Source organism: Leptidea sinapis, chromosome 4 (genome assembly GCF_905404315.1).
Source record: "Leptidea sinapis chromosome 4, ilLepSina1.1, whole genome shotgun sequence".
Lineage (NCBI taxonomy): Eukaryota > Metazoa > Arthropoda > Insecta > Lepidoptera > Pieridae > Leptidea > Leptidea sinapis.
Window position 1 is genome coordinate 12,946,503 of NC_066268.1, and position 467,246 is coordinate 13,413,748.

A 467,246-nucleotide genomic window follows, 5' to 3' on the forward strand; every position below is an offset into this window, starting at 1 on the left:
CAGTGGGGTCCACATATTGCCCATCTAGCAGATAAACTCAGCTCTGCGGCATATGCAGTTAGAAAGATTAGAGAGTACACGAATGTTGCGACCGCTAGATTAGTGTACTTCAGTTATTTTCACAGCATCATGACGTACGGAGTATTACAATGGGGACATGCTGCTGACATTGAGATAGTGTTTGCTCTGCAAAAGAGAGCTGTTCGTGCTATATATCAGCTTGGTTATAGACAGTCTCTCAAAGAAAAATTTAAAGAAATAAATATTATGACTGTTCATTGTCAGTACATTTATGAAAATTTAATATATGTTCACAAAAATCGTCACCTTTTTGCTCTTAATAGTGATTTTCATTATCATAACACTAGAAATAAGGGATTGCTTGTAACTAGTTCTAGTAGGCTTCATAAGATACATAATAGCTTTAAGGGTAAATGTATACACTTCTATAATAAAGTCCCAGCCACTGTTCAGGAATTATCTATAAATAAATTTAAATGTTTTATAAAAAAATGGCTCTGTCGTAAATCCTATTACTCCACTGCTGAATATCTAAATGATCGGACAGCCTGGGACTAGATTGTGATTATTTTATAGCGATAGAAATGACTGTACAATATTGTATATTTTTATTGAAAAGAGCGCAAAAAAGAATGCTGGGTGAGTTTCTTGCGCCGCTTCTTCTCTCTCAGAGCGCCATTTGTTTCCGAAGCGGTAGTAGTATCTAGTAGTATAAGAAAATAGTGACATAGTTAGTGTGATCTTTACATTTAATAGACAGGGATGGGACAGTCGTTCGACCGAAAGCGAACATAACGGAACCTAACACGATGTTAAACTACATAGTGTTTACGTTTTAATTGCAGTTTATTAAATAAATTTTAACGACTTTTTTATTTTCATGTTTAATGGATCCAACGGTGTGCCACTGGCTCGGAGCTCTACAAAGTGGAAACTGCATTTGCTGCTTAACCATGCGTGGAGTTCCAATTTACATACATTACACAGTTGTTCGAACACTTATATCTGGAGATCGGCTGGACTGATTTTCATGATTTTTAATTTGTTGGATTTGTCTCCGTTCCGAATAGCAAAATACATAATATAAAAACATTGAAATGTTGTCGAATTAAAAAAATACTTTCAAATAATGATAATCTCCGGATCTACTGAGACGATTTTAAAAAATTTCTTATTAATATTATAGAAAATTAAATATTATTAATAGAAAGCCACATTTTATGTGAGTGTCTCGTGCTATATTATATAAGCCCGAAAAATTAAAAGACGTTTTTGTGGTCGTGGTTGTCGGCTTTAAAAAGTAAATCTGAGAAAAAACGGTCAAATACTAAAAATAATTTATATGGCAAAACAACGTTTGCCGGGTCAGCTAGTATTACAATATGGTGAGGACAGAGGTCAGCGAGTACTGCGAAGGGGAATGTTACGCAGAAGTTTACGTTGAAGAAATAACCCCCTATGGTGGAGGCTCAGTTATATTTTGGGCAGCGATTAATGTATTGGACCGTACGGAGTTACCGCTAGTCTTCATAAAAAAAAGACGTGTTGCACTCGGGGACTGCCGCGGTAAAGCTATTGCATAGCATTTTTTATCAACTTATGCAATTATAATTATTTATTTATTTTATTTATGCAGTATTGTTTTTTCATTTCAATTTTATCAAATTTCAATTAATTTAAAAAAAAGAAAACGGGTAGTGAGTAAAATTTAACTTGTAAGATTTGATAGCAGACATACAACGGGACAGGTGAAACTAAATAAAAATGCTTGTCATAGTAATAAATATTAAAAAAACGTGATATTAAAATAAAGAAATAAAAAAAAAAACAACGTACCCCAGACTCGAACCTGGGACCTTCTGCTGCTGATCTAGTAAGTAAGTGTTAGGTTATTTTCGTTACGTAATTTCTGGATTCGGTCTCCACGCTCAAGGCCCGCGATAGAAGCTATGCAATAGCTTAAAAATTCTTTTAATGCACACCGGTACAGATCAGAAGTCATAATTCCTTACGTACTACCCGCAATAACGGTTCTTGGAGAAAATTTGATTTTTACGGACGATAACGCTCGCGCTCACCGTTCTGGCGATGTGGAAATGTATATTCAAGAGGTAGCGATTCGTCTTTTGGATTGGCCAGCTCGAAGTCCCGACCTCAATCCCATAGAGCACATTTGGGATGTTCTAAAACCAAGAGTAAGATCGGTGCAGCCCACTCTACAAAACATCAGGGAGCTAAGGAATGTAATTGCTGCGCAGTTATTCCTTAAGAATAGCATCGATAGCATGCCCGAACGAATACCAGCTGTCATTTTAGTAAGGGCGGGCCACACTCACCACACACTAGTCTATGTTGCCGAATGAAGTTCGACTCTGTCAAAGTATCTTTTGTTCATTTCAAAATTTTATATTTGTCATTTTTATCATCAAATAAACTGAAAGATATTTTGGCTATAAGTCTTAAATTCCTTAGTTCTGGTTCGCTTTAGAAATAAAATTTAAATTAAAAAAACGGATTAAATGAAATATTATAGTGTGTGGCGCGGATGAAATGCGAATACAAACTTCGAGTAATATCACTCCAACTAAGTCTGAAATCGTCTTGTATTATCCATAGTCACACAATTTATTACTTTAACCACAGTAGACATATGATGTAACAGTATGGAAACTACCTTCGAACGTTCGAAATGACACACTCACACAGACATGCGCTTTCTTTTCTTCGAGAGGAGTAAAATATGCCGTTATGCCATACCTTGTCGAAAGCTTTCGCGACATCGAGAAATACGGTCGCTGTAACTGTACGGTATTGGATTCGTTTGAGAATATACTCAGTGGGTCGGTGGGCTTGTTGGGGACACGAGTGAGCAGTCCTGAAACCAAACTGATGGTCAGGTATCATGTTCTGCTCCGCGATATAATATATGAGGCGCGCGAGAATCAGACGTTCGTATAGTTTACCTAAAGAGTTAATTAAACTAATGGGTCTATAACTACTGGGACAAGTTTTACGTTTACCAGGCTTGGGAATACCGATAACAATGGATTCCTTCCATTGTTCGGGGAACGCGCAATATAATAGCAGTATATTAAAAACGGTTAATAATAAATTAATGAGTGTGGGAGGCAGGATTTTAAGAACCCTGTTATTTCGTTAGTCGGGCCCCGGGGCCTTTTTGGAGTGTAGCTCCCTAATAATTCCTTTTACCTCTGTACTAGAGGTGGGTTGTATTGGCTTGCCTGATGGGCTAAGAGAGATGCGACGTTCAACTTCACAGTTTACTTCATTAACATGGGCTGGGTCGGTAGCTGCGTTCGGGGTGCACTGACTCTCGAGACTGTCGGCAAGGCACTTCGCCTTGTCCTCGTCATCGAGGGCCAGCAGCAGTCCCGGTCTGTCCAAACAAACATGCGCATCGACGAGGCCCGGGGCACAGGAGAGTGTAGACAAAATATGTACCGGGGTCCCAAAGCGGTTTTCGCGGTGGTGCACTGCGATAACATTTTGGGCGTTTGGCATAGATGGCGCTAGCAGTTGCATTTAGCGCGCTGATAATATTTGTGTCAGTTTTGTAAGGTAGTATTGGTTTTGTCATATGTCCAAACTGTAGTACAAAAACAAACTATATATATTTTTGAAGAGTGATATATATTATATATCACTTACATTATAAGTTAAAATACATAATTTTCTCATGTGAATGAACACTTGTCCATTAATGTTGTATGTATTAATAAACGCCTTCCTCTCGATAAATAGCAAAGTCTTGCGAACCCACTTTGGCTACGGTCTAGCGGTCCTACGATGTTTTATGAAATACAATAAATATATTTTAGGAATCTTAATTTGTATAAATAATACATGCCTTAATGCAAAGTGAATGGATCTGTAAAATCTGTCGAGTATATTTTGAGTGCATTTATTATAAAGGAAAATACGCCTACATACAAATTTATGGTTTTAAAATTATTTTTTAGCACACCAAGTGAACGCATATAAAACAGAGTATACCTGTAAAAAATAATCGCATGCGTCAATAATAATATTAAGTCAGCCGAAAAGTGCCACTATTCTTCCGGTAAACATCGAGTGAAAAATTGAAATTTCCGTTACAGGTGTGTTATAATTTGTATACGCAATACGGAAGGTAAAAGGCCATCTCAAATAGCATGCTTGCCTCACAAGGCACGAACTACCCAAGCTTAGGTAGAAGTAAACTTCCGAACTTTTTAAAACTTTTGAAGACTGGCTCCATCTAGCCTTTTGACTACAAATTCATGTCAGTTTTAGAAGACAATAGACATGGCGTGCTAAAACGTGCTAAACGACAAGCGACGCCGACGAGTCGCAGTCAAATCTAGCTCAAGCAGTGACTTAATTAATAATAAGTAATAACCCATGATATCAATGCATAAAGCCATAGATTCGAGGCCAGACAGATCAAGCGTATACTGTAGAAATAAGTCTACTCAATAGGTTATTTATATTATGTGAGCCCTATTGACCCTTTATCCTAGAAAAATAGCGGTAGGTATCCACTTTATCTACTTCCTCGTTCTAAAGTTGTACAATATTTCTTACATGCAGGATCAACATTTGGTAAAGTCAAATTAATATATATTGTTTCTTTACTATTGAATTAAATAGTAATATTTAATATAAAATAAAATCAAGCGTCAATTCAAACCAATGTATAATTTTAGTAGGAGCATTGTTCATAAACACCGGTTCATTATTATAGCAAGTACCTAATACAACTCTATTTTTTTCTTAACCAATATAGAGGGCGTTAGTCTTTACTAAATTTGTATATCATTAAATGAATTAGCTTAAATTATTACGATTAATTCTTCAGTATTTAATAGTTAATAAAAGAACAAATTCCTAATATTCATAATATAAAATTCTTACGATCATGCTGGAATACAAATAATTATAACCTAAAATCTAAATCACAGAGTACGGATAGATAGTACTTACGCATAAACTTAAATAAAAACAATGAAGCGACATCTATGCTTGTACAGAAGTACGAATGTGCAATGGATAGTGCTAAAAATATATATATAAAAGATGAGCTGTTAGGACGATTACTATGACCAGTTTAATTTTGATTCAAGTCAGTATAAAGCCTAATGATAGATGGCGCGCATCAAATATTGTCAATAAAGTACACGGCAGCACTTGTAAAGTGCCACAGTTAGTGTTTTTTTTATTAATTGACGAACTCATAATAATTATCTTGACAATAGTATCAATTTATTTATAAATTGTAAAATAAAATATTTGCAATTAATTATTGAAACCGAATCCACTTAAAATCATTTGGGTTATAAAGTATTATTAGAAATCCACATTTAAAAAAAATTGTGCAAATAATTTCAACCTAAAATTTTAAATAAGTAAAAAGTGATGTTTCTGCGAAAAGATGAACGACCTTTTACGATACCTACTCGACCAATATTTTTGAAGTTTCCGCTTGACGGCCTCGATGTGTCGTGCGGCGTGCCTGAAGAATATTTGCTATCTTCGTCGTGACATAGATGTCGCTGCCAAATCTGTATTTTCATGGCATTTTCAAATACAATTTTATTAATAGTACAGTAAGTACAGTTCTGTTCCGAGGTTTGAGTCCCTGTGAGCTATAAATTATTGACTGTTGCGTTCTTTCCGCGGCTCCAGGTTTTCTAGAAAGGCTGTAAAGAAAATTGAGCTACCGGGACATGAGTTAATGGAGATGCCATGAAGAGGTTCATAGTCGGCGGAGGATTATATGCGAGTCCTATATTATGGACCCTACCATCTCAACATAAATACGTAGATATAAGGTAGATGTATTAACCTCCTGTCAAAAGAAGATTGCCTCGATTTTGATCTTCTATTGAAACTATTCACACCAAATTTTCTTAAAAGATTATTTTATATTCTATATTTTGACGATATACGAACCAAATTTAATGGTACGCGAAAGAGGCGTGGCGGGAATCTTCATTTATCAGCGAATTCTGACTTTACCAGCCTTTTAGTCCTATCTGCACAAGGACGCTCCGAAATTTTATGGTCTTCGACAAAGGATGTGTTGGTAAATCAATTGATAGTACGATATACGAATACGACTTATATCTAGCTTTTGAAATGTTTAAAAAAATTAGACCGACAGGTGATATAACACTTGATACACGACAATCACTGCAATCCTGTTTTCTTTGACACCGACTCGAAAAATTAATGTAAAATGGCGGCAAAATATCGAAGTTTCTATAACGCATAATAAACGAATTCCAAATTTGAATAGTTTTTTAACTTTAATTTATAACCTTTCAACCATTAGCAATTGTTTTATTATATAATTATTCAACGGTCATAATAATTATTACCACTGTCATTTATGTATTCATTAGTGACGAGCGCAATTGTAATGCCGCTCAGAATTTTTGGGTTTTTCAAAAATCCTGAGCGGCACTGCATTGTTATGGGCATGCCGTATCAATTACCATCAGCAGAACGTCCTGCTAGTCTCGTCCCATGTTTTCATAAAAAAAAACGTTCTAGTGAACTAACCTCGTTTTTGATGTAACCGTATAGAATATATTTGAACCTGAATAGCTTTTGACCACCTACAAATCCAAACTCAACGATATTAAGCTGTTTATTATGTAGAAGGGTACCTGTACCTATTGTGGTTCCTGGGGCATAAATTTTCCAACGCAATCTTTTTGCTTTGTATAATACAAGCTGACCCGATAGACGCTGTTCTGCCGAAAGAAATTGATAAGGATTAATATCGTACTTATGCCAATGGCTTTTACATTACCGCTTTATAATTGTGAAATTGAAAATATTCAAATGGAAATGGTATGTTATCTTTAAGCGGACGTTTCTGTAGAACTATATAAGACAACCGATTCCGACATACATTACTTTGTTATATTTCAAAGGATGTAGACACCGTTTTCTTCAAAGCTCCCAGCCGGCATATTTTTTTCAACATCAACAAATTTCATTAGTATATACATATATAATCAAAAACTTAACAAATTATATACTAAAACCTTCCCCGAGAACCACGCTATCCATGAGTGAAATCAGCGTGAAGATAGGTGCAGTAGCATTTGAGTTATTCGCGAACAGACAGACCGAGGATATATTTCCCAGCTTACGGAAGATTGTTATCAAAATTAAAGAATATATTAAGACATAGAACTTCAATATACTAACGAATAGATGACCTGACAGCCTTATAATGTAATATATATGTATATAATAATTAATAAATAAATATTGCCACAATTTTACACAAATTATCTTGCCCCAAACTAGGCATAGCTATGGGTACAAGACGATATATTTAATACAATATACTTACTAAAACATACACAAATACTTATAAACATCCATGACTCGGAAATAAACATTCATATTCATCATATAAATGTTTGCACCTACCGGGATTCGAACCAGGGACCTCTAGCTCATTAGGCAGGATCACTAACCACTGGGCTATAGGGCACGTCAAAGGACCTAATGTCTAGCGTTACTTCTGTTTACGACTTGTCAATCAAAATCCGTAGCAGTAATAATAGATACGCTCACCTCTTCTATCTTTCTGTATTAGAGATGTAACTACTTCCTTCTCACACGTTGTGTTTATCTATACGATAGTATATTGTACCGGCCGTTCCCAATATTCAGTATATCTCTTACTTGAGATAAAAATTGTAACTATCGTTTCTGTCCCAATAAACTTATCGACGGTAACTCACCTTATCCGTACACGCTGTCTGTCAATGGGACGACGTATAGCTTACCAGCGATAGAAGTTTGTATGAAAATTTCAATTCAGGCGTCCCAATATAAAGCGATAAGAATGACTTATCGGGTATATTGGGACAGCTTCAGATTATTGACATATAATTACTGACAGTAGAAGGTAGTAATTTATCTCTATCTGTAGATAGTTTATTGGGAACGGCCGTAAGATATGCCACCCCTGTACATTTGATTAGTTTTGTTATACCTGTATATTTTTTTTTAGTTTTTTTGCCTTTATATTTAATTTTATAGTATCAAAATGTAGATTTGTAATTATATTTTCTCTTACTTCCTAATTTAAGTGGAAACTTTATTGGCTTACGTATTACAAAGCTGTTGTTTACAACAATAAATAAATTAATAAGCCTGAAACATAAATAAGAAATTAACATCACTTTATTCATTTAGGTCACGGAAATGACACTTATAAATGTCAAAAAAAAAATTTTTTTTCTTTTTGAATCTACCGCTACTTCGTAATTGGTTGAGCTAATGAGAAGAAGTAGCAAGAAACTCATTGCCACTCTTTTATATCAAGATTTACAGTTTCATCGATTTACAAATCATATACATTTCAATATAATATGTAAAGTGATGCAACAAACATTCAACATTATTGAATGGACAAATTTCACAATAATATTATGTAAGTTGTACTACTATGGTTAAGATCGTGACGATACGTAGTCGAAGGAACGCGTGTGGTTACTAATTTAACGTTTTAAAAAATAATAATCAAAGTTATCCTAAGTGTTTAAAAGTGATTTTAAGTGTTTAAAAGTTTATTAAATATGAATGACAAAATTGAAATTATGTTGAACAAGCTAGAAAAGCTTGAAAAAAATTTCGAAGAATTTATAGGTGGCAAAAAACTCTCAAATATAGAAAACGAAAATATCGTATTGAAGTCGGAAGTGGAGAAGTTAAAATTTATTATTAATCGGGACATAAATAGCAAGAAACTCGTCGTTTATGGATTCCCCGAACACATAAACCATCGGTATGATAAACAAAGTCTGTTCGATGACATTGGATACTACATTTACGAGACATATGGGGTGGACATACATGGCTATGTAGAAGATATGTATAGAATAGGAAAATACACACATACCCGTCCAATAGTTGTAGAACTTATCAGCAAAAGGATGGTAAAGCACCTTCTCCAAACATCTCAAAATATTCGTTACCACTATAATAACAGAATACGTCTTAGTGAGTTTTTAACGCCTGAAGCATATAATCAACAGAAAGGAAACCGTTCGAATCTCGCGTACACTGAAGCAGCCCTGACACCTCAATCTAAATTACACAATTCAACAAATACACCACAACCTATTATCAACACTTCTACAGACTTAGAACACAGCACTTCATCGCTAGAGAACGTACAGCATGTTAATATAAACAATAAGAAATGCAATATTACCGATGGCGTGAAATCTAAATCTACCTTCAATAAATCGCCGGGCGAGCATTCAACTCAACGTCTTCCCGCTACAAATATAGGTGAAAATATAAGTAATGTACAACGCCGAACTGATCGTGAATTAAGAAATGAGCGTAAAATGGTAAAAAGATATAACTTTCGTACCTAGTTCTGACATGAACACAGAAAATATTACAAACAGATCGTCAAAGCAGTTAAATATCTTTTATCAAAATATGCAAAGCATCTGCAATAAAATACATCTACTTGACCTTTTAACTGATGAATTACCTAATCTACAAGTTATGTGTATCTCGGAAACCTGGTTATCTATAGAAAAACAAAAAACATTACACATAAATAACTATATTATGGCAGCTTCCTTCTGTCGTGTACATCATGATGGCGGCGGTGTTTGCATATTTGTTAAAAATAATTTAGAATATTTAGAACGTGTTGATATGTCAGTTATCTCTAACGAAATGTTATTTGAAGTATGTGCAATAGAGCTACCTAAAAATAATCTACTACTGATTAATCTGTACTGGCCTAATAGTAGTAGAGAAGTAGAATTGTTTTACAACTTATTAGAAAATCTCCTCATTAACATTAATAAAAAAGAAATGAATAAGAACATTATTATTATGGGAGATATGAATGTTGATTTTCTAGATGCAAAGGAAAAAAGCAGACTCAATAACCTCCTGTTGTGTTATAACTTCCATCAAAAAGTCTCAAAGCCTACTAGAATAACTCCTACAACTAAAAGGTGCATAGACCTAATTTTTACAAATTTCTATCTAGAAGGCTCAACAATTGAAGTATATGACTTTGGATTATCAGATCACAAAGGCATCATTTTCACATTACCTTTTACTTTCCACAATAAACAGTCTTTCGTTAAATTAAAACGTAAATTTAATGCCTTTAATATAAATAAATTTAAAAACGAACTCGCGAATATCAACTGGGATGATCAACTTAAGCCTAACAATAACGTTAACGAAAACTATAAGATATTCCTTAATATAATTGTAACTGCCCTGAATAAATGCATACCTAAATTACTAACAAAATTTACTCTAAACCAAAATAAACCTTATTTAACACTAGGAATTAAAAAATCATGTCAAAATAAAAGATTATTAAAACTCCTTGTAACACAAACCAAAAATAAAGTACTAACAAATTTTTATAAGAGATATTGCAAAGTTTTAAAAAGTTGTATAAATAAATCTAAGAAAATTATAAATATCCGTAAATTCAGCTCAGCTGATAATAAAACACGATGCATGTGGAAAATAATACAAAATGAAACAAATAAAAGTAATATAAGAATAAAGCAAAACATAAGTCTTAAATCTTCAGAGAATAATATTATAGTAGATCCGAAAATTATTGCTAATACATTTAATAGTTTCTATTTATCCATCTCATCAAGCCCTAAAGTAAAAAACGACAATATAGCTATAAATTCTAATAAAATAATTAATTCGTTATTCCTAAATTCGTTTGAACCCAAAGACATCTTCAACATAATAAAAAATCTTAAGAATAAAAACTCTTTCGGAATAGATGAAAGCCCCCCCTTTTTTAATAAAAAAATGTGCTGATATTTTAACCTACCCGTACACTAAACTTATTAATCAATCATTCTGTGAAGGATTATTTCCGGACGATCTAAAGATATCCATAATAAAACCGGTATATAAGAAAGGAAACACATCTGATGTAAACAATTACCGACCTATTGCCCTTCTACCTACATCAGCGAAGATATTTGAAACTGCAATGGCTATACGCCTAAGTAGTTTTCTGGAAAAATATAATATCCTAAATGAAAGCCAACATGGTTTCAGGAAAAACCATTCCACAACTTTAGCGATATACAAATACATACAAAAAATATTTGATTCAATTAATAATAAAAAATATTCAGTTGGCCTACTGCTTGACATGAGCAAAGCATACGATAGAGTCTCTTATGACATCTTATTAGAAAAATTATTTCTCTCAGGAATTCGAGGAATTGCCCACAAATGGTTCAAATCTTACCTTAATAATCGTTTTCAATATGTGGAAATAGAAAATACTAACTTCGAGACTGGAAAGATAGACCACATAAGATCTAATAAAGCTCACTTATCAGGATCGATTCCACAGGGCAGTGTGTTGGGTTGTATATTGTTTCTCATATATATAAATGATCTTCCTAACTTAATAGACGATGATTGTACTCTTTTTGCTGATGACATTTCTATTTTGATCCCATGCTCTAATTTAAAACAACTAGAAGAAAAATTAAATATCACAATGGACAAAATCTTTTGTTGGCTAAATAATAATAATCTTGAACTTAATATTAATAAAACTAAAATTATACCTTTTAAACCTTATCAAAAATCCCCCTTAAATATATCATATTCTTACAGAAATTCACAACTTGAAACAGTTGACACAGCTACACTACTGGGAATTGATTTAGACTCACACTTGACATGGAAGCCATATCTACAGAAATTAAAAAGCAAAATGTCATCTTTTACTTATGCTCTTTACCAACTAAAACGCGTAACAGATTTCAAAACTGCCCTTTCTGCTTATTATGCATATGCACATTCTAGATTATCATATGGAATATTAATATGGGGAAACTGTAGTGAAATAAAAGATATATTTATTCAACAGAAAAAATGTATCAGAATTTTAGAAAATATTCAGCAGATGGATTCATGTAGACCATATTTTATTAAACACAAAATTTTAACTCTTACTTCAATTTACATCCTAGAAGCATGTAAATTTGTTAAAAAACATTCGGACTTATACTCAACACTACCAAATAACAAGCGAAATAATAGAAATTTAAACAAATTAAAAATTCCCCAAACAAGTATGTCATTAGTGTCATCGAGCCCTCACCACATAGCAATAAAAATTTATAATCACATCCCAAACGAAATAAAAAATAAAGAGAAGCCTTCTCTATTTAAAAGACATCTTAAAATTTTTTTAGTTTCAAAATGCTTCTACGATTTACCCGAATTTTTTAATTACAAGTGTGAGAATTAGTTACAATATAGTATAAGAATGTATAAGACTTATTTATTTTATGTATAACGTTGCTGTGCCCTTGCAGGGCGTCACATATATGTCTACCCATTAATGTACCAACCATCCTACTGTAAAATGTGACTTGCAATAAAATATTTTGATTTGATTTGATTTGAAAAAAAAAAAAGATTTGTAAAGTGACTTTGGTACAGTTCAGTGCAGCCCTGTTTCACTGCGACAGATTCGATCTATTGTGATAGCTACTGTTTAAATATAGCTCACTGCTAAGATTGATTCTTTTCATGAATCTTATCATATCTTTTGCAGTAAGATGACGTACCTTGTTGAAGAATTGGATTTCCCAAAGAAATGCTACCATTGCCATTAATGGTGGTCCATTAATTATTCAAAGAGGATGTGTAGCGGAGTTTCATCTGTACTATTACAGAATCTACACGCTCTGCAATCTCTGAGGCCTAAGATTGAGAGGTGTTTGTTTAATCTACTGTGCCCTGTTAGTGTCCTGGTTAGAATGCGTAAGTTTTACCTACTTAGCCCTAGTGCCTCATTTGCAGACTTCTTGTTGAAGGCTTGAATTAAAGTTTTGGAATGGGTTAAACCGGGAGTGTTACTCCAGAATTAATTGCACTCTTGTGAAAATGATGTATCAAGGGTTGATTTAACAAGAGTCCTTGGGATACCACAGAAGGGTTCAGGGCCAAATTGAGTACTTTTAGCAACTATTCTTGCAAGTACGTCAGTGTATTCATTGCCTTCGACACCTGCCACGGACTAGTAAAAAAATAAGGACTCCGTGTCACCTTAACAGTGTAGCACCAAAACAAGCCGATTAACGTATAAATACATAGCCCCACGCGCACACTTACACTACTACAGGCCGATAGGCGGCCATTATGAGAATTGTCATCGTCTGTGACAGATCAGTTTGCGTCTCAATAAAATATTTTAAAAATGCCGTCGTGCGTTGTGAAAAAGTGTAAAAACGATACTATATAAGTATTTGTGGCCATATATGATTATTTAAGGGAGAAAAAATTGTGTAACTAGTATCCTCCATAACCGCACACACACTAGTATAACGGTGCTTCACTCGCTAATATCACGGCGCGGAGTCCTTCTATTCTTACTCGTTCTTGGATTCCTGCATGTCCTGGAACCCATCGAAGTGTAACTCTTTGTGCGGCAGTTGTCTACAAGTTTTAAGACTATTCTTTTTGAGTCTAAAGCGGACAGAGCCGCCAGAGTATCTTTGTGGTTATAAACACACTTGCTGACGTAGCTTTTGTTGTATTACTATCAAAGACGATCAAAGAATACTAATCGTACTCGGTATTTCAAGTATCATAGTCCATACTTACTACTAGAAAATAAATCACGCAATACCTATAAATTAGCTTGCTGTACTTGTTTTAGAAATAACCTTAACAATTACTTTTATCCTTAAATAAAATCAGATCCATATCGCAAATATTAAATCAAATACACCGAAACCAGTGCCGATACGCCAAACTGCAGACTCAAGGATCCATTTCCTACTTCCTGTTTCACAATTAGATGGAAGCAAGTCTTCAAATATTATGATTGGCAACAAGTTTGTAGTTGGGTCATGATTGATGCTGTTTACAACACAGTGACTCAAGATCAGCGAACACACCCGTCACGAGAACCTGTTACTGATTACTCACACAGGGAAACCGCTCACACCAATGAAATTGACACATTCGATGAGTGGTGCAAGAGAAAAGATTAAGGCGATTTGTTGAATTCAGCAAACTCTGGAAAATTCTAAAGGCTGTAAAAAAAATTCAAATTCAAATAAAAATAATAAGTTCAGCAATTGATGTCGTTGCTCGCGACATCTTGCAGTAGTTTTTAATAGTTGTATAAAAAATGGCTCGTTTTCTGACCTTCTAAAATATAAGTAGTAAAGTTACATCAAAACTTTTTTTTTCGCTCTGTCTTCTTCTATTGACCTAAGTCAGCATGAGAAAAAATACACCTTAGCGGCTGTTTAAAGTTAGCGGACCATTATGAATAAGGTAAGGTAAGGTAATAAGTTACTTTATATAAAACAATTTGGCTTTACAAGCGGACGCTCAACTACGGTTGTAGGTGTTGAGCTAATCAGGAATATCCTTGAGGTCTGGGAGGAATCACAGAATGCAGGTATCTTCTGTGATTTATCTAAGGCTTTCCACTGTGTTCAACATTCAACGTTGGTCTGGAAGCTATAAGCTATGTCACTGTGATATAAAAGGACTCAATCTTCTGATCTTATATTTAAATAATATAATTCAAAAGGTCTCGTAAAAAAAAAATTGATTCCTTTCGAATTCTTTTTGATTTCATTTCTTATACTACTAGATACTACTACTGCTTCGGAAACAAATGGCGCTCTGAGAGAGAAGGCGCAAGAAACTCTCCCAACATTCTTTTTTTTGCGCTCTTTTCAATAAAAATATACAATATTGTACAGTCATTTCTATCGCTATAAAATAATCACAATCTAGTCCCAGGCTGTCCGATCATTTAGATATTCAGCAGTGGAGTAATAGGATTTACGACAGAGCCTTTTTTTTATAAAACATTTAAATTTATTTATAGATAATGCCTGAACAGTGGCTGGGGAACAATGGCAGGAGATCTCCTGGGACTTCTCACGAAATGTAGCACAAGGGTCAATTATTGGACCATTCTTATTCTAATTTATATTATGATCTACCTAAACTTGTAGAAAAAAAACACAAGGTTCTTTGCTGACGACACTTCACTAATATCCAAAGTGAAAAGAAGCCATGTTTTATATGACGAAGTGAACAATGCTGTATCTGATATCAATACGATATCAGATACAGCATTGTTCCTACTTAAATTTACCGCACCAAATGTCATAAATGTAGATGCGATTTCGAATGTATGCGAATATAAAACGGAGAGGTGATAAATCCAGTGGAATCTGCTATATTTCTTGGCATCCTATAACTCTGATGAAAATTTAATAAAACTCTATTTTTTAAAATTTCAAACTGCAATAAGATTTGAATGGATGAACCGATTTTCACGCAGTTGGCGGCATACGACGCCTTTTAAGCCTTATAAAGGATGAGTTTGAATTGTTAAATATAGCTATGTAAAACGAAATATAAAACATATATAAGATATTCCTAATTGTATTTTAATAACACAGTATATACTACGGTATACACTCAGTTGAAACTGACAGTGATTATTTTCTTGCCTTCTATGATTTTTGTAGTGAGATACAGTGGGTAGACTTTTAAAATAAAATAACCGCGATAGCTTATGTTTGGGGCGCGCGCCGATCACGCATGCGCAGCGTGGCGACGACTGTACTTTCACGGAGTCAATGTATCTCTACTTACGAGTCACGATACAACGCGCGTATTTTTACACCGACTCGCCGCCTTCTGATTTCGTCATTCTAATTATAAATAACGGTCAAATTACTGACTTTGACGACACTTATATTCGTAACAGTCTAACACATTTGCATTTCAATGTTAATACTGCACTTACTACATAAAATAACTCAATAAAAATATTCCTACTTTATATACTTACTTCTTTGATATTAACCTGAAATAGGTAGTTAAAAATGTAAGCTTACATAGTCTACAAGTAAATAATATGAACTCTACCTAAGTAGAGACGTTATTTTCGTTTGAATTGAAGTTGTTTTATGCAAGTTTCTAGTATCTGTGCAATACTATCTTCAGTTATCAACCATTTTCTATTTATCATGGGGCTATCGAGATTAAAATTGAAACCTTGAACTTAATAAAAATAAAAAGTATCTATAGTTAAAAGTAGGTTACGGAACGCTAACCGTACGCAGTGCTCCCTCGAGTACAATACTGATAACAATACAAGTCGTTCTTTGTAGTAAAATGATTGTTATTTCAAAGTTGAGCTTTTCTAGCGCTCGGTTCGTTGACATTTGCCGAAACTGCAACAAAACAAATGCAGCAGTGGACGCCATGCTCCGGCCGCGGCGACCTTGCTGCCCGCGCGGCCCGCTGACGTCACGCGGGGGCGCGCCGGTGACGTCACTGCGGCCTCGCCGCCGTCACTCGGCGGGCACGTGAACAGCACGCGCGGCCACGAGCTCGCTGCGTGATCGCCGCGCGCTCATTGGTCGGTTGGGGCGAGCCGCTCGCTGTCATTGGCTGCGCGCCCCCCGTACTCCGTGACCGCGCGCGCCTGCTCGCTCGAGCTATCGCGACGCGGTTTATTCGTCTGCCGCTCGTCGACGAAAGCGATCGCTACCTCTGAAAGGAAACGCGTCCCGCCAACGCAACTTTGTGAATTAAAAAGAAAGTTTTCAACGTTGAATGTATATACCGTAATGATGACAACTATGTTAGAAGTTAGCGGTCCACCCTCACCGCCGTCAACGCCGCCGTTGATGGATGATAAAGTGAGTGTTTATTTAATTATTTTTTTTTTCCAAAAATTCCAGAAAATATTTAAAATCTCTATAAATTCATAAAACAAAACTTTTCTTATCTCGTACTTATTGGAAAGCGTACCGCATACCACTAGCTAGAGCACGCAGGCTACGCGTGATCCGCTCCGAGACAGCAGTGAACGCTTACTGATGTGTGTTATCTTTGTCTACAGATCGATCTTCCGCTGAAGAAGTTGGCGCTGAAGCGGGCCCGGGAGTCTCCACCGGCCGGCCTGGTCACCCCTCAGCCGTCGGACTCGGAGGGCGAGGACGAGTTCGCCAAGCGATCCCGATGTGAACTGGCCAGGCTGCTCCTCACCACTCCGCCACCGGAGCCCGGCGTCAGGCCCTCGGTCATCATGAGGGCTCACAAAGACGGCACCTGCAGTCCCGAGCCTCTCCAGCCGCCCCCACAGACCATGAATATACTAAAAACGCTCAAATTTAAAATGAACCGTGGTCACAGTTATTCCCAAACCAAATACATCGCCAGTCAGGCCCAGGCCCCCCCGCCCCCCAGTAGCGAGGTGCACGAGGCCCGCGCGCCGTGTCCGCGCGTGCCGCCGCTGGCGACGTCTCCGGCGGCGGCGCCCGGCCTGGCGACGTCGCCAGGCTGGGTGCCGCTGGCCCCGCGGCCGGCGGCGGCCGTGTTGGTGCCGGGCTCGCTGCTGCCGGCGGCGTCGCTGTGGCTGGTGTCGCCGGCGCCCGCGGCCCGGCGCCGCCTCTACGAGTGCTCGCACCCCGGCTGCGGCAAGAACTACTTCAAGTCGTCGCACCTGAAGGCTCACGCGCGCACGCACACCGGCGAGCGACCGTTCCGCTGCGCGTGGCCCGGCTGCGAGCGACGGTTCTCCCGCTCCGACGAACTGTCCCGCCACAAGCGAACCCACACCGGAGAGAAGAAGTTCGTCTGTCGCGTGTGCAACCGCCGCTTCATGCGCTCCGACCACCTCGCCAAACACGTGAAGCGGCACGCCAAGGAGAGGACGGCCCAGCCGCCGGTCCTCAGGATCCTGCCGACGCCCCGAGCCCTCCCGGTGCAGGCGCAATAACCGAACTGTGATTTGATCTCATGATCCTAGATGTACAACGCTAAAGACTGTCCTACTACTTAAGCTTTACGTAAGAATATAAAGAGATTGTTTTATAAATGTTGTTTGTTTTCACTGAACACAATCACGATTCACTCGACACTGGCGCAGGACGCAGGTATCACTCGATGGTGGGACGGTGATCGTCGGACCGCGGCCCCGCGACTGAAGGCGCTCCCGCCGCCGCCACACGCAACCTCTGATAACAAAGCTACCTGCTGTTATCTCGAACGAGATATCCAATTGTAGAGTTTATTCTCAGATATATGTAATCAGTATGAGTCAATAATCATTTACAATGAGTTCACGTTATAATATATTTATTACAATATAATTAATACAGAAAATAACTTAGAAGTTATATATATATAAAATAACATAGAAATTTAAAAGTTCTAGCCTTTCAACTATGAGATAAAAAGGAATAAGTATACATAAAAACTTCCTCTAATATATTACAGTCTATATATTACTTATTAAGTTGAACCAAAACAAAATAGAATAATATTTAAAAAAATTGGGTTTTACATAATATGTTTTAAAAAATGAAAGATATAGAATACTAGCTGACCCAGCAAACGTTGTATTGCCATATAAAGTAATTAAAAAAAATTTTAGGGATGCAACCGATTCTCAGACCTACCAAATTTATCGTACTACAATAATTGTATTCGATTGCCATCTTGCAACCCTATAGCGGATTTGTGGATGAATTGAGTAACTACATCTACTAATAATATCCCCCGTAACCGCACAACGGTGCTTCACTTGCTAATATCAGGGCGCGGAGTCCTTCTTTTTTTACTCGTCCGTGCCTTAAAGTTAATGTTTCCTTATATCACATGTTATCTTTGACTCTCAAAATGAAAAAGAAAGTAATGGTATTATATTTAATGAAACATTAACTTTAAAGATGCTCTCTGCAACTAGGGGATAAGAAGTTAACTGTCAAAAGATTATTATTTCACTAGCAAATCTTGCAATCATAAAAAGTATGAGTGTACTTATGTATGCACGCAAGAAGTTATACTTCTTTGGCCTAACAAAGCAAAAAAATTGTAAAAATCTTACAACGATGACTTTGACAATTAATTATTAAATAACGAATACGGCTGTACGGGCTTGAACCTTTTTCCTACCCTAATAAGGAACGAAGAAACCAAAAAATAACGAGTGTCGCAAACGTCAGAAAATTTTAGGAACCAACTTCACCCTGTTAATCTTGAGTTACAGTGATGCGCGCGCAAATTAAAATTTCACTCTCATCATTTTTTCATAACGCGCCTAAATAAGTATAACTTCAATAATTTTGTGCGATGGACAATGCGACTTACCGTCCAATATGGTCCAAAGTCAATCATGCACTTATAGGTTAAATAGTAACGTTGTCGATACAATATTTTTACAGCGCTCAAGTTCTCCCAGGAAAAACAGAGCTCTCCTAACAGTTTACTGTGGGAACTGTTATTTCTGGCATAGACTATAGAGCTCTGACACCGCGATATGGTGATGCCTCTATCGTTAAAATCAACTTCGAGGCAAAGGGAGTGCCCAGAATATCAGCCTTTTCCTTTGGTGTATGGGCCAGGGTGTCATTCTAACTAGTATGGCCATAAATAATGTAACTTAATGACTTCTAGTTTTTATTTTTTTATTTTTGACATAAATTTCGATTATTTCCCGCCAGTTCACATAATTTTCTCGGGGTTAATATTAAATCACAATAATGGAATTTGGTTAAATTAAAGTGTAGTGATATTCTTGCACAAAGTGGGTATGGAGCCGTTAGACATTTTCAAGGCTTTTCTAAATTTCATTTGTTCGTATATCGTACTATCTATAGATTTACCAACACATCCTCTATTGAAGCCCACGAAAGATCATGATTAGGATATACAGCGGCCGTACTCTCGTAACAAAACGAGAATAGGATCGAAGCCACCTGATATCAATAAGCTAAATTTCGTATACTTGTTACACAAATTGACAAGCTCCGATATAGAGAAATTGTATGATGCGTATTCTCGCAACAAGTTCAAACGTTAATTATTGTTGGTAGATGTGTATTCTACAACATTTTGACGCTTGGTTGAGTTGACGACTTAAAACATCCTAATATAACTTGGTCCTCTGATTACTTCTTATCATAATCTGATACTATTCCAGCGGATACTCCATAGGAAGTGCCGTTTGGGCCTCTCACTCCCTAAGAAAAGATCGCCTTCGATGAAGGCTCAGAGGGCACTTGCCCTAAACCAACCTCAGGTGGTGTTAAGTGGGTAGGCATTTAGGTTTTACGTGAATCCCACATAACCAACGCAGACTTAGGCTGCGTGGGTATGCATGAGCATTCACCACCTCCCTCCCGTCGTTATCCCGGAGGGTAGCCCTTTACCTTTGTCTGGGCACAAAATAAAATATGAATCTATTTCAGTACTAACTTACAGCTGTATTTGTTATTTTTTTGTTCTTATATTTAAAAGTTTCAGCTTACTTTGGAAAAGAGATATAAAGTTACACATTGGTTCGTAGCCCAGGGTCATTGACAACGTTACTGCAAATATTATAATGAATTTCCCGAAGAAAATATTGAAGAATGATATTCTCTTCTCTTGAATCTTATCTGGAGCATGAAAAGCCTCGTATTTTCAATCGATATTAACTAAACTAGCATTTATTTACTGTCTGTAGATATACAGGTTATAAAATTTATTAACAAAAACGACAGTTAAAATAATATGAAAGACCCGACAAACGTTGTTTTGCCATATACATTATTTTTAGAGTTTGACCGTTTCTTGGGCATGCAACAATGCTTTATTTTTCTAAAATAAATTATTTTTACTAAAATAAACGTAGCTTAAGTTATTCCTTATTACATCAGCTAGCTGCCAATAGAATTCCCGTCAAAATCGGTCCAGCCATTTCAGAGATTAGCCGGAACAAACAAACAGACAGACATACGGACAGACAGACAAAAATTGTAAAAAATGTTATTTTGGTGTATATATATTCATATACATGTTGTAGAATTTCAATATTACAAACAGACACTCCAATTTTATTTATATGTATAGATGTATAGATTCACGTGGCAGTCTCAGAACTGTTGTTATTAAAACTAATAATTTCTATAGCATAATAAAAAATGCCAGGAAAAAGTAAACTGTTTTAGTACTGTATCATTCAATAACAGCGTGCCTAAAATTCGAATCCCCATACACATAGAGTTGAAATTCGCGACAAAATCGAGCAGGTATCACATACGAGACACGCCCGGCGCACGCGTTCATTTGGTGTCCTATACGTCACCATTTCTTGATAATGCCTTTAACTTCCTAAGAACCCGATAACAACTATTTCGGCTGCAATTACTGTATGTTTTGTAACGACAAGGCTGCAATTTCACGTGTTACTCGTTAGCTAGACGATACTGAGACTACCATACCTAAGTCTACAGACATATTTGAAACCACCAACGAAGAACAGGAAAACCGTTGTTGATTGTATTGTCACAGACTAAGTTGATATAGTTAGTTAGTTGAGTCGTTTTTGGAGTGAAAACATTTTATTTATGACAATAAGGGACGAGACGAGTAGGACGTTCAGATCATGGCAATTGTTACGCCCTACCTATAACACTAGAAATAAGGGATTGCTTGTAACTAATTCTAGTAGGCTTCATAAGATACATAATAGCTTTAAGGGTAAATGTATACACTCCTATAATAAAGTCCCAGCCACTGTTCAGGTATTATCTATAAATAAATTTAAATGTTTTATAAAAAAATCGCTCTGTCGTAAATCCTATCACTCCACAGCTGATCGGAGAGCCTGGGACTAGATTATGATGATTTTATAGCCATAGAAATAACTGTACAATATTGTATATTTTTATTGAAAAGAGCGCAAAAAAAATGCTGGGAGAGTTTCTTGCGCCGCTTCTTCTCTCTCAGAGTGCCATTTGTTTCCGAAGCGGTAGTAGTATCTAGTATGTTAGAAATTACATCAAAAACAATAATAAAGGAATCAATTTTGAGAATATAAATGCCTTTTATGCCTACCCAATACAATGCTGTGGCGCTAAAAGTCCCGAGCGGCATATTGCAGTCGTCATCTTGAGACATAAGATGTTAAGTCTCATTTGCCCAGTAATTTGAATAGCTACGGCGCCCTTCAGACCGAAACACAATAATGCTTACACATTACTGCTTCACGGCTGAAAAGGCGCCGTTATGGTTTAATACCCATAATCTAGTCGGCATCCTGTGCAAAGGAGTTTCCCATTGGTGTAGATTGTAGATGACTTCTGGATGCTTTTGTATACTTACTGAAACTTACTTACTTATTGAAAGAAAGGGGAGATTATTATTATTATTACGGATAATAGCACTTAAATCTGTAGATATATCGTGCCTCTACATGTGCTCGGAGAGTTTGTTATTATGAGGTAGTTTGGTAAAGTTTAGAGACATTTATTTTTATTATTGTGCAAGACAATCGGAATTCTTAATTGTATCTAAATCACCTTTAAGAGCATTCTTAGAGGGTACAAGTGGGAAAGGTCCTCTGCCTTAATTTTGAGGGCTTTGAGGTATCCCGCCCTCACTGTGGCGATGGCTTCACACTCCAGATGGATATGTTTAGGGTCTTCGTTGGCCTCTTGGCAAAAGTAGTAGCGTTATTTTGTAATGATTAACACATGTATGTTGTTTGGGAACCATTAAATAATTATATGAAATCTGTATTGAACAGAATCACTGAGGCCTATTTTTGCACAGTGACTTAACTTAACTTTGCAGTGTCCAGAGAAGAAACCTGTGAGTGTTCGTAAAGAATGGAAGAACCTTCAAGAAAAGAGCATACTCCCACCTTAAAGGCCGGCAACGCATCTTTTGACACCTGTTGTTGCGGGTATCCATGGGCGGTTGTCTCATTGCTCCCCATCCCATGAGCCTCTTGCCCGTTTGGGGCTCTTATATAAAAAAAAAAAAAAAAACAAACGTATTAGGGAGAACCTAATACGCTACCAACGCCTTTCCTTGGAAACTATATGCATATATTTTCTTATATATTTGAGGAAGAAAACAATAGCTGTATTTTGTATTCATTTGATAATTACTGTTAACTTTTATCTGATACAAGTCAACATGTTTTATCATTTGATTATTTTACTTACGTCAAAGAAGTCATGTAAGTCTTGGAAGAAATTATTAACACGAGCTATCCATCAATCATCATGAGATTCGAGTCCTTACCTCAAATAATACAAATATTTAAATATTTAAATGCAAATATTTTATTTTATTTATTCGGAAAACATACAGTGAGTTAAAGTTTAAAGTTTAGATTAAGGATTGGTCTCCGCTGCGCTCCAACTAGATACCGCTATGCCGAAGAACAATAGCTTTTTTATTATGGCAACTATTAGATGCTTGAGTGCGTGAACCATCTTGACACTCAATGGCATCTTTCAAATTTTATAACATACGCTTCGTGTTATTTTACATTAAAAATAGTAAAATACAAAATATTTGGTGATGATATGTGATCCCAGTGTTTTTCTTAATTCTTGTAGTATTATTTGTATGAAGTTTTACTACGCAACCCGGCATTTCAGTTTCGATTATTAGCAACGTTTAACAGAATATGGGGCACGTCAACAACACATTGTTCGTGACTGGCTCGAGTACCCCATTGTAATAGTTACTGCAGTTTGCGACTACGCCTGCTTTAGCTAGTTAGAGCGCAGCGGAGGCCAATAATGTTATCACAGATAGGGAATGGAGTGACCACTCTTAAGCTATTAAATAACAACTTTGTACAACGATATGGCATTGTAAAGATATTTTTACGAAAAAAAAGAAGGCCGCTGAGTTTCTTGCGCCCGTTCTTCTCAGGTCTGAGGCATAATATTTCGAATGTGTGATGGTAGTTTTTGACTTCCAATAAGTGATTTCATATACAATTTGGAAAAAAAATTATTTAAATTTGATTGTTATTGGGTTTATGTACTTAGGTACATTAATATTGCTTGCATCTTCACGAACAATGGTAATAATAATAAACTATCATACTAACACTCGAAATCATATATTTATCCACATGTGACGGCCTTTCAAATAAACTTGGTATAAAACAATACCTAATAATAATCCAAGTATATGAAAAATGTTTTTAATACTACCGTTTTATAGAGAAGGATTACAAAATTTGTTGGGAAATATCTTAATAGTTCCTGTATTTTAATGAATGTCTTTTGACCCCTTCCTGTATGTTAATGAATGTCTTTTGACCCCTATTGTTAAATATTTATAAAGATTCCAACTACTTAAACAGTCAAGGACTATAATTTGCGTTTACAACTGATTCACAAAAAGTCTCTTTAACTAACGAAAATGAATATTTATAAGCAATCTAATATCACAGACTTAATTTTTGTTTTTCAATTGAAGATAAATTCGTGGATCACACTATGTAATTTGTGGGGTCCATAATCTAATAAACTATTACATAACCAATTATACCACCAAACCTTGGGATGGAGTTGCAAATGGCTGAATTAGCATGTCGTCCTCAATGAATTCTGGTCAAATAACATATAAGACGCGTTCATTACTAAAAAAGCCCCATTTGTCGTATCACCGCTCTTCGACAATACTTCCCTTAAAGCTTCGCCTAGTATCGGAATTCTGGGTCTCCAAATCTCGAGCGGTCTTTTGGAAGGCAAAGCCGAAAAGGCTTTGAACAAACTGGGCGTCGTAAATAGAGCACGGCAATACTTCAATACTGCCCACATTCTAACGCTCTACAAAGGGCAGATTCGGCCACATATGGAGTATTGCTGTTTTCTTTGATATGGCCCACTCCAGTATCAGCTCGAACCATTTAACCGCGTACAACGTAGAGGACCCAATACTCTATGTATGGCTAGATCACTTGGCGTAGCGTAGAGACTTCGATTAATTGTGGGTCTTCTACCGCATTTATCACAGGGAGTGTTCCCAAGAGCTGTTTGACCTGATTCCTGCCACCGAAAACCAAAGTTCCACCTTTTCACGACACGTTTGGTGATTCCTCTGGTTCTGGTTGCAATAAAACGTGCGCGGTGATCATTTACAACCAAGTGATCACTAACAACTCTCTTTCATAAAAAAACATGTTCCGGGGTTTCTTTAAGACATGTTCAGGCGCCATTTGTATTAAGTGTGCTTTGTATATATGCGCGTCTCTTGGAGACTTCTGGTGAAAAGCTCTTTACCAGGATGCTGGCTGAATGGGAATCGCCATGATGTCTTTTTACATACTGATAATATTATAAATATTTTTTTACCATAGGTATGCAATCGTATAACTATTAGTAAAAGGCTGATTAGCATTATGCCGGCTGGAGAAAACCACCGTGGCGCCTTTTTTCTTACTTACATTACATATTTAAGATTTTAAACACAAAATTCACCCACTCATGACATCGCTGAAGTAATCGAACTGTCTCACAGTCATGTCAATAGCCACTGTCACCATGCTAGTTCTATCATTCTCATCTTACAATAATTAAATCACTTTGACAGTTCAAAGCATATATTATCAATTAAAAGCAACTTCAGAGTGTCGAATTTTGCTGTCGGTATGTGTGCGCTTCGTAAAAATTGATTAGTTTTCCCGCCACGCCGCTAAAAGAAGTATAAAAATAAAGAATAAATCCGGCATTAGCATGCAACGGTAGCGTGGCGGTGCCACGAAAATACGCAAGCAATTCGGACGTAAGCGCAACGTAAGAAGTTGCACGATAGAGGCTCGTGTCTACGTGCGTTCATACTACATATAGATACGATTACTAGCTAACCTAACTATACTTCACTGTGGCTCAGTCTTATAGTACAAGGAAATATGTATATGAAAGTAAACTTGAAAAAAGGTAGAATGAAAGGTTGAAATGAAATGATGACAATAAGGGACGAGACAAGCAAGGAGGTTCTGATGGTAATTGATACACCCTGCCCATTACAATACAATGCTGCTCAGGATTCTTGAAAGACCCAAAGATTCTGAGCGGCACTACAGTTGCGCTTCCAACCTTGAGACGTAAAATGTAGTCTCATTTGCTCAGTTATTTCACTAGCTATGACGGCCTTCAGAACAAAACACAGAAATTCTTACACACTTACTGCTTCACGGTAAAGAAGGTTCCAACTGGTAAATGCCCCAAGTCGCAAGTTATGACAACCTAGGGCCTGGGAAAACCCTATTCTTTTCAAACCCCGGGGGAGCACAGGGCAGACATACCTGTATAGAACGGATCTGTCCTGTTTAATACGCTTTCCAGTCGGGATTTTCAAAATCATATGTTGCAACGGGCAGACATTAATATAATCTACTTTTCGCGATATTTACTAGTGACTATGCTGTATACACTGGCCATGCAGGTCTCGTTAGCGAAATCGTCGACCTGTGCCCGAAGAAAATAGTTTCTTCTATCGAGTTCTTTCTTTCGAAGGCCGCAAAATGAGGTAAAATTAACCATGTTCAATTCTACCCCCAGAAGACTCTTGTTTCTCCGTTAACCACTGAAAATCTCCTGTCTATCGTCTAACACTACCCTTAATGTCAGTTATTACTAATTCCACTAGCAGGCAAAGACATATTGCATGTGATATAAGTATATTGGGGGTCATAAAAAGAGCAAGGTTATAATATTTAAATAAAACACTTTTAAAGGATTAAAACGCGTGTAATTGTAACTGCTTTTACATTAGATTTTTGCGAACACTGCGTTTGCGGCGTCGTATCGCAAAAACAACATCGTAATATTTTACAAATGCAAATACGACTTGGTCATTGAACTGGCTTCGAATTCGAAAAATAACTTATTCAAAATAGAAAATCAACTCAAAAACGAAAGCTTTTGTTCACGTGTTCTTTATTAAATTATTAACCAGTCTACTACTTAGGACCAGGCTGCCGTCGTAGGTTTTTACAATGCGACGCCGCGGCCGGCCGCAACGCAGTGTTGTGGCCGGGCCCTAATTACTTGAAACCGCGCATTCTAGCACTCTACAAAGTGCAGTTCCGGCCAGACATAGCTTCATTTTGAAATATACGTGCAAAATACGAAAAAGCACTAAATAGATTTAATCAAAATTTTGCATGAACAGAACAATAGATTAGTAATACGCTGGATGTAGACATAGTCCCCCTTATTCATAATGGTCCGCTAACTTTAAACAGCCGCTAAGGAGTGTTTTTTTTTTTCATTCTGACTTAGGTCAATAGAAGAAGACAGTGTGAGAATTAGCAATGCTTTAAGTTAGCAGACTATTATGAATAAGGGGGCGTATGTTTACTTCTTTATAGCATTCACGTGGACGACGTCACGGGCAGCAACTAGTATATAATAGAAGTATTATAGTGTTGGTAACTGTGTAATATGACGAGGTGGCATTCAGCACGTTTGTTAGCACTTACATCCGTACACGGTACAAGTTACAACCAGTCACTCCGGTGCAAAGGGCACTCCACCACGCGGCCGCTGACTGACTAAAACTCTACCAGTGACTCAGTGAGGTAGAGACATAATACTGACTCACTTATACTTATTGCGAAACAAAACATAACATTATAACTACGAGAACTTGGGTATGTGAATATGAATATAACGTAAATAATTAAAATGCGATATATTACTTACAGATTATACTTTATTTATTCAGTCATATTCACAATAAGTACAACTTAATAAATGCCAAATAGCTGCTACTCCAGAATAGCTCTCCACCTTCGCACGACACGCCACAAGTTAGGATATCATGCCCACCATCTGGATGTGTGGCGGTCCTCCACAGTGCGGTTTTCAAGGAGCTTTCTTCCACGTACTACAAGGCTGTGGAATGAGCTTCTTTGTTCCGGAACGATACGACATGGGTACCTTCAAAAAAAGCGCGTACACCTTCCTTAAAGGCCGGCAACGCTCCTGTGATTCCTCTGGTGTTGCAAGAGATTGTGGGCGGCAGTGATCACTTAACAACAGGTGACCCGTACGCTCGTTTGTCCTCCTATTCCATAAAAAAAAGTCTTATGGTGCGTACTACTAATGAAAATTGGGCTTCATTAGGGCCGCGCTTGTGAAACAGTTGGCTCCATTTGGTGGCAATCACTGCCGCACATTATATTTTTTTTTTGTAATTATAATAATAATTATTGACACACTTTTACACAAATTATCTTGCCCCAAATTAGGCATAGCCTGTGCAAGTTGCAAGACAACGATATATTTAATACGATATAATTACTTAAACGTACATAAATACATATAAAACTCCATGACTCGGAAACAAACATTAATATTCATCATATAAATGTTTACACCTACCGGGACGGGTATCCGTAGTCTTTCGTCCCAAATACCACAGTGTCTGAAGATGAAAGTTTTCAACTAGTGTGTGTTGCCAGTAATGATTTACGGTACTCAGACGTGGTCGTTAACTATGGTCCTGATGAGAGAGCTCATAGTCGCTCGGAAGTCAATGGAAAGGGCTCAGAGTTTCCATGCGAGGTCGTATCAGAAATGAGGAGATCCGTAAGAGAGTCAAATTCACCGAAATAGATTGTTAAACTAAAGTGGCATTGGGCAAGACACATAGTTCAACGGACAGTTGGGGCAGTAAATTCCACGAATCGCGACCACGTTCCGGAAGATGCAGTGTTCGTTTGCCCCCCACTAGCTGGCCGATAATCTAGTCAAGATCGCCGGAATATGTTGGATGAGCGCAGGGCCGATCTGTGCCTCAACCGTTTTGTTTTTGAAAAAACAACAGAACAGTTAAAAAGCATTCTATGATTTGAAGCGTCACTCCAATACCAATCTGATTTTAGAAATGGTTTCGGTGCGCTATACAATTTATATTGTTGCTACTGAATGAGACTGAGCTGTCTCTCTCTGCCATGTAACTCTCTATCGGGTAAAGTCGGGTCAACGACTCGTAAGGGTAGATAATGTGGACTAAATTACATAACGTATTGTATTTCATATTGTAAACCTCACCTTGATCAAATTTTTCCTTCTGTCGCGTCCATCTTCAACATCTTGGAACCCAAAACACAATCCCGGAAGGAGAGGAGATAACTGAGGTTTCTGGTGAAGTTTGGGAGGCAGGAATAACAAACAAACATAACCAAAAATAATATACATAAACATTGTTTGTTACCTACTGTGGTAAGCTGAATAATGTGTAATTGGCAGGTACAATATCTCAAGATGAGTTTAGTCCAGTAGCACTAAAACTCCCGTCGTATAATGATAATATATTAAAGTAAGTAGTCACGTCTTGGCAGGAGGCACCTTGCTTGTCGGTAGCTTACGGAAATGGCCGACATTCATAGAGCGCGTGTTTGAATGCAAGATTCAAGGTCGGTTTACACCAGCTGATTATACAACTGTTCCAAACCAGCTTGTTAGCAAGCCCATTTTTGTTTCATGTTTTGACATAAAATTGTTTTGTGTCCCGGTGTTTCCGGGACGATACGACATGGGTACCTTCAAAAAAAGCGCGTACACCTTCCTTAAAGGCCGGCAACGCTCTTGTGATTCCTCTGGTATTGCAAGAGAATGTGGGCGGCGGTGATCACTTAACACCGGGTGACCCGTACGCTCGTTTGTCCTCCTATTCCATAAAAAAAAATTGGAATCAACATTAGCTATTTATTCAGTAGCAACCCTAACAGCAAGGTGTGATCACTATAGGGTTCAGGTACCGACGGTTGCTGAAATTCATGAAATATTTTTTAATTATTACCTGAATAAGTATAAGTATAGAATAGAACGTGTAAACTTTACTGTGTTTCGGTCTGAAGGGTGCCGTAGCTAGTGAAATTACTGGGCAAATGAGATTTAGCATCCTGTGTCAAGATGACGAGCGCAATTGTAGTGCCGCTCAGAATTTTGGTCTTTTCAAGATTACCGCTGTACTGGGCAGGCTGATGATTACATTGTAATGGGCGTATCAATTACCATCAGCTAAACGTCCTGCTCGTCTCATCCCGTCTTTTCATAAAAAAAATATATATATATTTATCTACCATAGGAAGTGACACTAACATAAAATATTGCAACAACACTTGAAAACGTCATGAAGCCACATCAGTTCGTAAAGGGGCTTTGATATGGGGAGAAGAACTGATAAGAAACTCCCAGCCCATCTTTAAATTCATATAAAAAACAAAACTGCTTAGCCTACTTACTATAAAACTCAATTTTAGGTGGCCTGCGAGAAACCAATCAAGAACCATCCATTATTATCTGCTATACTATAGTGATCCTTCTTTGTCAAAGAATTTTTAATATATTTCTTGAATTTGTGCTCAGTGAGTTATAGTATACTGTCTGGTATTTTTTTGTAAAACTAGCTGACCCAGCAAAAGTTGTATTGCCATATAAAGTAATAAAAAAATTCTCAATAATTAAAACTTTTGGGATATAAAAAATAGGTGACCACCGATTCTCAGACCGACCAAATACATCGAACATAAATTTTTTTTTAAGTTGTTAGTATTTTTTAATACTGAATCATAATAAAATAAAAATACAAAAAAAAATGACAAAAAATCAGCCCTTATCATTTAGGGCTATGAAAATGTTCACAAAATTTAATACAAATCAGTTCAGCCGGTTCGGAGGAGTTTGTTAACAAACACCGCAATACGAGAATTTTATATTAGATTGTATTAATATAAACATCACATTGAAGCAATAATAACTAATAATGATTTGATTCACTTTGATGATGTCGGAACAAATAAAATCAATTGGAACATAAACAGGCCCATTATACGTACATTGGGAACAGGATTACGAAAGTATTGAACAAGAACATTAAACATTACAAAACAATGCGATTGTTCAAGACACGTGTGTTTGGAGGTCATGTTTATTCATCAAGAAATCATTGAAAAATCTCTGACGTCAGATTAACCAGGTTATTATGCAGTTTATTTCCGAGAAGTCAAAAATCAGGAGGGAAATATGTTTAATACCTTCAGCCAGGCCAAGACCTATATAGTTTTAAATTCATGACAATGTTAGAAAAAAAAATTAAGGTCACGGAAATGACACTTATGAATGTCAAAAAAAAATCTTATTGAATCTACTGCTAAGTACTTCGTAAAGGGTTGAGCTAATGAGTAGAATTTGTCAATAATATGTCATATCGTCAAGAATTATTTTGTAAAATATGCTTCACCTTCACTTTATTGTCACTCTCAAACTTGTAACTTACTTATCAGTCTATATAAAAATAATCTGATAGGTAGTTAACAACTGTGGTTAATATACCAACTATAGTTAGCTAAAATTAAGTTCAAGTTTATTTTTTACCTCCTGAAAAAGTTAGAAAGAAGTGTAAAAATTCTAATTAGATATTCATTTGATACTATTCTTTCAATTTGTTTTCCGAACCACGCGGACGGGTCACATCAAAGGAAAAACAAATTTGTTGCTTTTATTTAATTCCGAGCATTTTCCTATTTTGAATAAATAAACCTTTTAAACCTTCCCTGGACTTCCACAAATAATTCAAGACCAAAATTAGCGAAATCCGTTCAGCCGTTCTCGAGTTTTAGCGAGACTAACGAACAGCAACTCATTTATATATATAGATTAAAAAAAAATCCATTTATTCAAAGTCTATCATCACTTTGTCAGAAAACTTATACATAAAACCACCAGTATTTATATACAAAATAGAAGATAAATAGGTAAATAGGATGTTATAAATTGTTGCTAAAACTTTCTAGGCTCTAGTCTCTTTCGATTAACTGCAGAAAAAGTGCGGACTATTGGCAGTTTATAGGCAACTTACCAATTTGGTATTGAGTGCTATACAATCATTTCTTGGAGATATAATCACAGAGCAGTAATCAAAGTAAACTGAATTGGAAAAGCTACACTTTTTACAAATTAATGTGATCATGTGGATAAACCGATAGACGCTGTAAAAATAACTAAATAACCATAAATTGTTTTGGTATCAAATAATTTGCCAAGGTATGCGGGAGCTGCGAGCGCCACAGTGGGCGTGAACGTTCGTCGCGCACGCAGTCGATGCGTGCTCGTGACGTCATCGCCAAGCCCGCACCGCGAGATCCGTTTGTGTACAACAGGCACATCTACGTGTGTGCCATACAATGTTACAACATAGTTCTAGAATTGTTCGTTTTTGTTTAGTTTACAACATGCCCTGAAGGTAGAGTTGTGTGCTCTAATATTTTATTCAAATGTGGAATTTGGAAACACTTCTTTAAAAATTTACTACCGTCATTTTAAAAGACAAAGACCTGATACCGCACTCGAGAAACACACGTTTTCATATCATTTCATCAATAACCCCAAGATTCGAAACGTTCACAGTAATGACAAGAATTTGCAATTCAATGCCAAGTTTGCCAAACAGACAGTTTTTTTTATGTTTGCAAAATAACGCAACAAGAATACACAATGAAATTGTCACTTACTCGAGCAAGTAAAAAATAATTAAAACATGTGAGTGCGTTGATACATTAAGCTTTCATGTGTGTGTTTGATGCAAGACGTTTTGTATGTGTGTGTCGCTATCAATGTTGCAACGCCTCATAACGGAAATTCACTTCGCAACAACGCATGCGCTCTTGTGATACGAGATACATTAGATTCGCTAAGTCAAGGATAACCAGAAAGTTTGCTCGGTTCGCTTTGTATTTGTTTTGATAAGAACTAGCTCATACCATTACATAGTAGCTTCTAGAATGATATGATTATAGTTGTTTTATAAGATTGTGTTGATCTTTTGTTAGCAAATTCGATAAATTATAGTCTGTTTACAATAATGAAGGAATCTACAGCGTCTCTGTAGATTTGAATCAAGAACTCCTGTCTGCAATCTTTTTGTGTCGGGTTTTTCTCACACAAACTAAAGAATAATATAGGTACTGTGGTGTCAAAATCTAAAATCAAATTATATACTAAATACAATAATAAAATATTTGGAGTAGGTTTTTGTTATTGTCCATCTGAATCAGGAAACTAATCGTCACCTTTTTGCTCTTAATAGTGATTTTGAGTGATTTTCATTATTATAACACTATAAATAAGGGATTGCTTGTAACTTATTCTAGTAGGCTTCATAAGATAAATACAACAATACATATGCTTTAAGGGTAAATGTATATACTTTTATAATAAAGTCCCAGCCACTGTTCAGGCATTATCTAAAAATAATAAATTTAAATATTTTATTAAAAAATGGCTCTGTCGTAGGTCCTACTACTCCACAGTCCTAAAACTACAGCAATGACAGTACAATATTGTATATTTTATTAAAAAGAACATACAAAAAGAATGCTGGGAGAGTTTCTTGCGCATCTTCTTCATCATCTCTTCTCTCTCAGAGCGCCATTTGTTTCCGAAGCGGTAGTAGAATCTGGTATATTAGAAATGACATCAAATGAATTCTAAAGGAATCAATTTAGAGAAAATAAATGCCTTTTAATTGATAAATGATGGACATCTGATAGACAAAAAAGGCTAAACCAAAACAGTGAAAGAAATGAACATTAAGATGGCGATGAAAACACCCTAAAACGCTTCTTTCCCAGACGTAACACCTGGCTTTATAGAGTTTTTGCCCTCGATAACCTGTTTGTAGAGCTCCTGTGGAGACGAAAAATCGTTTTGTTTTTCGACTTACGTAGGATTTCAACTATGAACTAATTATATCGAGGAATTATGTAGCTATAAGATATTAGATCTGCATTTATTTCGTCTGCTTTTATGTTAAGGGGTACGAAATCTTTTGGATTAGATAAACGATGGAAAGCTAATTCTGAAATATGTAGTAGGACTTGCTTACAGTTTCAGATTACAAGGGAAGGGATTTAACAACTTTTTTCGAATTGTAAATAAATAATAAATGAATTTAGTTTATTTCAAAGATTGCATATAATGGTTAAAGAACTTTATTCTCATTAAGAACAGAACATATTCACTTACATTATTCGTAGTACTGCGAGTCTTTACAAAACAATGTGGGTAGAAATAAAAAAACCGCGTAAACATTGTGATCATAAATATTAATTTTTTAGTGGTTGAGACTTCCCAGTAAGTGTCTTAGGACACTTGTATTGGGAATATCTCGCAACTTCCTTACTTATTTGAGCTTCGATGGAAGGATGTTTTATTTTATTGTAGTAAGTATTCTTCTTTAACTCCAATCAATACATATAAATAAAATTGGAGTGTCTGTTTGTAATATAGAAATAATTTAATTTTACTGCATGTATATGAATATACATACATACACCAAAATATCTCTCTGTGTGTTTGTTCCGGCTAATCTCTGAAATGACTGGACAGATTTTGACGGGACTCTTATTTGCAGGTAGCTCGTGTAACTTAGGCTACGTTTATTTTAGAAAAAATCTTTTATTTTAGAAAAATAAAGTAATGTTGCAATGTCCAAGAAACGATCTAACTCTAAAAATAATTTATATGGCAAATCAACGTTTGCCTGGTCAGCTAGTAAATAAATAAATACAAGCTTTATTTATAAAGTCTGATATTAAATTACCCCTTATAATACTATCATAGATTCTGTGGCGATCACTTAGCATCTGCGAAACTACAAGTTCATTTGTCCTCCTTTTTCAAAACAGTTTATTATTGATAAAATACACGGCGGTTGCGATAAATGTCTAAAATGATTCGTGTGGAAAACTTCCAAATATCAGGAAGAAACATTTGGCCTCGGCAACGCAAGTACCAACTCATTTGATGTAAACAACACAACTGAACTCGGCTAATTTTAAACTTTATAGTCAGTAACGTTGGACAGTAGACACAGATCTTGTCAACTCTGATAAAAAATATATTTAAGAGGGGAATGGCACATGGTAAAATTAAAAAAAAAGATAATCTGTTATTACATGTTTATTGTATTAGTACTATTTAATTATATTTAACCAGTGATCCTATTACACCAGTCAGCCTTAAAGCGCTTTAGATCGAAATCTCAATTATTATAGAATTAGGTACTAGCTGTGAATACCCGCTTCGCTGGGTTAATTTTAATTTTATAGTTATTTGTTAATTTTAATAATTTATCAGAACTTACTTCACAATTTATTCATATAAAATATTTCATGATTATTCTAAAATTTTCTAAAACATTTTCATTTGATTAGAAAATATGCCTACATTTGAAAACTTTCCAAATAATTCTAGAAATCTCTAAATCGTTCTAGATTTTTCAATAACAATCCTAATCATTTTAAATAAATATTAATTACACATTTTTAGAAATCACATGTTCCGGGGGTTGTATCTTCTACACCCTTAAAGGTATCAACTTGCAACCACCATAGTGCACGATGGGAGCCTTGTATCTATATACATACAAACACTATGTATGTGAGACGTGTAGTTTTAGCTATAAAGTGTAATATAGGGACACACATCTCTTTTTTAATATATATTACTAGCTGACCCGGCAGACGTTGTACTGTACATAATAAATAAAATACTGTATTTTATGTATTTGTCAATAATTTTTTATAACTTCAAGAATTAATTTCGTAACGTATGCTCCTTGTTGTTATAATGAAATTATTTCACAGCAGAACTGTCAAACTGTGCGTCAATAAATTCTCTCACAGAAATGTAAAGATTATGGGTCCCAAATCGAAATAAAAAGTATCCTATCTCTCAAGTTGGACCTAACTGCACTCCATGAAGTAATCCCCGCTTAAATCCGTTCATTAGTTTAGGAGTCCATCGCGGACAAACAACGTGTCACGTAATTTATATTATGTATTAAGATTGTCTTTATATTTTGTTCTAAACTGATTTCTTCTTTAATGCGATAAGTATGCCTATATATAAATTTATATCTTGGTGATCCTGGTCAGGTAAGTTCCAATTCCTGCACTATCGTCTGTGTAGAAACAAACGCTAAAACGGATATTTTTCAAAATACCAACAAACAAGTAACAAAATTATTTTTTTCTAAAGAATGTCGACTACATAGAGAAATTTTAGACAGACTGTCTGGACGCCAACGGATTACTGATTGATTGAAATCATACCCGCTAAAACTTTTAATTCTCGTAAATTGTAAAGATTCAAATAGTTTCAAGCAGACTTTGTGGTGTAGTTACTCCTGACCATGAAGAAAAAAACAATTGTTTACTTAAAATCATAGCACAATTTACAAAAAAGAAGATAGTGCCATAGCATCGGCTGAAAAACAACTACTATTGGACATGCTATATACTCCCAAAGTTAGCAATAACCACCGTCTTGCGGTTACCGCGACCACTCAACCTCCTGGAGACTCCTGCGAGCTTGGTAGGTAGACTTGCACTGCCAACAAATTAAATTTGTAACCATGACCGATTAATTGTTATTTTGAAATATAATAAATTCTTTAGATTTGAAAGAGCGACATCTCAAGTCAAATTCCTAGTATGCAATTATTCTGGTTGAGCTCAACTGTAAAGTAGATCCTGTAGATGGAGCCACAACCTGAGAGTACAACAAGAAATACCAAAATTTACAATGCATGCGTTCTCGAACGGTTGACTCACTTGGAAATGCGCTCAGACGGAACCTAAGAGATAGCGGGTTCGAGTCCCTCATCGTTCATAAATTTTGGTTACAAATTTAAATTGTATAATTAATCCCAGAAAAATAACAAATTGTTTAGAACACTCCAAGCCCATTTCAAAACCACCAAACAACTCATCGACGCAGACGGTCTATGTTACTAAAAGCACTTAAATCTCAAATCATTATTATTCCGTTCTTACTACCAAGTGTTTTCTGAAATTGATACATAAAACGTTATTTATTTTTTCTTTTTAAATTCGTACCAATGCAAATTGTATCTTAAATACTCAGATTGTTTCGCCGATTTTTATTCAAGGTAATTTTATCAGTTTTCCTTGTAGCGACTTACAAAGCGTTCAGTCTGGTGTGGTTAATGTCCTGACCATGGGCAACATCTATGTTAAAGATAATATTGTAACGTCAACTGGGTGGAACATCACAATTACTATGTATATTACAGTTTCCCGACATTTGAATGGTTTGTAATAATCCTGATGAAACTGGCTCAACAAAGAAAGACTACTAACATCTATGCTCTCAACTAATACTTGAAAAATTAAGAAGAATATACTAATTTACAAGAATATGAGCAGGACAGAATAGGGCAGGGCGTATCAATTACCGTCAGCTGAACCTCCTGCTCGTCTCGTCCCTTATTTTCATAAAAAAAATATATACATATACTATTTGAAGAAAATAATGCGCGTTTATTGAAATATTTTACGAATTTAAAATACGGGACGATACGAGCAGGATGTTCAGCTGATGGTAATTGATACGCCCTGCCCATTACAATGCAGTGCTGATTCGGATACTTGAAAAGCCCAAAAATTCTGAGCGGCACTACAATTGCGCTCGTCACCCTGAGACAAAACATGTTAAGTTTTCTTGTGCCCAGTAATTTCAGTCTCTTCACTCGGCAGAAATAGGTGTATCCATAATCTAGCCGGCATCCTGTACAAAGAAGCCTCCCACTGGTAAAATCTCATTTGTCAATAGAATTTTGTGCTGCGACGAGCGATCAAGCTGCCTTCTCCCCGCGCCTCACACATCTGAAAGTTTTGTTATAATCACTGCTCTCATCTCCTCTCCATTTTGATGGAAATACCTTGACAGCTTTGCGGCTTATCTCCTCTCGTCTCATCTCCCCTCCACTTTTGTGGATACTGGGCCTAAGAGTTTAACTAGCTACGATGCCTTCAAACTAATATACAATAATGCCACGACAGTAAAAGCCACTGTGGTACCCATCCTGGTATCCTGTTCCTTGATTATCCAATGAGAGGGAATCATTGGATTTATTAGTGTAATTCAGTTGTATAATTTCAATACCAACATACGCCTGGACATATGTTTCCAATCTGAGACTAGAAGTTTCATAGATTCATCATAACATTACCTCATAATCACCAAAAATAATGTTATTGCCACAAACAACGTAAATAGAGCACTTATTATAGTAATTAATTGCACTGGAATTCTGTTTGGAATCTTTTGTTTATATCAATTTCATTTCACTCACGAATCATTCTAATTAGCGTAAGCCTTAGCCAGTTTTAATCACAGATGCATCAAGTGTCATGCTTTGCACCTTTGCACTATTGTTTGTCATAAAAAATCAATTACAAATCTAATAAATTTATATTAATATAAATGATTTATTAGTCAATCAAAAATATAAGTTGTTAATCAAACCCATCAAGAAATGAAGAACACTTAGATGTCACCTGACATGACATTGAAAGTGTTTTATGATCATGAGATCATGAATGATCGTTGACTATTTCATTCATTAGATTAATATTATGCACATGTGGTTTATTTTGCTTTGTTGTTTCTCGTCTGGCCGTGCAATCCGCACTGGCAACTTTATCGGTTTCACACGCCTTATATACCCTCGGTTCTGATAACGATAGCTCCGACATTTGCACTCGCTTGTTCCTGTACATAAATGATAGTACGGCGGAATTGAAAACATTGATATTATTCTGATGTGTTTTGTCACTCAACTATCACGTTTTGTTAACTTGCGTGACAACTGTGTCACGTGAAAGACCAGTTCCACCGTTCAATAATACAAATGAGAAAATAAAATAGACAGAGCTTTCGTACATCGTCATACAAAATAGCGATTTTAATGGTTCTTAAGATATTGAAATACCAGCTATGTCTTTATCACACTTAACCCTTGATTAACTCAACAGTTATGAGTTATAACGCGACGTCAATAGAAATTGAATCATAAATCAAGTTGTGTCGACCTAACTACAAGTTTTTTTATTTGTTAAACAATAATTATAGTTTTCATGTAATTCATCTCCACTGGTACCAAAGATCCCAAACATTCTTGCCTCGTACAGCCACTTTGTGAAGTCAATTACCAGCTGCTGTTTTCCCGAACCAATACGACTTAAAGGCCGGCAACGCATATCTTGACCCGTGGTTTTGCGGATGTCCATAGGCGGTTGCCTAACTATTCCCCATCACGTGAACCTCTTGTCCGTTTGCCCCTCTAATATAAGTCCATTACACAAATACAAACCAGTTCTTATTGCGCAAGTTTAAATTGTATTATGTAGAGTTTGATGTTAAACGCTAAGTATATCAGGCTGACTGAGCTTTTCCTCATCATGAGTATTAAGAGTGTAAACAGTACCTCTAGATCAGTGTTTCCCAACATGGGGCCCACGCCCCACGGGGGGGCAATTTGATAGTAAAGGGGGGCAATTCAAAAATCGACTTGACACGACTTTAGCCTGGTCAATATCGGTGAAAATTGTACAAAAACGCAAATTCCAAGAATGTGCAAGAAAACTTTTACTACCGTTTCCATCTTCATATTTAGCTGTATGTGGATTTAGTGCTGTAAAAGTTATTAACTCGTAAAAAAATAAATCGACTTGATATAACACAACGCAGAGACTTACAACGTAAATTGTAACCTAATATATAATATCTGTGCAGCAAACACAAAGATCGCACTAAATGAATAATAATATAGTAAAATAAATATTAAAATTATTTTGAATTTCATTGTATCATTAAAATATGTGTTTAAATTTTACTTAGGATGTTTTAATAACAATTTTATAGTGATTTCTACCTAAAGCTTATCATTTATATTTCTTAAGGGAAAAAAACAATTTTTAAAGGTTAATAAAAATTATGTATGGGGGGCATAAAATTTTAGAAATGCTTAGGCGGGGCATTGCCTAAAAAAGTTGGAAAACCCTGAATTGTTTATTTAAATCACAATTATTACAAACAAACGCATCTAAAGTCGATTCTTTCATTGTTTGTTCAATACTTCGATCTGTCAGTGAAGGGCGTTGTTCGACAATGCGTTTGAGTCGCGTCGTAGCATAAGGTTCACATTCGCGTCGCGTGACGCGCGGTGACGTCACCACAGCCACGCGGGCTCGTCGTGATCGCTACAGACGCCCACAATGCTATTTGTATCCGTTCTCTGTTTACGAGTTACTAGGCGTAGGCAGTTACAATGTTGACTTGCAATCGGTATAACCCAGGTAAAGTTCAATCTAGAATACACAATGGTTTGGAAAGGCTTACAAACAAGTTATTTGAACAATATTTGGTACATAAATAATCATAATTATTTGTTCTTTCGCAAGGAACGTATTTCGCTTAATAGAAATTTCTAGATAGGTAGATGATGCAAACCTCTTTTAAAAATTTTTTGACGTTTAAGGAATTTTTACACACCTGCTTTGCCTTAAATTTCTAGCAACTATTATTCATCAATTTTCTGTAATAGTTAACTAACTGGTATGTATTGTCTAAAATACCTAACGAAAGGCCGGCAACGCTCTTGTGATTCCTCTGCTGTTGCAAGAGAATGTGGGCGGCGGTGATCACTTAACACCAGGTGACCCGTACGCTCTTTTGTCCTCGTATTCCATAAAAAAAATACCTTCTAGTGAAGATTTAAGATTGACAGATTCAGCAAAGCAAAATTATCATAAAGAAGCTGTTGTATATTAGTTATTATTTTATGATATTAATTGACTTAACAACGCAAAAGTGCGACAGAAGAAAGAAGAAGTCAGTGACAATAATCTACGCCCATCAGTAGAACAAATTATGGGTCTGACGGCAGTAAGGCACCAGATGAACACTGCAAATAGATAAAAACTTTAGACACCTCTAAATACACTATACATAAATTAATAAGAGCAACAGAGGGTCAATCTAAATTTGCTTTCATATCTAATTATTAATTATATAGTTTCACCCATTTGGAACACAAATCTTACCATAGTTTGAGCAAACTTGCAAACGTATAAAACGGTAAGTAGGTACTTTATGTATGTTTTGGTTAGTTGATAACGAAATTTGTAAATATTAGGTAAATATCATCTTTTAATTGGATTGCGCAATTACTTTATGTGCGAAATAATGTGATCCTTTCCTTATCGGTTTAGCATTTCACTGCAGTATTATTGATTAAATTGTATATGAAAGTTATAAACAAAACTAAGTCTAACTTAAATATTTTTCATATTTTTTTTTAATTTTATGTGAACTAAGTTATGTAAAAAAACTAAATTATTACCGCGACATCATTGCACCCGAATTTGTCGAATTTGCTAGAAATATAAAATATTATGCTTCAAAAAAATTAGCTAGCCTACGTTACGAATTTAGTTTTTCCCAAAAATTTTGTAACATGGAACTATAGAAGGATATCGTAATAACTCTTGTTTGCCAATTAATTTTAACCTAAGTTGATAAATAAATAATATTGTTTCCGATGCTAAAACCACTACCCATCACCTCAGCCTCTTGCCCGTTAAGTTACCTACCCTTCTTATATAAAAAAAAAATACTCACGATAAAAGAAAATAATTTTAGAATGAGAAACCAGTCCTCATTGGAAGTGAAGCACCAAAAGAGGTTAACGATATTTTTGATTCTGATCTAGTTCGAAGAAGTATTACGAAGACTTTGGCAATACGCCAATGATTGATTGATGATTGAACCGTGTACTAGGGTCACTATACGTATGTATTTTATTTATTTATTACACTATTTTTGACACCACATTAACAAAATATAACTTAACTACTAACATACATAATAACATCATATGGTGCAAATGGCGGCCTTATGATCTCGATATTTTTTATTGATAATCCTAATTTAATATCAACAAAACAATGCAAAAATGATTCATTTGATCTTGCAAGGCCAGATGCATCGGTGGAGTCATTCTAGAACATTTTCCGCCATGTTGTCATGATTTTAAATATTGCATTGATGGAGAAGTACCTACCAATGATGCATACAGCTTGCCAAGTTGTCACTCGCGCATACAGGCTTTAGTGTCATTGGGTTGATAATAAGTCAATGAGTCAGTCAGCTGACAATAATTACGCCTTTGTTCAATCCACACTTGTTACCATAATTTTTCATAAATATATAAATGATCAAACACAAAGTTTGGTTGTTTCTGTTACTTTATTTATTTAGAGCATTAGCAACTCGAGGCTATCGGCTCGAAACAAAACACATTAACAAACAAGAAGATTTAAAAACAAAATTTTAGTATTAACGGGAACAAGTAAAATTGCCTTTAGGTTTTTGGAAAATGTAATGCACATGCAGGTAAGCCTTTCATGGGCTTCATTTTACTTTAAAAAAAGATTGATAATTTTTTTTAAATTCGGGGAAAATCTGGGACAGGCAACGGTCACAGACCATACATCCTCGTCATTTGTAATACTTTTCTGGACGCTTCCTTTCATATTTTAGAATATTTGGATATCGTCTAAAATGACCTCGAAGTCAAAACCATAAAATATATCCTACTTCAAATTGGTACTGTTCTTTTTTTATCCAGTTAATAATATGCACTTACACAAAACAGAAGGATATATATTATTACATAGACAATAACTCGGCATTGCGAAAAAGAATATAACTCGTAAAATAATTTCATCAAATTATCGATATTATTTTATGGTTTATAAATGTCTGGTCGAATAGAAGCATTGAAATTAAAACTTGACAATGAAAGCATTACATGCTAATTTGAATTTGGAACGCGCATTGAAAACACCAGGGCGTGGTCCTTCGAAGGCAAAACGCTACATGACCATCTTATATTGACCCCCGTTAGTTTTCAAATTATCCTCTCTTGCGTCGTACATTTAACAGCAAGCGCAGGGGGAGGTGTGTTAATGTTGTTTGGTCGATGTTTTTAGCGCATTGAGAGTTATTTTTAAGTCGGGTAGCCACGCGTGGTTCGCGTGGTAATGTTTTGAGATACGAAGCCACATGCTTGCGTCGTGATATATCTGTATGTAGCAATATCAGTATGCTATTTACACAATATTTATAATTACTATGCTAATGACAGCAACTGATATCGGCCTGTCTCCTAGTAGTGAAATGAAAGTATAATTAAATTTAATTGTTAGCACACGTTATCTTGTGTTTATTGTTATGTTTCTGATATACGTAAACAAATTCGATGTTAATCATTGTTTTTATTATGATAAAATCGTGCTTATCGGACGGCAAATATTTTGTACAAGGTGTTACATTTACCTAATAAGATGTAATTTTTGTGTAAAGAGATAATATTTATTAAATATTATTAATTAAACGCGCATAATATTTATGAGTTGTAAAACAACATCCCCCTTAGAGGTGTTCAGCCGGCGACGATCCGCCACCGACTGACAGTCGATACTACGCCAAGGCCCCTCGTTGATTACCTCAACGATAACGAAAACCAATCATGATCGACCTCCCTCACCCTTCTCACTGCGCACGTACCACATGCCCCCAGCGTGTCGCGACATACGAGCTCAGGTCAAATTATACTGGTGAGAGATTACACATGCGCTTACGCAAATGACTCGCGAAGATTGGCGAGTGTCAACAAATGATAAGGTGTCTGCGTCGTGCTCAGCACCCGGCACCTTAGGGTCAGGGATCTGTTTATTTAGCACTTAATTGTTTTGAAAAGATTTCTGTATTAAAAGGGGTCGCCTGATCGAAATTACTACTGGGCAAATTAGTCTTAACATCTTATGTCTCGAGGTCACAAGCGCAGTTGTAGTGCCGCTCAGAATATTTGGGGTTTATCAAGAATCCTGAGCGACACTGCATTGTAATGGGCAGGGCGTATCAATTACAATCAGCTGAACGTACTGCTCGTCTTGTTCCTTATTTTCATAAAAAAAATTGAGCTATTGGTTATTTTGTAATTCAAATTGAAATAATACCTATGAGACATTTTTTTTTTAAATAAAAGTTTATTAATAAAGGATAAAAGTAGCAAAAAATATTCTTTTAAGAAATAAAGTACCGATTTTGGACATATACTATTCTTTTCATCTTTTCGCTATCTAGTATTTTTTTTTAACTTATATGCATAATAATTTTAGAACTACTTTTTTTGACCGACAAATAATTGGTAACCCTATGCGCCACATAAGTAACCACTAAAGGCATCTTTGGGTTAATGTTTATTTTAAATTTAAATTTTCAATTAATTGCATTTTTAGGGTCCTAGTAACAGAAAATTTATTAATTGTTCAAAAATAATTATGTAAGCTACTAACGAACTAATAATATTGAATTCTTAATATAACTCTGAAATCTAAATTAAAAGATTTCTAAATCAATTTATATTTTTCTTCTATTTTATACATATTTCTAATATTTACATTATGCAATACTATATTACAAACATGGAAAAAGAAATACTGAACAGTGTACAAATAATACACAAATTTCAAAGTTGTTCTCATTGGCCCATTAGCTCAGTTGGTTAGAGCGTCGTGCTAATAACGCGAAGGTCGCGGGTTCGATCCCCTCATGGGCCACGTAATTTTTTTTTTGTTTTTTATTTTCATGTCAAACGTTATAATAAAAATATGTAGTATTTTTAATCACAATTGTTATCACACGAATATTTTGTCTTCCAATAGCCTCATAAAATAAGATAGTGTAAATAGGCATTAATAATAGATAGTTAATTTAGTGTTATTCAAATACATAAAGGTAACTACGGCAACGTTATTACTACGACTGCTGTCCGGCCTTCCATCTGTCTGTATGTATGTCATTGAGCAGTATTTCAAAAACCGCAATAGATGCGGAGCTGAAATTTTGGCAGAGTATGCATTAAAATTTGTGCTATGTAACAACAAAAAAAAATTAATGCAGAAATCCAAATAATTGTCACGAAAATTAAAAAATATATTATTTTACAAAAAACGTTTTATATCTTGTACGATTGAACGGAACCCGTCGTGTGCGAAATACGACTTATAGTTGAGCGGTATTCTTACATATTCACATTTATAAAGTTATAGTTTAATAATCTCATTCATTTACACTACCACTGATTCGTAAAGCTACTTAATTATTTTGAAAACAATAATGATTAGGCCAGAGATACACCTAATGTGTCATGGGTGATCATTAAAAACACTCGTGATCATAACGAAACGCACACAGAATTAAATTAAGCAGAAGTAGGTACTTAAGGCGAAGAGTAAGCAGAAAACACGCAAACATGGTGTTTTTAGACAAGTTTTGTTGTGAAAGTATAGCATTTCGAGCTATGAACACTACTTAATCGTGTTACACATATCCTAAGTCTTATTTGTAGGTTGCTAATGCTTGCTGTTGGTTATAGTTAACACTGCCGAGGCTTTTTGAACTACCACTTTTCTTTGAAGTTAAACAAGTTTATTGGCATGGCCGGACGCATTTTTTTGGTACTTCTCTCAGAAAAGTTATTCTTATAACTTTTTTGTGAATAACGAGGATTGTAAGCATATAAATTGTTTTCCACGCAAGAATTTTGAAAATATTGGCTTTGTTACATAGATGGCGGACCGGCAGCGGTGAACTCATATCGCTCAAGGTCGCTGGCATTTAGTGTCGCCTTAAGGATTTAGAATGTTTTGTAATAAGTGTACTAACTTAGCTAGTAACTGACGTGGTATGCTGTAGATTTTATTAAATAAAAAATATATAAAAGAATAGCCAAGAAACACAAGAAGTATTAAAAATATGATTTTTAATATACTTAATACAAATAGTAATTACCAAACACAGTTTTTTTCTGGAAAAGGAGTACAAACGAGCGTACGCCCACAGCTCACTTTCTCTTGCAACACTAGAGGAATCACAGGAGCGTTGCCGGCCTTTAAGAATAGTGTACGCGCTTTTTTTGGAGGTACTCATGTCGTATCGTCCTGGAAATACTGCACAAGCAAGCTCATTCCACAGCTTTGTAGTACGTGGAAGAAAGCTCCTTGAAAACCGCACTGTGGAGGCCTGCAATACATCCAGATGGTGGGGATTATATATTATGTTTGGCGTGTCATGCGAAGGTGGATTTCAGGAATCAGGCGGTACAGCTCTTCGGAACAGTTAACGTGATAATTGCGGTAAAAGACGCACAATGAAGAACGTCTCGACGCAACACCAAGTGATCCAGCCGTTCATAGAGCACTGGGTCCCCAACAATTCGAGCTGCTCTGCATTGTTCGCGGTCAATTGGATCGAGCTGATACTGGGGTGCGCCAGACCAGAGATGACAGCAATGCCGGACCTGCCTTTGTAGAGTGCTTTTTTTTATGATAATGAGGGACGAGACGAGCAGGACGTTCAGCTGATGGTAATTGATACGCCATGCCCATTACAACGCAGTACCGCTCCGGATTCCCGAAAAACCCAAAAATTCTGAGCGGCACTGCAATTGCGCTCGTCACCTTGAGACATAAGATGTTAAGCCTCATTTGCCCAGTAATTTCACTAGCTACGGCGCCCTTCAGACCGAAACACAGTAATGCTTACACATTACTGCTTCACGGCAGCTAGCACGGCTAGAATGTGGGCCGGCTTGAAGTATTGCCGTGCAATATTTATGACGCCCACTTTCTTCGAAGCCAACGTTCGAGATTTCGAGACCCAGTATTCCGATACTAGGCGAGGCTGTAAGGGAATTGTTGTCGAAGAGCGGTGATACGACAAATGTGGATTTTAGTGGTAAGTATTCACTGGCGCAATAAACAGAACAGTTAAAACATACATCATGTAATCTGTATGTTCGTTTATCGTCCTCGTTCATAAAAAAAGTATAATATAAATTAAGACAGCTCGGTGACGTTTATGTAATGAACCATTGATATAAAAACTGTGTGTGTACCTAAAACTTACGTTAAAAAAAAAATAACAAAAAAACAACGAATTTATAATGCACTAAAGAGTATGAAAATAATTGCGTATTTTTATACAATCTGATTAATTAATCTAATTCTAGTAACGGTTATTGTTATTTTTGGAATATAAGAATAAGAAGAGAAGAATGGAAGAGTTTTGTTGCTTTGTCATGGATCCCATTATCAGAACCCAACCAAACTCTTACCAAACTTCCTTTGAAATTATCCTTTCCAATAAAAAAAGAATTCGTAAATTTGTCGCGCACATACTTATAGGAAATTAAAGACTTTTAAGGGGTTCCTCATGGTTGCCACTGTCAGATCTGGACAAAAAGCACACGGGAAGCACCAGCTTTCAAATAAAAAAGAATTATCAAAATCGGTTCACCCAGTCCAAAGTTTTGAGGTAACAAACATTAAAAAAACACCGACGAATTGAGAACCTCCTCCTTTTTTCAAGTCGATTAAATACTTTAAAGTAGAAAAAATTATCGAAGAAAATCAGTTTATTTTTATACAATTAAAATATAAATCATTAATTGATAGATGTTCATGTTAAAAATTGACCAGAACTTTTTAACTGAAGAAGTTATTAAAGTCCAAAAATTTGAGTGACATTTAGAAACCAACTTCATCCTGTTATTTTAAGTGTCAGTTTGCGCGCGCAACATATATTCACTCTCCTAATTTTTCCCAAGCGCGCCAATAGCTGAAGTAACTTTAAACGCAGGCACTTTTAAATAAGTACTTTTTTTTTTAATTTCTCTGATCATGTGTTATTCATTGTTCATTTTTTTCTTTATTATTGTAAACACTGCTGTTCCTTCCATTAGGTAAACTGTGGTAGACTATAATTGGCTATGCTTTTGTATTTAACTAAGTATAAGTGATTATTTTGTATTAAGCTGTTGTCAACCCCAATAAAATAAAATAAATGTATTTATTTATGTTTTAAGCACATAGTTATATCGGTATGCAATATTCGCGTAACCGCAGCAAGCTCCCGGCAAGTTTGAACCGGTTCTACTATCTCGGGTCGAAGGGCGCGTCATTTGACCCAACCCCCCTACAACGATCTTGTATAATAACTAAAACACGCAACTTGTATTTATTTTACCTGATTCGTTTTTAGGGTTGTGTATAATTCAAATCCAAATATTTTCTTTCAAAATTTGATTTAAAATCACTTGTTTAACGTCAAAAACTAAATAACCACTCATTCAAAATAGTGTGCTTCAGACTTAAGAAGAATGGGCGCAATAAACTCAGCGGGCTTTTTTATAATATAGTATATAATAGTATATAACAAATAAAATAATGTTTTTTATTAATTTGTCAATAATATTTCATATCATCAAGAATTATTTCATAAAATATGCACCCTGTTGTTATAATGAAATTGTTTCACAGCAGAACTGTCAAACCGTGCGTCAATAAATTCTCTCATAGAAAATATGTCCATACCAAACAAATATCGGAGGGCGGAGGACACATCAAATGAAAAACAAATTTGTTGTTTTTGTTTAATTCCGAACACTTTCATATTTATTCACCTTTTAAAACTTCCCTGGACACACAAACACTTATTAAAAATTCTTTTAAGTTTTGTAACACATTTGGGATCATATTGTAAAAGCATATCTTATACATCGTCCTATAAAAGACATACTAACTCGACTTAACCGAGTAGTAGACATCAGAAGTTTATCATCACGATTAATAACCTAGGTCCTAAAGAATCATTAAGAGAGAAATTTAAAGAAATAAACATTTTGACTGTTGCTTCTCAATACATTTTCGATAATGTTTTGTATGTTCATAATCATATGCACATTGAGGAATTTTCTAGAAACTGTGACATTCATAATGTTAACACGAGGAACAAACAAAAACTACTCGGTTGGGTCGAGTTAGTAAGTCTTTTGTTGGGCGATGTATATGCTTCTACAATATGATCCCAGAAAATGTACAAAACAAATGTGTTACGAAATTTAAAAGAATTGTTAAAAAACGTTTGTGTGGGAAAGGTTATTATAGCATAAACGGTTTTCTTAATGACACCACGGACTGGGAATAAAGCGAACACCCTCAGGCTCTTTAATTATAAATGTTTATTGTACGATATTACATTGTAATCCATATTTTATATTAAAAAAAAAAAAGCCCGCTGAGTTTCTTGCGCCCATTCTTCTCAGGTCTGAGGCAGTCTCTTTTGAATGGGTGGTAGATTTTGACGTTCAATAAGTGATTTTAAATCCTATGTTGAATAAAAATATTTGAATTTGAATTTGAATATGTTTGTTCCTCGTGTTAACATTATGATTGTCGCGATATATAATGCTCAAATAAATAATGAACAAAAATATATAATGCTCCTTCATAATATCAATTCTCCCATAATACCTTTACTTTTAAACTGTGTGGATTGATGCATCTACAGTCTCAACTGTGGTTGTCTGTGGTTTTTTATCTCGTGTAATTCATGACTCACGGAGTTATAGTATTTTAGTTGCATCACTTCACATATATTGTAATTAAAATAATTTATATAAATGATGATGAAAGGTAAAAAAGTGCCAATGAGTAAGGTAAATAATAAAATGTATAACTTTTCACATTCATAAGTTTATTTATTTGGACTTATTGAATAATTCTTATTGGATTTGTTCCGTACTTAACAATGAATCCTTCGGTGTTGTAACGAATATATAAAATCTTACCCCCTTATTCATAATGGTCCGCTAACTTTAAACAGCCGCTTAGGAATGTTTTTGCTAATTCTGACTTAAGTCAATAGAAGAAGACAGAGTGAGAATTAGCAATGCTTTAAGTTAGCAGACTATTATGAATAAGGGCGTTAATATATAAATCCAGTGTCCTGATGTTTGTTTCCAGTGAACTCCTAAACTAATGAACGAATTTTAATGGGGATTACTTCATGAAGTGCAGTTTAGTCCAACTTGAGAGATAGGATATTTTTATTTCGATTTGGGACCCATAATTATTTTTATTTCCAATATTTGTTTTGTATGTACATATTTTCTGAGAGAATTTTTGACGCACGGTTTGAAACAATTTCATTATAAAAACAGGGAGTATATTTTACGAATTATATTTTATAATTCTTGATGTTATCAAATATTATTGACAAATTCATAAAAAAAAAACAGTATTTTATTTATTACTAGCTGACCCGGTAAACGTTGTTTTGCCAAACAAATTATTTTTAGTGTTAGACCGTTTCTTTGACAACATTACTATATTTTTATAAATTATAAGATTTTTTCTAAAATAAACGTAGCCTAAGTCACTCCTTATTACATCAGCTACCTGCCAATAAAAGTCCCGTCAAAATTGGTCCAGCCATTTCAGAGATTAGCCGGAACAAACAGACAGACCGACAAAAATTGTAAAAAATGTTATTTTGTTGTATGTACCGTATATATATTCATATCAATGTAGTAAAGAACGGTTATGTATATCACAAACCGACACTCCAATTTTATTTATATGTGTATAGATGCACAAAACAACGCCTGTCGGGTTAGTTAGTATTATATAAAATGCTGTGGTTACAATTTTTACACCTCACTTACGCGTAACTAAAACAATAACAATATCTTGTTACTTCCCTTTCACGATCATAACATTACATATTTAACACGCGGAATTTTATCTCGTTAAAATGTGATATAAGTTAGGATGTCAATCCTTATTTTTAATGCTTACAAATACTTACTTATATAATTGAGTGGCTATATTTGAAAAAAAAACCGTTTTCGGCCACGGACGAGTAAAAAAGTAAGGACTCCGTGTCACCTTACATAACAGTGTAGCAAGCAAAACAAGCCGATTAACGTGTAAATACATAGCCCCACGCACACACACTAATATAAGCCGATCAACCGCCATTATGAGATTTGCTATCGTCTGTGACAGATCAGTTTGCGTCGCAATAAAATATTTTAAAAATGCCGTCGTGCGTTGTGTAAAAGTGTAAAAACGATACTGTATAAGTATTTGTGGCCATGTATGATTATTTAAGGGAAAAATAATTGTGTAACTGGTAAACCCCGTAACCGCACACACACTTGCATAACGGTGCTTCACTTGCTAATATCACGGCGCCGAGTCCTTTTTTTACTCGTCCGTGCTCAGACCCAAGAATTTAATCAGCGGGCATCCTTGTTAAATAAAATTTCGCTACAATAAAGTTTATTAATAAAATAGTCCGCGTGCGATCGCTCTACTCTTAATTTGTGGTATAATCATGAATTTTTTGTCGTATATTATGGACGTCATTCTTATGTGTTGCCTGCCGCATTATTATTTTTCTGTTTGAAGGGATTCCATAGCTGATGAAATTACTGGCCTAATGAGACTTATGGCTCAAGGTGAAACAGCAAACACGATGATGCCCAGAACTATGGGTTAGATTTTAGGTTATCACCAGCTACTATCCCCAACTCGCGGACTACAGCGAGCCTGTTTTGCCTGGCGAATTGGGCGGCTTATCCTGCCAACCCAGGTCCTCAAGGTAGTCTATCAAACCTCCGATGTCACCAATGAATCCAGGTATTTGGCCATGTGCCACACTTCTACACTCCAGAATGATGTGTGCTGCTGTCTCTTCTGCCTCCATGCAGGCTCTGCAGAGGGGACTGTCGATGATACCTATATTAAACAGATGCTTGTTAAAAGGGCTATGACCCTTTATTATGTGGTTTATATTACGTAACCTTGGGCGTGAGAGATCTACCAGCTTTATTTATGAAAACAAGGGACGAGACGAGCAGGATGGTTATTGATACACCCTACCCATTACAATGCAGTGCCGTTCTGAGCGGCACTACAATTGCGCTCGTCACCTTGAGACATAAGCTTTTAAGTTTCATTTCCCCAGTAATTTCACTTGCTTCGGCGCACTTTAGACCGAAACACAGTAATGTTTATACATCATTGCTTCACGGCAGAAATAGGCGCGTTGTGGTACCCATAATGTAGCCGGCTTCTTGTGCAAAGGAGCCTCCCACTGGTAGCTTGCGAGAGACCCTGAAGTCTATTTGAGGAGAATTATGAGAATCAATCAAGAATCCTGGACCGCACTGCATTGTAATGGTCAGGACGTGTCATTTAGCATCAGGTAAGCGCCTTGCTCCTCATGTCATATTCGATAAAAAAAAACAAAATAACAGCCAACCAACTCAGCAAGGTTATGTTGTCTTATCTATTAGCAATATGGCATGGGAAACAACAAGTGCATTACATTGTTAAACATTTGTAATGTTCATGATAAGCTTATCTTATCTACATACGTGTTATGTTAACTTATATTTATTCGCACAATTGTTTTAAATATTAATTTAACCAGTTTTAAAACTTGTCATACATTGTGTTCACATACACCCCAACTAAAAATCTCCTCTATGCTGGTAACACGAAAGTTTTTCCATCGAAGTCCGGCGGGAGACTAAGAAGCCTACTGCTCACCTAAGTCAAGTTAGAAATCTTTTTTGGGCGATGTGTTTATATTGTTAACAAAATTCAAAGCAAATGTGTTGTGAAATTCAAAAGAATTGCTCAAATAAGTTTATGTTAAAAGTAACTATAACATAAAACACTTTATATATACTAAAACATTAACGATTCTACAGATTGGGAAAAGCGACCACTCAGGCAATTAATACAATATATAATATTGTAATGGAATTTTGTTAAAAAGGCTGAACTTCTTGCGCCCGTTCTCTTCAGGTCTGAGGGATATATGTTTCGATAGGTTGGTGTTTTTGGAGGTTAAATAAGTAATTTATACCTTATTTTGAATAAAAATATATAAATTTGAATGAATTTATTGTTATCAGACCAATATCGTCGCATCGATAAGCCGCGTTATTGCTTCGAACACCCATCGAACATAATTAAACACGGGATTATTACGTGACAGATACAGGAGCATAAATTAATGATGGGACAAAAAATAATATTAATTTTACCCTTTATTTTCTCGGAAAGGTTACTTATTACTCTCAATACAAGAATTATCTTAATTGCCGATTGAGTCGACAAAACCGACAATTTCGTCTATTTGTCTAACTTTGGCAAAAGTCTCTTCCATTTCCTTCCACTCTGTTCTGTTCTATCCTCTGTTCTGCCTCTATTTTGTCTTCCTACTTCCCAAAGCGTTTACGTCGTTTTCTTTTTCTATCTCTTGGATGCCAGAATACTATGATTTTGTCACACTTCTGGATACCACCTGTTGTATGTCCTGTCCGTTGCTACTTAAATTTTTCTCATTATAGTTGTAACGGTTTTTTTTCTATCCTAGTGCTGGGACTCATTTTTATAATAAATTTAATATTCAATGAGCACGAAGGACTCTCTCGGGAAATCGTCGACCAGTGCCGGAAGAAACTTGTGTCTTATGTCCAGTCCTCTCTTGAGAAGAACGCGGAGTTTTTGGGCGTTTACTTTTTTCTTCGACAAAAATCCCCTTAAATTTTACGCAGAGATCTAATGTAAGAATTCAGTTATAATTACATGCGTTTAATGATATGAAAAGTATTTTATTTATTTTTGTTTCTGATTGTCGCTTGGCTTAAATTTCCACTTCTGTTTACCCTGATCTTGACCTCGAGATAAGATTAAATCTGGCAAAATTTAAAACAAAATACAAAAAAAAACTTAATGTATTTATTTAGCAAGACGTAATAGTTGTGATAAGGTTACATAAGCTTGGGTGATGGGAGTGGTCGATGGCGGCAGTGATAACACAATACTGTGAGGTGACAGCGATGATAACGATGAGAAGTGGTGCCGTGTACGATACACTATTATAATAATAAACTAATATTTCGTTGCCAATAAGTTTCCAAAATTTGGTTACGATTGATTAATTATTGGAGGAGGAAATTGCCGAGAAGGAAACCCTAATTTTATATATTTATACTGACGATATTTAAAGGCAAAGAAAGGCGTAAAAGGCATTTATTTTCTCAATATTGATTCCTTAGAATTCTTTTTGATGTCATTTCTAATATACCAGCTACGTCTACCGCTTCGGAAACAAATGGCGCTCTGTGAGAGAAGAAGCAGCGCAAGAAACTCTCCCAGCATTCTTTTTTTGCGCTTTTTATTAATAAAACATATAATATTGTACTGTGCTATTGCTATAAAATAATCATAATCGAGTCCCAGGCTGTCCAATCACTTAGATATTCAGCTGTGGTGTAGTGGGATTTACGACAAAGGTATTTTTTAATAAAACATTTAAATTTATTTATAGATAATGCCTGAACAGTGGCTGGGAGTTTATTATAAAAGTGTTTACATTAAGGAGCTGCATCTGCGCTTATCGCCCTAGTAAGCATGTTATGTATGTATGTATAGTATTTTGTTTGAATTCTTTAATATAAAAAGAGCTTCAGCTAATTTTTCCTCTAACTTAAGAGGATTCAAATGGCAAAAAAAACCGACTTCAAAATCTTAGAATGTATCAAATAACTTAAATAAAACTTAATTTAATACACATCTTATGCAAACCTTTACCTTTAATATTAATAAAGTACTACACAAAAATCGTCACCTTTTTGCTCTTAATAGTGATTTTCATTATTATAACACTAAAAATAAGGGATTGCTTGTAACTAGTTCTAGTAGGCTTCATAACATACATAATAGCTTTAAGGGTAAATGTATACACTTCTATAATAAAGTCCCAGCCACTGTTTAGGCATTATCTATAAATAAATTTAAATGTTTTTTAAAAAAAAATGGCTCTGTCGTAAATCCTATTACTCCACTGCTGAATATCTGAATAATCGGACAGCCTGGGACTAGATTGTGATTATTTTATAGCGACAGAAATGACTGCACAATATTGTATATTTTTATTTGAAAGGAACGCAAAAAAAAGAATGCTGGGAGAGTTTCTTGCGCCGCTTCATCTCTCTCAGAGCGCCATTTGTTTCCGAAGCGGTAGTAGTATCTAGTAGTTATTAGAAATGACATCAAAAAGAATTCTAAAAGAATCAATTTTGAGAAAATAAATGCCTTTTATGCCTTTTTATGCCGTTTTACTTATATATCGAACCGCATCTCTAAAATATGGTCGAGGGAGGCAATGGCTGGCCCTTGCGTTATGCTCGTGAACTGTGCCTAGGTGGAGAATGAGCATGACATGCCAATTTTCAATTACATCACAATCTCGATCACTTTAGAGGTTAAAGTGTAAAAACCAAAGATGATGTAATAAGAGGCGGGCTGCCTAACTATAAATTGAAATTTAGTTTAGTATTAAACGTGCAGTCATTAAACTTAAGGCGACACTAAATGCCAGCGTCCTTGAGCGATATGAGTTCACGGCTGCCGGCCCGCCATTTATGTTACAAAGCCAATATTTTTAAAATTCTTACGTGGAAAACAGTTTATATACTTACAATCCACGTTATACGAAGTACCAAAAAAAATGCGTCACGCCATGCCAAAAAACTTGTTTAACTTCAAAGAAAAGTGGTAGTTCAAAAAGGCTCGGGAGTGTTAACTATAACCAACAGCAAGCATTAGCAACCTACAAATAAGACTTAAGGATATATGTCACAGGATTAAGTAGTGTTCATAGCTCGAAATGCTATACTTTCACCACAAAACATGTCTAAAAACACCATGTTTGCGTGTTATCTGCTTACTCTTCGCCTTAAGTTTGAAATAGTAGTAATTACAGTAATCCGATTGGCGACGAAGTATAATCCGGCTGAGTTTAAAAGCGAACAGCTGTTTAAAACGTAGTGGATCTCAGCTATCTCCGTTTTTTATAAGATTATGACTGCACGTTTCAAACAATCGAGTTTCGCTTTTTTCTTTGAGAGTTTCGCTAGGCTGATAAATAAATTTTAAAATGAGATAATAATTCTATTTAAATTACATATCCTCAAGCAGTGATTCTATAATGTATGAAAGACGAAGCACTAACTGTTTTGATACTTATTAACTTCAACAAGATGACTGAACGTATTCCTGGCTTAACATCAAATCCTTAAAAAAAAATTATGAGAGAGGACAAACGCACAAACATACGGATCACATGATTGTATGTACCGTGATCCATACTCCCTTGTAACGCAGAGTAATCACAGGAGCGTTGACGACCGTATAAAGTGTCGAAAACAAGTCCATAAGAATTTGAAAATCGAAAACACATTGTTAAGTGGCTGACGAGATTCGTACTGGGAGCTCTGTGAACCAACAGCTCTACCTATTGCGCCAGCGACTCTTTTAAGATATTGATAATTATATTGATATTTATAACTTATTGATAACAAATTGGAAATAGTGGTCATGAAAAAGGGAGAAACGAGAGTAAAACTAAAAAAAATTGAGAAATGTAACAATGTTTGCAATGGCAAGGTTTGAAAAATTTTGTTTAATTTTATTTTTGATGATCGGACAGCCTGGGACTAGACTGTGATTATTTTATAGCGACAGAAATGACTGCACATTATTGTATATTTTTATTGAAAGGAACGCAAAAAAAAGAATGCTGGGAGAGTTTCTTGCGCCGCTTCATCTCTCTCAGAGCGCCATTTGTTTCCGAAGCGGTAGTAGTATCTAGTACTTATTAGAAATGACATCAAAAAGAATTCTAAAAGAATCAATTTTGAGAAAATAAATGCCTTTTATGCCTTTTTATGCCGTTTTACTTATATATCGAACCGCATCTCTAAAATATGGTCGAGGGAGGCAATGGCTGGCCCTTGCGTTATGCTCGTGAACTGTGCCTAGGTGGAGAATGAGCATGACATGCCAATTTTCAATTACATCACAATCTCGATCACTTTAGAGGTTAAAGTGTAAAAACCAAAGATGATGTAATAAGAGGCGGGCTGCCTAACTATAAATTGAAATTTAGTTTAGTATTAAACGTGCAGTCATTAAACTTAAGGCGACACTAAATGCCAGCGTCCTTGAGCGATATGAGTTCACGGCTGCCGGCCCGCCATTTATGTTACAAAGCCAATATTTTTAAAATTCTTACGTGGAAAACAGTTTATATGCTTACAATCCACGTTATTTACTACTGATCTGAATAAATGAACCCACACAAAAAAGTACAAGCTATAAGAATAACTTTTCTGAGAGAAGTACCAAAAAAAAATGCGTCACGCCATGCCAAAAAACTTGTTTAACTTCAAAGAAAAGTGGTAGTTCAAAAAGGCTCGGGAGTGTTAACTATAACCAAAAGCAAGCATTAGCAACCTACAAACAAGACTTAAGGATATATGTCACAGGATTAAGTAGTGTTCATAGCTCGAAATGCTATACTTTCACCACAAAACAAGTCTAAAAACACCATGTTTGCGTGTTATCTGCTTACTCTTCGCCTTAAGTCCATAAGAATTTGAAAATCGAAAACACATTGTTAAGTGGCTGACGAGATTCGTACTGGGAGCTCTGTGAACCAACGGCTCTACCTATTGCGCCAGCGACTCTTTTTTAGAAATTTTGTTTAATTTTATTTTTATAGAATATTTAATCGTATTTATCACATTTAACCACCAACAGTTAGTACTTTAAATTAATGCGGTCTCAGTGCTGCGCAAAGTATTTTCTACAATTTTTTTTAAAACTATATTATTACAGTATGATATGGACACTGTTATGAACGGCGCGAGAGATAATTCCATGCGGACGACCTGCTTGTCACGTAGGCTCAATAACACAACTTAAAGTTATTATGAATTAATTGTTGTGAACAAGTATTAACATTTTACTCATGGAATTCAAATCTTCCTGGAATTTTTTGTGCAATAGTTATTTATGCAACTGTTGTATACAACAAATAAGGGGTTTTAAAACACGAATGTGGGTTTATCACAAGAGGCGAAACCGAGTGTTATAATAGTATCACATGAGAGTTTATTAATACCTAATTATCAAGAGTTGCATACAAGACTTTATCTACACCCAGAATATGAATCCTCTAAAAGATTCTGAAACAGTTAGCTTATTGCTAACATTAAAACAGCCAGTCCTAGTAGTAACCTAATATCATCCATTACTGATTATATACAAATAAACTCAAGAATTATTTATTTTAGTAGTAATTTACATTTTGTATAGTGCAATTATTAAAATTCACTTGAATATTATGTTCTTTTGCAGCGTTTAAAATATCCGGCGGTGTGCTGTCAAAACTTGAATCTCTCTCATTTTTTCTAGAAAAATGGAGGGGTTTCGAATAACCTACTTTTTTTTACGGCGCGCCACGTTCTGGTATAATATATGTAACAAAAATGTTCTTTTTTTGTAATTCATACAGATACCACGCATCGAGCAATAAGAATGTGGCTGTTTGTTGAAACTCTTTGCGCATGAAAGAATCGAAAAAAAAACCCAAGGAGTGTTGTTATGAAATTCAGTACAACATTACAACACTCGTTTAGATGATGTAATGGTTATTACGACATTGGGTGTTTTAATGTTGGTAATAAGCTAATTGTTTTAGCATCTTTAATAGAGGATTTAAAGCATGGGTGTAGATAAAATATTAAATCGAAGTTTGTACCCAGTAAATTGTATCTAATCCTTGGGAGTGCGGTATTACGCAACCCGTAGCTTATTCTTTCAAAGAACCCTTGAACTGAATTGGCTGTAGTTGGTTACCGAAGGTCTAACGTGGATTTTCTTAGTATGAAAACTTAGTTTTAGGATTGGTCTCCGCTGCGCTCCAATTAGATACCGCACTACCTAATTAGTAATTACAATAGATTTTTTATAACGGCAACTATTAGATGCTTGTGTACGTGGCATCTTGACACTCAATGGCATATATAAAATTTTGTAACTTATATACGCTTCGTGTTATTTTACATTGAAATTAATAAAATACAAAATACTTACTGATGATATGTGATCCCAGTGTCTTTCTTATTTCTTGTAGTATTATTTTACAAAGGTTTTCTACGCAACCCGGCATTTTAGTTTCAATTATTAGCAAAGTTTGACAGAACATGTCATTGTAGCGCATTGTTTGTCACGAGACCACACGATACCGGCTCGAGTACGCCCAATTGGGCGTTGTATTAGTTGCCGCACTTTGCGACTTCACCTGCGGTATCGTGTTGAAGCGCTATTGTAACTGAAATGATTTGTAAAAAGATGAAGCTGTAAATGTTGGTTTAAAAAATCAGTTTCTTGCCACTTCTTTTCATTAAAGCTCAACAAAGAAAAGAAAAAAATACAAAAGAAAAGAAAACTTTTGACATTCATAGGTGTCACTTCCTTGACCTACATGAATAAAATAATTTTAACTTGATTCGATTTATTACATAAATCAAAAACCCAATTCCTATATTTCGGTCTCTCGGGTTGGACTCAGCGTCAGTTGATTGTAAATATCAATTGGTATTCGATGTCAATTGGCCAAAGCAGCGTCATTCCTTGGTTTTAGACCAAACTTTGTCTTAGGAATAACACATTGAAATATAATAAGCTTCATAAGATACATAATAGCTTTAAGGGTAAATGTATACACTTCTATAATAAAGTCCCAGCCACTGTTCAGGCATTATCTATGAATAAATTTAAATGTTTTATAAAAAAATGGCTCTGTTGTAAATCCTATTACTCCACTGCTGAATATCTAAATGATCGGACAGCCTGGGACTGGATTGTGATTATTTTATAGCGATAGAAATGACTGTACAATATTGTATATTTTTATTGAAAAGTTTCTTGCGCCGCTTCTTCTCTCTCAGAGCGCCATTTGTTTCCGAAGCGGTAGTAGTGTCTAGTAGTATAAGAAATGACATCAAAAAGAATTCTAAAGGAATCAATTTTGAGAAAATAAATGCCTTTTTATGCCTTTTAATAATAATATTTGGCCGACAGCTATTTCGCCTTAGTAGATTATTCGACTCAACATTGTAAAAGAAAGCGCTACATACCTGTTACTTTTCGACCTTTCAGTCCAAGTAACAATATGGCGGCATCTAATTCTTGGGACGCGCCGCGGACTATAAACGACACTTATGAATGGCGACAAAAGCCAGACAGTTCGCATACGAGCTCATATTGCATCGGACCAATGCGTAAGATCTTTTTTCTTGTCATTAAAGATGTTTATAATATCAGGACTCCTAGTACTAGATATACTTATGCGCGAGCTCACTTACCACTGTATAAGAGAAGAGGTGGCACCACCGAGTACCTGCTGAAAGCTAACCGCCTAAATAATAATAATATTGACACACTTTTTTACGCAAATTATCTTGCCCCAAGTTAAGCATATATAGCCTGTGTTATGGGTTACAAGACAATGATATATTTAATACAATATACTTACTTTAACATACATATATTCATATAAACATACATAAATACATTTAAACATCCATGACTCGGAAACAAACGTCTATATTCATCATATAAATGCTTGCACCTACCGGGATTCGAACCCGGGACCTCTAGCTTAGTAGGTAGGATCGCTAACCACTCGGGTCACCTATACAGGTTGACAAATAAATGCAGTCCCACATAGCCTGAAAAAAGCTTCACGCATAATAGACGCTATAAGCCCTCGTGTTTATAATAAAACACCGCATTGTTTCACAGGCGTATAAAATTTTAACGTTTTCAAATATAAACTTAAAAGTTGGCTGATAGAGCCCTCATTCTACTCTTAAAAATTGTGTAATAGGAATTACGAAAAACTTGAACCTGTGTTATGCGCATATTTATCGCGATGGATTAAATGAGGCATTATTATAAATCTATATATATAAAAATGTATTGCTGTTCGTTAGTCTCGCTAAAACTCGAGAATAGCTGGACCGATTTGGCTAATTTTGGTCTTAAATTATTTGTGGAAGTCCAGAGAAGGTTTAAAAGATGAATAAATATGAAAATGCGCGGAATTTCATAAAAACAACGATTTTGATTTTTCTTTGATGTGTCCCCCGTCGTTCAGAAATCAAAATAAAATAATAGTTTATAATGAATAACTAATTAGTTCATAACTGTGTGTGTCTGTCAAGATCAAATTGAAACCTTATTTCAGGAAAAATCGAAAATAATAATATAATTTCATTCATACCGAGTATTTTTTTTATTTATTTTATAAAAAAAGGATTCCTTTTGTTTCTTTAGGTCTTTTATTTAGTTTCTTTAAGTTTAGGTCTTTTATTTATCATTTGAGGCAGTACGAAGTTGCCGGGCCAACTAGTATGCAATATATGTTATTTTCTGAAAATAAAACTTACAACTTTAAGTTGAAGCATCTTGCAATAGATGTTGTGAATTATAAATAATAAACGAAGTGCAGGCGGTAGGATCGATCAAGTTCAAGGCTGCTGCGGTTGCGCGCGCATCTAGTGACGTCAGCGCCATTCATCCACCGACCCCCCACCACCCACTACCACCCCTGAGAACCCCCGACAACCCTCACAACCTCTGCTGTCCTTCCCACGAGTCAATGTCGACGAACATAGTGAACTTACCCAAGGTACTTTGTGCGAATGAAATGGAAAACCAGGCCCTTTTGTTATTATCAAATGTTCTAATGTACGCTCTTAAGAGTTAGAAGTTATTTTTTCACACAAACGTTCTTGACTGTCTCCTTAGTTTTAACACAAGATTCCCAATCCCCACCATCTGGATGTGTGATCATCCCCACCATCTGGATGTGTGGCGTGTGTCCTCTACAGTGCGGTTTTCAATGAGCTTTCTTCCTCGTCCTACAAAGCTGTGGAATGATCTTCCTTGGGTTTCCGGGACAATACGACATGGGTCCCTTCAAAAAAAAAGCGCGCACACCTTCCTTAAAGGCTGGCAACGATCCTGTGATTCCTCTGGTGTTGCAAGAGAATGTGGGCGGTGATGATCACTTAACACCAGGTGACCTGTACGCGCTTTCGGTCTGAACGGTGCCGTGTGACGGATGGAAATGAGACTTAACATCTTATGTCTCAAGGTGACAAGCGCAATTGTAGAGCCACTCAGAATTTGTGTGTTTTTCAATAATCCTGAGCGGCACTACATTGTAATGGGCAGGCCGTATCTATTACCATCAGCTGAACGTCCTGCACGTCTTGTGCCTTATTTTCATAAAAAAACATATTTGGAGGAGGAAATTGCCGAGAACAAAAGCATGTTTTTTGAGATTTTTACCTACGATTTTTAGTCGAAGCTGTAGTTGTCCATATCGCACTTATGATTGTCTCGCCCGCGTTAACGCGACGGTATCATGTTCTAGATTCTCAAATCTAGAAAAAGCATCAGCTAATGTTTCCTCTTAATTCTGGTACCTACCTATAAGAAATCGAAGAAGTATTTTTTTTCAAACTAACTTAAAACGAGCGTACGTATCACCTGATTTTAAGTGATCACCGCCGTCCATTTTCACTTGCAAGAACGAATGACGGGAGCTATGATGCCCTTTACAATTCTGTCTACAGTCAGTATATAATACACTGTTTGTTTTTTTCTTTACATTTCTTAACAAATGTTTGTCTAAAAAGTGAATAGAAAGCTGATAGAAGGTAGGCACGGTAATTATTTAGCCCCCTTACAAAAGAGATAGCGGTGTCCACATTTGCTTGAATTAATTTTTTAATAGAAATAAATTAGATGTTATAAGAAGATTTTGGGCCTTGTTTGGATGAGATTCTCAAAATATACGCAATGGCGTATATTGACGTCACGAGATATAACGGCGTCTCGCTCACTCGCGGGTACTGCTCCTCAATTCATGATGCTCTTCTTTCATTCATGAACCTTGCCAATATTAATATAATACACAGGGTGGTGTTTTGAGATGGGCGTTGATGGTCAAGTCGGAAACTCCGAGACTTAGAGAAAAGTCGTGAAAGGAGTCATATCCTCAATTTATAAGATATCAATAACTGCATATTTAGTTTTTTTTTTTAATTTCTTGAAGTTTTGACGGAAATCCGAATGATTTTTCAAAAAAAATACTATGATATGGAAGATGAAATTCTAAAGGTGGCAGGTCCGAGACAGCAAGAGATAGATCTTTGTGGCGAAAACTTGGGGTGGCCTATGCTGAAAAGCTAGAAACCGGTGTCTAAAATAGTAATTTATTACATAAGTACTTTTATATAATCAAATTAAAATAGTAGATTTAAGATTAGAAATGTAACCGCACTTATTTATAGATTGTTAATAAAGGCTTTTATTATTATTATTATTGGACCAATTATTATTACCAAGTATTACTAAAAATGAAAGGAAATATCAAATTTTCTGTTTTTTCCTTTTCAAACTTTTTTTTAGAAATCTTACTGTTTTTGTTGATATTCTATCGAGGATAAATCCTGTCATGGTATCAAATGCAGTAAGGTCATTAGAGAGATGTATAAGCTTATGCATTGGAGTCAACGGAAACCCTTTTGAGCAACTTATTAGTTAGGTAAAAGGGTGATATGAAAAGCAAATTTGTTAAAAAAATTCTATTTGCATCACGATATCTCTGGAACCTGCACGAATATTCCTTTGCAGAGTAGAAATCAGTTAAGAACGCAGGTATTGTACGAAATTAGCCGATGAGTGAAAACACCAGCGTGAGTAATTTTTACTATGCACAGAACAATATCTGTCGGGTCAGCTTGTATTCTTTATAAAACTTGTGTTACTTATAAGGAATTTCTAATTTTGTATTTATGGTTTTTAATCATCAGCAAAACATTATATTTAATATTTCTCTTTTAGGATCGTCTCTCAGAAATGGAAATATTTTACCTTATATCTTTTAACGAGCAATTCTTGAATATAAATATATAATCTGAATCTCGAAAACGGCTCCAACGATTATCATTCTGCATTAACCGTTCTTTGTCCCTCAAGAGGAATAGTCGCAACATGGCCGGTCTTGGAGACAAAAGTGGCCACCATTTTTTTTGCAACACTCCGTGAACGAACAATTTTAGTTGGCTTTAACTCATTTTCGAACACCCAAACTCGTGACTGGTTTTTTATTTCGGGTTCGTACGCGTATATCCAGCATTCGTGACCTGATACGATGTTGTATACAGCATTTGAGGATCCTGCGTGGAATCTTTCGAGAGTTCTGACGCACCAAGTAACGCGAGCCGCTTTTTTCTCTTCACACAGCAAATGCGGTATCCATCGGGAAAACAATTTTTTTTACACCTAATTGTTCATGCAAGATTATTTGAATTTGACTCATGCCAATGTCCTTCCTCAATCAGCTTACGCACAGCATCAACGTTTTCTTTGGTGACTGCAGTTTTTGGACGAACTTGACGGGGATCATCACTGAGCTTGACACGTCCACGTTGAAATTCAGCAAACCAGCGATAAATTGTGGTTTTGGATGGGCCTTCATCACCAAATGCAGAAATCATCCGGTCAATACACTGTTTTTGTGTTAAACGACTTCCAAAGTCATAATAAATCATCGCTTAGAATTTTCTCGAGTCAATTCCATTTTCTCCACGACTAAACAAGTTTGACAAGACCTCGTGACAAGACCGAGAATATTTTTTTTTAAATAAATGGTATTCGATTTTTAAAACTAAGGAGTTTTCAATTAAAAAGATTTTAATATGACAGGAACAGTGGAAATATTCCATTCCCGATACTTTTAGTGCAGCCTATGTATTATATTTCTTGTGTGCGAGTATATTTCACTGAACTCCTCCTAGATGGCTGGACCTATTTTGATGAAATTTTTTTGTGTGAGTTCAAGGGGATTCGAGGATGGTTTAGATTCACAATTGAACTACCTCCTAAGCGGCAGGACCGATTTTGATGAAATATTAGTGTGTTCCAGTGAATTTGAGATTGGGTTGTGTGTTCAGGTGGATTCGAGAATGGTTTAGATTCACAATTAAACTACCTCCTAAACGGCTGGACCAATTTTGATGATTTTTTTGTGTGTTTCAGTGAATTTGAGATTAGTTTAGATTCTGAATTCCGTAGCTACGGCGCGCTTCAGACCGAAACACAGTAATGCTTACATATTACGACAGAAATAGGTGCCCCATAATCTAGCCGGCATCCTGAACAAAGGAGCCTCCTGGTATCTGGTAAACTGGTAAAAAATATCCACCTGATTTGTGTGTCGGCGATGTAATCCAAAGATGGCTTCAAAGCGTCAGGTAGGGTGATATTTCTCTCTTTTAATGTTGAACTCAGCAGGAGTAAACGCAGTTGACTGTGTATCACGGAGCAGGAAAACTACCCACCTAGCCGAAATCTTACGCAAAGAAGCCTCCCACTGGTAAATGGTATTTAGATGCATTGAAAGAGTTACAACGCAATAGTTTTGCTGTTTGAAACTGTAGATTGAAAAGAGCTTTTATTAAGACATCGAAAAAAGTACACCTACCTAAAAAGATGAAAAGAAAGATGATCCGTACGGTATAATTTTTCCATGTAATAAGGTCTTGTGTCCAAAGCCATTAAGAAATTAGAAAAAATATATTTGTTAGTTTATTGAAAAACTCCTCAATGATAGCGGCTCTCCCAAGCGGAGCGCCCGTACAAGGGGTGAGGCGGGGAGTGGGGCCTGGGCGGCGAGTGACGTCACGGCGTCGTCTCCCGCCCTGAGCTTGACATTGACTACATTGATCGGGATTCGCGCCGCCATGTTTACAAGCGGTCTTGAATGAAGCGCCGCACCGGCCGGCTTTTTCTCACAATATTACTTGTCGTTCAACAACAGATAAACAACAGTAACTTTTAGCACAATCCCAATCACTTCGATGCCTTCTGTAAGCTTAGTCTGTTCTACCGTTTTTTATATTAAATTTTATTAGCCGAATCTCTATCTAGTAGTTTTTTAAGGTATATTTTCAGTATTAAAGGGTTAAAATTGAAATATAAGGACTAGGATGTTTATCATCTTAAATTTTCTATATATTATGAGTTTGCCGCTTAGTTATGTCTTTCACCAATTCGACTGAATTCAGTCTCATTTCAGAATTCGGCGAGTCAATATCTCCTGAGAATTCCTCTTGTGCAAACACGTGCCGAATTAGTGAACATAGCAGAATTAATACTCAGGAAAAACACATAACATTTGTATAATTAAGAATAGCGACTAATTCAATTAAATTGAATTTTTCCCGAACCGAGTGTTTTGGACGCAAATCATCAATTACTCTAATATCTGTAATATGTTTTAGAGCACAAAAATTCTATGAGTATCGCAGCGTGTCTCCACAATCACAAACCGCATGATATAATTATTGATAATACCATAGAAGTGAGCACGCTAAATAGACCAAACGAGCTGTATTTTTTATTGCTATTTGCTTAATTACTGATATGTGGGTCGCACTGTAGTATACTATATATAATATAATTTAATGACAAGAAAAACATTCAAATCTAAAAATTGTAGATTGTTGTTGAGTTCCAGTTTTGGGATCTAGCATTACCTTAACCTTTTTTTGTTGTTCAATCGGTAGTTGGAATCTAAATGGAATATAATTATTATTTGTGAAAATTTAATACTCGAGTATGAAGTCATTAAGCATGTTTAATTTTGAATAAAGGTGCCATCATCAGTGAAAAAATTTATTACAGCGAGATTACCGATCATAAATGGAAGACCGTTGATATAGAACAAAAAGAAAAACGGGCAAACGATCTCACCCTGTGGCACGCCTATATCTACATCGGAGCCTTTAGATTGTTTACTGGAAATACTACTGATCGATGGTAGATAGTTGATAGTCGGTTTTTCTGTAATTATGAAAAGTAAACAAATAATTCCAAAGGAGTCAATTTTGAGAATATAAATGCCTTTTATGCCGTTTTATGCCTCTTCTTGCTCTCTTTTTAACAAGATTATCTAGTACCAGGCTATCTCCCCCTTAAGAGAAACCGCACTTAAGTGTATTTATAGCAGACCTATATATTTTGTTGTAAGAGTTTTAATTTTTAAATTTACTCAGAGATTGAGTATGAACCCTAAACATGGTCTAGACTTTATTAAAGAAGTAAAGGTATACATTTTTAATAAATACAAATTAAACATTGTTCTTTAATGTTACCTAAAGCTGCAAGAGCCCAACGCATAAAACGCCACAGGAAACTGTCCACGATTGTTATAATATTATTATTATTTTTTCTTCATGTTCTGTGTTAGTGCCAATTGCTGGTTTAAATATAGATATTATCAGCAGTGTGGTGGATCATATATGTTATTAATCCCCACACTCTGTTGCAACAGCATGGGACATTGCTGATGTATAATAATAATAATGTTTATTTGTTGCAATAAGAAAATAGAATTTTACTTAAAATTACCCTCGACCCCCAAACTAGGACAGTTCGTGACATGGGGGTCAGTCTCTTCCCAGTTGTGGAATGTAAAATGTCAAACAAAACAAAAATTAACATATTATAAAGTGACTAACAATGACTGAAACTATTTTATATAATTTTGGGTGTATTTTGTGTATGTGTGTACATTTTCTCAAGGTACTTATGTATTAACGTCCTCGAAACAAAGGAAGCAGAGTAGACTTGTAGTTTGATACATACACCATATCTTCTCGTTACGTCGCTCATTTTCAAATTCTCTTGGAAAGTAGCTAAAACCTTTTTGTATTTTTCCGTAGTGAATATTTACTTACGCGGCGTACGACGGCTCCGCTCTCGTGATGCGTCCTTGTGGCGCTCCCATCAACCTTCACCCCGACTCACGCCCTCGCGCTGTGCCCTTACGCGCTGACGTCATTGCCCCCTCGTACGTAAACCTGTTGTTTATACCTCTTCTTGCCGAATGGCGACGCCCTACGCTTAAAGTGTTAGTAAACCGAATGTTATGACCGAATTATTCGAAATACTTTTCATTTAAAAGGGTAAGTATTCGGTTATTAAAGAAACAAGTATTAATTGTATACAGAGAGTTAATTTTGCTGTGGTGGAACTGGTTGCATATCAATTTCACCAGGCCACAAATTATGGCCACCAGCAGAACTTCATTTTGATGAAATAGTATTATGTATTTTTTTTTTCTCCAGTCCATTTAGTTGGAAGAGTTGACTAAATGGACAACATCAATGCCATTATCGCGTGCAGTTTGATAGTTGCTGGACCTATCATGAGGAATCCAATTGCAATTCGGCAGGCCGTATCAGTCGTCACGCCAGGATCAATGAAGTCCTCCGCAGATTATTTGCCTTCTTAATATAGCAGCTATTATAGACAATAGTAAATGATACCATGACAATGGTGCTTTGGGTACGGGGAAAGGCTCTGATAAGGGTCGCGACTTGCGTCGACACTTTGACTGCTTCAGTTGGTACTGGGATTGCTTCTTCGACACAAATATGTCCGTCTCAGTGAGTCTACATATTTATGCCGTTTGGTATTAAGACAGTCATAGGGCCCATTTACGCGAAAATTTGTAATAGGCACTATATAATACGGCTCCTGGAAACCCAAGCGCTGGCAGCTATTTCGATCAACGGATCAGCCTAGCTATCCAACGTGGAAATCCTGCCAGTATTCTTGGTAGATATTAATCCTCGTAGTGATATTTTCTACTGAATCTTATATTTATTATAAAATAAACAACGTGAAGCAGACTTTTGATGACAGGACATCCATCCACCACAACTCAGTAGCGCCCGTTCACGATATTGAAGAATTTCCCTTTCTTGATCATATTTTAGGAAAGGGAATGACCCGCCCACGACACAAGCAATCATATTGAAGGGAGCAAGACGAACCCTGCCACGAGAACTAAACCAAATAATAAGCAAGGTCTATCCCTCTTCCTTGGTCACCTTGAAATTGCACTCCAGAGCTGGGGTGTTAAGATACATCAATATTAAATACGATGAAGCGATTAGGCGAGTGGATGAAAACATTGGAGCAATATATGAAATGTGATAAATTAAGGTATGAAATCTCAGCTCTGCCCTTTTTGAGAGAGAGACATGATTGATTTAATCTCAAATTAAAAGATATTTGATTTCATTTCGGAACTGACCCAAACTAGCTCCACATCAAATGCTAATTTGTGAGGTTAAAGAACTTATCGCAGTGGGGTCTGTACTGCAGTGTCCTAACCGGTTTTGTTTAGTGATTTAAGCCTCATCCGCAAACAATCCTAACTAATATTGTAAATGATTTGTGGTTGTTTGCTTGTTTGTTGATTACGCTTTCACATTCTTAACTATTCATTCGGTCATTATAGAATACACACGTTGTCGGATGTACAGAACAGGCCACAAGACGCATTTTATCAAGAAAATCAATTTTTTTTCAAAAAACAAAAATTATATGATCGCCTGATATTTACTCAAACGCCCGAAATTATGTTAAATGAACTTAATTGTAATTGTGAAAGCAAAGAAACCCCGGAAAGGCCTGCAACGCTCCTGTGATTCCTCTGGTGTTGCAAGAGAATATGGGCGGCGGTGATCACTTACCTTAACACCAGGTGACCCATACGCTCCTTTGTCCTCCTTTTTCCATAAAAAAAAGGTGACCCCCACTTAAACAAAGATGTTAAATACATTATATACTTCTGTTTATTTTCAGTAATCAATTATTTATAGTATTAGCTGTTATCAGTGTATTTTCAAGTGAAAACTTTTCTTGGGACGGGTGTAAAATGTTAAACTCGCGTCAGGAGTTGATTGAAAATTCCTAAGACAGTCGTTGAAATTATGGATGAAAGTTTATTTTTTTGAGAGATAAACTTTTTAATGTAAAATAATTGTAATAGTTTTGAAGAGTTTTATGTAATAAAATTATAATTTTTATGTACGATAACGCAATTAATGAATATTGTATTAAACCACATAAATGCTGGTACTTTTATACTGATAAATAAAGCAATTCATATCAAATTATTCTCTAACCATTCCAAAATATTACCATTTCTGCCGGCACTCCCGGAGTGAATCCCGTATGTTTTTTTAAAGTTTCAACAATAAACAAATAAAAAAAAGTAAGTGCGTTTCATGTTAACGCGCGATTGAAGTAAAATTTAATAATAACTAATTTTGGAAATAATTTAAAGATGCATACCTAAATATATTACGATATATTATAAACATTTAATTTAAAGCCGTGTTACCAACTAAAACTATATATATATACATATAATAAAGAATTATATCATGTTATATCGATATTATTCATAAAAAAAAAACACTTGAACATTTTTTCAGGTCAAGTCATTATCAAGTTCTAAATTTTCTCCTTTATTCTTATTACTTAAATGATGAAAGAGTACCTTAAATGTTCGTGGAAATCCGCCATTTCATTTAACTGATTATTATTTTCATTTTACATTCTACATAAAATAGAATTAAATAATTGTTATTAGCACATAGGTATCATTCAAACGTTGTTGTTGAATATTAACGAATGTGGCTGTATGGGCTCGAAGCCCTTGCGTGTAAAATAGATGAAGAAAATTAACGAATGTCGCAAACGTCAGAAAATTTCTGAAAACTTTTATTACAAAGATATTATCAAAGAGAACTTAAACACTACGTTCACATATTATGTAATTAACCCTTGGAGAATTAACGCGCGGAGTCAATAAACAAAGAAGAAGAACACTTGGAGGATTAAAAATAAATACTGAGCAACATTAGAAACAATAGTTTAAAATCATTACATTATAACGATTAAAAATTGTTTCCATTTTTTTTTTCTGAAAAAATAAGTCTAGAGTTCCTGCGTAGCCACGGATATTACCTACGCTTTAACTACTTACCGCAAGCTTTTTAAATAACACAACACCAGCCTGTCATAAGTTCGGTTACGTAGTCTACGATCCGTAGACCGTAGCACATAATGCAGTCACGTGCAACGATGTCACGCGGCGTGTTTGCGACACGTCCATTTTACGTAAGCTAATAAGCCCACGTGACATTTACCAACGTCGGTAAAGCTAAGTCACGTTATGTAGTTGCATAATAATAACAATATTATTTCGGTTTTAGTTACAAATCTATTTATATTCCCAAAAATATCACAAAAATAATAGTTATTTACCAGCACTTTAAAAAATATAAATATATTGTCTTTTTATATATTTTTTTATATTATCAAAGATAAACTCCAAAATTACAATTTCTTTTCTGCCGTAAAGATTTAAACGCTTACTGGTGCGTCAGGACCGTTTGTTTTTATAATTAGGTACTTGCTTAAATTAAATATATAATGCTTTGATTAAAGTATAAATTAAATATCAGGTAAACGTCTTGCTCCTCTCATAAATTCTTATCTTTAATATAATTCTTTAGAGAACCACACTGTCATCTGGATTATGAAGATTCTAATTGGATTTGTGCGCACTGTATAGTCTTATCAAAATCACCGGTAGGAGTCAGTTAAACCAGCTCTTTAATCAAATAACTTTCTATGATAGTGCTCCAGGAAATTCAGGACCAGAAAGTCTAACGGCTTTTCATCCAACTATGTTCTGCAATATTAAGGTACAGTCTGATTTATTGATCATTTTCCCAAAATTAAAGATTAAACAAGAAATCGTATAAAATTAAAATACGTACGTAGTTTAATATGCATGTGCCAGCTGGATTATCCTGTCATTGAGAGCTCTGCTTAACTTAACTTTAAAGTTAATATAGGTATTTACAATCATTATAATCTATATTTTCATAATATTGAAAACCTTTTTTACCTTTAGCTTTATTTATTTGCAGTGTGTGTGATTTTTGATTTTTTTTTATTTATGTAATTTACATTTCTTACCTTACTCGTGTATATAACATTTAATCATTGCTGTCACGTATTCATTTAGAATTAGAATAGCATTATAGAATCTAGCATTGCGTAGAGATATGGGTTCTCTCTGCATCTTCTACCGCATTTATCACGGGGAGTGCTCAGAGGAGCTGTTCGGGTTGATTCCAGCGGCTGAATTCCACCACCGGACATTACGTGCAAAGTACCATCCGCATCACGTAGACGTCTGGCATTCCACAACCGCGCGTTTTGTTCGAAATTTCTTGCCTCGCCAGCCATTTGTGGAATCAACTACCGGCAGCGGTCTTCCCGAACAGATACGACTTAGGGACCTTGAAGAAAAAGCATACTCCCACCTTAAAGGCAGATGTCCATGGGCGGTTGCCTCACCTCTCCCCATCCCGTGAGCCTCTTGCCCGTTCGCCCCCACTCATATAAAAAAAAAAACATTTAGAAGCATGCCAATGACTTTCTTGCCACTTTTTCTCATTAAAGCTCAACATTTTCCGAAGGCTCATAACGTAATATAAGTGTAAATTTTGATCTAACTGAAGAAATTTGAATATAAGCAAATCAAATCTACCACACAACGTGGAATATATTTTTAAAAGGATTGGGTTTCAAGAAAACATAAGTCGTTATTTTATATAGTCTTAACAATCCATACAAATCACTCATTCCTAATATATCGTTATAATATAAATATAAAATTCAGCATATTACATATCGGCCCATTAGCTCAGTTGGTTAGAGCGTCGTGCTAATAACGCGAAGGTCGCGGGTTCGATCCCCTCATGGGCCACAATATTTTTTTTCAATCATTATAGTAATAAAACTACAAAATAGTTGTAAACATATAATCCAATAAAATATTCCATTTTGTGTATTGCATGTTTGTTTTTAAATCATTTACTTAGATTTAAATTGCTTTTAAAAATTTAAGCCTTTATGAAAATAAATGCTTGTTTTTATATTATAAATAAGTACCTAGACACTAGCACGTGTATTTTTGTAATGTAGACTATTACATACTACATTACAAAAATACACGTGAATTAAAAAAAATATTTATATAGCAAAAATAATCAGGTTTTACCATTTTACACTAGTCTCGTATTCACTAGTGCCATCTATTGAGCGGTAGTGGAAACAATTGTGTTATGGAACAACTACACCACCGAACACAAAAACAGCTTTGAGAATTGCCCAGTTAATAAAAAATATAATTTCAAATTGAGAATTATTTGAAAAGCTGTATTACGGATACGGTTTCACAGTTATCGAACAGGATTTTTGTAAATATAATATGTTAAGAAACGTTTGTGTGGTAAAAGTTACTGTAGCATAAATAACTTTTTTAATGATACGACAGATTGTGAATAGAGCGACCTTAGGCTATTAAATAATAAGTTTTATTGTACGATATTACATTGTAACCATATTTTTTTATGGAAAAAAAGAAGCCCGCTGAGTTCCTTGCGCCTGTTCTTCTCAGGTCTGAGGCATACATTTTCGAATCGTTGATAGCAGTTTTTGACTTTCAATAAGTGATATCATATCCTATTTTTAATAAAAATATGTCATCCCAAAATATTAATATATTTTCAAATATTCAAATAAGACTCCATATATAAACTAACTAACTTTTTTGTCTATTAACAGTTGTTTCGAAGAACACTTTTATGTTTGCACTTAAGCACCGTGATATAGCAATATCCGGGCAATAGCCTGGATTTATAGCAATAATTCAAGGCAGAAAACATCAAAGAGGGTAACAAAAACTGCAATTAACAAATTATCGTAATTTAATAACATGATATTTATAATATACAATAAGGTAATTATATTAATATAACCATAAAATAAAGCATTGTTTAAATGTTATTATTGTATCCAAATGCCTGAATTTTATTGATTGAGACAATATTGTTTAAGCATCAATACTAAAAATGTCTGTCTTTGATTGTTTGAAAATACCTTGAAACAGAAGATCATTATTATAAAGGAGGATGTAATAATTTTATATTTCAATTAATTTTCTAATCAAGCATTTGGATATGTTGTTACACAATTTACATTACATTTACATAGTTATTCTAAATTATTCATTATCACATTTGAGAAATCATTCATACTACCTACTGGCTACCATAGTTTTTATATTCTATACATATTTTTTATACCATACTTTTTGTGTTTCCAACTCAGATTATCTTATATATTAATAAACGCAATGTAAAGTTACTCCAAGTTTAAAATTACTTCTCAAAGACAAAGGTAAGATAAAGACAATAAGTTTTAAATTTGGAATAACTTTTCTTCGCGTTTATTAATAACACAGAGAATGATTAGTGAAACAAATATGTATTTTTGCTTTAGTTTTATTGGATGTAACACGACCTTATAAATATATAGCTTGTGAAGTGATGCGTAAGAAAAATAAAATTTCTATAATATAATTAATATTTTATAATTATCTCGACAAGCCCGCCATATTTAATAACTCTCCGAGGAGCGGCAGGTTCAAACCTTTTATACACTCATTTCCAGTTTATACAAATGATTTAAGTTTTCTTTAGTGTTAATTCTGCCAATATTTGTTTTTAAACAATTCGACACGTGTTTCGCCTCTACACGAGGCATCCTCAGGACGTGTGCCAGTCTCGTGCCAGATTTTGGCGACACCACATATTGGCGGAATTAACACTAAAGAAAACTTAAATCATTTGTATAATTATGGATTTCCGCAAAGTAACACCTACTTCAATAAATTTTCATTTCCAGTTTATTAGTTTAGTCGATCTATGGTGAGCACATCATTATGTATTTGCACAACTAAGTTGAATAAGTAAAAATTTCTAAACAAAATACAATTTATATTGATTTTATGTATCCACTCCTCATCTATCAAGCCCCCCATAACACCTATCATCTTTTAAATTTTTGTGGTCACTGCTTTGAGTTCGAAGTTACTTCTCATCTGATGAAAGCTTAGCGATATATTTACGGCCGTTCCCAATATGCTATCTACAGATAGATACAATACTACCTTCCACTGTCAGTAATTAGCTGTCAATAATCTGAAGCTGTCGCATATACCCGATAATTCATTCTTATCGCCTTATATTGGGACGCGTGAATTGCAATTTCCATACAAACTTCTGTCGCTGGTAAGCTAACCCTCCTCCCATTGACAGACAGCGTGTACGGATAAGGTGAGTTACCGTCGATAAGTTTATTGGGACAGAAAAGTCAACGATAGTTACGATTTTTATCTCAAGTAGGCCACAACCGGAGATAGACTGAATATTGGGAACAGGAGTTAATGATTTCCGTGATATCTTCATACTTATAAATGTTAAATATATCTCAATCTAACGCCCAATATTTTCAAAAGTAATAATAATATAACCTTCCAATATTCCTTTACAACACAATGTAATACAAAAAACACCCCCTATGGGTTCAACCTTTTGCATGTGTAACTAAATATTATTTACAAGATTTTATAAAAAATATTTACATAAAATTTAGAAATACCCACATGAAGAACTGAATGTATAGCTTTAGTAAACCCACTACTAGAAGACTTAGTTATACATTAATAAATCACTATACATTTACAACTTCTATGTAAAATTATGCACTCAACTATTTTATTTGAGTTAGAATTTTAATATGGACGGCAACTATTTACTATAAACCAATTAAAACATAAGGGTTGAAACGGAGTATATCTAAGCTCAAGGGTGGATAAAAACTTAAATCAATTTAACAAAATATTTTTTTTTTTATGGAATAGGAGGACAAACGAGCGTACGGGTCATCTGTTGTTAAGTGATCACCGCCGCCCACACTCTCTTGCAACACCAGAGGACTCACAAGAGCGTTAAATTATTACAGCTTGAACATCTTCTTAATATATATACTTAAATCCAGTGTCCTGATGTTTGTTTCCAGTGAACTCCTAAACTAATGAACGGATTTTAATGGGGATTACTTCATGGAGTGCAATTTATTCCAACTTGAGAGATAGGATAAGTAGTTTTTATTTCAATGTGGGACCCATAATTAAATTTATTTCCAATATTTGTTTTCTATGGACATATTTTCTGAGAGAATTTATTGACGCACGGTTTGACAGTTCTGCTGTGAAACAATTTCATTATAACAACAGAGAGCATATTTTACGAAATAATTCTTTACGTTATGAAATATTATTGACAAATTCATTAACAACATTTTTTTAATTATTATGTACAGATAACGTCCGTCGGGTGAGCTAGTACTTTTATATTAAATCAGATAAAGGAATAATAGAAATATTATTATTATTTTTATATTTTTTATATTTGTTTTCTAGAAATTTGTGCAGCGTAAGAGGGTTATTCAATATCGCCGGAATACGTTTGATGAAGGCAGCGCAGGACTGATCGCCGTGGAAATCTTTGGGGGGAGGCCTTTGTCCAGCAGTGGACGTCTTCCGGCTGATGATAGTGATGACGTGAAGAAGTGGTCTCGTGCGGTCCAGCGAGCACACATCGCAATCACGGCGTGACGATGAGCCAGCGATGTGTCTGGGTGACCACCTCTGGCTGGGTCAGCGGGCGGCGAACTCGCAACTTCACCTCCAGCGAACCACCTGCGGGTCGGCGCCCGTCCATAAGCTGTAGAGAAAAAATATATGCAATTCACTGACGTACAATAAACAACGAAGCCCACAATCACGCTCAAAAATTGTCTGAAGCAAAATTCTAGCTACGCGTCTATTAGGCAGACTTCTCCTTCAGTTGTGTTTCGACCGCGCTTTGAATACAACGCCACGCAATGACAAAGTGATCAGTAAAAAACGGTCTAAGTAATAGCATATCCAAACTTTTGATAGAGTTTCGTATTACAACAATCATCTCTATTTAATATAAGGCCTCTGATTTTATAATTAGTTCCATAAAGTTAATGTTATAGCATTAACTTTCGTAGGTACATATGTATCGCGGAAATAAAAATAAGCCGATTTCAGATTTTTGTGAAGTTTTCTACATTATATTATAACTTGGGTTTGTAATATTCTTTATAAGTATATATAGAAGCGTCGGGTGTGTAAAAGGAAGAACCGTAAACACTCACCACGGAACACCCGGTTCGATTCTCGCCCTCCCCGGACCAATATGTTTTAGATTTTCAAATGCATAACATACGTATGCTTTATACGGTCAGCAACGTTCTTGTAGTCACGACGACAGTAGACACGTCTTGTGTCTACTGGTCACTGGCTCAAAAGAACAAAAAGGAATAGATTCCGGGTCCGACCGTACCTGCATCACATTCGTTCAATATTTAAGAATTAAAATTTGCTAAAATACTAATTACGGATGATAGGTTCGGTATGAAAAACTTTTTCGGAAAGTGATTTTCATGAGTTGTTATCATAATATACAGTCTCACCGGATATAAAATAGAATGTGAAGGAATGATGTGCAGGAGTGTCTATACGCTACCAGCATAACATCCCAAACAACCAGACTTTCTGTTATCAATTGTATAAAAAACAAAGTATTTTCTATATTCCACTCCATCACAAACGAACCAAATAGAATTATCGCTAGCTACGAATGATAGATACGTCTTCATTCAGTGGACGCTAACAAATTATGAGTTAATTTCTCTTCCCGCAGTAAAACGCGGGCGATGTTATCCATTTCTCGCAATGACGTTCTATACATATGGACATATCATTCGCATTCTCATAACGGAACGGCAAAAGTGTGCTTAAAGACAATGAAAGCACACTTTTCTCCTTAGTCGTGTGTCAGCTGTGTGTCAATCAACAAGTCTAAGTGTGCTAATAAAAGTGCTTAAATAATACATTAACGACTCAAAAAAAAGATGTTGTGAGATATCATCGGCTAGGTTATTTTATTTATATAAGATTGATGTGCACTATGCGGAAGTAATTTAATAAAACGAATATTTTTTCATTAAATATGGTACAATATTATTGACAAGTCCCCAGAGAAGACCCGCTTGTCGGGGTTCTAAATTCAAAATACGCAGCTGAAACTGAAATAGTGTTTACATTGCTGCCTATTGACCGATAATATTTTAAACAACTAGAGTAAACGCAGAAATGTATAGACATAGCTGTCGAAGGTTATTATGGTGTCATTTGTGGCGTGTGCCATATTTCGGCTTTGATGTTGTATGAGGTGCATTGTCTATATTTATAGAACGTCATTGATTTCCCGCGGTAAAACTGTCAAGATATTCTATTGAGCAAAACTGTTATGCCACGCCCCTAATCTGTTTGTAAAACATGTTTTAACAAACACGGCTTAGTTAGGATATCATCCTCACCATCTGGATGTGTGGCGATCCTCCACAGTGCGGTTTTCAAGGAGCTTTCTTCCTAGTACTACAAAGCTGTGGAATGAGCTTCCTTGTGCGGTGTTTCCGGGACGATAGGACATGGGTACCTTCAAAAAAAGCGCATACACCTTTCTTAAAGCCCGGCAACGCTCCTGCGATTCTTCTGGTGTTGCAAGAGATTTGCGCTCGTTTGTCCTCCTATTCCATAAAAAAAAATCAAGAGCCTTCAAAAAAACAGGTTAATAAACTTACCGGGAAAGATTCGTGCAGTGTGACCTGGTTCTCGAGTGGCGCCAACTTGACGGAGACCGTGCCGAGGGCCGTGTCCCGGCTGAACCAGCCGCTGCAACACAATAACCCCTTACAACACCTGGGGTCATCAACAACCACTACGCTACTCACTACTGAACACCATCACAACTAATAATACTAGTTACAACAACAAATAGGAAAAGGGGAACAGTCACAATCACTAAGGGGCGTGCATTCGTTTTCTGGCAAGGCATAAAAGGCATTTATTTTCCCAAAAATTGATTCCTTTAGAATTCTTTTTGATGTCATTTCACATATACTAGATACTACTACCGCTTCGGAAACAAGTAGGTTCAAATATATTTTTTATTTACACCCATGCTTTTAATCCTCTATTCTAAAACAGTTAGCGTATTGCTAACATTAAATACATGGGGTATTTATGTCCTAATTAGCGTAATGGTAATCATCCAAACGAGTGTTGTATTGAAATTCAGGACAACATTACAACACTCGTTTGGGTGATGTAATGGTTACAACGACGCGCTTTTTAAATGTTAGCAGTAAGTTAAGTGTTTCAGAATCTTTTATATAGGATTCATATTATGGGTGTAGATAAAGTCTTGTATGCAACTGTTGATAATTAGGTATTAAAACACTCATGTGATATTGTTTTTATACCCCTTATTACACAACACTTGCATAAATAACTAATACAATAGATATTTTTTACAATCTTTCACCATAGTTTCTTAGATACTTTATGTGTCTAAATAAATACTTTTTTACCATTGACCGGTAAAAGAGAATATAATACCTCCTTCGTGCCTCCTCCAAACAGTTTCTCTTACACTAAGTAGCGCTAGTTCAGCATTAAGAAATGTCAAAAACGAAAGACGAAGAATTAAATTTTTCCCTAAGTTTTACAAATTTTTACACGCACATCAATCAATAGTGCAGAAAAAATTAATCGTAGTTTATTATGTAGTGATGCTTGTTTTGCAAATCGAAAGCCGAAGTATCGAACCGAAACGAAAGAACCACGAACTTCGAATTAAATCCTATTATTAGTACTTTGGATCCGAATAGTGCGGACGGATTTCGTTTTGGGAGTCTATTAAAGAGTCTTTAGGCCAGTTAGTTTACTGCTAAACATTAAAAAAGCTAGTCCTAGTAACTATTTCATCATACAAACGAGTGTTGTAATATTGTACTGATTTACATTACAACACTCGTTTGGATGATGCAATGGTTTTTAGGACATTGGGTGTTTTATAAAACTCTTGTAGGCAACTGTTGATAATTAGGTATTAAAACACTCCTGTGATACTATTATCACATAAACTATAAACCCACGTGTTTTAACCTCCTGTTTGCCATATGGCAACGGCATGAGACCACCGTTTAGTACTCTGTTATAAATAACTTTATAACAGAGTACTAACAAAACATGTTAGCAAAACAGTCCAAAAAACGCACACAAGACATTAATACCCCTTATTACACAACAGTTGCATAAATAACAATAATATTTATATAATTATACTTGCCCTTTGGAGTAGACGGTAAACTTGATCGCGTGTCGCTTGAACACGCGCTGGCAGGGCCGCGTCCGTTGGATGGCGAGAGGGAACACCGCGTCGTACTGCGGGCTGTTGGTGTCCTTCACGGTGGCCGTGCGGTCACTCACGGGCGCCTCCTGGAAATACATATTTATTTACATTATATGGTATTTTTGTGTTTCAATCTATATGTGTCAGCTTGATGTGATTACAAGTGCTACCAACGTCATGAAGTGCCTTAAGATATCCCAATTAATAACTACATTTATTTAACTACTGTTAATATTTAAATACTATTTAATATAATTATCACTATGATTACAAATAACAATAATTTATAATATTTAGATCTTTCGTTAACTCTAGCTTATATAGGGCTCATGCCCTACCAGCCAACCGTGTTAAGGCAAATGTTAGTTGGCACTGCTGTTGTGCTAAATAACTTACACGAATTAAATTTAAGTTACTTTAACTTAAGATCTGTATATTATATGCTATTATAGTTATTTGTAAATCTTTAAACTGAAGTGAATTATATAAAATAATACTACTACGAGTAACACAGAAATAAATATCAGCAGTTTATTATTAATCGGGATATCTTTTCTCCATGACGTGGTAGCGCTTCTTAACACATTAACTAATAAATATAACAATATTACTGACTCATATTACATACTCATATATAAGCATATTTGAGCAAAAAGCAACCAAAGACAAATTTCTCTCCGACGCAAAGTATTTCGAAATCGGTAATTATATATGTAATAAAACTATTCTTATAGCTTCCTCCGGTTATTGTTTTTAGAATATCTTTAATATAAAAATTCGGAGATAATATTATATACATATTATAGATACACTAAGCTGACCCGGTACAAATTGTATTGCCATATAAATTATTTAAAAATATTGCATTAAAAAAAGGCTACGGCCTTTTCTTAGACTTAATACTACACTATAAGTCCAATATTCTTGACTTTAATAAAAGTTAAGGTAAATATGTTAACATTGCTTACCTGAGGGTAGGGGAATTCGAACTTAACATAAGTGTCTATCTCCCGCGGGTTGGGCACGTTGTACGCGATGCCACGCACTATTGTCAACTCTAACTCGTTCTCGTTAAGGTCCGTATTGCATTGCACTATAGAAAACGTTCGGTTTTCGTAGCGGAATTTCGGTGGATCATCGCCAACGCTGCCGAAATAAAGGATATAGCTGTATAGTATAAATAAATAATAAAACACCAATAATATTATCGAGTTTAAAATAGTTTCTACACAATACAAGCAATAGAATAGTAGCGAAACTCAGCGGTCTTTATTATGGGTACGACAACGACGCCTATTTCTGCTCTGAAGCAGCCGTAGCTAGTGAAATTACTGGGCAAATGAGACAAAAAAATGGAAAAAAGAGACTTAACATCTTATGTCTCAAGGTGACGAGCGCAATTGTAGTGCCGCTCAGAATTTTTAAGTTTTACAAGAGTCCTGAGCGGCACTGCATTGTAATGGGCATGGCGTATCAATTACCATCAGTTGAACGTCCTGCTCGTCTCATCCCTTATTTTCATAAAAAAAATGAACCTTAGTAACTTATATAACTGGATCGAAATACGAACGTACCTACATACATTCTGTTGTCATGAAACGTTAGTTAGTTTATAGTAGACAGCGGAGGTGTGGCGAGGGTGCGATGAACTAAAGCAGGGAGGGGATAGTATGAACACAGTTCACAAATCGAACGTATTGAATTATTGTGGCGTGAGAGGTTTGTATAAAAAGGTATAAGAGGCATTTACTTTCTCAAAATTGATTCCTTTAGAATTATTTTTGATGTCATTTTTGATATCTACTAGATACTACTACCGCTTCGGAAACAAATGGCGCTCTGAGAGAGAAGAAGCGGCGCAAGAAACTCTCCCAGCATTTTTTTTTGCGCTCTTTTCAATAAAAATATACAATATTGTACAGTCATTTTTATCGCTATAAAATAATCACAATCTAGTCCCAGGCTGTCCGATCATTTAAATATTCAGCAGTGGAGTAATAGGATTTACGACAGCCATTTTTTTATAAAACATTTATTTATAGATAATGTCTGAATAGTGGCTGGGACTTTTTATAGAAGTGTATACCCTTAAAGCTATTATGTATCTTATGAAGCCTACTAGATTTAGCCACATTTGTATTTATATAGTCACAATTTTATCAACTTCTTCTCATTCAAGCATTTTTTATTGTAACTTTCCTTTCCCAAGTGTTGGTAAATGGTGAATCGTATAATGAGAAATTCATCATGGATAAATTTTTGGCCTACATTAATAAATATTATACAAAAAGGGGTTTTCTTTCGTGTCAATTCCGCCAATATTAGTCAAATTGAGTCTAGTGCCAGAGTTTGGCGTGTCAATATCTCCTGAGTATGCCTCGTGTAGAGGCGACACACGTGTCGAAATGTTTATAAACAAATATTTGCGGAATGAACACTAAAGAAAACTCAAAACACTTGGATTATCATGGATTCCCGCAAAGTAACGTCGTCTTCAATAAACGTTTTTTTTAACGAGATTAACCTCATGGCCAGTGCGACCACATCCAGATCCTGTTTGACGGACACAGCGAGATGCTCGAAGCGGTTGCTTTCGGCGATGTTTCCGGCGGCGCGGCAATGGTCCCGGTTGTCGAAGCACAGCTTGAGCTGGCTCGACAGCTGGCCGTGGAGTCGCGACATGACGTCATCATCGCCCGCCGTGATACTGCTGTCGTCTGGAGGTCCGCACTCCTCCGCTGATACAATATCGAAACTGAAATAAACATTTGAGCGACTGGATTAAAAAAAAACCGCGTCCTTACTATGTGTGTGGGAGGAGCTAAATTATGTCTGCAGCTATGCAAGAAAAAGCTTTGAATGTAGCAATATAATTTACCTGTGGGAGCCTCTTTTGCACTGGAAGTCGGCTAGATTATGCTTATTTCTACCGTGAAGCAGTAATGTGTAAACATTACTGTGTTTCGGTCTGAAGGGCGCTATAGCTAGTGAAATTAATGGGCAAATGAGACTTAACATCTTATGTCTCAAGGTGACAAGTGCAATTGTAGTGCCGCTCAGAATTTTGGGGTTTTCAAGAATTCTGAACGGCACTGCATTGTAATGGGCAGGGCGTATCAATTACCATCAGCTAAACGTCCTGCTCGTCTCATCCCTTTTTTTAATTAAAAAAAAAGTGAAGACTAACGGTTCTGTTACAGCTTGTATTGAAGCCATCGAGCATATGGCTTAAGTCTTCCATGGTCTCTGCCCTGACTACGATATCGTCGATATACGCCGTTGATATATTACATATTGTTTCGAGAGCCTGGAGAAATTCATCGAAGTTGGGAACACAAATGATAAGCGAGCCAGAGGCTGATCTCCTACCAGATGGACCGACCAAATAAAAGACTCTAGGTCCCCGAAGTTTAAGTCCATCGCCAGGGCCACGATGGACAGGAGTCGATGGAAACAAATAGTTCACTCCAAGTGTGGACCACTTGCTGATGACATCACGATCCTCAGACATGAGGGAACGACTAGAGAGAGATATTATATGCTCAAAATAAAACAAATAATTATTAATAATTTATAACACAAATCACAATAATGATATTCTAAAGTTATTAGTCTAGATAGTCATCTTCTTCTTCCAAGTCGCGCCAATAGAAAATTTACTTCAAAAATGTATCTGAAAATGTATGTAGAAAAAAAACAATGATTTATATACTACTAGCTGACCCGACAGTCGTTGTTCTGTAGATAATAAAAAAATACAGTTTTATAGGAATTTGCCGATAATATTTCATAACATCAAGAATTATTTCGTAAAAAATGTTATAATGAAGTTGTTTCACAGCAGAACTGTCAAACCGTGCGTGTATAAATTCTCTCATAGAAAATATCTCTATACAAAACAAATATTGGAAATAAAAACAATTATTGGTCTCAAATCGAAATAAAAACTATCCTATCTCTCAAGTTGGACCAAACTGCACTCCATGAAGTAATCCCCATTAAAATCCATTCATTAGTTTAGGAGTCCATCGCGGAGAAACAACGTGTCACGTAATTTATATATATTAAGATTTCTAGGCACAAATAATGAGTTGGAATTAAAAATGAATTAACCCTTGACTATGTATATAAATATATACCTATGTTATCATAACTTACGTGTCTTCTATTTTCTTCTTAGCGGTTGGAGGAAGGGGTATTGAGTTAAGGTCCACTGGAAGACCGCCTTTAGTTGCTTCTATTAAGGAATCGAATCCCTTGGCCGATCGAAGATAGTCTTTTGCTAGTTGTATATTACCTACAAGGAATATATATTAAGCTATAATACATCTGTCTTTGTCGTCTATTGTCTATTAAAGTATTACAAACTATTTTTTACGTGTTATGGATAATATACGTTTCCAAGAATTCAATGAAAATTGATGAACACTCTGGTAAATAATGAAAAAAGACTGGTCTTTTTAAAATATAAAACTTAGTTAAAATAGGAATTATGATATTTACATATGCAGCCATAAAACAGAAATTTGTGTGTCTATATCCCATAAGGGATGGAGACGGTGACAGTCATCAAACCGTAGTTTAATCAGATAGAACAACTGCGAACTTCCATCTGCATCATGTGGACGCCTGGATTCTACAACCTTCGTAAATCCTATTACTCCACTGCTGAATATCTAAATGATCGGACAGCCTGGGACTAGATTGTGATTATTTTATAGCAACTGTACAATATTGTATATTTTTATTGAAAAGAGCGCAAAAAAAAAAGAATGCTGGGAGAGTTTCTTGCGCCGCTTCTTCTCTCTCAGAGCGCCATTTGTTTCCGAAGCGGTAGTAGTATCTAGTAGTATAAGAAATGACATCAAAAAGAATTCTAAAGGAATCAATTTTGAGAAAATAAATGCCTTTTATGCCTTTTGTCTTTTGTGAGGAACTTCTCATCTCGCCCAGCCACTTTGTGGATTCAATATGGTTTTTTTATTATGGAATAGGAGGACAAACGAGCGTACGGGTCACCTGGTGTTAAGTGATCACCGCCGCCCACATTCTCTTGCAACACCAGAGGAATCACAACATTTTGAAGGTACCCATGTCGTATCGTCCCGGAAACACCGCACAAGGAAGCTCATTCCACAGCTTTGTAGTACGAGGGAGAAAGCTCCTTGAAAACCGCACTGTGGGGGACCGCCATACATCCAGATGGTGGGGATGATATCCTAACTTGTGGCGAGTCGTGCGAAGGTAGAATGGTTATTGAATGGTGGTAGCTGGTGCTGCAGTTTACCCGTTACTATTTAGGGATCTTCAATCTTTGAACATACTCTCAACTTAAAAACTGGCAACACATCTCTTCAGCTCTGGTGTTGCGAACCGCCACACCACTTCCTTAACTTGAGCTTCTATTATGTGTTTCCTTTTAAACATTGTAATAAATTTTACACTCTTTCTAAGCATGCAAATTTTTCCCCCCGTTGAGTTTTTTGTATGTTCTTCTCACTAACTCTACTTTTTCCGAACATATGGTAGATTTAATAATTTAAACGAAATATTAATAGTGACTATTCAAAAGCGCTTAGTTTAAGGCTTATTGAATAAAGTTTCGTTAACTTCGATAACAGGCCACCCTAGTGAATATAACCGAGGTGCCAGTACTAACCACTCTTCTTCGCTTTAATAGCGGCCTCTTTGAACTCCTTCTGCCTGTGCATCAACAGGAGCAGCTGTTTGTCGTTGCGGGTCAGTTTGGTCTGGACACGAGGCGCGGCCGGCGCCGGGCTAGGACGGGCTGGCTCCTGTGCGGCGCTGGGACGAGCCGGAGATCGATGAGACTAAAATAAAAATATAAAAAAAATATTTTACTCCCCACCCGCACTCCGCGCTTCTCCACGTGAGTCTGAGCCGGTCGGCGATCATTATAGCCCAAACACATGGTCGGACGGTAAGATGGATGTGGGTCGGCGCCTCGAACCGATTGTTCCGGCGTCATACTCCGGTAATAATAATAATAAACTTTATTTCAAGTATCATGACTCATATTAGTTATTAATACATTAAACTTATTTTTTATAGTAGTACTTATCCTAAACCTATTACTAATTAAGATAAATATGCGTGTCATTGCTGCGCCATTCCGTTAGAAATACTGCAGCAATGACCCACATATATGCAGACCAACGTGCTCGCAATCATCTTCAGAATGCTGTTGTTACCGCCCCGCACTCTGCTCACCAGGGATCCACATGTTTTGCGCACAGTCGCCCCATGCTTCCGCGAACATCCCTATATATAATAATCCTCAACCGAACCGCGTCCGATGGATCGGCCGTACCAAATCCGATCATGTGTTTAGGGTATTAGCAAATACGTCATCTTCATGACGCATACGTTTTTGTTTATATTTAACATATTTCGTGTTCTTAAGTATTTTAACGAATTGTATGTTGAGAAATATTAATATTTTTGTTGCATTGTTTTGTAAAAGGGCTTGTTTTATTTAAAAGATCTGACAGATTTTTGGTTCTATTATTTTCAATAAAAAAAGTGCAGATGTTTTATTTTGCACCGAATAAGCCTAACTTCCCGATGTCTAAAAAATTATTTTTTATGACAGTAATCATCACTTAGTATCCATTAACCAATGTCATCCGACTTTATCATTTCGTAGACTCACCCCCTCGGCAGGTATGGGCGCGTATCCATTGGGCGTTGGCAGTTCGTCAAGGGGCAGAGGTTTCCCCGCCGCGTGCTGTCTGATAGCGTCCTGGTACTGCTTCACAATGCGGCCCATCCGACGCGCCTTCATAGCGTTGCCGTCCGACTTCGCTTTAGCCTCTTGCTCCTGCCAGATTATTTAAAATTATTAATACAAATAAACCGTCACTTACGGCATATTCTTCGTCATGATATCTGATGAGCTTCCTCTACTTCAATCCTGTTGCAAGTGCGATGGCCGCGGCTAGACTGGAGAAAACGTGCGGATCACAGAAATAAATTGATATAATGGTTACACCATTTGGTTTTTTCGTGAACTTAAATATTTTTTTATGGAAATACGGGACGAGACGAGTAGGACGTTCAGCTAATGGTAATTGATACGCCTTGCCCATTACAATGCAGTGCCGCTCAGGATTCTTGAAAAGCCAAAAATTTTGAGCGGCACTACAATTGTGCTAGTCACCTTGAGACATAAGATGTTAAGTCTCATTTGCCCAGTAATTTCACTTGCTACGGCGCCCTTCAGACCAAAACACAATAATGCTCGCAAATTACTGCTTCACGGCAGAAATAGGCACCGTTGTGGTACCCATAATCTAGAAGGCATCCTGTGCAAAGGAGCCTCTCACTGGTAAATATATGTTGGTATATTGTTTTATGCCTTTCATGTTATATTATATTGCAACAAAAATACTATCAAAATGTTTTAATAAAAAATGATATAAAAGACATCTGAAATTGTTTTTCCTTGATATTTTCTTTTGAAAACGTATTTTGACTTGAGGCGATCAGCCCTCTTTTCTAATGCTTGAAATAATTAAAATAAAAATAATCACTCAGGATATGCTCAAGTGTGATTATAAAATTATCTACCTGAAAAGCGGCCAGTCGTTGTTTCAGAGCTTCATCAACAGTCGAGGCAGTTATCAAACCTGGTTGCTCTGGTGCAGCCACTGGGGCTGCTTCTGAAATTACACGAAAAAATTGATTATACTTCATAATACCCTTCTAGTATTATATGAACATATTGTAATAGTTGCCCTAAATAAAAATAAGTTTCAGAAAAGAAATGACTGTTAAAGATACTAATTTTAATTGTTTTTTTTTTATCTAGATAAGAGAAAGCAAATGGACAACAGACTCACGGGATGGGGAGTGGTGAGGCAACCGCCAATGGTTAAATAAAAATATGTGTCAAGAAATATTAGCAGTGACGATTTAAAAGTGCTTAGTTTAAGCCTAATTTAATGAAGTTTATTTGACTTTGACTTTAAAGTACCTTCTTCACTCTTCTCATGTGTTGAGGCCTTGAAAGCCGCAGCAACGGCCTCGGGGGAGGGCAACTCGTTTAGATCCATCTCCTGGCCCGACTTGTACGCTTCGACCACTATGTCGAACTGCTTTACCACTTTCAGATGTTCCAGTGCAAGTTGTTTGTCCCCAGCATGCTTGCATGCTAGAGCAGCCGCTTTGAACTCTTCTTTGCGTTCTGCAATTAATAATAGGTAATTGGTAGTCCGTCCGTCTGTCATGCTGCCTGCAAATTATGATTGACACCAAAAGTTAGCAGTCAAACACATCTCTCTTACCCACAGACGCCTTATAAATTGCGAGCGATTTTAGATCCCATATTTTTTTTATGGAATAGGAGGACAAACGAGCGTATGGGTCACCTGTTGTTAAGTGATCACCGCCGCCCACAATCTCTTGCAACACCAGAGGAATCACAGGAGCGTTGCCAGCCTTTAAGGAAGGTGTACGCGCTTTTTTTGAAGGTACCCATGTCGTATCGTCCCGGAAACACCGCACAAGGAAGCTCATTCCACAGCTTTGTAGTACGTGGAAGAAAGCTCCTTGAAAACCGCACTGTGGAGGACCGCCACACATCCAGATGGTAAGGATGATATCCTATATTATGAAATACAACGAAAACCAAGCTGATGACGAATAGTTCAATATCACCGATTGAAGTAGACAGCGTAACAGTAGACTACGTCGACGAATATACTTACCTCGCACAGATAATCTCCCCTACGAATACTACCTCAAAGGAAATACAAAACAGAGTAAATCTAGCATGGAAACGTTACTGGTCCCTAAAATAGATTATGAAAAATCCGTAATTACCACTAAAACTCAAAAATAATGTTTACATATATAGTATAGTTGCCACACATGGACACTAACCAACGATAATCTCAACAAACTAAAAACATGTCAACATAACATAGAAAGAAGTATACTAAGGATTAAGAAAAGTAATAGAATAAACTTAAAAGAAATAAGAAAAATGACAAACATTGCAGACGTATCACAAACTTTTAGTAAACTCAAATAGTAATGGGCAGGACATCTAATACGAGGCAAGGAAGAAAAATAGGCCAAAATAGTAACAGAATAGTATCGTAGAGAAGGAAAAAGACAGAGAGGGAGGCCGAGTCGTAGATGGAGCAACGATTAAAAAGATGCCGCTGGTATGACGTGGAGCAGATCATGTCATGACCGAGAACACTGGAGATTCTGGGGTAGGACTATGCGAAAGCAAAACAATCTGTGCCGATGTCTACTGATCTAAAGATGGTTGTTAAAGGCTATTAATATTATTATGAAATATAATACAAGTCTTATATAAATCCTCAGTGGCAAGTAGCAATCCTTTACGATATGTTGCGGTTATTAGCTCACCAATTACGATATGTCGTGATTATTACCTGACCAATGAGCATTCAGAACTTCGCACCCGCTCACCTCAATTGGTTGACTGGGTTGTTTGCATTGCGAGTCTACTGCGTTATAAGATCGATGGTTAGACAGCTGAATCTTGTCAGGGTAAATATTACTAATAGTAACCCTCTAACACCAAGTTGGCGAATTCCAAAAAAGCTGCTATATAAATTTAAAAAAAAAATATTGTATTTTTCAGTAGAATCTTGAGCGGCACTACATTGTAATGAGCAGAGCGTATCTCTTACCATCAGATGAAATTCTTACTCGTCTCCTCACATTTTCTCATATAACAAAACTTTTTCTATTATCTATCACACATCTAATTATAATGAAATATTTGTTTTTCATCGGGCCAAATTCAGTCATATGAATTTAAAACAGTGGGAAAAAGATTTTTTTTGTGTAAATTGAGCCTACATTTTTATCGATAATTTAAAGTTCTTCCGAGAAATAGACTTGCTACTCTTAGTTCACTTAGATGAGATATACGCTAACAAGTTCATGTCCAATATTATGAATATAGATTTTTTTGGTAAATTCATTCATGTCGGCTTACATACATTGAATTTTTCTTGTAATTAATGTCTAGGACCAAGGTTACAAATTGCACGAATCATCCTTTTCCGTAGCATTACGATTCAGATTGTATCCTCAATGCTATAATAGAACCTAACATTAGGTTAAGAAATCTGTATGTTCCGTCACTTGTAACCATTAAAAATAAATTAACTTTAATATAAAAAAAAACTTACTCAATATGAACTGCAGGCCTTCCTGTTTAGCTGGGTCCATAGTTGGTTCTGTGGACAAATGGGGAGGTGGCTCCTGAGGCTCAGGGGGTGTTGGGGGGCGCTCCTGTACTGACTTCAATGATTCTGTTCGTGGTGGTGGCATTGGGGCTGCTCTTCGCACCGGTGGATCAGGAGTGGGAGGTTGTGCTGGTGCTTCAGGTTGCTGAGGCTCTGATGGTGGCTTTGCGATGCTAACTGGAGGAGGTATGTCTTGCTCGTTTATAGGCTTGCCAGCTTTTGCTTGTTTAAGAAGGTCGCTCAGGGTTTTAAGTCCACGACCGAATCTGTGGGCAATTAGATGTTTTTGTCAGTCAAACTATATAAAAAGAACGTAAATATGATTCACAAAAAGAGCTAAAGACGAGGTAGGCAACACAAAACTAAGAGATCTGATACCTGCTTATTAAGATAACATTATGTACGAATAGCGGAAAGTATTCATTTATTAACGCCTACAATATGCTTGTAATGTTATACACCTATTTTCAAGGACCAATTCATTGCTGAGAATCCATCATCTAATTTGCGAAAAGTGTAAACATAAACATATTATGCCTATTACTCGGGTAAGTCGAGTTAGTAAGTCTTTTGTGGGGTGATATATATGGTTTTACAACAAAATACCAGAAAATGTTCAAAAACAAAATATATTACGAAATTTAAAATATTGTTAAAAGAAGTATGGAAAAGGTTGCTATAAGATGACTTTCTTAATAATACCACATATTGGGAATGGAGTGACCGCCGTCACGCTAGATAAATTATAAATTTGATTGTATCGAAATTTTATTTAAAAAAATAAGTTCGCTATGTTTGGTACGCCTGTTTTCTCAGGTCTCCGACATTCATTTCCGAATAGTTTCTGACTTTCAATAAGTGATTTCATATCCTATTTTGAATAAAAATATTTGAATTTATAAACTAAACTGCTGAAATAGACTTGTTATTACTTCCTCTGATGTCCAAATGGGCTTTTTTCCATAATTGGACTGTGCCTTATGTGAAGACGAGACGAAAAGAAGTGGGCTCAAGAACTTTTAAGCCTAGCGCACTCACTCAACGTCGGTCAACTCCACACACAACCTTAGAGTTTAATTTTGGTGGCGGGCATCGACCCGTCTATCCGTTTTAAGACAACTTCTTTTGCGCCATTATGTTATAATAAATTATAGTGTTTGCTATTATTACTTTGGAATCCGTTTCCACACTAGGAAGTTTGATGGCACTTTCTATCACCATTATTTATTAATAATTACAGAATGCCTTACTACTAATCTTACATAATGAGCCTGATACCTTTTGTGAAAGCGGATAAAAAGGGAAAAAAAATATTATCTTCTAAACTACGCAACATACATAGGGGTGATTCAGATACTCATCACCATGAGGCTCTCAAATTTTAGCTTTGGACGTCAACTTCTCAGCCAACCTGTATATTGATTAAGTTTGCTCTTTTCGTTATGTAATCAATATAATACTGAATCCTATTAATATTATAAATGTGAGTTTGTGTTGATGTCTGGATGTATGTTTGTACTTCTTTAATGCAAAAACTACTGAATGGATTTTGATGAAACTTTACAATAATATAGCCTACACACCAGAATAACACATAGGCTATTATTTATAAAACTATCGCGTGAATTATACTTTATATAGCAAAACAACGTTTGCTGGGTCAGCTAGTATAATATAATGACATCTCTTGTGGAATGACAACAAAATTTTAGGTCAGTTTTAATGTCTTGTGTGCTAAGCAAATAACAGAGTTCTAAACGGTGGTCTTGCATCTTGTGCCATATGGCAACAGCAAGCAAACAGGAGTTTAACTGTTCCAAGGTGCAGTCTAGTTATATAATTGTGTAATTTTTGTGTCACTCGGACACTGATGTCCATTTTATAACTGAAAAATTTCAATAAAAAGTCTAATTTGGTGTGAAAGGTTCAGTACCTATATTTTGGATGGGTTTTAAGAATCAGCCGGAAAATAATGTTGCAATATTTAAAAAAAATTTTGATTAATAATTTTGGTTATATTCTTTGTATATTTCATATTTACTTTATAGTCAATCAGATTATATTTATTATATCAATGTGTATTAAAATTATTGATGTAACGATTACCTTCTTGCACGATTACTTTCTCCTGCATCTTTAGCACTTTTTTCTGCCGCTGTATAATTCGTTATTCTGTCTTGAAGAAGGCTAATAGTGCTACTATCATTGCTGATGCTTCCTGGTGGAGGAGGTGCTTGTCTGCGAGCATTAGGTGGTGGAGGTTCATCACCAGCTAACCCATGTAATTCACTCAACAAGTCGGGGTCATCATCATCACCTATAAAGAGAAAAATATGACTACGTATATTTTTTCTAGCGATATTGTTTTCACATGAGGTACTTAGGCACTTAGTTTTGCTAAAGTAATAAAGCATGTGAAATCCCATCATATTTTCATGTTCAAGTTCAAGCTCAACTTTTTATTCGTAAATAAAATCACACATCATACATACTTAACATTGAGACATAAGATACTATTTCTCATTTGTGCAGTAGTTTCACTAGCTGCCCCGCTTTCAGACCGAAACACAATAATGCTTACAGATTACTGCTGCACAGTAGGAAAAGGTGCTGTTGTGGTACCCATAATCTAGCCCGCATCCTGTGCAAAGGAGCCTCCCACTGGTATTTTTTTTTGGTTTTCTGCGTTATGGCAATCTGTTATTTCAAACAATAAGCCACTGTTTAGGCTGCATCTGCTGAAAGTCATTGTCGAGAGCCCGAAATTGATGTAAAATTACTTTGCATCAAACTCTCCATTTATTATTGATATATTTTACTGAGATTTGTAATATCATGTCTCTTAAGCTTGGTGTACTGGATGCCACCCTTTCCGCTCAGACTTGGCTAGCTCGTTGACATGTGGTTTAGTTTGGGTTATTTCTTGCCGGACAGTTTTAATGCCGAGGTCTAGGTAAATGTATTTATTAATAATACACTGTGGGATACAACTGATAATAATACATAATTTACTTATACTAACTCTTACTAAATTAATTAGTTAATTTAGAGTAAAAATTGTGAAATAGTACCTAACCAACAAACAATATATGTTTGGTAAATAAGTCTTTTCATTATTCGATTTCTGAAAGCACTGAGACAGAGTGGGTAGAAAATATTCTACTCTAGAACAGCAGCAGTATCAGATGAAGCCACAACCTGAGAGTTGAACAAAGCATACAAGATGTTATGACGATAGATAACTTGAACGGTTAGCTCAGTTGAAAGAGCACTCACACCGAATGTGAGAGGTTGTGGGTGCAAGTCCCCCATCATTAGTCAAATATTGGTTTAAAATTTTATTTGAGTATACGAGATATTACCAGAGCCTTCATCATCTGATGGAACATCTTTTAAGCTAGCAGCAATCATAGCATCTAGATCTGCAGGAGGTAAGACCTCTGGTTTTCTTGGTTTGTTCTTTTTGGCTCCGCCTGTAATAGCAGCTAGTTCTGCCTCTAAGTCAACATCATCATCAGACATATTCATCAGCTCATCATTGTCTAGATCTGGAATATCTATTAGGCCATACTGTAATGAGAAAACAGTAAAATGATTAAAAAACTGTGTAATTAGTAGAAAATAATATTGATACTTGATAATAATAACTAAAAATTTTAATGAAAACAAAAGCTCAACAAAATTATTGTCATGGTATAGAAGGAAAAACAAGTGTATATGGTGATCCATAAGCATGTTTGCCTTTGCCCTTAGGTAGTTCATTAACATCCTAGTCTGACAGGCAAAATAAAATTGAATTCCTACTAGCGCTAGATATTTACTAACCCCCTTATTTATAATCCTCCGCTAACTTTAAACAGCCGCTTAGGAGTGTTTTTTCTCATTCTGACTTAGGTCAATAGAAGAAAATAGAATGAGAATTAGCAATACTTTAAGTTAGCAGACTATTATGAATAAGGGGGAGAGTCACTATGTTTTGTTAGAAAAAGTCCTAAAAGAACAAGACATTGATGTGATGTAAGTGATACACCCTGCTGGTAACTAAGCACAGTATCTCAGGATTTTTGAAAACTGAAAATTCAGTGCAGCATCACAATTGAGCTTGTCACTTTGAGATGTTAACTCTCATTAGCTCAGTAATGTCTCTAGCTATGGCACCCTTCAAACCAAAACACAATTATACAATGCTTGAACTCTACTTCTTGACTGTAAAACAAGGTGCCTCTGTGGAACCCACCTAGCAGGTAATCTGCACACAGAAGCCTCCCACAGATAGCATAATAGCTCATAATTAAATTATTATTATAGATGTCTGGTTTCCTTCATGCTATAGGTGTTTAAGAACTTTTTAACACACTAATTTGATAGCACAAATCCTTGGAAATAGTAAAAAAAATATTATATTATAATTAAGCAATAATGTGTTAAAGACATCATTGTGGTGTCTTTGTAAGTAACACTCAACAAATAGGGCATTTGTTATGTAATAGCACCACTGTGTACATCATTCTAAACATGAATTTTGAATACAAATATGTTCAATAGTTAAACAGGGTTTGCACATCAAAAACACACATTGTGATTTAGCAATGAATGTGTTACAGATGTAAATTCATCTTCTTTCATGCACCCTTTTATTGTTCATGAATGACTACCATGAAAAACATTACATATTAGAATTTTCAACATATTAATTTATTTTATTTTGGCATCAAACAGTAGCAAAATTACAATTTTAATGTTATATTATTACTAAAGAGAAGACTTAGTGCCGAAAATTACATACATAATGCTAAACATAAACATAAAGAGAACATTACTGTTGGGATGTTAAGTAAAATCAATAAATATTAAGATGAACATTTATCTAGACTCACTTAGTTTAAATAGTACTTAGTAAGTACTTTATTTATATTAACAGAACATTCATCAACAGTTTAATGCAGATAAAGGTTATGAAAGTGTGCTTTATTTTCCCAATATTATAAAACTTAAAACTAAATCTAAAGCATTATATTTTATAACACAATTGCAATTTATAGAAAGCAAATAAATAAATTTAAAATATGATAAAGCACAGCTTAAATACTTAATCTTACTTAAACAAACGCAATTGATTTTATTCATATTGTTTGACTTCAACCTAGATTAACTAAAAGACTGGATTACAAAATGTACACTAAGGAAATTTAAGTGTGGCTAAGAACTTAAACAGATACAATGACTCACCTGAGACAAATTACCCTTTTTTCTAGACATTTTTAATGAATATTTATATAAATAAACAATGAAATGAATAACAGAGTAGGCACAAGGCAGTCTAATATAATGAGTACTTATTATAAATCCAAATAATATTAAGAAGAAATATTATATTTTAACATAATATAAAATCTCTCATCTCTGATTACTAATCTATTTTCAATTTGTCAAATTCAACACGAAACACAACAACGGAACATTAACCAAACAATACTACAAAAGTAGCCAAGTAGGTACGAATTAAGAATCACAACAAACTTCAGCTGGGAGACTAAAAGTCTTAAGTCATTATCAGCTGCTGTCAAGATGTCAAAGTCATTATTCATGTCCTACTACGGTCACGGTTCACAATAATTTACAAAATAGATTCCCGTTATATTGGTTATACCTAATAAATAAAATTCTCGTGTGTCGCGGTGTTTGTTACCAAACTTCTCCGAAATGGCTGCACCGATTGTTATGTAATTTTTTGTGCATATCGGGTAGGTCTGAGAATCGGCCACCACCTATTTTTTGGAGCCCAAAAAATTTGTTTCATTTTGTTTTTATTAATTTACTTTGCAAACGCTGTATGTTTGTCAGATCAGCTAGTTATTATATAATATTATTATCTTAATTTTAATTTCTAAAATTATTACTATTTCGGATGCAGGAACTACTAGTCTGCCCTACCCCTACAGTGTTTTATAAAGGCTGGAGACGCGTATCACGTAGACCCAAATTAGTCTCAATAACTCGTTGTATATGATCACCCTCTTTGACCATCGTAAAAGCTCGTTAAAACACGAAAATGTTTAAGGTTTAACGGGTAAGATACTAACATAACCTCAAATTGAAAAAAGTTAAATAAATATACAATACTTTCCGCGTTTTCTGGGTTGATATGGTCTGTATATGGTCTATGGTGCTAAAGCCTTTTAAAATCCGACTTGTTCGGGAGGCTAGAAGTTGTTGAACATATGGAAAAGCCGATTTGTGATAACCCTAGAAAACATAGCTCAGAAGTGTAATAGGTCTAAAGTTGTTCACAGGAGTACCACCACCTCTCAAAAGGTCGACTGTAATCCGATCATCACCCAGCGTTGCTTGTTTTAAGCTGTTTTAGGTGAAAATTGTAAACTAATATTTTTTATTTTTCAGTGTAAAATGTCATAATTACGTATTAACAAAGCCTAGTCTACGCAAGGTGGTCACGACGAGCCCATACAGTTGATTCGGTGTTCCGTCTAGGAACGTAAACTCGCAACAGTCTGTGTAGCGTGATACAATCTACACTGAAATTGGAAGCGAAAGTGAACAATACTTCTTGCTTCTTTTCACCCCATTACATTTCTGAAATATGTAATTTGCATTGTGTATCATAATTATTATTTGTAGATATTGCATGTCCATCATAATATATCATTGTGAACTTGATCCGATAGGAAATGTATGGGCGTCCATGAAAAAGACAGTGGCACAGATGAACATCGGAAAGCCTTACAGTGAAACGCCAGAATTAATGGTAGATGATGCATTAAAGAGTGGCATTATTTTTTATTTTTATTTTATTTTATTTTATTCGGGAAACAAACAGTACAACTTAATACACTTAAAAAATAAAACTTAAAATATAAATCACTGACCAATAAAAGTTTCCACAATTAAATAGTACATAGAAAAATGCGAGCAAATTAATTACAATTTAAAAGTACCTATTTGTAATGAAAATAATAAATATTAATTAAATATATTGAATTGAAAATAACAAAATATTTATAGAAAATTATATATGATTTTAGTAATAATATTAATAATAAAAGCATACATTTTTAAGTTAATAAAGAGATGCAATATTTTTTATATATAATAATAATGAGAATTAATTAAAACTAAGACATTTTCTTAATTTGTTCAATCAACTTCTGTATCGACCCTGAAAAGTAATCAATTGAACAGAATTCTTTGTTGTATACTAAACAAGAACGATGGATGAAGGCATTTTGTGCATAGTTAGTGCGTGTAGTATGTAAATTAAATAAAGATTTAATTCGCGAAGATTGTCTTGGACATCGGAAAATAAGGCAATTAAGAAGAAGTGGAGAGTCAATCATATTATGAAGTAATTTTAGCAGAAATGTTTGATCCTTTACCTTACGACGTTTTTCCAGAGAGATTAAGTTAGGAACATATTGATCGATAGTGGAACACCTAAATTTTAAATGCTTTAAGAATTTCGTTTGAATTTTCTCTATTTCTTGAATATGGACATTGTAATGAGGATTCCAAATTACCGAGCCGAATTCAAGTAAAGAACGAACAAATGCATTAAATAGAAGAATCAAGGTGGTAATATGTTTAAAATCTTTACTGACTCTAAGAACAAACCCAAGCATGCGATAGGCTTTTGCAGTCACACATCTATAGTGGTGAATAAAGGTTAACGAGGAGTCAAGGTGAACGCCCAAATCTCTCACCCATGAAACCCGTTCAATAAGATTTTTATTTAAAGTATACTTGAATTTAATAGCATTTTTTTTGCGAGAAAAAGATATGACGTTACATTTTTTAATTTTGAGTTGTAAGAGGTTATCATTGCAATATTTACACAATTCATTCAAATCATCCTGTAATAAGCTACAATCCGAAGGTTTACTTATTGTTTTATATATCTTCATATCATCAGCATAGAGAAGAATTGAAGAATGTTTAAATACTGCAATAATGTCATTTATGTATAGGTTAAATAAAAGGGGTCCAAGATGAGATCCTTGAGGAACACCAGAAGTTACAGGCACGAACGTAGAGCAGTAACCTTTAACTGTAACAGCCTGGCTTCGATCCCTGAGGTATGAAGTAAGCCAACGGAGCAGGTCGCCATGTATACCGAGTTCTTCAATTTTACGAATTAAGATAAGGTGACAGATTTTATCAAAAGCTTTTGAATAGTGGGTATACACAACATCCACCTGGAAGCCTTGATCCATTGCAGTAGTTACCTGATGAACAAACTCACACAAGTTGGACTCCACAGATTTATTGCTAACGAAACCATGCTGTTGAGGAATAATAATGAGTCGTAGAATAGGAAAAACACAATCAAATATAATTTTTTCAAAAAGTTTAGCAATAGTACATAATTTGGATATGGTTCTGTAATTTTTCACATTGTGCTTATCACCTGATTTAAAAACTGGTACCACATAACTTTGTTTCCACAGTTGAGGCATAACGCCACTACAAATAGATTTGTGGAATAATAAATAAAGAGGAAGAGATAGAGAGGTACGACACGTCTTCAAAAAAACAGGAGGCAAGCCATCTGGCCCACTTCCCTTATTAATATCCAGTTTACTGAGGTATCTCTTTACTATAATAGGAGAAAGTGAAACTGATGCAATGCTAACAGAGCTATACTTACTCGAAGCACTTACACAATTATTATTGTTGGTTAAGACAGGTGACTCATAAATGGATTCAAAATATTTATTAAAAAGGGAACAAATATCATTTCCGTCACTTGCCGTTAATTCGCTTAAATTCATAATATCAGGGATATAACTGGAAGAGTTTTTCGCTCGGACAAATGACCAAAAGAATTTGCTACAATTTTTTATTTTGTTTTCGGAATTTGAAATATACAAGTCATAATATTTAGTTTGTAACCTTTTCTCGCGATCACGCAACAGACTAAACGTATCATAATCAGAAATTCTGTTATAAATTTTCCATTTCCTATGGTACTTTAATTTTTCTTTAATAACTTTTATTAAGCATCTAGGGTACCAGCAGGGAAACTTATGGGTACTTCTTAAAATTTTGACTGGAATAAAATCATTTACAATTTTATGCATTATTTCATAAAAAACATTAACTGCATCCAAGATATCACGGCCATCCAATAATTCAAACCAATTAATTTCGGACAGTGCATTATTGATTTCCTCGTAGTTAGCACGGTGAAAAAGTCGAATCAATCTAGCATTTGGCTTAATTAATCGTAAATTCTGGATAGAAAATAATATTCCCAGATCTGGGTGATGTGCATCCTCTTTAACAGGCGGTTGAGTGCAACGACTAACGGAACAGTGGCAGTCACTAAAAACAAGATCTAAAAATCTGCCATTTACATTATGAACTGAATTAAATTGCCTCAGATCAGCAAAATTCATAAAGTTGGCCAAGGCATACACCAGACTATTATCGTCGCAAAGGTTACACAGGATCATGACATTGTCATTCCTATCCCACTGCGCAGTCGGAACATTAAAGTCACCCAACACCATGAAACTATCGTTAGGATAATTTAGCTTCTCATCCGAAACTAATTCAAAGAAATCAATAAGCCTCTCACAATGATGGTTAATATTAGGGAAATAGCAGCAATATATATGAAGTGACCTGGTTATTGCAGTAGACATCAACGATACTGTTACTTTCACTATTTCAGCTGAAAAGTTGCTCAATTGAATGGATGTCGACGAACGAACTGTTATGTTAGACTTTAAGGCGATAAGTACACCGCCGCCCATTTTGTCACCACGTACAATATAATTTCTATCACATCTATGGACAGTGTATCTTGAATCAAAGAGTTCGGAATCAAAAATACCATCATACAACCACGTTTCGGTAAGACAGATAATATCATACTCCCCATGCAACATTGCCCTGAAGAACTTATTAGTTTTTGTACGCAAGCCTCGTACGTTTTGGTACAAAATGTTTAAATTATATCCCATGATTTAAAAAGTTTTAAGCAATTACACGTACAAAAAATTCTGTATAATAATAATTATAACTCCACTATTCAATATTTGCCTGGTATTAAAAGAAAAATTATAATATATTACATAATAAATATAAAAAATAACTATAATAACATACATTAAATAGATTCCGCGACTAAAAACCCATTTAAAAGATAACTTATAAACACAAATGCCTTAACAAACGTTAAAAATTAAAATTGAGCAAAATGCATTATAAAGATATAAACAACTATAGCAGGAAAACAAAAAGACTCCATAACATGATGTGCCATAGTTAGATATATAAGTAATCCTTATACAATTTTGTTTAAATCATTCACATTACATATATTTAGTACAGCGCTATTTTCGGAACGTCTTAACATTATACTGCAATTTTTTATCCAAACATATTTATAATTCTTCTCCTTTGCTATTTTTTTTACAGATAGCAGCAAGGTTTTATTTGAACTTGTTAGATGATCGTTAAAGTAAACATTATTATAATTGTTTGAAAAACCTAAATCATTACCCTTTATCTTTAGTTTTCTTGCTTGTGCAAGGATTTCATCTTTTTTCCATCGACTTAAAAATTTCACGATGATAGGTTTACACTTTTTAGCATCCTTATTTTTGTTTTTGGTGATAAAAACTCTGGTGATAAAATCAATGTCGGTGCTGGGATCAATTTTAATGGAGGTTTTGCTGGCAACATTTTGTAAAATAGAACACAGATTTTCATTTTTATGTTCAGGAATTCCATAGATTTCAATATTCGATCGACGAGCCCATTGCTCACGATTATTGTTTTCTGTAAGGATTGATTGCATTGTAGATTTTACTTCCTCAAATTCAGATAACTTTCCACTATGCTGATTTAATTCTTTTTCACATTTTTCAATACGTAAAATTAAACTATCAAATTTTGAATTAAAGAAGTCCAAAGATTCCTTTATACAATTGAAATCCTGTCGAATCGATATTAATTCATCTTTGAGTGGAACAACTGCTGATTTAAATTATTCCTTCAAGCTTGAAAATTCCGATGTGACAACCGTCCTAATCAACTCCAGTAAATTGTTATCATTTTCGGCTTCTTCACATGACGTGTCCACATGAATACGCGAAAATGAACTACCACCTCTTTTAAAATTTATATTTTCATTTGACTTATTAATGACACCACTACTACGTATAGGGGTATTATCGTTGTTTGTTTGCCTGGGTAACATTAAAGAGCACTCCGGGCACAACCAATGCTTCTTCAACTCATTTTTTAATTCCTTTTTATTATCAGTTGCAAAGAGGCACTGAACATGATAATTTTGTCTACATTTAGTGCAAGTGATAATCTCACCACTGCTTCCTGTTGTCAACTTGCAACACGCAAACTTCAAATTTTATTTATAATAAGAATATACTAAAATAAATAAAATAATAAAATGTTTTATTATCAGTTGCAAAGAGGCACTGAACATGATAATTTTGTCTACATTTAGTGCAAGTGATAATCTCACCACTGCTTCCTGTTGTCAACTTGCAACACGCAAACTTCAAATTTTATTTATAATAAGAATATACTAAAATAAATAAAATAATAAAATGTTATTCACGGCCGAGATTTGAACCACCGACTTTCAACAGTTTAAGTTTGGACACTCTTGAATACCGCAACGCCAAACTGTCTTGAGTGCAAGTGTTGAAATAAGGCATGCGATATTGCACTACTGGCCACAACATTAACTGAGGTCATTGAACTTATTAGCTGAAGGACACACAATGTCACCTCACAACAATATCAATCACAAGATTTCATGTTTGAATGCTTCAAAATAAGTACTAAACTAACTGATTTTATGTTTAATAGCACTAGTAGTTCAGCTTAGATATTAATTAACATAAAGAACACACTTCTTATCAAGTTTTTACTGTTTATATACTTCTTTTTGAATAAAATATTACGATGAAACGGAATTACACTTGCTCAGTACGACATCGCACTATTGACTGTACTTCACATGATAATTGCTATCATGTGAAGAAGCAGCTAGAAGAAGAGTATTGGATAAACGATGAATATCTAGACGATTAATGACCTTTTTAAAATTAATAAACATTATTATTCTCAGGCACTTCATAAGTATTATGAATATCAAACATTTGAAGATAGGAACATTGTAATTCAGAATAAAATTTCAAAGAGTATTTGGGTAATCCCAATATTAACAGTATCAACTTCGCTTATTCAGTGTATAGCCAGTATTACCAGCAGTAGATTTTTTGAAATTCCCGCCGAATCACAGAGATAGCTTTCAATAGCCAGACTCTAATGTCAGCCAACTGCCAAAAGTTCGTTGTCACAATAAACTTCAATTTAACATTATCCATAACATAGAAAAGTTCCGTTTCAAGCAATTAGAACACTTATCAAATAACAAAAGTCAATCGAGATTATGTTTTAAAATTGTAAATCTTAGAGGATATAATATATTTTACCAATTTTTTTTTATAAATAATTTGGGCCAATAATATAAATATTCTATTAATTGCAATATTTTTGACAGGGCTACGACATAGCTCTGTCAAAAATGCGTGTGGATGTGCTGCGTACTATGAAACATGAAACATTAGGTACATTTTTATCTGTGGTTCCGTGAGTGACGTATGAACGGCCGAAACGAAAACGAAAGAAAAGCCTCTTGTGCCGTTGTTATCTTCTATCATTTCTAAAGAATGGAGACAAACGGCCAAGTAAATGGGCTTAAATCTAAAAAGAAAGACAATGGAGATGGGAAGGATAACTTATGGTAATTGTATAATGTTCACTTAGAAATAACATGCAGCATCCATATAGGGTATCCAATGTGTCACACCTACGTCGTGATGTCAAGTCTCACCTGAGAAATATGTGACCTAGCTGCGTCGTCGTACCTTTGTTTATGTAGAAAAAGTGGTACCTTTCACGGCATTTTATCAATCTCATAAAGGTCGCTCATAAGTTCAAATGAAACATAGCTATAATTTTCAGGTCTGCTATTTTAGAGGAAGTACAGAACCAAGGTAACACAAAACTTCCTTCAAATAAAAATGTGTTAGTCTTGGGTGATAATGAGACTGGTAAAACAACGCTTATAGCTAAGTTACAAGGAGTTGAAGACCCCAAGAAAGGTTCAGCACTCGAATATGCATACATAGATGTAAGGGATGAATATCGTGATGGTGAGTTAATACTCAATTATAAATTAAATAAGTTACATTATAATTCATGTTATTTTGTAGTTAATATATTTAATTAAGCAAACTAAAATACAATCATTAAGTGAAAACAAATGTGAAGTTAACATATATCGATATTGTTACCTCTCAATAGTGTAACAGTTACAGTGTAAATATACGTAGACAGATGAATAATTTTTCTTAAATATTGTGATTATTATAATGTTAACACCTGGAACAAACACTAGATTTGCCTGCCACCGGTTAAGCTAATTCTTATATTGGACGAGGCTTTATAATGTTCCAACATGGTTCCAAAAAATGTACAAAGTAAATGTGTTATAAAATTCAGAGATACCACACTTTGGGAATGGAATCATTGTCCCCAGGCTGATTAATAAATAAATTCAATTTGCAATTTACCAAAAAATAAATTTCTTGGTTCAATTTGGTACTTTTATAATCCTATTTAAAAATATTTTTGTTTAAATTTATTAGATACACATTTCGAATAAACTATTAATGTACATCCAAATATGACATTAAATATGCCATCAGCACCGTTAACGAGACAAGCTACCTTAATCATTGAATAAACTGTTAAAATGAATACATTAACATATATCTTTAAAATTAAATTCTCTTACATTAAGTATAACAGTTTTGCTATTAACTTTGGGTATGGATGTTACGCACTGATGACAGATTTCATAATGTTAAAAAATATTGTTTTTGACTTTCCTTGCTTAAAATTTACTTATTGCCAGTGATTTACTTAGCACATAAGCTGTAAATTGTGTCTATCCCATGCAGTCTTTGAATGTGAAGATTATTTAATGTTTTATGATGTTTCCCGATCTTTATAATATGGGTATGTGTAAACACATACCCATTTTTTCAAATTTGAAAAAACCAAAAAGTATTATGTTGCAAAAGAGTATGGACAGTAGTAATTGCTTAACACCAGATGACCCATAAGATGGTTTGTCCTTATATACATTGTAATGAACATCATGAAAAAGTCCCTTTCCATGGCTACAGGAAAAAAGAGTAGGGATAGACTCCAAAATATTCGGATGACAAATGTTCAAAAGGAAATCAGCCGCCTCACCCTCAGCAACGAGGATACAAACATATGAGATAGATGGCGCCACATGCGACGCTGACATAATATGTCTGGTGTCAAAATGGCGATTCCTTAACATAATTATTTGTTAGAATTCAGCATAATAAAGCTGTAACATGTGTTAATTAATTAGTTATCTTGCAGACCAGACAAGGCTCAGTGTTTGGGTGTTAGATGGTGATCCTGGGCACACAAATTTGCTCAAATATGCACTAAGCACTCAGACATTCCCACACACCCTGGTCATCTTCACAGTAGCCATGACCACCCCATGGGGCATACTGGATCAGCTACAGTGTTGGGCAACAGTGCTCGCTGACCATATAGATAAATTGGATCTCACACCAGGTTGGTTTAAGAATATTGATATACTTACACAAATAAAATTTATGAACAATGAGGGTCTTGAACCCGCTTCCTCTCTTATTTGGGTGAGTGCTCTTCAACCGAGGCATCTATATCCGATGTTCAAGTGACATATTGTTGATAAATCTTGTATGGCTTGTTTAACTCTCAGGTTGTGACTTCAGAATCCCAGAAGTGAGGGTTATCACTTTTAAAAAAATAACAAATTGATTAGAACTTTAGATTGATATACTATTTAGTGTTGATACAATTTAGAATTTGTATTTGTAACATCTGAAAACTGATTCTGAACTAACTTAAAATTATAATAATAATCAACATATTGAACATAATTGTTAATATTTTTTTTATTGATTTCTCAAAATTGTATGAACATTTATTTATATCTACATCGGCCCGAAGATGTCCACTGATGGACAACGGCCTCCCCCAAAGATCTCCATGACAATAGGTCCTGTGCTGTCCTCATCCAACATATTCCGGTGATCTTAACCAGATCTTAGGTCCATCTTGTGGGGGGCCTACCAACACTGCATGTATGTAGTCGTTATTATTTTATGTTATTTATATGGTATAAGACAATTAAGTATAGACTACATTACTAAAAATTACACCTATGCATCAATTTCACTTTATCCACTTTGAATGTAATAAAGAAAGCACTAATACCTTATGAGTTACTTCTCTATCATACTGCCTATTGTGTCATATATAGGTTTTTTTTTAATGAAAATATGGGATGAGACGAGCAGGACGTTCAGCTGATGGTAATTGATACGCCCTGCCCATTACAATGCAGTGTCGCTCCGGATTCTTGAAAAGCCCAAAAATTCTGAGTGGCACTACAATTGCGCTCGTCACTCTGAGACATAGGATGTTAAGTCTCATTTGCCCAGTAATTTCACTAGCTAAGTCGCCCTTCAGGCCGACACACAGTAATGTTTACACATTACAGCTTCACGGCAGTAATAGGCACTGTTGTGGTACCCATAATCTAGCCGGCATCCTGTGCAAAGGAGCCCCCCACTTGCAGGTATAGGCATAGATATAATATGAGCAATATAATTGTTTTATTATTATCAATATATTATCTTTTTAATGTGCTTAATTGAGTGATTTGAAGTCAAAATATACAGGGTTATCACTGTTCACAACCAGTTTTATTTTTGAGTGTATAATATGTGTAATAAGCATGCATGCAGCATGCGACACTAATATTGATTACAATATAATTTTTTCGTGTGTAAGAGGAATATCTTGAACTTTAAACTGTAAGGGATTTTTTCTTCATCAGAAAGCAAAGCAAATTTTATTGATAATACTGGAGTCTTGCCTCGTCTTAAAAAAGTTAATGCACTTTTTTCCGAAGGTACCCATTTCATATTCTCCTGGAAACACCACATTCGGAAGCTCATTTTATAGTTTGGTTGTATGTGGAACAAAGTTCCTTGTAAATCGCACTGTAGAAGAACACCAGATATTACATTCTGATTATGAGTATCATATAGGTACTGATAATGGGGAGACATCCTTATTTGTGGCATGTCATGTGAAGCTGGAATGGAATTTGGCAACTCAGATCAAACAGCTCATTGGAATAGTTCCCCTGATTAATGTGGTCAAAGACAAACAATGAAGTGTCATCCCTAATCAATGTCAAGTTATATATATATCCCCTGGCACATTCCCTATTTGGGGTCGGCCCTCCTGATACAAGATCGCCACTGTCTGCGATCTTGGGTCATTACTGGCGTTAGGCTTAGCATCGTCATGTCTTTGTTAACAGTTCTAGTCCAGGTATTTGGTGGGCGGCCTCTGCCTCTCTTTGCCTCATCCATATCCATGACTCGTCTCGTCATATGGTGTTCGTCCCTACGCATAACATGCCCATACCAGCTTTGTCGGCCTTCCTGCATTTTATGATGTATAGGTGTAATTTTAAAGGTGCCTCGGATATACTCATTACGAATTTTGTCTGACCGTGTTACACCCCCAGACCAACGCAACATTTTCATTTCGGTGACATGCCAAGTTACAATGTTACAAGTTACAAAATCAATGCCAAGTTACAATTAATTATTTTTAGAGAAACTGAGTGAAAATAGCATAAATCTGCAGAATGGTTTTTTTTTTATGATCAATATATTTCAAGTGTTCAATCATACCTTCACCTGGATTCACACAAAGAAATTTTGTGGCTAATTTTAATCACTAGGCATTCATTCACGCTTTAAAAACTACATAATTTACATAAATATTCATAATGAATTTCCATGTCATTTCAGTCATATAATATTTTAAATACAAAAATGTACATGAATATATTTTTTTGTTATATATTCGTAAGTATTACTGTGCTTACATGTTCGTGCTCCCTTATTCGCCTCGCGCCGACTTTTCGCGAGCGAGCGCTACGTAGCTGAGCATAACAGCCCAGTGTCATCAAATACCCACAAAATAAAATACAGCGCGCATAAAGAAATTTTATTTCGAAATATTTCCGGTTAGCACCTTATTTTAAGCACAAAGCTGTTATTTTGACATTATTAACAGACACTTGAATATAAGATATATAGTAGGTATGATGTTTAATACATCGATAGTTTTAAAATAACCATTCTAAAACCTACCCGTAAAATACACGTCTTTCCATATTCTACATGGATATTCTGCCTAACACGCTCTTACTAAATAATATGGTGCTTTTGTGAATGAAAAATGGGTTATGGTGAGCAAAAAATACGAACCCAAATTGGAGTCGCCCAAGCGATCCTTAAGCCATGAAAGAAGGTTTCGTAGATTTACCTTTAAAGCTCAGTAGGAATACTCCATTGATGTCTGGCCTGTGGTATTGGAACGGAGCCTTGTCTTTTAAAGCAAACACACAGAAGCTTATAAAAAGCTTTTAAGATGTCGTGCTAACAGAGAATGCACGGGGTCAGCTGGACCTAGATAATTTGAATATCGAGGTTTTCCAGCGCGTGAAAGAACTACGAAATGCTGCAGAACGTCAAACACAAAAGTATCATATCTGGGTAATGCCTTTGGACATGAGAGATGCGAACTTTTACAACTTTTGATGATGGTTAAAATAGAGGGCAAGCGAAGCGGGGGCGTAGGAGAAAACAGGGCTCCGAAACCACCTGGAATGGACCAATATGAAAATTGTGGAAGGGTTGTTTCGTATGGTACAAAACAGGATGAAGTTACTCTAAGCAGTGATCACATACTATCTGGGGACATTATCTTTTGAATAAACAATATCCAATTAAAATAAAGCTGTGCTTGCCTCCTATAAGACCTTGGATGGATCACAAGTTATGCGCTTAAGTTATAGTTTCAAGTATAAGTTAAAGCAAGCGCATAATGTTTACCATGATCATAATATTTATTTGTCGCGGTGAGTCATCAGTTGCGTCAGCAGTGATACGATCGATGTAACAGGTTTTGTGTGCTCACGCTCAGTGCTTGCTGCTCGATGATGGACGGTGACCCACTGATTGTCGGCGGCGTGACAGGATTACTAATCATTTGATTATAATCGTTGAAAAGCGCCTGTTTAGTTTCTAACTCACTTGCTAAACATTTTTCCGTTTTTAACTTCGCTAAGAGAATTGAAAATTTTCAAAAATTCGGGAAGTTATTGGTGTTAAGTACTTTTTTTTCACATGGGTTTTTTTTGGAATAACTTTTAAATGGCTTTATCTACACCCATGCTTTAAATCCTCTATTAAAGATTCTGAAATAGTTAGCTTATTGCCAACATTAAAACACCCAATGTTCTAATAACCATTACATCATCTAAACGAGTGTTGTAATGTTGTACTGAATTTCATAACAACACTCCTATTTTTTTTTTCAATCCCTTCGTGCTCAATCAGTTTTAACAGACAGCCACATTCTTATTGCTCTATGCGTGGTATCTGTATGAATTTCAAAAAAATAACATTTTCGTTTACGCGCGTTCCGCACTACCAGAACGTCGCGCGCCGTAAAAAAAGTAGGTTATTCGAATCCCCGCCATTTTTCTTAGATATTTTGATTGTTTTGTTTACAAAAAATGAGCGATTCATTTTAAACGCTGCAAAAGAACATAATATTCAAGTGAATTATTGCACTACACAAAATGTAAATTACTACATTAATAAATAATTCTTTCATTAATACTTAGTTTATTTGTATATAATCAGTATTGCATGATATTAGGTTACTACTACGACTGGCTGTTTTAATGTTAGCAGTAAGCTAACTGTTTCAGAATCTTTAAGAGGATTCATATTATGGGTGTAGATAAATTCTTGTCATGCAACTGTTGGTAATTAGGTATTAAAACACTCATGTGATACTGTTTTTATACCCCTTATTAATGAAGATTATAATAAGAAATGTGTTTTTCGGAATTTCTTCGAGTTTGATCAATTGAAACTCAAAGACTCTTTATGATGCTCAAAGAAAGGTTGTCGAAAGCCGCCAACCGCGTGAAATTCGGTTCATTAATTCAAAAGTTATTGCCGTGTAAAATTAAAATTTATAATATAGGGTTTAATTAACTTTTATAAGACTTGTGAGCTCGAGAAGCTCAAAGCATAGAACAGCTAACTCTTTGAGCTCGAAGAGCTCAAAGTCGTCATAAGTACAATTTGAAGGCTTAGGTATGGAATTAGCGGGACGCTGCAGGGATAGCCTTTAGGGTCAACCGTTTATTCTTAAGAATAGGTCAATTTTTTTTAAGAATAGACGACAAAGAAGCAAACAGTTCACCCGATGCTAGGTTGTCGGCGCCGCTTCTAGTTAGTCCTTGATAGGGTCAATATGCGTGACGGTTCATCTTATTTCAACCAGCCCAGGTCCTCCCAAATAGCTAGCAGCCTCTTCAGACTGCTACAGGCGTCCAGATGCGATAACACGAGATCGAAAGATTTATGCCCGTTCTGTGCCCTGTAAGCGCATACTGTGGAGTTTCTTGTGGCTCCATGCTATCTCAACATTAAGGGGCTGTCTGTCACTTCTATGGTGTTATATTATTGCACTTGTCTCATACCAGATAAGTCACTGCAGGACCGTTGACGACCGTTTATGTTTTATCGGATCAAACTGGAAGCAATGACATTTAATTGTATGGTTTAAACGTAGAAGAAAATTTCATGAATACGCATCCAAATGGTGAGGATGATATATTAGTCTGCGGCGTGTGTATGGTGGAATTTGGTGGCATATAGATATGCACTAACTGCGGGTCGTTGACAGACTATCTAGAGACTCACTTTGCGCTACGTGATCACCGCAGCGCATTGAATTCTCAGTTCTAGTACAGGGATGAGCCACAATCTGTTGTTGATCCGGTAATTTGCACTCATATGTTTTGTAAACTGTGGTTGAATATGTACCTCCCTAATCAAATAACAATTACAGATGTCCAGACGTAAAAAATATGCATATTAGCCCATGATGAAGCTGAAAATGCTCGAGAGGCGTTATTTATGCATACAAAACGCTGCTTCAATAAATTCGTAGATTTTATGTGGGAAATGGCGCGCTTATCGCATATTATTTAAATTATTTACGACTTTGTCATTGCAAATGTACGGTGAATAGAAGCAGGGAATTAATTAAATGCTTTCTTTAATTATAACGATAGTTGAATAAGCATTGTGTTTCAATGTATTTCGTATTTATATATTAGTGAAAGGCAATTATAGTAGGTACATAAGTGTGCCAGCTCTCGGGTTTATCGTATTTGGTAACAGTTATTCATTGTTCCGCGGTAGTGGATTCATTTTTTTGTCTAGACGATATCGTTATTTCCGAGACAATTCCTAGATTGCGGTAAAAATTTCAATTGTAATGAATGAATTTAACCGTTCATTACAATGATGTAATGATTATTTTATTCTTTCACAGGGCAGGTCATTTAAAATGTCAATAGATGATTGTTGATTTAAAAAACAGTTATTTAAAATTGATTTTAGATATAAGTTGCTAAAATAAACTTTACTGCTTTAGATTGGGAAAGGGGATTTGTTTCACCGTCGTATTATTACAAATATATATTTTTTTTATTTACAGAAGAAAAGTTACATAGTAAAAAGCAAAAAGTGCAAAACTGGGTCAGATATACAGAACCGGGTGATGAATTGGAGCCCACCGCTTCATCGCCGATGAAGAGATCATCACGAAATCTCTCAGACGAGCTGGACAGTGATGAGGACGACAATCCGCTGCCGGATGGTGTGCTCACAAGGAACCTTGGCTTGGACATTGTCGTTGTTGTAACAAAGGTAAACAAACTGCTTTCAACACAGCATAGTTACGTAGGTAGGTACTTATATTGTTGGCTTAGCGGCCCAAAGTTGAGTATATCTTGCCTTTGTCATTAAGATAACTCGCCACCCTGAGATGAGAGTCATTAACCACCTTAATTTAACCCAAATCTTTCTGGATTTTCTGGTATTTCGGACCAACACAGGAAGTCTTCTGGTAGATCGACTAAGGAAGACTGTGTAACGCACCATCCTTTCGCATTACCTGATAACAGAAATGTAGCATACATGTTCAACATCCTTCGTTGAATTGTTACGCTTTGTTGGTAACTCTCTGTTTTTCTTCTTTAGATTTTATCTTTGGTGTGTGGTAAAAAAGTATACGCAAGACGAGATAAAAAAAGGCCATTACAAAACGCGTCCATATTTTCGGCGGGGATGGCAAGCACGGCTATGGCACGGCAGAATGGTCTGCTTCCCTCTCTAGTTGCGTAATATTCTATTTCATTCTATTATAGAAAGGCAAATCAGCTTGTAAGAGCTCCCTTAAAAAGAGTCAGAAGGTTACAATGTGATAGACCCTCACTCGACGTTCAAATTCAATTATTTTTATTCAAAATAGGGTTTCAAATCACTTATAGAACGTCAAAAAACTTTTCCTTAAAACATTCCGTAGAGGAGTCGTTTCATTGTGTGTCTTCTACTGTTTTAGTACTATTAGTCATAGAGAGTGTTCCGAAAAATTGTTTCATCTAATATCTGCCGCCGAATTCCACTTTCGCACAACAAACTAGGATATGATCCCCCCATTTGGATGTGCGGCATTTCTCCACAATGCGGTTTTCAAGGAACTTTCTTCCTCATACAAGCTGTGGAATTAGCTTCCTTATAGGGTGTATCCAGGACGATACGACATAGGTACCTTCAAAAAAAGCGCGTGTACCTTTCTAAAAAGCCGGCAACGCTCCTTTTATTCCTCTGGTGTTACAAAACCCATATGCTCGTTTGTCCTCCTCTCTTAAAGAAAGACCGATTGTATAATAAACTAAGTGTTATGTATTTCAGACTGACTACATGAGCACGCTAGAGAAAGAGCACGACTACCGTGATGAGCACTTCGACTTCATGCAGCAGTGGATCCGGCGGTTCTGCCTGCAGCACGGCGCCGCGCTCTTCTACACCAGCGCCAAGGAGGACAAGAACTGTGACCTGCTGTACAAGTACCTCACGCACCGGATATACGGCCTGCCCTTCCGGACTCCGGCGCTCATCGTGGAGAAGGACGCCGTTCTTATGTGAGTATCTCCAGCTCCTCGTGGATTTATTCCCAACGCTGGCGTTCTATAACACGCCTTGACCTTAAGCCCATAAAGAGATCACAACTGCCGTCTTTATCGGCTGAGTTATATCATGCTACATTCCCCTTTTCACTCTATTGCAGATAATGTAGATGAGGCAAATGTGTAATGTAATGATAATAATTCACCTCCATCGGGCGTCGGGCTCCTTTAAGATTTATTATACACATAAAAAATCCTAGGAACACCCACTATTATATATACCTATTATATTTGACTCGAGAATATTTCTTCAGTTACCAATTAAAGATTGTTGACATAATAATAATATTATTATTATTATTTATAATAGACTAAGCAGCTTTCGCTGATGCGTCTATATCATTTGCCATATCTATCCAAATGTTTGTCCAGTCTATTCTTAAACTGATTAACAGATTTTGATTTAACCACATCCTTGGGCAATCTATTCCATATATGAACAACTCTGTTGGTCAGAAAGTGTTTTAATGGATTTGATGATGCTAATTGATATTCTAGCTTCATATCATGTCCCCTTAGTCTAGGATTGCTCTTCCTTGGAAACATGCTCTCAAAATTTGGGACATTATAATAATTATTTAGTATTTTGTATGTTTCAATTAGATTATTGTTCTATAAATTTAATGGAAACTGGGTTTTAAAACATTAAAATTACAGTGTTATAGATACAATAAGAAGGGAGAAAACAAATGCGGAAATAATATTGCTGTAATAAACAGCCCTTGATTATTTGGAACTTGATGACATTGACATTTTTAGGTTATAAAATTGCACTCTAAAGGTGCGGGTACACTTGCCACTGCCAAGATGAGACTTATGAGCTATAAAACAGTAGAACTACAAAATTATACCATGTTAATGTTTAAAATTTCAGACCGGCAGGATGGGATAGCTTAAAGAAAATATGTATTTTATATGAGAACATGCAGACATGTAAACCAGATGATTACTATAGAGATGTTATAGTTCAGCCGGCTTCGAGGAAGGTATGTTGCTTGTACTTACATATATTAAAATTCGAATAATTTTATTCAAAATAGTATATAAAATTACTTATTGAAAGTCAAAAACTATCGCCCATTCCAAAAGGTATGCTTCAGACCTAAGAAAAACGGGCGCACCAAACTCAGTGGGCTTCTTTTTTTTATATAAAAAGACTAGCTGTTCCCGCTCGCTTCGCTAGGCAAATTTTAAAAGGAAGTAACGTTGGAATTCGAAAAATAGCCATAAACCACCTAAGATAAATTTCGCATTGAATGGTGGTAGTTTCATGTCGATATTTTCAGTGGTTTAGGTGTGATTGAGCCTCAAAGAAAGACCATTTTCATTATATATAAATGAGTACAACGTAAAATCGTACAATAAAATTGATTATTTAATAGCCTGTGGACGGCCACTCTATTCCCAATCAGTGTTATCATTAAGAAAGTCATTTATGTTATAGTAACCTTTACCACACAAACATTTTTTAACAACAGTGGAATCCTGCATTGTTTCTACTTAACATATTATAACATATTATACTATATTTCTGTAATATGTTTGGAGAAAATACTCAATCTATACATCTTGTTAAGGACGCGTTCTCAAAACAGAGAGGCATCGAATCGCACTACTACACTGACACCGTTCAAACACATACACGTACTTAAAGTTAATTGCGGGAATCAAATGAATTTGATACTTTAGCAAGTTTGAATTTTATTTTTTTAATACGTATGTATTTTTGATAATTGGTTGATGTATTCGTTTAGTAGTTAAATATTAGAATTTTAGATGGCAATTCTGTCGCATAACGTCGTGTGCAGTAAACGCAGTTTTTTTTAAATCCAAGATGGCCGCCGCGAAAAATTATGATTTCAACAATATGGGTATCGTATCCGAGGTTATCGAGGGTGCAGAGAACAATTAGATAGGTCTTTCAAAATCAAATTTTGAGATTTTTTAATTAGGTTGGTAACGGAATGTGTTTTGTACATATTGTGAAAAAATAGTCGAAACGTAAATAAAAGATATAAATATAGAAAATATTTAGGGAATGAAGAATTAATTTAGCATGTGGGATATTGTTAGACAGGCCTTTTATAAGATAATTTAAGTTTATGAATGAATTCTAATTTTGAAGATGTAAATGACACCCATGAAGAAAATTTTGTAGATTTCATAGGCGCCATCATGGATTTCGATTTAGGCCCGCTATTCATTATTGTTGACCCTAAAATCCATGAAAATGACACCCATGTAAAGAACTTGGTAAGTTTCATAGGCTTTTATGTAAAAGGCATTAATTATTTTCTCAAAATTGATTCCTTTAGAATTCTTTTTGATATCATTTCTAATAACTACTAGATACTACTACCGCTTCGGAAACAAATGGCGCTCTGAGAGAGAAGAAGCGGCGCAAGAAACTCCGAGCATTCTTTTTTTGCGCTCTTTTCAATAAAAATATAGAATATTGTACAGTCATTTCTATCGCTATAAAATAATCACAATCTAGTCCCAGGCTGTCCGATCATTTAGATATTCAGATTATGGATATATTTTATAATATAACATAACATATATTAACAGATATATGGATATATTTTATTTTGTTTAAAAGGTGAATTTCCGATTACTTACCAATGTTATGATATTATGAATTAATGTTATGTTATTAATATTTTCCTTAAATTGAGAAGTGTATTAGTTACTAATAGATTTATTTTATATATATATACTTATATAAATTTATTGCCAATGTTCATGGTAGCAGAAGAGTTGGGGGATTATAAATATATAAATATTTAATTCTCAAAGTCTGTGTCTCGGTGTCTAGAGAATACCAGCGTTGAGAAGTAAAATTCCCAACATAATGCTGACTAGACCACATTTTGGTTCTGTAATGTCCATAATATTGTTATTAGTAATAAGATTTCTGTATTTTTGAACCAAATGAAGTATTTAATTATTAATTAATATTATTAAAAAAACATGAAAATGGCACCCATGAAGACAAGTTGGTAAATTTCACAGGCGCCATCTTGGATTTCGATTTTGACCCGATATTCGTTATTATTGACCCCGAAAACCATGAAAATGACACCCATGAAGAGATGTTGGTTAATTTCATCGGCGCCATCTTGGATTTCGATTTTGACCCGATATTCGTTATTGTTGACCTCGAAAACCATGAAAATGACACCCATGAAGAGATGTTAGTAAATTTCATCGGTGCCATCTTGGATTTCGATTTTGACCCGATATTTGTTATTATTGACCCCGAAAACCATGAAAATGACACCCATGAAGAGAAGGTGGTAAATTTCATAGGCGCCATCTTGGATTTCGATTTAGACTCGATATTCGTTATTGTTGACCCCGAAAACCATGAAAATGACACCCATGAATAAAAGTTGCCAAATTTATAAGCGCCATCTTGGATTTCGATTAGACCTTATATTTAGAGATGAACTTATAAATCACTAATTCTTCAAAAAAATACAGAAACATAATTTATTGAAACTCTGACTGCGTACAAAATATGTAAAGTATCAAAGACAGTATTGTATAGCTTATAAAAAATATTCATGTTCGTACAGCGATCTTTCCGAGTACGAGCTGCTGCTTACAACCTACACAGGGTCTACCCACGACGGCGGCCGAGCGCGGACTGAGGTTATTTCGATAGATCTTTCTGTGCAATGCGTACAGAGTGACAAAATAAAATAACCCTTAATACCACACTTTAAAGCTCATGCTTATCAGAAATATATATGAATTTTAGACTATTCATTTTTATTTTTTCCTGAGATTATTTATTAGATATTCATTAATTCATTTCCCGTGTTTTTGAAAATATTATATCTGCTTTCCTTACATAATTTTTAAGAGCCAAAATTGTGTAAGTGGTAGCAGAAAACTGATCCTGAATGAAGCCCCATTTCGTCAATTTTGTGTGAAGAGGTAACGGATAATCGTTTTTACGACATAAAATATCAAAATTTCAAAGCAAACATTTCCCGCTAATTGGTGATAAAGAAGTAAGCTATTTGTGGCAAATTTTAGTTTTGTTAGACTTAGTTTAAATTCATCGCAAACTCTACCGAAAAATATCTTATTTTTGTCGGATTCGTAAACGCGTCCTTAAGGGTTTGGATCAAGGAGTAAATTTAGTCAATTTTATTTTGGTAAATGTCATGCTCCTCCGTGTGTAGTATGTGTGTAAAAATATATATATTCTATAATATTAAATACATAGTAATATTTATTAGTTTTAGCCATTGCTAAATGGTAGAAAAAAAAAGACCAGACACAATTTTTAATGTGTCCAACTTGACGATGAGTGCTATTTTTAACAGTATTATTATTATTAGTATTTTTCCTTGGTTTTGATATAGTAATAATTTTTTAATACGGCAGAACTAAAATATTACATTAAATGAATAATTTTTGTCGAACAGCAAATTATATTCCTGTCTATCAACATATCAATTTCCGAAGATTATACCGACAATCAGAGAGTTTATCATTAAAAATGTCTTTTGATCAACTTTCGGAAGGAAGGAATTATATTAAGTGCGAACAATTCTATTAAGAGTAGGAAAGTGACCTAGGTTAGACTTAAAAATTAATTATGTAGATATACTGAGTGTAAGTTTGTGTGTTGTCAGACGGGTGGACATCGTGAGGCAGAGATCACGGCGGAAGACGAACAGACGTTCTTGCAGCGGCAACTCACCGCGCTGCAAGCGGGCGCCGCGCCCCGGGCCGAGTCTCCGCTGCGCACCGCGCACCGCTCCGCACAGGTGCGTACTGCAAACTCCTCCTCCTCGGATAAAAAAAGATAAAACAAACTGACAGTCTTTAAGTGGCAAGAGATCGATTGCATTTTTAAATTAGTTGTAAAGTACATAATAATAGTTACTTATGCAACAGTTGTGTAATAAGGGGTATTAAAACACGAATGTGGATTATGTGATAATAGTATCACTTGAGTGTTTTAATACCTAATTATCAACAGTTGCATACAAGACTTTATCTACACCCATAATATGAATCCTCTATAAAAGATTCTGAAACAGTTAGTGTAGTGCTAACATTAAAAGCCAGTCCTAGTAACCATTACATCATCCAAACGAGTGTTGTAATGAAAACGCATGATATAATGTTGTACTGAATTTCATTACAACTCTCGTTTGGATTATGTAATGATGATTGGGGGCATTGGGTGTTTTTATGTTGGTAAAGGGCTAACTGTTTTAGAAGCTTTAATAGAGGATTTAAAGCATGGGTGTAGATAAAAGTTATTTAAAATATTCTATGGGTGTGTATAGATACACTCGGGAACTGTTAGCCCAATTGAAATAAAATTGATGATATAACCACTCCGACGAACTTGTTAAGTTAAGGCTGGATAGGTGGCGGTGATGGCAGTGTGTTTTATCTTTTGAGTCATAGGTCGAATTGATATTAATTTTTCTATAGATGCATGTAGCATTGAAACACTAATATATTATGTACACTAGTACATTGTGCCGATTTATACGTCTAAATAGAGTCTCTTACTGTTAGACAACTGATAAAAACAGGCGACGTTTAATACATTAGTGTGCGTGACAAGTGCTTACACTCGCGATTTGTATGACACTTGTGTTAGTGTGCGCTCATTGCTCAAAATGGAGGTTAATTCTTAACTCAATTTTTTCCGACAATTAAGAATATAATAGAATAGAAACACTTTATTAGCAATAAAAGCACAAATTCAAATATTTTTATTCAAAATAGGATGTGAAATCACTTATTGAAAGTCAAAAAAACTACCACCCATTCCAAAATTAATGCCTCAGACCTGAGAAGAATGGGCGCAACAAACTCAGCAGGCTTTTTTTTTCATCGAATAAATATGTTTACAAAGTAATATTGTACAATTAAACTTATTATTTAATAGCCTGAGGGCGGTCACTCCATTCCCATTCTGTGGTATCATTAAGAAAGTCATTTATGTTATAGTAACCTTTACCACACAAACGTTTTTTAACAATTCTTTTGAATAACGTTATACTTTTGTTTTGAACATTTTCTGGGATCTTGTTGTAAAAGCATATACATCGCCCCACAAAAGCCTTACTAACTCGACTTAGCCGAGTAGTAGGCATCATAAGTTTATGTCTGTTCCTGGTGTTAACATTATGGTTATGACAGTTTCTGGCAAATTCACTTATGTGCCTATGAACATACATTACATTATCAAGAGTATATTGAGAAGCAACAGTCAAGATGTTAATTTCTTTGAATTTTGCTCTCAATGTTTCTTTAGGACCTAGGTTATAAATAGCGCGAATAGCCCCCTTCTGCAGCACAAATATTGTATTAATATCGGCAGCGTTGCCCCATAGCAATATACCATAGGACATAATACTATGGAAATAACTAAAGTATACTAGTCGCGCCGTATCTATGTCAGTTAATTGTCTAATCTTTTTAACCGCGTATGCTGCAGAACTAAGTCTGTTCGCCAATCCTTCAATATGGGGGCCCCATTGTAATTTGGAATCTAGAGTTATGCCAGGAAATATAGCAGATTACACCGGTTCTATCACCTCTCCGTTTAACAAAACATTTGCATTTACATTTTTGACATTTGGTACGGTAAATTTAATGTATTTAGTTTTCTTGCTATTTAACAATAGGTTATTAGCGCTAAACCAGTACACGATGTCAGATAAAATATCGTTCACTTCGTCATACATAGCTTGGTTTCTTTTCACTTTGAAAATCAGTGAAGTGTCGTCCGCAAACAATACTACCTTATGTTTTTTCTCTATAAGATTAGGAAGATCATTTATATAGATAAGGAAGAGGAACGGTCCAAGAATAGACCCTTGTGGTACCCCCATACTGAGAAGAGTCCCAGGAGATCTCTTGCCATTCACGTCGACCCTCTGAATTCTATTGTTTAGATATGAAGTCAGAAGATCGAGCGCAGTTCCTTTTATGCCATAGTGGTATAGCTTCCTGACCAGCGTTGAATGTTGAACACGATTAAAAGCCTTAGATAAAACACAGAAGATGCCAAGTGCATTCTGCGATTCCTCCCAGGCATCAAAAATATTCTTGATTAGCTCCACACCTGCATCCGTTGTTGAACGTCCCCTAGTAAAGCCAAATTGTTTCAAATGAAGTAACTTATGAGAGTTAAAGTAAGTAAGCATTGGGCTTAAAATTATTTTTTCAAAAATTTTAGTAAGGGTCGGCAAAACCGACACAGGACGATAGTTATGCGGCTCAGAAAAGCAACTCGACTTAAATATTGGTGTAATTTTACTATGTTTCAGAAGGCCGGGAAACACGCCACGACTAATACAATTATGAAAGACTATTGCAAGATATGGTGCTATGACATCAATTATTGAGCTTATTATTTTAACAGAAATGCCCCATATATTAGCAGTTTTTTTCATGTCGAGAGACTTAAAAGTTTTAATTATTTCTCCAGGGCTAATAAAACTAAAATTGAAATTTTGTTGGCATTCTTTAACATTTTCCAGAAGAAGTGACTCGGCAACACTGGTGGAGGAGACAAGAGTGCTTGTGATAGAAACTAGAATGTCAGAAAAAAATTCTCAAAAGCAGAAGCAACTTCCTGCTGAGGTTGAATTATAGTATTCTTGATAAATTGTAACTTTCAAAAACTTAACTTTAAAAAATGAACTGGGCGGCGCGTCTTTCCCTGCTAAAAGGAGTTCAGTACATTGTTAGTCAGTGCAGAAGACACCAACACAACATTGTGTTGGTGTCTGCTGTCAACAAGTATATCTAGTAACGTATAAATGATGTAAGAGTAATATATAACGGTGCTTGTGTTCTCAGTTGGACGGCGCCAAGACGGCGCTGGGCGGCTCGCCCGGCAACGAGGGCGTGCTCGCCAACTTCTTCAACTCGCTGCTGTACAAGAAGAGCGGCTCGCCCGCGCGGCCCGACGCCTCGCCGCTGGCCGCGCGCTCTGACGCGGCGGCCGAGCTGGACCGGCTCACGCGCGCCAAGCGGCCGCAGCTCGACCTCAACTCCTCCGAGTGCTAGCTACTAGGTGACCGTCGCTCTCATACTAACAGTCTCCGGCCCACTTCTTCAACTCGCTGCTGTACAAGAAGAGCGGCTCGCCCGCGCGGCCCAACGCCTCGCCGCTGGCCGCGCGCTCTGACGCGGCGGCCGAGCTGGACCGGCTCACGCGCGCCAAGCGGCCGCAGCTCGACCTCAACTCCTCCGAGTGCTAGCTACTAGGTGACCGTCGCTCTCATACTAACAGTCTCCGGCCCACTTCTTCAACTCGCTGCTGTACAAGAAGAGCGGCTCGCCCGCGCGGCCCGACGCCTCGCCGCTGGCCGCGCGCTCTGACGCGGCGGCCGAGCTGGACCGGCTCACGCGCGCCAAGCGGCCGCAGCTCGACCTCAACTCCTCCGAGTGCTAGCTACTAGGTGACCGTCGCTCTCATACTAACAGTCTCCGGCCCACTTCTTCAACTCGCTGCTGTACAAGAAGAGCGGCTCGCCCGCGCGGCCCGACGCCTCGCCGCTGGCCGCGCGCTCTGACGCGGCGGCCGAGCTGGACCGGCTCACGCGCGCCAAGCGGCCGCAGCTCGACCTCAACTCCTCCGAGTGCTAGCTACTAGGTGACCGTCGCTCTCATACTAACAGTCTCCGGCCCACTTCTTCAACTCGCTGCTGTACAAGAAGAGCGGCTCGCCCGCGCGGCCCGACGCCTCGCCGCTGGCCGCGCGCTCTGACGCGGCGGCCGAGCTGGACCGGCTCACGCGCGCCAAGCGGCCGCAGCTCGACCTCAACTCCTCCGAGTGCTAGCTACTAGGTGACCGTCGCTCTCATACTAACAGTCTCCGGCCCACTTCTTCAACTCGCTGCTGTACAAGAAGAGCGGCTCGCCCGCGCGGCCCGACGCCTCGCCGCTGGCCGCGCGCTCTGACGCGGCGGCCGAGCTGGACCGGCTCACGCGCGCCAAGCGGCCGCAGCTCGACCTCAACTCCTCCGAGTGCTAGCTACTAGGTGACCGTCGCTCTCATACTAACAGTCTCCGGCCCACTTCTTCAACTCGCTGCTGTACAAGAAGAGCGGCTCGCCCGCGCGGCCCGACGCCTCGCCGCTGGCCGCGCGCTCTGACGCGGCGGCCGAGCTGGACCGGCTCACGCGCGCCAAGCGGCCGCAGCTCGACCTCAACTCCTCCGAGTGCTAGCTACTAGGTGACCGTCGCTCTCATACTAACAGTCTCCGGCCCACTTCTTCAACTCGCTGCTGTACAAGAAGAGCGGCTCGCCCGCGCGGCCCGACGCCTCGCCGCTGGCCGCGCGCTCTGACGCGGCGGCCGAGCTGGACCGGCTCACGCGCGCCAAGCGGCCGCAGCTCGACCTCAACTCCTCCGAGTGCTAGCTACTAGGTGACCGTCGCTCTCATACTAACAGTCTCCGGCCCACTTCTTCAACTCGCTGCTGTACAAGAAGAGCGGCTCGCCCGCGCGGCCCGACGCCTCGCCGCTGGCCGCGCGCTCTGACGCGGCGGCCGAGCTGGACCGGCTCACGCGCGCCAAGCGGCCGCAGCTCGACCTCAACTCCTCCGAGTGCTAGCTACTAGGTGACCGTCGCTCTCATACTAACAGTCTCCGGCCCACTTCTTCAACTCGCTGCTGTACAAGAAGAGCGGCTCGCCCGCGCGGCCCGACGCCTCGCCGCTGGCCGCGCGCTCTGACGCGGCGGCCGAGCTGGACCGGCTCACGCGCGCCAAGCGGCCGCAGCTCGACCTCAACTCCTCCGAGTGCTAGCTACTAGGTGACCGTCGCTCTCATACTAACAGTCTCCGGCCCACTTCTTCAACTCGCTGCTGTACAAGAAGAGCGGCTCGCCCGCGCGGCCCGACGCCTCGCCGCTGGCCGCGCGCTCTGACGCGGCGGCCGAGCTGGACCGGCTCACGCGCGCCAAGCGGCCGCAGCTCGACCTCAACTCCTCCGAGTGCTAGCTACTAGGTGACCGTCGCTCTCATACTAACAGTCTCCGGCCCACTTCTTCAACTCGCTGCTGTACAAGAAGAGCGGCTCGCCCGCGCGGCCCGACGCCTCGCCGCTGGCCGCGCGCTCTGACGCGGCGGCCGAGCTGGACCGGCTCACGCGCGCCAAGCGGCCGCAGCTCGACCTCAACTCCTCCGAGTGCTAGCTACTAGGTGACCGTCGCTCTCATACTAACAGTCTCCGGCCCACTTCTTCAACTCGCTGCTGTACAAGAAGAGCGGCTCGCCCGCGCGGCCCGACGCCTCGCCGCTGGCCGCGCGCTCTGACGCGGCGGCCGAGCTGGACCGGCTCACGCGCGCCAAGCGGCCGCAGCTCGACCTCAACTCCTCCGAGTGCTAGCTACTAGGTGACCGTCGCTCTCATACTAACAGTCTCCGGCCCACTTCTTCAACTCGCTGCTGTACAAGAAGAGCGGCTCGCCCGCGCGGCCCGACGCCTCGCCGCTGGCCGCGCGCTCTGACGCGGCGGCCGAGCTGGACCGGCTCACGCGCGCCAAGCGGCCGCAGCTCGACCTCAACTCCTCCGAGTGCTAGCTACTAGGTGACCGTCGCTCTCATACTAACAGTCTCCGGCCCACTTCTTCAACTCGCTGCTGTACAAGAAGAGCGGCTCGCCCGCGCGGCCCGACGCCTCGCCGCTGGCCGCGCGCTCTGACGCGGCGGCCGAGCTGGACCGGCTCACGCGCGCCAAGCGGCCGCAGCTCGACCTCAACTCCTCCGAGTGCTAGCTACTAGGTGACCGTCGCTCTCATACTAACAGTCTCCGGCCCACTTCTTCAACTCGCTGCTGTACAAGAAGAGCGGCTCGCCACTGCCGAGGATATATGGGTTACGGTCAGCTACAAAAATAATAGAACAACGCCTAAAATACATTTTTGTTGTATTTATTTTTGTAGTGAAAGACTTGGTCATTCCTTTAACTCACAATTAAATAATTTTACAGCAAACCTATCTCTCATTATCAATTCTTGTCCAAATGATATATTTATTATAATGGGAGACTTTAATTTGAGTAACATACAATGGTCACCTGGCTCTCATGATCATCCGGAACACTCAGGTGCCTCAGGTGAAGCACAGATATTATTTGTTGATACCATGTCTGAATGTAACCTCACACAATATAACTTATGCCATAATATTAATAACAGAGTCCTAGATTTAGTACTAAGTAATGCTTACCTTGCAGTTTCTTCTTGTGATGACCCCTTAATACCAGAGGACTCCCACCATAAATCTTTAAGACTAATCTTAAATTTAGAAAATCGTAATCACCTAAAGACAAACAAAAGACAGAAATACATGTATGAACAAGGTGATTACGATAATATCAAATTTATATTAGGTAAAATGGCTTGGGACGACTATCTACTAATCAATCCCATAGAAGAAGCAATAGAAGTATTCTACAAAAATCTATATGATACTATAAACAAATATATTACTCACAAATTTTACTCGCCCAATAACTTTCCACCATGGTACACCGCATCACTAAAAAAGGTCCTCAAAGAAAAATTCAGATTTCTTCAGAAATACAATACTTACGGCAATACATCTGATTACAATACATTTTCTATACTGCGCAAAAGAGCGAAGGTTCTAGAAGACCAATGCTATAAAACCTATATAGAAAGATGCGAGGAATCAATAACAAAAAATCCCAAATTATTCTGGTCATTCACAAAATCTATAAAAAACAATTCTAACATTCCTCCCTCCCGTCTCTTTTATGAAAATCAATCGGCAGACACAGGAGATGAAGTTTGTCGTCTCTTCTCAGATTATTTTCAATCGAAGTTTCTTTCACCCACTACTAACCAAACCGATCAGAACAGGAGTCAGCCAGACTCTAGTTTCTCAATAAGTGAAATAGAAATAATACCAGATGAGCTTAATAAATTACTCAAATCTGTAGACCTTACTAAGGGAGCAGGACCTGATCGAATTCCCCCATTATTTATACAAAAATGCGCAGATGTACTAACGGAACCTCTTACTATATTATTCAAACGTTCATTACGGGAAGAAGTAGTTCCGAAAATCTGGAAGTCTGCCTTTATCACCCCCATACACAAAAATGGCAGCAGAAATGACATTAAAAATTACAGGCCAATTTCAAAGTTATGCGTTTTCGCTAAAGTTTTTGAATAATTAGTCTACACCCAAGTTTATAATAGTGTATCAACCTTATTTATCCCCGAACAGCATGGATTTATTAGAAATCGCTCAACTACGTCTAATCTACTATCATTCCTAAATTACACAACATTTAACATGGATTCTGGGGGTCAAGTAGACTCTATATTCACAGATTTTCGCAAGGCATTCGATCGAATTGACCATAAAATACTACTCCAGAAAATTCTTTCGGCAGGAATTCATGGTAATTTATATAGGTGGTTTACCTCGTACATTGAGAACAGATCACAGGCTGTAGTTCTCAACGGATACTCATCAGAATGGAACTTCGTGCCCTCTGGGGTCCCTCAAGGATCCTTGTTGGCTCCATTGTTGTTTAATATCTTCATTAACGATATCGCTGCTTGTTTTCAACATTCCAAATTCCTACTATACGCAGATGATATGAAAATATTTAAAAAAATTCGTGACGTAGATGACTGTCTTTTATTACAACAAGACATACACAGGTTTGAAAAATACTGTAGCATCAACAAACTAGACCTGAACGTTCCGAAATGTTACGCTATAACATTTACCCGTAAGCCTAATTTTATTAAATTTCAATATTCACTTAATGGTCATCCACTCAAAATTGTAAATGAGATACGTGATCTAGGCGTAATTCACGACTCTAAGCTTTCATATGATAAACACATTGAAAACATCGCTAATAGAGCCAACCAGTGTATGGGATTTATCAAGAGATCCTGTTCCCAATTCTCAAGTATCAAGGTTATAAAAACGTTGTGTTGTACATATGTTCGTAGCATACTCGAGTATTGTACACAAATTGGGAACTCTCAGTATGATATATATATTAACAGATTAGAATCAATCCAACGCAGATTTGTTAAATACCTTGAATATAAGTGCAAGACATACGACAATCATTATGATTCAAGATGCAGGAGATATCATATATAACCACTCCACGAGAGACACAAAATAGCTGATATTCTATTCTTAACAAAAATAACACAATGTTACATTGACGCTCCCCATCTTCTCTCGAATATAAATTTAAATATTTCCAGAATCTCTGCAAGACATCCTAAATATTTACATATACCCCACGTCACGTCATACGTGCGTCAAATTACAAACAAAACTCATTCTTCTCAAGAGCATCTCACTGCATAAATAATCTTAAAGGCTTTCCTGATTTTGACCTGTTTTATTCATCCACAAATTCTATCAGATCAAAAATTATTAAAAACTGGTTTAATGTGTTTCCCTAACTGTTACTATAAACATAATTTAACGTAGTGTTTAAATTCTCTCTGAACATAATAAATGTAATACCTATGTAACTATTAACATATTATATATAATACTTGTATAAGAAAAAAAAGAAAAAAGATGTACCTATATTACGCTATGTGTTATTAGAAACAATATGCGAAAACTATTAAATGGTGTAAAATGTTCACACTATTATTTAGTAATTAAGTTATTGTAACACTGTAAGTTTTCCAAATAAAATAAAATAAAATACTCATTAATTATCGAAAATGGCGGCTACTTTTAACACTGACACTGTTATGATGGGAAACCACTATTTCTCTTTTTGATAATATAATCTGGACTGGATAAGGATCTCAAGTGATATTTTAGCAAAGAAATTGTTTATTCTATTCCTTCTCCATCAAGGATAAATAACGCCTTTTTCTTTATCTCTCGAATGGGTACTTATTTTTGATAGCTTACCATGACACCAGCTGCCTGTATAATCATAATCTTAACATAAAATAGAGTTCGGAAAAATGGCGTTTCCATTTAAAAATTGGTATTTATCTCATACACTATTTTACTATTCGTGACTTATTTTTTTGTACAAGACCTAAACAATTCAGGAATTTCTCCTTTAAGAACTAACTTACTTATTATATTTTTATGACAGGTACAGCGGCAAGTGTACTCAATCAGTAAGTAAGGGCCGTGTACTTCGTTGATCACGCCTACTCTCAAGCCAACATCTAGAAGAGAGACTGGTCAATGAGATTCCTTCGCTTGCAACAGACAGACAAACACACAAACAAGCACGGAGCTGTGACGTCATGGCGGCTAGCGAACAAACACTGGGACTATTTTCTACGTACGTTCCGCTTTACATAATTAAACAATACACAACACTTCTTCTATTTTAGATTAAAAGATGTTACACCAATATCTGATGAAGATTTTTATACAGCTTGTGATTCTAACTGGAAAGTAGTGCCCATGTGTAATATAGACATCATTTTCATTGTAATCAAATAGCAATTGTGTATTTTTTTACATGTAACACTAATTGTTTTATTATAATAAGTATTTATTTAGGTAGTGTTGTGTTCGAAGTGAAGATAATTTATGATAATTTTTACTTAATGGTGATCATATCTCCTTAAGTAATAGTAGGCACGTGGTTATTTAATTTAATTTATTATTTATATTTATGATTGTATTTTGAGAAAATAACATTCAGTCATAACATTAAAGGGGAAGATATATAATATTGGAGAAATAAATTGAGATTGGACATAAATATGATTGTTGGTTTGTGTGAGTACTACTATTACATGAGGAGATGTATCTATGGCTTTGGTCACCATTGAGTGTGTATGTTATAAACGGTTGTTTTGTCCATGAGATTAAAATGATTTTGTACTGAATCAGATAATTTATCAGTATTCCGGTATGTATCATCTAAATGCTTGATTTTATTATGATTGGCTGTTTCGATGCCACTTTATTCAATTTATTGCGAAGCTTATATATTCAGGTTGTTGTAAAAATAATTTTATAATAATAATATAATTTAATGATTCAGTACAAGTGATATTAGACAAAACGTGATCTTCTGTGAAGACAGCCCCAAGAGGAGGTCCAACGAAATGTAACCAGATATTTTTGTTGTCATAAACTGTTTTTTTTTTAATTATTTTTAAGTAACCAATCAATTATATTATAGCAATTGTATTAACTTTGGACTGTTTGATTGTGTTTGGTGTAATTTTTAATTCGAAAATAAATTATAGTATGCTTTTTATAAAAAGCTTACATATAATAACAAAATAAGCCTTAAATAAATTGAGCGTGTATATCTTATTTGTATTTAGCTTAATTGGTGTTTAAGGCAAATAGTAATTAGTTCCAATTACATTGTAAAAGATCAAAAAACAAATAACACATGGTACATATAAGATAATAAATTGTTGTAACTCTCGAAATAATCATTTTTGTTGAGAATCTTAAATCATAAACTTAGTATACTACCGTAAAAGAAAAAAAAAACTCTCCTCATTATCGCCAGACTAAATTTAAAATGTTCTTATGTGCCAGTTTTACAGATGTATTAGTGAGTTAGTTGTTGGTTGTAGTATTTTACTTTGGGTCAATGCCTATGACAAATATTGATAAACGGCATCATATTCACGTATAGAATATTTTATTTTCCAACACATATTTTTTTAAATTAATATAATCTTTAGAAAATAGAGTGTTTTCTGCGTATATGAAATGAAATATTTAGTATTTTAGTGTTGAAGAATCAGAAACACAGAACAATAAAGGTAAAACACTAATATTAAAACGTGGTCCAATTTGACAGGAGACTAATGGACACTAAATTGTTTCAAAATGGTTTCATGGTCTTCATCTATTCCGTGTCTTTTTCACACCTAGGTTTTTACTTAAGGATAGTTATCTCACTTATACACAGGGTTGGTCTATTACGGTAGTATATTAAGTTTGTCTTAAACATACTTGAAAAAGGTTTGGTTACATTCAGTTGGATTGGACGAATGTTTTGCACAATCAAGTCACTGTTTGTACAAACTATCGTTAATAATTGTAAACAACATGTTAAAGGCCATCTATACAATACTAACTGCATCGTCATCTTAATAAATGTAAGATCAAAGTTTAGAGTTTTTCAAATACACTTATATTATAATCTATTTGATTTCCAGGGTATCTAATAGTTAATTTATGATCCTGATATAATGAATCGATAAAATAAATTGTTTATTTGCTACACACTACATGCAATTTTATAACAATTTGTTATTTTTAAAGTAAACACCCTCACTTGTGGTGTTAATAATACAATTTAAATTTGTAACGAAAATTTATGAACAATGCGGGTCTCGAACCCGCGCCTCTCGAGTTCCGCCCGAGCGCTCTTAATAACTGAGCCTACCGTTCGGAGTGACGCATGGATCGTAAAACTGCGTATATCTTGTTCAACTCTCAGGTTGTGGCTCCATCTACAAGATCTACTTTACAGTTGAGAGAATACAGCGCGGGTTCGAGACCCTCATTGTTCATAAATTTTAGTTACAATTTTAATTTGTATTATTTATGAAAGTAAGAAAGACACAAAAAAAAAATGTTTTAAAACAGATATAATTAGTGTGATAGTTTTATTTTAATTATTGAAAAATAATCACTTTTATATTTAACGTCATTATTCTACATCGTAATTTTTATGGTATTATTATTATCTTTATTTAATCGATTGTAAATCAAATAAGACAACTGTAAAATTAAAGTGATTATTTTCCGGTAGATATTAATTTGTATATATTATTTGCTCATTTTAATCTTATGTAGTGAATTTAATATGTAATTTATGTTTGTATAATAGTTGATTTTTAATACAGTCGTAATGGTGGCCTTTACTGTTTAGCCAAAATTATTTCCATACCTCCGTTCCTTGTAGCGATACTTTATATGGCATAGAAGATTGGTTTATGTTTGGTGCAATACAGAACATTCCAAACCTGGTTTGGTGCTTATTAATTTAGTAAAATGATTGAATATAATATATTGCAGTTTTATTTATTTGCCCATTCTGCTCTCGACACTAAAGGTCACTTATTACTGTCAGATTTAAGTAATAGGCTTTATTTAGACACTTAGTACTTAGCTTCGCCTTAATCGTTCGCCTAGTTCGGAATAACTTAGTTTGAAATTAAAACCAGGGGTGGGACAGACGGCTTAAAGTGACGTTTTCAGAAGACTGTAGTGCCATCTGTTAGTTGGCCCGAAAATGAAAGCTTTGGCAGCTGTCTCTCGCTTTGAAACATTTCAACTTTTCTTTAATTGTGTTACTGCCCACTGATCATAAAATGGCGGGTACGTCTGGCGTTTGCGCATGTATGTAGCTCTCGTGTTCCATTTTGCATATTTACACTACTAAATCTATCCCTTATGTTCTATGTTGTGGCAAAATTAAATAACTAACTCTACGCGCAATTTCAACATGGTAAAAAACTGCAATACCTACATTAAAAAGTAGAGTTATTTGATTGCGTCAGAACAATAAAAATGAATTTTATAATTTCGAGCTTATATATAGTTATTTTCGGGCCCAATCTCCAGATGGCGCTAGTTTTCAAATAGACAGCTCATAATGCGTAGAGAGGGCGCTTTTCCCTATATATTACTATACTCTTTGATTAAAATTTAAAACTATTCGTTGATAATATTTAATGTAGCTCATCTTTGTTTTTGATCTGTAATGATTTTTTTTACTGTTAATGGTATGTTTTTGAGTTAACCTTAAATTAAAGTATCAATGATGTAATGCTGCGTCCATACGATGTTATTTACGAATGATGGTGAACGCAAGCTAACGAATTATGGAGAGTGTGCTAACCATAGACAAAATATCCTAGATACAGACAGCAAGGTTCATCAATGTGTGCGTGTTATATAGTGGTTTATTATTCAAAATACTAATCCAAGCGTGGCTGCCTGTTAACAACTTGACGGCTTCGTTAGAGGTGTTCTTCTCTCTTGCACGAGTGGTTTGTCTGTACTTTAGTATATTGTAATTCTATGGTGTGTACTATTCATTGAAGGCGAGTGGAAGAAATTGTAATTTCATTCGGAGTTTTGTTCTCTATCTAGACAAGGCCATGAATGAGTTGATATTGTCAGCACAGCAATAGAACGTTATATCATAATAGATAGATATATCTCTTAAAAAAATTAACAGTATCATAATATTACATAATCTAAACATCACTACGGTGATAGTTTGGGTGATTGGGTCATGCTACGTGTCTTAGGCTGAACTCTATTACTTACAGCGTATTTAGACTTTACTCACGTAAAACTTAGCTGAGTGTGCTAAAACGCGAACTTGACTTTAGCATTGGGCTATCTTAGCTGAAGCTCGGTATAATTTCAGTCAAATGTCTATAAAAACGAAATCAAAGGTCATGCTAAGTTTAACGTAAGTAAAGTCTGAGTACGCTATATAGATCTCAGCCATAAATTGTATGTATTATACTTAGATAATTTATCCGTCTAGATAGACTATGGCAGCTGTGAAAACGTCGAAAAAAAATAGACTTTAGAACTGACCTCTATTTTGAGCAATTCACGCACACTAAAAAGTCATACAAATCGAGAGTGTAAGACGTAGCTTGTCACGCACACAAAACTAATATTCCGAGCCTGTTTTATCGGTTGTCTAACAGCAAGAGACTCCATCTAGATGTATAAATTATCTAAAATACTATAGTTGAAAGAGGCCTTAGTAGACTAAGATCCCACACAAAAAATATAGTTGCAATTTATATTAGCAAATTAATTACATTACCAATTTTTATAGGCAACCAATCGCTAATACATTGTATACTCCTTCAACATTTATTTATAATAAGTTTTATCAAAAATACAGATACCCGCAGAGTCAAGACTTGGAAGATGTGTGATTTTGACAGTTGTCAGTTCTGTTATTATCTGTCATTCACACACATTGACATATCTAATAAGCTCACGAAAAAGTGTCTTATCGAGCAGCTCAGTAAAAAAGATGTATGTATTTTTATATTAGGAATGGCTTAACATATAATCGCTTGTAATTTTACTCTCCGCTACTAATATTTATAACTGATTGTAGGGGTACTTCTAGGTTCATAAGTATAATATTTTTCTAAATTAATTACCTCTCCAATTATTTTTGTTTTGGCAGGTTTCCAATGCCTTTCATTTATTTATAACATTTTTACTATAGTGTGGTATTTCACAGTGTGAATTAATACTAATGATGAACTTAAGATCACAGCAATAATAGGGAACGTATTGTTGCTTATGTAATCAAATGAATTGCCGTTTAAAATTACAAATACTAAGGGTCTTTAAATTCTATTTAATCAAGCAGTTCATCATTAAATTGGGTCTCTAATGTAAATGAGCCAGAGAGCTACTCATATTGTCTTATTAATAAACGCAATGTAAAGTTACTCCAAGTTTCAAATAACTTCTACCTCTCATGTAAACCTGTAGTCACAAAGGTAAGATAACACAATCAGTGTAATTACAAAGAATTAATTTAAAAGTGGCTTAGATAGGTACGTGTCTTGTTAATCAAAAAAATTACCTAACTATAACATCGTTAGTGACCTTACAATAACGACGACAATCTTTTTCTATTACGAAACAGTGTTTAGCTTGTGTTAAAACAAAACTGTCGTTAATCATAACATAAACTGAAGTGTAGGTACAGGAACGAAGCGCAATTTTTGTCAGCTGTCATATCTGACAGATAGCTATCATCATACAATCTAAATCTTGCTGAATAAAATCTATTAGTTAGACAGACCTTAAACAACCCTCGACTCGTGTTTAAATATAAGCAATGTCTAAATATTGTTGAACGCTAAACAACTTGTAATAGAACTTTTGTAAAACAAGTGTTCAACACACGGTTAACATTTTGGAATTACTTTATTTCGCGTTAATTAATAACACAGTTAAATCCTTATGATTTTAACATATAATGTTATTTAGAGTTCCGTACCCGAAGGACAACGAGTGCTAAATAATAAATCAAGATGGTTAATTCAAAAATGGCCGCTGTGCAAAATTTTTTTTTTTTTACAAAATTTATTTAAATGGAACTTTGTAACTTGTGCGATATTAACCGCTTTCTATGATATTTATTTACATTTGGTAGCCAGTATTAAACCTTGTAATTAGTCGGTATATTATGAGACATGAGATAACTATTAAAATGCCAAAATAAAGTTTTTATAAGAAAACCCCCTATTATATGACTGCACTGCAAAGTAGGGAATGAAACATGACAATTAGTAGTACTATATCTAGATACGTCAAACATACCTAGATAACATAACATCGACGAATTTCTTATATTTGTTTCAGTTCACCCTAAAACTAATTTTTTTCAGACATGTTAGCATCTATTATTAACTGAAGTTTGGCTATATATACTTAAACAGGCAATTAAAACGTGTTTAATAAAATAAAAAGAATACTTAATTGAAATATGTGAGAAAGACATTATTTATTTTGATATAGGTATCAACTCCTGCTCTATAGTAAACAAAAATACTTAGATCATATATACGTCCAGATAAACTATGACAGCTGTGAAAACGTCGAAAAAAATTGAGTTTAGAACTAACCACTTTTTTGAGCAATTCACGCACACTAACACAAAGTGTCGTACAAATCGCGAGTGTAAGACGTAACTTGTCACGCACACTAAACTAATATTGCTGGCCTGTTTTCATAGGTTCTCTCTATCTAGTATGTATAAATTATCTAAGCAAGCACGTTAACATTAATTTATCGATAATTGCTCAGTACGTTTCGTTGTGCTAGTCAGATGAAATAATGAGTTTTTAACAAATTTCATATTATAACATTTACTGATTTATAATAATTCTTCTGTGATACTTTATATAACAGTTATTGTAATAGGTATGTATTTCCTAGCAGCATGAGTGTTGTTAAAATTTATTTTCACTTAAATTTGCTTGCAGTTGTGTAGATACAAATTAAAAAAAACTTTTACCTATCTAATCGAATAATTTATATTAATTACTTAATACAGATTCGGATTTCTCTAGTATATCATATTTAATTCAATTAAGTTTAATTTAAATCAAATGCCTCGGAATTTTGTATTTTCCCGTTCTTCTTCACATTTTAGATGCGTGCTGTAAAATATTCGCTGTCAAACGTGGTCAAATTCAAAGTGAAATAAACTTTATTCAATTAGGCTTAAACTAAGCGCTTTTGAATCGTCACTACAAATAGTTCTTTTAAATTAATGAATTTACCTTATTATATTCGTAAAAAGTTGAGCTCGTGAGAAGAGCTTACAAGAAACTCAACGGCCACTCTTTTCAATCAAATAGAGTACAATGGCTGTAATATACATAACAAATTAGTTTGTGAGGTGCTGCATCCAATATATGACTCGTGTTAAAATAATATAATTTATTTCTTAAAAAGTAATAAAGAATTAACTGTATAAATATAAATTATCGTATATTGGATGCATCAACCTTTAGAGCATTAATTCATTGTTTGTAAGGGTGCTTCGTGTACATGATGGTCGTGATTACTGTCACAATTAGTAATTGCATCCTACATACAGTCTTCAACAGTACTGATTGTCTTTTATGGTACGATAGTAAATAATAAGAATGGTGTATATCGTTAATCACACAGCGTAGTATATTATGATAACTGGATAACAATTATTATGTAGATCAAAATTATTCAATGCAACATCAATAAAATACTCGAAATCTGTTCTTGTATGTTTAATTGTAGCTATGTACCTACTATATATACCTAAAGATACAACGTGTCTTGAATTCTATATATACATATACCCACATTTTTAATAAACTTTAAAATCGTAATAAAAAAGATCGCTGAATTCGCAGGGTAAAAGTTTTGACCACATACCAATAACGATGGCAAACACAAGAAAATGCACGATAAAATTCGTAAAATGAGTTGCCGCAGAAAAGTTCATTTTGCAGTTATGCTTTTCGGTGTAATAAAATCCAAAACACTATACTACCTCTACAGTAAATTGTCTTGGCTAGTGGATCTCAAGGCTACTTATTTAACAAGAGCCTCGCAATATGGAATGGCTGTCCTAAAACACCATAGTGCTGCATTTAGAGGAAGTTTTCGGTACAATGCAACCAAAAAGGTTGGAATAATCTTCCACCTCCTCTTCGTGAATTACGAACCGTCGGAAATGTAAGTCACGATTCTTGGAACGACAAAAACAAGATCAGCTTTGGGAGCATTGGTGGTGAAAGTATAGGTGTTTTCCACTATTATAGATATATGTTTGTTGATATAGGTTTCTATTAATACTACTTTTTCTTTTAAAACATCTAAATATTTTATTATCGACTATTTTGTATTGAGTTTTATGTGTATATTATTATTAGGAATTATTTACTATGTGTCGAGCGCACTGTATCTCCAAAGTTAAACGGGAGCCGGTGAAAATCAGTGCTGTGTCATAGCCACGGCCGTTTCACAGATAATCCTGAGTCGGTGACCCATTTCCTGCACTGCACAGGAACTCTCCAATATTAAATCTATTACTATTTAAATACTTTTTTTTTTGGTTTGTTTTGTACTTTTATCTTTTTCTATTAAGTGTATCCTGTGAGTGTTTTGTAAAATAAATGTTTTTCTTTCTTTCTTAATATGTGTGCGCCTTTGGAGATACGTCTCAACTAAAATTATCGGCCTGTTTCAGATTGCAGATATTTTAAATTTTAGCGTTTGAATATTCGGGTATTCATAAACCAATCCTAATAGCCTAAGCATATGGTCGGATTTGGTACGGCCGGAACATCGCTTGTACAGTCCTGTCGGCGGCATTAGCGGGACCATTTTGGAATCCAGATTAAAGGTCAACTTTTGATGGCATTTGTCAAGGCACTCTAGTACCTACATTTTTATCCTGAGGCTCTGTCAAAGTCGAGATATTTTGAAAATGTTGAATTCATTGTTCGGCAAAATGTGTTATTTCTATGTAATATTGGGGCAATTGTGTTATTATTTTTTATTGTGTTGAAAGATATGTTTTTTAGGGTTTTGGCAACATATTTCAAATGGACAAAAATACCCAACATTAACCACAATCACCAAATCATGCAGGAAATCGGCTTCTTTCGTTTAATGCCCATAATTTCTAAAGACGGGATGGGTTTTTTTTCTGATAATGTTTACCATATATCCTATCGTCCCGTTTTGGCTTGACGTTGAATTTTGGGACTTCGGCCGGAATCGTAAAAGGCCAGGAACGGTGATATATAGTCTAAAATGTCTATATATCACCGTTCCTATTATTAGACATTCTAGATATTTTTTATCAACGTGACCCCAGTTTTTAAGTCCATGCAGTCTAAGTTGTGTATGGTTAGGTATATAACTAATCTAGGATGAATATTGTAATAAAATAAAAACTTCTAATATATTTTTAATTCAAATTTGGAACGGTTAGAGGACATCCTAAAAACTACTGAACCGATCGGAATCGCTCATTTACTTAATGAATTAAGAAAATGCTTCAATTTATATATTTTGCTTATCTCGAAGTTTCTTTCCTAATCGATGTGCAGTTCCGAGAGTACACAAAACTAGCACACTACTTCCTGGACCAGCTTCTTAGCTATTCTTCACATCTTAGTTCGGCGTAACAAACACCTCAGGCCGTTTGGTGAAGTAATCTTGAATCAAAACTATGGATCACAGTTAGGGTAAACGGTCCACGGGAAACGTATGTGACTTTAAAAGGTCACAGGTAAGCAGAGTTGTTTACAAAAACATGTTTTTAGTTGTAAGTAACTTGACTGTTCAAGACTTATTTTATTTGTAAAAATAGAAGCACTATTGGTTCTTGAACAGTCTGGGGATACCTTTTTTTTATTTTATTTTAGGATACACAAAGGATAATACAATACAATAGCACCAATAAACCACTTGGGTTTGTGTGTTGTGGGTACCACCTACAAGCGCGACTATAATTGTAATCAGTATTGCTGGCTGCTGTGACGTGTTATATTTTTTTTGCGGAATAATTACACTGATATTTTCAGAATTCTGTAGTCCTTACACGTAACTATTGATTATAGAAGTGGAATGAAATCACCTTTGCTGCCCATGTACCCGCGCCGTTAGCTGTACCAACTATAGGTCTCATCTTACCGAGCAAACCATAATATATTTTGAGACCAATTTGGCTTTCTATTCCAATAGGAATTCACCGCATTGGGTGACTGACACCTGAACATCGCTATTAGGAAAATATTCTCAAATCAAGGAGATGCAATAAAGTAAGACTAGAAGTGAACGTAGAAAACCTGTCATCATATGTTATTAGCTTTTTATTTATAATTGTATTGTAATAATGATAACAACAATGCCGTCAGGGACACCTGAAAGAAGCGAAGTTCTAAAAACAGCATACAACAGCACAGTACAAAGCTTGGAATTTTTAACAAAACTATTTATTTTTGTGAAACGACCCGTTTTTGACGAGACGTAATCAACAAAGTATCTGAATTTGATAAAAAGTTAATTATTTTTATTCTTTAATTTAAATACAGGTATACTGTAAAATTGCCGTACAATAGTTTAGTAGAGATACTAATTTGATACAAATTCTTAAGAGCAAAAACATGTTACAGAATAATAAAGAAACATAAATTGTACATTATTTTGATACTTTATTTTTTTTCTTATCTATAATATTAATGTATTTAACCGCAAAAAATGAACAATAAAACAACTTCAAATATACTATTCCAAAAAATAATTGCACATTCTTCTACAACATAATAATCAACTTATTTTTAGAGTTCTCCTTAGTAAGATGCCCCTCGTCACGTCGCACGTACGACACAAGCACATCTTACCTATAACTATGTATGTAGTTACAAATCTACCTTGACTGACACCGACAACACAGGAAGCACCAGCTTTCAAACAAAAAAAATCATCAAAATCGGTTGACCAGTCGAAATTTCTGAGGGAACAAACATAAAAAAATTCCATCTAAATGAGAACCTCGTCCTTTTTGTAGTCGGTTTAAAAAGGTGGCAACTCTAGTCACAACCAAATCTTAGGCACTAAGCCTACTGTGTCTTAGGCATCTATCTGTCAATCCAAAATATTATAATAAAATAATAATAAATATCTATTTATTTTACAACAATATACTTAAACGTTTCTTTTGAATAAAGTTAAGTGTAGAAAAATATATTTCTTACGAATTATAAATAAAAATTAATAATAAACTATCATTATTTCGAAGTAAAATATGAAATTATAATAATTATTATATATAAATTATAATTATATAAATTAAAATATTTTTGGAACGAAACGCGATATACATTCAGAGTCGGAACCAAAACAAACTATAAGTGGACACTCGTAGGAAGTACGACAGACAAAAATGTTGTGAAACACCGAAAACTAAAAACGTTTGAGCTGATGTTCTTGTTTCCAATCTTCTTTATGCTTGCCCTATCCCATTTTAATTCAGGTCGGCTCTCCGGTGTCCTAATCAATCATGGCCAAGACGTTTCAGGGTCGTCTGCGGATCTATTTGGACTGTTTGTAGATCCTTGTTTATGACTGATTGCTATGTTAATCGGTTCTTCCTTTTGGTAGGTGCTAATATAGGGCACTCTCTTGGTCATGTGAATTCTCGGATTGGCCTGAATCTAAAAGTGCCGTGTATGTGCTTATTTTTCACTTTTTCCAAGCGCGTGACGCCACCAGACCATCACCTGAGCATTTTCATCTCGGCCACATGCATCTTGTGATCCTACTGATTTTTGAGCGGCCAGCAGTCCGAGGCATACATTTGTGCTGGTTTTGCGGCAGTTTTTCAGACTTTGCCTTTGATTGGTTTGGGCATTTTAGAGTCACACAGTTTATTATGTTCTTGCTCCACCAATAGCAATGCTCTTGTAGCTGTACGTACAAACAATAATATCAATTCATACAAATGTCTAATATCTAACTTGTAACGTAATATCTTCGTAGCATTATAGATCGTAGAAATATAAATCGTGCATATTAACTGTAATAAGCGTATGCCGAAAGATTCGTTCTGAAAAGAACATTTTATTTTATATACCGTAATATTAGCTCTTATAAGAACTATTTCATAATGCTGTACATCAACTCAGAGAATCATACAGATCACCAGTAGTCACTCATCGAAGTACAAGCATCGTCACGTTCTCTCGAAGACCGCAGATATACTCACGTGATCAGTCATATGCTCCGTGTTACACAACCTCACAGCAAGGCCAAGCGTACTCGACTGAAGCGTCGCGGCGTCGATCACTATTCATTCAATTTTAATCAATGAGCGACAGAGTGGTTTCTAAAAGCTCATTGACATCGGATGATCGAGGTTCGACGCGAGTTTACACAAGCGCGCGCTCCCTGGCCGGTTTACTGCTATAGCATTAGTTTTAGAGCGAGATAGAACACATAATATTATTTTCAATTCTTATTGAATGAAACGTTTAACTATTGGTCAAAATGTAAGCTTTAGTATTGGTGTGTATTTTCTAAACTTGTAAATATTTTTTAAGTAACAATTGTAATTGGTTAACTAGTTTTAAGGATTTTGAATATATATCATGTAACTGAAGTAAAATATATCATCTTCCACATATTCCTCACAGTCAAGCAGTTGTTTTATTTAATCTCCAAACGCTCAGTCTCTAAACTCTAAATAAATGAAAAAACAACCAAATCAAATTCAGAGGGTGCTGTCATCATGGGCCGTTATTTTCACAGGGTACACTTATTTAACCCCATAGAATATTCTAAGTTTAATCCTATCCTGATGACAATTGACAGTAGTCAAATATAAAGTCACTGAACGTAGTGTTTAATTTCTCTTTGGAAGTCACTTTCTTCATACTACTCTATAGCCGACCCCTTTGCCTGTCCAGATGGACGAACAGAACCAATAAAAAAAAAACTCTATAGCCGACGTCAGTTTTGTCATTTGTCATTTGTATACCGTCAGACGTCAGTTAGTAGTTGGTTGATAATGAGTGGTGTTGTGTCGTGATTGAATAGTGATTATTTTTTTATTCTATTGTATTTTTTTTCATTTTTGTCGATACGAACAAATATAAAAGATAATTAATTCCCAACGAAAATACTTAATATATAATATAATAATACTTTATAAATATACAAACGGTATAACATTTAGTGATTTAAGTGTTCTTGGAATTTCAGTGATATTTAAATGGATATAGGATCTAATAACAGTGAAATTTGTAATTTTTGTGATATAATAGTTAATTAATGAATGCCAGAAATAACAAGGAAGATGGGGCAGAGTCCAAGCTCTGTTCGTAGTAAGAGTAGTCGAAAATCGTTTCGTAGTTTTGTGCGACGAACAAAACTGAACACATCCAGTTTAAGCCACACGTTCAGCTTGCCTCCCTCAGAAGAGTATCCCGAGCTAATGAATATAAACACTGCAACGGAGGAACAGCTGATGACTCTGCCAGGTGTAAACAGACAACTTGCGCGGGAAATTGTACGACATCGGCAAATGATAGGGAGATACAAACGTGTTGATGACCTTGCCTTAGTATCAGGTCAGGTATCACCTTATATTATTATTTCTTTGTTTTATCATTGCCCAAATACAGCGATCAAAATTCAGTGATAGGTATTTTAGTTATTAGGATTGTTCACCATTGTTTGTTATCACGACAAGGCTACAAAAAATGAAAACTTTAGTCTTTGTCACGGAACTCACCTTAAACTTAATTTTTTATTTATCCATTAACCCTGACCTAAAAATAATCATCAATGAAATTCATTTATTTTTTTCAATTTCATGAATAGTTGCACTCCAAATAGCTATAGTTTATAGCTAGTTTGTTTTTAATATAAACAATTACTCAATTTAACTCTGTGAACTTTGAATCTCTTGGGCCTGTTTTTATAATATTAATGAATTGATAGAACAATATATATAAAAAAGTAAATAAAGTTATCATAAATATATTCTTATTTTTGTTGTAATTATTATTTAAATAAAATATTATGTTTGTTAAACTAGTGATAGTTTTGATTGAACATCTATTTACAAGATACAAGAAATATTTTTGTAACCTACTGAAAAAAAATTTTACTCTCTTAACTTTTATCAATAGCTGTAAACTTTATTAGTCTTAAAGTATAGCTGTGTTGTTTATACTTTGTACTTATTAATACTTTTAATTTGAAAATTTTATTGCATGTTGCCTATCTACACTTAAAATGATTCCCTTAATTTTATTTTTACAAACATATTTTTCATATTCAAGTACATTTGCTTACATTCTACGCAATCAGTAAATTTCATAATAAAAGATGTTTACAACATTTCAACAATTGTTTCGTGTTACCTGCTCTTAAAATATACTCATATAAATTACTGATACTATTGTTAACACAATATAATATTATGATATAATTATTATATTTATTAATTAGAAGCTGACTAGGTAGCTAAATATTAAATTAATTAACATTAAAATTAAAACAGCCGCTAAGGAGTGTTTTTTCTCATTCTGACTTAGGTCAATAGAAGAAGACAGTGTGAGAATTAGCAATGCTTTAAGTTAGCAGACTATTATGAATAAGGGGGTAAAAATCTATGTTTACAGATTATAAATCCCATATTTACTATATCTTATAAATAAATAACATCCTCTACTAAATTTTTGGAGGATCTTCTCATTCAGGACATCAAAATAATTATCTGAAAACTGATTCTTTCAATAAGACATGTCTTGCCCTTATTTTGATATCTCTATATATTTTATGACACTATTAAAACCAATTTTGGTAGCATGAATCTATATAACAGAGTAAAATATGTACAATGTCTCTAACCATAAATATTATTTTTAGGTCTTTTAATATTTTTTGTCAGTCATAGGTATTTGTGCTGAGAAATGAAATGATTGAAACCTTTAATATGTTTTTTTTTATGAAAATACGGGATGAGACAAGCAGGACGTTCAGCTGATGGTAATTAATACGCCCCACCCATTCCAAAAATAACGAGTGGCACTACAATTGCGCTCGTCACCTTGAGACATAAGATGTTTAGTCTCATTTACCCAGTAATTTACTAGCATATATACTATAATATGTACAGCCTTAAGAAATCAAGTGTTAAGAGTAAACCTTTTAATGTTCTTTGTCATTTTTAGGTATTGGTGCAGAGAAATTAGAATCATTGAGGCCTGAAATTTGTACAGGCTTAAGAAGACAAGTGTCAAGAGCAAGTTCATGTACACATTCACTTGATAGCTTTAGGTTATCTATAGAAAGCAAGTTGTGCTCAGTGAATTCATCCAGCGTTTTTCAGCTACAGTGCGTACCTGGCCTAAATCAAGAAATTGCGGCAAACATAGTTGACTACAGGAATAAAAAGGGGCCATTTAAATCACTAGATGACTTGATTAAAGTCCGTGGTATAGATATCATTAGACTAAGCACTGTTAAGCCACATTTGAGTTTAGATTTAAGAAAGTGTGGCAGTGAGTTACATTTAACTAATGGACACTTAAATGGTTGGACAGACTCATCACTTAATGATTCGATATTAAGTAGTGAATTGAAAACACCAAATACACCGCACAGAAAGAGTTTCTCTGCACCGTCCAAGTTTTCTCTGACTCTACCGAATGGTTTTGCAACAGCTCCAGTCAATGATATATTGGATTTACTATCTGCATATTCACATAGGCCCATTGTAGAAGAAAATTTCATGTATGAACGAGATGGTGTCAAATGTTGTCGCTTGGCGACATGGAATTTACATCAACTGAGTATTGAAAAAGTTACAAATCCTGGAGTAAGAGAAGTTGTTTGTCGGACAATTTTAGAAAATAAGTAAGTTATAAAAATAATATTAAAAAATTATACAAATTAAATTTGAAAACAACAACCATTTGCATTCTGTCCGAGCGCTATTCCACACAGCCAATCATTCGAGGTTAATTCATAAATTTTATTAATCACAGAAGTCAAGGTTATCACTTTAAAAAATAACAAATTGTTACTATTAAAAATTATCAGTTTATGTAATGCATTATGATTAAGTTACTGATAATAAAAAATAAGATCTGCTTTAAAACTAAAAATGTTGCGTCTTACATAACCACTAACTATAGTTACATACAAAGTTGTATAATATTACTTTAAATTATAATGTTACTTAATTTAAGTCAGTAATAACATAATATTATATATATGTAACTTCTGTGTGTGGGACAAATGATTTGAGTTTTCTTTAGTGTTAATTCCGCCAATATTTGTCTTTCAACAATTTGACACATGTTTCGCCTCTACACGAGGCATCCTCAGGAGGTGTTGTTTCGCCAAAATCTGGCACGAGACTGACCAAATTTGGCACTAAAGAAAACTCAAATCATTTGTATAATTATGGATTTCCGCAAAGTAACACCTACTTCAATATATTTTCTATTAGTGGTGTCTCACTACTTTGTCACTGGAAATTATGTTAATGTGGCAGTCTGATTTTGATTTATCCAAGGTTCATTACATTTTTTATTCGTTGTAGAACTTAAATTATCCATACTTTAAAAACAAACTCACTTATTACTCAAATAAAATTTGAAAACAAAATTTTATGAACAATGCGGGACTCGAACCCACCACCTCTGGCATTCCGTGCCAGTGCTCCGCCAACAGAGTCAACCGTTCGAGTGACGTGTCATCATAAAATCTTGTATGCTTAGTTCAACTCTCAGGTTGTGGCTTCACTTATTACTTCTTACAATTAGCTCACAGAATGATCATACTGATACCTATAATGAATTTGTCAACAGGTTGTCCCTAATAGCCATCCAAGATATAATAGAACCTATGGCAATCAAGATGATATGTGAGGAATTGAATGCACCTACCCTTCGTCGGGTTCGGGAGTGGAGATGCAACACACATAATTGGGAATATTGCATGACACAGGGCAATGAATGGTAAGTAGTATACACTGCAGTCTTTCGTGTTTCGTGCCTGTTTTCACTACATCGTGTGAGTGTGTGCCGCTGTAGTTACAGGTACATAACAGTCAGAGTGACATTTATAATTGGACATAGTTCCTGAAAAACATTCCAAGCCACAAACATCACATTTTAAGGTGAATTCGTGTTTAAAGTTTAATAAATATTAATTTATTCCATACATGTGGGTTGGGCTACTAAGTCATGATGTCATTTAAAGAGTGACAGTAGGTCTGCCATTTTTTGTCAGTCCGTTAATATGAATCACGTGACCAATTTTTTGTCCTTAACTCAATTTCGTCATGATTGTGGTTTGGAACGTTTTTCTGGAATTACGTCCAATTGAATAATGCAATACTATTAGTTTGGGTGTCACAATGTGCTAAGTTATATAGGTTCTTTCACACTTTGAGTGTGTTTATTAAATGTCATGACAGTGGCTATTTCTGTCAAAGAATGTATTTATCGAATAACATGTCATGGTTATTTCTGTCAAAATGTGTATTTGTCGAATGACATGACATGGTTATTTCTGTCAAAGAGTGTATTTATCGAATAACATGTCATGGTTATTTCTGTCAAAATGTGTATTTGTCGAATGACATGACATGGTTATTTCTGTCAAAGAGTGTATTTTTCGAATGCCATGGCACTTCCATATATTAGAATAGCTTGTGCCGGCGACTTCGTTCACATTAGGTCTTGTTCACATTTTATAAAGTTTCCCTTGTGTTTTAATGGTTTCGTTGCACTCTCTTGTTTTTTACGCTCATTCATGTGGACACGAACTAAACCAGTATACCCTCGGTAACTTCTTAAAATTTCGAGACTGTACATTTATCCATTTTATATATTCCACTGAAAACATGTTAGTAAAATTTCATGATGCTCGATTGGTTTTGGCGCGATAGCAATATAATAAACAAATTAACCTTTGCATTTATATTATTATGAAAAACTCTATGCCCGCGGTGCTTTAAAACTGTCGAACCATATTAATTATAAGTACTTAGGTCACACCAAAAGTTATGCGTAACTTAAAAAAAACCCGATCTCTCTCAAATTCAGCAAACCATCGCCTCGCGGCGCTCGAGCAAGGTGCTTCTCTCCCAAAAGCATTTTGAAGATGAGCGGCACAGTCTAGCGGAGAGAGAGAGAACTTTTAAAATCATAAAAAATCATCGCTCGAAAATCTTGTCGACTGAAGTAGTATGTAGTAACTTTAATGTGTGATAAAAAACAATTGACAAATGATTTCCCGCCAATTGTTTTTTTTTATTACTAAGAAAGTTGCAACGTTTAAAAAAATATAACATTCGAAATTCAAATAGTTCCGATCAGCTAGAAGTGAAAAACTTTTAGTGTGCCCCATGTATTTCCATACTACGGGCATACTAGGCCTACACTGCTACGGTACTACACACACACAAAAGCATTCAATGGCTATCCTTTAACATTGAATACATCTATAGATAGGCCGGTGAACAATAATTACTTTTATTTATTTCGGACAGTTGAAATAGCTTCATTTAAACAGCGAAACGCAATCATGTCTCTCGCTTCAGTCAGCGGTCTGCGTTTATCGATCTGGATGAGTCGTTTTTTCCGTAACTATATTCACACACATATACTACTAGTATTATAAATGTGAATGTAAGTTTGTTTGTTACCCCGGCGCTACTGAAACGATTTTGATGAAATTTGATACAGCGATAGACTAGAGCTTCGGACGGGACATAGGCTAGTTTTTATACCGGAGAAGTCCAAGACTCCCGCGGGATTTTTGAAAAACTGAAATTCATTTCGACGAGCTATAACTATACCAATAGTAGGTTTCGTTTGCCATAGCAATCTTCCTCGAAATAACATTCATATAATATGTTGGGAACGGGAGCGAAAACGGGAACTGGAATAGGACATGAGATAATCTTCAATTCCAGACATGCTTATTATTTTTAAAAAGCATTTAACTACGCGGATGAAGTCGCGGGCATCGTCTACGGTCAAGTCATCTCCGTTCGGCTCGATTCTTTGGCGTTTAGAGATGTGGGTTCACCGCAAGAATGCATTTATCACGGGGAGTGCTCAGAGGAGCTATTCGGGTTGATAGCAGCAACCGAATTCCACCACAGGACGTTACGTCAACATGCGAAATTACTCCCGCATCACGTTGACGTCTGCCATTCAACAACCGCGCGAGAAAGTTCTTATTTTTATTTTATTTTATTTATTTGGAAAGCCAACAGCTTTAAAAACTTAAACGATACTTAAGATAATTACAGAGAGCCAATTATAGGTTTCCACAATTAGTGCTAGAGTAATAAAATTGACTGACAACTTGAGCATATGCAATTCGAAAATTACAATTTACATTATCATTAAAGTTAATGTAACAACTTAAGAAGATGTAGGGTTATTAGTAAAGAATTTGTTGGCTGAGGCACGTCTTACAGAGTCTACGCTTGTACAGAAGAGATCTAGATTCTTGCCTCGCACAGCCACTTTGTGGAATCAATTACCAGCTACAGCTCCTGCATCCCGAACCGATACGTGTTAGGCACCTTCAAGAATAAAGTAAATGTTATTTTTTAATTCATATAATAAATACAGTATATATTAATTATTTAATGTATTCATTTAGTCATTAGCTTGCTGCTGTGTGATACATGTATACTGTACAGAGCCTAGCGAAATAGCTCTAATAAAAAAACGATTCACTCGATTGTATGAAACGTGCAGTCATTGATAGATTGACAGATGACGGCTATAATCTAATAAAACACGGACATAGCCGAAATCCACTACGTTTTAAGTAGCTATTCGCTTTCAAACTAAGGCGGATTATACTTCGTCGCCAATCGGAATACTGGAATTACTAATATTTCTAACTTATGTCAAATGACTGCACGTTTCATACTAAACTAAATTTAAATTTTTACTTAGGCAGTCCCGCTTATTATTACGTAGTATTCACATCCTCTTTGCTAGTACATACTAACGAGTAAATTTTATCACATGAATTACGCAAAAGATCAAATAGGTTAGGTACTTATTAAATAATAATAACGGGTCATTCGAATCAAAAGCGATGTGTGATAATTATAATATAAATTACGTGACACGTTGTTTGTCCGCGATGGACTCCTAAACTAATGAACGGATTTTAATTTAATTACTTCATGGAGTGCAGACTGGTCCAACTTGAGAGATATGATAGTTTTTATTTCAATTTGGGACCCATAATTTAATTATTTTTATTTTCAATATTTGTTTTGTATGGACATATTTTCTATGAGAGAATTTAGTGACGCACCGTTTGACAGTTCCGCTGTGAAACAATTTCATTATGACAACAGGGAGCATTTTTTATGAAATAATTCTTGATGTTTTGAAATATTATTGGCAAATTCCTATAAAACAGTATTTTTTTATTATCTACAGAACAACGTCTGTTGCGTCAGCTAGTAAAATATAAATTATAAGATATTTCCTCCTATGTCACACACGCTATCTCCGGAACCATAAAGCTCAGAGACTTGAAATAGTAGAAATATTCCTTTCGTTGAGTAGAGGTCAGATAAGAACTGAATTTACGTTTAAATATTTTTTTTATTATGAAAAGAACAGCGTCTATCGGATTAGCTAGTAAAAAATAAATGCTATTTTAAATTATTTTATTTTTATTATACATAATGATTTTATTATTGAGTCTTATCAATGCCTTAGAGTTTAGACTGACGGAGGAGTGTGGTATGATCTATGGTACCCAAGATCTACCTACCTAGTGATTTTTTTAGCTATTATTAATTACTCGTTGCTGCCCGCGACGTCGTCTGCGTAGACGCGCATTAAGTAGCAAAAATACTATGACTGTCTCTAGTGTGATAATATCTAGCCAAAATTTTTTACCGCAAATAATATGCAAAATTAGAATTAAATCTATTCAGTAGTTTTTGCCACACATAAATTTTATAAAGTACTTTTTTGGATTTTTTATTGTAAGTAGAACAAACAGCAAGTATTCTTGTAATAATAAAACTTTAAAAAAGTGTGCTGATTATCCACATTTTTAGCATTAGGAATAGTACAGTTAAATAATTTACATTAATATAACTAAGCAGACCTAATAAAAGTACATAAAATGTATTTTTTCCTTGTCTAAGTATCGTTGCATATTGATTTTGTCTGCTCGCAATTTAAATTTTTCCGGTTACTCCCTGTCCTCTAGTGTGACATTGTCAGTGAGAAGGTAAACAGTGAATTAAATAAATTGTAGCATTCTTGTTTCCTTTGTGTTATCTTATATCTTTAAACGAGCAAATCTTGTTTATATATATAATCTGAATCTCAGAAACGGCTCCAACGATTTTAATTAAATTTAGTATACATGTAGTTTACAAGAGACGGAAGACATGAAGGTGATATTGAAAGGAGAGTGACTGTGGGAAATTGTGTAAAACATAATGGAGTGCTTGTCGCCACGTTAATGTATGGAAGTGAGAGTTGGGTATGACAGAAGAAGCATAAAAGCAGAATTAACGCAGTTGAGATGCGATCACTGCGTAGTATGTGTGGGGTAAGACTGACTGATAGAATTCCGAATTCGGTAATACGAGCGCGCTGTGGTTTGAAAGAGGATGTTGTGACAAGGACTGAAAAAGGAATGCTTAAATGGTTTGGACACGTGGAGCGAATGAGTGAAGAAAGAATAACGCATCAAATATATATGGCAAGTGTGTGTGGGCAAGTCGGTCGCGGGAGACCTCGTAGAACATTCGTCGATCAAATTGGGGACGTTTTGAGAAAAGGAGAGGTCCGAAGCACCCACCAAAAGAGTAATGAATGTAGAGGCAGCGCGTGAGGTTTGTAAGGATAGAAGCAAATGGCATTCTATTGTCTCTACACCGCCTACCCCGACGGGAACAAGGCGTGAGTATGTGTGTGTGTGTGTGTAGTTTCGGGGGCGAGGAATAAATAAATAAAAAATATAGTTTTATCCGTGTTTTAACGAGAAACTGCTACAATAATATAAGAATACAAAGGTAAATTTCGCCTCTATATACAAGACTATAATAGCTCAGATGGGTCGTTGGGTGATCCGGAAAGCAGAACCCGGCTCGAATCCAGATGTCCTATTAGTTTTTTTTTTGTTCAAGTTTTGTACCTTCTTAATAAAGCCGAGCAAGGCTCAGTCGTCCAGGTACTTGTAATTATTGGGCTAATGAGACTAAACATCTTTCTTCTCAAAGTGACTACCGCAATTGCGGTGCCGCTTATAATCTTGGGGTTTTCAAGAAGTCCTTAGATTATTTATACGTCTATGTAAACTTTCCTTGAGCTTCAACGAATCTATTACAAAAGATTTCATTAAGATCGGTCGAATAGTTATGGAGTTATTAGGGAACATACAAACATACATTCTCTTTTATGTATATAGAATCTTTTGCTGTTCGACAACCGATAAAAACAGTCCAGGAATATTAGTTTAGTGTACGTGACAAGCTACGTCTTACACTCGCGATTTGTTCTACACTTTGTGTAATTAGTGTGCGTGAATTGCTCAAAATAGAGGTTAGTTCTAAAACCATTTTTTTTTTCAAAGTTCAGTTGTCATAGTCTATTTAGACGTATAAATGATCTAAGCATGAGTCGCGCTGTATTGTAATGGGCATAACTTGTCAGTTACAATCACATGTACGTCTTTCTCGTTTCGTCACTTTTCATGAAAAAAACCTTTATCTATAACCTAATCTTACCCCTCAGTGAGCGCTGTGTGCTAATGTCAAAGTACCCACATATAACTAGATTGGAGTTAACTTGGCAAGTCAGATGTTAAATTAAATAGAAAATGTAACGTTACTCAAGAAAATGGAGGTGTAACCCACAAGTCAAGATTTTTTTGAAATGAAACTTCTTTAGAATCGTTTGGTTTGAAACTCGATGAAACGAAAATGCGAGACGGATAGATTTCAGCCGGCGAGAGAATGAGATAAAATACTTTAATCAGGAACTTTTAAAAGTTTCACTTCAACCTTGTGTGACTTGCAGACACACACATTTTTTTATTTTGTCCATTAACCTAACGGGGTTTTTTTTTGTGATGGAGTTTTTCTTAGAAATGATTTAAATATGTTTCTTTTATTGTATTTTGGTTTGAGCTGATGGTGATACCAATGCACCAAATCAGTATTTCCCAAACATTAGGTACCTACTCAGTCATGGCCAGGAAATTTTCACACCCACCCACCCACCTTTCTTTTAAACCCAAGCAAAAATAATATACATTTATTAATAGTAAAAGGGGTTTTTTTTAATACTACATACTTTGTTATCTCCTATTTAGTCACAAAATTTTATTATCGAATCCAAGTTCGCGGAAAATAAAATTTTCATCCTATGGCCTTTTTTAAAACAAGGCAGGAATTTTGCGACACTGTATTTTATTTTGGTTACCAAATTGGTGACTTCGCTAGTTTTCTCCACATTTAGTTATGGAGCGGAGACCTGGACACTAAAAAAGGCCGACAGAGACCGAATAGACGCCTTTGAAATGTAGTGCCGGAGAAAAATGCTGCAGATTCCATGGACCGCCTTTCACACCAACGTGTCTATTCTAAAAGCACTTAACGTCAAAATTAGACTTTCCACAATATGCCGAAGTAGGATGCTGGAATTCTTTGGACATATTGCTCGTAAAGAGGGTCATAATCTGGAACAGCTGATGGTGACAGGAAAGGTAGATGGCAGGCGTCCCAGAGGACGCAGTCCCATGAGATGGTCGGACCAAATACGATCTGCTCTAAACATCAACTTCCATGATGCCCTTCATAAGGATAAAGGAAAAGGATAAGACTAAGGATCGCAGCAGATGGAGGGGAATCGTACGGGAGAAACTGATGCAGCGGGGGAGTCACGACCCTCAGTAATGAGGAAAACGACGAGAGGAGGAGGATTTTATTTTGATGCCCCAGTACCGGGTTGCCACCCGGCAAATGGGAAACCATAACCAAACTAAATAAATAAAACTAACTTAAATAAACAGTGTCAAGGGGTCAAAGAATATATGCTGTCACTTTGGTAAATTAAATTACAATAACTAATAGTTATAATGGTAATTTAGATTAACGCAATGGATTAAAGTTCAACCGAATTTTATGTAATAATTTAAGACGCAGTAGTTACAAGGTCCGTAATCCAGTGTTATGTCGTCATCAAGTATTTTGTCCCTTTTAGTTACAGTCGTGAAGGTCGTATTTTCTAAGTCTCACCGCTCAAGGTTTGAGTCATGTCTTTAGAACGACAAGAAGTACGTACAATGTCAACTTATGCTATAAATACAAAACAAATTTGTAATTTATGAGCGATGCGAGACTCGAACCCGCGCCTCTCGGGTTCCGTCCGTGCTCCTTTACCAACCGAGCCAACCGTTCAAGTGACGCATTGATCGTAAATCTTGGCATCGTTTGAAAATTTTAGTTACAAAAATTAATTTGTGTAATTAAACCCAGAAGTAAGGCATATCACTTTAAAATAACATTTTAGCTATTAATAATATTTAGAAGCTGAAAAGTTAGTTTCACGCTCTAGTACCTCGCACCGTGGTGAGATTTCGTGAGATTATCAATGGCGTTCTATACAACATAATATAGGGACATATTATTCGCAGTCTGATAGCGGATCCGCAAAAGTGTGTTTAAAGACAATGTAAGCACAATTTTCTCCTTAGTCTTGTGTCAACTGTTACTATCCGAATCGAGTTCTAAATTCAACACACGCTACCGAAACTGAATAAATGTTTTACATTGCTGCTTATTGGCGAAGAATATTTTAAACAGCTGGAGTAAATGCGGCAATGTATAGATATATCAGTCGAAATGTATTATGATGTAATTTGTGGCATGTTCCATATTTCGGCTTTGTTTTTATTCGACGTGATTAATCTATATGTATAGAACGTCATTGGAGATTATGCTTAATATCAAGCTCCAAAACTCATAATTTCACGTGAGATTTTTCGAAAATAATAATCTAAGTTAATATATATACCGCTTTACTAATTTACGTAATCTACACAGTTTTATTGCATTTTTGTTTATTAGGAAAAGCAAACAACTACAACTTACAGAGTAGGTACATAAATAAATAACATATAAGACATAAAATTGTAGTCAGATACGCTATCTACATTTTGCTGGGTAAAACTTAGAGCTATTCAATGCTAGGTATATATAATACTAATTGGAAGTAAAGAGAAATGAATAATGTTTTAAATTATGGCTAGTTGGAGTAAATTAAATTTGCAACAATTAAACAATGAATAAACACAAAAAAGAAAACAACAGAAATAATTATCGACACAAATGTACACTAAATTATGACTATATTTACAATAATATTAACCTAAAGTACTTATGATGTTCAGTAATTTAAAAGTATGCATGTATATAAATCAAAAATTATCCAGTTTTTTTTTGATTCGTCACTAGAACTGGCTCTCTAATTTTAGACAGTATTTGAAGAAATAAAAATACGTGAGATTTGCCTAGACCTCGTTTCCTCCACGTGAGATTGTGTGAGATTCGGATCGTCAGTGCATTTAAAAATAAAATTATAGCTTATCAACCCAGACTGTATCAGAAACTTGCTTACCAATTTTAATGAGTTTTCATTGTTTACATTTAGCAAGTTAGAATGGCAAAACAGAAACCTTGAATTATTGAACACAATGTAAACTTGAATTATACTATTTTGTACGTTATATTCCTAAATTCTATTAAGCGGCGTAAACATTACTGCTGATTTATTCCTCGTGCTATTCTACGTTTTTAGAAAGAACAAATTTGTGAAAATCTTTTAAAGATTGGATTGACAATTAATTATTAAATAATGAATACGGCTGAATGGTCTTGAACCCTTCGCCTGTCCTAATAATGGACGAAGAAACCAAAAAAAAAAAAAATAACGAATGACGCAAAAGTCAGAAAATTTTATGAACCAACTTCACCCTGTTACTTTCGTGTTACAGTGATGCGCGAACATCTTAAAATACACTGGCCTGCAAAAGTAAGTATCACACTTTTCAAATTTTTTTTTTTTCTTAACTATAGAAGTTAGAGATTTAAGATAAAAAACGTTTTGTTGCAAATTTTATAGGCTTTAATTCTTAGAAACTAAAATTATACATTAGTAACATTTTTAACTTAAAAAAGATAAAACAATGAAAATAGACATTTTTAGTTTAGTGTAAAAAAATTTCAACTAAAATGTATTACATGTTATTTAATTTTTAATAACTGGTATTGCCTCCTCGAGCTCTGATTACAGCTTCGAGCCGGTTTGGCATACTGAACACTAGGTTTCGGAGCCGATGTTGGGGAATATTCTCCCATTCTTCTACCAGGGCCTGCTTTAGTGCCCTGAGGGTAGTAGGTGGTGGTCTGCGATTTCTGACTAGCCTCCCAAGCTCATCCCAGGCGTGTTCAATCGGGTTGAGATCAGGACTTCTTGATGGCCAAGGCATCACGCTGATACCGACCTCCTGAATATACTCTTGTACGATATGAGTCGTGTGTGGCCGGGCATTATCATGCATCAGCATCGATCCATCACCCATATTTGCTAAATACGGCCCTGCATACTCATTGAGAATCTCTTGAGCATATCTTTGCCCAGTGAGGGTGCCATTTTCTATGGCTACTAGCTCTATGCGACCTTCTGAAGATATGCCAGCATACATGTACACTGCCTCCACCGTATTGGACTCTTTCTGAGATGCAGGCTTGAAGGTATCGCTCACCAGGTCGCCTGTAAACACTTCGCCTTCCATCAGAAGTGTAAAGGGAGAATCGATCTTCATCCCAATGCATGTGTTCACGGGCGTATCGCAGTCTCGCTACTCGATGCTGTCTCTCTAGTTTTGGGCCACTCGCTGGTCTTCGGGGTTTCAAATTTACTTCAGCAAGTCTTCTTCTCACTTTACTATCACTAATGTAGTCCCTCCGGGTCTGAAGTAGCTGTTGCTGGACTTCAACTGCATTTTGGTGGCGATTTCTTAACACAGGGGAAATAATATAACGATCTTCTCGGGCACTGGTACACCTGGGTCTGCCATTACAAGGTCTCCTCAGATGGTGTCCAGTCTCTTTGTACCTTCGCTTTACCTTCTGGACCGTTCGTACCGTCACACCCACCATTCTTGCAGTGCGACGCATACTGATGCCTAGTTCAGAAAAGCCATGATCGTAGCACATTCTTCAGCTGAAAGAGGCATGATAAATAAATGTTATGTGATTTTTAGCATAAATTTTTAAAACAAGACCCATCGTTTTTAAAAAAAAATTAAAACAGAAAGAAAAATGTGAATGGTAAAATTGTAATTCGGAAACGTCCACTTTGAAAAAGGAATGGTTTTGTTTTTGAAGTTTTTTTCAGCCAATTCTTAAAAGAAGGTTACTGACTATAAAGTTTTTATGTACAAAATTAAATTCTCTTTGGAGTCCTTTTTATTTCGAAAGTATATCTGGTGAACTTAAAACGTTATCCCAATTTTAAAAGTGTGATACTTACTTTTGAAGGCCAGTGTATCACTCTCATAAATTTTTTAATAACGCGCCTTAAGAAGTATAACTTCAATAAATAATTGACACAAATTATATTTTATTTTTCAGAAAATTTATTGAAATAGGCGTTACTTGACGGAAATCCATTATTATCAAAATGATTTGAGTTTTCTTTAGTGTTATAATTCCGCCAATATTTGTCTATAAACAATTCGACACGTGTTTCGCCTCTACACGAGGCATCTTCAGGACTTGTTGTGTCGCCAAAAACTGGCACGAGACATCATGTCTTTTTTATTTTATTTTTCAGTCAAGTACCTTGTTTACATAGGGACTTGAAGTTAATATTTTTTATTACCTAAAGGCCTTAATACGGCAATTGGTTAAGCTTTACTTATTGTAGCCATGTACCAGTACAAATACTATATTACTTGCAGCTGCCCGCGACGTCGTGTGCGGACGCTATATTCTCTGCATCAAGCCTACAGTGATAATACGTAGCATATACATAAGTAAGGTGGGGACAACATAAGTTGTCCCCACCTTTTGTTATTGCTCATGCAAAATTTGAATTAAGGCGATACTAAATGCCAGCGACCTTGAGGAGCGATATGAGGCCACGGCTGCCGGCCCGCCATCTAACGTAACATTTTAACAGATTCTAACAGTTTTTATGCTAAAAATCCTCGTTATTCATTACTAATTTGAATAAATGCACCTACACAAAAAAAGTACAAGCTATTAGAATTTCTGAGAGTATTAGGTACTAAAAAATGCGTCATGCCATGCCAAAAAACTTGTTTAACTGCAAAGAAAAGTGGTAGTTCAAAAAGGCTGTGGAGTGTTAACTATAACCAACAGCAAGCATTAGCAACCTACAAATGAGACTTAAGGATATGTGTAACAGGATTAAGTAATGTTCATAGCTCGAAATGCTACATTTTCACCACAAAACTTGTATAAAAACACCTTGTTTGCGTGTTTTCTGCTTACTCTTCGCCTTAAAGCATTGCTAATTCTCAATCTGTCTTCTTCTATTGACATATAAAGTCAGAATGAGAAAAAAGACTCCTTAGCGGCTGTTTTAAGTTAGCGGACCTTTATGAATAAGGGGGTGAATCATTGTTTCAACAACAATATGAAATATTTTACGTTAGTATGTAATACCTTAAGTTCTTTACAACTGTAAGAATTTCAGAAGTATACTTACATGAAGAAATCATTTAAGTTGTCTACCTATTATCGATTAAAGTTACAATTCGGAATTATGAATGAAGTATTATTAGAATAATTAGTGGCATTTATACCATTCCATATCATACAGAACTCTCTTTCTCATCTTTAAAAAGTATTTTCTACTTTTGAAAACGTGCTTTTTATTTATTTTTGTATCAATTACTTTTTTTCTAATTTATTGTTTTAAGTACTTAATTTAAATAGACTTACTGAAAATGTTTATACAATACTGAATACAGTACCTATGTTCGTTGTTAAACCGTGAAAAGCTAAGCTGTTTTGGAGGTTTTGCTTTGAATTAAAAATAATTTATTTGTATTTTGGCCCCTTTCGTTTCAATAATATAGCCAAACGTGATGATATTCATATAGTTATTAAGTCAGACTAAGTTGTTAGAGAAAAAATAATCGAAACTGAATTAAAGACAGGAAGAGGAAATTGAAGTTGAATCGTGTATGTGTTGAGGTTTAAATTAATGGAAAATTATCAGCTACATGATATCTAATAACAACCCTAAGTAATTGTAATAAAGTTGCATATTGTATGCATAGCATCCGGTTACGGGGTACTTTTAGTCTAACATACTATTTTATTGTTTTCTATGTCTATTTCAAAGTGCTTGATAGAAATGACTGTACAATATTGTATATTTTTATTGAAAAGAGCGCAAAAAAAAGAATGCGGGGAGAGTTTCTTGCGCCGCTTCTTCTCTCTCAGAGCGCCATTTGTTTCCGAAGCGGTAGTAGTATCTAGTAGTATAAGAAATGACATCAAAAAGAATTCTAAAGGAATCAATTTTGAGAAAAAAATAAATGCCTTTTATGCCTTGAATACTGTCCACTGTCATTGGCCCTTTGAACCTGAGATACGCTCTGCGCATTACAGCATGGAGCCGCTCAGAATTCTTGTTAAAAAAAACTAAGCGACATCATAATTGCGATCGTCACATATGATGTTAAGTCTCATTATTGTAGAAGTTACAAGGCAGAAAAATGTGCAGTTCTAATCAAATAGTGTTATTGTCTTGCATTATATACATGCATTATATACATATATGTCTACAGACAACCTCAACAACGACAACCTGTATAGCCGAGTGGTTAGCGATCCTACCTACTAAGCTAGAGGTCCCGGGTTCGAATCCCGGTAGGTGCAAGCATTTATATGATGAATATAGATGGTTGTTTCCGAGTCATGGATGTTTAAATGTATTTATATATGTTTATATGTATGTTTAAGTAAGTATATTGTATTAAGTATATCATTGTCTTGTAACCCATAACACAGGCTATATATGCTTAACTTGGGGCAAGATAATTTGTGTAAAAAGTATGTTAATATTATTATTATTATTATATGTTCATGTGCTATGCACATAACTACTAGGCTATATAAAAATAACACTTCACGCCTGTTATCTAGTTAACGTACGTAGTTAACTAAGTTAACGTACCTGACCATTGCTGCCAACCCTGAAAAGGGTCACAAACTGTTATTAATAATTATTGCATTGTACGGTGAGCAGGAGAATGCCTATTTCGACTTTTCCCAGCATTTCCATCACAGACTTCATCAGTTCTATAAATTTGTGCAGTCAATTTTCTTTTTCTTTCATCCATACTCTACATAATAAACCTATGAATAGCCTGTGTTTTTTATACTAGTGTGAAAATATTTAGATTAAAAATCAGAGACTAGAATTTCACAAAATTCCTTCGAATCATACGACTATTGCATTTCCTTGATAAGATTACTGGTCGCGGTATTTAAATGAGTGATTATTTTTGATTAGATCTGTAGTGTACCTTTGTACCAACGCGTGATTTATACTTTATGGGCTATATTTCATCGGGACCCCACGGTGGCGCAACCAGTCGCCATAAAAAACTGACGTTAATAGTTTTATTATATATTTTCAAAATAGTATTCATACACATCAATATATCGCTGCATCCGATGGAACTACTGAGATAAGCACTTTGCCCACTCGTCCTTAGCTAAGTTGTTCTTAGTAAGTCTAAGCTTATCCGAGTCTGCTGGTAGGTCACTCTTTTATCGCCACACACTGATGTTATCTTCAGTCGTCGTCGTTCAAGGTCGTCCCTCACGCAGATAATCGGTGATATAAGTGTGCCACTCATTAAACCAGTTGTAAACAGTAGCACGAAATGGGGCTTCATCGTTAAAGGTCAATCGTAGACTATCATTAATTTCTTGTTGACTTAAACGACATCGAAAGTCATAAAAAAACATTGTTCAAACTTTTCTCGCGTTAAATTCATGCTGACGTGACACTGAGAATTTTCAATTTACCGCCAAATCGTAAAACAAATGACAAATGGATAAAATACATACTTAAAGAGCCCCATTTTCAAAATTTGGCTTTATTATTTTATTAGGTATATTGTTTACAAGTCGCCAGTTCTTAAAAAGTTCAGTGTCAACCATTGTTGGTAAGCTAGCTGATAAGCATGATTTTACTATGGTATGGTAATGGGGGCAGTAAGTAGTACATGGTACCTACTAGCTACCATACGTTGTACCTTACATTGTTGTTGTTTATGCCAACAGAGTAACGAGAGATGTAACCATTTTTAACGTTTTTTTAAAGGTTTACATAATTACAATGGCAATTAAAGGCTGGAAAAATATCGTGATCTGCAGATAATTGACTCTTTAAATTGTGTATTTGTTTTTCATAATAATGTATGTGGTAATAATGTGATTATATCCATTTCAAATATTATTTTTACTATATGTTAATAATGCCGTCAACAGCTACTTCACGGACGAGTAATATTTTTACACGTTAGTGAGCTCCTTATATAAATATATAGAGGGTCACCAGTTGATGGTATATATATATATTATATTTATATGGCATAGTCCATAGTTTCACAACCTTATTTTGCTCACCGCCCACTTTGAGAATATGTTTTTTTCTAGAGTATTTTCATGTATTTTTTTGCGTTTTTAGACTATAGTTTTTAATCTACCCACGCCCCATCTGCGCCATCTCAATGCCCCCTAATTTTCTCTGGGTCTTCTACTGCCCCCCCCCCGAAAGTCTCAAACGCCGACAAGGGGGCGTTATCCCCCACGTTGAGAACCTACGGCATAGTCTTTAGAAGGCGCGTATATCGTAATTGCTTGTCAAAATAAAATCTGAATAGCGTGGGGTCAGTGTACGTTGTCTGACTATTATCACAGTAGACATAATGCACAATGCCTTGCTGATAAAATACTTACCTACACGTGCTAACCCTCAATTGAAGCATTACGGTTGTCAGGTTATTTTTCTAACCCACTTTAAAAAGGAGGAGGTTCTCAATTTGACTGTAACCAACATTTGAATTTAGACACCAATAAGACTTAGACTCACTTTTATAGATAATTCATTCATTGCAGCCTTACACGTACAGGACGATACAAAACCCAAATTTTTTTATTAAGTTCTCCTTGAATTATTAATTATCTTTTGACTCTTGACTTTTGCCTGTTTTTTGATTAGGGTTATTGTTCCCAGAACTAACTATTGGTTCGTTTTCTTTTGTAGACTCGACAGTACTAAAATTACCTATTATATTAATTTCAGTATGTTTTCTATTTACAAAATGACCGCCATTATACTCTTTCATATATTATTTTCTTATACAAATAATCAATTTAAATGTTCGCCGCAAAAATGCAGATGTGTTTTTTTACCAAAGGACAAAATATGATCGACGTTCGCGGTGATACTAAATGAATACTGAACATGATTGGCGCAGTAGAAGCTTGTTAATTTCCCGCGTTATTCTTCTACTATGATTAAAATGAATTAGTAAAAAAAAAGCACATTCGCGTTGTTGTGAGAGAAATGTGACGAGAGAGACAAGCTCTTGGTCACCTGATTGTAACACTGCTATTCTATTCTACCGTGGCCATTTCACATCTGAACAATTCACAACCGATTGTGGCCGATGTATAATCACAAGAAAATACTTCACAAAACATACAATACATAATATCACATCATAGGTAAAGAACAGGAGGTAAAAAGATACAAATACATATATGATGCACATAGGTTAAGAAATTCTATGGCGTGATCGCTTCTTCAGAAATAATGGGCTGTCGAACTGGCTCTTAAGACATGTTTCGGATGTTTGAGAAATCGTTGCTAAGAAGTTCTATGCTCTGATGGTGAGTGATACCACTTCAAAAGCAATTAAGTATCGTAACGAAGCAAATAACCATATGGTATAAGGGTAGCCTTAAATGGTGGTTAATGGTGTACCATTTTAGGGACCAATCCGATCCGATGGATCCAGGTCAGGGTCGGACGTCGGCTGTGGAATTAACGCGTTATTCTGGAGAATATTGGTTTGAAAGAGCACTGGGTTGCCTCCTCTCTTTTATTGACACGGTCCTTTGACACACGGTTGATAGTCAGTTTGGTTGCAGCGAAGCGCTGGGCTTCATCTTTGAGAACAGCAACCGCAGCGTGACAATAGAGGACGTGGCACTAGACCAGCTGCACTTGGTCGTGGAGGCTGCCGAGGTTAAGAGGCTGGTTGCCGCACTATTGCTGCTGCGCGGGAGACTCTTTCGCACGTGCGCTCAGGGTGAGTGTTCACGCTATAATGACTGTAATTCATACAGATTGTATACACATGATTATTGCGTTAAAATGACATTTTTGATTTCGTTCGCTCCAAATCCTTTTGCAGGAGTTGGAAATTGTTTATTATTTTTATATACGTACACTAGCCGTTCCCGTTCGCTTCGCTGGGCGAATTTTAAAAGGAAATAAATTAATGAAGGAACGTTGGAATTCTAAAAATAAGTACCCATAAACCATCTTGGATAAATTTCGCATAGAATGGTGGTAGTTTCACGTCGATACGATCAGTGATTTAGCCAGCTTGATTGAGCCTCTAACAAAGACCATTTTCATTATATATATACATAATATATAATATTACATAACAACACGCCAGGAGGAGTAGATGGCACAGGATGCGTACATCCACGGACCTGTCTTATACACACTACTCTATGTTCTTCCATTCCTACCAACTTTTTATGCGTAGTTCCTTTATCTTCCATTTGACCTGGTGCCTTTTCAGTACTTCCTAAACGATATATAGATCGGGGAAGGAAAATCTATTCCTCCATCCGTAATGGCTGAGCAATTAATTAAAGTTTCACACTTTATTATACTTTTGTCCTACGTTTGAACGCCATAATTGTTTCGTAACCGACCTTGTGATTAAAGTATGGACTTGGTGTGGAACATGATAAGCCATTTTAAATTGAAGAGTTATTAATAAATATTGGTCGCGTGCAACGGTGTATTTGTTATTCCCTCGGTTTCATTTTCCTCGTAATTAATTAACTTAGATATCATACTAGTGGACTTGACTGGTCTGACTTCAAAGGCTTTTATGTTTTTGTGGAAGAAGAGGATAAACGAGCGGATAGTTACCTGATGTTAAATGATCACCGCCGCCACATACTCTTGCAACACCAGAGGAATCACAGGATCCTCGACAATTCGAAGCAGGCCTGCGTCGCAAATGGTTCGAACCGATTCTGGAGTGCGCCAGACTAGAGATGACAGCAATACTCCAAATGTGGCCGGACCTGCTCTTTTTAGAGCGCTAGAAGTATTGCCGTGCTCTATTTACGACACACAGCTTCTTCGAATTTAATTTAGCTTTGTCTTCCAAGTGAGTTGGCAATCGCTTGAGATTTTCACTACTTGTATTCATATACTAGGCGAGGCATTAAGGGAAGTTGTCGAAGAGCGGTGATACGACAAATATGTTATTTTTTCTGGTAAACGCGATAACTTGAGTCTTATGGGGGTTAAATGGGACAAGGTTAATTTTATCCCATTCCGCGACCTTCTCAAGAGACGACTCTAGGATAGAAGACAATTTTCTCCCGGCAGTGGTTGACGATTTCCCGAAAGAGAACTGCATGGCCAAAGTATACGGCATCACCAGTACTGCCAATCTGCATAGGAATGCATGTTTGATCATCAACTAGTGACCCTCTAGGTATACCAAATATATATTAATAGCAATTGTTCTGTAGTTAGCCGATTTTTTTTTGGATCGGATGGCCCAGGGCTTCCATGGACTACCCCTTTTAAATATGAATGCTGGAATTAAAGCGTTAGCACCGGCGTCAACTCAAGGGCACATGTTCAAAGCACTATGGGAGAATATCCATCCGGTCCGCTCGACTTCTTTACGTCCTATGAAACCAGAGCTCGCCGAACAGTTTTTCTGTCTGTGTTGGCGCGATGGTCGGTGGTGTTTTTCCGTCCTCCCACGTCCAATCTCTAAAACTGTACGCTTTATGCACTCGCCTCTGTTTGGTGAAACTTTCAATATCCAAGCCATGATCTCTTTTCCCATTTTCATTCATCATTAAGGAATAATTTCTTAAATCTATAAGCATAACGACCACCTATGTTGAACAAGCATCAAAAAAAATTCATCGCGCTTTTTAGGAGATGAATCGCTGGTTCGAATAATAGATGTGATACGTTTGAAATAGGCGGTGTGACGCATGGCGTATGTGTATGTTTGTAAATAGCCCGCCATTTTGTGCCAAAATAAAGGCGACAATATTTTTCAATTATGTTTTATTTGTTCAAAGTAATTATTGCACAATGTGTAACCAATTAATTTTTACTGTCGTTTGAAAGATTAGTCGTGATGTGTGCGAGATTTGGTATCAGTGCCGCCATTTTGCAATCGGTCGTTCATCACAGGGTATAAGTATACCCTCTATCAACAGGCTCGACAGAGTGCCACTTGGCACTTTTTTCGTTTCTTACGTAACATACTGAATTTTTTTTAAAGGAGGAACTTCAGGAGGTGCGTTGAGCGATTTGTAGTAGTAAATTTTAGGTGTTAATAATATGTGGTTCGCGTCACCGATCACCGACTCCATGTTGCTTCATAAACATGGTAAACGTTAATAATATCTGTGTGGATGTAGCATTCCCGTCATTATATTATCTATACTAATATTATAAAGCTGCAGTGTTTGTTTGTTTGTTTGTTTGAATGCGCTAATCTCTGGTACTACTGGTCCGAATTGAATGATTCTTTCAGTGTTGGGTAGTCCATTTATCGAGGAAGGCTATGTTTTTTTTTCAAAATTAGGGATCCGTAATAAAATTCCTATTTTGTTACACAAGGTGTAAAATCGAAAACCTATTTTTGCGTGCGCTGCAAAAACTATTGACAATAGAACAATTTAATATATTTGTTTATTATAATTTATACATTCGAAGAAACAGTAATTGCTATTTTATAGTTTTATTGGGGTTCTCGCTGAGTGGCTATGACTGCCTATTTTTTTTAAACAAGGAGGGTAAATGTTATGGATGCACCTGGTGCTAAGTGACCGCCGCCGAAGATGACCTCTTGCAAAATTTTTAATTAAAAAATTAAATTAAAAATTGAAAAAAAATAACAGCTTTTTTCAAACTCCTCAGTGAGGATTTCAAATTTCGACCTTAGAGTATATTATCAAAATTTATAGATAACTAAGTACCGTTATAAGATCATCGCGGAAAAATAGCCAAAAACTTTAATGGTTTGGGAATGGTTAGCGAAGGTTGGGATTTAATGAGAAGTGGCAAAATAGTCGGCTACCCTCAAAATCAATATTTACAGCTTCTCAGAATTTCACAAAATATTTTTATAATCGATGCAAGCTGATGTCTACAATACTCGAACATTTCGACTTATTTATTTTGAAAAACTCAAAAGAGTTATGAGAGGCCGGTGATCAACCTACACACAAACCAAATCAATGTAGGCATTACGCGAACAATATTACTTTATTAGTACGTAAAGAAAATAAAAACGTGTTATCAATGACACGACCGACCAGTTCCCCAAGCAGCGTTCATTCACGAATGCATCAAAGAGGATGTAAATACTACCTACGTAATAAGATGCGGGACTATTACGTCGAAAAAAATAGCGGATAACAGTTGACCTCTATATTCAGAAACACACAAACACTAAAACAGTGACACAAATATCGTGAGTGCAAGACGTACCTTGTCACGCACACTTAAGTAATAAACCTGGCCTGTTCATGCGTTGCTTAACAGCAAGAGACAATAAGGGACGAAACGAGCAGGACGCCCAGCTGATACCGTTAGTCGACATACGTCCTGCCCTTTCATTGCAGTGCCGCTCAAGATTCTTGAAAACCCCAAAACTTGCAGCACATCACTCGAGCTCGTCACCTTGAGTCATAAGATGTTAAGTCTCATTTGCCCAGTAATTTCACTAGCTACGGCGCCCTTCAGACCGAAACACAGTTATGTTTACACATTACTGCTTCACGGCAGAAATAGGCGCCGTTATGGTACCAATAATCTAGAATCTGCTGTGTAATGAAGCTTCCTCGTAAAAAAAATGCGTGTTCTAATACACTGATAATTATTCATAGGCTGGCCTGTTGACACACAGAACTACGTAACAGATTCAGTACTTAATTTTAGAAAACAAATTCGGGTTCCCAACGCGACGATTTCAACAAGTTCTGATTCAAAAGTCAGATGATCTAATATTTCGGATTTGTTTTTATACGAAGTGATTTGTCTATATGTTATCATCATCATCATCAAACTGCTGGACAAAGGCCTCTCGCAAAGATCGCCATGAGGATTGGTCTTGCGCTGCCCTCATCCAAAGTAGTCCGGCGATCTTGACCAGATCGTGTGTCCATCTTGTACTAGCCTACCAACACTTCGTCTTCCGGTACGTGGTCGCCATTCGAGGACCTTACTGCCCCAACGGCCATCTATCCGTCGAGCTATGTATCCCGCTGCCACTTCAGTTTTGCAACTCCTGGGCTATCGGTGACTTTGGTTTTCCTACGACATCTCTATATGTATAGAACGTCATTGTGTATATCAATATACACTTACTACGTAGTATTGCTTACTTTGAATCAGCGTGTACGAGCTAAAAATATATCAAACAATTATAATAGTATATAAGTCGGTTTGCAGCGCGCCCGCCGAGCCGAGGTTGGTTCATAATCGGCTTCCAATTATTATGTCATACTTACGTATCAGCTATTATCCAACTCATTAAGATCCAACTGAAAACTCGCTGCCATTGTATAGAAATTGATGTATATTGTTTTAACAGTCGACCAATGCTGAGAAAAAGTCATGTTTATTCTCAAAATTCACAAGTAATTTGTTTTGTCGTCGTTAACGTAGACTGCGGAATGTTTTGCATAAGTGTATTCCTTGGTATAGTTAAAGTTAAAAAATGAAATATCAAGTCAATATTGAATATTTATTTGAAACTTTAGACAGGTCAACAACAGTTAAAGTTATGACGTCATCTAAAAATTGTCGAATGGTGCAACTAATTTTTTGCTTAACCGATATTTTAACATGTTTGTTATTGCTAAAGTTAGTGGGTGCAACACAACCTTAGTCAGTTTATTTTGGCAATTATACGTTTATTTCAGGGCTTGTCGTTATAGATTGTTATATGAGTCAACATGTATCGATAAGAGTAATAGGAAACGAAATATTATGAACAATACCATTGTTGATTACACATTTGTATTTTGAACGTTGACATTGTGACCTTGTACGGTACAGTTTCATACAAGTATAAAAAATAATATTAATAATCAAGGTGGTCGCTAAACATGGACCTGATAAAAAAGCTTATGGTCGCTCAGAGGGCTATGCTCGGAGTTTCCCTGCGAGATCGAATCTGATAAGAGGAAATCCGTAGGAGAACGAAAGTCACCGACAAGCCAATATGATTGCGAATCTGAAGTGGCAGTGGGCAGGGCACATAGTTCTTAGACGGACACATGTCCTTTGAGGCAGTAAAGTCCGCGAATGGCGACCACGTACCGGAAGAAGAAGTGTTGGTAGGCCCCCCACAAGATGGACCGATGATCTGGTCAAAATCGCCGGAATACGTTGGAAGAGGGTAGCGTAGGAGCGATCATCGTGAAGATCTTTGAGGGAGGCCTTTGTCCAGCAGTGAAAGTCTTCCGGCTAATATTATGATGACGAAGCAGCCACTTAATAAGAAACTGTTTGTTTGAAAATATTTGCTGTAAAAATTTGTAACTGACATCGAACAGTACAGGCGAGAAATAATTTCACCAAATACCACTCCTGGTTATTTTAACAACTTTGTCAATTTGTTCTACTTTATCATTCCCTTGCGTGTTCTCTGCAGACAATAATTAATGTAGTGGCGACGTAGGCTGGGTTTCACGCGGTATTATACTGTTTAGTGTTTATATTGACTTTTTTAGGGTTTCTTCCTAACTAATTAGAGAACTATTACTGTCTTATAATCTTAATAAAATTTTAACAAAAAAATAACCGACTTTAAAAACACTATTCCAAAACAATAAATATAATATTCATTAAAAATATAAAGTAAATTGCGTATTTTTATACAATCTAATTCATTAGGATCATTCATCAAATTATTAAAATTGTCAGATATGGACAAAATTGCAATAGGAGCAACCGGAAAGCACCAGCTTTAAAAAAATTATCAAAATCGGTTCACCCAGTCGAAAGTTCCGAGGTCACAAACATAAAATACCGACGAATTAAGAACCTCCTCTTTTTTGAAGTCGGTTAAAAATCGTAACAAAGTCAAAATTGTTCTGGGTGTTGTCGAAGCGAGCACGGCAATCTTCGATCACTCAGATAAATTTTCGGGGACCCAGTGCTCTGTGAACGGCTATATCACTTGGGGTTATGGTAGAGATGTCGTTTAATTGTGTGTCTACTACCTCATTTATCACGGGGAGTGTTCCGAAGAGCTGTTTCAACTGTACAAGTGTACTCGAGGCTCAAGTGAGACCAGTCATTTGATGTTAATTGAAGCATAATAATCTCTTAAAAAAATACAAATATGCCTTATTGTGCTATTTTTGACTGTAGAAATCATAGCCACAGTAAAAATATGTCCAACGAACATATAAAAGAGGTAGATATGTCACTAGCGCGCCGAAAATCAATCGCCTAAATGGAGTCAATTGGTTCGTAGTCGCTCTCTCGATACGAAAACGGTACACACGCGTTTGCCGTTGACAGAATTGCTTACAATTTGATATAGGTACAACATCACAATGCCGTCTTGTGTTATGGGAAGATGCACGAATTACGAGAGTGAAAAAAAGTGATAGAATTACATACCACACTTAAGAAATCATGAATTATAACATTTTATTTGATTTCATTATTTTAATAATTTTTAATAAACAAGTGCGTTATGAATAGGTAGCTGAACTATGAAACTATTAAAACAAGTTTTAGGGCAGGTAGAGGATGTAGACAGTGAGTGCTATTTGTTTACGTAGGAGTTTTTTCAGTAACACTGTCCCTTTCAGTATATCCCTTGCTAACTGCAGAAGAATCAATTGATCATTTTCTTCTTCTCCCATTACCTTATTGTAATAAACCCTCAACAAAAAGACATTCATAAATAATATAAGATACAAAAAATGTAATCTTAAAACTTTTTGGGAGCCGTCGTTAGTAAAATTGTAAAAATGGGACCCTTACTTAGACTACTTACGTAGATACCTTTCGGTTTTGTTTTGGTGTCTGTATGTTTTTTTATTATTTTATGTATAAATAATTGATATCATCAATGTGGCTATATATTATAATCAATATTAAATTATTTTTTTATAAAATCAATGACACATCTACCTAATTTCAATGCAGTTTTACTACTTTATAGCTTTTACTATATGAACTTATGCATAATGAATCGTAATTTAGGCATAAATCACGGTGTACGGTAAAAAATCATATCTGATGAATTAACTGTATTTTTTCTATACAAATACGAAGCAGTTAGCAAATTAGAGTTGTCTCTTTTTTGCTTGCGATAATTTCATTTATTATCCTTCTTGGACGTGTAATCGTAATGTAGTGTGCTATTGCAATGTTCAATTATTCATGTGTGCGCTAGTGTATCATTTTCAAACACCGAATGTTGTCTACGTAACCTATCTATACTTTTAAATATTTCATTCACCTTTACGTTTAAGCGATGTAACTTATGTTAGAATAATTAATGAAAATAATATAAATATCTTGCTACTCAACAAGTGCATGCATGTATATCGATATAATTTTATCGAAATAAATTTTATCCTTATAGATTGTATTCGAATATTGCTCTTTTCCATGCATCATACGATAAGGGTGTAAGTAAGCAAAATGTTATAATATGGTTGTGGTAATTGTGTACAAGAGAGACTACGATGAATTCATTAATAGTTTTAATTGACTCTTAGGTACAACTAATTATTATTTAATAAATATGTATAAGATTCCAGTTAAACTAAAATAGGTTTAATTTTTAAATATAGATAAAATATTTTTTTTACTTAAATTTTAATATTTAGCATATATTGCGGTTCCACCGATATGGTTTAGTAGAGGTGGAGTAGAAGAAAAACCTCATCACATCATGGAGTAGAGGAAATACGTCATAGAATTGTAAAAAATAGATCGAAAACCATGAAATCTGGGAATATTTGCCATCATTGTAGCATATCTAAATCATAATATTAAATAATATATATCATAAGACTAACAAGATTATTAATACTTCATCACTACTTATAGCTTCTCTTTCTATTATTCATTCGTTACTGCTTGTATTGGAATTTTTTTTTCCGCACGTGCATTACGTATATAGGCAGTACGGTTTATAAAATATTATGTCTTATTTGCCCCTGGGTTTATATAGACATATATATAACGATGAATACTTATAAAAAGACTATATTTATTCGTATAATAAATGTAATGCAATATCAATTATTTAATATTGATATTGTTACTTTCCAAGACTATTCGTGTACGCTGTCTTGATTTTATTTGATTTGAGCTAAATATTGTCCATCCTTTTAAATAAAACTATACCTTAGAAAAAATATCGGCGTATTATTATTTTAGCTTACGACGTACTTTATCGATATGTTTATTCATTTTCGTACAACACTAGGTTATTTGACAGAAGTCAAATCTATGGTTACAGAGTTCCTGTTTCTTCAAGTTTTTATAGTATGTTATTTTTCGCAATTTAAGAAAAAGTTCTGAGGTTGTCATAATCACTTTAAGAATATGAGATAAGCGTAATTGTATTAAGTTCGAAATTGATGTAAATAAATTTGTAGTTATGTCTTTTCGTGATTGTGAATTTAGGCCTATCATAAAGCAGGCGTGTGTATTACATATTTAAAAGATAAATGTGTGAGTTTGGCGACATCGGTTCCCATAGTAAAATGACATGATGCCACCTCTACTAGTTTTTTCTGGTCTGTGGTAATTACTTTACTAGTTCGTGTGGTATTCAGCCGGGACCAATGATTTTGGTCAAAATAACCGTATGTTTAGGGTCATTCTTTTAAGCGGTATATAATGGCAACTGTTTAATTACTAGACCTACAGCGTAATTTCTTCAGAAAACATTAACCCCCTTATTCATAATGGTCCGCTAACTTTAAACAGCCGCTTAGGAGTGCTTTTTCTCATTGTGACTTAGGTCAATAGAAGAAGTCAGAGTGAGAATTAGCAATGCTTTAAGTTAGCAGACTATTATGAATAAGGGGGTAATTCTTTATGAGATAAAAATTTACGAGGTCAGCAAGACATCCACTTGATGGTACTTAGGTGATACGCCCTGCCCATTACTATGCAGTGCCACTCAGGATTCTTGATTGAACTTACTTATTTACTTAAACTTTTTATTAAGTTACTTGAATGAGTCCTTATTAGGACTCTATTAGACAGTATCCTTTTAAACACAAACTTTGACAGTGATACATAATCGCTGGATTTTTAACCGACGAAAAAAACGGAAAGGTTTCTCAATTTGATCGTATATATTTTTTTATGTGTGTTCGCGGACAATTTCGTCGTTTGTGAACCGATTTCGATGATTCCTTTTTTGTTGGTAAATAAATACCACCAAGTAAGTTCTATAAAAATATTATTATATCATTGTAGATATGACAAAAACTACACTTACCAAGAATAAACATAGCAATTAATTTGCTCGAGCCATCCCCAAACAATGTGTGACGTTGACATGCCACATGTTCTGTTGAACTTTGCTAATAATTGAAATATTTTTATTTAGACGCGATTAGCAAATGATTTACAATTTCTTGTACGACTCTGAAAGAGCAGCGATATCACAGCACGAATCTATCATAAATCAGGTTTTTTGTTTACAATAATCAATACTTGTTTATCTAGCAACCGGCAGCAGGTGGCTTCTGCGGGCGCGCGGTACGTGTTGGCATATCAGAGGTTAAGTCCACGTATAATCCACAAAAAACTTTGGTATGGTTTCGCCTCGAACCTCCCGTAGTAACTCCAAAAATAACTTCCTAGGATTTTGTATGCTTGGACCAATATAGGGTTGATATAAGACTTGCGAGGGACGATTATCTCTCGCTCTCTGGTTTTATGCAAAGAAACTGTTTCATCTAACATAACCTTTTCAAGAAACTGAATAGCTTCTATTAATTGATGAGTCTCTATATCTCGAGAAAGTACTGAATATATTTATAAGAGGCAAATAAAAGCACTTAATTATATTTAAAATTACTATTAATTTAATTACTTTATTACTTTTAATTACTATATAATTATAATAAATAATATAATAAAATTATAATATAAATTTAAAAATAATACAATGCCGGTTTGCATAGTAATACTATGTAAAAATAAAACTTCTAGAAATAAGAACGACACTGGGATCACATATCATTAGTTATTTTGTATTTTATTAATTTCAATGTAAAATAACACGAAGCGTATGTTATAAAGTTGCATGCACACAAGCATCGAATAGCTGCGGTAATAAAAAAGCTATTGTTCTTAGGTAGTGCGGTATCTAGTTGGAGCGGAGTCCAATCCTTAATCTAAGTTATTAGAATTGAAATTCTGACACTCAAGAAGTGAATTTCAAAACATTTTTAAGTACCATCCGCATCACGTAGACGTCTGGCATTCCACAACCGCGCGTTTTGTTCAAATTTCTTGCCTGGCACAGCCACTTTGTGGAATCAACTACCGGCAGAGGTCTTCCCGAACAGATACGACTTAGGGACCTGCAAGAAAAAAGCATACTCCCACCTTAAAGGCCGGCAACGCATTTCTTGACACACCTGTTGTTGCAGATGTCCATCGGCGGTTGCCTCACCTCTCCCCATCCCGTGAGCCTCTTGCCCGTTTGCCCCCTCTCATATAAAAAAAAAAAAATATTTTGATTAAAAATGTTTAAATTGGACGTACAAAGAAAGGCTTCCGTTTACCATAAAAAGAATTAATTTAAACATTGTTTATAATAAAGATACAATTATAAATACTTCAGTTTAATAACACAACAATACTTGAAGATAAAAAAATTGGAATCTTATTAAATACTGTTTTTTCTTGTTCGTTCTGCTTATGATTATCTGATGATACCTACCTGCTTAACAGGTTTATGTTGTTTGTGTTGAATTACGAGTTCTTCGTGCCAACAAAGAAGAAAAAACTATAAACATATATAACAGAAATAAAATTTGAAAACATAATTTTATGAAAGATGCGGGACTCGAACCCGCGACCTCTCGCGTTCCGTGCCAGCGCTCTCTCAACTGAGCCAGCCGTTCGGGTGACCAATGACAGTGACAACCGGTCGCGTGTTCGAGACCCGCATCGTTTCTTAAAATTTTGTTTTCAAATTTTTTTTTTGTGATAATTTTAATCCCAGAAGTGTAGGTTTTCACTTTTAAACATAAAAAATTGTTTAAAAACTATATTAAATTCCCCTGGCGCATTCCCTATTTGGGGTCGGCTCTCCTGGTACTAGATCGCTACTGTTTGCGATCTTGGATCATTGGTGGCTTTAGGCCTAGCATCGTCATGTCTTAGTCTTGGTTCTAGTCCAGATAGTTGGTGGGCGGCATCTGCCTCTCTTGGTCTCATCCATATCCATGACTCGTCTCGTCATGTGGCTTTTGTCCCTATGCATTACATGCTCATACCAGCGTAATAGGCATTTATGATGTATAGCTGCAATTTTAACGAAGAAAAAACTAATTTAAATATTAAAGTTTACTATGAGTATTTAAAAAAATACTATATCTTACTCTAAGGCATAGTTTCTCAACCTTATTTTGCTCATCGCCCACTTTGAGAATATGTTTTTTCCTAGAGTGTTTTCGTGTATTTTTTTTTTGCCTTTTTAGACTATATTTTTTAATCTACCCACGCCTCATCTGCGCCATATTAATGCCCCCTAATTTTCTCTGGGTTTTCTACTGCCCCCCCGAAAGTCTCAAACGCCCACAAGGGGGCGTTATCGCCCACTTTGAGAACCTATGCTCTAAGGTATCAGCGCGACTTTATCGTTATTCCTGTATAGTTTGTTTTGTACGTGTTGGATGCAATTACTAACTATGACAGTAATACCGATCATCATATTCACGAAGCATCCTTACACAAACAATGAATTCAAGCTGTAAAGGTTGATGCATCCAATATACGATAATTTTTTTTTATTTCTTCTTATGAAATAATTTATATTATTTAAATATGATTCATATATTGGATGCAGCACCTTACAAACTAGTTTCTTTTGTATATCACAGCCATTGTAAAATACTCTGTTTGATTAAAAAGAGTGACCGTTGAGTTTCTTGTATGTTCTTTCCTGCGAGCTCAACTTTTTCCGAACGTATGGTAGGTTCGGTAATTTAAAAGAAATATTTATAGTGACTAAACAAAAGCGCTTAATTTAAGCCTAATCGAATAAAGTTTATTTGACTTTGAATCACAACTTATTCAAACACATAGGATTTTTTTTTCGTTTTAGTTCCCAATGCATTGTTTTGTTGACGTTACAATAAAACCCCAAATCCGTGTTTAAAAGTTTATCAAAACAATTAACAGTTGAATGCTATGTCGTGATTCATGGGCACATTACGAAGGCAATTACAAAACATGAACATATAAAATGACAAATCTATAAACATGCATTAAAATAAAATGTTTGTATATTGTCACGAATCGCATACTTAGAGCGCTTCCGCACTACGTCCGATCCGAATCCGATCCGTATCCGTGAAAATGCGGTCCGAAGTAGTCGTAGAACTATTTCTATTGTAGTTTATGCTATGGTCTCCTATTTAACGCCTTACGCTGCGTCACAATGCTTACTATTATAAATGTACTGTTGTGGTCTCTTTCACACGTCGACGAAGGCGTGTTGACGCCGTACGCGGCATCCGAACACCGTGCGCCGCGTCTCTCGTCATTTCGAACCGTTGCAGCGTGAAGGTCGTCGCTCGCGTCACACAAAATGATGAGGTTTGATAAAGGAAAAGACGAGTTGATGATTGAATCAGTAAAACATTATAATGCAGTGTATTATAAAAGTGATATAATCATAAAAATCATCGTGACCGCTCGCGAGTATCACTGAGCCACCTGCGTCACGCCAGACGTATTGACCGCCGACGCTGTGCGTTGCGTCCAGACGTTGGAAGCCACGGAATTGAACGTTGACGCTAACGCCAGACGCCGCGTACGGTATAAAATAGGAGACTAGATCCGGCTTCCGTCATCTGTTAGGAATAGTTTTACGACTACACTGGTCCGTTTTTAACGGGTACGGTTCGGATTCGGATCGGACGTAGTGCGAAAGCGCTCATAGTGGGGAAAGTTTTCCGTTGTCAGCGTTGCTCGTGAAAAATAACCTTGGTTGTTGGGGGCCACGATTATATTATAACGTAGCTATACTGATACTCCGTTTATACGCTACGCTAACTTTATTAATAAACGCAGTGTAAAGTTACTCCAAGTTTAAAATTACTTCTCCCAGTCACGTAATTCTTTAGTGACAAAGGTAAGATAAAGTCAAAAAAAGACGTAAATCCTACTGCTCCACAGATGAATATCTAAATTCTAATTGATCGGACAGCCTGGAATTAGATTATGATATAGCAATAGCAATGATAGTACAATATTGTATATTTGATGAAAAAGAGCGCAAAAAAAGAATACTGGGAGAATTTCCTGCGCCGCTTCTTCTCTCTCAGAGCGGCATTTGTTTCCGAAGCGGTAATAGTACCTATCTAGTATATTTGAAATGACATCAAAGGAATCAATTATGAGAAAATAAATGCCTTTTATGACTTTTGACAGCCTTACAGATAAACTTGGTATAAAGTTATACCTGATAATAAACCAAGTATAATTTGTTATTTTTTTAAAGTAGGTTTACAAATCAACTCAAATAGTCAATGCCTTACAAGAGTAAGCCAAAAAAAGTAAATGTAAATTAATACAAAAGTTATTGAGTACAGTAGTAGTACACACGCCGTAAATAAATGAAGGTATTCTGTGAACATTTTATAAGCGATTATAAATAAAATATATAGTACATAATAACTTTTAAGAATCTGAAGTCGAGCTTCCCGCAACAGGATCATCCTGCCAGCACAAGCAGCTCCCGTTCACGAGCATGACGTATAAGCCAGCCATCGCCTCTCTCAACCATATTTAGGGAAGGGGACGACGAAGAAGGACTCCGCGCCGTGATATTAGCAAGTGAAGCACCGTTATGCTAGTATGTGTGCGGTTACGGGGGATACTAGTTACACAATTTTGTCCCCCTTAAATAAACATATATTGCCACAAATATTTTTATAGTATCGTTTTTACACTATTTCACAACGCACGACGGCATTTTTAAAATATTTTATTGAGACGCAAACTGATCTGTCACAGACGATGACAATTCTCATAATGGCCGCCTATCGGCCTGTAGTAGCTTCTGCGAATTTTGAATACTAGGTACCCAACAACATTGTTAGAGCTTCAAATACGCTTAGATGGCATAGTACATATTATAATAAATATTGCAGCATTTTAGTGTGATTTCATCGTACAAACCAGTCGACCTAAGGAAACTAGAGTATGACGCTATGTATTCATTTGTCTCCTAAACTATTGCAGATACCATTTTGAAACTTCTATCTTTTGAAATAAAAAAAAAAAATGTCGAAGTCACTAAAATTCTGATTTAATAATATGTTTATTTCGGGTTGAGCATATTAAAAAAAATCAGTTTTGTATTGAATAATCACAGTTAATTTTCTTTTTAAGTTGCCATAAATTTTAAAATAAATTTGCTTAGTCCGAAAAACTATTTCCAAAAAAATTACTAAATTCACTAAGGCCAATTCTTTAGACGTTTATTATAACTTATTTAATAACTTGATAAATAAACATCAGACAAAAAATATCATACATTTTTTTATAAGGGACGAGACGAGCAGGGCGTTCAGCTGATGGTAATTGATACGCCCTGCCCATTACAATGCAGTGCCGCTCAGGATTCTTGAAAAACCCCAAAAATTCTGAGCAGTACTACAATTGCGCTCGTCACCTTGAAACATAAGATGTTAAGTCTCATTTGCCCAGTAATAAACACTAGCTGCGGCGCCCTTCAGACCGAAACACAATAATGTTAACACATTACTGCTTCACGGCAGAAATAGGCGCCGTTGTGGTGCCCATAATCTAGCCGGCATCCTGTGCAAAGGAGCCTCCCACTAGTAAATTAAGCCAAATATGAACAAATATCAGAACGTCACTTTTTTCGCTGTCCACTTCACGCGGGGCATTTCAAATCAAAATTGTTTGCCACTTTGTCGGGTCGTCTACAAGCTAGTACAGTAGATAATATTCTATGTATTTGGTACATCCTGCGTGCGTTGAAGATATTAAATTATTAATGAAAATGACAGGCTTGTGGCGAATTGTGTTCAACATTCTAGAAATGTATTTTGGCATTGGCATCGCCCGGCTCGCTCTTAAATCGTTTTTATTTCCCAGCGATTGTGCTTTGGCAAATGAACAAGTCGTATTTATTACAAACTAAAATAATATACACAGTTGGGTTTCGTAACCAACGCATTGCCAAATAAGATTAATTTTGGTTGTTTTATAATAATTAGTACCTAAGGAATTCTGTTTGAAGAATTATTTAATCATACTTCACCTGTCTAAATAATAGATTATAACATATAGTATTCAGTATTTTAATTAACTCAATTTTTATATTAATTTAATTAACAATCAGCTTAAATAGTCAAGATTTCTTCCTATATCTGTTTCGTAGTGATGTCCCAATATTATGTGTTCTCTACGGCATTATTCTGAAGACCTGTCCGAGCTGATTCCTGCTGATTTACAGCATCATTTAACTGTATGCAATAACAAATTACCGTTTTCCGGATTTTGAGGTGCGCAATGCGGTTCATCGGGAACTTTTTTCACCACATTGCCAACTTATAAAACGATTTTTTTTTAATGTCTGCTATACTCCCGAGTCTAGTGATTCCTCGAGAGTTCCATGAGCTGATCAATTGCAGTCTAAACACCTCCAAGCTCGTTTGTCCTCCTGTTGAATAGACAAATTGTTGAGAGAAATCTCTGAAGCCGTTTTTGTATTATTAAACTTAACTGTGTCACTGCCACAGCTCCCAGTAATAAGAAAGTATATTATCATTCAGTTGTGTCGTTATTCAAGACCTTGCGCGATTTGTGGTAAAGGTCATTATGCCATGACGAGATCGACCGGTGGTTGCTGACTATATTTGGCTGCTAGCGAATGAGGTGATCTGCATTTCTGAGTGAAACAGTTGACAACACATTTCGCTATGAGCATTCATTGCAATGTATGCATCGTGTTGGATAGAATAATTCCTCATACATAAGTTGATGAAGGAAGGTTTTACTTTAGCTGACAGATATGTAAAAAATATTTTGAAAGGATCTGCACCATCTACTTTTGCTCAGATAAAAATGTACTTGTTATGAGGTGTTTCATCATCTCCATAGCAGCCGAAAGACGTCCACTGCTGGACAATGGCCTCCCCCAAATATCTCCACGAAGATCTGTCCTGCGCTATCCTCATCTATACAATTCCGGCGATCTTGACTTGATCATTGGGTCCATGCATCCGTTTGACACTTTAAAAATCATGAAGTCGTTGTCAATTAGCTCACATTTTATTAAGTTTGAAATAGCCAATGTCCTTGAAATTCTAGTATGTTAAGTTATTTTTAATTACCTGCCAATCATATTAACATATTTAGACTGCTTTGAGGCTAACGGCTTGTAAAACCGGGTTACGGTGGCATTAATGTACCCGAAAGTATATATATCTTAGAACGGGCTCTAAAACAAATTCTGCGGCATCTTGTTAACAATTATCGTACAAAGATCGCAAAAACTGGGAGACTTTCTTGCTTAGAACGCCATTAGTTTCTAAAGCGTCGGTAGTGTTATAATTGACGTCACTGAAAATCTTAAGGAATCATGAGAAAATTGATGACTTTTTAGATCGAACCAATTTTGGATCGCGTTAAAACTTTTGACTTGCTCTTTGATTCTTCTTAAAGCATTCAAAACGAGAATAAACAAGTGCAATATTTTAACATTAACGAGCATTACACTAGTCGGTATTTCTGAATCACTATATTATTTTGGTCCTTAGATCCGGATTGGACTGATTTCACAAATCTTCAATCCAAATTCGATCTAGTCCATCTAATCTCTAACTGGCTAAACCTACGTATGTCACATAAAGTAGCTCTGCTGTTTAATCTTACGGGTATATTAATTATTACTACAGGTAATTGTTATTACATTGATAACGGTTACAATAGATAAATGTTTGATATTCGGTAGTAGTTGCTGTATGACCTCGATATTATCGGATGTCCGTTTAATACGCTTCATAAATTAATCAATTATACACCGTGTAAGTTAAGTATAATTATGTTGGGAATTTTACTTAACCCATTTTCACGATTTATAATTATTATACGATATTGGATTTTTATTCCTTGTATTTAGTCATTATAAATAATAATTTGTAGATAAGGATTATAATGCAAGTGGTATTATTGGTTCTTGACTGCAATTAAACATTACAGACATATTAATAAACATTTAATTTATCCATTGCCGACGACTTGGTTTCCTACATTAAGAGAGCTTCCAAAACATAGCCACAGAAAAATATAAATGACAATATGTTTCTTTGACTACAGGGTTCGGAAGATACCAGTCCGTAAATTATTTATAACATGTCGCAACAGTTATTAATATACTTATTACTAGGTACCAATAACTCGTTACACAATCACCAACCACACTAGTACATGTATCGTTTGTTATATCGCCCCGAATGTTCACTTTATCGCTTAGTCACTGAATCACTGAATGAATAAAACGCCTAAATATACCGGTAAGGATTATTCTCAAATGATATCGAACAGTGCAGTATACGGGCGCGGGATCTGCGGGAATTGCGGCACTGAAAAAAAGCGTGCATGCGATGGAAAATAGGATAACTTGCGTGAAATATTATTCTTAATAACTCAAGTTATTAACTGTTTCGTATTTTCGTGAAGTTTATTGATACATCCCTTGAATGAAAGATTCATTCACGTACAAACCCTTAAACGGAATACCGCCCACAAGTGTGGAAGCAGAAAGGGCATTTTCTGCTGCAGGCTATATTGCGTCTAAAATACGCAGTAGTTTGGCAGACGACAGTTTGGTCATGTTGTGTTTCCTTCGAATACATCATTCACTTGAGATTGACATACTTAATAATTTAGTAAGTAATAATTTATCAGTTTAAAATGTTTTTTCTTTTGCTTGAATTTTTAATTTGGCTTTGTGTATTTTTTGAAAACGATTTGTTTTGTTTTGATTTGCTTTTGATTCAGGATTTGTTATTGTTTTTTTTGTGAAAAAAAAAACAGTATAATTTGATTGATCTCATTTTAATAGTAATATGTTCGTAAATAAATGTGGAGTTGATAAATTCATTGTTTTAAAATGTGCATATTTTCAATATGCGGGATCCCGCTATTACCGAGATCCCGCGGGATTGAAAATTCGTAGTCCCACAAATGCCGAGATTGAATACGGGCCGCGGGATTGGAAGCCCTAGTCGAGACACTTTACGCCAGTAGGTATCTATATATACTAACGAATTCTCGCGAACATTCGCCGTCGTAAAAAAATTAGAGTCACACCAAACTTTGTCAATCTAAAAAAAAGTGTGTATGTATGCACGTAAGAAGTTATACTTCTTTGGCCTAAAAAAGCAAAAATCCTTAAAATTATTAATTATTTCCCGCGTTATTCTACGTTTGTAGAAAGAACAATATTGTAAAAATCTTGTAACAATTGCTTTGACAATTAATAATTAAATAACTAATACGGCTGTACGGGCTTGAACCCTTTGCTTACCTTAATAATGGACGAAGAAACCAAAAAAATAAGGAATGTTGCAAACGTCTGAAAATTTTAGGAACCAGCTTCACCCTGTTACTTTTGTGTTACATTGCGCGCGCATCTTAAAATTTCTCTCATGTTGTTTTCATAACGCGCCTAAAGAAGTATAACTTCAAAAATCAATCCTATTTGGTCTCGGCCGTTGCCGTTGACGCAAATAAACATTCCAGCAGACATTAGACATTGAGACATCAATTGCCCATTAATACATGAGGAATTCAGTGAGCTGTAGTCATGCAGTGGTGGTAATTGACCTCATAAATCACGGGAGTGCCGGCGCTCCTGTCGCGGCCCTCGGGTCAAGTGGTTTTGGCTAACTCGACCAGACGACACACTGTATTTGCACTAAAATATGCTTCATCATGTACTTAAAAATACTAACCGAACTCAACCGGATTTAATGTAATAGATTTAAGAAATCTATCTATATATAAATAAGAGATTTCCACGTATATAGTCACTCATCACGATATCTCTGGAACCATTAGGCGTAGTGACTTGAAATTTGGTAGAGTTTTTTTTTAATATGAACAGAACAACGTCTGTCGGGTCAGCTAGTAGGATTATAAAATGTTTTGAGTTCGAACAAAACGCAACAAATACGTCAAGTTCAGATAGAAATGTTTTTCCATAGCAACAGTGGTGTAGGTTAAGTGTCAAGGTGACGATCGCAATCGTTGTACTATTCAGTTTTCAAGAATCCTTGTCACTTGTTATCGTAAAACTTGAGAAAGTTTGACGACTGTCAGAATTGTTGTTTTTTTTTTTCTTATATACATATACCGCAGGCCGCTACTAAATCTATTTGAATTTGCATTTTTATTTATTTATTTAAAGGTGCTCCAACAACACATACACAATACACTCTTAAACTTAAATATTGCACAAAAATAGTTCCAGTGTATGAGTCAATTACAGGTGCACACAACATAAATAAGAATCATTTCTATTGGGCACTTATATAACACAGAGACTTATACAGTACTAGTGGACCCAACAGACGTTGTCCTGTACACACGTCTTAAATTTGAAAAATTTATCCAGCCGTTAGGAGGAGTTCACTAACATACACATGAGCAGGAGAATTATATTATATGGACGTAATTGAGAATCTAAACCAATCTCAAATTCACTGAAACAAACAAAAAGTCATCAAAATCGGTCCAGCCGTTTAGGAGGTAGTTTAATTGGGAATCTAAACCATTCTTGAATCCACCCGAAGACACACATCAATCTCAAATTCACTGGAACACACAAAAATCTCATCAAAATCGGTCCAGCCGTTCAGGAGGTAGTTCAATTGTAAATCTAAACCATTCTCGAATCCACCTGAAGACACACAGAAAGTTTCAATAAAATCGGTCCAGCCGTCTAGGAGGAGTTCAGTGACATACACACGCACACAAGAATTATATATATAAAGATATAAAAAATATGATAATAAAAAAAATATATGGTAATAAAAAATGTGATGTATTTTCTCTCATAAACAAGATTTGATATAACCTATATCACCCTGAATTTATCAGTATTGATCTCACACATTGGACTAAGTATTTTGAACCCGATGAATAGCTTCTGTAACTAATACAACTCAAAGTTCCTGTGATCAACAGCTTGAGTAAATCATCATTAGTGATTAGCGATTGCTGTGATTACACTTAATATCGTAATCCAACATTGTAGCTTATCTGTTATCTTGTTGTTAACTCAATAATCGTGTTTCGGTTGAGACTTCAGCGTCACTATCAGTCGTAGCCCGTAATCTTCGAGTATTGTTTTTATATCTTAGTACCCTAGTAGAAGATAATTCTATGCCTGTTTCAACATTTGGTGCGAACATATGCCTTCACAATTTACAAACTTTTCCATTCTTTGGAAGTATTGTATAAAGCATTTGTACCAGTCTCCCCGAGGGACGTCTTGGAACGCATTTACCGCCTCTTCAAACCTTGTAAATCGTATACATCGCAGCGTATCTTTTATTTTCGGAAATAAAAAAAGGTGGATATTTGAGACCTTCGCAGAACTCATACGTTACCTTAGCGCATTTGAAGTCGCGCTGTGGTGATGAAGGATGACTTATCTATGAGGACGTTTAACTCTCGGGAAGCACGTATTTACATACCAATCTTTGGTAATTGTTCTTTGGTGTTCAAAGGTTACTGTAGTGTTATGTCACGGTCTGCCAAAAATAGAAGCAATCATTTTTTTACCAATGACCTTCGACTTTTTTAACTCTCGTGGCAAATCTTCAAAAGCAAAGGTCGTTTCTGGCGATTGGCATCATCTTTCAGGATCAAAGCAATGTATACAATTTTCGTCACCGGTGAGAATGAACCAGTAACTGACCTCCTTAGTTTTTGTTATCATTTGTCGGCACTGATCATCGCATCAGTCGTGTCTGGTTTTGCGTTACTTCATTAAGTGCAAAGCTTCATAACCTGCAGGTGTACATGTGAAATATTTTTCATTTGACTCATTCCAATACCTACTTATTATCTGACTTGTAATTTTTTATCAGTTTCAATTAGTTGTCGTATGGTATCAATATTATTTCTTTAACAACAGTCACGGGGCGATGTTCAAGAAAATCCTCACAGAAATTATCACGTTTACGACTGAGTCACTTAACCAGAAATACACAGAGCTACGAATGGATATTCATCACAAGATGTTAATTGAAATCTTAGGCTAACTTTCTCGGTGACTTACGCCACAGCGAAAAATCATAAAAAAATTCAAATGTCTTCTCTTTCAAACTTCTGACTATAAACTAAAATATTACCTACTCTGGGATTGTTCCATTTTCAAATGCCATAATTCTTTTATAATTATATTACAAATGGCCAGTCCAGAAACTTTCAGCAGGGCCCGCGTAGATGGGGATCGAAGTGACATCTTCCAAACACGAGGCAACGGATTAAACCATTGTGATACTACACCAGTGTACGCAATATTCTATGGACATGGAAAAAATATAGAAAGCAGTACTATAGAAATCAGTAGAATTGAGTGAATGATTTTCTGTAGGTTTCACAGGGTTGAGCCTCAATGAAAAACACTGATTACTTACTAAATTTATATGAAACCATATTGAAGTTTAGAAAGTACGCAATCCGTCCGATAAATAAAAATCCACAGAACTTACAAATATTAAATAGTTCAAAATGTGTCGGGAATAATTTAAAGCAACGGGAATAAGTATAGCATTTAAAGCTATATAGCTAGAATATAAAGCTGTATTGAAGTTAAATGTAAGAATGTAACTGGAAACCTTTATTGAAAATAAGGCTATAGTTGTATCTATTTGAGTTCATATTAATAATCTTTTAAGTGGCAATATTATTTACTTGGACATTGTTCTATATCGCAAGAAAATGTGTGTGGTAATCGGTTTAAAGTAATGAGTGTACAATGTGCATGAATTGGATAAAATCTATTTATTTCCATAGAAAGGTTTAAAAAACCACTGACACGTCATTTACAAGGAGTCCCTTGCGGGATGCCTGCACAAAAATACCAAGATTGAATTAAAATGATATTTCTGTTATACTACTTCAGCGTTCCTGATATGTGGCCGACCTATTGTTGTGGTCAACGTCCAGATCTTCGAGACGCTGGATGAGGGAGACAGCAAGAGGTTCGAGGAGGTGGTGGAGATTGCGGCGTCTGCCAAACTACAACTCGTCTTTCTGGGAGAGTTTCTTAAATGGGATAATGTGCAATGTAAGTAAGCATCCACGAGATATTATTACTCGCCAAAAACATCTCATGTTCTCGTTCTTCTTGTCATTTCACAGCTGAAATTATGCTGAGCTTAGGTTAAGAAAGCCCAAAGGAAAAGTTGAGTTCGCGTTTTATTTTTTGCCCTCAACTAAGTTTTTCGTAAGTAATGTCTGAACAAAGACTAAGTACGCTCTATTATAGATCTCAGGCTAAGACTCAAAAGTAAATTATTTTTGCCTGTTATCGTGCGCAAAGTTCGATTTTGCGCATACATTTGCGGTCTCAAAGTACCACTTTCCCACACGTTGACAAGAGCGTGTGGGAATGTAGCAGAGCGTGCGGGAATGTTTGAAAATAATTATATTGGTCGAACTTTGCGCAACTTTATAGGAGAAATAGAATACGATACTCGTGCGCATTTGTATCGTAACGTACTATTACACTATCTGCTGCTCACGACATCGCCACCTCGGAAACTATAAAGCAATACTCTAGCCTGTATCTAGAGTGACATACATACTGTGCCTTTATGTTTTCCCGACCTCTTGTGTTATATGCTTGCAAAATTTGAATTATATCTAATAATAATAATAATAAAATTTATTGCCTTGAACTTAATTTAAGTATACAATATCAGCTTATTACAAAACATACATTAAGACAAAAGGGAGTAGGCTCAGCTTATGCTGCTTGAAATAATATTTTCATGCAGCGCTGGTTTTCAGCCATTCCCATCTCCCTAAGGTGTAAGGTGGGATACATAGTAAAGAGGGCAAACTAATAACGATTACAATGCAGATCTAATTTTTTTCTAAATGTATCATCCTCTGTATAAATTATGAGTGTATTTGTGAGTGTGAGTGTGTGTGTTGTATAAATATATGAGTGTGTGTCAATGTGTCAGTTTAAATGTAATATGAAACGAGTTGCAAATGTTATGGTTTTTAGTTTATGAAGTTCTTTCCATACACAATAATTAAAATTTTCAGCTTCCTGTTGTTTTTTTAACAATGCCATTTTATATTTACCCTTAAACTGATTTATATTTTTTATCATTCTAAGAGGTGGTGGCAAATCATTCCAAATACGGGAAGCCATGAATTTGAAACTGGATCTATATCTTGTTGTTTTGTAGTATGGTATATTTAATAAGTTTTGAGAGGCAAAACGTGTACATTTTAAATTAGAACTTCCGCTACAGGACAATTTTTCAAATAAATATTCAGGGTGCTTGCTATAGATAATTCTCTTTATACTACAGGCATAATGCAATTCTCTCCTAGCTTTCATATTAAGTATTCGTTTGTTGTTTAAATATGGAGTTATATAGCCTCTGTTCTAATCTAATCGGTATCGCCAGTATGGACGAAGAGACTGAGAAATGTTTAGTACTTATTTTATGCTAAATACTTGCAGTATGTGCAAAGTATTCTTTAAATTAATATTCAATATGCAGTTTTTACTTAGTTACCATCTTATGACGACCCATATACCCTAATGGTTAGTGACCTTGCCTACTGACCTACAAGTAGGTGCAATGATGAATGTGGATGTTTGTTTCCAAACCATGGATGTTTATATTTATTTATGTATTTGACGCCTATTTCTGCCGTGAAGCAGTAATGTGTAAACATAACTGTGTTTCGGTCTGAAGGGCGCCGTAGCTAGTGAAATTACTGGGCAAATGCGACTTAACATCTTGTGTTTCAAGGTGACGAGCGCAATTGTAGTGCCGCTCAGAATTTTTTCAAGAATCCTGAGCGGCACAGCATTTTTATGGGTAGGGCGTATCAATTACCATCAGCTGAACGTCCTGCTCGTCTCGTTCCTTATTTTTATAAAAAAATTATCTGTATGACTAACTACAATCACGCCCCTCAGCCAGTCTCTGACTTTCTTCTTCGCCTTCATCCAATGGCATCAACTCCAGCTGTAGTAGATCCCATATTAGATAGAACGACCGAGACATTCTTGAACTGACCCTTTTCACCAGTGCTCTGATGGTCGGATATATCTTTTGGTAGATCTTTGCCAACGCTTTTATCTACGCTTGCTTTATAGATTTGTTCAGACTATCTATTATCATCCAACATCTCGCCATGACCGAAACATCCCATAAATAACTAAAATATCTTTATTATTAATTTATTTATTTTATGTATATTTTTATTAAGAAAACTTACAGCTATTTATAATTATGTTCACTAGTTTTCACATATATGATTCTCTAATTAGTTTAAAAAATTACTACAGAGTTTTACGCAATTTTATATTCTATTACATTAGTTCTAAGTATAGAATTAGTATCTATTTTAACTACATTTTTGTTAGTATTTTCCACGTGGTTGAAGGTACAGCAAGAAGTTTACATTTATAAAACATAATTATAGTTATTAATATGAATATAATTATTAAAGTTTACATTAATTTTATTCATACACAATACTTTGATACTTTGGGGAGAGAGTATGATGTAGTTATTAGCTGGCGAATTGCACTAGTTTTAGTTAAAAGTGTCAATTTCGAATAATAACGATCAGAACGATAGTTTCTTTCATAGTTCCTGTCAATATAGAAGTAACATTATAATTAATGTGTGCGTGTGCGGCACGTACTTACATTCGCCAACACGCACACAGACAGCAAAATAATGTTGCAAGTGAATAGACATTTCCCTAAATCAGTAAATTGTAAGAAACACTAGGTAATATGTCATTAGAAAGAAGAAATAAAATATAAATTAAGAATTTAATTAAAACAGCACGTATTTTATTATTGTTGGAACAATGTTGAAAGTGCAAGTAAAGGAGTTCTTTAGAATCGTTGTTTTTTGAAACTCGATGAAACGAAAAAACGAGACGATAGAGGCGTCTTTCCCAGCTATATCTGAATTTCTCGAGGGTGCAGGGACCGAATTTGTGATCATTTTTTAAATCCAAGATGGCCGCCGCGCAATTATTTTATTATTATATACAGCTATTAGCTTAAATTAAAAGTTGTGAAATAGTATTTAGGTGTGATATGTGATTTTCTTATCATAATTTTTATTATAAGACGCTCTTTTGACACCCTTTCACTGTACAGTAAGTCATTTTTAGATTAAATTTCGCGCACTGATTGTCCTGGAAGTTGACAGAATTACACTGACGCGGCGGGACACGTATGTGGTCATAAACGACCACATTGAAACTGCTTCATTTCGCTTGGGCCTACTCACGTTCTAAGCGTTATTATTCTATGCTTCTAGGGATGAAGAGGTGGTAAAACCAGTGGAATCTGCTGTATTTCTTGGCATTACTCTTGATTCCAAATTGCAGTGGGGCCCCCATATTGAAGGATTGGCGAATAGGCTTAGTTCTGCAGCATATGCGGTTAAGAAAATTAGACGGTTAACTGACATAGATAGTATTATGTCTTATGGTATATTGTTATGGGGCAGTGCGGCCGAAATTAATATCATCTTTGTGCTGCGGAAGAGGGCTATTCTCGCGATTTATATCCTAGGTCCTAAAGAATCATTAAGAGAAAAATTTAAAGAAATAAACATTTTGACTGTTGCTTCTCAATACATTTTTGATAATGTTCTGTATGTTCATAAGCACATTGAGGAATTTTTTAGAAATTGTGACATTCATAATGTTAACACGAGCAACAAACATAAACTTGTTATGCCTACTACTCGGTTGGGTCGAGTTACTAAGTCTTTTGTTGGGCGATGTTATATGCTTCTACAATATGATCCCAGAAAATGTACAAAACAAATGTGTTACAAAATTTAAAAGAATTGTTAAAAAACGTTTGTGTGGGAAAGGTTATTATAGCATAAACGATTTTCTTAATGACAACCACGGACTGGGAATAAAGCGAACACCCTCAGGCTCTTTAATTATAAATGTTTATTGTACGATATCACGTTGTAATCCATATTTTATATTAAAAAAAAAGCCCGCTGAGTTTCTTGCGCCCATTCTTCTCAGGTCTGAGGCAGTCTCTTTTGAGTGGGTGGTAGTTTTTGACGTTCAATAACTGATTTTAAATCCTATTTTGAATAAAAATATTTGAATTTGATTATGCTACTAGATTCCCCGTTTCATTAATTTAAAAGCTTCAGACATACTTTGGGACATAATATTAATGTAAATTGTAAATGAAATAGCTGTTAAGCCTTGAATAATTGTGAGTTAACATTAGTATTTAGAGTTAAAGGTTAGTGAAACTGATAAGTGATAACAGCCAGTCTTTGTTCAAAGACCGCACTGACTAAGACTGTGTTGATGTAATCGCTGGCAGCAGCTATCTAGACGCAGCTGTGTTACGCTGATAACCTTACAGGTGTCATGGCACACACACGATCGTCTGGCTTTGATTATTTTTGGGGCTTATGTGACTTTTTATGATAAGTAGTGTGAAATCGATAATGAAATTCACCTGATGCAGTGAAGCACAGTATTTTTGTTAAATATTCTAAGTAGCACCGCCCTTGATATCTCCAGTGGGAGGGTGTTTCGCACCGGTTGCCGGCTAGATTATGGGTACCACAACGGCCCATATTTCTGCCGTAAATCAGTAATGTGTAAGCCATACTGTGTTTCGGCCTGAAGGGCGCCGTAGCTAGTGAATTTACTGGGTAAATGAGACTTTCAACTTATGTGTCAAGGTGACGAGCGCAGTTGTAGTACCGCTCAGAATTTTTGAGCTTGTCAATAATCCTGAGCGGCACGGCATTGTAATGGGCAGGGCGTATCAATTACCATCAGGTGAACTCCCTGCTCGTCTTGTCCCATATTTTCGTTAAAAAATTTTGAGCTCGTCGCCATGAAACTTGGTTACTGTTATGGTTAAGGATAAGTAAAATTTGACGTTAACAGGAACGCCGACTTTAACATAGACTGCGTTACTGCGACTCCACCGACGTATTCCTTGACATAGGCACAGTAGACATATTATGTATCAGTACGGAAACTACCTACAAACGTTCGAAATGACACTCTCACACAAACATGCGCTTCGACCTCCGGGGGGCCTCCCCTAAGCAGTTTTCGCGGTCAATACGAGTCGAGTGTCACGTTGTTATTTGATTCCGCGATCTTTTTAAAAATGCCAGTGTATTGCGTGGTATACGGCTAATTTTTATCATTTTCAAATGATTTTCATGAGTGATATTCTAAATGAATTTTCATTCTGGCAAGTTCTGCCAAAATGAAAATTCAAGACTGCGACTGCAAAAAATGTTTAAGTTTTTCGTCACGCGTGTCGTTTTCATGGTTTTTGAGGGTGCTGAAATAGATCGTGGTGTCAGAATGTTTATCCAAGATGGTGGTTACATGAAATTGCCAATTTTTGATACTCCCGAAAATCTCGAAAATGACACCCATATCGGTTTTATTGAAAATGTCACATCCGCCATCTTGGATATTGAAATGGGTGTCATATTCATTATTGACACTCACGAAAACAAGAATTGCCCCGTCTAGACATCTTCGTGGGATGACTGCAGGAAAGAGTTTCTTAAGACTGAGGTACAAGTGAAACTTCAACGGTCAAAGTTTAAAAACACATATTTCAAAAATTCCCGTCAATATTTCAACGAAAATTAAAAAAAAACATTCCAAGAAAAACATTCAACAAAATGTTGTTTAAAAACATTACATAACAGTCCTCATGTAGACTATAATATTGCTTTATAAACTGCATAGCTATAATACAAACTCTTACAATATACATAAAAATCTTTCGCTTTTTACATTTTTACGCTCTGCAACGCCCCATAAGGAACTTCGTTCCAAAACTCCTTTTTTAATGTCGTTTAGAAAAATAACCTGACAACCCTATTGCTTCAATGGAGTGTACGCACATATAGGTAAGTATTTTATCAACAAGGCTTAGTTTCCGTACTGATACATATGTCTACTGTGACATAGGTAAAGTTTAAAAGTGAAATATCAAGTCAATATCGAACATTTGTTTTATACTTTTGACACGTCGCTATTTACCTATTTAACATTAAAATTAATTGGACGCTTACGGTTAAAAGTTAAAATTATGACGTCATCTAAAAATTGACAAATGGTGCAACAATGGTTTGCTTAATCGGTACTTTAACATGTACTAATTTTCATAAACGTACTGACAATGAACAGTCATAATATTTATTTCTGAAAAATTTTTTTTTTGTGACTATCTATAACCAACCTGATATATACCACGAATAGTTCAGAGCAAACACTAACAATAATAAATATCAATGGTAGCAGCGTGACCCCACAGATGCTGTGAAAATAGCTAAGTACACTAATCTAGCAGTAGCAACATTCGTCTACTCTCCAGTCTTTCTAACGGCTTATGCCGTTGAGCTGAGTCTATCTGCGAGTTGGGCAATATGTTGACCCCATTGAAGCTTTTTATCTATCTATCTCCGCTGTGTTTGGTGTAGTGTACATTAAAAACTTTGGTTTTTTTACTGATTATGTGCCGTTTCTTAGTCTCAAACCAACGCCACCAATCTTTGAGATTGCATACGCATAGCTCGTCATCAATATCTGCATGTCGCTTTACTTTAAAAATAAAAAAGTATCATAAGGAAACAACTATCTCATGGCTATCATCTGCCACAAACGGTAAATACTTAATATATATAAGAAACAAGAAAGGACCGAGAATAAAACCCTGCGGAACACTTATTCCTACAGGTTTACCCGAAGAGCGTTTGCCGATTTAGGGCTGTACTTTTTACTCCATAATGCTTTAATTTTTGGAGTAAAGTTTCATGGTGGACGCAGTCAAATGCTTTGGACAAGTCAAATAAAATGCCTAGTGCATCCTGTGACTCTTCCCAGGCGTCAAAAATGTGTTTAATGAGCCTAATTTATTTAATTGTTGATAAGCCCCTAGTGAAACCAAATTGATTATTGTTTAATAATTTTCAAAAATGCGTTAGTAGCTGCTGAAGCAAAAGTTTTTCTAAAATTTTATTAAAAACAGGCAGTACTGAAATAGGCATAAAATTAGCAGGGTCAAAAGAAATGCCCGATTTAAAAAAAAAAGGTATATTTCTGCTGTATTTTATGAAGTCAGGGAACATACCCTCATCCGGTTTATGAAAATTATTTCTTAACTTGTGTTTTATTTTTATTGCAGTATTTAAAAATTGCGAGTCAATATTGAGCGAAGATAAAAACACGACGGTAGATCCGAACACACCGGGCCGGAGCACGGTGTTGTGTTCAGGTGCCATAGACAAGAGCAGCTTCAACGGTCGCGCCGGCGTCATCCGTTCTGGCCTCTGCCACCTGGCGATACCGCGCGGCTGGTCGTGGGGCGGTCCCGCTTCGCCCTACTGTCCCGTCTGGACCGAACTCAAGGTGCCGGATTGACAGATCCTATTTGTCAACGGTAGGAAATTGTCTGTACTCTACCGCGCTTCTACAGTGCTCTTACTCTTCGGTCATTGTCTATACTTAATATTTTATTTTTGTAATATCTTCTAGGTTTCAAGCCATTATTTGGATTCCTTCAATTCTATTATTATTTATATCGAATATGAATACGAATTACGCGACATTGCAATTTAGAAATGTGGTGATGATATAATATGAGATGTTTATTTATTTTCTTAAGGCTCACAATATTTGTATATAAATGTGTATTTTAATATAATTATACTGTATACAATGGTGTCTGTTCTGAGTGGACCAGTCCAATCTTATTTAACGTTAAGTCAACAAAAGTTGAATTTTAAAGCTCTAATAGACGGCGGACCTTATCTGCAGTCTTTAAGTGTTCGGCGATCATGTTTCTTTTCGGAATAGGCAAATATCAAGCTAGAAGCTTTATTTATTGATTCAGAAGGCAAGAGATAACTTTTGTTTTTACACAAAGATTTAAGTGATCGTGTCAGAATTGTCACCAATAATGTTCCTTTTACCTATAAAGTGCTATTTGCCTTATTAATAGGAGTTTTCCGATGAATTATGTCGTCATTAAGTATCAAAACCAAATGTTTGTGTCACTAAGATTTTAACTGGACTTATTACTTTGTAAGATTAATTAGAATATTTGATAAATTTTAATAACTGGATTTGTTTCGATATATATAATTTAAAAAATAAACCTTAGGGAATATGTTTAGGGGAATGGTAATGTTCACGACATTATACAGTCGGAACAAAAGCCTGCTACACAATAAAGGCTAGGCCAAACCAACGCGTTCAGTAGACTTACTATGATTGTGTTGTACTTACCTGTCTAGTTCCTCTTCATCTTCAATGAGAGCAGACAGAAGTAAAACTTCTTCAATTTCACCAACTGTATTAGAGAACATTGTAGTTAAATGAATGGCCCCACTCTGGTGAACGTAAGAACAAACGCGACAGTGTACACAACTTTTGCACGCGCAGTTATCGCCACCGCGGACGCGAATTGAACGCGTTGGTTTGTCCCAACCTTCGCCAAATAAATGCAAAAGCGATTTGCTTATGAATGACTTTTTGTTTTCGTCGATTCTTTTCTTTTTTTTCTTAATTTCGCTGATGATCTGTTAAGGTGCTCATATTGGCGTATTTATTACTTATTCCATGGATTCCATTAATTGTACTGTCATAACTTATACGCGTCATATCATTGTTAACTGTCGGTGTAGCAATATATTTGCTCACAAATCACAACTATTGTCGTCTGTTGCAACCATTTTGTAATAATTTCTTCTTATCATTTCATTTTATCACCTGCGCTAATTTATAATATGAATATAAGACCTACTGTTCTACTTCCAAATGTACTTTTAAAAGGTTTTATATTTAACTAGTACATGTATGTATTTCAATACATTTTGCTGTAATATAAAAATAGTCATTAACTCCCGAAGTATTCTATAAAAAATAGGGTTATTTCAATATTACAGTCGTTTCGTAAAATAGCATATTTTTATTATTAAATTTACTAGTATAGGGTAATAGTGGTTCTAAAGGTAACATTTGTACCTGAATACAATTCCGTTGCAATACAATAACATATCTATCCAGAGAGTGTTAATCGCAGTTTCACACTCGTTGACGAATTAACGACTGTTGTAGGTTACTGAAATGGGAAGTGATGTGACGTCATAATTCATTAATATCAAATAACCCGTCGTGCCATTAAATATCGGTTCGTTTACATTGGGCGTGTTTAGCTTGCGTTTCATTTAAAAAGTATCTATAAATTAACAGATAAAGACAAAATATACATAGCTACTGCTCAGAGGGATGAATGTGAGTTTTTTTTAATGAAAATAAGGGCCGAGACACGCAGGACTTCATCTGATGTTAATTGATACACCTTGCCCATTACAATGCAGTGCCGCTCAGAAAAAAAAATCTGACCGGCACTACTACAATTACGCTCGTCACCTTGAGACGGCGCCCTTCAGACCGAAACACAATAATGCTTACACATACTGCTTCACGCCAGAAATAGGCACCGTTGTGGTACCCATAATATAGCCGGCATCCTGTGCAAAGGAGCCACCCACTTGTAGTGAGAGAGAGTTATAGTGTCAAACAAGACACAGAATGAAATACAATGAATGTACATTCATTTACCATATCAGTCAAAATTTACGTCACAAAGACGAATACTCGGAACTCAAGCGACGGCCATTTGCAATGCAATGTCAAAATAAAACACGATGTAGCTGTCACATGGGCATAGCCTGTGCAGTGTGCAGCTAATATTTGTAGAGTGAATTCCAAAAAATTTTATAACTCTGTACTGCTGAACCAGTCTTTTTAACTTGGAATCGAGTTTACTTACGAGGTGGCGCAAAACGAATTCTTGTACTCTGTTAATGCAACAAATGGAAAGGCATTATATCCAATGTGCTATGCAAATTTAGTTTATGTACGCACGGGACTCGTAACAATTTCTTTCAAAGAGGGTAACGTGGGTTGTCTTAGTAGGAAAAGTTGTAACGTTTCAACGTTTTTGTGGCATCAAGTAAATTCAATAAACCACATCTTAATAAGTTTCTTTCTAAAAATTACGCGGCCCCTTTTCGTTCGGGACCTTTTCTTTTTTGGAAAGGCTTAAAAAAATTTTATAATTTTTTATTACAGTAGATTTTGAATAAGCCTTCGATATATTGAGGTCGGTTATTATCTAGTCTCGCTTACGAGAAATTGGCGTCCCCGAGAAAATAATTAATATTAAAGCCACGAAGAACTATATTTGTAAATTCACAATACTAAATTCAGACACAATAGAATAATCCAGTTCCAGGTCTTTGTACACAGATGCCTTCACAAAACTGAATTGGCAAAATTTCAAATGATCATATTTGGGAACGCTACGATAAAATCGCGTTCGATCCGCAGATCAAACGTTGGAAATGGAACTAGATAGGTCACACACTATTAAGAGAATTCTTACTATATACCTAAGATAGCCTCGAGACCCCAAGGCAACAAAACTGCCCTAAAGCAAACCTGGAGACGAACTATCATTGACGAAGCGAAAATCATTGGAAAGGCATTAATATGCTTAGGTCCAATCTGGATGAAGACGGACTGTGAACGCTGTCAGCCAGGGGAAACAGTCAAGATCTCCGAGTGAGATGCGTTACTATTTAAAAATGACGGTTGTTGCGGCCAGGGCTTAAAAACCTTGTAATTTATTTTTTTGGCACTTGCGTTGTTTTTAATTGCATTTTGTAAAAAGTCTTGTGTAAAAGTAAATTTTAATGATTCCAATGGTGCAATATTCTGCCAGGTAGCTAATATTTTGCTTTGCGTATTATGTACATGTTAATTCCGTCACACAATAATTATGACGTCACAATTCCCGGTCAATAAAATGAATTCGAGATTACCTACTCATGTGATATGTAAAAGTAATATCTACTTAATGTATGTAAGGTGTATATAAGTGAAATTGATCTCGTATAGGTAAATTAAAGGTTTTTTAAATATTTAATTTATTTTACGAACATGTCATGTACAGCTGTGTCTGTCGTTTTATGTTAGGTGCTAATTTAAACAGTGGCAACGTTAGGTATAGTGCTTAGATAATTTATACGTCTAGATAGAGCCTCTTGCTGCTAGACAACCGATGAAAACAGGCCAGGTTTATTACTTTTTATTACTTTACGTGTGCGTGACAAGCTACGTCTTACGATCGCGATTTGTTTGTCACTTTGTGTTTGTGTGCGTGCATTGCTCAAAATAGAGATCAACTGTCAATAGTCTATCTAGACGTATAAATGATCTATAGCTTAATGAAATAGCCAAGTAACCGGAAGCTCTTTTGGTTCGCAATATTATTCGAGATTTTTATTTATAGTTTTTCTGTTAATCAACACTGACACAGCCACAACTGACCTAGGGACAGAAGGCCTACCATCAACTTTTAATTAGCGATTCAATTCCGATACAGTTCAGTTTAGGTACATAAACTGAATCGCTAAGATTAATACCATGAACCCTGTAACAGAGTGGTGTTTGAATCACTTATGGAAAAATGAACGAAATAAATTTATCCGTGGTCCGCGGTGTGAGAAAGAGATGACGCTGTGCAGTCATTGCATAAGTCTGTATCTCTTACTCGAACCATATGCGTTGCGTTTTAAAAACCTATAATGATATGATTTTGGCGTTTTTTTGCGTAGATATTACTACAAATACATTTAAATTTGCACTTTATAGCGTCAAATTATAAACCATTAAGCCCTTTTTTGTACTTATTAAATAATAGTAAAATAAATATATATAGTTCTTTGATTTACAAATTAAATGTTTGCTTAGGTGTTTTCGTAAAAATAACCGAGTTATGAACGCACCTCCATTGATGTTTGATTTGACAGGAGCATAGAGTACTTTTTTTTTAATTCGTTCTTGCGAACAGGCTATAGCCAGGGGCTTTGCTGCCTCGTCTTTAGTATTTTCATGTTTGGTATTTATAATCAGTATTTTTTTTTACAAAAAAGTCCAATAAAGTATTCTCATCTCATCTTTCATCAATTCCATTTTCCTTTTCTGTATGGTCTATGTATTTATTCACTATTTATTTAAAGTTATTAACAAAACGATTCACTTTCCGCTAAGAAAGTAGCAACTTTTTTTTAATCGCGCACTTTGACACATAAGCTATCCAGTTTAGGTTGAAATATTACCTCGTGGTACGAATGAATAAACGAACTCAAACAGTTTGCGATTCAATTTCCGACTTGATTTGACGTCAACCTAAATTGTATAGCTTCGTCGACGTCGTGATATGAAATAACAAAGCAGTTCAGTTTAGATCATCAATTGAATCGCAATAACAGTTCATGGTAGGCCCGCAGGTAGTCGACAGTGGAGCTGTCTAATTGATCACTGGATCACTTTAAAATATTAAACAAAGCGACCTTCAAAAAAAGCGCGTACACCTTCCTTAAAGGCCGGCAACGCTCTTGTGATTCCTCTGGTGTTGCAAGAGAATGTGGGCGGCGGTGATCACTTAACACCAGGTGACCCGTACGCTCGTTTCTCCTCCTATTCCATAAAAAAGAACAATATACAATTTACGAATAATTAATATTTTCTATCCAGTGGAGCCATTTTCGAGTGTCTAAGCAATTATTTTAGCAATAAATAAGTTTTATTTATTTTTGGGCTCTTGTGAGACCTGACAAATTGGGAATTGTGACCATTTTTGCTTGACATTCCTGAACGTCTTTGATTGACATTAAAAATCCCGCCCATATGCTTTATATGGGGGCGATAACAACATTGTTGTATTGGTTACTCTGATCAATGAGGCAATGAATGACGTTCTATACATAAAGGCAAATCACGTCGTATGGAAACAAAGCGGAAATATGGAACATGCCACAAATGACACCATAATAAGCATTGACTGCTATATCTTGCAAACATTGCTTACATCGCCCACATTTACTTCAGTTGCTTAAAATATTCTTGGTGAGTAAGCAGCAATGTAAAACATTTATTTAGTTCAGATTTGAATGGGCCAGTAACAGTTGACACACGACTAAGTGTGCTTACATTGTCTTTAATCACACTTTTCACGTTCCGCTATCAGACTGCAAATGATATGTCCATATATGTGTTTAGAACGTCATTGCTCAGAGAATTAATTTTAACTACCTACTAGTGTTGCCAACTAAAACAGACCATATTTACAATTTATTTATTGATGTTTATCATATAATTAATGGAATTACAAAATTACCCAAAATATTTTGTGATATAGAACGGTAGTAGTGTATTTAAACAACGTTAATTTTATTTTATTTTAATGTGTTACAGATTTGGTGAATTTTAAATAAATGAAATCAATATTAGTTTTTGTTTTATTTGATACTTTTACTGGAAAACGGGATTGGATAATTTACTGAGATTCACTTTAAATAAGATATGTCCGATAAATTGTTCCTTAAACTTCTATCTCAGTAGGTAGGTATGTAGCTACTACCCAAGGTTGCATTGCATTGGTGCATTGGTTTTTCAGCAAGGTAGGCACTGTGGATCTAACTAGTCGTAGTTGAGCTTTGGAATATGCAAAGATTGCTCACCGTAGGTATCTGGTATCTAGTGTAACGAAAAATTTTATGAGTGGGTGTTAAATAGAAGTTTGGTTATAAAATAACGGAACAAAATTAAACATAATTAACTTTTAACACTAGTGTTATATTTACTAAGGTTTATTACGTAGTAGGCACTGCCTAATTGCCTATATAATATGCACGCCACTGCTACTAACCAGGTAAAATACATCAATTTTTAGCAAATAATAATAACCCAACTCATGTGTTACTGATAACTCACTCAACAAAGACCAAAAACTGCCAAATAGAGGTAATGATTAGTGTATACGCGATTTTTGGCTCAAAGTGCTGATGGATGGGGTTGAAGCATTAGCTTCATCATCAATATGTTTGTAATAATGCAATTGTAATTGCAATAATGTTCAGTCTTTCGAAAATACCATTATTCACTTAATAGTTATAACAGAAACATGAATCAACTCAGAGTATGTGGCAAATAGTATTCAGCTTCCAAGTTATACTCATTACTACAACTACAGATAAGAGTTCAGGGGCGGTGGTGTCTCAATTTTTGCCCATAACAGTCTCAAACATAATTTTATTAAAAAATAGAGTTGATGAAAATCATTGCGTTTTGATTTTTATAAACAAATGCTTAGATGTAGGTGCAATATAGGAGGCCTTTACAAACCGTATAGGTCGCTTATATATTACATTACATTATATAACCGATAACCCGTGGCTCACAGCAAAAAAAAAAAACTTCATAAAATTTTCTAAAAAAGGTCATAAGTATACACTGGGATCAATATTTAAAGAGATATGAAGGAATGAAGATGGACACTAATAAAATAAACTTGCATTTCATAAATGGCGTGTCTTAAAAAATTACACATGTGTATATAATAAGTAAGCAACTACAGTTTAATCTCATTCACACCTAGAATAAGGACACATTATAAGCCGTATAATATGATAGAAGATGAACAATCTTCTATCATATTATTCTTTTCTATTATAATATATAAAGTAGCAGACCCAGCAAACGTTGTATTTTCATGTAAAGTAATAATAAAAAAATATATTTAGGGGTGGGTGACCCTTATCATTTAGGGGTATGATAAATAGATGTCAGTTGATTCTCAGACCTACCCAATATACACACAAATTTTCAAACAAATTGGTTTAGCCGTTTCGGAGGAGTTTGGTAACAAATACCACTAACGATATATATATATAAGATTATAAACAGTATGGCCGCCGTAGTTACCGGCTCTACAGCTGTTATCTGTCTTATCAGTTGCGTCTGCGTGAGACGGAATACAATCTTTTTCTTCTTAAATATAATTTATGATTAAATATCATATTTGTAAAATGTGGTGACATTTATTAATAAAAAGAACGAAACGTCATTATGACTTTAATCTGGAAATGACACCTGACAAATTAAAAATAGTAACTTTTGTCAAAAAACCAGTTGTTTCAATTTTCAAAGCACACAACATGTCAAGTACAGCACGTAAAAGATATGAATCTCTGCTGTTCCAGTATGAGACAACAAATAAAACTGATTTCCGATATGGTGCGATCAAGGAGTATCCTAAAACTGTTTACAAGCCGAGAGCAAGTCACTCAGTGCGAGGAAGACCTCTATACAAACATATCCACACAATGGCGGAGTGGAAGGGAGATCGGCCAAGTTTTGATTTGATGATAACACCTAAAGAAATTGTTCGAACAAATCCTAAAGTTGTGCAGAAACCTTTTGTAAGTTAAATAAATCCATTTCATAAATTGAATCGGTCTTGCAACTGCCATACGCCAATATAGTCAATGAGAACTTACAACTCAGCACTGCGCATTAAAATTATATTAAAAGTACCATACTTCTCACCTTTAAAATACGTCTAAAGCGATAGGTGTAACTGCGGAAATTGCTGAAAACTTAAGTTGGAGTAACTATGGTATATTTCTTTCCTTTGGAATGGATATTATCTCCACCTTCTCTGGATCCGTCAGCACAAACACTAGAGTAACAGAATAAGTTAAGCCCTTACCGGAAGACGTAGTGGTGGTAGGGCCCCCACAAGATGGAACGACGTTTTGGTTAAGATCGCCGGGATATGTTGGATGAGGGCAGCGCAGGACCGGTCGTCATGGCGAACTTTGGGGGAAGCCTTTGTCCAGCAGTGGACGTCTTCCTGCTGAAATGATGATGACATTAAGTAATAAAAGATTGAGTGTTCATATCATTTTTAATCTGTCAGTTTCAAACCTATCTCGATTAGCTTCTAAGACATACTTCTATACTACTTCTAACAAGAAATACTTACCTAAGGAGATTATTTGTATAACTTTTGGCTACTTCTTACATAGCTGTATTTGTAGTCTAAACCAATTGACGAGGAACGTGATGAAGTCCAAAAATCTCGTCCACGGCTAGTGATGACACCTGCGGTGAGTATGGACGATATAGACGACCCCCAGGCTCGGAACATTCTGTGTGGAGACATGTATAAGAGTCAAATGAGAAGGGAATACGTGCCGCTTAACGTAGCATCGCAAGACATCAAGGCACCTCTGCCTGGACTGCCAGCGCCTGCAAACCCAGTAAGATAATAAATAACTTGGAATATTATTTTTGTAGCTTGATGTAGGTTAGGTAGGAGGCTCCTTTGCACAGGATGTGGAACTAAATAAACTAAATTAACATTAACAATAGTCTTCTGCCGTGAAGCAGTAATGTGTAAGCATTACTGTATTTCGGTCTGAAGGGCGCCGTAGCTAGGCGAGCGCAATTGTAATGCCGCTCAGAATTTTTGGGTTTTTCAAGAATCCTGAGTGGCACTGCATTGTAAAGGGCAGGGCGTATCAATTACCATCAGCTGGACGTCCTGTTCGTCTCGTCCCTTATTTTCATAAAAAAAGGTAGTCACGAAATAATTTATCAATTCTTCGGCCTTAACCATACATAATAGAATATGAATACCTAAGAGATGATTGCAAAAGGCTGATAAAGGACTGTTATGTCAAATACATCAATGGACTCGAAAATGAACTTATGAAGAATCCGAAATAATTTGAGAGATAAACATGAGAAAGAATAGTTCGTTGTATCCAGACACTGTGACCCTAAACTACAATGTAACATCAAATCCAAACGATATACCAAACATGTTTGCAATGCATTTCTCTTCAGTATATGAAAAAGATTCAACCACATAAAAAATCCAGAATCATGGAATGAACCACTAGACGTCATAGGACATTTCGAATTCACACCTGAAGAAGTCGCAAAGAAGCTTAAAATGATTGAAACCACTAAAGGCAGAGGTCCAGATAATATACATCCAATATTCTTAGTAAATTGTGCTAATATGCTAGGTTTGCACCTCGCATATTTGTTCAATAAATCCCTGCTGTCAGGAACATTCCTAGATGTCTGGAAGGAAGCAAGACTAGTCCCTATATACAAAAACGGAAGAAAGACCAAATAACTAATTACCGCCCAATCTCTATCCTATCTATCTATCAATATCCATCACTGGTGCATAACGTTATTTATTCACATGTACAAAAATATATTACCACTAAACAACATGGGTTTATGGCTAAGAGATCGACTTATTAGTCGATCTCTTAGCTTTTATGTCCTTAATTCTAAGTAAGTCTAAATCTTACACTTTTTATGTCCGAATTGAAAGAAACCGTAGATCAAAACATACAGGTAGACAAGGTAAACCATAAAATTCTCATTGGAAAATTACACATATTCGGAATAACTGATAACCTTCTTGAATGGTGTACTTCCTACCTTTCTAAGCGATAGGCGAGAGTAGTTATGGATGGAAAAGAATCTCAACCATTTGTGGCGTCTTCTCGTATACCTCGGGGCTCCATTCTGGGGCCTCTATTTTACAATGTCTTCATCAATGACATAATACGATCTGTAAATCACATCGACGTTTATCTTTATGCAAACGACCTCAAGTTGGTCAAGACAGTGAGAAACAGCTCTGAAATGCCTTCAGAATGACATTGACAAAATTCATGATTGTTGCACAACGAACAAAATGTTTCTAAACATTTTTTTAAAATGTCAACATATAAAGTATGTTAGAAAGCGATGCACTTTGCAATCCGGATACTTCACGGACAAAAACTACATGAAGTACCAATTATTCGAGACCTCGGTATCCAAGTAGACAGCAAGCTACGTTCTTTGGATCATATTGATAAAATCTCGGCTGAAGCAAATCGATCTCTGGGCTTTATTTTAAAAGTACAAAGGGCTTCAAAAAGCCAGCTACAGTAATTAAATTATATAATTGTTACGTGAGGAGCAAGCTTGAGTATTGTAGTACAGCTTGGAACCCGACTTATAAGGTGTATATATATAGACTGGAAAGTGTACATAAAAAGTTAATTGGTAGTTTATCGTACCGATTCAAGACTCCAAATACAGTCAGGACATATGCTGACAAAATGGAGCACTTTCAATTACAGCAGCTATCCTCGCGATGATCTCATCTCGACATGTTATTTCTCCATAGGTTAATAAACGGCGGCATTGATTGTCCAGCTCTGTTACTTAAATTTAAATTTCCTGCCAGAATACCACGACATCTATGTGATTTGTTTGAGCCAAGTTTCTGTAAAACCAATCTAGGACGTGATTCACCTGTGGTACGCATTTCTCGTCGCTATAATGACTATTTATTTATTATTATTTATTTTAGACAACAATAGGTCCACAAATGTTAGTGAAACAGTCTTAACCTATGTTAGAAAATACAATAACAAATTACATATATGTTACTAACAAACTTATTCTATATTAGTTGATATAATTAATAAACTTACAAACTAAGGCAGACATCCAGTGCGCTTTCAATGCGCTCTCCTGTCGATAAATCTTCAAAATAATATTGGGACTTCTCTCGAACCTATTTTTGACGGAGGCGATTATTGTCCACATTATTGTGGAGAAACCATCGACACGGTTCTCCACAAACATACCGGACGCGCTACAACCGAGGCAGTCCCAACATTATCCTGAAGATGTTAGAGAACACGGAGAGCATTAATAGATTTTTGGGTATAGTCAACCTACAGACTGCACGTGTAAAAACTATACAAAGATAAGTCCAAATATTGATATTATTTTTAATAGTCTTAAAAACTTTAAATTAAAGCTCATTCAGTGTGACCTATCTACAGCCTCGGAATGTAATACTTAGGTAGTCTTAAATAATAAATTAGTTGGAATATTGCATTCAAAGATTTGTAATTAATATAAATAGCTCGTTATTTACTAATTTTAATCAATATTTTTCTAGATTTCTCCTTACTAATAAATTTTGTAACACAAAGCATGCAATTTTATAAGTAAATGCAATGTAATTATTAAACCTGTAACTACTATTTCTTATATTGGTGATCCATTTAGTAAATAAATAATGTACTTACCTATAACCCAAGTTAAACAGTTCTATACCAAAGTTACACTCAAAAGTAATAGTAGTTAGAATTACAAATTACTGCTAATAATCGATTAATGCAAAATGTAACCTTACCGTCTTAATTCAAAAAGAAAGGTTCAATTAACAATACTATCTAAAAACCCTAAAACCTAACTATCACAAGCAGTGTTTAACTGCTATATAATAACACGTCTCATTGCATTCGCGTTCCTAATTACGAAATAATATAAAAGTAAGTAAATATACAATATTGTCTTGTATATTCACAATTCCATCTAGTAATAAAGACCTAATTATACCATACTAAACACGAAAATGTGCGGCAATATTAATCATTTCGTTTTTAAGTTCGTTAAGCTACCCCTTTATATCAGTACCTAAATCATGTATTAGTCATCCAAAGCAAATATTTTTACCTGTGTTTGTGTGCCATGACATACAATCTTGTAGACTTAACTAGATAACTATACCACTATGAGATCTTAATAATCTCAAGCACTGGCTCAGAGAACAGATCAACTCTGGTGCTGATGCCAGAAGCGTATTCAATAAATGAAGCGCAGGAACAGGGGGTGCGTTTTGACACACGTACAGACATGCGGCCAGCCAAGCAGAACTTGATTGCGAGCTCTGAATAAATATTAAGGTACATTTCTAGTGAGAAACAAATAATCTAACTGCTTGGGCTATTAAATTGGGGCAATACAATTTACCACGTAAAAGCAGTAAGTAGTCAATGGGCTATAGGTAATATTTGTCTGGCCTCCAGTGGTTTGAAGCCGATCACACCAAGTAAAAATATTGTTAGATACATAAACGGATGCTATTCTATATATCATTTTCAAAGCTAAATTTATGCCTGAGTGTATCAAGATAGTGTCTGAGGCTAATCTATAGAGCGTACTTAGACTTTACTCAGACTTTACTTAAGTACGTAAAACTTAAATGGGTGTGATAAAACGCGAACTTGACTTTTGAATTCGGCTGTCTTAGCTTAATCTCAGCATAAATTCAGCTGTCAAATGACTATAAAAACGAAATTAAAGATTATGCTAAACTTCCACTCACCTAAGTTTTACGTAAGTAAAGTCTATGCAAAGTCTAAGTACGCTTTATAGATCTCAGCCATAGACCGTGTTATAGAATCTCGCAAGACGTTTTTTGAAAATGTACCTGAGCACTTCCAGCAACACTCCTGGTCACAAGGCACGAACTATCCAAGCTTGGGATGCTTTTCTTTATAAGACCTGACGACTAACCCTCGACTATATCAGATATGTACCCCTTGGACACATTGAACAAATTATGGTTTATTTTAGAATACATGGCATGCTCTAAACGACACGTAGACATTGAGTCGCCTAAAAAAGAACAAGCAGTAACTTAATTTCCCTTCGAAAGTACGTCAATATGTATCTATTAAGAATCCAGCAGGCCAATCAGTGGACATTCTTTCTAATAGAATCCTTTTTTTATTTGGGTATTACTGAGACTTCAAAAAATAAATTACCTAGGTATACATTAATATTTTACGTTTTTGTAAGATAACGTTGCCGAAGCTCCAGCCGCCGCTGGTGTCACCGGAGTGGCGTATGGAGTCGGTTTCCTGGGACCAGAAACAATTGAGGACTTACTCCGACCACACTCGTGACTTCTGGCTCGGACAAAAAGTGCCTCGGTTAGATAATTTCTATTATGAACGACAATGTTTATTCCTAAAAAGTAGGCCGTTTATGTAAAATCATCATTGTCAATAATATATTTGAAGGAACTTTTGCTTAAATAGTCTCGTATAATCTTTAACGGTAACATATTCGTACACTAATGTTTCCGTGATTTTTTTACTTTAAAATTATAGTAAAAATTAACATTATAGTTCACGACACCCTTTAATGGCAACGAAACTTCAGGATATTATGGCCACACTAACATACAACATTCAATACCTTGTTCATGCTCGAAGTTAAATTCGACCTAGTAGGTAGATAAATAATAACCGAACCAATACCTCTGCCAATACCCCACGTATTGGCAGAGGTATTGGTTCGAGCTGATTATGACCATCGTGCTTGCATAGGTCGCCAAGATGACTTTTACCAATAGATTAAAACAAGTTCGAACAATTCTTTTTCTATATAAGTATCATTAATCAACATGACCATTATAGATAGTATTTAGTATTTTTTGACGTCGCATCTAGATTCAGATTTTGATATCTACCTAAATGAACATACATTATTTAATGCATTGAGATTAACAAAAAGCTTGCGTTTCGATAATATAATATTAAGTTTCTCAAAATGTTTCAGATGTAGAGCGTGTGAAGAAACCGCAATCGTAGACAAACATCGAAAAATGATAAAACAAGTGAAAAAATAACTAAATCTATTCTTCCGAACTCTTCTCACTACTCCTACATACGATGCTGCCATACTAACCATAAATATTAAAGTGATATTTTGGTAAGATTCATTTTCTTGGTTCTTACGACCACGATATAAAATTACCTATTACATTTCTTTTGATCTGTTAATGTGTTATTATTTCTAACTTAACAGTAACCTGTGGTAGGTGCAGTTGAGAACACAAAGTTTGTCTGCAGATCATGATGTTTTCAACCATTTTAATCTATGCAGTAGGTAACATACAAAAGACTTACAAATGTAACGTAAATTATTTATTCATTTAAGGTTATTCCACGGTTTTAGTATGTAAATGGTCTGTAGGTATCTCTTTTCGTAACTAGTACGTACCTACCTAGTTTTTGACCACTTCGAAACATTGGATTGATTTGAAATTATGCACACTTTATGAAGTACCTACCGATGACAATGCAATAATATAAATAGTCAGTTTTACTAGCTTGGTATTTGTCTCTGTTTGTATGTAACGCAAGCTTTGAACGTGATTTTTGATCTCTTCAAAACCTCGGATTCATTTATAACCGCACACTTATCAAGGACCGATGACAACGCCGTAATTTATGAAATGAGGTATTTTTTAGATATTTTCAAAATGGCTACTTTTATAAATTTTTACAATAAAAGATTTTGTTTATTTTTGTTAATCTTTATAAACTTATTTTCTACCTTTTAAGCTTCAACGCAGATATAGATTAAGGTCATTTTTTATGGAAAAGGAAGACAAACGAGCGTACGAGTCACCTGATGTTAAGATATCACTGCCGCCCACATTTTCACCACCAGAACACCAGAGAAATCAGTACCGTCTCATTGTTCCGTGTTCACTGGCTGTCGACTGTTGGTCAATGAATGTTAATGTGGGTGGTATGGTGCAGTTTTGCGAAACAGGTAGTGATTGACTATTTAGTCACACTTGAGGTAGAGGATTAAAGATGAAACAAAGAAAATTACTTTTCATTTCTCATACTCGGAAAGTAATGTTGTTTTGATCTGATTATTGGGTGGAAAATGCTGCTTCCCTGCATAGAGAGGGAATAACTCATAAAAATTACTTCCCACCTAAGGGCCGGAATGAAGTTTGAAAATAGAACTGTTGTCAGCTGTGAAGAGTTTTATGTAAAAACAAACTGATTAAAAATATGCTGCGGCCATGTGACTTTCTAAACAGCCAGTGTGAACATAGCGTAAACTTCTTTGAGCAGAATAAGTTACGCGGTGAATTCCATATTTAAAATTTAAAAAGTCGACTTAAATTGTCCTAATTTGACAACTAATTTTAAATAATACTACTAATATTATTATATATTATCAATAAATAGTTTAGATAAACAAATTCTTTTATCTTCCTCATATTCGAAATGAAAAGTAAAGTGCTTAACACGGGTATACAAACACGGGGACTATAGCCGCCCTTGCTGCGCTCGGGTGTCTAAATAGGTACCTCGGGAATGGATTCTTTCGACCCTAGGTTAACAATCTACTATTAAGTTTTAAAGAAAGCCTGGGATTGGGAATAAAGCTTCGGTCATGGGTGGGAGTAAGCAGCGGTGTTTTACGTATTAACAAAGAAGGTAAGTTACGTCTTAAAAAACAAACGGTGATCAGTTTTGCACACAAGCCATACGTGTATCAAATATTCATATTTTAATACCTACCTAAGTCGTTTCCTTCACATTTTGTGTTTGGAATAAATACATGTACCAACCGGGTGAGACATAAAAAATACAACAATTCCTGAATAATAATTTATTTTAAACATATCATATCACACTTTCGAATGTATTCGATCAATTTTGGAATATTTATTTGTATTATTATAACCTAATTAGGTATGTATATATCCTTCTTTTCTAATAAATTTTCAACAATATCATTTTCAACTTTAGCGGTAGGTTTAGCAACACTCGAAGCACGTTTCGAAAACAGTCGATAAGCGCGCGTTTACACGAATACACATCCGGATTATTTATTTTGCTATCGAAGACTAAGTGCACAAAATACTTTATAAACTTATATTGTCACCATTGTTTTTGTCTAAAACCGTTCTATAGTTATCATTATCTCCACTACATAACAGTTTATTGAAAAATATATTGTAAAAAAAAGTATTTAGGTAATAGATAATACGTATTCGGTTTTGTTTCCAATAGCGCGTTTAACTCTTGTCATCTCAACGTGCTCTATCAAAAGCGTATTAACAACAGGAATATTTATAGTAAAGTTCGGCCCGTATTTCAGAAAGCTGCCTATAACTGTGTATAAAAGAGACAATACATTTGATCACGGATTAAAGAGACGCTTCCTGGGACTATCTTAGCATAGTAACACGTCAGAGGAATTATAAATAAGAGGGAATACAATATTGCCCCAGTAATTAAGTATTATTCTTACAGACCGCAATAGCTTGACAGTTTTGACAGAACGTCGTTAGTATTGCCGCTATTTAGGCATATATAAAACAAGATGGCCAATTTCAAAATGGCGGCAATTCTAGTACGATGCTAAGTTGACCGTTATTTTAAACTTCACTAGTCTTTCAAACACAGAGTAATGACACAATACACACAGGAATATAAAATGTGTTGATAAAGGAATTGTACACTTAACAACGATTGCTCAAATATCCACTAATTTTAAATATGCCTCTCGACTTTTCTAAACCGATTAAAGCACTGACAGGTCTTAATATTATTTAACACTTTAAGTATCACATCACTTACGAGATTATTTGAAGAGATACAGAGTTAGTAACAATTAATAAGTCGTATGTTGAAAATTTAAGGAACCAATTTAGATTATATTATATACCTAATGAATGACAGACTAAATGAATAGTTATAACAAAAAGTATATCGCAAGGTTTATTATTAGAAATTGAAAATGGCCGATCGATTCATCAATGAATACTCCCTTTATACATGCATTTTAAATAAAGTAGTTTGACAATATTTGATCCACTAAATAGAGCCTTACTATCTCATTTGAAAAGGAAGAGGAATTCAAGAAGTATAAACGTATAAGTATTAATAGCTTTTTTGTACATCAGTACTATGACTATTACTAACAACTTAAACAAATTTAAAATTAGGAGGAAGTTGAAATCCCTAATGAATATTAGAACAACCTGTTTGGGGTTGTGTTTGTACTTTTGTGTAAAATTTGTCAGAAGTTAACGTATAATATTAAATAAGAATGAAGCTTAACTTCACTAAAAATGCAGTAAGCGTCCTTTTAGTAATATAGTAAACATTACATAGTTAATATTACACGACTAAATGTAACAGGATTGCACTTACCTACAATATAATATCCTAACGCACATACTTCTTAAGACTCCTGGCCAAAAATAACAACAAATAAAAATTCTCACCAGATCTTCTAATCAGTTCTATCACACATTCTTACCTACTACAAAAAAACCGTATAATAAATTTGATTCAATATTAATTTCATTCTTTAATATATATATATATACCATTCTATTTCTGACAATACTTCATACAGCAAAAAATATATAGTAATGTAATATTTAAGGATTATTAATAATATTCAATTCGATTCTTCTTCATAATATAAAAATGACTAAAAGATTGCGTATTTACCCGCACGCTACGTGCGTGCGTCGCACGTGTGTACGCAATATTGTTAATAGCACGCAGTTTCTGTGCTTAAAATAGCATAGCTAGGCATCGTTCTCTCTCAGAGCGCCATTTGTTTCACATGTTTGTCGTGTGAAAAAAAAATCTACAGTAATCAATTTTTTATGAATAAATGATTCTATTTATAGTGTTTTGCGCTACGTGGAAGCGTAAGCGAAGATTTAAAAAATAAGTTTACCAAGGGCAAAAATTTTTCATACAAAATAAAAGCAGATTACTACAAGAGTGTCGTTTGTACGCACGAAGCGAATCCGATGCTCCAACACACTAGAAATCTAAAAAGAAGGTAATTATAAATATTATAAGTGCAAATTCCTAGCGACACGACTGTCGCCTGTTTTATATACATAGGTGCATTACATTACGCTTGCAACGCTCCGGATATTGACAGACTCCTGCAGCAATAGTAATAGAATCAATATGAATACATTAAGAATCTCATAGTGAAAAATGATCACCGCATATTTTACTTAAACAAAAGTTTAGTAAAAAAGAATAATGCTAAATCCCTCCTTACTATCTGGTGGAGTATAAAAAAACACCATAATAAATTACTCTTAGATCATTTATACGTCTAGATATACTGTGACAGCTGTGAAACCAGTGTTGTGTTGGTGTCTTCTGCGCTGACCAACAATTGTGAATCCAAGTATTTATAACTGCGGCGAAATGTTTAACGCGTCTATGTTACTTCGAGTACCTTCATATTTAGATTTCTCTGCAATGTAACAAAATAGTCATACCAGTAGAACGTTTTGCGCATAAATATTAAATATCCAAACAAAAATTGATTCAGAGACCGTTAAAATTGTTATTTGTCCGTCCCAGTTTTCACGTGAATACGATGCCACGTTCAGGTATAAATTATATTATTTTTTTACATATAAAATATTTGTAGAGTTAATAACGGATTTAATTATCTTTCATTCATTGACTTCGCACATATGAATTCTTAAATTAATGATTATAAACAAGAATATAACTCAATATTAAATAGAATGACGTTCTATACACATAGACAAATCACGTGGTATAAAAACAAGGCCGAAATTTGGAATATGCCACAAATAACACCATAATACGCTTCGACTATTATATCTATACATTGACGCATTTACTCCGATTGTTTCAAATATTCTTGGTCAATAAGCAGCAATGTAAAACGTTTATTCAGTTTAGGTTCCGTATGTTGAATTTAGAACCCGTTTCGAACAATGACAGTTGACACACGGCTAAAGAGAAAAGTGCTTACATTACATTGACCTGTATCAATACACTAGACAGGCTGTTCCTTATGTTTAACATCAAATTTTTTGTGCCTATTTGAAGCACCACTCGCGTACGTCCAGAGAACTAATTTTGACGTATAATATAAATGGCTACGAAGGAACGTACAATACTCTGACGAATTTTTGCATTTTGAATTAATTTCGTTCGTTTTCCGCGTTATTTATACTTCAAGAACCAACGTAATAAAGTACACATTTTCTTTGTAAATAGTTTCCCACCATCTATCGATGTTTGCTGAGGTTGTCATCACTAGTTTTAGTATCGCAGACTCTCGCTACATCGCTAACAGCGCCAAAATGGCGAATGGTGAACATCAAACACGCACAAAAGCACTTTGATAGCCGCCAGTTCAGTGGTATATAGGAGTAGTAGGTCAGTGTTACATTGTCTTCAAGCACACTTTTCCCGCTCCGCTATCAGACTGCGAATGATATATCCTTATATGTATATAGAACGTCATTGTTTAAATATATAAATCTTCTTAATCCATAGAGATCTGAACACGATAGGGCCGCTGTCATCACAACGTGCAGGTCAGACAGATGCTAGACAGAGCGAAGGCCGAGTTCTGTCTGACCAACGGGTTGGGGTCTTTAATAAGTTGCAAGAGACGTTGCCGGGCCACTCCGGTTATTTCCGGGTCTAGGCTGGTTTCTTCCGGATATTGATCCCGCATGCGGACTAGTTCAGTATAAAGATAACCTGAAACAATACAACATAAAAAAATATCAAGGTATTTAAATAAAACACTTTTAAAGGATTAAAACGCGTGTAATTGTAACGGTTTTACATTAGATATTTGCGTAAAAGTTACATTTTTATTTTAGTTAACCCGACGTTTCAAGACCTTTCCAGATCTCGTTTTCAGGGGGACTGCAGATGATATATCATTTTTATTATAGATTATATAATATCAAGGTATTTTCAAATATATCAATTTGTTGGCTAGACATACAATTTAATTTACATACTAAAATTAATGGACAATGAATAGGGAATGTAACCCCGTGCCCCAGCGGTCTGGCCACATAGCAAACGTCCGAATTTGGCGCATTATCCATAAAGCTTGGTATATAAATTATAGTTATGTCTATCTATGTATGTATAAATAAATATAATGTGGTTATAATTTTTATTTATACAAATTAACCTTACTGACAAAATAATTTGAAAAAGAAATATAAATATAAGGGCAGTATTATTTATAGAAGGTTTGATCACAGAGTAAACTTGCTACACTCATAATAGTAAAATTATCAAAAATGCCATGTGTGCGTCGGACTCACCCATGAAGGGTTCCGTAGAAGCAAGTAACATAATATAAAAGTTATACAGAAAGAAAAATTAGATTAAATTATTTAATTGGAAAAGGCAAAAATCTTTGCTGAAATTCATACAATGCAAATGAGCTCTCATCATTTATACGCTCTTATTATGTTCTCCTCTTCCTTACCGCCATTATTGATGTGAAAGTGAGCCTCCGCTAAAATTTAAATTTAAAATTATAACTATTGTTAAATTAATGTTACCTCAGTTTTCAAAACGTTGATTGGTGTCCTTGTTTCAACATTCATTGATGTTGACCCAGATTTTCCAGTGGATCTAGCACAAAGCACAATCAAAATAATACCTCACTATTAAGCCTACAGGTATGTTGTGTGATTAAAGAAGAAGACTTGAACTTTGTAAAGAGATACATTCGAATACACACTTGGAAGTTATTTTGTTACAATAGTCACAGTGCATAATACGTTACTGTAAAATACTTTCTCAGTTTTGTGTACAAAAACTCTAGTGAGCCGTATTCAGTGGAGGGTACTTTTAAAAGTGTAAACTATAAATAACTTTGTACCGATGTGCCATCGTTAGGATTATTCATAATCTATACAGGTACTTCGAGCTTATTAATAAATATTCTGTGGCAAAGAGACGTAATCGTAAAATATTGATAAAAGGTTCATTTCCTGGGAAGATATTCTGTTAGTTTATATTATTATAATTTGTATTATCAATAATCACTTAGTTATTCCGTATCCAATTTGAGTAAAATAGTGCTTAAATAATTTTAAGAAGAAAATAATAATAATTTATATGTTACTTATTCGGAAAATCATATTTCATTGCTTAATTACTTATCATTATATTATAACAAAAAGTTAAACATGCCACTACATAGATCGCCTGAAAGGTCTAGCTCTGTGCCGGAATTGAATCAAGCTTCCGCAGCTAGCGATACCACCTCACTCTCATATGTCAGTGCCAGGGGTAACTGGAGTAAGAGAAAGCGAGAAAACTATCAAAATGAAGAGTTAAATGTCGAGCTATTAGATCTAAGGAAGGATATTAAAAATGAGATGAAAGAAATTAAAGAGCTGTTTCTCGACTCACAAAAAAATAATAATGAACAAATAAAATCCATTTTAACTGCATTGAAGGATATACAACAATTAAACGAAGGTATTCAAAAAAGTATTACATTCCTAAGCGACCAAAATTCAGACTTCCAAAAAAAGATAGCGTCTCTCGAAACTCAAGTCAAAAGGGACATGGAATACATCACTCTCCTAGAAAACAAGCTTGAAGAGAGTCAAAGAACTGAAAGGAAGAATAATATTGAAATAAAAAACGTGCCTCTCAAAGGGGCTGAAAATAAACAGCATCTCATAAAGATGGTAAAAAATTTGGCTAATAATTTAGATATGAGTATTACACAAGCCGAAATAAAGGATATTATAGATATTAAAAATAAAAAGGCAAATAACAGTACTATGATTGTTGAATTTACTAATACTTTCACAAAAACTGAACTCATTAAATCGGCTAAATTATATAACAACAGAAACAAAAGCAATAAACTATGTGCAAAACATCTAGGTCTTCAAACAAACACAGATATACCGATTTTCATATCGGAAAACCTCACACCGAAAGGAGCCAGGCTGTATTTTCTAGCTAGAGATTTAAAATTGTCACATAAATATAAATATTGCTGGACAAACTTCGGAAAAGTATTCCTTCGCCGGGATGATAATTCGCAGATTATTACAGTGAACAGTGAGTCTCAAATACAACAATTACGTAATACATGACTATATATAGAGTTTACTAAAATATTTTTAAGCTACCTATTTCGACTTTACTTAAATTATAATACGTTACTTTTGTTACTTTCAATCCACATTACATACACACCCTTAATACTTACACACAACTTAACTAACACTCAATACTATATTACACTAAATACTGATAGTCTTTATACACGGGCTTTTTATTTAGCATATTGTATAGTTAAATGCCTTATTATTTTTACTCAACAATGTAAATCGGTACTGTCTGGAGGCACTCACATAGCTTTCTCGCACTACTGCAACTTTGCTATGGAATTTATGGAAGGTTCTAAAATGAATATTATTTTTCTATATACATGTACATTTTATATGCATGTAACCCTTGAAAATAGAGACGCGCTTCTAGGACGTATTATTTATATGACCTTTAATAATGGTTGAGTCCTTAAAAACTATAAAAGAAATAGACACTTTAGAACTAGCGCGGTCTGTTGAGTGTGATCCCATTAAACTTAGTAATTACAGAAATGTGAAGCAGAGTGATCTGACTATTGTTTCTCAAAATATACGAAGTATCTACTCTAACTTTGACGACTTCTTATTAACTGTGTCTCACTTCAATTTTGATCCAGATATACTTGTTTTAACAGAATGCAGACTGAGTACTAACAAGCCCATACCTCAACTTCCTAATTACGACTCTTACTTCACTACTCAACAACTGAATCAAAATGATGGGGTTACCGTCTTTATAAAGTCATCCATAAAAGCTAAAGTAAAGGAGATTAGATTGACACATGCGTCTTGTATACAAATTGATATTTTAAATAACTCATTACTATGTATCTATCGTTCCCCATCAATATCGAACATTGAACCGTTTTTAAATTCGTTATGCTGCCAGCTTAGTAAAATTAAAACAAAAAACAACATAGTTATTACCGGAGACTTGAATATAAGTCTTATACCAAAAAACGATCTCTCTCAAGAATACAGGAATAGAGTAAATTATCTCAACACACTCTCAGATTATGGGATACTTCCAGGTCACACGCTGGGAACTAGGGAAAATTCATGCTTGGATCATATTATGTTAAAAATAAATAAACAAAAAATCTCGGCTTTTATCGCCATATTACATCCAACTACAACGGACCACTACACTACATTTTTATGCCTGTCTAAAATTAAACATTTTATGAGAGCCAATAAGATAAAAAGTACAATAGACTATGAAAAGGCTCGAAATTATTTACAAGACTTAGGATTACTTGAATTATTTAACTGCACTGATCCGAATGTGTTGAGTGAGCAGCTACTGCAAAAATTATCAGATTCTATAAAAAATAATATTGTAACAGTAAAAATACCAAAGAGCAAACGAATTATTAAGCCGTGGATTACTCCCGGTATTCTTAGATGTATAAATAACAGAAATAAATTACAAATGCAGTCAAAACATGATCCTCATAACGAAATATTAAAAATAACATATAGTAGATACAGAAACTATGTAAATAACTTAATAAAAAAACTAAAAAGGCAATACGAAAGAGATCTCATTGCAAAATCTGTCGCTAACAATAAATTACTCTGGAGAAATATAAAAAACATCACATACTCAAGTAAAACTAAATCTAAGAGCACAGAGTTACTAAACACAGTTCTAAGTATGGGGAACCCCAAATATTGTTTTTTCTCTATTTTTGTGTGAAAAAGTTAATGTGGTTTAGTACAGAATACATATTATACTTACCAAGTTTCAACAGTATAGTTCTTATAGTTTTGGAAAAAAGTGGCTGTGAAATACACGGACAGACTGACAGACAGACATGACGAATGTATAAGGGTTTTGTTTTTTTCCATTGGGCTACAGAACCCTAATAATCACATATCATACTATCGCGCTGACTTATAACAGCAGATGAACGTAACCCATGACCTAGTAGGTACGACTGCATAGCCTGGTGTCCAAGATGCAAGGATGAAAACTTGATACGACGGCGACCCAAAAACACATTGTTTATAGGTAGGAGACTCGGTGTTTCTACAAAATCCCATGCGAAAAAAAAAGGAAAATCCCCAAAACTGTAAGCCCCGTGGAAAGGTTATTAATCACGAAAGTGATCACGAAGAATAATGAATCTATGGCATTAAATTAAATCTACAAAATAATATAGAGGTAACCATTCGCGGGCGTCTCGAATGGGCACCTCGAAAACCTCATTAAAATTATTATCAGAAGATTATATGGACGTAGTTCCTTAGAAACGTCACATTTTAAGGAATTCGTGTTTAAAGGTTAATAAATATTAATGTATTCCATACAACATGGATTGGGCTACTAAGTCATGATGTCATTTAAAGAGTGACAGTAGGGCTGACATTTTCTGTCAGTCCGTAAATATGAATCACGTGACCGGTTTTGTGTTCTTAACTCAATTTCGACATGACTGTGGTTTCGAACGTTATTCTGGAATTACGTCCATATATAGTTGTCACTGACCTGTATAAATACCACTGAAAGGCTGTTCCATATGTTTGGCTGCAAATTTTTTGTGCCTATTTGAAGCGCCACTCGCGAGCGTTCAGAGAACTAATTTTGACGTATAATACAAATGGCTGCCAAGGAAGGTGCAATACTCTGAAGTATTTTTGCATTTTGAATTAATTTCATTCGTTTTCCGTGTTATTTATTCTTCAAGAATCAACGTAATAAAGTACAATTTTTTTTTGTAAATAGTTTCCTATCATCAATGTTGTCCACTAGGTTATCATCACTAGTTTTAGTACCGCAGACTCTCGCCACATGGCCAACAGCGGCAAAATGGCGAATATCAAACAGGCACAACAGCAATTTGACAACCGCCAGTCCAGTGGTATATCGTAGAGGTCAGTGGTAGTTGTAGACAGTAGTCTATACAGGTCACTACCTAGCAGCAGCGGGGCGTAGGGCTTCAGGTCCTCGCGGGCGCCGTGCAGGTAGTTGCCGGCCGTCTGCAGACACACGGGCAGCGCAGCCGGGAGCTCGTCCGCCACCAGCCGCAGCAGGGCGCAGAGGAACTCCTCCACGAACAGCCGGCCCTCGTCCACCAGGTGGCTCTGGATGAACTCGGTCAGCTTCTTCACGTTGAATGTCTTGAATAACTGGCGCAGGGTGGATTTGGACGCCTGTAACAGTTATACTGCGATAATGTTTAAAGTGATTTCTCGCACTTCTGAAAATATTTATGTACGATGCGGGATTCGAAGTCGTGTGTACTACACGTACACATACTAGTGGGAGGCTCCTTTGCACAGGAAGCCGACTAGATTATGGGTACCCCATCGCCGCCTATTTCTGCCGTAAAGCAGTAATTAAGTAGTAAACATTATTGTGTTTCGGTCTGAAGGCCGCCGTAGCTAGTCAAATTACTGGGCAAATGAGACTTAACATCTTATTTCTCAAAGTGACGAGCACAATATTAGTGCCGCTCAGAATTTTTGGGTTTTTCAAGAACCCTGAGCGGCACTGCATTGTAATGGGTAGGGCGTATCAATTACCATCAGCTGAACGTCCTGCTCGTCACGTCCCTTATTTTCATATATCCTCCCCAAATATCGCCATGACGATCGGTCCTGCGCTGTCCTCGTCCAACCTATCCCGGCGTTCTTGACCAGATCGTCGTTTCACCTTTTGGGGAGTCTACCAACACTACGTGTTCTCGTACGTGGTCGCAATTCGAGAACTTTACTGCCCCAACGGTCATACGTCCGTCGAGCTATGTGCCGTGCCCACTACCACTTCAGTTTCCCAACCATCGAGGCTATGTCAGTAACTATGGTTCTCCTACGGATCTCCTCATTTCTGATTAAATCTCGCAGGGAAACTCCGAGCATAGCCCTCTGAGCGACTATGAGCTTCCTCATAAGGCCCATAGCTAACGACCAATTCTGCGTTCCGTATGTCATCATATGCGTGCGTCTACAGGTCCCATAGTGGTAACGCAGAAACCGATCACCTCATGTGCTGCGTTCAAACGGCAATTGACGACGTGCTTGCACAGATCCCCTCCGCAGAAATCGTAGTCTTAGGTGATTTCAACGGGCACAATGCCGAATGGCTTGGATCACGTACCACAGACTTCGCAGGGCGATCTGTGCATAATTTTGCATTAGCGTATGGTCTGTCCCAATTGGTTGAGTCGCCAACGCGGCTCCCGGATGTGGATAGCCACATGCCGTCCTTATTGGATCTTGTGCTGACTACACATCCCGATGGTTACCAGGTCTTTGTCGACGCCCCTCTCGGAACGTCCGACCATTGCCTGGTCAGGAGTGTAGTGCCCATCCGACGCCAACGTCGCAGACCACCAGCGACCCGCCGCGTTTGGCACTATAAGTCAGCAGATTGGGATAGGTTGCGTTCCTTTTTTGCATCCTACCCTTGGGGCAAGGTTTGTTTCCCTTCGGATGATCCTAGTGCCTGCGCCGTTGCAGTAGCCGATGTGATACTGCAGGGCATGAATATTTTTATACCAAGCTCTGTAGTACCGATCGGTGGCAGATCACAGCCCTGGTTCGATGCGTCAGTTAAAGCAGCATCTGACTGCAAAAAACAGGCGTATCGAACTTAAGTTGCGGCGCTGGGCACAAAAGATCCGAACTGCAGAGTTCATAAGAGGAAATATAACCGTGCCTCCAGATTTTTTAAGCGGCAAATCGCCCGTGCGAAGTCAAAGCACGTCGTCAAAATCGGCGAGCAGCTTTCCAGTTACCCGACCGGAACACGCAAGTTCTGGTCGTTGTCGAAAGCTGCTCTCGGTAATTTCAACCAGCCGTCCATGCCGCCGTTGCACATGAGGAATGACACCCTGGCCCATACGGCAAAAGAGAAAGCCGATCTCCTGTGCGCTCTTTTCGCCTCCAACTCGACTCTTGACGACAACGGAAAAACACCGCCGACCATCCCGCGGTGTCAGAGCTCTATGCCTGAAGACAGAAAACTGTTAGGCGAGCTCTGTTTTCGTTGGACGTCAGGAAGTCGAGCGAGCCGGATGGCATTTCTCCAATCGTGCTTAGAACGTGTGCCCCTGAGTTGACGCCGGTGCTAACGCGTTTATTCCGGCACTCTTATTCCAAAGGCGTAGTCCCTGACTTATAGAAGTCAGCCCTTGTCCATCCGATCTAAAAAAAAAGGAGACAGTTCGGATCCGGCAAACTACAGGCCTATTGCTATAACCTCCCTGCTCTCCAAAATCATTGAGAGCATAATTAGCCGCCAACTTTTGGTATACCTATATATATTTGGTTTTTTTTTCATGGGGTAAATTGAACCTTGTCCAATTTAACCCCCAGAAAAAAAAACCCATTTGTCGTATCACCGCTCTTCGATAACACTTCCCTTAAAGCCTCGCCTAGTATCGGAATACTGGGTCTCGAAATCTCGAGCGATTGCCAATTCCGTGGCCATCTGGAGGTCAAAGCCAAATTGGCTTCGAAGAAGCTGGGCGTCATCAATAGAGCACGGCAATACTTCAAGCCGGCCCATATTCTTGCGCTCTACAAAGCGCAGGTCCGGCCACACATGGAGTATTGCTGTCATCTCTGGTCTGGCGCACCCCAGTATCAGCTCGATCCATTTGACCGCGTGCAACGCAGAGCAGCTCGAATTGTCGGGGACCCAGTGCTCTGTGAACGTCTGTATCACTTGGCGTTGCGTAGAGACGTCGCTTCATTGTCTGTCTTCTACCGCATTTATCACGGGGAGTGTTCCGAAGAGCTGTTCAACCTGATTCCTGCCGCCGAATTTCACCTACGCACGACACGCCACAAATTAGGATATCATCCCCACCATCTGGATGTGTGGCGGTCCTCTACAGTGCGGTTTTCAAGGAGCTTTCTTCCACGTAGTACAAAGCTGTGGAATGAGCTTCCTTGTGCGGTGTTTCCGGGACGATGCGACATGGGTACCTTCAAAAAAAGCGCGTGCACCTTCCTTAAAGGCCGGCAACGCTCTTGTGATTCCTCTGGTGTTGCAAGAGAATGTGGGCGGCGGTGATCACTTAACACCAGGTGACCCGTACCGAGCGTTGTCCTCCTATTCCATAAAAAAAAATCACTGGCAACACACACTGTGAAAAACCTTCGTCTTCAGACACTGTGTATTTTTGGACGAGAAGATTTTGCGGATTTTATGAACTAGTACTTGTAACTTACTTCATATATATTTGACATACATTTCACATATTAGAGTTTGTCTTACCCGGACCACAGCGGGGTTGGCGTCACACAGATGCAGCAGGAAGCATGGCAGCGAGCTCACGGCCTGCTCCTGCAGACTGTCTGCGCGCACGCGGCCCGCTATCACACCGAACAGCCGGATGGAGCTCTCCCGCAGCTGACTGCACTCCGTGTTCATGAACGGCCGTATCTTCTGCGCGATCGCCAGGAGCTCGCGGTCAAACTCTTTGTCTATATGATCCGTTTCGATTAGGAGACGGCTCAAACCTTGTATTGCTGCCAGTGGTATGTTGGCAACTGGAGATCTGAAGGTGAAGTATATTTATAAAACAATTATAAAGTACACTTAAAGGGTTTTTCCCTCTCGGGAACATAATAATATAGTTATTATAATTTTAGCTTAAACTGCTAGATAGATTAAACTAAGAATGTGTCCATTAACACATTTCTTACTGTCTCTATTAAAGGGAAAAGCCTTAAAGATGAAAAAGTTATTTGCAAAGGATATGTCATCTTTAGTTTTGTGTGATTTTTTATTTATTTACAAAATTGTCAACGAGACGATCAGTTAAAACCACGACACCTATTTTTGTTTTATAAATTATAGTCACAATGATATTCCATAGGATCATTTTAACAGTGGCATTTATTTAAATTACGTGCAATCGACAAACATTAGTTATTTCTTTTTGATTATTGTTTCAATCACGCCAACTTTTTTATATCATTTCAATGTGTCAGTGTGAGCGAGGAAACCTTTTTTCGGGTGTTTGTGGGTAATAATTATAATTCTTTATTTTCATTTCTTTACACTCAAATAGTTTAAATTACACAATTTACAAAGTTTATTATATAATACTAGTTAATTATTTACATGGTTTTATTGTTAATTGCAATAAAATTCAAAAACGGATTTGCAGTGATATGAAAAGGTGTGGTACTCTGACCCCGAAACTATTTAAAAATGTATATTACGTAAGTATATTACTCGTATAATATCATTGTTTAGGTAGTTATAATTAGTTGTCAACAAATATTTTTAGCACAGGTTCGAGAGAGTTCTAAGAAAATATTTTCTTAGAAGGATAACCCTTCTAAGAAAATATTTTCTTAGAACAATAGTAGTTTTTCAAAAATTATGCATCAAAGGCTACTATACCATTAATGACTTTTTAAATGACAAGCAAGCGTGGAAGTAAAGTGCTCAGCCCAACATAGGCAACTAACAAAAATTATAATTCTAGCCTGTAAAATAAAATTGTATGAATTTTGTGATTGGTTTTTATTTGCAGTTCTTTTCCCAGTACACATTAAGTTTTGCCATGAACTGCCAATAGGTAAACTCATTAGTTTCAATTTTTGTTTGTTATTGACATATCTGGTCAAGATCGCTGGAATACGTTGAATGAGGGCAGCGCAGGACCGGTCGTCGTGGAAATCTTTGGGGGAGGTCTTTATCCAGCAGTGGACGTCTTCCAGCTGATGATGATGATTCACATACCCAAGTGGCACTTTGTGTCCTACGGGTAGAGGTGTTCGCAACGGCTATATATTGAAGTCGCATTATAACGATACGTTATTTTTAAAACGCCTATTATTTTTACGCTTTAATATATTAGTTCACTTCGTTGTGACATATGACGCGTTTGATTATCGTTGCTATTCGTTACAGAATGTTGATGTATCGTGCGATGATGTATTGTTGTGTGAGCTTTCAAAAGTGCTTAATAAAAAAATTGAACTTCCCTTCAAACTTTTTATACAGGCTTTGGACTGTTTGATTGAAATTATGACTGAAGATATAATTGTCTATTATTTTATTTATGCCAAACCAAATTTAGGTACAACTATTATAAAACTTTATAAACTATTCTATTAAACAAACTTTACAAACAATCAATTCAAAATCATTCACAAATGCACGATAGACAATAATCAATGGACAATACTAATTAAATGTGTCATACGAAGTCAAGTGATCCGCAAGCGCGTTATATCCGATCTGATTTAATATTTATTCAAACAAACAAAACAATCTAAAGCGTTGGATAGCCGAACAAAATATATTCATTTGCTTAATATACTTCCAATTACAGCTGGATTTTTATTACTTGAATATAAACGTTATGCAGTACTCTTAGAGCATAATTTGGCAGGTGATGAAAATAGCGTATCGTATGAATTACAAACGACTTTCATTTGAATTCAGTTCTTATGCAGTACTCTTAGAGCATAATTTGGCAGGAGACAAAAATCGCGTATCGCATAAATATTAAATAACGCTTGCTAGTTTTAATAAATAATAGGTGATATGATTAAAGGAGAGTGACTGTGGGAAATTGTGTGAATGGAGCGCTGCATGCCTTTATAAACGGTAAGACTGTGCCAATAGAAGCGCGAATGGCTGTACATAATGGAGTGCTTGTCGCCACGTTAATGTATGGAAGTGAGAGTTGGGTATGGCAGAAGAAGCATAAAAGCAGAATTAACGCAGTTGAGATGCGATCACTGCGTAGTATGTGTGGGGTAAGACTGACTGATAGAATTCCGAATGCGGTAATACGAGCGCGCTGTGGTTTGAAAGAGGATGTTGTGACAAGGACTGAAAAAGGAATGCTTAAATGGTTTGGACACGTGGAGCGAATGAGTGAATCAAATATATAAGGCAAGTGTGTGTGGGCAAGCCGGTCGCGGGAGACCTCGTAGAACATTCGTCGATCAAATTGGGGACGTTTTGAGAAAAGGAGAGGTCCAAAGCACCCGCAACCGGCGAGCATGTATGAAAAGAGTAATGAATGTAGAGGAAGCGCGTGAGGTTTGTAAGGATAGAAGCAAATGGCATTCTATTGTCTCTGCCTACCCCGACGGGAACAAGGCGTGAGTATGTGTGTGTGTGTGTGTATGATTATAAAAATATAAAAGATTATTTTATTCGCTATCTAATATAATGAACACCTCCACCTACGGGTAAAATATCTTTGAATCTTACTGCGTCTTCTGCGCGTCGACCCCCTGGCTGAGCGCTGCTAGTACGGCGGGCAGGGCCTGCGCCCGCTGCTCCTCCCGCAGCTGGCTCACGTTGGCAGCACCTCGCAGGCACGCAGCCCGCACTCGAGGGTCCTCGTCCTTCCAGCCCGTGTTCAGCGTCGCCAACACACTCTCTACCAGAACCGCGTTCTCGTTGCATCTGAAAAACCAGAATAAAGTATTGAGGGAAACTGTAAACGTACCATGGTACATTCGAAACAGCGAACTCCATCGGGACCTTAACATTGAGTTTGTTATCCAAAAATATGCTGAAGCTCATCAACATAAACTTCACCATCACGTGATGTCGAGGCAATTCAGCTCCTTGACGACACTGATATAGTAGGAAGACTAAAACGAACAAAACCTTTTGAGTTAGTGTAGTGCTAGTGACTTAGTGTAATAAAATATAAAAATAGTGATATTATAAAAGGCACATAAACAAAGTGACTTCCCCTTAATAGAGACATTAAGAAATGTGTTAATGGACGCATTCTCAGTTTAATATATCTAGCAGTTTAAGTTAAAGTAGAATTACTTATTAGTCTAAGTTAAGGCTAGATTGTAAAGCAAGTGGGGCAACATTATAATAACTATATTATTATGTTCCCTAATTGAAAGGCAAAAAAAAATCTGAAGCACATTCACAACTTTTTGCCTAGAACACCCACTTTGTGGACATCAGTCCATAAGCAGGTTAGGTCAGGTCATAAAGTCATTATAAAGCAATATAAAATTCATTCCCGGGCTGCTTTACACCCCTAACCAATACAAACAGAAATACATTTATTTCCCATAGGAAGTAACAATAACATAACATATTCCAACAACACTTGGTAAATGTCATGAAGGTACATCAGTTCGTAAAAGGGCTTTGATACGGGAAGAAGAACTGACAAAAATCCCAGGCCATCTTTTAAATCATATAACAACTTAGACTGTTTAATATAATATTATACAATTTTAGATGGCAGGACCAGACAAAAACTATGGCATCATTAGCCTTTACATACTTGAATTAGTACTCAGTAAGTCCTACTACGAATTAGGAACCTCACAGAGTAAGGGAGAAGTAGGAGTAGAGGAACCTTCAGCTTTAGAGCGTCTCTCAACTTAAAGTTCGGCCACGTATCAAGTCATCTCAAATTAATATCACGTTTATCATTAAGATAATCGAAATAGCACTTATGAATGTAAGTTATCAAATTTATAATAATTAATTATCTCTGTTCTCCGCCGAACTCATTTTCACAGAAACGCGTGAAGAAACGAAGTTGAAAATAAATTAAAGCACAAAATTCTGCTGTCACTAAAAACAAAATGTACGCCATTCCATCTTAATATTTTAAAACGAACGGAAACCGTAACCTACGACATTGGCCTCAAATTATGATATTTGCCGAGTAACTAAGCTACACACGACAGAAAAACAAAGCATACGTCAACATTTATTGAAGTGTGCATATATAGCCAACATTAATGTCTTTGTTAATTCAACCGTATTGCCACTGGACAGGCTGTTCCATATGTTCTCTGGACGCTCGCGAGTGGCGCTTCAAAAAGGCACAAAAAATTTGCTGTCAAACATATGGAACAGCCTGTCCAGTGGAATTTTACAGGTCAGTCGTCACGATTCAGTACTGAGTTTAACTAATGCACTTAAGGTTCAATACGGTTGAACTAACAAAGACATTAATGTTGGCTATATATGCACACTTCAATAAATGTTGACGTATACTTTGTTTTTCTGTCGTGTGTAGCTTAGTTACTCGGCAAATATCATAATTTGAGGCCAATATTGTAGGTTACGGCTTCCGTTCGTTTTAAAATATTAAGATGGAATGGCGTACATTTTGTTTGTAGTGACACCAGAATTTTGTGCATTAATTTATTTTCAACTTCGTTTTCTTCACGCGTTTCTGTGAAAATGAGTTCGGCTAATATATATATATATATATATATATAAAAATTGTGACCGCGCTTTGAATACTACGCCACGCAATGAAAAAGTATATATATAACATATCCAAACTTAAAATGGATGCAGTGTCGTATTTAAGGTCAGTGTCCTTTTAAATTAGCAAAATTGTGTAACTCACGTCACGTTTTTAATCATTTTGTTAAATCATTATATTTCAATTGCTAAAACAAAATGTTCTTGCCTCGTGTTCGCGCCCGTCTCGCGCGTTACGTAGTGCTACTACTTCGAATGAGCGTATAACTTAACTTTGAATACTACTGCCACGAGATAAGGTGTTAGTTTGAATGAATATTTAAATGATATCTGTATAGGTAAATATATACGTATATACAACGCCACTCGAATATTTTTGACGACCCTTTAATAGGCTTTTAAGGTTTAATAATTTAAGTCATACCTATAATTCAACAAATCGGCGAGTAGTGCTAGCACAGCACACCTCTGCGGCGGCAGGGGAGATCTGGCGTAAGGAACCAGGCTGGATATCAGCCGCGCCAGGTGTGCTGGACACGAGCGGCAGATGGAGCCACCCAGGATGGGAGCCAGCTCGAGCACAATACTGGAACTGTCTCCGTGCTCTATCGTGAGGCAAAGCGAACATGCCTCCTTCACCTTCAAATACACAAATTTATATCAAAATTATGGATTTCCGAAAAATAACGCAAAATTCCTGACATAATTTTTGCATCTACGTCTAAATAGAGCCTCTTGTGAGGTAACGGTTGACAACAGGCCATCCGTTGTCATCCATTACCAGGACTGGTAATTCTACAACATATTTCCACATCATTTTAGCACAAAGTACAGTGCAAAAACCGAATGATTATTTTAACATAATGAATGCATCCGGGGTAGTAGACTAGTACCTTTCTGCCGCAGGTTTTATCCAGTAACTTTTTAGTTCAATTCAAGTTTAATATTTTGGCCCAAAATTGTGTTAGAAATTACGCTAAAACTCATGTCATTCATAAATGTAAAATTTAAGCTGCATGTTGAAGTGACAAGAAATACAATGTTACGGTCTTGTGTACATTTTGTTATATGAATCACATCGAAATATAGATTATTTTCATTAGAATAAAGATAAAAATAAAGGTATACCTAAAATTTGGCAGTAGCAGTGGGAGGCTCCTTTGCACAGGATGCCGGGTAGATTATGGGTACAACAACGGCGCCTATTTCTGGCGTGAAGCAGTAATGTATAAGCATTACCGTATTTCGGTCTGAAAGCCGCCGTATCTAGTGAAATTACTGGGCAAATGAATCTACACATCTTGTGTCTCAAGGTAACGAGCGTAATTGTAGTAACTGAACGGCACTGCATTATAATGGGCAGGACGTATCAATTATCATCAGCTGAACGTCCTGCTAGTCTCGACCCTTATTGCCATAAAAAAACTTTAAAAATACCTTGTAGCAGTCCGCCCTTTCTAGAAAACAATTGAAAGTATTTATAGTGATCTTGGCCGGGGACAACTTGATAGCCTCCCTGTTCGGGATAAAGCCGAACCGCTCGTGCCCCTTGTGGGAGGGCACGGCGTAGGCCGGGGGCTCTGCCTCCACGTAGCACGCCAGGGTCGTGTACAACATGGCAAACATTTCCGGAAACTTTTTGATACAGATCGGTCGCATCGATTCTTCTTGTAACATTTCGCCCAAAGCACTGATGAGCTGCAAAATATTATACGTTCATAATTAGAAATTAACCTATAGAAAACTATTTGCGGTCACTCATAGATTTAAAAAGCAGTAGAAGGCACGTGAACATAATTTGCCCCCTTTCTCTATTAAAAATTAAAAGAAATACTCACCGTGAGAGGTTGCAACGCGGCTATATGATGCTCCGTTATGTGATAGGGGTCTTCATACAGCTCAGTGGAGGACATCAGACGTAAGAAATTATCAAGAATAGCTGATGAAAGTCCTTCGTCACGGGCAAGATTCCGCCAACTACTTAGCACACACCTGAAAGCATAAACATGCCACAGATTGACAATTTCCACTGTATAACAGAAGAATCGATTCATAAGATTTTAGATGTTTTTCGGGAATTATGACTCTTTATAACAGAGAGGACATGTCAAATTTGTGAATAAAATTCCAGAAATATTTCAAATTTTGAAATAATAAACATAATTTATATCTAGATATATTCGAATCAGCGCTGTAAATTAAGTCAAAACAAAATACTTACTGTTTCAATGGTATCCTTTGCGCTAATAGTACAGCAGTTACTGCGTTTGAATGATTTCTCGTCAAAGATATAAGCGGTCGCATCAGTCTATTCGCAGCCTCAAAATTTACGGCCTCCATAGTCGACAACATAACCTCCACAATCCTTTCAATATTTTGGAACAAATCCTGCCCTTTTTTAATAAAAAACGCGTCCAGTAATGAACTTATACCGACACTTCTTAACTCGTTACCATCGAATCCCTCCAACAGACTCTCAATGTACTGCATCATGTGCAGATGTGGTATCTTGGGTGAGATTGTATCGCATAATTTCATACAATATTCACTAATCATATACAAATCATTTGTAAGTATATTGTTCTGTAAGTTGGTCAAGTTTGTCATACACTCGTCGTCAGCTTCCACCGTGTGCCCTTCATACAGATCTTGTATTTGTATGATCAGTTTGATACAATCTACGGTGGTCAGCCTTACCGGAAAATTTGCATCAGCAACACCCGGTACTATGATACCCAGCAAATAGCCCATTTGTCCAAATTTACTTGGCGTTTCAAAATTCAACTTAACATTTCTGATATACGAATCAAAAACAACTTGCAGAATCATCACAGCAGCGGTTCGAATTTCATCGTTTTCATGACGGATCCATTCTAATAATAGTGTTACGATATCATCTATGGTACTAAGGCACGTGGATTGTATAACTAATTCTTTTATGAGTTCGTGTAATAGTATTAACGAATCATTCAGTGTTTTTGCCAGCAGATCGTTTTTGTCAGCATTGCTGTCTACTTCATACTTTCGTTTGAAAGAAGACAGTTCTCCAAAAATACTATTGAATAACACACGAAGAATCGTATTCCGTTCCTCGGGCAATATTCCTTTTTGCAATTTAGTCAATTCTTTTGATGCTCTTACAATTTTTGGATACAATTCAACATTACGCTTATCTAAGTTTGAGTTATATATTTGTTCGAGAACAGCATTCAGTAGTTGCCAACGATTTCTAAGACCTACGTTGTGATGAGATGCTGGGTATAATGCTTTCGCAATTTCATATAGAGTTGTAATACTTGCACTGCAAAGGTCAAATCCAGGACAAGATTTGAGAATGTCTAAAAGCGTCACAGTTACATTATCACCCAATCTGGCTAAGACGTGCACATCCAAGCACTCCGCAGCAACTTTGCCGTAGCAGATAATAAGAGCGTACTTCACTACACCCAGTTCTGCCTCATTTCGCGATGCCCTCGTTGAAAGGAAATTTAGTAATTTATTCCCACGTTTTGCTTCATTCTCTTTATAAAGAGAATCTAATTCATTAATAACGGCTTCACCGTGTTGTCTAGATGCGATTCCTACAGCCTTACTTACGTAACCTACAGTTTCCATTGGAATTGACCTTAACGCCAGCAGAATAATTTTTATGACTGTTTCAACAGCTGCAGCATTCGACATATGACAAGATAAAACAGCTAAGTATTGCAAAGCCACGCCTTTAACCATTGGTGATTGTTTCTTTGATAATATCTGTTGAGATATTAGAGACGATATTTTCTCAACCCACTTATCATTATTTACTTCTTCAACCGCGCTTACTATGAGATCTAATAACATCTGATGCCACTGTTCTAAAGATTCATTCAATTCAACAAATTTCAAAAGACGCTTTACTTCTACAGTCCACGATGTTTTGAGGTTCTTATGAACATCGCAACAATATTCTTCTAAAAACACCAATAGATTCTTATTTCTTTCAACTTCTTCAGGATCAACTAAATGAATTAAGCATCTTACGAAAACCAGGTCAGGAGAACATTTTGCTTCTTTTGGATTTTCTTTTTCTTCATCCGACTTAACGATAGAATTGTTTTGCAACAAAGAGACTAGACAACGGCTAACAGTTGGCATTGCTGGTGTGAATTCTTCAATGGTTAAAGCTGTTAGTAACAAATTAAGAAGTTGCGACCTAACGCTAATGACAGTATTACACAACAGTACAAGCGAGTTTTTGCACGTGTCGCGAAGATCCATCACATCATTTTTGGATGAATTTTGTGAACCTTCATAGCCACAATGCTTAATTATAAACTCCACCATAGCAAAGTCATCTGTGGCCATAATACAATTTCTATACACCAGAGCTACGATTGCCTTGACTAGAATCTTTTTCATTTTTATGCCCTGTTCCATCATTATCATGACCTTTAAAATTGCTGTAAATTTAGAAACAAAGTTTTCCATGAACACTTGAGAAGAAGTTGTCAGATGGGTGAGAATAATAACAGATCTCATTCTTTCTTTCTCTTGGTTGTTTTTGCACAGGTGTAGGAGCATTTCAATAGTTGGATCAGGATATTGGGTTGCCATGTGGTCAAAACAACGGAGTACTTCGAAGTGGTTCTTAACTGTTTGAGGTTGATCATAATCTGGCTCAAGTACTATTAGATTGAAAAGTACATGGTTTATTGTGCTCACAGTATTATCATTTAACGATAACTTTGGATTCAATGGTGATGGCGATAATAGGTAAGATATACATTGACTTATACAGAAGAAGTTGATAGCGGGTCTGCGGTACATTGAGAGTAGGTATAGGACGAATTTATTAACAGAGTCGTTGAATTGTCTCTCAGGGATGAGTCTAGTTATAGGACCTAGAGCTTCGAGGACAGTCTCGGCTACATTCGCCTCGTGAGAAGGCAACCATTGGTTATAAAGTACGTCAAACACAATCGAGTATTCTGTGACAAAATTGTCCTTGATTGTTGTGATGCTGTCATTTTCAACATTGTCGCCTATTTGTTCTGCAATTGCTACGGCAAAATGACCGAAAGCTGAAATAAAATGGACAACAACATTACAGTACCTATTGTAAAGAAACATTGGTTACTTCATATAATACAGGATGTTACAAGTCAGATATTGGTAGGATTTAAATTTAAAAACAATATATATGTAAAAATCTTTACTATTTGATTTTTCTTTTTTATGTCAATGTAGGCATACCGATCTCCATTATTTGTATATCCTACTAATATCTTCCCTCTCTTGGCGTGCGTCCGTGCAGAATGGGATGTCGCTATGCCAACTAAATGGCTGACAGGCTTGCCCTGCATGTTTCAATATGACAACTCTCATGATTATTCTCATATTAAACATTTTATTGAGATACAACCTTTAGTTGCGAAAGCAACGGGCAACTACTAGTATCTCTATAATATGTTAAAGTTTCATGAGTACTATTTGCTAACCTTTATATTGTGTTTGTATATGGTTTTTATTGGATAAATAAAAAAACACACCATTTAAGACACAGTACGGAATATAAAAGATAATATGACAGACGCTCAAACTAAACTTACCATAAGCGAAGGCTTGTTTAACATGGTCTTGCTTGACTAGCGGTAGGAGTGGTAACATTTTGCCAAGAACCTCCTTGATGTGAGGTACGATATCCCTCGTGTTGAGGACAGCAAGAGTGCCCAGTGTGTGGACTACTGCAAAGTGTGGCACGGTTGTTGGACCTAACTGTTCGATCAGACTGCGAAGTACCTTTAAAAAAAAGTGTGTGTGTACTTATGTATGCAAGCAAGAAGTTATACTTCTTTGGCCTAAGAAAGCACAAATCCTTAAACTATTTAGGGACTACGCGCACTTATTCAGCTCTTTTCAGCTTTTGTCCATAGAAAACAACAGTTTTGTATGGAGACGTGTACGCGTCGATTAAACTTTCGCGGCAAACCAGCATAAAATGAGGATAAATGTGTTTTTATTATGCGAATGCTATAGAGAGCGTTCGGCGCTGTTCCTCCGCGTACAGCGCTGTTCGCCGTCGAATGCGGCGGAACAGCTCTTTACAGGGATGGTTCGCGACTCCTTGTCGACAAGTTGCGACCTGTATTGTTCCTGCATTGATTTGACGTAATTATTATGCACGCAAAGATTAAAGAGTGCAGACGTGATTAAAAGTTATTATTCTCATTCTTACGACGCCGTACGCGGCTGATAGAAGCAGAGCTGTATAAGTGTGACCAAAATCGTTCAGCGAAACGCGAATGGAGCTGAATAAGTGCGCGTAGTCCCTTATTCCTCGTGCTATTCTACGTTTGTAGAAATAACAATATTGTAAAAATCTTGCAACGATGGCTTTGACAATTAATTATTAAATAACGAATACGGCTGTACGGGCTTGAACCCTTTGCCTATCTTAATAATGGACGAAGAAACCAAAAAATAATAACGAATGTCGCAAACGTCAGAAAATTTTAGGAACCAACTTCACCCTGTTACTATTGTATTACAGTGATGCGCGCGCATCTTAAAACACTCATCATTTTTTATAACGCACCTAAAAAAGTAAAACTTCAAAAACGTAACAAATTATTTCGCCGCTTACGTTGCATTTTTTCCTTATCTATACTAATATTATAAAGCTGCAGTGTTTGTTTGTTTGTTTGAACGCGCTAATCTCTGGTACTACTGGTCCGATTTGAATGATTCTTTCAGTGTTGGGTAGTCCATTTATCGAGGAAGGCTATGTTTTTTTTTCAAAATTAGGGATCCGTAATAAAATTGCTATTTTGTAACACAAGGTGTAAAATCGAAAACCTATTTTTGCTTGCGCTGCAAAAACTATTGACAATAGAACAAAATGATGTACAGGCTATAATATAGGCAATATTTTATTACTTATAAAACTATCGCGTGAATTATACTTTATATGGCAAAACAACGTTTGCCGGGTCAGCTAGTTTGTAATAAAGTTTAAAAAGGTATCGTATTTCTACATTTGATTCTCTCATTTTGACACAAAGAAAAAACAAATGAAAAATAGCAGGAAACAATATTTCACTAATTTATTCCTTTTTTTGAAATGCAACCTTTTTTATGTCATCAAAACCAGAGAAATACAAATAGTACTTACAGCCCACGGACTAGTAAAAAAAGAAGGACTCCGCGCCGTGATATTAGCAAGTGAAGCACCTTTATGCTAGTGTGTGTGAGGTTACGGGGTATACCAGTTACACAATTTTTTCTCCCATAGATACTCATATATCTACAAATACTTTTATATTATTGTTTTTACACATTTTCACAACGCACAACGGCATTTTTTAAGTATTTTATTGCTACGTAAACTGATCTGTTACATACGATACGATAACATAATGGCGACCGATCGGCTTGTATTAGTGTAAGTGTATGCGTGGGTCTACGTATTTACAGGTTTACCGGCTTGTTATGGTGCCTCACTGTTATATAAGGTGACACGGAGTCCTTATTTTTTTACTTTCCGTAGCCATAGAGATTTTAATCAAAATAATTATTAACTAACTAATATAATCAATATAATATATACCTACTACTGTAGGTAATGTACTTACCTAATAAATAAACACAATTTGATATTAATATAACGTAAACATAATTTGAATATTTATAATATAATATAATATTATTTATTATATAATATTATTATCTCAGTTATAATATACCTACAAAAGTACCTATTCCCATATTTAATATCATAAATATGAATGAATATAATTATATTTTATAATAATATAAATTCAGAAAATGTGTCAACAAATTTTTTTTTTTTTATGGAATAGGAGGACAAACGAGCGTACGGGTCACCTGGTGTTAAGTGATCACCGCCGCCCACATTCTCTTGCAACACCAGAGGAATCACAAGAGCGTTGCCGGCCTTTAAAGAAGGTGTACGCGCTTTTTTTGAAGGTACCCATGTCGTATTGTCCCGGAAACACCGGAAAAGGAAGCTCATTCCATAGCTTTGTAGTACGAGGGAGAAAGCTCCTTGAAAACCGCACTGTAGAGGACCGCCACACATCCAGATGGTGGGGATGATATCCTATCCTGGCGTGTCGTGCGAAGGTGGAATTCGGCGGCAGGAATCAGGTTAAACAGCTCAGTTAAATTATGCCCGTTATTATGGCATCTATACATTCCGTCATTCTAATGATAATAATTTATCCTAATTTAAAATAAAAATTGCGTTATTTTTATTTTAAATTTGATTAATGTATTAATTGTACTATTATATAACAGATATTTCATACAAAATGTTGTTTTGTGTATTATTAATACAACCTCCAATAATTAAAAACAAAAATCAAAAGTGGAGAAAATAATATTTTTCCACATGCTTACCACATATGGAAGTCTACTTTTTGAGCAAATGTACTAAAAAATAAATTAATATATTTATAGTACATGAGCAAATCTGGTATCAAAGCGAAAATCGTAAATAATGCAAAACAACATATTATGAGATTACCACTTTACAGAGACCACAGGATTTTCTTTATAAAAACATTGTTTATATATCATGACACTATTCTTCAGTGGTGAAATTGAATGCAAAAGCTGTCAAAACAGATCAAACCCATCAGTGCATTATATTTTAATGAAATAAATGGCCATCACATTCATTCACTGATCAAGATACCTGCCAGGGTCTAAGGGACGAAATAATAATTCTAGCCGGAGACAAATACTAGTGGGAGGCTCTTTTGCACAGGTTACCGGCTCGATTATGGGTATCACAACTGCACCTATTTCTGCCGTGAAACAGTTATGTGTAAACATTATTGTGATTTGGTCTGAAGAGCGCCGTAGCTAGTGAAATTACTGGACAAATGAGACCACTCAGAATTTTTGGTTTTAAAAAAAATTCTGAACGGCTCTGCATTGTAATGGGTGGGGTGTATCAATTACCATCAGCTGAACGTCCTGCTCGTCAAATCCCTTAGTGTCCTTAAAAAAAAAATTACTAACTAAATCCAAATACTCATGTCCCACAGCCACTAAGACTGAAGAGGCTCCCATCTGTACTGTATGTTCGTTTGTGGTCTCTGTCATTGCCCGCAGCATAGCAGCCACTAATCCTGCTGCAACTTGAGCATTGAGCCTTCGAACTTGACTCACACATGTTTGTTCCAAGATTCTAAAACATTCATTAAGTTAAATAATAATAATACATCCCGGTAAGTGCAATTATTTATATGATCAATATGAATGTTTGTATTATGTATTTATGTATGTTTAAATAAGTATAGTGTATTACATATATTGTTGTCTTGTGCCTATATATAACAGGCTATGCCTAGTTTGGGTAAGTTGATTTGTGTAAAAGTGTGTCAATATTATATTATAAGATTTCATATATATATAAGGTCACATTGTCCCCAATCTCATCCCCATTGCCCTGTCCTAATGTGGACAAGTATTATGTACCAAAATTTATGGATGATGCAGGATTTGAATTTGCGTTTGTGGAGTTTACATCTCCAACACTGTGACTATTAATATAAATATTAGATTAAGTCCGAATACTTTAATTATTTTTAATGTTGTTTATTAATACTTATTTTTTTTATGTTGCTTAACTACACCTAGACAAATGTCTTACATGGCAAAAACACATCGTCACTAAAAGGAAATAATTAGGCATCAAACTAAGCAAACTGTATTGGCAAATTGGACGTAACGGAGGCAATTTTCGAGCCTATCTGGACTTATGGTATACAGCTATAGGTACCACACCACACTCAAATATTGGCATATTGCAAAGATTTCAGAATAAAACATTACACAATAGCTAATGCTCCATGGTTTGTTCCAAATGAACTATTACACCATGACCTTCAATACCGACAGTAAAGGATGAGATAATGAAATTCGCTAAGGCTAAAGGCACAAAACTAGAACAGACAATCACCTTAACATACTATAAAGCAAAAGCCTTAATGAACAAAAGAAATATTAAGAAGACTGAAACGCAAAATACCTCTAGATCTCCAAACTAGCTAACCAGATGCTTAATAATTATGGGAATTGGGTCTGGTATAGGCTATAAAGCCAAAGACAGCCAGTAGGACTTACATATTGTTGAATGTCCCAGTGAAGGAAGTAGATTATTATAAAATGAAGAAAAAAAAAGAATATTGCTTAACAACATTCACTTCCCCCTGATATAATTGCAATTACAAAACTTATGTCTTAAAACATAATAGACCTTTTTATTTTTCAATACAGTCACATGGTATCTTTTTAACCGATTTAAAAGGAGGAGATTCTCAATTTGGTTGGGTTTTATGTTTGTTACGGGTGAACCAATTTTCATGATTCTTTTTTTATTTGAAATTTGTGCTTCCTGTGTGGTCTCAGTTCTGACATTGGCATCCATGAGAAAACCATAATAGTCTTTAATTTGCATTAAGTATGAGCGCGACAAATGGACGAACAACTCAATATCACGCCAACCGATTTAGATTATTCTTTGTTATTGGAAAGGGTATGGTATGGTTTGGTATAGGGGCTCCTGTTCCCGCAATTAGGCCACTAGCATGGGTCCATTTTGCGTGTAGTAATGGCCAGTTACTCCAACCAGCCCAGCTCCTTCCAGAAATTCAGAACATTCCTGGGGTGTTTGCAGACTTCCTGGAGCAACCTCGTATTGGTTAAGGTTTTTGCCCGTTGGTTGGCCACCCCCCCACATTCCAGGATTACGTGAGCGACCGTTTCGTCGTCGGCCATACAGCCTCTGCACTTAGGACTGTCCGTTACGCCGATTGTGAAGAGGTGTTTGTTTAGTGATGTGTGACCCGTTAGGGTGCACACCATTACGTGGATGTCATGTCTGTTGAGGCTGATAAGTCTACGTGTCAGTTTGGGCAATAGTGCAGGTATCGCCTCCTTTGACTGTCTACAGCTTGAGACATTCACCGATCGGGTGTTATGTAGGTCCTTGGTGAGATAGCATATCCATGAGCGCATTTGGCTGAAGGGCAGTGGCAGAAGTGGCAATGGACCAGTCACTAGATTTGCCGATGCCCGCCTTCCAAGCTCATCCACTGCATCATTTCCCATCAAACCGCTATGTCCCTTGATCCATTGCAGAGTTACCCGGTTATAAGAGGCAACTTGTTCAAGGGTTTGCTGACACTCGTGTATTAGTGCTGAGTTGTAGGTGCCACCATGCTGTCAGAAAGAATACTGATTCTGTGGCTGTGTACTTTTCTTCTTAATATTGCGCTAGCATCTATGCTTTAGCACGGTTAGACAGTAATAATGTTAGTATGTATGTATGTGAGTATTTAGGTATGCTGCCTCCTAATTCTCTAGAGTCTAAAAGTGTTCTAAACTCTTGAGAGTTCCTTGAGGCAATCAAAATTTATAGAATATTTTCCATTCACCTACAACTATGAAATTTGGCAAGCAAATCTGTAAGATACTAAAAGTATAGGAAAGTTCAAAAACTATACTTTTGTAATTAAATCATAAAAAAACAATGTTTAATGCAAAAAAACTTTGAATTCATATTTTATTTTCAAATTTTTAAGGTTATAGGCCATTCTTATCAACAATTAATAAATAAATGTCATGTGGGGCATCAATTGAAAGGCACAAGCTTAATCTTGAACTGATTATTAATTATTTTTAAAATGTATAAATTTCGATTTATGACAAAGAATCCTTTTCCTTTTTTAAAGTATAGGTATGTATTTAATAATTTGTATAGAACCCTCGGTGGCAGAGACCGACTTGTACTTCTCCACTTTTATGTTTATTATTAATATGAAGATTTGATGTTTAGAAATGAAATAGCATTGAATACTCATAAATATGAAGGTAAGCTTAAGATAGAATCATTTATATGCATAATAAGGTATATAATATTCTACTTCAACTAGAATAATAAAAATAAGACTTACTTAACAATATTTCCTGTCTGTAATGAGTTACAGTACACTGTGTTCTTGTATATTTCATAAATAATCTCAATAACTTCGTTAGGATATCTGTTGGCTATTTTAGTAACAGACTTTATGATGCTGTTGTTTACTGAGTTATCACTGTCTGATAATGCATTAATGAGCACTTTTACAGTATCTAAAACAATAAAATATATGTAATTACACTGGGTTGTTCTAGAATATGATTTTCACGGCTTCAGAGAATTCACTAATTACTAGATATTATTAAAAATATGTAACTGAAACCTTTAAAACACTCTTCCTCTGTTATCGACATTGTAGTTGAATCATGGATAAGAATGTATGTTATTAAGTTTTTTTTAAACTATACTTTTACTTTCTTAAGACTATTTACTCTCTTCTAAACTTCTATTTTGTATGTGCTACGCAAAAGAATAAACTTATAAAATAAAAACAAAGTGTTCCCGGTGACAATGTAGAATGTAATCTTCAAGTCAAACTTCAATCTTTCAAACTCACTATCGAAAATTTCCTCACCGACATTGACAGTTGACTGTACATTAAAGCAGAGTAGGTATACGACGACACATCAGAGGTGCCTTCATGACCTCAGGGGCACGTGTTGGTTATAAGCAGGTCTCTCTCACTCGTGTTTTTGCGATATTTGTAAAAGAGCATTGCAAGTTAAATTTTATATGATGTTCATTATATATATTTTTTTTAATTGATCTAATGAAAATGAACTAAAAGTAACACTAATTTCCAAGAGATGTTCCTGTGCAAGAAATTCACAAGTTATTTTCATAGTATTACGTATGTTGATATGGGGCAATGTAACATTTATAACCTAGGTCCTAAAAGAAGCTTTTAGAGAAAAATTTAAAGAATTAGTAAACATTTTAACTGTTCTTTCTCAATTTGTTTTATGATAATAATATGTATGTAGGCACACAAGCTAATTTTCTAGAAACTGTGATAATCATAATGTTGACACCAGGAACCACAGAATGGGTATTTTTTTTTAGCTGTTCCAGGTATTAGGAGTTTGAAAATAACATAGCAAATACACTTATATAGTATATTTGGTAAAGATAGCACATTAATAATAGAAAAACACAGCGTTCAGCCTCAGCTGACACAACAGATATATAGATAGTTTTTGTTTTTCTTTTGACATAGAAAAACCAGCAGTCACTCTAAAAATCCAAACATACGTCATGATTCATACCAGCCAGTCAATGAACAATTGTACTTCTTTGCTCTAACACTCCTCCTCAATTGTTTGACTTCCTATCAAGATTCAGACTCCTCTAATCCTTTCACTCACTCACTCACGGAAAATCCTCAATGCACTCCCATCTCACTTCTGCAAAACTCATGCTTTCCTCTAATTACTGCCTTTGTTAAAACATCAGCAACCATTTGCTGTGTCTTCAAATAACTCAGCGTGATTGCTCCATTATCTATAGTTTCCCGAATTAAGTGATAGCGCACATCAACATGTTTAGTCTGCTGATGGTGCACTGGATTTTGTGCAACAGCCATAGCGGACTGGCTGTCTGTATGAATCACAATCAGTGGCTCCTTATCTGTGATTTCTTTTAAAAATCTTCGGAGGAATATGGCCTCTTTCGCAGCCTCGGATAAGCTTATGTATTCAGCTTCTGCTATCGATAGTGCTATACTCCTCTGTTTGGAGCTTTGCCATAAAATGGCTCCATTAGCCATCTTGAACACATTTCCTGAATATGACTTTCTGTCAACAAGATTACCTCCATGATCTGCATCAGCAAAGTCTTCGATTTCTTGACATGTGTCCTTAGAGTATACTAGTCCCATACTCTTTGATCCTTTAAGGTATCTCAGAATCCTTTTCGTTGCAACCCAGTGAATTTCTTCATAATTATTACAAAATTGACTCATGAAGTTTGTTGCGTGGGCAATGTCAGGCCTTGTACAGACAGCAACATACATCAATGATCCTATCAGCTCTCTGTAGGGTATGCTGTCGTCAGGTACAGATGACTTTTTTGGTTTTTGGAAACGCTGCCCTGCAACTTCTGGTGTACTGGTTTACAGTTCTCAATTTTAAATCTGCGAAGAATTTTCTCTATATACTCCTCCTGATCGATTTTAATAGTAGTAGTAGAAAGAGCTCTACCTTACCTAAATCCTTCATCTCAAATTTTGATTTAAGTTCGTCCTTAACCTTTCTCATTTCCTTTTCATTGTTGTATAAAATGAGGATATCATCAACGTAAATAGCCAGTATTATCATATCTTTATCGCGTTTCCTCATATATACACAGGATTCGTTTAAGCAACGTTTAAAGTGTAGGCTCTTCAGTTCCGAATGTAGCTTTTGGTTCCAAGACCGAGGGGCTTGTTTAAGACCGTAAAGAGATTTCTTTATTAAACACACATAGTCTTCTTTTCCCTTTTCTTCAAAGTGAGGTGGCTGTCGCATATAGACTTTTTACTTATGCTTCCGTTTAAGAAAGCTGTTTTGACATCCATATGGTCAATCTGCAGACCGAGGCACGCTGCCAACGCAATAAGAAGTCTCAAAAAGCTATGCCAGACCACGGGTGAAAAGGTTTCATCATAGTCAATCCCTTTTCGCTGACTGAACCCTCGCGCGACCAATCGAGCCTTGTACCGAGTTTTATTCCCGGCCCCCTTTTTGACTTTAAATAACCATTTACAGTCAACAACATTTCTCGCTTGGTCAGGTTTCACAAGAACCCAGGTCTCATTTTCCTTTAAAGCATCAAGCTCTTCCTGTATCGCATCTCTCCACTGTGCAGCATCATTTCTCGATAGTGCCTCTTGCACAGTCAGTGGATCATTTTTGTGATATGGCTTGATAAGTGAAAAAATCTGGCCTCTCAACCTGCCTCCGCTCTCTAAGTGGGTGTCTCCTCTCTTCTACTGTCGGTTCAGTTGTGTCTCTTTCTCATCTCCTGGCTCCTGTTCGAACGACATCCACACTTCATCCTCTTCTTCAGCTACTTCTGTACTCGAGTCAATATGATCTCTATCATTTGAAAGAAGGTTCTCTTCAATTATTTGTTTAATTCATGCTTAATTCCATGGTCCTTCAGGAATGCGCCGACTCTCGCGTTGACGTATTCACCGCCGTTGTCAGTTCTCAACACTTTCAACCTCTTCCCTGTTTGTGTCTCCGCAAAACTCTTAAATTGCTTTAATTTTTCAAAGGCTTCACTTTTCGCACTAAGAAAATAGACGAACGTCTTTCGGGAAAAATCATCGATAAAAGTTATGAAGTACCTGTGACCACCTATGGACTTCTCACTCATCGGTCAACAAAATATGTCAGAGTGTATCAACTCTAAGAGCTCTCTAGCCCTTGTAGCCTTGTTGTGTACAAATGGTTTTCTTATTTGCTTGCCCATCAGACAGGCTAAACATTCTAATTTACAATTAGAAGTATTTTTAAAACTCACCCCAATCGCCAGTTTGTCTCTTAATAAAGTTAGGTTACGTACTCCTAGGTGTGCTATCCTTTTATGCCATAGCTCCATTTCATTGTTTGTAGTAGCAGCTAGAGCAGTTGCCTGTAAACATTGTCTAATTTTATAGACACCTCTGTCAAGCACTCCTGTCACACATGGATTACCTTTAATTGAACACTCACCTGCATTATAAATCTTACAACCATTTTTAGAAAAAACGACAACCTTATCCTTATTTACAATGCAACTCACACTCAACAAGTTAGAAGCAAGATCTGGTACATACATGACAGTCTTGACAATGATGTCAAGCGCAGCATGCTCTACATTACCAAAACCTTCTCCATATACTTTACCACCATTTGCACAGCATACTTCCACCTTCTTGTCAATCTTTACAAAATCGCTCATCCAGTCCTTTCTATAGCTCATATGTGCTGACGCTCCAGAATCTAGAATCCATTCACCGAGATGAGATTTCTCTTGATTGAGTGCTCAGTGCCGTCGCCGTCGCCATATGACTGGTCTTCGACTGCCGAGGATTATGTGGACAATCACAGGCTTTATGCGGTCTCTCGCAAATAAAGCACTTCACCGTCTTCTTTTATTCAGTTATCGAATTCAATATATCAAGTTTAAGGCTCACCAGCCTCGACAACAGTCTGCATCTGTTGTTGATACCCTTGTCCTCGTAAGCGATTTTTAAATTGTTCCAGGTTGCATACGCCGTCGTAGCCTTGCGAACGTGTACCTTACACTGGTTCTCTATCAGCAGGCAGATCTTGGTGCGTACCCGTTGATCACCCCGTTTAGCAACCGCGTCTCCATCAGCTGGAACGCTTTCCACGTACTTCCATAAGTCATCGTGTACTAGTATGCACTAAACATCGAATTTCCAACTGTTGTAGTTGCTGTTTCCACTTAATTTCTCTATCGCTGGAAGACCTGAACCGGCCGCACTCGTAGAAGCCGTCATATCTCTGTGTGTACTCTGTGTAGGAAGCTCGTAGGTATTACTGTTCTTCTCTTTATTTGCCATCACGACTCACATATACTTACGCACACTTTAGCGCTTTTACTGCATCTGCACTCTTTAAAGAACGTGCTGGGCCCATAACCTATTAGGAGTTTGATAATAACATAGCAGATACAGTTATATAGTATATTTGGTAAAGATAGCACATTAATAATAGAAAAACACAGCGTTCAGCCTCAGCTGACACAACAGATATATAGATAGTTTTTGTTTTTCTTTTGACATAGAAAAACCAGCAGTCACTCTAAAAATCCAAACATACGTCATGATTCATACCAGCCAGTCAATGAACAATTGTACTTCTTTGCTCTAACACCAGGTGCCAGGAACAAATATAAACTTGTTATGCCTAATACTTGGTTAGGTTGAGTAAGTAAGTATTTTGTGGGGATATGTTATTTTACAACATTATCCTAGAAAATGCATAAAATAAAGAATTTTAATTTAACAATTCAAATTAATTTATGTCTTAATACTATATGATGGAAGTGAAAACTTCATGAAGGAATGGTCAACATTACGGAATACAATATGCTTACTTTCCCAGTCTCATGCTGTTCTGTCCCGACTGAGCGATATGAGGTGGGGCCTTAAATGGGATACTTAGCAGGTTTTTTTTTATGGAATAGGAGGACAAACGAGCGTACGCACCTGTTGTGTTGTGTGATCACCGCCGCCCACAATCTCTTGCAACACCAGAGGAATCACAGGAGCGTTGCCGGCCTTTAAGGAAGGTGTACGCGCTTTTTTTGAAGGTACCCATGTCATATCGTCCCGGAAACACCGCTCAAGGAAGTTCGTTCAGCCGGCTAAGTGGGTACCCCAGCGGTGTCTTTTTCTGCAGTCAACTAGTAATGTGCGAGCATTATGTTTTATCTTGAAGCGCACCGTTGCCAGAGCAATAACTGCACAACTGTTCGACCTGATTCCTGCCGCCGAATTTCACCTTCGCACGTCACGCCACAAGTTACGATATCATCCCCACCATCTGGATGTGTGGCGGTCCTCCACAGTGCGGCTTTCTTCCTCGTACTACGAAGCTGTGGAATGAGCTTCCTTGTGCGGTGTTTCCGGGACGATACGACATGGGTACCTTCAAGAAAAGCGCGTAAACCTTCCTTAAAGGCCGGCAACGCTCTTGTGATTCCTCTGGTGTTGCCGGAGAGTGTGGGCGGCGGTGATCACTTAACACCAGGTGACCCGTACGCTCGTTTGTCCTCCTATTCCATAAAAAAAAATACACTAAAAAAACTTAACTTTTAATGCCACTCATTATATCATGTTTTTAAAGTATACTGGTAAAAAAACAAAGGCAGTGCATTGAGAAGGACATATCATTAACCAGCAGGTGAACGTTTTGCTTGATTATCGATTTAGAATGACGATTTCTTGCCTCTTTATACTAAATATTACCTTACAAGATTCAACTTTTTTCTGGAAGATATTCTGGAACAGCTAGTATTGGAAAAATAATATTATGTTTTGGATGGAGCCCGATGCTTCCTCTTTTTACTTTATAGCTTCATATTCATACAGGTATTCTCATTTGCACTTACATCCTAGTACTGTGTAGAACCCGCAGAGGAGATTATATCCATAATAACTTTTTATTGTTATAGTTATTGGTAAGCTAGCAAATTAAGTTATACTTTCCGTAGCAACTCACCAAAAAAATCTAATGAAAAATCTAAGGAAAATAATGAGATTTTATAATACTGTAAAGAAACGGTATTAAAAAAGTTCTACTTTAACTAATTACATCTTTAAATCGCAGCTCCACGTTATAACCGTGGTTGTGATTGATTTTAAGGTTCGAAACGACCACGGTTGGTTTGGGTCATATTGACATAATATAAGTTATAACGTCAAAGTCAAAGGTACAAAAAAAAATTAAAATCAATGATATCAAGATATTCTTTTAGTAAGTTACTTTTATGTATTTCGAGCATTGGTAACAATAGCATCAGCTGAAACCAAAATATAATAGAAGAAAAATATTAAAATCAATTTCATTAAAATACTTTACAAATATTTTAATCGTGAGATAAAAATAATAATAAGATACCTATATCACAATATTATTTTCAACTTAGTCAGATTTCTGAAAAAGACACAAATGCGCACTTGCAACCCAGCATTAAGGCTACAAGTGATCATCATTTAAGCTTTATTTTATAATGAACATATACTATTCATTACAAAAACATAAAAGGAAATAAATGAAACAAGTAATTAACAATAATAACAATATTTATTTTAAAATATACCTATTTTTACACTTTTTTTCGAATGAAAAGTCTGTGTGAAATAAAAAAGAAAGACAATATGAATAATTTATACATGGTCTTATAGCTTGTTTCAATAGCTTTCAGTGACAGTCACTCAAATCACCCTAGTTATAAGCTTTTTATAACTACACGTAAAATAATACACAAGGGGAAAATGCCGCGAAATTGCCGGAAGCTTGCCGATCTACAGTGTACAGCGAGATCCGGAGCGCGCCGATCCGGAAAGGTTAAACTGTCAACTGAGATACGTAATAGGCCTGCAGTTAGGAGTTATATTTCCCCATTCTGTACAAAAAAACGGGGAATGTAATCTGTTGGGTACGTTTAGATAATCAATAATTATAGTAACATTGCTGGCTATGTGAATATATTATAAAAGTTATATTACTATATCGACTTGGAATGTAAATCCTGGCCTTTTTCTCTGCAAAACATTTCATTTCCATGTACTTAGTGTAGTAAATTGATATTTAATTGTTACCATGGTCATCTGAATTCGAATTAAGATTTAATTTTTTACGAAAGTTGCCTCAAAGTTTTTCTTGATTTCGATCGGATGGAATTCAATAAATGAAGTGGGCATAATATGCCCAACAGAATATTATTGTGTTCATTCAATGTTGCTTAAGGTATTTAATGTGATGTTTGTCTAGTGTTTCAACCTCTTAATCCTACTCATGTTGTGATTCTGATACTCTGAACTCAGATCTGAAAGACCAGATGTACCCTGTAGAACTAGAGCTCCAAGCAATTTGGAAATTATTGTACCTTTTCTTTTATTTACCTGAAGAATGATAACGCAGTCCTTATCCTTCATCTAAGTTGTAATTAAAATGTTTTAAATTTTCTTAATAATAATTCATTTATCAGCAACTAGCTAGTTTTGTAGTTATAATGAATTTTCAGTAGTTCCTAGTATACCGTCAAAGTGTAGGTACGTCGGCAAATAAGGAAATACTTTTATTGACAATTGGCAACACTGAGATTTAATTTCCCACTGTAATTTAGGGAGGCCGTGCTCTGCTGGCTGTACTAATTTCGGGATTCGGGATGGAGTATTGACTATTGTCCTTGTCCAACAAATGAGAATCAATAAGCGATATAATTTACTTGAACAACTTTTCGATTAAATGTTTTTGCTTAGAATAAAGCTTGATTAAATAAGCGTCAGCAATTGTACATCATCATAAGAGTTAAATTGTAATAAGAATTCATGTACAACTTTCACCGGATACATTGATAATTCGATTAAACGAGACAGTGGTTGCAATTTAGTTCATTAGCTGTGAATTAATCCTGTGATGTATCCGTGCGTACATTCAGTAAATGATATAACTGTGTGATGAACTGTGTGGTTCGCTTAAGTGACAAAGCAAAAGCGTCGGCTCCCTCTCGACATTATTATCCCATCCGTGATTACGTGCCGCCGGGAACTGGGTACTCTGGTTAGTCGTCGCGGGGACTCGAAAGCGGTAAATACGGAGTCTCACATTTTGCTCCCGATCATTTGCCGTCAGGATTTCGGTGAGTACCTCTTGCTCAATATGCTCCGAGCATTTATTACAAGACGCGGGCGTATCTCGCGCACTGACATTGACTATCGCCCGATCAGCTTAAATTCGATCCGAAAATAGAATTGAAAAAGCGAGCCCCTCCTGGCAGCGTTAGCAATCAGCTGATCTGAACAATGTTTGATTATAATTGGTTAATTATCTGCTCCGCGATTCATCTTGTACGCGATTTAAATCACTTATCCGCGCTTATCTTATCGCCGTACTCTCGCTTATAAAATAATTTGCATTCACAGCATGAGATTACAAGTAGCTTGTTGGTTTCAGATTTGAAGATGGTGCAGCAGGATCTAACTTAGGTGCACGGGAAGGTCCATGAATGTGACTGTGGGGGATGGGTCTGGAGTCTCACCTGTGTGATTTGTGTTGAAGGGTGACTTGGCAGTGTGTGTAGTGTGAAGTGTTGTTGTTAGTGAGGCTGTCAAGCCGGGATGCCCTCAGTAATGTTGTCCGCAGTGTTGGAAGAGGAAGCTGATTTGTATGAGGCGTTTCCACCACATGTTGATCCCTCAGGAATAACTATTTTAACCGAAAGCCCTCCAGGTAAGACGATAAGAAGATTTATTTATCTATTTTGTACCCAATTAGTTAAATGATTATTTAGTAGATAGATGAAATCTGATTTAAAATTGCTATTATCATATTTTTTTATCTTAGTGTTATGATAGTAACTGTTCTCACTGTAAATTTTTTTTGTTGTATAAACATTATAATCTTAATATTTACTTACACAATATTATTGAACTGAATAATATATAAATATTTAACTATAATTTTATACTGTGGTTTTAATCACAGTAAAAAGATATTTATTATCTCAACACAGCCAAACTCTTGCTAAATAAATAGAACAATTTGTTTATAAGCTATTCAATTAAAGTTTTCCCTCCAATATTTATATAATATTATTTCAATTCTGCCAAATTCATAGTCAGAATAAAACAATAATTTCATAACTAAAATATTACATACCAAGTATGTGTTTTGATTAATTAATACCATCTATTAAGTCTTATAATGTTTTGAGTCATTTGGTAATAGCAGTATCATCAACTTCTTTATATCAATCTTCTTAACATATTAAAAATTGACACATGAGCATAACAATTAAAAAAAAATATATATATATATGACCAGCTGTATATTATATCAGTATAAATTAAGGTATATATTTGTTTGATTCCTATGACTACATACACATAGAATTTGTATATATATTTTATTTATTTATTTAAGGACAATCAACAGGTTACAATAATTAGTTATTAAGCTAACAAAAAAAAAGAAAAATATTTCTGTTAAATTGACAGAAAAGACACACTTACATGGCCACAGCTTGCAAAAGAGATACTAGTTAGAAGCAGAAAAAACAAGAAAAAAGGGGGCCTAGATATTATAAGCTCCAGCAAGCTGTAACAGTCAACTAGCTGGTTCTAGTGCCATGAACAATAATATACAATCAAAGTTAACTTAAAAATAAAATAAAAATAAAACAAGTAAGATTATGATAATATAAAGGTACTAAAAAGATACTAAATTAATTTCGTCACTATATATTGTGATAGGAAGTAGTCCCTTAGCTTCTTTTTGAATTTAGGAAGACTTGCCTACTCTGTCAATGTCAAGAACTTTATTTATCTAATATATAAAATTCTCATGTTGCGGTGTTTGTAGTTAAACTCCTTTGAAACAGCTTGACCGATTCTCATGAAATTTTGAGTGCATATTGGGTTAGTCTGAGAATCGGACATCATCTAATTCTTTTTCATCCCTCTAAATGTTAAGGGTGGGCCACACCAATGTTTTTTTAATTTTTTTAACATATTTTTTAAATTTGTTTGATTATGAGTCAGCATTAAAAAATACATACAACTTCAAATTTTCACCCATCTATGATTAACAGTTACTTTTTTATTGCTATTTTAATATCGGCAATACAATATTTGCTGGGTCAGCTAGTGCTATTATATAAAGTTAACTGTTGATAGGTGCTGAGAGCCCTAGGTTTTGGTATAAACATATAGTGAATTTCTTTAATTCTGATGAAGCAGCTGCAAATATTAATATGTATTATAATGAGCTGTTTAATCAAGTCATCCAAATAAAAGTACAGTAATTAATTTTTTATATCTTGTGATATCATGTAGTTTTCAATAAATTATTTTGAGAGGTTTACAATGCAATAGTATTTGTAACATTCCAACATACTTGCATATATATTTAAATGTTTGCTGAGTATAAAGTAAATACCTTGTCCTCATCATGTTCTACTTGTCCTTGCAACATGTGCATATATATTTAGTATTGTATTGTAAGACAAAAGACTTATTTGCATTATTAAGGGTAATATGGTTGAACATTAATTAAATTATTAGTAATAGTTGATTTAAACACCGTAAATTATAATCAACCTGGTCTTTGACCATAATCAATATGGTCAATAGTAATAAATAATAAAATATAGTTTTTTCAAATATTCCATTTACATTTTAGTGGTTGACATTTGTGTAGGACACTTGTATTGGGAAAATCTATTTGTTTCATCCTAGTGACCTAAGTGAATCCTTAATTCAGAATTTTTAACTAATTATTGCTGCACAAGCTTTTTCAAGATTTCTAATTTTGCAAAATAATGTAAGTAATTAAATTTAAAAGTATATTTTGAAACTTGTCAGGAATGTTTTTAAATTTATTCATTTTATTAGATGAAACCATCATCATTGCCATCGGATCCAATGCAATCCACTGCTGGCAATCTCGTGCCTGCTGACATCAGATGTTGTGTAGATAGACCTGTGGTGGCCTGGCCTGCCAAACCCTCTAGTGTTCACTCAAGGCCTCTTTGTGTTGAGCACACTGAAGTTGCTCCTTATTCCTGTACTGGCTTTAAATTCTTCATATTGCAACAAACTAGTTCTACTGTTATTATTTTTATATATTATGTTACTTAAAAAATACTAGGCTAGTCCTGGTTATAATTTCATTCATAAGATGTTGTAGATTAATGAAAATGTTGGTAGAATAGAATAGTAAAGTGATTTTTTAAGATATCATTTTTTGAAATAATACTAAAAGTCCCGACAGAAATTATGGTCTGACTATGTAGGTAACATAATTATTTCCACATTGATCAATGCAAGCATACTTAACACAAAAATTGTTATCTTGTCATATTAATTACCTGCTTTTTAGGAAAGTGGGTCAATTTGATAGTGATGATAGCTTCTTCCATTGCTAATACTTAGTCTAATTTTTATCAGTCTTGTTATGCAAATTTTGATAGATAGTAAAGTTGTAGCTTGTTGTAACAATCTTCGTGAGACAAAATTTCAAGAGAGTTATAGACATCAGACAAAATAAATATTATCATTATGCAAATAAACATCACTGCATATTTAAAACAAAGTCCCAGTTGTTGGTTTACAATAGGTTCAAAAACTACTGAACTGTTTTTTATGTGGTTTTCAGTAAAAGCCAGAGTAATTGATGAGGAAGGTTTTGGGTATAATGGTTTAAATATGATGATATTTTTTCCTTCCTTTGCTGTAATATAACAAAAAAAAAGATAAAAATAGCGTAATCTGAGCCTGACACAGAATCCCCTGATGAGTTGATATCAAAAGATAAATCTAGCACCGATGTAATCTGGATAATGGATATACATAGTCGGATCCAAATCAACACACAGAATTGGAGCCAGTGGCTACCGAATAGCCTAAATAATAATAAATTGACCACACTACCAAACAGGATGAATTAGTATTACCAGACCGGCACAGACAATTGCAGTCAGAGATCTTAGATATAAAAATCATCCCGGTCTGTTAACTGTACTTTAAGTACTACAAAACTATACCGAAACTTCTGTCCTTGTATTGGAATGCCACAACACACTCCAATCCATTGCAAATACGATTAGAGTAACCCGACAAAGAATCACAGGACGTAACAGTTTAATGGTTAATGACTCAGCAGATGAGCTGGCCAAAAGGATATCTGAGGCTATAATGTATAGACTGGCACCCCTCCATACCCATACCTCACGTACAAATAAAAGAACATATACGCAAATTAACGGATGAGGCTCACTTATAGTAAATAATAAATTGGATATGGCATTAAAAGGATAACTTCGCAATTTAGTCTAGTCGACTGAAAAGGGCCAAAATTCATAAAAACAACACCTATTTATGATTTTTGACATCTGGCATTCTACAATCACGAGTTTTCGAGAAATTTCTTACCTTTTTACCAGTGGGAGGCTCCTTTGCACAGGATGCCGGCTAGATTATGGGTACCACAACGGCGCCTATTTCTGCCGTGAAGCAGTAAAGTGTAAGCATCACTGTGTTTCGGTCTAAAGGGCGCCGTAGCTAGTGAAATTACTGGGCAAATGAGACTTAACACCTTGTCTCAAGGTGACGAGCGCAGTTGTAGTGCTGCTCAGAATTTTTGGGTTTTTTCAAGAATCCTGAGCGGCACTGCATTGTAATGGGCAGGGCGCATCAATTACCATCAGCTGACGTCCCGTTCGTCTCGTCCCTTACTTTCTTAAAAAAAAAAACACACACTTTGCACAGCTACTTTGTGGAATCAATTACTGGCTGCAGTTTTACAACCTATACAACTTAGGGACCTTCATGATGAAGGCAAACTTCCAACTTGAAGGCCAGCAACGCATCTCTTGACCCCTGATTGTAACTGCGCTGCGGATGTCCATGGGCGGATGCCTATTTACCGTTGCCCCCTCTTAAAAAAAACGTCTTGATGGATAATACTTTATGTAGAGTATGCATCATGCAGAAGAAACGACACATTACGCTCCTGCGAAGTGTAGGAGCGTGGCTGAATGACCTTTTTGGAATGGCCTGGGCTGGTTGGAGTAATGAAGATAGATGAAAGGTCTAATCAAGAGGATAAGTACGTAAAAAGCCCAGCTAAATCAATAGATACCAAAATTTTGGAAAATATGCAATGATTCCAACAGGATCCAACCCGCAACCAATCAACAAAAAGCTGGGAAGACGCAACTCGACCTCGTCGTAATTCTATCTCAGAATTATTCGTATCTTGTTAGTGCATTATATTTTGTGGATGGCAGGTACTTCAGAGTTACTCGCTGAAGCACTTTGCACAATCTCTTTTGATGTTACAGAAATATCAGTCTGGAGAGGTCACCTTTATCTCGAATATCGTTGAGGGCGTTAAGTATTCAGATACAAATTTCTCACGGACTACTGTATGATCTAATGTTGAAACTCAAATAGGTTTGAAATAAATACTTTTGAAATTTTTACATTAATATTAAACGCAGTGTTAACCATGGTGTCATTTTATGCAATATATCTGTTTAATTTCGAGTCCTCGATTACGTTTAATTTTCTAAAATTAATTTATACTATCGGCGTCTTTTAATATTACATCTCTAGCTTAAAGATAATGTAGAACTAGCTGCTATCCGCGACATCGTCCGCGTGGACACTAGACTATAAATAATATGTTGTTCCAATCCCCGACCTGCATTTCAATATGTCAGTCTGAATCAACAAATCCATATTAGTAAAGAAAACGCTTATCTGTCACATTATACACATATCTGTGACATCATGTCCAAAAATCGGTTACGAAATGCTAAAACCGCAAATGGATCGAAATATGACTGCCATTTTATAATGTATAATTGGAAATGAATAATATAGAAAAGGACGACATCTAGCTCGATTAGAGTTAGCAAGTCTTTTGTGGGGCGATGTATATGCTTTTACAACAGGATCCCAGAAAATGTTCAAAACAAAAGTATTACATTATTCAAAAGAATTGTTAAAAAACGTTTGTGTGGTAAAGGTTACTATAACATAAATGACTTTCTTAATGATATCACAGATTGGGAATGGAGCGACCGCCCTCTGGCAATTAAATAATAAGTTTAATTGTACAATGTTACTTTGTAAATGTTACTTTAATTGTAAAACATATTTTTGATGAAAAAAAAAGCCCGCTGAGTTTGTTGCGCCCATTCTTCTCAGGCCTGAGGCATTCATTTTGGAATGGGTGGTAGGTTTTTGACTTTCAATAAGTGATGTCGCATCCTATTTTGAATAAAAATATTTGAATTTGGATTTGAATTCGGGAAGTATAAAAATTCGGGTAGTTTGCAATTAACTTTTGTAGCGGGACAGTCTGTTATCCCGTAATTAGTGATGTAAGTATAGTATGAAAATAATGGCATGTTTTGTTTGTAAATTCATTATTATTTTATTCAATAGGATCAGTGTTATTCTTCGCACGACACGCCACAAATTAGGATATCATCCCCACCATCTGGATGTGTGGCGGTCCTCCACAGTGCGGTTTTCAAGGAGCTTTCTTCCTCGTACCACGAAGCTGTGGAATGAGCTTCCTTGTGCGGTGTTTCCGGGACGATACGACATGGGTACCTTCAAGAAAAGCGCGTACACCTTCCTTAAAGGCCGGCAACGCTCTTGTGATTCCTCTGGTGTTGCAGGAGAGTGTGGGCGGCGATGATCACTTAACACCAGGTGACCCGTACGCTCGTTTGTCCTCCTATTCCATAAAAAAATATTTTGAATCTTCAGGCTTAAATGCTACATTTTACTATGGCTTCCCTATCGCGAATTAGCTGGTAGAAAGTATCGTAAAATCCTCGCACTTGAGTATTTAATCTCGTGATCATACATAGGTATGCACAGAAGTCCCCTTTTTGAAACTCCTAGTAATGCAATATGACAGATGAGAAAATTTCGCGAAGGCGAGTCTAATACGAAATATAATTCTTTTTTTTGTTACATATTCAAAAATTATAACTCATATAGTAGACTCGAGCCGACTTTACACGAACGAGTGTTATAAAGCTGAGCGTTACATATTATGTACATTTTGTCTAGGATGCACCTGTAAAAACAAGCTTAGTACACCTCTCCGCTAAAATCTCGTAATATCCAGCTGATAACGCTCCCACATAAATGTAAATTGACTGGGAATTTAAGCGGAAACTTAAATATTTGTATTAAAAAACTGATAGCTGGAATCGAATAGATTCCGTGAACTCATTGTTTATGAAACTGTGATACTATGTGTTTTGCCTCGCGGTGAACACATCGAACAATGCCCATAGCCTGTCCAATATTCAAGACTCACTTCGCAAGAAATACCTTTTATAATTATTTAGGTAATGTCTGCATTCTTCAATCCCTACTAATATTATTAATGTAAGTTTGTTTGTTACGCTTTTACGCCAGAGCAACGAAAGTATTTTGATAAAATTTGGTACACCGATAGACTAGAGCTTGGGAAAGGACATAGGCGGAATATTCCATGGTACCCGCGGGATTTATAAAAAGCTGAATTTCACTTCGATGAGCTATAACTATACCAATAGTAGGTTTAGTTTGCCATAGCAATCTTCCTCGAAATAATATTCATATAATATGTTGGGAACGGGAGCGAAAACGGGAATCGGAACTGGAGTAGGACATAAGATAATCTTCAATTCCAAACTTGCTTATTATTTTTAAAAACCATTTATCTACGCGAACAAAGTCGCGGGCATCAGCTAGTGTATAATAAAACTGGGAATGGACTTCCTTGTGTGGTGTTTCCAGGATGATACGACATGGTTATGGTTAATGCTTTGAGTCTAGTTAGTTGACTTAGTTCTGCAGCATATGCGGTACACTAGTCCTGTGTACTGAAAAGTACGAGACTATACCAATACTCTACTCTCCTACTACTCTCGTACTTTTCCGTACAAAGCACATTTTTTGTCTGACTCGTTACTAGCATCGCCGTCATGGTATGATAATCATTAAAAATAAATTATAAGTTTTAAAAATATATCTTAAATAATGCGCTTTATATACTAGAAAATAATTTATAAACATAGAAAGTATGTTCTGTAGCAAGTAGACTTATTGTTATAATAATAATTTATTGTTATAGAGTATAGAATTTTTTATTAGGTCTTAATAAACAGCTACTAAAATGCTAATGATTTAAAGGCTCGATTTCTCTTTATATCATTTTTTAAAGATATTTTTTAAAATATCCTGTTATCATAGATTGCAAGGCAAACGTAATGAAAATATTGTATTGCCTTCTTTCCTTGATACATGCAAATTTTCTAATGAATCGAGTGGGCGATAATCGCGTACAAAAATTCCGTTGAATGATAGATTCACGATAAACTCAATAATATTAATAATAATGTGTAGGGTGCAATTTTTAGGATTCCGTAGCCAAATGGCAATGAACGGAACCCTTATGCATTCGACATGTCTGTGTGTCTGTCCGTCCGTATATCACAGCCATTTTCTACCGAAAATATAAGAACTAAATACTGTTGAAACTTGTTAAGTAGATGTACCTATTCTGTAAATCGCATTAAAATTTCACACAAAAATAGAATAAAATACTTAGAACTGAAACTCAAAATTTTTTTCATCAAACCCATACATGGATTGATGTTCAAAAATGATATTGAGGTTTCTAATATAGTTTTTTTCTAAATTGAGTAGTATGCGCGAGACACTTCCAAAGTGGTAAAATGTGTGTACATTACCATGCAATCTTCCACCAAAAATTGGTTTGAACGAGGTATAGTTAGTAGAGTAAAAGAAACCAGAATATTATTAAAACATCGGTCCAAGTTACAACGAACTACAAGAATTTTTATATTATGTTACTTGTTGCTACGGAACCCTTCATGGGCGAGGCTGACTCGCACTTGGACGCTTTTTTAAAGATTAGTTCACTGCCTACTACACCAATATTGTTTATTTAAATCAACACCAGCAATGCGCTCTATTTTCACGTATCGACCTTCACGAAAGGAACGATAGAGGCAATTTTACAGTCCACTTGGTTCGCCTTAGTCAGTTCTTTTTTTAATTGAAGTGGTGAACAGACATGCATACATAAGGGTCATCTGATAGTTTGTTATCATCTTCTATCTTGTAACATCAGATGAATTTCAACAGAAATGCATAAACGTACCTACATATTTGTATGAAGAATTTCAATACTGTAAAAAAATTAAATTTAAAAACAAAATTTTATGAACGATGCGGGACTCGAACCCACGACCTCTCGCGTTCCGTGCGAGTGCTCTTCCAACTGAGCTAACCGTTCGAGTGACGTATCGTCATGTAATCTTGTATGCTTTGTTCAACTCTCAGGTTGTGGCTTCATCTACAGGATTTACTTTACAGATGATAACTTGCTGAACCCCAGTATTTGCATATTAGGAAATTTGACTTGACATTGTCGCTCTTGCAAATCTCAACAATTTGTTATGCTTTTTTAAAGTGATAACCCTCACTTCTAGGAATTAATACACAATATAAAAGTTTATAAACGCTGCGGGACTCGAACCCACGACCTCTCGCGTTCCGTGCGAGTGCTCTTCCAACTGAGCTAACCGTTCGTGTGACGTATCGTCGTAAAATCTTGTATGATTTGTTCAACTCTCAGGTTGTAGCTCCATCTACAGGATCTAATTTACAGTTGATAACCTGCTCAACCCCAGTATTTGCATATTAGGAAATTGACTTGACATGTCGCTCTTGCAAATCTAAACAATGTGCCCTCAACCCTCACTTCTAGGATTAACACACAAATAAAATTTGAAAACAAAATTTTATGAACGATGCGGGACTCGGAACAAACCGTAAACAAATTAGGACGAGGCTGGATCGATCTGGGGTTTCATGGTGACAGTCAACGGTTTTTACCTTTTGCACTACAAACTCTTCTCCGGCCGGAAACCGAAGCGAACAACCGAAGCTGGGCGGGATCCTGTAAACACGTAGACTGAAATTATCATGAGCCCGCGTTGGGTGTCGTAAAATGAAGCTCATTAATGTTTACTTACAAAGAGTCGTTAATTTTCATTGGCTTTAGTTAAAATTGCGTTTGATGTACCAATATTATTTAAATGGGAATATTACGATATTGTTCTTAAATTTAGGGAATTTCAAGTGCGGAGTGCACGATTGTGAACTGAAGTCGAATCGTACAGGTATCCCCAGTAAGTGAAGATCGATTGGCTGTGCTAATGTTGTTAAGCATGGTGCTACCTTCAAATGAGTCCCATGAAGTTTGTTGATGACTGACAGATAATATAGGTAACGAGAAGAAGAGGAGGCCACACGATTAACCAGTGGGAGGCTCCTTCTTCACCGGATGCCGGCTAGATTATGGGTACCACAACAGCGCCTATTTCTGCCGTGAAGCAGTAATGTGTTAGCATTGCTGTATTTCGGTCTGAAGGGCGCCGTAGCTAGTGCAATTACTGGGAAAATGAGACTCGACATCTTATGCCTCAAGGTGACGTGCGCAGTTATGGTACCGCTCAGAATTTTTGGGTTTTTCAACAATCTTGAGCGGCGCTGCGTTGTAATTGGCAGAGCGTATCAGTTATCATTAGCTAAAGGTTCTGTTCGTATCGTCCCTTATTTTCATTTAAAAAAAAACGAGCGATACGTCTCACCTCATCACTTACCATCGTCAGTGATCACCGTAGCCCATAGCTCTCTTGTTACACCAGAGGAATCACACAAGAGCGTTGCCGACCTTATAAAGCGTTGAATAACCGTACATATGAATTCGAAAACCGGTGAGCGACGATCGAACCGGGAGCTCCGTGGAGAGAGTCAACGGTTCAACCTATTGCGAAACCGACGCTTCTATATTATTGTTATATAATATATTTTCATTAATATATTATAATCCATATTTTTATATAAAAAAAAAAACCCGCTGAGTTTCTTGCGCCCATTCTTCTCAGGTCTGAGGCTGTCTCTTTTGAATGGCTGGTAGTTTTTGACGTTCAATAAGTGATTTTGAATAAAAATATTTGAATTTGAAAACTATGTAAAGTTATATGGGGTTGGATACGCGTCGTACAAGCTGCCATCCCTGCCACCGCTATGCAAGCAGAATAGGTACCATCCTGGCCCATGACTGAGGAGGATGCCGTTATTCTGGTCATTACTTTTACCTCAACTCAAAATAGAAAGACACCGCTGGCTACTTCTCTGAATGCCTCGCCTAGAATCGTAATACTAAGTTTTTTAGATTGCCAATTCCATAGTCATCTGGAACTTGGAATGCAAAGCCAAATTAGCTTCCTAGAAACCGGCTCAAATGCTCTCTGTAAGTCCATGAAACGGTTCCATTGTTTGGCGAAAGAGACGTAGCTTCATTAGGCCAAATACCTCTTTAACCTAATCCCTGACGCCGAATTCCACGTTCCCACTACATTGGGACTATAGCCACAAATTTGGACAATATTATGATCCTCAGCATGTGTTGCTTTCCTCCTCAGTATAGTTTTCAAGGAATATTCTTTCAAATACAATCGTGTATTGAGTATGCCGTGGAAAAGCATGTACACAATATTTGTTACACATATCTGATACGTTACCATTAATATTATATAATAAATCGTAGTTTAAAAAAAAACGAAAAATCACGATTCCATAGAAAACCGAACTAAAAAATAGAAAAGAAATTTAAAATTAACATCAATTCCTGTCTTATCGACGATAGATGAAATTTATATAAATTAACAAAAATCTTTTTTTTTTAATTGAAAAATGGAATAATTTTATCAAATTAATGTATTGTCACCGGTCCTCGACAAATCTACGAAGTTTTAACGAAATCTGGCCGTTTAAAGTCAGTTACAAACAAACACACATACAGGTGAAGCTAATAAAAATCGTGAAAAAAACTAGTTTGTGTGGAAAGATTTATATAATAATACGAGAGTACTCGCGGCTTGACCGTCTACAAAACTTGACAAATTATTTTACGACAACTTAGGGTAACATTGAATACAGCAACATCGTTTGGTGATTGGCTCCAACCAAACAACTAGTGACATCTATTTTATGTGTAATGAATTGAAATGCGCCAATAGTGTCATTGTCGATCGATTTGTTGCACTGAGATTGCAGCCGGTCGCGGTAGATGTCATTGGTGAAGTTCAGTTGATAATTCGTTCGCAAGGATTGCGCCTCGCAAATTTTTTAGTAATTGATGAACGAGTAGCATTCATCTACGGAAAACTACACTGCAAAGAATATTTAACTATTGCATAAGCTTTCTTCAACGTTCTTCGGTATAAATCATAGCTTTAGAATATACTAGCGTGTAAATGGCCTGAATGAAGCCCAATACATTGCGTGACCAATTTTGATTTGTCAAAGTGTGCTTAGCCAGGGGCTTGCTACATATACATTCAGAATACTAAAATTGATTTAAATTATAAAAATTATTCGCTGCAGTGGTAGGCTCCTTTGCACAGGATGCTGTTTAGTTTATGGGTACCACAACGGCGCCTATTTCTGTCGTGAAGCAGTTATGTGTAAACATGACTGTGTATCGGTCTGAAGGGCGCCGTAGCTAGTGAAATTACTGGGCAAATGAGACATGTTGAGTCTCAAGGTGACGAGCACAATTGTAGTGCCGCTTACAGCAAATGAATGTAGATGCAGACAATTTAAATATTGTCTCAGTGCAGACTATAGTATAGCATAACAGGTAATTTTTAATTTAGTCGTCACGTTGACCTTGTGTAATTGTGGAGGACTTATGCCCGTTCTACTTCCCTGCACGCCTGCTTTAAGGGTTGTCTGTCACACCAATCGGCAATAGGTGCTTGTTTAAGGGTCAGAGGATATACAATTTTGCGGTTTTTTGTCCCCGTGTATCCGGGTTGTGCGATCTGATGTGTGCTTTGATAACGACCCCCGCGTTGTGAAAGATGGTATTGAGTTTTTTTCTGAGCAAAATTATCAGGAGCACCACATAATCTGAAATTGTCCGTATTGCGGTGATTGGCTCGGCCGCTTTCACGTAGACTCATCATGACATACGGTATTTTACTGTGGGGTCATGCTGTTGACATTGATATAGTGTTTGCTCTGCAAAAGAGAGCTGTTCGTGCTATATATATATCGGCTTTGTTATAGACAGTCTCTTAAAGAAAAAAATACAGAAATAAATATTATGACTTCATTGTCAGTATATTTATGAAAATATAATATACGTTCACAAAAATCGCCACCTGTTGCTCTTAATAGTGATTTTCATTATTATTACACCAGAAATATGGGATTTCTTTTAACTAATTCTAGTAGGCTTCTTAAGATACATAATAGCTTTAAGGGTAAATATATACACTTTTATAATAAAGTCCCAGCCACTGTTCAGGCATTATCTACAAATAAATTTAAATGTTTTATTAAAAAATGGCTCTGCCGTAAATCGTACTACTCCACAGCTGAATATCTAAGTGATCCGCCAGCCTGGGACTAGATTATTATTATTTTATAATACAATATTGTATATTTTATTATAAAGACCGCAAAAAAAAAATGCTGGGAAAGTTTCTTCTCTCTCAGAGCGCCACTTGTTTCCGAAGCGATAGTAGTGTCTAGTATATTAGAAATGACATCAAAATGTATTCCTAAAGGAATCAATTTTGATAAAATAAATGCCTTTTAAACACATAGCCAAAACGTGTGTGTAATTCTTACACCTTTCGACAGGCATGAGTCGATAGTCTTTTATACAACTACTTATTATTGAATGTTGTATATTATTATCAAGCATACCAAATATTTACTAACTCTCCATATTATCCTCGATTAAGTTTCTAACCAGGCAATGCAGATAACTTACGAATAATAATAATTTTGCTCTACATCATATCACTCACTTTACCAAATAGAGATTTACTTCAGTTATTAGTTAATTAATGGTTAAACCTGGTAATTTATTAAGATTTTTATTTTCATCAAATTCAAATTAAAAAATCTTCTTTCACTGTAAAACTTTATAAGTTACTAGCTGACCCAGCAAACGTTGTATTGCCGATATTGAAATCGCGATACAAAAGTAACTGTCCGATTCTCAGACCTACCCAATATGCACACAAAATTTCATGAGAATCGGTCATGCCGTTTAAAAGGAGTTTAACTACAAACACCGCGACATGAGAATTTTATATATTAGATTTAGTGCAAGTCAGGATGATGTACAAAGGTTAAATGAGTCTAACAATAAATTTAGAAACATTTATCGCAACTATCATCATTCAAATAATCTTTCACATTATAATAGGCCTTAGATGTTAATTTATTTTTTACGATACATTTAAATTTTTAATTAGTAATATTTTAATATAATTTGGGAGCTTATTATAAAATATAACACAGTTTATTATAATTTTTTTTAATGTTATCTGATTATATCATATTGCATTCATGATTCTAATTTATATTTCTTGGAGCCGTGTCCTGGCCTCGATTTTTAAATTTGAACATGATTTTGATTCATATAATGGATGCAACACCATACAAACAAATTTGAATAAGTATAGCTATATTGTATTTAAAATACTCATTGATTTAAAAGATTGGCTGTTGAGTTTCTATTAAATATGTCCTTCTCGCGAGCTCTACGTTTTCCGAACACGTGGTAGATTTAGTAATTTAAATGAATTTTTATAATTACTATTCAAAATCCCTTAGTTTAAGCCTATTTCAATAAAGTTTATTTGATACTTAGAGATTAATACGTAAAATTAGAAGAATGAATTTAAAAATAAATACAGGTCAAACATTCAGTATGTTTAATTTATAACTGATAATAAACATTAATTTGTTTACTTACATTCACTGAATTGTACATCAATGTATGTTAATCAAATGTTCAAAACAAGCTCGTTTAAATTTAACTCGGAACGTAATCGGTGCGAGACTGCTGCTACTAAATAGATAACCTACAACAGATACCTCCTGTTATCAGCCGCGTGCGATGACTTAACCCCTCCGTTCAGCACACGGACTATTCTGTTCATGTTGGCTTTTTTGTAATGTTCATCTGTAAAGAAGAAATATTTAATATGAATTTTGAGGAGCACAAGGTTATATTATAATGCTAACAATCACTTCTTTAGGTTTCAAAATATGTGGTATTACATTGTGTTTGTTTGTTTAAAAATGTGTTTTTCTTAAAAATAACATCATTAGTGCAGTTATTTGCACTGATATTTATTTATACTAATGAGTCATTACTAATGATTTGTATTTTGGATCATATCGATCAGTAGAAGTGAGGACAGCGGTCGATGCGACCGTCGGGCGGCATCATCTGTTAGATAAACAAGCGCAGTGCGTTATCGGGGCGCTATCGCATTTTCCGGAGGCTGGGCGAGCGTCGAACGACGACCGGCGACAGTGCCACCGGCGCACGCGCACCGAAAGCATGTGCCTCGCGCCGACCTTGCGATGTACATAGAACCGGCCGCGTTCCGAGCGCCCAGCTCCGAGTCCCTCGCGCCCTCCCAACCGCCCCCCATCTGGACGCAGTGCTTACCGTCGCCTTTATTCGCAGGCAAGAAAGCCGCGCTCAAGACCTTCGAGGAGATCCATCCGCTCATTCAACAGGCCCGCAAGCGAGAACTGAAGCTCATCATCCGGGAGAACTCCTGGCCCATCAACAGCCCCATCCGCGCCTCGCTGTGGCCGGCCCTCTGCAAACAGCACCAACATGGCAAATCCATGCTCGACGGCTTCTACTGGGACATGGTTACACAGGTCAGTGTACTCTAATTATGCAATTACAATGGTCACAAGGTTAACAACTCTCAATCGGCTCATATTTTTACATAGATAGCGTTTGTTAGGTTCAATTTTTCCTCAAGGCTATATGTATTTACTTTGCTGCGGCCAAATGTTTGTCAGGTGTTGGTAACTAAAGATAAGTGCTGACGCACTTCAAGGTCGGAATACGACGGTGTTTTCATTCAGTTACTCTTTTTGTAAGGATGCTCGAAGCGAATCGAGCCAAGCCAGTCTAATCCCTATAAGAATGATCATAAAAACCAATATTGTGTCATGCGAGGGTTAAAAGAGTTGACGAGTGAGTATACGTGACTGAGAGCTTATTAAATTGATACCTTATATGGACAGCCATGGTAGATCTTTGTGCTTGAAACTTTTATAAATAGCTCTATAGAAATCGTATTCGACCCTCGTCTTATATTTAGCAAGAATGCGAAGTCCCTTTATAATATTATCTACTCACTAAAGTATAAAAAATATAAGTGCTTCAAACTTATTGGGTGTTCAAAAGACAATATTAATATTATTAGTGACTTAATTTCTCTGCGTTCGGCACTGCACGACCTTGCCTACGTATTATGATGCAACCTTAACTTACTGTGATTCAATGATCGTCAAGACACGTGCTCTTTCCATTCACTACGACAACATGTCGTCACTGCTGACGTCACGAGCCTCTTATCCAGACTTGATTACTATTTTTTTTTTATTATAACAAGGAGCGCTTCCGATATCCGGAATCTGTTTGTAATAGCTTTGTTATTTCTTTGTCTTATCGGATGAGTCATGCCTTTACGCGGAATCGCGCGCCGACATTATATATTTTTTAAGACGCTTACGGCGCTTATTTCTGCCGTTAAGCAGAAATTTGTAAACATTACTGTGTTTCGGTCTGAAGGGCGCCGTAGCTAGTGAAAGTACTGGGCAAGTGAGACTTAACATCTTATGTCTCAAGGTGACGAGCGCAATTGTAGTGCCGCTCAGAATTTTTGGGCTTTTCAAGAATCCTGAGCGGCACTGCATTGTAATGGGCAGGGCGTATCAATTATCATCAGCTGAACGTCGTGCTCGTCTCGTCCCGTATTTTCATAAAAAAAACGCATTCTTTGCACCAGGTGCTTTTACACTAACAGCTGCGTGGCATGTGGGTAATTAATACGCTAACTGCATATTAAGGTTTGCACTATAGACTTAGAATATACTAACGTAAAGACGACCTGTACCTAAGCCCGATAATGCTTTACCATTTTAAAAAATTGTCAATGTGCGCCTTAGCTTATGGTTTTATGTTCAAAATACTAACAAGCTTATACCAAGCGTGGCTTACTGTTTACGATTTGTCAATTAAAATCATTTAAAGTTATAATATCTTCTAAATAAAACACTCATAAAGGATTAAAACGCGTGTAATTGTAACTGTGTTTTTTCATCACATTTTTGCGTAAAAGTTACATTATTATTTTAGTTAACTGCATGAGCAGATGAAATAATAATAATAATTTTTTTTTTTTTTGCGCCCAAGCAAGGGAATGGGCTACCCTCCGGGATAACGACGGGAGGGAGGTGGTGAATGCTCATGCATACCAACGCAGCCTAAGTCTGCGTTGGTTATGTGGGACTCACGTGAAAACCTAGGTGCCTACCCACTAAACACCACCTGCAGTTGGCTTTGGGCAGGTGCCCTCTAAGCCTACATCGAAGGCGACCTTCTCATGGGGAGAGAGAGGCGCAAGCGGCACTCCCTATGGAGTTTCCGCTGGGATAATAATAATCATCTATTCAAGACTAATATATATATGGTCTACCCTCTGCGGTTAAAGAGTCAAAGACTTAAATGAGTCAAAGATACTATTTGTCATAGTTGTCATTATGAAGTTTAGCGCCATTTATTGCCTCGGAGTTGATATTCGCTGTAGACAGATGGCATGGATCTAATGTAAAAACACAGTTACAAATTGACACGCTTTTTAATCCTTTAGAAGTGTTTTATTTAAATATGTAACACTCGTGTTAATCAAAGAAAATACTATATACTAATATCTTCGCTTACTTTTTCTATCTTGCTGTATGTCAGTCGCTTTATTCGTCTATACGCTAGTAATTAATAAGTCTATAGTGTGCAACAAGGAGCGTCTTATTGCGAAGTGTTTGTTGAACCCACTGAATACCTTGTGTTCGACTTCAACGAGCGCGCATTAGCTCTAATAGTCCATCTGCAGCATCACAACTACGTGCTGTTAACAATGGCGGAACAATTATATCATACTTGTTAATGATTGCTTATTCATTACAATGTTTTTGTCTATTTCGCTACATGTCAATTAGAGCGTCTACTCTTTGTCCGACGTCTTTATTTGTACGTTGCTCAACCGCAACCTAATCAATATTATTCTTGAGTTATGCTAATGATTATTGAGTGATTACTTACGGTACGCAGACGTGGTCGCTTACTATGGGCCTTATGAGTAAGCTCATGGTCGCTCAGAGGGTAATTTAGAGGGCTATGCTCGCAGTTTCCCTGCGAGATCGAATCAGAAATGAGGAGAAGCAAAGTTACGGACATAGTCCAAATGATTGCGAAACTGGCAGTGGGCAGGGCACATAGTTCGACGGACAGATGGCCGTTGGGGCAGTCAAGTCCTCGAATGGCGACCACGTATCGGAAGACGCAGTGTTGGTAGGCCCCCCACAAGATGGACCGACGATCTGGTTAAGATCGCTGGAATACGTTGGATGAGGACAGCGCAGGACCGATCGTCGTGGAAATCTTTGGGGGAGGCCTTTGTCCAGCAGTGGACGTCTTCCGGCTGATGGTGATGATGTTGATGATTACAAAAGTTTACTTGAGTTTGTTCTTCTTATGTATATAATTAAATTCAACGGTGAAAAATAGTCTTCACTAAGCGTTTGAGCTATCGAGATTATCTCTCAACCTATACAGGTACTTCAATGTTTTGCCTTACTTAATATAGAAAATATTCATATGTCTTTCAGCTAGTTAATCCTATTTTAATGCACAATATTCCGTCATCGTACTGAATGTTCTTTGCTATTTATAGCTCAATGCAAAAATTACAAATTCTCTCCACTGAAGCGACGTTGTGTTCTAGTAAATGCATAAGTGCAATGTGTTTACAATTTCTGCGTACGCGTTTGGCACCGTGTCAACCTTTCGGCTTGTTCACCTTCAGAACGCGGACCAAAAACATATGTGCTTTGTACATGCTGGTATTTATGTATCGAATTCGTTATGGGATAATTACATTCGCAGAGGCAAATTGTTTCGCTAACTCAACAATTCAACTGTGGTATCAACCCGCTTCTCTTTAAGGAAAGGTTAAGGTTTCTGGTTATGGGTCGATAAGATAATATCTAACATTAAAATTTAATCATTTTGAAAGTTATAATTAGGATTCCAAATTAACCAGTGTTCAATACTGAAACAAAAAAGATAATTTATAAACATGAAAATTCATTCAGCGAATAAATAAATAAATATAAATATTGACACACTTTTACACAAATTATCTTGCCCCAAATTAAGCACATATAGCCTGTGTTATGGGTTGCAAGACAACGATATATTTAATACAATATACTTACTTAAACATACATAAATACATGTTAACATACATAAATACATTTAAACATCCATGACTCGGAAACAAACAACATTCATAATATAAATGCTTGCACCTACCGGGATTCGAACCCGGGACCTCTAGCTTAGTAGGTAGGATCGCTAACCACTCGGCTATGCAGGTCGTCAAAACCATGAAATATAAATAAAACCCTTGAGTAAATTAGGCAAGAAATTAAGACTGATAGACACAAATCGCAGCTCACGAAAAATTGTGAGTATTTGAAAACGAGTATAGTCAAATTTATGGAAGATGACTCAAGCAGTAGACTTTGTGCACGAAACAAAGACTATATACCGAAAGAGGGCGAGCGTAAGATAAAGCGAGTTGTTACAACGAAAACTGACATAGGTCATCATGTTATTTTCGTGAGTAAATGTAGTATTTATCGAACGTAAAACAAGGTATTTTTACATTCCGCGGACGCGGTAACATAATGTCGATGTTATTCCAACTGAATAATTTTGCGGTGGTCTCGGAGAATCTAGAGATCAAAAGCGGTCTCAAGGCAACAGAAACAAAGATCGGCGTTACGTCTTATTTATGGTTGGTATCGTTATATTGGTTACGATAACAGCTGTTATTAAAGATGAGCATTGTAAACGAGTTTATTGATTTTTGAATTTGGAGCATGTCATTCGTAAAGCAATATGTAAATCTAATACATTCTATACGAATCTAGATAAGACAGTATTGAATTCCATACTAATATCAATAAATTCTGAATCAACCAATTGAAAATAAGTTTAAGAATATTGCTGCGTGAAATCGTTCTTATCCCGCTGAGCAAAATCTAGAATATTCTAATTTGGATTGCAACTAAAGTAGAACCATGAGTAAGTTAAATTATCGTGCCAACTTTTCTGTAATGCTCAAAGAATTTAGATGGAAGTTGCTTCCGTTTTCCTCGTCGCCAAATGTAAACACCTTCCGTCGTGACTTGAAGATGATTCGAGCACCAGGATCGTGGCCACGTGGTGGCATCTGCAAGGTGACCGAGATGCTCGCCAAGATTCCGGTATTTTCAGAATTGAGTTTGTTTTAAAATAACATTCTCCAAAATTATGGCCATTCATGAGCCGGGAACGATGATATCATCGCTGTGCATTTCCTGTTCTACATCAGGTGTTTTGTTCTTTTACTTCCGTTCTGATGAAGGCCGATTGAAACTCATGATAGGATTCAGTGCTTTTAAATTCGATGTCGATTCTTATGTTTTACTGTGTTGTTTTTTTTATTATGTTACATTTGAATGTACTATTCGGAAAAAACTTTCTTCGTATTTTATATGAAAAAAACAAAGCAAATGACTTGCCGAATTGGAGGTAGTGATATGATCCCGTTTCTGTTAAAAAAATTGTGAATTTTTAATAAATAAACGCGACTTTAAGCAGTCCTCGCTTTGTTAACTGAAAATGTTAGCATATAGATAGTATTAATGAAAAAATGTTAACCAGACAGTGCTTAAAGAATTCGAAGAGATTGTACCTTTTGGGAATATAAAGGCCAGGGCTATATGGCTAATATGTAACATATCCCAGCCAAACACTTCTAATAATTGCTGAGTGGCTAATGATGTGTGTTGTTTAGAGTATTTGTTATTACACCCTTTCTATTGATCTATTCAGACCGCTTTCTCTCAACTTCTTGCTGTAAACTCATCAGTTATGCGTAGTAGAGGACCGAATCGGTACTTCTGCCCAGCGGTAAAAAGCTTATAAGGCACAATAGTCTTCCAATCTTATCGTTATCAGTGTGTGGTTAGCGTCCAATTCCCTTCTGAGGACGTTCTTGTCGTATGTGATCCACTTTTTATCGCCAGTTATCATTCATTCTCTTCATAAACGTTTTGGTTACATTACTTCTCAATAAAGAATCGGATATATATACGAATCATGAAGTTTTTTCAGTGAGCTTGTGTGGCACTCAAATATCTGTCTTTTGTGTACATACCCTTTTTTTAAATGAGTCTAAACTGTTTTGAGGTCAATTCCCAGTTCTTCGGCTATGTGTTAACTACTGATAGGCCGATATTGCTACTTTTTTTAAACAGTAGGCGTCCATTTTATCCGTAACAAGGCGACCAGAGCGATATGTATTTTTGGCATAAAAATTTCCGGATTGAAAACGCTTACACAAACTTCTTCATAAAATTGGATCTGTATCTAATATCATCATTAGATACATGGATTTTGACAGAAAATAAAACAAAAGTTGAATACTTTATATTGTTATCTTAAGCCAGCCAGATAAAAAGAGATTTTATTACAAGTATATCATACTATATTTAAAAATACTTTTTTCGGCGACCTATTAAAGAATTGCGTACAGATCATAAAATAGTTCTTTACAAAGCCTTACAAATATTCTTCTTTTGTTAACACAATGACTTAAATCTCTACAATTTTTGTTAGCGGTCCATGCTAGCATTTATGAATAACTTAGATTCTAGAATGTTAGTATCTTTGGATTATTTTTATTTTATTTTATGAAAATGCGGGACGAGACGAGCAGGACGTTCAGCTAAAGGTAATTGATACGCCCTGCCCGTTACAATGCTAATCTCGCTAAATAATCTATATCAAACAATAATATTTGACCGTATTATAAAATTTCATTTGTACTTAATTGATAAACAACTATTTCCTTGGTATAGGTCATACGAGTTGATAATACTTGAGCAAATATCGATGCTTCTATTTTAAAATGAGTTGTTATCACTAGCGGCTATAATAGCTGGTGTGTTGCCAACGTTTTTGTATCCACCTTGACCTCGAGGTTTGTCCAATAGCTTAGATCAGTACACAATGAGTTATAAAGAATGAGGATATCGCGATATAAGAAGTTACAATGGTATTATTACACTATATAATTATCATATTAAAAAATACTAAAACGACCTCATAACTTATTTACAGTAGTTAAATGACACTACCAAATTGGAAACAATGAGATAAGACACATTTAGATTAAATTCAATTAATTACGGTCACTGAGTTCAAAGCAAAGCGGAACTCTTTGATTAGACAAAAAGTTTCACGAATGCATTACTGCCAACGAACTTGACTCTAAATACTAGGCTGCATTTAGTTCTCGGCCGACGGTCAGTGCTGATTGCTGACGTCGTCGGTCGAGCGTAGCGCGTACCGTAGGCGCTGACGATGTTGCGTTTAGTACTCAGATGACAACAAACTTAATTGGGCGTGAACAATGCGAAGAAAAATGAATCCATTTTAAACCTTAATATGTGCGTAGCACTTATGAAAGATTACGGAGTAAAAGACGGAGAAGATATCATGTTTACTCAATTATTATCGCAATTAACACGAATTTTTGTTTACGATTTTTGATGACGATGTTAGACACGCGCGTACGGTCAGTCGCTCGATCAGCGTTGCGCTGAACGCACTAATTAGTAATTTATCGTCATAGCACGTCAGCGGACCGACGGAAGAGCTGAACGCGCGTAGCAAGTCAGCGCTGAATTGCTACGCGCGTTCATATGTTTTCATAGTTATAGCTACGATTGACCGACGTCAAAGGTGACCGTCGCTCGGTCGACCACTAAATGCAGCCCTGGGCTTCACTACCATAAATATAATCCGAAATTTAAGCAAAACTGAAACAATTCATTTCTTTTTATATAATATTAGTGCCCCAATATTTCGTCACGTATTTGATAAATGCTGTGGATAAATTTATCAAGACGATCAATGAAAATACCTCGTAGACTACTTGCCTCCATAATTTAATTATATTTAATCGGATTACAGCAACAATCCGACGGTCTCGCAAAGTAAGGTTTTAATTAGATCTCCGCGTCTACAAAGTATTAATAACTGAAGTCTGGACCGTATTAAGATTTATGAGACATAATTTAATTAATTTTAATAGCAAGGAAAGCCAATATTGTTGGGATTTAGTTGTGTTTTATGTTCAGGCATCAATCCACAATGAATTATATATGCAGTAGGACTTGTGTCCACTAAGAATACTGCGAATAATCATTCCCTCATGACTGAGGATCGTGGTCATCATCAAGTGGTCCACACTTAGAGAGAACTATTTGTTTCCATCGCGGCCCTGACGACGGAGCTAAACCTCGGGGACCTGAAGTCTTTTATTTGGTCCATCTGGTAGGAGATCGGGCTCGCTTGCCATTCGTGTTCCCAACTACGGCCGATTTCTCCACGCTCTCATTACCCCACGCATTATGTGGCCAAAATACGAAAGAATAAGTTGGTGGCATATCGTGGACAGACGGATTTTTATCTTGAGCTGTGAGAGGATTGGCACATTTGTTCGCTTGGCCGTCCAAGGTATCCTCAACATACGCCTCCAGCACCACATCTCCAAGCCATCAATCATCTACCTCTCTCGAGCCCGTGTCATCCACGACTCCACGCCATACTGAAAAATGGGGAATATGAAACTCAATACAGAACTCCGATTATACAAGGGGAAAAAAATATTTAAACGTTGCCCAACTACATCACAACAAGCAGAGTCATCGCTAGGGCGTGCCCCCAAGCACATGGCACATTAGATCTGCATATTTAAGTACTAATGTTGCCAACAATAATAATTTTACCAGTATGAGTCTCCTTTGCACAGGATGCCGCCTAGATTATGGGTACTACAAGTGGGAAGCAGTAATATGTAAGCATTACTGTGTTTCGGTCTGAAGGAGCGCCGTAGCTAGTGAAATTACTGGGCAAATAAGACTTAACATCTTATGTCTCAAGGTGACGAGCGCAGTTGTAGTGTCTCTCAGAATTTTAGGGGTTTTTCAAGAATCCTGACCGGCACTGCATTGTAATGGGCAGGGCGCATCAATTACCATCAGCTGAACGTCCTGCTCTCTCGCTCTGCTGTCTCGTCCCTTATTTTCATAAAAAAAATAATAACAAAAATATGCAGTACGAGGATCAATGAACGTACGAGTATGGTCGGAGGTGAGTATGCCATCATGAAGTGATGGTATACTCACCTCCGATGGTATACTCTTGCAGTATCAGATGAATAGGTTATCACCTATTCCCCCCGGCCGTGACAGTATAAACAAGCCATGCTGTAGTCGAGTTTCGAACTAATAACGGTTTTTACTATCAACATGCTGTAATTATTCATATTATGATTTACCGGAACAAATTGATTTGACACTATTTGCGTACTATTAATATATAGTTATCATTTATTTATATTATTATTTTAGTAAAGTTGGTTTAACCTACGAAATTCATTCAAAATTTATCTAAAAAAGTAATATAATATATCTCAAGTCAATTTCCTAATATGCAATTATTGGGGTTGAGCAGGTTATCAACTGTAAAGTAGATCCTTGTAGATGGAGCCACAACTTGAGAGTTCAACAAGATATTCCAAAATTTACGATCCATGCCTACTCGGACGGTTGGCTCAGTTGGTACGAGCGCTCGGACAGAACCCGCGAGGTCGCGGTTTCGAATGAGGAGTCCCGCATCGTTCATAAATTTTAGTTACAAATTTAATTTGTTTAATATAATATACTAGCTGACAGGACACTCGCTGTTCTGTCAATAGCAAAAAAAATTATACAAGTTCAAAAAATTTGAGTTAAAAATGAAACAAAAACGTAATATTTAGTAATAAAATGATGGGGATTAATATCGTATTTGTGTAAACAGCTTTTACATTACCGCTTTATAATTGCCAATTTTTTGAAGTAATAGAATGGACATAAGTAGTATGTTATCCTTAAGAGATAGAAAAAGCACTTTTCTGTAGGCCTATTAAAGATATACAATTTCACTATACATTATTTTGTTCTATCTCACAAGGATTTTCGTTGACAAACAGACAGACAGACGTGGCGAAGGACTTTGTTTTTTTTATATGTTGTGATATACAGTAGGACTATGTCTGGTGAGACATTGACACAGGTACTTTTTGCAAAAATATCCTAGTGTGTTCGGTGACCGAAGGCGCCGACAGGCAAATTTGGTAATACTCCCATATTACGAATATAACCATATAGCACAGTGGATAGTGATCCCGCTTACTGAGCTAGAGGTCCTGGGTTCGAATCCCGATAGGTGCAAACATTTGTATGATGAATATGGGTGTTTGTTTCCGAGTCATATGGATATTTATAAGTATTTATGTATTTTTAAATACGTATATTGTATTAAATATAGGTATCCTAGTTTGGGGCAAGATGATTTGTGTAACAGTTTGTCAATATTATAATAATAATTATTATTATAACACGAATACTGAAAAGGCCGCATCGCCATTTTTGTGATACTGTATATATCAATATATGTAGTTTATATGTGATAAGGCAGGCACGTGAGCACTGCTCGGCGGTAGCCGGATCTATTTGAGGAGTTGGCTGCGGGCCACCTTGCCAACTTACTTACAAGTATTTATTTAGAGTTCATTTCGGCACACTTGCGGGTATCCGTAAATATTGTTTTACGTGCGAATCGAAATGTTGCGTCGATACCGCGCGCTTGTTATATCACGCTTTGGGAAAGCGCACTTGTTTATATCGTTACATTTACATTAATGCTGTACGATATACTACCTAATAACTAGTCGTTCCCGCCCGCTTAGCTCGGCGAATTTTAAAAGGAAGGAACGTTGGAATTCGAAAAATAAGTAGCCATAAACCATCTAGGATAAATTTCGCATCGAATGGTGGTAGTTTCGTGTCGATACGACAGTGGTTTAGGCGTGATTGAGCTTCAATCAAAGACTATTTTCTTTATATATATATATATAAGATCTTGTCTATGGGTGTGCCAGATTCTTCAATGCCATTTAATGTTTTGAGCGCGGGTTTCTACCCGATGCAGGTGCATTTCTTTCGTTGGCATAGAAGAGACCTTCACGCAGGCGAGAAAATCCTCCACGCGGCGTAAAAATCATGACAAGTTAGTACGGACAGATAGAAGAGTATGAAAGTATGAATCTGTCAAGAAGGTTGTAGGTCTGCGATTGAATTGAGATACCTAAATTGACTCTGGTGTTCGAAGCATAGACTTACGGCCGTTTTCAATAACGTATCTCTAGTTACGGATAAATTGCTATCAACGTTTAATGACAAGATGTTATTTATCCATAGTTATGTCCAGTATAGGTTAGATGTTAGACGATGGGTTATTGAAATGTAAATAAGCGTAAAAGGATAGATAGTTGTCTACCTCTAGTAAGTTAAACAAAGGATAGATGGGTTATTGAAAACGGCTGTTAGAATACACTAGCGTATTGATTACCTGATAGCTCGGAAATGCGTCAATGTGTGACTTATTATTCAAAATACATAATAAGAAGCTAATACGAGAATAACATCTGACGTGTCTACAATAATAATAATATTAACACACTTTTTACACAAATTATCTTGCCCCAAGTTAAGCATATATAGCCTGTGTTATGGGTTCCAAGACAATGATATATTTAATACAATATACTTACTTAAACATACATAAATTCATATAAACATACATAAATACATTTAAACATTCATGACTCGGAAACAGACATCCATATTCATCATATAAATGCTTGCACCTACCGGGATTCGAATCCGGGACCTCTAGCTTAGTAGGTAGGATCGCTAACAGCTCGTCCAAAATGGCTGAATATTTCCACAAATATTATTTGCTCAAAATATTATGCTTCTATATCGTGCTCACTCTCTTCCATCGGTTAATATTTTAGATCAAAGGAATCGCACTCACTTTGTACGGCATCAGTGTTTCGTATTCATTATTCGTATTACCATACCGACCTGAAGACCATGACGACCTGTATAGCCGAGTGGTTAGCAATCCTACCTACTAAGCTGGAGGTCCCGGGTTCGTATCCCGGTAGGTGCAAGCATTTATATGATGAATATGGATGTTTGTTTCCGAGTCATGGATGTTTAAATGTATTTATGTATGTTTATATGTATTAATGTATATTTAAGTAAGTATATTGTTATATATCGTTATTTTGTAACCCATAACACAGGCTATATATGCTTAACTTGGGGCAAGATAATTTGTGTAAAATGTGTGTCAATATTATTATTATTATTACCATACCAGATGTCGGTATTAACTGACCTAGTACAATATCAACGAATTTGTAACTTTGTATCGTATGTAATTGTGAAGTTCATTCGATGCAACTTTGTTGTCGTATGACGTAGATAAGTGTAACAAAAGGCTATTGTTTGATGTTATATTTGTTAATTAACTTAGGAAATATAAATTATTCATTATTAATCGTCCACCGATGAGCTTCTTTTAGTCCACCTTTCTTTCGACCATTTTGATTTCAGAACCTCAAACGTCCAAATTCTATTATTTATTATCCAAATCATTATCGCTTGTATTTGTTTATGTTCAAATTCATCAATTACACGTGTTTTAATCCTTTTAAAAAGTATTTTATGTGTATGACTTTAACTTGTTTTTTAATATTAGGTACCCACTACAATAAGTTGAAACATTTGTGTCGCCGACGTGTTACGTGAATGGTCTATGACCTCTCTTCGGGGATTAATGCCGCAAAACTCATAACTCGTATGGCTACGGAGGTCCCAGTATTCCATTCATTATTATCACATTGTAATTTCAATAGATAATCCGAAAAATGGAAAAGTCGTCGACAAATGTAAATGGGAATGAAAGGCAGATTGCATGAATTAAAATCGCGTGCTCTACCATTTATCTTACTATTCCAGATTTGAAGAAGTAAGTCTACACAACGTCTAATATACTTTTTTTTTGACGAGACGAGTAGGACGTTCAGCTGATGGTAATTGATACACCCATCGCACAGGATTATTGAAAAACCCCAAAAATTCTGAGCGGCACTACAACTGAGTTCGTCACCTTGCGACATAAGATGTTAAAGTCTCATTTGCCCAGTAATTTCACTAGCTACGGCGACCTTCAGACCGAAACACAGTAATTCTTACACGTTACTGCTTCACGGCAGAAATAGGCGCCGTTTTGGTACCTATAATCTAGCCGGCATCCTGTGCAAAGGAGCTGTGCGTCGAAAGAAAAACCGAATTTGTTGCACGATTATTATCTCACCAGGTACTAATTGTCGAGACAAAAATCCAATTAGCGGCGCCCAGTGTGTACATGAAATGTGAAAAACGTGATCGGTTTTAAATTGAGTCGCCTGAGGCTAATGGCTCTGCACATTTTCCATTTCCATTGAGGTCAGCCGCGCTAGCTGCTCACGACTCTGTGACATTATAGAGTCGATTGACTTTTGCAGTCGCCAATGTTTGCCACTTCTCAGAAAGGTTTGCAAAGCTTAGGTACGTAAGAAACTTTGCAAACCTTTAGCTCTTTCAGTGGGTGCGTCCAAGATTTATCTTCCATTTGCTCGGTTTTTTACGATACGAAGTGACGAGGCCATAAAGACGTTCACGTGATTGTAACTGATTCGCCCTGCCGACTAGTACGCAATGTTACTACTGAACGGCAAGAATCCTAATTCTAGAAAATTCTGAGCAACACAGCTGGTTTGATATGGACTATGATTGTTTTTGTGCTTTTTACATTATGCTACATAAAAATAGGCGCGAAAAGCTAAGCGTACTACTATACTTCATTTAGGTATATACTATTACTCCAATGCTGAATATCTAAATGGTCGGACAGCCTGGGACTAGATTGTGATTATTTTATAGCGATAGAAATGACTGTACAATATTGTATATTTTTATTGAAAAGAGCGCAAAAAAAAATGCTGGGAGAGTTTCTTGCGCCGCTTCTTCTCTCTCAGAGCGCCATTTGTTTCCGAAGCGGTAGTAGTATAAGAAATTACATCAAAAAGAATTCTAAAGAAATCAATTTTGAGAAAATAAATGCCTTTTATGTATTTTTTGTGACATTCCTTGTTTTACCCTTTAGATACTCTCGGTAGCCCAACAATTTCACTCGTTTTAGGCGCATTTCAAACCGTTAAATCTAGCTGACATCAAGCTTTTCCACCGGCATAGTAAGAGTTTAATACGAATACGATCCGTCAACGTTTGCCTTATCTCTAGATTAAACATTATTTATATACCCACGACCTCTCGCGTTCGGATTCGAGTCCCGCATCGTTCATAAAATTTTGTTTTAAAATTTGATTTGTGTATTAATCCCAGAAGTGAGGGTTATCACTTTAAAAACCTCACGCATTGTTTAAAAGTCTATCAACTTCTTGAATTTGCAGTCACTCGTGGTTTCAGAAAAGTTTCTAAACTAAATCAACCCTTCATGATTTGGCGCGTCCAATATGTTCTTTGATTTGATTGAAAAAAAAAAAACGTATAACTGACTACCCCATTATTTGATAACTTATTGATTTCCCTCACTTTTGAGATTAAATATACAAATTTAATTTAAATTCCAAGTTTATTATTATTTATTTAATAATGATATATGAATTTAAAAATGATAATGCGCCATTCGGACGGTTAGAGTGGTCTTAGCGCTAAGGCTCGGGTTCGAATCGGACATTGACCAGAAATTTTGGTACGTAAATAGAAGTACACCATAAAAATATTATCTTCTGCATGTTTAAGAAAATGTTATTGTGTTTAATAATTGTAATTTATATTTTTTTTTTATAAAAATAAGGGACGAGACGAGCAGGACGTGTTCAGCTGTTGGTATTTGATACACTCATCGCATAGGATTATTGAAAAACCCAAAAATACTTAGCGGCACTACAACTGCGCTCGTCACCTCAAGACATAAGTTGTTAAGTCTCATTTGTCCAGTAATTTTACTAGCTACGGCGCCCTTCAGACCGAAACATCCTAATGCTTACACATTAGTGCTTCACGGCCGAAATAGGCGCCGTTGTGGTACCCATAATCTAGCCGGCATCCTGTGCTAGGTAAAAGAGCCTCCCACGGGTTGAATATACCGAATTTCGACACATTTGTTGCATACACTTATACAGCTACAAATACGGCACACATTAAATAAACAGTTTCCTGTTTCGGTTGTGCTTGTAATCATATTATTGTTCATGGTTGGCGCTTACAATTGTTATTTTGTTTATACTCTCCGGTCTGTGATATAGTGCAGTGTGCTATATAGAAAAATGCTTAGGAATCAAAAATAATATCAGTAGGTATTCACCAAGGGCTTTTTTTTAATGAAAATAAGGGACGAGACGAGCAGGGCGTTAAGCTGATGGTAATTGCAGCAATGCAGTGCCGCTCAGGATTCTTGAAAATCCCCAAAAATTATGAGCGGCACTACAATTGAGCTCGTCACCTTGAGACATAAGATGTTAAGTCTCATTTTCCTAATAATCTTAGTAGCTACGGTGCCCTTCAGAACGAAACATACTAATGCTTACACATTACTGCTTCAAGGCAGAAATAGGCGCCGTTGTGGTACCTATAACCTAGCTGGCATCCTGTTCAATGGAGCCTCCCACATGTTAAGTTAGCTTTTCCTCATAAGGGTGCTTTATGGACACGAGACGGAAGTCGATTCATTAATATAGTCGAGTAGTTAAATGTTAAATCGCACTTTTCTTCGAGTAATGCTTATTGCTTTAAACTTATAAGTAAAATGAAAAAAATAATAATTATAGTTAAATAATTTGCTGAGATGGTTTGGCCATGTCGAGAGTATGAATGAAGAACGATTGACGAAGAAAGTGTTTAAGGCCAGTGTGAATGAAAGTGTTGGAAGGGGTAGACCTAGGCGGACGTTTCAAGATCAAATCAAGGACGTCTTGAAAAAAGGCCAGGTCAGTATCAGAGTATCCTAAACCGAAGACTATCTATGAAAGGAGTAATGAAAGTGGACGAAGCGAAACAAGTATGTAAGGATCGTAGCAAGTGAAAAGAAGTGGTCTCTGCCTACCCCTTATTCGGGAAAGAGGCGTGATTGTATGTATGTGTGTATAATTTGCATGTATCAATTGAACACAGAAAGCAAAGCAAGAAAAGATTCGAAATGAAGTCGTCGTTTTTTTTATGGAACAGGGGGACAAACGAGTATACCTGATGGTTAGTGATCACTGCATCCCATTCTCTCTTGTAACACCAGAGGAATCAAAAGAGCGTTATTTTTTTAAAGAAACTTCTTTTGAGCGCATCAGGGTAAATGTTTTACGGATGAAACGCAATAAAGTGACGCAAAAATGTGGGACGTTTTTGTCCAAGACGAGGAAGAGAGCGATAGCATGAAACACATAGCCATGGAGCAACAGATTATTATTAAGAGAACAGATTTGTATAAATCTAAACGAGATTTAAAATTAAGCTCTTCGAATTTGTTTCACTTTGCTTTATTTATTTATTCATTTTTCTTGAAAGCCAACATGTTTCTAACAACAATTTACGTTTGACACAAATTTTTTATGTAAATTGTTGTTTGGCAGAATTGCAGCTCATGTAGTTTGCTCAGAATACTAAAGAGCGAATGACAAGCGTCGCTAACTGTTTACGATTTATCCCTCGATATCGGTTTTCGGTCAGATCGATAATTTCGCCTCCCTAAATGTCTCAAGTAATTTGTGTAATGAAAAAACCATTGGAATCCACTGAAGGACTTCAGTTAAAATCCCTATACTTAAACGAGGCTACTGCTTTTACAATATATGTCTTATACGATAATCATATACTTAATTTATTGTGCTAAATGATCACAGAGGTCCCTGAACTAATGTCGTAACGTAATTCATAACCCTTTTATGATGTCCTGATTTTATTAACTTTATTGATTGCCATTGCGAACGTATAAAGATACTGTCTGCTCTCATAATTTGATTTATGTGGAGCTCTTCCTACTTTAAATTGACAATTATTCTGTTCTGGTCTGAGGGCGAGCGCATTTAAAGATAGCTTTGTGATAGTAGGTACCTACTACTACTACTAGGTACTGTAATCATTTTTTAAAAACCGATAGTATCATTACTAATGCGTTATTAAAATATTTTTTTTAATAAAGAAAATAATACGGTTTATCGTTTTTAAAAAAATATATAAATACTAGCTGACCCAGCAAACGTTGTATTGCCGATATTAAAATCGCGATACAAATGTAACTGTTGATCGTAGATGGGTGAAAAGTTGTATGTATTTTTTAATGCTGACTCATAATCAAACAAATTTAAAAAAAATGTAAAAAAAATTAAAAAAAAAATTCGTGTGGACCCTTAATATTTAGGGGTATGAAAAATAGATGTTGGCTGATTCTCAGACCTACTCAATATGCTCACAAAATTTCATGAGAATCGGTGTAGAAGCACTCAACAGGTAGTATTTTAATTTAATTAAAGAAATGAAACAAATTTATTGCTTGCTGACGCACGTGTAATTGAACAAGAAGGACATAACAGTAAACCCTTACAAAAATACATTAAACATGTAAATATAAACTTTGCTGGTTTAAAGCTGCAGGCGTCGACATATCCCCACCCGTGGGAAAACCTATTTCCCACCACCTTCAGCATCCTCAGTGCAGATTGGCAGTGGACAGATCTTGGTGACAGCACGTCGGAGTATCCCGTTGGAACATTTAACATCTGCGACCCTTGTCACTCCATCAGATCCTGGGTGAACTCCCACAACGCGACCAAAGCGCCATTTCAATGGTGGTAGATGATCATCCTTTACCACTACTAATGATCCCATTGTCACCTCACTTTTCGCCAACTGCCATTTAGACCTTGTCTGTAACTCAGATATATACTCTTTGGACCATCTGTTCCAAAAGTGTTGACGTAACTGCTCAATCCGTTGATAACGACTTAGGTGGCTTGTACACTGATCTGTGAGGTCACTTGTTGGTAACGATGTGAATGGTCTCCCAATCAGAAAATGTCCTGGTGTTAGTGGCATCAGGTCGTCAGGCTCCGATGACAGCGGGGTCAGAGGCCGTGAATTTAACAGGGCTTCAATTTGAACCAAAGTTGTGTTAAGCTCCTCGTACGTTAAATGACAATTTCCCAGCACGCGCACTAAGTGATACTTGGTCGACTTAACACCAGCCTCCCATAATCCGCCAAAATGAGGACTGTACGCCGGTATATAATGAATATTAATGCCTTCATTGACTGCACCTTCAGCAATCGAATCACAGTTGCTTTTTAGAAATTTAGAGAGCTCATTATAAGCACCTACAAAGGTGGTACCATTGTCGGAATACATATTAGAGGGTTTTCCTCTTCGCGCTATAAATCTACGCAATGCCGACAAGTAGTTATTGCTCGTTAAATCACCTACTAACTCCAAATGAATGGCCTTAGTCGTAAAGCAAATGAAAATGGCAATGTAAACCTTTACAAATCTGCAACCACGACCTTGACGACTTGCTGCGGTGATAGGACCAGCATAATCCACCCCTACGCTAGTGAATGGGTGTTCTCCTACAGCGAGACGCTGCTGTGGATAGTTCCCCATTATAGGGTTGACGGTTTGACCCTTCATGCGGCGACATAGCACGCATTGATGGTAGCATATCCTTGCTAGGTTGCGACCACCTATGGGCCAATACATTTCTCTAATTGTGGCCAAAAGAAGCTGGGGGCCTGCATGCATAAGACGTTTATGTTCATGTTGAAATAATAATTTAGTAAAACGATGTGTGGACTGTATTAAAATAGGATATTTTTTATCATATAAAAACTGTGAATTATTAAGGCGACCTCCAACGCGAATTATATTGTTTTTGTCTAAGAAAATATTAAATTTATTTAAAGAGCTCTTCGGAGGAAGTTTCTGTTTGTTTAATAGTAACTCATATTCAGGAAAGGACTCTTTCTGTACCATTTGAATGATTAAATACAACGAATTCCGTAATTCATCTTCACCTAAATAAGACGTTGGCATGATTTGCCTTTTGCAACGATTGATGAAACGTAACATGTACGCAACGGAACGCTGTAATCTAGTAAAGTTGGAAAAACGATGAAATTCAATAATTGAGTTTTGAGAGCTCTGGCTTTTCATTGTATGGAGAGTTATTTCTGGGCGAGTCTCTGGTAAGTCGCTTGCGACCGCGGTAACGTTAGGCCAGCCAGATTTTTCTAATTGAAGAAATTCAGGACCACACCACCAAGGGTCTAAAGACTTGATCAAATTAGCACCAACTCCACGAGTTATGAAATCTGCGGGATTCTGGCCGGTTGGAACGTGTCTCCATGGAAATGGATTGGTTTTTTCTACTATTTCGGCGACGCGATTACGAACAAATGTATTTAGTTTGCTTGGTAACATATTGAGCCATCCAAGAACAATTGTTGAATCCGTCCAAAATGTCACTTGCCTAATTTGAAGTCTTAACGAACCAATAGCCTTTTCATAAAGACGAGCTCCCATCACAGCACCGCACAATTCAAGTCTCGGAATTGTCAATGTTTTAATTGGCGCCACTCGACCCTTTGAGAACAATAGTCGTACTAAGACGTCACCTACACTATTTACACTACGAACATACACACAGGAACCATAAGCACGCTCCGAAGCGTCGGTAAATATGTGAAGTTCTACAGATTGATGTGAATTACATATAACACAACGTGGAATGCGAATGTTATTCAGAGTAGGTAATGTTACAATTATCTTAGACCATAGATCTGAGAATTCTGGTGGTAGTGGTTCATCCCACTCTATCTTTAATAGCCAGAGTTTTTGTAAAACCATTTTTAAGGTTATCACAAACGGTGCTAGGAGTCCTAACGGATCAAAAATCTGAGCAATAACTGATAATAAGTTGCGTTTCGTATTTTCGTTAGAAATATTTTTAGGACTATAAAAGCACAGTTTGTCAGTGTCTGTCAACCATCCAAGGCCTAAAGTTTTACTTGGCTCGGGAGAGCCGATATTTAAATTTACGGAAGATTGATTTCCTTCACCAACTAATGATAACTCATTCGACCTCCATTTCCGTAAAGGCAAACAGGCGGATGCAAGTTCCGTGGTGATGACCTGCTGTATAAATTTGAGTTCATCGACTGTGGCGCCCCCTGTGAGCAAATCATCAACGTAGAAGTCATGAATGATAATATTTGCAATCCGCTTGTCTTTACACTCTAACCCTATCTGTTTGAGGCATCTCGTGGCGAGATATGGAGCACTAGCCGTACCATAGGTGACCGTGTTCAGCTGATAAACATCGAGAGGCTGAGAAGGATCGTCACGCCACACGATTCGCTGTAAATGTCTGTCATGAACATGTACCGCCACCTGCCTATACATTTTTTCTACGTCGGCAGACAATACGTACCTATGTTGCCTGAAACGTAGAAGAATCGATAAGAGGTCATCTTGAACGGTAGGGCCGACCATCTGAAGATCATTGAGAGAAAAGCCTGAGGTAGATGGACTGCTAGCGTTAAAAACTACTCTCAATTTGGTTGTCGTACTGCTTTCTCTCAGAATGCCATGGTGAGGTATATCATATGTATGAAATATTGAATCGGTAACCGCGCACTTAGACATATGACCTAAAGATTCATATTCTGACATAAAATCATGGTACATTTGGTTGAATACATGATTTTTACTATTTCTGCGCTCCAATGAAAATAAACACTGCCTAGCACGATTTATTGAATTTCCTAATAAATTTGGATCTTGTTTAATAGGTATTCTAACACAGAAACGGCCGTCTTCTAAACGTGAAGTTGTTTTTTGAAAATATTCTTCACATAACCGTTCTTCTACTGAAAAGCTATGTGACTGAGGGCTTACTTCTTCAAGCTGCCAAAAGCGCGTAAGTTGGCTTTGAATGTCCTCACAGCTTTCGTTCATCATATCTAATTGAAGATAATTGCATTTGATATGCCGAGAAAAACCTGGTAAATAGCCGCTGTTAATCGGGCCAGAGACTAACCACCCAAGTCTAGTCTCGTAAAGAACCGGTTTTCCATGACCTAATTTAACGCGTTGAGTACCTAACAGGTTCCAAAACAGATCAGCTCCAATCAAAAGGTCAACAGTTGCAGGCTGATTAAAATTAGGATCGGCTAAGCAAATATCAGACGGAATACTCAGATTCAATAAACTTATTTTATTTGAAGGCACCTTATCAGTGATGGATGGCAAAATAAACCATTTAACATCAACTGTATAATCCTCACATAACGAGCTCAAAGGTGCGCTGCATACTTTACTTGTATGCGACAAAGAATTATTAATGCCTAGTATAGGTGTATCTATACGATGTAAAGGCAAGTTAAGCTGTTTGCATAAATTTTCCGTCATCAGGCATGACGTACTGCCACTGTCTAGTACAGCACGTGCTATGTGTTCACGATTCTCACTATCAAATAATTTGACTAACGCCGTAGACAATAAAACTTCACAGGGAATCGAACCCGGGACATGTACTGAAAGAGTCAACTTAGCGCTTGAGTCATCAGTACAAACAGCACTAGAGGCAGGACGTGACGAAACCGGTTTGTTATCATTGGTAGCCGTTGGTACAGCGGTCAGCGGCGCCGAGTTCGCGATGGGGTTTGGTTTCAATTCTGCTACGTGAACTAGTGTGTTATGTTTACGCCTGCAAATCTTACAGCCTGGTTTCTTGCACCGATTCGAAAAGTGGCCACTGCGAAAACAATTAAAACAAATTTTATAATTAGGCAACAGCTGTAACCTTGCACTATTACTAAGCGCTAAAAATTGAGGACAATTATTTAAAGTGTGTTCCCCGTGACACTTAGGACATACTTGAGATAGCGAGAGCGAAGAGTTAGATCTGTTGTGATTATTTTGAACGGAAATCATAGATTTAATTTTAGTATTAGATTTATTGCACTCTTTGGGACTATTATAAGCACTATTTCGAGATAATTCTAAAGTTTCAATTAAATCTGCGCGACTACGTATGAAATTCATGAAGGAGTTAAAGGATATAGGTGCATCCTTGTCTAATCGGCCCTTAAACTCCTCCCATTCACGATATGTTTTAGTATCTAATTTATGTGTGATAATGTGAATAAGAAGAGTGTCCCAATGTTTGACTGGTTCTCCTAACGATTCTAATGCACGCAAATTTTTATTTATTTGGTCGATAATACGCTTCAACGCAAATGACGACTCCTTTGTTATATGTTCAATATTAAATAAAGATGTTACATGATTTTGTACTAGTAACCGTTTGTTATTGAACCTTTCACACAGCAACGTCCATGCAACATTGTAATTACTAGTTGAAAATTCAATAGACTGAATTACCACTGCAGCAGTTCCCTCCAAAGACGATCGTAAATAATGAAATTTATTTATTTCATCAATGTCGTCATTGCTATGTATCAGACTTGTAAAAGTATCTCTAAATTCGAGCCAATTGTCGTAAGAACCACTAAATTTAGGCAATTGAATTGTAGGCAATTTAACAATGTTGTTGCGGTTTGCCCGAGTATGTTTTGAACTCTGACCATCCTCATTAGCTTTGCTAAATGACGTTAACATTTCGTGTGCTGTAGCGAGCATTTTATAATACTGCGACTCGAATGCATTCCTTTCTATCATCTGTCCATCAGGATCACTACTACACTCTAATCGCAACTGTACCTCGTCAAATTGCTCGTAGAGGGATTCCAATTTACCTATACGCAACTGTAACTCGCCTGCATCGGCAGCAGTCATTGAACTGGCAGTCAGGGTGCTCAAATAGCTGGTGAATGTCGTGAGACGACCCTTGAAACTACCGCGTTTCTTAATGAGTTCTTTTTCTTCGGACATTATGGAAGAACTAGTGCTTTGTCAACCTGGAACGTTATACAATGCAAATTAAATAAAGATAGGTAATAACTAACAATTTAAGAACCTACACAAATATTAGCTCTCGATATAAAGTCTTATCTCTAATTAACTTAATTGCAATGTACAAGGTGCCTATGTACCTATCCTTGATTGCTACAGTTTATTTAAAATTAATTACATATACAAATAATAAGATTTGAGGAATCTAGAACGCAATCTGTAATAAAATGTTATTAAATTAACAGTATACCTATATAATTGAGATATATTTATATCTCTCTATATAATATTATATGTTGATACTAATTTCTTACATTCGGTACCTATATGTTACAATTTTAGTTGCAAGAAAATTAAGTTACAACCTTCCATTAAGACTTACAATAATATCTGCACTGTAGATACTTATTGCTTATAATAATAATCACTGTTAATGAGGTATCAATACAGTTTGTGTCAATTATTAAGATAGTTAATTGATGTGGTTTAAACCAACAGTACTATTTGTAAGCACAAATTAACTTAATTTCAAATATAAAATATTTAATTAACACAAACCAAGTTATAATGCACGTGTGCTACCTGCTATTAACTAACAATGACAATGTAGGTATTTAGTTCACAATTAACATTAGTAGGTAATATTTATAGGTACTGACCTTTTAATTAAGCTTAATACTACCTGTTATCGAACACTGGGTGTATAAAAAGAATAATTGAGGCTTAACACAACTTAATCCTGATGCATTATGTCCAATCCAAATGAACCTTCTTCATAATAATTCACACCGGTAACCTCAATGACCTTGTGATTTTAATTCTTCTTAATTTCTTTTAATTATCGCTGAATTTCCAATGTACTCCAAGTAATTGGTAAAACTTATATATCCGGCTTGATCTAGGACCATGTAGAAGCACTCAACAGGTAGTATTTTAATTTAATTAAAGAAATGAAACAAATTTATTGCTTGCTGACGCACGTGTAATTGAACAAGAAGGACATAACAGTAAACCCTTACAAAAATACATTAAACATGTAAATATAAACTTTGCTGGTTTAAAGCTGCAGGCGTCGACAATCGGTCATGCCGTTTCGGAGGAGTACCGGAACGAACATTGTGACACGAGAATTTTATATATAAGATATTGATATTTATAATATGTATCGGATGGTCAGAATTTAATATACTTCTCTATCAGAGTGCCATTTTAGCCCGAAGCGGTAGTGTTATTAGAAATGACATCAAAAACAAATCTAAAGGAACCAATTTTGAGAAAATAAATGCCATTTATGCCTTTGTACACAGTACAAAGTTTTAACGATTTATCTCTGGCATTATTTACCTAGTCAACAATTTCGATATGTAATATTGTATTGAATTGTCGCCGCCTTTATGTCTGCTTCAAAAATAAGCAATATGTCTAAACCAGTGTTTCCCCATGTAGGGCCACGCCCCACAATTGGGCAATTTGGTAGTTAAGGGGATCAATTTAAAATGGACTCGACGCGAATTTGACCCTTTCGCTTTGAGTTATTAAAATGCAATGCTAGATATCGGTGAAATATTAAACAAAAAAGGAATATTCCAAGAATTTGCAATAGAACTTTTACTACCGTTTGCATCGTCATATTTAACTCAATGTGGATTTAGTGCTGTAAATGATTTGCTGATAGAAAAAAGAAATCGACTCGATATAACACAACGCGGTGACTTGAGAATAAATCTTAGTTAGAGTTTTATTATACGATATAAAATTGTAACCATATTTTTAAGAACAAAAAAGCCGGCTCTGTTTCTTGCGCTCGTTATTCTCATGTCTGAGGCACATTATTTCGAATTGTTGGTAGTTTTTGACGTGCAATCAGTGCCATCAAATCCTCGCCTTAAATCACATACATCGCAGTAAAACAGAGCTGCACTGAGCTGCATAAGATAACTTTTCGCAACAACAAACACACAAACCGCTTCATTCTAACATTGTCGAGTGTAATCTAGCACAATTATATAATCTTCCGATGTATTTGATAGAATGAATCGAGCGCAACTGAGAAAGAGAAAGGCTGTGTTGACAACGCGTCTCGCAGCGTGTCAACATTGATACCCCGATAACCTTATGGCTTGTTTACGCGCCTCGTTTGTTAACAGCGACGAATCGACCTCTGGGGTTATCAAACTTGCACCCTGCTCGTATACTGCGTGCTGATTTACCGAATCACCGGCTCACCGGAAAGTTTCTTTGGTTATTTTGAGTCAGTGGTGGCATAAGGTGAAATAGGCGAAATCTACGCGAAACTTCACCCGCGTCACGTTGACGTCAGGCATTCTAAAACCGTGTGTTTTTACACGCTTTTTATAAGCTTCACCTGTATGTATATTTGTTTGTAATCGACCCATTACGGCCAGTTTTCGTTCAAACTTCGTAGATTTATCGAGGACCGATGACAATACATTAATTTGATAAAATTATACCATTTTTCTATTTGCAAAATAATATTTTTGTTAATTTATATAATCTTTTCATCTATCGTCGATAAATTAAATTCCAACCATTATCTTTTCAATTAAAGCGTAATTTTTAGTTTTTTAAACTACTTTTATTTAGTATTTTCTTTGATTAACGTGTAATTGTAACTGTATTTATACATTACATTTTTGCGTAAAAGTTAGATTTTGGGTCTAGACTCTGGACTGGACTCAGTCTACCTGAAAACGAGATCTGAAAAGGTCTTGAAACGTTGGGTTAACTATAATCTAATGTAAAAACACAGTTACAATTTTACGCGTTTTAATCCTTTAAAAGTGTTCTATTCAAACGTTTGTTATGTCTTTGTGGAATTAATTACCGGATGCAGTTTTCCACTTTAGACAAAAGACTTGTCATCACCACGTTGCACTTTTCCCACCACTTATGAAGTTTTTTTTGGAGCTATGTGCACTTTGTCATTTTGCCACTAGCAGTGCGATCGAGCCACTCCGTTAACTAATTGATGATAAGCATCAAAGATTCAGGTTTGTCTCGGATGATACGCGAAAGGGAATCTTCTTTTATTGTATTTCTTATGTTTGACGGCATTACGCCTTTATGAATCTAAAAACACTCGGCTGCCTCGATCTCTTATGTTCTTCGACCGAGTATGTGTTGGTATATCTATCGATAGTACAATAAACAAACATTCAAGTGATACCTAATTGTTTTTAAGTTGTAGCAATATTTATGACCAGACTATAGTATTTTTAATATCTTCCCCTGTCCCTACGTCTTTCTGTGTCATGCCTATCCCTTCGTTCCTTCTCCCTATCTCTTTCCCTCGGACGGTCCCTATCTCTCTCCCTCTCATGATCTCTTTCTCTTCTTCGCTCACGGTCTCTGCTCCTAGAACGTTCTCGTTTTCTTTCCTTATCATGTCTTTCATCACGGGATCTGTCTCTTTTTCTGTCCTTATCCTTTTTAGTCTTCTCCCGCCTATTTTCTTTAGACTAAGTTATAGTTAGTTCTTTAATTTAAAATAACTTTGTAACTCTATCAGAGTAACAACACTTGAATCACTTGTCTCGCGCTCTCGTTTGCAATCGTGAAAAATATTGGCAATAGTAACGATTATTTGACCAGAATAGATCGACCTAATAAAGGGACGGTCTGTATTGCTCAATGGCCAATATGCCGACACGGATGTGACCGCTGCTCTTGAGACCGTTGCTCAATTTAATATAGAAACTGATTGCGCCAATCTCGATGTCTGTTCATGATCTATCAAATCAAATGAAAATAAATGTATTGACTACCGATTTGTCTTACAATAGGAATCCAATATTTATTTATTGAATGGTTTACCAACACATTTCCATCAGAAATTGCATCTGGTATCAGCTCGATCCATTTGACCGCGTACAACGCAGAGCAGCTGAAATTGTCAGGGACACAGTAAAGTAAGTCGCTTCATTGTGTGTCTTCCACCGCATTTATCACGGGGAGTGTTCCGAAGAGTTGTTTAACCTGATTCCTGCCGCCGAATTCCACCTTAACACGCCACACCACAAATTAGGATACCGTCCCCACCATCTGGATGTGTGGCGGTCCTCCACAGTTTTCAAGGAGCTTTCGTACGCTCGTTTGTCCTCCTATTCCATAAAAAAAACATATTGGACCTCACAAAAATTATATATTACCATCTCATAATGAAGTTCTAATTGCAGGTAAATACAACACACACTTGTTTATTTAAGTCTAATTCGTATACAATTATGCGAAAAAAAAAATGAAAGAAGGAAATTATTAGAGGAGCAATTTTTTGTACTGTGCATTTGGTATGATAGTTCTTAACGAGTATTGCACGATAATTTTCCATAATATCTAAGCTATGCTGCTGTAAAATAATATTATGTCTGTTTTTGTTTTTTGCTTTAAAATATTATCATCGCGACAAATCCGCGTTAACAACAAGCTATTAATGCCCAAATTGTTTGTACCATGTTACATATGAAACTTTTACAATTTTAGTCTTAAGTCTTGGTACAGCAAAGACAATGCGAGACAACATGTGGCCAGCAATCCAACTGCGGACGTCTAATATGATAATTTAAAGTATTCAGTTGTATGTAGTTTCCTTACTTTTGCTTCGTGCACCGCAAGCAATAAAAGGAATGTATGCGCTCTTTATGATCGATATGACATTGGTAGTGTGGGCTCCAAAGCAATATTCTAAAACAGAGGGAACTAAAGCATTATTGGTGCATTTTTTTTAACGGAATAGGAGGACAAACGAGCGTAAACCTGTTGTTAAGTGATCACCGCCGCCCACAATCTCTTGCAACAGCAGAGGAATCACAGGAGCGTTGCCGACCTTTAAGGAAGGTGTACGCGCTTTTTTTGAAGATACCCATTTTGTAGTACGCGGAAGAAAGGTCCTTGAAAACCGCACTGTGTAGGACCGCCACACATCCAGATGGTGAGGTTTAAGAGCAGTTATGGTTTTAAAAATGTTACAACTTCTAACTATGATGTCCATATGACTTGTAAAAGATAACTTTTAATGCAATAACTAGTCCCAAGTCGTGAATTTGATCGCCTAACGGCCGTTCCCAGTATTTAGTCTATCTCCGGTTGTGGCCTACTTGAGATAAAAAATAAATCGTAACTATCGTTGACTTTTCTGTCCCAATAAACTTATCGACGGTAACTATATATACTTTATCCGTACACACTGTCTGTCAATGGGAGGACGTGTAGGTTACCAGCGATAGAAGTTTGTATGGATATTGCAATTCACGCGTCTCAATATAGGGCGATAATAATGACTTATCGGGTATATTGGGGCAGCTTCAGATTATTGACAGCTAATTACTGACAGTAGAAGGTAGTAATTAATCTCTATCTGTAGATAGTATATTGGGAACGGCCGATGAAATTTAGCGTGAAATGTTAATAAAGATGCATATTGAATAATTTAAAAAAAAATTGGGTTTGCACCAATAAAGGAAAAATTTGAGTGAAAATGTTTATTGGCCAAGTCGTTTATAAATATAAAAATTAAATAATACTTAAATCTGAACCTTTTTGTTCGACTAACGTTACTTCAAACTCTTTCGATTCACATCCTAAGACTACAACTTTCTGGAACCTCGGAGACTTGTTCGCGATGAACAAAAGAAAGATTTGGATATCTTCTCAAACATTTACATTTGGTCTGTCTTATCAGAATTTTGTTATGGTTTTTTCTCTAAGTAGTGCAAAATATGTCCTGTTCAACAAGTAGAATTAGAATGAAGGTTGTGTTGACAGTCAGATGATGTATAATAATTGACGTAGTACGTGATGAAGTTGTATTTTTTATGTTTTTTTATATGTCGAATAACTGAAAAGCTCGGGAATTTGCTGCCCTAAGAAATTCTTCTTAAGAGGACTTCTCCAAGAGAATTTTTCTATTTTTTTTTGTTATATTTTAAACGGTTAAACCGGTATCATCATATTGTTGTTAGAAAAGTAAATCAGCATATCAATTAGATCATAAAATAGAATAAATATAATATAAAAAAGCCTTTATTGCTGCTTTTCCTTACAATTAGTATATACGTGCCTACTTACTACACTTACGGCCGTTTTCAATAACCTATCTATCCTTAGTTTAACTTACTAGAAGTAAACAAATGTATACTTTTACGCTTATTTATATAACAATAACCTATTGACAGATAGCAGTGGACTATAACTATATTGGACATAACTATGGATAGATAAGATCTTGTCATTAAACGGTGACAGCAATGTATCCGTAAGTTAAACTATGGATAGGTAGGTTATTGAAAACGGCCGTTAATTGATTTAATCTATTCTGTTATTTGAACTATCGGCAACTGGATGTTTGTGTAGGACAGCTTGTCTGTCGACAAAAGCCTCCTCTAAAGGTTTACACGTATTTCTGTCTCTTGCTAAACGGCATACCAGACCCGATAAAATAATATTTTTGTTCTTATTATGTTCCTAGTTCAAATTATTAATAGATATAATAATATATGTAACAATAGTATTGTTTTTTTTTTTTTTTTTTTAAAAACATTAGAACAACTGATAAAATTAAAAGTTTACTATTATTAAGTACACTGTGCTATTATCAATACTATGATTACAAAAAATGTTATAATACAACAGAAGTAAACTATGAAATGAAAATTCATTTACAGTCTTATCATTTTATTATTTACGCTTATCAGTTGGCATATGATATTATCTAGGTCACTTAACTAACTTTTTATGAGGGTTAGTGTCCTTTAAAGTTTAACAATTCTATTAAAATATAAATATGTGTGCTATTCCATGTATTGGTGGCGAATGCAAATTTTTCTAATATTTTGAATTACAAGTTTGAAAATTGGAGCATGGACTTCCAATTAAGTTTGGGAAAAAGAAGAAGGATCAAATGTTTATCATTTTGAAGGTATAATATGTCATATCGTCCTGGAAACACAGCCCAAGGAAGCTCATTCCACAGTTTGGTTGTCAGTGGAAGAAAGTTCCATGAAAACCGCAATGTAGGGGAACGCAACAAATCCAGACGGTGGGGATAAATGATGAATATAAACGCATAATCTATATATTATATTTGTGAAGCTTATCTGTTGATACGCGACCATAGTAAGTAAAAATATATAAGCACGCGATAAACAAGGCTACACGAGGAGGCTGTGCGGTTTTTGAGACTGCTTGCCGGCTAGCACTTAAGAGTTATTAAATCAACTATAATTTAATTACAATATAATTTTGTTTCAATCTGAATACTAAATAATAATAAATATCATATATATATATTATATGCTGATCCAGCAAACGTTGTATTGCCATATGAAGTAATAAAAATAGATGACGACCGATTTTCAGACCTACCCAATATATGGTACATAAAATTTATCGTACTACAATAATTATTATTATATTCGATTGTCATCATTTTTTTTTTATGGAATAGGAGGACAATCGAGCGTACGGGTCACCTGTTGTTAAGTGATATCTTGCAACCCATTTGCGAATCTGTGCACGGAACCGAATAATATAAATATCGCGATACAAATATAGGTGTTTATCGTAGACGGGTGAAAAATTGAAGTTGTAATTAATGCTGAATCGTAATAAAAAATTAAAATTTATAAAAAAATAAAATAAAGATGTTGGCCGATTTAAATACACAGAAAATTTCTTACAAATTGGTTCAGCCGTTTCGTAGGAGTTTGGTAACAAACACCGGGACACGAAATTTTAAATATTAGATATATCAATATAAAATTTTAATAAATTTACAAATTTTTAGTAGTAGTAGTATTTTAAAAAACAGATATTTAAATAAATCGATCGAAGGATTCGTTTGTAGATACGATGTCTACATCCCTACACACTACTCGCGCTAAGCTTGCGTATTTCAAGACTAGTAAGGAAGACGTTCTTCTCCCCCGCGCGCTATAAAATGTTTGCCTGTACTAACCTCTAACGATTGGTACATGTAATACAATAATATTCAGATTGAGTCTCATATTTTGTAGTTTTAGTTTCATTATCAATGTAAACAGCGCTATCTCGCTGTTGTTGTATTTTTGTCATTAATGTCACATTCAAGCCCAGCTAACAATGTGTGATAACGTATTTGACTATTCTGTTATTAAATATAAATATGTTTTTCTGCATGTTTAGTCTAGTGTGTTATCATTAAGAAGGACATTCTTGTTTTGTTTATGTTATCTTGTTGTAAAAGCATCAAAGGTTTTATGCCCTTCACCAACACTTTGGTAAAGATGCAAAAGTGGCAAGAAAGTCTTGCTGATTTTTTAAATCGACATATATCGAAGGCGACGTTCTCTACTACGGTAACGATAGGTAGCGCTCAAAAAATGCTATTTTTATAAACAATTAATATAATCGATAAAAATAAACCAATTGAGCAACAAAAACAGGACTCTCGATGATATTATCATCCAGCCACAGCACCCGATCACGAGCATGACATAAGAACTAGCCGTGGCTTCCCTCGACTATATTCAGCGAAGGGAACGACCCTCGCCATGACGCCGCCACAAGCAACGAAGCAATCCAGTAACAGGAGTAATCTCTCGTACTATCAAATAAGTGAGTGTTCCGTTACAATACAAAGCATAGCAATCAAGCATAATTTTTTTTTGATGCTACGTAGGTAATTCAGTCGTTCCCGATCACGATATCATCTTGTCTTTGAGCAATCAGGAATTGATGCTAATAGTATGCACGTTCAAGCCGAATTCCACGTTAAATTTCGAAGTTCCGCGTGCATCATTTTGATGTCTGGCATTCTACAACCTACTAAACGTGCTAGCGAGGAACTTCTTGCCTCGAACAACCACTTTGTAGAATAAATTTTTCCGAACCGATATGACTTAGGGACCGTCAAGCTTACTCCCCACTTAAAGGCGGTTGCCTTACTATTTCAAATCACGTGAGCCTCTTGCCCATTTCTTCCTCTTATATAAAAAAAGTTACCTTCCTACTAGATATTTTGTTAATTCCTATAATCAGCAAGTAATATATTTTCATGCATCTAATTCTGCAATTGAAGTTATATTTACAACTCTCGTCGACTAGTAGGTACAGGTACTTTATTTTGTTGATACAAATCATGTGCTAAGTCATCGCTGCCCGTATTTACTCAAGTGTCACTCACGACTTCACCGCGAGCGTCTAATTTGAATCTCACGTTTTCATCGCTACAGGTTGGTTTTTGATTATCTGCGTTATTTACTTAATTCAATATTCTGTCATCTGTATCATAACAGTTATAAGTGTAGGTATTTAAATTTTCATTTGTCTTAAATAAAATTACTCCAGAAAACAAGGGCGCTTGAAACCTACGCTTTCTCTTGCGCATATTCTATTAAACAAAATCACTTGATGATTATAATTGTTTATTTAAACTGTAATTATATAACCAGTAGCATATAAGCTAGTCAAATCAACTCAGACTTTTCGTGAGCTATCTTTTTTTTTTCGGATATAAGAGAACTGTTGAGTACTGGCCTCGCAAGTTTTCTACTGTTCTAGTCGATAATATGTATCTAATAACAATTACCCTGAGACCTAGGTACCTACATGATACAACGTTCTGGATGATTTCTGAAGTACGATAGTATCACATGGGCTTATCATTATTGGCGTTTCGGGTATTTAAGGTGGGTCATCAGTGCTGCTGTTTCAATAGCATCATCAATATATTAAATTGGCATATTCAACCGGATTAGATAATAATTAACAAGTAAACCGCTAGATGAGCTGGAAGTAAACGGAAGTTAGCAGTGACGAGAGCTAACGCTTCCACGTTCCCTTAAGTTTTAAATCGAATAAAAGTAAAATTTTGTAGCTACCTTCATCTTTAAGAATCTACGAATTTTTAAATTACCTCGAGACTCAATAATGTTAAACATAAATTATAATATGTTAAAGATGCGAGAGAGCAGTGTTTTTCACAATCAACTTGCGCCTGCGAAAGATTTACAGCGGCCAGTGCGATGGTAAAACGCGAAGTTATTTCCGACTGATTCAGCTCTGTATTTACTCTGCCGAGAATAGTATCATCGATATTATACGCGGAGTTAACCGCCGGCAATGTATTTATTTATTTACTCGACACTACATACGAAAGATTTTCTTTTATTTCGAGATGGAATTTTGAGGTTGCACGCGCCGAATATTGAGACCTGTCGGATTTCGTTTGGGTGTAAGAAAATAGTGATATATGGAATGTACTTTACTAATATTAATGTATGAATTACTCATAATATATAAATATTTATATCTTATCTATCTTACTAGCAAACCTTGTATGGGACGATGATGCCTTTGTTAGTAACATGACAGCTGTGTGGTTGTTTACAGTAAAGTGTAATTAATCAAATTAAATTAGCCGTAATTAATCGGATCATTAATAATTAGAAATGTAAACAAATAAAAATCATTAGTTAATACATACTATATATAAACGCATTAAATATTAGTGCAGTTACTGTGTGAAATGCGCGGGTCATTATAAACAGAATTCTGTTGGAAACTATATGTTATGTTTTTAAAGTAGGTAGTAGTTATCACTTCTAGGATTCATACACAAATAAAATGGAGCCACAACCTGAGAATTGAACAAAGCATACAAGATTTTATGACGATATGTCACTCGAACGGTTAGCTCAGTTGGTTAGACCACTGGCACGGAACGCCAGAGGTTGTGGGTTCGAGTCCCGCATCGTTCATAAAATTTTGTTTTTCAAATTTTGTTTGTGTACTAATCCTAGACGTGAGGGTTATGACTTTAAAAACATAACAAATTCTTTAGATTTACAAGAGCGACATCTCAAGTCAATTTCCTAATATGCAAATATTGTGGTTGAGCAGGTTATCAACTGTAAAGTAGATCCTATAGATGAAGCCACAACCTGAGAGTTGAACAGAGCATACAAGATTTTATGACGATACGTCACTCGAACGGTTAGCTGAGTTGGTTAGAGCACTGGCACGGAACGCCAGAGGTCGTGGGTTCGAGACCCGCATCGTTCATAAAATTTTGTTTTACAAATTTTATTTGTGTATAATTCTGTTATTCCAACTACTAATGTGCTATCATATCAGAATATAATTAACGTGATGAAAAAATGCCAAATTTATGACTATAATTATGAATCATCTCTTATCGTATAATTCTTATTCTTCGTGTTTGTTATTGATTTGGATTATGAAATTCGACTGCGTGGGGTTGGATACCTGGTAGGTAGAGCTGCGGTCGATTTCTAGAAATTCTTTGTTTTTTTTTTTTACAAAAAAATGTGACTTTTTAGTTTTATTTTTCGCATTTAATCATAAATTTTTCCTTTGTTTGCTATTATCACGCACGTAAAGACACGCTCCGGTGATCTCGACAAAGACCGCTAGTATATTATATCAGTAGAACCTCGTCGTCGCGTCAGCTTAAGCAAACACGACCTTCGAATTATGGTGGGTGCCATATACCAATGATTAAACATCTTTTCACAATTATTGGGGTAACGGTCAGCCCTAAGTGGAGATTGTCTGGGCAAGAACGAAATTTTACTGATTGTAATCCTAGAATATACGGGAGTGGTCGACGAACAATTAATATGAAATGTTTGCGAACATATGTCTGTGATTCTACATGACGTGCGCTTTTCTCAAGAATTTTTTTCCTACGCGCTCTCACTTGGTGGAATTAATTACCGGCTGCTGTATTCGGGAATCGATACGACTTAGGAACTTTCAAGCTTCGAGCATTAATCTCCCACCTCAAAGGCCGGGAACGCAATCTTTATTTCTGATTGAGCTATTTGCCCGCTTTATCCTTCTCATATAAAATATAAATGCCTGTTTTCCTTCCACACATCAAGAATTTTAAACTATTTCACTTCCCTTACTCAAAATTGAATCGATAGCCCTGCAAATAGAATATTTACTTACAAAAACTGACTAAGTCGAAACTGGAGAACTCATTAATACGATAATAGACACGAGTCCCTGTCACGTTTTGGTGGAAAAAATTCTATCGTCTCTCTTTCCACTCCACCTTCGGCCCTTGCGCTGCATCTTCAGTTGGAGTGGAACCAATGTTAACACTTCCTGTATTTTTTTAAGAACTTTTGGTTACAATTTGTTTGTTTCAAACTCTGTCTGGGCAAATACAAAACAGACCTGTATGATATCAAACGTTTAATGTCAAAGATGTACCGAAACAATGCTTTGACGTTTTAATCATTTTAAAAGAATTATCACCAAAGTGCTGTAATATCTGGAACCCATACTATAGGATATATATCGATGAAATAGAGAATATCCAATCAAAATTTGTAAAGGTATTAGAATATCGCCTTCAGCATTATGGTTCTAGTTATGAGGAATCCTGTAGCCACCATAAATTAATGCAATTAAAAGACCGGCGAACTTTACTAGATATGTTATTTCTGTATGACGTGTGCAACAACAAAATTGACTGCCCCGAACTTACATCTTCATTCATGCAATTTAGAATCCCGAATAAGCGTACAAGGCATACCACCCTTTTTAATGTCCCAATTACTCACTCTATTTATGCACAGAATTCGGTGGTCTGCCGTACCCTTAGCTGCTATAATAAACATTTTTTACCAACAGATATATTCGTCCATACTAAAAGCTCTTTCAAAAAAGAAATCATTTTAAGTATACTGTAATCGAAGAGTTGAAAACGACTTAAGACATACGCACATACACTCATACGCACATACACTCATACACACATAAACTCATACACACCTTTATATTTATTAGTTTTTTTTTTTTTTATTTAATCATAGTTTAATTAGAGCGTTAAATGTTATACCATAAATAGTGTGAACCTGTAATTGGCAGTCGGCCATCGCATAATATTTTTGTTATTAGTTTAATTTTTGTGTGCTGTTGGTTCAATAATAAAAAAATAAAAAAAAAGTGGATCATGAATCAATTTTGTCGATGGTGCCTTGGACTAAAAAATATTTATTCTATGTTGGACCTAGGAGTTCTAATGGCCATGTATAGATAAAAGCCTTTCAGACAACGTTTTGACAGCACAATAACAGGTCTTTTTATCCGCGGAGGATTTAATCAATTACTGAAGCGCAATAACAAGCACGATAAATAAAACAAGGGACGAGCGCGTCGAATTTGCAATTTGGCGAGCGTCGGTCCACTTGATCCAATTACCCGATGATTGTTGGTGCGGAGAGGTCGTGTTGGGCTTGTGTTCACACTACGCACTAATTAGGGATTTAGCGCGCCGCCCACATGTGTTCGCTCTGTATGTACGTGACGGATCACTAATTGAATTTGACCGCAGATTAACGCTGACAGATTGTTGGAATCATAGACTATATATCTTACTTATATCTTTAAACGAGCAATTCTTGTATATAAATATAATATAATCTGAATCTCGGAAACGGCTCCAACAATTTTCATAAAATTTAGTAAAAAAGGGGATTTCGGGGGCGATAAATCAATCTAGCTAGGTTTCAATTTTAAAGTTCAGTTTTCTCAGATGGCACATTGGTTGATCGGGAAAGCAGAAGACCCCGGTTCGAATCCAGATGTCCTATTAGTTATTTTTTGTTCAAGTTTTGAATCTTATTAAAAATCCTGTCGTCCTGGTACTACTAGTTTATACCAACAAACCGTGCGAGGGAGACAAAACATCAAGATAGAAAAGGTGAGCGAATCTATTGTTGCTGTAACCAATTTTGATTGACAAGTCGTAAACTCTTGCCACTTTAAGCATTAGCTCCTTAGTATTTTGAATATTAAACACGTTATCCGAATGTCTATGTGTCAAGTGGAAGTCTATGGTGTCAACGACCTTTAAACTAAGTCCACCGTAATAAAAATTGTCCTAAGTATGAATGTTGGTGAGTGTGCGTCATAATACCTTCTATTTAAGAGAGGAATTAGGCATAAAAACACAATATGTACAATAGTGGCGAAGGTGATATTTAAATAAGTGGCGTTTCGTCCATAGAATTCCATGAACTGCATACTGACGCAATTAAATGATTTGATTTGATTTGATTTGACGTCTTTCTGCCGACGTCACGTACACGTTAATCTAGCAAGGTTCCATCCCTATTCCAACCCGCGGGATTTAATCATATTGTAGCTGCTAATGTTATCTATATCTATATATGTATATAAAAATGAATTGCTGTTCGTTAGTCTCGCTAATACTCGAGAACGGCTGGACCGATTTGGCTAATTTTGGTCTTTAATTATTTATGGAAGTCCAGTGAAGGTTTAAATGGTGAATAAATATGAAAGTGTTTGGAATTAAATAAAAACAACAATTTTATTTTTCCTTTGATGTGTCCCCCGTCGTCCGATATTTGTTTTGTATGGACATATTGCGTTAATAAATTCTCTCATAGAAATGAGTGAATTTATTGACGCACGGTTTGACAGTTCTGCTGTAAAACAATTTCAATACAACAACAGGGAGTATATTTTACGAAATAATTCTTGATGTTATGATATATATTATTGACAAATTCATATAAAACATTATTTTATTTATTATATGCAGAACAACGTCTGTATATCATCTATCTCTGTCTCTGTCTATCAACTAGTCTATATATATAAAAATCAATTGCTGTTCGTTAGTCTCGCTAAAACTCGAGAACGGCTGGACCGATTTGGCTAATTGTGGTCTTGAATTATTTGTGGTGAAGTCCAGAGAAGGTTTAAAAGGTGAATAAATATGAAAATGCTCAATGATGAATTAAATAAAAACAACAATTTTCTTTCACCATGATTCAGCATTAAAAATACGTACAACTTCAAATTTTCGCCCTTCTGCGATCTACAACTATATTTGTATCCAACCATTCACAAATCCGCTATAGAGTTGCAAAATGGCAATCTTATAAAATAATTGTAGTACGATATATTTGGTAAGTCTGAGAATCGGTCGTCAACTATTTTTATTCCCCAAAATTTTAATTATTATTTTTTTTCTTATTACTTAATATGGCAATACAACGTTTGCTGGGTCAGCTAGTACAGAATAATATTTATAAGTCATTGAAATCTAACCGTAGGTATGCGTTAGAGTGGTACTTGAGAGTTCATCAAAACAATATTCTTATCCATTGTGAAGGTGAATACCTCAAGTGTTGCTGTACACTATTGAATTCCAAGCGTATTCAATTCAATACCTTTCTCTGCCACTTACGAGTAACATAAATTATACTTACATAACACAAATAAAATTTGAAAACAAATTTTTATGAACGATGCGGGACTCGCGGGAAAATTTTGTTTTTAAATTTTATTTGTGTATTATCCCTAGAAATGTGGGTTACCTCTTTAAAATCATATCAAATTGCTTGGATTTGCAAGAGCGACATCTCAAGTCAATTTTCTAATATGGAAATACTGGAGTTGAGCAGTAAAGTAGATCATGCAGATGAAGCCACAACCTGTTGGATTGATGAGTTGAACAAAGCATACAAGATTTTATGACGATACGTTAGGTACCGAACGGTTAGCTTAACACGAGAGGCCGTGGGCTCGGGTCCCGCATCGTTCATAAAATTTTGTTTGTGAATTAATCCTAAAAGTGAGGGTTATCACTATAAAAACATAACAAATTGTTTATTCTTACGTAATTTAAAAATAATATTTACGTTTTTAAATGAAGTGTTGAAATGTCTCGTTCGTCCGTATTCTATTTTAATTTGAATGTAATTAAATACCTCATTGTTAGATGGAAACTGGATTCGTGTTGGTTTGTAAACACGTCTTGTTTGTGGGCGGGCGGCCTTGACTGAGCGAAGGACGACAACCGTGCGCCTGCGCAGGGGCGCGGTAGTCACGCGATTCATTGATGTAACTGTTTACCTCTACATTGATGCAATATAAATAAAATGCAAGCGTCTGTTTGTATACACAAGTTGTCAGTTTTCACTTAAAGAAATAAATATTATGACTGTTCATTGTCAGTACATTTATGTAAATTTAATATGCGTACACAAAAATCGTCACCTTTTTGCTCTTAATTGTGATTTCCATTATTATAACACTATAAATAATGGATTGCTTGTGACTAATTCTAGTAGGCTTCATATAAGATACATAATACCTTTAAGGGTAAATGTATACACTTTTATAATAAAGTCCCAGTCACTGTTCAGGCATTATCTATAAAAAAAAATGTTTTATTAAAAAATGGCTCTGTCATAAATCCTGCTACTCCACAGCTGAATATCTAAGTGATCGGACAGCCTAAGACTAGATTATGATTATTTTATAGCAATAGCAATGACAGTACAATATTGTATATTTCATTAAAAAGAGCGCAAAAAAGAAACTGGGAGAGTTTCTTGCGTGCCTTTACAGTACGGTACTGATGTCTACCAGAAATCCTGTTTATTTAATTACGATTACTAATTTGTCTGACAGTTTCAATTCATCTCTGAAACAGCACGGTATTGTTTTTTCACGTCTCGGTAGGTACATATATTAAAGTTTGCTATAATTTATTAGGGGTAAATTAATAGGTTGAGAAAAAATTGATAGTTACTATCTTTAAAGTAAATCTGGAAAATGTGTTTAATTTCATCATGTTTGCACTACAATCGTTTTGACTAATATAACTGTGCTAATGCTAACAGCTACAGTTTAATTCGGTACCCAAATGGTATACCACCAACAGGGATTATTGACCAACGGCCATTTTCAATAACCCATCTATCCGTAGTTTAACTTACTAGAGGTAGACAAATCTATCCTTTTACGCTTAGATACTAACATTTCAATAACTTATCGACAGATAGCATTGGACTATAACTAATATTATAACTATGGATTGATACGATCTTGTCTCTAAACGGTGATAGCAATATATCCGTAACTAGATATTGTATAACGTTATTGAAAACGGCCGTAAGTAAAAAGGCATTTATTTTCTCAAAATTGATTCCTTTAGAATTCTTTTTGATGCCATTTCTAATAACTGCTAGATACTACTACCGCTTCGGAAACAAATGGCGCTCTGAGAGAGAAGAAGACTGTACTAGGCGGTCTTATAAGGCATAATAAATTGAAATAATATGAAATCCTGACAATCTGTAAGAGTGTGTTGACTATCCCAACTATAAATGTGGTTACGATCCGCAACTCGCTGAGTGAGTTAGTTAGTTTAAAAAGGTATTTATTTACCATAAGGTTATATACAATACAATGGATACTGTACATAATAACTTATGAACAATTATTTTACTTAGACTAATTACGTCTTTCTTAAATATTTAGATGGAAAACAATATACACTTAATAAACAAGAAAATGACATAGGTAGGTAGTAAAATACAAAAATATCTCGCTAACATAAAGTCATACAAGTTTTAAAGTATGTACTTAATTGAATTGATCCGAAAATTGCTGAGTGTAAAATTGTTAGTTCAGCATAGTGAACGACCACTTTGGTCGGACAAAATCTCACGGCTCACCGAAGGGAGTCCTTGGCAGTCGGGGCCCGCTATTAAATATAAAATACCTATGCCTGAAAATCTCTTCTACATCCAGGTAGCGAGAGGCGAAATAATCGGCAAAATCGCTTCACCTAATTTATAATATAAGATTGAAAACTCTATATTGGATGCCAAACGAATGTATAAAATGTTTCTTTTACAAATGTATTTCAAAAGATCATAGTGTTTTTCATATAAGTACTAAATCTGAATCTCGGAAACGGCTCCCAACGATTTTCATAAAATTTAGTATACAGGGGATTTCGGGGGCCATAAATCGATCTAGCTAGGTTTCAATTTAAAACAAAAAGTAGTTTTATCCGAGTTTTAATGAGAAACAGCTACAATAACATTAGAATATAAAGGTAAAGGAGACGGATACCCTTTCATAAATTATTGGGCCAAGATGTAAAAGGTTGAAATTGGTGTTAATAAATAGCTTATAAATTTAAAAAGCATCACAGAATTTGAGGAATTTTGGCAATCTGAAAGCAGAGTTATAGGAGGTTTTGTAAAATTGAGGTTCTGCAATATATGGGCATCAATCTATATTAAAACAGCTGAATTTTGAAATGCGATTGCCTTTTTGTTGTACGGTAATGATCGTACAAGTTTAGCAATATCAGAAGTCAAATAGAAAGAAGGAAAATATCAATAAAACAACGGTAAACACTCAAATGACAAATCGCGTAGGTACGCACAAACGATACTACAAACGAGTGATTGACAATTGACATTCTAGACATTTCTGTAGCTGTCACTGTCAGCACAGATAAAAAATACAGAACGAGATTCAGAATCGACTTTTTCTTCGATGGATTTCTTTGTATGTAATATTAAATTGATATTTTTTTTAACTAAAGACGTTATGTTAATTATAATGTATTTTTAGGTACTTTTATTGAATCAATCATCTGGTGCAAGTGGTTTTGGGTTGAATAATGAATTGTATTAACTCATTCACATTAATCGATTATAGTAATCGATATCCCATTTTAATCGTGAATTTTAAGATAGTGAAAACTTAATTTTAAGATTTCTCGTTTTCTAGATCATAAATCAATCATAGATAAATCAGGGTAATTTTCTATATTTTGAAATAGAAAAATATGACAATTTTTTTAAACCATATCTCCACTTCTTACATTTTGGCCCAGACATCCCCGTCTCCTTTCGCCACTATATTTGTATACAGTTTTTGACTGTAATAGCTCAGATGGGACATTGGGTGATCCGGAAAGCAGAGGAGCCCGGTTCGAATCCAAATGTTTTTTGTTCAAGTTTTGTACATTCTTAAAAATCCGAGAAGGGCTTGGTCGTCTTGATATTTATGTTAAACCTTAATACTTAGTACCCACAAAGTAGCTAGTTGTAGCCGCTATTTGTGAATGCGACCGCAACTCAGTAAAAAAGTATTCATAATTCCAATGTATTTCACCGCAGGCTTTAAAAATAGGTCAACGAGAAAAGCCTGCTTTATATTCATTCGCTTTTTGTGACTATAAAAGAGCAATTTAAAATGAGTTTAGTTGTGGCTTAACTTTAAATCGGTTTTCTTTGTATCGTTTCCTATAACACTATTATGCACATATTTTACTATCGTTTATTTTGATCGTTTTGAATACCTACCAACTGTCTTCTTGCCATCTTTGAGTAGGTATTTCACAACTCTCCAAACCTGACAACTTGAGAGTTGATCAAGACACATCAAGATTTATGAACCTTACGTCACCCGCACGGTTGGGTCAGTTGGAAGAGCGCTCGCACGGAACGCGAGAGGTCTGGGATCGAGTCTCGCATCGTTTATAAATTGGTTTCAAATTTAATTTATGTAATTGATCCCAGAAGTGAGGGTTATCACTTTAAAAAATAACAATTTGTTTAGTAATAAAATCTTCTTAAATGCAATATGCATTGATTTATTTTAGCAAATAACACAACGGTTAAGCAAGGATTAACATAATTATAAACATTGAGTCGCCTGCTGTCGCCAATTGATGCTTTATGAAATGAGCATAGCTATAATTTACAACTGCCAGCCATGGAGATGATGATACTAAGTTTGAGAATTAGTTATAAGATCCATAGATAATAAAACGAAAAAAAGGCATTTATTTTCTCAAAATGGATTCCTTCAGAGTTCTTTTGTCATTTCTAATATACTAGACACTACTACCGCTTTGGAAACAAATGGCACTCTGAGAGAGAAGAAGAAGCGGCGCAAGAAATTCTATATAGATAGATAATAATATAGAAATAAATAGATATTCGTTGTATTATCTGTGTCCTTACTGCTTAATATAAAATATTGCTATTCCCTTCCAGGGCGTAACAAATTGTCTACCAATCAAATGTTTTGTAATACTGTCACTTGCAATAAAAATATTTTTATTTGATTTAATTTGAGACCGATCAGAAACTTTTGATTATTAAATATAATAGTTTTTGCATTTGATGAAGGTCAACAACAGCCATGTTCACGTAATAAATTAAAAAAAAAAATGCATATAGGTATGCACATATTACGTAAGTTTTTGATTTCTTTTCAACATTGTTACCTTTATCCTACAACAAAAATAACAAGACATTAAAAGTATTTATGTATTATTTTTAAGTAGATATTGTTATCTTGTTGAGACGTTGTAATAATTGCAGGTAATTTACGTTCTAAATCAGTGTTTCCCAACCTTAACATTTCTAAAATTTTTAACCTTTTAATATTTCTTTGTTTTCTTGAGCAAGAAATATAATTGATAAGTTTTAGAAATAAATCACTATAAAATTAATTTATTTTGTAAAATTTTAAAACATACGTATAATGAAAAATTGAAATTCAAAATAATTTTAATATTGATTTTTCTATATTCATTTAGTGCGATCCTAGCGCTTGATGCTTGCAGCATAGAGATTTTACATTTGGTTTCAATTTACGTAGCTTTATTTATTTCAAGTCTCTGCGTTGTGTCATATCAAGTCGATTTTTTTTATCAGTAAATCATTTACAGCACCAAATCCACAATCAGCTAAATATGATGATGCAAATATTTGTGTTTTTTCTTGCACATTCTTGGAATTTGCCTTTTTTGTTAAATTTGTCACCGATATCTAGCATTGCGTTTAAATAACCCAAAGAGCTAATGTTTTAAGTTGTGTCGAGTCCATTTTTAAATTGCCCCCCTTAACTGTCAAATTGATCCCCTGTGGGGCGTGGGCCCCACGTAGGGAAACACTTTTCTAAATGTTTTGCTTTACAACGTCAATAATATTTTTATAAGTTACTTCATATTTTGGTTTTTTTCACATAATGAAATAATTTTTAAGTCGATTTCAAGTGCTAATTTATGGTAGTAAAAATTTATGGTACCAAACGTTTTTTGTAATTAGGTTGAAGTCATTAATTCTTAAAACTGGTTTTTGTTATCAACAGAAGGATGTTCCATTACAAATTTTTAAATGGTATACTGAAGTATGGCAAATAAAATACTTCAAATAGTCGACATGTTTTTTTTTAATCTATCCACATGCTCTGTGCGACAGGCTGATGCGACGATGTTCCAGTGTCGGTGCCATGCCGAATCGGGCCGTTACACCGACCTGTATAAACACCACCGGAAAAGCTGTTCATATGTTTGACAGTAATTTTTTGTGCCTGTTTGAAGCGCCACGAGCGAGCGTCCAGAGAACTAATTTTGACGTATAATATAAATGGCTCCAAACGAACGTACAATACTCTGAAGTATTATTGCATTTTGAATTCATTTCGTTAGTTTTCCGTGTTGTTAATACTTCAAGAACCAACGTAATAAAGTACATAATTTTTTTTAATATTTTCTCACCATCTATCGATGTTTGCTGACGTTGTCTTAAATAGTTTTAGTACCGCAGACTCTCGCTACATGGCCAACAGCGCCAAAATGGCGAATATCAAAAAGGCACAATAGAACTTTGACACCCGCCAGTCCAGTGGTATATAATAGAGGTCAGTGAGCTGCTAGGATTATTTAGGCTGGGTTGCACCAACTAACTAACTTTAGCATTAATAAACATGTTAACTATCGGTTAAGCAAATTATGAGTTGCACGATTTGATAATTTTTAGATGACGTCTTAAGTTTAATTGTTAACCGTAACCCGTCCAATATTCGCCGGATGAAGCTATTGTTAACGTTAAATAGCTCAATATCGACCTGTTAAAAGTTTCAAATAAAAATTTGATATTTAAATTTTTATATTACCTAAACTTTGATTAGTACGAAAATATTTTTCCTGTTCATCTTACATCATCATCAGCCGGAAGACGTCCACTGCTGGACAAAGACCTCCCCCAAAGATTTCCACGACGATCGGTCCTGCGCTGTCCTCATCCAACGTATTCCAGCGATCTTAACCAGATCGTCGCTCCATCTTGTAGGGGGCCTACCAACACTGCGTCTTCCGATACGTGGTCGCCATTCGAGGACTTTCCTGCCCCAACTGTCCGTCAAACTATGTGCCCTGCCCACTGCCACTACAATTTCGCAATCATTTGGGCTATCTCGGTGACTTTAGTACAGATCTCCTGATTTCTGATTCAATCTCGCAGAGAAACTCCGACCCCTTTCGATTGCCCTCTAAGCGACCATGAGGTTTCTCATAAGTTCATCTTACAGTTGTCAATAATTGTAACAATTTTTTAACTGAATTTTTTTACATGATGTGTGATTCACAGCTTTGACTGTAAACAACGCGTCACATTTCGAACTTGTCGTAAAGTATCCATTAAACCAGCTATTTTTAATTTCCTCGCTGTTTGTCTGAACCGCTTCAGTTTTATTGTGCCTCGTATAATATAATCGTGCGCTGAATTATGATGTACCTACATTTAGACCTACATACTTAGTCTCAACATCATCTGTGTATTCAATGTTGTTGACTTATATTATATAGGTTCGTATTCGTGATCAAGTGAGTTTTTGTCACGTGAGCTTGGACGACCATTGGACACGGAACTCAAAAATTATGTATCACGGAATCACGATCGACCAATATTCCCGGGTGGAGGCGACTACCATTGATAAATAATGACATAAGAGCTTAAACTTCTATACAAAATAAGACAGTTCCGTTAAGCAAAATATAAGTTGCACCATTTGATAATTTCTAGATGACGTCTTAACTTTAATTGTTAACCGTAACCTTCCAATCTTCGCCGGTTAAAGCTATTGTTAATGTTAAATAGCTAAATATCGACCTGTCAAATGTTTCAAATAAATATTTGATGTTTCACTTTTTAACTTAAACTTTATCTATGTCAAGGAATGCGATGGTGCGCCAAATTCCGTAGTCTATGTTAAAGTTGACGTAAACCTTAACTATAACAGCTAATATGATGCAGCCCAGCGCAATCACGATCGACCAATATTCGCGGGTGTAGGGCGACTACCATTGTCAAATGTTGACATTAAAGCTTCAACTTCTATACGAAATAAGAATGACAAATAATTGAATGAGTAATAGATATAATCAAACCAAATTACTTTTGCAACGTCTTTGAAGAGCATACAGTATGTGTAGAATGAGAATTTTTATAAAAAGTGTTTTATATTTTGCATTGCTCTTATTATAAGTTTAAATTGTAATTACTTTCACGTCTAGAGACAAATTGTTCGATTATCCGGTATTATTTTGAAAAGGGCCATACTACTATTCTTAGAGGCCATACTAAACTTGATCACTGATAACGTGTTAAAGAACTTTCTGAATAAAGACTTAAGTGCTTGTATTATCTCGCAGCAGAGTTTGCTTGTTACTTGTAGTAACGCCTACATGCAGATTTATTTTTGATACCACCAACTTTTTTTTTCATCCAACCCCTTTGGCGAATAGTTTTAATAAGAGTCTTTGATTATCTCGTGTGTCAGAAACGGGCTCTTTAATTGACGACCCATGTAGCCCAGTGATTAGTGACCCTGCCTACTGAGCTAGAGTTCCTGGTTTCGAATCCCGGTAGGTGCAAATATTTATATCACGAATATGGATGTTTGTTTCTGAGTCATGGATGTTTTTATGTATTTATAAGTAAGTATATTGTATTAAATATATCATTGTCTTGTACCCATAGTACAGGCTATGCCTAGTTTGGACAAGTTAATTTGTGGAAGTGTGTCAATACCTTAATATATATAAATTACGTAACACGTTGTTTGTCCGCGATGGACTGCTAAACTAATGAACGGATTTAATGGGGATTACTAGATGGAGTGCAGTTTGGTCCAATTTTAGTATTTTTTTTGTATGGATATATTTTCTATGAGAGAATTGAGTGACGCACGGTTTGACAGTTCCGCTGTGAAACAATTTCATTATAACAACGGAGAGCATTTTTTACGTAATAATTCTTGATGTTTCGAAATATTATTGGCAAATTTCTATAAAACAGTTTTTTTTTGTTATCTACAGAACAACGTCTGTCGGGGCAGCTAGTTATATTATATATTATATTAATTAACTACCAACAATGACCGCCTTGCTAGACCGAAGACTAACATGCGTGACAAGTCGAGGCAAAAAGTGCTAATCAATAGACTCTTCCATTCAATTTATGCTATCATCATATTTAATAACTTATTTTTGTAGCCAACAGCTATTATTGTACTCTTATTAAGGGAGTGGGTGACGGTATAATTACATTCACATGAGATGATGAGACATTACATCTTAATTGTTAAGGTACAAGTATATTATATAAGACATTGCTATGGACAGATGCATCAGGTGGATCATCTTCATAACAGATGTCCACCCCATGAATCTGTCATCGGGTCATATCCAATCTCTTGTCGATCGCCTCGGATCAGAAAATGAAAACGTAGTTTAATGGTTTTCCAACTTATATACATATATTAAGATATTAATCATTTTGATCTTTCAATGCCAGCTATTTGGCCGATGTTTCTACTACTTCAAATTTACGCAATGGACGTTGACAACGGGTATGGCGCGCGCAAAGGTTGCAACAGCAAACAGTCAATCGTCTTATCTAATAGATAAAGGTTCGTCGAACTATTTTATGCAATAGTTAAATGACGAACACCTTTACTTCTTAAAAGGTACAAAAAGTGCGGTTAAAATTTTCATGCATATTAGCCCTCACTCGCACATGAGTTTTAAAACCGCCCTTCAAAAAGCGCCACAATTAATCGGACGAAGGAACACAGCTGGATAAAAAACGTATTTTTTTTTAAATATTGACGAAATAAAATTGCATTGCATTATATTTCCTACCAAATATGTTAGAATGCGAGAAAATGAGTTATTTATGGTAGATTTTATTATAAAAGAGCGCAAAAAATATTGCTGGGAGAATTTCTTTCGTCGCTTATTTATCTCCCAGAGCGCCGTTAGTTTCGGAAGCTGTAGTAGTGTAGAAGAGATATATAAAAAGAATTCTAATGTAACCAATTTTGAGATAAAACATTTTAAATCTATGATTAAATAAATGAATATCGAAGAAATTTCCATGTTAGTTTAAAGTAAGTAGCCAAAACCACCGGGGGAAGTATTTGACTCCCGACCTCCTTACTCGCCGTAATTACAAATTATTATTCACGCGTTGTTTTTACCAATAATAAACAAAAAAAAATTCCCCAAGTCGACGAAAATATTGATCCAAGAAAAAAGACTGTTTGAACAGTGCCGTTGATTCTGATAAAGATTCCCAATGAACGCGACTCCACACAAATTTATAAATACGCCGCTATCTCGGCTCGGATAAGATAAGCTACAATGAAGATTATAACTGCAGAATTTGTTAAATGGAGGTCTCATCTTTCCAAATGCGGCTTATTATATTTTCATAATTTTTATTACAATCTTCCTAGTTTTTGTAGTTGGGCAACGAACTAAATGTTATTTCAATAAAGTGAGAATTGCAAATATCGGCTTCAGTTTGTGCATTGTATGGTATTATCCCGTTATTGAAAAGTATCGGTGCTCCAGGCGAAATAAATTCCTACTATGTAGTGAACTCTTGATTTCTGTCACAAAGTCTATTTACATTCTGAGATAAAATCTAATCGGAGATTTTAATAGAGGATGAATTGGTTTTGTTATGATCGGTAATTTCTAAATGAAAGGTATACCTAGTGGTAATTTGCACAAGGCCGTCGCTTATAAATTGGATAACCACGACTCGACCCGCAAATGTCGGCGGCAGATTGGATAACAGATTTAAATATGGTTTATCAATTTGCATCAGTCAGAGCATATCGCACGATTTTAATGTAAGCGTCACTTTTATGGAATATTACAGATTATTTTATATGGCAGCTAGTTATTTAATATACAGCCACAATAACAGGGCTATCGATTCTTGACGAAGAGCGACTAAAGTATTTCATTATATAATTGGTTAAGAATGCAAAGATTCCTTAAATAATTAAACTTTCTTGAGACATTATAAACTTTATTTGTCTAAAACGGCCTTACTTCAAGATTTGTCGGAGTTGGTACCCACTAGTTTCGTACTTTCGTAGAGAAGGAAAAAGACAGAAGGGAGATCGAGTCGCAGTAGATGGAGCGACGATTTAAATTTGAAAAGATGCCGCAGTTATTATAATATGGAGTTAATCTTGTCATGATCTGGGTCATTAGCCACTAGAAGAGCCTGGTGGAGGCCCATGCGAAAACTAGATTTTACAATCTACAACAAACTTAATGTAAATTTATACCAATGTAAAGATGTAGCACCTGCTATTGTTTTAATGTGGCTCCGATCACATCGCACTCCGTGTTATTGAGACATACAACGTAATGCATCTGTTATTATAATATTGTTTTAGGTGTTCGGCACAGTGGAGCTGCCGGACAAGCCGATCATGCTGCCGCCGTTCGTGGAGGCGACCCACTGCCTGGGCTACCACCTGACGCGCAAGGGCCGTGCCGTCGCCGACCGCGTGGTCTCCGTGCTCGGCTACGCTTGCCCCGACATCACCTACAGCCCCAGCCTTTACCCCATCACGGCGGCTCTGCTACATTTCATGCCAGGTACATTATTTAATTATTTCATCAGATTTTACTTCGTAAATATCTATCTCTTTTTCTCTATGTAGGCGTTGATACGGCAATTGGTTGTTTTTTGTATTTTTTTTACTGAAAAGTATACTTGTGGCAAATAAACATAATAAAAAAAAAATATTGAATTAGGCGTTACTTTGCGGAAATCCATAATTATGCAAATGATTTAAGATTTCTTTAGTGTTAATTCCGCCAATATTTGTTTTTTAAAACAATTCGACACTTGTTTCGTCTCTACACGAGGCATCCTCAGGACGTGTTGTCTCGCCAGAATCTCGTGCCAGATTTTGGCTAAAGAAAACTTAAATCATTTGTATAATAAACATAATTTATAATTTTGTGTCCAAGTAAAATTTCTTAATATGCAAGAATGGTTCACAGATGTTTGATTTTATATAAATACACGATACGTTTTGAGGGACAGGCAATTCTAGATGTTCACATTGCAAGAATTATTGGCGTTTATTGTTGTTGTGTGTAAAGTTTCGTTGATTTCTGAGGAAACACTCTATTTTATAATAAATTTATATTATGTTTCCATCTGCTATCAACGCAAAAGTCATTGTGCAGTTTCTTGATTACAGTATTCTATTAACAGTTTTGAAAATTATTAGTTAATATCTTACACTTATTAAATTTTCCTTTTGCAATCTAAAGTTTATACTCTAGGTATACTTAATATACCATAAATATGTCAATTTGGATTTGTTTTATCGTGTACGTTTTTGTATTCAGAGATAATAATATTCTTTTATTAGTTTTTTGTATTTCATACTTTGACAGCAAGGCGTTTGAGCTATGTTATTACTAAGGCACCAGAGCATTCTTATATATTTGAATTTGCTTTTTAAAACAATCAACAAACATGAAAATTATGATTCACTAAGCCCAGATATAAGTAGGATACATGGTTCCTAAGTTCGATGGAACGCATTCAATTTATTCAGTTATAAATTTTTAAAATAACTATTTTTTATTCAGGTCTAATAACAATTTTTTATAAAATATTGATTTTGTCCGGTGGACACAGTTCTTTTAAAGATTATAACGATTTCTGTGACAGTTAAATTGCCATAGTCGAAGTTTTATTTCTAAAGATGCGAATTAGGATATAATCTCGATGTTCTCGAAATAACGCCACGAAACCTTTCGACCACAGTCACTTGGAAAACTAAAAGAGTTGTCCAGTGAATCAATGTAGGAGTTATAGTCAAAGCGTGGACATCCTTGCACCAAATATAACGGTTATCTTAGTGGATTACTGCGAAAATAACAATGAAAATCTTGCTAAAGGGATTTGAAGATCGCAGGAAAAACTTAATGCAGCAGTCGTTCATGTAGAAAACAATCACAATGCTTCGTAATACCAGTGGAATGCTCCTTTGCACAGGATGCCGGCTAGATTATAGGTACCACAACGTGGCTTATTTCTGCCGTGAAGCAGTAATGTGTAGGTACACATTAATGCTTAGGTAAGCATTAATGTTTTTCGATCTGAATGGCGCCGTAGCTAGTGAAATTACTGGGAAAATGAGACTTAGCATCTTGTCTCAAGGTGACGAGCGCAAGAGTACGTGCCGTGAGTAAGTGCCTGTAAACATCATGGAAAAAGCATACCGGATTTCAATGTAGGATTAATTTCAAACATAATATTATCTAATCCAAATAAATATAGTATTTTTTACTCATTCTTATGCCAGTTAGAGATTAACAGTTGTGCAAAATACATTATAATCAATAATTATAAGATTTAGATATACCTTTTTTAAATTTGTAACAGTTATTAGGTATGTAGGGTCTGTTTTTAGCTAATGCTTCAGTAGTTAAAAATAGTATTACAAGAGACAGCACTGTAGCGTTTTAATATTGCAAACCTGTATTAGAATTAGCTTAAAAATAGCTTAATGTTATCGGAGCCTTGAATTGAATTATTATTGCAACACTTTCTTAGAACGGAACCGCCGAATAAAAAGTTCTAAATGTATTTAAATCCTAACCGGTTCAAGTATTTTTTCGCTTTGCAAGCCTTCCTAGATTCTACTCTATGAAGACAATATGTCATTATACTAAGACATAATATATAGAATACTAGATTCCTCTGGTATTGCAAGAGAATGTGGGCGGCGATGATCACTTAACACCAGGTGACCCGTACGATCGTTTGTCCTCCTATTCCATAAAAAAAAATCCTACTCGTCCTTGATTCTGCAATTTCAAAGATACACATAATCGCGTTATAAGTACATTCTGTAAATTAATAATTGTGTGTACCCCCGTTCATCTGGCTAAGCTGCCTATAAGAGACAACTCTCTTTGTGAGTGTAGACATCATGAAGGCCCTGGATTGTCTTCTTCTAGTAATCATCTCCTTCCTACTGATATCTCTCGCCCCACCGATTTCAAATCGTTACTCTCCTTTGTTAATTCCCCTTATGTTTATATTCTATGTTCATTCATTAACTAAAACAATATAAAACTTTAGTTTGTTTGTCTTTTAACCAACTAACCCTTTGTATATATTGTGTGTGTCTTTTTTAATTTAGATACATCAACATTGTTCTTTACGGTGAATGATCTCCGTAACAAATTTACTTTCTGATCATGGCCTTGTTCATTCACGAAGCCCGCTTTATATAAAAGAGTTGATTAATATACACTTGTCATTAGTGAAATCAGAAAAGGATACGTCATCAAGCAAAACAATAACAATAATATCATTGATAGCACATGTGTGATATAAGTAACATTATATAGTCATCGAAAATCTCATTCGGAAGTGTAATGAAATAGGATTGCTCAAGTACCAACTAATAACACGTGCGTCAGTCAGTGGGAACCCAGAACTTGCCAGATTATAACCGGTTACATAAAACATCCTCTCAATTCCGACAGGTTGCAGAGGCGTTGCAAAATTTATAAGACGCGCTCGCCTTAATTCCGTAATGAGTGCGGGGGGCGATAATTGGACCCGGCAATAGGCAAATTGCTCTGCCTGTCTCTCAATATCACCCGTGTAATCATTATAAACAATATCAAACTCTAATGCTACCCAATAGAATCTCTTGTGCCGTGTACATTACATGTTTCCCGTGTGTTCTAATTTTCCTCTAATATAAACTCTTTATCGTCGCAATAGAGTCGCATATGACATCAATGTCAGATGTACGATTAATTCGCAACGTGGACTCGTCACAGATTTGCATCGCGTCCGGCGTTCTGTCAATTCAATTCTCAATTTTAGAATTACGTTTGTATGATTGGTTAGAATGCGATCAATATGGCACATGGCTATTTATAAGCAGAATAAGTCCCACCGATATGTGGTGTTCGCCGGTAATGCGATATTATTAGAAGTGGTTGTTCTTTGGTGTTTGGTGTACATTGTACATACATATATTAAAGACATCAGTTGGTATACGTAGTGTAGTAGACGGGATGACGCCAATTTTCTGGTGACTAAAGTGACAATTTCCTTCTATAAACTCGCACTCCTAATGCTCCAGTCTTTTCTTTAATATTTGACACTTTTGTTTAACGTTCATGTATGTGAGAGAGGAACGCAGTCTTTTTTTTTGTAAGGAGGGCAGAGATACTTATTAGAAATTCGTCATCATGAAACTCAACTGTAACATTAATTTGAAACACCTTTTCTCCTTTCTTTATATCAACAACTACTAATGTTAGTATTTAACTTTGATTAACACGTGTGTTACACATTTATCTAAATTAAAGTCCCCGGTAGAGTCCCTCCGAAAACACGAGTCTGCAAAGTTCACGAAACGTGAAGTTAAATAAATAATTATACAAATTTAACTTTTAGCAAAAAATATAGTTCTAATTACACGCGTTTTAATTTAATGTTTATTAAACTAAAAAGTGTTTTATTAAACTAATCAGTAAAACATTGGCAAACAAAATCACGCGTTTTGTCAAGGTATTTCTTGTCTCGCACAGCCATTTTGCGGAATCATCTTATAGGACTTAAGGACCTTCAAGCATGGAGTATACTTCTACCTTGAAGGCCGGTAACGCATGACCACTTATTTTGCGGATGTCAATGAGCAGTTTCCTCACGACTTCCAATCACCTGAGTCTCTCGCCCGTTTGCGCCCTCTCATAAAAAAAAATAATTTTTGCTAAATAACTATGAACAACGGTGATAGGTTGTATTTAAATCAACTAACGTATATTCCATTATGTAAGTCAAGGTGAAATAAAAATTATAATCAAGCAAAAATAGTAACCCCAGTAAAGAAATTTAATGGGGACTTCATCCATTCAGAACTGAGAGACTAAAGGGTCGCACAAAAAGCTTCGAGTACTACTTTTGTGCGCTAGAATGTGCGCATTGGGGCACAACGATGTCGCTTCCTGTTTTCGTTTTTTTGCTTAGAGCAACGACGAAACGAGCCATTTTATTCACGTCACGTGCGTCCCCACTTGCGTCCTTGAAGCTTATTTGAAATGAGCTTTACAACAATGTCCCACTCTACCTACTATTGTCTCCAATCTACGCACAAGACTAATATCATAAATCGATTGAAAACAAGTCTCATTGTATAATTTAAGTGGGTACTTTAAATTAAAAAAATTGTACAGATTAAAAATATCCATAAACAATCTTGAGACTCTTGACGCCTATTTGTCGTTTTGCGTTCAATTTTTTTCCATTCGGCATGTGGTTTCGTTTTATATAACATTTTCTTCTTTTGAAGTTTATAAAAGTTATTCTATTTTAAAGTTAAAATTGTTATCTTTGCATCTATAATCTATATCGTACGCGTGATGTGAATGTTTCTACACTCGCGAGTAAAAGTTTGGAAAATTGTTATTAAAATTGTAACATTTGAAACACAACAATGTTCATGCATGACGTGACCTAGTAAAGGGAGTGTGTGTAATACGCGCCTCGCCCATATTCTCATTTCTAGATGTAATAAACTTATATTATCCGCCAGGGACGACGTCTTGCGGTGTCTCATGACATAATTCTTGACGTAGGTATAGTAAATTGACATGTTAATTGTCACGAATAGCAGCAGTAATTGGAATAAGAAATAGATTTTCAACGCATATGATGTAATTTGTTCTTATTCAAATCGTACATTCGAAAAGGCAAAGCTACTACATAATACTAGTATAGTATATTTTATCCACTACTCGATATTTCAAGTGCTCCGAAAAAGTTGACTGCGCAAAAACTTGCTCAGAAAGCAGAGACAGTTTTTATCGCAATCGTTTTTGCTTGATCACGAGTTCTTCTTTACAAAATTATTTCAAGGACATTGAAAGACCAAAACTATATCCGTATTGTAAAATTTTGTCACAAGCGATAACTTCCTTGATTGTGATGAATTCGAACTAAAAACGTGTTAAATGGGTATCTAGTTGGCACCTTGTAAGAACCTAGATTTAGGTTCTAAAAATATTAAAATATTTGTTGACATGATGCTTACAACAGTAAGTAGCCTTTGGTTAAGAAATTCCTGAGAAAATATTTTAATTTATATTTTAATATCTTTAATTATTGAACCCTGATCCTTGTTTTTATAAATTTTTACTATGGTGGCTTTTTCTTATGCTTTTATTGAGTGTCATTATATTTATTTGATACGCAATACGCTTGTATTTTCTTTATTCTTTGAAAATTGCCATTCAACCCGAGACCAAAGGGTCTCGTTAGGAAATAGGTCACGACCTAAAAGCGGCCCCCACACGAATAGTCTACGGAGTTTTATGCTTGGTGTCGAACAATTTTGTAAATGCTTCGGAAAATATACTATAGAATGCTATAGAAATATTATTGCTTTTTAATTTAAAAAAAATAGTTCTTCAGTTCAGTTCTCTACTGTTAGGTCAAAAAAAAGTAGTCTAATTTAAATACTGATTTGCATAGCCTAACTTAGGAAAACAAGAAAAATTGACTATAGTAGTAAAACATTGGTATCCAAGGGATAGAGTAGCTATTAGATGAAATGGGTGACAAATGAAACATTGCGAAGATGAAGTCAAAAGTCGCTGGGACATTTTGTCCCAATGTTCCAAATAGCGGATAAGACAGAGAGACAGAAAGCTTTACAGGGGCCTTTGTTGAAAGACAAGGTATTTAACAGAACATCGATTATTTAGATTTATATTTAATAAAATATCATTTGATAATATTTGTGATCAGCAATAAATACTCTATGCATAGACATAGATAACTGCTGCACTATACTGAACACTCTGGGAGAAATTGACAGAGTTACACTTCGATGGGTTGTAGGGATCAAAGAAAATAAATGCTCTGACGAACTTGCAGCAATTGGTGCTAACTTAACCCATTTCAAAACCAAGCGTTCAACAAAAACGATGCTTACACAAACTTACACAAACTAACCCAAACAAACCTAAGACACTAACGGGGAACTGCAGATTAAATAAACACCTTTCAATCTTAGGCCTCGAGATTGCAGGGCGTGTAGATTGTGTAATAATGCAGATGAAACCTTGTTACACACCCCCTCTGAATGTAGTCCGTTAATGCGTAAACGTAGCATCTCTATCACAATAGATTTCATTGGTCGTATTGAAACAGGGCTGCCATGAACTGTATTAGACAATATCCATACTCTGTGCATTTTTTTTTAGTTCTTGTATTATGCAGGTACCTTCTCAATAGATTTTACAATGGGAACAAGACCATAGATATAGATGTTGAAAGCTGCGTTTCAGCTTTTAAGTGAAAAGAAAGCGAAGTACGAAGGTAAAAGATCTATACAATGTAAACTCGTCAGTTTTTATCATAGCTTGCTTCATGTATGTCAAGAATGTTGTAAATTATTTATTATTTCATTCGCATAACTTATTAGCAATTAATTACTCTCATAAATCGCAGAACTGATGTGACATTATTATTGTTATCTTATGCGTACTCAATATGTTGGTACTTATTGCATTTCATGATTTTGTAAACAACTGGCTGACCCGACTGAATTCTCTTAACAAAAATATACTGATGAATTTATGAATCTGTATAAGACATTGCTTTTTTAATAGAAAAAATAATGTTAAACGCTCGATGTCTTATACAAAATTACAAATTTATATTGTTGTGTTAGTTTTTGGTGTGATCCTTGAATAATACTAAACAAAACGTTCTTGCAATCTGTCCGTCTATTGCTGCTACTACAAATGAACTGAACTTTACTTTTACCGTTTTCCCGTCTGGTAGCGCCTACTTGAATATTTCTAATAAGAATATATGAGACCGTCCGCTCGCCCCGACTTTATTCAGGATAAAGTGTTGAAAAGTGTTGGAAACCAATATTGACTACGATGCTTATTTGTGTTGTTATTATTGTAATTGACATGGGGATCTGTTTTAATTTATCAAAAGATTCCTTCGTTGTATTGGTGGATGAATTTGTAAAATCTTCCATTTCCTTCCGCATTGTAACGTTGACTCTTATTGCTCATTCTACACAAAGTGTTATCGTAAATCATAAACAAACTTATATAGAATTTACCGATTAGTAACTTCTGAAAATGGTTTCACACTGTTCTCGTTTTAATTAAATAGTTTACATAATCGTACGTTTTACCTAATATGTATTTATAATCATATCAAACATTGCAGTCTGCGATTCGGTTAAGAAAATTGGCGAATATCGAGATTATTGTCATATCATAAAATATGATAATGATGATCATACAAAAATATTATACGATAAACTTAAACATGGGGGTCAAGTGGCATTATAATATACACTTACCATAGGACGTTCACCTCTTCATTCCGTTCCTTAATAATAATGTGACCTTCCATATACTAACCCTTTGTATAAAATATGTCTGTCGGCTGTTTCAAGTTTCAACCATGTCATCGTTCTATCTCTCATGAGGCCTGCCTCGATTTTGTTTCCTATTTTATAGGGTACTTGTTCATTACTACTTTCGACCATCTTTCGTCTTTTGTTCTTTCTATAATTATGTCCAGCCCATTTACATTTAAAACGTAGAACATATAAGGCTACATCTTTGTCATTTGTTTTCTTTCTTCTGTTGTTAGGCCTATAGTTCTGTCTTAGGCCTTCTCACAATTATTTTGTTCAATTATTTCTTTTGCCATGTCATACTTTTATATTTTTGCTAATGTTGCTGTGTACATATGTACACATCGTGGAGTTGCACCCTATCTTTTATTAAGCTGCCTGTGTGTCTGTTTTCAATGAGACAGCTATTGTATTTATGATTGTAATTTCTACGAACAGATGTATGATCGCTGTATCTTAAAGTTTATTTTTGGTATTCATTAGTATCAATAATTCTGACTCATCGCCGTCTTCGTCCAAACTTGCTAATAACTTTCGCTAATATAAATCCATCGCTATTTGTTACTCCTAACAGTTCGTTTGTTTAAGGTGTTTTAAGTCAGCATGAAGATTTCTGAGTAATAAGAATCAGCAAAAAATACGAATCGCAACTTTCAATTAATATGTGTCACTTTGATTTTGTCTTTGGTGATACGTTTATTAAAATCATGGCAACCTCTGCTTGCGTCCATTTATTAACTGGCAACCATGGTTTATCGTAAATAGTAAATATAAAACTTCAGTTTTGTATTAAAATTAAAATAATACATGACTATAAATACTTATCAATAAAATACCTGTTAACACCTGGCAACCCAAACGTTGCAGACTGAGAGTTGGCGACCACTTTTCCTTCAATCCCTTACATAACTTGCTTTAAAATTACGTAAAATTGTTTAAAAAATATAAACTTGCTCACACTAACTGGAGCGAGATACGTTCATGGCAACCTCTAATGGCGGCAATTTTTAAACTAGCAACCATGGTTTATCGTAAACATAAAACTACAATTTTGTATTAAAATTGTAAAAAAATCAAATGACTACAATTTATCAACAAAAATGTACCTTTTTTACACTTGGCAACCTCTATGTTGCGGCTAACTGAGAGCATATTTTTTTCAATTCTTTACATAATTACCTTTAAAATGACGTACAATTTAGTAAAAAAACATATAGGTGCAATTTACGTCAGAAAATTAATTATTCTAAAATTATTAATTACTTGATTAATTACAGGTATGCGGCCAAATTTTTATAGGCAACCTGTTACATTGCTTACTCCCTAAACGTTCATTTAAAATTAATGGATCTCGGAATATTAGTATTTTGAATATGAAACCACTGTTAGCTAGTGGTTTCAAATTGAAAAATCAAAATGGTGACGCATTAACGGGCTGTCTATACCTATTCTATGGACCTATGATTTCAATAGAGCGGATAATATTGTATATGTATAATCTATACATCTTTATAAAATTGGAGTGTCTGTTTGTAATATTGAAATAACCTTTTTTTACTACATGTATATGAATGCACCAAAATAACCAAAATTAAAAATACACCAAAATTTTTTTTTTTTTACAATTTTTGTCTGTCTGTTTGTTCCGGCTTATTTCTGAAATGGCTAGACCTATTTTGACGGGACTTTTATTGGCAGGTAGCAGATGCAATAAGGAGTTACTTAGGCAATGTTTATTTTAGAAAACTCTTACATTTTAAAATAATAAAGTAATGTTGCAATGTCCAAGAAACGGTCTAACTCTAAAAATTATTTATATGATAAAACAACCTTTGCCGAGTCAGCTAGTATATAATATTATTTTGTCGTGTCTTTGACGTCAGTTTGTGATTTTATCTTCTACGTGAGAGCTTATCAGATTATTTGTATGATATTGACGAAAGGCTCGAAATATTGTTTCAGTATGATTTATCTGATTATAGTCTTAGTGTTTTTGTCTTCTAATGAGGATACATAACAAGAAAGCTAGCTGAGCGACAAGATAATTAATGTAAATAATAAAAGAACAGCTTTCCGTTCTATTTCGGTACTTATTTCAAATATTTTAACTAAATTCAACAAAATGGCTACGTCATAGTATTTATTTTCTATTTAATCAAATAATAGATACTGGCGAAATATATGATGAAACAATGATAAGATTAAATTCATGATTATTTCTTTTCTTTATCTTAATCAGTATAGAGTAGGCAAGCACTTTAGATGACACCATGCACTTAGAATATAGTATAGGCCTAATAGACCCGATAGTTACTTAGTTAGTTTAGCTGGGCACTTAGCCACTTGATTGGGCGATTGTGCATTTTGATTTCTTCTTACTCCAACCGGCCCAGATCATTCCAGAAGTCTAGCAGTCTTTTTAAGTTTCTGCATTCATCCGGAAGCGATCCTGGTGATTGGAGTATTTGTGCCATTGTTCGGCCACACTCCTGCACTCCATAAGCACGTGTTCTGCGTTTCTTCTGTCTCCATGCATCCTCTGCACAAAGGGTTGTCTGTTACACATATGATAGATAGGTGCTTGTTCATGGGACAGTGACAACACTTACAATTGTGCGTATATTGTCTCTGTGTAGTCTCATCAGGTTGCAGGCGAACCTCATTGGCGGCACAGGAACCGCATTCTTTGTTTGCCTGCAACCTTTGCTGTTTCTCCATTCTGTTAGGTGGGATTGTTCCGCATTTTCTCGCGGCCACTTTTTTACCCTTATGGCTAGGTCATCTGTAGCATCACTGCCCAGTGAGTTGCTGTGTCCTTTGATCCATTGCAGAGTGACTCTGTTCTGGTTTGAGATGGATTGAAGTGAGTTATGGCATTTCAGTATAAGGACAGACGTTATGGTGTTGTTTTGTAGCGCCTGAAGTACGGATGCACTGTCTGAGGTTACTTTATGTTAAGGTCTCTGTCATCTCTGGCTGCTACCGTCTGTGCTGCTGTAGTGATTCCAATACATTCTTCTTGAAATTTTGTGTTTAGGATGTCTAGTGTCGTTAATATTTTTATATTTAGGTCCATTATCAGGAAGTGGTATTTTAACATGCTAATGCCAAGCGTGGCTCACTGTTTACTATTTGTCAATTAAAATCGGTTATCGTCACAATAGATACGCTTTTCTTTTTCTATCTTGCTCTATCTCCGTTAGGGATATTATTTTCTCCTGCACACTCTTTGCGCTCGTGTATTATTAGTCTTTGGGCGACACATACGCTTCCTCGTTATATATAATACTGTAAAATAGTCTTAGATAATTTATACGTCTAGATAGAGTCTCTTGCTGTTAGACAACCGATAAAACTGGCCAGGAATACCTATAGGTAAGTTTAGTGTGCGTGACAAGCTACACTCGCAATTTGTAAGACACTTTGTGACATGTAGTATGCGTGAATTGATCAAAATAGAGGTTAGTTATTAACTAATTTTTTTTCCAATCTAGACGTATAATAAATGGTCTAAGAATAAAGTATTAGACAGCAGGTCGATGACATTTCTACAGCAAGCAGTGACACGTCACGGTACGCACACATCAGCTCCGGTATTGAGTAGGTGCGAAATTTGACACCTCTGAACAAAAAACTTGTAAAGTGTTGTTGAAAAACAAGATTATTGAACACTAGCTGCTGCCCGCGACGTCGGTTTAGTGGACGTTGTAAGCAGCGATGATAATATGTATGCATTTAGCGTAGTGTGGACCAGTGGGAGTATCCTTTGCCCCGGATGTAGTAGTAGACGTAGCTTGTGACGCACACTAAACTAATATTCTTGGACTGTTTTTATCGGTTGTCTAACAGCAAGAGACTATCAAGACGTATAAATTATCTCAGCAATAAATAAATAATGCCTGCAAAACATTTGCGGGAATAGCGAAGCGATTGAGGGGGCGAAGTTGTACCCAAAAACTAAAATTGAATTGCCGGAGATTCGTACTTTCGACCGAGGTATAAAGACAAAGATTTACGTAACAGTTGATTGCAGACCGCCATACCAATGTCCATAATCTTTAAAACATTATTGACAACAGCGATTAAAATGCTCGGTGACAATAAAATACGTAACGCAATAAACGAGATACACCGCATGTTTGTCAATCGTGTGTTTATCGCTTTGTTCTGGCCGCGAGCCGCGACCCGAGTTACTGCTGACAACGTAAACGGTCGTAAACGTGATACGCGGTAGGTAGGTGTAAACAATGTTATCTGGTTTATAATTATTATGCGAAACAAGCCGGGAGTTGTTGTTTTCTGAAATACTGGACTGAACATCTAAACACAACCTACACAGAGGAACGATAAAATAAAATGTTAACCGAACTCGTAGGTACGACTTTCAAACACTGTATTTTTTTATGTAATTAAGGCACGAGACGAGCATGACGTTCAGCTGATGATGATTCTTGAAATATCCAAAATTTCTGAGCGGCACTACAACTGCGCTCGTCACCTTGAGACATAAGATGTTAAGTATCATTTTCCCAGTAATTTCACTAGCTACGGCGCCCGACAGACCGAAATACAGTAATGCTTACACATTACTGTAGTAGTACTGTAATAAGTAGGTATTGGAATAGGAAGGTAGTTCTAAAAGATCGCACTTATGTTACTTTCCTATATGTGTATGTTGTTTGGAACAGTCTACTTATTACAATGTTGCTAAATACCGTAAAAAATAAAGTTTCTAATAACAATTGGCAACAACTTGCTACAAGTTAAACGGAAATTGGCAGCCATTCTCCATATACGTTGCTCAAATTTCAAAAGTATGCTGTATTTAAATTCCAATGACGTCACTGGTATAAATCATTGAAATGCATAATTATCCATGTACGTACAGTGCCAAAATTTGATTGTTTAGTTGAAGGGACTGGTACAGTGAAATGATCCAAATATGTGATCTGGAGTATTGCCAGTGAGCAGTGATCGAGGAAGTGAAGTATTATGATATTACATAATCATTGTTGATGAACGTCGCGGTCGGAATAAGAAAAGTGCTATCTTATTTATAGCATGCGATCTAAAAAAATATGACTAGTTCTATCGCATAAAATCTGTTTTAACCGTAGACTTAGAATATACTATCGTGTAGACGACCGGACAGCCCGATAATGCATGATCAATTTTGTTTTGTCAAGGTGTGCGTTATCTTTTTTTTTATGGAAAAAGGAAGACAAACGAGCGTACGGGTAACCCAATGTTAAGTCATCGCCGCCCCCACATTCTCTACCAACACCAGAGGAATCACAGGAGCGTTTCCGGCATTTAAGGAAGGTGTACCCGCTTTTATGAAGGTACACGAGCGGCGCACACGGCTAGTAAATAAGCTATTTTGTAATGTAAATAAACGACTTATAATCTCTGCCACGAAACTAACGAGAATCTTAACTAATCTCATATTCACTGGAACACACACAATAAAATTCAATCGGTCCAGCCGTTTAGGAGGAGTTCACTGTCAACACATGTACAGAAGAATTATATATATAAAGATTAGTATAGATTTACCTGCTGTTGTGCCGAACCTTGGGTGCGTTTTCTCGACCCACATCACCCTTCAGTTGAATTAAAATCATGTACATTTTTTATATCCACATGTAGTGAGCAATTGATAAAAGGGACTTGTTTCTTTCTCCAGTACTAAAATAATATGATTTTTGAGAATTGCTAAAAGCTTTTAAGCTCAAGCCATTTAATATTATTACGTTGCTCAGTGAGAAGTCAAGCGAACTAAGTGATTTACGCTGTGGGGCGTCTACTTAAGTGAAATACGTGGGACACAATAAAAAAAAATCCGCAATGAAAATCAATAATACTGTGCTTGGTCAGAAATTAATTTATTGTTTCACAAAATATTCTTCGTTAGCGTTTTTTTATAAGAATTTAAACCAATCGAATTTAATGCCACTCTCCACGTGATGACCGATAGCAATAAAAAAAAGTTCAAGATTAACGGGGGAAAGTGCTAAACAGGCATAGTTAGATCAGTGTATGATTACTTAAAGGCTAATTTAATCTTAAAATAATATAACTGTGGAGCTTTCTTCCATGTACTGCAAAGCTATGGAATGAGCTTCTTTGTGTGGTGTTTCCGGGACGATATGTCATGGGTACCTTCAAAAAAAGCGCCTACACCTTCGTTTAAAGACCGGCAACGCTCCTGTGATTCCTCTGGTGTTGCAAGATAATGTGGGCTGCGGTGATCACATAATATCAGGTACGCTCCTTTGTCCTCCTTTTTCGTAAAAAACCTGAAATGTAACTAACTATTCAAGAGATGATTATTGCAAGTGGATAAATTATATGTATTCGCGAAACTTCGTGGAAAAATCTTTAATGAAAAGTGAGTTTGTAACTTCAGCCAATAGTTCGACATCTCAAATCAAACGACAAAAAAAGAATAGAGACTACTTCGATACACAATAATTAATTTTACCAGGGGGAGGCTCCTTTGCACAGGATGCCGGCTAGATTATGGGTACCACAACATATGTGTAAACATAACTGTGTTTCGGTCTGAAGGGCGCCGTAGCTAATGAAATTACTGGTCAAATGAGACTTAACATCTTATGTCTCAAGGTGACGAGCGCAGTCGTAGTGCCGCTCAGAATTTTTAGGTCTTTCAAGAATCCTGAGCGACACTACATTGTAATGGGCAGGGCGTATCAATTACCATCAGCTAAACGTCATGCCCGTCTCTTATTTTCATAAAAAAATATCACATAATTATCTTAACGTTTTTGAACTTCTAAAAACTATTAGCACACTCTAGTATTTTTCAAGCATAATGTATTCCATGTCAACTCAATTGTTTTAAATTACACGGCGCAGAGAGCGGAGCGCCCGGACATGGAACTACTTAATTAGTTAGTACAAATTAGAGAACTAATTTAATGTGCTTACAATTGCGTCAATTTGGTTTGAAATACAGATTTTTATACCTATTAGGGTAATTCACGACCGCAGTGAAACCGTGCATTCGGTGCTTCGTCAGGGACTGTCTGTTCCCGTCAGTGATGTGACCGGACTGTAAACTATTTATGCCAGTTACAGAAATGTCACTTTTTTCAATGCAAGTGCCTCAGTGTTACAGTAGACATATGTACCAGTATGAAAACTACCTACAAACGTTCGAAATGACACACTCACACAAACATGCGCATCGACGAGGACCCTAAGCGGTTTTCGCGGTCAATACGAGTCGAGTGACACGTCGTTATTTGTTTCCGCGATCTTTTTAAAAATGCCAGCGTATTGCGTGGTATACGGATGTTTGAACTCGGCTCCATCAAAACCGGAGCTATCAAAAAAGTAAAATCTTACGCTTTTACTTTTTGTTTACGCAACGCCCCTTAAGGAAGTTCTTTCCAAGAATACGGTCGAATCGAGAACCTCCTTCTTTTTTAAAGTCGAAAATTACATGACATTCCTATTGCTTCAATAGAGTGTAGGTACGTGTATGTAAGTATTTCATCAACAAGGCTTAGTTTCTATACTGTTACATATGTCCACTGTGTTAGTGTTGTGGAATGTGCGTGTCGTGGAGATCTTTGGGGGAGGCCTTTGTGCAGCTTTGAACGTCTTCCGGCTGATATGATGGTGTTGATGATTGAAGACCTAATACCGAAGACTTTCAATAGGTAGCATATAAAAATTTTAGTATTTTATTAATTTTTAATAGTGAAGGTTTGCATAAGAGGTGTATTAAATTAAATATTTAGTTATTTGATACTTTACAGTTTTTGAAGTTAGTTTTTTAAACGTAGTTTCTTTTTTTCTTTTTAGCGTCAGTTAATAATAATAAAATATAATCAACCTGAATGAAAACTCCTAAAAAAGCCGTACACAAAAAACATTTATATCATGCACGTAGACAAAAATTTGCATAAAATGAAAACTACTGGGCCAAACTATGCAAAGTCGTCGGAGATTTTGCAGATATGCGTGTTCAAAAGTACCTACTCGATTAATATTTTAAAAACTTGTTGCAAAATAATTGATATTTGGATCACGTGAGGCGTGCAAAGAACTTTTAACTTGCAATGCACACAACAATCGGTAGCCACTAGCCAGTCTCGCAATTGCGGTCAAGGGGACTTATATCAGAGGTGCTATATATATCTACAATTGATTTTACTTCAATATGAAAATGTTCTTGAATTTATATGGAATTGTGATTGTAATTATTGTAACATGTAAACTACAGAGATAAAGTGTCAGTGTTAATTATAATTTAAATAAGTAGATATTGAGATTGAACCGCAACTTGAAGTTTGTTCGCAGGCTCATTGTTGATAGTAATGAAATGAAATGAAATTTTATTTGCAAGAAACATTGTACTTATGATGTTAATATGATAGATAATCAAATATGTTTCGTCAATTGACATGCAGTATGTACACATCGGTAACAATGAGGTTACAATCTAGACAGTCATAGGACGATAATTGTTATGGGTTTCACGGAATTTCTTAAACACCATGTCAAGATTTCTTAGTATTAATGTCGTAAGGTTATTTGAAGAAATGAATTCAAATACAAATTCGAATCAAAGAAAATCCCGAGTGGCTTCTGTCAGAGTAATTTTGAAGTAATTATTAATATTTAATATAATAAACTAGGCGTTCCCGCCCGCTTCGCCGGGCGAATTTTAAAAAGAAATAAATTAAATTTTGTTCATCTTATTTAAAAAAAAAATAAGTAGCTATAAACCATCTAGGATAAATTTCGCATCGAATGGTGGTAGTTTCATGTCGATACGATCAGTGGTTTAGGCGTGAAAGAGCCTCAAACAAAGACCATTTTTATTTTAATAAGTATATAATATAATACACGTATAATAATTCAATATTAATCAAAGTATCGTTGATATTGCTTTCTTCTTGAAAATATTTCAAAATAATATAGTAGATTATCCAGATCTTCTCTCGAAAATTTCTTTGAGAACTTCGTCTATTGCCGTTATATACCTCAATCATCTACTAACCGAAGCAATAGTTAATTCTTGCAGACTCACTCTACCTATAATGAACTAAGCAGTGAAATTGTACATTTAGATATTTTTAATACGTCTTTGTAGGCAACAAAACAGGTTATTATCAAATCATTTTTCGAATCCGTTGACTAACCTGTAATAACAGAGTGTGCTTAATATTTTAGATATAACATTAATTACATACTGGGCGTCATTAATAGAGCACGGCAATACTTCAAGCCGGCCCACATTCTAGCTCTGTACAAAGCGCAGGTCCGGCCACACATGGAGTATTGCTGCCATCTCTGGTCTGGCGCACCCCAGTATCAACTCGATCCATTTGACCGTGTGCAACGTAGAGCAGCTCGAATTGTCGGGAACCCAGTGCTCTGTGAACGGCTGGATCACTTGGCGTTGCGTAGAGATGTCGCATCATTGTGTGTCTTCTACCGCATTTATCACGGGGAGTGTTCCGAAGAGCTGTTTAACCTGATTCCTGCCGCCGAATTCCACCTTCGCACGACACGCCACAAGTAAGGATATCATCCCCACCATCTGGATGTGTGGCGGTCTTCCACACTGCGGTTTTCAAGGAGCTTTCTTCCACGTACTACAAAGCTGTGGAATGAACTTCCTTGTGCGGTGTTTCCGGGACGATACGGCATGGGTACCTTCAAAAAAAGCGCATACACCTTCCTTAAGGGCCGGTAACGCTCCTGTGATTCCTCTGGTTTTGCAAGAGATTGTGGGCGGCGGTGATCACTTAACAACAGGTGACCCGTACGCTCGTTTGTCCTCCTATTCCATTAAAAAAAAAATATAACATGTTGTTCTTAATAATTGTCCGTATACTACTATTGTGTATTAGCGGTCTCCGAACGTTGTTTCCGAACTCATCCTTTGAGAAAAGAAGGGAATTCTTTTCTCATCCCTTTTATCTCTGCGCATTAATTGTTCTTGATATGGTAAGAGGAGAGATTCGAACTCTGAGTAAGAGTGGTGTGCACGAAAAGAAGGGAATTCTTTTCTCATCCCTTTTATCTCTGCGCATTAATTGTTCTTGATATGGTAAGAGGAGAGATTCGAACTCTGAGTAAGAGTGGTGTGCACGAATGACGCGCGTGTCATAATTAATTCAGATGAATTACGACAATGTTTAATTATATTTATTTAACGAGGTCCGGATCGGCGTCGTAATGTAAACAAATAGCTGCGTATTTATATTAAATTTTATTAGTTTCTTGCCATTTATTTGTTTACATGTATCCTACGCTACCTAATTTATTTGCTGCGTATAATAATTCAAATATAAATGTTATCCGTTGCTTGTTATTATTTTCATAGCCGTTAAATTTACAAAATTCCTATTCAAATATTGTGAGCCTTCTTGGGTGTAAATTTGTCTTCAATCAATTCGACATATTGTGTTTCGCCTCTACACGAGGCATCCTCAGGAGATAGAGAGACTCGCCAAATTCTGGCACTAGATATTTTTGAATAATTATGGATTTCCGCATAATATCGCCTAATTCAATAAACTATCTAATTCTTTTTTATTAAGTAATCATTTTAACTCTTCTTTTCTCGTATAGGAGTTTCTTTAACACAATATTCCTCTTTACTTGTATACTAAATACCAGTGGGAGGCTCCTTTGCACAGGAGGTTACGGGTACCACAACGGCGCCTATTTGTGCCGTGAAGCATTAATGTGTAAGCATTACTGTTATTGGTCTGAAGGGCGCCGTAGCTAGTGAAATAACTGGGCAAATGAGACTTGAAATGACCGCTAAGAATTTTTGGAGTTTTTCAAGAATCGTGAGCGGCACTGCATTGTAATGGGTAGGGCGTATCAATTACCATCAGCTGAGCGTCAAGCTCATCTCATCCCTTATTTTCATAAAAATAAACTATTTATAACTCATTTTAGCTTTCTTTTTACTTAATATGATATGTTTAATTTCAACGTGTTTTATTATTTACGGACAGTTAGTATTGCTCGTCATTACATTTGAATACTAGATGTAACATCATTTAGTTCAAACCTAGTTCGAAGTGTTTCATAATAATATAGTCGTTGATAAACAAACATAAATTCGGTTTTGCCAAATGCTTACAGAATAAGATCAAATAGTGTATGTAATATATATTAAATATAAATGTATCGTTTCAGAGGAGGAGTGCTACCATTGCATGGCCAGTTTGGTGGCGTCCAAAGAGAAGATGTTTATCACACAGACGAAACTCCTGAACGAGGTTACCTGGAAGACTGTCATGCAAATAGCAAAGAAACACGCCGTAAGTTCTGATTTACCTTCGTTAGTAATAATCAAAATCAAAATAAAACCCAAGAAGTATCTTATTACTATAACAAGTATATAGAGCTACATATTATTACCCTTCATGATAATATTGCATAAATAAAAAAAAATAAAACTGTTGTAAATACAAACACCGAGCATTCACCGTAAAATCTTGAAATCACATCATCGCCGTACAAATACTCTACACTTGGTGGCCTACCCCAACCTGGCTAAATTGTGGTGGCCCTTCCACAACAGCCTCAACATAAAGAAAAGAAAACGTCGAGTAGAGCTACGCCTACAACTTAACAATTAAAATTATTTGCCGTTATTGTTCTATGTGCGACATATTTAAGTATAGTGAACCGTGACCCAGCAACAATGCACAATATATAATATTTTTTACAAATATTCACAATCACTGCACTTTATGTACTGAAATTAATATAACTTAGGTTCTGACTCATACCCGATAGTTCGAATACCAGCATAATTCGTTCGTCCTACTAACATCTATTTCCACACCCAATGTGGTAAAGGTTACTATAGCATAAATGACTTTGGGATGGAATGGAGGGACCACCCTCAGGCTATTAAATAATAAATTTAATTTTACAATTTTACTTTGTAAATATATTTTTTGATTTTATTGCGCCCATTCTTCTCTTGTCTGAGGCATTCGTTTTGGAATGGGTGGTAGTTTATGATTTTCAATAAGTGATGTCACATCCTATTTTGAATAAAAATATTTGAATTTGAATGAACAACGGCAAATGGAAGGTCTTGCTTGTCACACATACTCTTTTGTTTTCGTTCCATAGCTATTTTCGCCAAATTTGTTACAAACGGCCCGGATTTTTTTTACTGTTTGTGTTGTACTATTTGTTCCATCATGCAGTTGAGATGATTCAAATGATTTATTAGTCTATACTGATATTTTTTTCTTTTTGATTATTTTTTATAAAAATATAATCACGGTAGTTTTAAATCCCTTCCATACCAGGATCATTATATTGTTTGTTTAATTATTCGAAGCAGACTGATGCCAACAGCCCGCTTCACGGCGCTTTTTAGTAATTTTAGATGCATCAGAACGCAAATAATTGCTACAAAATCAACTGATAGAAAAAAATTGATGTCCATAAATGCCTTATTTATTAAATTTTTGCTACTTGGCTATACATTACACAAAATTCAAGCAAGTATTTACATAAATGTAAATTTTAATTCAGTCTAGTTGCGTGTAGAATTTTCCATTTGTTGATATTTCGTTTAAAAATAGATGCTTGTTGTATTATCGGCACGCGATGTCATCCAGTGTTATTGTACGATCGGAAGCATCGATCCAACTTGTTTTTGAAGAACATAATTGTATAATAGGTTGCCTAGTGGAAGTTAAAGGCAAACAATGGGTGATATAACGTTAATGTGATTTAATGTTGACCTAAATTTAGGTCTTCCCCATTAAGTATTCTTAATTGAAATTCTACCAGTCTTAATTTTAAAGAAGAGCAGAACCTCTGTCCATACGGGTCATCTGATGGTATGTAATCACCGCGGTCCATACTCACTTGTAACACCAGATGAATCACAAGAGCGTTGCCGAACTTATGAAGCGTCGAATAAACCATACATAATAATAATAAGCCTTTAATCGATTCCAACAATCGAATACATAATATTATCTTAACACTACGCGTATAATATAAAAGTTAAGTTATTGGAACCCCACTCTGGTTATAGGCTTCCTCCAGCTTACTCCATGTATCCTTCTTCTGTGCTTTTCTTCCTCATTCTTTTCCTGCCATTTTTATTATATCATCTACCCATCTGTGTCTTGGGCGGCCTCTTTTTTTTCCAGATGGTCCTTTCCAAATTGTCGTTTCTACTGTCCATCTTTTGTCCGTGAATCTCGCCATATGACCTACCCATCGCCACTTTTGTTTTACAGCGTACTCAAGAGCATCTATCAGTTTTGTTCTTTTCCTAATGCTGTCACTTTTAATCTTTTGAATTTTTCTGCTTTTCAACATACTCCTTTCCATCCTTTCTGGCAGGTCGCTAGTTTTGTTTTTATTTTTGTATTTTATGTCCACGTTTGATATAACAATCTTTTTGAGGTGCAGAGGGAATGGCCCTTTTAAAATTTCTTTCTTTTATTTGTTCCAGCTTATATTCACCCTTCGTTCGACTTCTTCCTCCTCGCTGTTATAAACCATACATAATATAAATTAAAAGCTGTAAACACATTGTTAATGGTGGGAGAACAGCGAAGCAGGGGGTTTCATGTTGAGAGTCAACGGTTCTACTCTAACAACGCTTTACGTTTTGGTTTAGGGAGCGCGCGGCAACTGCCACTTTACATATAAATGTATAAACAAAACAAAGGTCAGAACTTGGCGAGGTCATAGTCTGCCGTACGGCACTATTGATTCCAGTGTATCTAAAAAATGGGGCACTGCCGCTTTCGTAAGAATATATATCCTTCAACCTTTTTAACCTTTTTGGCGTCATACACGTCGTGCATCATCACGTTCCCGTTTTTTTTTTAATGTCTTGATGAATATTGCTTAGTTTTTTTTTATTTCTAGCTTCGTGGGATACCCTAATTTGACCTATGAAACATAAATATGTTTAGTAGCCGGTAAAAAACTTGGTGCATACGTTTATTTGTTGCGTATACGTATATTTCTCTTGCCGTTGTTGGGACCGGTCTTTGGACCTGGTACCTCCATATTAGATGTAAGCTTAAGTAGGCAGTGACGAAATATGTGCAAAACTTTAGATTACAAATAATAAACTCATCATTATTGTACCTTTCCGTAATCTAATAATTAGACAGTAAAGGTTTCCGTACAGCACCGCGGCTTGGTTGCAGAAGTCAGCCGCGCAGCATCTGCTGCGTCTGTCGGGCGCGATCGGCCCCGAGCGCATCTACGCCGACTGGCAGTGGTGGATCCTGGCCGCACTGCCCTTCCCTCACCTCGTCAGGGTACTGGACTGCTTCTTCCACGAAGGCGTAAAGGTACTGCATTAGAAGTAAATATAGAACTAACTAGAATAAAGAAGCCTTTTTCTGTCTGCCTTTTTTTATTGAAAGTATGCGTTACATGAATGACTTCATCTATGACATCAACATAATCTTCGCAAATCTGTATTTCAAATTCAACTTTATCTTAAAATATAATAAGTATGCAATGTTTTTTGTGCAGGTATTCTACAGAGTGGCACTCGCGATTCTCATCTTGTTCCACAAGCACAGCTCAAATCAGAACTCGGAGTGGTACGCTGAAGCGACGAAGAATGGAGTCGATCATGCGATTGATAAATTTTGCAGAAACATGCCAGCTTCGCCTACGAAACTGCTACGGACCGCCTTTAGTATAAGGGCACTTAGGTTCGTATGAAGAGGACGTTATAATTAGCAAATTTTAATTATTATTTAGATTACTTTATTGTATTGTTTATTATTATTGGTAATTTTGTATTAAGTATCTTGGAGGCTTTTTCTTGCTTCGAAGAATTTTCTAAATATAAACCAACATTACTCCGAGTCAATGAGTAGCTTATTGCTTTTGTTTACGACTCTGATTAAAAACTAACATTATAAATAGTCTGAAGTTTTTAAGGCTTAATTAAATTAAATTTCGACAAATTCACAGCTCCCAATACATATCCCGGGTGTTCATAAAAACGGAAATGACGCTCAAGTCCAAACAAGTGATCACCGGATCGCGCCTGGTTCGATCCCGATCGTCGGACAACTTGCCGACCAGCCAGTCCCAGGTCAATATACAGATGATGTCCCACACGCTCACTATACGCGAGGTAAGTTTGACGATTCGTCAATTATATTATACTCCTTTGGACATGTTAAGATTTATAATTGTCTCTTGATTAAAGTTTGAAGGTGGCGTTTTTGTGACCTGAATATTGCATTTGGTAAAGGTGAAAATAATGATCCAAGAATTTATCTATATTTATTTAGTATATGTCTTTATAAACTTATTTAACTAACTATTTATTTGATATGAACAACCAATTATTCTCGAAGCTTATGTGTATTTAATAATTATTATGTGTACTAGAAATTATTTTACTTGGTTTCCAGAGAATGTCTGAGGAAACGTGCAAACAGATGGTATCGTACACGAAAGCATTAGGCGTGGCTTTAGCTTTTATCTATCATTCAATTCATTCGGTTGCGTTCCTAACACAACTAACTTCAGACACATCGAATTTGAATACATATTATTCGATGGAAACATCACTCTTGTTAAATCTTCTGTATGATAGATCCTTTGCCTCCTGTTCCTTGACTCCACGTGTTTTTATGTTTTGTTCGATCCGTGTAGCAAATTATTTTGTGATCTGTATCACGTTTTGTTCTATCGATGTCATCATTTTACACGACACGATTTTCATCAGACAAGACATTTTACGTTCGAACAAGGTGACCAGCAGCCGAAAAGTAATTTATATTTGCTTTGAATGGATTTTTTTTAATTTATGTTTAGTGTTATATGTGATGTTTTATAGATGTAAGTTGTTTAAAATAATCTTAAATATTAAAGTGAGTTTAAAATAAGATTTGTGGAAAACTTGGCATGCGTTTGAAATACGTTTGTCTTCTTAAATTGAATATGAATTCTGCAGATGAATACAGCTTCGAATTGATTAACAATAGAGTTGGTTTATAGTTGATAGTGATGTGTCGGCATGTTATCGATTGTTATGTGTGAGTGCTAACTTTGTGTCGATTTTCCCGTTAGGGTTCGCATTCGCCGGGCCCGCGCGCCCTATCGATGGGCGTTTATCCAATCCAAGCGATCAAGTCTCAGATACTAGAGCACAGTGAAGTAAGATGTAGTATTTTAACATCAGAAATAAGTGTCGAGCTATTGTTAGCTTGCGACATTATCGATGTTTAGATGCACCGCTTGCCACTTAGGTGTTTATTTATTTTAATATCAAAATTCGTCGCTTCTTCTATCGCCGTGAGAAAGTCGCTTAAGTTAATTTTATTTATTATTATTTGCGTTTTTTTGTGGTAAGTCTGCGTGGTGGCTGGTTCAGATTTTATAGCACATTTTTACGATTACGTCTTACACACTTTTTTGTTTTCAATAACAATTATGTTATTATTGTGTAATGTGTTATTATGTGTTAATATTTTATATAAATTTGTAATTATTCCAATAAAGCTGTGCCAAATTTAGAAGTATTCCAAAAGTTCGTTTTAATAAAGTCTGATCCATCCTAGCTAGTTTGATGCATGTTAGCCCGAATTCGCTATTTCAATAATAATGATTTTAAATCGTAACGCTACCATAACCTTACGTTTGAGTTATTTAAGCTAGTATTTCACGAACTATAGGTACACCTATATAAGACAACACATCGATATCAACGCAACATTTTCATTTCTCTTCACTGCTTGTGTTGTCCCTATCATGTTCATATTATTGTGTGTTTCCATTCTAATTCGTTTATTAACTCAGTTATTTTTATTTGCCTTATCCGAAAACCTACAGCCGTCCAACAATCATGGTCATCATCAAAGCTATTTACAGAGTCCAAGATCCTCTCATCTGGCCCTGTGGTTCCCATTTCCTAACGCGGTGTTCAGCGACCAACAGCAGTATTCTTCAGACCTCAGACAGAAGGTTTGATACGGGCTATATTAAATTAATTCGGGGCTGTAGACTTGGTGACGCAGATATTTTGCTAGTACCTCTCTTCAAATATTTTAGCAATACATCGTCTGTCTGAGGTAATGCTATATTAATTATGTTCATCAGGCCAAGAGACAAATTATTACCTAATGTTTAATATACAGTAAGCTATGTTGGATTTTTAAATTCGGTGAGTTGGATCATTAAAACAACCCCACCAAATTTCAAAAATTTGTTCATTAGATGAACCAAAGAATTAATGTTTCTTTTATAATGTGTAATTTTTAATTTAGAATTTATTGTCAGATGCTGAAATATTAGATGCTAGATAATCTTTATTCTAGATCAAAACAACACATTTCCATTTGAAGAGAGATACGATCTTTGTAATACTTTATTATAGACCTGTATCACCTATTATTGGGAAAAACTGGTAGCAGACTATAATATCACACTCATACTATCACACAGTATCATCACATTTACATATCATCCTTACATTATCTTTGTTCTTAACCTTTTCATCACTAGCGCCTTCAACTAACCTACTATACTATATGTATTTTACTTAGTATTCAGCAGGCCGTGAGTTTCTTCAGTATTCCTAATTATTTTAACGTGTGGAGTAATTTTTGCTATTTATTCATTGTTTTATTTTAATATATGTTTCGTCGCCTCATCACACCTAGGATAATTGCAGTAGCTGGGCCTCCAGTTAGAACGTTATTTAGATAGACTTATATTTCTTATCGATGTCATAAATTTAAAATAATATGTGGTTGTAAATTATTATGATTATTGCTGTCTAATTGGCTAGTAGCTAATTTATTGTAGATATTGCCTGAATTGTGCACACAACTTTTTGCACGAAGAATTTAGGAAATGTGGATGAAATGTCTCCTGTGATCATTTTCAACGTTAATTGCATGCGATGTTGTTTGTCTGTCCGATCTGGCATTGTTATTGTTTACGTTTTGTTTAAGTTATATGTTCACAAAATACTTGGCACTGTAGTCACTAATATTATCACGACTAATAATTATGTGCCATCGTTATCAATGTTGTCTATTATGTTTATTTAATTGCCGTTATATTTATCTAATTTTATTCGTATGTTATTTTTAATGTCTTTTAATAATAAACAATTTTAAATACTTATCTTTACTAGAATAAAATTTTAAGTATAGTCTTCCGTATAGATTCAATTTAATATATTCTTTAATCGCTATGTTATTATCATTATTTGGATTGCTCTGATTTGTTTGACTTTATTGATTACATTTTTACTTCATCTTTGTCATAGTTTCTGTTATGTAATATCATCGTAGTTGACTTTATAGTTACGTAGATAACTATTGTTTTATTGTATCGTCAAGTATACGTTTACAAATATCTTGGAACTGTTTACATGAAATTTATTCTCTTTTTGACGTTTACATTGTCATCGAATTCTGTTAAATTTTATTCCTTCGGCATATTAAAAAAAATTGTATATTTTAAAAATTTTAATAGACTCGATTAAACGATACTAAATAAAATAGTAGTTTTCTGCAAATAATCCTTTCGTTTTCATTCTTATAGAAACGTAGATGATCGATTATTTTTTGTACGGCTGCTGTTAATGTTGGGTATTATTTCAGCTATTCACGTTGTGGTCGTGGCTCCCCGTGCGTATCACTATGTACCAGCCCGTTCTGCTGTACACCACGGAGGAGCACGGGTGCTCGCTCACCACGTTCTACGTGCGCGTGGAGCACCATGAGCCCACGCTGCTTATGATCAAGACATGTAACAACGAGGTGCGTACTGGCTGACCGCTTCTGATACAAAAGTACAGTTATTTTTATAGGAAAAAGTGAATCTCAACTACTATTCGATTCCAGTTGGCGCATTCGATAATACATCCATCGAACTTTGGATATCACCCAAACGAACACATGCATCTATAAAGTAAACGGTCGAGCAATTTCGCATTCTTTATAGATAAATGTTTGATCACAGAGCGCAGTTCATATCATCTCTTCACCAGAAAGTGTTTCACTAGTATAAAGAAAGTAGAGAATATGAATTTGCTAATCTCAGTGCTGCATCCGCTTTCGAGACTCGAAATTGTCTTACCGAATGTGCCGACTGTTCTTTGATAAACCCTCCGACAAATTTAAGTTGATAACAGGTATGTATAAAATTAGACCGAATTTGGTATGTACAAAATTACACCGAAAAATGAATTATTTAAAAAAAAATAAAAAAAAATAATCTTTTTAATAAATGAGTGGCGAATTTCTTGTGGTAAAGATTTGCAGTTTTTCGAAAAATTTAAATTTTTTTTGTGAGGTAAAATATATTTAATAAATCCGAAGTATTTACCCTCAATATTTATAAATTTCTTCCTACAAATGTATTTTGTATTGCTTCTTGAGAAGATTTTTTTTACTACTTAAAAAATTGTCCAAATTGCCGAATCTCGGAAAATATGGTAGTCGGTTGGGGCAAAGTATAGTAGTATAGAGGATATCGGAGAATTTCTATATGTAGTTTTGTAAGAGTTGAAACGGTTTCTCGGCCGTGTGAGTTCTTTTATCTTATCATAGGGCAATAATGGTGAAGATCATTTAACTCTGTCTGACTGTGAGTTTTGCAATCATTGTTCGAAGTACAGTAGTCAATATAATAGCATCTTCTGTTACTGCCTGACCGGTTCTAATTGTGATTTAAACCATGAAGTGACTACAAACAGTTACTGTAATTTTTCTTTGGGTAAACTTTCCTTTAGGGCATTGTTGCGGTTTTTGACCTGGCGATGCCTGCGATTATCGCTTAGAATCTACTTGTCATCATATGGCACAATTCGCCCCAAAATCCCTTAATTTCTGTTCCCGTTACATGGGAAGCCAGACTTACATGCCTGTTTCTCTGTAGGTTAATGAATTTGATGCAATTGGGTTGATATTGAGGTTTATGCTTACATCAAACCTTGCGGCTAATGCCTTGGTAGTTTGATGCGTATCAACTTCCACTACAGCATTCAATTCATCAGTATTTACCTGAGTGGCTGATCTTCTTCAACTTGAAGTTGCGAGCTGTTTACAGCTGAGCTACAGCGTTAGTTCCACGCCGGAAATCCTTGTTAAACCAAATAAAACAATAAACATTCCAATGTTCTGCATTATTAAATCTAGAATGTTCTAGCTGTCATGTGAAAAAAAACCAAAATAGCCTTCAATCTAGTTTTGACTTTAACAGATGCATCGACGGTGTTGTTTAAAACCCGTAGTGAGCTAGTAACTTTAGAGTATACTTAATATAGTATATTTGAAAGTTTTATGATTTTAAATCAGCTATCGATTCAGTTTAATGTTATTATTGCAGGGATAGCCTGCGGTTAAGTTTTACGCGTGGCAGGTTATAGTTATTTATGCAACTGTTGTGTAATAAGGGGTATTAAAACACGAATGTGGATTTGATGTGTGGTAATAGTATCACATGAGTGTTTTAATATCTAATTATCAACAGTTGCATACAAGACTTTATCTACACCCAGAATATGAATCCTCTAAAAGATTCTGAAACAGTTAGCTTACTGCTAACATTAAAACAGCCAGTCCTAGTAGTAACCTAATATCATCCATTACTGATTATATACAAATAAAGTAAGTAATAAATAATGAAATAATAATAATGAATAATAATAATTTAATGAAAGAATTATTTATTTTAGTAGTAATTTACATTTTGTATAGTGCAATAATTAAAATTCACTTGAATATTATGTTCTTTTGGAAATTAATCGCTCATTTTTTGTAAACAAAACAATAAAAATATCGAAGAAAAATGGCGGGGATTCGAACCTAACCTACTTTTTTTTACGGCGCGCGACGTTCTGATGGTGTGGAACGCGCGTAAACCAAAATGTTCCTTTTTTGAAATTCATACAGATGCCACGCATCGAGCAATAAGAATGTGGCTGTCTGTTAAAACTCTTTGAGCATGAAGGGAATGAATAAAAATAGGAGTGTTGTTATGAAATTCAGTACAACATTACAACACTCTTTTGGATGATGTAATGGTTATTAGAACATTGGGTGTATAATGTTGGCAATAAGCTAACTGTTTCAGAATCTTTAATAGAGGATTTAAAGCATGGGTGTAGATAAAACTATTGATTAAGTTACTACCTACAGCATGTATTCTATACTTGGAAGGGGGCCCTACATTTACATCACTATGATGTCAGGGGCCTCTCTTTGGACCATATTTAAAGTGGGACAGGATACAATGAGTCGTCGTTTATGAGAAACTATCTCCATGGTCTTTAATTAAATTTTGGTCTATCTATACTTGTTCCACTGCTGTGTTGGTCAATATTCATTTCACGAGAGTCTAGATTTTCTTATTTACCGATGAAATTTGGTTAAAATATATTTATGTGTATTTTAATATCTACAGGTATTCGGTGCGTATTGTTCGACGAGATGGTTCGAGAGAAACCAGAAGGACGAGCGAGGCAACCGGCAGGCGTACTTTGGAACTGGCGAGACATTCCTGTTCAGGTAAAGTGCACTATAAATATTTGCTGTATATGGTAACAAGGTATAAAATCAAACGAATGTTTAGTTATGCGTGAATTTTATATTAATTTATTCTATTCGTTTATGCAAATTTATTCATTCATAACTCTTTTTTGACTTGCAGGAGCATCATCAATAATTTATTTTTTTAATTTTTCTCCCTTTTATTTACTGTATTTAATAACATAAACTCTAAGTTAGTACTATATATATTGTTTAAAATGTTTTTATTTATCGCTATGAAACTTATGTAGTACTTATATTTTATTGTCTTTTCAGTTATGTTTTTCGTTCCTTTACCCCCTTGTTTTTTTTTTAAATTTTGCTTATTACATAACGATATTATTTTTATAATATTATACGTCAACGTATAATATTATTCACACATTTCTTATCAAAATCTATAACATTGATGAAGTTATAGTACAATTGTAAGGAAATAATAAAAAATATATTTCTTTAATAATATCTTCAAGCTCTTCGGGTAAAGGCTTTGGTTTGCTTTTCTTTCATGCTTTTTTTGTCGTTATAGCACATTATTAACATATTTTGTCATATTTCATTAAAACTTTCATTTACGTCCTGTTAATGTTTTCAATTCAAGTTTGAATGTATCTAAGAAAAGTTAAACGGATTGCACTCTAATTTATGCTTTTTATGTAGTTTTTTCTAATAATTTCAAAAAAGTACTGTAAGCTCTATAACATAGGTTTTATATAAGTACTGAGGTATTTATTTATTAGTCATGTGCTTGGGTTGACAGTAATATTCATGAATTTAACTATATAATTTTACCATTAGTATTTTCATTATTGCAGTTAAGTATATTGAAAAATTATTGTAAATATCAACGATCGTTCATGACATTATCCGTTTTGCATGTACCGTCAAAATCCAGTGTAGATTGTGGGAATATTAATGTATATTGTTGTTAAAATTTAGTATAATAATTAACACTTGGTGTAGATTTTTCACATGTTTAAAAAAATCATTGTTGTCAGTTGGTTCATGTGTTGCATTGTGGGTCGGTAACGTTGTGTGCGTCCATTCGCTTGCAGCCTTTATCCGGAGCGCGCGAAATACCCGTGGGTGGGTTGTTCGATGGGAGACGGCAAGGAGGAGCAGCGAGTCGCGCACGGCTCCGAACTGTTCATGGCAGCGGACACGAAGATGATCACGATCGGCGGCGGGTCAGTGACGTTAACTATATTTCAGCTTGCATCCGGTGCGCGCCAAGTACCCGTGGGTCGGGGCCATAGAGAACAAAGAGGACGGGGATGTAAAGACTTCGCACGGGAGCTCTTTGTTTATGGCCGCCGATAATAAGATGATTACTGTTGGCGGAGGGTGAGTTGGATTAACAATAGACCACACGGTTATAATAAAAAAAGGGGCGTGGTAACGTGACAAGTAGATCGTAGATACATTTTAAGGATGACATATTGGAGATCTCAATTTTTGGGGCATGTGAGCTAGCGGGTAATCCATTTTCATAGGTACATTTTAAGAATGACATATTGGAGATCTCAATTTTTGGGGCATGTGAGCTAAGGGGTAATCCATTTTCACCTAGGTTTATTTTTTTTTATGAAAATAGGGGCTAGAAGAGCACTGACGTTCAGCTGATGGTAATTGATATGCCCTGCCCATTACAATGCAGTGCCGCTCCGAATTCTTGAAAAGGCCAAAAGAGTCAGATCATCAAAACATCAGAAAAGTCAGAAGAGCGGCACTTCAATTGAGCTCGTCACCCTACAATTGAGATATATGATGTTAAATCTCATTTGCCCAGTAATTTACATTATTCATAAGAAATTGTACGACTCAGAGGTGTAAAAAGCCGGACACGTCCCAGGCCTACGGATGTCGTTAGAGGCTGAGGGCTTTTTAATGTGGGATAGTAATGCTACCCGTAACCACCACAGTATGAATGGGTCCAATTGACCGTCAGATAAGTCGTCGATAAAACCGGTGTGAAGTAGCAGAAATACAAACATGACGCCTCAAATTTTTAGTGTGAACTCGCAGAAGCCAAATCGATGTACTGTTGACAAAATAGAATCGTGACCAACCTTAATATTTTTCCTACAGTCAGTCATAATAAACAAGTAGGTCTTAATTCGCTTAAACTAAGTGTCGTACAATCTTTTTCGTGCAAATATATATCTAAAAGTTATGAATCAATATTGTCGATGGTACAGCGAGCAGCCTTCAAGTCATTCGTACCAAACACACATGCTCTGAGCGTTGTTAAAATATGGAAACTTCAGCGAGCTTTCCCTGCAGCCTCTGCCGGAATAATGAGGAACAAGATGACCGATTTTTTAGGCATTCTCTGTGTCTATTGACGCTAGAAAGACATCCCATCTCGCGGTCTCAGAAGTTCAGACAGAAAACTTTCTGTCTGGCGTCTTATAACTATAAGTTGGCCACACGTTGTGGGGTACGTCTGTCATCTCTGGTCTGTCGCACTTATCGCAGGGAGTGTTTCGAAAACTTTGACCTGGTTCGTACCGCTGAATTCCACCATCGCTCCACACAGCTTCACCTGTAATATCGTCTTCACCAGCAGTGCGTTTTTCAAGGAACTTCCTTCCATGCGCAACCTATATGTGGAATGCTTTACGTCATACAAATTAGATTTGTAACTAAAATTTATAAAAGATGCGTGACTCGAACCCGCGCCTCTCGGGATCCGTCCGAGCGTTTTTACCAACTGAGCCAACCGTTCGAGTGACGCATGGATCATAGATATTGGTATGTCTTGTTCAACCCTCAGGTTCCATCTCCATCTTCATCCTTGTGCCACAACCTGAGTTCATATATTTTGGTAACAAATTTAATTTGTCTAATGAATCCCTGAAGTGGATATCTTAATGATAACTTTAAAATAAATACTTAATTGTTAAAAAACGTTTATGTGGTAAAGGTTGCAATAAAATAAATGACTTTCCTAATGATACCACAGATTGGGAAATGAGCGACTGCCATTAGGCTATTAAATAATAAGTTTAATTGTAAAATATTACTTCGTAAACATATTTTTGATGAAAAAAAAAGCCCGCTGAGTTTGTTGCGCCCATTCATCTCAGGTCTGAGGCATTCGTTTTGGAATGGGTGGTAGTTTTTGACTTTCAATAAGTATTTCACATCCTATTTTGAATAAAATTATTTAAATCTGAATATCACATGAGTGTTGCATACAAGACTTTATCTACACCATAATATGAATCCTCCATAAAAGATTCTGAAACAGTTGGCTTACTGCTAATATTAAAAAAGCTAGTCCTAGTAACCATAATATCATCCGAAGGAGTATTATTATGAAAACGGATGATTATGCTGTTGTACTGATTTTCATTACAACACTCGTTTGGATGATGTAATAATAATAAGCTAACTGTTTTAGAATCTTTTATACAGTATTCATATTATGGGTGTAGATAAAAAGTGTAGATATACGTGGAACTAGGTATTCTGTTACGTATGACTATTCCGTTCAGACGATGTAGTCTTAAGCTATTATTGGTTTGTTGGTGTATTTACTTTTATTATTTATTTTAAATAGACAATACTTATTACAGAGACGGCCAAGCAATATGGATGGACGAAAACATCAGGTACGGCAAGACGGACCGCTGCTCCACATTCAACAACCCGCCGCTCTGTCCCAGCGGAGACTTTGAGATTCGTGTGCTCGAAGTGTATGGCTTTGCGGGCGCGTAAAGTCATTCACTATCCACGCCGATCTCGATACGGAGTGTAATCTCGAAGCGTTCTTGTGATCATTGTTTACGGATACGGTATCCGCTCACAGTTTTGTTCACCCTATAATCGCTAATACGATAGCGCAGCCATTTTGTTCACGCCGGACCACATTATAAACATAATCCCTTTAAATCAAATCAATCATCGCGTTTTACTGATGGTTGACTATCGTATTACTCACAATAAACACTGGACGTCGATGTAGTGCGTATATTTTATTAGTGAATCGAAAGCTTGCGGTGCGAGCGTGACCCCGCTAGTTAGCTGTCGACGCAGTCCGTTCCATACAACGAACACGGGAAATTTAGGTTGTTACGTAGATGGTATGTGAAGTACAAATGAATGTATCATACCTACACTGATATATTACGCTTACTTAAAAGCAATATGAATCCTGGCCGTGGGATAGAACATTCCAGTGAAATTTAGCGCCGCAGAGTAGCGTGAACAATATATATTTATTCGCCTATTGCAGTGCAACGAAAGTATATTATGGTAATGTGTCGCTTATGAGCTTTTATTCGATTAAAATTTTTATACACGTTGCTCATACAGAAATCGTGATAAACATTGGCGTATACGTATTTACTACGCACAAAAAACGAAATATGTGTTAGAATATCGGTAAGGAACTAACCAATCAATTGGAAATTGTGAATTTATTCGCGATGTCTGAGATATACAATTATTATTCTAATGTCGGTAGCTTATGTGCCAAAAGTGGACCATCCGATTAGTGGAAAACCAAACTTTTTATAGGATTATTTTTTTTTATTATTATTTTAGTCAACCCGACGTTTCGCGGCCTTTTCAGAAGGACTGCTCGTTTTATTCCTTTAAAATGTGTTTTATTTAAATGTCTGGCTCTATTCACATTTTGCCTGAATATTTATAGAATAATTTAATAAATAATATTTTTTCGCAATGCGTGTAATTCATGATATTAGGTTTCAAAGTTTCGACGTCAATGTTTTTCTCGGTAGATATATGGTTGGGCGTATCATTAAGTATTATCGAGCAATATGCGAATACTAGTTCGGCATCTCCAAATACATATCCCTTCCAGTACAAAGGGGTTGCGAGCATATCACCCGCGGCCAATGTTGGCTAAGAACCTGTAAATATTATTAATATGGAGTATCATCGTTTGACATTACAGATATTTTTTTATTATTGAACGATAGATTGAATCCTAGGTGTTGTCGGTACTACGTACACGTTGAACGGAAGCCTAAGACTTGTTTTTAAATTGAGATAATTTATGTAATTTATTGTTTAGGTAACTGTATGTTTATATTGTATATTATTGATTTTACCTCCGCGGGCGGCGCCCAGTTATAGTCGCGGTTCGCTAAAGGGAAATTTTTATTTCGCTCAATTGTTTGAGTATTATTTTTATATTCTGTCAACGCAGGCGGCGCGTCGTCTATATATTTGAAAATGGAATAGTCGCCTGTGCTGTAACGGACGCTTGCTATTTGTCCAATCGTAGTTGTTGTGTGGCCGGTGGCGCCATTCGCGATAATGTATTGCTGTTGGCTATTTGTCGTTGATCAGTGTAAAGTCTAGTCTTAATCCTGTTTTTTATTCTATATCGATATATTATCTAAATATATACGAATTAATGTTTAAATTGTGCGTTTTGGCCGCTTCATAGCGGCGAGTAGGCTCGTGGTTAGTTAGTTTAAGTACATGTGTAGTTATTGTTCTCCCTTCAGTATTTGTGGTGTATGTAGGTGTGACGTCACTCAGTGACGTGCGCGAGACTGGCGCTTTGTTACGTATCTCATAACTAGCTTATTCGAGAAACTCAAATATCCTAGTGTTGTAGCAATATTCGGAGATACATAATATAAAATTTCGTTTTAGTTAACAAACTTTCCGCATATGGGGAAAGATAAATATATTTCTAGTTTCTTGAATGAGCCAAGTTATGCAATCGAATACCCGCCAAGTAGCGGTGTTTCTACTCGTTTATTGTATTGTGAATGTTGCTTTATTATGTCTAAAATATATAATCCATAAATATAGTTGTTGGTTTTATTTCAAACTATGGCTACATAGATAATTTAAACGTCTAGATAGTCTCTTGATGTTGGACAACCGGTAATAACAGGCCAGAAATATATGTTTCGTGTGCCTGATGAATGACCTTTCGAAGTTTTCACAGCTATCATAGTCTACCTAGAAGTATAAATGATGGAAGGTTTAAGGTCCTACCTGAACTGAGAAACATTTTTCTTCTTGTACTCATTAACTATGCGATGATAGTTATCTTCATGACGCTACATGAAAATCTTATAATATATAAAATTCTCGTGTCATGGTGTTAAACTTTGAACTCCTCCGAAACGGCTTGACCGATTCTCATGAAATTTTGAGTGCATATTGGGTAGGTCTGAGAATCGGACAACATCTATTTTTCATCCCCCTAAATGCTAAGGGTGGTCCACACGAATTTTTTTATCCATTTTTTCAATTTGTTTGATTATGAGTCAGCATTAAAAAATACATACAACTTCAAATTTTCACCCATCTACGATCAACAGTTGCTTTTGTATCGCGATTTTAATATCGGCAATACAACGTTTGCTGGGTCAGCTAGTATAATATATGGTTTCAATCCAATGTTATACAGTGGACCAGCGGTCGAATCGCATATCGAATTTGTCGATTATAGACATAATATACTGCCTAAGAATGACAAGATTTTATATTAAATACTCTGAAGTACAGATTTTACTTCACTATTAGCGTTGGGCGATTATGAATGATTGCTATAATCGAAATATTTTGTATTACTTATGCTGATAATCAATTATGAAATTAGTTACAAATTGATTTTCATAATGACATTACTTGTTATAATAATAAGCAGAGATAGAGAGACTTGGAAGCTGAGAGTCAGCTCTTTGACTAAGACTGGATTTGTGATTTTCAAAAAATGATTATTACAATAAAATATGGTTACTAATATGGTATTTTTAATAATGAACAGAATATGTTCTTTTGAAATGATTTATTTGTGTACCTAAAACCGAATAAAATATTCAGTATTTTTTTTAACTTTGATCTGCGTCGACTCGCGAACACAATTACCTACAACATCAGTAACTGCATTTTTTTGTAATCAAGATATATCGAAACATTTTTATAATCGAATGTATATTTTAGTATATCTCATAATCAGCTATTCATTATGTAAAATATAGTAAATTTACCGTTAGGCCTCACTGCTGTCACATAGTCAAATTCACACTATCCTCAAGTATAGCAATCCGAATCAAGAACAATAACCACAATCGAGCACAATATTCAATAATAAAAGGTATGTCAGATTACATGTGGTGCCAGATTATGGGGTGCTCCATATAGGTATTATCAAAACAATGACAAATACAAAAAATTATATGTGGCACAAATTTAATATTTTATTAATGACATAACCCTCAAATAAATTAATTTAAATTAGAAATAAACAGTGTTTAAAATGACATGACAGAAGTGAAAACTTCATCAAGGAGACTAATATAATAGAATAATAATAATATAAACACACTATGATAAAAAAATAATATTTATGATAGTAAATAATCAAGTATTCCTTTAGTAAATTTAGCTAACCCTTACCCTAACATTAACCCCACAAAATACTGCTCAATGTGCCTACAAAAGTTATCATTTCAAAAAATGTGTAAAAATAAGGCACTCGTAAAATAAAATCCATTTTGCTACAAAACATTATTTTTAAGACAGTTATTATTAATGTTTCTTTTAATTACCTACAAAAAATACAACCCTTTAGTTGTATTCTTTAGAATACAATATTTATACATACAAGTAGAAATTAAACTAAGATTGAAATCTAAAGCAGGGTTTACACTCAGACTAATCATATCTAGCTTACACAGATCCAAATAGTATTAGTCTGCTCACAAAATCAATATAACAAACTACTTTTACTCACTCTGTTGCTTTGGTTTTCTAATTCTGCATTAATATTAATATATTATGTATGAACTATGGAACAAATACGAATTAAAATTAATAAAGAATATAGTATTATTACATCCATATGTATACATAAATTTATTATTTTTTGTACTCAATCTTATATATATATATATGTATAATATACTTCAATGTTGCCTTCTTTGGAATAATTTTCTCTATTGTTTATTACACTATTCAAAATTTGGTATGGAAAATCCTAATTTCCATTCTTTCATAAATTCTTGGTGCCAGCTCTGTGTGGTAATTGATTTTGGTGGCATTTGATAAAATTCAATTGTATCTTTATCAGTACCTATTAATATCTTTTGTTCACAGGGTCTTTGGCAGACTCTCTGAACTAAATATTTAGTAACCACTCTTTTGGGATTTGTGCCAATGATTCATGATGATGTTTGTACTGATGTTGCTTGAAAAGTTTTCTATCTAGGTGAGAATTTTCCTTTACACACTCCATTAACAGAATCTCTGGGATGAGCCCATAAGCTCCAGTGATCAAAATGTTTACTATTTTGACATGATCATATTTTGGAAAGAATCTACCTGATTCTGGCTTCAGATTTCTCCTTCGAGAAACATAGGAATTATTATAGATATCCTGGTTTTTCCATGAGCACTAGTACAGTTTGCTATATGTACCCATGTGGTGGCAACAGGACAGCCAATTAGCTAGTTAATCAGTCTATATGCTGCAGTGTGGGCTCTCTTTTCTGACATGCCTATCAAACTCCCTAAAGTAGTCAAAGCACTTCATAAATTTGAAAGGTGACCTAAGGTCCGGTACACACCTCTGGCATAGAATAAGGTTGCAAATACAATGTGAGAATATTACTACTTTCTGTTAATTATTTGTACTTGGGTTTAAAATTTTATTTAACTACCCTTTTCTTGTAAATAAGTCATTCATGTTTTTATATACATTTAAATGTTTTTCATTTAATATGTTCATATTATTTTCTTCCTCATATTTCATTTAAATCAGGATATGACTGAATTTTTATGAAAGTGAATCAAACACCTGATATACAGCAAATCTAGCATGATCATTGATTAACCTGCACAGCTTTAACACTAGCACTGGCATAGATGGCATGAGTACAAAAGTGATTAAATGTGTCAAAGACGTTATAGCTGAAAAACTAACTCATGCATCAATAGATGCTTAAATGAAGGGAAATTTCCAGATTCCCTTAAAATAGCAAAAGTGATTCCTATTTACAAGTCCAGTGATAAAATGGATCCCAGTAATTACTGTCCAATATCTGTGCTTCCTATCTTATTAAAAATATTTGAGAAAATATTACATAATCGACTCAATGGATTTCTTACATCTACAAATTATCTTTACAAAAAACAATATGGATTTCGTTGTAATTCTAATACTCTTGCAGCAACAATTGACTTAGTAACAAAAATTAAACTTGGCATTGATCAAAAGAAAATATCATTAGGAATATTCATTGACTTAAAAAAAGCATTTGACACAGTAAGCCACGAAATCATGCTAACAAAATTAAAAAACATTGGTGTTTCTGGTTCTGCATTTAAAATGTTCAAATCATATCTGACAAACCGATATCAAATAGTTAAAATTAATAGAGTTGAGAGTTTACCCCAACTCATCACATGTGGCGTTCCTCAGGGCGCTATTCTCGGCCCATTATTATTTCTAGTCTATATAAATGACATACATAAAATCGGCCTAAATGGAGATATCACGCTGTATGCTGATGATACAAGTCTATTTTACTTTGGAAATACTATAACAACAATAATAGAACAAGCACAACATGATTTGGATCTACTACACACCTGGCTACAATGTAATTTACTTACTTTAAATACATCTAAAACAAACTATATATTATTCACAGCAAAAAACAAAAAAATTGGAAGCCATAATAACTTAACCATCAATGGTGAAATAATAAACAAAATAAATAAAGAAAAATATCTCGGTCTGATACTTGATAGCAAACTCACATGGAAACTGCATATAGAATATATCCGTAAAAAGTTAACATCACTTACTGGTGCAGTACGTAGCATTGTACGATGCTTCCCAAGGCAAGTGCACTTCACTATTTATAATTCTATGGTCAAGTCTCACTTAGATTATTTAATTGAAGTTTGGGGAACTGCGTCAAAGACTAATTTACAACCGCTACAGATAGCACAAAATAAAATTATTAAATCACTGTTCAGATATAATTTCTTAACACCATCCGCAAAAATTTACCAAGATACCGAAATCATGAATATTTCTCAACTCTATAAGTATAAAATGTGTCTTCTTATTAGGAAAATTCTATCTAAAGAGATACATTCCCAAGTGACATTTACAAAAACATTCCAAATACAAAAAAGGATAACTCGACAAGCAAATAATATTTATATAAAAACACCTAGAATTAATTACGGAAAAAAGAATATCATGTTTGAAGGGGCGAAACTTTACAACAGCCTCCCCAAAGACATTAAAGAAATCAAAAGCTTAAATACTTTTAAAAAAATATTAAAAGAAAACATTTAAAAATATAAATAAAAAATTGTTACAGTTTAAAAATAAGTAGATGAATAATTGTTGCTGCAGTGTAGTCACAGCTTTATAATATTTACAAATTGCGAATGACGGTCTGCGCATGCGCATCGCGCCGCTCGATCGCGTAATTCACTAAAGTTCTTGTATTATTGTATTCAGAATTGTGTCTTTAGTTGATATTCATTAGTGTAGTGTAGGTAACTTATTTATGAATGTTCTTTAAATTATAATTTGTATAGTTATTTCTTTTTAAGTGTTTCATCTAGTGTGTGTTTACTGTTTTTTTTTTCCACTTTACTTACTCTGTTAATATTTATAGTTAAAGAAGAAAAAAATAATCGATATATTTTAGATATTGTTACATTCTCACGGCTCGCATATTATATAATATAGTAATTAGAATATATTTTCTCTGTAAGTGAATATTGTAATATTCTTCTGAGAAATAAAGTTCTTAAATCATAGCTTTATTATAACTAGCTGGCTAAAAGGCTGTTAAGTGCTTAGTATATTTTAGCACAATTTCAACAATCCACAGACTCTTTTAATCTAGTTCTATAGCTAGACACTCTTCTTGAAACAGTAGCCAACACTGATTCATCTTCTACCTGACTTGAAATTTCATCGTAATATTCTGTAACTTCATCTAGTGCGTCAAGTAAATGTTCAACACCACATTTTGCAATATAAATAAATATTAATTTTGACAGTGAAGCTTTCAACTGCAAGGAGACTTGTTCTAAGTCTTCTGCATCTAACTCGACTGAAGTTTTACTGCAGTCTCTCATACAATGCAATGTCTTCCACATTTTACAGCTCTGGACGTAAAACTGATCAGGATTACACATTTCATGAATAGTCATAACATCGGTTATAGAAATTGTAGAGTCCACAATATCAACTAAATCCATGTCAATCTCTTTCATATTTACTAATTTATTTTCATAATACTTAAATGCCTGAGATATGATCTTTATAACTTCATTTTTATTATCACTATAAATCTCTTTAGACCGATCAAAGCCAACCAAATTCAGAATGATTTGTAAGCTTATAAGTAGAACTCTTTCTAACTGTTCTATCTCACAAGAGTCTTTCTGTGTATCTGTTACTTCAATGAATGCGGTAAGTAGAGACTCAAGCGCTTCCACACTCACAAAATGGCCAAAAAAGTCAGTTCTAAACTTGCCAACATTGCAATATGTGCATATAGTGTTAAAATTTTCTAAGGCATTGACAAGCAAATCTTTATTAGAAGAGTTTTTTAATATGTAGTATAAGGAGTTAGAATAGCCACTATTTATAAACAATTTAACCCACACAGATATACTATCTTCAGTAGCTAAGAATATACTCGAGTTCAATAGCCTTAATAATTGGATTAGTAATAAGCTATCATCTGTCTTTATGTACTCTAATAAACTGGACACAAGTGAATTCATATTCAATAGCTTTTCCACTGCTTCCTTTTGGCAGCACATGTTTGCAATAATACCAATTAAAATCTCAACTGTTCTAGGATTGTCTATAATAGGCCACGCAAAACTAAGCAGGTTTAGCATGTCATGTTTTAGTAGAAATAAAACTACATCTCGTTCTGCAGTCATATCCCAAAGAGTGCAAAGGTCTTCTTCGAATGTTTGCTCTTGCAATTCATCTTTCAGCGTGTCTAAGTTTGCTAATTTTAAAAGAATCTTCAACACAAAACGCTCACTGTAGGCTGTATCGCCTATAACATCACCGGTTACTTGTTGTTCACCATTACTTTGAGCTTCCGGTTCCGGCTTCATTTTAACACTCGAAAACAAACAAATATTCTGCACAAATAACATAAATAATTATAAATCAGAAGGTACCTATCACAGAACACTTTTACTTGATCAGTATTCAACTATTCAGTTAATTTTTGAAGCGAAAATGTCATTCTTCGTTTTATTTATTTAAACAAATTTATAGCATTGGTAACAAGACCATTAGCTAATAACCAAAATACAATAAAAGAAGAATATTTAAATATACTCGATTAAGTACATAATTAGTAAGCACTTTTAAAAGCTCACACAACAATAATGTATTGAATATTTAACAGCGCACGATACATTAACATTCTGTAACGAATAGCAACGATAATCAAACGCGTCATATGTTACAACGAAGTGAACTGATACCTATAATCTATATTATAGCGTAAAAAATAATAGGCGTTTTAAAAATAGTGTATCGTTATATCGCGATTTCAATATATAGCCGTTGTGAACATCTCTACTCTGTGCCTTCAATTTTGTCACTATTCATGTCTCATGAATCGTGCCAGTTGCGGACGTGCGTAAAGCTCTATGTGATATGTCAGTTGTCATAACGACAAGTGTTATTTTTTTTTGAGCATTCGCAAAAAGACTAGGACATAGGACAAACCTGATGTATAACGAGATGAGATTAGAAAATGAAGTAAAGCAAGAACGGTCGGCCTTCGGCCCAACATAAAATATAATAATATGATGTATTAAGCTTTGAAATGAATACAATGAATTAGAAAGTATAAGGTTGTTTTATTAAGAAACGATCCCGTGTGTGAGGTAAGACTCACGCGGTGATCATCGCCGCCCTCAATCTCTTGCAAGCGTTGCCGGCCCTTTAAATGCCATAGAAGACACACAATAAAGCGACGTCTCCACGCAACGCCAAGTAATCTAGCCGTTCACAGAGCACTGGATCCCCCACACACATTCGAGAAGCCCAGCGTTGCACGCGATCAAATAATTCGAGTTGATACTGGGATGCGCGCGACGTGGGATGACAGCACTACTCCAAATGTAACCTGTCCTGCTTTTTACAGAGCGCTGATTTTTTTTAGTGGTAAACGCTCAATTTTGAATCTTCTGGGGTTTAAATTGTGCAAGTTCATTGTACTCCATTCCGCGACCTTTACAAGAGACACTCGATATAAGATTCTTTCGGGACTAGTTGAAGATTTCCCAAGAGAAACCTGCATGGCCAGTGTATAGGTACAGCATTAACAGTGGGTACCTACTGTCATCCGCCATTGATATGCAGAAGAAACAGTGTAGGAGATAGCACACAGCTTTGGGGAATTCCAGTGTTCACGGGCTGCGGGTTCGAGCAACAACCGTCGACTACGACGTGTATACTGCGCCCCACTGGGTGCCGGTGAGGAAGTTGGTGGTCCACTTGCATTAACTCTTGGGAAGTCCAAATGATGGAAGTTTTGAGAGAAAAGTCCTGTGCCATACACAATCAAATACTTTTAATAGCAAGTTTCAACTCACCTAAGTTGGTTAAAATATACAGCTCTGATATTCAAAGATGTAATTTTTGTTAGTTAGATTTATTATATCACATGTGTAGCAAACATAGCCAGACCAGACTCATTCAATTTTATTTGGAATTGTTTATTCTTTTTTTTTATGAAAATAAGTGACGAGCCGAGCAGGACGTTCAGCTGATGGTAATTGATACGACCTGCCCATTACAATGCAGTCAGGATTCTTGGAAAATCCCACAACTACAATTGCACTCGTCACCTTTAGACATAAGATGTTAAGTCTCATTTGCCCAGTAATATCACTAGCTACGGCACCCTTCAGACCGAAACACAGTAATGTTTACTCATTTCTACTTCACGGCAGAAATAGGTGCCGTTGTGGTACCCATAATCTAGCGGGGATTCTGTGCAAAGGAGCCTCCCACTGGTTATCTCCAGCCAGTTGATTCACCCAAAAGCAGGTGATTGATGAAAACATGGATAGGCATATTCTATTCCTGTGAGTAGTTCCATTTTTAATAGGGAACTTTATACCTCTTAAGGATTACTGGTGTTATAAGAATTAGGAAGGACTTCCACATCTACATTTTGCGCATGCTTTTGATACCTCATGTTTGGCAAGGGGTATGCATCTTACAACTTATATGTATAGGTGATGTATACAGCCAGTCATTATTCACCTTTTGTGAGAGAGAGATTGAAAAAAAAATTTCTTACACATGTGAACAATTACACAATAATAAAGATAATATTTATTAAGAAATATAAATCTTCACAATCACGTTAAAAAACATGTACATAATATTGTTTTAACAATATTCATAACTTATCTGTAATCATATTCTTAACTATAATACATATTTAAATGTCTAATTATCAGCTTTCACTTTAGCGGGAGGAGTGTTATCATTGCCCTCATGTTTTCGCTTCCTGTTCCCTTTACCCCTGAAGTTTTTACCCTTGTTTTGTTTAAAGTTCTTCATGTTCTTCCGTCTTTTTGCCATTTCATCAATAGTTTTTTCCAAATAGGCTTTCTCTTCATCACCTTCAATAAGTTTGAATTTAATATCAGTATCATCAATTTTTATAATACCATCAGGAATTTTCTCTGCCAATTCTTTAGCAGCATTCTCTTTTGACAGTCTTACCCAGCCTTGTGTATCACCAGAGTTAAAATCTATGTATGCAACATCTGCACCTACAACAAACAAAGTAGAAATTAAACTATTATTTGAAACATTTCATGAGTATAACATAGTAATAGATACTTAATATGAAACAATTTATTTTGTTTTATCAAAGACAATGGTTGATATTTCTGAAGATAACAGATGGTTGTAATGTCAGGTAAACAGAAACAGTGGGCTTATATTATCACAGGGTAAGGCACAATATTATATCGCTTTTTACATCAAGTACCTAACTTCCTTTAACATTAATAAAAAATATAGATCAGTATGTTTTCATACCAGAAACAGCTTCTTAAAGTAATAAAGGCATAAAAGGCATTTATTTTCTCAAAATTGATTCCTTTAGAATTCTTTTTGATGTCATTTCTTATACTACTAGATACTACTACCGCTTCAGAAACAAATGGCGCTCTGAGAGAGTGCCATTTGTTTCCGTGGCTGGGACTTTATTGTAGAAGTGTATACATTTACCCTTAAAGCTATTATGTATCTTATGAAGCCTACTAGAATTAGTTACAAGCAATCCCTTATTTCTAGTGTTATTTTGTGAACATATATTAAATTTTCATAAATGTACTGACAATGAACAGTCATAATATTTATTTCTTTAAATTTTTCTTTGAGAGACTATCTATAACCAAGCTGATATATAGCATGAACAGCACTCTTTTGCAGAGCAAACACTATATCAATGTCCGCAGCATGACCCCATAGTAAAATACCGTACGTCATGATGCTGTGAAAATAACTAAAGTACACTAATCTAGCGCTCGCAACATTCGTGTACTCTCTAATCTTTCTAACTGCATATGCTGCAGAGCTGAGTCTATCTGCTAGATGGGTAATATGTGGACCCCACTGAAGCTTTTTATCTAACGTGATACCCAAGAAGACCGTAGTGTCCACAAGTTCCAATCCCTGGTCATTTATAAGTACGTTGGTTTGTATCTCCGCTGTGTTTGGTGTAATGAACCGTAAACACTTTGTTTTTTTACTGTTTAAGTGCAGATTATTCGTCTCAAACCAACGCACTATCTTTGAGAGTGCATTGCTTACCTCGTCATCAATATCCGCACGTCGCTTCACTTTAAAAATAAGTGAAGTATAATCAGCAAACAATACAATCTCATGGCTATCATCTACCACAAACGGTAGATCGTTAATAAATATAAGAAACAAGAAAGGACCGAGAATAGAACCCTGTGGAACACCTATTCCCACAGGTTTACCCGAAGACCGTTTGCCATTTACATCAACTATCTGAACTCTTTCGCTTAAATATGATTTTAACAGATTTAGGGCTCTATTTTTCACTCCATAATGCTTTAGTTTTAGGAGTAAAGTTTCATGGTGGACGCAGTCAAATGCTTTTGACAAATCACAAAAAATGCCCAATGCATACTGTGACACTTCCCAGGTGTCAAAGATGTAAATATATATATAATATAATAATTTTTGGAAGCTATATGCTTATACTATAATTAATTTACTGATTTGGGAAACTAATTATAAGAGTGGACAATTATTTGTTTGAATTTCGGTACACTTATACTATATTGTACCAAAATTTCACAATGCTAGATTTTTACTTAATTACCTATCATATATTGAATATAGAAGATTTTTCACCAAACAAAGAAACAAATAGTAGGCTCAAGTAAAAGTTAAGAGCCTCAATACACCCAAATTGAGGGTCTTCACTAACTCCATGTGATAGTATATTAAATATAGATATTAAGTACATAACATGTCTATACAGGGTGGTGAAAACAATATGACTTTTAATTAAAACAGGATCACTACTAGTCAATCAAAATACTTTGTAATAATTAAATCGGGCGTTACATCAACAAACAAAAAACGAAATTTTCAAACAAACTAATTCCGAAAATAATCTTAACAAAAAAGAACAGCCTTTGATCATGTTTCTTCTGACCTCTACTGACCTGTAAGTACAACGCGTACGACCGGAAACCTCGCTACACGCCTTTGTCACAGCATAGTACTTACATTTCATACATGCAGGTAAGCTAGGCAAAAACGCCCGACTTAAAATCATAATCGTAATATCAATGTCAAATTTTACACAAAAACAACAATGCGCGCGCGCCTAACAACTTATTTTAAACAACGAGTTCTCATAAGGGTAGCTAGTCACGCACTGGTGGACTATGGGTAGGTAACCGGGAATAAACAAATTGCAGTATCAATCCCAGACGATTTCTTTCTCTTTCAGACATACTAATTCTTCCTATTGCGGAAGTGAATACGAACTATTAATTCTGTTTATGCATAAAAGATGTCAAATTGGCAACGTAGCATTTCTCTCTCTGTTAATACTCTTAGGCCGACGACCATACTAACAGAGCAGCTCGGAAATATTTTTTTGCTAATAATAATAGGAATTTTAGCTTTTTAGTAATAAGGACTAAATTAAAGCAACAATATTGTATTACTTCTAAGTAACCTATGTTTTCTGAGACGCACATTTTATTTTGTATGTGGTTTAAGCATGTAGGTAAATCTAAATTGTTATGGTCCGTCTAGGTGAATGACCTTATAAACGAAACTTGCGAAATCGTAAGGTATTTACAGCTTGTGTTTAAATTATAAAAGTGAAAATAATTCACTGTGGCTACACCGTTCAATGTAATTTGATGAATTAAAATTAAAGTCATAATGTCGTCACCACCTTGTATATACTAACCTAAATTTGTTAAGGCTTCCTTTATTTTTTCCCTGGTCAGTTTGTCCTTACATTCACTAAAGAACAGCACAGCACCATTTGGCAGTTTTAGGTTGTCTTTCTCATCATTTACTTGTTTTTGCTGTAAATAAAAAGTTATTTACTACTTATGTCATAAATAAATATTATGCATAAACCAGAAAACAATATACATATTTTGTAATTGTTACTACTTGGCTAAATCATATTGGTAAGTTTTGTTGGGCGAAATAAAAGGCAATCCACTTTAAAAACATATCTACAAAATAATCTGACTTATTTAAATCTTATAACATCAAGTTAAGGCTCATAATACAATATATTATTTAACACATTACTCACCTCTTTTTCCTGGGTTTTCTTTTGTTTATTCTCTTTCATTGCCAAATACTCCTCCTGTTTCTTGTTTACATACTCCTCTTGCCAGAGTATTATTAATTGTGTGTCATTATATTTCAATGAATCCTTTTCTTCTATGAGTTTTTGAGCCTGAAAATGTAACACAAATATTTTAAGAAATTAAATAGTGATATTTTTTAATGTTGTGAACCTTTCCATTTTCATTGCTAAAATGTGCAGTGTACTGTTCTTCATTTTATGTTATTTATTCTTTTCAATGGGAATTAGCAAAATTATGTTTATCCACCAAAGGTAAGGGAGTTACTTTTTTGACTTTTTATATATTTTTTATATTATAGTTATGTAAAGATTGTAAACCAAAGAATTAGAATATCATCCCCACTATCTGGATGTGTGGCAGACCTCCACAGTGCTGTTTTCAAGGAACTTTCTTCCACATACAACAAAGCTGTGGAATGAATGAGCTTCCTTGTGTGGTGTCCGGGTCTGGTTCCGGGATGATACATGGGTACCTTCAAAAACGCGTACACCTTCTTTTAAGTCTGGCAACGCTCCTGTGATTCTTTTGGTGGCTGTGATCACTTAACACCAGGTGACCTGTTTGCTTATTTGTCCTCCTTTTTTATATAAAACAAATTACTCTATCTATATTCTACATCTACATACCAGCTAGCGTTTTGTAGTTTGTTGTTGTGAATATATTAAAAAAGAGCCGAAAGAGAATGCTGCGAGTTACTTCTGCGACTCTAGCCCACAATTTGTTTCCGAAATTGACATGGTTGTAGTGCTTTAATTGACATCAAAAAGCAACTTAAATGAATAAATATTGAGAAAGTTAATGCCTTTTACCTGCTCTTTTGTTTTGAATGTAACAAAAACTGAGCCCTTAAAGTTCTTCTTCTTAGTTTGTCTGTCTTGATATCTCCTCATAATAATATTCTCTACATCATTAAATTTTTTAAAGAATGTAAGGATGTCATCTAAAACAGCATCTTTTGGGAAACCTTTAGCATATATTGTTCTGGATGAGAGTTCTTTGCGGCGTTCTTCATTCATCTCAGGTATTGGAAGTTCTGGATTTCTTCTTACTTTATTGTTATCCTCTGAAATCTGTTCTTTTATATCAGTACTTATATGTTCTATTAGTGTATAAAGTATATAATATTTATGTATACTAGTCAAAACAAAATAAGGGCCACTTGATTTTTTTGACGTCGTTAGTCATAATTTATTTTTTATGCATTCTCAAATAGCTGATTATTTATCGTGGTGTCACTTTACTTGTTTACACGCATTTTTTGAGTATTCCACTAGTATAATTGTTTAAAGTAGGGTAGTTTTTGATAATTTAATGGAACCAAGTGGTTCCATTAAATCAGAATCAAGTGATTCTACCCGATTTAAAGACGGATTTCAACTCAATCAAATTGACGATTCTGTCACACACTGTAAGTTTTGTTTAACTAGTGGCTGAATAATCATTTTACAAAGTTATGCCGAGAATTCGACGTTATATGGACTTGCCAACCGTAACTAGGGCCGTAACATTGCTTCAAGAAGGCTATTCACAGCGCAGTGTGGTGTGCAGCTGGGTTTTTCCCGGCGAGCGATCCAGAATGCTTGGAATCGTTTTCAAGACACTGAGAGACTAACCAGGAGACGGGGATCTGGCAGAGCTCGAGCAACTACCGCACAGGAGGATCGCTATGTGCGCGTGACTGCGCACAGAAAACGCTGCATCACAGCCCCCTCTTTACAAAACCGTTTGCGGCGGGCAACCGGAACGTGTTAGTGATCAAACTATTAGAAATCGTTTACACAAAGACCAGCAGTTCTCCAGAGGAGGGGAGGAATCTCTATGTCCGGCAGAAGCGAGCTGGTAATTCTAATTTACATCGAAGAGGTCATAAGACCCCATGTGATCTCATATGCATAGAGAATCAGTGCAAGATCATATCTGATGCATGATAATGCTCACGCTCATACAGCTAGGGCCACCAGAGAAGCACTAGAGGAGGCTAGTATACAGGTGTTGCCCTGGCCTGCAAACAGTCTGGATCTCAATCCCATTGAGCACATTTGGTATTTATTTTTTTATTTATTTATTATATACAGACACTTTATCACATAATATTACATTATTTTTGGTCCCTACACTAGGCGTAGCCTGTCCTGTAGGCAACCAATTTACATCCTAAGGTTAACAATATGAACCGAAAGGTTAAAAGTGCACTCTGTATATGTGTGTGTGTGTGTGTGTGTGAGGGTGGGTGTGAGTGAGTGTGAGTATCTGATTAATCATGTTACAAAGTATTAACATTATATGAATGCTAAGCTATCACTTTAAGTATAGCTTCCATGTCTGCATAAGTGAGTGTGTGTAACCATCTCTGTATTTTAAATTTGACCTGATGGACTGAGCAATTTTTAATAGAACATTTTAAATTTACCTTGTTGTATATATATGTATGTAAGAATGGGCTAAATCTACTTGCAAATGTTGTATTTATTATTGGTGTTGGATTCTTGTATGAACAGCTATCTTGTAGGTTTTTAATTAGGCAAATTCAAGATCTCCTTATGCATGCTTGTCATAACACACAAGATAAATATACCTTGGACAGAAAGAAGTTCTAAGTTTTTATATAGTTTATGTGTTGGGTATCTAATAGGTTTTTTAAAAATCACTTTAAGGACAGCTCTCTGTGCTCTTTCTAAGAGTATCATGTGTGAAGTAGCCGCCTCTCCCCATACGGTGATACAATAAGATAATACAGATTGACCGATTGCAAAATAAATGGTTTTTAGCAGATTTAAAGATGCGGAAGTGCGTAAGTTCTTAAAAATATAGATCAGCTTGGGGACTCTTTTCGCTGTTGTATTAAGATGTTGCTTAAAGTTTAAGTTTTCGTCGTCCATGACGACTCCTAAGTATTTTATATGAGTAGTTCTACTTATACTATTGCAAGGCCAGATAGAGCAACAGGACATTATTATTATTATTATTATTATTTATAATAGACTAAGCAGCTTTCGCTGATGCGTCTATATCATTTGCCATATCTATCCAAATGTTTGTCCAGTCTATTCTTAAACTGATTAACAGATTTTGATTTAACCACATCCTTGGGCAATCTATTCCATATATGAACGACTCTGTTGGTCAGAAAGTGTTTCAATGGATTTGATGATGCTAATTGATATTCTAGCTTCATATCATGTCCCCTTAGTCTAGGATTGCTCTTCCTTGGAAACATGCTCTCAAAATTTGGGACATTATAATAATTATTTAGTATTTTGTATGTTTCAATTAGATCGCCTCTTTCTCGTCTGCTTTTGAGGGTGCTGAGTCCAAGCTGTGTAAGTCTTTGTTCATACGTAAGATTTTTCAGTTCCCTAGGCAACTTAGTGGCTCGCCTCTGTACCCTTTCCAACAATTCTATATCCTTAACAAAATATGGATTCCAGACCTGAAATGAATACTCCAGTAATGGTCTGATATAAGTTTTATAGATTTTTAGAAATGTTTTCTTGGTGATGTTGAAGAATGCTTTTCTGATTAGGTACAGGATTGAGTTGGCTTTCTTCACAGTAGCCACAATGTGTGCTTCCCATTTGAGATCATTGCTTAAGATCACTCCTAGGTCTTTTTGTGTATCAACCGCTTTTAGTTGCTTATTGTCTAACCAATATGATACTCGGGGATTATTTTTTCCAATATGTAGAACAGTGGTTTTGTTGACATTCAGTGAAAGTAACCATTCCTTTGTCCAGTGTTCAATAGCTTTTAAATTTTGTTGTATATCACCCTGTTGATGTATAGGGTTCCCAAAGAACTTGGTGTCATCCGCGAATAATGAAAATGGGAGACTTATAACATTTTGCAAGTCAGTTAAGAATAATGTGAATAATATTGGTCCCAGTACAGAGCCTTGTGGTACACCGCTGTGAACAGGACGATTACTTGACATTTCATTCCCAACCCTCACGCGAAATTTTCGATCATTTAGGAAGTCACTAATCCAGACTAGCAGTTTACCACGTATGCCAAGGTGTTCTAATTTATGAAGTAGCCGACTAATTGGAACTCTGTCAAACGCTTTCTCGTAATCCAGATAGATAATATCAGTTGGTTGATGTTTGTCCCAATTTAATATCCACTGTCTAAGACAGCTGAGAAGGTTCGTGACAGTTGATCGCTTCTGTGTAAAACCATGTTGTTCTCGAATAATTATATTTTCTCTTGTTATGAATTCTCTTAAGCTGTCAACTATGATTTTCTCCATAGCTTTACACAATATGCACGTCAAGCTGATTGGTCTGTAGTTTTCAGCATTTAACTTATTTCCTTTTTTGAAAATAGGCGTAACCACTGCTTCTTTCCAGTCTGTTGGGAGTCTTCCCATTGCAAAAGACAGATCCATTATTAAGGTTACTTGGTTAATGATGGCGCTGCATTGTTGGAGCATAATAGCAGGAATATTATCCGGACCACTAGCTGTCGATTCATCAAAAGTTTTTAAAGCCTTTAGAACTTTCTCTGGTGTAAATACAATGTTTTCTAATGATGCCTGTACTCTCTCTATGTTCACATCTGGTAATTTCCCAGGTCGCTCACACACATATGCGTGTTCAAATTGATCAGCAAATATTTCAGCTACCTCTACTGACTTTGTTGTGATTTCAAATGTTTTTGGATTCATAAGAGCTGGCGGTATGTCAACTCTTGTTGATATTTGTTTTCTGACATATGCATAAAAGGCTTTTTCTCCACTATCAGCAATGTTTGATTCAAAATTGATCCTATTTTGACGTGTTAACTGTACTATTTTATTATTTATGGCACGATATTTTTTATAAGATTCATTATCTCGGTCAAGTAAATATATATTCCATTGCTTCTTTTTCCTGTCCGTTAATATACATATCTCCTTAGTAATCCATGGTTTGGTTTTACTGTAACCTTTACGATTTTTTATTTTTGGTATAAAGTTATCAATAGTAATAGAGATATTTTCTTTGAACATCCTCCATGTATTATCTATAGAGTCATTTTCTGGAATATCAGATGTGAGCAAGTATTTATTAATTGCATCATAATCACCATATTTGAAAGCTCGTTTATTGGACGTGAATTCTTTTATAACTTGACCCACCAGTTGTATCTCAGCCAACAGAATCACATGATCACTTTTTCCTATTGGAGGGTGATAATTGATTTCACTAATGAGGGACTCATCATTGCAAATAATAAGATCCAGAAGAGATTCTTGCTTGTTCCGTTTCCTGGTATTTTGATTTACCATTTGTGAAAGATTATTATCAATTATAAGATCAATAAAATTTTCGTGTAATTTATTATAGCCTGAGGTTTTTTCAATAGGCCACTTTATGTCTGGCAAGTTAAAATCACCAATTATCAACAGGTTTGAGTTTGAATTTGCAGCTTTTTTAATATTGTTGAAAAGACATTCATCAGATTTTTCCATGTTGTAGTGAGTGGATCTGTATACACAAGCTAGTAAGAGGTTAAAATTTTGGTACTGAATATCAAGCCATAATGCTTCCACTGAATCCTCATGCAACATTATATTGGGCTTAGCAATCAAGGGTTGATTATTTAGTGTATGGAGAGTATAAATTGCTACTCCACCACCTTTTTTATTTTTCCTATCTAGACGAAAGAGTGTGTAGTTAGGTAGATTTATTAAGCTGTCACTTATTCCAGTGTGCAGGTGTGTTTCGGTTACTAGTATAATTGTTGGATTCAAAGTTTTGATTTCCAATGAAAAAAGATCAAATTTAGCCGTTAATGATGCCAGGTTTGTATATAAAATTTTGAGGTTTGTTATTGGAGAGTTTACTGTGGGTAGTTTTTTGTACTTTTTATAATTTTGGGTTGTTTGTTTATGTACTTAATTGTGAGATCTTTTTCCCCATTATTAGTTCTTTCTGCAAGCTCTAATCTCAGTTTTTTTAACTGATCCCTTTGATAGGGTGTCATGTCTGATTTAACAGAGGTTGATGAAGGCAGTTTATTTTTATTCTTCAAGATTTTAACAGCATTGTGTTTGTTGCGGAGTATGACTTTGATTGGCCTGGGTTTGTTAGCAGTGGGCTTCCCAAGACGAATGGTTGTTATGAGCTCCGAGGATTGGAGCGGGACTTGAGCGAGTGCTTCCAAAACTCCAGATTTGTCATGATTTTTAGCTTCCTCTTTACCACCTGAGCTCGCTTCCTCGATACCACATGTGTGGACTTTAATGTCAAAAATGTGGGAAGGGGATGAAGTTTTCGTTTTATGGAAACAGATGTACTGTGTTTTAGTGAGATTTAAGGTGAGAAGATTATTTTGTAGCCAAGTTGCAATATTCCTCATTCCTTGTTCTGCTGTGTGTAGTGCAGTATCCCAGTTTTTCCCGTACAATAAAAGAGCTGTATCATTGGCATAACAGATGACGTCAGAGCTGGATACTTTAGTTTTGATGTAATTTATATGCAAAAGGAATAACGTGGGGCCTAATATACTTCCTTGGGGGACACCAAAATCTATTGTACTTGGATTGCTTTTCTTATGATCAACTATAACACACCGAGTTCGGCACATTAAATAGCTTTTGAACCAGTTCAGGCAATTATCTCGAATACCTAGGAGCTCAATTTACTGAAACACAGTGTTCGAAGCACAAACCATCCCTCCTCAAGAAACAGTGGTATACCTGGTGGAGAATGTACCTTCTAGGCTTCAAGAGTGCATTAGAAAACGAGGAGGGCATACGAGATATTGAGGAAAGTCACAAATCAACCAACATTTTATGTTTTTTTAGTAGGTAAGGTAGGTTTTTCCGTACGTATTTTTGCAAAAATGTAAATTTTCAGAAAAAGTGGTGAAAATTTCTTTTTTTAATTGTTTGCATCATTATTTTATGCTGTCTACAATAAAAATCAATTAATTTACCCAATTGAATCATTAGTCGACCTTTAAACCAAGAATTCATGAGAATACTGTAAAAATGTGGTGGCCCTTATTTTGTTTTGACTAGTATATATAATATATTACCTAAACGGTAATATATTAATGTTACAATATTGATTAGGAAATTTATGTTTCCTCAACAACCTCCAAACTAAGACTTGCCTATATTTTTTATAGTAAATATTTTCACAATGGTGAGCAAATTATGGTGTTATTAAAATTTATTTCTTGTTCTTCACAAATTAAAACAAGTATCAGTAAAAAGAATCATTAAATTGATTTTGATGATTATTTTTTTAAAGTAATTATTATGATTATTTTTCTTAAGTGTGTAAAAGCTGATATCTTATGTTAGAATTGCCAAACACAACTGTGTAGTGTGTGAGAGCCTCTTGCCTCTATTTAATAATAATAATAAAAGACAGACTTAAGTGGTATAACTAATTATCCCATAGAGCTGTTTAAAACTCAATAAACAAGTATACCAACCTCAAGTAATCCTGATGTAGATTTACTGAGTGCATTTGCTATAACATCAGTATCAAGAGTAAGTTTAGCAAGGCGATTAAATTTGATCATAATATCAAGGGGAACCCATCCATCATCCAGATTTATCTGCTCTTTTAGGAATTTGTCTCTAGGAAGATTCACATCACCTGTAACAAAAAAAATGTGAAAATCTGTTTTAATTTTACGTCACGGTGAACTTAGTAGTACTTCACATTTAATATCATGTATAGTAGGTACAAACTCTCTCCAATCAATTCTAACACAGTCCCCATGACACCAAATATTTTTAAAATATTTATCTCCAATTTTACATTTTGTTTTAGTTCATTTGAAGATTTTCCTCCTGTCATACACAGAAAATATAAACACACATTGTTAAACATCAAAATAATATGTTGAATACATCATCAGTTTTCACTTTAAAATACTATTTTAAAGTGGAAACGCAATAATTTTTAAGAGACTTTCTATTCCACTTACTAATGCCAGTCTTCTTTAGGAGATTATAAGTATAGTATATGTACTATCAATAATTTGCAAAGAAATAACAGCAGGCATGGAGATGGATTAACACACTCTAAAAATACTGAGACTGCAAAATTGTTTCTTGAGATCAAATCTTTTTGGTGTAAAATCAAAACACAATAAAATTTAAATTACCTATTAAACAATAGTGATATTGTTTAATAACAACTTGTCTACAGTGAGGTTTCCCATCAACTTTCTTCCACATACAACTAAGCTGTGGGATGACTTCCCTTGTTAGGTGTGTCGTGGAGTAAACTGGTATCTCTGGTGGTGTAAGAGAGTGGGTGGCGGTGATATCTTAACATCAGGTAAACCGTACGCTCGTGTGTTCTCATCCATACATAAAAAAAGCTAGTTTGCATTCGTCTTTGAGTGTGATAAACAAAACCACGTGCATGTATATGTAAACCAACTAACCAAAGTAGTACTCCACTTGTCGAATAATTGAGCTTTCTAAATCTGACAGCTCGTCGTTACTCTCACTTTGAGTATTTTCCTTGCCATTCTCTGATGCGGCTACTTCTTTATCTTCTGTCATTTCTCTGCAAATTGAAAAATAAAAGCATTTACAATTTGACTGATTACTTTGTAGCTTCTATGCTTGCAACCTGCAAGTAGACTTTGACAATGCTTACATTAAGTTTTATTAACGACAATAAAATTAAAAAAAAACAGTAAATTTGTGTTATTAAATTTAATAACTTCAGTTTTGAACAGTATTGAACAAGTAACGAGTAAACCGCGTGGATTTAAAATGGCAATGTGAATGATGTCAGTTTTTTTTTTTTTATATTAATTCGTTCTTTCGAACAGGCTATAGCCAGGGGCCTTACTGCCTTGTCGTTAGTATTTTCATTTCTTTGGTATTTATTATTTTCACTATTTTGTTTTACAAAAAGTCCAATCCAGTTTTCTCATTTCATCTTACATTATTTCCATTTTCCTTTTCCAATTATGTATATTCGATAGCGAATATTTATAGTAGTTTCTTTCATCAAATCCAATCCAGTCTTAAAGTCATCAGTTATTTTACCATTTCCGTTAATGTATAATTCTCTAAAGAATATTTTCCATATTTTCCTTTTAGTAAGTCCAAATCCAGTAATATAGTCTCTAATAATTTTCCCCTTTTCTTAAAGTCAAATCCAGTGTAATTTGCATAACTTTTTAGAATAATACCTACCTATTTACATTATCTGTTCAGTTCGCGAATTGCGCTATGCTATTACTAGTTGTATATGTACAAGTTATAACGTATTTACATAATTATAAACAAATTTACAACGTATGTATCTACAAATTACAATGTATTTACAGTACTACATACAAATTTATACAAGGACATATAAGTTGATGTGTCCTTTAATAGATCTATTACTGAGAGCGGGATTATATTGGGTGCACCATATATTTCCAGTAGCTCATCCATCAGCACAAGGCGCTGTATGCCAAAGGACGAACAATCAAAAAAGATGTGATCCAGAGACTGATCTTGTTGCTTATTACAATGGTCACAAAAAGGAGAGGAGACAATTTTTTTGCGATGAAGATGAAAATTCAATCGATAGTGACCAATACGCATTCGTGTTATTGTAGTATAGAACTTTCTGTGAGCGTTATTTTTAAACTTACAAAACCAGGGTGTGCTATTAACGGGATTATCTAACAAAGTATACGAATGAGCCTTATTTTCAACTTCTGTACAATTGTACCAATATCTTCCCCAAAGAAGAGTCATACGCTGTTTTAGATTACTTATTATATCTGTATATGGTATGTTAATGTCTAGATCTTTGCAATCAGGATATAGGGATAGATCGGATATATTAATGATAGTTCTAGCTAGAAAATCAGCGCTTTCGTTTCCTGCTACTCCTATATGGGACGGGACCCAAACGAAATCCACTTTAATATCGATTAAACATAGTTCGAACCACAATTCCTTTATAGCAAAAATGATGTAATTGATGTTAGCACTCATTTTGTTATTTGACAAACTTTTTAACACACTCATACTATCACTAACTATTACCCACTTCTTATTAAGTTGATTTTGTTTCTTAATATGCTTTAAAGCAAAAAGAATAGCGACGGCTTCAGCAGTAAAAATACTGGCATATCTATTAATCTTAAAGCCAATACCCTTCCTAATTTCAGGAAGGTAGATTGCAAAAGAAACATTATTATTGTTTTTTGCGCCATCCGTATAAACAAATTTACAATTAGACCATTCTGACAATAATACATGAACCTCCTCTTTTGAAGTTAAATTTGGATCTATTACAACATTAATTGCAGAATATTTACATCGAAAAGAACCTGCATGGCAGGGAAGTATATCATTATTCCGATGAATATTTAAATCTTGTAGAAATTTAAAAAATGAAGAAAAATCTTGCAAGATCAACAACTGTCTCTGAAATGAAGACGATTGATAAGCAATAAGATTCTTAAGAAGATTGTTCGTCGGCAAGCTATAGAGCTTTAAAATAAATCTTTCTTTAAGATAACTAAATCTAATACACAAAGGAGGAAGGTTGGCCTCGATTTGCATAGCAGCTATTGGGCTAGTTTTAAGTGCACCCAATATTGTACGCATACATTTATTTTGTATTTTATCCAGACTATTAACAATTTTGCTGTCTGCGGCGAAACAATGAAAGCCATATTCAAAATGACTACGAATAAGCGATTTATACAAAATTAACAATATTTTAGGGTCCGCTCCCCACGACGTTGCACACAAAGATTTTAATACATTATAAGCTTTATTCGCTTTAATTATAACACTATCTGTATATTTTTTCCAAGAAAGTTTTGGAGTAAATGTTACACCTAGAAATTTTATGTCACATGAAATAGGCAGTGGAATGCCATTGTATAAAATGGGAGGCAATATGATGCGTTTACGACCAATCACAAAGACTTTTGATTTGGTTGGATTTACATTTAAATTAAGATAAGAAAAGTATTGATATAAATTTACAAGTGCTTTATTAATAGTAGCGGCTAAATTAATCAGATCAACTCCCGATACATAGACGACTAAGTCATCTGCATACTGTAGGTTTACTATATTTGGCCCCAAAATAAGGTTCAATCGTCTTATGTTCATAATAAAAATTAAAGGAGACAATATTCCCCCCTGACAAACACCTAGAGAAGAAAGTCGTGGTCCATACAAATGTTTATTAAATTTTACATATACTTTTCTGTCAGTCAAAGAGGATTGCATCCAATTTATTATTTTACCTGGTATCCCTAACATTGATAACTCGTCACAAAGCACGGCAATATTTACACTATTGAAGGCACCTGAGATGTCAAAAAATACAGACAAAAGATATTGATTACTTGCTAAACATTGATGCGCATCAAGCTGTAACTGCGCTATACTCTCCCTAGAAGACCGACCTTTGCGAAAACCAAACTGATTATTAGGCAAAAGACAATTTTGTTCTATAAAGAACTCGAGACGTTGTTTTAGAAGCTGCTCAATTATCTTCCCAACACAAGACGTGAGAGCTATAGGTCTATAAGAGTCAGGTAACATTTTATTTTTGTCTGGCTTTAAAACTGGGATTAAACAGTCTGTTTTCCATTCTGCAGGAATAGTATTCTCCTTCCATAGGCGATTAAGATTATTTAAAAAGATGTTGAGACTGTGGCAATTAAGTTTTTTGAGTAAAATATATGGAATGGTATCAAGACCGAAAGATGTATCTCTTCTAGTAAATAAAGCGGATTTTAGTTCTTGTAAAGAAAAAGGCTCTATCAAATATTTATTACTATCATTAACAACATTTACATAGTTAGTTAACTCATTTGATACAAAGTCAGAAGTATACTTTTGTAGAAAATCTGGAATCCAACTATCATTCAACACACTGTCAGGAATGTAAGTTTTGTTAAATTTGCGCATGTATTTCCAAATTGAAGACAAAGGAGTACAACGATTAAATGAATTGCACAAGCCTATCCAGCTATTTCTTCTTTCACTTTTTAAGATAAGTTTTTTTAAAGCCCGCAATCTCTTAAACTCCACATAATTTTCATCAGTGGAGTTGTTTTTAAAATTAATGTAACCATTTTTTGCATTTAAAACTGCTTCTGTACACCTCTGATTCCACCAAGGCGACCAAGGATATTTAAAAGATTTTTGTGAACAAGAACTAGTAGCATTATTACTATTAGAACTTTTGGAAAACAGACAGCTAGGGATTGACTGCTTGGCAGCAGAAAGTAAAATATTACAAAAGGAATTAAAAGCATCTATTGAAGATAAAGTGTCAAATTTAACATCATCCAAATAAGAAACAACTAAGTTACTATACATATTCCAATTCACCTGCTTATAATTAGGGTGAGTGGGCAAATGTAGATTATTACATAATGTGTTTTGCAAACTAATACTATCACTACTTACTGCCATTTTTATTATTACAGGGAGATGATAACTACTGCCCAGAGGACTGTCAATAACTGACCAGTCACATAAAAGAGCCAAAGATGGAGTTACCAAAGTCAAGTCAAGAGCATTAGGACGCCAAGATGGAGATCCTATTGTGGTAGCTTGACCATTATTCTGAATAACAAGACCATTCTCATCTATAACCTCTAAAACATCTTTACCTCGAGGCAATGTATCAACACATCCCCACAACATGTGATGAGCATTGAAATCACCTGTAAATATCATTGGCTCTGGAATGGACTTAATTAATCTGTTTAAATTGTTTTTATTAAATGGAGGATTTGAATTGGAAGGACTGTAAAAACTCACAATACTCAGTTCTTTGTTATTAATTTTAATTTTAATGCAAACATTTTGTAGAGCACTATCATAATATGTATTTATGTTAGAAAATGTGATATTATTATGAATAAAAATTGCTACACCATTGTGTTTATTACCACAATCATTCCTTATTGTGTTATAGCCTTTTATTAAAAAATACTGATGTGGTTTTAACCAAGTTTCCGAAATTATAGCAATATGGATATGATTTTCATATAAAAACCTTGTAAAAATAAGCCTATTACTAATAATACTTTGAGCGTTCCACTGCACTATATTCAATGTATCCATAATAACAATTAACTAGGTGTCTTTTTTCTAAAAGTGTTATTCAGAATTTCCTTAATACTATTTGAATTTATAGTTAACTTATCTTTATTTGTACAAATTTGTAAAACTGCTTCAACCAAGAGGTTCATAAATTTGTCAGATTTTATAAGATTGCTCAGGTGTGTGTCAATATACTTTGAGTTTAATTGAGGGAAAGCAGATTCATTGAAGAGATCTGAGTATCTAACACTACGGGACTTCACTTTGTTTTCTTCAATTTTTTGTTTTTTCAGAGGACAGGTAGATGAGATAGCTATGTGATCTCCACCACAGTTGGCACATTTTGTTAAAGTTTTTGGACACATTTTAAAATTGTGATTGTCAGAACATATGGAACAAACTTCATTGTTTCTACAAAATTTAGCAATATGGCCAAATTTCATACAGCGTAGACACTGTTTAATAGGGGGTACATATACATTAACCTCATGCCTCCAGTGATCAAGTGTTACATACTCAGGTAACAACGTTGATGCAAATGTGACTGCAACAGTTTGCGTTGGAACAAAGGAGACAACACCCTGTGGGTCCTTTACTCGCCGCATGAACCTTCTCACAGCAATAACTTTTTTACTCGATGCAATTAATTGATGAATTTTTTTGTTGGAGTAATCAGTGGGAACAGAAGTAAGAACTCCAGTGACCTCCGTTTCAGAAGCCGGAATTGAGGCAACCATCTTCAACTCGCTAAGTAACTTTTCATTTTTTAAAAATACATTCGCATTGTTAGGCAGGTCAAAGGTAACACCAACTTTAAAAGCATTAACGGACCTCAGGTGCAACACACCCGATACGCAATGCCTCCTGATTCCATTTGACAGACCCAACCTGTCCTTGTCTGATATTTTGACTTCACCCTGCTTGCGATTGAGAAATACAATAAATTCCTTCTTATTTGAATTTTCGTCGTATAACCTATAATAATTTGTCGCTCTATAAGGGGTATACTTCTCTTTATCCTTTCTTCTTACAATGAGACGTTCAGTCACCTCCGCGTCAGATACCGAGGATTCGGATAGGGGAAGTTCGTCTGCTGGTTCTGCGTCGCTCTGGCCGTTCTTCGACCTTTTACCTGTACGCTTCCCCATGGCGATGGGGAAGCGCACTTAACAATTTATATATACAAAAATCGAATATTTATAAACCAGGATAAACAATTTACAAGTATGAAAAATATATGCACTATGAACAATAATTTAAACAATTTTTTTTTGTATAAGCGCGCCTTCCTTCGTTCACTCGTTCCCGCCAAAAAAACCAGTGAATGATGTCAGATTTATGTCAAATAAATGTTTATTGGTTTTTTTTGTAATTTTACGGTCTGGTAACTAGGAACTTTCCTTTAAACTTTTTTATTATTTAATTTTTATAATTTTGAATTCACAGTTCTATTACTTCACTTTATTTTATATTCTCTTTTTCTCTTTTCTTTTAATATCTGATCAAGTGAAGGCGGGCGGGATGAAGATCCAAATAAAAAAATTGTATATCACTGTTTTTACTAGCCATCGCAAGTAATAAATGTTTGGCAGTCAAAACTAAGGTTTTTCTCTATTGGTTTTTCACTGTTCCTTCGTTTGAGTTGCAAAATGTAATGTGGGTAAACGTAATTTCTAATGATACCCAGTTAAATGTTGTCAATAATTGAATCTTTACGTTTGATGTTAAGGTGTAAATATCAAAACGAATTAAAGTATAAAAAAAACTTGTTATTGCCTATGGCGTAGTGTTTTAAATATAAAACATTTGGAGAAAAACAGTGAAGTGTTGTGTTTAGTGAAATAACAGCTGACGATCAGCTGACACGTCAGGTATTCCTTTGTTCTCTCAACGGTCACGGAACGTCTGTGTATTTGAATCTTAAACGCTATCTAAACTGTTTGAATGCCTGTTTTGATCATATACACCAGGTTTTGTGTAATAGATAAAACATACTTATAACCTGTTGCCTAAACATTAATACTTAAAATAAAACCAAAGTAAGTACTAAAAAAAAATCGGACATCTATACGTACGGCACGCTATGATGGCCGTTTTGGCGTTTGTCCACTCATGAAGTTTCGTTTTAATTAATGATTACATTGAAGGAGCAAATTACTGTTCTTTATTGTCAATAGTGACGTGCACTTAGTCATAAAAATTTATAGAATGTGTAATTTTAGGACACAAAATTTATTTATTACATTGATTTCTAAACTTTAATAGGCATGCGAACATTTTTTTTATAAGATTCTAATTATTGGTGTACTTATTTACCACAAAACACGGCATTTGTTTTTCGAAATTCAAAATTTTTAAAAATGAAATCTAATACGTTCGTCACATAGGATCACTGGCCAGCACAACTACAACCTTCGGCAAACTCGCGTCAATGCTCTTTGCAAAACAAAGCAGTTTCGAAAAGTACAAATTGTGAGTGCACTGCGATTGTGATATACTTTTGACTTTTGACATTTCGGAAATTGGTACTGCATTACTGTAGACCCTTGCTCGTTGATTTGGACTCTGTTTACGCCTTTTGTTGTGAATTTCGTCAATATGGCCGAACGTACGCAGAGTACTGTTCTAAACAGTCAAACACGTGAGTTCGTTATACGCCTTTGTAACTATTTCGATCGTAAATCTCAAAATGGAGGGCTAATTTTACCTATAACGTCAGTGGTTGAACACGCATCTGATGCGTTTATATTTGGACAACGAACTGTTAAACGAATAACTTTTTTTTTTTTTTTGATGATTTCTGCTTCATGGCAATTTGTTTTCCAACAATAAGCCACTTCTTTGTTTGATTTCTCAGTTTATGTTTTCCTCAAGAGCCACACTTGTGTGAAAATTCTTTTCACACGACTCTCTTGTTGTCAAGTGGTAAATCTTTTATGTAGGCTCGGTATGTCACTTCTTTTTAGCCGGGTATACTGAAGAGCATCTTCTCCACTTTGAGCGTGTGCCAGTTTGTTTACATGGACGGTCAGCTTCTCCTGATACTTCAGGCTGTGTTGGGCTATTTCCTGCCGAACTGTTTTTAGGCCGAAGTCGAAGTATATGTATCTATTACTTATACAATGAGGGATGCCAAACATTGTTCTCAGAGCTTTCAGAGCTTTAAAAAAAACTGCTTTTAAAAAAACTGAAAAAACACAGAAGAAAATAAACTTCACACACCAAAAAAGAGAAAACGAGCAAAACCAGTCATAGGCATCGATAGCTTTGATGCCGATGCCATCCGAAGACATATGTACGGCTACTATTTACGGAAGGAGTATCCAACAAGAAAAAAGTACAATCACTGAAGGAAGCTGGATAATTCTTCGGTGGGGAAAGTTCTTTAACGAAGATTTTGAAGACCGTTGGATTTCGATACAAACAGTGTAACAAACGCAAAATATTGATAGAAAGATTTGATATCGTGATGCGAGATGTAGTTTTTTACGGCAAGTGAAAGAATATGGAAATTGGCAAAATATTGTGTTTTTGGATGAAACATGGCTTAATGCTAACCATACTGTAAACCGTTCTTGGACCGATGACACTGCAGCATCTACGTAGATAGATCCATAGATCTTGTTGGAAAAAGGATCGCGGCTTATAATTTGTCACGCCGGAAGCATCAACGGGTTTGTCGAAGGTCCTCTCATGGCTTTTGCGGCAAAAACCACTGGAGACTATCATAAAGAAATGAATGGAGAAAAGTTTACTGAATGGTTTATATGCTGAAGGTTGATATGCTTCAAGACGCAATACAGAACCCCCATTTACGGCAACAAAAATGCTAAAAATATTAGAAGAAGCTTGTGAACATGTGACTAAAGGAGACTGGGAAAAGGTTGTGAATAGAACTGTTAAATTAATAAGGGAAGATTATGAAAGAGATGTGAAAATTGATAATATTTTAGAAAACGAACTTATAATTAATGTAGGTGATGATAGCAGTGACGACAGTGAAAATAGCAGTATGGACGAATCGGAATAAATGTGGCCTTTTGTTACACCTTTTTTTGGTCTCTTTTTGTATTCATATGTTTCTTATGTGCAATATAAAGTATGTAAATTTCTTGTTCATTCAAATATTCAGTTCGTTCAAATATATGAAGAAAACATTTATATTTTTGTTTTATTAAACCTTTTTAATCTGGTACTACTTGCAAAAAAAAACTAATAGATTTGATCAAATTTTTTTCGAAAGTAAATTGACATTTCACATCACTATTATAATATGTCAAAACGGCCATAGCGTGTCGCTAGTGATTTTTCTGCGAACTCACTCAATAAAATACGTCTTTCAAAATGGTGAATTACAAATGCTCCTCTTGTGGAAAATTCTTGTCGACAGCAGATGGCGCTAGGTGCATCAGCTGTAATTCACTGTCATAAAAAATGTTCGCTCAACTTAAGCCCAAATGCAAAACAAGCGAAATGGCAATGCAAAACATGTCAGAGCAAAACTGCTGAAGCGTTGAACTCTGAGGATACATACATGGAAGCTGAGCAGCAGCAAAGTGATGATTCGTCTGTCTTAGCCCGGGAAATGCGATTGTTACGCGTGGAGATTTCGGCATTCCTAACAGAACTATGCTGCCTTACAAACGTGGTAGATGATTGCTGTAAAAGACTTGATGGCGTAGAGGCGAAAATATCGAAGCTTGAGCAACATAGTACTAATGAAACATAGTCTGCGGTGTCCGTCTCGGTAGAAAACCTACAAAGACGTCTCAACGAGTGCGAACAGGAGGGCCTATTAAACGATTTAGCTATAACACATTCTTTTTTTTTTATGGAATAGGAGGACAAACGAGCGTACGGGTCACCTGGTGTTAATTGATCACCGCCGCCCACATTCTTTGCAACACCAGAGGAATTACAAGAGCGTTGCCGGCCTTTATTCCAGAGAACTCAGGGGAAAACATCGTAAACCTAGTGTTAACCCTTGCTCAAAAGATAGGCGTTGATATGGATGAAAGCGATATAGTAAGTGCGCATCGCATCGGGCGCGGACCGCGATCTACTACCGCGGCGCGGTTACTGCCCCGCTCTTGAGCACGGACCGCGTATATGTTACAACTTACTGACTTTTTCTTGCTGTACTTCTTAGTGTAGTTTACTTGTAATATTTTTGAGATGGTTACATTGCGTTTGTTGCTAACGTTGTAAAATGAAACAAAACTTCATATACTACAAACATACTACAAATAATGAAATTTTCTTGTCCAATAAATACTTTTAGGTCAAAATATTTTGATTTATGGAAAAATCTATGTGTAACTTTAATCTCATTTACATCTAAGCAGTCGTATGGCAGTATTTTACCTCCATATTATGCTTTTATAAATAATCGTACTATAATTTTTATATTACTGATTCGATGGGAAATGGGAAAATAGAAGCTTGTTATTTATTTATCCTTTGTAAAATATGTTCCAGGTTAGTTTTAGTTATAATTTTTCTTTTTATTCTTATTTTTGTTGCAATGCATTGTTTCATGTGTGTGTCAAATAAAATATATTATAATTATTAATATTTTGTGTAAATATAAATATATTAAAAAAAATAAAAATAAGATTAAGTTATAACTTTTAGCAATGTAAATATAGGTAACACTCCTAACACATAATAACTATATTTGTATGCATCTTTTTTCAGTCAAAACATATACTTTTTTTTATTCAATCATCATTCTTTTGTGATTGTAAGTATTCAGAAAAATTCTAAATCTTCATATCAATGAATGAACAGGAGAATTTTGAAACGCGTTGTAACTGTATCTACAACAATATACAGCCATCAAGAAACCTCTCATATCGGTGTATGAAGAATCCGACAGCCGCAAGGTTCTACTCGCCGTGCTCGCCGTCAGCGAGTCATTCAATAAGTCCACGCTGGAGGAACTAGCGTTGCTTGCTGACAAGATAATAGAGAAAATCCAGGAGGTAGCAGCCGTCTCCAGCCAGCCACCAACACCAGTTCCAGAGTCACCGACGTTATTTCAGGTAGATCACACGCAATTCCTAATTAACGAGATAAGAAAACTATCATTAGAAATCGCCGAACTCAAGTCAACACCATCATCGCCACCGATTTCACTCGTCATCTCGCAATAGAAGCTCGTCACAATACCGTTCCCGCACACTCAATAGCTCACCAACACTTTACTGCTATTACCATCGCCGATTTGAAAGTGAAGCACGACGTTGTACTACGCTCTGCTACTTCAAGAAAGAACCATCGGGAAACAAGAATGGACGTGGCGGAACCCGGCGTTCTTCACACATCATGCCACCTTTTTGTCACAGACAAGAAAACAAAGATGTTATTCTTCGCAGATATCTGAAAGCAACGCTTCTACCATTTAAATTGTACGCTGCAAACAACACAACAATATCAACATATGGTGAGACAACATTAGAACTCGATCTCAACTTCCCTCGACCGTACAAGTCGAAGTTTATTGTAGCTGACGTCACGAAGTCCATATTAGTTGCCGATTTTCTCTACCACCATCAACTCATCGTAGATTTAAAAATCGAAGATTGATTGATGCCGTGACCAATCTTAAAATCGACGTGCCAGTAACGTCAGCGACCATACCCACAATAAGAAGTATCGATATACAGGCCCCATATCACGCGATACATGCCAAATTCCCCGGTACCACAAGATTATCAACGATGCAATTGTCGCCTAAGATTAACGTGGAACATTATATCGAAACACAAGCCCTCCATTACATTGCTGCTTTCGTCCCATTCCACCTCATCGTTATGAAATAGTGAAGAAATAATTTGAAAACATGATGCAACAAGGACTCTGCAGGCCGAGTAAAAATGGTCCATGGTCTTCAGCACTCCATATAGCACCCAAGAAGAGTGGTGATATACGGGTATGCGGCGATTATAGACGATTGCATAGCATAACCAAACCCGATCGTTATCCAGTGCCGAGAGTCGAGGATTTCACCCATCATCTGTCTGGCAAAACAATATTCTCTACAATCGACCTCAACCGCGCTTAACAACAATTGAAGAAAAGAACGGGACATAGAGAAAATAGCTATCATCACACCAAATGGGTTTATTCGAAGGTCTGAAGAATGCGGGACAAACATTTCAACGATTTATTCACGAAGTGCTCCGTGGATTAGACTACGTTTTTCCATTCATCGACGATTTGCTCATAGCCTCAGCAAACGAGACTGAGCATCGCGATCACCTAAGAACCACTCGGTAACTTCTCAAAGAAATACTCAGAGGCGGAGAAGAAATACTCAGCGTATGACAGAGAACTCTCAGCCGTCTATAAGTCAGTGAAACATCTCCGTAAGATGTTTGAAGGACGTGAATTAATTATATGCACAGACCACAAAGCACTTACATTCGCTATGAATAAAACACTTACTCCAAACGAAACGTCGAACGCGCCAATTATTATTCATAAGTGAATTCACAACCGCTATTCGACACATCGCATAGAAGCAATAGCAGCATCACCTACGATCGATTACAGCGAGATAGCGTACGCACAAGAGCGAGACAACAGCATAACACAATTCATTCAACAAGCAAACTTAACCTTCAAGAAAATTAATGTAACTAACACGAACCTGGAATTATATTGTGAAACTTCAACAAGTCCTGTTCGTCCCAACATACCTACAGAATTCCGCAAACAAATTTTTAATACTGTAGTAGATAATATTACTCACCCAGGAATCCGAACATCACGTAAATTAATGTGTTAAAAATTCTTTTGGCCTTTAATGAATATCGACATCGAGAAGTGGAGTAATACTTGTATAAATTGCCAGAGAAGCAAAATACAACGCCACATCCTCAGCAAAATCCACAGTTAACAGAAGGAAGAATAGAACACTGAAGAACAGTCGGCACCAAAGCATATTATATTTACGAACCATTCTATTATTTTGACTGAAAAACTGGCATCCATTGTCATGAAATAAATATATATATTTATTAATCTGAGAACGTAGATAGGGTATAAAGTCTGAGAAGGATCTTGAAGCCTGAGGTCATCTGTCAAGTGTCAACATGAATATTGAAGTTTTAAAACGTGTTGCCCATTGCTAGATAATTTAAATGAACACTAAGTTAATTTTTAGTGTAAATAAATAAAATTCTTAAGCCAATTCCAATTATCAACTGTTATAAGCCATGGGCGTAAGGGGCCTTACTACGTATATAAACTCAAACTCTAATCTCTTTCTAAAAGACTATTATTTGCACAACACAAATTTAGTGATTGATGGACATAGTTTGTGTGCACAGATGTATAGGTCTTTGAATTGTTTTTCAGCATTCGGCGGAGATTACGACAAATATGCTGCCCATATAAGACTCTTTTTCAAACATTTAAAAAAGTGTAATGTAATATCATATGTAATTTTTGATGGCTGTTATGAAAGTAGAAAGCTTAGAACAGCACACAGCCGGTTGCGCTCAAAAATAAAAGGAGCTTCGCTATTGGACCCAGTCACCCAAGGAAGCCTTAACATTTTCCCCCTTTTGCTCAGAGATGTATTTCTTGAGATTTTGATTGAAATGAATATAATGTATACTGTGTGTGAATTTGAAGCGGATGACGAACTTGCTGCCTTAGCGAGATATTTGAACTGTCCTGTGCTAAGCTTTGATTCTGATTTCTTTATTTACAATGTGCAATATATTCCATTTAATAAATTGCAGATTAAACCAGTACAAATTAAAGATAATGACAATAAAATTCATGTGATTGAGTGCAAAATTTATAAAGTTCAGTACTTCACTAAGCATTTTGGTATAAACGAAGACCTTTTACCGCTGCTAGCAACACTTTTGGGAAATGATTTTGTAGAAAAGAAAATGTTTTCCAAATTTTTTTCACAGATGAAATTACCTAAACGTAAAACACAGAAGAATGAACAGCAGCGTTGTATTCACGGCTTGATAAATTGGTTACAAAATGAGAATTTAGAATCTGCAATTGCCAAAATAATTGGAAGGGTGAGAATAAATAAAAAAGACCAAGTATTTGAAACAATTAAAAAAAGTGTAAGTGGCTACAATAGAAAAGGCTGCCGTTCATTAAAATATTTTAATCTTACCAATGATCTAGGTGATGAAGAATTGGAGATACAAATGCCATTAACAGGAGATGATAATGATGAACATGACAGTTCTGATGTTAGTGAATCTTCAAGTGATGAAGAAGACATGAAAGAAGTTTATAATATAGCTGAGCTTATTGAAAGTAGTAAATGTCCCCACTGGTTTGCAGATTCCATCAGAAATAATTATATTCCGCAAATTTATTTGAATCTTGTTGCACATCATTTATTTTTTTGTAATCCTCAGGCTGAAGATTATACTCAAGAAGATTCATTTATTTGTACATTACCAATATTAAGATATTCTTTTGATATGTTAACAGATTTTGCCGAAGAGAATTTTATATATGTCAGTAGGGCAACAGATGGCAATTATAAAAGAATTTATGTAGATCAAAGCTTTTCGGTGCCACGGCCCCTTGAAGTATCCTTTTGTGATTTAAGTAAAGAACAGAAGCATTTATATTTCATACACTTTTTTAAGGAGAAAATGATGTTTGATCCTAGTTTGCTAGAACTATTGCCATCCAACTTCCAAATCATTGCTCTTTCTATTTTATGGTGGATCTCAAAATGTGATGTTACAATGGCACATTTAAGTTCATTGTTATTATGTTACACATATTTAGAAGCAATTGATGAGAAAGTTGGTTGTGTGAGAGGACATTTAAACTTCAATAACAAATATTCTGCAAAATTGCAAGAACTGAAAAAGAAACCTCACGACAAAATAGATGATAACGACTTACAGTTAAATAAAAACAAAGTGCAATATGAAGACTGTCTTATAGCAGCAAGTGTACTTCTAAAATATTTCGAATTAGATGACAGTATAAGAAAAAGACCTAAGAGTTATGATGTAAGGAGGATGCATATATTTGCCCAGTACCAGTGTTGCCTGTGTCAAATAAACTCATTGAATATTTTATGTGGCCGTCCCTATGAAAGTACAAGATATTCTAAATGTTACAACGGTACATTCATTTACAATGTTGCCATGAAACTAGAATATGAAGGTGATCCAACAATATTTTGCGCAAAGTATTTATCAGGAGCTACCAGTGTAATTATGTTTTATAAAAGCTTAAATACTATTTTGAACCGAATGATGGAGGGAATGAACTTGCAGGTGAAAGAGGTGACAAAAGAAAAAAGAAAAAGAACAAGGAACAAAAAGAAGATTGAAGATGATGATCTTTCATTTCTTGTAAAGGGTTTTGAATCTGATGTTAAAATTTTATAAATAAATATTTTTTATTCTGGTTGAAAACAATCATTATGACAAACAGAGAATAATTATTCTAAGATGACAAAAATATTCACTTATAATTACAACTTAAAGCCTTAACTACAGTAATCCATTTCAGTATTCCATTGTTCATTTCATGACTACCATAATTAAAACTCATCTTTTGTTTCAACTTGCTGCCAGATCATCCCTTATCTATATATTCTTACATTGCATTAGTTGCTATTCATGACAACTCTGGCCTTATCTGTTATAGGTAGGTAAAGATTAATAAAATACAACACCTTGCTCTTTTTTAATATGTAAATAAAAAAAATCTTTCATAGAAGTCTCCAACTTTGTTTTAAATAAGATGGTGCTTGTTACTTAGTGATAGTATAGCATTCTACTGATGAAATAGCATATTGAGTTGTTCCATTCGTAAAGAGGATAAGTATGTTATAGTAACTTCAACCACATAAACACACATTTAATTATGTAATGTTTTTTTTTTATTTGAGAGGGGGCAAGCAGGCAAGAGGCTCACGGGATGGGGAGAGGTGAGGCAACCACCCATGGACATCCGCAACAACAGGTGTGTCAAGAAATGCGTTGCCGGACTTTAAAGTATGCTTTTTTCTTGAAGGTCCCTAAGTCGTATCTGTTCGGGAAAACCGCTGCCGGTAGTTGATTCCACAAAGTGGCTGTGCGAGGCAAGAAATTTCGAACAAAACGCGCGGTTGTGGAATGCCAGACGTCTACGTGATGCGGATGGTACTTTGCACGTAATGTCCGGTGATGGAATTCGGCCGCTGGAATCAACCCGAACAGCTCCTCTGAGCACTCCCTGATAAATGCGGTAGAAGATGCAGAGAGAACCCACATCTCTACGCAATGCTAGAGAATCAAGCCGATCGGAGATGACTTGATCGTCGATGATTCGAGCCGCTCTTCGTTGTATGCGGTCAAATGGAAGAAGCTGGTACTGGGGAGCACCCGCCCAGAGATGAGTACAGTACTCCATGTGAGGCGGAATTTGCGCCTTATAAAATTGCAGGCGGTGGCTTTTAGTGAAGTACTGTCTCGCCCTACTGAGTACATCAAGCTTTTTTGAGGCCAGTTTGGCCTTCTCTTCCAAGTGACCACGGAACTGAACGTCGCTCGATATATCGACGCCAAGTATGCCAATACAGGCTATGGCAGTTAGAGGAGTGATCTCGATTCGAGGGGAACGACAAACGGGAGACTTTTTAGTGGTGAACGCACAAACTTGTGTCTTCTTGGGGTTGAATTGGAGAAAATTTTGTCGGCCCCATTCCGAGACTTTGCAAAGCATAGTCTCGATTTCAGACACAAGTTTGTTCCGGTTCTCGTCGACGCTATCCCGGGACATGTTGGCACGGCCGGTGTAGGAAGCATACCCTGTGCTGTCGTCTGCAAAGCAATGAATATTGCTGATTTGCAGCATATCATTGATATGCAGAAGAAACAGCGTAGGGGATAGCACGCAGCCTTGCGGGACACCAGCGGAGCATGCACCGTTGATAACAACCTTGATGCTCCGATCAGCCAAAAAGCTAGTGACCCATTTGCACATCTTCTCGGGAAGCCCATAGGATGGCAGTTTCGCTATAAGCGCTTTATGCCACACCCGATCGAAGGCCTTCGCTATGTCCAAACTCACCGCCAACGCCTCTCCCTTCGACTCAACCGCTTGCGCTTTCATGTCATTCTTTTGAATATTGCAACACATTTGTTTTCTACATTTTTCAATGTAAAAGCATATACATCTTCCATTAAAGGATTTACTAAGTCAACCATGTAGTAGGAGTAATTATCTCTAGAAAATTCGCCAATGTGCCTATGTAAATACATTTTTTTAACCGCGTACGCTGCAGAACTGCAGTCTATCAGGCAATCCTTTAATATAGTGGGCCCATAGTTATTAGGAATCAAGAGTAATTCCAAGATATGTTGCCGATTTACGTATGACGTACCGCACCGGTTTTACCACCTCTCCCTTTAGCTATACCTACTATTAACTAACTTTATTCATGTCGGTCCCGGAAGTGACACTTATCAAAACTTTACTTTTCTTTTTACATTTACCGTCACTTTGTAAAAGGTTAAGCTTTTATGAGAAGTGGCAAAGACCTTCATCGATTCACAAATAATTTTAATGACAATATAGGTATGTAAAGTGATGCAACAAGACATTCGGTGCGGTCGATTCTATATATTTAATTTTCTTGCTTATTTAATGTTAAGAGTAGGTTTTTGGCGCTCAGCCGGATAGTACCTATGTTTTTTAATTCGTCATACAAACGTAAAATGGAAAACGTAAAGCATTTTTTTTTATTTTACCCATCCACTCATGACTATGGTCATCAATTTTAATTAAGTCAGTGCACTATCGCATTCCCGAACTCTGCTTTCAGTTATTGAAATGCCAAAAGCAGGATATATATTAAAATAATAATCTGGGATCGTCAAATTTAGAATTGCGCTTGATTATTAATATCCACCAAAAGTCCTTTGCGGATTATTCGATCCTAGATAATTTGAGCAAGTTTCTGTTGCATGCAGGGGCTCGAACTGATATTGCAATTTACTTCACTGGTATGAGAAATAAGACAAATGACACTCGGTTTCTTTGAAGCCAATATGACTTTACCTTGGAGGAAATTTCCAGACTCAATATACATACTTGTGATACTTCGAATGGGCGAATACGAACTTAAAACCCCAACCTGACTTTTCTGGGCTTAAATCGAAGAGTTGGGTTGAAAGGGAGCCTGTTAAAGAAGATATCTAGACCCGAAGTTTCCAGAGAGAGTCACGCTTGTGTACACGGCATCATCAATACCTACAACGATCATCATAATCATGTATGCGTTGGAGATACCTTTGAAATGCAGAAGAAACAGCATTTATAAGCCATCGATAACATTAGTATTCAGAGCTTCAGATTCAAGCGACTCCATTGGCACAGGCACTAGGAGCAACGGAAGAAAAACATACTTGCAGGCTTTGCTGCACTTGGTGCAGACCAAAAGTGATGTTGCATCAAACAGTGGTCGGATTTCCCCAGGGTTGTGTTGACCAAGACTTGCAGGTACCAAGGTCCAGATTGTTTTTGTAAGAGTGTTCCATTCTGAGTATAAGTAGGTAGGTAGGTATTACGTCCGGGGTCGCGTGCGTAACTCAACCAATGAAGCTTGAAGTACTGTGATGCTCCATTGCTGTTCCATTCAATTCATTTATAAATTTCTAGTTCTTGTTATTGTTAAAAAAATATAGATTTGTTAAGTAAAAGGTATAGATAAAGATTTTGACGTTTCCTATCTAACAGATACCGCTTATCATAGCTTTGATAACGCTATGACCAGTTCAATTTAGTCCCTTGTTGGATTCTTGGTGTACAAAATGAGCGAAGAGTGCAGTATTCCTGATGCAGGATCTTACGCAGCAAACACCCCAAACTCAAGGTAAACTTAGTTAAAATAATAATATAAACGTTTATTTTTAATTTTTCTGGCATTCTGGCGGATACTTCATAAACTAGGTATGTATATTTATAAGCAAACAAAAAATATAATCTTTTTATGCACAGCGTACCGAGGTGGTGAAACCAGTGGAATCTGGTGTATTTCTTGGCATTACTCTTAATTCCAAATTGCAATAGGGCCCCCATATTGAAGAATTGGCGAATAGGCTTAGTTCTACAGCATATGCGGTTAAGAAAATTAGACAGTTAACTGACATAGATATGCCGCGACTAGTATACTTTAGTTATTTTCATAGTATTAGGTATGCCCCATAACAATATGGTATATTATTATGGGGCAGTGCGGCCGATATTAATACCATCTTTGTGCTGCAGAAGAGGGCTATTCGCGCTATTTATAACCTAGGTCCTGAAGAATCATTAAGAGAAAAATTTAAAGAAATAAACATTTTGACTGTTGCTTCTCAATATATTTTTGATAATGTTCTATATTATGTTCATAAGCAAATTGAGGAATTGGCTAGAAACTGTGACATTCATAATGTTATCACGAGGATCAAACATAAACTTGTTATACCTCCTACTCGGTTAAGTCGAGTTAGTAAGTCTTTTATTGGGCGATGTATATGCTTATACAATATGATCCCAGAAAATGTACGAAACAAATTTAAAAGAATTGTTAAAAAACGTTTGTGTGGGAAAGGTTACTATAGCATAAACGATTTTCTTAATGACACCACAGGCTGGGAATGAAGCTAACAGTCTCATATTTTTATATACAAAAAGCCCGCTGAGTTTTTTGCGCCCGTTCTTCTCAGGTTTGAGGCAGTCTTTTTTAAATGGGTGGTAGTATAAAATAAATATTGTACAAATAAAAACATACACATTTATATTTTCAGCGATGTTAGTGCGGTTACCAAATCTCGTCCAGTGTTCTCTCCAGATGACCTTTACTACAACATGAGCGGTGACAGATATATTTATATTTTTAACCACTACGCTTATCAAAAAACAAGATATTTCAAGTAAGTCATTACTTCATCATATAAGTTTTATAATAGGTACATCATAATACCATAAAATCATGAATGTGCATATTATGCGGATCTTAAGCTCAACGAGTCGTGAACGAATCACAAGAGTGTTGCCGGCCTTTTAATATTGTATTCGCTAAGATATCCATGTTAAATAGATGCGGAAACATTGGGAAAGATATTCCCGTCCAAAGTTTGGATATCGAAAAAGAAAACTATTTGAAAACTGCACTGTTGTTAAGCCGTGTTGCGTAACTTAAATTCAGAAGTTCATAAGGTGTTTCATTATATTTTGTCCTGTTCTGTATTCAATACCTTAGTTTCAGAAAAAAAAACTACTATATTTATATTTAACAGCCAGCATCGGCCATCAACTAGAGAAGGAACTCAAAAGGACGTCAACCGGCTCTCAAAGGTGTTCAGCCGTCTTGGTTTTAAAGTGGTAGCGCATAATGACTTGGAGCATGGTGATATTATAAAGGAGGTTACCGCAAGTACGTTCCTAAATATTCTCACCTCATACTTCTTTTCTTCTTCTTTTCTTTTCTGGCTTCTCTTCTTTTAACCCCTTTTAAATATTAATGGAATGAACATGGATAAGTACCTAATTATATTATGTGAAACAGGTTTAGGGATTTTCCATATGCTACGGTTTATCTTGCCGCTATATCGCACGCGGTCTATCCATGTCGCCTTAAGCGTCGTAATCAAAATATTCGCTTTTTTTTCCTTGACGGTAGGTTCCTTCCGCTCATCCTAGAACCTAACGTATTAGTAACGTAACGTAACGTATAGTATTTCACGTTACTAAGACAAGAGGTCTGATCATTGGAAGTTGATTCACTGGAGTTGTGGTAGGCCGCTGGTGTGAGACGCGACTTTAGTCGTGTAGGCTGTAGGTGCAGCGACGAAATCTGCTGAAATCCTATTTCTTCCCTTTGGGTTGAGCCGATGGGTTCTTGGCGTCGGTCTGTACGAACCCATAATTATTATAACAGCCCAGATCTGGTACATACCTCTGTTAAAGAAAAAGCTTGGCCATTCAAAAAGGTAACTTGGTCAGCTTTATGGGCACCGTGGACCCGTGAACTACGGTCATAACGAGGTTAATTTCTATAATTAGGTGTTTAGTTTGTTGGTTAGTTAATATTTTATTTTAGGTTCTTTTTCGTAGGTACCTAGATATCAACTTAAGCGTGCCAAACAATGCATAAGCTTGGACAGGTCACAACTGAGAGCCCTCAAGGGATTCTTCTCAGGCCACTGCAAGCTGAATGGGCACCTAGCCAGAATGGGTCTCAGTGAATCAAACCTGTGCAGATTCTGCCGCTTCTCGAATGCGAGGCCATTGTCAGAATTAGGCTGGGGTGTCTTAAAACACCTTCACTTAAAGCAGAGGACGTGCCCAGCCTGGACCTTCTGAGGATCCTACGCTTCTTAAAAGTAATAGGTCTTGAGAATACAATTTAAATCCCGGCACACGTCTCCTAGTCAGTAGCCTCGACTTCTCTACAGCTCATTTGATTTTTTTGACATAATAAGTTGAAGGTAGCCGCGCTAGCGCAAGCAGGCCGCACAATAGATCCTAGGATTTAAGTGCATCTAAATCCCCTACCCATAATAATAATAATAGATACCTAGAAGCGCGTGTATTAAGTCTTATTTAATCGGCCTTTTTTATTTTTTAGTTAGCAGCCGGGATCACAGCAATACATCGTGTTTATTCTTTGCTTTTCTGACGCACGGCGAAAGAGGAGGGGACCTCTATGCGTCTGACAGACCCTACCAGTTTAGAGACGTTCTTGTATTGCTGGAACATGGTCACGCGTCTTTGGTAGCTAAGCCTAAAGTACTTTTCGTTCAGGTAGGCATTCTTTTATTCAGTTGGCTGTTTTTTTAAGCGTCTTTAGTCGTTAAGCCTAAAGATGGTACCTACTCTTCATTCAGTTGGTAACTTTTTTATTAAGTTTGCTGTTTGCTTACGCCAGTCTAGTGAAACTAAACTAAAAAAATTGATTGATTTGAAACGTGCAGTCATTGATAGATTCACAGATGACGGCTATACTCTTGTAAAAAACAGAGATAGCCGAAATCCACTACGTTTTAAGCAACTCGAAATTTCGCTTTCGAACTTAGGCGGATTATACTTCGTAACCAATCGCCATTTTGTTATTACTACTATTTCAAACTTTACGTAAGTTGGCCGTTTGTATTAAGTCTTTTGTACCTTAAGGGATTAGTTGTTTCAATTTAGAATTAGAATTAGGTGCGATGCCGGAGTACCACAAGCCATTTAATTAAATACCATTAGAGCTTCTCTCACTACATCTTCCATCCACGCACAACCAGGCAGTGGAGTCATCTCTCTTCCATGGTGTTCCCGGATCGATACGGCGGGTATCTTCAGTGCTCCTGTGGTTCCTCAAGTGTTGCAAGAATGGGCCGCGGTGATCACTTAACGTCAGATGACCTTCATGCTTGTTTATCCTCCGAATTAATTAGACCTATTCCATAAAACATGTATATGGTGGGCACGTGTGCATAATATTTACATTACTGCATGAATAAATTTCAATATAATTGATAAAAAGTTGCTATTTAATTGTAATTTAGATCGATTACTATGCAGTAGGTATTATTATTGTAGACGCTTCCGGAATACTGATTGGAAATGCGTAACATAGAAAATATTTTGTGTATATCAATTATTGTTTTTCTGGAGAACAGTATAACATGCAATATAATTTGGTTTTTTCTATGGGGCATTACAATGCCAAATATAACAGGTTGTTACCCGATGTTAAACAGTTGTTGCAAGAATGTTGGTGATAGATAGATAGATAGATGACATTTCAATAGTTTAATTGACATAAAAAGCTTCTAAATTTTCTCAGGTATTAAAAAAGTTATGGGGCCGCTGCCAAGCTAGACCCTTATGTATTTAATCTGATATAACTAATTTTCAGGCTTGTAGAGGCGATCAGAAAGATGAAGGTAGAAGGGTTGAGCTTGATAGTCCAGTAGCATCCTATGTTGTTCCAACACATGCTGATTTCCTGATACTCTATTCCACGGTTGAAGGTGATTATCTATCTATTAACATAAACATACCAGACAAATCTGGCCATACGTTGCTTTCGCTACGTATTTTAAGTAACTAATATTCAAAGTCAAAGTCAAATAAACTTTATTGAATTAGGCTTAAACTAAGCGCTCTTAAGTCGGCATTATAAATATTTCTTTTAAATTACTGAATCTACCATATTATGTTCGTAAAAAGTTGACCTAGTGAGAAGAACATACAAGACGGCCACTCTTTTCAATCAATAGAGTATTTTACAATTCAAAGTCAAAGTCAAATAAACTTTATTAATTAGGCTTTAACTAAGCGCTTTTGAATCGTCATTATAAATATTTCTTTTAAACTACTGAATTTACCATATATTCGTAAAAAGAACAGAGAAATATTGACCTAGTGAGAAGAACTTATAAGAAACTCAACGGCTAACTACAAATGTAAACAAAACATATTATTCATAACTCATTTGCTGCTCTGCTTTAAGAGCATGGACACATGTTAAATATCTAAAGGGCAAAAGAAAAAAAATCATATTGAAATTTTATAATTATGGAACACTTATTGTATGTGTAATTATCGACTTTGATTCAGGTACTTTAATATGAGAAAACAATTTATTAAATTTGACCAAGAGAAAACCTGAGTAGCAGAACAACTCAGTTTTTCTCCAACCGAAAGCGTAACTTAAAATAGTTTTTCTATATGTCTTCTGGGTTAGAAATTCCTCATACTGTCCCAGTTATAAACAACCCTGTAATACTGCTGCATCTATCATATTTCAAACGTAATAGCATAAACACATGGTCGGATTTGGTACGGCCAGACCATCGGACAGTCCGGTGGGCGTGGGTGGGCGCCTCGCACAATTATACTGGCGTCGTACTCTGTACGGTCTGGAGTCAAAGGAAGGAACAATAATTTTGTGCGATGGATTTTGCAACATACCATCGAAAATGGTCCGTTTCGATGGTTCGGACCAAATCCGATAAGTATGTAACGGCTTTTTACTATAACTATAGATCCACGTGAAAGCGTTTGTAGGTATCTCAATCATGATCTTTTTACTTTGAATTTCAGATTATCTCTCCTACCGTGACACCAATGGCTCCTTCATGATACAAGATCTGTGTAACATTATAGAGTCATACCACGAGTCTTGCGATCTTCTTCATCTGATCACCCTCGTTCATCACCGCGTCGCCTATCACCGTTCCACTTACGCACCTAAATCAACTCATCACAATAAGAAACAGATGCCCGAAACAAGATTTTCACTTACTAAATTGTTAAAATTATAGATGCCGTTGAAATACCGACTAACTTTGGTGTTTGATTATCGGATGTTGAGAAAACAAGATTTGAAATGTTTGAAACTAACTAATAAAACACGTGTCCTTATGATTTATATAGATAAGATAGATATAAATTAATTAATTTGTTTTTATTTTTAGTGAATTAAGTGTATTTTCTTAAATTCTTATTTTCGATAGTGTTAATTGCTTAGTAATGCTGTGCATAACTTTAAATCAGTATTATAGTAAAAGTTATAATAATTGTAATTTTATTTCGTAAATGATAAATTATGTATCTAGTTGGTAAGCGTAAATAAATATGACCAACCACATACATGATTTGGTTTTTAATTTAAAAGTCGTTATGAGTATGGTAATGATTTTTTATGGTATGAGTTGAAATTGGGTGCACCAGATGAGAGCAGAAAGACATACTCCATACTTAGCTCGAATTGACGGAGAGTCAACGTTTCTTTGTTTCTACCATTCGTAGAGTATTATATTTTATTCATAAAGACAACACCATTTGAAAGAGTACTATAACCTCGTGTTTATAAGTTTCTTTTTTTTTTAATAAGGGACGAGACGACCAGGACGTTGAGCTGATGGAAATTGGTACGCTCTGCCCATTACAATGCAGTGTCGCTCAGGATTCTTGAAAAACACAAAAATTCTGAGCGGCACTACAATTGCGCTCGTCACCTTGAGACATAAGATGTTAAGTCTCATTGGCCCAGTAATTTCACTAGCTACGGCGCCCTTCAGACCTAAATACAATAACGCTTACACATTACTGCTTCCGGCAGAAATAGATGCCGGATCTAGCCGGCATCATGTGCAAATGAGCCTCCCACTGATAAAATCTTCAAGTAAATTAAACTAAACCCTTCGATAGCACTTACTTTTAGTTAACTGTTAGATCATTTATACGTCTAGATAGACTATAAGACAGCTGTGAATTTGTCGAAAAAATTTACTTAAGATCTTACCTCTATTTTGAGAAATGCACGCACACTAATACAAAGTGTCATACAAATCGCTAGTGTTATCTCTTACGCTAGTCACGCACACTAAACTAATATTTATGGCCTGTTTTATCCTTTGTCTAACAGCAAGAGACTCTATCTAGACGTATTAATTATTTAAGAGTTAACTAATCCAGCAGGACTAATATATTAATTAATACGTAGCTATTTATGAAATACCTTTTAAAGTTTTATTTTTATTTATTATCAATTAGGTATTTGATTAATATCAAATACCTAATTGATGGCACAGGAAAGTCAAGTTAAATCTCAGTTTAAAACGATGAAACAAGTTATTGGGAAAAAAAGACTGCATTTTATTGTTGTACATAAGTAATGGTTTATAATTATCTATGTATATGCTACTGTTAATCTATATTAATCAGGTATTTTTTGCAATACCTAGGCGACCAGACAATGTATGAAATATTTCGAATTTTATTGCACATTACATACCTACTGTTGGGGCTTCAGAACAATCGCTGATACTTGTCCTGAAAACCTTAAACATTCCATTTCAAACTTACCCTCCTCCTTATGCACAACCGTGGTGTGCGCCATCTGGCGATCTGTCAACAAAACTCTCGTAACGCGTGCGTAACCGCATCGTCTCTCGTGAAAAATATAGAAAACGAAGGACTAAGATCGATTAATTGCCCGGAAAACTGGGTACTTACAATTTTTTGTGCCGAGTCTACCAGAAGTTATATAGGTTTTCCAAAACGTTTTGAGTGTTAGTGACATCTGAATTGGCAAAAGCGGTGTGCTCCTGTCTTTTGAGTATTCCCTTCGAACTTCCAGATTGTAGCCACTTTATTTATTCTTATTTAACGGCTAACTAGCTTTTGTTATTCGTTGTTTTGGGTGACCTAGGTAATGTAAAATATATCAACCATATGCACCAAACATACAAGTGTTCAGGTACCAACCTACCTAGTAATATAAATATCTTACTGGCAATCTGATATTCTCGATAATATCAACTACTTTATTTAACAATACAATCTGAAAAAGCTAAAGCATGCAAATACAGGGGTCTAGGCTCCGAATATGATTTTGTCTCATTCGGTGTCGCTCGGTCCCTTGGTCCGTGGGGTCCTAGCGGCTTTTTATGGAACTAGCCAAAAGGTTAGTTGACATCACAGGAGACCGAAGAGCTGGCAGCTACCTCGGACAAAGAATTGGTGCAACTATTCAAATGAGGAACCAGTATCTTCGAAACCTTGCCTAAAGGGACTCCTTTTAATAATATATTTAAGCACCATATCTTACAATAGTATTTAATAATTGTATTAATCGTGGCGTGTTTCCTGACCTTCTGAAACATAGTAAAATTACACCAATATTTAAGTCGGTATGCTCTTCTGACCCGAACAACTATCGTCCTGTGTCGGTTTTGCCGACCCTTAGTAAAATTTTTGAAAAAATAATTTTAAGCCATATGCTTACTTACTTTAACTCTCATAAGTTACTTCATTTGAAACAATTTGGCTAGGGGACGTTCAACCACGGATGCAGGTGTTGAGCTGATCAAGAATATTTTTGCTGCCTGGGAGGAATCGCAGAATGCACTTGGCATCTTCTGTGATTTATCTAAGGCTTTTGATTGTGTTCAACATTCAACGCTGGTCAGGAAGCTATACCACTATGGCATAAAAGGAACTGCGCTCGATCTTCTGACTTCATATCTAAACAATAGAATTCAGAGGGTCGACGTGAATGGCAGGAGATCTCCTGGGACTCCTCTCAGTATGGGGGTACCACAAGGGTCTATTCTTGGACCGTTCCTCTTCCTTGTCTATATAAATGATCTTCCTAATCTTATAGAGAAAAAACATAATGAAGTATTGTTTGCGGATGACACTTCACTGATTTTCAAAGTGAAAAGAAACCAAGCTATGTATGACGAAGTGAACCATATTTTATCTGACATCGTGTACTGGTTTAGCGCTAATAACCTATTGTTAAATAGCAAGAAAACTAAATACATTAAATTTATCGTACCAAATGTCAAAAATGTAAATGCAAATGTTTTGTTAAACGGAGAGGTGATAGAACCGGTGGAATCTGCTATATTTCTTGGCATAACTCTAGATTCCAAATTACAATGGGGCCCCCATATTGCAGGATTGGCGAACAGACTTAGTTCTGCAGCATACGCGGTTAAAAAGATTAGACAATTAACTGACATAGATACGGCGCGACTAGTATACTTTAGTTATTTCCATAGTATTGTGTCCTATGGTATATTGTCTTTAGAATTCCACCGACGATTTCCACCTTCGCACGTCACGGCACAAATCAGGATCACCATCTGGTTGTGTGACGGTCATCCACAGTGCAGTTTTCAAGGAACTTTCTTCATCGTACAACCAAGCTGTAGAATTAATACGTACCTAGACATTAAACTTCACATGCTTGTTCTACTAATTAATTTCAGTAAGGCCTTTGATGTATTAAATTAAAATACCCTATTTAACAAACTGTCTCAGAGTGGTATACAGGGTCCTTTATTAGAATTGATAAAACATTATCACTTTAATAGAAAAACCACTGTAAGTCTAGCCAAACAAAGGAGTGACCTAAAATCAACTACACAGAGCACAGCGCAGGGTTCTATCATTGGCCCGACTGAGTACTTGTTGTATGTAAATGATATGGTTAACATAATAAACGAGGGCACTGTGTACCAATTTGCAGATGATACTTGTCTACTAGTAGCTCAAAAAACTGTTAAGCAAGCCCAGGACATTTTGCAACATAATTTTAATCAACTTTGTAAATGGGCATACGATATAGGTCTGACAATAAACACTCAAAAAACCAAGTATATACACTCGTCGCACAACAAGGCAGACATCACATATCGTGGCCCACAACCACTCTTGCTTACACTCCTCCTGCAGTTCAAATTGTACATGTGACAAAATTGAACAAGTGCAATCTCAAATGTACGTAGGCCTAATAATCGATGACAGATTTACTTGGGGTCCACATATAGCGCATGTTTGCTCAAAACTAAGATCAATCTTGAGCAAACTAAGCTTACTCACATTCAAATTACATTACGACTCCTGTACATGGCCCTACCTGACTCTGTCATCGGTTATGGTATTAGTAGTTATGGTAGATCCTGCAAAACATATCTGAAAGATATTTATAACCTGCAGTTAAGGTTACTCAAAACAAATTGTACCAAAACATGTACTAAATAAAAATAAGGAAAATTATGATCAGCTCTTTGGCTTTGGACATTGTTGTGTCATGAATGTGTATGATAAAGCTAAATTTTTTATTTTAACCGAAATTAATAATCCCACCCTGTTTATCGAAAAAAATAGACCCTTTGGCTTACGAGACCTTGATATAAATCACAAATACATTTTACCGAAAATTAATACTAAATATGGGAAGAGAACGGTCAATTACGTAATACCAGATTACATTAACGAACTGCCCAAAGAGCTGCAAGAAATGTACATAAATACCACGAATATCAAAACTCGCTTTAAAAGAATAGAATTTGGAAAAAAATAATTAAATGGCTCTAGGTACCCAGATAAACCCGTGAGGTTTTCGTTGTACTTATTTCATAAAAGATGGCTGAGCCTCTTCAATACATTTTTAACACATGCGTGAAATATAGTACATTCCCTGAATTATGGAAAACCACGAGAGTTATTCCAGTCCCGAAGGGTAAAGCGGGACCAGATGTCAGTGGGTATAGACCGGTGGCAGTCCTATCAACGCCGGCAAAAGTGTTCGAGTCAGCTATACATCGCAAGCTGTACGCCCAAGTGTCAGCGCAATTTTGCGACTCCCAACACGGATTTCGTCCAGCCCGAAGCACTGCCACTAATCTTCTAAATCTGATGACATATTTGGTCCCAGCAATGGACTCTGGAATACAGGTAGATGTGGTTTACCTAGATTTCCGAAAAGCATTTGACACTGTTGACAATGACGTATTGCTGAGGAAATTAGCGGATGTAGGTTGCTCGCCAAAAACATTACAGTTCTGGGCTTCTTACATGAGAGATAGAAAGCAGTATGTAGACTTTAATGGATACGAATCGGAGCCATACTTTACGAGATCTGGAGTAAGTCAAGGCAGTAACCTTGGACCTCTTGAATTTATCATAACGATAAACGATCTGCCGGAGGTCCTAAGGCACAGCAAATGTCTCCTTTTTGCAGATGACGTAAAGTTAATGCTCCAAATAAGAGAAAAATCGGATTGCGACCACCTACAAGACGACATCTCAAAATTGATAGACTGGAGCAGGGAGAATAAATTGAACTTCAATCCTGCTAAGTGTTGTGTCTTAAGTTTTACCCGAGCCAGTAAACCTATATTGTATAACTACAAGATAGGCACGGATACAGTGCAGCGCGTGAAGCAGATACAGGATCTGGGTGTCTTGTTTACATCGGACTTGATGTTTAGAGAGCATATAATTAAAACCTGCAAAAAGGCCTATAGAAATTTAGGGTTTGTTTTGAGACACTCTAAAGAGTTCACTAATATCACAACCGTCAAGGTACTTTATAATGCACTGGTAAGGAGTCATCTGGAGTACAACTCGGCGATATGGGGCCCTTATGAGGACAAGTACAGGTTGATGTTAGAGCGTGTCCAAAACAAATTCGTTAGGCACCTATACTTCAAGTTATATGGAGTATACCCATTTTACCCACTTATGTATCCGACACTGTTTGTGCTGGGTATGGTTGGGTATACTGAGTTGAGCGTCCGTAGGGATTTTTTTCTAGCAGCGTATGTGGTGAAGTTGTTGCGCGGGAAGGAGCACAACCCGGGAGTTCTGTGCTGCTTGAGTCTTCGTGTGCCGGACCGGTACGTGTGGAGGCGCCTCCATCCGCCACTACTATCCATTCCGATGGCGAGAACAAATGTGTTGGCAAAGTCTCCTTTAACTAGAGCTCTTCGCCATATAAATGAACTCCACAACAAAGTGGACATTTTTGAGTGTACGTGGAGTGATCTCACAAGGGTATTGTTATATGTAGTATGTTATGGTAAATAGTAGTATGTTTAAGTTTTTTCTATTTCTGGTGTGATATATTATTTGTAATGTAATGTAGTTTGATTGTATGATTAGTTTTAGTTTGATTTGATTGTTGTTTGCTGTGTTTGTTATTCTTGTTTGTTTGTAACTGTCGCATTAGGTAATACCTGTAATGATAGTTGCTTTGTGTGTGTGAAATAAATAAATAAATAAAAATGTATGTATTTGTTCTGTATTGGCCAATAAACTAAAAAAAAAAATGGGCTACCTTGTGCAGTGTTTCCAGGACGATATGACATGGGTACCTTCGTAAAAATTCGCGTAACTATACCTTTGTTAATGGCCGGCAACGCTCCTGTGATACCTCTGGTGTTGTAGGAGAATGTGGGCGGGGGTGATCACTAAACATCAGAAGTGACGTGACTCGTTTATCCTCCTCTTGAAAAATAAAATTTAATACTTTGTTCCAGGCGTTCTATACAATAAATACCAAGTGTGTGTTAAAGACGAGAGGCAATTAATTTATACGATCATTTTAATACCGTAAAAAATGGTAATCATATTTAATGATTCAATCGTCTAACTTCGAGATATAAACTTAATCAATAAAATCGATATTTTAATATAAGAATTATAATACCTTATCATATAAATATATTAAGTTAAATTAATTTTGGATTGATGTAATATCATGTATTGTTAAAACAAAAAACCTTGCTGGTTTTTATATCTTGTAACATTAGCATAAGATGTTTTAAGACAGATTAAGGGTTTTTTAGTTTAAAATTAAAAAACAGTTGCTTAAAATATTTAATTACTGATTAACAATTTAAAGACTACACTTATCGACATTTCGTCTTACCATTTTGGTATTCCATTCGAGTTGGATGCAAAATATTATTTATTTTTTCACTAGCGAGATATAAGCCATGCGCTAAGCACACACTACTTCCCATGAATACTATTCTTCCCGCCCAATTCATATATGCAAACACAGGATAAACCCAAAGACCAGTCTGACCATAGAGAATAATCAGAAGTGCGATGTATGGCAATACGACACACGACATCAATGTATATCCCAGTAACCGCGATGGGTAAGTTTTATATGACATATTTATCATAAAAACAGAAACCATTGTGTGCATTACATGGTTCAGCCAAACGGGGAATGCTTTTCGCACATGTTCTGGGAATATCAATTCTTTGTCCCAGTAGTATATTGACCAGAATGCTACTGTTACATAGATAGCGAGTGGAAATGCTAAAGAGAACAGAGCATCTTTTATTTTTCTTACAGTCGGTGGCTTAAGGGGAGAGCGCTCGTTTGTTCCAAAAATATCATTGACACATGCCACTATGAAGTAAACTGTTTGTATTACCTGAAACAAATAAATTTGTAAGTAAATATATTCAATTTCAAATATTTTTATTCAAAATAGGATATAAATCATTTATTGAAAGTCAAAAACTACAATCTATTCCAAAAGGTTTGCCTCACACTTAAGAATAGGCGCAACAAACTCAGCGGGCTTCTTTTTTTTTATAAAAATATGGTTATAATGTAAAATTGTACAATAAAACTTATTATTTAATAGCAGGTGGGTGGTCGCTTTATTCCCAATCAGTGGAATCATTAAGAATTCATTTATTTTATAGTAACCTTTACCACACAAAAATGGTTAACAATTCTTTTGAATTTCGTAATACATTTGTTTTGAACATTATCTGGGATCTTGTTGTAAAAGCATATACTACTTGACTATTACTTGATTATTAACTTGACTTAGCCGAGTAGTAGGCATCTGATGTTTGTTCCTAAATTAACATTATGGTTAAGACTACACAATACAATATTAATACAGTTTCTAGCAGTTTCACTTATGTACCTATGTACATACATATATGTAACATTATCAAGAATATATTGGGAGGCAACAGTCAAGATGTTTGTTTCTTTTTAATTATGCTCTCAATGATTCTTTATGTCGGTTGGGTTATAAGGTCGTGCAACGTAAAATGTCATGAATAAAAATGCAAAAGAAACTTTTATTTATCTTTTTAAATACATAAATTGTTGTTCAAAGGCATAGTCACTCTATGGAATTAATTACCGGTTGCAGTTTTTCGACGCTATTCGCTTTAGGTACGTTGTAACATAGATACACATTCCTTACTAATATTGCAATCACTTTTCCATTAAGATTTGGAATCCTATAAAATATGATTTCAATATAAGTTTTTTTTTTAAATTCAACGCAAGGCTTGTTTGTTAACTATATCATGTGATTAGCTATGTTTGCGTGCTCATACTTATATATGAAGCAAATATTTACTTGACGCGCAAATAGCAAGAAGGTATTCAAAGTTAAATATTTATTAGTCAAGTGTTTAAATACAACGTCACCAATACCAATACAACAAATTAAATCTTATAACTACACTGGCCTGCAAAAGTAAGTATCACACTTTGCAAATTAATTTTTTTTCTTAACTATAGAAGGTAGAGATTTAAGATTAGAAACGTTTTGTTGCAAATGTTATAGGCTTTAATTCTTAGAAACTAAAATTATACATTAGTAACATTTTAACTTAAAAAAGATAAAACAATGAAAATAGACATTTTTAGTTTAGTGAAAAAAAATTCAACTAAAATGTATTACATGTTATTTAATTTTTAATTACTGGTATTGCCTCCTCGAGCTCTGATACATACAGATAGTCTGATACAGCTTCGAGCCGGTTTGGCATACTGAACACTAGGTTTCAGAGCCGATGTTGGGGAATATTCTCCCATTCTTCTCCCAGGGCCTGCTTTAGTACCCTGAGGGTAGTAGGTGGTGGTCTGCGATTTCTGACTAGCCTCCCAAGCTCATCCCAGGCGTGTTCAATCGGGTTGAGATCAGGACTTCTTGATGGTCAAGCCATCACGCTGATACCGACCTCCTGAATATACTCTTGTACGATATGAGCCGTGATTATCATGCATCAGCATCGATCCATCACCCATATTTGCTAAATACGGCTCTGCATACTCATTGAGAATCTCTTGAGCATATCTTTGCCCAGTGAGGGTGCCATTTTCTATGGCTACTAGCTCTGTGCGACCTTCTGAAGATATGCCAGCCCATACATGTACACTGTCTCGCAGGCTTGAAGGTATCGCTCACCAGGTCGCCTGTAAACACTTCGCCTTCCATCAGAAGTGTAAACGTAGAATCATCTGCAAACAAAATTTTTGACCATTCTTCTTCATCCCACTGCATGTGTTCACGGGCGTATCGCAGTCTCGCTCGATGCTGTCTCTCGAGTTTTGGGCCACTCGCTGGTCTTCGGGGTTTCAAATTGGCTTCAGCAAGTCATCTTCTCACTGTACTGTCACTAATGTAGTCCCTCCGGGTCTGAAGTAGTTGTTGCTGGACTTCAACTGCATTTTGGTGGCGATTTCTTAACACAGTGGAAATAATATAACGATCTTCTCGGGCACTGGTACACCTGGGTCTGCCATTACAAGGTCTCCTCAGATGGTGTCCAGTCTCTTCGTACCTTCGCTTTACCTTCTGGACCGTTCGTACCGTCACACCCACCATTCTTGCAGTGCGACGCATACTGATGCCTAGTTGCAGAAAAGCCATGATCCTAGCACATTCTTCAACTGAAAGAGGCATGATTAATAAATGTTATGTGCTTTTTAGCATAAATTTTTAAAACAAGACCCATCGATCTTGAAAAAAATTTAAAACAGAAAGAAAAATGTGAATGGTAAAATTGTAATTCGGAAACGTCCACTTTGAAAAAGGAATGGATTTGTTTTTGAAGTTTTTTTTCCGGCAATTCTTAAAAGAAGGTTACCGACTATAAAGTTTTTATGTATAAAATTAAATTCTCTTTGGAGTCCTTTTTATTTCGAAAGTATATCTTGTGAACTTAAAACGTTATCCCAATTTTAAAAGTGTGATACTTACTTTTGAAGGCCAGTGTATATTTACAATACTATGACTACAACAAACTATCATTACGTGGAAGTGTACCAAGAATAATGGCAGCATTTCCGCGTTGGAAAGCTGATCCCCTATAAGTATATTGTATTAAATATATCGTTGTCTTGTACCCATAGTACAGGCTATGCCTAGTTTGGGGCAAGATAATTTGTGTAAAAGTGTGACGATATTATTATTATATACTCTTCATTACAATTTCATCTTATTTTCTATATTTATATATATATATATATATATAAATAAAAAACAATATTACAAATATAAATATAAAAAATAGAGTCCCGCCGGCGTTGGTTCACGACAATTCCACCGGTGGTTAGGGCGACAGACTGAGGAACTTCCGCACGATGCGTGCCGTTCCCAAAACAGCTGCTTTCTGTAACTGACCCTTTATCCAGTTATGAAGTGAGAGCCTCTTGAGATGATGGTCGAGGCTCTTTGCTATAAGATCGTTAACGGAAACGCTATTGGGACAATTATTGTTGAATCAACATCCCACATGTCAGTAACCTCGTGTGCTAAGTCTAGGTACTTCGACAATTTGTCTATTTCAGCTTTCACAAGGTTATCATCACACGGAACGGTGATATCAACAATAAATGCCCGACGCTCTAACCGATCTATCAACACAATATCAGGCTTATTAGCAATGATAGTTCTGTCCGTGATGATAGATCGGTCCCAGTAGAGCTTGGCACGGCTTTTTTCCAGAACTGACTCTGGAGTATACTTATAGTATGGGACTTCAAAATGCACAAGATTGTATCGAAGAGCAAGTTGCTGATGGATAATCCTGGCTACTTGGTTGTGTCTGTGCAAATACTCTCCATTGGCAAGACGAGAACAACCGGAAATAATATGTCTGGTAGACTCACCAGGACGATGGCACGCCCGACATATGTCTACTGTGCCATCCTTTCATGATGTTTTTCCGGTAGTTATTTTTCTTGATAACTTCATCAGCAATTGCACAGGCAAATCCTTCAGTTTCCCCAAAGAGGTCACAAATCATAGCCAGGTCACAGACGAAATCGTGTCTACATCAGATCCGTAGAGAGCCCGGTAAAACCGTCCATGAAGCTCATTTCCCCTCCATAGATTCAAGCGATCTTGAGTACTGAGTATAACCGGTTTTCGCCAATTCTCTTTGGATAAAGAGAGCGGAGTAAGTCCATTGTCTACTGCCACAATTTCTCGATGCACTGCCCATTCTTTACGTAGGAAATATTCCCTGAAATTATACAGCGATTATGCAGGTTTTTGGCACTTAGAAACCCGCGGCCTCCACATTTCCGTGGAATGTATAATCTCATCAAAGATGAGCGTGGATGGTGCATCCGGTATGCCGTCAATAGTTTTCGGACCTTTCTATCTAGGGCGTCAAGCTAGGTGTGAGTCCACTTTAGTATGCCGAAAGTGTATATTAATAGGCACTTACCCAGCTGTTAAAAGCACGTACCTTGTTTCCACCGGACAGGGGACTTTTTAAAACTTTAGTTAGTCGGTAAAAGAAACGTTCCGTCACAAGCTGTTTAATGTCTCTATCTAAAAATCCGAGGCATTCTGATATACCAAGGTATTTGTAGGTTTCAGTCGCACTAAGTAATTTGAGAAATAATGACTCTGAGAGTTGTATATGTTCGCTATTTACAACCCTGCGTCTAAGTACATGTATGGTCGCACATTTATCCACACCGAATTCCATTCCGATGTCATGACTAAATAAATGTTTGCGTGACATTTAATAATGATATCAAGTCCTGTTTATTCCGTGCATATAACTTTAGATCATCCATATATAAAAGGTGAGAAATTTTTTCTCCTCGCTTACGAAACTGAAACCCTAACCTAGTATTCCTTTGTAGAACACCTAAGGAATTAAGAGCTAGGCAAAACCACAAAGGACTTAGACTATCGCCCTGATAGATACCCTGCTCAATACCAATCTTTAAAGGTTCCGAAATGTTAAGATTCCCCGCCGCATCATGGAGACATAGAGCTGTGGTCCACTGGAAAGGCAGACAGAGCATTATCTACTTTGTACAGTTCCAGTACTCGTCTCAACCACGTATGAGGCACCGAATCATAGGCCTTCTTATAATCAATCCAAGCGGCAGAGAGGTTCTTCTTGTTTCGACGAACCTGTTGGTTAACAGCCATATCAATGAGGAGGAGCTCCTTTGTACCACGGGACCCAACCTTACATCCATTTTGAGCAGGGTCTAAAATTTTATTTTCACATAAATGTTTATTTAATGTTGATGTCAATATGGATGTAAGCAGCTTATACATTGTGGGTAAGCATGTTATTGGTCGAAATGTTCTAGGTTCCATGGCACTACCCGATTTATCGAGCAGAAAGGTGATACCTGTAGTCATAAAAGAAGGGAGGGATTCCGATTTAATGGCCTCCTGATATTGTTTAGCTAAGCACTCGTGTGAAGACCGCAACCATTTCAACCAAAAATTTTGTAATCCATCTGGCCCTGGGCTTTTCCAGTTGTGGGTTAAACTAATTGCGTTTGTGATATCAAGAGGACTAATAACAACAGGCGCCATAAGTTGCAACTGTTCACAGGAGCGCTCAACGGTATATGAATAAAATACTGTTTCATTCCATACCATTCATTGTCAGTGTGGGTGATGGGCACCGACCAAACCGATTATTTTTCAAAAAAAGAATACATCTCATCCATATTTGGCAGGTGAACATCAGTACCACCGGGTGCGTTGTCTTCCCAACTTCTATATACCTTTCTTTGGTCACTTTGGAAGGTGCGATTCTGATGATATCTGTCTGCGCGTTTTATAGCGTCAGATCCGGTTCGCCCAAGCGGAAACTTTCTGCTTTAGATAGTCAATTCGTTCCGTGACACAGGTACTATAATCTGTAGGTTTTATATTTGTTCCAGCAAAGGCCTGTGTCACAAAACGCATGACTCTTGGGCGAGTATTACCCGATCTAAAACAGATTAGTTTGCCTATCTTGGTTCTAGCAGCATTGATACGTTGTTCGATCCATTTTTGCCAATGAGGTGTTTCACCAGCGACCCGTGCTATCAGAATCCGGAAACCTGACATGAGCGATCCGGCATGCTGCAATGGCTGCACAGTAAAGGATCGAATGTGTATTCGATCAGCAAGGTCTTGGCTAGATTGTAAATAGGTATCAAGTATACGATCCAGAGCCACAATATATATTATTATTATATATATATATATATTATCCAATTATTTTATATATTATTATCATCAAATAAGTAATAATTTTTTAACATTAGCTGATAATGTTATCTGTAGTATATATTATATGCTTTATAGCTTGTTAACCAGTATAGGTAAAGCTTAAACTGTATATTACGTCGTGTGTCACAACATCTTCCATGCATGGTCGGTTTATTATTTTAACTATTTGTGCCATTGATATCAATTTTTTCTATAATAATTATCACGGTGGATTGTAAAATGAGTCCAAGATTAAGGATTTCGGTCATGCTGCAATTCCGTCTACAGATTTTCGCGAAATACTCACGGTAAGAACTCACTTCAGCGCCAGTGCCGGATTATACAAGCGCGGGGCCCGTAGCAAATTCTTTCGAGAGCCCTAAATCTATGTTTTTTTATGGCAATAAGGGACGAGACGAACAGGACGTTCAGCTGGTGTATTACAATGCAGTGCCGCTCAGGATTCTTGAAAAAGTCAAAAATTTTGAGCGGCACTGCAATTGCGCTCGTCTCCTCGAGGCATAAGATGTTAAGAATCATTTGCCCAGTAATTTCACTAGCTACGGCGCCCTTCAGACCGAAACACAGTAATGCTTACACATTACTTCTTCACGGCAGAAATAGGCTCCGTTGTGGTACCCATAATCTAGCCGGCATCCTGTGCAACCTCCCAATGGTATGTTGGAAGTATTGAGTTACCGAGTGTCCGATGTGTATTGTCTTAGTTGTAAATTTGTAACGTTTCACGGTTTTGTGACGTCAAGCAAATTCAATAAACCACTGTATCTTTATAAAATTCACTCTAAAAATTATGCTCATGTATGGGTTTAAATATGCGGGGCCCTCATTCGCGCGGGGCCCGTAGCAGTTGCTATTTTTACTACGTTGTTCATCCGGCACTGTTCAGTGCTGCGCTTAGTCATTCACAGTGCGCCTCCGCAAACAGCTCTGTCGTTACGTCCGATGTAGACACCAACGCCGAGATGAATTCTGACGTGTTACCCGCCAGTTCTATAGTTAAAGTAAAAATCAAATAAACTAAATTCAATTAGACTTAAAAGCCAAGCGCTTTTGAATCTTTACTATAAATATTTACTTAAATAACTGAATTTATCATATGTTCGTAAATAGTTGAGCTCGTGAGAAGAACATATACGAAACTCAACGGCCACTCTTTTCAATCAAAAGGAGTATTTTACAATGGCTGTAATATACATAACAAATTAGATTGTGAGGTGCTGCATCCAATATATTAAGAGTCGTGTTTAAATAATATAATAGCGTGCGGCTACTAGATTACTTTTTTTATGACAATAAGGGACATGACGAGCAGGTCGTTCAGCTGACGATAGTTGATACACCCTGCTCATTACAATGGAGTGCCGTTCAGGATTCTTGAAAAATTTTAATTGGCACTACAATTGCGCTCGTCTCCTTGACACATAAAATGTTAAGTCTCGTCTGCCCAGTAATTTCTGCCCAGAACTTACAGACGTTCCCAAATGATATTATGTTAAATTGATTTATTTGGGTGAATTATGTATTTTCATTATGGAAATATTTTTTTATGATTACGGTTAAGTAGGTCTAGTTAGTCACCCGTGTATATTTAATGTTGCTGTATATTACATTACAAAAAAATTAAGCTTTATCAAAAATGCTCTCCATTGGCCCTCATACAAACGTTGAGGTCAGTTACCAATTGAAATACCCACTTTCTCTACAAGACGATTCTTCATATCTTATAGTTTGTTTTATGGACCCTGAATCATCAAGGTGAGTAGACTATGCCATAATTTCTAAGTCCAACCATAGGTTCATATATATATAGGTTTATATTCAGCGAATTACGATCGGGAGGAACTAAACTAAACAATAACAATTTATTACTATACTTGCTTGATAATCTAAATGTACATATTTGTTATTCAAACAAAACAAAACTTATAACTATATTTACAATACTAGGACTACATAAAATTAAAACTATCATTACGTGGAAGCGTACCAAGAATACTGGCAGCATTACCGCGTTGGATAGCAATATATAGGATCGGGACTAGTTAAGATAGATTGTTGTTACAACACATTGCCATCTTCTCGAGAATGAGAATTCTTGTGCCGATTTTTGACATTTTTTTCATAAAAATACGGATCAGTCACTTTGATAGTCAACACCTCACGAAACCATCACTGAATACGGACACTACCCACATTGTATTGTATTTAATGTATGTAAAGGGCACTTTTTTATGAAAATACGACGAGACGATCAGTATGTTCAGCTGATGGTAATTGATACACCCTACCCATTACTATATAATAATAATAAAATAATAAAGATAATGAAGTACCGTTCAGGATTCTTGAAAAACCCAAAAATTCTGAGCGGCACTACTTAAGACTCATTTGCTCAGTAATTTCACTAGCTACAGCCTTCAGACCGAAACACAGTAATGTTTACACATTCCTGCTTCACGGCAGAAATAGGTGCCGTTGTGGTACCCATACTTTAGCCGGCTTCCTGTGCAAAGGAGCCTCCCACTGGTAAAATGTAATTGCACTGAATTGTAATTAGTAAGTCAAACGTCATTAGAGCCGAGAGAGAAGCCTTTATAGAGGTTTCAACATAAACTCGGTCGTTGTGCTTGTCAAATCTTAATGTTGCTCGATGCTAAAAAAGTTCTCGTCAGTAAATAAACAATTCAGTGACGTACTTTTCAGTACCAATTAAGAAGTCGTTTTGATTTTCCGACCTATCCATTTTAAAATCATCGCTAACGACTAATGCGTCTCTTATAAAATCCAAGTCCTACGGCATCTTTTAAAATACGCTACATAATAAACAAGGGCTACCTTTTTTATCAAAGAATACATAATAGTATATGAAAATTGGTAGTAGTTCTAATACTTGCCACGTACAAACAGACTGCGAAGAGATAATTCTATGAAACATGTCCTAGATGGTCCCTTTACTTAAAGTCGATTAGTTAAAGAACTGGAAAACATCTTTACAAAACTTAGACATGCGGCCTCCAACTCTGGGCTTAGTTTAATCTTTACTTCTCTGGTACAGTTTGTTTGCTGTGGAAAGATCACAGAAAGCCCTTTTAAAAGTTACTTATTTTAAGCAAAGATTCTATCGAAATAAACAATTATAAGAAGACTAAGACATACTGTTTTTTAAGAAACTCTGTCCTTCATACTACTTTCAAAAGACACAAAACGTTAGTCCCAGATCCCTGTTATCTATTGAAACAGTGAAAAATATTATTATAAAGATAATTGGTATTAAAAAAATTTTTGTAAAGCGACAAGATACGAAACAATCTAAATAGGTATGTATACAACCTACCAATTAATCAGCGACGGATGACGCAAAATTAATTATATTAAACTTGAAACAATAAGTAGTGCCTTAGGAACCATAGGAAGTGATTTAATAAATTTATCCCAAGAGCAATGTTCGAAGGACTGACTCAAGCAAAATATTGGTTTTTCTTTGCACCAATATTTACTTTATATATCACTTTTTTAATTTAACTATTTCAAGGAATACGATGATGCAACATATTCCGCAGTCTATGTTACAGTCAGCGTCTCTGTTAACATTAAATTCGATGCAATGCAAGCTAAGCTCATACATGCACTCACACTCACACATATGCATCTGCGAAATGCTCATCAAGTTCATTGGCAATCCTGTTTCTGTTTGTACAGATTTTACCGTGCTCCTCACTTATTGTTACAGTATAATATTTTATTTTATTTTATGAAAAACGGTAAGACAAATAGTGTCACTAATAAACGAAATACCTACTAAAAATATAAATGACGCTTCAAAGATAAAAAAAAGGTCGTATAGTTTCCTATTTTTGGTAAAGATAATATATAATAAGTAATAGAAAATAAGTACCCAGAGACCGTCATTCACTATATAAAATTCTTCAATTCAATTATTCAAATATATAAATACTCAACTAAGGCTAATTTATAGTCACTAACTAGCTGACCCGACAGACGTTCTGTAGATAATAAAAAAAATACTGTTTTTAATGTATTTGTCAATAATTTTTCATAACATCAAGAATTATTTCGTAATATATGCTCCTTGTTGTTATAATGTAATTGTTTCACAGCAGAACTGTCAAACCGTGCGTCAATAAATTCTGTCACAGACAATATGTCCATACAAAACAAATATTGATAATAAAAATAATTATGAGCCCCAAATCGCATTAAAAACTATCCTAGCTCTCAAGTTGGACTAAACTGCACTCCATGAAGTAATTCGTTATTTATACATATTATTAGTGCCACATAATTTATATATATTAAGATTTTAAACCTAAGTCTATTACAGAAATTTAGAACTACTTACAAGGCACCAAATTGTCAGGAACAGTACACGATTGTTACACGGATATCCATCCAAATTTTTCACTACTACAAATTTCACGTAATTTTGGTCGTACCATATGCTATAACAGAACAGTACCGCTGCAGCTAAATGGAGAATAGGCAAGGCCATTATATTAACAATTTAAAAAAATTAAAACACAGATTTTTTTACTTGAATTAATCTAGACAACTTTCTTTTTTACTTGAATTAAAAAAAAAGTGGAAATACGTACTCCTCGCTCGGCCCTTGTAAGCGCATTGAAACGATTACATAAAGATAAAAGATCGCTTGTAAGTTATATCACTTATGAATTAACCACGTGTTTACTAAAATTATGGCCAAGTTATTAAAGTCAAGGTAAATCTCAGTTTAAAACGATGAAACAAGTTATTGGGAAAAAAATACTGCATTTTATTGTTGTACATACGTAATGTTTTATAATTATCAATGTATATGCTACTGTTAATCTATATAAATCAGGTATTTTTTACAATACCTAGGCGACCAGGCAATGTATGAAATATTTCGAGCGCATCACATAGCTAGTATTGGGGCTTCAGAACAATCGCTGATACTTGTCCTGAAAACCTTAAACATTCCTTTTAAAACTTTCATTAATACTAATGCACAACCGTTATGTGCGCCATCTGGCGTACTGTCAAAAAACTCTCTTAATGGCCGCGTGCGTAACCGCATCGTCGCTCGTGAAAAATATAGAAAACTAAGAACTAAGATCGATCAATCGAGCGGAAAACTGGGTACTTAAAATTTTTAGTGCCGAGTCTACCAGAAGTAATATAGGTTTTCCAAAACGTTTTAAGTGTTAGTGACATCTGAACTGGCAAAAGAGGTGTGCTCCTGTCTTATGAGTATTCCCTTCAAAACTTCCAGTTTGTAGCCACTTTATTTATACCTATTTAACGGCTAACTAGCTTTTGATATTCGTTGTTTTGGGTGACCTAGGTAATGTAAAAAATATCAACCATATGCACCAAACATAAAAGTGTTCAGGTATCAACCTACCTAGTAATATAAATATCTTACTGGCAATGTGTGTAATCTGATATTCTCTATAATATCAACTACTATATATAACAATACAATCTGAAAAAGCTAAGGCATGTAAATACAGGGGTCTAGGCTCCGAATATGATTTTGTCCCATTCGGTGTCGCTCGGTCCCTTGATCCGTGGGGTCCTAGCGACTTTTTAAGGAACTAGCCCAAAGGTTAGTTGACATCACCGGAGACCGAAGAGCTGGCAGCTACCTCGGACAACGAACTAGTGCAACTATTCAAATGGGGAACCAGTATCTTCGAAACCTTGCCTAAAGGGACTCCTTTTAATAATATATTTTAGTTAATAAATTATATTTTTTAGGTTTCTAGTTTTAGGTGCATTGTTCTAGTGATATGATAATATATTATAACTAAAAACCACATTTGTCGTATCACAGCTCTTCGAGAACACTTCTAGAGAAGAAGTTAGGCGTCATAAATTGAGCACGGCAATACTTCACGCCGGCCCACATTCTAGCGCTCTACAAAGCGCAGGTCCGGCCATATATGGAGTAGTGCTGTCGTCTCTGGTCTGGCGCACCCCAGTATCAGCTCGAACCATTTGACCGTGTGCAACGTAGAGCAGCTCGAATTGTCGGGGATCTGGTGCTTTGTGAACGGCTAGATCACTTGGGCTTGCGTAGAGACGTCTCTTCATTGTGTATCTTCTGTCGTTTTTACCATGGGAAGTCTTCAGAATTCTGCCGACGATGTCCACCTTCGCAAGTCACGCCACAAATCAGGATATCATCGTGTATGGCACAAGGCGGTCCTCTCAAAACTTCCATCATTTGGGCTTCCCGAGAGCTTATGCAAGTGGACCTCCAGCTGCCTCACTGGGCGCAGCATACAAATCGTTGTCGACGGTTTTTGCTCGAATCCCAAGCCCGTGAACGCCAGCACTGGTGATGCCGTATACACGGGCCATGCAGGTCTCTCTCGGGAAAACATCGACCAGTGCCGGGAGAAACTTGTGTCTTCTATCGAGTCCTCTCTCGAGAAGGTCGCGGGATGGGGTAAATTGAACCTTGTCCAGTTTAACCCCCAGAAGACTCATGTTTGCGCGTTTACCACTAAAAAAACCCCATTTGTCGTATCACCGCTCTTCGATAACACTTCCCTTAAAGCCTCGCCTAGTATTGGAATACTGGGTCTCGAAATCTGGAGCGATTGCCAATTCTGTGGCCATCGGGAGGGCAAAGCCAAATTGGCTTCGAAGAAGCTGGGCGTCATCAATAGATCACGGCAATATTTCAAGCCGGCCCATATTCTAGCGCTGTACAAAGCGCAGGTCCGGCCATATATGGAATAGTGCTGTCGTCTCTGGTCTCGCGCACCCCAGTATCAGCTCGAACCATTTGACCGCGTGCAACGTAGAGCAGCTCGAGTTGTCGGGGATCTGGTGCTTTGTGAACGGCTAGATCACTTGGGCTTGCGTAATGACGTCTCTTCATTGTGTATCTCTTGTCGTATTTCCCATGGGAAGTCTTCAGAATTCTGCCGACGATGTCCACCTTCGCACGTCACGCCACAAATCAGGATATCATCCAGACCATCTGGTTGTATGCAGTTTTCAAGGCACTTTCTTCAACGTACAACCAAGCTGTAGAATGGGCTACCTTGTGCAGTGTTTCCAGAACGATACGACATGGGTACCTTCATAAAAATTCGCGTATACCTTTCTTAAAGGCGGACAACGCTCCTGTGATTCCTCTGGTGTTGCAAGAGAATGTGGGCGGCGGTGATCACTAAACATCAGACGTGACGTGACTCGTTTGTCCTCCTCTTCAAAAATAAAATTTAATACTTTGTTCCAGGCGTTCTATACAATAAATACCAAGTGTGTGTTCAAGACGAGAGGCAATTAATTTATGCGATCATTTTAATATTGTAAAAAAGGGTAATCATATTTAATGATTCAATCGTCTAACTTCGAGATATAAACTTAATCAATAAAATCGATATTTTAATACAATAATTATAATACCTTATTATATAAATATATTAAGTTAAATTAATTTTGGATTGATGTATTATCATGTATTGTTAAAACAAAAAACCTTACTGGTTTTTATATATCTTGTAACATTAGCATAAGATATTTTAAGACAGATTAAGGGTTTTTTAGTTTAAAATTAAAAAACAGTTGCTTAAAATATTTAATTACTGATTAACAATTTAAAGACTACAGTTATCGACATTTCGTCTTACCATTTTGGTATTCCATTCGAGTTGGATGCAAAATATTATTTATTTTTTCACTAGCGAAATATAAGCCATACGCTAAGCACACACTACTTCCCATGAATACTATTCTTCCCGCCCAATTCATATATGCAAACACAGGATAAACCCAAAGTCCAGTCTGACCATAGAGTATAAACAGAAGTGCGATGTATGGCAATACGACACACGACATCAATGTATATCCCAGTAACCGCGATGGGTAAGTTTTATATGATGTCAACATTTCCACTATCATAAAAACAGAGACCATTGTGTGCATTGCATGGTTCAGCCAAACGGGGAATGCTTTTCGCACATGTTCTGGGAATATCAATTCTTTGTCCCAGAGGTATATTGACCAAAATGCTACTGTTACATAGATAGCAAGTGGAAATGCTAAAGAGAACAGAGCATCTTTTATTTTCCTTATAGTCGGTGGCTTAAGGGGAGTGCGCTCGTTTGTTCCAAAAATATCATTTATACATGCCACTATGAAGTAAACTGTTTGTATTACCTGAAACAAATTAATTTGGTTAGTAAATATATTCAATTTCAAATATTTTTATTCAAAATAGGATTTAAAATCAAAGTCAAAAACTACCACACATTCCGAAGGCGCAACAACCTCAGCGGGCTTCTTTTTTCTTTTAAAAATATGGTTACAATGTAAAATCGTACAATAAAATTTATTATTTAATAGCTGTGGGCGGTCGCTCTATTCCCAATTAGTGGAATCATTAAGAAAGTCATTTATTTTAGTAACCTTTAACCACACAAACTTTGTTAACAACTTCTTTTGAATTTCGTAATAAGTTTGTTTTGAATTATCTGGGATCTTGTTGTAAAATCATATACGCCTCAGTTCCTAACTCGACTTTGCCGAGTAGCAGGCATTATAAGTTTGTGTTTGTTCCTGGTGTTAATATTATGGTTATGACAGTTTCTAGCAAATTCTCTTATGTGCCTATGTACATACATAACTTTATCGAAATATATTAAGAGGGAACAGTCATGATGTTTTTTTTAATTTTTGCTCTCAATGATTCTTAGGTCGGTTAGGTTTATAAGGTCGTGCAACGTAGAATGTCATGAATAAAAATGGAAAAGTATATTTTATTTGCCTATTTAAAAATATTGTTGTTGAAAAGAATTATAAATTTCACTTTTGGCTATACTCATTTTGTAGTTTTGGTTTAACTATTGAAAAAGAAACTCTGCTTAAATAATATATTTTTACTGTGCAATAAGCAACAGTTTGCAGTGTGCAACAAACTGAAGTACGCAGATATAAAATTGTAAACTGTCAAGCATGAAATAGAACCATTCAGTTGAGGCTACCAAAGTAGACTCTACAGACAGAAATGAACATGCTACTGAACTTCAGGGGCTTTCAGCTTTAGATTCTCTAGGCTGAAACGCCACAAAATTCTGCAACTATATAAGGTACAAATTTGGCCTCACATGGAGTACTGTTCTCTCCTCAGGGCAGGCGCTCCCCAGTTCCAGCTTCTTCCATTTGACCGCAGACAACGAAGACTCGAATCATCGACGATCACATCATCTCAAATAGGCTTCATTCTTTGGCATTGCTTTATGATATGGGATCTCTCTGCATCTTCTACCGCATCTATCACGGGGAGTGAACCAGCAGCCGAATTCTATCATATCCGGAAATCATGTTAAAATACGTAATTCCACCCGCATCATGTTGACGTCTGGCATTCCACAATCGCGCGTTTTGCAAGATACTTCTTGTTTCGCACTGTAATCATCTGCCAAAAGACGTCCACTGCTGGACAAAGGCCTCCCCAAAGATTTCCACGACCATCCATCGGTCCTGCGCTGCCCTCATCTAACGTTTTCGGGCGATCTTGACCAGATCATCGGTCCATCTCAGTGGGGGGCCATCCAACACTGCGTCTTCCGGTACGTGGTCGCCATTCGAGGATTTTACTGCCCCAACGGCCATCTGTCCGTCGAACTATGTGCCCTGCCCACTGCTACTTTAGATTCGCAATCATTTGTGCTTTGGTTCTCCTACGGCTCTCCTCATTTCAGATTCGTTCTCGCAGGGAAACTCCGAGCATAGCCCTCTGAGCGACCATGAGCTTTCTCATAAGGCCCATAGCGACCACGTCTGCGTACCGTAAGTCATCTCTAGCAACACACACTGGTTGAACACCTTCGTCTTCAGAAACTGTAGTATCTGGGACGAGAAGATTTTACGGAGCTTCCCGAACGCTGCCCATCCGAGTTGGATTCGATGAGTGACCTCTTTCGCGAAATTGGACCTGCCTAACTGGATTTTGCCCTTTTACTCGTCGACAATTTCGAGAGTACAGTTCCTAATTGTTATGGGAGTAGGTGCATCGATTTGCATAGTCACTCTATGGAATTAATTACCGGTTGCAGTTTTCTGACGCATGAAGCATGAAGCATAGAGCAAAATTCTATCCTTAAAGGCCGGCGATACACATTCCTAGTAAGGATTATGTATCGCCGGCCTTTAAGGATGGAATTAAGGAGGGCGGAAGGCCTTAAATTCCTAGTATGGAAAAGTTATGATTATTATATTATATTAATGAAAAAGCTTAACTTTGCAATCACTTTTCACCGTTGTGGTGCCCATAATCTAGCCGGCATTCTGTGCAAAGGAGCCTTCTACTGGTAGTTCGCGTTGACTTCATAAATATATTGTTAGCTTTTACATTTCTAGATAAACTGTACTACTACGTTCTTCCCTATACTAAATACTGTGTCCATACTAAAGTTTTGGATAGTTTAGCCGTAAAAGATGGAGCTATTTAATATTATTGTATCGCTTAAGAACTGTAAAATTATAATTACTATGTGCCGGCATTCGCCTTGTGTCTTTTTCTCGTATACTAAATTAATGGGAGGACATAATGGTTGACTTTGTAATCCAGTGTAAAAGTTTTTTGTGCATTGCATACCCTATGTACTAGATCGAGTGTTTGACGAATAGGCATTATACAATGTACGATAGTTGACAGGGATATGAAGTTGAATGCGGTGACACCACTAAAAAGAAAATCATAAATCAAAACCCCTTAGATTAAATGCTACAATAAGAACATTTCATATTAAATGTTTTCAATAATAGTAAACTAAGGTCATCGCCCTGACCTCGCTTCAATGGCGTATAGCTAGCATCAGCTGTGCGGCGTGGTGGCTCAAACGAATAAGGCGATGTTTATTATTAATACATAAATTTCGTTTATGCCGCTACCCGCCCGCCGCCCGCACGTCCTTCGCAGGGTACATGAATGAAATGGGTGTGTGGGCGGGAAAAAATAAAATGGCCGCAGGCCGAGGTATCCAAGCTTTTATAATTGGGTACGTTAATAATCTTTTTAATGTGCTTATTTGCTGAAAATCAATATTTATATACACTACTTGAGGCCAATACACGCCTCAAGATATAGTACAGGATTTTTAACAACCTGTATATTTTTTGATAAAATATACATTATATACCAAAATAAGAATTGGAATTCTATGGAAGTTAGTTCTGCTGCCACCTACGAAAGCACGTTAGATAATTTCCCAGTAGTTGTACCTACAGTTGTTCATACCAGGAAGAAAATGTTAAATAAACTTTTTTGCACGGTATCCAACTTGGTCGAGTTAGATACTTTCGTTGGGTGAAAATATATTCTTACATACTTCCATAACAGGATCGCAGAAAATGTATTAATGTGTTGCGGAATTAAAAATAAATATACTGTGTTACTATTATTATAATATACCTAAATAACTTTATAAACGATTACATCGTTTTTTGATTAACTTAACTAAATATTGAGAAGCGTGAGTTTCCCTCCCCCATGAGTTTTATTTAAAAAAGGCCTTAATTTCAGGTGTGAGGCAAATCTTTTGGAATGGCTTCAGGTAGACTAACTATATACAAATATATATACTCTAACTATAAACAAGTCATATTTAAAATGGTACATTGACTAAAAATAATTGAAACACAACATCTGCAACAAAATGGAAAATGGGCAAAGCTATTCTAAACATATATATATATATATATATTATATGCGAATTAACAGAAAATCTATTAATAAAGACTAGATTTTTTTTCCGCCTATTATGTTAGTTACGAGCATACTGAGACATAATTTTAGCCCAGTGGTTAGTGACCCTGACTAATAAGCGCGGTCGCGGGTTCGATTCCCGGTAGGTGCGCTCATTTATATGATGAATATGGGATGTTTGTTTCCCAGTCACGGTTATGTATTTATGTATGTTTAACTAAGTCTATGCATTTATTCAAACAAATTAAATCTTATAACTATATTAACAATACTATGACTAAAACAAACTATCATTACGTGGAAGCGTACCAAGAATACTGGCAGCATTTCCGCGTTGGATAGCTCGCTGATCCGTTATAATTGTTAATTGTCCGTTAATATTGTATTAAATATATCCTTGTCTTGTACCCATAGTACAGGCTATGCCTAGTTAGGGGCTTAAGATTATTTGTGTAAAAAGTGTGACAATAATATTATTATTATTATATATATTACCATTATTATGGTATTATCAATCATCAAATAATCATCAAATAAGTAATAATTTTTTAACATTAGCTGATAATGTTATATATAGTGTATAATATTATATGCTTTATAGCTCGTTAACCAGTATAGGTAAAGCTTAAATTGTATATTACATCGAGTGTCACGACATCTTCCATGCATGGTCGGTTTATTATTTTTAGTATAACTATTTGTGCCGTTGATATCGATTTTTTCTATAATAATTATCACGGTGGATAGTAAAATGAGTCCAAGATTAAGGATTCACTTCAGCGCCAGTGCCGGATTATACAAGCGAGGGGCCCGTAGTAATTCTTTCGAGAGCCCTAAATCTATGTTTTTTTTAAGTTGTAGGTACTTCTTTAGGCGCGTTATGAAATAAAGTAAGATGTTGAAGTTCCTAAAATTTTCTGACGTTTGTGTCATTCGTTATTTTTTTTTTGTTTCTTCGTCCATTATTAGGACAGGCAAAGGGTAAAAGCCCATACAGCCGTATCCATTCTTTAATAATTAACTGCCAAAGCCATCTTTACAAGATTTTACAAAATTGTTCTGTCTAAAAACGTAGAATAGCACGAGGTTTAAGCCATTTTAATGATTTTTGCTTCGTTAGGCCAAAGAAGATGACGCAAAATTAATTATATTAAACTTGAAACATTTAGTAGTGCCTTAGAAACCATAGGAAGTGATTTAATAAATTTATCCCAAGAGCAATGTTCGAAGGACTGACTCAAGCAAAATATTATTTTCTTTGCACCAATATTTACTTTATATATCACTTTTTTAATTTAACTATTTCAAGGAATACGATGATGCAACATATTCCGCAGTCTATGTTACAGTCAGCGTCTCTGTTAACATTAAATTCCATTCAAACCTTAACTATGACAGCTAATATGATGCGATGTAAAAATTAGTACTAATTATACAAACACACACGCATGCAAGCTAAGCTCATACATGCACTCACACTCACACATATGCATCCGCGAAATGCTCATCAAGTTCATTGGCAATCCTGTTTCTGTTTGTACAGATTTTACCGTGCTACTCACTTATTGTTACAGTATAATATTTTATTTTATTTTATGAAAAACGCCAAGACAAATAGTGTCACTAATAAACGAAATACCTATTAAAAATATAAATGACGCTTCAAAGATAAGAAAAGGTCGTATAGTTTCCTATTTTTGGTAAAGATAATATATAATAAGTAATAGAAAATAAGTACCCAGAGACCGTCATTCATTATATAAAATTCTTCAATTTAATTATTCAAATATATAAATACTCAACTAAGTCTAATTTATAGTCACTAACTAGCTGGCCTGACAGACGTTCTGTAGATAATAAAAAAAAATACTGTTTTTAATGTATTTGACAAGAATTTTTCATAACATCAAGAATTATTTCGTAATATATGCTCCTTGTTGTTATAATGTAATTGTTTCACAGCAGAACTGTCGAACCGTGCGTCAATAAATTCTGTCAAAGACAATATGTCCATACAAAACAAATATTGGAAATAAAAATAATTATCGTTCCCAAATCGAAATAAAAACTATCCTATCTCTCAAGTTGGACTAAACTGCACTCCATGAAGTAATCCCCATTAAAATTCGTTCATTATTTATATATATTGTTAGTGCCACATAATTTATATATATTAAGATTTTAAACCTAAGTCTATTACAGAAATTTTGAACTACTTACGAGGCACCAAATTGTCAGGAACAGTACACGATTGTTACACGGATATCCATCCAAATTTTTCACTACTACAAGTTTCACGTAATTTTGATCGTACCATATGCTGTAACAGAACAGTACCGCTGCAGCTAAATGGAGAATAGGCAAGGCCATTATATTCACAATTAAAAATATTAAACCACTCAGTCACAGATTATAAACTTTCTTTTATACTTGAATTAAAAAAAATTGTGGAAATACGTACGCCTCGCTGGGCACTTGTAAGCGCATTGGAACGATTACATAAAGATAAAAGATCGCTTGTAAGTTATATCACTTATGAATTAACTACGTGTTTACTAAAATTATGGTCAGCATATTGTGAAAAAATGGCTTAATAATGATGCTAATAATAGGTAAATTGATTTTAATTTATGTTTTATTACTTATTTATTGTTGCGTACAGCTATTATTTATAAGCTAATTTTAAATCCTAGTCAATTTTTACTTTTTTATACTTTATGCACGGACGAGTAAAAAAATAAGGACTCCATGTCACCTTACATAACAGTGAGGCACCAAAACAAGCCGGTAAACATGTAAATACATAGCCCCACGCATCACTTACTTAATACAAGCCGATCGGCCGCCATTAGGAGATTAGCCATCGTCTGTGACAGATCAGTTTGCGTCGCAATAAAATATTTTAAAAATGCCGTTATGCGTTGTGAAAAAGTGTTAAAACAATAATATAAAAGTATTTGTGGATATATGATTATCTAAGGGAGAAAAAATTGTGTAACTGGTATACCCCGTAACCGCACACACACTAGCATAAAGGTGCTTCACTTGCTAATATCACGGCGCGGAGTCCATCTTTTTTTACTAGTCCGTGGTTCCTACATGTTATTATTATTAATTATAATATATTTGTGACCAACAATATAACATTGAGATCTCATAGATGCCAATAAGATCGCCTTGTTACATTACCAACATTATTAACGATGCGTAACAGTTGTTTTTGAAATTAATACTGCGGTTGTAATTAAACGTTCGTAGAAACCACGAATCACTTCCGTCACGTCAGCCAATTAATAAGATGTATTAACTAGATGACCCGACAGACTGTCCTGTTTTAATCATTAACAATATGTTATGTTTTCAAAGTGAAAATCCTCACTTCTAGGATTAATATACAAATAAAATTTGAAAAAGCCACACCCTGAGAGTTGAACAAAGCAAACAAGATTTTATAGCGATACGTTACTCGAACGGTTGGCTCAGTTGGTTAGAGCACCAGCAGCGGAACGCCGGAGGTCGTGGGTTCGAGTCCCGCATCGTTCATAAAGTTTTTTAAATTTTATTTGTGTATTAATCATCATTAACTTCAAAGTATTTTCTTTAATTAACGCGTGTGTTACACATTTAAATAAAACACTTTAGAATTTATCTTGTAAAAAATGGAGATAGCCGAAATCCACCACGTTTTAAGCAACTGTTCGCTTTCAAACTTAGCTAGATTACAACTTCGTCGCCATATTGTAATTACTATTTCAAATTTATGTTAAATTTTTACTTAGGCAGTCCCTCTTATTAGGTAGTACTTACATCCTCTTTGGCAGTCCCTATGAAAACGTGCTCTGCAAGGGTTACTAACCGGACCCGTAGTTAAAACTAAGACAATAATAAAAATGTAACTTTTACGCAAATCTAATGTAAAAACACAGTTACAATAACACGCGTTTTAATCCTTTAAAAGTATTTTATTTAAATAACTTCATGACAATTTCTTCAAAACTGACGAATACGGAACGGTAAATTTTTGAGTACCAATAATATTTTTTTATTCTCCTTATGGATGAAATTTCGCGAAATACTTTCATAATCCTCACATACGTGTTTACATGTGTACAAAATTTGAGGTTAACAGCCCCAGCGATTTAAACCGCAACCTATCTCGAGCCTTGATTTAGTAAGCTCTGCGTAGATGTCAATTAACCAACAGGTAAATCAACAAGCAGGTAAGTAATCTTTAATTCATCAGACATGTAATTATATATGTATATTATATAATAATATGTATATATAAGTTTTTTCCTTGAATTGTCATAACATTATTATGAATGACTATGATTAAATCGTACCTATAGTTTAGTAGTATAAGAGTTATAATATATATAGTTTAATATGAGAGGGGGCAAATGTGTATGAGGCTCACATTATAGATCACCTCTTGGTGAGTCTCACGGACATTGGACATGGAAGTCAAGAGATGTGCTTCCGGCCTTTAAGGGTACTGTATCTGCCAAAGGCCTTGAGTTTGAATTTAAATAGAAAACAAGAAATTAACCTAACCTATGCGAAATAAAAATACTAAAATTCAATGCCGTTTAGAAATAATTACAAAAATTCAAACAAAAAAGGCTTCACTTTGAGATTTATTTTCATATACATCATACGAATTATTCCAAACGTTCAAACTAAAATTGAATGTCCAATAAATAGCATATATTTTTTATGTTCATTTATATTCACTCAATAAAGAACAGTTACACGGAGATAACCTCTCGTTGGCATATACACAAGCCTTAAGTTGGGAGTATGCTCTATGCTTTAAGGTCCCTACGTCGTATCGGTTGTATTACTTACTATCAACGGGTGTGACTGTGTAATTTGAAGAACTTAGGCCGAAACATGTCACTTATTAAATTAAATTATTTATAAAACGGTCACTTCAGGATATCGCATTTTCTAATAAAATTTTGAGGTTATAATCAAAGAGTATATACTATATATACTACCTACTAAACAAACTCTGGCCTTGGCCTTAAATAATTGCTCTTTGAGTTTCGGTTTCATCGTCGCAAATCGTTTAGCCCACTGCGAGCAAGCGAGAAGACCAGTGCACAGTGAAAACGTTGTTTTTATCAAACTAAGAGCTTTCTTGCCAAGAAGTTGAGTTTCTTGAGAAGAATTTCTCAACATAAGCAGCTGCTTACAGCTGTAGGAAGCAGTAGCTATGAATCAATATATTTATTTATGAATCTACTTGAATACTTGCGTCGACACTCTGAATCCTTCTCATGTCCAAGCCACATCAGTTGGTGTTTGGGCTGCTGCTTCGACTGCCGAAAACATCAAAAGTCAGACGTATGTCGGTCTTTGTGAGTCTTTTCTGTCATTTGGCATCGATACACTTGGCCCGTGAGGCCCAGAGGAGAATATACAAAGTACTTAGATAGTACTTGACGCTTGGGTTTCCAGAAGGCCTATTGTGTAGATCACAATAGGCCTTCTGGAAACCAAAGCGCTGGCAGCTATTTCGATCAAGTTATCATCCTAGCCATCGACTGTGGAAATGTTATCATTATTCTTGGTTACACTTCCTAATAGTCAAATGATTTGTATCAATTTGATTAAATTTTAATTGTTTAGACTTTGGCTTTTGTGTGCTTATTTACTATTCCCTATATTTGTTGTCACATTATCTATATTATATATCTATATCTTATCTATATTATAAAATAAAATTTAATAATTTTTCTTGTTCAGTTTTACTAAAACAATTAGTTGACCTTGGTAGACCTGTTAATTGTCGTCATCGACAGATAATTTTATTGTGTGCAGTTATAATAATGATTATCTTACTCATTATTATATATTTACGTAATATATTCACCCTTATTATTAGCTTTAAATCAAGTTTCTTTAAAGATATTGAGGTATAAAACCAATATTTAGTTATTTTAAACATACACAAAAGTGTTATATTGTATTACCAATTATAGTTTCAAAAGGCTCCTGTTTCCATTAATTGATTTCTGGTAGTAAGTACTAACTCGTTGAGTTCATTAATAATATTCATTGTAAAAAATACGATTAAGTAAAATATTTTGTACGCTGTCCGTACAAAGCATGTTGTAAAACACGTTAATAACTACCCGAGGCGAATAAAGAACAAAAAGTGGGACTAAACATGAATAAAATAATAAATTATTCATTATTCTTATTTTCGAGACGTAAAAGGAATAAAATCTAGGTCGAAAGAAGATTTTTTTGTGTGTGACGAAACTTTGCGGGGCGAAACAGGAACAAATCATAAATAATAATGTAATTGTAACTGATGCTTGCGTCTTTTGCCTGTACAACAAGCATGGCTTTTTTGTTAATATTCATTCACATGAAGTCATTCGTTTTACGATTAATTTCCATAACAGCTGGCCCGCTAATAAGTGCTTTACTTGATTCTAATCAATTAGTCTTGAATGTGGTACGTTCATAATTGTGATGATAATGCCATAATTAAGTTTCTACAGACACTATCATTAATTTACTTGAACCATGTTGCGTGGGCGCATCTACTATCGTGAGTTTTCTGTTAAATTGGTGGCGAAGGGCATTCCGGAGAGCTGTTTGACCTCACTGTACAGGATATTTATAAGTCTTGTAGATAATTATACTTTTTAAATCCGATTCAAATACCACGAAAACTTCTTATATACATATATATATATATATATATATATATATATATATATATATATATATATAATTAAACGTTCTATGTAAAGGTTGATCCAGTAAGATATTAAAAGAAATGTTGATCCACCTTTTTGCAGTGTATAATTGGTTCTTTACAAATATAACTGATATACTTTGATCCGAATTTGACATGGAAGGGTTGTTTGGGGATCTGCATCGGTCGCTTTGCAACATACTTGCCATCAAAAAATACATTAACAAAATGTTTTTGTTGATCCGTAACGGTCCGAGGTCCGAGGGCATTAGGTCTTGATCCCGTCGACGCCCGCGCGGTTTTAATTTTATTGCGGAAAAAAGACACAAATATTGAAAATCTCACTGACGCGATTGATCTTGAAAAATATGAAACATTTGTAAGTGCCATAAAAGAAATGTGTGTCTTTTATGAACAAACAGGCATGGTCAAAATTATAAGCATACCCGCACGTATGCGTCAGTGAGATAAAAAGGCATAAAAAGGCATAAAAGGCATTTATTTTCTCAAAATTGATTCCTTTAGAATTCTTTTTGATGTCATTTCTTATACTACTAGATACTACTACCGCTTCGGAAACAAATGGCGCTCTGAGAGAGAAGAAGCGGCGCAAGAAACTCTCCCAGCATTCTTTTTTTTTTGCGCTCTTTTCAATAAAAATATACAATATTGTACAGTTGCTATAAAATAATCACAATCTAGTCCCAGGCTGTCCGATCATTTAGATATTCAGCAGTGGAGTAATAGGATTTACGACAGAGCCATTTTTTTATAAAACATTTAAATTTATTTATAGACAATGCCTGAACAGTGGCTGGGACTTTATTGTAGAAGTGTATACATTTACCCTTAAAGCTATTATGTATCTTATGAAGCCTACCAGAATTAGTTACAAGCAATCCCTTATTTCTAGTGTTATAATAATGAAAATCACTATTAAGAGCAAAAAGGTGACGATTTTTGTGAACATATATTAAATTTTCATAAATGTACTGACAATAAACAGTCATAATATTTATTTCTTTAAATTTTTCTTTGAGAGACTGTCTATAACCAAGCTGATATATAGCACGAACAGCTCTCTTTTGCAGAGCAAACACTATATCAATGTCAGCAGCATGACCCCATAGTAATATACCGTACGTCATGATGCTGTGAAAATAACTAAAGTACACTAATCTAGCGGTCGCAACATTCGTGTACTCTCTAATCTTTCTAACTGCATATGCCGCAGAGCTGAGTCTATCTGCTAGATGGGTAATATGTGGACCCCACTGAAGCTTTTTATCTAACGTGATACCTAGGAAGACCGTAGTGTCCACAAGTTCCAATCTCTGGTCATTTATAAGTACGTTGGTTTGTACCTCCGCTGTGTTTGGTGTAATGAACCGTAAACACTTTGTTTTTTTACTGTTTAAGTGCAGATTATTCGTCTCAAACCAACGCACTATCTTTGAGAGTGCATTGCTTACCTCGTCATCAATATCCGCACGTCGCTTCACTTTAAAAATAAGTGAAGTATCATCAGCAAACAATACAATCTCAAGGCATATATAAGAAACAAGAAAGGACCGAGAATAGAACCCTGTGGAACACCTATTCGCACAGGTTTACCCGAAGACCGTTTGCCATTTACATCGACTATCTGAACTCTTTCGCTTAAATATGATTTTAACAGATTTAGGGCTCTATTTTTCACTCCATAATGCTTTAGTTTTAGGAGTAAAGTTAGAGATATGCAAAATGAATTATAAAAGGAAGCATATAAAAAAAACTAGATGACTTTAAATATTTAATTGAAATCAATTGGGAGTGGGAGATTTCGTCGAACGCTGAGAAAAGTAGAAAACGAAATCAGTTAACCAAAAGTTATGCAAAAAATCCATAAATTAGAAATTAAATATGCGAGCAGATTGAGAAAAGATAGATGTTTTTTAAATTATGAATTATTGTGCATGGTAACAATAGCTCATATTATAATGTTGGACCGAAAACGATCAGGTGACGTAGCTGAAGCTGAACTTACGTTTTACATGAATAGAAAGAATGAAGAAGTGCCCGAAAAGGTTTTGGAAAGTTTAACAGTAGAGCAGAGGAATTGTTTTAAAGAATTAGACGTATTTCAGATTCCCGGTAAAATAACAAGGGGTGTGCCTATTTTTCTAATACAAATAATGAGAGAAAACATAGATTTAATAATAGCTTGCGGAAAAGATTTAAAAATTCCAAGCTCCAGCCAATATTTATTTGCAAGACCTGGTACACAAGAACCTTTTCAGGGCGGTAAGTGTTTAGATATGATAAAAAACATTAGTGTTTGGATATGATTACATCCACCGGAATGAGACATCATATTGCTACAATGTCCCAAATTCATTCTTAGCATAATGATCGTAATACTGAGCAGATCGTTATATTGGCAGGATTTCTAGGGCATAATATATCAGTTCATGCACAAAATTATAGATTGCCTAAGCAGGTACTCCAAAAAGCTGTTTTAGGAATATGAAAATACATTAATGGAGAAGAAGGGTCACAGGATAGAAACGATTACATCTCAATCATAACAAGAAACTAAAAACTTTGAGGAAGAGATGCCATCTTCAAAAAATCCGGCAATAGAAAGCGACCAATATAACACCTTACTTACAAACTCCAAAATATCTATCAAAACACCAGAAACTACAGTCAATAATAACATGGAAGAAATAGAAATTTGAGACTATAATGAAGTAAACGACAAAAAACAAGACAATCAGTACAACCAAGATCCTAAAAATAAAGACCCCAAAATTAAGCCAAACGGAAGCATGACGGAAACAAAATGGTCAAGTAGTACAAGTGAAAGCGATATTGATGATGATAAACAGATTCAGAAACGAAGTAAAACTAGACGAACAAAAGAAAAAATATATACCATAAAGATTCTAAAAATAAAAATATCAAAATTAAACCAAATAACAGAAAGACAAAAATAAAATGCCCAAATTCAAGCGATAGTGATAGTGATAATCCAATTAAGAAACGAAAAATATATCAGTCATAGAAAGTGGTCGGATGAAGAGATAAAATTAGTCAAAAAATATTTCCAATCATACATAAATAAAAGATAAATCCAGGCAAAAACAAATGTATGGAAGTTTTAAATAAAGAACCTATTCTTCAAAATAGGACTTGGATGCAACTTAACACGTATGTTAACAATATTTATAAGAAAATGTAAATATATTTTATTGAAGATTCTGTGTGATACAACAAGTTCCTCTTAATATTAATAGTTGTTGTATTGAGCACATATGATTGATAACAAATGTTTTTTTCTACATGTCATCCAAACTCAACTTCGATATGATGCGATAAGATCATTTTATGCCTTTCAATTATCACTTTAATTAATGTATGTATCCATACTACTTAAGCATTATAATAACAATTAGAAATTGTCCTTATATACGACTATATCTAGTATTGGTAGGACTATTGCGAGGGCCAGTCTGAGGAATGGCCAGACCTTTGTCACTTAATCAACGGCCAAGCAGTAGCTAATCAACGCTACGGTGTTCCGGGTTGAAGGACATTGTTTGCGGAGTCATATAACGGGGCTTCAAGACTCTAGATACTGAGTGCGATACAATATCACATACTCTGTATGACATTGAGCTGCTGGCATTCATGCAGCTGGGCACGAATCTTAACATGGGGTAAGCGACAAGCTCGTGTCGTCAACAAATTTCCTTACCATATATATATTAGGTCCTTACATATGAAATTGGCGTATTTCGTACTGGCCACTTTAATCACGATGTTCTCCTCTTTGGTAAGGAATTCCAAATTCAAATTTGTACAGCTATTTACTCATGTATTTGTGCTTCGATGACCGTCATCATTTGTTTTTTTCTTCTGTTTTTTTCTGTTTGCGTCACTCATTTTACAAAATGGAAAACATAAAGTATCGCATTATTTACGAGTACGAGTTCCACCGTGGCACTAGTGCTGCGGAAACGACTCGAAGGGTGAATGATGTGTATGGCGGTCAAGTTGCAAAAGAAAACACAGTTTGTTTTTAGTTCCAACGTTTTCCTTCTGGAAATTTCGACCTGCAGAACAAGCCCCGTGGACGGCCTGAGACCCAAGTTGATAATGAAGTATTGAAGGCTATTGTGGAAGCGGATCCATCGCAAACCACGTCCGAGTTAGCTGCAGGCTGCGGTGTTAGTGATAAAACTGTTTTAATTCACTTGAAGCAAATTGGGAAGATTAAAAAGCTTGAAAGGTGGGTACCTCACGAATTGACTGAAGCAAACCGGCAAACGCGCGTTGACTGCTGCGTTACATTACTGAACCGGCACAATAATGAAGGTATTTTAAACCGAATCATTACCTGTGATGAAAAATGGATTCTTTATGATAATCGGAAGCGCTCAGCGCAATGGTTGGATCCTGGCCAGCCAGGCAAATCCTGCCCCAAGCGAAAATTAACCCCAAAAAAGTTACTTGTAAGCGTTTGGTGAACTAGTGCCGGTATTGTTCATTGCAGTTTTCTCAAATCTGGCCAGACTATTACGGCTGATGTCTATTGTCAGCAATTGCAAACCATGATGGAAAAGCTAGCGGCTCAACAACCTAGCTGGTCAATCGCTCCATGCCACTGCTACTTCACAACAACGCTAGACCACACACTGCACAACAGACGGCTACCAAATTAGAAGAGCTTCAATTGGAATGTCTAAGACATCCTTCGTACTCCCCGGACCTTGCTCCAACATATTACAATTTTTTCGAAATTTGGATGGGGCAGTCCAGCTTTCACAGATTTTATTGATTCCCATCCGACTGGTTTTTTTAGTAAAGGGATCAATGAACTACCAATGAGATGGCAAAAGTGCATAGAAAACAATGGTTCATACATTGATTAATTAAATATATTATATTTAAAAATATTCGACTTTTTGTTCCTCCCATACAAAACGCTAATTTCATATGTAAGGACCTAATATATATCATACCTATAAACAAAAAACTTCATAAATAAAGAAAAATTAATGATTAGGTGGTATTGCAATACCTTAGGTATGTCCAGTAGGAGGACTTGCTGCCTTCTGATTGGCCCATTTGAATCGGATCAACTATCGGAGTGGATTTGTATATTGGATCAACAAAAACCACCCGGATCAACATAGGTTTTCGGATCAACAAAGTGCTCGCGATATAGCACGCATGATCAACAATTGACGGATTGTTATATATATATAATGAAAATGGTATTTGTTTGAGGCTATTTCACGTCTAAACCAATGATCTTATCGACATGAAACAACCACTATTCGATGCGAATTTTATCATAGATGGTTTATGGCATATTTTTGGAATTCCAACGTTCCTTCATTAATTTATTTCCTTTTAAAATTCGTCCTGCGAAGCGGGCCCGAACGGCTAGTCTAAATATAAATTAATAAAACATAACACTACATCTCCGGGTCATAGCAGGGGCAGGAGCATGTACGAGGGGCAGAGATAATTAGAAAAAGATAAGGCTTATCGAAACGATATTACACTCAGAAGTTTTAATTAATGTTAGTAGTAAATAATACATTTTTTTGTACGATTTTACATAGTAACCATATTTTTATATAAAAAAAGAAGCCCGCTGAGTTTGTTGCGCCCGTACTTCTCATGTCTGAGGCAAACCTTTTGGAATGGATGGTAGTTTTTAACTTTCAATAAGTGATTTTGTGCGTGTGGTGTCGCACCAGAATAGCACCACCCCATCTCCTCCCGTGGGTGTCGTTAGAGGCGACTAAGGTATACAACCAACGGAGGATGGGCTGCAGCAGCTTTCGTTAAGAGCACAACATTGGTGATTATGGCAAAAAAACCCCCCAAAAATATGACAAACACTATGAGGCCCCGGCCCCCAGTCCCCGGCGGCCCCGCTCGTTGTGGCCACGGTAGCAGCCACATAAGCGACGGGGCAGGAGGTGCTAAGAATCCCCGGGTGCGGCAGCGCTACCACATACGAGGACCATTGGCCCTGGCAACGGACAATGTCAAGACACTGCGGACCGACGAGAAGTTGGAGGAACTGGAGGAAGCTGTGAGCAGATTACGATGGGATGTCGTGGGGTAATCCGAGGTCCGAAGACAGGGTGAGGACTCGATAATCCTAAATTCCGGACACATGCTCTACTTCCGAGAGGACGATCAACTGTCCCAGGGTGGTGTCGGGTTTCTCGTTCACATGTCTCTCGTCAACAACGGGCAGAGCCAACTGACGAAGCTGAAAACCGGTGACGGCAGGGTCGTTACGTCTAAACCCTAACTTTTGAGGGAAGTCGAGAAGTTCTACGAACAGTTAGTTACACGACCGCACGGGCACCTGTTACCAACAAGGCTGAAGACACAAGAGGAAATTAACCCGACACTATACCGAAGATATCCCAGACGTCAGCCTGTACGAGACAGCGATAGAAATGACTGTACAATGTTGTATATTTTTATTGAAAAGAGCGCAAAAAAAAGGAATGCTGGGAGAGTTTCTTGCGCCGCTTCTTCTCTCTCAGAGCGCCATTTGTTTCCGAAGCGGTAGTAGTATCTAGTAGTATGAGAAACGACATTAAAAAGAATTCTAAAGGAATCAATTTTGAGAAAATAAATGCCTTTGATGCCTTTTATTAGTACGGCCCTAAAACAGCTTAAAAACAACAAGGCTCCGGGTGATGATGGAATTACAGCTGAGCTGAGGGCTGGTGGTACCCCTGTACTTAAGACCCTCCAGAAACTATTCGGATCCGTCATACTCAAGGGCAAAACGCCGCAAGCATGGCACAGAAGTATAGTCGTGCTGTTCTTCAAAAAGGGCGATAAAATGCTTTTGAAGAACTATAGGCCCATAGCACTTCTGAGCCATGTATATAAGTTGTTTTCTAGGGTTATCACGAATCGTCTCGTGAGCAGGCATATCGACTTCCAGCCTCCCGGACAAGCCGGATTACGAAAAGGCTTTAGCACCATAGGCCACATACATACGCTGCGGCAGGTTATACAGAAACAGAACAGTTCGGGGACTATGAATATATATAATAAAGCCTTTGATTCGATCGAGACCTGGGCGGTGCTTCAGTCTTCAGTCACATTGACTACCGATATATCGAAGCGTTGAAGTGTTTGCATAAAAACGCCACCATGTCAGTCCGTCTCCAGGATCAGATCTCGAAGCCTATTCGAATGCAGCGGGGAGTCAGACAAGGCGATCTCATATGGCCCAAGCTGTTCACCGCTGCGTTGGAGGATGTCTTAAAGCTTCTGGACTGGAACGGACTGGGCATCAACATCAACGGCGAAAACATCACTCACCTTCGATTCGCAGACGATATGGCAGAGACCATGGAAGACTTAAGCCATATGCTCGATGGCCCCAATACAGCTTCCCAAGGAGTAGGTCTCAAAATGAACATGGACAAGACGAAGATCATGTCAAATGTCCAAGTCGCACCTACTCCCATAGTAATTAGGAACTGTACTCTCAAAATTGTCGACGAGTACGTCTACCTAAAATCCAGACAATCCAGTTCGGCAGATCCAATTTCGCGAAAGAGGTCAATCGTCGAATCCAACTCGGATGGGCACCGTTCGGGAAGCTCTGTAAAATCTTCTCGTCCCAAATACCAGTGTCTGAAGACGAAGATTTTCAACCAGTGTGTGTTGCCAGTGATGACTTACGGTACGCAGACGAGGTCGCTAACTTTGGGCCTTATGAAAAAACTCATGGTCGCTCAGAGGGCAATGGAGAGGGCTATGCTCGGAGTTTCCCTGCGAGATCGAATCAGAAATGATTTGATCCGTATGAGAACCAAAGTTACCGACATAGTCCAAATGATTGCGAAACTGAAGTAGCAGTGGGCAGCGCACATAGTTCGACGGACAGATGGCCGTTGGGGCAGTAAAGTCCTCGAATGGCGACCACGTACCGCCGGAATACGTTAGATGGGGGCAGCGCAGGACCTATCGTCGTGGAAATCTTTGGGGGAGGCCTTGTAAAGCAGTGAACGTTTTCCGGCTGATGATGTGAATAAGTGATTTTATATCCTATTTTGAATAAAAATATTTGAATTTGATTTACAATATTGTTCTTTTTAAAAGCGTTGGACCTACCCCGCTTGTGCCCCCTCAGGAAGGCCTTGAAGATGTGACTTAGATGCAATTACTCCGACAATGCAAGGGAAGCCTCCTCTATACGTTTGCCCAAAACAAAGAGCGTAGGTATCACAACGGCGTGCGTCCGAACACATGTGAGTCCCCACAATAGATCTACAGATTTATGTTTTTGCTACTTTCCCCAATAATAATAATAATTCGGCGATACTCAGTTCTCAAGATAGCTTGAATGTATGGAGGGGAAAAGAGCTTCATGGGCGGTTTTACCGGGCTCTCTACGGACCTGACGTAGACACGATTTTGTCTGTGACCTGGATACGATTTGGTGACCTCTTTGGTGAAACTGAAGGATTTGCCTGTGCAATTGCTGATGAAGTTATCAAGACGAATAACTACCGAAAATACATTATGAAGGATGGCATAGTAGACATATGTCGGGCGTGCCATCATCCTGGTGAGTCTATCAGACATATTATTTCCGGCTGTTCTCGTCTTGCCAATGGAGAGTATTTGCACAGACACAACCAAGTAGCCAATATTATCCACCAGCAACTTGCTCTTCGATACAATATTGTGCATTTTGAAGTCACGTATTATAAGTATACTCCGGAGCCAGTTCTGGAAAACAGCCGTGCCAAGCTCTACTGGGACCGATCTATCATCACGGACAGAACTATTATTGCTAATAAGCCTGATATTGTGTTGGTAGATTGGCTAGAGCGTCGGGCATTTATTGTTGATATCACCATCCCGTGTGATGATAACCTTGTGAAAGCTGAAATAGACAAATTGTCGAAGTACCTAGACTTAGCACACCAGGTTACTGACATGTGGGATGTTGATTCAACAATAATTGTCCCAATAGTCGTTTCCATAAATGGTCTTATAGTAAAGAGCCTCGACCATTATCTCAAGAGGCTCTCACTTAATAACTGGATTAAGGGTCAGTTACAGAAAGCAGCTGTTTTGGGAACGTCACGCATCGTGCGGAAGTTCCTCAGTCTATCGCCCTAATCACTGGCGGAATTGTCGTGAACCAACGTCGGCGGGACTCTATTTTTTATATTTATATTTGTAATATTGTTTTTTATAAATATGTTATATATATAAATGTAGAAAATAAGATGAAATTATAATAAAGAGAAGAATAATAATAATTCAAAAAACGTAAAATATTACGTCTAAGAAAGTACCTATAACTTCTTGCGTAACACCAATGATATTTAAAAGTATAGATAGGTTACGTAGACAACATTCGGTGTTTGAAAATGATACACTAGCGCACACATGAATAATTTAACATTGCAATAGCACACTACATTACAATTACACGTCAAAGAAGGATAGTAAATGCAATTATCGCAAGCGAAAAAGAGATAACTCTAAATAAAAAAATACATTTAATGATTTTTACCGTACACTGTGATTGTGATGCCTAAATAACGATTCATTCATGAGTTCATGTAGTAGAAGCTATAATGTAGTAAAACTGCATTGAACTTAGGTAGATAATGTGTCATTGATTTTATAAAAAAAAATATTTAATATTGATTATAATATATAGCCACATTGATGATATTAATTATTTATATATAAAATAATAAAAAAACATACAGACACCAAAACAAAACCGAAAGGTAACCTAACAACTGCTCCCAAAAGTTTTAAGATTACAATCTTTTTGTTGAGGGTTTATTACAATAAGGTAATGGGAGAAGAAGAAAATGATCCATTGATTCTTCTGCAGTTAGAAAGGATATACTGAAAAAACTACGTAAACAAATAGCACTCACTGTCTACATCCGCTACCTGCCCTAAAACTTGTTTTAGTAGTTTGATAGTTCAGATACCTATATACGCACTTGTTTATTAAAAATTATTACATTCACTGCAACATTGACTTATTTACATCATTTCCTAAAATATTCTACCTCGATCATCCCGCAACAGACAGCATCAATATTTTGTCATTTCTGTACGTTAATCTATGATCGACTGGGCAGCGATCGGCGTTGTCATGGCAACGTTTTGTTAGATAAATAATGAAATCAAATGAAATGTTATAATTCATGATATTTTCTTAACTGTGGTAGGTATGTAATTCTATGATTTTTCTTTTACTTTCGTAATTAGTGCATCTTCCCATAACACAAGACGGCATTTTAATGTTGTACCTATATCAAATTGTAAGCAATCCTGTCAACAACAAACGCGTGTGTACCGTTTTCGTATCGAGAGAGTGACAGAATTGACTCAATTTAGGTGATTCATTTTCGGCGCGCTATTCACATATCTACCTCTTACCTACTATAATATCATTGCGTTACACACACACTTTTTTTAGTTCGTTATGTTTTTTTTATCGTTATTTTCGTTTATTGGGATACTTTTATTACCACCTACCTGTACGTGCCTAGTTTGCCTAAGGAATAATCCGCTTCAGGAATAGAGCTTATTCAAAGCGTTTTACTCAATGTTTTGGGACTCATTTTTACAGCTGTCAGCAGTCAGTAGGCAGCGCTAGGCTACCTCTGGGGGTATATTTAAATCTGCATTCTGAATATTGATGAACAATTCCTCAATTTCATATTCTTCTGCACGGAGTAGGGACAGATATAAATCTTATGAATATGCATGACGATAAGTGGTTAGGGGTCCAATGTTTGAGTATATGGTTCTATCATCTGTAACGCTGCATTGTCTGTTTGAGCAGAAAAGATGATTCTTGGGCGAATTTCCGGTAGCTTGATTGAGGCACACTATTTGATTTCCTGTGACTTTTCAGTTCTGATTAGCTTTATGAAGGAAAAAAGATTTTCTTATTTTTTCTTTCTTTGTTAAATAGCCTTTTGTATCTACACAAAAAGTGTTTTTTTTTTTACTTGTACAGTATAGGGAAATACTAATCCAGACTAGAGAAAGAAAAACTGCCTTAAGAACCAAATTGCCTTTTTTGTGGAAACAACTTTGCAGTAAGTTTATTTTGACATTAAGGTTATTCTAAATATCAAAAGTAAGTATCGAATGTGGTTCGGACCGTATTTTGCAGGAGCTGACTTTTAGCACAGAGTAGGGATGGATACATACGTATATGACGGCGCATCCGCCAACGTTGGACGTCGGTTGACTTTTGTGTTTGTGATTGTAACAAGGACTTGTAATTTTTCTGCTCACACCCACCTGCCTGCCTACCTACCCACATACATCACACAACATGAGTTCTGATGCAGGCCCTCCTGCCTCTTTATATATGTGAAAATATTATATTACATTTGACTAACTTCTGCTGCTCCGATTTTTTCTTTTAATACAATGAAATGATCCTCACATAATAATGAGTTGGTACGCACTACAGAAATCAGCATTATGACTATTTTATATGGACAACTAGCGCTTGACCAAAAAATAACAATTACTATTCCTAAGACAGATTTTCAGTGCGCCTTATGAATTACGATTTCCCCATACTGTCCCAGTTTAAAAACACTCTGTACATTAAATGTATTTGAAGGATTTCTAGTGCATTGGTTTTGGCTCGACGCTAGTGAACTAAAAAAGGGTCACACATTTACATTAGTATATTGTAACGAGTCAAATGAAGTGAGCAGCGGTTGTCTGAGAGGTGGCGCTAGTGTAGTGTCTGAAGAAGTGAAGGTGTGAAGTGTGAGGCGATTCGTGGAGGGGTGAGGACAGGAGACTTTGACTTTGATTTGACTTAGTTAAAGTGTTGTTAAATAATTCCGAGAGTGTATATACGAAAATAAAAAGTTATAATTGTAAAATCTGTACATAATACAGTGGTTTGTGTTGGAATTCTGTTTTAATTTTCCTCTGACTGCTTTATAATATATTTGATAGGACTAAGTTTAATAGATAAGGTGGAAACATTTTAATTTTACTCGCCAGACATTTAATGCCACCGAATTCCACCTTCGCCCGACACGCTACAAGTTAGGATATCATCCCCACCATCTGGATGTGTGGCCGTCCTCCACAGTGCGGTTTACTTTAGCTTTCTTCCACGTACTACAAAGCTGTGGAATGAACTTCCTTGTGCGGTGTTTCCGGCACGATACGACATGGGTACCTTCAAAAAAAGCGCGTACACCTTCCTTAAAGGCCGGCAACGCTCCTGTGATTCCTCTGGTGTTTCAAGAGATTGTGGGCGGCGGTGATCACTTAACAACAGGTGACCCGTACGCTTGTTTGTCCTCCTATTCCATAAAAAGAAATATAATAGTTTCAGAAGTCGCACAATGAGACTGCAGCCTAAATTGTTCAAAGGCGCCTATCTGAATATGCCTCGTTACGTCTTCGATGATGACAGGACGTCTCAAACCACAGTGAATGATTACGTGCCGCTTGTGCGATCTCTACACAGAAACACATGTCATGAATTATGAGCATGGAAATATTTAGGCCTTGATTTATCAGGTTTCACATTAACAACATATTTTTTAGAGTCTCGTTTGATACTAACATTAATTTAATTTATACTACTATTATTCCACTTTATTTCAGTCCCGTCGTTAAGAGTTAATATAATAGATTAAACGGTTTGCTTGGCTTTTTTTTAAAGGAAAAAAAGGGACGAGACGAGCAGGACGCTCAGCTGATACTACAGCCCTACCCATTACAATGCAGTGCCGCTCAGGATTCTTGAAAATCCCAGAAATCCTGAGCGGCACTACAATTGCGCGGGTCACTTTGACACATAAGATGTTAAGTCTCATTTGCCCAGTCATTTCACTAGCTACGGCGCCCTTCAGACCGATACACAGTAATGCTTACACATTACTACTTCACGGCAGAAGTAGGCGCCGTTGTGGTACCTATAATCTAGCCGGCTTCCTGTGCAAAGGAGCCTCCCACTGGTAAACCGCGTTGTATGCCCTTTTATCTAAATACCAGGTAAAAGAGTGCGCAATATAGTCCAATAGTAAATTTCAAAAGCGTCATCAAAATTTTTTTCAATTTATGACGATATGAATAAGTTAAGTCAAAACTTTTTCGTAAGGTTTTGTAAAATTCTGTACAAATCTCTCAAACTATCAGTTTGGTATCGATAGATTTATTTTAATCGTAATATCAGTAAGGTCGATTGTAACATGAAATATAATAGTACTATACTAGAGACCGGATTATATGCAACAAAAAATGCCCAAAATATGCATGCATATGTATATACATACATGCAAGTAAAATAGCTAAAATATGCACGAAAATCTTTAAAAGGGGACTGAATATGCATACAATTAAAACGTAAAAAATAAAAAGTCATATTTTTTTTTTTTCAATTTTATAAAGGCTTGTACTGACAATCGTATTTGTGAAATAAACTTACAAGATACTACTTAGGTAACAATGAAACTTAAGATTTGCCTTTAAAAATATGTACTACTAAGTACTGATCTAAACGTTCTGTAGACAAATTGTGTCTACGATCGCTTAATAAATTTTTGTAAGCGGAAAAGGAGCGTTCTACATCTACTGAGGTTACTGGGCAGAATTTTAATTTGAGCTTACTATGAAAAGCATCGAACGATGAGCGAGATCGAGCGTAAATATGCATAATTATTATTTGTTTTTCTAAAATATGCAACTACCGCTGAAAAGGTGGTAAATATGCAAAAGCATATGCAATATGCATTTGCATATAATCCGGTCTGTAATAATAACAAAGTATCGAATGAGTCATATTATATTATCTGAATACCAGACATGATGAGAAGTAAGTAAGTTGAAAATAAAAATATACGGGTTACACTCCGGGAGATTCTTCTACCGGCACTCCGGAGTGCAATCCGTTTTTTTTAGAAGAACCAGAACTTCCATTATTCATAATTCAAATCATTTTAAGGCTCATGTTTTCCGCTGTTGATAAAAATAATAAAATCATTTAAAATGATATAATTCTAAAATGATGAAAAACAGCGTTGTTATTATTAATTACATTACTGGACTTAGAGCGATATTGTCCATAGGAGAAATTTATAATTTTTTGGATTTTGAGTAAAATTTTTGAAAATAAATTATTGCTGTAGCAGCGATTTCCTAGAATTTACAAGGAATTTGAAAATGATCGAACCAGTCAAAATAAAGTCGTGTATTTTTATGTGCAAAACGACTTGTTGTTGGAAGATGGAGAATTTTTTTTAAACTGGATGTACAAAGTTGCCAAGTTTGACATGATTTTATGAAAACCAAATAAACAAAACCCACACTAAATCCTGTCATATAACAAGCGCGGATGTATAGATGCAACTTTATAGACACACGATTTTGATAAAAAAATAAAAATAAAAGTCGAGTTAATAATAATAAATATATTTTAATTATAACTCAGCCTTGCCTTTACTATTTTCATCACATCATCTACTATCATCTATATATATATGTTATATTCATCAAGCACATCTCGCCTATAACTACATAGTTATAGGTGAGATGTGCTTGAGTCGTGAGGTGGCGAGAGGCGAGAGGGTCGCGGCACCTATTCCAAAAATAACAATAATCGTAACTAGAATTAGATTGTATAAAAATACGCAATTTTATACCTTTTAGTGCATATTATATCTATTGTTTTGGAATAGTGTTTTTGAAGTCGGTTATTTTTTTGTTAAAATATTATTTCTTATGTCTTTAGATTGTAATTACAATCTAGGTTTAGGCTAGTAAGCAATTTATTTGTAATTTAATTGACTAACTAGAAAGCACCTATAACAACTTTTCTGACAGTCTCTAATTTAATACAGGGAAGACCTGTGCCTTGTATTCAATAGATATTATAAGAATAAAAATACAGTATTTTCATGTTACACATTAAAGGCATAAAAAGGCATAAAAGGCATTTATTTTCTCAAAATTGATTCATTTAGAATTCTTTTTGATGTCATTTCTAATAACTACTAGATACTACTACCGCTTCGGAAACAAATGGCGCTTTGAGAGAGAAGAAGCGGCGCAACAAACTCTCTCAGCATTATTTTTTTGCGCTCTTTTCAATAAAAATATACAATATCGTACAGTCATTTCTATCGCTATAAAATAATCACAATCTAGTCCCAGGCTGTCCGATCATTTAGATATTCACCAGTGGAGGAATAGGATTTACGAAAGAGCCATTATTTTTATAAAATATTTAAATTTATTTATAGATAATGCCACTGTTGTGGCTGGGACTTTATTATAGAAGTGTATATATACTAGAGATGAAACGGATAGCAGTTTGGCCGGATACCGGATATTCGGCTATTCGGCCAACCATGTGGCCGAATAGCCGAATATCCGGCGGAACTTAGCCTTTTGGTGTATCGCACACACAAACACAGACTTGCGTAGGCGGCGCGCGAACTATCGAGTAGACTCGGTTAGATTCGGTTCTTTTCGTTAATGAGCGAAGTTAGCAACCTCTCAATGCAGAGAAATTAGTATTTATCCACCATAATTTGCCTTTAGTGCAGTATGAGTACTAATTAAATATTTTTTTTCTATTACATTCATTTACTATGGTGTGATTAAAAATTTATAACTAAAACTAATTATATTTCTTGAGTGATACTAAAACTAACTAAATAAAGCAAATAATTACTTAAAAATATATTTTTTTATACAGTTTTTTTTTAATTCGGCCTGATGCCTATCCGGCCTTGGCTTGGTAGTTATTCGGTATTCGGCCGGATAGTATTAGCGCCGCCGGATAGGCCGGATACCGGATAGTTACCGGATATTCGTTTCATCTCTAATATATACATTTAACCTTAAAGCTATTATGTATGTTATGAATCTATTATTTGTGTAGGTACCCCTCTGTTGAAAGTGATATGATATTTTCATCTCTCAATTAAATTTTTCCCGCTATTACACACAGGGGAAGAATAAAATTGCATGTCTGCCGTAACTTTTTAAATTGGCCAGGACTTTTTGAAAAACCTTTTACCACGAGAACCGTGAACTAACCGTTAATTATTTACTTATTTTGAATGTTTAAAACAACTGCAGACAATGGCGAATATATATGTACACTTAATTATTTTGGCTTGGGATTTATTATTAGAAACAATTAATACAGATAGTAATAATTATTATTTATTTGGCTTTTACCGGGATTTAGTTCGCGTGGAATAGTTACTTTGGGCAGAGTTTTTTATTTTTTGGGATACTTTTTTTATATGAAAATAAGGGACGAGACGCGTAGGACGTTCAGCTGATGGTAATTGATACGCCCTACCCATTACAATGCAGTGCCGCTCAGGATTCTTGAAAAACCCAAAAATTCTGAGCGGCACTACAATTGCGCTAGTCAACTTGAGACATAAGATGTTTAGTCTCATTTGCCCAGTAATTTCAATAGCTACGGCGCCCTTCAGACCGAAACACAGTAATGTTTACACATTACTGTTTCATGGCAGAAATACCATGTGGTGCCCAGTGGTACCCATAATCTAGCCGGATTCCTGTGCAAAGGAGCCTCCCACTGGTAAAAACTTTGCAAATAATATGCATACAAACTGCTCTTTCCGCTGCTGACGGCGCTCTTCTATGATACAGCGGATTTTCCTTGTCAATGTGGACATTCTTTTTAATAGTATTTCCCTGCAATCTTTAATCTCCTATTTCATGCCTATGTAGGTCAAAGTTTCAAAAATGCTCGATCAAAAATACTTATAAATTATTTCTTATCAATCTATACTAATATTATAAAGCTGCAGTGTTTGTTTGTTTGAACGCGCTAATCTCTGGTACTACTGGTCCGATTTGAATGATTCTTTCAGTGTTGGGTAGTCCATTTATCGAGGAAGGCTATAGGCTATGTTGTATATATGTATTTTTTTTCAAAATTAGGGATCCGTAATAAAATTGCTATTTTGTAACACAAGGTGTAAAATCGAAAACCTATTTTTGCGTGCGCTGCAAAAAGAATTGACAATAGAAAAAAATGATGTACAGGCAATATTTTATTACTTATAAAACTATCACGTGAATTATACTTTATATGGCAAAACAACGTTTGCCGGGTCAGCTAGTTGCGTTATAAAGTTTTATGGTGGCATCTTTGATAATGACGAACTTCCATACAAACTTCCATCCCCTATCTCAACCCCTCCATTTATTTATTCGGAATAAAAAGTAGCCTATGTCCTTTTTCAAGCTCTAGTCTATCTCTGTACTAAATTTCATCAAAATCGGTTCAGTGGTTTAGGCGTAACAAACAAACTTACACGCACATTTATAATATTAGTAGGGATGTATTAAATTCAAAGTAAAATAAACTTTATCCAATTAGGCTTATAAATATTTCTTTTAAATTACTGAATCCATCCATATGTTCGGAATAAACTAAGCTCGTGAGAAGATCATACAAGATTCTCACGGGGCACTCTTTTCAATCATTTGAAGTCAATTACTGAAAATTGATTTTTATTTACAATTATCTTTAATGAATGATCTACAAATTATATCTCTTTTTTAAGAAATACGGAGTTATAGTTATGAAAATCAATCATCTTAAGATTTCAACCCAGTACCACTTCTTGTTGCTAGATTGAAACCTACACACCTCGTATCACACCAACTGTTTAACTAACTTTCTAATAAAAATAAATTACTTTTACTACCACGTATACGAAAATGGTCTATGATATAATATGTAAAGCTGTGTTCTTACCCTTGCACATACTAAACCTTGTTCAATCTTCTACCGAGAACTCGTAATGTGTACCTAAGCATAATTTGTGTTTCGGTCTGAAGGGCGCCATAGCTGGTGAAATTACTAGGGCAAATGAGACTTAACTTGTTATGACGAGCGCATTTATAGTGCCGCTCAGAATTCTCGGGTAATTCAAGAATCCTAAGAGCGGCACTGTATAATGCAATATAATTGGCAGGGCGTGTCAATTACCATCAGCTGAACGTCCTGCTCATCTCGTCCCCTATTGTCATTAAAAAAAAAACAATTATTGCTACTGTATTCTTATTTTACTATGTACCAAAAGTTTGTTACTTCTATTTATATATAGATTATATATTTATATAGATATTACTATTGTTTTCCTGTTTTCGAAGGTATTGTCGACATGGGTAATGTCGTCAAGATTTGGATGTGCGTGGATGAAAGTTCATTGAAAACTGCACTGTTTTTTACCGCACAGATTGCACGCAAATCGCAATATACGCTTTTTAAACGCTTAATATAATAGTAAATTGAGAATTCATCAGTGATCAACGACCTAATCGCCTCGCATTAAGTTCTCGGTGTAACGCAGCGGAAAAAATCCTTTTCCAACACGCGCCGAGAGGAAGTTACACGCAACTTCGCACCAGGAGTTCAGAGAGCCACCAGCTGCAGACCATCGCGCCTAGGATCTCAGGTACGTCGGCTTATTATTAAGCCATGACTGATTTGGCAATTTTAATAATATAATATGTTTTCATACGCACTTGCTAATACATATGTTGGTGGTAAGGATGATAATATCCAAGTTTATGGCGTGTTGTATAGAAGTAGATTTAGACAGTAGGAATTAGGTCAAACGGCTCTTTGGAACACTCTCGAGATGAATAGAAGACTATGAATTAATAAAAAGACGTAGGAATCTATATATATAAAAATGAATTGCTGTTCGTTAGTCTCGCTAAAACTCGAGAACGGCTGGACCGATTTGGTTAATTTTGGTCTTGAATATGATTATGATGAATAAATACTTTTGTTTTTCCTTTGATGTGTCCCCCGTCGTTCAGAAATCATAAATAATAGTTTAAAATGAATAGTTAATTAGAGTTTTAATATATTTCTAAATTTCTCAGCAAGTAAAATATAAACTTAATTTTAGTTATGTAAAGTTAACTTAAGTTTTGTCATAAGAAATAAAGAGTTTTATAAGTACCACGTGCTTAATCATGTATGTACGCGGACGTCGTCGCGGGTATCAACTAGTATACAATAAAAAAATATTTCTCATCTCTTTAATAATCTCGTGGGAGATAGAAAGCCTTTATATAAAACATGGCATGAGTCTTTGGAGTCCATTAATAATGGTAAACTGAGGTTTATTTCGCATACAAATCAGTTTCATTAGAGCAGCCCAAAAAAGGGTAAAATTACCCAGGGAGTACGTCAGTAAAAGTGTTATAGACACTGCATACTAATTCTTTACTCTAATTGTAACTTTCTTTGTTGTACTACTAGCTAACATCCAAATTTGTATAACCATAGTACATACTTGGATTTAATTAAGTCTTTATTGTGGGAAGCTAGATTGGTGACAATCCAATTTATATAATTTCCAAAATGTTTATTATAATGTTGTAAACGGCCAATGCACAAGAGTTGCTTTCTAAGTAATTTTATACGTTCAGGGGGCCTACGATGGTCGGCCCTCTGAACTAAAGTTGATGAACTTTTAATAAGCGATGCGATTCAGATGCAGTTCAGTTTAGGTACCTAAACTGAATCACTAAAATTCGTACCATGAAGTGCCTTTTACCGAATGGCGTTTTGATCGCTTATGAAGAATGAACGAAATAAATTTTTCTGTGGCCCGCGGTGTGAGAAAGAGATGACGCGCTACAGTCGTTGCAGAAGTTTGTCTCTCTTACTCGAACCTATGCGCTGCGTTGCGAAACCTAAAATGATATCATTTTAGCGGTTTTTTTGCATAGAAAATACTAAAAATACATTTTAAAATTGCGTTTTATAGCGTCAAATTATAAACCATTAAGCCATTTTTTGTACTTATTAAATAATAGTAATATAAATAAACATAGTTCTTTAAATTACATATTAAATGTTTGCTTAGGTGTTTTCGTAAAAATAACGAGTTATGAACGCACCTCCATTGATGTTTGATTTGACAGGACCACAGAGTACATTTTTTTAAATTCGTTCTTGCGAACAGGCTATAGCCCGGGCCCTTACTGCCTCGTCTTTAATATTTTCATGTTTGGTACTTATTTTCAGTATTTTGTTTTACAAAAAAGTCCAATAAAGTCTCCATCAAATCCAGTAAAGCAGTTCATTTTAGGTTGTCAATTGAATCGCAATAAGAGTTCATGGTAGGGCCTGCAGTACTGATCAGATTGATTCCAATTTACTGTTATTAAATTTATAAAGTGCTAATAGCATGTTGTACCATCGTAATCCATTGAAGAAATATTAATTATATCAATGAAATACGGCTCTCAGATAATCATTAAATGATGGTTTTTAGGGCTGTACTGGGTTCATTAAATATTCCGCCGAATATATCTGTGTGCCAACTGTTATTCAAGGCGTAGGTATTGTCAAAATTTTTATAAAATCAAAATCAAAACGTTTATTGAACTCATAACATTGATTGACAATGTCTTAAGTTCAGTCATACACTTCATTTCATAATAATAAATAAATAATGTCAAACAGATAAAGTTAAAATCAAACAAATGAAATAAGTAATATAAATAACATCAAACAATTAAAATCACATATAAAATATACATGTCATCTGTGGACAAGTTTCTGCAGAGAAGCACATAGCACGTTTAGGATGCAGTATAATGCAATGATGCATTCCACATTCTAATGAAATTGCCAAAGTACATTTTTGCGTCCGCCGGTGTCGACTCTTTTGAGATAATTTGATCCAGAATTGCTTCTTTTTGGTTACGCATTCGCTCGTCGGCAGTGGCGTGCATTGGTTTTCTAGCAAGGTAAGCACTGTAGATCTAACTAGTCGTAGAACCGCGCTCTAGTCTGACAGTACTAGGTTTTGAAATCTACATACATCTACATAGGTGTTTCGCATGTAGTTTCCGTACCATATGGTCAACCTAATATTTTAGTTTGTGTCATTCGAGGAACAAGTATACCTAAAACTGTATAAATAAAAATTATTTGTTATTAAATATCTAAGATTACACGTACTTTTTACCGCCATCTAGCGGTAAACACCCACACTGCAATCATTTACTGTCAAACCTAAAATTTCATGCGTTTATATCTGATAATATTTATACTTTTAATTATTTTAAAACTCTAAATAAAGTAATATTTTTTTCGACACCATTGTGGCTTCGAAAAAGTACTTTAAACTCAACTCACAGAGAACTTTTGTATAAACCACCTTCCTTAAAGGCCGGCAACGCTCTTGTGATTCCTCTGGTGTTGCAAGAGAATGTGGGGGGCGGTGATCACTTAACACCAGGTGACCCGTACGCTCGTTTGTCCTCCTATTCCATAAAAAAAAGACTCAAGTTATATAACTTTTTTTGTACTTATGACCTCCTAATAGCACAGCGCTGTCGGCTTCATAGTTCATATTATAATTTTAATACTCTTTAATCCTTTAGTTTTTCTAGATAATATTATTATACCTACTTGATATATATATTAAATTCACTTACCACTACTTTTGCCACAATAACATTAGTTATGTATGGGCCGGTCCAACGGTAATTTTTCACCAACACAAATATCTCAAAAATGCATGAAATCTCGTAAAAGTATAACTGGTCTATTAAAAGAAACAATTTTAATTTTATTTATTATTGAAACCAGCAGTACCTATATCATAGCCGGCACACTAATTTAATTTCTCTATTACTTATATTTTTAAAACCCAATACCTATTTTAAACACAAATCACACACCAACTTTTAATTAATCACAGTAAAACTTAACACGGGTCACGGATGACGGAATGAATTATAATAAAAATAAAATACTATTTATTAATCAATGAATATACCTATTTACTGAAATGATAGGTACTCATGAAGACAAAAAACCGAAATAGCCATAAACTCATAATATGGAGGGAGTGAGACAGATGGCGGGTAATCGGTTTATCTCGCTACAAATCGTAAGTAGGCATGCCTACCTAGCCGCCCATACATTGCTGAATATCGTTCAACTGTGACCAATACTTTTCTAAATAAGATCTATGAAATACTCGTTGCGTCGTATAGGCATTTTTGGGACTGCCTACCGCACGAATGTAGTATGTATTTAGATACATAGCTAGCGTAAGGAAATATTGAATGAGTCGGTGTTCACTAGAAGTTTGGTTATACAATAACGGAAGCAAATTAAACTTAATCAACTTTATTATTAAATATTTTATTTTTATTATATATTGAGTAACTCTGTTTATTTATTTTATTTAATACTTTCATAACGAGGTAGGCAATGCCTAAAGGCATATATGGAATGCACGCCCCTGCTCGTCGGGTAATACTATCCTAAATACCCTCTATGACTTGGACTGTCCCATTTTTAAATACTGGCCTAATGTACTGGAATGAAAAAAAATCCCAAACTCGGTTTCATACTGGAGCTAGTTCCGTCTTCATTAACTAAAGTGTTCGACGTCATCTTATCACATTATAACCCTTAAAATTTATAATCCCTTATCAAACAATTAAGAATATTATCGCAAACTGTGAAATCTCTTAGTCATCAGTTCCACTATGTCATTTTTAACCGACTTCAAAAAAGGAGGTTCTCAATTCGTCGGTATTTTTTTTATGTTTGTTACTTCAAAATTTTCGACTGGGTGAACTGATTTTGCAGCTGGTGCTTCTCGTGTAGTCCCATTGTAATTTGGTCCGGATCTGACAGTGGCATCCACGAGAAAACCATAAAAGTCTTAAATTTGCTATACATACGTATAGCAAAGTGGATGATAAATTTACGAATAACTCAATATCGCGCCAACTGATTTCGATGATTCTTTTTTTATTAGAAAGGATATATGTACTCCAAAGATAGTTTGGTGAGAGTTTGGTTAGGTTCTGATTACGGAATCCATGGTAAAGTAACGGAACTATTCAATTAAGCGCTTACGTTCTTTGCTGCATTGAAAAATTTTGTATATCTACACATATTTAGACAAATTCTTAGTTAGTGTACTTCAAATTCACTAAAAATCAAAAACTAAAAAAAAAATTTAACAAAAAAACCAACCGCCTTCAAAAACACTATTCCAAAACAATAGATATAATGTGCATTAAAAAGTATAAAAATAATTGCGTATTTTTATACAATCTAATTAATAAATCTAATTCTAGTTATTATTTTTGTAATTTTTGGAGTCGGTGTCATCCAAGATAGGTTTGTGATTACACACTATATATAGGTATGATGTGCTTGAGTCGTGAGGAGGCGAGAGGCGAGAGCGGGTCGCGGCGGAAGGACACAGATTCCAAAAATAATAATAATCCTATCTAGAATTAGATTTATTAATTAGATTGTATAAAAATACGCAATTATTTTAATACTTTTAGTGCATATTTTATCTATTGTTTTGGAATAGTGTTTTAATAAAAATACGCAATTATTTTAATACTTTTTAGTGCATATTATATCTATTGTTTTGGAATAGTGTTTTAATAAAAATACGCAATTATTTTAATACTTTTTAGTGCATATTATATCTATTGTTTTGGAATAGTGTTTTTGATTGTTTTTTTGTTATATTTTTTTTTTCAGTATACAAATGCTAGATTTGATGCTGAAAAACATAAAATTTCAGAATTGAGGCAATTGCTATTGCAATATTTGCAATTGCAATTCCAAATCTAATGACTGATCAGTATTCTTTACAATGGATCAACCAGGAAGCCTCTTTTAATTAAAAACAATATCAAATATGGCTGACTATCCTAAAGAAACGTACATAAACTGCCATTTTTTAAATCGGTCTAGTAGTTGTTACATCGGTTGTCAGTATGCCCTGATTGGGATCTTGGTAAAATCTATGTCTACATTGTTAGTTGTACTGCGTATATAGGTATGTGTGCTGTAGAAGATAGTGTAACTGTAATATTCAAAATACTAAGGAGCTAATTCAAAGTGTGATTTTTTTTATGATAATTAGGGTCAAGACGAGCTGGACGTTAAGCTGAAGGTAGTTAATACGCCCTGCTCATTACAATGCAGTACCGCTCAGTATACTGGAAAAGCCCGAAAGTTCTGAGCGGCACTACAACTGCGCACGCCACCTTGAGACATAAGATGTTAAGTCTCATTTGTCCAGTAATTTCACTAGCTACAGCACCCTTCAGATTGAAACACTATAGTGATAATATTTCAATCGAAACTGTATACAATCACAATAGATATTATTATTATGATTTGGGGATTTCAATGCACTTAAATCCTAGGATCTATTGTGCCTCCTTATTGCGCTAGCGCGCCTGCCCTCATTTCAAAAGTTAAGGAGGAGAATCGAGGCTACAGACTAGGTGTAACAGTGCCGGGATTTAAATTATATCCTCCGAGGGTCCAGGCAGGTACGTCCTCTGCTTTAAGGGAAGATGTTTTACGACACCCTAGCCTGATTCCTCCAATGGCTTCGCATTCCAGAAGAATGTGTATGGGGTCTTCAGTAGCTTCGCAGCAGAATCTGAACAGGTTTGATTCTCTGAGACCCATTCTGGCTAGGTGCCCATTCAGCTTGCAGTGGCCTGAGAGGAACCCCGAGAGGGCTCTCAATTGTGTCCTGGCCAAGCCTATGCATTTTTTGGCACGCTTACGTTGATAGTTGCCTGGGAGCAACTTAGCTTGCCGATGGCCTGGTAGCGAGGACCAGTAACTGGCTGCCTCCAGCATTTCTTGATTCCTTAGGACATTGCGGATAAGAGATTCTCCGGCTCCACAATAGGGTTCAGGGCCTATGAAGGGGAATGAGGCTCCATCCGTAGCTATCACAATAGATACAAATAATTACCTTTTTTATCTTGCTATTATATCTCAGAGATATACGCTAATATGCTGTAAGTTTAATGGTAATCCGATGTCTTACAATATTTGAACTGAAGTACAATTTTCCATGCGATTAGCGTTACGTGAAGCACGATACAAAAAGATATTGATGAAAGTTTGTTGCGTCGCAACATTTGTCAATTGTCACGTTTCTTTTCAGTTTCTACTTCGAAGCTCGTCGAAGCATCATTAATATTGTCGAGCTTTCCTTTATTGTCGGTTGGAATTTAACCTAGTAAACTTAGATTAAGGATTAAACTCTGCTGCGCTCCAACTAGGTACCGCAGGCGTAGTCGCAAAGTGCGGCAACTAATACTACGCCCAAGTGCGCGTACTCGAGCCAGTCTCGAACAATGTGTGAAGTTGACGTGTCACATGTTCTGTTAAACTTTTTTAATAATTAAAATGCCGTGCTGCGTAGTAAAACTTTGTAAAAATAATACTACAGGAAATAAGAAAGACACTGGGATTACATATCATCAGTAAGTATTTTGTATTTTATTAATTTGAATGTAAAATAACACGAATTGTATGTTACCATTGAGTGTCACGAGTGAGTGCCACTCACACAAGCATCTAATGGTTGCTAAAAAAGCTATTGTTCTTAGGTAGTGCGGTATCCAATTGGAACGTAGCGGAGATAAATCCTTCATCTAAGGTATTTAACTACTGAAAAATAATTATACAAATTCTGTCAAAAGTCTAAAATAAAATTAAATAAATAAAATGTATTCCCGAGTGATTCCGTTATTTATATCTCAACAATAAACTACGATAACATACAAAATTAAATTTCTATTTCGTGGACCGAAATACTTTCTAAACTTGATGATACTCATTCTAATGCTTTGCCGATACAACCTCAGTCGCTATGTTTTTTGTAATGAAAATAAGGGACGAGACGAGCATTACGTTCAGCTGATGGTAATTGATACGCCCTGCCCATTACAATGCAGTGTCGAAGGATTCTTGAAAAAACCCAAAAATTCTGAGCGGCACTACAATTGCGCTCGTCACCTTGTGACATAAGTTGTTAAGTCTCAGTTGCCCAGTATTTTCACTAGCTACGGCACCCTTCAGACCACTACTTACCTACATACTGTAAAGAACCATACTTATCTATATTTAATGCACAATGTATTTAAGGTATTTACATGGATAATGTATAGTACTGTATTGCTTAAAATCGCTTCGTAAATAAGCCATTATTTCTCGTAAAAAGTCAAGGATAAGAAATGGTTATTGTGGGTTATCCCTAAGAAAGAGAAATACGAGTATATCACTGTGGACTTTATTTTAGACCTTTTTAAAGTGAACAATACTCTAATAGATTATTTGATCAATCTCGTAGGGTTCAGCTAGTGTTTGCAGTGTAAGCGCAAAAAAAGTAGGTTCAACATCAGACTAGAAGCCTCTTAATTTATCAGTCTTTCTCTACTACATTATGCATGTTTTATACATACAAACCTTCCTCTTGAATCACTCTATCTATTTAAAAAAACCGCATCAAAATCCATTGCGTTGTTGTAAAGATACAAAGGGAACAGCAGGAAGCGGCTTAGTTGTATACTATGCAGTGATGATGGAACATTGGTGTGATTCTTGATGTGTTGCAAGAATGCCTGTTGCATGATCAGATGACCCTCGTATATAAAACCATAAAACTACCTAACCCTTTAGTATCAGTGAAAAAGATTAAAATCTTATATAATGTTATTGTTGTAACTACGTAACTTTTGGAATTTACGTAATCTTGTGAACATAATTGTTAGTTTAACATGTTTTGTTGCAGCTCTGTGCTATGTACCTACAAATTAAATACAATTAAGTTATCTGCAACTTGCACGTACGTTGTCTGTATATTTACCAATTAAATTCATAATGTAGATGAATATATTAATTTAATTTATTTTTCTTTATTTATTTAACCACAACAAGACAAATGAATAAAACGTCAAAATGCAAACATGCAAAGCAATTTACCAAAATAGCAAACTTGTAGCATATAGTAAGATAACAGACTTTAATAGATAAAATAGAGATAATACTGTAATTTTAATTTTGCTGTAACATTGGTTAGTTAGTTTCTTATTATGCTTGTAAAAAACAATTTTTATTAATTATTACCAAAATTTTCAATTCTAAATGTAATTTTGTTGCGGTCATGGCCGAAACAACATCCAAGTATATGCTAATGCTTATTTTACAAAAACCCGTTATTTTCAAAGTATACAAAATGATGCCGGTTTTCAAATCATCTCTATGTTTTTGTTTTTTTTTATTGCGCAGAATAAGTACGACAATAAGGTTAATCTTAACATATTGTTAAATTTGTCTATTGTCACGGAATGGGTCGTTATAAAATGACAGCAACTAAGCACGCTAAAATTACAGGGTCTTAAAGTGTCCGCGTTGGGTGGGTATATTTAAATAAGTAATTTAATAGTACATTATTGCAAAGGTTAGGAAGTAGGCAATTGCAAGTCCAGTATAAGTTTGTAGGCCGAGCCGTAGACGTGGATTTCACTAAATACGAGACAGGCAATTGCCATTTCCCGCCGTGGCGTATACAGTGCTTTTCTCAAAATAATGCAAAACAAACACACTTTTTTATATAATATAAATTAAGAGTAGTTAAATTCACATAATTTTTGAAGTTTATGCCGTTTTTAACATGAACTGTACATTTCGGCATGGAATAAATTGCCCATAATGTAGATGGCTTTTTGATGGCTTTTAAGTTTTAGATCTCTTATTAAAATACGCCAAAAATACTGTTTCGGAGAAAATGTTCACTTTTTTCTAATTTATATTTATTAAGTAGGTATGTAAATAACAAATCAAAACGAATTTTCAGCTTTGCCGCCGATTTTTTTATCATCTGTACCGACAGGCAAACGCAAAGAGACTAAGGTATGCCAAGAATGACAAAAGAGATCCGGTCAAAGAGTATTTATTAACGACAGCACGCCGTTTCATACAACATTGCAGTAGCGTTGTAATGTTCCAAATTCAAAAACGCTCCTGCAATGGATTTGATTTTTTTCGTCCGAAAATACGATACTCCGCGTGTTCTTTCTTCGAAAATGACAATATGCACATGCATATTTTTCATGCATTCACAAACATTTGAGAAAATTCTTGAAGTTGTTTTGTGTGAATTTTGTTTAATTTGGTATTTATAACGTGACGAATAAACTACAATAACAGAATACTAATGTTTATAATATATTCACATTAAAAACACGGAAAACATTTTTGCCTCGTATAAAATAAAGGAGATACAAGAGGATTATATCAGCTGCAGCTTTATCAAATTTTAATCCTTCCTGTCTGCGGAATGCAGTCAAACAATACCCTGCAGAAAAATATTTTCCTCCATTACGGGCTTTGTTCTCTAACAAAGTCTAAAATGTCTCTACATAGCTCGCTTTCAGTGGATCTTTTTACTAAGATGATAAATATAGAAATTTTCTTATGAATCTATTTACTATATTATATTATAAGTCACTCAAGAATTATAAAGATTTGCATATCACTACAAAAAAAATATTAATTTTGTTAGTTAATTCCGCCAATATTTATCTTCAAACAATTCGACACGTGTTTCGCCTCTACACGATCCAAAATCTGTCACGAGACAGTCTCTATTGGCGGAATTAACACTTAAGAAAACTCTAATCATTTGGATATCACTACAAGTATTATCTATAAGAGATTTGTACCTAAATATTGACTCATCACAATAGCTCTGGAACCATAAGGCGTAGAGACTTGAAATTTGGTACGATTATTTCTTTCGCCAAGTACAGAAGAGGGCAGCTAAGAACGGATTTAACAAAATTCCACCCGAAAGAGTTTTTTTTATAAATAGAACAACGTCTGTCGGGTCAGCTAGTAATCGCTAAAAGGAAAATCAAATGTTCAAGTCTTAGTTCTTTCTTACCAGTAAATTTGGGAAATTGACTTCCATGAGAATATTGTGTTTATTTTTTATAGATTCTAAGAACTTTGATAATGATGATGTTTTTTTAGTTTTTGCATAACAAAATGTTCTTCATTTGCTGACTGTCTTCCAGGCTTACGTCCATCAAACCATATTGCTGCTAATAAAGTATAATATTAATATAAAATTCGTTTTTGTGCGGACACAGTGCACAGTTTTGATAATGCTATATTGTAATATATTCTCAGAATCACAGAAAAAATTGACCGAAATCAGTAGTTTTTCAGGACGGCCTGAAGATATTATTTCTCAGATGTGTGTTTTACACTCCCATCGCTTCAAACAGGAACCTAATAATTAATTCGAAATAATTGGCCGACAAGTTTTAGAATTCATATGGGAGTTTTCTTTTAAATGAAAATAAGGGCCGAGACGAGCAGGACGTTCAGCTGATGGTAATCTATACAAATCCAAAAATCCTGAGCGGCATTACAACTGCGCTCGTCACCTTGAGACATAAGATGTTAAGCTTATTTGCCCAGTAATTTCACTAGTTACGGCGCCCATCAGATCGAAACACAGTAATGCTTACACATAACTGCTTCATGGCAGTAAAAGGCGCCGTTGTGGTACCCATAATCTAGCCGGCATCCTGTGCAAAGGAGCCTCCCACTGGTAAACTACTACTTTATTCAACGCTGTTTTGATACATAACTAGTATTATATTTAATAATAGTACAAGTACCAATTCCACCTTCGCACGACACGCCACAAGTTAGGATATCATCCCCACCATCTGGATGTGTGGCGGTCCTCCACAGTGCGGTTTTCAAGGAGTTTTTTCCACGTACTACAAAGCTGTGGAATGAGCTTCCTTGTGCGGTGTTTCCGGGACGATACGACATGGGTACCTTCAAAAAAAGCGCGTACACCTTCCTTAAAGGCCGGCAACGCTCTTGTGATTCCTCTGGTGTTGCAAGAGATTGTGGGCGGCGGTGAACACTTAACACCAAGTGACCCGTACGCTCGTTTGTCCTACTATTCCATAAAAAAAAATTGCTGCTGAAATTGGTGTACTTACTCAGATGAGTTCAGCATACTACAGAACTAGCTGTTCTTATAATATTAAATAACATTACCACAGAGTAACAACGGGCAAAGTGATGAATTGCGCGATCAAATCTCTGAAATTATAATTCCTCGAACACGGGGCAGCCATTTGATTCCTGCGTGACATCGTGACAGCATGGCCTCTGGTTTTGATCGTCCAAAGCCTCTCGGCGCTTCGTTCGCATAACAAATGACCCAAATTTGAATTTCAAACCGGCGCGGCGAGTGTCAGGCCATAGATAAAATATTGCGACAAAGAAAACATTTTGACTTTGAAATGAGACCAACGTCACACGTTGTGTCGCTTTATTCATGTACAAATTGTGTATAAAAACAGCACACGATTCAATTTGATGAAATACGTGTGAATTCATGTTTCTTTCTTTATAACTAATATAAATGCATGAAATAAATATTAAAAGCCTAGTTTTTATTGCTGTACATTTTTTTAAAGAAAATCAGGGTCAAGACGAGCTGGAAGTTCAGCTGATGGTAATTGATACGCCCTGCCTATTACAATGCAGTGCCGCTCAGGATTCTTGAAAAACCCAAAACCCTTCTGAGCGGCACTACAGCTGCGCTCGTCACCTTGAGACATAAGTTGTCAAGTCTCATTTGCCCAGTAATTTCACTAGCTTCGGTGCCCTTCAGATCGAAACACAGTAATGCTTACACGTTACTGCTTCATGGCAGAAATAGGCACCGTTGTGGTACCCATAATCTAGCCGGCATCCGGTGCAAAGGAGCCTCCCACTACATTGTATTATCTTATGTTCCAGACCGTAACGATACCATGGCATTGGGAGAAAGGTCTTATGATGAGCCAGTAGAATAAATCAGTATTCTACACAGTACTCGAATACCAACCATTTTATAGATAAATTAAAAATATACTACCTGGAGTCGAATTTTTGTATGGCACCCTATCTGTTATATGGCACCAGATCGTATGTACGTTAAGTTTAATTTCTTCTTCTCATTCTTACTTTCTCTTTATCTCTTCTTTTTCTTGAGGTTCCCTACTGTTATATTAATGGCCCATCTCTCGTCAGAAAGTCTCTACACTATCTGACTGAAAATACATTAAATTGGAAGGATTTTCTAGAATTATCTTCACAAGAATTAGTGTATTATAAAAAATTGCTATATTATTTGATCTTGAAATTGTTACTACCATTGGCTCTTACCACGGGGCCTCCGGTTCGTGTTCTTGCCCGACACTTAAGTAGTTTGATAATAAGTAAGCCATATTAGTCCTACCGACATAGCCCAAATGATAGCGATACTGAAGTGGCAGTGGGCAGGGCACATAGTTCGACGGAAAGATGGCTGTTGAGGCAGTAAAGACCTCGAATGGCGACCATGTAGACCCCCACAAGATGGACCGATGATTTAGTCAAGATTACCGGATTACGTTGGGTGAGGGTAGTGCAAGACCGATCATCGTGGAGATTTTTAGGGGTGGCATTTGTACAGCAGTGGATGTCTTCCGGCTCATATGATAATGATTATGAAAATGATGATTGTTCCTATGACACTTAGACTAATTAAATATTATCTTGTGTAGCTGTCTGTCATAATTAACGTGTTCTGTAGAATATCCGGAGTTATATTCCGGAGCCAGACCCGACTATCTAGTATAGTTACACGAGTAATATGACATTATGCACTTTACATTATAGATTAAAGAGAGGTGTATCTCCTTGAAACATAAATATAGAACTCATGGCCGTAATAAGTATTGGTATCTCGGTATGTTTTTCTGTTATTTTTTTCCGGGTACGAATTCTACGTGAAAAAATTTCAAGGCTATCCACATTATGTTCAATAACATCAATATTTTAAGTGAAAGTTTGTAATTTTGTTTGTTTGGTAAAGGCCAATCGATTGTCTACGCACAAGTTGAAGACAGAATCTGGTCAGTTTTCTGTACCGACTTCAAACATGCATACCATTACCAGTAGGATGCTCCTTTGCACAGGATGCCGGCTAGATTGTGGGTATCACAACGGCGCCTATTTCTGCCGTGAAGTAGTAATGAGTAAGCATTATTGTGTTTCGGCCTGAAGGCACTTTAGTGAAATTACTGATCAAACGAGACTCTTAAGTTAAGTTCTTAACATCTTAAGTTTACTCTTCGTCTCGAGGTGACGATTGCAATTATTGTAGTGTTGCTCAGAATTTTTGGGTTTTTCAAGAATCATGAGCTACACTGCAGTGTAATGGTCAGGGCGTATCAATTACCATCAGCTGCACGTCCTGCTCGTGTCGTCCCTAATTTTGATAAAAAAATATGCTCACAGAATTGGCTAGCCCAAGTGCTGTATTTGCCATATTTATTTTCGAACCAAGGAAGTACTCCTTGTTGGATACAATTATTATATTTAATATAATATATTATTACATAGGTCATAGTGCGATGTTGCACTGTAATTATGTATAAGTTTAATTTACTCTCGTTTTAGATATAATAATAACCTAAGATTCCTATAATAAGTTTTAATAAGATTTAAATTATATATTATGTAATTAATCAAATAAATAAGTATTTATTAATTGTGGGTAGTTGCTGTATATAATGCTGTATGTAATAATCATAATTATGATAACAAATAATTATAAAATATAAATACTCTTAGTGAAATATCTTTATCTGGGTTAAGACCTGCTACACTTGACTCAGAAAGCAGGCTAGTACACAGTCCCCCAGGTGTGCGAACATCTTGGTTTGATATATGTTATTTACATACTTTGTTATTTTTTAGTGACATCTGTCACTTCTGGGATTAAGTATACAAATTTAATTTGTACGAAAATTAATGGACGATTACCCAGTAATTTCTCAGAAACTCAATACTGCCTATACATATTACTGCCTCACGGCAGATATAGGCGCCGTTGTGGTTGCCTCTTTGTATTTCGTAGAACATGTTTAGGTCAGAAGTGGGATTAAATATTCAAGTCCACTTAATTTGATAAGACCTAAACTTTACAAGTGCTGTTTACTATTTTTGTCAGCTGAACTTTCGAAATTACTGCTAACAATGCCCGTTAAAAGTGGCTCACATGTCTGTAATTCGTCGCGTACCCACGCTGAAAACAGAGGTAGTAGTCATAATAAGTTTTGATCGTATGCGCGAATATCTAGTTCCGATAGTGAGTATTATCTAACGTATTTTCATGATTAATTTATTTTTGAATTATTTTTAAGGTCAGTCTCGTTCATCATTTCAGCCGAAAGATATCCACTTCTGGACAAATGCCTCCCCATAGTTTGCTATGATGATCGGTCATGCGCTACCCTAATCCAGCCTTCTCCGGCGATCGTCGGTCCACCTTGTGGGGGGCCTACTAGCACTACGCCCACCGGTACATGGTCGCCATTCGAGGACTTTACTGCCCCAACGGCCATCTTTCTGTCTAGCTATGTGCCCTGCTCACTGACACTTCAGTTTCGCAACCACGAGGGCTCACACTTTGGTTCTCCTACAGATCTCCTCATTTCAGATTCAATCTCGCGCGGTAACCCCGAGCCTCTCCATTGCCCTCTGAGCCATGAGATATGAAAAAGAGGCATGAAAAAAAGAAGCCCGCTGAGTTTCTTTCGCCCTAATTTCTCAGGTCTCTGGCATACTTCTTCGAATGGGTGGTAGTTTTTGACCTCCAATAAGATATTTCATATCCCATTTTGAATAAAAATAATTAAATTGATGTTGATTTTAAGTGAATTCAATAATGTACGTAAAGGGTAATGATTACGTTTAATGATTCATTAAAACATGTTACAGCTTTTGAGTTAAATTCTGCTCTTGAAGGTGATTAGAATTATTGTTTGTAATACAATTGCAAATAGGGATTGAAATAGAAAATTCCAGCAAAAGCATTGTCTATACATCTCAGTTTTAAAGAACCTTAGTATTTTGATCTTCAAATACATTTAAGTTTTCTCTTATGTTTCATACTTCGGAAATATCTCTATTCTTATCTAGTATTGGTACAACTGAAACGATCAAGTCACATGCGATCGACTTGATTCTTTGGTGTTAGGTGGAGATGTTGGTTCTGTCTGCATCTTCTATTGGAAAGTGCTTAGAGAAATTGTTCGGGTAAATACCAGCAGCCGAATTCCATTCAGAGACCAACGTCTAAATACAAAATTCCACCCACATCATATTGTTGGCATTCTACAACCGAACATTTACGAGAAAATGTTTGTGTGACAAAGCCATTTTGTGGAATCGATTACCGGCTGCAGTTCTCCCGGACCTCTTAACCCATCTCTGTGCCGCGGATATTCGTGGGTGGTTGCTTCACCACTCCCCATCAAGTAGCCTCTTTACCGATACCCTCTAGTTAGGATATAATAATTAATAAACAAAGTTATACACTGGATTACAATAAACTCTATACAATTTTTAAAATCACAATAAACGCCCAATAGAAAGGCTATTAATAATGATCAATATTGTTAACCAAACAAATCAATTGCGTACCATTCAGTACGTACATACATTAACTAACATTAATTCATTGTATTTCACCAACTCCAATCTAAAGATAAAGAAAATAATCTTAATGAAAAGCGGCTTAGAACTTTGCAATTAACGTTTTGTTTCTACGAGTAGGAGTGAATCACGATGCGTGAGCTTGCAAGTTTTTCCTATCAGCGCTAAAAGCTGACTGCGAGTTGGAAACTTTAATTAATTGTTTATTGGATTCTCTGATTTCTTTGTCCTACAATTCCAGTAGCAATTTCTGTTCTTTGTTTATTTTATTATGTAATTTGACTTGAGCAGACACCGAATCATAATTATCTTCATCTTGAGGACTCATTGGGAAAATTTTCCAAGCGTCTATGCATGCTCTAGCATACTCCCAACTCAGAGGCCTGCAACGCATCTCTTGATCCCTGGTTTTGTGTTTGTCTATGGACGGTTGCCTCTCGACTTCCCATCACGAGGGTCGCTTGCCCATTTATATAAAAAAAACTACTTATTTACTGGAGGACACCTTAAAATAATAATTCATTTGTTTGAACCAAACAAATCTTGTATCTATATTTACAATACTATGATTGTATTAAATTACTAGTAGTTGCCCGTTGCATTCGCAACTAAAGGTTTTATCTCAATACTGCCTGTCAGCCAGTTCACCAGTGGGAGGCTCCTTTGCACAGGAAGCCGGCTAGATTATGGGTACCACAACGGCGCCTATTTCTGCCGTGAAACAGTAATGTGTAAACATTACTGTGTTTCGATCTGAAGGGCGCCGTAGCTAATATTAAATTAATAGGCAATTGAGACTTAACATCTTATGTCTCAAGGTGAGGAGTGCAATTGTAGTGCCGCTCAGAATTTTTGCATTGTTCTGGGTAGGGCGTATAAATTACCACTAGCTGATCATCCTGCTCGCCTCGTCCCTTATTTTCATTAGAAAAATAAACTCGGAAGTGTACCAAGAATACTGGCAGCATTTCAGCGTTGGAAAGCTAGACTGACTCGTTGACCGAAGTAGCTTCCAGCGCTTGGGTTTCCAGTAGCCCTATTGAGGCATGTAGATAGTACTTTGTATATTTTCCACGCCACTGCGCGCCACGGGCCAAGTGTCTCGACACCAAACGGCACAAAGATGTATGACTCACTGAGGCCAACATATTTGCGACGCTTGCTATCTTCGGCAGTCGAAGCAGCAGCCCCAGCACCAACTGACGTAACTTGGACATGAGAAGAAGCCAGAGTGTCGACGCAAGTAGCCCAAGTAGCCCAGAGGCGCGATGAATATTCAAAATACTATCTTCGCGCCTCAATAAGGCTACTGGAAACCCAAGCGCTGGCAGCTATTTCGGTCAACGGATCAGCCTTGCTATCCAACGCGGTAATGCTGCCAGTATTCTTGGTACGCTTCCACGTAATGATAGTTTTAATTTTATGTTGTCGTAGTATTGTAAATATAGTTATAAGATTTGTTTTGTTTGAATAATAAATTTATTGCAGCAGCATTAAAAATTATATTTTTCAGAAAGTGCGTATTAACTTTGGCTGAGACACAAAAATTTTATCAAGCAATATGGTCAGATTGAATTATACAATCAAGTTGTGTGTGTTTTTAAATATGTGTGATACTAGTATGGATAAATAAAGGATTTAATTTAAACACAACTGATTTTGTCTGTGAATTAGCTTCTTAAATTTGTACTATCATAGACAGCCATCAAAGGAAATGAGAATCTGTATCTTCGAAATGCGAATAAAAAAGCCCCATTAGACATTTAAAACGATTCTAATCACACCACCATCAATCAAATAGTGTCTTTTGTTAAGAAAAAGCTATTTCCGTTCGGAAATGGAGTTATTACGGTGGTGATTAGGCCTATCTGAAGTGGAAAACTTTCTGTGCCAATTATCAAAATATACAGAATTTTACCATTTTTGTGTGTAAAACTGAAGTGGCAAACAAAAAAAAGCTTAATATTTTTTATATGTTAAATACCAATTCTTCTCAATTTTAATTTCGTTTTTATTTTGATAATTTAGAAGTTACGTGAAATCACCGGTGGTAAAATCTCATAGCGTTTTTTCAATTTCTCTAGTGTTCATAATTGGACGTAGTTCCTGTGAAACGTTCCAAGCCACAAACATCAAATTTTAAGAAATCGTGTTTAAAGTTTAATAAATGTTAGTGTAATCCATACATGTGGGTTGGGCTTCTAAGTCATGATGTCATTTAAAGAGTGGCAGTAGGGCTGCCATTTTTTGTCAGTTCTTTAACATGAATCACGTGACCAGTTTTGTGTTCTTAACTCAGTATCAACATGATTGTGGTTTGAAACGTTTTTCTGGAATTACATGCAATTCATATTTCTTTAGTAGCAGAAAACATGGTAGATTAATAGCTGTTACAAATATTTTATGATTCGTGCATGCTTAGCCATTTCGTGTTTTATCAATGAAAATATAACCATACGCAAATCTTCATGATATTAACGAAAGTTGCAAATTATTATGGATTATCCCTTTATTTAATAGGGAATCTATTTATAAACTAGTTGCTTACCCAACAGCCACAGGGATTGCCATGCTGCAGCGATGGTTATCACAAAGGCACATGAAAATAAACCGATGTCAGTTATATTTTTAGCCGACTTTAAAAAAGGAGGAGGTTCTCAATTCGTCGGTATGTCCGAATTTTTTATGTTTGTTACCTCAAAACTTTCGACTGGGTGAACCGATTTTGACAATTCTTGTTTTTTAAATTACAATAATCGTAACTAGAATTAGATTAATTAATTAAATTGTATAAAAATACGCAATTATTTTTATACTTTTTAGTGTTATATCTATTGTTTTGGAATAGTGTTTTTGAAGTCGATTGTTTTTTTGTTTATTTTTTTTTATTTGTACTGTTTGGTGTACTAAAAATTGATCTTTGAGTTTTAAGAGGTCGACAATACATTTAATCCAGCAACCGGAAAGTCAAGTACTGAACTGTTATTACAATAAATAATTTACACATGGTTTTTAGACAGTTCTTAGACACGTGTATTGTTAAACAGTGACCTAACTATAACAACATGAGCGACCTAACAATAACGACGTTTAAAGTGGAGTTTATCTTTTTCTATTACAAAACGTGTTTGGTTTGTGTTTAACTAAAACTGCGTTAAACACAACATAAGCTGAAGTGTACAGGAACGGAATGAAATTTTTGACAGCTGTCCTCTATCTATCACCATACAATCTTAAACTTCGAAAAGAATATGATATAATACCAGTTCGACTACGTTCGACTCGTGTTTAAATATAAGCAATGTCTAAAGATTGTTGAACGCTAAACAACAGAAAGACACAGATTTGTAATAGAACATTTTTTAAACAAGTGTTCAACACATGTTTAACTTGTGTAATAACACAGGTAATATTTTAATCAGCGCTGCTTGTATTTCCGGTAATCTTCTAGATGGATGCGATGCAAGTTCATATTTTTTATTTATCGTATTGAATAGGCCTATCACAGATGACACACTTTTTTGCGACACACGACGCGCACTTTCGTTCATTTTGTCGGCAGAACTGTATGGATGTACACGCAATTGAAGTACAGAGATTGCGGTGTATTATTTCGTACTTGAGATATAAAAAAGAAGAAGAAAAAGAGAATTTTGGGTTCATCCTATTCTTTCAGATTTATTAAAGATTATTAAAAGGGACTGTTTCGTATTAAACATTCAGTTCTAAAACTATATCTAATTATATTTGCACACTTCATCCTCATCATGTGGGTTCTCTCTGCATGTTCTACCGCATTTATCACGGGGAGTGCTCAGAGGAGCTGTTCGGGTTGATTCCAGAGGCCGAATTCCACCACCGGACATTACGTGCAAAGTACCATCCGCATCACGTAGACGTCTGGCATTCCACAACCGCGCGTTTTGTTCGAAATTTCTTGCCTCGCACAGCCACTTTGTGGAATCAACTACCGGCAGAGGTCTTCCCGAACAGATACGACTTAGGGACCTTCAAGAAACAAGCATACTCCCACCTTAAAGGCCGGCAACGCATTTCTTGACACACCTGTTGTTGCGGAGGTCCATGGGCGGTTGCCTCACCTCTCATAAAAAAAAAATCCCACAATTTTCTTTCTGTCATGATACTTTGCCAAAGATGTATCACAAAGTGCTGGTCTGTTTTCCATTTCTTGTATCAACATCGATGCATCGATGTCTCGAGCCATGATACATGTTAAACTAGCAACCGCAAACTACAACGGAACGCAATCCCGTATACTGTCAGCCGCCTTTTTTGACGCAGCATTCAAATGAGTGTATAAAAGTTTTCTAGTTCATTAAAAAAATCTGTTGTCGGAGTACTGTCAAATTAAAAATATTTGGGATAAAACTGTAGGTATTTTTTATAAAACGGTAGGCACTCAAGTGGTTTTGACTGATCACGTGATCAAAGTACTCCGACTACCTTACCTAGAAAACGCCAGTGCTCACAGTAGAATATGGCGGCGATTTATGACGTCATATATTTCCCTAAGGTACTGCAGCAGTATTCTGGCAGTCCATAAAGGAACAAATTTTTCTACAGTGATAGCACTGTGCAGAGCTCGCAGTGCATATCGGAACATACCCTATATGTTTTATTATCACAGACTAATAAGTGCGTCACGGATTGTCTGTCGTCTGCGATAGGCCTTACAAAAGCAAAATCTTAATCTCTAAAAATTGTAAAATGACTAAGCAACAACCAATTCAGTTTGACCTATCATCAGGATTTAATGCTGTAAAAATTACTTCTACTATTAATAGGAAACATTTGTGTTTTTGTAGTATGTTTGTAAAGTTTTCACACAAAAACTACTGGACCAATTTAAAAAAATCTTTCAAAATTAGAAAGCTGCATCTTCACTGAGTGACATAAGCTATTAAAAAAAATAGCGATCCCTAATACAAATACAATTGTGTGAAAAAATTTGTCATTAAAAATCTGTCATCACCTTCGCTGCGGATACTACTGATGATAAAACAAAAAATGTTCTACAATTATTATCCAGATCGTATCAATATCTACAAAATAGTCTGCCATACCATATGTACTGTATTTATGCCACTAGGACTACATTTTTACATTTTTAAAGTTGATAAAAGTGCCGACAATAATCAAACCATATTATTCATACATCTGTATTAATCCTTATCCCATTAAATGATGTAAAATTGACACACTTTTACACAAATTATCTTGCCCCAAATTAAGCATATATTAGCCTGTGTTATGGGTTGCAAGACAACGATATATTTAATACAATATACTTACTTAAACATACATAAATACATATAAACATAAATAAATACATTTAAACATCCATGACTTGGAAACAAACATCCATATTCATCATATAAATGCTTGCACCTACCGGGATCGCCAACCACTCGGCTATACAGGTCGTCAATAAATCAAAAAGTTTTATGTTAACAAAAATAAATCAATAGTCCGCCTTAGTAGACTTTCCACTACCACGAGATCGGTATCTAAGCGAGTGAAACCGCGAGGTATTGCTAGTACATAATAATAATAGAACTTCTACTTAATACAGCTTCGAAATACTTGTCGTGCTCCTTTGTGTGAGTTTGTAAAAACACCAATTCGACATTCATTTACTCTCTTGAATACGCTTTCTGGTGTAAATATACACAATTCATTGATTTATTTATATTTATTACTAGCTGACTCGACAGACGTTGTTCTGTAGATAATGAAAAAAAAAATACTGTTTTATAGGAATTTGCCAATAATATATTTTCAAAACATCAAGAATTATTTCGTAAAAAATGCTCCCTATTGTTATAATGAAATTGTTTCACAGCGGAACTGTCAAACTGTGCATCATTAATACTCTCATAGAAAATATGTCCATACAAAAAAAATATTCAAAATAAAAATAGGTATGGGTCCCAAATCGAAATATAAACTATCCTATCTTTCAAGTTGGATGAAACTGCACACCATGAAGTAATCCCCATTAAAATCCGTTCATTAGTTTAGGAGTCCATCGCGGACAAACAACGTGTCACGTAATTTATATATATTAAGATTTATATCTATCATTATCCTCATCGTGTCATTTTGCCTTCAAAGTAAATAAATATAAATCATATTTCTTGGGGATTTGACTTTTTACGAGTTAATTTTTTTTACACAGTCTCCCTTTACTTACGAACCGGAGGATGAACCGTAGTCTGAGAATTTCAATTTGAATGCTCCAGTAATTGATATGTGAATGTGCTCTATTCATTTTCGTGAAATATTTTTAAAAATTGATAATTTAAAGTTTTTAATATGAAAACTATTGATCCCTTGTAGAGTCCTAAACGATTAGAAGAACAGCGTATTAATATTTATTAATATGACGGGACTTCGATTTCCAACATTTAAGTCAAGTTGAAGCTTCAAGCCCTCAGGCTTGATAATGTTTAAGGGGAAATTATTGCGTGGAAAACAGTTTACAATCTTCGTTATTCACTACTAATCTGAATAAATTAACCTACACAAAAAAGTTAGCTATAAGAATAACTTTTCTGAGAGAAGTACCAAAAAAATGCGTCACGCCATGCCAAAAAACTTGTTTAACTTCAAAGAAAAGTGGTAGTTCACAAAGGCTCGACAGTGTTAACTATAACCAACAGCAAGCATTAGCAACCTATAAATAAGACTAAAGGATATGTGTAACAGGATTAAGTAGTGTTCATAGCTCGAAATGCTATACTTTCACCATAAAACTTGTCTAAAAACACCATGTTTTCGCTTTTTCTGCTTACTCTTCTCCTTAATATAGATAGAATTGGCCTTACTGGTTGCCAAGTGAAATATTAAAAACAAGTCAACTTAAAATGATTCAGGTAAACGGTTATTTATTAAAAAAATCAATTAAATTATTATTATTATTATTATATTTAATTAGAGCATTGGAAACGAGACCAAGAGCACAAAAATACAATATTAAAATAACTTTTCAATATACCCGATTACAAGAATATAGCTTAGACCTCGATATCATCTCTCTTTCATGGTCATTTAAATCACAAATTCTCTCAAAATAAATGCTCTTTTAAAGTCATTAAAAACTCTGGTAAATTCTTCTTGCTAATCTAATCGATACCAAATTTAAAATTCGAATCTCGCAACTTCCGCCAGTTTGCAGCGGAGGCTAACCAATCGCAATTAGCAAATGAACGGTTTCGAGTTATTTCGACTAATCACCGGTGTCCGATATCAAATCCGGGCCACGACTTGTGAAAATAAAAACGGCTTTGATGATTTTTGCTGTTTTAATCAGAGTAACAGCAAAACTATCTTAAAAATGAGACTGAGACTTAACATTAAATGTCTCAAGGTGACGAGCGCAATTGTAGTGTCGCTCAGTATTTTTGGGTATTTCAAGAATCCTGAGCGGCACAGCATATTAATGGGTCGGACGTATCAGTTAAAATTAGGTCCTGCTCGTCTTGTCCCATAAGGCGGGGATTATGTAAATAATTACAACAAAAAAAAGAACTAAGTATATAAAGGCTGCAATTGCAATATGCAATATTTTTTTTCTTAGTGTGTTATAAAATATTTAAGCAAATTTTTTATAATACACAACTGAAGAATAAAAACTGCAAATAAATCTAATCTGTCTATCTGTAACGACTCGTTCTTAGCAACTGGAGGAGCAATCATGTCAAAAATAACAGTTAACATCAAAAAATTATAATTAATTAACTGGTTAAAGATGTGACGATAGACTCCGACTCAAATAATATTTATTTAAAATAATAGGTTTAAACTAAAACGCTTTCAATTTGTCTTTACAACTGTTAATATACTTTATATTATTCATCTATATAATTTAGTGACTACTATTTGCTTGGTTCTTTGATTGAAATGATAAGTTTATAAGAATCTGTTATTATATATTAAATAAAATCATAACAAAGTAAAAATTGTACATGGAATATAATTTTAAATATAGTATAAAGGTATTGTACAAGCAATACCGAATCCGAAAAGTACTTTGTAAATTTTTTGCGCAGCAACTTCTAAGTAAGTATATTTAATTTTGATTTTTATTTGAATCAAGCCTACATAATATTGTTACACTAGATGCTAACGCCCGCAACGCCATCCACCGATAACGTCGGGGGCAGCAATTAGTTTATAAGTTTTATTGAGTACTAAGGCATGTTTAGGCCCCAACAAGATGGACCGAAGATCTTGTCAAGATCGCCGGAATACGTTGGATGAGGGCAGCGCAGGACCAATCATCGTGGAGATCTTTGTGGGAGGTCTCTGTCCAGCAGTGGACGTCTTCCGGCTAATGATGATGATAGAAGCATGTTAGTATTTATCGTGGTTTTAAAATTCTTAAGTACCTGCAGTCGGTCACGAGTGAAAGTGCGTTTGACGGACAAGAAAGTGAAGATGCAGTAATACTTTGTATAAATTTCATGATTAAACAGAGCTATCGGAGTAGACAAGTGTTTTTTGGTGATATTTGTTTTGTTAGGGGAAAAGTATACGAAAATTTTAATGATCTCAACCGAATGTTCACAAAAGTGCACGTTCAAACGTCTGCATAATGGTGTAGCCGAGCAGCAGTTTCAGCTCATAGGTAGGTATTCAAATTGTTACAGAGATGTAGTCTGCATTTGGCGCCGAAGATGTAGCAACAACATAGACGGAGCGCGGCGCTACTATCAACGCCCAATAAATCAGTGTAAGTCGTAAAAAACTTCTTCCACATACAACCAAGCCTTGAGTGGCCTAAGACATGAGTTCTTTAAGACTCATACACATATTATAACGATTTCTACGAAAAAGGTTTTGAAGTGAAAGCGAAAGAGCATTTGACGACCTATATAGCCCAGTGGTTAGTGACCCTGCCTACTGCGCTTGAGGTCCCGGGTTCGTATCCCGATAGGTGTAACATATAAATGTTTGCACCTATCGTTTGTTTCCGAGTCATGGATGTTTATATGTATTTATATATGTTTAAGTAAGTATATTGTGTTAAATATATCGTTGTCTTGTACACATAGTACAGGCTATGCCTAGTTTGGGGCAAGATAATTTGTGTCAAAGTGTGTCAATATTATATATTTATTTCTTTGTTTTTATCGTTTCAACGAGCAGGACGTTCAGTTGATGGTAATTGAATACACCCTGCCCATTACAATGCAGTGCCGCTCACGATTCTTGAAAGACCCAAAAATTTTGCGGCATTTTAATTGCCGGCGTCACCAACTTTATGTCTCAAGAGACGTGACATGTTAAGTGTTATTTGCCCAGTAATTTCACTAGCTACGGCGCCCTTAAGACCGAAACACAATAGCACATACACATTACTGCTTCACGGCAGAAATAAGCACTGTTGAGGTACCCATAATCTGGTCGGCATCCTGTGCAAAAGAGTCTCCCACTGGTAAACCATTGTTTGTTGTCATTTTTTGTCAAAGGGGCCAGTAACGCTTTGTGATTCAAAAGAGAATGGGTAGCGGTGATCACCTTAGGTGACCTGCAAAGGTCTGTATTATTTCGTTTGGTAGCCACGGCTTTTGCAGAAATAGGTTAATTATTATAAGAGTCGTATAAGACAAAAAAAAATATCTTATACTTATAATAAAAATAGCGCATCGGTATATATATCTGAAAAATAAAGTTTTAAAAGATATATTTGGTATGCGAACTTATCTGTGTAATAAAATAATAATAATTATTATACTTTTGTGGTATTATTAGTTGAAGTCACTAAGAAAGGAATACATTACTTGGCCATTCTGTAGGTAACCATCTCAACATTACGACTAATGATCAATGCAATAATGATATTTAATATTTAACACTTTATGTTAAAATTAAAAACGGTCTATCTATGTCTTAATAGGTCTCATGTTGCAAATTGTGTGCACTCTTGGATCGTCACTTACAGCGTTCACTGGCGCATTATTCACAATGAGAATTTGAACAAGACATCCGACTCCAGCAGATTTTATTTACATTTTATTTCTTACTTTTTACCTGAGTTTTTTAATTTCAGGGGAAATAAGTTGCGAGGACTTAGCGCACGGTGATGCCGTACTTAAATAGTTACTAGTTATTTAGTTAGATACTTTAGAGCCTACCATTATAATATACCGTTTACTTTTCTAAATCCCTTTGTGTGTCTGTTTTTTATGATAATAAAGGATGAGACGTGCGGGACGTTCAGCTGATAGTAAGTGATACGCCCTGCCCATTACAATACAGTGCAGCACGGGATTCTTGAAATAATCTAAAATTCTAAGTGGCACTACAACTGCGCACGTCACCTTGAGACATGAGATGTTAAGTCTCATTTGCCCAGTAATTTCACTAGCTACGGCGCCCTTCAGACCAAAACACAGTAATGCATACACATTACTGCTTCACGGCAGAAATAGGTGCCGTTGTAGCAGGGGCGTGCATTCCATATATGCCAATAGGCATAGCCTACCTACCATATTGAGAGTCTAATTAATATTAGGTATATTATACTATACACTAGATTCCAAGATAATTCAGATTTAGTATTTTTTATTCTGTAATCGAACTTCTATTGAACACCCAACCAGTAAGTTTTTCGTTACGCGATACACTAAATACGCACAGTAAGCAGTTCCGATAATGCTTACTGAAGCCTAGTAGAATACGTTCAATTTCTATAACAAAATTTATTTGTCAAGGTAATACGACCACAACAAAAACTATACAATTACTATTTATATGGTTCTTAAATATGACATCCGGGGTAAGCAAGCTTATGACACTTCGAAATGACAACCGAGCTGTCACGGATTAAACCAACGAAAGAAATGATACCTACATTATGATTTATGAGTAATTATTATGACGTGTCTCGTTCGTTTAGTGTCCAAGTTTCAACCTTATTGCGCTTCCATAAGAGTGTTGACATCGCACATGACGTGATTCATGATTGTGAGATATAAAATATGACATTTCCGGAAAAAAAAATATATTGTTCACTAATCAACAATGACAGCGCCATTTTTTTAGTTGTTGTGTTTTCGTCATTCGTGTATACGGACGTGAATAATTAAGCTAATAACATTAGTTATTTGTTTTGTGTTGATTTGTTTATTGTTAATTATATTTGGTGTTTATATTTGAAAAAGAAGTTGCTGTGTGTTTTATGTTTAAAATAGGTAACTAGTAAGGAATGAAAATATAATGGAGGAATTCCAGTGTCGGCAGTGTGGCGAAAATATGATTTGCTTACATAAATTTGCTATGTATCCTTTTGAACAATTTTCGTTCGTAGATAAAATAAAAATTGTTTCTCTTTATAGACCAATGCAAAAATATTCGTTTAACTCAACAAAAGGGTAAAATTATGAGATATTCCAATTTCTTCCCCTGCTGTTTATTTTCTACAACGAAAACTGTGTGGAACGATACTGGTTTCGGAGACCTGCATAATTTGACAAATCTTGCTAAAACACGATCAATCTGTCAGAACGGCAGAAAAATGTTGGTAAGTGAACTTATATATATCTTTTTAACAGGAACTAAATTTTTTTATATTAATCGCAAATACGACTAGTTGGACTTCAAGTGCCGGCATCCTGTGCGAAGGAGCCTCCCACAGAACTGCATCATAGCTGTTCTAGTTGCTGGTTATATTCGTAAAAAGGAACTATTTCATTGGGTAGTACAGGGGTTCCCAAAGTGTGCGCCGTACACAGTAAACAGGGGTGCTGTGAGATGCTTATGAACAATTGAACATAGAAGATGATATCTTGGCATGGTTTGGGTAATAGATCAAGTAAATAAAGCGGCTTCAAGCACACGCGTTGAAAAATGTATACCACGTGCCGTTGTTTCTAATTTATGACATCTTTAATCTATATTATCTATATTTTATATATATAAAAATGAATTGCTGTTCGTTAGTCTCGCTAAAACTCGAGGACAGCTGGACCGATTTGGCTAATTTTGGTCTTGAATTATTTGTGAAGTCCAGAGAAGGTTTAAAAGGTGAATAAATATGAAAATGCTCAATGATGAATTAAATAAAAACAACAATTTTGTTTTTCCTTTGATGTGTCCCCCGTCGTCCGATATTTGTTTTGTATGGACATATTTTTTATGAGAGAATTCATTGACGCACGGTTTGACAGTTCTGGAGTAAAACAATTTCATTACAACAACAGGGAGCATATTTTACGAAATAATTCTTGATGTTATGAAATATTATTGACAAATTCATAAAAAACAGTATTTTATTATTATATACAGAACAACGTCTGTCGGGTCAACTAGTATATAATAAATGTATGTCAATATGAATATAAAAACGCAGTGTCATATTGTTTGAGTTTCTGTGGTCGTCCACCTAACGCTATTATCTATCTTAAACCTGTGCCGTATTTGTTGAAATGTTGTTGTAACTAGGGCGTTTAGATAGAGTACTAAAACTGTGTAACTACGCCGCTGACAGTAAAGTTTGAGAACCCGTGGGCTAGGCTGAATACAGACTAACAATAATCCTTAACACAATCTTTTGTAATGAGTTAAGTGAAGCGAGGGGCGAGTGTCGGAGAGTTGACGCTTGTGCAGCGGTATGAAGTGTGAGGCGAGTAGAGAAGAGGAGAGGCGAGGGAAAGACGTAGGGTATATAAATGTCTTCCTCGGGATTGAATTAATTATTTTATTTATTATAATGTACAGACCTAATAGTATAAAATAATTTTCGGGCCATTTTTATCCTGTCACAGTCTGCTCTATCTGTGATTCAATCTCCTCATATTCAAGTTGGTGCACTACAGATATCATAAGTAGTTGTTAAGTCCAAGCTAACGTAACTTCATAAGCATTGAGTCTCACGCTCACCTGGAATATTGAATCCTGTGATTACATTTCTGAAGTGTTCAAGGACTTGTGTTGATCGTCCTTTAGGTAAACCTAGATTCCAAAATATATACATTATACATATTAATATTATTCGCTTGTTGCCTGCACATTAAATTTTTTTTTCAAATAAGCATTTTAAAGTTACTTTAACTAACGGTTATATAACTAACTAGTTGATGCCCCGCGACTTCGTCCGTGTACACAGATGACTGAGCGTCTAGTAGCGACATTTGAATTAAAATTTTATAATTAAAGAACACTAATTTTGTATGTAATGAATGGTGTGTTCTGCAATGTCGTTGTACATTATTTTATTTTATCATGAATTGCTTTCGCAGCAATATTTTATATTTATATTATTTATAATATTTTTTTACTCCTTGAATTACATTATTGGAGTTTTAGAAAGGATCCCTAATTTTCTTGAAAATATAATATAGCTTATGGCACCCGGTGTTAGTGTAGTAGCTTCAGAACAGTGATATAATTTTTCAAATCGGTTCAGTATTTTCGGAGCCTATTCAATGCAAACAATCAAATCTTTCCTCTTTATAATATTAGTATATATATAGTTTTACTACTTTAATAAATTAAA

The 467,246-nt window shown here is 35.8% G+C and overlaps 13 protein-coding genes and 2 non-coding genes across 27 annotated transcripts; 9 read left to right on the top strand and 6 right to left on the bottom strand.

The window, feature by feature from the left end:
- Positions 1-16,571: 16,571 nt before the first annotated feature.
- On the top strand, positions 16,572-17,959 carry LOC126979923 (Krueppel-like factor 11). Its single transcript, XM_050829517.1, has 2 exons — positions 16,572-16,778; positions 16,982-17,959. Exons 1-2 carry the CDS (start codon positions 16,707-16,709, stop codon positions 17,858-17,860), a joined length of 951 nt encoding a protein of 316 aa, XP_050685474.1. The 5' UTR covers positions 16,572-16,706; the 3' UTR covers positions 17,861-17,959.
- A 26,353-nt stretch (positions 17,960-44,312) lies between these two features.
- On the top strand, positions 44,313-44,386 carry Trnai-aau (transfer RNA isoleucine (anticodon AAU)). Its single transcript has one exon. It is a non-coding gene; the product is annotated as a tRNA-Ile (tRNA).
- A 27,803-nt stretch (positions 44,387-72,189) lies between these two features.
- On the top strand, positions 72,190-72,263 carry Trnai-aau (transfer RNA isoleucine (anticodon AAU)). Its single transcript has one exon. It is a non-coding gene; the product is annotated as a tRNA-Ile (tRNA).
- A 985-nt stretch (positions 72,264-73,248) lies between these two features.
- LOC126979879 (coiled-coil and C2 domain-containing protein 1-like) lies at positions 73,249-95,423 on the bottom strand. Of its 3 annotated transcripts, none has more exons than XM_050829449.1 (14): positions 95,175-95,423; positions 93,308-93,515; positions 92,052-92,262; positions 89,889-90,211; positions 87,689-87,898; positions 87,283-87,374; positions 86,366-86,533; positions 85,352-85,523; positions 83,851-83,989; positions 82,217-82,447; positions 80,661-80,838; positions 79,630-79,778; positions 78,080-78,170; positions 73,249-76,128 (listed from the first exon to the last, which is right to left on the bottom strand). In XM_050829449.1, exons 1-14 carry the CDS (start codon positions 95,202-95,204, stop codon positions 76,009-76,011), a joined length of 2,322 nt encoding a protein of 773 aa, XP_050685406.1. In that variant the 5' UTR covers positions 95,205-95,423; the 3' UTR covers positions 73,249-76,008. The 3 variants fall into 3 exon arrangements, with proteins under 3 accessions (XP_050685406.1, XP_050685405.1, XP_050685407.1); XM_050829448.1 differs by having other exon boundaries at positions 78,080-78,197; XM_050829450.1 differs by lacking the exon at positions 95,175-95,423 and adding an exon at positions 95,045-95,064 and having other exon boundaries at positions 78,080-78,197.
- A 7,172-nt stretch (positions 95,424-102,595) lies between these two features.
- LOC126979904 (cytoplasmic dynein 1 light intermediate chain 2) lies at positions 102,596-129,283 on the top strand. Its single transcript, XM_050829492.1, has 9 exons — positions 102,596-102,744; positions 102,966-103,156; positions 104,424-104,627; positions 110,712-110,923; positions 111,971-112,200; positions 113,120-113,231; positions 116,898-117,032; positions 120,097-120,313; positions 126,379-129,283. Exons 1-8 carry the CDS (start codon positions 102,671-102,673, stop codon positions 120,304-120,306), a joined length of 1,368 nt encoding a protein of 455 aa, XP_050685449.1. The 5' UTR covers positions 102,596-102,670; the 3' UTR covers positions 120,307-120,313; positions 126,379-129,283.
- A 10,065-nt stretch (positions 129,284-139,348) lies between these two features.
- Positions 139,349-440,645, top strand: LOC126979898 (endonuclease/exonuclease/phosphatase family domain-containing protein 1-like). 5 transcript variants are annotated; one of them, XR_007732909.1, is made up of 7 exons: positions 139,349-139,906; positions 141,518-142,202; positions 143,162-143,311; positions 159,577-159,737; positions 182,124-182,288; positions 189,426-194,766; positions 440,604-440,645. XR_007732909.1 is itself a non-coding variant. In XM_050829484.1 (6 exons), the coding sequence occupies exons 1-6, from the start codon at positions 139,612-139,614 to the stop codon at positions 189,659-189,661; spliced, it is 1,692 nt and encodes a 563-aa protein (XP_050685441.1). In that variant the 5' UTR covers positions 139,349-139,611; the 3' UTR covers positions 189,662-195,603. The 5 variants fall into 5 exon arrangements, 1 of the variants encoding a protein (XP_050685441.1); XR_007732911.1 differs by lacking the exon at positions 440,604-440,645 and adding an exon at positions 439,221-439,322 and having other exon boundaries at positions 189,426-194,062; XR_007732910.1 differs by lacking the exon at positions 440,604-440,645 and adding an exon at positions 249,813-249,847.
- Positions 197,289-203,819, top strand: LOC126979941 (uncharacterized). The gene is made up of 4 exons (XM_050829538.1): positions 197,289-197,574; positions 198,196-198,417; positions 202,835-202,968; positions 203,600-203,819. The coding sequence occupies exons 1-4, from the start codon at positions 197,311-197,313 to the stop codon at positions 203,667-203,669; spliced, it is 690 nt and encodes a 229-aa protein (XP_050685495.1). The 5' UTR covers positions 197,289-197,310; the 3' UTR covers positions 203,670-203,819.
- Positions 205,445-235,369, bottom strand: LOC126979871 (maestro heat-like repeat-containing protein family member 1). Its single transcript, XM_050829418.1, has 12 exons — positions 235,188-235,369; positions 234,900-235,077; positions 231,961-232,129; positions 228,525-228,714; positions 225,158-227,996; positions 224,775-224,928; positions 224,374-224,634; positions 223,361-223,575; positions 220,945-221,142; positions 217,978-218,260; positions 214,667-214,904; positions 205,445-209,364 (listed from the first exon to the last, which is right to left on the bottom strand). The coding sequence occupies exons 1-12, from the start codon at positions 235,216-235,218 to the stop codon at positions 209,183-209,185; spliced, it is 4,938 nt and encodes a 1,645-aa protein (XP_050685375.1). The 5' UTR covers positions 235,219-235,369; the 3' UTR covers positions 205,445-209,182.
- Positions 242,711-343,068, top strand: LOC126979897 (GTPase-activating protein skywalker). Of its 7 annotated transcripts, none has more exons than XM_050829477.1 (13): positions 242,711-243,226; positions 243,541-243,816; positions 258,697-258,899; positions 307,656-307,860; positions 326,898-327,022; positions 329,906-330,052; positions 330,240-330,424; positions 330,690-330,855; positions 331,800-331,886; positions 334,343-334,501; positions 337,149-337,252; positions 338,486-338,617; positions 340,855-343,068. In XM_050829477.1, exons 2-13 carry the CDS (start codon positions 243,705-243,707, stop codon positions 340,994-340,996), a joined length of 1,767 nt encoding a protein of 588 aa, XP_050685434.1. In that variant the 5' UTR covers positions 242,711-243,226; positions 243,541-243,704; the 3' UTR covers positions 340,997-343,068. The 7 variants fall into 7 exon arrangements, with proteins under 7 accessions (XP_050685434.1, XP_050685435.1, XP_050685433.1 ...); XM_050829478.1 differs by lacking the exon at positions 338,486-338,617 and adding an exon at positions 338,329-338,460 and having other exon boundaries at positions 242,712-243,226; positions 329,909-330,052; XM_050829476.1 differs by lacking the exon at positions 338,486-338,617 and adding an exon at positions 338,329-338,460 and having other exon boundaries at positions 242,717-243,226.
- LOC126979876 (uncharacterized) lies at positions 275,870-278,959 on the bottom strand. Its single transcript, XM_050829441.1, has one exon. The coding sequence runs from the start codon at positions 278,865-278,867 to the stop codon at positions 276,009-276,011; it is 2,859 nt and encodes a 952-aa protein (XP_050685398.1). The 5' UTR covers positions 278,868-278,959; the 3' UTR covers positions 275,870-276,008.
- LOC126979906 (uncharacterized) lies at positions 347,827-349,666 on the bottom strand. Its single transcript, XM_050829496.1, has one exon. It carries the CDS (start codon positions 349,421-349,423, stop codon positions 348,116-348,118), a length of 1,308 nt encoding a protein of 435 aa, XP_050685453.1. The 5' UTR covers positions 349,424-349,666; the 3' UTR covers positions 347,827-348,115.
- On the bottom strand, positions 351,584-363,932 carry LOC126979910 (la protein homolog). Its single transcript, XM_050829501.1, has 7 exons — positions 363,799-363,932; positions 363,581-363,705; positions 362,615-362,781; positions 355,999-356,259; positions 355,132-355,278; positions 354,772-354,892; positions 351,584-352,072 (listed from the first exon to the last, which is right to left on the bottom strand). Exons 2-7 carry the CDS (start codon positions 363,699-363,701, stop codon positions 351,744-351,746), a joined length of 1,146 nt encoding a protein of 381 aa, XP_050685458.1. The 5' UTR covers positions 363,702-363,705; positions 363,799-363,932; the 3' UTR covers positions 351,584-351,743.
- On the top strand, positions 376,336-378,642 carry LOC126979883 (protein asteroid). Its single transcript, XM_050829454.1, has one exon. It carries the CDS (start codon positions 376,454-376,456, stop codon positions 378,626-378,628), a length of 2,175 nt encoding a protein of 724 aa, XP_050685411.1. The 5' UTR covers positions 376,336-376,453; the 3' UTR covers positions 378,629-378,642.
- LOC126979935 (caspase-1-like) lies at positions 381,967-387,846 on the top strand. Its single transcript, XM_050829531.1, has 6 exons — positions 381,967-382,101; positions 383,021-383,146; positions 383,513-383,649; positions 384,844-385,019; positions 386,122-386,236; positions 387,312-387,846. The coding sequence occupies exons 1-6, from the start codon at positions 382,040-382,042 to the stop codon at positions 387,530-387,532; spliced, it is 837 nt and encodes a 278-aa protein (XP_050685488.1). The 5' UTR covers positions 381,967-382,039; the 3' UTR covers positions 387,533-387,846.
- Positions 394,770-415,029, bottom strand: LOC126979939 (androgen-dependent TFPI-regulating protein-like). The gene is made up of 3 exons (XM_050829535.1): positions 414,774-415,029; positions 408,475-409,003; positions 394,770-394,960 (listed from the first exon to the last, which is right to left on the bottom strand). The coding sequence occupies exons 1-3, from the start codon at positions 414,921-414,923 to the stop codon at positions 394,920-394,922; spliced, it is 720 nt and encodes a 239-aa protein (XP_050685492.1). The 5' UTR covers positions 414,924-415,029; the 3' UTR covers positions 394,770-394,919.
- Positions 440,646-467,246: the final 26,601 nt, after the last annotated feature.

Bases quoted from the DNA above. Each gene is read 5' to 3' on its own strand.
- LOC126979941 (XM_050829538.1), top strand. From the start codon at position 197,311: ATGTCAAGTACAGCACGTAAAAGATATGAATCTCTGCTGTTCCAGTAT. The intron at 197,575-198,195 runs GTAAGTTAAATA...CTGTATTTGTAG, and splicing joins AAGTTGTGCAGAAACCTTTT to TCTAAACCAATTGACGAGGA. The intron at 198,418-202,834 runs GTAAGATAATAA...CGTTTTTGTAAG, and splicing joins TGCCAGCGCCTGCAAACCCA to ATAACGTTGCCGAAGCTCCA.
- LOC126979871 (XM_050829418.1), bottom strand. From the start codon at position 235,218: ATGTCGATAACAGAGGAAGAGTGTTTTAAAG. The intron at 227,997-228,524 runs GTAAGTTTAGTT...ATTTTATTTCAG, and splicing joins TAAACAAGCCTTCGCTTATG to CTTTCGGTCATTTTGCCGTA. The intron at 209,365-214,666 runs GTAGTGACCTGT...GTATTGTTTCAG, and splicing joins CTACGCCCCGCTGCTGCTAG to GTTATCTTTATACTGAACTA.
- LOC126979876 (XM_050829441.1), bottom strand. From the start codon at position 278,867: ATGGTCGGCCCTACCGTTCAAGATGACCTCTTATCGATTCTTCTACGT.
- LOC126979939 (XM_050829535.1), bottom strand. From the start codon at position 414,923: ATGGCCTTGCCTATTCTCCATTTAGCTGCAGCGGTACTGTTCTGTTAC. The intron at 409,004-414,773 runs GTAAGTAGTTCA...AATTTGTTTCAG, and splicing joins TCCTGACAATTTGGTGCCTC to GTAATACAAACAGTTTACTT. The intron at 394,961-408,474 runs GTAAGACGAAAT...TATTTGTTTCAG, and splicing joins TCGAATGGAATACCAAAATG to GTAATACAAACAGTTTACTT.
- LOC126979904 (XM_050829492.1), top strand. From the start codon at position 102,671: ATGGAGACAAACGGCCAAGTAAATGGGCTTAAATCTAAAAAGAAAGAC. The intron at 112,201-113,119 runs GTGAGTATCTCC...TTAAAATTTCAG, and splicing joins GAGAAGGACGCCGTTCTTAT to ACCGGCAGGATGGGATAGCT. The intron at 117,033-120,096 runs GTGCGTACTGCA...TTGTGTTCTCAG, and splicing joins CCGCGCACCGCTCCGCACAG to TTGGACGGCGCCAAGACGGC.
- LOC126979923 (XM_050829517.1), top strand. From the start codon at position 16,707: ATGATGACAACTATGTTAGAAGTTAGCGGTCCACCCTCACCGCCGTCA. The intron at 16,779-16,981 runs GTGAGTGTTTAT...CTTTGTCTACAG, and splicing joins CGCCGTTGATGGATGATAAA to ATCGATCTTCCGCTGAAGAA.
- LOC126979935 (XM_050829531.1), top strand. From the start codon at position 382,040: ATGAGCGAAGAGTGCAGTATTCCTGATGCAGGATCTTACGCAGCAAAC. The intron at 383,650-384,843 runs GTACGTTCCTAA...TTTATTTTTTAG, and splicing joins TATAAAGGAGGTTACCGCAA to TTAGCAGCCGGGATCACAGC. The intron at 386,237-387,311 runs GTGATTATCTAT...TTTGAATTTCAG, and splicing joins ACTCTATTCCACGGTTGAAG to ATTATCTCTCCTACCGTGAC.
- LOC126979910 (XM_050829501.1), bottom strand. From the start codon at position 363,701: ATGACAGAAGATAAAGAAGTAGCCGCATCAGAGAATGGCAAGGAAAAT. The intron at 356,260-362,614 runs GTTGGTATACTT...ATAAAAGAACAG, and splicing joins CTACATCAGGATTACTTGAG to ATTTCAGAGGATAACAATAA. The intron at 354,893-355,131 runs GTGAGTAATGTG...TTTTATTTACAG, and splicing joins AGAAAACCCAGGAAAAAGAG to CAAAAACAAGTAAATGATGA.
- LOC126979898 (XM_050829484.1), top strand. From the start codon at position 139,612: ATGCCAGAAATAACAAGGAAGATGGGGCAGAGTCCAAGCTCTGTTCGT. The intron at 139,907-141,517 runs GTCAGGTATCAC...TGTCATTTTTAG, and splicing joins TGACCTTGCCTTAGTATCAG to GTATTGGTGCAGAGAAATTA. The intron at 142,203-143,161 runs GTAAGTTATAAA...ATTTGTCAACAG, and splicing joins CGGACAATTTTAGAAAATAA to GTTGTCCCTAATAGCCATCC.
- LOC126979897 (XM_050829477.1), top strand. From the start codon at position 243,705: ATGCCCTCAGTAATGTTGTCCGCAGTGTTGGAAGAGGAAGCTGATTTG. The intron at 327,023-329,905 runs GTAAGTTCTGAT...GCTTGGTTGCAG, and splicing joins AAATAGCAAAGAAACACGCC to AAGTCAGCCGCGCAGCATCT. The intron at 330,856-331,799 runs GTAAGTTTGACG...TTTTCCCGTTAG, and splicing joins ACACGCTCACTATACGCGAG to GGTTCGCATTCGCCGGGCCC.
- LOC126979906 (XM_050829496.1), bottom strand. From the start codon at position 349,423: ATGTTATTTGTGCAGAATATTTGTTTGTTTTCGAGTGTTAAAATGAAG.
- LOC126979879 (XM_050829448.1), bottom strand. From the start codon at position 95,204: ATGTCTAGAAAAAAGGGTAATTTGTCTCAG. The intron at 87,899-89,888 runs GTAAGTTTTTTT...TATTAATTGCAG, and splicing joins AGGCCTGCAGTTCATATTGA to AACGCAAAGAAGAGTTCAAA. The intron at 76,129-78,079 runs GTAAGTTTATTA...TTTTCTCTACAG, and splicing joins CACTGCACGAATCTTTCCCG to CTTATGGACGGGCGCCGACC.
- LOC126979883 (XM_050829454.1), top strand. From the start codon at position 376,454: ATGGGCGTAAGGGGCCTTACTACGTATATAAACTCAAACTCTAATCTC.